At 43.2% G+C, this 576,716-nt stretch overlaps 1 pseudogene; it reads left to right on the plus strand.

Annotated features, from left to right (window-relative positions):
• Positions 1-487,469: 487,469 nt before the first annotated feature.
• On the plus strand, positions 487,470-487,588 carry LOC134930171 (5S ribosomal RNA; annotated as a pseudogene).
• Positions 487,589-576,716: the final 89,128 nt, after the last annotated feature.

Raw genomic sequence — 576,716 nt, forward strand, 5'->3', positions numbered from 1 at the left:
GTGCTGGTGAGCCAAATTACTGGCGGTGTCCATAAATATAGATGTCCTGTACAGTCCGTTGCTAAAACAGGATGCAAATGTAGATGTCTGCTGACGGGATAGCAAGGGTTCCAGAGCCACTCCCTATAACTAGTATAGCTTCACCGGTACCTTCACAATCCTTGAATTCTATAAACAAATTGGTGCAGCACTCAGGTTCACTTAAAAATGCAAAATACGGACGGCGTTCCTTAATTCAGCATTTCAATATTTTAATTCATATTTTCATCAGGATCATGTTCCTGATGAAAATATGAATTAAAATATTGAAACGTTGAACATAGGAACGCCGTCCGTATTTTGCATTTTTAAGTGAACCTGAGTGCCACACCAATTTGTTTATATACTGTATATATATATTGTATATATTTTTTTGTTTTATTGTTTTAGATGTACATCCTTGAAAGAATAGGTTTTGGTAGGTAAATAATATGCTATTATTTTCTTGTTGCTCCGTTTTATGGAAAACTGAATTCAAAATAAATATTACAATTAGTGGATTTTTTGAGTTGATGTTACTTTCTCATCTTTTTCTCTGTTTTAATTCCATTTGCATAGTAAAGTAATAAGCAACACAGCACTCTGTAAATAACAAAATGTCAGTTAAGCAAAAAGCTGATTTGGGTGTACTTTGGGGACCCAAATAGCCTCTTATAGGCAGCAAATTAATTAATTTACCTAATGCACTTTTGCTAATTAGGTAAAAGCTACTTTGTAAAATGCAGTGAGCTAACTCAAATGAAATAAAGTGCATCATAAACAAAGGTTAACTCTCTTCCGCACAATGTGCAAGATATTAAGTGCTGTAGGTGTTAAATTTACCCCCACATCTTGTCCTAGGAATATGTCAGCAGCCCTGTTAAAATACTGTGGCAGATTTTAAACACCAAACATGTGTTATTCCCTTGTTGTTCTCTTTTAATTATTTATGTTCCTAATCTCATTTAAAATTCATTTGTAGGTCACCTCTAGATTCGATTTCATGGGCAGAACTACACAGCCATGTAAAACATTATTTAAGACTCAAAAATCCTTGAAATTGCTCTATTTACATGACCGAACCTAATTTCTGCTGACCTTGGATTGTTAAATACTTATAATAAGATGAGTACTGTACAAATAAAAACATTGGGATAAATAATGATTTCCGGGACTAACAGTATTAAATGTGTTGGGGAGAAAAATTAGAAAAAAAATTAAAACCATTTTATAAAGCAAAGAACTATTTATTTTATTGTCTACTGCATAGCTTTCTCCTGTAAATAATATTTTTCACCATCAGATGGCAGCATTGCCAAGGGACTAACATGTATGTGTAGTACTAGGTGACAGAAACACATCATTCTCACAAGTTTTACATATGAAGGTTCTGTGACCTTTTATAAATTTGTCACCCCCAGTGAGCGCCATTAGGTGCAAGTAACTTATTCTACTTGCGAGCACGGTCTATGACTTGGTCGAGTAATTGGAGATTTCTTGCTCTCTCAGTGACTTGACTGAATTATATGTTTTTCTGTTTGTTTTTACTGAGTGACACAGCCTGAATAAGAGAGCATTTCCCCAATCCCACACAGGTTGTCTGTAGCTAAGCTTTTTCCACAAGGCACAAGAGAGGCATATGCTTACTATATGAACATAATTATAACCTATCTTTTATGCTTTTTTACTACATCTAAAAAAAAAATTCTGACTATTCTTTAAAATACTACAATATAATTTGATTTACACATTTATCTGAAAATTATCTATTTACATTACTGCAATGTTATTATACACTTGTATACTATAGTAATAAAAGGAATATTATATAGATACACTATCGAATGTAAGGCATTCATCTTAAATTAAATCTAAAGCCTCATAAATCATAAACATTCACATGTACGGCGTGAAGACTAAGCTTATTTGCAGATAGGAGAGATTTTTCATTTTCAGTACTGAGTATATGTATATTTACAAATTACTCAGCTTTTAAAAAATACATGATATTTATTTCAGAGTGAGGTTTTGGTTTCAATTAAAATTATTTTCCTTTTTTAATTTAAAATGTTATTGGATATACTGTATATACGATGAACTTACAAAAATATTGTAACTAGTCATTAATATTCTACTAATTTACGTGAGAAGACAATACATATTTACACTAGTAGAGCGGGTGCTTTATTTATATATTTATATAGATAGATAGACGTATAGATAGATAGATAGATATATATTCACACACACACACACACACACACACACACACACACACACACACACACACACATATTTATGTATATATATATATATATATATATATATACATTGGAGATTTATTTAACCTACAGTAGTATGTCAGCAATAGGTTATTGTATTGTATATAAAAGTAGAGTACATATTGGCATACTCATTACATGCCATCAGGCTCAAATAAATCATGTTTTAGGTATCCTCTATAAAAAAAAAGCCTGTATATGTGGATTGTTATGATAGACTGCACTATGACATATAAAGATAGACAGATAGATAGATAGATAGATAGATAGATAGATAGATAGATAGATAGATACTACTACTACTACTACTACTACTACTACTACTACTACTACTACTACTACTACTAATAATAATAATAATAATAATAATAATTCCCAGGTTGTCAGAGATAGAAATAAGGTTGTGGTGAACTCTTTTTTCCCCCATGTTACTTTACTACCTCTTGTCTCAGAGGAGAATGCTGTTTGCTCTCACTAGCTGTTACATAAAGATCGTTGAACATACTGTAGTGTTACCTCTGGGAGTTGAAAGTGGGTGACAGGAATGCCATCAGGTATACTGTATTATATATTCTGTATTTTTTTTTAAAAAAATAGTAAAAATCCATTAAAAATGCAATAAAATAAGTTTTAAAAAACAAATTTGTGTTAGTGACACGTCTCTGCTGTATGCTGTTTCATAGACAAAAAACAGTTAAGACATGATATAAAAAAATCATACCTTGCTGTTTCCTGAGCAATAATAATATTCATACCAAGCACTATGCTTACCATATACAACTAATGCAATAAATTACATATTTAAGTCAACTGAGAATAAAACCAATTGTATTTAAAATATTAACTTCTGGTGCAACTTATAATAATTGTAATTTATTGTTTCTTTTCATTTGACATGTTTTTAACAGATATCAGCCAAAATTATATAATGATTAAATAAGTCCATAAGAGCCAGACCTACCTATAAACGTGTTTGGATCTTCTGCATGGATACATATTGGTCCTATGGACTAACCCCTATTACAATTTTATGTATATTTTATGGATCAGTTCAGCAACTAATTTGCAATAACACTTAGAATAGTGATAACTGTTATAGTATCTAGGTGAAATGAAAATCATGGCTAAAACAGGATAAAGAAACATGCTAAAAATTGTTATTCAAGTATTTATAAACTAGCAGTCACTAATAGAATGTAAAGTGGATTACTACTGTATGGTTGAGATAAACATGCACTGTTATTTAAAGGCCTTTATTAAATTCTCCATGATGTGGGACATTGATGTCCAGCTGCAGATATCGCAGTAAAATACGGTACCCTGACATCACCAACTTTACTGCACACCTCTAAAGGTGGCTAGGGAAAAATATCAATATTGGTGGTTGTGAAGCACCGCAATTCTAACCCTTGCAATAATACTTTGTAGCCAATGCTACCAATTGAATTGCCTCTATAACTATATGTCTATTCCTATACAATAGCTGATTGAGGCAGCAGCCCAAAAGCAGGAGTTTACAGGGGCTTTGACCTCATTGTGGGAAGATGTAAAAGTTTGCCAGGACACTCACAATAATTGTGAAATATTGAATTAATCAAGGTGACTAGTGCCAGCTAGCAGTGTTGGACTGGGTCATGAAGGTCCCACCCAGAAAGGCAGAGGCTCTGCCAACCATTATAGAGGACATAGAGGTCTATGTACTAAGACTTGGAAAAAGCTACACAGTTCCAGCCAATCAGCTCCTAAATGCTATATTATAGGCTGTGTGTGAAAAATTACAGTTAGGAGCTGGTTGGTAGTTTATCTCTGTCCACTCTCTCCAAGGCTTAGTAAATACACATCATAGCCTGCAGACAACATGACAGGCAGAGGCGGTCGCTGGGCGGGAGGAGGTGGGCCGGCAGCATTTGGCCACCATTTAGGGGGCGTGGTCCGGGCAACGCAGGTATGCCCGGACCATTGGGGGCGGGCCGTGGTGGCTGCATGATATCATATACAGCCGCTGCGACCCAAGCAGTGACGAGCAGCTCCCTGCCAGTGCAGGAGCTGCACTGGTGGGGAGCTACTCTACCAGTACAAAAGCATTGTACTTGTGCAACGGGACAGGGCCTGACATACTAACCCTGTGCTGGGGGTCCCCTCGCATGTCAGGGAAGCTGATCGTAGATGTGCTAAATTTAGCACATCTACGATCAGGTCTGAATCACCCCCATTGTATCATGATCACATGCATGCAGAAGTGAAGTCTGCATCTAATTTACCCAGCGGTCTGACACTTATAGATCATTTAAAATGCTTGACCTAATATTACCTTCTAACTCGTCAAAATAACCCTTGGTTAATTAAAATTAATTAAAATACTGTAGTAATTATTTGTATCTATTTTATTTTGAGTACAATATTTTCAGAATAGTCTGAAATAAATTTGGTATTTATTTAGTAAACGATTGGATGCAAGAAAAAAATTATAGTGGTCAGCAATATGTTTTCATTTTTTTCTGAATGTCATTTTTTCATTTAAATATATACAGCCTCAAATCTAGAATTTTTCTGTGTTATATAATCATAACATTCTCATTTTTGTATTAGGATATATCACCTCTTCTATACTGTATTGTAGGCAGGCCCGGCGCAACCCGCTCAGCAAAGGGATGCAAAGCAGGTAGGCGCCAGGGTTGGAGAGGCACTCTCCCTGCTTTCATCGCTGCTGCTGTTCCTGGGCCCCCTGCTGCTGCTGCCAGCTGCTGTGCCTGTCACACTGTTTGACAGGCAGCGGCGCCGGCAGCATGAAGCTTTCCCCCCTACCCCCCTAACAGTGTCATTGTTTAGTCCAGTGTCTGTGTGTGTCCAGTCCAAAAAACGGGTGGGGCTTACCAGCGCTGAGGGGCGGAGCTACACGGGACCATGGCCATGCTGCAGAGGAAGACAGAAAAAAGTGAAACTGCTACAGAATACAGATCCGGCCAGCCAAATGGTGAGTTGAGGGAGTGAGAAAGAGTATGTGTGTGTGTGTGTGTGTGTGTGTGTGTGTGTGTATATCTACAGAATGTTTGTATTTGTACTGTATGTGTGTAATGTATGTACAGTATCTGTGTGTATGCATATGTGTATGTGGTGTATGTGTGACTGTGCAGCATAATGTGTCACTGGTACAGGCGGTTTTGCGTCTTGAATAAGCGTCACTGCTACAGGGGGCGTTACATGTACAAGCGTCACTGGTACAGGGGGCGTTACATGTGTAAGCGGCACTGGTACAGGGGGTGTTATGTGTGAAAGCGGCACTGGTACAGGGGGCATTACGTGTGTGAGCGTCACTGGTACAGGGGGCATTGCGTGTGTAAGCGTCACTGCTGCAGGGGGAGTTACGTGTGTAAGTGCCACTACTACAGGGGACGTTGTGTGTAAGTGACACTACCACAGGGGACGTTACGTGTGTAAGCGGCACTACTACAGGGAGCATTATGTGTAAAAGCATTTTGTGCGCTGTCCCTTTGTAAAGTATGGGAGGGCGCAAATGTATAGTTTGCAGGGGGGCGCATAACACCATAGCACCTGCCCTGATTGTAGGTCTGCATTTTCAGTAATGTATGCTAAACATTAGATGTTGGAAAATATACAGTATATTCAAATAGAATGTCTTAGTAACTCTCTATATACAGTATTTGGGGTGTTTAGATTTTACTGTCTCAAATTTGCATTTAAAGACTATTTGACATACTGTAATCGAATACAGAGCTGAGAGCATTGCATCAAATTTACTATGCTGGCATTCAGTTGATAAAACATTGTTGTTCTAGTTTGTCAAGCTAATAATTATAATAAAAATACCGTTGTACATGTTCATTTCAATGACTTTCTAGCTCACAAGAAAACACAACATTGTTAGAATTCTAGTTTATGCAAATATTAAAAATATATTCAAATCAAGTCTCTACTACAATTGTCCTTTGCATATCATAACAATATCATTATAATATGATTTTTGAAATGTATAGAATTACATATTTGTGTCCCTTTTTTAACATTTTCTATAATACATACAGAATAAAAAAAATGTTTGTGTTAATTATATAAATTTTTGTTCTATTTCAAGAATTCTTTTATTTGTGTTTTGTTGTATTAGTTTTCTTTGTGTGGAGTAGCAGCTCAAATGCAAGGATAACACTGAAATATAAAAATCTTTTATTCAAATAAAATTAATTAGGAAGACAAATACAGTATATAACCTGGTTCATTGCGCTGTGCATTGTATACTTGGGAGCAGTTACCTTGATGTTAACACTAATATAGCATGGCAACCAGTGTTGGAACTTGTGAGTGGTTGGCCCAGGTGCAAAAATGGAATTTGGGCATACCCCTCTGCTCCAACCCAAGTGTGACAATAGAAGGCAAGGGTAACAACAGAAGGCAAGGGTAGACAGAGGGTGGAAGGGGGAGGCAGTGGGTGACAGGGATATAAGCACAATGTCCTGCATGGTGTGGGGAACAGGAGGCATGTACTTTGGTGGAGGCAGGAGCACAGCGGCCTCTGCTCTGTCCCTGACAGGGCCCCCACCCTTTGTGCTTTCCTCAATTTGAGACTCAGTCAGGCTGACCCTGACATTGGCAGTTCCACCAGTTGTGAGCTGCCTTTAATTCACAGACAGCAGTGAATCAGAAAAAAATGTACAGCTGTCTGTTAATTAGAGGCATTAAGTAGCTGTGATCATCAGCGCTGATAGGTTGCAGGACTACTCTATCAGTCCAACACACCCTGATTCCCTTAGGTAAGGGGCAGGTCCCTAAGGCAGTGGGGCCCATCCTGCTTTCTGCACTGGGCCATTCATCTGACATTGCTCAAAATGATCTTGGTGGTGGTATGCGCCTGGACTTTCCTCTTTATCTATGATTGTCATCACCTGTGCTGAAACACCTTTCTTATCAATTAACCTGTTCAACACAGATGCAGACAACCATAAATTAAGAGAAAAGTCCAGAAGCAGAACATTGTGTCCCTCCTGAAGAGGGTCATGTTGGGAGGTATGCTAACTTATTGCTGGTCTGGATAGCAGTGGGCCCCTTAGTCCCCAGGGGCCCTGGTGCAATGCCCCTGCTGCACCAATGGTAGTTCAACCACTGATTGCAACCACTATATGTTATATGCAATTTTGGGAAGCTATCCCATGCAGTCCGAACTACATGGATAGTTTGTCAACAGGCTGTGCTTCAGGTTGCACTGGATTGGGCAAATTCCCAGAGAGTTTAATGCTCTGGCTGTTGCTGCAGTAGGCTGACCATATTATCCCTTTAACCTGGGACACTCATGAATTACACAGGTTCTGTGGCTGCTTAAAAACCAGGTTAAATGCAGGCTTGTAGTCAGCCAGCTACAGAACCTGTGTAATTCATGAGTGTCCCAGGTTAAAGGGATAATATGGTCAGCTTACTGCAGCAGAGATCCTGGCTGTAGGGTACTATTGAGCCCTAGTTACGGCCCTGTTTACATTTATTGTGTCTTAACTAGTGCAGATAATAACCATAGGGCAGACTAGATTTAGTCAAATTCTATGTTTCTATGTAAGTGATCTTCCATGCCAAGTGTTCACATAATGTAGTATAAAACGATAAATACAAGATTGTTTTAGGTCTTGTGTCGCAGATTTTACCTTAGTTTACTGGTTTGCATGGTCTTGCTTACTTATCATTCATTTTAGTCCATGTTTAAAGTACTAATAAAATAAAAATCTACAATTATTCAGAGATTAATATATATGGCATGTTTCAATAAATCAACTGGAACAAATTTATTGTTCTTTTTTATTAAATGTAAATTTAATAAATGTATTTGAAAAAACAATGTACAAACAAATTAGAAATAAAACAAAGTAGAGACATTTTGTATTTAATCATCAAAAAAGGTTTAAAGTTTCCCTGTTAACTTGTGCACCTTATTCTGCTCTGCAAGATGTACCGTATATGTTCTTTCAAACTATTGGCCTAACACCCCCTGGCAACAAGTGCAGCTACAGAATGTTGTCTTACAGTACATTTTGCACTTCCAAGATCTCCTAGAAAATTTAGTTTTGCTAAAAACTCTAATCTTCCTATTGAGAGGTTTTCATTTGTTTTCAAGGATTACTGAACATTTATAGGAATATACCATTACATGCCTGGTTTAATTTAATGTGTCCTGTTAAAATAAGAGACAGAAAAACATAAAGTAAGTTTAAAAACACAAATCTGAAACTCCAGTTCACAACACCATGAGGCTGTAACAGAGCTGAAAAATAAATTGAATTACCCGTATTCACCAGAACCTGTGAACAGGATAGTCTGCGTAGCATTTGATGCAAGTGGCCAAAGTTTAAAAGTCATGTGTCTACCAGTCCACACCGGTAACCACTGCACTATTTTGACAGTACATTTATTGTAGGTCAGAACAGTTAATCATTCTGTGGCCTCAGGGAAACAATGTACAGGCTTATTTATGAGCAAATCAGGAAACTAAAACACTCAACCGTGCTTGATTAGCTGCACTAATGCGCTACTTGTTGCTAATTTCTGAGCTGGTTAACTCACAGGTGTTTGCCCTATCATATAAATCATGTTTCTTACCTCCTCTTAGTAGTCATGCAACCTGCCCTGCATATGAGAACACTGTTTAAATGACAGATGTGAAGTTATTGATGGTTTACTAAATCACTCTGGCGTTTATGACAAGGGAATGAGGTTTCCTTTGGATTTAATCTTACTTGTTTCCCACCCTTTGTTCATTTTCTTTGTTATTATAACCTGATCTTACCGCATAGCTGCATATAATATGTAATAGTAAGTACAATATGCATTTCCCCTGATTTTTATTTGTCTTGCCACTAAAGCACAAGTTATAGGACTATTAATGTTTATGAATTAGTTTAAAACATACTTTATATCTCAGTTATTCATGGATCATTAACATACAAAAAGCAGCTATACGACAAAAAAACTTATATTGTTATCATCGGCCAAGGTCTCAATATTTTGAATGTACCCTGACCGCAATAAATAGTACAAGGTACAGAATAATATTTAATTTGATTTTAAATTAGGAATATTACTTACCGTGTTTGCTGCGATTGCATACAGCTGACACAAAAATGCTGCGCAAAACCTTGTGTACTTCAAACTATTGCTTCAAAGCCTACAAATAATGTCACAACTTCTAAAATGATTGTAAAATGTTTTGCAGGAGTTAACAATTACAGGAGAGCAATTCACATGTTATTATATAGTTTCATTCTTAAATAATTCCATAGCACATTTGTGTCCCCTGCCATATCAGTGTACACTACTGATAGGTAAGTGCTGTGCCAATGCTCCCTTTTACAACTTACAGTATTACCACCAGATACATAACTAGGGTCAATGGCACCCAGGGCAAATAAAAACAGGAAAATTTGTTTCTTGTGTTGTGGTTCCACTTGGATTTTCTACGCTGTCCTTGTCTATATTTACCTTATAGTGACTCCCACTTGTCTGTATTTTCCTCATAGTAAGTCCCCCTTTATCTGTATTTTCCCTATAGTGACCCAATTTGTCTGTATTTTCCTTACAGTAAGCCTCCCCTTGCCTGTATTTTCTCTATAGTGACCAACATTTGTCTGTATTGTGTTTACTCAGCTACCCAAAAATGTGCTATCCGCCTGGATGTCCCTTATTGTGCAACTCAACCCCAGTCCTTCTAACCTTGGTCGGTATGCTTTTTCCATGTCTTTAAGATGCTGCTCATCACACCTCCTCCTTCCTCCCAGTCTGTAATTACCATAATCCTACCCCCCCCCCACACACACACACACACACACCTACCCACCCATTGTCAGCCTATCACTTAAAGGGCCCCCATTTCCCTATCCAAATTCTGCTAGTGCTCACCAGAAGATTCTGCTTCCTTTTTTCCTTCCATCCTCAGCCTAACGGCTCCTTGAGTTGTCTCTGACAGGCAGCTTGAGTTATCTGCACTTCCTGTGCATGATACTGCTGGGGGTGAATTATAGGTGCAGATGCTGCAGTGACAGTCTGGACATACAACTGCTCTGCTGAATGCCTGGCCTGGAGTTGACACTTTATTCCACCTTGTAAAGAAGCTTTGCACTGCCTCATTAGTGATTGAAGATAGTTCTTCCAAAAAATTGATTTGTGGGGCCCAGACAAACCAAGCACTTCATTCACAAGAGTGTCAGTCAGTGTCTCGCTGCCTCTTTGTCTTTATATATTGTCTATGGGCCAGGAGAGGACAGGATCTACAGGTATACCCGTCACCACCTGCACCAGCAACATTGGCAGCACTCTTCCCCAGCAACAAACACCTAAGACAGACCAGAGCCCTTCTCCAAGCACTGCAGCCCGGGTAACAGCAGTATGTGGTGCCCGGGGTGGATTCCCTTCCTCATCTTACTGAACAGCCTCTCATCTATCTGTGATGCTGGGCAGTGCAATCAAGCATCCACTGAATCAATCACCAAGTGGCTGCAGCTTAGACAGGCAGCCTTAGAACCTCTGATGTACTGTGTGAATTTTAAAATGGCGCCCGAATCCAAAAACTGCAAGATCCAATGCTCACATCTCACCTGGAGGGAAATGTCTGCTAGGCGTTGTTGCCAGAACCCATGTGGTCTCCATGTCCAGCCTTTTGCACGAGGGTGATCTGCGGCAGACAGCTCCAGTTCGGCATCCTGTGGTTGGAAAGGTCATAGCAGGCAGTTCCGGAATGGTAGTCAGTAGTTCTGAGGGACATCGGAGTGCGGCTGTGAAGTACACAGCTGGGATGTCTGAGCGCTCGGGCTGGTGGACAGGGAGCCCACTAGACTGCTTTGGTTGATGGGCAGCTTCCGGCGGTGGCTATCAGCATCCATAGAGGCACACTCTCTGCACCCGCTCAGATAAGCAAGAACAGAGCCGCCGGCGGAGCCGAATATCGGGTGCCCAATGGACCACCAATGGTCGCTGAGCCGGCCCCTAGGTGAAGGCTCATGCCCTAGTAATAGTGCTATTATTATGATTATTATGATTAATATATTTATCTATATTATGCATTTTGTACCACTTTAGGGCCTGGGAGGCTGAGTCCATGCTGTATTTTTGTTTTCTCCTGTAGATATAAACTTTGTTCTGAATCTGTATTCACTATTATTGAAAAACCTTTATGACCTGTCTTGAAAAAGATTCCAATAGTGAATTGAAATATCGACTACATGGCTATTTGATCATCTAAATAAAATATGTGACTCCGACTGATGAGATTATTTGTATGCGAGTGCACCCTCCACCACGTGGAAAGCAGATCCCCGGTTAGCCAGTCCGACGTTCTATCTATGTATGTATGTATGTATATATATATATATATATATATATACACTGTACATATACATAGAACGTCGGACTGACCCATCGGGGATCTGCTTCTGGTCCATTTATGCATTTATGCCGGGACAATGTTTAGAAGCACCCGGCACCTTACACCCGCTGCCTGAATTTCTGTCATCACACGAGGTGATTGCAAGTGCGAGTGCAGAGAACCGGGTGCCTCTCGACATGGCATAAATGGACTGGAAGCGGATCCTCGATGAAGCAGTCCGATGCTGTATATAATATTATATTATACTATATATATATCCTGTATACTTATGCCCATGCACGTACTTATTTACTTGCAGACAAAAAAGTATTTTTTATACAGTATGTTTGAATTATAAAGTTTAATTGGTTTCATACATGTGCCTTATAACCTAAATACAGTATATCATAAGTTCCCAAAAGCCAAATATTTTGTGCATAGCAGATAAAAGATTGTATCCTGCCAATCGGGTGAAGTCTAAAGGGTTGTATATAACACAGAATAGGTTAAAAAGAAAGATTTATTAGAAGAACTCTGAAGAGATATCTGGATGATACCACGAACAGCCCTTGAGATGTCAAAGATGATAATACAGTAACAACATTTGGGAAGTATCTGTAGCCTTGCACTTAGCCTTTTGGCAGGAATTTATTAAGACAGAATATGCCTCTGACTTTTCAATTCCGAGTGCAATTTGTTTCTCTAATGCATCTGCACAAGTAATGTGTAATGGAATTTTTCCCATCCCTAGCTTACTAGTTGTTGGTGATGATATGCTATAATAGCTTCTCACAAGCTATATCTCTGCAATATAAAACACAACATGTGTACATCTGTGGCCCAGTGTCAATTCCTTAAATGTACATCAGAAATGCATTAAATCTTCTGATTGCTATTCTGTTTGTAAGGCTTGTTGGTTTAAAATTTCCCCTGTAATGTACTGTGCTGATTACCTTGATTTACAGGTATATCCCTGCAGAACAAGCTTACCTTGTTCACAAATGCAGTGGTACAGATGTGACTTGAGCCTTTTTTTATTAGTAAAAATGACAAAAATACTCTTCTGAAGATATGTTGCTAGGGTGTTTGTATTAAAGCTGGGAATCACAAACTTTCTGTATCTATTGTAGCCTAGCACATGATTTAAATTTCTATGTTTCTAGGCTTCTGTGTCCTTGATATAAAATATTGATGCCCTTAAAAAGACAGATACATCTTTCAGATCCATCTGGAAAAAAATAATCAGCTCCTGTACTTCTAACTTAATGAAATAACAATAACAAGTAATTTATTATCACAGGTGGTCACAGGGCCTGCTTCAGAGATGGATACTATAGTTAGAGCCACTGTCTCGTTATATGCAGTGACTGTGCTAAAATATGTAACAGCAACAGGAGACGTCTGTAGCAGAAAGACGCCCACTCTATGCTTTTGTGATCTGTAGCTGCACTGAAGATGTCAGCATTAGATGATCTACATGAACATCGGTCAACTGAGTAATCCTCTGGTTGTTCAGAATGACCAGGAAATTCCAAGAATGCAGCCATTGGCTTCAGCACACCCAGGAATCAGGTGCAGAATACCCCCATTTTCTCCAACACTGTCACCACACCATTGCCACCCCCGAAAGCCAGCAGAATCTCAATCATGCTGCAGAGTTTTGGGCACTGCGAGTGGCATTGCAAACCCATATTTGCAAAAATTCAGTGCAGCTTCTGCACATGGGGAGATTCAGAGAAGTACGTAAACACTGTACATCTCTGAATTAGGCCCTTAATTATGTGTCAAGTTCTGGAGTGTTTTGTACCAGGTGGAAGAGGGTATGCTGGAGAGTCTGTTTTTTAATGTCACAAGAATGAGTGTGGATCACTTAGGTCGACAGTAAGTAGGTCGACATGGTTTCTAGGTCGATATGGTCTCTAGGTCGACATGACAAAAGGTTAACATGAGTTTTTTTTTTTTATTTGATGTCGTTTCTCCATAAAGTGACAAGAACCCAATTAGTGCACTGTATCCGCTCGCCATGCTTCGGTCAGGTTACCATTTACAATTGTAGTCCACGTGGATCATAAAGCATGAAAAAGTTCAAAGAAATGAAAAAAAAAGTGAAAAACTTATGTCGACCTTCTGTCATGTCGACCTAGAACATGTCGACCTACAAACCATGTCCACCTACTTACTGTTGACCAATAGTGGTCGACCTAGACATTGTCGACCTAAGTGTGGTCGACCTAGAGACCGGATACCCACAAGAATATAATGTAGCAAATATTTAGCCCAAGTCACTTAATTATCAGTAAGTATGAGCTCACCCACCATCTCACGATGATGGACTATGTGTTTCGATTATTGTACAGTATGTGAGTTATGTTTTTGCATTGGAAAGTCTACTCTATTTCATAAGACTATGTGGATTCCAGACTTGACCCAGAAGTGCCACAAAATCCCTGCACATATATCCTACAGATATTCCCTACGTTTTGCCAAAAATGTTATACCTGATCGAAGCAATAATGTAAATAAATTAAACAAAATGTAAATGTCATTCTCCCGATAAAATGATGGATAGTTGTAGTACGTAATAAATCGTTAATAAATACATTCTTGCAATGGACATACAGTATTTTGAATCTGTTGCAAGTACCTGCCTTTTTATATGTGACTCGAGCGTATGTCAGTGTACGCCTCGATCAGCCTGGTAGGGACAAGGAATTTTGGAAAACAACATAGTAATCTGCCTGTCCACTGAAATGCTTGATTAAAATTATTTGCAGAAACATAAATCTTCCTGTTTTTATGTTAGCCCCAATTAGTAACAAGAAAACCTTATAAATCATGTCAAAGAAAGGACAGTAAGCTATCATTGACTGTATATTTAATACTCAATAAGCAAATATGTTTTTTTTCCTAGCCTCCTGTCCATCTGAGGGGGCTGTTGGTGCACACACACTCTGGTATGTACCTCTGTAAAGACTCAAACACACCATCTATGACAAGCTCAGTCCTCTTCAGAGCAGTATACATTAATCAGACAGTTGTCATTGCACATGTTGGTTTACAATAGTAACAAGCAAAAATGTTGAAGGTGTGCATACTGCATACAGTACCTGACATAAGCATGGCAGTACAGCAAGAGTTAACAAAAATTCAGTTATGTTCTCAAACACTAGTGGTGCAGTCGTGCCAAACAAGCGCTTTCCAGCGCACCAGGTTATGTGCAACTTGGCTTGCACTGAGCGTCTTTTTCATTTGTACAGTATGTGTGTTTTTGTCAAGCAAATTAAACAATTGGATGCAACAATACCATGACAAAACTTAACTGATTAATTTAAGACACTTGTACATATATGTGCAAAATGAGTCTGAATTTATATAAGTGTTGCGATGCAGCAGCCATGGCTTTATTTCTCGACAAGCTCCATTCTGCTTCATCTGTCACTGTTAAAACTAATTCCTGTGCAGATAGAGTTGCAGTCCAATGTCTCTGGCACAGATTGAGTGGTGTGTCATGGTGTCTGCAGTGCAAATAAGATAAAAATTTAAAGTAGTTGTTGCAATAATACACCTCTCAGTATGTATCTCATGCTGCATGGCATATTAAGGCTTGGTGTATGAGTACACATCTGTAACTGCATTACAGCATGCAGATGGAACTACAGCTGATACTTTAACTGATCAGAAAAGTCAATATTGTCACAAAATATCCCAGTTCCGCTGCAGCTGAGTTACTCACCTGTCATCCCGCTCTAGATTCCGTCTCCACAGCGGTCTTCGCACTATATCTGGCATAGGCATCATCCTCCATGCACTTAATACACCACTCTGTTTCTGCCCAGCATTACTAGGCCATAGTTCATGCCAGCACTGGGTCCTGGGTGCTGCCATGATAGTTCTGGTCAGCTGACTGCTGACCAACCAATCACAGACCAGCCTGAGCCAGCCTGAACCACCAGATGCTGTCCAGTCTATCCCAACACATCCAGAGGTATAAATAACATACATTCCAGCTGTCCAGATTTTGATGGGACAGTCCAATTTTTCTGGGACTGTCCTGCTGTCCCACCCACAGTCAGCAGTGTCTGGCAGTAGGGGGGCAGGTGAGAGGTTCCCTGTCACTAGCTGCTATGTGGTAAATAGATGCTGTGCGCAAACATTCACCAAAGACAGGGAGGCTGGGGGCATGGCCATCTGCTCACAGAGCACTGGGCATGCCCCTATAGTGATGACAATGGGGGCGTGGCTCACAATCACAATGCAAAGCAGGAAGGAACATCAACAAGATGTATTACCATCTTGTCTGCTGGAGCAGGGGTGTGAAAACTCCACTCTCTAATGATCCCCGACAGTGCTGATGCAGCCGCCACAGCCAGGGACAGCATTAAAAGAAGATTACCTTACTGTTCCATACCAAAAACTAGTGATGTGCACCTGAAATTTTTCGGGTTTTGTGTTTTGGTTTTGGATTCGGTTACTCGGCCGTGTTTTGGACTCGGACACGTTTTGGAAAAACCTCCCTGAATTTTTTTTGCCGGATTCCGGTGTGTTTTGGATTCGGGTTTTTTTTACCAAAAAACCCTCAAAAACAGCTTAAATCATAGAATTTGGGGGTCATTTTGATCCCATAGTATTATTAACCTCACTAACCATAATTTCCACTCATTTCCAGTCTATTATAAACACCTCACAATATTATTTTTAGTCCTAAAATTTGCACCGAGGTTGCTGGATGACTAAGCTAAGCGACCCAAGTGGCCGACACAAACACCTGGCCCATCTAGGAGTGGCACTGCAGTGTCAGACAGGATGGCCGATTTCAAAAATAGTCCCCAAACAGCACATGATGCAAAGAAAAAAAGAGGTGCACCAAGGTCGCTGGATGGCTAAGCTAAGCGACCCAAGTGGCCGACACAAACATCTGGCCCACCTAGGAGTGGCACTGCAGTTTTCTAGCGAGAGGATGAGTGCTTCCATCCTCATGTGAATCTGAACAACTAGCCATGAACATAGGCCAGGGCATCAGCCGTTCCTTGCCACTCCGTGTCGTAAATGGCATATTGGCAAGTTTACGCTTCTCATCAGATGCTTTTAATTTAGATTTTTGGGTCATTTTACTGAACTTTTGTAGTATACTTGATGACACAGAGGTAGAGCAATGGACTACAGTACCATACTGCTATATATATACTGGTGGTCAGCAAAATTCTGCACTGTCCTCCTGCTATATATACTGCGCACAACTAAAATGCAGCACAGATATGGATGGATAGTATACTTGACGAAACAGAGGTAGGTAGAGCAGTGGCCTACTGTACCGTACTGCTATATATTATATACTGGTGGTCAGCAAAATTCTGCACTGTCCTCCTACTATATATACTGCGCACAACTAAAATGCACCACAGGTATGGATGTATAGTATACTTGATGACACAGAGGTAGGTAGAGCAATGGCCTACTATACTGTAATGCTATAAATTATATACTGGTGGTCAACAAAATTCTGCACTGTCCTCCTACTATATAAACTGCGCACAACTAAAATGCACCACAGGTATGGTTGGATAGTATACTTGACGACACAGAGGTAGGTAGAGCAGTGGCCTACTGTACCGTACTGCTATATATTATATACTGGTGGTCAGCAAAATTCTGCACTGTCCTTATACTATATATACTACGCACAACTAAAATGCACCACAGGTATGGATGGATAGTATACTTGACAACACAGAGGTAGGTAGAGCAGTGGCCTACTGTACCGTACTACTATATATTATATACCGGTGGTCAGCAAAATTCTGCACTGTCCTCCTACTATATATACTGCGCACATCTAAAATGCAGCACAGGTATGGATGGATAGTATACTTGACAACACAGAGGTAGGTAGAGCAGTGGCCTACTGTACCGTACTACTATATATTATATACTGGTGGTCAGCAAAATACTGCACTGTCCTCCGACTATATATACTGCGCACAACTAAAATGCACCACAGGTATGGATGGATAGTATACTTGACAACACAGAGGTAGGTAGAGCAGTGGCCTACTGTACCATACTGCTATATATTATATACTGGTGGTCAGCAAAATTCTGCACTGTCCTCCTACTATATTTACTGCGCACATCTAAAAAGCAGCACAGGTATGGATGGATAGTATACTTGACGACACAGAGGTAGGTAGAGCAGTGGCCTACTGTACCGTACTGCTATATATTATATACTGGTGGTCAGCAAAATTCTGCACTGTCCTCCGACTATATATACTGCGCACAACTAAAATGCACCACAGGTATGGATGGATAGTATACTTGACGACACAGAGGTAGGTAGAGCAGTGGCGTACTGTACCATACTGCTATATATTATATACTGGTGGTCAGCAAAATTCTGCACTGTCCTTTTACTATATATACTGCGCACAACTAAAATGCACCACAGGTATGGATGGATAGTATACTTGACGACACAGAGTTAGGTTGAGCAGTGGACTACTCTACCGTACTGCTATATATTATATACTGGTGGTCAGCAAAATTCTGCACTGTCCTCCTACTATATATACTGCGCACAACTAAAATTCACCACAGGTATGGATGGATAGTATACTTGATGACACAGAGGTAGGTAGAGCAGTGGCGTACTGTACCGTACTGCTATATATTATATACTGGTGGTCAGCAAAATTCTGCACTGTCCTCCTACTATATATACTGCGCACAACTAAAATGCACCACAGGTATGGATGGATAGTATACTTGACGACACAGAGGTAGGTAGAGCAGTGGCGTACTGTACCGTACTGCTATACATTATATACTGGTGGTCAGAAAAATTCTGCACTGTCCTCCTACTATATATACTGCGCACAACTAAAATGCACCACAGGTATGGATGGATAGTATACTTGACGACACAGAGGTAGGTAGAGCAGTGGCCTACTGTACCGTACTGCTATATATTATATACTGGTGGTCAGCAAAATTCTGCACTGTCCTCCTACTAAATATACTGTGCACAACTAAAATGCACCACAGGTATGGATGGATAGTATACTTGATGACACAGAGGTAGGTAGAGCAGTGGCCTACTGTACCGTACTGCTATATATTGTATACTGGTGGTCAGCAAAATTCTACACTGTCCTCCTTCTATATGCTGCGCACAACTAAAATGCACCACAGGTATGGATGGATAGTATACTATACACACAGAGGTAGGTAAAGCAGTGGCGTACTGTACCGTACTGCTATATATTATATACTGGTGGTCAGCAAAATTCTGCACTGTCCTCCTACTATATATACTGTGCACAACTAAAATGCACCACAGGTATGGATGGATAGTATACTTGACGACACAGAGGTAGGTAGAGCAGTGGACTACTGTACCGTACTGCTATATGTTATATACTGGTGGTCAGCAAAATTCTGCACTGTACTCCTACTATATATACTGCGCACAACTAAAATGCACCACAGGTATGGATGGATAGTATACTTGACAACACAGAGGTAGGTAGAGCAGTGGACTACCGTACCGTACTGCTATATAATACTGGTGGTCACTGGTCAGCAAAATTCTGCACTGTCCTCCTACTATATACTACAATGCAGCACAGATATGGAGTTTTTTTCAGGCAGAGAACGTAGATATTTTCAGCACACTGAGCACAGATATTTGCAAGCACACTGAGCACAGATATTTGCAGCACACTGAGCACAGATATTTGCAGCACACTGAACACAGAAACTGAGAGAAAGCTGCACGTCCTCTCCCTATCATCTCCAATGCACGAGTGAAAATGGCGGCGATGCGCGGCTCCTTATATAGAATATGAATCTCGCGAGAATCCGACAGCGGGATGATGACGTTCGGGCGCGCTCGAGCTAACCGAGCAAGGCGGGAGGATCCGAGTCTGCCTCGGAACCGTGTAAAATGGGTGAAGTTCGGGGGGGGTTCGGATTCCGAGGAACTAAACCCGCTCATCACTACCAAAAACTGATGCAACATTCTTCTGATAATGTGACTGAAGTATGTCTTTACTCATTAAGTATACACTATCCGACAGACCTACAGTATCTGGCCTAATAGTATTGCCCATATAGCCCAATAACCATATGGCAAACCTTATTACTATTTGTTACATTTTGACTGTAACTAATACCTAAAGTGACATAAAATGTCTTCTTAAAATATATCTGTGTTTACAGTATCCAAATGATTAGGACTCATCATTAACAGTGTGCACTTGCATGAATATGCTTGTCTCCAGACTGATGTTTTGTACCAAGAATAGGCTGATGCAAGTGCACACTGTTAATGATGATACCTTATAAGTTGGATACAACAAGTAATAAGGTTTTGTAATGCCGCATAAAGAAACTCCGTGAAGCCCGGAGTGGGGCATTGTTTGTTTATTGTGGACACTGCCCCATGCACCGCTATATAGTAGGAAGCAAACAGGTGCATTGGAATAGGTTTAACCTTCTTCTCAAACTGGCCACGAAGCTAAAGATGCATACACACTAGATGATGTCACTCTATGAGGAACGTCGTCTAGTGTTTCCCCTCCCAGGTCGAGCGGTCGGCGGCCAGTTGTACACACTGAGCGAAATGACCGTTCATATCGCTCAGTGACATCACACAGCAGCCGGGCCGTGCAGGCAGCTCCTGGACAACAGTCCAGATTGAGCATGCATGCCCCACCGACACCAAGGGTCGTTAACGACACACAGTGCCTTGCATCGGTCATCATCTCCGACATACACACTTGCAGAGAAAGTGAATGATGTCACTCAGGAAGGGAGAAAATGAGAGACATCGTTCATTTTATCGGCAAGTATGTACGCACCTTTACAAGCCAGCAGTCCTGGGACTACATGTGCAGCAGATACTGTGGCAGTTATGAACAGTCCCAGAGAGCCAGTGGATTGCATCTGTTGAGGGTGGACATCAGCATACAAGAAAGGATCTAAAATGTCCTAAAGGTGTCCTTGCTACTGTGGTCTTAAGAAATTGTGTCTGAGTGAAGCAGAGGAACAGTACATTAATTACTTTCCTGTTTCCTGGTGATCCAGCCTCTCACAGCAGCACTAGAAACTATTCTCTGTATCCTGCAGCTGAGGCACAGCAGACAACGGTGATGTTAACAAGAGGGTGGTGGCTCCTCGAAATTGGAGTTGTGGCAGCCTTTCAGAAATTCTCGAGGTAAAAAGTTTTTTTTATTAAAAACATTGCCTCCCCTTCTGCATCAGTGACAGCTTGTAAACCCATAAAAAAGCCAGAAGCCTGCTCCTCAGCGCTGTCCAAGGAGAAAAGCGCTGCAGCTTTGAAACTGTGAGTTTAATCCTTCCCTTGTTGCTGCAGACAGGTGTACCCATAAAACCCCTAACTGCCAAAGTCATTTAAACTAACATTAGTGCCCTACTGAGTTACTTCAGGAAAAAGGAAAGGAGGGACATTATTAGGGCACTCCACTCATGTCAGTATTATAGCAAATGGGGAATAGCATCTCCTTATAGCATTGGATGTTGTTTTGGGCAACATCCAATCTTAAATAGAACTCCCATCTTAGTAAATTTACCCCATAGTAGCAAAATGATGTTGTCACTTACAGTATGTTCCATAGTGCAGCACTAAAAGCCCTTCCTGGTGCGTTACAGTTTGCTATACAGTATGTTGATTGGGCTATATGAGCAATTTTATTAGGTTGTATATAGATCTGTCGGACAGTGTATAGTTAATGAGTAAAGACATCCTTCATTCACACTGTCAGAGGAATATTACGTCACTTCTGGTATGAAACAGCCTCACCAAACTTTGCCACTTAGTTATGGCACTTCAACTATAAATGGAAATGTAAGTGAGTTGCTTCTGACTCAGCATCCTACTGTACGTAGTTGCGTATTCTTATTTTTGGAGCATGCACAGTACAAAACACACCAGGTATTTCAGTAAAGCTGACTTTCATTCAATTGTCCATCAGCCCCAGTCTGCTTTTTTGAACCTCCTAAAAAATTGCCACCATTACTGTACCTGATATACAGTACATTGCTACAGTAACAACTTTACAACTTTAATGGATGGGTGAAAGTATTGATAACAAGTAGATGCAGCCTACAATGTAGGGCCACCTGTGCAAATAAGAGCCAAATGCAGCTATGCAAATTCAATGGAATTGCATTTTAAGCATTAGTCCCAGTTGAGTGTAGCTGTGAAATTTATCACATGCCTGCCATTTTGTCATTACTCCCCGGAGATATAAATTACAGTGACAGAGCTGAAACTTTGGATTGTACTTACAGTAGTTCTGTAAAGAAGGTAAAAAAAGAATGAACAAGAGTGTTAGTAAACAAGTTGATATGATTCTTCCCTGTATCATTTTAGCATTGAAAAGCAATTGAGAACCAGTGTGCTGTTTGATTGGGCTGTGAGTAAAAGTTGGTGATGTTGTGACACACTTTTGTTCAAATTGAATCCTACAGTGGAACAGGCTGCTCCATGAAGCTACAAACTTTCAGCACCATATTTGAAAATTCTAATTATTCTGAATATATGGTCTATAAGTAGAGCTGTGAAACCAAATATCAATTCATTTTTCTCTGTGATAAGGTGTGAATTTTATTTGGAATAAAAATCATAGGAGGGATTGCACTGTATACCAAATTTCACTGGAGAAACATACCTTGTTGAGCAGCCAGATGCTTAGTAATGCAGACATTTCTGTATAGTTTGACATTTTTGCTCATAGTCTGAGCAACACGCAACCAGTTGCCACCCACTATAAGAAATTAAACTACTTTCAGATTTGTAAACAATTGTTGTCAAATGCAGCAATTGATATTTAACGTGTGTATGATGAGTCTATAACTGTGTTAAGTGTTGCTCGTTAATAACATAATTTCCTGTTCCATATAGTTGAAAACACCACTGTTCTGCGTTGTGTGCCAGTGCATGCACATGGCGTGGAAATGTATCATTGAATGTAGTAAGATATTTTTCTCAAATGTTGTTTCATTTAAATATACTGTATAACAGTGCTGTTCATGTTTCAGTAAAGTTATTTCAGGTTTTTTTTACATATTCCATTTAAAAATGAGCTTTCACAAGTACAAATAATAGGTTTAAAAACACAATTATTGTATACCAAGAAGATTCCTATACTGTACTAAGAAGCTAAATAATATACATCAAAAAGATGTTGCATTTTTCCCCAGGCATACTTAAAAATGAATGTTATTCTTGGATTCTTATACAGAGTATCTTTGAAATGGGTTTTGTATTGATTTTGTAACTAGTCTGTAAGATGACGTTATCCCTTAGAGTGTCATGTATAGATAGGCACGCCCGAAGCAGGTCATTGCGGTGATAACTGTCATATGAAGGGACACCAAAGCAATCATTGCTTTTCAATTACTTACCATTTTATGTCTGAAAGTGTCATATTATGGCATTTATTATATGATCTTCATCCTGCAATTATGCTGTGAACTAAATTACATTGTAGACAAGGAAAAAATAAACACTGTATGAAGACTATAACAAGTCATGTAAACAATAGCTTAATGACCAAAACAATCTGTATTCTAAAGTTAATAAAGTATTATTTACATGTTTGTAAAGTCAAGCACTACTAGGAGTTGTGTTCTGATTGGGTAGCATGGGGTAGTTAAATGAGGCTAATTACAGTCAGTTGGCGGACAAGGAAAGTGGGCTGACCCCTGTTATTATATATTGTGGCTACCATCCGTAAATAAGCTAACACATTTCCTTAAAAAAATGTTTTAATGCCAAATAAGGTGTAAATAGAGAGAAATCTACGAACCCCTATTTTGTGACCCAGTCACTCTGTGACACTGATTAGTTGACACTTCTCTATGCAGCTTCAGAGTGACACATTTTTCAATGTACAGAATTACCATGTTCGGTAGGTAATATTTTTTCTTTATATTTATTTTGTTATTCTGTTAACAGAAATTATAAAATAAAAAGTCAAATAAATTGATATATACTATTTAAACAAATATTTAGCATTTTCTCCGGTACTATATGTCAAAGCATTAACATTTATTGTAATACTGCATGTTTTATTTATGAAGCAACTACTGTTTATGTGACACCTCAGGTGACATTACCTTGAGGGAAAGTGCATCACTATTTGCAAAAAGATAGCTCACAATTTATTTTATTAGTCTATTCATATTTTCATGTGTCCATGAAGTAATTATGATATAGGAAAATGTGCTATCCATATCATGGTGGAAAATACATATTTATTTCATTAACACACTTAAAGCATATTTAAGCACCATTTTATATCTCATTATAAGGCTGCAATATTTGAAAAAATATAACATAAAAAGAGCTCATTATTTTACATTATTTAATAATATACACTATATATATTATAGGTTTATAAATGTTTTAGTTTAAAAATACACATTGCTTTTGACTTGGTGCTCCTACCCTAGATATAATTAATTCTCATTTCCAGTGCATAATAACTAAAGCAAGAAAGACACTTTTTTAATAAATACAAAAATAAAATAGTTGCAGACCAGATAATTGGTGAATATCTGCAGAATGGATTGTTAAAGAAACCAAACTTTTGGCAGGAGATATTTTAGGCATTTTGTGACCTCATTATTCCCTTTCTCCTAACCAAGACATGGCAGAAACACAAAAAAGTACAGATCAAACTATCAACAGCTAAAAATATATAAATATATAAAAAAAGAATCTAGACACATCATCTTTTTTTGCTTTCAATAATAATATTAGCAATAATAATAATTTTACGGTATTTATCCTGTAGTAAGAAAATGTGCTGATTATCATAATTTTGTATATTTACCTTTTCACATTAACTCATTGTCAGAAATATTTAAAGGAAATGTGGAAAAATAATAAACTTGCACTTTTAGTCACTTAAAATTAGACATATCGTATGTGACACCTACACTGAAAGACTGCATTTATTTTATCCAGATAACAAAGCCATGGATATTAAAATACAGTAGTGCTGGTAATCCATTAGTTTTTATAAGATCCTCCATTGGGATCATTACTAGGGCCTTTTCATTTGGAAATACGACTGCACTCTCTCTTGATGTTCCAAATGATCCCAAAGATGTTCAATAGGGTTGTGCAAGCCAGTCAAGTTCTTCCATACCAAACTTGGCAAATTCCTTTTTTGATGACCATTTTTCTGTGCCCTGGAAGATTGCTTTGTTGAGAAAATTAAAGTGTTTTCCCCAAAATGTAGCCACCACAAGCGCCAGAAAAATGATTCCTCCTTCAGCCAAACTTTAAAGATTGTAGTATGCATTCAGGAAATAAAGTTCTCTTTGCATCCACAAAACACAGATTACTTTTCATAGAGTCAAAAGGTTAAGCACGATTTGTCACTACAGAGTAGAGATGTGCGCCTGCCCATTTTTTCTTTTTTTTTCTTTTCATGTTTGTTTTGCATTGGCTTTGCCATAACCGCCCTTGTGTGTTTTGATTTTGGTTAATTTTTTTTTTTCATAAAAACAGCTACAGTATTATTAACCTCAATAACATTCATTTACACTTATTTACAGTCTATTTTGAACACCTCACAGCTCACAATATTGTATACATCCACTTTAGGCCAAAAGGTTGCACCGAGGTAGCGGGAAGACTAAGCTATACGACAGAAGTGGGTGGTACAAACACCTGGCACATCTAGGAGTGACACTGCAGTGGCAGACAGGATAGAAGTTTTATAAACTACGCCCAAAAACTGCTCCAAAGATCTCATAACGCAAAGAAATAAGGTGCAAAATTGAATTGTCTCCCACCCACCCTTATGTTGTATATATTAAACAGGACATGCACAGTTTAACAAACCAATCATTTCAGCGACAGGGACCATCACTTGTGACTGAAATGATTGGTTTGTTTGGGCCTGAAGAAAACAATTTTTTAGAAGGGCTTCCTCCGTTAAGTAATTACTCTGAGGATGTTGATGATGAGGTGTTAATTACATTATAATCTTGTACAATAAATATCATATCTTCGCTGCAAATGATGTAACATGGAAAAGGTGTCTAGATGACTAACGTTCCTACCTCTACTAAATTTGGCCTCACAAATGGAGATGATGCTTTCAAAAACATTATCAGGAGTGGGGTAAAAATAATCCCACACCCAAGAGGTGGATGTTTTGGTTCGCAATGGCTTTATTTTTATCACGGTCAACAACTGCAGCCACCAGTGGCTGAATTACACAAACAACATAATCATCAACATCTTCACTGTCAGATAGTAGACACATATCCCAATCTTCCTGTCCCACTTCCACACACACATGCTCAATTTGTATTATGTTCTCCTCATCAGATTCATCACCCTCCTCATCAGATTCATCACCATCTTTACTTGTACTGCTCCCCACATGTGCAGATGGTTCAGAAATGGTGTAAGGAGGTGAAAGAGGCTTCTCTATGAGGACAGTGAAAGAAATATCAGCTGATGTGGACACCTCTAAACGTTCCTCAAGAATGTCTGATGGTGCTGATTCTGAATGCGCAGTTTGTCTTTCTGCCTCTGCAGATAACTTTCCTTTTGATTTTTTTTTTTTTTTACCACTCCAAAATTAAATGATTTTACATATCCTTGCCTAAGCCCTCTTTGCCCCGTGGCATCTGCCTCAGCAGATGACGTTGATGGACTTGCATTGTCAATGTCATGACTAGGTGCAGAAGCTTCAGCATTAGTAGTAGTCTCCATTTCTATCAACACATAGTGAGGTTGACCTTCAGCTACAGTGTTGCACAAATTAGTCAGAAATATATATAATAATTACAAACTGCGTTTGAGTTCACCGACAGTATCACACAAATGAGTCAGAAATGTATATAATAATTACACACTGCGGTTGACTTCACCAACAACATCGCACAATGTGAATGAGTGGGAAATAATAAACTCTGTGTTCTGACCAGCAGAATCACAGTACTTATGATAATAAAATAAAAATTGTATAGTACACTTTGGTACAGCACAAACAAAACAAAAATATATATATATTTTTTAGAATTTTAGACTTTTTGTTTTTAGCTTTTATTATTTTAATTTTACACTGAGGCAGAGCCCCTGGATGGATGGACAGATCACCTCTTTCAGATACAGCACACAGAGCACCCCTTTTTCAGATACAGCTGACCGAGAGAGCACTCAATTTTCAGATACAGCAGACAGAGAGCACCCCTTTTTCAGATACAGCACACAGAACACCCCTTTTTCAGATAAAGCTGACAGAGAGAGAGAGCACCCCTTTCAGATACAGCAGACAGAGAAAGCACCCCTTTCAGATGCAGCTGACAGAGAGAGCACCCCTTTCAGATACAGCTGACAGAGAGAGAGAGCACCCCTTTCAGATACAGCTGACAGAGAGAGAGAGCACCCCTTTCAGATACAGCTGACAGAGAGCACTCAATTTTTAGATACAGCAGACAGAGAGCACCCCTTTTTTAGGTACAGCACACAGGGCACGCCCACCCGCCAAACACCACGCCAAGCCACCCAATACTGAGACGGAAACGTCCATCCAGTACACTCTCCAATGCCGGAGTGAGGATGTTTCTGATGCACAGGGACTGATATAGAATCCGACAGCAGGATGATCATACCTCCCAACTGTCCCGATTTTCATGGTACAGTCCCGTTTTTTGGGACTGTCCTGCTTTCTCACCCATGAGCCGCAGTGTCCCGTGGTTGGAGGGGGAAGTTGAGAGGCTCCTGTCACTCAATGGCTGCTCTGCTTAGTGCAGAGCAGCGCAGCGGTGAATAGATGTGTGCGCATGTGCACAGCATCTATTCACAGAAGACAGATGGACTGGGGCATGCCAGAAGCTCTCAGAGCGCTGACCATGCCCCCACAGTTACAAAATTGGGAGGCATGGCTCACGATCGCAGCATGCCCGCAGAGTCACGCCCCCATTCTATAGACCCTGCTCGTTTTTGGGGCTACAGGAGTCCCTATTTCCAAATTCCTGATGTTGGGAGGTATGGATGATGACGTTTTGCCTCAATTACATAATTGAGGCGGGTGGGAAAACCCAAACCGGGCTCGGATCGCAAAGTTCAGGGGGTTCGGTTCCCGCTCATCTCTAATGATAATATTTTATCTCCTCTAAATTGCTGGATGCATGTTCAGTGAATTGTTGCTCTTTTTAAAAGAAACAATATAATCTGGTGCTCTAATTAAAAATATTTTCTTTATTTTATATTTATAATTATATTATATTTATAATATACAGTATATTTAATTTATATTTATAATCATATTATATTTATATTACTTAAAATATATAATTTATATTATAAAAATTATTGCCCTTTTAAAGAAAATAAAAATTTGAGATATTTGGTTTGGTTCTCCAAAAATCTGAATCCACCCACATTTTGTGGCTCTGAACCGAACAAAAACCCAGTACGGATCAACCGAGAAATTGGATGGATGGGAATGAGCCACCATCAATTTAAGATGCATAAACACGCCCTAAACAAATACAGTTCACAAAAAGTAAAGACGTGCACGACACATTACCTGATAATGGAAGATCCATACAGTTTCTTAGCAGGGTACCTAACATAGGTTCTGTGGCTGTCATAAATCCTGTGCTTGAACAAAGAGTTCTGTAGTAAAAACTGGTCCAGATAATGAAAGATATGTACAGTCAGCGTATTCCAAATTCGTAAGAGATGCAATATATGATATGCTTGATGCATTTCGCTGAGGTACCAACACCCAGCTTCCTCAAAAGCAAGTGTGTGAATGTTTAAAGCATGAGTGATTTCAGTGCCCAGAATAGGGTTACCACCTCATCCCTTTAATTCTGGACACATATTAATTACACAGGTCCTGTGGCTGATTGAAACCAGGTGAAATGGAATCTTGAAGTCAGCCAGCCACAGAACCTGTGTAATTAATATGTGTCCAGAATTAAAAGGATGAGGTGGTAACCCAAACCCAGAACTTAATTGGGAAACATGTTAAAGATATGTCAGGGGCGTCACTGCCCCTGGTGACACCAGTGCAGTAGGCTGTGAAACAGGGGCATGGCCTAGCATGAGGGGGCATGGCCTTGCGGGCGGACCCCCGTTTTCGGCACTCTACGGGATTAAGAAGATGTTGGCTGCTCCCCGGACAGTGCCTCTATGCCTCATACATGCCCACTCTGTCCCCCCCCCCGTCCCACCTCTCCCCCTCCTAAGCCTGCAGCCTGGGGCTCCTGACACTGTGAGTCTCTCACCTGTGTCCGGTCTGCATGTGAGTGCAGGGGCACTGCCGGTGTCTGACTCTCACACCGCTGGTGAAGCAGCGCAGGTCTTTCGCGCAGCTGTAGTATGGCTGACCGACGGTCAGGAGACCGCTGGTCAGCATACCGAACCCAGGATCCTGGCAGCATACTGACGCCGGGATCCCGGCGGGGAGGAGCGAGTGCAGCAAGCCCCTTGCGGGCTCGCTGCGGTCGCCACGCTGCGGGCTTGGTGGTGACCTGTGGTCGCCACAGGTTCTATTCCCACTCTATGTGTGTCGTGGACTCCCATGAGTAGAAATAGTCCCTGTTGGTCGGCATGCTGACCATCGGGATAGTGAGGTGGCGGGATGCTGGTAAATGTCATGTGACCGTCAGTCTCCCGACCGCTGGTCACATGAATACCACCCTCTTGCACACAGGCCAAATGCGGAATGCAGTGCCGGCTCCTACACAGGGACAGGAGCCAGGTGCTGCACGTATTGTTACAGTGTAGCACCCGGCTCCTGTCACTGAGCAGGAGCCAGCATTTTGGTGTCACCCCTCGGCGGGTGACACCCGGGTGTGGGCCGCACCCCCCGCACCCACGTTGTGATGCCACTGAGATATGTATAATGGCATGTACTTAAGCAGTACAATTAGTATACAAAAATACTGAGAGGAGACAATCTTATTTATAAAACAAAATGAGATAAGGTTGTACACATATGATAAACATTTTTCAGTAATAATAAAATATAACCTCACCAGTTTAAAGATCGGATCATGGAGACAACAGTGACTTGACTGGGTCTCCAGTTCAAAAGGGTTTATGGAAAATCCATATGTATAGTATGTATAAGTCTGTGGGTGCGTCTTTTGCTAGAGGTGTAGAAAAATCCTCTAGTACTATCAGATTGCCATACTGAAAATTACTGGTTGAATTAAAGTAAGTGACTTTGCTTGTCTTATGAGTGGAAGCACTTGTCAGTCAGTGTATGTAATGTGCCTGATAGATCCAAAGATATGTCTTTAGCTGAAGGTACTGTAAAGAGAACTTCCCTGGCATCAGGTTACATTAGTGACTGTGACACCTTGTAACGTGACATGTAACGTGAGCTGGAACTCTGCATAGCCTTATACGGGTAAAGCTAGCGTCATACAATCTTTTGTATAGTTATAGCAATAATATTGAATGACAGAATAAAAAAACGTATTTCTACATTTAATAAGAATAAACAAAGAAATTCCTAAATAGAACTATATTATAGGTACGGTAGGGTAAACTAATGTTATGAACTATGGGTAATATTAAAATAAGGAAATACTGTACATACGATTTGCCGGCACTCGGGACGCTGGCGGTCACATGACCGACTGCAGCATCCCAACACTGAAGATGAATTTCTACCCCTACCCTACGCTAACCCTAAGTGAGTTGCAGATAGGGCTACCACCCTGGGGGTGGCGGCTTCAGCTAACCCCAGCGGCTGGCGGCTAATGCTACCCTGCCCACCAGTGCGTACCCTTAACCCCCTTAATGCCTAACACTCCCCCTCCCAGGCCCTAACCCTAAGGCTGAACCCCAATGCTCACTTTTGGGATGCCATCTGTTGGTGATCCGCCACTGGTCTCCTGAGTGGTGTCGGTATTGCGGCGTTGGTCACATGACCACCGGCATCCCGACTGGTGGGATGCTGAATGCATCCCATAATAAGGACCTTAAGGTAGTGTGACAATGCTATTGTCATGAAAAATAGTACTACACAATATTATAAACATTTCAAAAGTGAAATTTAATATAGACAAAGCTTTAGGATATTGGCTTTCAACATTAATCACAAAAAGAGATAGGAAAAGATGAATAAATGAATACAGTTGTAAAGATTAATCTAAAACCTACTGATTGAATTATGGGGAACCTATCTCTTCTGTCAGGGGGATCAGATATATAATACCTTTTCATACTGTACATATGTTTAATTTATGAAATTCAATCCATCCATCCGAATGACGTGTATTTAACTGAAACATTCAACAAACCTCCTGACTGCATACATTTCTAAAACTGTCATCACCTCTATACATAGGCACTAGATACAGATGTAGCCACACTCATCCATTCTGCGACTGGCTACGGGAGGGACCCATTTGGAGTGATGCTTACGCATGCCGCTGTGTGCGTGCATCAAATTTGCACCCGTGATCTTAGGCTTTCTATGGACTCAATCACAGGTATGACTAGCCGCAGCTCGTCTTACTAAGTTGCACCCACGGCAAGTGTGTTCGTGCGGCCATGCTGCAGGATGGATAAGCGTGGCTAGTGCTACACATCTGTATGTGTTCTATAACTATTATGCTTAGGCATATGGGATCTCCCTTGTGGGTCTTGGCAAAGTAGCTTGAAACAATATGAATCAGAACATGGTTCAGAATACTGCAATGGTGCTCCTTGTACATCCTATGTAACACTGACCCTCCACAGTCACAAGTGAGTAGATATATAATTTAGTTCAAACTTGATGTTATAAACCTTTTTAGTTGATTGTAAAGCAATCAACATTGTGTTTCTTGACATATAGTTACACATATTTCATCCTGTTTTTCCATACCTACTCTATGGACTTTGCAGCACACTTGGTCTTTTATGGCTTTTACAAGGATGATCTGTCTATTATTTGTGATGGGAATCTTTTCATGGCCCAACAGTTTGTTTCATCTTTTAAATGTATCCTTCACTTTCATCTATAATGGAAATCACATAGACTTCCTGGACATGATCCTGGAGGCAATGTGCTCAACTATTCAAACTTAACCCTAGGTACATTAAACTAGAGATGAGATGAGTGGTTTGGATTCCTTGGAATCTGGACATCTCAGAACAGTGGGGATCTGAGTCCACCCACGTCAAGGCAGAATGTCATCCTCCCGTTGTCGGATTCTATATAAGGCGCCGTGGGCGGGACTTGGCTCCATTTCAGTCTAATGAAAGCTGCAATTTGCTGCACTGTACTCTGCTGTAGTGGCTGTGCTATGTACAGACTAACAAGTGACTGTGCTGTATACTGACTGTGTATGGGGGCACACTGCATGCTGATGCAAGGTAGGCTATACTCTGCTATACTGCTGTGTCTAGACTCACAAGTGGCAATGCTGTATAGTCACTGTGGATTGGGGGCATGCTTCATGCTGCTGTATGCTGCGCTATACGCTACTATACTGTCTGTGCTGTGTTCAGAGTCTCACAAGTGGCTTTGGTGTATAGTGACTGTGTATAGGGGCCACGCTGCTGTGTGCTGTGCTATACTCTGCTGTAAATTATACTGTTTGGTGCGCTTTACCCTTGTGTGCTTTGTTCACGTACATTAATAAGCCCAGTTTTCCATGCAGTTCAAACCAAGCTGCAAGTTAAAAAACAGAAAAATAAAAATACATTTTTCTATTGTTTGTACTGGTTGCTGTACTTCACATGCATCTATAAGTCCTGTGATCCATGCAGTTTGAACTGAGCTGCAAGTTTAAAAAATAAAAATATATACAAGATCTATTGTTTGCACTGTTCTGTGCACTGTACTCCAGTACGCTGTAACAATGTTTCATATATGTGCTATAAACTGCCGTGTGCTTGTGCCGCTGCTCTGTCGCTTAGTAACCAGCCAGATTGCTGCAGCCATTGGCGAATATTGGTGAAATCAATATTGTCAGCTGTCAATGGCGACGGCCATTGCCAGGCAGCAGCCAGAACAAAGAAGAAAGTGATCGCTAGCATGATCGCAAGAAGATTGACAGGGCGGAGGTGTTCAGGGGCATCTACTCACCGTTTTCCAGGCGTGGAGATCCGAACGCAGGCAGGTCCAGGCATTTGGAGGGCGGATGTCTGATGTCAATCCCGGGACCTTCGTCGCTGGATCCGTCACACAGGGTAAGTAACTCATACCCTGGTCTTGTTTTGCAAGAAACTTGTTTAACATAGCAGGGCATCACAAGCGATCGAAGCCCTGCTATGCTAAAATACACTCCCCCATAGGCGGCGTCAAGTTGATTGCACGAGCAGCAAAAAGTTGCTACGTGCGATCAACTTGGAATGAGGACCCATGACAGACCTTGGAAATGAAACATCTCCAAATGTCAATTAATACATATCTGTAGAAACTGTGGCCAAATTGTACCTTTAGTTACTAGGATGAGGATAAAATCAATTCCTTTAGAACTTGAAGGTGAGGTACCCAGAACAACATTAACAGAAAGCCTTTAATGATGTATTAGAACTCGATTGGTCTTCTTTAATTTAAATCAAGTTGAAACTTCCATCAGGGCAGCAAAATTCTAATACTCAGTAGCCAGGAATCTAGCTTTTATTTCTAAATATACTGTATCTGTTTTAATAAAATTTGTATCTCATTAGCCATAGAAATGATCGTATTCTAAGACATGACATTATTCTAAAGATATCCTTACTGATAAACCACTAAGTGCTAGCTAATAAAGTTGCAAGGTTAATATGTTTAACTAGGGATAGTGCTAGAGTACACTTTAAAGCAATATTGTAAAACATCATTATGTACACATTAAAAGTAAATAAGAATTGGGAAGGGTAATTTAAATGGGCTATTTTTGCATTCATAATTGCACACTTGTGGTTGTCCAAAGATGGGAAATATTTGTGTAACGTGGGTATCTAATTGTCAAAATCATAGGTAAAACATATATAAGTTAATCCACAGGGCATGTTGACATATACCTAGCAATGCATGGCATCCATATATTAGACAGTTAGAGCCATAAGCTACTGAAATAACTTTATAAGTGATATCATAGTGGACATAGTCTCCATAAGAACAGTTGCCATATAAAATATTTGTATATTCTAAAAAGTATGGGCAAAGTTGCATCGCATACAGTATAATATACGTATGAATCTCAGGGATTGTTCAGTTTGATATTTGCATGGGGATCTAAGACAGTACAATAATAGGATTTTAATTACCTACCGATAAACCCTTTTCTCGAGGTCCGTAGAGGATGCTGGGGTCCACATTAGTACCATGGGGTAAAGAAGGGTCCACTAGGAGCCATGGGCACTTTAAGAAATTGATAGTGTGGGCTGGCTCCTTCCTCTATACCCCTCCTACCAGACTCAGTCTAGGAAATTGTGCCCGAGGAGACAGACATACTTTGAGAGAAGGATATAAAAGGATAGTGGTGAGATCCTGAACCAGCACAAACTAGAGGAAAACCAAGCTAACCAAACTTTAAACCAGGAACAGAAACCGCTGAACCAACAATACTTAACCAAGTAACAGTGCAGGAAGAATCGAAGCACTGGGTGGGCGCCCAGTATCCTCTACGGACTACAAGAAAGGATTTACCGGTAGGTAATTAAAATCCTATTTTCTCTTACGTCCTAGAGGATACTGGGGTCCACATTAGTACCATGGGGATGTACCAAAGCTCCCAAACCGGGTGGGAGAGTGCTGAGGTTCCTGCAGAATTGATTGACCAAACTGAAGGTCCTCAGAGGCCAAAGTATCGAACTTGGAGAACTTAGCAAACGTGTTCGAACCTGACCAAGTATCTGCTCGGCAGAGCTGTAAAGCTGCGACACCCCGGGCAGCCACCCAGGAAGAACCCACTGATCTAGTAGAGTCCTGTACAGATTTTGGACATGGCAAACCTGCCGTGGAATAAGCATGCTGGATAGAAAGCCTGATCCAGCGTGCAATTGTCTGCTTTGAAGCAGGACACTCAATTATATTGGGATCATAGAGAACAAACAGCGAGTCCAATTTTCTGTGACGAGCTGTCGGCTTCACATAGATTTTCAAAGCCCTCACAACATCCAAGGTCTTTGAAGTAGCAGAGGTGTCGGTAACCACTGGAACCACAATAAGTTGGTTGATATGAAATGCAGACACCACCTTTGGAAGAAATTGCCGACGACTTTTGTGAGACAACACCCCCAGCTCCGACACACACCTCGGAGAAGCCAAGGCCAACAGCGTGATGGTCTTCCACGTAAGAAACTTGACGTCAACGTCCTGTAAAGGCTCAACCCATTCTGATTGCAGGAACTGCAACACCACGTTGACATCCCAAGGTGCCGTAGGAGGCACAAAAGGCAGTTGGATGTGCAGAACCCCCTTCAAAAATGTCTGAACCTCAGGGAGAGAAGCCAATTGTTTCTGGAAGAAAATAGATAAAGCCGAAATCTGGACTTTTATGGAGCCCAAACGTAGGCCCACATCCACACCTGACTGCAGAAAAAGGAGAAAACATCCCAGTTGAAATTCCACCGCGGGAAAATTTCCTGTAGTCACACCAAGAGATGTTTTTTTTCAAATACGGTTGTAATGTTTAGATGTTACCTCCTTTCTGGCTTGGATCAGAGTTGGAATAACCCCACCTGGGATCCCTTTCCGGGCTAGAATTTGACGCTCACCCTCCATGCCGTCAAATGTAGCCATGGTAAGTCTTGGTAGACGAACGGCCACTGTTGGAGAAGGTCCTTGCGAAGAGGTAGAGGCCTCGGGTTCTCTAGGAGCATTTCCAGTAGATCTGCATACCAGGCCCTTCTTGGCCAGTCCGGAGCAAAGAGAATTGCTTGAACCTTTTCCCTTTTTTATTACTTTGAGAATCTTTGGGATTAATGGAAGTGGCGGAAAAAAGTACACCATCTGGTAGACCCATGGAGTCACCAAAGCATCCACTGCCACTGCTTGCGGGTTCCTCGACCTGGAACAATACCGCTTGAGCCTTTCTGTTGAGACGAGAGGCCATCATGTCGATTTGTGGCATTCCCCACCGACTTGTCAAGCACCCGAACACCTCCAGGTGAAGGCCGCACTCTCCTGGGTGGAGGTCGGGTCTGCTGAGGAAGTCTGCTTCCCAGTTGCCCACTCCCAGAATGAAGATCGCAGACAATGCCACAGCGTGTTTTTCTGCCCAGAGGAGAATCCTTGTTACCTCTGACATTGCTGCCCTGCTCTTCGTTACACCTTGATTTTTATGTATGTCACTGCTGTCACATTGTCCGACTGAACCTGAATAGCTAGATCTTGAAGAAGATGCAATGACTGTAGAGGGGCGTTGTATATGGCCCTTAGTTTCAGAATGTTGATTGGAAGAATGGCTTCCTGACTTGACCATTTTCCTTGGAACTGTTCCCCCTGGGTGATTGCTCAAAAACCTCTGAGGCGTGCGTCTGTGGTTAGCAGAATAAAATTGTGAATCCCAAACCTTCGGCCGTCGGTCAGGTAAGAAGTCTGAAGCCACCACAGAAGAGTAATCCTGGCTTTTGGTGACAGACGAATCCTCTGGTGCATGTGAAGATGCGATCTGTACCATTTGTCCAACAGATCCAGCTGGAAGGGCCTTGTGTGAAACCTTCCATACTGCAGCGCCTCATAAGCAGCTACCATCTTTCCCAGAAGGCGAATGCATAGATGCACCGATATATGGGTTTTTCTCAGAAAATCCCACACTATTGACTTGGATAACCAATGCCATTTCCAACGGAAGGAATACCTTCTGTTCCTCCACATCCAGTATCATCCCCAGGAACAGAAGCCTCTGTGTTGGTTCCAGATGAGATTTTGGTAGGTTCAGAATCCACTCGTGATCCTGGAGTAGTGGGATTGAGAGGGCAATTTTGACTAACAACCTCTCCCTGGATGGAGATTTTATCAGCAGATCGTCCAGGTACGGTATTATGTTCACACCATGTTTGCGGAGGAGAAACATAATTTCTGCCATTACCTTGGTGAACACCCTCGGTGCCGTAGAGAGGCCAAATGGCAGGGCCTGTAACTGGTAATGACAGTCCTGTAAAGCAAACCTTAGATAATCCTGATGAGGAGGCCAAATCGGAATATGAAGGTACGCATCTATGATATCCAGAGACACCAAGAATTCCCCTTCTTCCAGACCTGAGATAACCAATCTCAGAGACTCCATCTTGAACTTGAACACCCGTAAGTATGAGTTAAACAACTTGAGATTTAAAATGGGCCTTACCAAACCGTCCGGTTTCGGAACTACAAACAGGTTGGAATAATAACCCTGGTTTTGCAGTTGAAGTGGAACTGGAACAATGACCTTAGTCTGTAGCAGTTTTTGAATTGCTTCCTGTAAAGTCATACTTGCTTCTTGAGAAGCTGGTAAGCCTGATTTGAAGAATCTGTGAGGTGGGAGTTCCTGAACCTCCAGTCTGTAGCCCTGGGATATAAGATCTTTGACCCAGGGATCCTGGCATGACGTTGCCCATATGTGATTGAAGAATCTCAAACAGGCTCCCACCTGCCAGTCTTCCAGGCAGTGCGGACCACCATCATGCTGAAGGCTTAGAGGAAGCAGAACTGGGGTTCTGTTCCTGTGAGCCTGCAGCTGCTGGTTATCTTGGTTTACCTCTATTGCCTTTGAAGGCCGTAGAAGAACCTTTGGTTTTGTTTTTAAACATCGCTGTCCGAAAGGACTACAGAGTTGGAGCAGTGTAGGAGTTACTAGCTGGGGCAGCTGCGGAAGGAAGGTATGTAGACTTACCCACCGTAGTCTTGGATATCCCCTTATCCAGTTCATCTCCAAAAAGGACTTCACCTGTGAAAGGTAGGCTTTCCACGTCATTCCTGGAATCCGCGTCCGCAGTCTACTGGCGTAGCCATAAGCCCCTGCATGCTGACACTGCCATGACAGTGGTGCATGCATTGATTAAACCAATTTCCTTTATGGCCTCCACCATAAAATTAGCAGAATCCTGTATATGTTGTAGGAGTAAAATTATCTCCCCCCTGGAGAAGGAATCCAACCCGTCAATTAGATTACCTTACCCTATACTGGCTCAACTAGGACTCTAAATTTTAGCAAAGCAAATTTTGAAAAGATGAGGGTATTTTTCAGGGATAATGAATGGGAAGGTTTGTTTTTAGGAAAATATACTATGGAGAAATGGGAGGTACTAAAATTCCTACTAGCTAAAAATACTCTCAAATTTATTCCTACGAGCAGCAAAAAAAGGAATAAAAATCATAAACCGATGTGGCTTAACAAAAAGATAAACGAACTTATGGGCAGGAAAAGGAGAGCATTTAAAAAATACAAATCTGACAGGGAAGCAGAGTCATTTCAGCACTATAAGGAATGTAACAAAATGTGCAAAAAGGATATAAGAGCAGCTAAAGTAGAAACTGAAAAACTAATAGCAAAGGTAAGCAAAGCGAATCCCCAAAAAATCTTTAAATACATTAATAGCAAGAGATTAAAGAAGGAGAGTATAGGCCCTTTAAAAGACAAGTTGGGAGTCTTAAGCAAAAATGATAATGACATAGCGGACACACTAAATTAGTTTTTTTCAACGGTATTAACTAGAGAGGACCCAATTCAGGGACTAACACATAATCTCAATAATGAGAATATCCCACTGATAGGTACTTATTTAAGCGAGAAGTAGTCTGTGACCGATTAAAACATTTAAAGATTAATAAGTCACCAGGTCCCGATGGTATTCACTCAAGGGTTCTAATGGAGCTTCACTCTGAACTTGCAAAACCGCTATTTTTGATCTTTAAGGATTCAGTAATATCAGGTATGGTTCCCAAAGACTGGCGTATAGCGGAAGTAGTGCCTATATTCAAAAAGGGAAGTAAAGCTGAACCAGGTAATTATATCTACATCTATAGTGGGGAACGTATTGGAAGGTATTCTAAGAGATAGTATTCAGAAGTTCCTTGAAGTCAATAAGGTCATTAAAAGGAATCAACATGGGTTTATGAAGGACAGATCCTGTCAAACCAACTTACTTGGCTTTTATGAAACAGTAAGCGCAAACCTAGATCAGGGTAAAGAGGTGGATGTAATCTTTTTAGATTTTGCCAAAGCATTCGACACTGTACCACACATGAGACTTATCTATAAGCTACAAGAAATAGGGCTAGGAAGCACAATATGCACTTGGGTCAAAAACTGGTTAGATAATAGGGAGCAGCGCGTTGTGGTTAATGGATTTTTTTCAAATTGGATTGAAGTGCTAAGTGGTGTTCCGCAAGGCTCAGTATTAGGACCGCTATTGTTCAATATTTTCATTAACGACCTAACAGAAGGTCTAGAGAGCATGGTGTCAATTTTTGCAGATGATACCAAATTGTGTAAAGTTATAAATGCGGAGGGGGATGCTGAGTCGCTTCAGAATGACTTAGTTAAATTAGAAGCTTGGGCAGCGAAATGGAGAATGTGCTTCAATACAGACACGTGTAAGGTAATGCATTGTGGTAACAAGAACAAAAATAACACCTACCTACTAAATGGGGTAAAATTAGGGGATTCTGTACTGGAAAAGGACTTAGGTGTCCTCATAGATAGCAAACTAAGCAGTAGTACCCAAAGTAGGACTGCAGCAAAGAAGGCTAATAAGATATTAGCATGCATAAAATGGGGAATTGATGCTAGGGACGAGAGGGTATCCGGACTCCAGGTCGATAACAAAAAGGTCGACACACCTTAGGTTGACACCAATTGGTCAACACACCTTAGGTCGACATGGACAAAAGGTCGACATGGACAAAAGGTCAACAGGAACAAGGTCGACATGGAAAAAGGTCGATATGAGTTTTTCACAATTTTTTTCTTTTTTGGAACCTTTTCATACTTAACGATCCACGTGGACTATGATTGGAATGGTAATCTGTGCCGAGCGAAGTGAAGGCACCATGGCCGAAGCATTGCGAGCGAAGCGAGCCATGCGAGGGGACGTGGTGCACTAACTGGGGTTCCCAGTCACTCTATGAAGAAAACGACACCAAAAAAACATAAAAAAACTAATGTCGACCTTTTTGTAAGTCGACCTTGTTCCTGTCGACCTTTTGTCCATTTAGACCTTTTGTCCATGTCGACCTTATGTGTGTCAACCAGTTGGCATCGACCTAAAGTGTGTTGACCTTTTTGTTGTCGACCTGGAGTCCCAGACCCGACGAGAGTATTATACTCCCGTTACATAAATCACTTGTGAGGCCACACCTTGAATACTGTGTACAATTCTGGGCACCTTACTACAAAAATGATATCATGGAGCTAGAAAAGGTTCAGAGGCAGGGGACCAAACTAATTAAGGGTATGGAGACGCTGGAATACTAGGAAAGGCTTGCAAGACTAGGCATGTTTACACTGGAAAAGAGGAGATTAAGAGGGGACATGATCAACATTTACAAATATATAAGGGGACAATATACAGATCTTGCTCAGGACCTGTTTTTAGTTAGATCAACACAGAGAACTCGTGGACACTCGCTCAGGTTAGAGGAGAGGAGATTCCGCACAATACGGTGTAAAGGCTTTTTTTCGGTAAGGACGATACGTGTTTGGAATTCCCTGCCTGAGGGAGTTGTAATGGCCAACTCAGTCAACACCTTTAACAATGGGTTAGATAAATTCCTAATGGATAAGGATATCCAGGGTTACCGGGCATAGTCACGCACTATGGTTATTATAAAAAGAGGGTTAAAACGTAAAGGCAGTCATCAACTTCAGTCAACATTTTATACAAAATAATCATGCATAGGAGACCACAAATAGGTTGAACTCGATGGACAATTGTCTTTTTTCAACCTTAGCTACTATGTTACTATGTTACTTTACAATTGCCTGAGAGATCCATGCACAAGCTATAGTGGGTCTCTGGGCCACCCCCGCAGCTGTGTACAGAGATTTGAGAGTGGTCTCAATCTTGCGGTCTGCAGCATCCTTCAAGGAAGCTGTCCCAGGAACAGGTAAAACTAACTTACAAAACCAATGCTTCAACTATCGGTGGGTTTTTCCATTTTTTCCTATCATCCTGAGGGAACGGGAAGGATGTGAGTAACCGTTTTGGGACCTGAAACTTCTTCTCAGGATTTACTCAAGTTGCTTCAACTAGGGAATTCATTCCTTAGATGCAGGGAAAGTAGCTGAGAATTTCTTTTTCACATTAAAATAAGATTGCTCCTCGTCCTCTGACACCTTATCAGGAATATGCAGTACCTCTCTAATAGCTTCTATGAGGGCCTTTATTCCCTGTGACAAAGCTGCATCCACCCCTCCCGAGTCCACCTCACCCTCCTCTGGGTCTGATACATCATCATCATCGGTATCAGCCTGCATGATTTGGGCCAGAGTACACTTCTGTGGACAAATGGCAGGGGTGTGAGATACTGGAATGACCAATGAATCTCTATTCATCAGGTCATCAAAAGATTGCCTTAAGTATTGCGTCTCCTCATTTTGGGATAATTTATTGGGAAATATTTGAAATCATCCCTTTTAATGAATCTAACCATACTGGTTCAGATCCACTAGCCTGAGAATGTGTACTATCCTGAGTACACGGCAGTGATCCCCCAGATTGAGAAAAACACTCTGCTGTGCATGATACACACTCCTTAGACATAGTAAATGTGAAAGAACACACACACACTGGAATTAGGTTAAAAACACAGTTAACTCACACAGAGCCCTTCTAGAGAGACACAGAGTATAATGGAGCCAGCTACACAGTGCCCTTATAGCTAAATAACAAGATTAGCAAGGTCGCAAACTAAGTACCCTTAATAGGGCTTAGTACACCAAATATTGATCCCCGCCCTGCTATGACCCCCTGGTACCGCTGAGGTGTTGTGGAGTCCTTGTGGAGGAGCTGCGCTTCCCTGTCAGTCTGCCTGTGTATAGCTGCAGAGGGAAAATGTCACTGGTGAGCTGATGGATCCACTCAGAGTGAAGCCCCGCCCACTTAATGGCATGCAGTCTTTCCGTTTTTTTATACTGGCTGAGGTAATTATTCTGTTCTACAGTGGGTTAAAAGCCCTGTAGTGCACTGCCAGTGTGGGTATCAGTAGTGGCTTCAGCTCGCCCCTCACAACGGTCACTACAGTTTCTCTGAAGCCTGGAGCGCAGCGTGCATGTCAGCACTACGCTCCTACCCTTGTGCCGCCATTACAGCCGGTAACCTGCTAACCAGGATGCCGGCACCTACTCACCACTCTTCTAACTTCTGGCTCTGACAGGGGTGGCGGCGTGCTGCGGGTCTGTATGCTCGCCATGGTGGGGCTTGCAAATAGGACCCTCAGGAGCTCAGTGTCCTGTCAGTGGGGAATGGGACCATTAACCCTAGGGAGGTTGGCCCATACCGTCCCCCTAAGTACCACGAAGCAGGCAGTCTGGTGCCAGCCAGACCTGCCTGAAAACAATAAACAAGAAAATAAATGCAGAAAACTCTTCAGGAGCTTCCCAAGAGTGACTGGCTCCTCCGGGCACATATTCTAAACTGAGTCTGGTAGGGGGGCATAGAGGGAAGCCCAATCAAATTCTTAAAGTGCCCATGGCTCCTAGTGGACCCGTCTATACCCCATGGTACTAATGTGGACCCCAGTATCCTCTAAAACGTAAGAGAAATGTATTTGTATTTGATTCTAAGTTTATATAGAAATTGTTTTCTCAAATTAAATAAATAGTAATCAAAATGCATAACAAGGTGATTAAAGAAAATACTATGCGTAAAACATCATGTAATAGCTGTTTGTTTGTAGAGTGTCTAAATGCGTTTTGACAAATGGAGGAGGAAGGCAAGGTCAAACAATCAGACATCAAAGTATAAGGATTGTGACAAATGCAAAGCAGGAACAATGGGCTACATCTTGGGCTCCAGAAAACAGCCTGCTGCTAGCCAGCACCCCAATTAAGTTGATTTTACTGATTAAGTAGCTCGATCGGTACCCAAACAAGAAAGTAGCTGCATTCTTGTTGAAAGGTTGGAAGTTTTTCAGTGCAACTTCCAGTCGTCTATTTATGGAGAGGTGTGGAACAGGTCACCTAGGAACTTCAAATGTTTTAGTTCCCTGACCAGGGAAAGGAAGTTTGACTAGGCCAAATGGCCATCCCTTTTGAATCATCTCCAATATGGGATCGGTGTATTTCAATGGTTGATATGGTTCCTAAAGAACACTAGGGAAATTTAGTTTCTTACATATCTAACTTGTCAGGCCTGTCAGGAAATTATTCCATTGGTGACATCCAGTTTAGAGTAACCCTTTTCAGGTGCACTCTAATTGGTTTAATACTATGGGCTGTGAGCATTAATGGCCAAGCAAAACAAGAAGTCTGCATTCCGGTTTCTACCACTGCACTGCTCTTCCTTCCTAGGTTTACAGGTCACTGGCGGATATACATTGATAAGAGAATGCCTATGGGGGATGCACAATTTTATGCACCTTCTTTGAGGCATTCAGCACTTTTCTACATTAGGCAATCCAAGCAGGGACTGGCCATAATTGGGTAGTGCACCACCTAGATGATTTACTATTCATAGAGTTGTGAGAAAGTGGCAAATTATACTTACCAATAATTTTGTTTCTTCAAGATACTCCATGGCAGCCATTACTCTGGGTTTGCATCCCATTCTCCTAAGTCTAGACAGGAAGTATTTTCATAATAGGCACCGCACACTCCAATGAAAAAACACATACTGAAGTGGGAACTGTAGGCTGCCATGGAGTATCTTGAAGAAATGAAATTATCGGTAAGTATAATTTGCAACTTTCTTCTGCATTACTCCATGGCAGCCATTACTCTGGGATATACCAAAGCATCCATACCAGGTGGGAAAAATAAAATAAAATACATGAACCGTCTGATGCATAAAGTGATAATTTATGACACTGCTTCTGTAAGTACAGCTTTCCCAAGTGGGCATCAGAAACTTCCAGCTCATAATGTCTGGAGAACGTATGAATGGACGACCATGTAGCTGCCGCAGTGGCGGAACAAGCAAGCGGTGGGCCCAGGTGCGACAAAATGCTTTGCCCCCCCCCCCATCCAAGTCCACCCCAGGGGCAGTGCGCGCCGTAGGCGCGCGCAAAAATACATAGTGGCGTGGCTTCGTGGGGAAGGGGTGTGGCCACAAAATAATACCAACACAGTAGTCTCCATTATTCAAATTACGCCGCACAGTAGCACCACTACACCAGGTAGAGACCCTTTTACACCTTACAGCGAACAGATTCCTCTTTTTACACATTACAGCAGACAGCGTGCCCTTTTTACACATAACGGCAGACCGCGTGCCCTTGTTACACATTACGGCAGACAGCGTGCCCTTTTTTCACATTACAGCAGACAGCGTGCCCTTGTTACACATAGCGGCAGACAGCGTGCCCTTTTTACACATTACGGCAGACAGCGTGCCCTTGTTACACATTACGGCAGACCGCGTGCCCTTGTTACACATTACGGCAGACAGCGTGCCCTTGTTACACATTACGGCAGACAGCGTGCCCTTGTTACACATTACGGCAGACAGCGTCCCCATTTTTACACATTACGGCAGACAGCGTGCCCTTGTTACACATTACGGCAGACAGCGTCCCCATTTTTACACATTACGGCAGACAGCGTGCCCTTGTTACACATTACGGCAGACAGCGTCCCCATTTTTACACATTACGGCAGGCAGATTCCCCATTTTTACACATAGCAGCAGGCAGATTCCCCATTTTTACACATAGCGTCAGGCAGTCCCCCTGTTTTACACATAGCGTCAGGCAGTCCCCCTTTTTTACACATTACGGCAGGCAGATTCCCCTTTTTACACATTGCGTCGGGCAGATTACCCCTTTTTACACATAGCGGCAGGCAGTCCCCCATTTTTACACATTGCGGCAGGCTGATTCCCCCTTTTTACACATTGCGGCAGGCAGTCCCCCCTTTTTACACATTGCGGCAGGTAGTCCCCCCTTTTTACACATTGCGGCAGGCAGTCCCCCCTTTTTACACATTGCTGCAGGCAGTCCCCCCTTTTTACACATTGCTGCAGGCAGTCCCCCCTTTTTACACATTGCGGCAGGTATACCCCCCTTTTTACACATTGCGGCAGGTAGTCCCCCATTTTTACACAGTGCGGCAGGTAGTCCCCCATTTTTACACAGTGCGGCAGGTAGTCCCCCATTTTTACACATTGCGGCAGGCAGGCACAAGAAAGAAGGAAAGAAGGAAAGAAAGAAGGAAAGAAGGAAAGAAGGAAAGAAAGAAAGAAAGAAAGAAAGAAAGAAAGAAAGAAAGAAGGAAAGAAGGAAAGAAAGAAAGAAAGAAAGAAAGAAAGAAAGAAAGAAAGAAAGAAAGAAAGAAAGAAAGAAAGAAAGAAAGAAAGAAAGAAAGAAAGAAGAATTATACTTACCCTCTCCGCTGGCTCAGGCTCCTCGGTGCAGCGTCAGAGACGATTCCCGGGCTGGAGAGAAGGAGGAGGAGGGAGGCTGAGAAGGGAGCCGCAGCAGCGCTGTGTTACTGGTGGAGGCGCTGCTGCTGCTGCCCCTCTGCTTCCCTATAGGCTGTTCTCGGAAGACAGCCTATAGGGAAGCAGAGGGGCAGCAGCAGCAGCGCCTCCACCAGTAACAAAGCGCTGCTGCGGCTCCCTTCTCAGCCTCCCTCCTCCTCCTTCCCCCGTCTGTAGTACCGCTGCTCCTCTCCTCTCCTCTCTTCGCCGGGCGGCTGTGCGCTGCGGGCAGCGGTTGCCCGCAGCGCACAGCGGCATGTAATGAGTCAGTTTGACTCATTACATGCTTGGGCCCCTGGACAGAGGCGGGCCCCAGTGCAGTGCACTGCCTGCACTGCCGGTAGTTCCGCCTCTGAGCTGCCGCACATATATTCTTCAGTGACACCTGAGCCTTCCTTGCCCAAGATGTAGTGACAGCCCTAATTGAGTGTGCCTTAATGTGTTCAGGAACTGGACGACCGCTTTTCTCGTAGACAAACAAAATCAACTCTCTAATCCACCTTGAAATGGTCATTTTGGACGGCATTTCGCCTTTCTTCACTCCAGAATGCAAAACAAATAGATTCTTTGCTTTGCGGATTCCCTTTACCCTTTCTAGGTATATGGAAACTGCCCGCAATACATCCAGTGTATGCAACCTTTCTTTATCATTATTTGTAGGATGTGGAAAGAAAGATGGCAAAACAATTTCTTGGTTCATATGAAAAGATGAAACAACCTTAGGCAGAAACTCTGGATTATTTCTTAGCACCACTTTATCTGGTAAGATATTTAAATAGGGCTTTTCCACCCATAGAGCTTGTAATTCACCAACTCTCTTTGCGGAGTTTATTGCTGTAAGAAAAACCACTTTCCAGGTTAATAATTTCAAAGTGATCTCCTGTAGAGGTTCGAATGGAGGAAACATTAATGCATTGAGAACAAGATTCAGGTCCCATGGAGGCAGTACTGACCTGATCCTGGGACGTTCTCTCTTAATAGCTTAACAAAACCTTTTTATTAGCTTATCCTCCGACAACTTCTTATCCAACAGGACGCTCAGGGCTGATATGTGTACCTTGACTGTTGAAACTGCTAGCCCTTTTTCAAACCCTTCACTTAGGAATTGTATTATTTTCGGGATTTCAACTCTGGAAATAGCAAAGTCCTGCTGGGATCATACAATAAACTTCTTCCACACCCTGTAGTCGGAGTTTGAGGAAACTTTCTTTCTTGCCTTCATAAGCAAATGGACTTGATCTGAGAGATGTTTACTTCTTAGAATTGACTGCTCAACTTCCATACCATCAAACGAAGACTCTGTAAGTTCGGGTAATATACTGGACCCTGCTGAAGTAACCCCGGTTTTATTGGCAATGCCCAAGGACCCTGAACTGCCATCCTCAACACCGTTGGGAAGCATGCCCTCTTCAGCCAAAGGGGTAGGACTACTATTACCACTGCCTTCTCTTCCCTGATTTACACATAACTCAGGTCGAAGCCCCATCTCTGGAGAATGCATCTATTCCGCTTGAGCCCGGAGTCTGGTAACATAGTATTTGAGGTTGAATAGAGGCAAATTGCCCATCGTCTTCAACCTGTTTTAAGTTGTGATGATTCTACATACTTGCTAAATAATGTTTTATGACTAGTTAGCTACTATAACTCATGTTACCCCCAGATTGACCACGTTGATATTTTAAGTATTATAATCTTGGATAGCTTTTTTATTCAGAAATTTATCCATTTCTTTTTTAAATCCAATTACAGAGTCCGCCATTACCACCTTCCCTGGCAGGGAATTCCACATCCTGATTGCCCTAACAGTGAAGAACCCTTTCCTCCGTTGCGTTTGGAACTTTCTCTCCTCCAGTCGCAGCGAGTGCCCACGTGCCCTAAACTGTGTTCTTTTAATAAATAATTCCTCTGATAACTCTTTGTGATGTCCCTTTACATATTTGAAGATATTAATAATATCTCCTCTTAAGTCTTTCCTTATAGTCCAGTCCTTCTAGGCCTTTAATCAATTTAGTAGCTCGCCTTTGAACCCTTTCGAGTTCACTGATGTCTTTTTATACAATGGTGCCCAAAACTGAACACAATATTCCAGGTGCGGACGTACCAATGCCTTATACAGCGGCATGATTACATCCGAGTCCCTTGTCTCAATTCCCTTTTTTATGCACACTAGCACCTTATTTGCCTTTTTTACTGCGTTTTGACATTGTGTACGGTTATCAAGTCTATTATCAATGAATACCCCCAAATTTTTTTCCAACTCTGTTTCCCCTAGGCATTCTCCATTTAATACGTAGGATGCATGTTTGTTTTTAGTCCCAAAATGCATAACCTTGCATTTGTCTGTATTGAACCTCATTTTCCATTTAGACGCCCAGATTTCAAGTTTAGATAGATCACTCTGCAAGGACTCCACATCCAATTCTGAATTAATTACCTTGCACAGTTTAGTATCATCTGCATAGATTGACACTGTGCTTTCCAGGCCTATTTCTAGGTCATTGATAAATATGTTGAACAGTATTGGTCCGAGTACGGACCCTTGTGGTATTCCGCTGACTACTGGGGACCAGGTTGAGGACTTCCCGTTGACCACTACTCGCTGTACCCTGCTATCCAACCAGCTGCTTATCCATGTGCAAATAGTTTTTCCTAGGCCAGTCTCCTTTAATTTGATCATCAGTCTCCTGTGAGGAACTGTATCAAAGGCTTTTGCAAAATCTAGGAATACCACATCCACTGCTTTTCCCTGATCAAGATTATTGCTCACTTCCTCGTAGAAGCTAATTAAGTTAGTCTGACATGACCTGTCCCTCACAAACCCATGCTGGTTCTTGCTAATAATCCTAGCGGACTTTAGATACTCCTGTATGACGTCCCTTAGAATTCCTTCCAATATTTTCCCCACTATAGATGTTAAACTAACTGGTCTGTAGTTTCCCGGAAGATTTTTGGATCCCTTTTTAAAAAAATGGCACTACCTCAGCTATACGCCAATCCTTCGGTACCATGCCTGATCTAATTGAACTATTGAAAATCAAATATAGGGGTCGTGCTAGTTGTGAACTTAGCTCTATTGTGATCTTAGCTCTAGAACCCTCGAGTGATTCATTAATCTTAATTTTGCTTAGTCTCTCCCGGACTACTTCTTCGCTTAAACAAGTATCTAACCATGAATCATATCTGTCACAATTGTTATGCTCTACCCCCACCATCAGTTTTTCACTGGTGAATACTGGTGAAAAGAATTTGTTCAGTATTTTTGCTTTTATTTCGTCATCATTTATCAATTCTCCTAATTCATCTTTTAATGGACCTATATTCTCCTTTTTTAACCTTTTACAGTTTATGTATTTAAAAAAACTTTTTAGGATTGGTTTTACTCTCTATAGCGATTTGCTTTTCATTTTCCATTTTAGCTGCTCTTATTGCTTTTTTGATTTTCTTATTACACTCCTTGTAATACTTGAAAGACTCCTCCTTTCCATTAGATTTAAATACTTTGAAAGCCTGCTTTTTTATCCATTTCTGCCTTAACCTTCTTGTTAAGCCACATTGGTTTGAGTTTAATATTCCTGCATTTATTGCCCATGGGAATAAAGTTATGAATATTGCTATCCAGCAACCCTTTTAAAACATCCCACATTTCCAAAGTGTTCTTGTTATTAAACAGAACCTCCCACTCTATGTCGTAAAGTGCACATCTAAGCATACTGAAATTAGCCTTCCTAAAGTTAAAAGTTTTGGTGGAACCCCTGTAGCTATGTTTCCTGAAACTGATGTCGAATGTGATCATATAGTGATCACTGTTACCCAAAGTCTCCCCAACTTTAGTGTTTGATATAATGTCCACATTATTAGTAATTACTAGATCCAGGACAGTTTTACCCCTAGTTGGGTCCTCGACTAATTGAGACAAGTAGTGAACCCTAAACATATGAGAAAAAATATTCTGTCTTTGTGTTCTGATACGTGGCCATCAGGTCTATTTGAGGATGACCATACTTTTCTACTATTTGTTGAAATATCTGTATGTTCAGCTCCCACTTTCCAGGTAACACGCCGCATCTGCTGCGATGATTTGCAATTATATTGCTTTCCCATGGAACATTCAGATTTTGTTCCGCCCAGTTTAAGATTCTTGCCACCTCTTTCCACAAGGGTCCGACTTCTGGTGCCCCCCTGTCGATTTAGGTAGGCTACGACAGTCACATTGTCTGAGAACACTCTTACATGTAACTGCTTCAATCTGGTCTGGAAATACACAATCGAATTCCATACTGCCCTCATTTCTCTCATGTTCAAAGACATGACCCTTTCTCGAATGGACCACACCCCTTGACAGGCTTGTCCTGACAGATGACCTCCCCAGCCTGCAGCTCTTGCATCTGTTGTTAACATGACGTACTGATGTTGAACCAACGAAGTAGCTCTCTGATTTAGTCCCTGATCTGTCCACTAATTCAGAGATTCTTTCATCATGTAGGTGAGCCTTATCTTGTGATCTAATGCTGTACCTATTCTGACAAACTTGATTATATTCCACTGGAGTGTTCTCATTCTCCATCTGGCCCAGGGTACAATATATCTATCGTAGAAGACAGCATCCCTAGAAGGCAAAGCCCTAGGCGGAGTGATATCTTGTCTTCTACTTGTACCAGAGATGATAGTTCCCTGATCTTCTTGCATCTGTCCTCTGACAACGCAATCTCAAATCTCTCTGAATTTATTTGGACTCCTAGATACTGAATATCCTCTCTTGGTTCTAATCTGCTCTTTTTCCAATTCACCAGCCATCCATGAGATTGAAGGATCTGAAGAGTATCTTTTACTGCCTCTTTCAGTATTGATTCTGAGTTTCTGCAGATCAATAAATCATCTAGGTAAGGCGACAATGTTATACCCCTCATTCTCATATATGCTACCAGAGCCAGAAGAACTTTCGTGAAGACTCTCGGTGATGAAGACAGGCCGAACGGGAGACAGGTGAACTGTAGGTGCTTTCCTAACCCGTGGAACCTTAGATAACTTCGGTCCTCTTTGTGAATCGGCACATGAAAGTAGGCGTCCTTTAGGTCTATCGATGCCATGAAGTCGTGCTCTCTTATTCTTAACAGTATAGTTTTCAATGTTTCCATGTGAAACCTTTTTACTACAACAATCTTGTTTAACCTTCTTAGGTCTAGAATTGCTCTGAACCCTTTTGATGTTTTTTTTTTACCAAAAACATCCTGGGATAGAAACTTTTCTTCCTTTCCAATATTGGCACTTGTTCCACAGCTTTTGAGTTGATAAGATCCTGTATAATCTCCTGAAATGCTCTGATCTCTTCTTCTACAAGTGAGACATTTCATTTCTGAAATCTTTGCCCTGTTGGTTTTCTTCTGAATTCTATCCGATATCCCTGAGATATTACTGTTAGCACCTAATTGTCCTGAGTTGAGCTTTGCCACTGATCCACAAATTTCTTTAGTCTGCCTCCAACTGGCACAGTCTCCTGAAGTGTCATATTGTCAGAATCTTCGATTACCTCTTCTGGCAGGCTGACGAAAGGACTGCATTTTTGTACCTGAAGTAAACCTTCCATATTGCCTTCCAGGTCTGTATGATATGGCTTCTCTAATTTGCTGTCTGGGAGAAAAAGCTCTGTACCTTGATCTCCTATCTTGTAGTAACTTTGCAGACCACCTGACATTACACTAATTATGGACTCTGACTTGTTACTAAACAGCCGAGATCCTTCGTACAGAAGGGACACCAATCTGTTCTTTGAATGAACATCTGCTGTCCAAGTGTGTAGCCATAGTGCCCTTCTTGCCGTGACACCTGTTGACATGGATTTTGCAACATATTCTACAACACGAAGGGAGGCCTCACACATGTATTCTATACCCTTCATCATAACAGCAATACTTTTCTGAAGATATTGTCTGGATATTTGTTCTTCTATATCATTACTCAGACTTGTTCCCCACAATCTTAGTGCTCTGGCTGTTGATGCCATAGCCACCCCAGCTTTTAATGACACCGCAGAAGAATTATTCACTTTTTTCAGAAAACTTTCCATTTTCTTATCCATACTATCTTTAAGTACTGTGCCATCTTCCAACAAAATAGTGGACTTAGAGACAACTGCTGCATATGTCTTTGGTAAGGCATACCACTTAACAAACTCTTCATATTCTATAGGGAACATACGATCTATCCTATTAAAATTACTCAACTGTTTATCCACATTCTGCCACTGTAAAGACATAATGTCCTTTGACACCTTGTGCACCGGGAAGCACCTATTTTTCTTTATCTTGTCCTTAAACAAGGAATCCTGACTGGTATCAGCCTGGGAAATTTCTTTAAAATTCAAAGTCTTATACATGTTTTTCAACAAGTTATCCACAATATCCAGATTCAATGCTCTATCAGCTTCTTGGATTTCTCCAGACTCTGTACTGGAAGGACTATCAGCATAATCTGCTAGTACCAGACCCTGTGAATCGGAATCACAGTCAGCATACAGACTTGTATGTGACCTGGATCTTTTACACCCCTGTAAGTCCTTTAACTCATCCTTAGTTACGAATGACTTCTTCATCCAGTCCATAAAGTTCCTGAATTTGTTTAGATTGTGCAGAGGGTACATTACATTCTGAACAGAATTTATCCTGCTTATCTCCAGAGAACACTTTGTCACAGTTAACACAGGTTGAATGAAGTTTCTTTTTGTATGACTGCTTTCTCTGTATTTCAGACACACTGTGAATGAATAAAGACCTATAACTAAATATACTAACTATTATAGTAAACACTTGCCCTAAATGAGGACTTACCTCTCCTGGGCACAAACAATCTTATTGGGAGAAGACTCTTTATTCATGGCAACAGCTGGCACCAACAGGTAAGCAGACCAACAGGAGAGGATCCAGCGGAGTACAGTGCCATTTTAACCACCCTTTGCCCTCCAGGCTGGGTGGCGCATGCGCAGATCATCCCGCAATGCATTGTGGGATTGATCGCATACTTCCGCCCACGCCAACCAAGTCACTTTCGCCCTCCAGCTCTGTAATGAATATAGCTATAGAGCGGCGGCAAGGAGCGGCGGTAATGAGCGGCAGCAAGGAGCGGCGGCGGGCAGTGGCAAGTGGGTACCATAATGCGGCCACAGGCAGCAATTCTCAACCACACACAGCACTTCTCCGCAGGTGCCACCCCTTCCAGCTGCAACTACACAGAGGCGCATTAGGCTAGGAAAATACAGGTAAGCCTCATATTTAGAAAATAACAAACTACTACACTGTCCTAACTAAGGAGACAGGAAAAAGACTGTTGAAGCTAGAGGGTTGCGGACTTATATTCCAAGAGTGGGCGGAGCCTATTATGAAAAAATGTCCTGTCTAGACTTAGGAGAATGGGCTCTAAACCCAGAGTAATGGCTGCCATGGAGTAGTGCAGAAGAAACATAATTCTCAGCGCAGTGCTGTTTTGACATCTAGAAATGTGCCAGTGACACTGGACAAAACAGAAGGACCAACCAGTAGCTTATCCTACCTAGGTGTAGAAATCGACACAGTTGCTGGCTGTTGTAGACTACCACAGGTTAGCAAGCTTTCAGGCCATGCTGGCAAAGTGCTTGTTATCAAAGTATGCATTGCTAAGACATGTACAGTCCCTACTAGGTCTCCTTAATTTTGTGTGCAGGGTTCTCCTCAAGGCCAGGGTGCTCTGCCGCTGGCTAGAGAGGGCAACCATGGGGGCAAAGCTTCTGCATCACCAAATAGACCTGTACAATGAGATTCGGGTAGACCTTAAAATGTGGCATTTTTGCACAAGATTTTGATGGGATTCGAATATGGAAAAAATAGAACTTTACAAGCCCCAAATTGCAGCTACTGTAAAAATCAATTCAGCTGGGAGCACAGAATTCAGAGCTGTCTTCATAATGTGATAGTGAGTGGCACCTTGGCCACAGGAATTAATCAGGCCAGCAGGATTGACCAGGAATCTACTGGTGCTAGAGCTTTTCCAAAAACTGGTTGTAGTAGAGCTATAGTATAGGCAAAATTAAATGAAAAGTTAAGAAGAATGTCACCAAGGGCTACTTACTTCATGGGCACTGAAGAGTTGAAGAGGAGCAAAATCATAAAAGAAGGTACATGAAGACCTATTGACCCTCAAATGTTAACATACTCAATAGGTGCAACTAGCAGAGTAGCTAGCAGCTCTTATTAGGTGGCCCTTTTTTGGGCTGGTTTTTCCTTTTTGTTACTTTGGTGCCTTTAGGAGAGCTGGTGGCCTCATCCAGAACATCAACAAACATCAGATTGCTGTGTGATAATTAGAGATGTGCACTGGTAAATTTTCGGGTTTTGTGTTTTGGTTTTGGATTTCGGTTCTGCGGCCGTGTTTTGGATTCAGACGCGTTTTGGCAAAACCTCCCTGAAATTTTTTTGTTGGATTCGGGTGTGTTTTGGATTCAGGTGTTTTTTTTCCAAAAAACCCTCAAAAACAGCTTAAATCATAGAATTTGGGGGTAATTTTAATCCTATAGTATTATTAACCTCAGTAACCACAGAAAAGCAGTCTATTCTGAACACCTCACACCTCACAATACTATTTTTAGTCCTAAAATTTGCACCGAGGTCGCTGGATGACTAAGCAAAGCGACCCAAGAGGGCGGCACAAACACCTGGCCCATCTAGGAGTGGCACTGCAGTGTCAGACAGGATGGCACTTCAAAAAATTGGCCCCAAACAGCACATGATGCAAAGAAAAGAGAAAAAGAGGTGCACTGTGGTCGCTGGACGGCTAAGCTAAGCGACACAAACACCTCAATATCACAGGAATTATTCATTTTAATCAATGGTATTACTGGTCCAAATCACTGGAAGAAAATGACAAAATCACTAGAATTATTCGATCTAATCAATGGTATTATTGGTCCAAATCACTGGAAGAAAATGACAAAATCACTGGAATTAAATGGCAGTAATGTTGGGAATGATATCAAATTGCAGTACCACTGGACATATACGGAAGTGTCAGACAGGATGGCACTTAAAAAAATTGGCCCCAAACAGCACATGATGCAAAGAAAAGAGAAAAAGAGGTGCACTGTGGTCGCTGGACAGCTAAGCTAAGCGACACAAACTCCTCAATATCACAGGAATTATTTGTTCTAATCAATGGTATTATTGGTCCAAATCACTGGAAGAAAATGACAAAATCACTGGAATTATTCGTTGTAATCAATGGTATTATTGGTCCAAATCACTGGAAGAAAATGACAAAATCACTGGAATTATTTGTTGTAATCAATGGTATTATTGGTCCAAATCAGTGGAAGAAAATGACAAAATCACTGGAATTATTCATAAACATTTGTAGAAAGTCGCTGCTTTCTGATTACAGAAATGCTCAGATATTCTTGCGAATCCACAATCCCTTCCCAGAGGAAAAAGAAATTGAGAAACCGTTGTTTTAGAACGTTTGTTCTCTTTCCCTTACAAAGGAAACAAACCACTTTCCAAGAAGACTGACGTTTTTGGGATTATGGAGGCATAATGTTTTTGAATATAAATCCTAAAGCAGGTGGTGTATTAGAGCAAAAGAGTGCAAGAGACCAGCCATGCAGTTTCTGAAATATTATGACAAAATGTTACTGTATTTCATAAGCACTCATTCCTAACTCTGCTAAGTACTGTTTGGTATACTCTATCTGGCTTCCATGAGGTAGTTGTCCATTATTTCAGCTTCCATTGACCTTTTTGAAAGCGATAGAAGTTATCGACACTTTTTTAACATTTTTATTTTCCCCTATTTTTAATTTTCTCCTGCATAGCCCAGTAAAATGTTGCAATGTTAAGTATTGACTTGTGCCTTCTGGGGGTCCACTTCTTCACCAAACCCAGCCAAATCTAATCCTAACCCTCTGTTCCACGTTCTCTATGTACCCCATCTGTGTCACCCATGTCTGTCTACCCCTCCCCTTTAGATTGTAAGCTCTCAGGGCCCTCTTCCCTCATGTGCTTATCCTTTGTCTTACTTTAATAATCTTCAATTGTACCACATCCAGCAATCTTCTGCCACCTGATACTTATTCCAGTGTCATCTGCTGATGTAACTATGTGTATTTACCCTGTATTTGTCCTATACTGTCATCAACTGTAAATTGCTGTTTTCCTGTTGGATTATTTATGTACTCTGTAATTGGGTGCTGCAGAACCCTTGTGGCGCCATATAAATAAAGGATAATAATAATTATAATAATATAGGGTGTATAATCCCCAGGTGTATCTCACACATCACACAGTACAGTATGTAGGGTGTATAATCCCCAGGTTTATCTCACACATCGCTCAGTACAGATTACAGGATGTATAATCACCAGGTGTATAACACACATTGCACAGTACAGTATACATACTGGTCACAACAATGCAGCAGATATTGAGCACTGATCAGGATACTGGAAGTGACACAAAGCTGCAAGATACAGCAATGGCCTACTGTACTGTACTATATATGTATACTGCTGGTCACCAAAATGCTGCACTGTCCTACTATATACTGCTCACAATAATGCAGCATAGATATGGAATGGATACTTGCAGTCACACAGAGCTGCAAGATACAGCAATGGCCCACTGTACACAACTATATATTGTTGGGTCACCAAAATGCTGCACTGTAATACTACATATACTGCTCACAAAAATGCAGCACAGATATGGAATGGATACTTGCAGTGACACAGAGCTGCAAGATACAGCAATGGCCTACTGTACACAACTATATACTGTTGGGTCACCAAAATGCTGCAATGTAACACTATATATACTGTTCACAAAAATGCAGCACATATATGGAATGGATACTTGCAGTGACACAGAGCTGCAAGATACAGCAATGGCCTACTGTATTGTACTACTATAAGTATAATTATATACTGGTGGTCCCCAGTCCCCACAATAAAGCACACTGAGCACAGATTTTTGCCGCATACTGAGCACAGATATGGAGCGTTTTCAGGCAGAGAACGTAGATATTTTCATCACACTGAGCACATATATTTGCAGCATACTGAGCACAGATAGTTGCAGCACACTGAGCACAGATTACGGAGCTTTTCAGGGAGAGAACGCAGCACGTCCTCTCTGTTCAATCTCCAATGCACGAGTGAAAATGGCGGCGTCGCGTGGCTTTTTATATAGAATACGAATCTCGCTAGAATCTGACAGCGGGATGATGACGTTCGGCCGCGTTCGGGTTAACCGAGCAAGGCGAGAGGCGAGAAGATCCGAGGCTGCCTCGGAACCGTGTAAAATGGGTGAAGTTCGGGGGGTTTAGATCTCAGAGAACCGAAACCGCTCATCTCTAGTGATAATGTGATGATCAGGGAGTTGGGAGTGATATACAAACTTCACAGGTCCAAAACATGAGTCAGTGGATTTCACTGTCACCCCACAAGAATGAAGAGATATGGTGTCCAAATTTCATATCTTTAGAGCATTCACATGAGTTTACCTGGTTATCGCATGACAACAGTGCACCTCTGATTAAATTTCAGTTTCTATGATTGTTCAAGAAACGCATCTCTGACGTAGGGCTAGATGTCAAGAACTTTGATTCAAACTCATTCAGAATTGGAGCAGCAACTACTGCTGCCACCTCTGTGGTTACCATTTGCAACTTAAAGATGTTGGGAATGTGGCAAAGTAACAGCTACAAGTGTTACATTAGACCAGGGAAATGTGTGCTCACACAGATCACGATTTCAGATGAATGGAGGTGATCTGCCTCTGAAAGGGACTTTTCCTTAAATGTTACTATAAATTTCTAATCCTCACAATTGATATAGACATGTTTTTTTTCACCCCCTACATGGGATCTATACTGCATGTGAGCACACATTAGCGGAGTTTAGTTAGGGATGATGGGTTTTTTAGGTTATAATTATGTTGCTGACATCTTCCTCCTATTTCAGATGTGGGCTGCAGGCCAGCAGATATTTGTGTCGTTGGCTATTTATTTATATTTTGTACTTAGATATATGTTAGGGAGTACAGTTTAATTTATGCTAGGGACAGACAGGCACATAAATATGGTAGCTAGGACAGAGAGGTATGAAGTAGGTACAGTTAAGGACAGCATGGACTAGAGCAGATAAGATTTATAGGTACCTGAGTAGAATTGTAATATATTTAGGAGGAAACAATTTAAGGAGAATGAACATCAGGAGTCTGGTTAAGGCAATGAAGGCAGATTCAAGTGAGGTACATGCATGTTGGCTGAACACATACCTTGTTTGGTCGAGCATAGTTCAGAGAATTCACTGAAAAGTTGTGTCAGGACCAGCGATGCCTAAAACAGATAAAAAGATCAATAACATAATAAAGAAATTCATATGTAGCCTGGGGGGAATTTGGTTTGCTACCCCCACTTAGACCCTTGAATAGAGACACTGCAAAGAGCAGATGGGATCCCTCTGTTATGGCTTGGATCATAGAAGATATACTAGCTGACATAAGAGCTTAGGCTGTGGATGGGGGTGGGCTAGGTACTGGGAGGATCTTAGCCTTGATGGGAAAGGCAGTTGCAAACTAATACATGATCAAGGTACAAAGCTAACCATGTGATGGGAAGATAATATGCCCTCTGGGGTTGTAACGTGATTTGGCACACTTACTGAATTGACCTTCCCAATGACAGACAGAGGACACCTATGTTAGTATATGACACCTCTTCCGATGTATGCAGCAGTGCTGCTGGTAATGTCATGACCCCCAAAGAAAATAATGAATTGTGAAGGCACCTCCCAAGCTGAATGACAGCTTGGCATTGACCCAATCTTGGGGAGGCGTTTTGACTTCACATCCAGTGGGATTGGAAGAAACCAGTCCGTTGAGTTAGATGGGTACATCGGTACCCACCAGAGGATAGGGAGGGTAGGACTACCCACTCTGATAATCAAATGTGAATAGTATGTTCACAATTGCTTTTTCTGGGCAGTACTTTATGAGAGTGATAAATAAAAGTTATACCTTCTTTCCATCAGTTATTGCTTGTACTATCTTTATTTATTGGAGATAAGAGGTTGATATCTGTAAGTGCATTATGCAGGTTGACTATCCCATATTCAAAATGCTTGGGACCAGAAGAATTTTGGATATCGAATGTTTCCGTATTTTGGAATAATTGCATACCCTAATAAGATATCATTGCGGTGGGACACAAGTCTAAACACAGAATGCATTTATGTTTCATATACTGTACACCTTATAGACACAGACTGAAGGTAATTTTAGCCAATATTTTTAATAACTTTGTGCAATAAGCAAAGTTTGTGTACATTAAGTCATCAGTAAACAAAGGTTTCACTATCTCAGTCACACTCAAAAAATGCCATATTTTGGAATATTTCGTATTTTGGAATATTTGGATATGGGATACTCAACCTGTAAGGGTTTAGTGAATTGTATAGACACTAAAGAGGCAATTGTATTTCAGTGACTGAAAGAACTGGCAGTGTGTCAATCAAAGTTGAGGATTCAGACAAGGTTGGAATGGGTATCCAATAACAGCAACCTAAATATATCTGTAAATAAGTAACTGTAAGAGCTAACTTTAAAATAGTTCATGCTATTGAGCACCTAGATTGGGACTCGATAAACTCGTTCTTACCTACATAGATGTAAAATACAATAAAGCACATAAATGTCAAATATATGTGCATGTCCTTAAATGGTCATATAGGTACAATTCTCACAGTAATGTTGTAATAAAAATTCCTGTGGCCTTATGTACTCCAGTGTTTCGTTTATCAGACTGTACTTGCAGGTATTGCACCAGCGAGCAGTGACAAAACTAGTGAGTGATGGGCCCAGGTGCAAAAATATTCTTTGGGCCCCCCAAATCCAAAGACCCACCCTTCCTCACACATAAGAAAAACAAAATACAAGTAGCAACTTGTGCACAACTGCATATTATGCATCATTTCATAGAGAATATTTCTTTTATTCACATCATTCACTGTCCCAGTGAACCTTGCAATCACAAAAGGGGTGAATTTTTGTTGGGACCCTATTAACATACCAGTATATATTTAGAATGTTGGCGTAAACCAGAGCAAGTATGGTGCATTGTGGAGACATGACTGCGGGTGTCAGAGAATAGGGTGCTAGGAGGGTGGCTGGGGGTGTCAGAATGGGGTGCAGAGATTTGGTGTCAGAGAAGGGGGCACTGTGAGATGGCTGTTGGTGTCAAACTATGGGATGCTGGAAAGATGGCTGGGGGTGTTAGAATGGGGTGTTTGAGAGATTGCTGGTGGTGTCAGAGAATGACTCCCAGAGGAAGGCCCCTAGTGGGCTGAAACACGTTGGAGAGACACATTGGAAACCACCTCGACAAAGTACAGGACCCGTGCACGGGAGAAAGACAGGACACTAGGCTGAGAACGCGTGATCCAGAACTCCGCTAACAAACACTACAAGGCGACACCAGAGGAAGAAGCCGGTGACGGGAGGCCATTATCGGCGGTGACAGGTGAGCAGAGTCAACTTCCCTACACGGCGGGGGAGACGGTCAGCGGTTCGTTGAGCTGCGACTGTTCTTCATCCCCCGTGCAGACATTTCTTGCCTCCACGGCTGACTGACATCTGGTGAGCGTCTGTACACTGACGCGTCACTAGAGTTCAGGGCAGGGTTGGCTTGATTAGTCCCCCGTCCAGACAGTTCGTGCTTCAGCGGCTGACTGAGATCCGGCGAACATCCGTACACCGACGCGCCACCGGAGTTCAGATCCGAGGCAGCCTGACTAGTCCCCGGGGGGGCAGTTTGACAGATCCCATCCGTACGGTGGGGAACATGGCGAGCGTCGCACACAGCCGCTGCCATGATACACTCCCTGCCAAGACAGGTCCCTGCTTACACAGCACATGATCACCCAGGGAGCGCTGGTGAACCGGCGCCCTGCAGGGGAACGGGGCTGCAATAGGGCGGACCAGTCTGGAGGGTATTGCTCCCAACACACACCCGGTCAATACCCACCGAACACCGTGAAGAACTACTCCCATAAGGTATACCTAAGTGCAAGTAGCTACTCGGACGAGCGGGTGGGTGTGGGGAGCATGTAGGGAGCAGTGCAGGAGGATGGGTGGTGTAGAAATCAGGGAGTATGTAGGGAGCAGTGTGGGAGTGTGAGTGTAGAGAGCAGGAAGGATGTAGGGAGCAGTGCAGGAGGGTGAGTGTAGAGAACATGGAGGATGTAGGGAGCAGTGCAGGAGGGAGGATGTAGGGAGCAGTGCAAGAGGGTGAGTGAAAGGAGCAGGTAGGATGTAGGGAGCAGTGCGGGAGGTAGGATGTAGGGAGGAGTGCGGGAGGGAGGCTGTAGGGAGCAGTGCGGGAGGGTGGGTGTAAGGAACAGGGAGGATGTAGGGATCAGTGCGGGAGGTAGGATGTAGGGAGCAGCATGGGAGGGTGATTGTAGAGAGCAGGGAAGATGTAGGGAGCAGTGCAGGAGGGAGGATGTAGGGAGCAGTGCGGGAGGGTGGGTGTAAGGAGCAGGGAGGATGTAGGGAGCAGTGCGGGAGGGAGGGTGTAGGGAGCAGCATGGGAGGGTGAGTGTAGATAGCAGGGAAGATGTAGGGAGCAGTGCAGGAGGGAGGATGTAGGGAGCAGTGCGGGAGGTGGGTTTATGTAGCAAAACTTACTATTATGCGGGCGTTATGAACACACACTGACCACACCAGCTGCATTTCAGCCTGTACATTATGATCAATCATTAGCTGCATCGCTCACTCCATTTTCACTAGCCCAGTTAAGTCACACAATATTTGCTTTGATGCATGTACTATGGCAATACATTCCATATAATCATGTTCACTCTTCAAACTGAGTCAGTCCTTTTGAGCAAATTAGTTTTAGCTTGAGGAAGATATTGAGATATCTTTGGTAAAGTACACGCTCTAGCAGAATGTATCTGACTTGTGCTCTGAACTGTGGTGGGCAAGCACCCTGTATGTGGCACAACTAGTGATGTGCACCGGAAATTTTTCGGGTTTTGTGTTTTGGTTTTGGATTCAGATCCGCGGCCGTGTTTTGGATTCGGACGCGTTTTGGCAAAACCTCCTTGAAATTTTTTTGTCGGATTCGGGTGTGTTTTGGATTCGTTTTTTTTTTTTTTGACAAAAAACCCTCAAAAACAGCTTAAATCATAGAATTTGGGGGTAATTTTGATCCCATAGTATTATTAACCTCAATAACCATAATTTCAACTCATTTCCAGTCTATTCTGAACACCTCACACCTCACAATATTATTTTTAGTCCTAAAATTTGTTGCACCGAGGTCGCTGGATGACTAAGCTAAGCGACCCAAGTGGCCGACACAAACACCTGGCCCATCTAGGAGTGGCACTGCAGTTTCAGACAGGATGGCCGATTTCAAAAATAGTCCACAAACAGCACATGATGAAAAGAAAAAAAGAGGTGCACCAAGGTCGCTGGATGACTAAGCTAAGCGATCCAAGTGGTCGACACAAACACCTGGCCCATCTAGGAGTGGCACTGCAGTGTCAGACAGGATGGCACTTCAAAAAATTGTCCCCAAACAGCACATGATTCAAAGAAAAAAAGAGGTGCACCAAGGTCACTGGATGACCAAGCTAAGCCACCCAAGTGGCCGACACAAACACCTGGCCCATCTAGGAGTGGCACTGCAGTGTCAGACAGGATGGCCAATTTAAAAAATAGTCCCCAAACAGCACATGATGCAAAGAAAAAAAGAGGTGCACCAAGGTCGCTGGATGGCTAAGCTAAGCGACCCAAGTGGCCGACACAAACACCTGGCCCACCTAGGAGTGGCCCTGCAGTTTTCTAGTGAGAGGATGCGTGCTTCCATCCTCATGTGAATCTGAATCACTAGCCATGAACATAGGCCAGGGCCTTAGCCGTTCCTTGCCACTCCGTGTCGTAAATGGCATATTGGCAAGTTTACGCTTCTCATCAGATGCTTTTAATTTTGATTTTTGGGTAATTTTACTAAACTTTTGTAGTATACTTGACGACACAGAGGTAGAGCAATGGACTACTGTACCGTACTGCTATATATATATATATACTGGTGGTCAGCAAAATTCTGCACTGTCCTACTATATAGTATACTGCGCAGAACTAAAATGCAGCACAGGTATGGATGCATAGTAGACTTGATGACACAGAGGTAGAGCAGTGGACTACTGTACCGTACTGCTATATATATACTGGTGGTCAGCAAAATTCTGTACTGTCCTCCTACTATATAGTTTACTGTGCACAACTAAAATGCAGCACAGGTATGGATGCATAGTATTCTTGATGACACAGAGGAAGAGCAGTGGACTACTGTACCGTACTGCTATATATATACTGGTGGTCAGCAAAATTCTGCACTGTCCTCCTACTATATATACTGCGCACAACTAAAATGCAGCACAGGTATGGATGGATAGTGTACTTGACGACACAGAGGTAGGTACCGCAGTGGACTACTGTACCGTACTGCTATATATATACTGGTGGTCATCAAAATTCTGCACTGTCCTCCTAGTATATATACTGTGCACAACTAAAATGTAGCACAGGTATGGATGGATAGTATACTTGACGACACAGAGGTAGGTAAAGCAGTGGACTACTGTACCGTACTGCTATATATATACTGGTGGTCAGCAAAATTCTGCACTGTCCTCCTACTATATAATACTGCGCACAACTGAAATGCAGCACAGGCATGGATGGATAGTATACTTGACGACACAGAGGTCTGTAGAGCAGTGGACTACTGTACCGTACTGCTATATATATACTGGTGGTCAGCAAAATTCTGCACTGTCCTCCTACTATATATACTGCGCACAACTAAAATGCAGCACAGGTATGAATGGATAGTGTACTTGATGACATAGAGGTAGGTAGAGCAGTGGGCTACTGTACCGTACTGCTATATATATACTGGTGGTCAGCAAAATTCTGCACTGTCCTCCTACTATATAATACTGTGCACAACTAAAAGGCAGCACAGGTATGGATGGATAGTGTACTTGACGACACAGAGGTAGGTAGAGCAGTGGACTACTGTACTGTACTGCTATATATATACTGGTGGTCAGCAAAATTCTGCACTGTCCTCCTACTATATATACTGCGCACAACTAAAATGCAGCACAGGTATGGATGGATAGAATACTTGATGACACAGAGGTAGGTGGAGCAGTGGACTACTGTACCATACTGCTATATAATACTGGTGGTCAGCAAAATTCTGCACTGTCCTCATACTATATACTACAATGCAGCACAGATATGGAGCGTTTTTCAGGCAGAGAACGTAGATATTTTCAGCACACTGAGCACAGATATTTGCAAGCACACTGAGCACAGATATTTGCAGCACACTGAACACAGAAACTGAGAGAACGCTGCACGTCCTCTCCCTATCATCTCCAATGCACGAGTGAAAATTGCGGCGATGCGCGGCTCCTTATATATAAATACGAATCTCGCGAGAATCCAACAGCGGGATGATGACGTTCGGGCGCGCTCGGTTTAACCGAGCAAGGCGGGAAGATCCGAGTCTGCCGCGGAACCGTGTAAAATGGGTGAAGTTCAGGGGGGTTCGGATCTCGGAACCGAACCAACTCCTCACTAGGCACAACCAACACAGTCAGATTACCTGTATCTCTGCCACATGCCATAATATAACTGCCAGTCCAAATGTGATAACCCAGAGGCGGGCGGCATGAACACACACACTCACCGCACCGGCGGCATTTCAAATGTAGAACTGGCCGCCAGCCAGTCAGAACGCGCAGTCCAGCAGCCAATCAGGAGCCGCTGCTGTGGGCGCTTCCCTGATTGGCTGCCGGTCTGCCAGCTCTGATTGGCTGGCGGCTGGCGCTACATTTGAAAAGCCGCCGGCGCGGTGAGTGTGTGTGTTCATGCCGCACCTCAGCTTTAACACCTGCCCGCTGCCACCCGGGACATACAGCCAGGCAGCGCTGTGCTATAGTGCTCAGCTCTGCCCGGCAAAAGTGCACATGCGCAGTGTAATCCCGTGAATTCCAGGATTGGAGGCTCCAATCCCGGGATTCAAATACTGGCATTTTTGGGTTAGAATCCCGGGATCCCACCGATCCTGATCCCGGGATTGGCCTCATTAATACCCCTTTCAGACTGACAGAGCTGGGTCACACCCGGGAATGTTTTCCTGGATGCATCCCGGGACACAACCCGGGAATGTCCCCTTTCACACTGCACTTAGACCTGGGATCGACCCAGGACATCCCCGTTTACACTGATCCCAGGAAATCCCTGCAAATGCATATGTATGTCATTAGAAATTAAAATTTTTCTGGCTCACATAGATGAGGTCACAATAGGCAAGCAAAGGGAGGGGTGGGGCCTGCTCACAGCATTGCTGCAGTCATGGCCAACAGAGTATCAGTGTGTATGCCGGAGCTCATGATTCTTTGTGCTTTACAGCAGTTTCATGCAGCCAGTGAGAGCATGATACAGCTTGTCACACTGTGCTGTATACTGCACATGTATTTTATGAGGAGGAGGAGGGTGCAATTTATGGTGGAGAGGGCTACTAGTCACCGCCAATATTTGTGCAGGAGGAGAGGCCTCATATCATCCAGAATAAGTACCATCTTGAGACTGAACATGGGGACCAACCGATCATTGTGGTCCAGAGATCGCCAGCACGGAAAAGCCTTTATGAGGACCGTGGAAGCTTACCAGGATGATGAGTGGATGGCTAACTTCTGTATGTCTCATGCAATCTTTGATTACATCCTGGGCTTACTTACCCCAGCACTTGACGTTTGCAAACTGTATGTAACTAAAACCTCTGGATTTCTATTATATATATATATACAGTACTTAGATCGGCACTCCGATGAATAAAGTAATCAGCTGGTGCCCTCACATATACCTCCGTATATATACATACAATTGCTGTGGTGCGGCACTCGGTTTGGAAAGAATGATCAGTAGACTGGCGTATATAACAACGTTTCAGTGCTCCATTTATTGCACTATTATCAGGTTAAAGGATAACATATATATATATATATATATATATATATATATACTGTATATATAGTATTTTATGTCTTGGTACAGGTACAGCTCTGTGTGCTGGGGGACACCAGGTGTTTATCCTCAATGTATTTCTAGCTCAGACTACTCCCTCCCTTCCATGCACCTGAGCTGTATTTCCTAATTGATTTGAGCAACTTACATTTTGTTCTTTTAGTATGAGGGGCATGGATGGGACCAGTGTTTGAAGGGTATGCTGACCTCTGTAGTGCCAATTGGAGATCCCGGGGGTATCTTCAGGTGAGTTAGCTCTCAATTCGGATACATTTGCTCAGATGCCATTGCCATTATCATGTGGCATTTTGTTATATTACCCAGAAGGGTTGTTATTATTATTATTATTATTAGTACCTGGGGCAGGTCTGGGGTACGGTTCCCCCTGGATTGGTGGGGCTGGGCTGCTTTGGGGTAGCACACTGCAAGATCTTATTTAGCACCCCCTTAACACATTTATTAATCCTTCTGGTCTTTTAATTACACTTTCACTAGTATATTAATTTTTGTATAACGATTTTGTTTTCCTTTATTAACACATACTAACACTGTACCTTCTCGCGTTGTGCTGCCCTGGGGTTAGCTGGCCTTTGCTGGTTTGTGGGGTTCTACACCCCAGGCCCAGACCTAGAGTTAGGGACCACCAGCATCAGAGGATCCTTGTCGGGCCCTGGTGGCTTATCATACGTTTGCAAACTGTATGTAACTAACACCTCTGGATTTCTATTATATGTATATATATATATATATATATATATTAGTAATGAATATATATATATATATATATATATATTCTTTCATGTCTTGGTACAGGTACAGCTCCACTGGCGTTTCTATAATGGGTGCAGTGTGTGCGGTGCACATGGGCCCCTGAGTCCAGAGGGGGCCCCCACCGCACACACTGCACCCATTTGTAAAATACTTACCCCTCCGAAGTCCAGCGCCGGAATCCACAGCGTCGCTAGAACACAGTGCAAATGGCCCATCGGCCATTTTCACAGCATTCTGCGCATGTGCAGTAGAGAGATCTCAGGGAAAATGGCCTCCGTGCCATTTTCCCGGAGATCTGCACATGCGCAGTAGAGTGTGAGCCCTCTAGTTCTCAGACTCTACGGCGCTCCGAGCAGAGAAGAGGGGGTCCGACGGAAGAGGCTGAACACGGGCCTCCTCTTCTCTTAAAACGCCCCTGTACAGCTCGGTGTGCTGGGGGACACCAGGGGTTTATCCCCAATGTATTTCTAGCTCAGACTACTCCCTCCCTTTCATGCACCTGAGCTGTATTTCCTAATTGATTTGAGCAACTTACATTTTGTTCTGTTAACCTTTGATTACATCATGGGCTTACTTACCCCAGCAATTGACATGCAGACCACCAGGCTTAGGAGACCCATCAAGGCAAGCAGGAGGCTAACCATTGCATTGTGGTTGTATGCTACCCCGGGAGAGTACCGCACAATCTCATGTTTGTTCAGTGTTGGGATCTCCACAGTCTGTGTCATAGTCCGCCAGGTGACTCAGGCAATGGTGTCTACCTTATACAAGCGCTTAATATCTTTACCACAAGGACAGCGCTTACAGGATACCATAAAAGGATTTGTGAAGCAAGGCTATCCGCAGTGTGCAGGAGCGATTGATGGGACACACATCCCCATTATTGCCCCACGTGACAACCCTGCAGACTATTTTAACAGGAAAAGCTGGCACTCAATCATATTACAGGCTTTTGTGAACCACAAATATTTGTAAGTGGTTTTTTTTGGGGTGCTGGGATGAGTTGCATGTGTGTGTTTTATAGTGTAACTTTTTAAAATGTAAATATATTTCAGTTTCCTAGATGTGTTTATTGGCTGGCCAGGATGATCTCATGACTCCCGAGTTCTTGCCAATTCAGATCTTTTCAACATTGTAGAGGAGAAGCAGGATGGCTGGCTGTACCCCAAAGAGGTAAACATTTTTTAAATGATCTCCTGTGTGCTGTATTTTAGCTGTAATGGTTGCATATAATTGCCTAAATCATTTTTTATCCCCATCTTATTATAGTTTTGACTGACTCTTCTGCAATATATTATTTTCCCCATTTTAAAACAGTATTCTAAGAACGTGAATGGGGTAGAGATCCCCGTTCACATCATCGGGGATGCAGCAAACCCTTTACGCCACTGGATTATGAAGGGCTACACCCAACAGGTCCAGCTGAACCCTGAAAAAGAAACATATACACACCCCCTGAGTTCGGCAAGGATGGTGGTAGAGAATGCCTTTGGCATGTTAAAAGTAGTGATGAGCGCCGGAAATTTTTCGGGTTTTGTGTTTTGGTTTTGGGTTCGGTTCCGCGGCCGTGTTTTGGGTTCGACCGCGTTTTGGCAAAACCTCACCGGGTTTTTTTTGTCGGATTCGGGTGTGTTTTGGATTCGGGTGTTTTTTTCAAAAAACACTAAAAAACAGCTTAAATCATAGAATTTGGGGGTAATTTTAATCCCAAAGTATTATTAACCTCAAAAAACATAATTTCCACTCATTTTCAGCCTATTCTGAACACCTCACACCTCACAATATTATTTTTAGTCCTAAAATTTGCACCGAGGTCGCTGTGTGAGTAAGATAAGCGACCCTAGTGGCCGACACAAACACCGTGCCCATCTAGGAGTGGCACTGCAGTGTCACGCAGGATGTCCCTTCCAAAAAACCCTCCCCAAACAGCACATGACGCAAAGAAAAAAAGAGGCACAATGAGGTAGCTGACTGTGTGTGTGAGAAAGATAAGCGACCCTAGTGGCCGACACAAACACCGTGCCCATCTAGGAGTGGCACTGCAGTGTCACGCAGGATGTCCCTTCCAAAAAACCCTCCCCAAACAGCACATGACGCAAAGAAAAAAAGAGGCGCAATGAGGTAGCTGACTGTGTGAGAAAGATAAGCGACCCTAGTGGCCGACACAAACACCGGGCCCATCTAGGAGTGGCACTGCAGTGTCACGCAGGATGTCCCTTCCAAAAAACCCTCCCCAAACAGCACATGACGCAAAGAAAAAAAGAGGCGCAATGAGGTAGCTGACTGTGTGAGAAAGATAAGCGACCCTAGTGGCCGACACAAACACCGGGCCCATCTAGGAGTGGCACTGCAGTGTCACGCAGGATGTCCCTTCCAAAAAACCCTCCCCAAACAGCACATGACGCAAAGAAAAAAAGAGGCACAATGAGGTAGCTGACTGTGTGTGTGAGAAAGATAAGCGACCCTAGTGGCCGACACAAACACCGGGCCCATCTAGGAGTGGCACTGCAGTGTCACGCAGGATGTCCCTTCCAAAAAACCCTCCCCAAACAGCACATGACGCAAAGAAAAAAAGAGGCACAATGAGGTAGCTGACTGTGTGTGTGAGAAAGATAAGCGACCCTAGTGGCCGACACAAACACCGTGCCCATCTAGGAGTGGCACTGCAGTGTCACGCAGGATGTCCCTTCCAAAAAACCCTCCCCAAACAGCACATGACGCAAAGAAAAAAAGAGGCACAATGAGGTAGCTGACTGTGTGTGTGAGAAAGATAAGCGACCCTAGTGGCCGACACAAACACCGGGCCCATCTAGGAGTGGCACTGCAGTGTCACGCAGGATGTCCCTTCCAAAAAACCCTCCCCAAACAGCACATGACGCAAAGAAAAAAAGAGGCGCAATGAGGTAGCTGACTGTGTGAGAAAGATAAGCGACCCTAGTGGCCGACACAAACACCGGGCCCATCTAGGAGTGGCACTGCAGTGTCACGCAGGATGTCCCTTCCAAAAAACCCTCCCCAAACAGCACATGACGCAAAGAAAAATAAAAGAAAAAAGAGGTGCAAGATGGAATTGTCCTTGGGCCCTTCCCACCCACCCTTATGTTGTAACTATAAACAAAACAGGACATGCACACTTTAACCAACCCATCATTTCAGTGACAGGGTCTGCCACACGACTGTGACTGAAATGACGGGTTGGTTTGGACCCCCACCCAAAAAGAAGCAATTAATCTCTCCTTGCACAAACTGGCTCTACAGAGGCAAGATGTCCACCTCATCATCATCCTCCGATATATCACCGTGTACATCCCCCTCCTCACAGATTATCAATTCGTCCCCACTGGAATCCACCATGTCAGCTCCCTGTGTACTTTGTGGAGGCAATTGCTGCTGGTCAATGTCTCCGCGGAGGAATTGATTATAATTCATTTTAATGAACATCATCTTCTCCACATTTTCTGGATGTAACCTCGTACGCCGATTGCTGACAAGGTGAGCGGCGGCACTAAACACTCTTTCGGAGTACACACTTGTGGGAGGGCAACTTAGGTAGAATAAAGCCAGTTTGTCCAAGGGCCTCCAAATTGCCTCTTTTTCCTGCCAGTATAAGTACGGACTGTGTGACGTGCCTACTTGGATGCGGTCACTCATATAATCCTCCACCATTCTATCAATGGTGATAGAATCATATGCAGTGACAGTAGACGACATGTCCGTAATGGTTGTCAGGTCCTTCAGTCCGGACCAGATGTCAGCATCAGCAGTCGCTCCAGACTGCCCTGCATCACCGCCAGCGGGTGGGCTCGGAATTCTGAGCCTTTTCCTCGCACCCCCAGTTGCGGGAGAATGTGAAGGAGGAGATGTTGACAGGTCGCGTTCCGCTTGACTTGACAATTTTCTCACCAGCAGGTCTTTTAAACCCAGCAGACTTGTGTGCGCCGGAAAGAGAGATCCAAGGTAGGTTTTAAATCTAGGATCGAGCACGGTGGCCAAAATGTAGTGCTCTGATTTCAACAGATTGACCACCCGTGAATCCTTGTTAAGCGAATTAAGGGCTCCATCCACAAGTCCCACATGCCTAGCGGAATCGCTCTGTCTTAGCTCCTCCTTCAATGTCTCCAGCTTCTTCTGCAAAAGCCTGATGAGGGGAATGACCTGACTCAGGCTGGCAGTGTCTGAACTGACTTCACGTGTGGCAAGTTCAAAGGGCATCAGAACTTTGCACAACGTTGAAATCATTCTCCACTGCGCTTGAGACAGGTGCATTCCACCTCCTATATCGTGGTCAGTTGTATAGGCTTGAATGGCCTTTTGCTGCTCCTCCAACCTCTGAAGCATATAGAGGGTTGAATTCCACCTCGTTACCACCTCCTGCTTCAGATGATGGCAGGGCAGGTTCAGGCGTTTTTGGTGGTGCTCCAGTCTTCTGTACGTGCTGCCTGTACGCCGAAAGTGTCCCGCAATTTTTCTGGCCACCGCCAGCATCTCTTGCACGCCCCTGTCGTTTTTTAAAAAATTCTGCACCACCAAATTCAAGGTATGTGCAAAACATGGGACGTGCTGGAATTTGCCCAGATGTAATGCACGCACAATATTGCTGGCGTTGTCCGATGCCACAAATCCACAGGAGAGTCCAATTGGGGTAAGCCATTCCGCGATGATCTTCCTCAGTTGCCGTAAGAGGTTTTCAGCTGTGTGCGTATTCTGGAAACCGGTGATACAAAGCGTAGCCTGCCTAGGAACGAGTTGGCGTTTGCGAGATGCTGCTACTGGTGCCGCCGCTGCTGTTCTTGCGGCGGGAGTCCATACATCTACCCAGTGGGCTGTCACAGTCATATAGTCCTGACCCTGCCCTGCTCCACTTGTCCACATGTCCGTGGTTAAGTGGACATTGGGTACAGCTGCATTTTTTAGGACACTGGTGACTCTTTTTCTGAGGTCTGTGTACATTTTCGGTATCGCAACCCTAGAGAAATGGAACCTAGATGGTATTTGGTACCGGGGACACAGTACCTCCAACAAGTCTCTAGTTGGCTCTGCAGTAATGATGGATACCGGAACCACGTTTCTCACCACCCAGGATGTCAAGGCCTCAGTTATCCGCTTTGCAGTAGGATGACTGCTGTGATATTTAATCTTCCTCGCAAATGACTGTTGGACAGTCAATTGCTTGGTGGAAGTAGTAAAAGTGGTCTTACGACTTCCCCTCTGGGATGACCATCGACTCCCAGCAGCAACAACAGCAGCGCCAGCAGCAGTAGGCGTTACACGCAAGGATGCATCGGAGGAATCCCAGGCAGGAGAGGACTCGTCAGAATTGCCAGTGACATGGCCTGCAGGACTATTGGCATTCCTGGGGAAGGAGGAAATTGACACTGAGGGAGTTGGTGGGGTGGTTTGCGTGAGCTTGGTTACAAGAGGAAGGGATTTACTGGTCAGTGGAGTGCTTCCGCTGTCACCCAAAGTTTTTGAACTTGTCACTGACTTATTATGAATGCGCTGCAGGTGACGTATAAGGGAGGATGTTCCGAGGTGGTTAACGTCCTTACCCCTACTTATTACAGCTTGACAAAGGGAGCACACGGCTTGACACCTGTTGTCCGCATTTCTGGTGAAATACCTCCACACCGAAGAGCTGATTTTTTTGGTATTTTCTCCTGGCATGTCAACGGCCATATTCCTCCCACGGACAACAGGTGTCTCCCCGGGTGCCTGACTTAAACAAACCACCTCACCATCAGAATCCTCCTGGTCAATTTCCTCCCCAGCGCCAGCAACACCCATATCCTCCGCATCCTGGTGGACTTCAACACTGACATCTTCAATCTCACTATCAGGAACTGGACTGCGGGTGCTCCTTCCAGCACTTGCAGGGGGCGTGCAAATGGTGGAAGGCGCATGCTCTTCACATCCAGTGTTGGGAAGGTCAGGCATCGCAACCGACACAATTGGACTCTCCTTGTGGATTTGGGATTTCGAAGAACGCACAGTTCTTTGCTGTGCTTTTGCCAGCTTGAGTCGTTTCATTTTTCTAGCGAGAGGCTGAGTGCTTCCATCCTCATGTGAAGCTGAACCACTAGCCATGAACATAGGCCAGGGCCTCAGCCGTTCCTTGCCACTCCGTGTGGTAAATGGCATATTGGCAAGTTTACGCTTCTCCTCCGACAATTTTATTTTAGGTTTTGGAGTCTTTTTTTTCTGATATTTGGTGTTTTGAATTTGACATGCTCTGTACTATGACATTGGGCATCGGCCTTGGCAGACGACGTTGCTGGCATTTCATCGTCTCGGCCATGACTAGTGGCAGCAGCTTCAGCACGAGGTGGAAGTGGATCTTGATCTTTCCCTAATTTTGGAACCTCAACTTTTTTGTTCTCCATATTTTATAGGCAGAACTAAAAGGCACCTCAGGTAAACAATGGAGATGGATGGATTGGATACTAGTATACTATATATACAATTATGGACGGACTGCCACGGTTAGGTGGTATAAAAAAACCACGGTATAAAAAAACCACGGCATAAAAAAACCACGGTATAAAAAAACCACGGTATAAAAACCACGGTATAAAAAAACCACGGTATAAAAAAACCACGGTATAAAAAAACCACGGTATAAAAAAACCACGGTATAAAAAAACCACGGTATAAAAAAACCACGGTATAAAAAAACCGCACTGTACACTGGTTGATAAAGAGATAGTAGTATACTCGTAACAATTAGGATGACACTATGACGGTATAAAGAATGAAAAAAAAACCACGGTTAGGTGGTAGGTATATAATAATAAATAATACAATTCTGGTCGGACGGACTGCCTGCCGTGTGCCGACACAGAGGTAGCCACAGCCGTGAACTACCGCACTGTACACTGGTTGATAAAGAGATAGTAGTATACTCGTAACAATTAGGATGACACTATGACGGTATAAAGAATGAAAAAAAAACCACGGTTAGGTGGTAGGTATATAATAATAAATAATACAATTCTGGTCGGACGGACTGCCTGCCGTGTGCCGACACAGAGGTAGCCACAGCCGTGAACTACCGCACTGTACACTGGTTGATAAAGAGATAGTAGTATACTCGTAACAATTAGGATGACACTATGACGGTATAAAGAATGAAAAAAAAACCACGGTTAGGTGGTAGGTATATAATAATAAATAATACAATTCTGGTCGGACGGACTGCCTGCCGTGTGCCGACACAGAGGTAGCCACAGCCGTGAACTACCGCACTGTACACTGGTTGATAAAGAGATAGTAGTATACTCGTAACAATTAGGATGACACTATGACGGTATAAAGAATGAAAAAAAAACCACGGTTAGGTGGTAGGTATATAATAATAAATAATACAATTCTGGTCGGACGGACTGCCTGCCGTGTGCCGACACAGAGGTAGCCACAGCCGTGAACTACCGCACTGTACACTGGTTGATAAAGAGATAGTAGTATACTCGTAACAATTAGGATGACACTATGACGGTATAAAGAATGAAAAAAAAACCACGGTTAGGTGGTAGGTATATAATAATAAATAATACAATTCTGGTCGGACGGACTGCCTGCCGTGTGCCGACACAGAGGTAGCCACAGCCGTGAACTACCGCACTGTACACTGGTTGATAAAGAGATAGTAGTATACTCGTAACAATTAGGATGACACTATGACGGTATAAAGAATGAAAAAAAAACCACGGTTAGGTGGTAGGTATATAATAATAAATAATACAATTCTGGTCGGACGGACTGCCTGCCGTGTGCCGACACAGAGGTAGCCACAGCTGTGAACTACCGCACTGTACACTGGTTGATAAAGAGATAGTAGTATACTCGTAACAATTAGGATGACACTATGACGGTATAAAGAATGAAAAAAAAACCACGGTTAGGTGGTAGGTATATAATAATAAATAATACAATTCTGGTCGGACGGACTGCCTGCCGTGTGCCGACACAGAGGTAGCCACAGCCGTGAACTACCGCACTGTACACTGGTTGATAAAGAGATAGTAGTATACTCGTAACAATTAGGATGACACTATGACGGTATAAAGAATGAAAAAAAAACCACGGTTAGGTGGTAGGTATATAATAATAAATAATACAATTCTGGTCGGACGGACTGCCTGCCGTGTGCCGACACAGAGGTAGCCACAGCCGTGAACTACCGCACTGTACACTGGTTGATAAAGAGATAGTAGTATACTCGTAACAATTAGGATGACACTATGACGGTATAAAGAATGAAAAAAAAACCACGGTTAGGTGGTAGGTATATAATAATAAATAATACAATTCTGGTCGGACGGACTGCCTGCCGTGTGCCGACACAGAGGTAGCCACAGCCGTGAACTACCGCACTGTACACTGGTTGATAAAGAGATAGTAGTATACTCGTAACAATTAGGATGACACTATGACGGTATAAAGAATGAAAAAAAAACCACGGTTAGGTGGTAGGTATATAATAATAAATAATACAATTCTGGTCGGACGGACTGCCTGCCGTGTGCCGACACAGAGGTAGCCACAGCCGTGAACTACCGCACTGTACTGTGTCTGCTGCTAATATAGACTGGTTGATATTTAAAGAGATATTAGTAGTATACAACAATACTATACTGGTGGTCAGGCACTGGTCACCACTCCTGCAGCAAAAGTGTGCACTGTTAATTAATATAATTGTACTCCTGGCTCCTGCTAACAACCTGCAGTGCTCCCCAGTCTCCCCCACAATTAATTATAAGCTTTTAATTTATACATTGATGACTGTGCAGCACACTGGGCTGAGCTGAGTGCACACAGACTGAGTCACACTGTGTGACTGACTGTGCTGTGTATCGTTTTTTTTTTCAGGCAGAGAACGGATATAGCAGAGAGAAGTGAACGGATATATTATATTAAATAAAAGTTAACTAGCAACTGCACTGGTCACTGACTGTGGTAAACTAACTCTGTCTGCGACTCTGCACAATCTCTCTCTATCTAATCTATCTATCTCTATTCTAATGGAGAGGACGCCAGACACGTCCTCTCCCTATCAATCTCAATGCACGAGTGAAAATGGCGGCGACGCGCGGCTCCTTATATAGAATCCGAGTCTCGCGAGAATCCGACAGCGTCATGATGACGTTCGGGCGCGCTCGGGTTAACCGAGCAAGGCGGGAAGATCCGAGTCGCTCGGACCCGTGGAAAAAAAAGTGAAGTTCGTGCGGGTTCGGATTCAAAGAAACCGAACCCGCTCATCTCTAGTTAAAAGGAAGATGGCGTTGTTTGCTGAAGCGAAATTATGTTGATCTAAAGATCATGCCTAATGTAGTAGCTGCGTGCTGTATATTGCACAACATCTGCAAACTTAAAAATTTACTATTTCTACCTGAGTGGACTGTGCAGGACCCTGATGTTGGAAACCCATCTGTTGGATGTACATTTTTTAGTGCTGACACAAACTCCACAGCAGAACAAATCTGTGACACTATTACGGAAAACCTTGTAGCACTGTTACAATAGAAGTTACAACCCTTTCATCATTATTAGGAAAGTTGAGTATTAGAAAAGTAATCACAACATGTTTGGTTAATTATATTTTGTTTATTTTATTTGCCACATTTGTGCTCTAGGTGCAATTTGTAGCCAAAAATATAAACACATTAACAGCATCTGTAGATATGGTGAAACAATAGTTTCTATAAGTTCCCAAACAAGGAAAACATGGACTACTGATACCTACATTTGGGTACATAATGCATATAGTTTCACATAACTTTTGAATTCCAAAAATAAATTCACACTGGTAGGCTTTTAGATGCAATTACACCAATGTATAGCCACAGTATCCCTGCAGTATAATGCAGTATAAAATATAAAAAAAACTGTTTGTTTTGAGGTTTTCTCTATCATCCTAGTGGATGCTGGGGTTCCTGAAAGGACCATGGGGGATAGCGGCTCCGCAGGAGACAGGGCACAAAAAGTAAAGCTTTAGGATCAGGTGGTGTGCACTGGCTCCTCCCCCTATGACCCTCCTCCAAGCCTCAGTTAGATTTTTGTGCCCGGCCGAGAAGGGTGCAATCTAGGTGGCTCTCCTAAAGAGCTGCTTAGAAAAGTTTAGCTTAGGTTTTTTATTTTACAGTGAGTCCTGCTGGCAACAGGATCACTGCAACGAGGGACTTAGGGGAGAAGAAGTGAACTCACCTGCGTGCAGGATGGATTGGCTTCTTTGGCTACTGGACATTAGCTCCAGAGGGACGATCACAGGTACAGCCTGGATGGTCACCGGAGCCTCGCCGCCGGCCCCCTTGCAGATGCTGAAACAAGAAGAAGGTCCAGAATCGGCGGCATGAAGACTCCTCAGTCTTCTTAAGGTAGCGCACAGCACTGCAGCTGTGCGCCATTTCCTCTCAGCACACTTCACACGGCAGTCACTGAGGGTGCAGGGCGCTGGGAGGGGGGCGCCCTGGGAGGCAATGAAAACCTATTTTTGGCTAAAAATACCTCACATATAGCCTCCGGGGGCTATATGGAGATATTTAACCCCTGCCAGAATCCGTTAAGAGCGGGAGACGAGGCCGCCGAAAAAGGGGCGGGGCCTATCTCCTCAGCACACAGCGCCATTTTCCCTCACAGAAAGGCTGGAGGGAAGGCTCCCAGGCTCTCCCCTGCACTGCACTACAGAAACAGGGTTAAAACAGAGAGGGGGGGCACTTATTTGGCGATATGTATATATATATTAAAATGCTATAAGGGAAAAACACTTATATAAAGGTTGTCCCTGTATAATATAGCGTTTTTGGTGTGTGCTGGCAAACTCTCCCTCTGTCTCTCCAAAGGGCTAGTAGGTCCTGTCCTCTATCAGAGCATTCCCTGTGTGTGTGCTGTGTGTCGGTACGTGTGTGTCGACATGTATGAGGACGATGTTGGTGAGGAGGCGGAGCAATTGCCTGTAATGGTGATGTCACTCTCTAGGGAGTCGACACCGGAATGGATGGCTTATTTAGGGAATTACGTGATAATGTCAACACGCGCCAAGGTCGGTTGACGACATGAGACGGCCGACAAACAATTAGTACCGGTCCAGACGTCTCAAAAACACCGTCAGGGGTTTTAAAACGCCCGTTTACTTTAGTCGGTCGACACAGACACAGACAGGGACACTGAATCCAGTGTCGACGGTGAATAAACAAACGTATTCCTTATTAGGGCCACACGTTAAGGGCAATGAAGGAGGTGTTACATATTTCTGATACTACAAGTACCACAAAAGAGGGTATTATGTGGGATGTGAAAAAACTACCGTAGTTTTTCCTGAATCAGATAAATTAAATGAAGTGTGTGATGATGCGTGGGTTCCCCCCGATAGAAAATATGGGCGGTATACCCTTTCCCGCCAGAAGTTAGGGCGCGTTGGGAAACACCCCTTAGGGTGGATAAGGCGCTCACACGCTTATCAGAACAAGTGGCGGTACCGTCTATAGATAGGGCCGTCCTCAAGGAGCCAGCTGACAGGAGGCTGGAAAAATATCATAAAAAGTATATACACACATACTGGTGTTATACTGCGACCAGCGATCGCCTCAGCCTGGATGTGCAGAGCTGGGGTGGCTTGGTCGGATTCCCTGACTAAAAATATTGATACCCTTGACAGGGACAGTATTTATTGACTATAGAGCATTTAAAGGATGCATTTCTATATATGCGAGATGCACAGAGGGATATTTGCACTCTGGCATCAAGAGTAAGTGCGATGTCCATATCTGCCAGAAGATGTTTATGGATACGACAGTGGTCAGGTGATGCAGATTCCAAACGGCACAAAGGTGTATTGCCGTATAAAGGAAGAGGAGTTATTTGGGGTCGGTCCATCGGACCTGGTGGCCACGGCAACTGCTGGAAAATCCACCGTTTTTACCCTAAGTCACATCTCTGCAGAAAAAGACACCGTCTTTTCAGCTTCAGTCCTTTCGTCCCTATAAGAGTCATATCTGCCCAGGGATAGAGGAAAGGGAAGAAGACTGCAGCAGGCAGCCCATTCCCAGGAACAGAAGCGTTCCACCGCTTCTGACAAGCTCTCAGCATGACGCTGAGACCGTACAGGACCCCTGGATCCTACAAGTAGTATCCCAGGGGTACAGATTGGAATGTCGAGACGTTTCCCCTGCGCAGGCTCCTGAAGTCTGCTTTACCAAGGTCTCCCTCCGACAAGGAGGCAGTATGGGAAACAATTCACGAGCTGTATTCCCAGCAGGTGATAATTAAATTACCCCTCCTACAACAAGAAAAGGGGTATTATTCCACACTATATTGTGGTACTGAAGCCAGAAGGCTAGGTGAGACCTATTCTAAATCTAAAAAAATTTGAACACTTACAAAGGTTCAAATCAAGATGGAGTCACTCAGAGCAGTGATAACGAACCGGGAAGAAGGGGACTATCTGGTGTCCCGAGACATCAGGGATGCTTACCTCCATGTCCCAAATTTGCCCTTATCACTAAGGGTACCTCAGGTTCGTGGTACAGAACTGTCACTATCAGTTTCAGACGCTGCCGTTTGGATTGTCCACGGCACCCCGGGTCTTTACCAAGGTAATGGCCGAAATGATGGTTCTTCTTCGAAGAAAAGGCGTCTTAATTATCCCTTACATGGACGATCTCCTGATAAGGGCAAAGTCCAGGGAACAGTTGGAGGTCGGAGTAGCACTATCTCGGATACTGTTACAACAGCAGGGGTGGATTCTAAATATTCCAAAATCGCAGCTGATCCCGACAACAAGTCTCCTGTGCTTAGGGATGATTCTGGACACAGTCCAGAAAAAGGTGTTTCTCCCGGAAGAGAAAGCCAGGGAGTTATCCGAGCTAGTCAGGAACCTCCTAAAATCAGTGCATCATTGCACAAGGGCCATGGTAAAAAAAATGGTGACTTCCTTCGAAGCAATTCCAGTCGGCAGATTTCATGCAAGAACTTTTCAGTGGGATCTGCTGGACAAATGGTCCGGATCGCATCTTCAGATGCATCAGCGGATAACCCTATATCCAAGGACAAGGGTGTCTCTCCTGTGGTGGTTACAGAGTGCTCATCTTCTAGAGGGCCGCAGATTCGGCATTCAGTTGGATGTTGGTGACCACGGAGGCCAGCCCGAGAGGCTGGGGAGCAGTCACACAAGGAAAAAATTTCCAGGGAGTGTGATCAAGTCTGGAGACTTTTCTCCACATAAATATAGCTAAGGGTAAATTTATAATGCTCTAAGCTTAGCAAGACCTCTGCTTCAAGGTCAGCCGGTATTGATCCAGTGGGATAAAACATCACGGCAGTCGCCCACGTAAATAGACAGGGCGGCACAAGAAGCAGGAGGGCAGTGGCAAAAACTGCAAGGACTTTTCGCTGGGCGGAAAATCATGTGATAGCACTGTCAGCAGTGTTTCATTCCGGGAATGGAAACTGGGAAGCAGACTTCCTCAGTAGGCACGACCTCCACCCGGCAGAGTGGGAACTTCATGGGGAAGTTTTCCACATGATTGTAAACCGTTGGGAATTACCAAAGGTGGACATGATGGCGTCCCGTCTGAACAAAAAACGGGACAGGTATTGCGCCAGGTTAAGAGACCCTCAGGCAATAGCTGTGGACGTTCTGGTAACACCGTGAGTGTACCAGTCGGTGTATGTGTTCCATCCTCTGCTTTTCATACCTAAGGTACTGAGAATTATAAGACGTAGAGGAGTAAGAACTATACTCATGGCTCCGGATTGGCCAAGAAGGACTTGGTACCCGGAACTTCAAGAGATGCTCACAGAGGACTTATGGCCTCTGCCGCTAAGAAGGGACTTGTTTCAGCAAGTACCATGTCTGTTCCAAGACTTACCGCAGCTGCGTTTGACGGCATGGCGGTGGAACGCCGGATCCTAAGGGAAAAGGCATTCAGGAAGAGGTTATTCCTACCCTGGTTAAAGCCAGAAAGGAGGTGACCGCACAACATTATCACCACATGTGGCGAAAATATGTTGCGTGGTGTGAGGCCAGGAAGGCCCCACGAAGAAATTTCAACTCGGTCGATTCCTGCATTTCCTGCAAACAGGAGTGTCTATGGGCCTCAAATTGGGGTCCATTAAGGTTCAAATTTCGACCCTGTCGATTTTTCTTCCAGAAAGAATTGGCTTCAGTTCCTGAAGTCCAGAAGTTTGTCAAGGGAGTATTGCATATACAACCCCCTTTTGTGCCTCCAGTGGCACTGTGGGATCTCAACGTAGTTCTGGGATTCCTCAAAACACATTGGTTTAAAACCAGTCAAATCTGTGGATTTGAAGCATCTCACATGAAAAGTGAACATGCTCTTGGACCTGGCCTGGACCAGGCGAGTGTCAAATTGGTGGTTTTTTTCTCAAAAAGCCCATATCTGTTTGTCCATTCGGACAGGGCAGAGCTGCGGACTCGTCCCCAGTTCTCTCCCTAAGGTGGTGTCAGTGTTTCACCTGAACCAGCTTATTGTGGTGTCTTGCGCCTACTAGGGACTTGGAGGACTCCAAGTTGCTAGATGTGGTCAGGGCCCTGAAAATATAGGTTCCAGGACGGCTGGAGTCAGGAAAACTGACTTGCTGTTATCCTGTATGCACCCAACAAACTGGGTGCTCTTGCTTTTAAGCAGACTTTTGCTAGTTGGATGTGTAATACAATTCAGCTTGCACATTCTGTGGCAGGCCTGCCACAGCCAAAATATGTAAATGCCCATTCCACAAGGAAGGTGGGCTCATCTTGGGCGGCTGCCCGAGGGGTCTCGGCTTTACAACTTTGCCGAGCGGCTATTTAGTCAGGGGCAAACACGTTTGTAAAATCCTACAAATTTGATACCCTGGCTAAGGAGGACCTGGAGTTCTCTCATTCGGTGCTGCAGAGTCATCCGCACTCTCCCGCCCGTTTGGGAGCTTTGGTATAATCCCCATGGTCCTTTCAGGAACCCCAGCATCCACTAGGACGATAGAGAAAATAAGAATTTACTTACCGATAATTCTATTTCTCGGAGTCCGTAGTGGATGCTGGGCGCCCATCCCAAGTGCGGATTATCTGCATTACTTGTACATAGTTACAAAAATCGGGTTATTATTTGTTGTGAGCCATCTTTTCAGAGGCTCCGCTGTTATCATACTGTTAACTGGGTTCAGATCACAGGTTGTACAGTGTGATTGGTGTGGCTGGTATGAGTCTTACCCGGGATTCATAAATCCTTCCTTATTGTGTACGCTCGTCCGGGCACAGTATCCTAACTGAGGCTTGGAGGAGGGTCATAGGGGGAGGAGCCAGTGCACACCACCTGATCCTAAAGCTTTACTTTTTGTGCCCTGTCTCCTGCGGAGCCGCTATCCCCCATGGTCTTTTCAGGAACCCCAGCATCCACTACGGACTCCGAGAAATAGAATTATCGGTAAGTAAATTCTTATATTTACACACTATACAAAATAAACACAACAGCCATAAGAAACCTTCACTCGTCCCATACCACCTCCATCCCAAACAAAAATTGCAATAAAGTAAACCGTTATAATTAAACATAATGCACAAACAGTTGTGCATAAACACTTTGTTATTTACCACACTGTGTTTATTTATCAACAAGTGATAAATTTCACTGTGAGTGACAATTTTCTCCAGCCAATCAGCTCCTAACTGCCATCTGTTAGAAAAAACAACAACATCTGGGAGCTGTTTGGATGGTGCAAATTATCACTCACAGTGAAATGTATCACTTGTTGATAAATGTGCCCATATGTTCAAGTTAAATTGCGGTACACTACATTTTTTGTGTTAGATGCTGCAGTATTTGGGGCACAGTACGGGCCAGGATTAAATGTGGAAAAACCCTGCTCAGGGTATTGTGAGCTGTGGTGTTGTGTTGGGGCTTTCAAAGTATTGATCAAATGTTCTAAGAACGCCATGTTCATTTGTTGCAATTCCCTATGATGCTCATGCTGCTCTCTACTCATGCATTCCTGCATTGTTATGACTTGGGTAATAAATGGGTCTTGCATTTGGCGCTCGGCCTCTATAAACCTGGCAAGCCTTGTATCCTCCTGTGCGGACATAGCAGAGTCCATCTCTCTGAGTTGTTCAACAAGGACATTTGTCATGGCTTTAGCTACAGTACTTGCTCCGCTTTGTTCAGTTTCTTCCTTCTAGGTGGAACATTGAAAACTGTGAAGATAAGATTAAAAAAATGAGCGTACATAAAAATAGCAGCGTTAGCAAACATGTGTTTGTGGGATTAACTCACCTACATACAAGCTTAACTCTGCAACAAGTTACATTGATCTATATATAAAGCAGTGAAAACTATATCCCGTGGTTCTCAATGCAGGTATTCTAAGCATGGCAATCCTGAACATAATTCGTCATTATGGTACCCCCCGACCCTGTCACCAAGTACATATGTAAGTACTGTACATAACTCCTAAGTCTCCATGGGTGGTAGAAAACCCACAGCCTAACCCTAAGCTTCTCCCCTCCCTATCCTAACCCCCCTTCCCTTACTGCATACTCAACTTCCGTGGTCAGATGTTCAGAATCCTGACTGCCTTTATCGTCACCATAAGTGGCATTCAGTATGCCGCCTGTTGGGATCCCGGCACTCAGCATACCGACAACTATTTTCTAGTGATGAGCGGGTTCGGTTTCTCGGAATCCGAACCCGCCGAACTTCAGCTTTTTTTACACGGGGCCGAGCAGGCTCGGATCCTCCCGCCTTGCTCGGTTAACCCGAGCGCGCCCGAACGTCATCATCCCGCTGTCGGATTCTCGCGAGGCTCGGATTCTATAGCGAGACTCGGATTCTATATAAGGAGCAGCGCGTCGCCGCCATTTTCACACGTGCATTGAGATTGATAGGGAGAGGACGTGGCTGGCGTCCTCTCCGTTTATAGAGAAGATAGTAGAGAGTTAGAGACACTATTTACTAATTTTGGGGAGCATATTAGGACTGGAGTACTACTACTTGCTGATAGTGTGACCAGTGACCATTGACCACCAGTTTAATTAATCCGTTCTCTGCCTGAAAAAAAATGATACACAGTGTGACACAGTCACATACCATATCTGTGCTCAGCCTCAGTGTGCTGCATCATCATATGTAATACTGTATATCTGACTGTGCTGAGTGCTCACTGCTCACACAGCTTAATTGTGGGGGAGACTGGGGAGCAGTTAGAGCAGGAGTACATAAATAATATATTTTAAGTACAGTGCACACTTTTGCTGCCAGAGTGCCACACTGCCAGTGTGACTGACCAGTGACCACACTGACCACCAGTATATTGTGATTGTCTGCTTAGGACGGAGTACTACTTGCTGATAGTGTGACCAGTGACCAGTGACCACCACCAGTTTAATTAATCCGTTCTCTGCCTGAAAATAAAACGATACACAGTGTGACACAGTCACATACCATATCTGTGCTCAGCCCAGTGTGCTGCATCATATGTAATACTGTATATCATTATCTGACTGTGCTGAGTGCTCACTGCTCACACAGCTTAATTGTGGGGGAGGCTGGGGAGCAGTTATAGCAGGAGTACATATTTTAAGTACAGTGCACACTTTTGCTGCCAGAGTGCCACTGCCAGTGTGACTGACCAGTGACCACTGACCACCAGTATATTGTGATTGTCTGCTGACCACCAGTATATTGTGATTGTCTGCCTGAAAAAGTTAAACACTCGTCGTGTGGTGTTTTTATAAACGCATTCTGCAGACAGTGTCCAGCAGGTCCGTCATTACATAATATATACCTGTCCGGCTGCAGTACTAGTGTGATATATATATATTTTAATTTTATCTCATTATCATCCAGTCTATATTAGCAGCAGACACAGTACGGTAGTCCACGGCTGTAGCTACCTCTGTGTCGGCAGTCGCTCGTCCATCCATAATTGTATACCACCTACCCGTGGTTTTTTTTTTTTCTATCTTCTTGATACTAGTAGCTTACTTTAGGAGTCTGCAGTGCTGACAGACAGTGTCCAGCAGGTCCGTCATTACATAATATATACCTGTCCGGCTGCAGTACTAGAGTGATATATATATATATTTTAATTTTATCTCATTATCATCCAGTCTATATTAGCAGCAGACACAGTACGGTAGTCCACGGCTGTAGCTACCTCTGTGTCGGCAGTCGCTCGTCCATCCATAATTGTATACCACCTACCCGTGTTTTTTTTTTTCTATCTTCTTGATACTAGTAGCTTACTTTAGGAGTCTGCAGTGCTGACAGACAGTGTCCAGCAGGTCCGTCATTACATAATATATACCTGTCCGGCTGCAGTACTAGTGTGATATATATATATATTTTAATTTTATCTCATTATCATCCAGTCTATATTAGCAGCAGACACAGTACGGTAGTCCACGGCTGTAGCTACCTCTGTGTCGGCAGTCGCTCGTCCATCCATAATTGTATACCACCTACCCGTGGTTTTTTTTTTTTCTATCTTCTTGATACTAGTAGCTTACTTTAGGAGTCTGCAGTGCTGACAGACAGTGTCCAGCAGGTCCGTCATTACATAATATATACCTGTCCGGCTGCAGTACTAGTGTGATATATATATATATTTTAATTTTATCTCATTATCATCCAGTCTATATTAGCAGCAGACACAGTACAGTAGTCCACGGCTGTAGCTACCTCTGTGTCGGCAGTCGCTCGTCCATCCATAATTGTATACCACCTACCCGTGGTTTTTTTTTTTCTATCTTCTTGATACTAGTAGCTTACTTTAGGAGTCTGCAGTGCTGACAGACAGTGTCCAGCAGGTCCGTCATTACATAATATATACCTGTCCGGCTGCAGTACTAGTGTGATATATATATATATTTTAATTTTATCTCATTATCATCCCGTCTATATTAGCAGCAGACACAGTACGGTAAACCACGGCTGTAGCTACCTCTGTGTCGGCAGTCGCTCGTCATCCATAAGTATACTAGTATCCATCCATCTCCATTGTTTACCTGAGGTGCCTTTTAGTTGTGCCTATTAAAATATGGAGAACAAAAATGTTGAGGTTCCAAAAATAGGGAAAGATCAAGATCCACTTCCACCTCGTGCTGAAGCTGCTGCCACTAGTCATGGCCGAGACGATGAAATTCCATCAACGTCGTCTGCCAAGGCCGATGCCCAATGTCATAGTACAGAGCATGTAAAATCCAAAACACCAAACATCAGTAAAAAAAGGACTCAAAAATCTAAAATAAAATTGTCGGAGGAGAAGCGTAAACTTGCCAATATGCCATTTACCACACGGAGTGGCAAGGAACGGCTGAGGCCCTGGCCTATGTTCATGGCTAGTGGTTCAGCTTCACATGAGGATGGAAGCACTCAGCCTCTCGCTAGAAAAATGAAAAGACTCAAGCTGGCAAAAGCACAGCAAAGAACTGTGCGTTCTTCGAAATCCCAAATCCACAAGGAGAGTCCAATTGTGTCGGTTGCGATGCCTGACCTTCCCAACACTGGACGTGAAGAGCATGCGCCTTCCACCATTTGCACGCCCCCTGCAAGTGCTGGAAGGAGCACCCGCAGTCCAGTTCCTGATAGTCAGATTGAAGATGTCAGTGTTGAAGTACACCAGGATGAGGAGGATATGGGTGTTGCTGGCGCTGGGGAGGAAATTGACAAGGATGATTCTGATGGTGAGGTGGTTTGTTTAAGTCAGGCACCCGGGGAGACACCTGTTGTCCGTGGGAGGAATATGGCCATTGACATGCCTGGTGAAAATACCAAAAAAATCAGCTCTTCGGTGTGGAAGTATTTCAACAGAAATGCGGACAACATTTGTCAAGCCGTGTGTTGCCTTTGTCAAGCTGTAATAAGTAGGGGTAAGGACGTTAACCACCTCGGAACATCCTCCCTTATACGTCACCTGCAGCGCATTCATAATAAGTCAGTGACAAGTTCAAAAACTTTGGGTGACAGCGGAAGCAGTCCACTGACCAGTAAATCCCTTCCTCTTGTAACCAAGCTCACGCAAACCACCCCACCAACTCCCTCAGTGTCAATTTCCTCCTTCCCCAGGAATGCCAATAGTCCTGCAGGCCATGTCACTGGCAATTCTGACGAGTCCTCTCCTGCCTGGGATTCCTCCGATGCATCCTTGCGTGTAACGCCTACTGCTGCTGGCGCTGCTGTTGTTGCTGCTGGGAGTCGATGGTCATCCCAGAGGGGAAGTCGTAAGACCACTTTTACTACTTCCACCAAGCAATTGACTGTCCAACAGTCCTTTGCGAGGAAGATGAAATATCACAACAGTCATCCTGCTGCAAAGCGGATAACTGAGGCCTTGGCATCCTGGGTGGTGAGAAACGTGGTTCCGGTATCCATCATTACTGCAGAGCCAACTAGAGACTTGTTGGAGGTACTGTGTCCCCGGTACCAAATACCATCTAGGTTCCATTTCTCTAGGCAGGCGATACCGAAAATGTACACAGACCTCAGAAAAAGAGTCACCAGTGTCCTAAAAAATGCAGCTGTACCCAATGTCCACTTAACCACGGACATGTGGACAAGTGGAGCAGGGCAGGGTCAGGACTATATGACTGTGACAGCCCACTGGGTAGATGTATGGACTCCCGCCGCAAGAACAGCAGCGGCGGCACCAGTAGCAGCATCTCGCAAACGCCAACTCTTTCCTAGGCAGGCTACGCTTTGTATCACCGGTTTCCAGAATACGCACACAGCTGAAAACCTCTTACGGCAACTGAGGAAGATCATCGCGGAATGGCTTACCCCAATTGGACTCTCCTGTGGATTTGTGGCATCGGACAACGCCAGCAATATTGTGTGTGCATTAAATCTGGGCAAATTCCAGTACTTACCCAGGTTTTGCACATACCTTGAATTTGGTGGTGCAGAATTATTTAAAAAACGAGAGGGGCGTGCAAGAGATGCTGTCGGTGGCCAGAAGAATTGCGGGACACTTTCGGCGTACAGGCACCACGTACAGAAGACTGGAGCAACACCAAAAACGCCTGAACCTGCCCTGCCATCATCTGAAGCAAGAAGTGGTAACGAGGTGGAATTCAACCCTCTATATGCTTCAGAGGTTGGAGGAGCAGCAAAAGGCCATTCAAGCCTATACAACTGAGCACGATATAGGAGGTGGAATGCACCTGTCTCAAGCGCAGTGGAGAATGATTTCAACGTTGTGCAAGGTTCTGCAACCTTTTGAACTTGCCACACGTGAAGTCAGTTCAGACACTGCCAGCCTGAGTCAGGTCATTCCCCTCATCAGGCTTTTGCAGAAGAAGCTGGAGACATTGAAGGAGGAGCTAACACAGAGCGATTCCGCTAGGCATGTGGGACTTGTGGATGGAGCCCTTAATTCGCTTAACAAGGATTCACGGGTGGTCAATCTGTTGAAATCAGAGCACTACATTTTGGCCACCGTGCTCGATCCTAGATTTAAAACCTACCTTGGATCTCTCTTTCCGGCAGACACAAGTCAGCTGGGGTTCAAAGACCTGCTGGTGAGAAAATTGTCAAGTCAAGCGGAACGCGACCTGTCAACATCTCCTCCTTCACATTCTCCCGCAACTGGGGGTGCGAGGAAAAGGCTCAGAATTCCGAGCCCACCCGCTGGCGGTGATGCAGGGCAGTCTGGAGCGACTGCTGATGCTGACATCTGGTCCGGACTGAAGGACCTGCCAACGATTATGGACATGTCGTCTACTGGCACTGCATATGATTCTCTCCCCATTGAAAGAATGGTGGAGGATTATATTAGTGACCGCATCCAAGTAGGCACGTCAGACAGTCCGTACTTATACTGGCAGGAAAAAGAGGCAATTTGGAGGCCCTTGCACAAACTGGCTTTATTCTACCTAAGTTGCCCTCCCACAAGTGTGTACTCCGAAAGAGTGTTTAGTGCCGCCGCTCACCTTGTCAGCAATCGGCGTACGAGGTTACTTCCAGAAAATGTGGAGAAGATGATGTTCATTAAAATGAATTATAATCAATTCCTCCGTGGAGACATTGACCAGCAGCAATTGCCTCCACAAAGTACACAGGGAGCTGAGATGGTGGATTCCAGTGGGGACGAATTGATAATCTGTGAGGAGGGGGATGTACACGGTGATATATCGGAGGATGATGATGAGGTGGACATCTTGCCTCTGTAGAGCCAGTTTGTGCAAGGAGAGATTAATTGCTTCTTTTTTGGTGGGGGTCCAAACCAACCCGTCATTTCAGTCACAGTCGTGTGGCAGACCCTGTCACTGAAATGATGGGTTGGTTAAAGTGTGCATGTCCTGTTTATACAACATAAGGGTGGGTGGGAGGGCCCAAGGACAATTCCATCTTGCACCTCTTTTTTCTTTAATTTTTCTTTGCGTCATGTGCTGTTTGGGGAGTATTTTTTTGAAGGGCCATCCTGCGTGACACTGCAGTGCCACTCCTAGATGGGCCAGGTGTTTGTGTCGGCCACTAGGGTCGCTTAGCTTACTCACACAGCTACCTCATTGCGCCTCTTTTTTTTCTTCTTTGCGTCATGTGCTGTTTGGGGAGTGTTTTTTGAAGGGCCATCCTGCGTGACACTGCAGTGCCACTCCTAGATGGGCCAGGTGTTTGTGTCGGCCACTAGGGTCGCTTAGCTTACTCACACAGCTACCTCATTGCGCCTCTTTTTTTCTTTGCGTCATGTGCTGTTTGGGGAGTAGTTTTTTGAAGGGCCAGCCTGCGTGACACTGCAGTGCCACTCCTAGATGGGCCAGGTGTTTGTGTCGGCCACTAGGGTCGCTTAGCTTACTCACACAGCTACCTCATTGCGCCTCTTTTTTTCTTTGCGTCATGTGCTGTTTGGGGGGTGTTTTTTGGAAGGGCCATCCTGCGTGACACTGCAGTGCCACTCCTAGATGGGCCAGGTGTTTGTGTCGGCCACTTGGGTCGTTGAGCTTAGTCACACAGCTACCTCATTGCGCCTCTTTTTTTCTTTGCTTCCTGTGCTGTTTGGGGAGTGTTTTTTGGAAGGGCCATCCTGCGTGACACTGCAGTGCCACTCCTAGATGGGCCAGGTGTTTGTGTCGGCCACTTGAGTCGCTGAGCTTAGTCACACAGCTACCTCATTGCGCCTCTTTTTTTCTTTGCGTCATGTGCTGTTTGGGGAGTGTTTTTTGGAAGGGCCATCCTGCGTGACACTGCAGTACCACTCCTAGATGGGCCAGGTGTTTGTGTCGGCCACTTGGGTCGTTGAGCTTAGTCACACAGCTACCTCATTGCGCCTCTTTTTTTCTTTGCGTCATGTGCTGTTTAGGGAGTGTTTTTTGGAAGGGCCATCCTGCGTGACACTGCAGTGCCACTCCTAGATGGGCCAGGTGTTTGTGTCGGCCACTTGGGTCGTTGAGCTTAGTCACACAGCTACCTCATTGCGCCTCTTTTTTTCTTTGCGTCATGTGCTGTTTGGGGAGTGTTTTTTGGAAGGGCCATCCTGCGTGACACTGCAGTGCCACTCCTAAATGGGCCAGGTGTTTGTGTCGGCCACTTGGGTCGCTTAGCTTAGTCATCCAGCGACCTCGGTGCAAATTTTTGGACTAAAAATAATATTGTGAGGTGTGAGGTGTTCAGAATAGACTGAAAATGAGTGGAAATTATGGTTTTTGAGGTTAATAATACTTTGGGATCAAAATGACCCCCAAATTCTATGATTTAAGCTGTTTTTTAGGGTTTTTTGAAAAAAACACCCGAATCCAAAACACACCCGAATCCGACAAAAAAAATTCGGTGAGGTTTTGCCAAAACGCGTTCGAACCCAAAACACGGCCGCGGAACCGAACCCAAAACCAAAACACAAAACCCGAAAAATTTCAAGTGCACATCCCTACTATTTTCCCTCTTGGGGGTCCACGACCCCCCTGGAGGGAGAATAAATAGCGTGGCACGCATGGCAAGCGCAGCAAGTCCGCAAGGGGCTCATTTGCTCTCACCCTGTTCCCGGCACGCCGGCCACTCATACTACCCCCATCACCACATGTTGTGAATAAATTGGGGAAGTGCAGCAGTGGAGAAAACTGCCACCCACCTTTAACACTGGCTCATATTTAACCCTATACTGTGCTATGTGTGTTTAAAATTGAAAAAATATACTTACTGTTTTTCTGCAGAGCTGGGGTGATGCGACGGCACTTTGCACAGTCCCACTGTTCACTGGACTGAGCTTCCATGACCTCATCAATGGTGTCAGTTATGCTGTTATCATGGCTAGATGTATGCGTGGACAGGTGGGTGGATGTGTCATGTTCATGTTTGCTGTTCTCAGGTGTGTCCTCATTTACCAGAAGTGATGGTGGGAAGACTTCACTGGTTGTCTGTGTATCTTCAGGATCTTGACTGCCTTCTGTAGCAATGTACTGTGAACTGGAAGACAGACTCACCGGATTTCAGATAGCTGTGTGTCCAAAGACATTTGCGTAGATATCATAATATTTCCACTCGATCCGGTCAGCCCCACTCTTTTTACGATTGTTGTCATGCACCTTCAAGAACTGCATTTTCAGACTCTTCATTTTATTAACAACTTGCTGTTGTGTACGGATAATTCCTCTGGCTTCAAGCAGCTTTGCAATATTTTTATAAATAATAGCATCTTTCACTGTGCCTGTTATCTGTCTCTTTATTTCCTCCTCCCCCATATGCTGAGCAGCTCTCTGATCTCCTGATCAGTCCAGGTAGCCATATTGCCTGTCTCCTCCACTTCCAGGGCGCTTCACTGGACTGTGGATGATGACATCATCTTTTCTGAGCCCAAGAAAGCTCCAATGAGAGGCCTTTTAACAGTCCCATGTACTGAATACCGTGTAGGGCCCATTCACACTACACTGTATCCCGGGACGATCCCGGATTCAACCCAGGTCGAGACCTGGGATGAAATGCCAAGACTCACGACCCGGGATATTCTTTTAGTACCCTTTCACACTGAGCAAATTTCCAGGTTGATGCGCGTTCATGTGCAATAACCCGGGAAATATTTGTCAGTCTGAAAGGGGTATTATTAGCATGTAGTGCTATGGAGCCGGGTGACGGGGGAGGGAAGTTTCTTCACCTCCTCCTCGTCGCCGGGTATCCTGTCAGCCATATCCGCCGTTGGGCAGCTCGGCTATGGATCTGAGGTGTAGGGTGCATTAGGGCACCAGAGGTCCTTAAATCAGAAAAGGATCTATCTTAAATATATACTGTACTAACATCTAGGTTACCTCATTTACCATTCTGAGGTTTAATGTTCATCTTGATATTCTATAACCTCTTTACATATCTATCTACAACTCTTCAATAACACTTCAGTTACAAACTACTTCTAAAGTTTTTGACTATTTTGCAATCAAACACAGCTTGACTAATGGTAATGGACTACATTTAAGCTTCATATCTACTTACAGATGGTAGTTATATGCCCAGCGTTTATTCGCCATATGGCTCGAGTCACCCGCTGTGGCTGAGCCACTCTGAGAGGTGTAGCATACGTTTTCTTAAAATTTTGTATCTTATTCACATTGCAGATGCAGCAAAATGCTTTTCAAACTGTACAAGATATGCTGACCTGTGACTTCAACTTCACAGGAATTAGTTTTAGATACATACAAGGTTGCAGATGTTAACAACTCTGAATAACCCCCTGTATATGGACTAAACAGAGCTTGTAGTTGACAATGCTGTGATTGCTACATCATAGTACTTTTTATATAGATCCAGACTCATTCGCACACATATGTACAAATATCAAATTCCTCTGTGTGATGTTGATTCCATTGGCTTTATTTATGTGAATAAGATGCACATTTTGAGTGAGAAAGATGCTTGGTGCAACCATGTCGCCCAGTACCTGGCCTGCCGAAAGGGTCTGTTTGGCAAGACTGAAGCCACAGTGTATGAGGAAAGAACTGTAAATACAATATTACTTGTAAGTCATTTTTTTTAAATACATGGTTATTAATATTTAATATTTCTAATATGAGTTCCCGGGCCAATCCCCTCGTGTTTTTTATGTAAATGTTTATTTTTATATATTTTTTTATATAACTCAATATTTTACCATCTCTTTATATCATAACCGAGAACATGTTTACCATTTGCATACAGAATTTGTCTCAACAACCTGTACTACTGTACTTTTTGTTTCCACTTCACACCAGAGCCAGACTGTGTGAGCAACACAAAGCATTATAAGGGGACCCAGCTGAATACCTCCTTCCATCATGACTGCATACAGTAGGTAAAGTGCATAAAACTACATGTGTGCAGTAGCGTCTTTTACCTATGGACTGCTGGACTGCAGACCCCCCAGGTAATATCCGCCACCCACCTCACTGTCAGTGAAGCCAGATGCAGTCAGTGATACTGCACTGGCTTCACTGTGACTGGCAGTGACTTCCTATTGGAAGTCCTACCTGCCAGTCACAGACACACAAGGCAGTCCAATTGGGAGGTGTTTCCTCTCTTCGGGACTGCCAGACTAGGCTGCAATAGGCAGAGAGCTAGCTTTCTATAGGAAGCCAGCTCCCTGCCTCGTCAGCCCTAGCTGGCTTTTATGGACTGCACCCGATGCAGCCCATAGAAGCCATGGTTTTGCACATGTGCAGTACTGTCACCGCTACTGCGCATGCGCCGAGACCCGGCATCTGTGACTGCATAGCACAGGTACTGGGACCCAGGCGGCAGTGGGAACAAGGAGCGAGAGATCTGGCAGCATAGCAAGCAGCAGCCCTCCTCCACCAACAAGGTAGGAGCCATTGTTGCATGTGAGCACTATACAGCTTTTAAATGAACAAAAGTTTTGTCAGTTTTTTGTAAATTGTAATAATATCAAATTGATTGCAGTTATAAAATGGTTGTACATACAATCATAGTAAGTATTTTATTCTGTATACAATACTTGTGGACAATATAAAAATAAGACATAAAGTAAATGCAGTAAAAACAATGACTTTATCCTATATCATAAAAGACTAACGCTGCTCCTCACCTCTATGGTGCGCTGGCTGCCTCTATATGGAGGACCAATTCAAGTGTTGCTCTAATCGGCTGTGCACACACAAATACACACACACACACACACACACACACACACACACACACACACACACACACACACACACACACACACACACACACACACACACACCTCAGCATGACAGAGTCCTGGCTCCCAGCTGCTCAGTTATTTTGATGGGCTGGTAACTGGTATTTGATAAGAGGTAACATTAAGCGACAATATAAAGTTTTTTGTAGCAATTTTATTCCATTTTCAGTTTGACCATTGTTCACCTCCCACACAGTAATGTTCCGTTAAATATCCTTCCAAAACATCCAGTGGGAACAAAGATTAATGAAACTAAGTGTTTTGTGATAGTTCAGTATTGCAAAATTGATATAAGAAATTTTAAGAATTCCTCTTGTGGTGCACCACAAATGGCACTAAAATAATGGTTCCATTCAGAAGCAGATTCTGTATATATCTTCTTCAGATTATTCTGGAACAGTTAATGTACTAGAGAGATGAAGTCTAAAAATTGTTATCCGTTACCTATTAACATATTGGACATATTTATTAAATACAATTTGAAGGAAATCACTAATGCAATCACTTTACACAACATAGGGAGGGCTTCTATTTGAGCCACTGTACTTGCAAGTGATTTTTAATTAGTGATGTGCACCGGAAATTTTTCGGGTTTTGTGTTTTGGTTTTGGATTCGGTTCCGCGGCCGTGTTTTGGATTCGGACACGTTTTGGCAAAACCTCCCTGAATTTTTTTTGTTGGATTCGGGTGTGTTTTGGATTTGGGTGTTTTTTTTAAAAAAACCCTCAAAAACAGCTTAAATCATAGATTTTGGGGGTCATTTTGATCCCATAGTATGATTAACCTCAATAACCATAATTTCCACTCATTTTCAGTCTATTCTGAACTAGAGATGAGCGGGTTCGGTTCCTCGGAATCCGAACCCGCCCGAACTTCAGCTTTTTTCTCACGGGTCCGAGTGACTCGGATCCTCCCGCCTTGCTCGGTTAACCCGAGCGCGCCCGAACGTCATCATCCCGCTGTCGGATTCTCGCGAGACTCGGATTCTATATAAGGAGCCGCGCGTCGCCGCCATTTTCACACGTGCATTGAGATTGATAGGGAGAGGACGTGGCTGGCGTCCTCTCCGTTTATAGAGAAGAGACTAGAGTAGAGGGAGACACAGTATTTAGTAATTTTGGGGAGCATTTTTAGGAGTACTACTACTTGCTGAAGTGTAGTGTGACTGTATATGTATATCTGACTTGTGAGGGAGACAGTGGGGAGCAGTTAGAGTCTGAGAGCAGGAGTACATATTTTAACGTACAGTGCACACTTTTGCTGCCAGGGTGCCAGCCACACTGCCATTGTGACCACACTGACCACCAGTATATTGTGATTGTCTGCTTAGGAGTACTACTTGCAAGTTGCTGATAGTGTGACCAGTGACCTGACCACCAGTTTAATTAATCACCACCAGTTTAATATATATATATAATTGTATATATATATAATTGTATACCACCTACCCGTGTTTTTTTTTTTTTTCTTTCTTCTTTATACATACTATAGTAGCTTACTGTAGCAGTCTGCGGTGCTGAGCTGACAGTGTCCATCAGGTCCGTCATCAGTCATTACATAATAAATATATATACCTGTCCGGCTGCAGTACTAGTGTAGTGATATTATATATATATATATATTAATTTCATCTCATTATCATCCAGTCTATATTAGCAGCAGACACAGTACGGTAGTCCACGGCTGTAGCTACCTCTGTGTCGGCAGTCGCTCGTCCATCCATAATTGTATACCACCTACCCGTGTTTTTTTTTTTTCTTTCTTCTTGATACATACTACTATAGTAGCTTACTGTAGCAGTCTGCGGTGCTGAGCTGACAGTGTCCAGCAGGTCCGTCATTACATAATAAATATATATACCTGTCCGGCTGCAGTACTAGTGATATTATATATATATATATATTAATTTCATCTCATTATCATCCAGTCTATATTAGCAGCAGACACAGTACGGTAGTCCACGGCTGTAGCTACCTCTGTGTCGGCAGTCGCTCGTCCATCCATAATTGTATACCACCTACCCGTGGTTTTTTTTTTTCTTTCTTCTTGATACATACTACTATAGTAGCTTACTGTAGCAGTCTGCGGTGCTGAGCTGACAGTGTCCAGCAGGTCCGTCATTACATAATAAATATATATACCTGTCCGGCTGCAGTACTAGTGATATTATATATATATATATTAATTTCATCTCATTATCATCCAGTCTATATTAGCAGCAGACACAGTACGGTAGTCCACGGCTGTAGCTACCTCTGTGTCGGCAGTCGCTCGTCCATCCATAATTGTATACTACCTACCCGTGTTTTTTTTTTCTTCTTTCTTCTTGATACATACTACTATAGTAGCTTACTGTAGCAGTCTGCGGTGCTGAGCTGACAGTGTCCAGCAGGTCCGTCATTACATAATAAATATATATACCTGTCCGGCTGCAGTACTAGTGATATTATATATATATATATATTAATTTCATCTCATTATCATCCAGTCTATATTAGCAGCAGACACAGTACGGTAGTCCACGGCTGTAGCTACCTCTGTGTCGGCAGTCGCTCGTCCATCCATAATTGTATACCACCTACCCGTGGTTTTTTTTTTCTTTCTTCTTGATACATACTACTATAGTAGCTTACTGTAGCAGTCTGCGGTGCTGAGCTGACAGTGTCCAGCAGGTCCATCATTACATAATAAATATATATACCTGTCCGGCTGCAGTACTAGTGATATTATATATATATATATATTAATTTCATCTCATTATCATCCAGTCTATATTAGCAGCAGACACAGTACGGTAGTCCACGGCTGTAGCTACCTCTGTGTCGGCAGTCGCTCGTCCATCCATAATTGTATACCACCTACCCGTGTTTTTTTTTTCTCTTTCTTCTTGATACATACTACTATAGTAGCTTACTGTAGCAGTCTGCGGTGCTGAGCTGACAGTGTCCAGCAGGTCCGTCATTACATAATAAATATATATACCTGTCCGGCTGCAGTACTAGTGATATTATATATATATATATTAATTTCATCTCATTATCATCCAGTCTATATTAGCAGCAGACACAGTACGGTAGTCCACGGCTGTAGCTACCTCTGTATCGGCGGTCGCTCGTCCATCCATAATTGTATACCACCTACCCGTGTTTTTTTTTTTTTTTCTTTTTTCTTGATACATACTACTATAGTAGCTTACTGTAGCAGTCTGCGGTGCTGAGCTGACAGTGTCCAGCAGGTCCATCATCAGTCATTACATAATAAATATATATACCTGTCCGGCTGCAGTACTAGTGATATTATATATATATATATATATTAATTTCATCTCATTATCATCCAGTCTATATTAGCAGCAGACACAGTACGGTAGTCCACGGCTGTAGCTACCTCTGTGTCGGCAGTCGCTCGTCCATCCATAATTGTATACCACCTACCCGTGGTTTTTTTCTTTTCTTTCTTCTTGATACATACTACTATAGTAGCTTACTGTAGCAGTCTGCGGTGCTGAGCTGACAGTGTCCAGCAGGTCCGTCATCAGTCATTACATAATAAATATATATACCTGTCCGGCTGCAGTACTAGTGATATTATATATATATATATATATATATATATATATATTAATTTCATCTCATTATCATCCAGTCTATATTAGCAGCAGACACAGTACGGTAGTCCACGGCTGTAGCTACCTCTGTGTCGGCAGTCGCTCGTCCATCCATAATTGTATACCACCTACCCGTGGTTTTTTTTTCTTTCTTCTTGATACATACTACTATAGTAGCTTACTGTAGCAGTCTGCGGTGCTGAGCTGACAGTGTCCAGCAGGTCCGTCATCAGTCATTACATAATAAATATATATACCTGTCCGGCTGCAGTACTAGTGATATTATATATATATATATATTAATTTCATCTCATTATCATCCAGTCTATATTAGCAGCAGACACAGTACGGTAGTCCACGGCTGTAGCTACCTCTGTGTCGGCAGTCGCTCGTCCATCCATAATTGTATACTAGTATCCATCCATCTCCATTGTTTACCTGAGGTGCCTTTTAGTTGTGCCTATTAAAATATGGAGAACAAAAATGTTGAGGTTCCAAAAATAGGGAAAGATCAAGATCCACTTCCACCTCGTGCTGAAGCTGCTGCCACTAGTCATGGCCGAGACGATGAAATGCCATTAACGTCGTCTGCCAAGGCCGATGCCCAATGTCTTAGTACAGAGCATGTAAAATCCAAAACACCAAATATCAGTAAAAAAAGGACTCCAAAATCTAAAATAAAATTGTCGGAGGAGAAGCGTAAACTTGCCAATATGCCATTTACCACACGGAGTGGCAAGGAAAGGCTGAGGCCCTGGCCTATGTTCATGGCTAGTGGTTCAGCTTCACATGAGGATGGAAACACTCAGCCTCTAGCTAGAAAAATGAAAAGACTCAAGCTGGCAAAAGCACCGCAAAGAACTGTGCGTTCTTCGAAATCCCAAATCCACAAGGAGAGTCCAATTGTGTCGGTTGCGATGCCTGACCTTCCCAACACTGGACGTGAAGAGCATGCGCCTTCCACCATTTGCACGCCCCCTGCAAGTGCTGGAAGGAGCACCCGCAGTCCAGTTCCTGATAGTCAGATTAAAGATGTCAGTGTTGAAGTACACCAGGATGAGGAGGATATGGGTGTTGCTGGCGCTGGGGAGGAAATTGACAAGGAGGATTCTGATGGTGAGGTGGTTTGTTTAAGTCAGGCACCCGGGGAGACACCTGTTGTCCGTGGGAGGAATATGGCCGTTGACATGCCTGGTGAAAATACCAAAAAAATCAGCTCTTCGGTGTGGAAGTATTTCAACAGAAATGCGGACAACATTTGTCAAGCCGTGTGTTGCCTTTGTCAAGCTGTAATAAGTAGGGGTAAGGACGTTAACCACCTCGGAACATCCTCCCTTATACGTCACCTGCAGCGCATTCATAATAAGTCAGTGACAAGTTCAAAAACTTTGGGCGACAGCGGAAGCAGTCCACTGACCAGTAAATCCCTTCCTCTTGTAACCAAGCTCACGCAAACCACCCCACCAACTCCCTCAGTGTCAATTTCCTCCTTCCCCAGGAATGCCAATAGTCCTGCAGGCCATGTCACTGGCAATTCTGACGAGTCCTCTCCTGCCTGGGATTCCTCCGATGCATCCTTGCGTGTAATGCCTACTGCTGCTGGCACTGCTGTTGTTGCTGCTGGGAGTCGATGGTCATCCCAGAGGGGAAGTCGTAAGCCCACTTTTACTACTTCCACCAAGCAATTGACTGTCCAACAGTCCTTTGCGAGGAAGATGAAATATCACAGCAGTCATCCTGTTGCAAAGCGGATAACTGAGGCCTTGACAACTATGTTGGTGTAAGACGTGCGTCCGGTATCCGCCGTTAGTTCACAGGGAACTAGACAATTTCTTGAGGTAGTGTGCCCCCGTTACCAAATACCATCTAGGTTCCACTTCTCTAGGCAGGCGATACCGAGAATGTACACGGACGTCAGAAAAAGACTCACCAGTGTCCTAAAAAATGCAGTTGTACCCAATGTCCACTTAACCACGGACATGTGGACAAGTGGAGCAGGGCAGGGTCAGGACTATATGACTGTGACAGCCCACTGGGTAGATGTATGGACTCCCGCCGCAAGAACAGCAGCGGCGGCACCAGTAGCAGCATCTCGCAAACGCCAACTCTTTCCTAGGCAGGCTACGCTTTGTATCACCGGTTTCCAGAATACGCACACAGCTGAAAACCTCTTACGGCAACTGAGGAAGATCATCGCGGAATGGCTTACCCCAATTGGACTCTCCTGTGGATTTGTGGCATCGGACAACGCCAGCAATATTGTGTGTGCATTAAATATGGGCAAATTCCAGCACGTCCCATGTTTTGCACATACCTTGAATTTGGTGGTGCAGAATTTTTAAAAAAACGACAGGGGCGTGCAAGAGATGCTGTCGGTGGCTAGAAGAATTGCGGGACACTTTCGGCGTACAGGCACCACGTACAGAAGACTGGAGCACCACCAAAAATGCCTGAACCTGCCCTGCCATCATCTGAAGCAAGAAGTGGTAACGAGGTGGAATTCAACCCTATATATGCTTCAGAGGTTGGAGGAGCAGCAAAAGGCCATTCAAGCCTATACAATTGAGCACGATATAGGAGGTGGAATGTACCTGTCTCAAGCGCAGTGGAGAATGATTTCAATGTTGTGCAAGGTTCTGCAACCTTTTGAACTTGCCACACGTGAAGTCAGTTCAGACACTGCCAGCCTGAGTCAGGTCATTCCCCTCATCAGGCTTTTGCAGAAGAAGCTGGAGGCATTGAAGGAGGAGCTAAAAGGGAGCGATTCCGCTAGGCATGTGGGACTTGTGGATGGAGCCCTTAATTCGCTTAACAAGGATTCACGGGTGGTCAATCTGTTGAAATCAGAGCACTACATTTTGGCCACCGTGCTCGATCCTAGATTTAAAACCTACCTTGGATCTCTCTTTCCGGCAGACACAAGTCTGCTGGGGTTCAAAGACCTGCTGGTGACAAAATTGTCAAGTCAAGCGGAACGCGACCTGTCAACATCTCCTCCTTCACATTCTCCCGCAACTGGGGGTGCGAGGAAAAGGCTCAGAATTCCGAGCCCACCCGCTGGCGGTGATGCAGGGCAGTCTGGAGCGACTGCTGATGCTGACATCTGGTCCGGACTGAAGGACCTGACAACGATTATGGACAGGTCGTCTACGGTCACTGCATATGATTCTCTCACCATTGAAAGAATGGTGGAGGATTATATGAGTGACCGCATCCAAGTAGGCACGTCAGACAGTCCGTACTTATACTGGCAGGAAAAAGAGGCAATTTGGAGGCCCTTGTACAAACTGGCTTTATTCTACCTAAGTTGCCCTCCCACAAGTGTGTACTCCGAAAGAGTGTTTAGTGCCGCCGCTCACCTTGTCAGCAATCGGCGTACGAGGTTACTTCCAGAAAATGTGGAGAAGATGATGTTCATTAAAATTAATTATAATCAATTCCTCCGTGGAGACATTGACCAGCAGCAATTGCCTCCACAAAGTACACAGGGAGCTGAGATGGTGGATTCCAGTGGGGACGAATTGATAATCTGTGAGGAGCGGGATGTACACCGTGATATATCGGAGGATGATGATGAGGTGGACATCTTGCCTCTGTAGAGCCAGTTTGTGCAAGGAGAGATTAATTGCTTCTTTTTCGGTGGGGGTCCAAACCAACCCGTCATTTCAGTCACAGTCGTGTGGCAGACCCTGTCACTGAAATGATGGGTTGGTTAAAGTGTGCATGTCCTGTTTATACAACATAAGGGTGGGTGGGAGGGCCCAAGGACAATTCCATCTTGCACCTCTTTTTTCTTTCATTTTTATTTGCGTCATGTGCTGTTTGGGGAGTGTTTTTTGGAAGGGCCATCCTGCGTGACAATGCAGTGCCACTCCTAGATGGGCCAGGTGTTTGTGTCGGCCACTAGGGTCGCTTAGCTTACTCACACAGCTACCTCATTGCGCCTCTTTTTTTCTTCTTTGCGTCATGTGCTGTTTGGGGAGTGTTTTTTGGAAGGGCCATCCTGCGTGACACTGCAGTGCCACTCCTAGATGGGCCAGGTGTTTGTGTCGGCCACTAGGGTCGCTTAGCTTACTCACACAGCTACCTCATTGCGCCTCTTTTTTCTTCTTTGCGTCATGTGCTGTTTGGGGAGTGTTTTTTGGAAGGGCCATCCTGCGTGACACTGCAGTGCCACTCCTAGAAGGGCCAGGTGTTTGTGTCGGCCACTAGGGTCGCTTAGCTTACTCACACAGCTACCTCATTGCGCCTCTTTTTTTCTTCTTTGCGTCATGTGCTGTTTGGGGAGTGTTTTTTGGAAGGGCCATCCTGCGTGACACTGCAGTGCCACTCCTAGATGGGCCAGGTGTTTGTGTCGGCCACTAGGGTCGCTTAGCTTACTCACACAGCTACCTCATTGCGCCTCTTTTTTTCTTCTTTGCGTCATGTGCTGTTTGGGGAGTGTTTTTTGGAAGGGCCATCCTGCGTGACACTGCAGTGCCACTCCTAGATGGGCCAGGTGTTTGTGTCGGCCACTAGGGTCGCTTATCTTACTCACACAGCTACCTCATTGCGCCTCTTTTTTTCTTTGCGTCATGTGCTGTTTGGGGAGTGTTTTTTGGAAGTGCCATCCTGCGTGACACTGCAGTGCCACTCCAAGATGGGCCAGGTGTTTGTGTCGGCCACTAGGGTCGCCTAGCTTAGTCATCCAGCGACCTCGGTGCAAATTTTAGGACTAAAAATAATATTGTGAGGTGTGAGGTATTCAGAATAGACTGAAAATGAGTGGAAATTATGGTTTTTGAGGTTAATAATACTTTGGGATCAAAATGACCCCCAAATTCTATGATTTAAGCTGTTTTTTAGTGTTTTTTGAAAAAAACACCCGAATCCAAAACACACCCGAATCCGACAAAAAAAATTCGGTGAGGTTTTGCCAAAACGCGGTCGAACCCAAAACACGGCCGCGGAACCGAACCCAAAACCAAAACACAAAACCCGAAAAATTTCAAGTGCACATCTCTATTCTGAACACCTTACCACTCACAATATTATTTTTAGTCTTAAAATTTTCACCGAGGGCGCTGGATGACTAAGCTGAGCGACCCAAGTGGGCGGCACAAACACCTGGCCCATCTATGAGTGGCACTGCAGTGTCAGAGAGGATGGCCCTTAAAAAATTAGCCCCAAACATCACATGATGCAGAGATAAATAAAAAAAAGAGGTACAAGATGGAATTGTCCTTGGGCCCTCCCACCCACCCTTATGTTGTATAAACAGGACATGCACACTTTAACAAGCCCATCATTTCAGCCACAGGGCCTGCCACACGACTGTGGCTGAAATGACTGGTTGGTTTGGGGCCCCACCAAAAAAGAAGCACTCAATCTCTCCTTGCACAAACTGGCTCTACAGAGGCAAGATGTCCACCTCCTCCTCATCGTCCGATTCATCACCCCTTTCACTGTGTACATCCCCCTCCTCACAGAGTATTAATTCGTCCCAACTGGAATCCACCATCTCAGGTCCCTGTGTACTTTCTGGAGGCAATTGCTTGTGAATGTCTCCACGGAAGAATTGATTATAATTCATTTTCATGAACATCATCTTCTCCACATTTTCTGAAAGTAACCTCGTACGCCAATCGCTGACAAGGTGACCGGCGGCACTAAACACTCTTTCGGAGTACACATTGGAGGGGGGGCAACTTAGGTAAAATAAAGCCAGTTTGTGCAAGGGCCTCCAAATTGCCTCTTTTTCCTGCCAGTATACGTACGGACTGTCTGACGTGCCTACTTGGATGCGGTCACTCATATAATCCTCCACCATTCTTTCAATGGTGACAGAATCATATGCAGTGACAGTAGACGACATGTCAGTAATCGTTGGCAGGTCCTTCAGTCCGGACCAGATGTCAGCACTCGCTCCAGACTGCCCTGCATCACCGCCAGCCGGTGGGCTCGGAATTCTTAGCCTTTTCCTCGCAGCCCCAGTTGCGGGAGAATGTGAAGGAGGAGCTGTTGACGGGTCACGTTCTGCTTGACTTGACAAGTGTCTCACCAGCAAGTCTTTGAACATATGCAGACTTGTGTCTGCCGGAAAGAGAGATACAACATAGGTGTTAAACCTAGGATCGAGCACGGTGGCCAAAATGTAGTGCTCTGATTTCAACAGATTGACCACTCATGAATCCTGGTTAAGCGAATTAAGGGCTCCATCCACAAGTCCCACATGCCTAGCGGAATCGCTCCATTTTAGCTCCTCCTTCAATCTCTCCAGCTGCTTCTGCAAAAGCCTGATGAAGGGAATGACCTGACTCAGGCTGGCAGTGTCTGAACTGACTTCACGTGTGGCAAGTTCAAAGGGTTGCAGATCCTTGCACAATGTTGAAATCATTCTCCACTGCGCTTGAGTCAGGTGCATTCCCCCTCCTTTGCCTATATCATAGCAGATGTATAGGCTTGAATGGCCTTTTGCTGCTCTTCCATCCTCTGAAGCATATAGAGGGTTGAATTCCACCTCGTTACCACCTCTTGCTTTAGATGATGGCGGGGCAGGTTCAGGAGTGTTTGCTGGTGCTCCAGTCTTCGACACGCGGTGGCTGAATTGCGAAAGTGGCATCTCTTGCATGCCCCTGTCGTTTTTTAAATAATTCTGCACCACCAAATTCAATGTATGTGCAAAACATGGGACGTGCAGGAATTTGGCCACATGTAATGCACGCACAATATTGGTGGCATTGTCCGATGTCACAAATCCCCAGGAGAGTCCAATTGGGGTAAGCCATTCTGCGATGATGTTCCTCAGTTTCCGTAAGAGGTTGTCAGCTGTGTGCCTCTTATGGAAAGCGGTGATACAAAGCGTAGCCTGGAAAAAAAGATATCACCGATAAGCCTTCAGGCGCTGATGTGAATCATAGGGGGTATTAACCATCAATTTTCAACCCTCAAACAAAACATAGGAAAATACAATAGTGTAATACTGATAAATAAATAATTATTGATGTCTTTCATATGCAGGTAACATCCGTACCGTATCGTAGTGTCTAACTAATAGACAACATGCGCATAGGGAGGAATGGATGCAGTCCTAATAAAATCCCAGGTTTTCATTCTTCCATCATTCCCTTTCCAGTATTCTCATAAAAGAGTAAAGAGCAAATATAGTGTAATACTGCTTTATTAATAAATAAAAAAGCCAATGAGGATGGCCGGACTCTCACCATAAAGCAGGAAAAACAAGGCAGATAGAATAAACAACCAGGCGTCCCCAGTCCCTCGTGATTCCTCCTGTGGATTGATCCCAGACTCCAAAAAGGCAAACCAGCCAACGCGTTTCAATACTTTCAAGTATCTTTTTCAAGGCACATGTTTCTTCTTCCCCAGGATATCCTATTTATACCCCTCTTCCTGATGACATCATTATCCTATGTGAAAGGCCTAATACCAGACATGGATCAACTAGCATGTAAATTCTATGTGTAACATTCCTATGTAACCCATCCATTTGTCCTGTTCAGGTATTTTGTATTCCCTCTGTAGGCGCCAAATTAACTCCTTTCCAAAGCATCTGAATAGTGTGTTACTTCCGCGGTCCGCCGTCCGATGGAACGCATTTGCGTTCCACCGCTATTTCCGGAAGTGACTTCTTTCTCCACGTTTGTCACTTCCGCGATCCGCCGTCCATTGGAACGCATATGCGTTCCACCGCTATTCCCGGAAGCGACTTCTTTCTCCGCGCGTCACATCCGGTCATGGCGTAACGCTGCGTTACGTCTATTTCTCCAGGACATATTGTAACTGTGTTCATTTCTGTCTCTCCGTTGAAATGCTGTATCTGGAGAGTCGTCCTTTATTCTTTTAATGTTATATATGCCATTGAATGTTCATGTGGCAAATTTTATATAGGTAGGACAAGTAGGGCTTTTAAGATTAGACTGGGTGAACACATAAGAAACATCCGCAAGGGCTTAGACACTCATGCACTTTCCAAACATTTTAAAGAGACTCATAACTGTGATATCAAACATCTTAAGAATTTTTATATTCTGAAAAAAGTTTCCATTGATGCCAGAGGGGGTGATGTAGCAGCCAAATTGGCTAAAAGTGAAATGAATATGATTTATAACTTTAATACATTATCCCCAAATGGCATCAATAAGGACTTTGAGTTAAAATGGTTTTTATAAGTAAGTTTTTAGGAAGTTTTATGGTTTTATTGTTTTTAATAAAAGTGTGTAATTTCATGTATTTATATTTCATGTTCTGGACATTGCACTGAATTATCCACTTAACAAACTCAACATAAAGGACGACTCTCCAGATACAGCATTTCAACGGAGAGACAGAAATGAACACAGTTACAATATGTCCTGGAGAAATAGACGGAACGCAGCGTTACGCCATGACCGGATGTGACGCGCGGAGAAAGAAGTCGCTTCCGGGAATAGCGGTGGAACGCATATGCGTTCCAATGGACGGCGGATCGCGGAAGTGACAAACGTGGAGAAAGAAGTCACTTCCGGAAATAGCGGTGGAACGCAAATGCGTTCCATCGGACGGCGGACCGCGGAAGTAACACACTATTCAGATGCTTTGGAAAGGAGTTAATTTGGCGCCTACAGAGGGAATACAAAATACCTGAACAGGACAAATGGATGGGTTACATAGGAATGTTACACATAGAATTTACATGCTAGTTGATCCATGTCTGGTATTAGGCCTTTCACATAGGATAATGATGTCATCAGGAAGAGGGGTATAAATAGGATATCCTGGGGAAGAAGAAACATGTGCCTTGAAAAAGATACTTGAAAGTATTGAAACGCGTTGGTGGTTTGCCTTTTTGGAGTCTGGGATCAATCCACAGGAGGAATCACGAGGGACTGGGGACGCCTGGTTGTTTATTCTATCTGCCTTGTTTTTCCTGCTTTATGGTGAGAGTCCGGCCATCCTCATTGGCTTTTTTATTTATTAATAAAGCAGTATTACACTATATTTGCTCTTTACTCTTTTATGAGAATACTGGAAAGGGAATGATGGAAGAATGAAAACCTGGGATTTTATTAGGACTGCATCCATTCCTCCCTATGCGCATATTGTCTATTAGTTAGACACTACGATACGGTACGGATGTTACCTGCATATGAAAGACATCAATAATTATTTATTTATCAGTATTACACTATTGTATTTTCCTATGTTTTGTTTGAGGGTTGAAAATTGATGGTTAATACCCCCTATGATTCACATCAGCGCCTGAAGACTTATCGGTGATATCTTTTTTTCTTGTCACTTATTTGGGGTGTGTGGTGACACCTTTGTTTTCACTTGAAAGTCTATAGGCAGCTTAAGCGCACCAACAGTCTTCACAATTTTTTACAAAGCGTAGCCTGCCTAGGAACGAGTTTGCGAGATGCTGCTACTGGTGCCGCCGCTGCTGTTCTTGCTGCGGGAGGCAATACATCTACCCAGTGGGCTGTCACAGTCATATAGTCCTGAGTCTGCCCTGCTCCACTTGTCCACATGTCTGTGGTTAAGTGGACATTGAGTACAACTGCATTTTTTAGGACACTGGTGACTCTTTTTCTGACGTCTGTGTACATTCTCGGTATCACCTGCCTAGAGAAGTGGAACCTAGATGGTATTTGGTACCGGGGACACAGTACCTCAAGAAATTCTCTAATTCCCTGTGAATTAACGGTGGATACCGGACACACGTTTAACACCAACACAGCTGCCAAGGCCTGAGTTATCCGCTTTGCAGCAGGATGACTGCTGTGATATTTCATCTTCCTCGCAAAGGACTGTTGGACAGTCAATTGCTTACTGGAAGTAGTACAAGTGGTCTTCTGACTTCCCCTCTGGGATGACAATCGACTCCCAGCAGCAACAACAGCAGTGCCAGCAGCAGTAGGCATTACACTCAAGGATCCATCAGAGGAAACCCAGTTAGGAGAGGACTCGTCAGACTTGCCAGTGACATGGCCTGCAGGACTATTGGCGTTCCTGTCTAAGGAGGAAATTGACACTGAGGGAGTTGGTGGTGTGGTTTGCAGGAGCTTGGGTACAAGAGGAAGGGATTTAGTTGTCAGTGGACTGCTTCCGCTATCACCCAAAGTTTTTGAACTTGTCAATAACTTCTGATGAATGCGCTAAAGGTGACATATAAGGGAGGATGTTCCTAGGTGGTTAACATCCTTACCCCTACTTATTACAGCTTGACAAAGGCAACACACTGCTTGACACCTGTTGTCCACATTTCTGTTAAAATAATTCCACACCGAAGAGGTGATTTTTTTTGTAATTTGACCAGGCATGTCAATGGCCATATTCATCCCACAGACAACAGGTGTCTCCCCGGGTGCCTGACTTAAACAAACCACCTCACCATCCGAATCCTCCTTGTCAATTTCCTCCTCAGCGCCAGCAACACCCATATCCTCATTCTGATGTACTTCAACAGTGACATCTTCAATTTGACTATCAGGAACTGTACTGTGGGTGCTCCTTCCAGCACTCGCAGGGGGCGTGCAAATGGTGGAAGGCGCCACCTCTTCCCGTCCAGTGTTGGGAAGGTCAGGCATCGCAACCGACACAATTGGACTCTCCTTGGGGATTTGTGATTTAGAAGAATGCACAGTTCTTTGCTGTGCTTTTGCCATATTAACTTTTTTCAGTTTTCTAGCTGGAGGATGAGTGCTTTTATCCTCATGTGAAGCTGAACCACTAGCCATGAACATAGGCCAGGGCCTCAGCCGTTCCTTGCCACTCCGTGTTGTAAATGGCATATTGGCAAGTTTACGCTTCTCCTAAGATGCTTTTAATTTAGATTTTTGGGTAATTTTACTGAACTTTAGTTTTTTTGATTTTACATGCTCTCTACTATGACATTGGGCATCGGCCTTGGCAGATGATGTTGATGGCATTTCATCGTCTCGGCCATGACTAGTGGCAGCAGCTTCAGCATGAGGTGGAAGTGGATCTTGATCTTTCCCTATTTTACCCTCCACATTTTTTCTCTCCATTTTTTAATGTGTGAAATTATATGCCAGTAATATATCAATAGCAATGGCCTACTGTACTGTACTATATGTATACTGCTGGTCACCAAAATGCTGCACTGTCCTACTATATACTGCTCACAATAATGCAGCACAGAGATAGTATACTTGACACAGAGCTGCAAGATACAGCAATGGCCTACTGAACTGTACTATATGTATACTGCTGGTCACCAAAATGCTGCACTGTCCTACTATATACTGTTGACAATAATGCAGCACTGAGATAGTATACTTGACACAGAGCTGCAAGATACAGCAATAGCCTACTGTACTGTACTATATGTATACTGCTGGTCACCAAAATGCTGCACTGTCCTACTATATACTGCTCACAATAATGCAGCACAGAGATAGTATACTTGACACAGAGCTGCAAGATAAGAAATGGCCTACTGTACTGTACTATATGTATACTGCTGGTCACCAAAATGCTGCACTGTCCTACTATATACTGCCCACAATAATGCAGCACAGAGATAGTATACTTGACACAGAGCTGCAAGATACAGCAATAGCCTACTGTACTGTACTATATGTATACTGCTGGTCACCAAAATGCTGCACTGTCCTACTATATACTGCTCACAATAATGCAGCACAGAGATAGTATACTTGACACAGAGCTGCAAGATAAGAAATGGCCTACTGTACTGTACTATATGTATACTGCTGGTCACCAAAATGCTGCACTGTCCTACTATATACTGCCCACAATAATGCAGCACAGAGATAGTATACTTGACACAGAGCTGCAAGATACAGCAATGGCCTACTGTACTGTACTATATGTATACTGCTGGTCACCAAAATGCTGCACTGTCCTACTATATACTGCTCACAATAATGCAGCACAGAGATAGTATACTTGAGACAGAGCTGCAAGATACAGCAATGGTCTACTGTACTGTACTATATGTATACTGCTGGTCACCAAAATGCTGCACTGTCCTACTATATACTGCTCACAATAATGCAGCACAGAGATAGTAAACTTGACACAGAGCTGAAAGATACATCAATGGCCTACTGTACTGTACTATATGTATACTGCTGGTCACCAAAATGCTGCACTGTCCTACTATATACTGCTCACAATAATGCAGCACAGAGATAGTATACTTGATACAGAGCTGCAAGACACAGCAATGGCCTACTGTACTGTACTATATGCATATTGCTCGTCACCAAAATGCTGCACTGTCCTACTATATACTGCCCACAATAATGCAGCACAGAGAAAGTATACTTGACACAGAGCTCAAGAAACAGCAATGGCCTACTGTACTGTACTATATGTATACTGCTGGTCACCAAAATGCTGCACTGTCCTACTATATACTGCTCACAATAATGCAGCACAGAGATAGTATACTTGAGACAGAGCTGCAAGATACAGCAATGGTCTACTGTACTGTACTATATGTATACTGCTGGTCACCAAAATGCTGCACTGTCCTACTATATACTACTCACAATAATGCAGCACAGAGATAGTATACCTGACACAGAGCTGCAAGATACAGCAATGGCCTACTGTGCTGTACTATATGTATACTGCTGGTCACCAAAATGCTGCACTGTCCTACTATATACTGCTCACAATAATGCAGCACAGAGATAGTATACTTGACACAGAGCTGCAAGATACAGCAATGGCCTACTGTACTGTACTATATGTATACTGCTGGTCACCAAAATGCTGCACTGTCCTACTATATACTGCTCACAATAATGCAGCACAGAGATAGTATACTTGAGACAGAGCTGCAAGATACAGCAATGGCCTACTGTACTGTACTATATGTATACTGCTGGTCACCAAAATGCTGCACTGTTCTACTATATACTGCTCACAATAATGCAGCACAGAGATAGTATACTTGACACAGAGCTGCAAGATACAGCAATGGCCTACTGTACTGTATTATATGTATACTGCTGGTCACCAAAATGCTGCACTGTCCTTCTATATACTGCTCACAGTAATGCAGCACAGAGATAGTATACTTGACACAGAGCTGCAAGATACAGCAATGGCCTACTGTACTGTACTATATGTATACTGCTGTTCACCAAAATGCTGCACTATCCTACTATATACTGCTCACAATAATGCAGCACAGAGATAGTATACTTGACACAGAGCTGCAAGATACAGCAATGGCCTACTGTACTGTACTATATGTATACTGCTGGTCACCAAAATGCAGCACACTGAGCACAGATATTTGCAGCACACTGAGCACAGATATGGAGCATTTTCAGACAGAGAACGTAGATATTTTCAACACACTGAGCACAGATATTTGCTTTTCAGGGAGAGAACGCAGCCACGTCCTCTCCGTTCAATCTCCAATGCACGAGTGAAAATGGGGGCGACGCGCAACTCTTTATATAGAATACGAATCTCGCGAGAAGCTGACAGCGGGATGATGATGTTCGGGCGCGTTCAGGTTAACCGAGCAAGGCGGGAAGATCCGAGGCTGCCTCGGAGCCGTGTAAAATAGGTGAAGTTCGGGGGGGTTCGGATCTCGGAGAACCGAACCCGCTCATCTCTATTTTTAATACATCCAGGCAGAAAATAATTTTTTATTGCTGAAAAAAGATAAATAATATAAGGGTCCCTATGAGCTACTGAGTGGGTATGCCCATTTATCCAATTCTGGTTATTTTTCTGAAAATGTGGTATCTGTGTACAAGTTAGTAGTGGAAATGAAACCTTTATATACAAGGCTACACACTATAAAGTGTGAGATGGTGTACCCCATGTCCACAATTAATCTTACCTTCTCATAGGAGGTGTTATCTTATCACAGGTATATCTAGGGGTCCGAGCACCCCTGGCAAAGTAGGGACAGGTGCCACTTCCCCTCATATTTGAAATTTGGAAGTCATCATAAAAGAGTCGTGACCACACAATAGTACCTTTAATTCACATTACACCGCACAGTAATGTCTGTTATTCACATTATGCTACACAGTAGTACCTCTTGTCTTATACCCCATTTCTAACATTAACAGGAAGACCTGTGAGTGCCAGCAGTTAAATTACTACAGTATATATATTTATAGTGGGGCAAAAAAGTATTTGGACAGCCACCGATTGTGCAAGTTGACCCACTTAAAAACATGAGAGAGGTCTGTAATTTCCATCATAGGTACACTTCAACTGCGAGAGACAGAATCTGAAAAAAAAAACTAGGAAATCACATTTATTTGTATATTCTTGCGGAAAATTAATATTTGGACAATCAAAAAGTTTAACTCAATACTTTGTAATATAACCTCGGTTGGCAATTACGAAGGTCAAACGTTTCCTGTAGTTCTTGACCAGGTTTGCACACACTGTAGCAGGTATTTTGGCCCACTCTTCCATGCAGATCTTCTCTAGATCTGTCATGTTTTGGGGCTGTCACCTGGCAGCAAGGACTTTCATCTCCCTCCACAGATTTTCTATTGGGTTGAGGTCTGGAGCCTGGCTAGGCCACTCCAGGACCTTAGAATGCTTCTTACAGAGCCACTCCTTAGTTGCCTGGGTGGTGTGTTTGGGGTCATTGTCATGCTGGAAGACCCAGCCACGTTCCATCTTCAATGCTCTTACTGAGGGAAGGAGGTTTTTGCCAAAATCTCACTATACATGGTCCCATTCATTCTCTCCTTAATACGGATCAGTAGTCCTGTCCCCTTTGCAGAAAAGCTGCCCCAAAGCATGAAGTTTCCACCCCCATGCTTCACAGTGGGTATGGTGTTCTTCTCCCTCCAAACACGGCGAGTGGAGTTTATACCAAAAAGTTTGATTTTGCTCTCATCTGACCACATTACTTTCTCCCAATCCTCCTCTGGATCATCCAGATGGTCACTGGCAAACTTTAGACGGGCCTGGACATGTGCTGGCTTAAGCAGGGGGGACATTTCGGCGCTGCTGGATGGGCGCTGCAGGATTTCAATCCATGATGACGTAGTGTGTTACTAATGGTAACGTTTGTGACTGTGGTCCCAGCTCTCTTGAGGTTATTGACCAGGTCCCCCCATGTAGTTCTGGACTGATTGCACACCGTTTTCAAGATCATTGATACTCCACGAGGTGAGATCTTGCATGGAGCCCCAGGTCGAGGGAGATTGTCAGTGATCTTGTATTTCTTCCATTTTTTTATAATTGCGCCAACAGTTGATCTCTTCTCACCAAGCTGCTTGCCTATTGTCGAGTAGCTCATCCCAGCCTTGTGCAGCTCTACAATTTTGTCCCTGGTGTCCTTAGACAGTTCTCTGGTCTTGGCCATGGTGGAGAGGTAGCAGTCTGACTGTTTGAGGGTGTGGACAGGTGTCTTTTATACGGATAACCAGTTCAAACAGGTGCCATTAAAACAGGTAACGAGTGGAGGATAGAAGAGCTTCTTGAAGAAGTAACAGGTCTGTGAGAGACAGAAATCTTGCTGCTTGGTAGGTGTCCAAATATTTATTTTCCACAAGAATATACAAGTAAATTGTTTAAAAATCATACAATGTGATTTCCTGTTTTTTTCAGATTCTGTCTCTCACAGTTGAAGTGTACCTATGATTGAAATTACAGTACAGACCTCTCTCATCTTTTTAAGTGGGTCAACTTGCACAATCGGTGGCTGTCCAAATACTTTTTTGCCCCACTATATATATATATATATATATACATTTATATAAGCACACCACTCTCCGGGTGCGGCACTCCTGGCTTCACAAAGATGCAAGACACTAGTGTAGTCAATAACATTTCAGTTGTATTCAGTTGTCATCGGATTCTGAATCTGATGACAATTGAATACAACTGAAACGTTATTGACTACGCCAGTCGCCAGTGTCTTGCGTCTTTGTGAAGCCGGGAGTGCCGCACCCAGAGAGTGATATGAAAATAGTATTGTGAGCACAAGTGTGCGCTGCTAATTATATTAGAGGGAGCACCACCGGAGGTGCGTGTCTAGAACCGCCTTTTGGGGATGTCTAGCACTGCCCAGGGACATGTCTAGCACTATTTTACATTCTCTCAGTAAAATCACATGGCTTAATCACATTAATCCAAACAGTATGAGCTGAAATTCACATTACGCCACACAGTATGAGCTGAAATACACATTATGCCACAGAATATGAGCAATATTCACATTACCCAACACAGTATGAGCCGAAATTCACATTACGCCACACAGTATGAGCCAAAATTCACATTACACCACACATTACTAGCCAAAAGTCACATTACACCACACAGTATGAGCCTAAATTCACATTAAACCACACAGTATTAGCCAAAAGTCACATTACATCACATAGTATTAGCCAAAAGTCACATTACCCCACACAGTATGAGCCAAACTCACATTATACCACACAGTATGAGCAACATATATATATATATATATATATATATATATTATAGAGAGAGAGGCATGGAGGGGGGTCACAAGGAGAGAGAGGCATGAAGAGCGATAGGGGCATTGGGACAGAGGGGGGGCATGAGGACAGACAGGGGCATGGAGAGAGTGAGGCATGGAGGGGGAATGAATGGTGAGGGGGCATAAAGAGAGTGAGAGGCATGGGGGGTAGATAGAGAGATGGGCGTGAGAGCGAGTGGGAGAGCAGTTTACCTGGAGGTTGGGAGGAGGCTCCGCGGTCCCTCCAGTCAGGCACGATGGGATGTGCCCGCAGCCGGGCAAGAGACGCGGGACGAGGGGGGAAATCAGAGATGCAGGAGGAGGGGGATAAGCAGAGACGCAGCGGCGGCTGATGCAAACTGAGTAAGAGAGGAGCTACTGACAGCGAAGGATAGCACAGGACTGAGCAGCAGGCTCTGCAGGGATCGCTGTGATGCATTGTCCTAATGTGTAGGCATGTGGGGGGGTGCTGGACATTAGAGGGTGCCTGTGTGCACGCCTATGATTGTGAGGGCACACACATTTATATACACATTTGTCCTTAAAGAGGAGGCACCTGTATGCCCGGCAATGACCACAGAAGGCAGCAGCGGCAGCCACTGTTCTTGGCACCGGGGTCCGGCACCGCTCCGCAGTCGCACTACATCAAGTAACTGCAAAACTACAGCTCCCAGCAGCCATTGCTGCTGGGATCTCACAGCTGCTGGGAGCTATAGTTTTGCAGAGTTGCTTGATTCTAGTATAGACTGCGGAGCGGTGCCGGACCCCGGCGCCAAGAATAGTGGCTGCCGCTGCTGCCTTCTGTGGTCATTGCCGGGCATCCCTGAGGGTGGGGGACACAGGGGCACAGTTAATCTACCCTGGCCGCGGGCAGTGCCCCTCCTCAGCTGGCGCCCCTGGCAAGTGCCATCCTGGCGAATGGTAGATACACCACTGTATCTTATATACAACTACTGTAGGAGTGAGCGCCGGGACATTTTTTTTTGTTCCTAGAGTATTAATAACCCCAAGAACATTAATTTCCAGGCATTTCCATGCAATTTTGACCACAGTATAATGAAAAATATATATACAATAGGGGTGTGCTCCGGGCCATTTTTCGAGTTTTGTGTTTTGGTTTTGTATCTGTAACTCCTTCATGTTTTGGATCTGTATTGTTTTTGCCAAAACCGCCCTTGTGGGTTTTGGTTTTGGATCTGTATTTTTTTTTTTTAATAATAAAAACAGCTAAAATGACAGAATTTGGGGGTGTTTTTGTTCCTACGGTATTATTAACCTCAATAACATTAATTTCCACTTATTTGCAGTCTACTTTGAATACCTCACAGCTAACATTATTGTTTTCATCCAGTTTAGGCCAAAAGGTTGCACTGAGGTAGCTGGATGACTAAGCTAAGTGACAGAAGTGGACGGCACACACACGGCACAACAGTGGCAGACAGGATATCAGTTTTATAAGCTATGCTAAAAATGCACCAAAGAGCACTTAATGCAAAGAAAAGAGGTGCAAGATGGAATTGTCTGATCTTGGGACCTCCCACCCCTCCCACCCATCCTTATGTTGTATATTAAACAGGACAAAGTTTAACAAACCAATCATTTCAGCGGCAGAGACTGTCACTTGTGGCTGAAATAATTGGTTTGTTTGGACTCCCACAAAACAAGCTGTCAATGGGAAGTGCACAAACTGGCTCGAGTACTTTAAATAGGCACTATGTAGTCACCAGCATCAGATTCCTCACCCCCTCAGTGTGTACATTCTCTTCTTCACAGACTATTAATTCGTCCCTGCTGGAATCCACCATCACAGGTCCCTCTGTACTTTTTGGAGGTAATTGCTGGTAAAGGTCTTCCTCGTGGATCTTTTAATTCATTTTGATGAACATCATCTTTTCCACATTTTGGGGAAATAACCTTCTATGTCGATCGCTGACAAAGTTCCCGACTGCACTAAAAACTCTTTCTGAGTACACCCAGGAGGGTGGGCAACTTAAGCAAAAAAAAAAAAAAGGCAGTTTGTGCAAGGGCCTCCAAATTGCCTCTTTTTCCTGCCAGTATTAAAACAGACTGTCTGACATGCCTATTTGGATGTTTATCAATGAAATAATCATCACTGTTCTTTCAATGGTGACAGCATCATATGCAGTGACAGTGGACATGTCAGTAATTGTAGGCAGCTCCTTTTGTCAAAAGTCTTTCCTGAGTGATGTTTATCATCACCAGTGGGTCTCTTTGGAAATTTTAGTTTTTTCCTAGCAGCCGTATTTGCCGGAGAAAAATGAAGGAGGAGACTTTGCTGTGTCATGTTTCACTGGAACGGACAATTTTCTCACCAACATCTCTTTGCATCTCTGCAGATTTGTGCCTATTGGAATCCTTGGATCAAGTACAGTCATCAAAATATAGTGATCCGATTTTAAGAAATTGATGACCCTAGAATCCTGGCAAAGCGAATGAAGGGCTTGATCTACAAGTCTGACATACTATCGCTCCATTTCAGCTCCTACTTCACTTTCTCCAGCCGTGTTTGCAAAAGCCTGATGAGAGGAATGACCTGACTAAAGCTGGCAGTGACTGGACTTCACATTTGGGAATTTCAAAGGGTTTAAGAGCCTTGCACAACACGGAAATTATTCTCCATTGCACTTGACTTGCATTCCCGCTCCTTTCCCTATATCATAGGTGGATGTGTAGGAATGGCCTTTTTCTGCTCCTCCATCCGCTGAAGCATATAAAGGGTAGAATTCCTCCTCATTACTACCTCTTGCTTCAGCTGATGGAAGTGAAAATTCAAGAGTGTTTGCTGGCACTCCTGTCTTCGACATGCAGTTCCTGAATGTCAAAAATGTCCCAAAATTATTCGGGCCATCGACAGCATCTCCTGCACGCCCTTGTCATTTAAAAAAAAAAATTATTCATCACCAAATTAATTGTATGAGCAAAATATGGGATGCGTTGGAATTTGCCCAGATGTAGTGCTTTCACAATATTGGTGGCATTGTCAGATATCACAAATCCTGTGGAGAGTCCAAGTGGGGTAAGCCATTGTGCAATGATTTCCTTGAGTTTTTCTAAGAGATTCTCAGCGGTGTGCTTCTTATTGAAACCAGTGATACACAGCGTAGCCTGCCTCTGAATGAAATGTCATTTGTGAGATACTGCTGGTGCTGCTGCTGCTGTTGGTGCTGCAGAAGGCAATACATCTACCCAGTGGGCTGTCACAGTAATGTAGTCTTTATTTTGCCCTGCTCCACTTGTCCACATATCCATGGTTAAGTGGACAGTGGGTAAAACCGCAGTTCTGAGGAGACTAATAAAAATTTTTTTAATGTCCATGTAGAGGCTGGGAATTGCTTGTCTAGATGGGATTTGGTACCGGGGACACAGTATGTCAATCAACTGTCTAAATCCCACTATACTAGTGGTGGATACTGGACACACATCTAATACCAGCATAGTTATTGTGGCCTCAGTAATCCGCTTTGCAACTGGGAGACTGCTGACATACTTCATCGTCCTTGCAAAAGAGTTTTGAAAAGTCAATTGTTTGTTAAACTGCAAGTAGTCTTCCTTGTCCCCTTCTGGGATGAAAATCGACTCCCAGCAGCAACAGCATCAGCATCAGCAATAGGTGTAGCACTTAAGTATCCTCCAGAGGAATCCTGGATAGGAGAGGAGTCAGTCATGATATTGGATACAGGACTACTTCCGATCCTGATTGAGGAGGAAATTGACGATGAGGGTGTAGGTGGTGGGGATTGCAGCGCTTGGATCCAACAGAGAAAAGGGAGCTAGGTGTTGCTGGACTAGTTACGTTTTTAGTCGCAGCATCTGAATGTGTCAACAATTGTGATGTATGCGCTTCAAGTGGCGTAAAAGGGAGGAGGTTCCTAGGTGGTTAAGGTCCCTACCTCTATTTACAATGGCTTTACAAAGGCTACAGATGGCTAGCCAGTAATTGTCTTGGCTTGGGAAGAAATAATTCCACATCGAAGAATTGGATATTTTTGTCTTTTGCCCAGGAATGACAATGGGCTTTTTCATACCTTGGTCAACAACTGTCTCCACTGGTGCCTTAATAAAACAAACCACATCCCCATCATCAAAATCCTCATCGTCAATATTCTCATTAGCGCCAGCTACACCAATATCCTCCTCATTCTGGTGTACTTCTACAGTGACATCCTTAATCTCAATGTCAGCATGTTTACTGGTGGTGCTCCTCCCAACACTTGCAGAGGGCGTGCAAATGGTGTAAAGAGCCTCCTCTTCCCGTACAGTATTGGAAAGGTCAGGCTTATACATCACAACCGCAGACACACTTGGACTCTCCTTAGGGATTGGTGATATTTCTTAATGCACAGTTGGTTCCTGTGCCTTTAACAAGTTTCATTTTTTTTAAACTTTTTTACAGGGAGGAAGGCTTACATCATCATCATGAGACGCAGAACCACCAGTCATAAACACAGGCCAAGACCTTAGCCTTTCCTTTCCACTTTGTGTAGTGAATGTCATATTACCAATTTTACATTTCTCGTCAGCTAACTTTACTTTTTTCTATCACCGTAAAATATTGCTTCTTGATTTTACATACCTCTACGCCATTGGGCATAGGCCTTAGCTGATGACATTAACATACTTCCATTGTCATGACTAGTGGCAGCAGCTTCAGCACTATTAGTAATAAGTGGGTCCTTATCTTTAAATTGTCTGTCCTCCATTTCTATCATTACAAAGTGGGGTACAGCAACAGTGCATGAGTCAAAAATATTTATTATTTTTTATATCACACACCGGCAGTTACAGTGTCTCACAAGTTAGTCAGAAATATATGTTATTACACACTGCAGTTTAGCTTCGCCCGAAAGTGTTGCACAAATGAGTCAGAAATATATATTATTACACACTGCGGTTTAGCTTCACTGACAGTGTTGCACAAATGAGTCAGAAATATATATTATTATTACACACTGCAGTATAGCTACACTATGTCATGATCCTGACTGTAGTTCTCATATTTGGTGACTTACCTCTGCCATCTGTCCTGGACCCTGTGTCTTTTGCGCACTTAGATAAACAGCTTGTCAGTACCATGAGTTTCCTGAGTGCAGAGTTAATGAGCCCCACCTGTGGTGATTAACCTTCTGTGTGAATCTGAATTCAGCAATCTGAAGTTTAGGCGTAAAAGCCATCATACTCTGTTTATTTGCAGAAGTTCTTGCTTCAGTGTTCTTTTGGCCTGCTAGGCCTCAATCCACATCAGAGCCTATCTGGAGTACTCACGTGACAGTGTCTGATCACCTGACCCGGAGTTGTCCAATCCTGTGCCAGCCTGAGACTCTCTATTAACTGAAGATGCCTCCTGCTGCTTTTGCATAGTTTTGTACATCAGCTTCGTCCAAAGACTCTGCCCACTGTGAAGGATGGCTGCTGGGGTGGGGGCGGTGGGGAAGGGTGGGGGGTATGAGGCTGGATCTGTGAGACTTGGCCTCTCCAAGCGCCATACAATTTTCAGGAGCCTTCCAGCCGATCAGGAGGGTAGGCAAGTATGCATATACTGCTGCACTAATTACAGTATATGGTTGTAAATACTCAGCTTTGAAATAAACATAACATTGAACATCATTGTGCATCCTCATTACTTTATTTCCTGTTATTAATCAAATGTACATGTACATGTATCTATTACTATATCTGTGAGCAATGGTCTGGCAAAAACATACTGACTTATCCTATTGGGAGGAAATCTCATCCCTTACTAGCGCCAAAACCTGATTGGACCCAAATGGTGGACCGGCAATTCCACCTTTTTATTATAACCCTGACAGTATCTTTTTCACTTACACAATCCTCTATGCTACGGGCTTGTGTGATCAAGCATCTAATCTCCTGCTGTATAAAACTGTCCACCCCCAAAAACTTAACCGAGCATTAATTTTTTGAAAATTACATTCTCACTTTATACTTTCAAGGATCTTATCTGTGACGTGTATTTGTTTTTGGTGTCAGGTGTGCCATGCCATTACTCTATTTACTATTTTTTAGCATGCCAGATTGCCACAGATTTTGCCTATTTGTGAGGTAGTCACATGGAAATTGTATTTTATGACTTTCAATTGCTTTAAATGACCCCAACACCCTAGACTTGGGGGTGTCCCACACCCTTGACCCTTAGAATGTTAGGTACTTACCCAACTATGAGGTTACAGTAAAGTATTGGGTAAGCCTGTAATATTGGCAAATATTGGGGGTAATTCCAAGTTGATCGCAGCAGGAATTTTGTTAGCAGTTGGGCAAAACCATGTGCACTGCAGGGGGGGCAGATATAACATGTGCAGAGAGAGTTAGATTTGGGTGTGGTGTGTTCAATCTGCAATCTAAATTGCAGTGTAAAAATAAATCAGCCAGTATTTACCCTGCACAGAAACAAAATAACACACCCAAATCTTACTCTCTCTACACATGTTATATCTGCCCCCCCTGCAGTGCACATGGTTTTGCCCAACTGCTAACAAAATTCCTGCTGTGATCAACTTGGAATTACCCCCATTATGCAAAAAGCCTCATATTGCAAAATGTATTGCAAAATGTATTAAAATTAGCACCTGCACTCGTTCTCTTTGTGTATGGCACTACAGGCCTCAGCAAGGCAGCAACTCTCATTACTAGCAATTAGGGTATGCAGTCCGGGGCCCCATTTCTATAGATGCTGGTCATGTGTTGCCCCCGGAAAAAGTGGCACAGAGAAGGTCACACTGCTGCAGGCAGTGGGTGAGTGTGAGTGTTTGTACCATGTGGATAAGCAGACGGAAGGGTGTAGCCACCAAGGGTGGCTGTAACAAGTGCTGCCTGAATTACACAGGTATAAACAAAGGTAGAAGCAGAACAGCTGGTTAGACATCACAAATGGTATTTACTGTATGGGGGAGACAGAAAGAGGCACATAATGTCATAGAAGGAGTCACAGTGGGCCATTAATAATACAGTAGAAGGAGGCACAAAGGGTCACTAGTTATATTGGGGGCCACACAGGGCCACTAGTTATATCAAAATAAAAAAACAGGCAGCAGGTGCCAGTTCCTACAGAGAAGTAAGCAGCATGCCATATATGGGCACATACACACACATACAGGATAATATAGCATGACATGGATGTACTGTATATACTGTATATACTAATCTTGCTCAGGGCTGCACAGACCAGGAGAGAGATATCTATGAAAGAAGCTATTTGGAGGCCATCAAGTCAACATTATTTGATTCTTTTTATTACAATTCTCTAATATTGTTTTTTCTTGAACAAAGTCTATATAAATTGTCTGAAGATACAGCCATTTTACTGAAACACCCCTGAAGAAGTCATTATTGATAAAACGCGTTCGAGGATATGCAGTTGTGATTCAGAATGATCTGGATTGCCTGGCATCAAGCTCGCCTATATAAGGGCAACAATAAGTGTAAAACTTTTGCTTTATTATGGTCATACATATATTAATTTGTGAAAAGTTTTCAAATTGTACATGAAGTTTTAGAGTAAAATTGTCATTGTGTTTCTGAATTTCTTTTTTAAGAAATGTAATAGTATTGGGTGTACTCAGGTTTATTGTATATGAGGAATATATGTGAAATTAATTCATACCTGCAATACCTGCATCATCTACACTGCAGTATAATGTTAACTGGTGGCGGTGTGTGGCACAATGTAAACTGGTGTAGCATATTATTTACTGTGAATTCTACAGTGCGGCATGATAGATACTGGGGGCACTGTGATGATAAACTCTCTCCTTATGCTGGTGTGTCCTATTCCCGCTATCCCTGTACCCAGTACTGTGTCCTTCTCCCCCAGCACGTTACCCAATATTGTACCCTTATCCCCTAACCCTATCACCAATACTGTACTCTTACACTGCACCCAAAACTATACCCTTACCCACCTAACCCTCCACACACTACTGTACCATTATACCCCTAACCTTGCACCCTTAATTATGTCCTTATCACCTAACCCAGCAGACACTACTGTTCCCTTATCACTTATTCTACAACATATTGTACATTGTATTTCAAAATATGAAACCTTGTAAATAAACATGTCACGAGAACATATTTGTAGGAGGCTGCAAATGTATAGTTTGTAGGGGGTGCCAAGCACCCTAGCACTGGCCCTGCTCACATGGAAACTAAACTGTAGCAAATAAGTGAAATGGTGATGCCACAATTAGTAAAGTATTAACACATTTTGTGTATATTAGTCAGCTCATTAGTAAAACTGTATCATACCTCCAAACTTTCTAACCCAATAGGGGGTGGAACTTAGGTAAGAAGGTGTGTAGCCTTGTGTGAGTGGGCATTGCTTCATGTCACGCCCAACATTTTCATCATGTTATAGGCATTCCCAGCGCTTCCTGAACAGCTTGACAGCTCCCAGGCTCACTACAATGCACTGTTTAGAGCTGTATCTATCTAGAGATCATTCACTGCTTTACTGTGCATAACAGCAGTTATCACAGGCTAGCCAACTGCCCCCTGCCCCGTGGGACACAGCAAATGTCTAGTCATAATACTGTGCACCTTCTATAGATTCATCACAAGAACAATTACACTGTGAACCAGAAAAAAAAAAAACACTGATGCACTTGATAACATATGATTTACTAATGTGTTTCTGCTGTACTAGCAGTTCTATAATAACTTTCACGTCACCACCATTACTGTAACTTTGCCACATTACATGTCTGGAATAATATTAATATTACAAAGTTGTGCATAAAATAAATTGTATAATACTAATGATGATAATTGAATATTGAAAGGATATCAGTGATTGGCCATTGGCATGAGTGGTGGCTTTTCTCCCACAGCCCTTCTTTTACCATTTTACCTTATTGAGATACTCTGTTTTTTTCCTTTTACTGTATTTCCCTCTGTCCTCGAACCCCCCCCCCCCCCTCCCTTTTTTAAATGCCCCCTTCTTATATTGTGTCTTGGCAGCTCCCTTGGTACTAATGTTTGGTTTAGACCATTTTAAGTAACTTCTATGTATAGTTTTCTAATAGCCATACAACAAATTGGAATGTCTACTTGCTCCCGCTGTGTTGGATATTTACTGTCTCCTGGGTTATTTAACACATTGGTTTTTTGTTTGTCTCAACCTGTTTTAGGGATTGTGTATTGTGTATGTTTTTTCTTTGCTCAATAAAAAAGTAAAAAAAAAAGATAATAATGAAAAAAAGACAATGATTAGCTGTTTAACATGTAATGTATCTTGTGTAAGGTGCACCTGCAGTACTACTAACCATGTCAGTCTGGGATGCAGTCAATTTACCTACAATCAAAATCCCTATGGTCAAAATCCCAACAACAATTGACCGATGGTTAAAATACCAACAAGGTCAAAATACTGATCTACAGTACAAGCTCTGGCAAATAGTCAGTGATGACTGTAATGTTAATATAAAGCCCTGTACTGCATACTGTACACACAGATGGTGAGCAATGGTCAGACGGAGAGAGTTAAAAAAAAAAATAATAGTTTATACAGACTCAAACAAATGTGTTAAAACACTTGTGTATGCAGACACAACTAATGTGTGAAAGGAATAATGTAGCTCATTGACTTTAAAGTATATACAGTGCACTAAATACTGTGTTTGCAATATATGAGCGCCCAAGTCCCCTAACAGCATAAATGAACACCAATGGGAAGGAATCGCTGCTTGCATTACTTTTACACATGAACTTGTGTATCTTCCATGCAGCGATGTGGGCAAGCAATGAAGGCTCCCGTCTCTCACACTGAGAGACCCGGGTTCAATTCCCAAAGTGGCAATCTATTTTCCCCCCGTGACATTCACTTTATTAAAAAAAAATGTCTTTGTAATCCATTGTAATACATTCAATGGAAGGTTGCACACAGGTTTCACATAAATCAGAGTACATCTGCATGAGCGTCTGATTCTGCTATCTAAAATACACAGTGGTAATGAGCACCAGTAGGCATAACAATAAATATAAATGAGTGTATCCTGACGCAATTAACTGTTCGAGCAACACAGTACTGTAGATCATCAGCAATAGAGAATCTGTGTTGTACTTTATGAGAAGGGATCACTGCTACTGTACCATTTACACATCTACAGTATCAATGCAACTGCAGTTCTCTATGTAATTATCATATACAGTATACTTTAGTATTGTGTTGCACATTTATTGTAACCTGACCTACAGATGTAGCCACCTTTATCTTGACTGGCTGAGGCGTTTGTCCCGATCGAGCATATGCAGCGTCCCGGGGTGTAGGGAGGCGCGCCTAGTCACAGAGAGGCGTACCTAATCGCACGGAGAGCGTTTGGCGTTACCTTTACATGTAATACCTGTGATCATCCACCAGATGTCGCTTTTTACAATCACCACTGCGCATGCGTGTGGTCTCCCGTAAAATACAATACTGAAATATATAATAAGGACTACTTTACTAAGGCGTCTCATTACACTGCATACAGTAAATACTTATTACGCTGCATTATTTAATACAGTAAATACTCATTACGCTGCGTTATTTAATACAGTATATACGGTACAGATGCAAATAGTGCAGCATACAGTATATGAGCCATCTACAGTACTTTATGAATATGTGAGCATCCAAGTCCCGCAGACAAAACAACATAAAACCAGTAGTGTACACTGTCGCAAATGGACGTGTTAGAAGTTCGCTATTGCCTCTTGAGATTAGGAATTTTTTTTACAGTATGTTAGCGTCCTAATCCCGTAGCCATTACAGCATAATCAAAACCAATGGATTTATTCATCTGTCTGTGGTGAAGTGGTGAAGTGTTCCGCTTCCTATACTCATAGTCCCGGGTTCGATTCCTAAAGTACGAATGCATGTTAGTTTTTTCCAGACACCTTATTATTATTTTTATTCACATAAACCAGGGCAAAGCTGCATGAGCGGTTCTACTGTTGAGGTTCTATGCTCCGTACAGTACACATACAATTCTGTAGCACTCAATAGAAATGGCTACCACCTATGACTCCTTGCCCCATGGAGGCCCTAGGCTACAGAGCAAGTAGCAGTCCAGATTTTGCAGGCTATGGGGCAATGCTGAAGGAGCGTCACAATCCCCTAGCTAAAATACACAGGGGCGATAGGAATAAGTGAGGTCTATGCACATTACGGTACACCGGACTCGATCGCATAGCACACTGGCAAAATGGCCACTGCACCTGAACCCCCACCATGTGGCAGGCAGCGCTCGGATATGGAGTGAGAGATGGTATAAGTTTTGCAGGCTACGGTGCACTGCTGAAGGAGCGTCACAATCCCCTAGCCAAAATACACAGGGGCGATAGAGATAAGTGAGGTCTATGCACATTACGTTACACCGGGCTCGATCGCATAGCAAACTGACAAACCACAAGTTTTACATAAAGCAGGGCAAAGCTGCGGGAGAGTTTCTACTGTCAAGGTTCTATGCACTGTATGGTACACATACAATTCTATAGCAGGGCAAACTCAATTGAAATGGCTACCGCCTGTGACTCCTAGCTCCATGGAGGCACTCGGATATGGAGCAAGTAACAGCACAGATTTTGCAGGCTACGGGGCAATGCTGAAGGAGCGTCAGAATCCCCTAGCTAAAATACACAGGGGTGATAGGGATAAGCGAGGTCAATGCACATAACGATACACCACAAAGTTCCCCATGGTTTTGATTATGCCTTTTCTTTGAACACAGTATTTTCCACTGCCTCGCCCTACCCCCATCACACTTTCCCCTTCCCCCCTGGGAGCCTGCAAAGTACATGCAGTAGACAGGGAGGGAGTTCCGATCAGGTTACAAGACATGTGCAACAGTATACTACTGTATGTAGGAAAATCCCCTGCCCACTCTGATTTATGTGAAACCTGTGTGCACCCTTCCATTGAATGTATAACAAAGAAAAATAATAATAATAAAGTGAATGTTACAGGAGCACATTAAAAATAGGTTGGCACTTCCTTCCCATTGGTGTTGGTTTATGCCTTAGGGGACTCGGATGCTAATACTTGTATTTCAAGAGCACGGTATTTTCCACTGCCTCTCCATACCCCCATCGCCCTTCCCACCTGGGAGCCTGCACAGGTCATGCAGTGGACAGGGAGGGAGTTCAGGTTAGGTACAATACACAAATGCCGACGATCTACAGTACTGTGTTGCTCAGTTAGTTGCGTCGGAATACACTAATTTATACTCATTACCGCTGTGTATTTGTATATAGCGGAATGAATTGCTGCTGCAGATTTACTTTGATTTATGTGAAACCTGTGTGCACCCTTTCATTGAATGTATAACAAAGAAAAAATAATAATAAAGTGAATGTCACGGGAACATATAAAAAAAAAAGGTTGGCACTTTGGGACTCTCAGCGTGGGAGGTGGAAGCCTTCATCGCTAGGTTGGTATGGAAGGGGAGACAATTAGCTACCGGAGGGTACCAACCCCAAGTTTCTGTGACCCCCACAAGGCTCATGGCAAGCGTCGGAACCCATGGTGGGTCTGAATTAACGGGCCCATTATAGTCTATGGGAAAATGGGTCCACTTTGCGTACTGATATCTCTGGTTCTGGGTCTCCCAGAGACTCAGGACTGGTACCATACAAAAGAGGAGACTCTTGGCTTTCGGGGCAGACCAACCACTAGTTTATGTGACACTGGAAAGGGAAACGGGAAGCAACCGTGTTTCAGGTCCCCTCCAGTTGTCCGCCTAGCTTGCACAGGATGCAGGGTTTCTGGCTAGATAGGAAATACTGTACAGAAATGCTAAGCATGGTAATTTGACATCCAGGAACATAGGGAGAAGTTTTTATCTCTCTCCATTATACTTAGAAAAATTACACTTGCCACTGTACGTTACAAGCTGTTCGTGCTAATTAGTACACTAGTAGAACATACTGTACAGAGATACTAAGGACAGTGATTTGGCATCCACGAAGTTAGGGAGGAGCTTTTATCTCTCTCCATTGTAATCTTTCTAAGTATAATGGAGAGAGATAAATGCTCCTCCCTAAGTTACTGGGTGCCAAATTACAGTCTTTAGTATCTCTGTATTCTATGTTCTACTAGTGTACTAATTGGCATGAACAGCTTGTAACGTACAGTGGCAAGTTTAATATTTCTATGTATAATAGAGAGAGATAAAAGCTCCTTTGTAAGTTCCTAGATGCCAAATCACCGTCCTTAGTATCTCTGTACAGTATGTTCTACTAGTGTACTAATTAGCACAAACAGATTTTAACTGAATGCCAAATCACCGCACTTAGTATCTCTGTACAGTATGTCCTATTAGGGTACTAATTAGCACGAACAGCTTGTAACGTACATGGCAGGTTTAATCTTTCTATGTATAATGGAGAGAGATAAAAGCTCCTCAGTAAGTTCCTGGATGCCAAATCACCGTACTTAGTATCTCTGTACAGTATGTTCTATTAGAGTACTAATTAGCTGTTTGTGCTAATTAGTACCCTAATAGAAAATACTATGCAGAGAAACTAAGGACGGTGATTTGGCAACCAGGAACTTAGGGAGGAGCTTTTATCTCTCTTTATTATACATAGAAAGATTAAACTTGCCACTGTACGTTTACAAGCTGCTCGTGCTAATTAGTACACTAGAAGAACATGCTGTACAGAGATACTACGGACAGTGATTTGGCATCCACAAACTTAGGGAGGAGCTTTTAACGCTCTCCATTATACTTAGAAAGATTACAACGGAGAGAGATAAAAGCTTCTCCCTAAGTTCCTGGGTGCCAAATTACCATCCTTAGTATCTCTGTACTCTATGTTCTATTAGGGTACTAATTAGCACGAACAGCTTGTAACGTACAGCAGCAAGTTTAATCTTTCTATGTATAATGGAGAGAGATAAAAGCTCCTCAGTAAGTTCCTGGATGCCAAATCACCGTACTTAGTATCTCTGTACAGTATGTTCTATTAGGTTACTAATTAGCTGTTTTTGCTAATTAGTACCCTAATAGAAAATACTATGCAGAGATACGAAGGATGGTGATTTGGCAGCCAGGAGTTTACGGAGGAGCTTTTATCTCTCTACATTATACATAGAAAGATCAAACCTGCCACTGTACGTTACAAGCTGCTCGTGCTAATTAGTACACTAGAAGAACATGCTGTACAGAGATACTACGGACAGTGATTTGGCATCCAGGAACTTAGGGAGGAGCTTTTATCTCTCTCCATTATACTTAGAAAGATTACAACGGAGAGAGATAAAAGCTCCTCCCTAAGAACCTGGGTGCCAAATTTACCATCCTTAGTATCTCTGTACTCTATGTTCTATTAGGGTACTAATTAGCACGAACAGCTTGTAACGTACAGCAGCAAGTTTACTCTTTCTATGTATAATGGAGAGAGATAAAAGCTCCTCAGTAAGTTCCTGGATGCCAAATCACCGTACTAAGTATCTCTGTACAGTATGTTCTATGAGGGTACTAATTAGCTGTTTGTGCTAATTAGTACCCTAATAGAAAATACTATGCAGAGATACTAAGGATGGTGATTTGGCAACCAGGAACTTAGAGAGGAGCTTTTATCTCTCTATATTATACATAGAAAGATTAAAATTGCCACTGTACGTTACAAGCTGTTCGTGCTAATTAGTACACTAGTAGAACATACTGTACAGAGATACTAAGTACAGTGGTTTGGCATCCACGAACTTAGGGAGGAGCTTTAATCTCTCCATTGTAATCTTTCTAAGTATAATGGAGAGAGATAAAAGCTCCTCCCTAAATTCCTGGATGCCAAATTACTGTCCTTAGTATCTCTGTACTCTATGTTCTACTAGTGTACTAATTAGCATGAACAGCTTGTAACGTAGAGTGGCAAGTTTAATCTTTCTATGTATAATGGAGGGAGATAAAAGTTACTCCCTAAGTTTCTGGATGCCAAATCACCGTCCTTAGTATCTCTGTACAGTATGTTCTATTAGGGTACTAATTAGCTGTTCGTGCTAATAAGTACCCTAATAGAAAATACTATACAGACATACTAAGGATGGTGATTTGGCATCCAGGAACTTACTGAGGAGCTTTTATCTCTCTCCATTATACATAGAAAGATTAAACTTGCCACTTTACTTTACAAGCTGTTCGTGCTAATTAGTACACTAGTAGAACATACTGTAAAGAGATACTAAGTACAGTGGTTTGGCATCCACAAACTTAGGGAGGAGCTTTAATCTCTCCATTGTAATCTTTCTAAGTATAATGGAGAGAGATAAAAGCTACTCCCTAAATTCCTGGATGCCAAATTACTGTCCTTAGTATCTCTGTACTCTATGTTCTACTAGTGTACTAATTAGCACGAACAGCTTGTAACGTAGAGTGGCAAGTTTAATCTTTCTATGTATAATGGAGAGAGATAAAAGCTCCTCAGTAAGTTCCTAGATGCCAAATCACCGTCCTTAGTATCTCTGTACAGTATGTTCTACTAGTGTATTAATTAGCACGAACCGCTTGTAACGTACAGTTGCAAGTTTAATCTTTCTATGTATAATGGAGAGATAAAAGCTCCTCTGAAAGTTCCTAGATGCCAAATCACTATCCTTAGTATATCTGTACAGTATGTTCTACTAGTGTACTAATTAGCATGAACAGCTGTTTTACCGGATGCCAAATCATCGTACTTAGTATCTCTGTACAGTATGTTCTATTAGGGTACTAATTAGCATGAACAGCTTGTAACGTAGAGCGGCAAGTTTATTCTTTCTATGTATAATGGAGGGAGATAAAAGTTCCTCCCTAAGTTCCTGGATGCGAAATCACCGTCCTTAGTATCTCTGTACAGTATGTTCTATTAGGGTACTAATTAGCTGTTCGTGCTAATTAGTACCCTAATAGAAAATACTATACAGACATACTAAGGATGGTGATTTGGCATCCAGGAACTTACTGAGGAGCTTTTATCTCTCTCCATTATACATAGAAAGATTAAACTTGCCACTGTACGTTACAAACTGTTCGTGCTAATTAGTACACTAGTAGAACATACTGTAAAGAGATACTAAGTACAGTGGTTTGGCATCCACAAACTTAGAGAGGAGCTTTAATCTCTCCATTGTAATCTTTCTAAGTATAATGGAGAGAGATAAAAGCTACTCCCTAAATTCCTGGATGCCAAATTACTGTCCTTAGTATCTCTGTACTCTATGTTCTACTAGTGTACTAATTAGCACGAACAGCTTGTAACGTAGAGTGGCAAGTTTAATCTTTCTATGTATAATGGAGAGAGATAAAAGCTCCTCAGTAAGTTCCTAGATGCCAAATCACCGTCCTTAGTATCTCTGTACAGTATGTTCTACTAGTGTATTAATTAGCACGAACAGCTTGTAACGTACAGTTGCAAGTTTAATCTTTCTATGTATAATGGAGAGATAAAAGCTCCTCTGAAAGTTCCTAGATGCCAAATCACTATCCTTAGTATATCTGTACAGTATGTTCTACTAGTGTACTAATTAGCATGAACAGCTGTTTTACCGGATGCCAAATCATCGTACTTAGTATCTCTGTACAGTATGTTCTATTAGGGTACTAATTAGCATGAACAGCTTGTAACGTAGAGCGGCAAGTTTATTCTTTCTATGTATAATGGAGGGAGATAAAAGTTCCTCCCTAAGTTCCTGGATGCCAAATCACTGTCCTTAGTATCTCTGTACAGTATGTTCTATTAGGGTGCTAATTAGCTGTTCGTGCTAATTAGTACCCTAATAGAAAATACTATACAGACATACTAAGGACGGTGATTTGGCATCCAGGAACTTACTGAGGAGCTTTTATCTCTCTCCATTATACATAGAAAGATTAAACTTGCCACTGTACGTTACAAACTGTTCGTGCTTATTAGTACACTAGAAGAACATAATGGGGACTTGGACTCATACAGTACTTGCATTTCAAAAGCACAGTATTTTCCACCGCCTCCCGCTAGCCCATCGCCCTTCCCCCCTGGAATCCTGCACAGGTCATGCAGTAGACAGGGAGGGAGTTATTCACATAAACCAGGGCAAAGATGCAGGAGCAGTTGTACTGTTAAGGTTCTATGCACCATACGGTACACATACAATTCTGCAGCAGGGCAGACTCAATTGAAATGGCTACCGACTGTGACTCCTCGCCCAATGGAGGCCCTCGGCTATGGAGCAAGTAACAGCACAGATTTGGTAGGTCACGGGGCAATGCTGAAGGAGCGTCAGAATCCCCTAGCTAAAATACACAGGGGTGATAGGGATAAGTGAGGTCTTTGCACATAACGATACACCGCAAAGTTCCCCATGGTTTTGATTATGCCTTTTCTTTGAACACAGTATTTTCCACTGCCTCACCCTACCCCCATCCCACTTTCCCCTTCCCCCCTGGGAGCCTGCAAAGTACATGCAGTAGACAGACAGGGAGGGAGTTCCGATCAGGTTACAAGATATGTGCAACAGTATACTACTGTATGTAGGAAAATCCCCCGCCCACTCTGATTTATGTGAAACCTGTGTGCACCCTTCCATTGAATGTATAACAAAGAAAAAAAATAATAATAAAGTGAATGTTACAGGAACACATTAAAAATAGGTTGGCACTTCCTTCCCATTGGTGTTGGTTTATGCCTTAGGGGACTCGGACGCTAATACTTGTATTTCAAAAGCACAGTATTTTCCACCGGCTCTCCCTACCCCCATCGCCCTTCCCCCCTGGGAGCCTGCACAGGTCATGCAGTGGGCAGGGTGGGAGTTCAGGTCAGGTACAATACACAAATGCCGACGATCTACAGCACTGTGTTGCTCAGTTAGTTGCGTCGGAATACACTAATTTATACTCATTACCGCTGTGTATTTGTATATAGCGGAATGAATCGCTGCTGCAGATTTACTTTGATTTATGTGAAACCTGTGTGCACCCTTTCATTGAATGTATAACAAAGAAAAAATAATAATAAAGTGAATGTCACGGGAACACATAAAAAAAAGGTTGGCACTTTGAGACTCTCAGCATGGGAGGTGGGAGCCTTCATCGCTAGGTTGGTATGGAAGGGGAGACAATTAGCTACCAGAGGGTACCAACCCCAAGTTTCTGTGACCCCCACAAGGCTCATGGCAAGCGTCGGAACCCATGGTGGGTCTGAATTAACGGGCCCATTATAGTCTATGGGAAAATGGGTCCACTTTGCGTACTGATATCTCTGGTTCTGGGTGTCCCAGAGACTCAGGACTGGTACCTTACAAAAGAGGAGACTCTTGGCTTTCGGGGCAGACCAACCACTAGTTTATGTGATACTGGAAAGGGAAACGGGAAGCAACCGTGTTTCGGGTCCCCTCCAGTTGTCCGCCTAGCTTGCACAGGAAGCAGGGTTTCTGGCTAGATAGGAAATACTGTACAGAAATGCTAAGCATGGTAATTTGACATCCAGGAACATAGGGAGGAGTTTTTATCTCTCTCCACTATATTAGAAAAATTACACTTGCCACTGTACGTTACAAGCTGTTCGTGCTAATTAGTACACTAGTAGAACATACTGTACACAGATACTAAGGACAGTGATTTGTCATCCACGAATTTAGGGAGGAGCTATAATCTCTCTCCATTGTAATCTTTCTAAGTATAATGGAGAGAGATAAAAGCTTCTCCCTAAGTTCCTGGGTACCAAATTACCATCCTTAGTATCTCTGTACTCTATGTTCTATTACGGTACTAATTAGCACGAACAGCTTGTAACGTACAGCGGCAAGTTTAATCTTTCTATGTATAATGGAGAGAGATAAAAGCTCCTCAGTAAGTTCCTGGATGCCAAATCACCGTACTTAGTATCTCTGTACAGTATGTTCTATTAGGGTACTAATTAGCTGTTTGTGCTTGTTCTCGGGAACACATAAAAAAAAAAGGTTGGCACTTCCTTCCCATTGGTGTTGGTTTATGCCTTAGGGGACTCAGACGCTCGCATTTGTAAAGCACGGTATTTTCCACCGCCTCCTGCTAGCCCATCGCCCTTCCCCCCTGGGAGCCTGCACAGATCATGCAGTGGACAGGGAGGGAATTCAGGTCCTGTGCAATACACAAACGCTGAAGATCTACAGTACTATTTTGCTCACTCAGAATACACTCATTTCTACTCATTACCGCTGTGTAGATGCATTTAGTGTAAAGAATCGCTCCTGCAGATCTACTCTGATTTATGTGAAACTTGTGTGCATCCTTCCATTGGATGTAATAGAGAGAAAAAAAAAATATTAAAGTGAATGTCACGGGAACACATTAAAAAAAAAGGTTGGCACTTCCTTCCCATTGGTGTTGGTTTATGCCTTAGGGGACTCAGACGCTCGCATTTGTAAAGCACGGTATTTTCCACCGCCTCTTGCTAGCCCATCGCCCTTCCCCCCTGGGAGCCTGCACAGATCATGCAGTGGACAGGGAGGGAATTCAGGTCCTGTGCAATACACAAACACTGAAGATCTACAGTACTATTTTGCTCACTCAGAATACACTCATTTCTACTCATTACCGCTGTGTAGATGCATTTAGTGTAAAGAATCGCTCCTGCAGATCTACTCTGATTTATGTGAAACTTGTGTGCATCCTTCCATTGGATGTAATAGAGAGAAAAAAAAAATATTAAAGTGAATGTCACGGGAACACATTAAAAAAAAGGTTGGCACTTCCTTCCCATTGGTGTTGGTTTATGCCATAGGGGACTCGGACACTCATATAATTGCATTTCAAAGGCACGGTATTTTCCATCGTCTCCCCCTACCCCCATCGCCCTTCCCCCTGGGAGCCTGCACAGATAATGCAGTAGACAGGGAGGGAATTCAGGTCCTGTGCAATACACAAACGCCGAAGATCTACTGTACTGTTTTGCTCAATTCGTTTCATCAGAATACACTCATTTCTACTCATTGCCGCTGTGTAGTTGCATTTAGCGTAAAGAATCGCTCCTGCAGATGTACTCTGCTTTATATGTAACTTGTGTGCACCTTTCCATTGACTGTCTTACAATGAAAATAAAATAATACAGTATATTATTACAATAAAAAAAAAGGCACATCAGGTCTCGAACCCTGGACCCCAAGCGTGGGAGGTGGGAGCCTTCATCGCTAGCCCACAACGCCTCATGAGATTCCCAATTTCATGATTAAAAGTACAGCAAACAGCGCCCGGCCCCCTCCCCATTGGTGTTGGTTTATGCCTTAGGGGACTCAGATGCTCGCATTTGTAAAGCACGGTATTTTCCATCGCCTCCCGCTAGCCCACCATTCCCATTATGCCTTAGGGAACTCAGACGCTCATGTACTGTACATGTATTTTAAAAGCACAGTGTAGGTCACCATCTTTTTCCACCGCCTCCCGTTACGCCTACAGTATTAACATTACAGTCGTCACTGACCAATTGCCAGAGCTATAGATCAATCCGCCACTATACTGTACGATCGAAAGTACTGGATTTAGTGGAGCATTAGCCACCCAGTGGTGGAGATGTGTAATGCATGCTGAGTATCTAGAATCGCCTCAACGCGCCTGCCTGTGATTAAACTCAGCTATCGCCTTAGCGTGACTAAACGTCCGTCTTGGCGGAGAATCGGTCAAGATAAAGATGGCTACATCTGTAACCTCCCTCCCGGTCTACTGCATGAACTGTGCAGGTTCCCAATGAGGAAGGGGGAAGTGGGATGGGGGTAGGGCGATGCAGTGGAAAATACCGTGTTCAAAGAAAAGGCATGATCACCATGAGGCAGGGGTTCATGGGCAGCAGCCATTTTGTCAGTTTGCTATGCGATCAAGGCCAGTGTACCGTAATGTGCATAGAGCTCACCTAGCCCTATCGTCCCTGTGTATTTTAGCTAGGGAATTGTGACGCTCCTTCAGCATTGCCCCATACCCTGAAAAACCTATGCTATCACTTGATCCATACCTGAGCGCTGCCACAAGGTGGGGGTCACGGGCGGTGGTAATTTTGTCAGTTTGCTATGCGATCGAGTCCAGTGTACCGTAATGTGTATAGAGCTCACCTAGCCCTATCAACCCTGTGTATTTTAGCTAGGGGATTGTAACGCTCCTTCAGCATTGCCATGTATCTTGCAAAACTTATGCCATCACTCGCTCCGTAGCTGAGGGCCTCCACGGGGCAAGGGATAACTGGTGTCAGCCATTTTGACAACTTGCTACAGTATGTGTTCGAGTCCAGTGTATCGTAATGTGCATAGAGCTCACCTAGCCCTATCGCCCCTGTGTATTTTAGCTAGTGGATTGTGATGCTCCCTCAGCATTTCCCCGTAGCCTGTAAAACCTATGCCATCACTTGCTCCATAGCCGAGTGCTGCCACGAGGCAAGGAGTCACAGGTGGTAGCAATTTCAATCGAGTCTGCCCTGCTACGGAATTGTATGTGTACCGTACAGTGCATGGAACCTAATCCTCATAGCTGCTGTGTATTTTACAGTAGAAATGCTCCTGCAGCTTTGCCCTGCATTATGTAAAACTTGTGTGCACACTTCTATTGAATGTGAAAGTATAATACAGTACGATATATACAGAAAAAAAATAAAGTGTCTGGAAGAAACTAACATGCATTCGTACTTTAGGAATCGAACCCGGGACTTTAATCGTGGGAAGCAGAACACTTCACCACTCGGACACGTTGCCACCAACAGATGAATAAGCCCATTGGTTTTGATAATGCTGTAATGGCTATGGGATTAGGATGCTAACATACAATATCCCTAACATCAATAGACCACAATGTACTTGTAACCCGTCCATTTGCGTCTGTGTACACTACTGGTTTTATTTGTTGATTTGTTTGCGGGACTTGGGAGCTCACATATTCCTAATGTACTGTAAATGGACTATACTGTGGCTTTATCATGTTAGTTTGCATCTTTATATACTGTACTATTGTATTTACAGTACGTCTGTACATTGTAATTAAACTGTATGACACACTGTAGCATATTGTAGTGTAATGAGATGCACCAGTAAAGTAGTTCTTACTATGTATTTCGGTATTGTATTTTACTGGAGACCACATGCATGCGCAGTGGTGATTTTAAAAAGTGACATCTGGTGGATGATCACAGGTATTACACTTTTTTTTTTAAATATGTTTATTGAAATGATTTCATTCATATATAAGTATATATGAAAAGACATACAGAAAAAAGAATTGAACGTTAAAGGTTGCATGGAAATACAGAACATAGTATATATACAGAGACATCCTAGGGTAAATCAGCCTATGCGAAGACATCACGGCAAATAAAAGGAAAACTAGAGATATGAACCCACAGCAAAGAATACCGGTTGCTCCCGGAATCTAAATAAATATACCCCAAGACTACTAAGGGGCGGTAGACCACATATAACCGCATAATATTGTCGGCATTCCACATAGTACTAACTGATAAAGAGAAAGATCAAAGAGACAGAGAGAATACAATATAAAAGTATTTGTGGGGGGGGGGACACACGAGGGAAGAAAGGGGAGGGGGATGACGGGATGAGGATGAGTGTTAGGGCCAGCCCATAACACTCAGTATAGCCAACTGGAGTGCCAGAGAGAGAAGAATAGACAGATACATACTTAAAAAACAAAACAAAAAAAACCCAGTGACATTATTTAAACGTTTGCGTATGATTCATAGGAGGACAAGGAGCAATCTAGGGTTTTCAAGATATGTTGTTTGGTAGAGGGAGGTAAAGTGTCAAGGAAAGGACTCCATTTGAGGCAGAATTTCCGTGTGCTAAAGAAGGGCGAAGTTAAAACCGTTTTTCTATCATAATACAACAATTGTAATAGTTTTTGCTGAACTTCTGCAATGGAAGGGGCAGAGCGCTTAACCCATTTAATCAGAATACATTTTTTGCCAAGTGTAAGAAGAAGAAGAGAAAAACTTCTCGGAGTAATCTGCCAGTTTGTAAAGTTTAAAGTAAGACATGCTAACTAATCCGGGGTTACATTCAAGGAGAATAATCTATTAACATAAGCAAGAAGTTTACACCAAAAACGTCTAATTTTTCTACATTCTCACACACAATGTATAAATGTTGCTGAGGACTTCCCACATTTAAGGCAGTCACCGGATTCTGAGGGTAACATATGAGTTTGTTGTGAAGGTGAAATGTATGCTCTGTGTAAAAATCTCAAGTGAACTTCTTGAAAATATTCTGAAGATAAAAATGTTAGGGATCTTTCACAGGGTTGTGTAATATCAGTAATGCTTGATAACTTAGGTATATCAGCTTTCCATTTAGAGAACAAGTTATCCCATTGTGCAGTAGGTAGGCAAGATAGCAAAATAGAGTATGCATATTTCACTTTATATGGACGCACCTGGGAAGAGTGCAAGAGAGTATCAATAGCTTGAGAAGCAGGGTGTACGCTATGGGGACCTCTCAATTGAGTTGTATCACCATAAGAAAGTACAAAGTGACACACCTGGAAGTACATATACATGTGGCGTGGAGATAATTTAAATTTTTGGCAAACATCCGAAAATGAGTAAAGGACTCCTCCAGGATCAAACACTTTGTGAAAGGAGTCGAGACCTTTCTCTTTCCAGAGGGAGTAAGTGGCATTATGCAGAGAGGGTGGGAATGCTGGGTTGCCCCACAACGGGATATATTGGGAAAAATGGGGATCACGTTGGCATTGCTTATTAATAATAAGCCATGCAGAAAAAGTATCTTTAAATAAGATATGGTTCTTTAATTAAAAAGGTATCTGAGTCGGGTGTAAGTGTATCAATGCACTAGGAGCAAATGGAGAAAATACCGCTAATTCCAAGTCATGATCAACATAGCGTGACGTGCAATAAAGCCAGTCAATAATATAATGAAAATGAATTGCTAGGGAATATGCCTGTATAACAGGAGCCGCAAAGCCACCCTTCGCTTTAGGAGATTTTAATTTCTGCCTGGCTATGCGTGGTCTTTTTCCTTGCCAGAGAAACCTTAAAAAAGAGTGCCTCAAGCCTGAGAGTATCAGAACGTGTCAATGAAATAGGGAGCATTTGCATAAAATAAAATAGTTTGGGGAAGATAATACACTTAATCACCTCAAGTCTTCCTAAAAGAGACAAAGGTAAGTCCTTCCAAGAGTCCAGTTTGAGGGCTAAATTGTCTATGATAGGGGAATAATTAATTTTATAGAGATTAGTGAGATCGGAGCAGACATTAATACCAAAATATTTGAAATGGGAATGGGTCACTTTAAAAGTTGGAATGTCAGGATGGGAGAGTATGGAGGGTGACAAATTACCCAATAACAAAAGTTCTGATTTAGTAATATTGATTCTGTAACCTGCAATTTTTCCAAAAGAATTAATCAATTGTAATAAGGATGGCAATGATTGCTCTGGATTTGCTAAAAACAAAATAGTGTCGTCAGCAAATAGTGCAATTTTCATAACCTGTGAACCAATAGTATTTCCATGAATATGAGGTGAGTTACGAACAGCTATAGCTAGGGGCTCTATCGATAGATCAAAAAGGAGTGGGGAAAGGGGACAGCCTTGTCTCATCCCCCTTTGCAATATGAAGGTAGAAGATAGAAGACCGTTACAGGAAACAGAAGAAGAAGAAGAATATAAGGTGCGAATAATAGAAATAAAAGAATCAGGAAAGCCAAAACTGTGTAGGGTGTTAAAGAGATAGGGCCATAGTAAAAGGTCAAAGGCCTTTTCCGCACCTATAGATAAAATGAGTGCAGGGGGAGAATTAGTAGAAGAGGTCGAATTAGCGTGCTGGATGACCGAGAGGACCCGTCTTAGATTTACAACCGAGTGTTGACCATTTATGAAACCAGTCTGGTCCTTATGGATAAGTAGCGGCAGAATTGGTTTCAGTCTCTGTGCTAGGATAGAGGTAAAAATGTTAAAGTCTACATTTAATAGCGATATAGGCCTGTAGGAGCCCGGTAAAGAAAGGTTCCTGCCTGATTTAGGTAGGACTTTGATCACTGCGTCTGTAAATCTATCTGGAATAATCCCCTCGGTCAGAATTTTGTTAAAAACAGCCTGTAAAGTCGAACCTATCTTGGGGGGCATTTGTTTATAAAATTCATTTGTGTATCCATCTGGCCCTGGGGCTTTACATGGTTTAAGTCTTTTTATAGTATCTAACATTTCGGTAAGGGTAATGGGGGAAGTCAAGAAAGGGATCATCTCAGCAGGCACTTGGGGTAAGGGTAGGTTGTCCCAGAAGTGGGGGGGGGGCGTAAACATCATGAGAGGCGAGGGAATCTCCCGAATCAGGAAAGGAATATAAAGATACGTAATAATCACGCATAATGGCTGCAATTTGAGCATTAGAAGAGGACAGGGAGCCATCTGAATTTTGTAGGGGATGGACCACCATTGGTTTCCTAGATCCCTGCAGTAATGAAGTATGAAGTGTACCCGTCTTGTTCCCAAAGCGGTGAAACTTATAACGTACATTAAATTGGTATTTATCTCCTGCCAATTGCATAAGATCATTGAAAGTAGTTTTAGCCAGAATATAAGCTGTATTGTTTTCTGCAGAGGGATGTAATTTAAAAGTCTGATAGGCTGTGGATAGGGTGTTTTGAGTTTCCAGATATGCCTGATTAAGAGATTTCCTAAAATGTGAATTATAGGAGATCACCTCACCCCTCAAAACTGTGTTAGCAGTTTGCCAAAAAAGGGAAGGGTTATCCGACGTGTGTACAGAGTTATCCAATTCTCCCAGACTTCATCACATTTACTGTATGTTTAAAACTATCCGATTTTGCTAAATGTGAAGGAAATTTCCATAAAGGAGGAGAGTATTTTTCCATTGTATAAGTCAGTTCAGTCCATACCATTCCATGATCCGAGATAGAAATCGGTTCAATGGTGGTATGGCGAATATTAGGGAATAGTAGGGAAGCGACCAAGATATAGTCTATACGAGACCAAGTGTTATGAACCATAGAAAGGCAAGTATACTCTTTTTTGATTGGGTTCAATGCTCGCCAGGCATCTACGAGATTAAGTCTCTTAGCAAGCCAGGGAACACCTAGTTTGGGAAGGGAGCGGGACTGACTGGTATAGTGGGATTAATCCAAGTACAGAGAGGAGACTAAATTGAAATCTCCACAGAGAATTAAGGAAGAGAGGTCACAGGAATAAAGTTTAGCCAAAAGTGAGGTGAATTTTTTTTGTTTATAAGCGTTAGGGGCGTAGACATTACATAGGTGATAAAGTTTACACCCCATTTTAAAATGCACAAATACGTATCTGCCTTCTGGATCAGCATCCACTGACAATACTTCAATGGGAAGAGATTGTCTCGCTAAAATAGCCACTCCACAAGATTTTGAATTAAGAGATGCTGCGCCTAATAAGGACCAATTCAACATCTGCAACTTTTTTGTTTCCTGTAGAACCAGGTGCGTCTCCTGTAAACATGCAATATCAATATGGTTTTTATTCATATAAGATAAAATCTTCCTCCTCTTAGCAGGTGTGTTAATACCTCCTACATTAAATGTAAATATCTTAACCGTAGCCATACCACAAAAAAGGAAGATACAACATCTGGCAAAGATAAAGCATGGTATGACATTGCGTCCCTATAGAAGTAAGAGGGAATCGGGGGGGGGGGGAGGGGAGGGGTAAAACATGAGGAAAGAAGACCATGACAGGGGGGACAAACATAAAGAAATTGAGAAAGAGAAAATCAGACAGCAGAAACAGTTGTAATGAGATAGACATTACACAAAAAATGGAAATAGTAGAAACAGACTTCGGGTGAAGCAAAAACATTTGGCGAGTATAACCATATAGAACCAACAGAGTGGCGGGGCTTCTCCGTTAACGTCAGCAACAGTGAAATAACAAAATCAGTAGTAAAACATTTAGTCAAGCTCATTGAATGAACACTATAACAAAAGGATTAGAGCAAAGTGGGACGCTGTGCCTAGACTAGACAGCAACAGCGTAATTAAGCCCACGAGGGGCATGACTGGAACCTGAAAAGAAACAAGAGGAAAGATTCATCCCTCTGGGTCGTCAGAAATATCTTGTGCAAGAGAGTCAGCCTCTTCTTTAAGATAGGCTTCAGCGTCTCCGTGGGTGGTAAAGTCAGTGAAGGAGGATCCCTGAAATATCCGGAGTCGAGCTGGATACATCATAGCAAATTTACGTTTGTTTTTAACCAGGAAGGCACGTATGGGGTTAAAGGCATTGCGGAGGCAAGAGAGTTCTGCAGAGTAATCTTGAAAAATCCGCAGAGTGGAACCTTCCCACCGGTGATCAACTTTGCGAGAAGCCTTCAAATGGCGTTTTTGTGAAGAAAGTTCAGGGTTTTGAAAATAACCACACGTGGCCTATTAGAACTTGCTCGTGCCTGGTCACCCATTCTATGTACACGTTCAATCACCATGTCAGCACATTCAGCCTCGATGTTGAGCATTTTTGGTAAGGTATTCCGGACAAAAAAATTTTTTTTAATGATTCGAGCAAGCCTATTATGCGTAAGTTGCACCTGCACGTGCGGTTTTCGATATTGTCCATTTTATCAAGGAGATACTTATTGTCCTTCTCCAAACACCCCACAGTGGATTGCAATCTTTCAACATCATCCATAGTGACCCCTAAACTAATCTCGGTATTGGATACCCTGCTAGAGAGTTGCTGCAATTGTATAGTGATATCTCCGACTGCTTTCTGCAGCAGGGGGCTATAGTATCATGAATTTCAGCCACCATATCTTTATAAGTCAGGGATGCATTGGGGGAGTCAATATCATCACGCACCTGGAACTGTGAGTCGTCAGAGGCTGCCTTAACTGGTTTCTTAGCTGCAGGTTTCACAGGGCTTAAATCAGCGCTGGTTGTGGAGGACTGATCTGCGCAACGTTTTTCCTTCCTGGGAGGTAGCGCTGGTGGCGGGATCTTGGATACTGCCGGAGGGCCCAAAAACTTCTCCATAATGTACAAGTACAGTGCAGTGTCAGTAAACTGACCTGTACCAAAGACAACACTGAGGCCTGGAGCTGTAGTCTGGCACAGGACACCGCAATGAGCAGAGAAGCACTGCAGGGAGTCTCAGTTGTCAGCGGCCAGGGGGAGAGTGCACTCCGGAGGTGTGATTCAGCGGGGGTCAGTGTGGAGCAAAGCGGGCAGCGTGCATCGGTTCCAGCGGCAGCCGTAGCCGCCGGGATATGGAGCCCGGCCATCTGCAGCAGCACGGGTCAGATCTCAAGTGCACCGTGCTAGTGTGTACAGCACGAGCGGCTAACGGGGCAGGAGGGTGGGGATTGGTCAGCAGGCAGTAACCCGAGCAGCGGACCGAAGCTGAGAGGCAGAGCGGTGAGGCTGGCAGCAACGGAGGAGCACACAGGAGCTGCTGCTTACTCTGCCATGCCGGAACCGGAAGTCCCTTGATCACAGGTATTACACTTAAAGGTAACGCCAAACGCTCTGTGCGCCTCCCTACGACTAGGTGCGCCTCCCTATGACTAGGCACGCCTCCCTGCGCCCAGGCACGCTGTGTGTGCCCGATCGTGACTAACACCTCAGCCAGCAAAGATAACAGAGGACCCATCTGTATGTCCATTGCACAATCTCATCTGTGTGACTGTTTACCTATCAGGTTTTAGTATTGTGTGCCAGCCAAAGCTCTTAACAGTGCTGCCCCCATCCACTGCTATAGTTTTCATCAGCAGTGCTGTGGTCACCTAGAAGTTGAGCTGTGTACTGCATGTCCTGAGGTATGGCAAATTTAAGCGAGCCTTAGTGTGGCTTTGTTGCCACACTAAGGGGTATATTCAATTGAAGTCGGATCCATTCTGACATGCATTTGTCGGAATGGATCCAACAACCCCCATTCAAATCTCATCTCAATTCGACTTTTTCAAGTCAAATTGAGATGAGTGACCCAGAGGAGGAGAGGGGGGGGTGAGCCGCGGGGAGACCAGCGGGGGAGAGCCGCCAGCAGCCAGAGGAGATCAGCGCTACAGTAGCGCTGCAGCAGGGTGTCACACAGCTACCCAACCTCACGGCAGTGTGCACCCGGCTCCAGCAAGCTTGCTGGAGCCAGGTGGACGCTGCCGTGAGCGCCGCAGCTGTGTGACACCCTGTTGCAGCGCTGTGCTGTAGCGCTGATCTCCTCTGGCTGCCCGCGGCAGTCCCCCGTCTCCCTTCGGCTCTACCCCTCTCCTCCTCTGAGTCCACATGTCAGTCAAACATCTTTTGATGTCGGACTGAGATGGTCAAAAAGGGTGCCAAAACCTGTCGGTTTTGGCCCAGTTTTCGACTCAAGCACGGGGATCAGCAGCTATTCTGCCGATCCACGTGCTTTTCGACAAGTCAAATTCATAGACTTGTCGAAAATATTGAATAGGTCGAATCACGATTCGACCTTAAAAAGTCGAAAACTGCCGTCTTTTCGACAGACGGCAGTTTTCGACTTCAATTGAATATACCCCTAAGGCTAAGTTTTGTAAGGGGCCAAAGATGGCTATTTGGTGCGATTTGAGGATAGGTGTATGTACACAAATCTGAATAATAGTTGCAAAGGTGTAGCTGGAAAGAATTGTGATCAGAAGATAATCATACCCCTCTCAAAGGGTGTTCTGCATAGTTTATCTAATTACAAATACTTTTTTGAAAGAAGTGTAACTTTAAGACATGCTAGAGGCATCTTCAGTCTTAGCTCTAGCATTTTATTGATTATGATACTACAATAAAGTTAACATAACTAAGGCAATCACATCCACAGACTGCTGGATAGATCACTGAATTATCTCTTCTACCATGTTCATTCAACTCATGAAAAAAGAGAAAAACGTACAAGTTAAATCACCCATTTCTCATTATCAATAACTTGACAGACACTATTAAGCAGCAGCATCAACAGACTAGTTTTCATGAAAAGCTCTATAAATAACATCTAAAAGATAATGAAGTAATTTCAAATAACTTCAAGGCCACTTTACAGTATTTTCTTTTTACAACAAGGTACTAAGTTTTAATGGAAAATAAATGAGAATTAATCAATTTAGAAAATTAAGCAAAAATGTCAACAACATGTTGTAAAGAATAAGCTTTTTGAGGTCTGCCAAAATCAAACTGACTCCAAGAGCACGCAGGTGGCTCAATGTAGAGAAGAGATGTGTGTTGACTACCATGTTTGGTTTTGATTGTAAATCTTCATTGTGCTTTGGTTTTTGCAAAATAAACTTCAAAATTAGTAATAACAGTTAAAATAATATGCCTTGGAATGTTTGTGTTTCTATAGTCTTTGTAACATCAATAATATACATTTCCAGTCATTCGCAGTCAATTTTGACATCTTCACAGCTCACAATGTTGTTTTCACCAATTTTAGCCAAAGTCTGACTGGCTAAACTTAGTTGAAGTACATAGCAAAGACAAAAAAATTTTTATTTCGGGAGCACTCGTTTGATGAAAAACAGAATAATAGAGTATATATATAATGTATGAATATAATGAAGTATAAGTGACTGTTAAAACTTAACTTTGTAAGAGCTTGTAAGGAGCTCTTTGCATCTCTTAAGATCTGTGTCATAGGGGAGTATATTTTCACTTTGCAAGTGTGTGAACACGTGTAGCAGAGCTATACAAACAGATTTTGTGCAGTTTCTAAGTAGCCCAGGACTTACTCAGCCACTGCGAACACTTCAGCCTGTCTGGGACCAGAATTGACGTCTGGAACCCTGCCTGCAAACGCATGGACACGCCTGCGTTTTTCCAACCACTCCCAGAAAATTGTCAATTACCACCCACAAACGCCTTCTTCCTGTCAATCTCCTTGTGAACGCCCGTGCGAATGGATCCTTCACACAAACCCATCGCTGAGCGGTGATCCGCTTTGTGCCCGTGCAACGCGCCTGTGCAGTGTGGTGCATACGCATGCGCAGTTTAGACCTGATTGCCCACTGTACGAAAACGCAGCCTAACCATCAGGTCTGAATTAGCCCCTGTGTCCATTAGTTTAATTAAGGGAATCATCTGACTCAGGCAGGCAGTGTCTGAGCTCACTTCATTGGTTAAAACTTCAAAGGGTTTTAGTAGCTTGCATAAAACGGAGAGTATTCTACACTGTGCTCATTAGCACTTTCTCAAGCTCTGATTTGTACACTTGGCTTACTGCTGTTCCTTCAGTCACCAAAGCATATAAAGGGTGGAATTCCACCTGGTTACTATCTCTTGCTTCAGTTGGTAGCATGGCAATTTGAATTTTTCTTGCAGCTGCTGCAATGTTATACATGTGACTGCTAAATTCCAAAAATGCCCCGAAATTGTATGGGCCAAATTCAGCATCTCCTGCATAGTCCTGTCAATTTTTTGAGAAATTTTAAACCACCAAATATATTTTGTGTGCTCAACATGGTATGTGTTGAAATTCACCCAGTCATAATGCTCGTAGATTGTTACTTATGCTATTGGAAAATAAAATATACATTTGGAGGAGAATCTTAGTGGGGTAGGCCATTTTGTTATTCTATCACTGTATTTTTCCAACAAATTAACACCAGTATGCCTCTTAGTGATGCCAGTGATACAGAGAGTAGTCTGTCTGTGAATGAGCTGTCTTTGTGTGTTACATGTGGCATGCCTGAAGGTGATCAACCCACCCAGTGGGCTGTCACAGTAACGGATAGTCAGCACAATGGCATTTTATAGGCAAAGAATAACTTTTTGTTTACAGCTATGTCCTAATATATCTAGCCTCAATACGTCATGCGCCGCAAGATGCCTGGGATGAGTGAAAAGACAGTTCCAATGCAACTGTGCTAACGTTGGGCATCTTTTTTTTACTGAAAATGCATCTTATTTACATCGCTATGTGAAAAGACACACAAGCAGACTCTGCTGATTAAAATTATATGTGGCATGCCTATATTCTGTGTGTGACTGTGGCTGTATCTGCATTCAAAATGCTACGTTACAATGTTTTCCTGGAAAACACTGTAACTTAGCATTCATATGCAGATAGAACTGCAGTTGCACACAGAATATAGGCATGCTGCATATTTTAATCAGCATAGTCTGCTTGTATGTCTTATTTGAAGAATAGTGATGGAAATAAGATGCTTTTTTGGGGAAAATACACCAAAATACATCTGGCGTTACTAAATGCACTCGCAACTAGGTGCGACCAGAAGGGCTGTTTAACGTGACTGCAGCAACGATGAAGGAGGACACATCTGTGTGTCCCTGTAATGGTGAGGTACTGCTATTCTGCTGACATAGAATTAACAGAATTTGGTAGCTTGGACACATGAACTCCACTAATCATCAAAAACCAGATACATGTATGATCGATACTGGATGCAGCTCTAATGCTAACATAGGGCCTTATTCGGACCCTGAAGGAGATGGACGAAAATCATCTATTAGCAATTTTTTCGTCTGTCTGTGCACACGCTGCAGCCACAGTGTGTGTGCTATCATGATGCAACAGGTGTCTGGGGGCAGCAAAGCAGCATTGGGTGGGGAGTACACCAGAAAACACAGATGTGTCATGGCCATTTTTTCGGGGCCAGCCAATAATGTTGTCTGCATTTTCTGAGAACAGAAACATGGTGGCGGTGTGCCACCCTACACAGCCATGCTGCATAGTCAGGGGTCAACCTCTATTTGAGTTTTTTTACAATCGCATTGCGGGTGTCACCACACATGCTGGGCAGCCTTGCCCTGTGCTGGGCAGCCCCCAGCATGCGAGTTTAGCGGTAACAGATTTTGTGACCAATCGGTGATCAACTCTGAATAACCCCCATAGCCAACAGGATGGTAGTTATCATACTTGGTTCCTCTTGAAAATTATTGTTTCACAGACAATTGTGTGAAACTAGTACCAGTCTTCTTATTTGTCCCCTTCTGTGATGAAGATTCTCCCACAGCAACAGCACTAGCATGCAAGGATTCTTCTTGGAAATTCTGGATAGGAGGATTCAGTTTGCCTTTGCAAATTGGATGCAGGCCTACCACTGATTGCTACTTAGGTTTGATGATAAAGGTTTTGAGGTGAAGATAACATGTGCTGGCCTCTAACCATGCTGCTGATAGCCGATGCTGAACTGTTTGTTATTATATAGAATTTTCCTGATGTTGAGAAATAGTTTGACTGAACCTGCTGCATATGTCAAAAGAGGGTGGAGGTGCCAAGATAGTTAATGTCCCTACCTCCCCTTACTATGTTTCTCCAAAGTGAAAAGATGCCTTGACTAATGTTGTCAGGATTTGGGTAAAAAAAAATCTAAATGGAAGAGGTTACTTTTTTCATCTTTTGTCCAGACGTGCTCTTCTTCTTATCTCTAGCAAAAACATTTGCAACTGTTGTTGACTGACTTACTTTGAACACAAACAACATAATCTTCTTGTCCAAAACATTCATCATCATCATCATCATCATCGTCATGAACATCAAATACATAATTATCACCCTCATTCTGTTGCACTTCCAAAGTAGCGGGATCAATTTCTATATCCAATTACCATCATTACTTTTACTACTACTGCTACTTATCCTTACATTTCACAAAGGTTTAGAAATGGTGGAAGGAGGCTTCTGTAAATTTCTAATGTCATATGAATCAGAAATATCAGACTCAGGCATAGCACTCGTGGACACCGTTATACTTTCCCATGAAAATTATGTTATGCCACGTTTTGAGATCCAAACTTGATGGGAATACCCGAGTCAGTACTCAGATCCTCTCAGAAACCACAACTTCAGGTGTTTTGAGATTTCTCCGAACTAACGTCAAGGTTTGTACACTGATGCTAAAAATCTCCCATACCATGGCATCCAAAAGTTGCTTCATGTCATTGAGATCTGGTGACTGTGGAGGTCAATGGATTACTGAATTTAATTTGTGGAACTAGCCTAGTGAGGTGACATGATGTGTTATCATGCTGGAAGTAGACATTAGAATATGGATACTCTCTGGCTATAAAGACATGCACATGGCCAGCAGCAATACTCACATAGACAGTAATAATTAAATTATTCTCAGTTGTTAATAAAGAGCCTAAAATATGCCTGATTTTATACCTCAATAAATTATACATACAACCAGCCTGAACTATTGATACAAGGCTGGATGGAACAATGGATTGTTTTTTTGCCAAATGCTGAGCCTGCCATCTGCATGTTGAATTAATACCTGTAGGCCAAGTTTAAAATGAAGCACACATTGGAAGTCATATACTGTACCTATTAGAAGCCAATACAACTGAATGCATAGTATATGCTGTGGACTGACTAATGTTGTAAAAGCAGTAAGAAGAATCATGCAAAATTCTCGTAAATGCAAATTATTTTACTAGTTTACACAATATGTAGCCTTATCTATCCTTAAAACTAATATACAATTTGCTCAAATTGAAAACATTTTAAAAAGTAAATCCTGCCTAATAAGAATGTTAAAAAAAGATGAGGGATGCTGATGTGCACTTATACTACTGAAAAGGTAAAATCCCATTTCCACGCAGGTGCAAGAAAGGAACAATACATGTCAATATGCAAGTAGTAATCCACTCTGGCACAGCTCAAGGAAAATATTGTTGGAGGGCTGTTTGGTGAGTAATTTAGGGTGTGTAAGAGTGAGATCTGTATTGTGGACAGGACATAGCAGATGTTTTGCAAGTCTTTTTAGCCAAATTGACTACCATATTGTAAGTATATGTAAATGAATAGCCGAGGGCAGGCATGCTAGGAAATGTCAGTAGGGAATGTTCTTTAACTGCAGTGTGAAGAGTATCACGCCTATAATATAATGAATAGGACCTATAAACATTAGAGATGAGCGGGTTCGGTTCCTCGGAATCCGAACCCGCCCGAACTTCAGCTTTTTTTACACGGATCCGAGCGACTCGGATCTTCCCGCCTTGCTCGGTTAACCCGAGCGCGCCCGAACGTCATCATGACGCTGTCGGATTCTCGCGAGGCTCGGATTCTATCGCGAGACTCGGATTCTATATAAGGAGCCGCGCGTCGCCGCCATTTTCACACGTGCATTGAGATTGATAGGGAGAGGACGTGGCTGGCGTCCTCTCCATTTAGATTATAAGAGAGAGAGATTTACTGGAGCTTAGGACTAGGAGGAGTACTGTAGAAGTGTAGAGAGTGCAGAGAGTTTACTAGTGAGTGACCACCAGACAGTGCAGTTTATTTAATATATCCGTTCTCTGCCTGAAAAAAGCGATACACACAGTGACTCAGTCACATACCATATCTGTGTGCACTGCTCAGGCTCAGCCCAGTGTGCTGCATCATCTATATATATTATATATCTGTCTGACTGCTCAGCTCACACAGCTTATAATTGTGGGGGAGACTGGGGAGCACTGCAGTGCCAGTTATAGGTTATAGCAGGAGCCAGGAGTACATAATATTATATAGTGAGTGACCACCAGACAGTGCAGTTTATTTAATATATCCGTTCTCTGCCTGAAAAAAGCGATACACACAGTGACTCAGTCACATACCATATCTGTGTGCACTGCTCAGGCTCAGCCCAGTGTGCTGCATCATCTATATATATTATATATCTGTCTGACTGCTCAGCTCACACAGCTTATAATTGTGGGGGAGACTGGGGAGCACTGCAGTGCCAGTTATAGGTTATAGCAGGAGCCAGGAGTACATAATATTATATAGTGAGTGACCACCAGACAGTGCAGTTTATTTAATATATCCGTTCTCTGCCTGAAAAAAGCGATACACACAGTGACTCAGTCACATACCATATCTGTGTGCACTGCTCAGGCTCAGCCCAGTGTGCTGCATCATCTATATATATTATATATCTGTCTGACTGCTCAGCTCACACAGCTTATAATTGTGGGGGAGACTGGGGAGCACTGCAGTGCCAGTTATAGGTTATAGCAGGAGCCAGGAGTACATAATATTATATTAAAATTAAACAGTGCACACTTTTGCTGCAGGAGTGCCACTGCCAGTGTGACTGACCAGTGACCTGACCACACTGACCACCAGTATAGTTAGTAGTATACTTATATTGTGATTGCCTGAAAAAGTTAAACACTCGTCGTGTGACTTCACTTGTGTGTTTTTTTTTTTTTTATTCTATAAAAATAAAACTCATTCTGCTGACAGACAGTGTCCAGCAGGTCCGTCATTATATAATATATAATATATACCTGTCCGGCTGCAGTAGTGATATATATATATTTTTTATATCATTTATCATCCAGTCGCAGCAGACACAGTACGGTAGTTCACGGCTGTGGCTACCTCTGTGTCTGCACTCGGCAGGCAGTCCGTCCATAATTGTATACCACCTAACCATGGTTTTTTTTTCTTCTTTATACATACATACTACTACGACATCTCTTTATCAACCAGTCTATATTAGCAGCAGACACAGTACAGTACGGTAGTTCACGGCTGTGGCTACCTCTGTGTCTGCACTCGGCAGGCAGTCCGTCCATAATTGTATACCACCTAACCGTGGTTTTTTTTTTCTTTCTTCTTTATACATACATAGTTACATAGACATCTCTTTATCAACCAGTCTATATTAGCAGCAGACACAGTACAGTACGGTAGTTCACGGCTGTGGCTACCTCTGTGTCTGCACTCGGCAGGCAGTCCGTCCATAATTGTATACCACCTAACCGTGGTTTTTTTTTCTTTCTTCTTTATACATACATAGTTACATAGACATCTCTTTATCAACCAGTCTATATTAGCAGCAGACACAGTACAGTACGGTAGTTCACGGCTGTGGCTACCTCTGTGTCTGCACTCGGCAGGCAGTCCGTCCATAATTGTATACCACCTAACCGTGGTTTTTTTTTTTACTTTCTTCTTTAAACATACATACTACTACGACATCTCTTTATCAACCAGTCTATATTATTAGCAGCAGACACAGTACAGTACGGTAGTTCACGGCTGTGGCTACCTCTGTGTCTGCACTCGGCAGGCAGTCCGTCCATAATTGTATACCACCTAACTGTGGTTTTTTTTTCTTTCTTCTTTATACATACATAGTTACATAGACATCTCTTTATCAACCAGTCTATATTAGCAGCAGACACAGTACAGTACGGTAGTTCACGGCTGTGGCTACCTCTGTGTCTGCACTCGGCAGGCAGTCCATAATTGTATACTAGTATCCATCTCCATTGTTTACCTGAGGTGCCTTTTAGTTGTGCCTATTAAAATATGGAGAACAAAAATGTTGAGGTTCCAAAATTAGGGAAAGATCAAGATCCACTTCCACCTCGTGCTGAAGCTGCTGCCACTAGTCATGGCCGAGACAATGAAATGCCAGCAACGTCGTCTGCCAAGGCCGATGCCCAATGTCATAGTACAGAGCATGTCAAATCCAAAACACCAAATATCAGAAAAAAAAGTACTCCAAAACCTAAAATAAAATTGTCGGAGGAGAAGCGTAAACTTGCCAATATGCCATTTACGACATGTAGTGGCAAGGAACGGCTGAGGCCCTGGCCTATGTTCATGGCTAGTGGTTCAGCTTCACATGAGGATGGAAGCACTCAGCCTCTCGCTAGAAAAATGAAAAGACTCAAGCTGGCAAAAGCAGCACAGCAAAGAACTGTGCATTCTTCGAAATCCCAAATCCACAAGGAGAGTCCAATTGTGTCGGTTGCGATGCCTGACCTTCCCAACACTGGACGTGAAGAGCATGCGCCTTCCACCATTTTCACGCCCCCTGCAAGTGCTGGAAGGAGCACCCGCAGTCCAGTTCCTGATAGTCAGATTGAAGATGTCAGTGTTGAAGTACACTAGGATGAGGAGGATATGGGTGTTGCTGGCGCTGGGGAGGAAATTGACCAGGAGGATTCTGATGGTGAGGTGGTTTGTTTAAGTCAGGCACCCGGGGAGACACCTGTTGTCCGTGGGAGGAATATGGCCGTTGACATGCCAGGTGAAAATACCAAAAAAATCAGCTCTTCGGTGTGGAGGTATTTCACCAGAAATGCGGACAACAGGTGTCAAGCCGTGTGTTCCCTTTGTCAAGCTGTAATAAGTAGGGGTAAGGACGTTAACCACCTCGGAACATCCTCCCTTATACGTCACCTGCAGCGCATTCATAATAAGTCAGTGACAAGTTCAAAAACTTTGGGTGACAGCGGAAGCAGTCCACTGACCAGTAAATCCCTTCCTCTTGTAACCAAGCTCACGCAAACCACCCCACCAACTCCCTCAGTGTCAATTTCCTCCTTCCCCAGGAATGCCAATAGTCCTGCAGGCCATGTCACTGGCAATTCTGACGAGTCCTCTCCTGCCTGGGATTCCTCCGATGCATCCTTGCGTGTAACGCCTACTGCTGCTGGCGCTGCTGTTGTTGCTGCTGGGAGTCGATGGTCATCCCAGAGGGGAAGTCGTAAGCCCACTTGTACTACTTCCAGTAAGCAATTGACTGTTCAACAGTCCTTTGCGAGGAAGATGAAATATCACAGCAGTCATCCTGCTGCAAAGCGGATAACTGAGGCCTTGACAACTATGTTGGTGTTAGACGTGCGTCCGGTATCCGCCGTTAGTTCACAGGGAACTAGACAATTTATTGAGGCAGTGTGCCCCCGTTACCAAATACCATCTAGGTTCCACTTCTCTAGGCAGGCGATACCGAGAATGTACACGGACGTCAGAAAAAGACTCACCAGTGTCCTAAAAAATGCAGTTGTACCCAATGTCCACTTAACCACGGACATGTGGACAAGTGGAGCAGGGCAGGGTCAGGACTATATGACTGTGACAGCCCACTGGGTAGATGTATGGACTCCCGCCGCAAGAACAGCAGCGGCGGCACCAGTAGCAGCATCTCGCAAATGCCAACTCTTTCCTAGGCAGGCTACGCTTTGTATCACCGCTTTCCAGAATACGCACACAGCTGAAAACCTCTTACGGCAACTGAGGAAGATCATCGCGGAATGGCTTACCCCAATTGGACTCTCCTGTGGATTTGTGGCATCGGACAACGCCAGCAATATTGTGTGTGCATTAAATATGGGCAAATTCCAGCACGTCCCATGTTTTGCACATACCTTGAATTTGGTGGTGCAGAATTTTTAAAAAAACGACAGGGGCGTGCAAGAGATGCTGTCGGTGGCCAGAAGAATTGCGGGACACTTTCGGCGTACAGGCACCACGTACAGAAGACTGGAGCACCACCAAAAACTACTGAACCTGCCCTGCCATCATCTGAAGCAAGAAGTGGTAACGAGGTGGAATTCAACCCTCTATATGCTTCAGAGGTTGGAGGAGCAGCAAAAGGCCATTCAAGCCTATACAATTGAGCACGATATAGTAGGTGGAATGCACCTGTCTCAAGCGCAGTGGAGAATGATTTCAACGTTGTGCAAGGTTCTGATGCCCTTTGAACTTGCCACACGTGAAGTCAGTTCAGACACTGCCAGCCTGAGTCAGGTCATTCCCCTCATCAGGCTTTTGCAGAAGAAGCTGGAGACATTGAAGGAGGAGCTAACATGGAGCGATTCCGCTAGGCATGTGGGACTTGTGGATGGAGCCCTTAATTCGCTTAACAAGGATTCACGGGTAGTCAATCTGTTGAAATCAGAGCACTACATTTTGGCCACCGTGCTCGATCCTAGATTTAAAGCCTACCTTGGATCTCTCTTTCCGGCAGACACAAGTCTGCTGGGGTTGAAAGACCTGCTGGTGACAAAATTGTCAAGTCAAGCGGAACGCGACCTGTCAACATCTCCTCCTTCACATTCTCCCGCAACTGGGGGTGCGAGGAAAAGGCTCAGAATTCCGAGCCCACCCGCTGGCGGTGATGCAGGGCAGTCTGGAGCGACTGCTGATGCTGACATCTGGTCCGGACTGAAGGACCTGACAACGATTACGGACATGTCGTCTACTGTCACTGCATATGATTCTCTCAACATTGATAGAATGGTGGAGGATTATATGAGTGACCGCATCCAAGTAGGCACGTCACACAGTCCGTACTTATACTGGCAGGAAAAAGAGGCAATTTGGAGGCCCTTGCACAAACTGGCTTTATTCTACCTAAGTTGCCCTCCCACAAGTGTGTACTCCAAAGAGTGTTTAGTGCCGCCGCTCACCTTGTCAGCAATCGGCGTACGAGGTTACATCCAGAAAATGTGGAGAAGATGATGTTCATTAAAATGAATTATAATCAATTCCTCCGCGGAGACATTGACCAGCAGCAATTGCCTCCACAAAGTACACAGGGAGCTGAGATGGTGGATTCCAGTGGGGACGAATTGATAATCTGTGAGGAGGGGGATGTACACGGTGATATATCGGAGGGTGATGATGAGGTGGACATCTTGCCTCTGTAGAGCCAGTTTGTGCAAGGAGAGATTAATTGCTTCTTTTTTGGGTGGGGTCCAAACCAACCCGTCATATCAGTCACAGTCATGTGGCAGACCCTGTCACTGAAATGATGGGTTGGTTAAAGTGTGCATGTCCTGTTTTGTTTATACAACATAAGGGTGGGTGGGAGGGCCCAAGGACAATTCCATCTTGCACCTCTTTTTTCTTTTCTTTTTCTTTGCATCATGTGCTGATTGGGGAGGGTTTTTTGGAAGGGACATCCTGCGTGACACTGCAGTGCCACTCCTAAATGGGCCCGGTGTTTGTGTCGGCCACTAGGGTCGCTAATCTTACTCACACAGTCAGCTACCTCATTGCGCCTCTTTTTTTCTTTGCGTCATGTACTGTTTGGGGAGGGTTTTTTGGAAGGGACATCCTGCGTGACACTGCAGTGCCACTCCTAGATGGGCCCGGTGTTTGTGTCGGCCACTAGGGTCGCTAATCTTACTCACACAGCTACCTCATTGCGCCTCTTTTTTTCTTTGCGTCATGTGCTGTTTGGGGAGGGTTTTTTGGAAGGGCCATCCTGCGTGACACTGCAGTGCCACTCCTAGATGGGCCCGGTGTTTGTGTCGGCCACTAGGGTCGCTAATCTTACTCACACAGCTACCTCATTGCGCCTCTTTTTTTCTTTGCGTCATGTGCTGTTTGGGGAGGGTTTTTTGGAAGGGACATCCTGCGTGACACTGCAGTGCCACTCCTAGATGGGCCCGGTGTTTGTGTCGGCCACTAGGGTCGCTTATCTTACTCACACAGCGACCTCGGTGCAAATTTTAGGACTAAAAATAATATTGTGAGGTGTGAGGTATTCAGAATAGACTGAAAATGAGTGTAAATTATGGTTTTTGAGGTTAATAATACTTTGGGATCAAAATGACCCCCAAATTCTATGATTTAAGCTGTTTTTTAGTGTTTTTTGAAAAAAACACCCGAATCCAAAACACACCCGAATCCGACAAAAAAAATTCGGTGAGGTTTTGCCAAAACGCGTTCGAACCCAAAACACGGCCGCGGAACCGAACCCAAAACCAAAACCCAAAACCCGAAAAATTTCAGGCGCTCATCTCTAATAAACATGCAGTCAGCAAGAATAAAATCCAGGTTTATATTGTCAAGACAGGAAGAAGATACTGTACTGAAGTCTATGGTTGGGAGGCCTGCATAGCAGGTAAGATCTCAATACAGTATGTACTTCTTTCCACTGTGATTGGGGGTCATAGAACAAATACTGTAGTTCCAGAATGTGCATAAAACCTGGCATGTAGATACAGGTGCACACAAACGACTTGAGCAGAACACCCTATTAAACAAGCCTATAGTATAAGAATGCAGAACTGAACTATTCACAGAACAAATTGTGAAAAATGCAGGGGCAAATCAGCACACACTGAAGACATATTAAAGTTTTTAGCACTACACTATTCAATTCAGAGCATAGTGGTAATTTCTGTTTTCTAAATCATGTCTACATTTGAGATATGAAATATCCAAATCTGTACAGTGGACCAGAGGCATAGCGTGGACACATGACACCCGGAGCAGGGTCATGTCACGCCACCCCACCACCACACACACACACACACACACACACACACACACACACACACACACACACACACACACATATAAACACTCACTTTCCCAGCATAGCAGAAAAAGTAAACAAGCCAGCACTCACGTGTTTGGTGAAAAAAAATGAAGGGTTTATTCTTTAGCCCAATGGCATGGTTACACACAGTACAGGTACAGCCCCACAGCTGTTTAAACCGTTTGCTGGTTTTCCTCAGGAGCTCTATATATATATTGAGAGAGAGAGAGAGAGTGAGATTCACACACATATAGGCACAGACATATATAAACACACACATATATACACAGACATATACACATAAACACATGATATACACAGACATACACATATACACACACATACATATACACGTATACACATAAACACACACAGATGCACACAGACACATAGAAACACATTTACAAACACATACATATACACATGCATACATATACACACACGGACATATACACAAACACACAGTATACACAGACATAAACACAGTATACACCGACATAAACACAAACACATAAACACACACATATACACACACAGTATACACAGACATAAACACACAGTATACACAGACATAAACACATACACATAAAGATACACATATACATACAGTATACCAGGGACGTGTGGGGAGCTAAATGGCTCAGGAGACACTGGCTGGCACCAGAGCCAGATTTACATGCAATATATTAGTCAAAGGGTACATCTGGACATTATACACAGGTGCAGCAGTATAAACTCCTGGAAATTTGGTGAGCTTTGATTAGAGATGTGCGGAAAGGTTAGGCAGGTGAGGCACTACCTCACCTGCCATAGACTTTTACTCCATAGTTTTGGCTATAAAAATTATTAGAATAATGCAAAGAGGATATTTCAAACAAATTATTTGTATTTTTCACATACTTTATACAGTCAAAACTCTGGCACAAACGTTAGTATGACAGGAAAGGCTCTGCCTCACCTGCCTCACCCCACCGCACGTCACTGCAGTATACACACAGTAACTCCCACCAAGAAGAGAGCAGCAGATCCTCGTTCTAGCCTGGAGAGGTGATTGACAGGCTGGGCCTCCGTGGGTAGAAGGAAAGGACTGAGGAAAGGGAAGGGGTGGCCACCACACTACTTCCATGTTCCATATCACTGAATGCATATACCTGACAGCCAGGAAGGTTCTTCTGACAAGCCTTCAACGCTCCCCTCTTCCCTAACAACACACCACACTGCACTGCACTTGCCTCTCTGCACTGCAATCAGTGAAATGGAACATGCAGGCAGTGTGGTGGCCACCCCTTCCCTCTCTTCCAGTCATATCCTCCTATCCTGAGTTGGGGCTCCCAGCTCTGAGAGCCAGTGCCTTCTGTCCCCAGCAGTGCCTGGAGCTTAAACTCCACTCGCTCCACCCTGATTACGTCCCTGCAGTGGACACATATCATGGCTCTGTTTTTGTTATTGAGCTTGGGCTGACCCAGTTCAGTAGGGAAGACCATGTAAAATGCACAATTACTGTGATCCAGTCAGAGCCGGATTAAGACCATGGGGGGCCCGGGGCACTTAAGAGAGTGGGGCCCCTAATAGAGAAGGCAGAATATATATATATATATATATATATATATATATATACACACACACATATACATATACAGGTTGAGTATCCCATATCCAAATATTCCGAAATACGGAATATTCCGAAATACGGACTTTTTTGACTGAGAGTGAGATAGTGAAAACTTTGTTTTTTGATGGCTTAATGTACACAAACTTTGTTTAATACACAAAGTTATTAAAGTTATTGTATTAAATGACCTTCAGGCTGTGTGTATAAGGTGTATATGAAACATAAATGAATTGTGTGAATGTACATACACTTTGATTAATGCACAAAGTTACAAAAAATATTGTCTAAAATGGCCTTCAGGCTGTGTGTATAAGGTGTATATGAAACATAAATGCATTCTGTGCTTAAATTTAGGTCCCATCACCATGATATCTCATTATGGAATGGAATTATTCCAAAATACGGAAAAATACCATATCCAAAATACCTCTGGTCCCATGCATTTTGGATAAGGGATACTCAACCTGTATATATATATATATACACACATATATATATATATATATATATTTGCCTCCCCAAGCAGCACACCCCCTGCCACACCGCAGATCGGATCTCTCTTCCGATCCAATCTGCGGTGCTGTGCTCCCCGGATCCCGTCCTCACTGCAGCAGCGGGCGCACAGACAGGACAGCTGAGCTGAGCGACGGCTCAGCTGTCCAATAAAGTATGAATGAAGCAGCCTGCCGCTCAGTCATTGGCTGGGCACGCAGGCTGTTTCATTGATACATTATTGGACAGCTGAGCCCAGTGGCGTAACTAGAAATTTTTCTCCCCCAAGCCAAAAAATCCTTCGGCAGGAATCGCAATGCCCGTTATACATTATGCTACACACTGCAATGCCCCTGATACATTATAGCACATACAATGTCTGTGACACAGTATGACACACACCACAATGATCCTGAGACATTATACCACATACCACAATGCCCGTGATATAGTATACAACACACCGTAATGCCTGATACATTATGACACACACCGCAATGTCCGTGATACATTATGCCACACACCGTAATGCCCATTACACATTAAGTTCTACAGTAAGGCTTCTAATTACTTTTAAATTACCTGCTCGTTGCCAGGGGTTTCATGCTCTTGGTTCCATGCACGGTGCCAGGGGTTTTCATGATCAGGGTGTCATGCTCGTTGCAAGGGGTTTCATGCACTGGGTGTCATGCTCATTGCTAGGGGGTAGTGCTTGTTGCTAGGGCCATGCTCCCAGTGCCACATATGCCCCCAGTGCCAGATATTCCCCTACAGTGCCAGGTATATGCCCCTAGTGCCAGATATTCCCCCACAGTGCCAGGTACATACCCCCAGTGCCACATATACCCCCCCCCCCCAGTGCCACATATGCCCCCTCAGTGCCTGCTCCCCCCAGTGCCAAATATTCCCCCACAGTGCCAGGTATATGCCCCCAGTGCCAGATATTCCCCCACAGTGCCAGGTATATGCCCCCAGTGCCAGATATTCCCCCACAGTGCCAGGTATATGCCTCCAGTGCCAGATCTTCCCCCCACAGTGCCAGATATATGCCCCCAGTGCCAGATCTGCCCCCACAGTGCCAGGTATATGCCCCCAGTGCCAGATCTGCCCCCCACAGTGCCAGGTATATGCCCCCAGTGCCAGATCTTCCCCCCAGTGCCAGGTATATGCCCCCAGTGCCAGATCTGCCCCCCGCAGTGCCAGGTATATGCCCCCAGTGCCAGGTATATGCCCCCACAGTGCCAGGTATATGCCCCCAGTGCCAGGTATATGCCCCCAGTGCCAGATCTGCCCCCCACAGTGCCAGGTATATGCCCCCAGTGCCAGATCTTCCCCCAGTGCCAGGTATATGCCCCCAGTGCCAGATCTGCCCCCCACAGTGCCAGGTATATGCCCCCAGTGCCAGGTATATGCCCCCAGTGCCAGATCTGCCCCCACAGTGCCAGGTATATGCCCCCAGTGCCAGATCTGCCCCCCACAGTGCCAGGTATATGCCCCCAGTGCCAGATCTTCCCCCCAGTGCCAGGTATATGCCCCTAGTGCCAGATCTGCCCCCCACAGTGCCAGGTATATGCCCCCAGTGCCAGGTATATGCCCCCCACAGTGCCAGGTATATGCCCCAAGTGCCTGCTTCCCCCCCCCAATGTGTTGGAGGGACACGGCACGCATCGCGCGTCTCTCCTGTGTCCCTCCTTGCTCTCCCCCGCTGGTCTAATACAGGAAGTGCCGGTTCGTGAGCCAATCAGAGCTCACGAACGGCACTTCCTTAGACCGGACGGGGGAGAGCCAGGGAGGGACACAGGAGAGACGCGCGATGCGCTCAGTGTCCCTCCAACACAGCAGGGAGGGAGAGGAGACCGCAGATTGACATGCGGACGCTCGTCCGCATGTCAATCTGTTCTGGAGCCGGGGAGCGGAGCACAGCACCGCAGATCGGATCGGAAGAGAGATCCGATCTGCGGTGTAGCAGGGGGCCCTTTTGGAAAGGGGGGCCCGGGGTACGTATCCCCCGGGCCCCCCCCCTTAATCCGGCTCTGGATCCAGTACTATGTTATTGAAAGCAGGACTGGGAGGTTGAAAGAGGCTGAGCAATAAACGTTTTGCTTGCTCAGACTACTACAATGAATGATGTTACACTGGAGTCATTACTCTGGTATTTACAATATATAATATAATGAAGTATTGGGACAAAAAGGTTTGACTTAAATAGCCCACAATATTACAGTACAACATGCATATATTTCTTACTAGTAAATATCAGTGGTTCGATTTTGCTGAAAACTGGACACACCCAAGTCAAACCGTGGTACAAATGACATGATTTTGGGCTTCATTCAGGTGATATGACTGCAATTTACCTTATCTGGTGATAATGCGCATGTGCAGGTCATGTTCTGTGCATGCGTGCCCCAGTCACTTGCATTGGCTGTGTATGCCTCTGCCTGATTGGCAGACAGATGAGTTTGTGGGGTGGCAACGCAGCATTGCGGGGGTGGGAGGCTACAAGTGGGGGCAGTTTGCCACCATTCTTAAGGCGGCTGCATGATGTCACACGCAGCTAATGGAAATAATTGGTGGCAGTGCGCTTGCCTTCACGCAGAGGGCATCCAAGGTTGCTGAGACCACAATCTAATTGCAGCTTGATCACAACTAGATTAGTAAGATGCTGGGTGGCCTTGCCCTGCGCTGGGCATCCCCCAGCATGCAATAGAAATGGTTGCAGATTCTGCTTTTTAGCAATATCTGCAATGCAACCTGAATAGGGTTCTTTATTTGTTTTTTACAACGTTTTAAAGAAAACCATATCCAAAACCTAAACACTTTATTGATAATTTAGCACCAAAACCAAAACACGGCCAGATTTGGGAGTCTGTTCTAGTGACCAGTAGCAGACACTATTTTGTATTGATTTTTTAAAATGTTGAAAAATATGCAATTAAATTGCCTTACCATCATTTTACCAAAAGGTACAAAAATGTAAGAATTGAAAGACAGCGTGAGCTATATGTTTTAATTATTTACATCAATAACAATGAAAAACCATCAGATATTTAAAAAATACAGTAGGTGATGTTATGCAAGTTACTGTACTTTTTAAGTTGGTACCATTGATTTGTAAATGGGACTCATAGGGGGTCATTCTGACCTGATCGCATGCTAGCTTTTTCTTGCAGCGCTGCGATCAGGTCAAAACTCGGCAAAACTGTGCTTGCGTATGCACCGTGATGCACAGGTGCATCGTACGGGTATAAAGCGGATTGGTGCTGGGCGATGGATTGAATGAAGAATCCATTCGCACAGCCGATCGCAAGAAGATTGACAGGAAGAAGGTGTTTATGGGTGTCAACTGACCGTTTTCAGGGAGTGGTTGGAAAAACACAGGCAACGTTTGCAGGGCGGGTGTCTGACGTCAATTCCGGGAGCGGACAGGCTGAAGTGAATGCAGCGGCTGAGTAAGTTCAGACCTACTCAGAAACTGCACAAAACTTTTTTGTCGGCTGCACAAGCATTCGCACACTTGCAAAGTGAATATACACTCCCCCATAGGCGGAGACTATCTGATCGCAGCGCTGCAAAAATAGCTAGCGTGCGATCAACTCGGAATGACCTCTATAATCTCCATGTATGCCATCTATAGCTGAACTCCTTAACTGGTTTCACCTACTAGCCACTTATCAATGGAGACTGACTTGAAATTCACCCATTACTTTGAGATTTAAGTGACTGCATATTAGTACAGAATTTCTGCAAATACATGAATGATTAATTAGGAATTGTAACCTTAATAAGCCTTTTTATAAAGTGAATAAATAAACTCTAAAAAGCATAACTTTATCTTCTTTGATTGAATATATCTCCTTCATTATGTCATTTCCTACACGACAAATCTTTATGCTTTTACATTAATATTTGTTCTTTGATGAAATAACACATCAAGGTAATAGAAAAAAAATGTTAAAGGACTTCTTGGAATAATTCATGAAACATTCTGCCATTTCTTTTAGTCCTTTATGAAACAATAATTTTGTAAATTATACATTTAAAAGTAATGATGAAAAAAAATGTTATTTTTTTCCTCCTGTGAGGAATAAATATTGAATTCTAAGATAGAAAAAATGCAAAAGCCTTTGCTTAATTGTGCTTTGAGTATTGATGCAATTCATAACTGACTGTCATTTAAAGGTCTCACTTCATATTTGAAACAATACATTACAAGTATTACATTTATATTTCTTGAACATTAAAGTCGTTTATGAATGACATAAGCATCTAAGATGTTTTAGTGTAATTCAATTAATTATGAGTCATAGATTACTTTGCAACAAACAAAATTTTAATTTGTTCATATGTTGAGGAAAAAATAAATTTAAAAAACTGTAGCTGTGAAGTTTCCACATCTCATGTTTTTCTATAATATGAAATACATACTTCCAATACAAATACAATATATATATATATATATATATACAGTATATCTATCTATCTATATATATATATATATGTATATAATATATATATATATATATATATATATATACACACCTACACACACACACAGACAAAGGTGCGGCACTCAGCTTCACAAAAAACACAAGTAGGCTTCTGGCTTTAACAACGTTTCAGAGTTTATACTCTGTCGTCAGGTTGTAACAAGTACAAACAAACAACATACCTTATATACCTAGTCATCGCGTGAAAGCCGTTTCCCAGGGCCGGGACCGTTCACCCGCCCAGCAGCTCAACTGGATGACATCATTGTGCACAAGGCGTGACTCAGGCGCATCCAGTACAGCGTGGCCCATCCCTATGGTAACATCAACAACTGTGAAAAATATCATAAAGGACCTGAACATAGCAACATTGATAATAGCAATCATGATTTTAACAAGGCATATTATAACCCAAAAGGAAAAATAGCACTTTTGGTTAAAAACTAACTAAAGAAACATATAGAATGACTGCGCTTAGGCACAATTTTAGCATTTAATATTTAGAATCACCTGTTCACAGGTATCAATAGACACACTTGGCTTCCTTTTAAATAAAATTTATTACAACATGACACATAACATAAATTACGACAAAACCATCTGATAACAGTGGAAGCGGCGCGCTGGTTTTCCTCCCCTGCTGTGCTCAATTACAGTGGTGAGAGACAGGAGCAGACGAACACCTGAAAGACTGGTTCACGGTTGGAATAGAGGTGGTGTCCATCCAGGAAAGGTGACATATATAAAAATGACCTCTTATATTGTGTGCACCATTTCAAGTGAGCCAAAAAAATGGATGACATTGCTAATTACACACAAACTGCAACAGTTTTTATATAAGATGCGGGGGGGTTTCTGAATACAGGTTGAGTATCCCATATCCAAATATTCCGAAATACGGAATATTCCGAAATACGGACTTTTTTGAGCTAGAGTGAGATAGTGAAACCTTGTTTTTTGATGGCTCAATGTACACAAACTTTGTTTAATACACAAAGTTATTCAAAATATTGTATTAAATGATCTTCAGGCTGTGTGTATAAGGGGTATATGAAACATAAATGAATTGTGGGAATGACCACACACTTTGTTTAATGCACAAAGTTATAAAAAATATTGGCTAAAATGACCTTCAGGCTGTGTATAAGGTGTATATGTAACATAAATGCATTCTGTGCTTAGACTTAGGTCCCATCGCTATGATATCTCATTATGGTATGCAATTATTCCAAAATACGGAAAAATCCGATATCCAAAATACCTCTGGTCCCAAGCATTTTGGATAAGGGATACTCAACCTGTATTTCAAAAAATTGTGAAAAAAACACGTGCTTACTGTACCTTTGAACACTATAGGAGGTATATAATGAATTCTCTATTATCAAGTCATTGAATGGATTTTGACAGGTTTTTATTTTTATTTTCGATATATAAAAGAACAACCACCGCTATCCCTGGATGACTATTAGTGTGTGGTGTGACTACATTTTAAATGAATGCTGATACCATTCTGTTCATGCTTTTTAATGGTGACCAAAATGTGATTATAAACTCTTTTATCGGGCAAATGTCCTAAATTTCTAATATTTTTATAAATTGATGCTTTGACATATGTGATTTTCCTCAAGCATTTTTGCAGCAGGAGTAGACTTCCTACATATATGTTTTTGTTGTAATTTATGTCATGTTATGTTTTGTCATGTTGTAATAAATTTTATTTAAAAGGAACCCAAGTGTGTCTATTGATACCTGTGAACAGGTGATTCTAAATATGAAATACTAAAATTGTGCCTAAGCGCAGTCATTCTAACTACATGATTGCTAATATCAATGTTGCTATGTTCAGGTCCTTCATTATATTTTTCATAGTTGTTGATGTTACCATGGTGATGGGCCACACTGTACTGGATGCACCGGAGTAACGCTGTGTGCTCGATGACATCATCCAGCTGAGCTGCTTAGCCACCAGGTGGGTCAGCGGTCCCAGCCCCGGGAAATGGCTTTCACGTGGTGACAGGGTATATAAGGTATGTTGTTTGTTTGTACTTGTTGCAACCTGACGACAACAGCGTGTAAACAATGAAATGTTGTTAAAGCCAGCAGCCTATGCCGCACCTTTGTCCATGTATCTACTATTTGTCAGGGCACCGGCTGCAGCTGTATTTGGATTGGAGGGAGTGCCAAACCCTGGACATATATATATATATGAAAAAGAGCAGGGTGAGGGCTATGTAGCGACCATGGTGTCAACTAATAAAGTATAAAATTGCTAATTATAATAAAAACTATTTATTACCATAAAAGTTATACATAAAAGAAGCACATATAAAAAAATGGGACAACAATATACACACAGCTGAACTAAAAGCACTTAAATGAACGTATAAAAACTACAGTAAGATCAAGTAAAACAGATTTTCCTTATCTTAAATGAGGTAGGTACAGGTCTTCCAACGCGTTTCATCTCAAAAGACTTCTTCAAGAAGTCTTTTGAGATGAAATGCGTTGGGAGACCTGTACCTACCTCATTTAAGATAAGGAAAATCTGGCTGATGTTTTGGTCACTTTTGAAAGCTGGCAGTGCTTTCACTCTAGAGGTAGCATGAGACGGAGTCTACAACCCACACAAGTGGCTCAGGTAGTGCAGCTCATCCAGGATGACACATCAATGCGAGCTATGGCAAGGAGGTTTGCTTTGTCTGTCAGCGTAGTGTCCAGAGCATGGAGGCGCTACCAGGAGACAGGCCAGTACATCAGGAGACGTGGAGGAGGCCGTAGGAGGGCAACAACCAAGCAGCAGGACCGCTACCTCCGCCCTTGTGCAAGGAGGAACAGGACGAGCACTGCCAGAGCCCTGCAAAATGACCTCCAGCAAGCCACAAATGTGCAAGTGTCTACTCAAATGATCAGAAACAGACTCCATGAGGGTGGTATGAGGGCCCGAGGTCCACAGGTGGGGGTTGTGCTTACAGCCCAACACCGTGCAAGACGTTTGGCATTTGCCAGAGAACACTAAGATTGGAAAACTCGCCACTGGCGCCCTGTGCTCTTCACAGATGAAAGCAGGTTCTCACTGAGCACATGTGACAGACGTGACAGAGTCTGGAGACGCCAAGGAGAACGTTCTGCTGCCTGCAACATCCTTCAGCATGACCGGTTTGGCAGTGGGTCAGTAATGGTGTGGGGTGGCATTTCTTTGGGCGGACGCACAGCCATCCATGTGCTCGCCAGAGGTAGCCTGACTGCCTTTAGGTACCGAGATGAGATCCTCAGACCCCTTGTGAGACCATATGCTGGTGCGGTTGGCCCTGGGTACCTCCTAATGCAAGACAATGCTAGACCTCATGTGGCTGGAGTGTGTCAGCAGTTCCTGCAAGACGAAGGCATTGATGCTATGGACTGGCCCGCCCGTTCCCCAGACCTGAATCCAATTGAGCACATCTGGGACATCATGTCTCGCTCCATCCACCAAGGCCACGTTGCACCACAGACTGTCCAGGTGTTGGCGGATGCTTTAGTCCAGGTCTGGGAGGAGATCCCTCAGGGTACCATCCGCCACCTCATCAGGAGCATGCCCAGGCATTGTAGGGAGGTCATACAGGCACGTGAAGGCCACACACACTACTGAGCCTCATTTTGACTTGTTTTAAGGACACTACATCGAAGTTGGATCAGCCTGTAGTGTGTTTTTCCACTTTAATTTTGAGTGTGACTCCAAATCCAGACCTCCATGGGTTAACATATTTGATTTCCATTGATAATTTGTGTGTGATTTTGTTGTCAGCACATTCAACTATGTAAAGAACAAAGTATTTAATAAGAATATTTCATTCATTCAGATCTAGGATGTGTTGTTTAAGTGTTCCCTTTATTTTTTTGAGCAGTGTATGTATATATATATATATATATATATATATATATATACTGTATATATATATACATACTGTATATATTTATATATATATATATATATATATATTTATATATATATAAAATACACAGATGTAGACACATTTAGACACATTTTTTATTCCCTTTAACGCTAAGGGGTGTATTCAGTTGTAGTCGGAAACTGACGTCTTGTCGGAAAGGTTGGTAGTTTCTGACTTTTTTAGGTCGGAAACTATTCCGACCTATTCAACCCCCCCTGCTTTTTTTACGACAAGTCACCAATTCTGACTTGTCGGAAAACACATGGATCGGTGGATTAGCGGCCAAATCCGACAGGTTTTATCCCCATTTCTGACAATGTCAATCTGAATTTAAAAAAATTTGGAATGGCATTGTCGGGAACAGCCAAATCCGACATACTGAGATGTCGGATCCTTTCCGTCACACACACAGTGAATTCACACTTAAAGCTTCAGTAGTATACTAGGTGGTGCTCCATAATGGGTCACAAGAATCAAAAAATATCCAATCCAATAGTACAGGCACTCACCACTTTGCTACCAAACACAGTATATTGGGGGTCATTCCGAGTTGATCGCTAGCTACCGTTGTTTGCAGCACAGCGATCAGGCTACAAATCGGCATTTCTGTGCATGCGTATGCACCGCAATGCGCACGCGCGATGTATGGATACAAAGTCCTTTGTGGTTTTGCACAGGTTCTAGTGACGTTTTCATTCGCACTGGTGGCCGCAAGAAGATTGACAGGAAAGGGGCGTTTCTGGGTGTTAACTGACCATTTTCAGGGAGTGCATAGAAAAACGCAGGCGTGCCAGGGAAAACGCAGGCATGGCTGGGCAAACGCTGGGTGGGTGTGTGACGTCAAAAGCCCACCCTCCAATGTTAGAATCAACACACACGAAGAGTAAGTATAGGGCTGGTCTTGTTTTGCACAAAATGTTTTTGCAGGCGCTCTGCTGCACAGGCATTCGCTCTTCTGCAAAGCGAAATTACACTCCCCTGTGGGTGCCGACAATGCATTTGCACAGCTGCTAAAAACTGCTAGCGAGCGAACAACTCGGAATGGCCACCATTGTACCTTACAGGTGCATCTCAAATGTGAGATCCAGCAGCAATCCAAATAGCAGAATTGCTCATGGGCTCCTGTTGTGAAGTTGTCTCTCTTGACAAAGGTTTTAAGTGAACTGAAACATCAACATGCTGCTATTTGGACTGCTGCTAACTCTCACATTTGAGATGCACCTGTATGGTACAATGGAACAATGTTTTGGACCAAAGTGGTGAGTGCCTGTACTGTTGGACTGGATAGATAGATAGATAGATAGATAGATAGATAGATAGATAGATAGATAGATAGATAGATAGATAGATAGATAGATAGATAGATAGATAGAACATTTTTTATTTTTGGTACAAGCTGTGTGTGTTCAGTAAAGCTCAGTAGGTGCATGCCCCACTGCATTCAGCTTCATACATAATATATATAAGCATTGTGATACAGTGTGAGCTGTAATTTGTTAATTTTTCTTTTTTTGTAACTTGTGTGTGCTTAAGGTGCCATGCTGCACTGTGTTCATAAATATAAGCACTGTGAGTTTGCAGTGTGAGTTGTTATTTCTGGGAAAAAACAAAAAAGTTGTTCTTTGTACAACTTGTGTGTGCATCAAAATTAATCATGATCAGTTGAAAGAAGAGCAGGAGCAGCACCCAAATACTAGCACTGCAGCTTCTGCCACCAATCATGACAATACTAGTGTATCTACTAAAGTTGACACTCAAAGGCATAGAGGGTTTAAGTCAGATCATCTGAAATAAAAATAAATAATATTTTACAGTGGTAAAAAAATACCTCTAATAAAGGAAATGTTTATGCAAAAAAACAAACATACAATTGCCAGCATGCCACTTACCACCACAGTGGCAAGGAAAGGCTCATGCCTTGGCCGTATTTATGAGTGGTGGTTCTGCAAATGTCACTGAGGCTTATTCTTCTGCCTCTTATGACAATGCAAGCTATTCTCACTCACAGTGTAGAAGAGGTGTGAAAAAAATGAAAATCAGAAAATTAGTGCAGGAAAAACCCTACTAAGTGTTTGTGAGTCTGACCTTTCTGGTATAAAAACTTATATTAAAGCTTCCTTCCACCATTTATGCACCCTCTGCAAATGTGCGGATGAGCAACACAAGTATAGCTGGTGACATAGAAATGGAAGATGCCACCGTGAAAGTGTAACAGGATAAAGGGATATTTGTGTAGCTGATGCTCATGCTAATAAAGATGTTCATGATAAGGATGAGGATGTTGTTTGTGTAAGTCAAGCACCAGTGGAAGCAGGTCTTGCCCATGAGAAGAAAAAGGCCATTGTCATGCATGGGCATAAGACCTAACAATCCACCTTTTATGTGTGGAATTATTTTTACCAAATCCTGACAACTTTACAAAGTCTAGCTATCTGTAGCCTTTATAAAGCCACAGTAAGTAGAGGTAGGGACCTTAACCATCTGGGAACCTCCTCTTAGTTACATAATTTACAGAGAGTTCATGGAAAGTTATTGGGAAAATCTTATGTAAAAATACACAAAGTAGATCAGCATCTGCTCCCTCCCTTCCCTCAGCTTGATCCCAGCACCTGAAAAATCCACTGCCAACACCTTCATCATCAATATACTCAATTATAAATGAAATGGTCCTGCATCCAATTTGATAAGGCTAGAAGATTCCTCTCCTATCCATAATTCCTCAGAAGAATCATTGAGTGCTAGGCCTGCTGCCACTGCTGCTGATGGGGGTGAATCTTTATCCCAGAAGGGGATCAATAAGTCTGTTAACTAATCATTTGCAAGAGGAAGCAAGTATGACAGCTGTCACCCAGTCGCACAGTGGATCACTGACACCATGATGGCTATGCTAGTATTAGATCTGCATCCAATAGCTGCCATTAATGTTGTGGATTTAAAAACTAAGGATATGATAGCAAAATGGCTTACCCAGCTTAGACTGGGTACATTCAATGTGTCCTATATTTTGCACACACAATCAACTTGTTGATAGAGTTTTTTTAAGAATTGACAGGGGCATGCAGAAGATGTTCTCTGTGGCCCAAATTTTTTTTAGATGTTTTTGGAATTCAGCAACAGCATGTAGTGGATTGTAGTGGTTGCAAGAACAATTCAATTTGCCATGCCACCAACAGAAACAAAATCTAGTAACAAGGTAGAATTCCACCCTTCATATGCTTTAGCAGATGGAGGAACAGCAATTAGCCATCCAAAGCTACACAACAAACCATGACATTGTGAAAAGAGATGGAAAGTACTTTAGTCCATTTTAGTGGAGAATACTTTCAATGTTGTGCAAGGTGCAGAAACCATTTGAAGTAATCACCTGTGATGTGAGTTGCTAGCTTGAGTCAGGTGATTCCCCCAATTAGTCTTTTGGAAAAGCATCTTGAGAAATTGAAGGAGATGAAATGAAGCGATTCCGCTAGTGTGTCGAACTTGTAGATCAAGTCCTTTATTTACTTCACCAGGATCCAAGGTTATATAGTTTCTGTGCAGGGTAAATGCTAGTTGCTTAATTTTTACACGGTACTTTAGATTTCAGGGTGAACATAGTCCACCCAAATCTAACTCTCTCTGCACATGTTACATGTAGCATGGTTTTGCCCAGTTGCTTGCTTTTTAGTTTGCTAACAAACCTGAATAAGAAATATTTATTTCTTCCACTTTGTGCAAAACAATGTTAACAGACTTAGGGTTCTATTTACTAAGCCTTGGATGGAGATAAAATTAGCGGAAATAAAGTACCAGCCAATCGGCTCCTGTCATTTTTCAAACACAGCCTGTGGCATGGCAGTTAGGAGCCGATTGGCTGATACTTTATCTCTATCGACTTTATCTCCATCCAAGACTTAGTAAATAAACCCCTTAATCCAAACAGCAAAGCATTGACAGTATCCCAAAATATTGTTTAAACCAAGCCAGGTGTAATAATGCACAATATATTTACAGTAGCTTTCACTTATTCACTGTATACAAATACTGTAGAAACAAAGTAACTGCATACTGTATCACAATTTGTCTATTACATTTAACCTGAAAGTGTTTATAATTAGCATGATGCATGCAGCTCCAACAGTCACATATCACATTCAATACCTTTAGAATGTCAGTCCCCACATGTCTCCTTTTTTTGCTTTGTTGCCGGTGTGTAGGCAGGGAGAGAATCTCCTGAATAAGTCTATTAGTGCAGGAAATTCTCAGCACTTGTAGTAATTTCTGTTTGGAACACCACTCTTGTTTTGAAATAATGGGGCAGATGTATTAACCTGGAGAAGGCATAAGGAAGTGATAAACCAGTGATATGTGCAAGGTGATAAACACACCAGCCAATCAACTCCAATATGTAAATTAACAGTTAGGAGTTGATTGGCTGGTGTGTTTATCACCTTACATTCATCACTGGTTTATCACTTCCTTATGCCTTCTCCAGTTAATATATCTGCTCCAGTGTGCTTAATGCAGTCCAGCTCAGGAATAAATCAAGGCACCTGATAGCATAATAGTCTTAGCACGTTTCACCACTTATCCCAAGCATAACATCTTCTTCAGAAGACATTAAGTCTCAGGGTAATGACCATGATGGTATGCTTTTTCCAGCCTGTTCTCTGTCTCTCAGTATATAAGTGAAGGAGATACAGATGAGCATCCATATCTGATGGGTGAAAATAAAGTATTTTCTCCTGTGCAGTACACTTCCTGTGAGTCAATTAAACTTTGAACAGTATTATGTGTCATGACTGCTGTGTACAGGACTGTGTCTTGGACATTAATAGATAGTACATTATGCTGAATTTCACCCAGTTGTTTTACTATGTGTAATATGTGAATCCTATTGTGTTTCAGCCCCCATACACCTCGACTCTCAGGTCCATACTAGAAGGCATGATCAGCTGAATGCCCAGTGACATCACAAATACCTACAAGGGGTTACAGTGAGTAGTTTATTGCACTTGGAAAGTCAGTCCCCCTAGTCTACAACTTTAACTATAGATAAAAGCTAAGTAGTTTCCCAGGGTGCACTGGGACTGAATCAATACAATTAAAAGTTTTTATACTTTATTAAAATGTACTAAAATATTTCATAATTCCTAAAATGGTGAAGAATAAAATAAAGGATGGTGAAAAAGAAAGAAAATATAATGTGTAATAAAAACATCCAATTCCCACTGTTATCCTGTTGTCTTTATTTGGTACTTTCACTTTAATTGTGACATAATCTCCTTTATTTCTTTCTGAATAGCTTACTATGCTTTATTTACGTAAGTTATGTGTCATTTTATAGTCTTAATACATGGATACACACTTATTGCAATTATTAGTTGTGTATTCCATTCACTTTAGACTGCAATACTGTCTGCAATGTTACATAGTCCCATATTATCTGTAACATTAAGAAATCACACTACTAATATCCCAGTATCTGGTGTAACTTAGATTATTAGAGTGGTTGAAGTTACTCACTTATCCTAGGTGATAATTCTATAGCCACTCTCAATCTTACAACATGTATATGATTTCCATACAGTGCTACTTTTCTGGTCTGTTACCGTGGGTGTGTCTATTAATTGTTATAGGTATGCTATATTGAGCTGGGGTCCAATTATTCCGGCAGTTGAAGGGGTAATATGACCTTTTATATCCCCCTTAATGAGCTGACTATGCCCTACCATACAGACTTTGGGGGTAATTCAGACCTGGTCACATGCTGGCTGTTTTTTGCACTGCTGTGACCAGGTAATCGCCGCCTACAGGGGAGGGGACAATCGCTATGCAGGGGTGCGAACGGCTGTGCAGAGAGCTGCACAAACAAAAGTTTCTGCAGTTTCTGCACAGCCCAGAACTAACTCAGCCACTGCGATGATCCGGGATGTTTCTGATGTCAGGAACCCTCCCTGGAATTGGCCGGGCATGCCTGTGTTTTCCTGGACACTCCCAGAAACGGTGAGTTGACACCCCCAGGCGGCCTCCTTCTGTCAATCTTCTTTCATTCACCAGTGTGAACGCTTTCTTCATACAGTCCGTTGCTGCCCGGCAACGGACGTTGCCGGTGGCTGACACACCTGCGCATTGTGGCCCACGCGCATGCACTGTTCAGACCCGATCGCACGGCTGCAAAAAAATGCAGCGTGCGATTGGGTCTGAATGATCCCCTTTGTCTGCAGTGTCCATCTGCTTTCAATCACACTCACTTGCACCACTGCCTGTATATTCAGCTGGTGTTTTTAAGTACAATGAGCCACTGCTATTACAAAACCCACTTCCAGTGCTGCACGCTTTGGTTTCTATTCAGACTATTGGTAACATTGTTCTTTTATAGTAAACAAACTAATTGGTTAAATTTCAGACACCTGGCAACAGTAGCTTAAAGCCTATGGTCATTTCACCGAATAGGCTTTATCAGGGCATCACCTGTCTCCTCACGTCCTCCTCCTTATATCCCACCACCTTGTCTCTGAAAGGCTGTCATCCTTTTCCAATGTTTTCTATGTGTCTCAATAGGAACAATTATCTTAATCCATAAACATCCATTTCATATTATGTTTATATACATTTTTAATGCATGATATTGACAGAAGATGAATTGATGTTTCTACTATTATTTGTAGTTTTTTTTTTTTTTTTTGAAAATGTATTTATTCAAATTTTTCAATTATAGACAAACAGTTTGACAAGGCATCATCTCCACAGCACTACCAATTGCGGCCGCATGGTATTTCTAGCAATGGAGAAATAGTACAATATACATGTCCAATATTTAATACACTAAACAATCAAACAACAAGACAAAGACATTGGGTTAAGAAGGGGGGGGGGGGCATATATTGAATCAGGCTACATGTTACCCGCCAGGGCGGCTTCATGACATATCACATTCTAGTCATTTGCTCCATCGATTTGGATTTGTAATGGGATTTCAGGAGTGGCAAGACTCACAGGGATAAGGTGTTGGGGGGTGCATATCTCTCTCAGGGTCGTTCTCTCCAGCGAGTCGAAAAATTTTAGGATATGTGATCTTAACATGGGGTCTAGAACTTCTATAAATGGTCCCCACTTCTTATAGAATAGGTGAGCATGCTTGTCTACATCATACATGGCAGATTGTCTATCATAATATAAGGTCGACTTTACCATACCCAGAAGTTGTTCTAGCCTGGGGGGGGATCTGTGGATCCATTGTGTCAAAATGGCTTTCTTTGCCAGAGTAAGAAACACATAGAGGAAAGGGCGCAAAGGGAGGATCTTAGCCAGTAAATTCCCATCGGGGAGATGTAAACCTAGTAGTATCCTAGGTAATAGGGGGAGTCGCAATCCAAATTTACTGTTTAGATACGAGAGAATTTTATTCCAAAACTTCTGTATTTTGGGGCAACTCCAAAATACATGCATCAAAGTTGCATGGGGCGCCCTACATTTAAGACATTGTCCCGAATCCAAAGGCACCATATGACTCCTCTGACTGGGGGATATATAAGCTCGGTTTAAAAATTTCACATGGATCTCCTGTAGGTTCGAGGAATGAAGGGCTTTAAAAATACCTGGTAGGGGGCGGAAAAATTCATTTAGAGACCCTTGCATAGATAGGTCTACCCTCCATCTTTCGAACATCTGACTCCATAACCTCTCCACAACACAAGGAAGAAGGTCCCAATATAGCCATTTCGTTTTATAAGGCAACTTGATAGTTCGAGTGAGTAGAGACGTGAGGGAGTCAGAACCTCCAGGTTGAATTAATGGGTCAGGGAGGGATTGCACATAATGTCTAACCTGGAGATACATAAAAAATTCCGACCGATGTACACCATACCTCTCCACTAGTCCAGAAAATGAATACACCAGACCTCCAGGATCGAAAACGTCTCTAATGCTACTGATTCCCTTAGACCGCCACACCTCAAATTTTACATTCTCCATGGGCGGGGTAAAGCAAGGATTCCCACAGAACGGAATAAAATCCGTACGGGTGAAATTCCTGTGAAGTGCTTTATTTATTATTTTCCAGGCGACATAAGTATCCCAAAATAACAAATTATTTTTTGCTTGTGGAGGAAGCAAAGTGAGTGGGGCGTGCAATAAAGCCCTCAAATCATAAGGTGATACCAAGGCCTGTTCAATTTGATAATTCGTATATGTGGTTTTTGTCTTAAGCCAGTCATTTATATATCGGAAGGCCACTGCCCTAGAGAAGGTAAGTAGATCCGGGATCGCAAGGCCCCCCTCCTCCTTTCGCAACTTGAGTTTAGCTAATGCTATTCTTGGTTTTTTATTTGCCCACAAGAATTTTGTGCATGTTTTGTCATAGGCATGCGCATCTGCTCTGGAAATTTTAAGGGGCAGCAACTGGAGCGCGTAGGATATCTTTGGGAAAATAATGCTCTTGAGGACCGCCGCGCGGCCTAGCAAAGATAAAGGGAGTGCTGACCATGATTTGAGCTGGGTAGAGATAGCCTGTAGTGTGGGTGTATAGTTCAGCTTGTATAGATTTGTTAAATCAGGTGGTAAATAGACCCCTAGGTACTTTAATTTAGTTTTTGTAACAGTGAACTGGGATATGAGAGGGAGAGAAGACATATTAAGTGCTGACTGGGTTAAAGGGAGTAATTCGGATTTTAATGTATTTACTTTATAACCGGCAAAGAGGCCGAATTCATGAATTTTTTCAATTATGGCTGGGATGGAGACTTCAGGGTGGGATACAAAGAGTAACATATCATCTGCAAATAGGCTTAATTTAAGTTCCTGGTCATGAATTGAGATACCTGAGAACGAGGTGAGCCCCCGCAGCGCCAGAGCAAGAGGCTCTATGGCTAGCGCAAATAAAAGGGGTGATAATGGACATCCCTGTCTGGTGCCCCTTCCCAAACGCACTGGGTCCGAGAGAAATCCATTACATAGGATACGAGAGCTGGAATTTGAGTACAAGGCCCGCAGTACACTAGCTAGGCCCGACGGGAACCCAAACCTCTCCAGAGTGGTGTATAAATGATCCCAGCTCACCAGGTCAAAGGCCTTTTCGGCATCTAGCGAGAAGAGAAAATGTGGGTCTTCATTTCCCGATTGGCCCAGCCAGTGCACCGCCGCCAGTATTTTGCGAATATTACTAGTGGAATGTCTCCCAGAGATAAATCCTGTTTGGTCGGGGTGGATTACAGAAGGAAGAAGGGGTTTCAGTCTGTCTGCGAGAATTTTTGTAAACAATTTATAGTCTACATTTAGGAGCGAGATCGGTCTATAGGACCCTGGGAGTTGTAAATCCTTGCCTGGTTTAGGTAGGAGCCGTATAAAGGCATCATTAAAATATGTGGGTATTTTATGGGATATTATGATTATATTAAAAAGGGAGGTAAGATGGGGCATCAATTTTGCTGAGAGTAATTTATAGTATTCCCCAGAATAACCATCCGGCCCCGGGGATTTTAAGGGTTTCAGGTGTTTAATGGCCTTTTCTACCTCAACCTCTGTTATAAGTGAGCAGAGATGTTCTGTCAGAGATGAATCCACCTGAGGTGGAGAAATAGAATCCCAGAACGACTGTTTAGAGCCCTTATTAACGGAGGAAGTTTCATAAATAGTAGCGTAAAAATCTGACAGAACTCTCGCTATGTCTTTAGATTTAGAAGCCAATGTGTCATCTGGCCTCTTCAGTGGATGGATAAGAGAATTTGAGGTAGATCCTTTCAATAAATGGGATAATAATTTGCCTGTCTTATTTCCGAAACGGTAAAATCTATGGTTCTTATGAAATGTGTGTTTATCCCCCAGCGCCTGCAGAACTGCGTTAAAAGCTACTTTAGCATCCAGATATTGGGATTTTGTGGCCGGGGAGGGATTCTGTTTGAACTTCTGGTAGGCCTCAGTCAGTCGCTGTTGGGAGCTCTTAAAAGTAGAAGCGAATGATTTTTTCCTTCGGGAGACATACTCAATGAGGCGTCCCCTAATGACCGCTTTAGAGGCCTGCCAGAAAACCAAAGGGTCATCCTGTGCCATCGGGGCATTTGTGGTAGCGTACTCATCCCAATATGACTCCAGTTCCTTACGAAATTCTAGAGAGGAGGAGAAATCTGTAGGAAAGCGCCAGCGCCTAAAAGTACCAACATCTACTTTTGTGGACATGGAGGCCCATACTACTGAATGGTCCGACAACGCCATTGGTTCAATAGAGGAATCAAGGGCATGTATAACCAAGGAATCAGAGACCATCAAATAATCGATCCTGGATAGGGAATGATGGGCAGCGGAGAGGCAGGTGTACTCTCTATCCGTGGGGTGTAAAAATCTCCAAATATCTAATATTTGGAGTTGTTGCTCCATATACGGGATGCCCATTTTAGGGGGGTTGCGGGTGGAGGTGGAGGATTGAACATCCATGTATTTTGAAGCAATGACATTAAAGTCACCCCCTACAATCATAGATGAGGTGACATATGGATATAGGGCAATAAGTAGGGAGCGAAAGAAGGCTTTTGAGTATTGGTTAGGAGCGTAAACCGTACACAACACATACTTTGCTTCCCAAATGGTTACTTCTATAATAAGGTACCTGCCTGCCGGGTCTACTACAGAAGAGACCACCTCCAGCCCCAATGAGCGTCTGGCCATAACCAGAACCCCTCTGGCTTTTGATGAGTAGGGAGCATCGGCCACCACCCGCCAACCTAGCGTGCCTAACTTCTTGGCCTCTGGGGACAGGAGGTGGGTCTCCTGCAAGAAAACCAGGTCTAAACGCAGCTTATTAAGATATAAGAGTATTTTCTTCCTCTTTATAGGTGAGTGTATACCCCCAACATTCCACGTAGCCACTTTGAAACTAGACATCAAATCCCAAATCTAAAGGAATGAGCATCCTTCTGGTAGAGAGAAGGCCCGTCATTAGGCTTCCAGAAGGAAATCAGGAGGTAGAAATACCGGGTACCCAACAGGAACAGTAACCTATTAATGCAACTTATAGACACATTAGGAGGGGATGGGGTGGGGGAACACAAGACAAACAGAAAAACAATAAACCATATAACAGAGGCACCTAACATGTGTCTCTGTCATAGATATCCAATACGGACTTCACAGTATGAATAATGCGGATTGATAAAGCAGGGAGTACATTAGGCTCCTAGCCTCAACCACCTATCAGATAGGATGTATAAATGCAATACCGCAACCAATTTAGGGATTAAAGAATTTAAACTCCTTTGGGGCCTATGTATGATTTCAGGCCTGCAACATGAGGGGTGGGGGGGGGGGGAGGGGGGGGGTGGAAGCTCTTGCACTTAGACCTGCAGTTGTTCCTTCCCCTTTGTATAAAATGCAGGATCAGCGTCCATCGGGTGACGAGAGGGGAAGGAGGGGGGGAAGGGGGATGGGGGGACAGATTCCGGGCCAAAGTCCAGCTTCAGAGTATTTGTTTAGACTCCTAGTTCAAAAAAGACTGAATTGCCAGGTCTTCCAGGCCTGCTAATTTAATATATATATTAGTTGTCTTCTTCTTCCATCCTGTTATGTCCCTCCGATAGGAAACTCTCAGCATCTGCAGGTGTGGAGAAATCTTTAAAGGAGTTTCCATCAAAGATCCTTAAACGTGCAGGATAAAGCAGAGCAAATTTACGACCGGCCGACACCAGTGAGGAGCATATAGGAGTGAAAGCCTTCCGCAGCCGCGTCAATTCCGGGGAATAGTCCTGGAACAGCAATAATTTGTTCCCGTCCCACGAGATATCTCTGAGGCGGCGGGATGCAGACCACAGCGCTTCCTTATGTAGGAAATTTAGGCACTTAAAGAGGACTGCGCGTGGCCTAGAGCCTGAGCCTGAGGGCCTGGAGGGGCCCGTTCTATGAGCACGTTCCACAACCAAGTCTGCACACACTTCCTGCATATCCAGAATTTCGGGTAACGTGTGGCGTAGAAATTTGTATAACTCAGGGCCGCGAATGGACTCAGGCAGGCCTATGAGGCGCAAATTACATCTGCGCGAGCGATTCTCCAAATCATCTAATTTCGCCCAAACCTGCGTATCAGATTTCTGTAGGTTAGCTACCGTGTCTTTTAAATCAGCAAGATCCTGAAAATTGGAGCCTGCAGTTTGTTCCACTTGTGCCAGCCTCTTGGTGAGTTGCTTATATTGGCTTTTTATATCTAGCACTGCTTGTTGTAAGGCAGCTGCCTGCGTCTGAGCTTGCTCCTGTAATAAAGGTTGCACTGTCTCTTTTACAGCCCTCACAATGTCAGCATAGGATAAGGGAGGGTTATGTGCAGTATTTGGTGTTGTATCGCTGGCAGGAGCCTTGCGGAGCTGCTTTTGTACCTGTAGTTCCACGGAGCTGGCAGTGTCTGGATGGCCAGGATTAACAGCAACTGCGGTGGCCATCTTGGATGTGGCAGGTCTGTTCCCATCCCTTCCCGGTTTCTGCTGCTTCTGGGGCATGTTGCCGGTCAGGTACCTCTCCATACAGTGGATGGGGGACCCCCAGGAGGTTTGAGGAGGTGGGTGGTTGCGGTAGGGTAGCCTAAAAAGGCTATTCGCCGTGTAAATAGGTGGCGGGCACCGGAGCTTGAGAGGAGCGCTGCTACTCCATGCGCTGCCGGAACCGGAAGTCATTTTTTGTAGTTTTAAATGAATCTATTTTATATATAAAATAAGTAACTATATATATTTGCAATGTTTCTCAATGGGAATACATTGAGATCTTGATCCACAAACATCCATCACATTTTATGTTTATAAATATTTTTAATACATGATAATCATAGAGAAATACTTTTTTTTTTTTACTATATATATATATATATTGTGACAAGAACACTGGGATAGTGTTTGAGGGCAGGTATATTTGTCCCAGGTTCTTGTCTTACATGTTTTAGAAAATGTTAACTTCTAGGAAAAATGCTTTTTGTTTTGTCTGAACCTTTTCAGTTTGCTGTAAAAGCTGGGAAAAGGCTCTGAGAGAGAGATAAGGCGAGTTCTAGACATTGGGCCCAGTTCGGGTCTTTGGCCTCACAGAGGGCTAATCAGGGTTTCAGCTGTGTAAGAGTGATATAGTGCTTCTAACCTGATTAGTATGGGCAGACTGCCTGGGAAGGCTGCAGGATCTGTGTGTGAGAGACACGCTTTCTGATGCAAGTAAGCTATACAGTATGTACTGAAGAACTCTGTGTTTTGTTTAGTGACAGTTAGGAACATCTTATGTTTAGTTAGTGCCGGACAGGCAAGGTATTTTTATTTTGGGGTTTGTTTTATTTTCTGTTTCAATAAAACTGGCCGGGGTCGGTTGTACCAGAAACTGGACTTGTGTTGTTCCTCAGCTGCTGCGGGCTGCCATATTCCCCTGGAAAAGGCACCTTGCACCCCTACAGTGTTACAACTTGGTGGAGAATGCGAGCAGGCCGTTCTGCGCATAAGTGAAAGCAGCAGCTTTGTGAGGCCTGCAGAAAACGGTGGTTTATGCAGATACAGCCCAGTGTGAAGTTACTGAGACTCACCCCTGAGGGTTTGATATATGTCCTGGGTGAAAGCAGCTGCAAAGCCGCCTGAAAAATCTGTTGACATGGAGGATCTGCTTAAAGCCTTGCTGCAAGCTACAGCGGCTCAGCAGGAGGCCAACCGACAGCAGCAGGTGGCAATGGAGGAAAATTGGAGACTACAGCAGGTGGCAATGGAGGAAAATAAGAGACAACAGCAGGCAGTTGTTGATGAACTTTACAGGCAACAGCGTCAGGATAGAGAGGCCTTAACAGAAGTGGTGCAGAGACTTGCAGCTCGGGTTGGAGATGTGGCCGTCAGTGCTCCAACCAGCTCTAGTTCTATACGAGCCAGTCACTTCCTGCAGAAAATGACAGAGGCTGATGATGTGGAGGCCTATCTGACCACGTTTGAAAGGACTGCCGAGCGTGAGAACTGGCCGAAAGCACAGTGGGCCAGTCTGCTGGCACCTTTCCTGTCAGGTGAGCCCCAAAAAGCTTACTTTGATTTAAGCCCTGCTGAGGCTCGGGACTATGATAAACTAAAGACTGAGATCCTGACCCGCCTGGGAGTCACGCTGTCAGTACGAGCGCAACGGGTGCACCGTTGGCTGTACGCCATGGAGAAGCCTCCGCGCTCCCAGATGCACGACCTTATTCAGCTAACAAAAAAATGGCTGCAGCCAGAGACATTAACTGGTCCCCAGATGGTGGAAAGAGTCGTCATGGACCGCTACTTGAGATCTTTGCCCATGGTCCTGCGCAAGTGGGTGAGCCATGGAAACCCGGGTACTGCTGACCAGTTAGTGGACATGGTAGAGAGGTATTTGGCAGCAGAGGAACTACTGATGACCACCCAGCAACCCATAGGTCCTCGACAGCGCCCTTCAGTAAAGACTGGTAAGACTGTTCCGTGGGAAAACGTTGCTGGGCGGTTAAGAGAACGCAAGGCTGGAGAGACTGTAAACACTGGCCCTGGAAACAGGCCAATGGGGCTAGAACGGTCTATGCTGCCCAAATGGGTTGATAATCGTGTGGTTAAATGTTTTAGGTGTGGTATGCCAGGTCATGTTATTGCCAATTGCCCAGTCACGCAAGAACCCATGCAATGTGATGCTGCCTTTGAATGTCGCAGAATGTCTTTCTTTGCTAGGTTAGCTTGTACTGTGGTACCTTCACCTGAGCTGGAAAAACAAATGTGTGATGTGTTCTTAGAAGGTAACCGGGTAGAGGCCTTGCTAGATTCAGGAAGTTTAGTTACCCTCGTGAAAGCTGGGTTAGTGAACCCCTTAAAGGTCCAGCAAATACCTATTGGGGTAACTTGCATACATGGGGATACCCAACATTATGCCACTGCTGAGGTGAATATAGAAACTTGTTGTGGGTCAGCAATGGTTAAAGTGGGACTGGTCCCTACCTTGGTGCATGAGGCCATAATAGGGAGGGATTTTCCTCATTTTTGGAAACTGTGGGAATCACGGTTATCAACAGATGTGAGAAGTAAAAAGCCAGTTGATAATACCGGTGATTTTATGGATGTACGTGGGTCTTCGGAACTTTCTGGCCCTTTGCCTTTTGCTAGTTTGGCTGGGGAAGTGACAGATGGGGAGTCCAGTGAGGACCCTCTTGCCGGGAACAGAGACATAGTAGTTAGAACTGAAAGCGTGCCTGACCTGGAGGTAAAGAAGGATCTGTTTGCGTCTGAACAGTTAAAGGATCCTACCTTAATAAAGGCTAGAGAGAATGTTAAGATTGTTAATGGGGAACCTGTGGTACCAGGTGACAGGGTTACGTATCCCCACATGGCCATCTGTAATGAGCTCTTGTACCACATTGTCAAAAGGGGTGAGGATGTGGTGGAACAGCTGGTAGTTCCCCAGCCTTATCGGAGAACGGTACTAGATTTAGCTCATAGTCACGTTACCGCAGGACATTTAGGGGCAGAAAAAACCACTGAAAGAGTTTTACAAAGGTTCTTTTGGCCAGGGGTTTATAAAGAAGTGTCTGAATATTGTTCTTCCTGTCCTGAATGCCAGTATCATGCCCCTAGACCCCATTTCAGGAGCCCACTAGTTCCCATGCCTATTATAGAGGTCCCGTTTGACAGAATAGCCATGGATCTCGTGGGGCCCTTGTTAAAGTCTGCTCGGGGCCATCAGTATATCCTGGTAATTATGGACTATGCCACTCGATATCCTGAGGCTGTCCCTTTACGCACTATCACAACCAAGGCGATAGCTAGGGAGCTGGTGCAGGTATTTAGTAGAGTGGGAATACCAAAAGAAATTTTGACTGACCAAGGTACTCCATTTATGTCAAGGATCATGAAAGAATTGTGCAAGTTATTTAAGGTCACTCACCTCAGGACGTCCATCTACCATCCCCAAACTGACGGGTTGGTGGAAAGGTTTAATAAAACATTAAAAAGTATGTTAAAAAAGGTTGTTGAGAGAGATGGGAAAAACCGGGATTGTTTGTTGCCCTACTTGTTAATGGCCATCAGAGAAGTCCCTCAGTCCTCTACGGGGTTTTCTCCATTTGATTTGTTGTATGGTAGACACCCCAGAGGGCTGTTGGATATTGCCAAAGAGACGTGGGAAGGACAGCCCACTCCTTATAGAAGCGTTATTGAGCATGTAACACAAATGCAGGATAGGATTGCAGCCGTGGTACCTGTTGTCAGAGAGCACATGGAACAGGCCCAAAGTGCTCAACAGAGGGTCTATAACCGGAGTGCCAAGATACGGGAATTTGCTCCTGGAGATAGAGTTCTTGTTTTGGTACCCACTGTGGAAAGCAAATTCCTAGCTAAACGGCAGGGTCCATTTGAGATTAGGGAAAAAGTGAATGAGGTTAATTACAAAGTATACCAGCCGGGAAAGAGAAAACCCGAACAGATCTACCATGTTAACTTAATCAAACCCTGGAAAGATAGGTTGTCTCTGTCAGCGGAGCCTTGCCCTTCGGTGTCTTCACCCCGGTTGCTTCCCGCAGTGAAGGTGTCAGAGACATTATCAGCTGATCAGAACAATCAGGTTAAATAATTTCTCATCCAAAATAGGGAGGTATTTTCAGAGCTGCCTGGCCGAACGACCATAATAAAACATGACATTGTCACAGAACCAGGGGTCAGGGTTCATTTAAAGCCATATAGGATTCCTGAAGCTCAGCGAGAAGCTATTTCTAAGGAAGTTAAAACCATGTTAGAACTTGGAGTCATAGAGGAGTCTAACAGTGAGTGGTCCAGTCCCATAGTGCTCATCCCGAAGCCCGACGGTAGCATACGCTTCTGTAATGACTTTCGTAAGTTAAATGAGGTGTCCAAGTTTGACGCATACCCCATGCCCCGTGTGGATGAGCTTGTAGAAAGGCTGGGAACAGCCAGGTTTCTCACCACATTGGACCTGACCAAAGGTTACTGGCAAATACCTTTATCTGATAGCGCCAAAGAAAAAACAGCCTTTTCGGTTCCGGAGGGGCTGTACCAGTATAAGATGTTACCCTTTGGGTTGCATGGGGCTCCAGCAACCTTTCAACGGGCGATGGATAAAATTTTGAGGCCCCATAGAAAATATGCAGCTGCCTATTTGGATGATGTGGTAATTCACAGTACAGACTGGGGGTCCCATTTGGTTAAAGTACAAGCAGTACTGGACTCAATCAGAGAGGCAGGGTTAACTGCTAACCCAAAGAAGTGCTGCCTCGCAATGGAGGAGGTCAAATACTTGGGCTTTACCATAGGCAGAGGTCTGATTAGGCCCCAATTGAATAAAGTTGATGCTATTCAAAACTGGCCTCGTCCAGTGAATAAAAAACAGGTAAGGGCTTTTTTGGGAATTACTGGGTACTATAGACGGTTTATTCCTAATTTTGCGACCACAGCGGTGCCGTTGTCAGACCTTACCAAAGGGAAGCAGTCAAATGTGGTGAAATGGAACCCTGATGCAGAAAAGGCGTTCCAAGCATTAAAAGTGGCTTTGTGTTCACAACCGGTGTTGATAACACCAGATTTTTCAAAAGAATTTGTGGTACAGACAGATGCCTCAGAGGTAGGGATAGGTGCTGTGCTGTCCCAAACCAGAGATGGGGACGAACACCCTATCATTTATTTGAGTAGGAAACTCAATGAGCATGAAAAAAGGTATGCCATTGTGGAAAAGGAGGCTTTGGCCATTAAGTGGGCACTAGATACCTTGAGATATTACCTCTTGGGTAGACAATTCAGACTAGTGACAGACCATGCCCCTTTAAAATGGATGTATGTAAATAGAGGCAAGAATGCTCGTGTAACTAGATGGTTTCTAGCGTTGCAGGACTTTAAGTTTACTGTCGAACATAGACCGGGAACACAATTGGCCAACGCAGATGCATTGTCTCGCATCTTCTGTTTGGGGGCTACAAGTGTTCCGGCCCCTAGGTCGAAACAGGGGAGGGGGATATGTGACAAGAACACTGGGATAGTGTTTGAGGGCAGGTATATTTGTCCCAGGTTCTTGTCTTATATGTTTTAGAAAATGTTAACTTCTAGGAAAAATGCTTTTTGTTTTGTCTGAACCTTTTCAGTTTGCTGTAAAAGCTGGGAAAAGGCTCTGAGAGAGAGATAAGGCGAGTTCTAGACATTGGGCCCAGTTCGGGTCTTTGGCCTCACAGAGGGCTAATCAGGGTTTCAGCTGTGTAAGAGTGATATAGTGCTTCTAACCTGATTAGTATGGGCAGACTGCCTGGGAAGGCTGCAGGATCTGTGTGTGAGAGACACGCTTTCTGATGCAAGTAAGCTATACAGTATGTACTGAAGAACTCTGTGTTTTGTTTAGTGACAGTTAGGAACATCTTATGTTTAGTTAGTGCCGGACAGGCAAGGTATTTTTATTTTGGGGTTTGTTTTATTTTCTGTTTCAATAAAACTGGCCGGGGTCGGTTGTACCAGAAACTGGACTTGTGTTGTTCCTCAGCTGCTGCGGGCTGCCATATTCCCCAGGAAAAGGCACCTTGCACCCCTACAGTGTTACAACTTATATATATATTTCAAATACTGTATTTATAAAAGGATAAATTATTGTGTAAAGTCTAGCACTCTGCAGATGTATGGTTTTAAATGAAAGTATATGATTTTTTAATCCATAAACATCACTATATAATGGTATTATTAAGGTTGATACCATGCATGATGTTATTTATTGCAGTATGTATTTTTTTATGATTTTATTGTAGTGTATGATGAATACATTTATATTTCTAACCTCTACTGCACTGATGTATTTATTTACATTGGAATCTTTACTAATTAAATCTGTAGACATCCATACCTCCTAACATGACCATCTCCAGGAGTGACAGAATGCTCTGTTCCTGGACTTCCCTCTTAATTAATGATTGCCATCACCTGTGGTGAAACACCTTTCTTATCAAACAATTAGTTCAACACAGGTGATGGCAGTCATACATTAAGAAGGAAGTCCATGGACAGAGCATTCTGTCCCTGCTGGAGATGGTCATGTTGGGAGGTATGAGACATCTTTAGTTCAGAGTGTTTATAGTGGTTCCATTTTTTTTAGTTATACTTATGGATGGTAAGGTAATTCAAATTATCATGTTTTTATTTGTGGATTCATTCTTATATTGAGTGAAAAATTCTATTTTATATTAGTTACCATTTATTCAATGGGAATAAATTAATCTTTAATCCACAAACATCTACTCTGTTTATTATCTGTATAACTGTGAACAATTTTTATTATTGGGGTAATGCATGGTTTCTTCTAACTTTTTGGATATCAATATATTTTTATATATTTTTTATATATATATTTTTGGATATCAATAATTATTGTAGACAAATACATACGTGTAAAAGGTACCTACTAGTTGTATGTATTATTATGGGTGAGAGTTTAGTTGTTTCTCAATCCATAAACATCTACTGTGTACCATTAAATATATGTTCTAGAATATAGATGCATCATACAAACAATATATACTGTGGTGATTGTAAAGCTATACAGTGCATCCGGAAAGTATTCACAGCGCTTCACTTTTTCCACATTTTGTTATGTTAATGCCTTTTTACAAAATCTAATAAATTAAATTTTTCCCTCAAAATTCTACACACAATACCCCATAATGACAACATCAAAAAAGTTTGTTTGAAATTTTAGCAAATTTATTAAAAATAAAAAACTAAGAAATCACATGTACATAAGTATTCACAGCCTTTGCTCAATACTTTGTTGATGCACCTGTGGCAGCAATTACAGCCTCAAGTCTTTTTGAATATGAAGCCACAAGCGTGGCACACCTATCTTTCTGCAGTTTTGCCCATTCCTCTTTGCAGCACCTCTCAAGCTCCATCAGGTTGGATGGGAAGCGTCGGTGCAAAGTAATTTTCAGATCTCTCCAGAGATGTTCAATCGGATTCAAGTCTGGGCTCTGGCTGGGCCACTTAAGGATATTCACAGAGTTGTCCTGAAGCCTCTCCTTTGCTATCTTGGCTGTGTGCTTAGGGTTGTTATCCTGCTGAAAGATGAACCATCACCCCAGTCTGAGGTCAAGAGTGCTCTGGAGCAGGTTTTCATCCAGGGTGTCTCTGTACTCCAGGTGGGCTACCATGTGCTTTTTAACTAAGGAGTGGCTTCCGTTTGGCCACTCTACCATACAGGCCTGATTGGTGGATTGATGCAGAGATAGTTGTACTTCTGGAAGGTTTTCCTCTCTCCACAGAGAAATGCTGTAGCTCTGACAGAGTGACCATCAGGTTCTTGGTCACCTCCCTGACTAGGGCCCTTCTCCCCCGATCGCTCAGTTTAGATGGCCTGCCAGCTCTAGCAAGAGTTCTGGTGGTTCTGAACTTCTTCCATTTACAGATGATGGAGGCCACTGTGCTCAGTGGGACCTTCAAACCAGCAGATATTTTTCTGTACCCTTCCCCAGATCTGTGCCTTGAGAAAATCCTGTCTAGGAGGTCTACAGACAATTCCTGTGACTTCATGATTATATAGACAGATGTGTGCCTTTGCAAATCATGTCCAATCAACTGAATTTACCACAGGTGGACCCTTAATTAAGCTGTAGATACATCTCAAGGATTATTAGTGGAAACAGGATGCACCTGAGCTCAATTTTGAGCTTCATGGCAAAGGCTATGAATACTTATGTACATGTGATTTCTTAGTTTTTTATTTTTAATAAATTTGAAAAAATCTCAAAAATCTTTTTTCATGTTGTCATTATGGGGTATTGTGTGTAGAATTTTGAGGGAAACAATTATTTATTTAATTTTGAAATAAGGCTGTAACATAACAAATTGTGTTAAAAGTGAAGCACTGTGAATACTTTTCTGATGCACTGTATACATTTTAGGTTCCTTCTGTTATTAGATAAATTAAAAAAAAATATTGGATATCAGTTTTCTTCAGGTCTATTTCAATGTTTTCTGTGTGAACCTACTAATTAATCACTCTATGTTCCTCTCAGACTGGCAATATTTATATATGTTCTAATACTGTTATACTGTAAGTGGATGATAAGGTACTTACACAACTTTAATTCTGATGTCTACATTTGCAGATAGATTACATTGCTATATAAATACTGTGGTGATTGCTATTTTTGGTCATAAGTATACAGTATTCCTAGTATAGGTTGTGATTTATCCATACATAAACATATTTATGACATATTTGAACTATATCTTTAGAATACATAAAATTCTAACATCTGACTATTTACGTATAAGTCCCAAGTAAGTCTGTTTATTACAGTCTTAATTAGAGCATCAGTCATCTATTCCCCTAGTCTATATTGGCGATTTCTCATTTTTTTAGTAAATATAAAGTATTATATTATATTATAATATTTTTTATTTTACTGAATGTTTAAAAATATGTGTAGCTGATATCTATATATATATATATATTGTATCATAAATGTGACACATTGTCTCATACTATTTATTGACTATTAATTATCTGTCATACTGTATTATGACACCAATACTAATGGTGTAATACTATTCATGTATAGTTATCACATTCTGACCATATACAGTATAAGTGAGGTGTGCTATGAACCAGGTTCTTGAAAATAAGTGCATAAATCAAAAAATATAGAGTATAAAACCAAATCATTGAGTAGTGAAGTGATCATTTTACATGTTTAGTATATATCTGTTCATATAGAGAGTATAAGTGAATAAAAATTTAACCTGATTAAATAAAATTAATAAGATAATATTAAGTGACTAACAAGAGTTTATTGTTCCGGTGTTCTTTATTTTGCCTAACCATTATTGTCTACTTGCATTATCCAGTAAGGAGACAAAAGTAGGTATTTTCCATTTGTTATGTTTTGTTCTCTATTCCATTTGGTTATTTTCCAATAGTGCTCGGATATTAATATAGCATTTATCATTTGATATGTATTTATCTTGTAATATTGTGGGATTCTCTGATCAATGGATAGACCAAAAGTATATTAAAGTAGTATATTCATGAAATATCCAAAATGTATTAGGGACTACAGCTTTTTAGTATCTTTACAGTATGGTTCTAATCTGTCCCAAATGAAAATCCATCTTTCTTCCAGATTTCCTCCTCTAATTCCTAATTGGACTTTTTCAATTCCAAAGGTTGATAGCTTCTCGGAGGTTACCATTATGCTCATTTAGGAAATGTTTAGCAATACTGGTGAGGGTTTTGAATCTCTCCTTGTCTATTGTTCTACAATTAATGTCATTTTTAATTTTGTGGATTTTGCCATACCGGTCTTGGATTTCTTGCTTGGGTGTGATATACCTGTATATACTGCAGTGTCCACATTTGTGACTGCCTATAAGTCTGTCCTCTTTCTTTTTGTTCTTCTTTGAAATCTTACTGTGCACCAGAGTATTTCTGAGAGTAGGTGATTTTCTCAAGCTTGTATAAACTCGGTTGCCCAGTATCTCTTTCAAGTCATTATCTGATGTTAAGATATTTCAATGTCTTTGGAGAATTGTACCAACAAACCTCACCTTCTCATCCATCTTCTTAGTTGTATCTTTTTTGCATACTAAGATCTCTCTTTTGCTACACTGTATCCTTTTTTATGTTCCTTTTGCTGTAACCTCTGTGTTCCAATCTTTGGCTGAGTTCTTTAGCTCTACATTAAATTTTTTCTTCTATGGAACAAAGGCGCCTCATCCTTAGACATTCCTTTTTTTGGAATTCTTCTTATTGTGATAGGTGTACGCTTTCAGAGTGAAGAATGCTATTCGTGGAGCTGTTTTTCTGAAGGGATCTATTGAGACCCTACCATCCTTCTCAATCTCTATTGTCAGATCCAAGAAGGTGACTGATGTCTGACTAATCCCTGATGTTTAGTGAGTTGTTATACAGTTATACAGTTTGTCCAGGAATTCTTGTTGTACTTCCTTTTCTCCCTCCCAGATGATCAAGACATCATCACTATATCTGTGCCAACTCAGAATTTGATTGGTGTTATATTCATTCTCTTCAGAAAAAAAAAATCTTCTACCACCCAAGGTACAGGTTGGTGTACATAGGTGCACAACTACTGCCCATTGCTGTACCTCGGGTCTGCAGATAGAACCTTTTATTAAACACAGTAGTTATTTGTGAGTACAAAGTTATCAAATGCAGTGATGACCTTCATTTTGAGGAAGTATTCCATGGCTTTCATTCTGTTGGTATGGTCTATGTTAGTGTAAAGCAACTCAGTGTTGCATGTGCATAGCCATGTATTCAGATTTAAAGTTATATTTTGAAGTTTCCCCACAATATCCATGGTGTCCCTTGTGTAGGAGGCAATTGGAGGACATATTTTCTTAGTTGTTTATCTACAAATGTACTCACTTTTTCAGTGAGTCCTCCAATACCCGACACAATGGGCCTCCCTGAAGGTATATCTTTATTTTTGTAAATTTTGGGTAGGGCATAAAATGTAGGTATCTTTGGATGTGTAACCCACAAGTAATATCTTTCCCTTTTTTGTGATAACACCTTCTGTATAGTTTTCTTTAATCATCTCTTGATATTTTATTAGGAAATTTGCTGTAGGATTAAATACAGTATTAGATGTTTATAACATTCTTTGTCATTCAACTTCTCATCAGCTCCTCAAGGTATAATTCTATTTTCCAAAGGACAACATTCCCACCTTTGTCTGACGGTTTCATTTTTGTGTCTACAAGGTGGATTAGGCATTTTTTTAATAGGGAATTTTGCTAGACATTGTGGCCCCAAAGCAGCAGGGCCCACTAACTGTTCTATAGCCAGTCTTCATGTAAAGAACCAAATGCCAGCGCTTAGGGCTTTATAGCATTCACCCAGGGGTTTCTCCTTATTTTGGAAAAATAACAGGGTTTAAAAGAACAAGCACAGTATGTTTTACTTAGTTCTTGACATTGAATAACCTTGATAGTTGGAATTTCGGTTCTTACCAGGCAGCCACACCAGCAATGAGCAATATTTTCATTAGGAGAAGCCCATGAATCAGTGAACCGAGTGTACCCATAGGAATGAGGTAACTGGTCACCAATCACTACCAAATTGATAGAAGGCATATAAGGCTGTACTTCCTAAGATACACAAATTTGCCCAGTGCTTTATCTGTAGCACCCTCCTTAGCAGCTTCCCTATCAATAGTACTTTCCCCAGTCCTGGAAGCATGATTTTGTAACTGATCAATAATTATATGACTGAAGAGCTCACTGTTTTAGGGTGTGTATATATTTCAGATGTCAGGACTTGGTTCATTAGGGGTCTCCAAAGCTCCTGTCTCGGGAGCCGCAGTACAGGTCCTTACCTGAGGTGCTACTCTTTGAACTCTGTTATTTGTCCAGTTGTAAATAAATTACTTCATTGCTTGCATGGACTACACCTGAGAGCTGCCTGTTCCAATCACTCGATTCAGGGTCAGTAATGTTGCCTGATAGTGGTTTCTGGATCTGCTAGTAAGGCTATATGGCATGTTTTCTTCTAAAGCTCTGGTTTATGATTCATGTCTGTTCAGATCTACCATACCTAAAATCTGCCTCTAATATTTGATTAATAGTTGCACGATTTATGGATCTCTGTTCCTATGTACTTCTGTGTTCTGGACTCTGGGCCTAATTCAGACCTGATCGCAGCAGCTAAATTTTTCTGTAATGTGCAAAACCATGTACTCTGCAGGTGGGATAGATGTAACATGTGCAGAGCGATATAGATTTGGGTGGGGTGTGTTCAAACTGAAATCTAAATTGCAGTGTAAAAATAAAGCAGCCAGTATACACCCTGCACAGGAACAATATAACTCACCCAAATCTTACATCTGCCCCACCTGCAGTGCACATGATTTTGCCCATTAGAGAACAATTTTGCTGCTGCAATCAGGTCTGAATTAGGCCCTTTGATTGCTTAATATTCATGTGAGTTTCTGTGTCTGATAAGACCAAGGAAACTCTGCAACTCACCAGATTACCATTAACCCATTATTTATACATCTTGGTAAAACAATATCCAGCTTCCTCAGTTTGTCTGCTATATTTTCTGTTCGTTAAAGTAATCTTCTGTATTTAATTATATTTGCCTTATCAATTGTTTTTCTGCATATCAAGCTATCTGCACTCTCCTGCCCTGGTATTTCCCAGAAAACATCATACTGTATTTGCTACTACTGTGATTGGTGGCTCTACTACACTCCAAGTAGTTCATAACATCAAAGTGTGGCTAATACTACTGCCATTTATTTATATATTGTATATAGGTTTTAGTTAATGTTTTTACATGACAGTGAGCTGTGTCAAATACAGGTATAATTGAACATTCACTATTATGTCTTTACTGTACAATCCAAAGGACGCATAAAGGAACTACTGTAGTAGGGTAATTAGTGAGAGGTATAACCTTCACCTTACTCAATGTAATGGTGGGCAATAGCAAGAATAATGCACACTTAAGCCTAGTATCCTCATAGTGTCCATCCTAAGTCATATTCTCTTTCCAATATCAACGCTGCTCATTATCCAGAGATTGAGATGATTTCTCACTCACTTAAATAAAATGGAGATAGATACCTATACATCACTGAGTGCAGCTGCTTTTTAATGTAGTTGTTTGTGCATTGTTTAATACCTTGCAAATTGAAGAAGGGGGATATGATGTAACTTCCTACTAGAAATATCAAGCTTTAGAGATCTTCCATTAAAACATTTTTGAGAAAACTGAATCTGGTTAATTTCAGACAGATCATTATAGATATTTAAGGATTCCCAGAACAGATTACATTGCCACCTCTGATCATTTATAATGGTCATGCACAATATTTTGAAAAGAAAATTGTAGGTACAAAAACTTCATTATCTGGTGCAGTACATTGGAAGGAGTATGAACCAGAGGAAATATCTTCAGCTGCATCCGCTTCTAATTACTGTAAAATCTGGTTTACTTACAGGATTAAAAGCAATACCTTAATACACTAATACACTCAATACACTTAAATTCGAGCCACTGCGGCCGCTGTATGTAATCCTTAACCTACGTATTTTTTACTCAGTTAGCGTACAAAGGCCCGTACTGTGTACGCACTTTGCATACACACGCCGCGGCGGACGTTCAAAGTACATGCAGTGCATACACACACACACCGACACACTGAGAGCACAATGCAGCTACACTTTAAACCTTAGCAGGAAACAGACACGACACCAATTGTATTTAAGATGTTGGGATCCGACCCACCAACCAACATATAATTGCTGAAAGGGGGGTTACAACAGATATACAATCACAATAACAGAAAAGAGGCTACAATCAATGGTACATACGTTTTGTTTCGCCAGCGCCACACGCTCCCGGTGTTCAGTCAATCAAGCAAGATGACCTTCAAAGAGAGATGAATGACTGGCTAGGCAGCTTGGCTTTTATACATTTGGTCAAAACATAATACAACAGAAACTGTAATCCCTTCACCTATAGGTCAAAGGGCTGGTCATTTACAGCACAGGAGGGGTCATAGGTTGGTTTGAATAGGCGGGCGATGCCTGGTCCAGGTGCACTTGCAGTTGGTCTCCCCTGGGTTCCTGCCGAATATCTGAGTACAGTAAACACAGTAAAATATTAATATCCTGTTCCTGCGCATAATTATGTGCAGGAGCGTGCTATCTTCTGCAAACTGCTACCGGAATGTTGCCCTTAAAATACCCTACAGTTAAATAGCACACACTACCTCATAACCTAATGCTGTCCCCTCATATCCTGTAAAGGTGAATCCCTTTGTTGTTGTACCTTTTAAACAAGTATAACTTGCTAGTGTGGTGCGTGTGGGCTATGTGTACATTGTGCACTATGTGGATTAAATATGAGATATGTCTTTGTGGCTTTTCCATGCGAATACAAATTCTACCGTAATTACTCATACCACGCGCTAATAGGCAGGAACACATTAGCGGTCATACGCAAGTTGCAAATATGCGTACGCACGGCAGAATAAGTACGTGCATGGAGGCCATCTGTGTGGTGTTTGTACTTGATGTGTGTACTGTAATATTTTCCGACTTCGACAGTCCACCCTTTGGCAGTCATCAATAACTGCCATTCTTAATTAATAAACTAAAAATATTACCTATACAATATATACAAAGCTTGGATGATCGTGGGAGAGTTGTAGGTGGGAAATGTATAGCCTAGTGGGATAGTAAAAGCATTTATGTATGAATCAATGTCTGAGGGGCATGTGTCATCGTACCGTATATGTTCTAAGTAAGCTTCGAGGTATTGCGAAGTATACATTAAATCCATCTTATCCCGTATTAAGGGTGTGTACTTTGTCAAACAAACACTACCAAGCTCCTTTCGGGTAAGGGCTTTAGACCCTCGCCTCTTCAGCTTCAAATACCAACAAATGGGGAGCACATTTAGTTGATGATACATGGGGGGAACATATGTGAATGCTACTATATGTGTATAACACCTGTCGACTATGTGTGCCATTAACTGAGGGTTGCAGAGATGAAGATAAGACACATATATAAAAATACATTCACATAAACATTGGGTAGGGTTGACGTCTTTTCCGGTTGGATGTTTCTGGGTAGAGGGGGAGACAGAGAAAAATGGTGAAAGAAACAGGCCATGAAATTCATTTGCAATCCTTATCATAACACTGTTTCTATAGATGGGTTGATAATGTCAATTATTATCTTTAAACATAAAGCTATACACTATTACCGTGGAGCCGCTATGGCCGCTAGACCACGTGCAAGTGCTACGCACTTTGTACACTATTTGCGTACAGAGTCCCGCACGTGGTACACACTTGGCGTACACACGCTGCGCTGAGTGTACGGAATACACACAGCGGGCGCACACACAGTTGATAACCTTTAAACCTTGTTAATAAAACACAGTAAGAATATACTTATACTCTAAACCTTAGTAGTCTAATACTGTAATGATGTAACGCTTAAACCTTAACAATGTGTATGCTGTTTGAGCGATTAAGACGCTAAGAGAGCCCTTTGCAGGAAAGTGAAAACACAACACCGGGTTTGGTTAAAACCACAGCAGCTCTAACACCGCCGTGGATTATTCAGAGAAAAAGGGGAAAACAGTACAAGTTATACACTACAAGCTAACACAGAAATCTAACAGAATAACAGAGAATAAGATGAACAATGGCTACAGAGAATATACATACATGGGGAATTTTTCGCAAGCGCAACCTGGAATCCAGTCCTCAGCTATTCAGGTAGAAAGCCTTAAGAGACATGAGGCTGGCCAGGCAACAGTGGTCTTTATATACACAACATACATTCACAATACAATGGTACCTGTAATCTTATTGTTCATTGGACACAGGGATGTGTCTCTACATTACAGCAAAGGTCATAGGTGGATTTGAACAAGTGGGCTGTGTTTTTCCCCAACTGCTCTGGTGGGAGGTATCCTCAGGATTCCCGCCGCATGTGTAATTTACAGCAAATACAGTTAATGTTCATAATCTACTTCTGTACATAACTATACGCAGGAGCGAGCGATCCTTTCCTAACTAACATCGGAATGTTACCCTTAAATACCCTACAGCTGGATACTAGACACCACCTTTTAACCTTTATCTGACCCTTCCTATCATGCAAAGAGGAATCTCTCTGTTCAGGAACAGTTTAAACTAATCATACTTGCTGACATGGTCTAGGGGAATATTAACTACAAAATGCACTATTTGGGTTAAATATGCTACGATCGAGTCGCACGCTACACGCTCACAAACTCCGCCGTAAATACACATCTTATGCGCACGAGATGCTGGAGCGTCCCCTACACAACTTGCGGGTATGTGTACGCACGGGGGAACAGGTGCACGAGCAGCGTGCATGTGCATGAGGGGTTAGTACAAGGGGTATGCATCATGATATTTTTCGACTTTGACAGTCCACCCTTTGGCAGTCAACAATAACTGCCACTATCTAAACAATTAAGCAGAAAAAAATATACAATACAATGAAATACCTATAAATGATTGGGTGGAGGGAGGAGAGGAAAAGGTGGGAAATGTATGACCTAGTGGGATAGTAAAAGGATGTATGTATGAAATTCATGTCTGAGGGGTCATGTATCATCGTGCCGTACATGTTCTAGATAAGCTTCGAGGTATTGCGAAGTATACATTAAATCCTTCTTATCCCATATTAAGGGTCTGTAATTGGGCTAACAAACACTACCGAGCTCTTTTCGGTTTCTTGTTCCAACAAATGGGGTGCACATTAGTTGATGATACATGGGGGGGAAATATGTGAGTGCTAATATATGTACCTATATCACCTGTTGACTATGTGTGTCACTACCTGAAGATCGTAGAGATGAAGATAAGAAACGTGTTATAAATACATTCATATGATAATGTGTGTAATTGTCCTTGGATGTCTGTCGAAGTCTTGTCCGGATAGGTGTATCTTTGCTGTGGGTGATAAGCAAAGTTTTTTTCAAGTATCCATACGAAGTCTTTTAAAGTCTCTTAAGTGTCTCGCAAAGTCTGTGGAAAAGTTCATCAAATGTCTGTGGAAATATTCATCATCGGTCTGTAGAAATGTGCATCAAAATCTTCTTCCGAGTGGATGTCTTTTTACCTTGGAGAAAAACAAAGGAGAAACGGGTGAAAGAAACGGACCGTGGAATCACGTCTTATCACAACATTGTCTCGATTGATGGGTCATAAATTAAACCAGTGTTTTTAACAATGCCTTCGCTCCTCAAACTCATCACTCTGGTACTGCGCTTGCAATGCATTAAAATCCGAACACATCTAAATATCAAACCAATCATTATGACAACTCCCAGGATACAAAGGAGAAATTTCACTACATTCACGATAACATTTTGAGCCCATTCTCCTAAGCCTGAGAACCAATTTCGTGGGTTCAACCATGAAACCCAGCCGGTCAGTTCATTACTCACAACAGTAAGGGTAAGGTTGTGTCTCCTTTGGAACTCCCACTTCAATTGCAAGATATCGTCCATCTTTTGATCTATGACCTCGGTTGGGTCATCAGTGCTGTTTGTGATATATGTACAGCACTTCACACCATACTGAGTTGCTAGGGTGACACAATACCCGCCTGTCACCGCTGTGATGTAATTGAGAACCATCCTGTGCTGGATCAGTTCCGTTTTGTAAGCTTGCAACTCCCTCCCAGTATACCTGAAGGTGTCATCATACATCTCGGTGATATTGTCTATCAGGTTCGCTAGCGCATGAATAAACCTAAAATTTATAATTCCTCTGGTGGTATGGGTGATATCTAACGCGAGTAGGAATTGAATCCCCGTGGATTCGTGGATCAAATCAGAGGCTGTGTGCTCTGTCCTATCTATAAGGTGTCTCTTAACAATGTGTTCGTAGTGAGTGTGAGTGTAAGGAGCTTGAGCATTGCGGTGAACGTCTTTCATCTTATCATGGGTAATGGTCATTACTTCTGGCAACACTCTTCCAATGTAACACAATCCCTCTGAGTTTGGGGCAAGCTACTTATACGCCTTCCTCCCACATATGAAATATGCATCATCGGGGAGGACATATGGGACAGAATATGACATCACCATATTGCAAACCTTCCAGGTGAAAAATCCTATCCCTAACTTTCTCATCTGTTCAGTACACGTATCAGGCTGTATGATATGCGCACAGTATCCTGGAGATACTTCTCCAACCCGCATGGTCCTACTCCCTAGAATGTACCTATACTGAAAATATCTCCCACCGTTGGCTATTTGGCGTATAAGTTCTGAGTCTACGGGCATTCTATCGGCTCTGTGTGAAAATGCCATGGTTTGGTTGTTCCATGTCACTTCCCAATTTCCCGGCTTTCGGGGATTGGAAATGTTAAAACATACTAAGGACCTATCCACATGATATTGGTGGAGCTTCAAACTAGGAGGCCTAGAAATATTAAATTTCTTGTCCACCGGTCTCCCACCCCTTAATTCAAGTACCTCACCTATTGTTAAAGAGTATGGCACTAGTCCTGACTTGCTATGACCTTGAGGTACTTGTGAGCACACCCAGCATTCCGTTTGGTTTAAAACCTTACCCACCAATGAGTGATAGTCACTCAATGGATGACGGTCCATGTTGATATTAAGGCTGGACTGACATCTCTGGATGCAGCCGTCCTCAACTATGTTTTCACAATTCCTACAGATACAATTCTCTTCAGCTAACAATCCTTCACAATGTCTCCTAGTGTCATGACTACCAGATCGTTTTCTGATACTCGCCTTTGCTCGGTGATTGTGTTGCTCTTGGAATTCTACGAATCCATCCTTGTCATCAGAACCCATTCCAGATCCTTTCTCGACCTCTCTGGTACTCTCACCGAAATAGACTTCTCTGGTCAACAACAGGGTCAACAGGAAAACCCGGAATGCAGTATCTTGGGGCAAGTCCATCTTGCAGGAGGAGAAAGAAAGAGTGGTAATGGGAGGTAAAGAAAATAATTAGAAGGGAAAGAAAATTGGTACGATACTTGTCCTCTAGTCTTGTTGTTCTTCTTGCTCAGATGCCGTCTCAACAGTGCTGCCTCTCAGTCTTCCCAAAACGGACACTCCAGTGATACGATATTCTTTCCGAATCAGCGACCTTTCTGTAAGGAGCATAAATCTTGCACTACCATTTGTTTAACTGTTGTGTGACATACCATCCTTAGAACATGAAAAAACAAAAAGAGAGAGAATAATAGAAAAAGAGAAAAATTGTCAGATTTCCGTTCACCATCAGGCTGTCACACCAACATGTCTATCGGTATCTCTGCACAGTCTCCCCCACCAGTATTTCCACTCTCCACCCTCTGTGCATGGCCAGGCACAATGATGCTGGTAAGATATACTGGGGTTGGGCAGACCTCTGAGAAGTCCAAGTAGACATGTGACGTTTGAGCTATAGTTCTGCTGGTGAACGTCAGAGATGAAGAGGAAACATTTAAAGATAAATCACAGAGTTTACCTGGCCGCCCCTGTGTCTACAAGGAATGACCTACCAATTACATCAACTGTGACCTCAGGTTTACTACCTAGGCTAATAATCAACTTCACTGGCTGCAAATTACAGGTGCGGCCCAAAATTTTCCCTATGTGATCCCTGATTCCAATTACATGCGTCATAACTTTGGTTGTTTTCTTGTCTAGGGGGTCGATATACCTTATGTGGGTCTCTTAATCTGCAATTCCGTGCAATATGTCCTTCCTTATGGCAGTTATAACATTTTACTACATACGACTTACCATCAGGGATCTGGGGTTTAGGCTGATGAGGCCTTGTTGTAAGGGCCTGTATACTTACTGTCATCAGCTTGTCCCCCCTGTGACTCCCTGTGCCTAATGAAGTTCCGATCATGCTCAATAGCGGACTCTCTCAAGGCAGCCACCGAGATACCACTCCAGCTAGGTTGAGTGGTTTGTACCCTGGTTCTCAACACTTCCTTTAACCCGTCCATTAATACGGACACCGCTACCTCTCTATGATATACATTATCCTTACTCTACAATGTGAGGTGCAATTGTCTGTGCATAATGTACAGTACCGTACTTACCTGTGGACACGACCTCACCTGTCCCTCCACCAGGGGCCTTTGCTACTGCTCTTACTGGTTGGGCCGTGCCCACTGTAGTATCTTGTATGGTGGCTGCTAGAGAGAGTGCCGATATCGTGGTGGGCTCATCTTCCTGGTCGCAGTCCTGAGGGAAGTTTAAGATGGGATACAACTTGCACGGGTTAGCATTTGCATTAATACATTTATCTACTTTACTCTTATCATTATTAATACATTTAATAAGTGCACTCTTATCGTATACCAGTATGCCATTCTCTGTAGCCATTTTCTCCCCTGTTATGTACGGTAGTGGTGGTGGTGCAGTTGCTATCAGTTTCCTGCTAGGGTTGGAACCAGCTGCTTGAGCTAATCCCTGTTGTATCTCACCCTCCTGTTGCCATAACTGTAAACAATCATAATGTCTAATCCTTTGTCTCTTGGATTTTATCAGACATATCTTTCTCCTTAGATTTTGCAACACCTCAGGATTAAAACTGCCTACCCTAGGGAACGGTTCCCTATCGTCCACAGTCATACGTTCCCACTCATTGCATAAGACCTCTGCGTGTGATCCATATTTCTCACACATTATGTACCTCGCCGACCCTTTGGGCAGCGGAATATCAACCTGAACCCTGGTTGATTGTCCCTTACTTGAGCAACTGGCCCCCATTCTTTGCAGGTATTGCCTTCTCAGCGAATTCCTACAAAAACCAAATTACTCAATATAAGGCAACGGTGAAAGTTCTCCGAGTGCTCTCACCCACCCACGTCGGCCAATACACCTACACACTGTCTGCAGCGCTGGACGTACCCAACCTAGGGCCCCTGTGTAACCTCTATTTACTGAGAGCGTGTGGGAGTATGCTACCCCTCCCAGTAAATATCAGTTGCTGGAGATTTCCTGAGTGAACAGCGAAACTCCCTTAAAATAAAAAAAAAACTGTTACTCAAATCACGTTACGTGTACAATTAGCGTCTATGACCCCGCCATTGTATGCAAATTGCGTAATGGGTATCAAGGTGAGCTAACTAATGCACACAGTAACGTGTGGTACAGTCGCACTGCGTATAAGTAACTATTACTTATCCGCTGCACGACCAACGGAATCGGTTGTTTAGGCTGCAAAACCTCAGCCGGAGCGTATTCTCAAAACGGGCCTATATGGGTACTACGCAAACCCCCGGGGCTGCGCTCTCTACCTCTGACCTTTCTCAGGCCAGGGTTTTCAGAGCTTCGCTTGACCTGGTCAGCGGATTTCTGACTTCGCCGACCTCTTGGTCTGCTGATTGCTACCTTGCTCCTTTATACTCTTATACAATGTTAACGTGAGCAAGCCAGTCCCACGCCACCAAGTGTCCACTCACCTGGTGTACTCTCCTACGGGATCCCGACTTCCCTTGGGTCCAAAACCTTTATTGTTTGCACACTCACTCTTGCTCACTCATATACACTTCGATTTTTTTTCTGTACAGAAAATTACTTTCAGTCAGGTGAAACAGACTAATCCCAGAGCTGATGCAATAAGAGAAGGATCTTTTAAACTAAAATTTTGGAAACTGAACAAATTTGTGCTATTATCGCGTGGCTACCGTATCGCCTAAACAAAAACAATACTATCGTGTGATTTGTATTTAGTGGGCGTATCTGTACGCACGTTGCGTAAACACGCCACGTGTGTAGGCCTTTGCGTTGCGTACGCAGTCTCGCACGCTGTCCGAGACACGTGTACAAAGGCCGGATACGCCCGCAGTAACACAAATAACACGCTTCTATAAATGTAAACGATATTTAACTATAATCGCTTACTAACACCACACAGTATCTCCTGTATAAACCTTAATAACTGGGTCAGGCTGCGTGTGTGTTTTACACTTACTCCCTTAAATAATACTTTATATTTTTAACTAAAGTAGCAACAAATTTTCTCAGCACGTGATCAATGCTAATGGCAAACAAGAGGGTAGATATGCGAAAATACACAAATGAAATACAGGTGTGTGCGTGTGTTACGTGTGTTGCGTGCGCAGTTGGCACCAAACAGAAATTTAACAGATTTAAAACCAAACAATAGCTTTACGTTCTTACCTTTCGGATCCCACCAGCATCCCTTCAAACCAAGCGGAGCAGACGCTTATCTAATCAGCACTAATGTATCCCCGACCACAAAACGGCTAACAGGGGATACTACCTTCCCGCCCTTTGCTGATAGATAAAAGTCTGCCCTGTCCTGCTAGGCTGCGGATATAAGGAGAACCGGACGAGCTCCCAATTGATAATGTCAATTATTATCTTTAAACATAAAGCTATACACTATTACCGTGGAGCCGCTTTGGCCGCTAGACCACATGCACGTGCTACGCACTTTGTACGCTATTTGCATACAGAGTCCCACACGTGGTACGCACTTGGCGTACACACGTTGCGCTGAGTGTACGGAACACACACAGCGGGCGCACACACAGTTGATAACCTTTAAACCTTGTTAATAAAACACAGTAGGAATATACTTATACTCTAAACCTTAGTAGTCAAATACTGTAATGATGTAACGCTTAAACCTTACTAACTAACATCGGAATGTTACCCTTAAAATACCCTACAGCTGGATACTAGACACCACCTTTCAACCTTTATCTGACCCTTCCTATCATGCAAAGAGGAATCTCTCTGTCCAGGAACAGTTTAAACTAATCATACTTGCTGACATGGTCTAGGGGAATATTAACTACAAAATGCACTATTTGGGTTAAATATGCTACGATCGAGTCGCACGCTACACGCTCACAAACTCTGCCGTAAATACACATCTTATGCGCACGAGACGCTGGAGCGTCCCCCTACGCAACTTGCGGGTATGTGTACGCACAGGGGAACAGGTGCACGAGCAGCGTGCATGTGCATGAGGGGTTAGTACAAGGGGTATGCATCATGATATTTTTTGACTTTGTCAGGGTCATAAATCAAATCTGCTGCTGTGACAACGCCCTCGCTTCTTAGACTCATCAAATTTGTGCCGTGCTAATGCCGCATTAGAATTCGAACACACCTGAATATCAGACCAATAACTATGATGACTCATAGGATACAAAGGAGAAACTTTCCCACACTCATGATAACATTCTGTGCCCACTCTCCTAACCCTGAGAACCGTTTGCGTGGGTTCAACCATGAGACCCAGCCGGTCAGTTCATTACCCACAGCCGTCAAAGTAAGGTTGTGCTTCCTCCTGAACTCCCACTTCAACTGTAAGATCTCATCCATCTTTTGATCGATGATCTCCGTGGGGTCATCAGTGCTATTCGTAATATACGTACAGCACTTCACGCCATATTGAGTTGCCAGGGTAACACAGTACCCACCTGTCACAGCTGTAACATAATTAAGGACCATCCTGTGCTGGATCAATTCCTTTTTGTAGGCTTGTAACTCCCTTCCTGTATTCCTGAAGGTGTCATCATACATCTCAGTGATATTATCTATCAAGTTCGCCAGTGCATGGATGTACCTATAATTTATAGTTCCTCTGGCAGTACGGGTGATATCTAATGCGAGAAGGAACTGAATCCCAGTGGATTCATGGATCAAATCAGAGGCTGCGTGCTCTGTCCAATCTATGAGGTGTCTCTTGATGATGTGTTCATAATGGGTATGAGTATAAGGAGTCCAACCCACATGGTTTTGCTTCCACGCATATACCGGTACTGAAAATATTTTTCACTGTTTGCTATCTTGCGTACAAGTTCAGAGTCGATAGGTATCCTATCAGCTCTTTGTCAAAAGTTTATTGTCTGGTTATTCCACGTCACTTCCCAATTTCCTGGTTTTTGGAAATTGGAAATATTAAAACTGTTGTAGTGACCTATCTACATGATACTGGTGGAGCTTCAAACTAGGGGGCCTAGATATATTGAATTTCTTGTCCACCAGTCTCCCACCCCGTAATTCGAGTACCTCATCTATTGCTAAAGGGTATGGCACTAATCCTGACTTACTCTGTCCTTGAGGTACCTGTGAGCACACCCAATATTCTGTCTGGTTTAAGACCTTACCCACTAGTGAGTGGTAATCACTCAACGGATGTCGGTCCATGTCGATATTAATGTTGGACTGACATCTCTGGATGCACCCATCTTCGACTATATTCTCGCAATGCCTACAAATACAATATTCATCAGACAATTACCCCTCACGTTGCCTCCGAGCTCCGTGACTACCAGAGCGTTTACTGATACCAGTCTTTACTAGAGTGATGTGCTGCTCCTGAGATCCTACAAATCCGTACTCACTATCAGAACCCATTCCAGATCCTTGCTCGACATCTCTGGGACCCTCACCAAAACAGATTGTCCTGAGCAAAAACAGAATTACCAGAAAAACCCAAAACGCAGTCTCTTGAGGTAGATACATTTCGTTAGGGAAAGAGAAGTAAAATAAGAAGGGGGGAGAGAGAAAAGTGCAGTGGGAGGTGAAAAAAGAAAACTGGTAAGACAACTGTCTTTGAACTTGTTGTACTCTGCGCTTAGGTGCCATTTCAACAGTCATGCCTCTCAGCTTTCCCGGAACAAACACTCTAGTGATACGAGGTTCTCTTCACCTTGCTCTTTGTCACGAGTTTTCTCCGGGTCAGCGACCTTCTTGCAGTGGGACGAGTGGACCCAAGTCTCTCTTTCGGTGACCTTTATATATATATATATATATATATACCAAATATTGCAGTTATTTTGTTATTGCATTTGAAATCATCCTGGGGTTCTATCATTACATGGGGTTGTCGCCCAAAAAGAATTTCAAAGGGTGATAAGTTAAGCGGTGACCTTGGAGTGGTTCTGATGCTGTACAACACTAGTGGCAAAGCTTCTGGCCACAGCAATCCAGTTTCAGCCATCACTTTGCTCAGCTTATTCTTAATAGTGCTGTTCATTCTCTCCACCTTCGCACTCGCCTGTGGCCGGTACGGAGAATGCAAATTGCTATTAATTCCCATCAGTTTGCACATGACCTGAAAGACTTCACCTGTAAAATGGGTACCCCTATCACTTTCAATCATTCTAGGGATACCATATCTGCACACAAATTCCTGCACGATTTTCTTTGCAGTGAACACAGCAATATTTGTGGCAGCGGGGAATGCTTCTACCCAGTTGGAAAACACATCAGTACACACTAACACATATTTAAAATTCCTGCAGGGTGGTAACTGTATGAAGCCGACTTCTATTACCTGAAAAGTTCTGTCTGTAGGAGGGATATGGGATGGATCCATTGGTATTGCCTTACCAATATTCTTCCTCAAGCAAGTAAGACATGTCATTGCTTTCTTACCTGCATGAGAAGAGAATTCTGGCGCACTCCAGTAGGCTCTTACCAGCTTGCCCATACCCTCCTTGCCCAGATGAGTCAGACCGTGTGCCGCCTCAGCTAGACTTGGGAGATATGCTCTGGGGGTCACTGGCTTACCGTGTCCATCTGTCCAAAGTCCTGAGGACTCCTGACCATATCCCTTCGCCTTCCAGACTGCCTTTTCCTGTAGCAAACACAAATTTTGCATTTCAATTAACTGTTGCATGTTAACGGTTTCAAACATCATCAGTGATGTGATGTTAGTTCGTATGAATGTGCTTACTGCTGATTTAGCAGCTTCGTCTGCCCGGCTGTTACCAACTGAGATTGGGTCTTGGTTGTAAGTTTGTGCTTTACACTTGGTAACAGCCACTCTGTCTGGTTCCTGTATTTCTGTCAGGAACCTTTTGATGTGGGATGCATGCGCTACAGGTGTGCCAGCTGCTGTCATGAAATTTCTGAGGCACTACAGGGCCCCAAAATCATGCACCACTCCAATGGCGTACCTAGAGTCCATGTATATATTAGCTAACTTACCTTTGGTCAACTCACATGCTCTGGTCAGGGTGACCAGCTCAGCGACTTGTGCTGAGTGTGGTGGCCCAAGGGGTTCAGCTTCTATGATATCTTCGTCATCTACAATGTCCTCGCTTTTACTTACCAGCAAAGCTATCGCTGCAACACTTCGCAAGCAAGTGGGGAGAGACCGCGCTACCGTGTCCAAATGTGCACTGTAGTAAGCTACCGGTCTGCTGGCATCACCATGTTTCTGTGTTAAGACTCCTGCCGCGCACCCAGCACTTTCGGTACCATACAATTCAAAAGGCTTTTCATTATCTGGCATACCCAACGCAGGTGCTTGTGATAAACACTGTTTTAGTCTCTCAAATGCCAGTTCGGACTCGTCTGTGTGTGAGACCTGTTCTGGTTTGTTTGAAGAGACCATCTCCTGCAAAGATAATATGGAGAACCCCGGAATCCAGTTCCGACAGTACCCACACATTCCAAGGAAAGTGCGGATCTGTTGCTGAGTTTGCGGCAGAGTCATGTCGCGAATCGCCTGTATCCTATCAGCGGTCAGGTGCCTAAGTCCTTGTGTCAAGCAGTGTCCCAAGTATTTAACCCTGGTCCAGCACAACTGCAACTTATCCTTTGAAACATTGTGTCCTGTCTGGGAAAGATGAAACAGAAGCTGTTTAGTATCTGCCAAGGATGACTCGAGTGAGTCAGAACACAACAACAAGTCATCAACATATTGTATTAGCACTGATCCACTCTCAGGTTGAAAGGATTGCAAACAGTTATGCAAGGCCTGGGAGAAACTACTCAGGCTGTCAATGAAACCTTGGGGTAGGCGAGTCCAGGTGTACTTTACTCCCCTGTACGTGAAGGCAAAGAGGTATTGGCTGTCAGGGTGAAGAGGGACAGAAAAGAAAGCAGAACAGAGATCAATGACAGCAAAGAATTTTACGGTAGAGGAAATTTGCATGAGGATGACAGCTGGATTGGGCACTACGGGGAATTGTCTCTCAACTATTTTGTTTACCCCCTTAGATCCTGCACTAACCTGTAACCCCTCCCCCTACTCTTTTTCACAGGGAAGATGGGACTATTGGCAGTGCTGGATGTCCTGACTAGGATGCCCTGCTGTAGCAGCCGCTCTATGACAGGGTACACTCCTAACTCTACCTCTGGCTTCAGAGGATACGTAGTGATTTTTGGAGCTATCCTGCCATCTTTTACTTGTACTGCTACTGGAGCTACATTCACCATCAATCCAGTGTCCTGTCCATCTTTGGTCCATAGGGAACCCGGTATTTGTGAGACCATTTCCTCTACCTGCGATGGACACGTCTCTATAACAGTAGAATGCGACATTAGCCTTTGAGGGGTGTCTAGTATATCTTGCACTTCTTGTGCATGGTTCTCAGGTAAATCCAAGAAGACACCCTCAGGAGTACAATATATTACACACCACATTTTACACAATAAGTCTCTGCCGAGTAGATTAGTTGGAGCCGATGCAGCCAGCAGAAAGGAATGTTTTGTCTGTGAGGGCCCTATCGTAATCTCTGCAGGTTTACTCAAAGGGTATTGTTGCACCGTTCCTTTTACTCCCATTGACGAAATCGTTTTACCCGTGGTTCTTACACCTGATATGGAATTCAACACTGACCTGGCCGCCCCTGTATCTACAAGAAAAGGTAATGGTACACCAGCTACATCAACCATGACCTCAGGTTCACTACCGAAGCTAGCAATCAACTTCACTGGCTGCAGACTACATGTGTGGCCCAACCTCTATTGTGTAGTGGGACCCTCCTGCAGCACATTGGCAGCTACAATATGTGAGGGGGTTAGCTGTGAGTTTTTGGAGGCCTGCCAGTCTCTCCTGGGTGGGTACCTCCTTGTTTACTCTCTATGTGGCTCGTAATCTCTTCTATGTGGTCCCTGATTCCAATTATGTGAATTGTAGTGTGGTGCGTATTAAGGTCTAGGGGGTCTGTATACGTTATGTGTCCCTTTACTCCTACAATCCCTTGCAAAATGTCCTTCCTTCTTACAATAGAAACATACCATTGACCGTGACTTACCATCAGGGGTCTGGGGTATTGGCTGATGGGGTTTTGCTGTAAGAGCCTGTATACTTACCGTCATCAGCTTATCCCCTTGCGACTCCCTGTGTTTACTGATGTTACGATCGTGCTCGATAGCGGACTCTCTCAATGCAGCCATCGAGATACCTCTCCAATTAGGTAGAGAGGTTTGCACCCTTGTCCTCAGTGCCTCATTTAAACCGTCCATTAACACAGAGACAGCTACCTCCCTGTGGTGTGCATTATCCTTAATATCCTCAATCCCAGTGTATCTTGCTATTTCCTGCAGTGCTCTATGGAAATTTTCAGATGCCATTTCACCTTCCTTTTGTCTTATGGAGAAGATTTTATTCCATTTAACAACAGTAGGGAAATACACTCCTAATTGCAGATTGATTTGCTGTTCATTCTCCTGATTGTACTCATCAGTGAGAGATACCTCTGCATCTAACTTACAATCCGTTATTAATTTCGTGATGTCAATATTTGAGGGTAAACACAACCGTAGCACTGTTCGACAATCTTTATTTGTGGGCTCATGGGCGTTACCTAATTCTTTAATGAATTTCTGGCATCCGACTAGATATTTTCTGGGATCGGGGAATTCCGACATAATTGACCTTAACTCTGCTCGGGACCAAGGACAATGCATGGCAATGTTCCTGATGGGAGTTACTCCCTGACTGTCAGTTTTCCCATTGGGGACTGCAATCACCCTGACAGGATTTAGTTCAACTATATAATTTTGACTTGATTCTATAATGCGGGGAGCTATCGTCTCACTCACCCCTCCGCTATGGGGTATCGCTACTACTCTTGGTGGTTGTGCCGTGCCCACCTGGGTGTCCTGTATGGTGGCTGCTAGAGAGAGTGCCAATATTGTGCTGGACTCATCTTCCTCCTCACAGTCCTGGGGAAAATTTAAAACGGGATACAGCTGGCAAGGGTTAGGGTTAACATATTGATCAATCACTTTCCTATCCTTCACCAATGCACCATTGCTTGTAGTCAATTTCTCCCCATCAACATGTGGTGGTGGTGCGCTCGCAATCGCTTTCCCGCTAGGTTTGGAACCTGCTGTGCGAGCCAGTTCCTTTTGTACCTCCCCCTCTTGTCGCCACAGATTTAAACTATCGATATGTCTGATCCTTTGTTTTCTAGATTTAATCAGACATATTCTAATCCTTATGTTCTGTAACACCTCCGATTCAAAGCTGCCCATCCTGGGGAATGATGCCCTATCTTCAGCAGTCATACGCACCCATTCATTGCAAAAAGCCTCCATGTGTGGACCATATTTCTCACACATAATAAACCTTGCTGACCCCCCTGGGCCGCAATTCTCCAGCCTGAACCCTGGCTACCAAACACCCATTGCTTATGCAATTGGATCCCATCGTGAACTTTTTGCTTTGTTAACGCAATCCCCAAATGCACAACACAATAGACGGTGAAAGACACCTAACACTTTCACTCGCTCCTTCTCCGCTGACGTACCATGACTCACTCCAATAGTGAACACCGCGTACCCAGGGAGGCCCTAACTGGCTTCTATTCACTGGAAGTTTTAGGAGTAACTTACCTTTTCCAGTGAATATCTACCGTTGAAGATTTTCCTGAGAGAGACCAGCGAAAACTTTATGCAATACACAAATCACGCTTGCGTATGCTCTACATGGCACTAATGATACAGCGGTTTACGCAAAATTTTGCAAAGGGGTATCAAGTTGCGCCATGTATCGCACCCACAAACATGCGGTCCAATTGCACAGCATATAGGTACTTGTTACCTATCCGCCCTACGATCACTGGAGTCGAATATATAAGCTGTGCTCCTCAGTCAGAGCATAACACAAAACCTTTAAACTTCAATTCACAATTTCTATACTTCTCAATGCACAATTCTATATCACGCTCCTCTGCAAATCTCCTCACGATTTGCATATATCTCTATTTGTATTAACGTAAGTCAGTCGCCACACACCACCAAGCCTCCACTTACTTGGTGTTACCACGGGACCCACCACGGGACCCGAATTTCCGGGGTTCAACTCCACTCACTCCTGCTTTTGCTCACTCAGATACACCTTGTTTTTCTTTTCTGTACAGAAAATACCACTCCCTGCTTTTGGAATTGGATAGTTATGTGCTATTGTATTAAATGTATACTACCCCGCCTTTACTTGAACAACTATCATGTGATTTGTACTTAGCATCCGCAATCCTTCGCAACCTTGCGTAAACACATGACAGAGCGTGCCTTTATGCTTCATGCGTGACCCTGCGCCACGTGCGCGCTCCTGTACTTTGTCCGTACCACATGTACAATTCAACAAATCACACAAGCTCTATAAATGTGAGCAATACAAACTATTATTGCTCACTAATACAACCCACACTTGTTCTGTATAAACCTTTAACGACTAGGCCAGAACTGCGTTTTATGTTTTATGATTACACCCTTAATACTTATATCAAATTTATCTATATAGCAAACAAATGTATCCGATTTCACACAGGTCTAAAAGGACTGATAACCTATGGCAACAATATGTGGGAGAGTATGCAAAATATCGGTACGCTTTGTGTACGCTTTTGGCGCCCAAAATAATTATACAGATTTTTAAAATAGCTTTTTTCCTGTTTCCTCTCGCTTTTTATCAGCACCTCTGCAGATCAGACAGAGCAGACGCAATATAAGAGCACAAAATAGGGTTTCAAAACATCCAAGCAACCAGGAAAAGGTTTTACTTAAAGATGTATCTCCACCCTTTGCTGATAGATTAAAGTCTGCTATGATCTGCTAGCTTATGAGTGTGTGAAAAACCGGATCGAGCCCCCAATTGTAAAAGCTGGTTTACTTACAGGACTAAAAGCAATACTTTAATACACTCAATACACTTAAATTTTAGCCGTTGCGGCGCTGTATGTAATCCTTAACCTACGTACTTTTTACTCAGTTAGCGTACAAAGGCCAGTACTGTGTACGCACTTTGCGTACACACGCCACGACGGATGTACAAAGTACACGCAGTGCATACACACACACACCGACAAACTGAGAGCACAATTCAGCTACATGTGTGGCTGAAATACACTTTAAACCTTAGCAGGAAAGAGACACTACACCAATTGTATTTAAGATGTTGGGAACCGACCCACCAACATATAATTGCTGAAAGGGGGGTTACAACAGATATATAATCACAATAACAGAAAAGAGGCTACAATCAATGGTACATACATTTTGTTTCGCCAGCGCCATATGGTCCCGGTGCTCAGTCAATCAAGCTAGATGACCTTCAGAGAGAGATGAATGACTGGCTAGGCAGCTTGGCTTTTATACATTTGGTCAAAACATAATACAATAGAAACTGTAATCCCTTCACCTATAGGTCAAAGGGCTGGTCATTTACAGTACAGGAGGGGTCATAGGTTGGTTTGAATAGGTGGGTGATGCCTGGTCCAGGTGCACTTGCAGTTGGTCTCTACTGGGTTCCCGCCGAATATCAGAGTACAGTAAACACAGTATAATATTAATATCCTGTTCCTGCGCATAATTATGCGCAGGAGCGTGCTCTCTTCTGCAAACTGCTACCGGAATTTTGCCCTTAAAATACCCTACAGTTGGATACCAAACACCACCTTATAACCTAATGCTGTCCCCTCATATACTGTAAAGGTGAATCCCTTTGTCGTTGTACCTTTTAAACAAGTATAACTTGCTGGTGTGGTGCGTGTGGGCTATGTGTACATGGGGGTCATTCCGAGTTGTTCGCTCGCAAGCTGCTTTTAGCAGCTTTGCACACGCTAAGCTGCCGCCTACTGGGAGTGAATCTTAGCTTATCAAAATTGCGAACGAAAGATTAGCAGAATTGCGAATAGACACTTCTTAGCAGTTTCTGAGTAGCTCCAGACTTACTCGGCATCTGCGATCAGTTCAGTCAGTTTCGTTCCTGGTTTGACGTCACAAACACACCCAGCGTTCGCCCAGACACTGCTCCGTTTCTCCAGCCACTCCCGCGTTTTTCCCAGAAACGGTAGCGTTTTTTCGCACACACCCATAAAATGGCCAGTTTCCGCCCAGAAACACCCACTTCCTGTCAATCACATTACGATCACCAGAACGAAGAAAAAACCTTGTAATGCCGTGAGTAAAATACCTAACTGCATAGCAAATTTACTTGTCGCAGTCGCACTGCGGACATTGCGCATGCGCATTAGCGACTAATCGCTCCGTTTCGAGAAAAAAATAACGACCGAACAACTCGGAATGACCCCCATTGTGCACTATGTGAATTAAATATGAGATATGTCTTTGTGGCTTTTCCATGCGAATACAAAAGCTACCGTAATTACTCATACCACGCGCTAATACGCAGGACCGCGTGAGCGGTCATACGCAAGTTGCGAATATGCGCACGCATGGCAGAATAAGTATGCGTACGGAGGCCATCTGTGTGGTGTTTGTACGTGATGTGTGTACTGTAATATTTTCAGATTTCGACATTATATATCATCTCATATGTAAATAGGTACCGGTAATTACTTTATTTGGCTTATGCTTCTTGCACCTTCTTTCTCTCAATCTGTCGCTCCAGGAATAAGGATTCGCAAGTTAGGGATACAGAAACATTTTAATAAAAAAAAATGCAAATGCATTTTTAATGATTATACACAGTACAAAAATGTGTATTTTACAAACAAAATGTACTTGTATCAAACTCTAAATGAGCTCTTTATTTGTGAATGTAAAAACATTTTTTTTCCAACTTTTATGTAATGTAAAATAAAGAAAATATTTTTGTGAGGAATTTTCTAATGAATATTTGATGTTTAAGATAACTTTTCATAATACTAGTAAATTATAGTGATAAACCAAACTGACATGAATTTATGATACAATGAGATAAGATACGATACGAAAATATAAATCAAATGCAAAATGATATAACAGTCAAAGAAAGTGTTTGAAAGCTAAGAACAAATGCTACCAGAAACATTATTACTGTATATAAGTTAGTAAGACTGAGCAATGTGTACTAGATTAAAGAAGTAAAACTTAGAGTTTGTTTTTTTATTAAATGCAAAATAACCTGGGTAGGAAAACAGTGCATTATTGCAGACAACATAGCACAGATGCATAAAGACTGATTATCTGCTTGAACCTTTTCATAGCAATGTCTTGTTCCTGATGAGCCTGTGGGGCAGTGGTGAAACACAGCACGTAAATGTTTTTGCAGTACATTGACCTGTGTCATTTGTTTAGAGCTTCTGCCTTTTTTAAAAGTATTTCCTTTATTCCAATTAGAAATAAGGAGAACTATGTTTTGGATTGTTGTTATTTACTTTTGGATGGACTGTCTAATTACCATGATGTAGTGAAAGTGCTTGTATCTTAACTATCACGGAAAAGTGGGTTGTTATTGAAAGCATTCTTAGAAGATCCATAACAGCATATGTCCACTACCAAAGGGATAATGTGGTGGGCAATGGGGCAGAACTGAGTTTTGTCACCTGTAATGGTACTGTAGGTAGAACTAGTTCTGCCTCCACCATGGCCCTGCACAGTAATTCCAACAGAAAAGCTCACTCCACCACTCACATCAATAAATGTTGTAGGCAGCACTAGTGTCACTGATGAGCTGCAGCCACCTCCACCTTCTTCAGGTCCTGGTGGCTCCATGGTCCTCTTCCATCTGCGGCCTGCCCCTCCTGGTACTCACACACACTGTTGGTTATACCAAATGATAGTTACAGGCGCTGAAATGGTATGCTTCTTCCTAGCAGCTGCTGAATGGAGATAGTCGGTCTCCGTGATACAACAAATACAATAACCTAAAGTAGCGCTTATGTAAATACACAATTCTTGTATGAATTTTTATCACAATTTAATAGTATTAAAAAACATTACATATTACACATCATGTATTGAATAAAATGGCTTAAAAACAAGGATCTCACCCACTGGAATGTGATAATACACAGATTTAGTCCATCCTATATTCCTAAATTGCTCTCGGCCTAATGGTGCCCTTAGTATTTCCACTGTGAACTACTGGTTTTTCACCTTGTGGTTTAATACTGCAGTTCCAAGACAAATGGGTTTTAGAGGGTTTGTTCCGATGCTCACCGCCCAAGGAAAACGTGTAATTAACCAACTTTGATATTGAGTATTGACAGTACTCAGTTCAATTGCGGGTTTTGATACCTCATTGTTGAAGTCTAGGATGGCTATGTGGCAGAGAATATTCGTGCCAAATGCACCTTTTGATTGGTGAATCCCTGAATTGTAGGTAGATGAGGAAATGGGTTCAACCACCTTTCCAGGACCACTTTAAGCCCTGCCTTTACCTCTTATTTTGAGACCTTAAATTTCCTTCATATTTATATGCAATTAAGCTGTGAAATATTATTAACACAGAAACACAGTTACCAACTAATAGTTTCAGAACAGTGAAATACAGCTTGGGAGAAGAACTCAACTATTCATTTACAAGTACTGAATGTAGTAGACCTTTATCTAGGTTCACCCATATCGCCAAAATAGCTGCCAGACTTCCTCTTGAACAATCCATTTCAGACTATGGGCCTGATTCTGAGTTGCATGAACTTCATTAGCGGCTGAGATTCAAGTGTGAAAAAAATACAAATGCCAATTTATGCATTCCTCTTGTGTACTTCAGTGTGACTAAGCAAATCCTGTGACATCCACTTTTCATATCTCAACATTAGTCAAGTGCTTTGGTGGATCTAATCTCTACACCATCAAACTTTCATTGGTTACAACATTGACTCATCAAGCAGTTCCTGAGTTGTGCAGAGCCTCCCTTGTAACTTTCTTAAGATATGATTACAGTAGCTGTGGTGCTGTGACCCATGACCCTACCATCACATGCCCATGACACCTCCTCTTTTTGTGAAGACTTTGCGTAATCTGCCTGTCTCCAGCCAGAACTTTCCTTCTTTTCATTGTGAAATATTACTACTTTCAATGTACGGACATATTATGCATGTTATTTTAAATAATTTGGCTAACTGTTAACATACAGGGGGGATCCATTAGGGTGTGAGAATCATAAAGTGAGAGATTTTGTGAGAGTTCTCTTGTTTTTTTAAAGTGGCAATCATTTATATGGCAAAATCAGGTTGATTTAGCCATGTAAATGATTGCCACTTTTAAAGAAAAAAATAGTACTCTCACGAAATCTCTCACTTTCTTATTCTCACACTCTACTACATCCCTCCAACAGTAGTAGTAAAATAGTTTTCACATAATTTTGCATAAACAAAGTTCCATATGACAGTAAAAGGTGACTAATGGTGTGCTCCCTTATGTACAGGCAGCTATCATTCTCACAAGCCTGTTCCATTAGATGAAAAATGTAGATATCCAGAAAAAAGGTAACTTGAGAACATTTAAAATGAAAGAGGCATGCTTAGCTACATCATTTTGTCTGAATCATAATACTTTGGTAACAATGGAAGCTGTCACAGGTATTGAGAGATGAAGCTCTACAGTTACAGTCCAATGGATTTCATCCTACTAACAGTATATGGACTTTATCAGAAAGAGAAAGACAGATGTGTATTACATTTCTGTAATAAATTATGCGAACATCATACACCATGGGCCTGATGTAATGACGCCCAAGATCGCTGGAGGTGTGAGCTGTCTTGTAAGTGATTGTTCCTTTATAAAGATCAGTCGGCATTTCGCACCTCAGGCGATCTTGGGCGTCATTACATCCGACCCCATACTGTATATCTTAGTTGTTCTGTCTTTTTTTCTGAAGATGATCATCACACAATATTAACTCATCCCCATTGGAATCCACCACTAAAGTCTCTGCACTTTGATTAATTGGCAGGGAAAGTCTCAATCATGGAATATGTAGTTCATTTTTTTGTACATCAGCTTTTCATTATTTTTAGGAAGTAGCCTCTTACGACAATTGCTCACAAGGTTCCCGGCTGTGTTAAACCAAATACATACTGGAGGGTGGGCAGCTTAAAGCAAAACTTTTTAATTTATACAAGGGGCTCCAAATTGGGGACTGACTGTCATGCAACATTTTCATTGTCATTAATTCTTTTGATGGTTACTGTATTAGATTGAGTCACGGTATAGGTGTCAATAATTTTTGAGAATTCTTTTAGGCCTGACCAGTTTTCCCTATAGATTGTAAGCTTGCGAGCAGGGCCTTCCTACCTCTATGTCTGTCTGTTTTTACCCAGTTTTGTTCTATTACTGTTGTTCTAATTATAAAGTGCAACGGAATATGCTGCGCTATATTAGAAACGGTTAATAAATAAATGCCTTAATGTTGTTTTATTCTGGTGCGCTGAGTGGACTTACCCCACCACCAGTGAATCTCTGGAAAAAAAGTTAGTTTTTTCCTGGCAGCAGTAGTTTGGGGACAAACTAAAGCAGTATACTTTGCTGTGTCATGTTCCACTTGAGCTGACAAATTGCTCTCAAGGAATTATTTGCATCTCTGATGTCAGTTGGAAAGAAAGACATTACTAAGATCAAGCATGGTTGCTAAAATGTAGACATCCGGTTGCAAGATGTTGACAACCCTTTGTTCCTGGTGAAGTGAATACAGAACTTGATCTACAAGTTACATATACTTAGTGGAATTGTTTTGTTTTATCTCCTTCAGCTGCTTTTCCAATAGTTTAAGTAAGAGTATAATCTGACTCAGGCTGCCTGTGTCTGAATTGTCTTCATTGGTTAATACTTAAAAGGGGTGTCAGTAGCTTGCATACAATGGAAAGTATTCTCTACTGTGCTGGACTAAGACATATTCTCCTTCTTCTCCCTATGTCATGGCTTGTTGTGTAGGTTTCAATGGCTTGTTACTGTTCCTCCATTTACTGAAGCATATAAGGGTGTTATTCCACCTGGTACCACTTCTTGCTTCAGTTGGATACATGTCAAATGAACTGCTCTTGCAGCCACTGCAATTTCCAGATGTGATTACTGAATAGCAAAAATATCCAGATTTATTTTTGGGCCACACACAACATCTCCTGCATGCCCCTGTTATTTAAAAAGAAATTCTGTACCACCAAGTTTATTGTGTAAGCAAAACATGGGATGTGTCCAAAATCGCTGCGTTAAAAGCTCTCACAACTTTTATTTGCATTATCAAATCATGAGAGTACTAGCAGGGTAAGTCACTTTGCTATGACATCCCTGACTTTTTCTAATAGGTTACATAGAAACATAAAAACATTGAATTTGAAGGCAGATAAGAATAACTTGGCCAATCTAGTTTTCCCTAGACACATATACATGCACACACTTACAATTAATTTTTGTCAACATCCAGTTGAAGTAATAGTATATTTTTTGATTGTTGGAGAAAACCAGAGTAACCAGGGGAAACTCATGCAGGCAGGAGAAGAATATACAAACTTCACACAATTAGGGCCAAGGTGGGAATAGAACCCATGACCTCAGTGCTGTGAGGCAGTCCTGCTAGCTCTTATACTATACATTGACACCAGTATGCCTCTTAGTGAATAGAGTAGCCTGAATGTGAATGAGCTGGCATTTTGTGTTACATACAGTAGAGTGACCTTATTATCCCTTTTACCTGGGACGCTCATGGATTACACAGGTTCTGTGGCTCATTAAAACCAGCTGAAATGTAGGCTTGAAGTCAGCCAGCCACAGAACCTGTGTAATCCATGAGAGTCCCAAGTAAAAGGGATAATATGGTCAACCTACATACAGCTGCTGCTGAAGGTGATACACCCACCCAGTGGGCTGTCTGGAATTATGTTACCAGATTTTTCAGATTTTTCCAAATACTTTCCACGAGCTCGCTCTAAATGACATAACCAGGGAAGAGTTTCCTGGGTGGTTAACAGCCATACCTCTATTTACTGTTGCCTCACAAATGGTACTGTACAGATAGTTTATACAGTAATTGTCTTCAGGATTTGGGTACAAATAATTTCACACATAAGAGGTGATGTTTTGGTCTTATGACCAGGCATGACAATGGCCTTCTTCTTATAATGGGCAAGAACTGCTTCTACTGGTGCTTGACTTACACAAACAACATCATCATCTTTATCATCATCATCATCATCATCATCATCATCATCATCTTTATTAGTGCCAGCATCAGCTACATTAATATCCCCATATCCAGTAACAACCTCAATTTCTATGTCATCAGACATAAATGTGCTGCTCATCCGCACATTTGTAGAGAGTGAAGAAATGTAAGTAAAAAAAGTAAGTCACACTTATACTCATGGACACGCTTATACTCTCTTGGAAGCAACTGACTGCAACTAGACTTGGACCAGACTGGAACTGAACTGCATGTGATTGACCAGACTGGAACTGGACTTGTACTGGAGTGAGATATTTGAGCTGAACCAGACATTGACCAGGCTGGCGTTTCAAACTTGAACCAGAAAGAAGACAGATTTGTATGATACTGCACTGGTGTGAATCTTGTTACTGAGTGTAGCCCTGATGAGTACAGGAGTGCAGGACTAACATGGGTGCCACACTCTACTGACTGTAAAAGACTGTACTTGAGCAAAATGTGGGTGGAGAGAGTCTGTGCTGCTAGATGCTGGTGCAATGGCTGCATGTGGAGGTATAGTATTTAACGAATCACATGGCAGAGTTCTGGATCACTGAAACAGCCTTGATAGGAGGGCTGTGGTAAGCACTGTAATCAGGAGCAGGCTGCAGACACAGGTGGAGTCTCAGACAGAACTTTAGACTATAGTGAAGAATAGCAGTAGAAATACAGGCATTTGTAGTTTTTTCACACTGATAACCAGAAAGCTTACAGGTATATAGAATCCCATATACTTCCACAGTAGCATCCTCAATATCTATGTCACCATCTTTACTTGTACTGCTCATCCCCACATATTCAGAGGGTGCAGAAATGGTGAAAGGAGGCTTCTTTATGAGTACAGTGTCAGAAATGTTAGACTCACACAGAGCTAATGTGTACACCCCTAGACTCTCATGAGAAATTTGTGAACTTACAGCTTGTTCTTAGTGTACTACTTTTTTTAATTTGTCTATTTTAAAGTTGACACTTCTACTAGAGTCAGAGTGAGAAAGGTGTTGCGTCTTCATAGGGGGTTTCCAAAGAATATGCATGACTTTGTTTGGCTCTGGCTTTCGCAAGAGGTATTCTAGAGCATGAACAACAGTAGCACTAGCAGTTGGAAAGGTTCAGGGAGTTTAGTTATTTTAGATTTGCTCTGATTTAGTATTAGAAAATGACAGTATAATAATTTATGTGACTAACACTGTGAGGTAAAACTGGGATTGTGAAGTCACTTTCCTCATTATTTCAAGTTCTTTGGGACCCATAGTTTGAATTATTTACACATGTGTGACGGAAATGTTGGAGTCCTAACATTTCTGTGCATCAAGTACAAGTGCTCCATTAAATGATAATAGTGACAGCGAGGAATTTATTGTAATGCTGTTTGTATACTGTAGCAGTAAGTGTAGACGCTTTGGTATTGGAAATATACACAGTGAGTATTTTGAACATTTCTAGGATTAGTACAGGAAGTGGAGAACTGAAAAAGACAAATACAAGTCAAAAAACAGGTTAATAAATAAGAAAAGTTTAATACTAGATGCAATATATGGAGTGAAGTTGGTTGAGGGAACAAATAAGGCAGATGGAGGAGAAAACACAGAATATGAAATGGAAAGGTGACAGCTTGACAGGGTTACAAGAGTTTAAAAAAGTGAAGTCATAAGGAAAGACAGTGAAATTAAAAGCAGGACAATCTCAAATTCCCGTATGCACAGAGGACATGTGTTTTTTATGCTGGGAAATAAGTCAAGCTATTAATTCAAAACAAGAAAATATGGGAGGCAGGGAATTGGTGTGAATGAAATGGAATCTCTGAAATGATTGGGAATGACAGTCCCAGACACACTGAATCTACGTGATGTGAACAGTGTAAAGAGGGTTAATAAGGCAGGCAGGGATGAAAGTCTTGTAGCTGTAATGGATACCTGCAGACCTGCCCAGGGAAGAGGAAACTACATGAACATTAACCGCACAGAGGACTAAGTTAATATGTTGGAGGTGTCTGACAGCAGACCAAACATTAAATAGAACCTAAGCAATACAATACGCATTAAGCTGCATAAAACTGTGGAACAGAATAAGAAGTACAGATGTGTCCTTACATCTTTGCTGCAGTCATGCCAAACAGCCCCTCTTGGCACACCAGACTCTGCTAGCGCCGGGCAACTTTTTTGACAAAAATGTGTCTTAGTTGCAACATGATGAGAACAGGATGCACTAGGAGACTATGCTGATTAATTTTACATGCAACATTCATATATCTGTGTGCCACTGAGTCTCTGAACCTGCATACGAAGAGTTATAATGCAGCGCCCATGACTAACTCCATGCCAAGTTCCATTGTGCTCAATATACATTGTGTCGCATATCAAAATAATCAGCACAGTCTCCTGTTGCATCTTAGGTGCATTGTGTTGGGACAAAGATATATATATTCTGCACAAAGAAGCTAGCAGAGTTGAACGGAGGCCGTCAACTCACTCACCCCATGCATCTCCCAATGTGTGGCATATTGTGGCTAGAAGTATGAGGACACATCATAGCAGGGAATTGTGAGGGAAAGTTCTGGAGCCTGGGGAGAATTGTTGGACTCTGACTGAAGTGAAGAAGACTGAATGCTCTTAAATTATTGAACTGACTATTAGCTGAATGTACCAATTTATGAATCTTGCCTTACTGTACTGTAATAACATGTATTGAGGAAGGGCAGCTCACTCTCTCGCTCCACTGATACTCATACATTCCTAACTCCCTTCAACTGTGGAGAAGAATAAAAAAAATCCCTACCCACATGGGGGAGGCTAGTCAGAGCTCAGATGTACACCAGTGTATAAGATATAAAACAATATATATATATATATATATATATATATATATATATGAGTGCTTAAGTCAGAGGTTCACAAATGTGGTACTCAAGGCACCCCAACAGTCCAGGATTTAGGTATATCCATGGCTCAGCACAGATGGTTAAATCAAATTGACTGAGGTGCTAATGAAATGGATACATTTAAAACCTGGACCATTGGGGTGCCTTGAGGACCGCGTTTGGGAACCTCTGGCTTAGGTATTACACTACTATAATTTAATTGAACACTATATTTTAATTTAAAAATCAGTGATATTACACCTATGGTACACAAACAATAGAGCATAATACTCATGAATAATAAAATGCTGTATATATTTTATTTATTATTATTTATTAATAGTTTCTTATATAGCGCAGCATATTCTGTTGCACTTTACAATTAGAACAACAGTAATAAAACAAAACTGGGTAAAAACAGACAGACATAGAGGTAGGAATGCCCTGCTCGCAAGCTTACAATCTATAGGGAAATAGGCATTGATACACAAGGATAGATGCTACCTATTGCATAATGGTCCGCCAGATTGCTAGGTTCTTAATGGGATTGTATATACTCTCCCAATATATCCAGATGGTGCATGCATTACACAGTGTGTACAGTATGCACAAAGGCACAGTTGCAACTGAGATGTATGGTATCAGAAATCTCTAGGAAAAGTCCTGGGCGTTCCTGGGCAGTATCTAGAAGGTGGCTAAACAGTCACATGGAGATTGTTTTCTTTTAATGTGTTACTGAATTATCATAAGCATTAGTGTTCTCCCTAGGAATTTCTGTGGGCAGGGCGCCGGTCTGTGGGGGCACCTGTGCGTGCGTCCGAATAGGCTATGCAAATAGGGGGCGTGGCTCTACTATGGTTGTAAAGTGAGTGGTGGGGCCCCCACAGCTTCCTAAAGGGGGCATGGAAGGCCGGCAGCGGCGCAGTTGGGGGCATGCCTAGCACCTACGGAGGTTCCAGGCTTCCCCCAAGCGCTCTCCTGTAGCGTGAATGGATGACATGCGCTTGTACATGGCATCTATACATTCTGGGAAAGCAGGAAGTGGGCAGGCTGTTTTAGCAGGGCACTGTAGAAAGGGCAGGGCGGATTTTGCCCTTAAAAAATTGGGCAGAGCGTGGCGCCCTGCTAAAACAGCCTAGCGTGAACACTAGGCATGTTGCTAAACATTTTGCATAAACAGTTGCTTTATTGGATTGGAAGCCATACTCAGACAGAAAATCTGCACCTGTCATTGGTGCAACCAATGGTGGCATTTAAAGATGCAGTAGTTGATATTACAGTGTCTACTGACACTCAAAGTTGATTTCTCAGTCGTTGTACATTCATATGCACGAATGTACACCAAGGAAGGGCTCTGTAGCATCATTTGCATAAAGTAGGAGATGGCAATCACCAAAAGACACAGCCATGGCAGAATCTGCATCCACCTCTCAGCCTCCAACTGGTCTGTATCTAGAGCTATCGCTATGCGTATGACAACCAAATATACCTTGACTCTCCTGACTTCTCCTCTTCTGCACTCCAGTGTGTCTCTCAGTTATTTCCTCATGGATCTTCTAATACCACTCAAAGCTCAATATGTCCAAAACAGAGCTTCCAGTATCATCCCACAGTTGGTTTTCTCAGTCTTCTATGTCTGATGACTTTACTTCACTTCTATAATTCTCACACACTGGAGTAAATTTACTATAGCTTCGAAAACAGAGAATTGGTGATGTTGCCCAACCAATCAGATGCTGTCTATCATTTCTCTATTGCCTTTTAGTAAATGAAAGACAGAATCTGATTGGTTGCTCACCAATTCTCTGTTTTAGAAGCTTTAGTAAATTTGCCCCACAGTCTTTCTTACAGACCAAAAGATCTCAAAAGACTTATAAATACTGCAAGAATACACTAATATCCAGGGAGGATCCAGAAATAAATTATAGGGAGTCAGTATAATTGGGTGATGGGATGTGATTAAAGCCAGGACTGGGTGTGGGACAAGTGAATAAGGGGGATATTGCCATGACACTGTTGTGTATATAGGTTCTACCATCAGTTGTGTCCTTGGCAGTCTGTTGTATTGCTAAGTGACAGTTTGATAATCCAATACACCCAGTGGTGGGCTGGGGCTTACAATTGTGCTGGGGGTATGTGCTGAGAGTGAGCTTGGACTGGTGAGATTTGCAGGGACTGGGTAGTGCACATGGCAACAGGACAGGGGTCATCTGGACTGGGGATATTTGCAGGGGCTCAGCAGGTATAGGAGTGAGCAGAGCAGCAGTAAGCAGGGACTAAGAACATGTGTATGGGCTGAGTAGAGACTGGACGGTGCACTCAGTATTTGAGTGCTCACTATTAGGAGTGTGCACATTGGAAAGGGGACATGGCACAGGGGCAGCACGTCTTATAGTGGCTTCCTCTTGTGTCATGATGTCACATCATGTCTACATGTTAGTAAAAGCCTGACAGCCAAGTAGCAAATTGTGAGGCATAATTGCTCATCTCGTCATCTACAGTTTACAGTAAGAGAAAGTGCAGATTGAGGCGCATAGGACTTGTGGAATTGGGGCTGCCTTCTGAGTCCTGATGTCTCTTAAGATCGATCAGGGAGTGATCTGCAGAAACAGATTACAGGGCATGGAGAAAAAAATTCCTGCACCAAATAATTATGGAGGTGGAGGTGAAGTCATGTGCCCAGATGTCATCCCGTGAATCCGCCCCTGACCATATTCATATTTAAGTTGCACCCTAAACGCTTATCTATTCAACTATCTTTATTAAAGAATACCATACTCCTACTTACACTGGTAAATCTTGACACTGACCTTTGCTTGGCCATGAGCTACACTTAAGATGGATACACACAAATCTGGTAATGTGTGGAAGCAAATAACAATCAACCATTTGGTCCCAAAAGCCAGACTACGGACAACAATGGTTGTTCAGATAAATTGGTTAAATCAAACGGATTTAACCAATTTGTCAATATGACTATTTTTGTCTGTTTTCCATTGTTTGTGAGCAAATGGTCAGTTGTCATTTGCTCCAAGGCTCGGACTGGCCCACAGGGGTACAGTGGAAACCACCGGTAGGCCCAACTGCCTGGGGGCCCTCCTCCTCTAGGGATTAGGTTCTAGACTGTGCACTTGAATTATATATTATACATATGATAGCTTATACTGCACAGGGTTATGATGTATTCTCTACAGTACATTGCTGTCATTAATCTGGCACATTATCATGCATGCACTAGCATTAATTACTATATAAATTATCAACGAGTCCAGACCAGGTACACTATAATGGTTAGCCAAACCTCTGTGGTGGCTGGCCACACCTCCTTTGGAGACTGGCCACACCTCTAATCATGGGCCTCTACTACTGCATACCCTCGGTGGGCCCTTCATGCTCCAGTCCGACACGGTTTGCTACCATACTGTACAGTATGTTACCAGATTTTTGTTCCAACCCGAAAGATTGGGCAGGTAATCTTATAGTGTGTATCCAGCTTTACTCCAATTCTCTGCCATTTTCTCACTTCATTGTCAATGCTCTCAAAATCAACGCAAACCAACCCTTAATTTATTTTTACTGCCTTGTATGCTTGTATTTCCCATAGTCCAGCATTGTTAAGCAATATGGCTCCTCACAAATTATCAGAAATTTTGATTTCAGAGCAGGGCTGACTGTTCTTGGGTAGGAGGGACCCTATATTAAGGGGAGGATCTTCACTTGCCCAGAGATTCTAACCTTCGGTGAACCAGTCATGAGCTATGTTTTCCATTGCTTAAGCATCAGCAGCCCCAGCAGGTTCAATCTAGTGCTGGCTATTGGAAAATACAAAATATGGGCTAACTAACTAACCTATGCCCCCCCCCCCCCCCCTCTATTTTTCAATACCAGTCTAGGCTAAGAGGATCAGTGCTAGTTAATGATCACAAGTTTGGACAGAAAATCAGAGCTCCGGCAGTCTCGCACTCCATTACATCCAGCCCTACATGCTTAGTCCTGGTTACCTAGGAATAATGTACTTTTTAATAGAATTACAATATCCAGTCAGTCAGGTTCTTAAGAATATAACATTTACTATATTGAGCATTTGTTCAGTGATCAAAGGTGTCACTACACTTAGGGCCTGATCAGAGCCGGGCCTAACCAATATGATGCCCTAGGCAAGATTTTGGCTGGTGCCCCCTAGCACCACAGCTGGTTCCACCTCTGACCTTGCACCTCTTTCCCAGCACCATCACCCCTCACCCATAGCAGTCCTCACTTTGGTGCTCCTACCCCCTATATTTTGAAAAGCAACAGTTTGCACATTTAGCGCACAGCCCAAAAAGGGGTGTGTTTTTGCTGGCAAGGGGCATGGCCACACAATAGTAACCCCAATTCCAATTACGCCACACAGTACTGCAACTTTATTCACATTTGATCATGCAATAGTGTCCATAATTCATATTACATCCCACAGTAGTATCACTTTACCTTATAAACGTTACTCCTCACAGTAGATCCCCTTATTCACATTACATCACACTGAATTGCTCCTTATTCACATTACACCACACCCTATTGGTCTTTATTCACATTAGACGACACAGTAGTGCCCTTTCTATACGCAATGCCACATAGTAGAACACCTTATAAACATAATGCCACACATTAGTAATGCATTTATACACATAATTCCACACAGCAATGCTCCTTACACATGAGACACATTATTAATGTCCTTATAAACGTAATGCGCCTTACACATTATGACAACCTTTATTAATGCCCTTTTACACATAATGTCCCTTACACATATGCCGCACATTATTAATGCCCTTATACACATAATGACACACATAGTGCCCCCTACACACTTGCTGCACAATATTAGTGCCCCTATACACATAATGACACACATACTGTAGTACCCTGTTACACATATGCCGCACATTATTAATGCCCTTATACACATAATGACACACATATTGCCCCTTACACATATGTTGCACATTAGTAATGTATTTTTACATGACACACATAATGCTCCTTACACATATACCAAACACTACTGTACAACCAACCCACTCACATGCACACAGCACTCACACTGCCACTAACACTGTGACCTCTGCCTCTGCTTGGATACAGATGTGTCCTTATAAATCTTACCTCAATGCTAACATCTTGCACCATTTTTTAAATGAAAATGCATCTTATTTGCATTGCTATGTGGCTAGGATACATAAGCTGCTTCTGCCGATGAAAATGGTATGCAGCATGCCTATATACTGTGTGAGATTGTGGCTGTATCTGCATATGAAATGCTACAGAATATAGGCATGCCACATATCATTTTAATCAGCAGAAGCTGCTGATGCCCCTAGGCATATCAAATGCCCTAGGCAATTGCCTAGTTTGCCTATGCCTATGGCCGGCTCTGGGCCTGATTCATGTTTGTAAGTAAAGCTCCCCTTCCATTGTGACATTGCTTGTTCCGGACACAAAGTCACTGTACAGTACTTGCTTTTTTGGCGTTACTTGCAAACTTGAATTACTGTAGGCCCTTAGTTACAATGTACACATGCTACATGCAACCCAATAATACACATCTTTATTCATGGGTGGGGTTCAATAGATCTATAGTGTTTAGATAGACAGTCACAAAAGGTCGACAATTACAAAAGGGACAATATGTCAACAGGGAAAAGATTGAATATATATAAGGTCGCCAGATACAAAAGGTCTGCAAGGTTAAACAGTCATCATGTAAATAGTTGAAACAAATAAGGTCGACACAGGTTGGGGGTTTTTGGCCACATATTTTCCATTTCATTTTCTGTGGCCACATTAGTACAACTGTAGACTCTCGCCTTGTGCAAGGTAATATATTTAATGTCTGATTTTTCTACAGAAACGAGACTAAACATTAATAACATTTATTTATATATTTGATAGAATGTTTTTAGCTTAATCACACATTAGTTTTATTAATTTCAAGTAAAGATAAGCACAAGGCAAGTTACTAGGTACAAGTTTCTAGATATCCAACATTTACAATTTAAAACACAATGTAATTCATATTTAAAGCTGTATGCCAAAATAAATGCCATAATAGACAAATATAGTGACTTGAATATGTATTACAGCAGTAAAATCTTTTATTAAAAAGCAGGTTAAATATATGAAGTTACTGTATTAAGTATTATCAACCGTGTCACCTGGTATACATATACTGTACACATAATAATTTTCACACTTGATTACCTAATCTTCAGATAACATTGTTTAACCTCAAAGGCCAGTGCAGTAAACCTTTCAAAATATGTGCATTCTTTGTTCCTACTGACAAGTGTTTTCATCTAAGCAAGTATGAAAAGAAATCATCTGTAGTGGCATATATTATTATTATTATTATTATTATTATTATTATTATTATTATTCTGTTATTTACATGGTAGCACATGTGCCATGTAAAGACCCCTTAGTGATTTTAGGTAGAATATTCACCTCCTATTTAACTGCTGCATATCTGACTTATGCTAGAAATATATTACATTATGTGTAGGAAACACACTTGGAGAATTATTCAATTGTTTTGCATGCCCCCTGCTTGGCATCTATGGGGTATATTCAATTGAAGTCGGATCCATTCATTCATTTGTTGGAATGGATCCGACCTGGGCTATTCAATGCATTATCAATTCAACTTTAAAAAAAGTCGAATTGAGATGCAGGAGGGGGGGAAACGGGGGAGAGCCGCGGGCAGACGGGAGAGCAGCGCTACAGCAGCGGCTATATACTGTAGCTGCTGCTGTAGCGCTGCTCTCCCCTGTCTGCCCACGGCTCTGACCCGTCTCCCCCCCCTCGTATGTCTGTCTCTCCCCGTCCCTCCTCTCCATGGTCCCGCATCACAGCGGCCGCTCACGGCAGCGTCCACCCGGCTCCAGCAAGCAAAGTCTCGCTTGCTGGGGCCGGGTGGACGCTGCTGTGACATCCTCCTGCTCTCCCCGTCTGGCTACCTGCAGCTCTCCCTGTCACTGCTCCTGCACCCACTCACTTCGACTTTTTTTAAAGTCGAAGTGAGATAGTCGAAAAGGTGGACAAAACCTGTCGGTTTTGGCCCTGTTTTCGACACACGCACGCGATCCACGTGCTTTTCGACAAGTCGAATTCCTTGACTTGTCGAATATATTGAATAGGTCGGAATCCCTTCCGACCTAAAAAGTCGAAAACTGACGTCTTTTCGACAGACGGCAGCTTTCGACGTCAATTGAATTTACCCCTATATGACTAGATGCCTGACGTAGCAACTCAGTTGTTTCTCCATTTGGACACCCAAGTGGCTAGCTGACTTGCACACATTTCTTTTCACACCTCATGAGAGTGTAAGAAGAAATGTCTCCCCATGGCTAACAGGCATCTAAATGGAGAAACAATGAAATTGCTCTCTTTTGCACCCACTAGTGGTAGCCATGGGGGAAAATAATTGAATCACCCCCTTAGAACATATACTGTAAACTAGCTAGGCAAGCATAGATGTAATCTATCATTCTTTCGATCACACCTATCATTTTTGTATACATTTCTATGCCTGGTTCCCTAATTTCTTATTCTCTGTCGTCGTCCCCATCATGGGTGATTTCAGCATCTCTTTTATGGATGATCACCTTATCACATTCAAGATCTCATGCATTACTGTACTTTAACTTCTCGGCTGTTGAACTCTAACAAACTTCCTCATACTCATAAAGATCTCATCTATATTAATTTTCAGCAACTTTCCAACTTTTTGCAATGCTTTTTCACTCTCCTTTCCTGATATTGTCATACAACATCTTTACTAAATCCTAGCAATAACTCTGGATCAATTGGATTTGGATATTGTTTCTATTGCTGAAATAGTAATTTTATATTTAACACCTTCCCCACATATACTGCTACAGTACTGAACTTATAATTTCTATTGTATTAAGATTCTCTGGAGACAAACTATCATACTTTCAGTCTCTCATCTATGTTCACTCAACAAAACATAAACATAATTTTAATGTCTACTCAACCTTCTCACACCAAACCATGGCCCTCATTCCGAGTTGTTCGCTCGGTAATTTTCTTCGCATCGCAGCGATTTTCCGCTAATTGCGCATGCACAATGTTCGCACGGCGACTGCGCCAAGTAAATTTGCTAAGAAGTTTGGTGTTTTACTCACGGCATTACGAGGTTTTTTCTTCGTTCTGGAGATCGGAGTGTGATTGACAGGAAGTGGGTGTTTCTGGGCGGAAACTGGCCGTTTTATGGGAGTGTGTGAAAAAACGCTACCGTTTCTGGGAAAAACGCGGGAGTGGCTGGAGAAACGGAGCAGTGTCTGGTCGAACGCTGGGTGTGTTTGTGACGTCAAACCAGGAACGACAAGCACTGAATTGATCGCACTGGAAGAGTAAGTCTCGAGCTACTCAGAAACTGCACAGAGAAGTCTTTTCGCAATATTGCAAATCTTTCTTTCGCAATTTTGATAAGCTAAGATTCACTCCCAGTAGGCGGCGGCTTAGCGTGTGCAAAGCTGCTAAAAGCAGCTTGCGAGCGAACAACTCGGAATGACCACCCATGGGTCTAATTCAGACCTGATTGTAGCAGCAAATTTGTTAGCAGATGGGCAAAATCATGTGCACTGCAGGGGAGGCAGATAAAAGAGAGAGTTAGATTTGGGTGGGTTATTTTGTTTCTGTGCAGGGTAAATACTGGCTGCTTTATTTTTACACTCTGCAATTTAGATTTCAGTTTGAATACACACCACACAAATCTAACCCTCTCTGCACATGTTATATCTCCCCCCCCCAACCCCTCCTCATCACACAACATTCTTTGGTCATTCTCCTCAGAATTGTACTGACTAAGGTGGTTATTGATTTTATCAATGTTAAAGGCCATAATTAACTTTTTATTCTTCTGGATCTTTTCACTGCATTTGATGCTTTTGTCAACTCTCTTTTTAAAAAAGTACCAGAAGCCTTGGCCTTCAGGATACTATCCAAATAATATTATCTGATGTACATGTAAGGAGCATGTGTGATGGTATCTGAGGAAGTTTGATAGCATGTGAGGAGTCTGATTGGCATGTGTGGAAATGTGATGGGCATGTTATGAAGCCTGATGGTACAATGTGAGGTCTGAGTATATGTGAGGTAATCTGGGGTTATGTTGGGTCTTTCATGTAGGCAGGTCTGATGGCATGAGAAAACCGTTCAGAGGCATGATACAGTATCTATAGATATTTTTTGGATCTTAGTCATTGACTAGTGGCCAGAACTCCTTTAGACTACCTTACTCACAGCTAGCTTGACGTTAAACTAATAGTATTTTCTGTTTAATAAATAGGCCACCTTCCCCAAACAGACCTACAGTAAGTTAAATACAGTGACGGCTACTACCAGACAGTGACCCGTGCCTATCCAGAGAGGATGGAGGGGAAGAGGAGACAGTCAGCCAATCAACCGTGTTCTGGCATCTGCACAATGGATCTGTTAGATGCCGGGGCCTGCACAAGCGCACCAGCAGCAGCCAAACTGTGCATGCGCAACCCCCAGCTTCTGTGGACTGCATCGGTTGCAGGCTATAGAAGCGGGTTATGGCTGACAAGGCAGGGAGTGGCTTCCTACAGGAAGCCAGCTTCCTACTAATTGCAACTAGAGATGAGCTGGTTTGGTTCTCCGAGATCCAAACCCCCCGAACTTCGCCTATTTTACATGGTTCCGAGGCAGCCTCGGATCTTCCCGCCTTGCTCGGTTAAACCGAACGCGGCCAAACGTCATCATCACGCTATCGGATTCTCGCGAGATTCGGATTCTATATAAAGAGCTGCGCGTCACCGCCATTTTCACTCGTGCATTGGAGATTGAACGGAGAGGACGTGGCTGCGTTCTCTCCCTGAAAAGCTCTGTATCTGTGCTCAGTGTGCTGCAAATATCTGTGCTCAGTGTGCTGCAAATATCTGTGCTCAGTGTGCTGCATTGTGGGGACCACCAGTATATAATTATAGTAGTACAGTACAGTAGGCCATTGCTGTATCTTGCAGCTCTGTGTCAAGTATACTATCTCTGTGCTAGATTATTGTGAGCAGTATATAGTAGGACAGTGCAGCATTTTGGTGACCAGCAGTATAAATATAGTACAGTACAGTAGGCCATTGCTGTATCTTGCAGCTCTGTGTCAAGTATACTATCTCTGTGCTGCATTATTGTGAGCAGTATATAGTAGGACAGTGCAGCATTTTGGTGACCAGCAATATACATATAGGGGGTAATTCCAAGTTGATGGCAACAGCAAATTTTTTAGCAGTTGGGCAAAACCATGTGCACTGCAGGGGGGGTAGATATAACATATGCAGAGAGAGTTAGATTTGGGTGGGTTATTTTGTTTCTGTGCAGGGTAAATACTGGCTGCTTTATTTTTACACTGCAATTTAGATTGCAGATTGAACTCACCACAACCAAATCTATCTCTCTCTGCACATGTTATCTCTGCCCCACCTGCACTGCACATGGTTTTGCCCAATTGCTATCAAAAATCCTGCTGCGATCAACTTGGAATTACCCCCATAGGCCCTCATTCCGAGTTGTTCGCTCGCTAGCTGCTTTTAGCAGCATTGCACACGCTAGGCCGCCGCCCTCTGGGAGTGTATCTTAGCATAGCAGAATTGCAAACGAAATATTAGCAAATCTGCTACTAAATAATTCTTTGCAGTTTCTGAGTAGCTCCAGACCTACTCACAGATTGCGATCAGCTCAGTCAGTTTAGTTCCTGGTTTGACGTCACAAACACGCACAGTGTCCGGCCAGTCACTCCCCTGTTTCTCCAGACACTACCGCGTTTTTCCCTGACACGCCTGCGTTTTTTAGCACACTCCCGGAAAATGCTCAGTTACCACCCAGAAACGCCCCTTTCCTGTCAATCATTTACCGATCAGCAGTGCGACTGAAAATCGTCGCTCGAACACCAGCAAATCTACTAAGTTTTGTGTTAAATAACTTAGCGCATGCACACTGCATACCATGCGCAGTTAGCAACAAATCGCAGCATAGCAAAAATCGGCAACGAGCGAACAACTCGGAATGACCCCCATAGTACAGTACAGTAGGCCATTGATGTATCTTGCAGCTCTGTGTCAAGTATACTATCTCTGTGCTGCATTATTGTGAGCAATATATAGTAGGACAGTGCAGCATTTTGGTGACCAGCAGTATATATATAGTACAGTACAGTACAGTAGGCCATTGCTGTATCTTGCAGCTCCGTGTCACTTCAAGTACCCATATCTGTGCTGCATTGTGGTGACCAGTATACTACAGTACAATAGTCTAGTGCTGTTCTCGCTGCTCAGTGTCAGTTCTCCGTAGTATCATCAGTGCTCAGTATAATCAGTGCTCAGTAAAATCAGTGCTCAGTATAATAAGTGATCAGTATAATCAGTGATCAGTATAATCAGTGCGCTGATAGACGTGCGCCCATTTTCCGCCATTAGTGCATTGGGATTTAGACAATTGATGAAGTTATTGTGTCCCCGGTACAAAATCCCATCTAGATTCCACTTCACTAGGCAGGCGAAAGCGAGATTTTAACAATTAATATCAGTGATTTATAATTAATTATTACCGTATATACTCGAGTATAAGTCGACCCGAATATAAGCCGAGGCACCTAATTTTACCACAAAAACCTGGGAAAACGTATTGACTCGAATATAAGCCTAGGGTGGGGAATGCAGCTCTAGCCGTACACAGCCCTCATAGTGCCAGATATGCCCTCATACTGCCAGATATGCCACCACAGTGCCACATATGCCCACACATTGCCAGATATGCTCCACAATGCCAGATGTGCCAGATATGCCCTCATGCTGCCAGCAGTGCCAGATTAAGGTCCACATGGGCCTGGAGCTGAAATATATGAGGGGCCTATTCTATGTCGATGCAGGGTGTGTAACCAGTTCTGTGGGTTTGTTCTTATACTTCTGCACCTCACTCCCTCCTCATAAGCCCGCACCTCACTACCTCCTTCTTTCTCATACTCCTGCACCTCACAACCTCCTTCCTTCCCATACCCCTGCACCTCACTCCCTCCTTCCCATACCCCTGCACCTCACTCCCACCTCATAACCCCGCACCTCACTCCCTCCTCATAACCCCGCACCTCACTCCCTCCGACCCATACTCCTGCACCTCACTCCCTCCTCATAAACCCGCACCTCACTCCCTCCGACCCATACTCCTGCACCTCACTCCATCCTTCCCATACCCCTGCACCGCACTCCCTCCTTCTCATAACCCTGCACCTCACTCCCTCCCATACCCCCACACCTCACGCCCTCCTTCTCATACCCCTGCACCTCACTCCCTCCACCTCAGTACCTCATACCCCTGCATCTCACTACCTCATTACCTCCTCATACTCCTGCACCTCACTACCTCATCATACCCCTGCACCTCACTCCTTCCTCATACCCCTGTACCTCACTCCCTCCTCATACCCCTGCACCTCACAACCTCATCATACCCCTGCACCTCACTACCTCATCATACCCCTGCACCTCACTCCCTCCTCATACCCCTGCACCTCACTACCTCATCATACCCCTGCACCTCACTACCTCATCATATCCCTGCACCTCACTCCCTCAATGTGCATGTGCACAGTATATCTTCCCCTAGCACGCAGAATAGACAGTCTTATGGCAGAGAGGAGCTGGGGGTTACACCGCTGCTGAACCACTGCATCCAGCACACAGACAGTGCCCCAGTGTAGTAGGTGCTATAGGAATGCGGCTGGGAACAGGTGCTGCTGGTGGACAACGAAGGATGACTGTGTGTAGCACAAACAGAGCGTGCGGCAGAACACATGCCAGTTCCCAGCTCTACAGCTACACTCAGAGCGGATGACTTCACTCAGTATACAAAGCATGACTGACCCGTTAGATGCTGTGCCGCCGGTGTGCCTGCTCCCGCTGTTACAGTCGCCACCTCCTTCCGTTCCTAGAGCTCCACCAATTACTTAGCAGGGAGTCCAGGTAGGCGACAAGTGGCGTGTGGGTTGGCCCCTGCAGCATCCTGAGCCGGCCCTCAATTTCTATTCACCAATACCAATGAAGATGGGGGTGGTATGACTGAGCGGCACTACCAGCACTGGCTGTGTGTGATTCCAGCATACTACCCGGATGGGGGGTGTATGGTGTATGGTGGGGGTGTATGAAAGGGGTGCCTGACTTTGGATGGCATCCGGCGCTGGGCCGCTGGCTGTAACAGGAATAAAAAAAATAAATTTTTCCTTTGCATGCTGACAGCCTCCAGCGGATCTCTCTGGGCCTATTTTCATTGGGGGACTTGGAGCTGCAGCTCCATCCGCCCCATTGTTAATCCGGCCCTGGCTGCCAGATATGCCCCACAGTGCCAGATATGCCCCACAGTGCCAGATATGCCCTCATGCTGCCAGATATGCCCCACAGTGCCAGATATGCCCTCATGCTGCCAGATATGCCCCACAGTGCCAGATGTGCCAGATTTGCCCCACAGTGCCAGATGTGCCAGATATGCCCCACAGTGCCAGATATGCCCCACAGTGACAGTTTGTTACTTACCCTCCGTCACTACCGTGCTGTCCCATCGCTCCCGCTCTGTCTTCTGAAGGAGGGACACGGAGGGCACAGCGCGCGGCTCTCCTGTGTCCCTTCTGCGTCTCCGGCGGCCGCGGCGTGTGTGTGTTAAAGGAAGTGCCGGTTCGTGCACTTCCTTTAACACACACACGCCGCTGCCGCCGGAGATGCAGGAGGGACACAGGAGAGCCGCGCGCTGTGCCCTCAGTGGCCCTCCTAAATACTCACTCGAGTATAAGCCGAAGTGGCTTTTTCAGCACAAAAAAAAGGTGCTGAAAAAGTCGGCTTATACTCGAGTATATACGGTAATTACAGTGATCTTGCCAAATGATTACAGTGATTTTGTCATTTTCTTCCACTGATTTGGACCAATAATACCATTGATTAGAACAAATAATTCCAGTGATTTTGTCATTTTCTTCCAGTGATTTGGACCAATAATAGCATTGATTAGAACGAATAGTTCCTGTGATTTTATTTTCTTCCAGTCATTTGGACCAATAATACCATTGATTAGAATGAATAATTCCAGTGATTTTGTCATTTTCTTCAGTGATTTGGACCAATAATAGCATTGATTAGAATGAATACTTCCTGTGATTTTGTCATTTTCTTCCAGTGATTTGGACCAATAATACCATTGATTAGAAAGAATAATTCCTGTGATTTTGTCATTTTCTTCCAGTGATTTGGACCTATAATACCATTGATTAGAACGAATAATTCCTGTGATATTGAGGAGTTTGTGTCGCTTAGCTTAGCCGTTCAGCGACCACAGTGCACCTCTTTTTCTCTTTTCTTTGCATCATGTGCTGTTTGGGGCCAATTTTTTTAAGTGCCATCCTGTCTGACACTGCAGTGCCACTCCTAGATGGGCCAGGTATTTGTGCCGCCCTCTTGGGTCGCTTAACTTAGTCATCCAGCAACCTCGGTGCAAATTTTAGGACTAAAAATAATATGGTGAGGTGTGAGGTGTTCAGAATAGACTGGAAATGAGTGGAAATTATGGTTATTGAGGTTATTAATATTATGGGATCAAAATTACTCCCAAATTCTATGATTTAAGCTGTTTTTGAGGGTTTTTTTTTTTTTTTAAATACCCGAATCTGCCCAAAAATTGTCAGGGATGTTTTGCCAAAATGCGTCCGAATCCAAAACACGGCCGCGGAACCGAATCCAAAACCAAAACACAAAACCCAAAAAATTGCAACCCAGTCTGTCAGTCCCAGAGGGCGGAAATACCTCCTAACGGGAATGCCTAAATAGGAAGTCACTGCCAGCTACAGTGAAGCCAGTTCTTCAGTCAGTAGTAATCATTCCAGTTCCTCCTGCACAATGAGGACAGGATTTTTACTCCAACCTGTTTCTAGTCCAGAAGCCAAATAGGTTGTTCCGGCCAAAACTCAATCTCAAAGAGCTGAACAAGTACATTTTAGTGCCTCATTTTGATATGTAGACTTTACGTTCCATCATTTTGGCCATGGAGCCAGGGGATCTTATGGTATCCCTGGATATCCAGGATGGTTACCTATGTGTTCCTATAGCCCTGTCCCATCAGCGCTATTTCAGGTTCGCTATCACCCAACAGAATTTTTAGTTCCAGGCCCTACCATTCAGATTGGCCACAGACCCCAGAGTATTTACCAAAATTATGGTGGTAATAGCAGCTTATCTCCGCCAGGAGGGTATAAGAAATTTTCCATACCTCGACAATCTTTTAATCCTGGCAGTCTCAGGAATTGCTTCTGTGTCATCTGCAACAGACAATAGCGTGTCTGCAGAAGCACAGTTGGCTCATAAATTGGGCGGAATCATTTCTGGTTCAGTCACAGCGGATGACTCACTTGGGGGCTGTATTGGATTTGAGCCTTCAGAGAGTAACTTTACCTCTGAACAAAATATCCAAAGTTCAGTCAAGGATTCAGGAGCTGCTACACAGTCAAAGGGTATCCATTCATGCAGCAATGCGTGTGATGGGATTGATGGTGCCAACATTTGACATGGTAGAGTATGCTCAGTTCCATTCGAGGCATATGCAACATCTGATGCTTACCAAAATGAATGGTTTTCATCAGACAATAAAAACACAGACTATGGTCCTTACTCTGGAAGTAAGGAGGTCATTAACCTGGTGGCTACAGACATCACATCTAGACAAAGGGATACCCTCTTGGATATCAGATTGGGAAATTCTGACAATGGATGCCAGCCTTCAGGGCTGGGGAGTGGTGTCAGGAAGGTTTTGTTTCCGGGGGCAGTGGACCAAGGAAGAAAGTTGCCTGCCAATAAATATATTGGAACTCCGGCCCATATTCATGGTGCTGATTCAGGCAAAGGACATCCTTCAGGGGAAACCAGTTCAGATCCGCTCGGACAATGCGACGGCAGTAGCATATCTCAACCAACAGGGAGGAACTCGTAGCCAAAAAGCAATGAAGGAGGTAAGTTACACGTTAAAGTGGGCAGAACTTCATCATCTTGCCTTGTCCGCAGTGTTCATTCTTGAAGTCCTAAATTGGATAGCGGATTTTCTCAGTCGACACGCCATTCATGCAAATGAATGGTCTCTACACCCGGAGGTCTTCCAGACCCTGGTCGACAGGTGGGGGTTGCCAGAGATAGATCTTATGGTGTCCCATCAGAACAACAAAGTTCTCACATATGGGTCAAGAACAAAGGATCCCAACGCGATCTTTGTGGATGCCCTATGGGGAGATGGGACTTTCATCTGGCCTATGTGTTTCCACCAATCGCCTTATTACCCAGTGTGGTGAGAAAGGTAAAACAAGGAAGGGGTGCCATGATACTAATAGCTCCGGCTTTGCCCAGAAGACATTGATACACAGATATGCAGAGGATGTCGATGGATGCTCCATTCTTACTCCCTCAACATCCAGATCTACTGACTCAAGGTCCTTGTTGTCACAGACACCTGGATCTACTGTCTTTGATGTCATGGCTCTTGTGAGAATCCTCTTGACTTCAGGATAGAGGTCTCAACAGGTAATTCAATCTTTGCTCAGAGCAAGGAAACCTTCCTCAGCTCGCATTTAACACGGAATATGGCAAGCCTATATTCAATGGTGCAGTGAATGGAAATTTGACCCTAGGTTTTTCAGAGTCTCCATGGTCTTAGGATTCCTTCAGGCAGGAATGGATAAAGGTTTAAGGGTGGCTTCCTTGAGAGTGCAAGTGTCAGCATTGACTGTATGGTTCCAAAAGAAAATTGCCAACCTACAGGATGTGCACACTTTTTTTCCATGGAATGCTGCGCATTCACCCTTCTTTTGTTCCTCCGACAGTGCCTTGGGATTTAAATTTAGTTCTAAAGGCCCTTCAAGTTGTCCCGTTAGGACCACTTAAAAGAGTGGATTTTAAAAGGTTGACAGCTAAAGTTCTCTTTTTACTGGCCATGGCTTCAGCTACAAGAGTTTCAGATTTAAGGGCATTGTTATGTTGTCCTCCATTTCTGATTTTTTATCCAGATTGAGCAGTTCTCAGAACTAAATCTGTGTATCTTCCTAAGGTGGTGTATAAATTCCACCTTAACGAAGAAATTGTATTCCCAGCCTTCCAAGGGCCGGACCGTTCAGCGGGAGATGCATCATTGGACGTAGTCCGTGCCTTAAGGATCTACGTAGATCATACCAGTGCTATCAGAAAGATAGATTCTCTCTTTGTTCTCTACGGATTTCACAAGAGAGGATGGCCTGCTGATAAGCAGACACTGGTGAGGTGGCTTCTGATGACGATTTCAGAAGCATATTCTCAAGCTGATCTCCCTGTTCCAGCTAATGTCTCTGCTCACTCTACTCGTAAGGTAGGTCTATCATGGGCAACACAACGTGGTGCTTCAGCAGAACAGATGTAAGGCAGCTAGATGGTCTGCCATTAACACATTCGTTAGACATTATGCCGTTGACACCTTTGCCTCTCAGGATGTTGTATTCGGGTGGAGGATTCTCCTGTCCAATCAGGAGCATCCACACCACTAAATTGCTTTGGGACATCCCAATGTTATCCTGTGGATAACCTGTGGACCCTGCAGGAGAAATATACATTATGGTAAGAAGTTACCAATGATAACAGTATTTCTCCACAGGGATCCCACCCTGATGCACCTGATTTGAGTATCCTTTTACTCACTAACCTCTTCCTTCTTGTACGGAAGGGTGTGCATGTGTGTTCTTCTCGCCTGATTAGGGCTCTCTATGATGCTCCTGCCTTGAGCTTTAGAAAAAATACTGATTTGCCTGAGCCAGGAGGTGAGGATATATGGATGGGCCCGTTGCATGCTGGGAGGCTGAAAAGCTTTGACCGTTTGGTGCAAATCCGCTGTCACTTCATCCTATCCCAATGTTACTATGTGGATCCTGTGGACTTAGGAGAAATATCGTTATCAATGGTAAGTTCTTACCATGACGTATATTTTCTCACAAACTGGCCCAGCAATAAATTAATAGTATTATCATTTAAAATGTATACCGGTTTATTAACACTTATTTATATAGCTCCATCATATTCTATTACACAACCAGACACACAATACAATTTATAGCATTCACATTTAATAAACAAATGAACCCTTTCACAACAGCTCTGTCATTAAAGTAATAGCATTCTCATTTAATAAAACGGTCTGTTTCAAAACAGTCCCAATGCTAAGTTAGTAGAACACTAATAGCTCCCACATTTATTAGAGAATAATCTTTGCATTAATAATATTACACTACATTTCATATACCAAATCTTAATTTGAATTTAGCCCATTGCAATATTCTTATTTCAAATCATGTAGGTCATCTGCACAACTATTTTTTTTTCTTCAAACTACAGTGTACCCCCCAGTACTGTACCATTTTCAGAACCAGTCATCTTTGCCACCCCATTGCAAATGTACTGTGATACTGCCGGTCAGACCACAGTATATCCATCCAAGGGGTGTTGGTTCTTTTTTTTTGATCCAGGGAGGTTCTATTTTTGGTCAATTAAAATACTACATTCTTGTTTTTAATAACTTGTTACATATGTCTCCAGTTTATGTCCATGGTCCCTGCTGCTGCATCCATCTAGGCCTAGGGGTGTTCTTTATTTTGGACCTGGGTGTTCTTTTTTTGGTCAATCAAAAAAATACATTCTTGTTTTTAATAACTTGTTACATGTCTCCACTTTATGCCATCTTGCACTTGCACCTTATTTCTTTGCGTTATGTGCTCTTTGGAGCATTTTTGATCATACAGGTGAAACTCAGAAAATTAGAATATCGTGCAAAAATGTATTTATTTCCACAATACATATGCATGATTATACTTTTCAGAGGGCAGACATTTATGTATTTAAAATCCTTTTTTTATTGATTTTATGTAATATTCTAATTTTCTGAGATTTTGGATTTGGGGTTATCGTATCATGTAAACCACGATCATCAAAATTACAACAAATAAAGGCTTGAAATATCTCACTTTTCATGTAATGAGTCTATATGATATATTAGTTTCATTTTAAGTTGACTTACTGAAATAAATGAACTTTTGCACGATATTCTAATTTTCGGAGGTTCACCTGTAGTTTAGAAAACTGCCATCCTGTCTGATACTGCAGTGCCATTCCTATATGTGCCAGGTGTTTGTGACACCCACTTCTGTCGCTTAGCTTAGTCATAATATGCATAACCCAGTCCTGAAGCCGCGCCTCCACCCCCCTGCCTCATGCCGTGAACATCTCATCTTTGCTTGCATACTGCCATCAGGCTACCTCCCGCTTGCCTGCACCTCTTGTCATCTGTCGGTCGCCTCTCCCCACTAGATTGTTCTTCAGAGCAGGGCCCTCTTTCCTCTTGTTATCTAAGACCTCGTCTCGACACATTTCACTCGCAGCTCTCCCCTACTCAACGACCATCTTTACCCTGCTAGTAAAGGCTCATCTCCATCTATGGCCACCAGCCCCTAGTAGTACGATGATCACTTCCTCAATACTTACATCTTAGCTGTATTATGTCTTGAGAATGTGTGGTGTTCTATGTTACCTGTACTCTATTTCTGTTATTTATTTACTGTAATGCTAAGTTTTGTCTCCCTGTACTGTCCTTTGTACGGCGCTGCGAAACACATGTGGCGCCTTATAAATAAAATGTAATATTAATAATAATAATAATAATAATAATAATAATCCAGCTACCTCAGTGCAACCTTTTGGCCTAAACTGGATAAAAACAATAATGTGAGCTGTGAGGTGTTCAAAATAGACTGGAAATGAGTGAAAATTAATGTTATTGAGGTTAATTATACTGTAGGAACAAAAACACTCCCCAAATTCTGTGTTTTTAGCTGTTTTTATGATATTTTAACAAAAAATTACAACCAAAACCAAAACGCACAAGTGAGGTTTTGGCAAAACCAATTAAAAATCAGAACACGAATCAACAAAAAAAAAAAACCATAAGCAAAAAAAATGGCCAGGCGCACATCTCTACTGCTTACTGGTTTATGCCTTACCAGACTTTTATCCTCATAATCTATTTTGAATGTTTCAGCTAGACTAAGTTTTTTCCTCACAAAGTGTCTTCTACTGTTGCTCTGTTCTGTCAGTCACTACTGTACAGAACATCAGTTTTACCATATCCAAAATAAAAACCTTCCAATTAAATGTACAGTAGTGTCACCAACAAAACTGCAACAACATCTCAATATATCTCTCAGTTTGACCGCTTTGCTCTGCATAATATCTGTGTTCTCGTCATAACCTGCTCTTATTCCTGGCTGTATGAATTTTTTTTGGGCCATACTCTGGAATGCCATCATTCACAGAGATAGACTCTCCTCTAGTCAATAAACTTTCAAACACTCCGAAAATATATGTCTTTATGTGAACTTAATCAAATTCCTGAACCACCCTATAATCTTCCCTTGACTAGCCTTGAAGGGTCCCATTTCTCCTTATCCCACAGTAGCCTAAAGGCCCCAAAGACCCTTTCTCCCAAGGGGGGCTGAATCTTTCCCTGGGGAACAGATTCATCAACTCTCCCCAGAAGTGCTGCAAAAAATATAATATGACATAACTTGAACTAGCATGATACTATGGTTATAAAATAAACTAGGGCAATACTACATGGCAAAACTTTAGCTAAGACACTACTATGGTTCATAAAATGAACTGGGGCACTATTATGGGGCATACAATTAACAAATGCTGCAGAGAGATGTCTCTCTAGAAACATTGGGACATGGGCTCCTTTGGAATGTTGCTATGGAACCCACAAAGTCCTGGCTACATCCTAGGCAGGGGGCATCCTGTTTCCTCACTGTACATTTTATCTTTGGACATATTACAGTGTGTTTACATGTATTGCTTATTTGTACATTGTAATCAATGTAGTGCCCCCAACACATGGGTGACTCGCCTGGTACCCTGTGAGTTATGTAAAATGCATTGTTATGAGTAAGCCCTGGATTCTTAGGTTTTAATCTACTCTAATTCTTTCCCATTACACTGGTACTTTATCTCCATTCACTTTATCTCTATCCAAGGCTTAGTAAATAGACCCCTTAATTTCTACAGGACCTAAAATAACCTAATCTGGGTGTGATCACCTAAAATGACCTATTTTGACTATTAGAACCTAAAAAGACCTAATTTTGTTACTGAAGTTAAAACTGTATACATTTACTGTGAAAAACATGTGGAATGAGTAGTGTTTATATGTTATTCATATACAGATGTGTCCTCTTACAGTCTTCTTGCATAGCATACTGAGCACGACTGCCGGATCCAGAGATTCATGGGTGCGAGCATGCACACCCTTTTGCTTATATGTGAAATCCGTGCTGCAAATTGATTGCAACCTCCTGCAGCGTAGCTGCAACTTTTCCACTTTTCCACTTTTAGATTCTTGTAAAGGCTTCATATATAGCCCAGAAAACCAGAAATTAGATTAATGTGCAACAAAATAATTACCACTCTTAAAAAGATAAATGCTAATGATTAAAAAAGTATTCTATTTACTGAAAAAATATAGGTAATATTGAAATTGTGGCCTTAACAGATGGCAGTTAACCACAATCACACAATATGACAATGTTGTATTGATACTGAGTATAAATCACATACTGTTTTCTTAAACAAACATGAATTAAAACAGCTACTGCACTATTTGAAGACTAAAGATGCACTACAAGCAAAGACAAAAGGTTCAGTGTCTGTGGATGTTATTCAATAACCCACACACTTCCTATTTCAACATGTTGTCTTTGCCAATTACTACAACAGAAGGAAATTTACAATAGCTTCACATATTTTACCCCACGCATTGCATTTGACTGGTACATAATTAAAATGATCACCAATACATCGTATAGTAGAAAAGATATTTTTCCTAACAACCTACATACTTATTAAAATGTGTGTTTTGTTACTGAATTAGATGAATGTTGCAATAACATGTAGTAATTATATTTCATGTGATTGCAACTGTTGAGGTTTTCTTACAAAAATGTTCTTTACCTAATAATGCTATGCTATTTAAGCCATATTTATAATATGTTATGTTAGCCAAAAAATGGTATTCAAACAAACATGATGAATACACACATTTCATCGGGTCTTAAACAATGGATCAGTGTATTCTTGCCAGTTTCCTCTAGTTAATGGAGAGTACAGAAAATTGTAATTCAAAGATGAACAGCAGAGCCTAACTATAAAAGCAGTGCAATATTGCTGTGTATTAAACATGTTCATATGCCCAGTAAATTACAAATAATCGTTTAACACATTTAGGATCATGCATCACACGTATTCATTTGTGGATTTACATGATACCTATGTATAGCATTAATGGTCAAGAATAAAGAACAATACTGTAGTTTACACTTAGCTTTATATCAAATGTGTACATCTTTCAACACTTATTGCAGTAACTGTGCAGAGTCAAAAGATCTTCAGACAAAATGAATTTTCAACAAGCAGGTAGTGCCTATGTTTATTTATATGGATATTTAACCTATTACTAACTATAATTTCTGGCTTAATCCTTGTTATTAGAGATGTGCGGCTGGTACTTTTCGTGTTTTGTGTTTTGGTTTTGGTTCTAATTCCACTTTCGTGTTTTGGTTTTGGATATGGATGATTTAAAAAAACAAAAACATAAAAACAGCTAAAATCACAGAATTTGGGGGTAATTTTGCTCCTACCGTATTATTAACCTCATTAACATTCATTTCCACTCATTTCCAGTCTATTCTGAACACCTCACAATATTGTTTTTAGGCCTAAAAGTTGCACCAAGGTAGCTGTATGACTAAGCTAAGTGACACAAGTGTGCGGCACAAACACCTGGCCCATCTAGGAGTGGCACTGCAGTTACAGACAGGGTGGCAGATTTAATAAACAGGCCCCAAACAGCACATGATGCAAAGAAGAAAAAGAGGTGCAATGAGGTAGCTGGATGGCCAAGCTAAGCGACACAAGTGTGCGGCACAAACAGCTGGCCCATCTAGAGTGGCACTGCAGTTAAAGACAGGATGGCACTTAAAAAAACTAGTCCCCAAACAGCACATGATGCAAAGAAGAAAAAGAGGTGCAAGATGGAATTGCCATTGTCCCACCCACCCTTATCTTGTTTAAACAGGACATGCACACTTTAACAAACCAATCATTTCAGTGACAGGGTCTGCAACACGACTGTTGCTAAAATGACTGGTTTGTTTGGGCCCCCACCAAAAAGAAGCAATCAATCTCTCCTTGCACAAACTGGCTCTACAGAGGCAAGATGTCGACCTCATCCTCATTCTCCGATTCCTCACCCCTTTCACTGTGTACATCCTCCTCCTCACAGAGTATTAATTTGTCCCCACTGGAATTCACCATCACATGTTCTTGTGTACTTTGTGGAGGCAATTGCTGGTAAAGGTCTTCCCGGAGGAATTTATAATTAATTTTGATGAACATCATCTTCTCCACATTTAGTGGAAGTAACCTCCTACGCCGATCGCTGACAAGGTTACCAGCTGCACTAAACACTCTTTCGGAGTACACACTGGAGGGGGGGCAACTTAGGTAAAATAAAGCCAGATTGTGCAAGGGCCTCCAAATTGCCTCTTTTTCCTGCCAGTATACATATGGACTGTCTGACATGCCTGCTTGGATGCTGTCACACATATAATCCTCCACCATTCTTTCAATGGTGACAGAATCATATGCAGTGACAGTAGACATGTCAGTAATCGTTAGAAGGTCCTTCAGTCCGGACCAGATGTCAGCTTTCGCTCCTGACTGCCCTGCATCACCACCAGTGGGTAGGCTAGGAAATCTTATCATTTTCCTTGCAGCCCCAGTGGCGGTAGAAATTGAAGGATGAGCTGTTGACGGGTCACGTTCCGCTTGAGTTGACAATTTACTAACCAGCAGGTCTTTCCACCTCTGCACACTTGTGGCTGCTGGAAAGAGAGATACAACGTAGGCTTTAAACCTAGGATCGAGCACGGTGGGCAAAATGCAGTGCTCTGATTTCAACAGATTGACCACCCTTGAATCCTGGCACAGTGAATGAAGGGCTCCATCCACAAGTCCCACATACTTAGCAGAATCGCTCCATCTTAGCACATCCTTCAATTTCTCCAGCTGCTTCTGCAAAAGACTGATGAGGGGAATGACCTGACTCAAGCTGGCAGTGTCTGAAATGACTTCACGTGTGGCAAGTTCGAAGGGTTGGAGAACATTGCACAAGACGGAAATCATTCTCCACTGAGCTTGAGTCAGGTGCATTACCCCTCCTTTGCCTATATCATAGGTTTATGTATGTCAGCGTCCGGAGTCTTACCAGTACACTGGGGCCGCGGGGCTGGCTTCTCTGGCGGTGTGCGGGCAGTGGCGGAGGTGGGCTGCTGCGCCGGGTCCGTGGGCAGCAGTAGCGGCGGTGAGCGGTCCGCTCGTGGCGGCGGGACGCCGCTACAGCGGTTGTTCTTGCTGAGCCGTTGCTAGGAGACCAGAGGCAGTGAGCAATGTGGCTTTGCAGAAAGGTCTGCATTACTGGGCGCCGCCATGTTGGAGACCAAGTTTTATGCATAGTTCCTGTTTCCTGTTTCTTCCAGCCAATCCAGGGGAAGCTCTCCCTATAAAAGGGGGCTGGTTTAGGACAGGGACGCCAGTGCTTCAAGTTACAACCCTGTTGTAGGTGTTTCAGCCTGTGCTCCCAGGATCCTTGTCGTATTCTGGTTACTCCTGCTTGGTCGGTTCTCTATTGTTGCTCTGCAGTCCTGCTGTTCCTAACCTGCTACTGCCTGTGGAAGCACTCCTAGAAAACCCGGTCCAGTAAGACCCTTTGGGCACAGTCGGCCCCGGGTCTTCTGCCTCGTCTTTCAAGCCACACTCCACAGATCTACTTCACCAGCCACGTCTTTGTACCACCGACCACAATCTGCAGATTGTTATCTTCAGCCTCAACCTCCAAACCACAGTCCACAGTCTTTGTCTCCAGCCACGTCTTCAACTACCATCCACAGTTCCACAGTTCATTATCTAGTCTCGTCTTTCAAATCACAGTCCACGGTTCTTATCTCCAGCCACGTCTTTAACCACCATCCACAGTTCCGCAGCTCATTATTCACAACCTTGTCTTCCAAGCCACAACCTGCAGTGCTTTATCCGCAACTACGTTCTTTAACCAACGTGCTCCAGCCACAGTTCTCTACCTCAGCCCTGTACATAATAAATATTCTTTGACTTTCAACCCCACCTACATTCTTCATTGTTCTGTGTCCCATGCGAAGGAACTATATCCAACCCCCTCATCTTGTTCACCCACAGCCATCTACCTCCTTGGGCAAGTCTCAGCTGCCGGATCCTCAAACTTTGCTAGATGTGACAGTAAGCACTGGCCCAATGGATTCGACGGGTGATCAGGCCTCAGGAGGGGATTCAACTGCAGATATCTGGTCTCGCTTAAGTAAGCAGGAGGCCACACAATCTCAAATTGTGCAGTTCATGCAGAATATGTCCGAACATCTCGACTCTCTCTGTGCTGCCATGACGGCCCCTCAAGTATCTACAGCTGCTCCCACATTAGCACCTCCGGTCCCGCTTCCTCCTGTACCAGTACCACTTCCACGGTTGCATTTACCGCCTCCCAGTAAGTTCGATGTGAATCCAAAACAATGCCGCGGGTTTCTTAACCAGTGCGAAATCCAGTTCGAACTACAGTCGGCCAACTTCCCATCAGCACGAACCAAAGTAAATTATATAATTTCTTTACTTACCGGGCAAGCGTTGGAATGGGCTTCACCTTTGTGGGAGAGGATGGATCCCTTCCTGTCTAACTATTCAGAATTCATGGCCACCTTTTGAAGAATCTTCGATGAACCGGGCAGGACTTCTGCCGCTTCATTGGAGATCCTGCGCCTGCGTCAGGGCACGCGCATGGTCAGTCAGTACGTGATCCAGTTTTGTACTCTCTCCTCAGAACTGAACTGGAATGAGGAGGCTCTCGTTGCAGCTTTCTGGAGCAGTCTCTCCAAAAAGATCAAAGATGACCTCGCAACTCAGGACATACCTGATAAGTTGGATAAATTAATTTCTTTATGCAATAAATTAGACCTGAGGTACAGAGAATGCTGTATGGAGAGGTCGCAGTCAGATCGTCCTAAGCATAGAGTTGTTCTTCCATTAACACCATCACCAACTGCGGAAGAACCCATGCAGATCAATCGCTCCCACCTCTCCAACGAAGGACGTCAGAGATGGCAACAAGGGAACCTCTGCTGTATTGTGGTGCATCTGATCACTTTGTCAAAACTTGCAATCTACGTCCGGGAAACGCCCGCTCCTAGCTTGTGCTGGAGAGGTCAAACTAGGAGAATTCTCAGAATTACATACCAAGAAAGAGTCTGTCTTGTTAACACAATTGGAGCTCCCTTCTTCTCTTCTCATCCCTGCACTACTCGACTCCGGAGCCACCGAAAGCTTCATTACCTCAGCTCTGGTCAAACGATCTGGAATACAAATGGTTCCTTTGGATCGTACCATTTCTGTTACTGCGGTGGATGGAAGTTATATCTCTGAGGGTATTATATCCTTTCGTACTATTCCTCTCAAGATGAAGGTCGGAGTTCTTCATTCAGAAAAACCTCTTTCCTTGTAATTCCTAAAGCCTCTCATGAACTGATCCTAGGGTTTCCATGGTTAATCAGACACAATCCCCACATAGACTGGCAAACTATGGATGTGCTCTCTTGGGGACAAGACTGCTTTTAGAACTGTTTACCTTCAGTAAGACCTCTCTGTTCTTCCAGTCCTTCCAGCCTTCCTGTGGAAAACCAAGCCTTTCAAGATGTTTTCAGTAAGCATGGGGCGGACACTTTGCCCCCGCATTGTACTTGGGATTGTCCCATTGAGTTAGTACCTGGTAAGACTCCTCCCCGTGGTCGAATCTACCCTCTCTCACTTCCCGAAACACAGGCCATGTCGGAGTATATCCGGGAGAACTTGGATAAAGGGTTCATCAGGTCTTCCACATCTCCGGCCGGGGTGGGGTTTTTCTTCATCAAAAAGAAGGATGGGGGTTTGCTGCCCTGTATTGACTATAGAGGTCTCAATGACATAACAATTAAGAACAGATATCCGTTACCCCTGATTCCAGAACTGTTCGACCGTGTTAAAGGAGCTACTGTATTTACTAAGCTGGACTTACAGGGGGCCTACAATCTTATATGTATTCGCCCAGGTGATGAATGGAAGACGGCATTTAATAACCGCTACGGCCATTACGAATACCTGGTAATGCCTTTTGGCCTATGTAACGCCCCAGCCATCTTTCAAGAGTTCGTTAACAAAATCTTCAGAGACCTCCTCTATGACTGCTTGGTAGTGTATCTGGATGACATCCTCATTTTTTCTAGGGATCTGAAGACCCATCGGGAACAAGTCACAGAAGTGCTAACCCGTTTACGAAGGAATCAATTATTCTGTAAATTAGAGAAGTGCACCTTCGAAGTACCCACGATTCCATTCCTTGGTTACATTCTTTCAGGGCAGAGGTTACAGATGGACCCCGTTAAAGTCCAGGCAATTCAGGATTGGGCACTTCCAGCTACCCTTAAAGGAGCTCAACGTTTCCTGGGGTTCGCTAACTTCTACCGAAGATTCATTCAAAATTATTCTTCTGTCATAGCACCCATAACTGCATTAACTAGGAAAGGAGATGATCCTGCCAAGTGGTCTCCGGAGTCTTTGGAAGCCTTTTCGTCTTTAAAGAAGGCCTTCATGACCACTCCTGTTCTTCGACAACCTGATATCAGCCGTCCGTTCTTGGTGGAGGTTGATGCCTCTACTGTAGGAGTAGGAGCAGTATTATCCCAGCTCTTCGAGGACAAGAAGGTCCATCCTTGTGCATTCTTCTTGCGAAGATTTCCCCCCGCTGAACAGGATTCCACTATTGGGGAACAGGAATTATTGGCGATTAAGTTGGCCTTTGAGGAGTGGAGGTATTTGTTGGAGGGAGCTCAGCATCCAATCTCGGTAACCACGGATCACAAGAATCTCCTGTATCTACAGTCAGCCCAATGTCTGAACTCACGCCAAGCAAGATGGGCACTCTTCTTTACCTGTTTTAACTTTAAACTTAGCTACCGACCAGGTTCCCTCAGCAAAAAAGCAGATGCATTATCTCGCTCCCTAAGTTCAGAAGAACCCTCTGACCGTTCAAAAGAGCAATTCATCCTGGAATCCACCTCTTTTTCAGCAACTAATACCTCTCCACTTCCTCCTCCAGGAAAGATAATCGTTGCACCAAATCTTTGCAAGAAACTTCTTACATGGGCTCACTCCTCCTCCTTCATGGGCCATGCAGGTGGTCTTAAAACACTCAAATTCATTCAGCGTTCCTACTGGTGGCCTCATCTCAGGACTGATGTTCAGGAATTCGTGGCTGCCTGTCCAAAATGTGCCCAGCATAAGAGTCCCAAAGGTCCTCCAGCCGGGTTACTCCATCTGTTACCTGTGCCACTAAGACCATGGACGCATATTTCTGTGGACTTTATTACTGATTTACCTACGTCTGGTGGACGGAACACCATATGGGTCATAGTTGACCGATTCTCTAAAATGGCACACTTTGTTCCTCTGGCTCATCTTCCATCAGCATCCCAGTTGGCAAAATTATTTATAGCAGAGATCTTTTGATTTCATGGTCTACCGCAGGAAATCGTGTCTGATAGAGGTCCCCAGTTTGTGGCCAAGTTTTGGAGATCCCTATGTTCTGCTCTTGGTGTGAAATTGAACTTCTCCTCAGGATATTATCCCCAAACGGATGGTCAAACAGAGAGAGTGAACCAGGATCTGGAGACTTTTCTGCATTTATTCATGTCCTCCTCACAGGACGACTGGCTGGACCTCCTCCCATTCGCAGAGTTTGCCCATAACAATCTCTATCACTCTGCCACAAAATCTCCATTCTTCATTAATTATGGTTACCATCCGAGAGTTCCTGACTTCCAACTTCTGCCTATGCTTGAGGTTCCTGCCGCAGAGTCAACACTTCGACAATTTACTGAAACCTGGAAGCAAATTCACAAGGCCTTGCTCAAGACATCTAAGAGGTATAAGACCTATGCAGATCTGAAGTGAAAAGCTGTACCAAGCCTTAAGGTAGGAGATCGGGTTTGGGTTTCTACACGTAACCTAAGATTAAAGGTTCCTACAAAAAAGTTTGCTCCCAGATTTATTGGGCCCTACCCAATCGAAAAAGTTTTGAACCCTGTGGCTTATAAAGTGATATTACCTCCGCAGTTAAGAATCCCTAATGCATTTCATATTTCTCTCTGAAAACCTTTGGTACTTAATCGATTCAGAGCTGCTTTTCCTAAATCACCCAAGATTCAATCAGCACAAGGAGACGAATTTGAGATTCGCAAGATCCTCGATTCTCGCAGACGTAATGGGCGCCTCCAGTACCTTGTTGATTGGAAGGGATATGGACCAGAGGAGAGATCTTGGGTAGAAGCAGAGGATGTCCATGCTCCAAGACTTCTTCGGACATTTCATGCCAAGTTCCCAACTAAACCATATAGGTGTCCGGAGTCCACCCGCAAAGGGGGGGTACTGTCAGCGTCCGGAGTCTTACCGGTACGCTGGGGTCGCGGGGCTGGCTTCTCTGGTGGTGTGCGGGCAGTGGCGGAGGTGGGCTGCTGCGCGGGTCCGTGGGCAGCAGTAGCGGCGGTGAGGGGGTCCGCTCGTGGTGGCGGGACGCTGCTACAGCAGGTTGCTCTTGCTGAGCCGTTGCTAGGAGACCAGAGGCAGTGAGCAATGTGGCTTTGCAGAAAGGTCTGCATTACTGGGTGCCGCCATGTTGGAGACCAAGTTTTAAGCATAGTTCTTGTTTCCTGTTTCTTCCAGCCAATCCAGGGGAAGCTCTCCCTATAAAAGGGGGCTGGTTTAGGACAGGGACGCTAGTGCTTCAAGTTACAACCCTGTTGTAGGTGCTTCAGCCTGTGCTCCCAGGATCCTTGTCGTATTCTGGTTACTCTGTTCCTGCTTGGTCGGTTCTCTGTTGCTGCTGCAGTCCTGCCGTTCCTAACCTGCTACTGCCTGTGGAAGCGCTCCTGGAAAACCCGGTCCAGTAAGACCCTTTGGGCACAGTCGGCCCCGGGTCTTCTGCCTCATCTTTCAAGCCACACTCCACAAAGCTACTTCACCAGCCACGTCTTTGTACCACCGACCACAATCTGCAGATTGTTATCTTCAGCCTCAACCTCCAAACCACAGTCCACAGTCTTTGTCTCCAGCCACGTCTTCAACTACCATCCACAGTTCCACAGTTCATTATCTACAGTCTCGTCTTTCAAATCACAGTCCACAGTTCTTATCTCCAGCCACGTCTTTTAACCACCATCCACAGTTCCGCAGCTCATTATTCACAACCTTGTCTTCCAAGCCACAACCTGCAGTGCTTTATCCGCAACTACGTTCTTTAACCAACGTGCTCCAGCCACAGTTCTCTACCTCAGCCCTGTACATAATAAATATTCTTTGACTTTCAACCCCGCCTACATTCTTCATTGTTCTGTGTCCCATGCGAAGGAACTATATCCAACCCCCTCATCTTGTTCACCCACAGCCATCTACCTTCTCGGGCAAGTCTCAGCTGCCGGATCCTCAAACTTTGCTAGACGTGACAATGTATAGGCTTGAATGTGCTTTTGCTGCTCCTCCATCCTCTGTAGCATATACAGCAATAATTTTCAACCCTTTAAAATTTGTGGCACACTAAACAAAATGTTTAAATTACCAAGGCACATCATCAGTTTTTTTGGCCTCGCAGTAATAAAACACATTGGCCCAGCAGTAATAAAACAGATTTATATTAATGCCACACATCTGCCCCCCATAGTAATTATACACACATGCCCCATTCTAATTCCACACACCTGCCCCCCATAGTCAAACCACACACATGTCCCCATTGTAATTCCTTACACCTGTCCCACCCATAGTAATTATACATACCTGCCCCCATTGTCATTCCATACACCTGCCCCCACATAGTAATCATATACACATACCCACATTGTAATTCCACACACCTGCCCCCCCCCCCCCCCGTACAGTAATTCTACACACCTGCCCCCCACCATGGTCATTTCTTGCACATCAATGTTTTATATATATATTTCTAACCTTAAATCTTTCCCTCTCAGCGGGGAGAAGTGAGGAGCACTGGGACAAGGCAGCATGGAGGAGGAGATGCAGAGAGTGTATGTGCACTGCAGACGGGGAGAATGCAACGTTTTGTGTGGGCCTGCTGATGCAGAAGTGCTGCGCTGACTGGCGAGCACAGGTACATCTGCCTGGCGGCTGCAGTGGTTCTGTGTGCGGGCATCAGCGCCGGGGCCTGGTGGCTGCGACGGTTCTGTGTGCGGGTGCCAGGTCTGTGTGCAGGTAGCACACTGGGTCTGTTTGCAGGCGACAGCAGGAGGTGGGCATCTTTGGCAGACAGCAGTGGCAGCACACCTGGCAATTGCCTGCGGCACAATAGTGTGCCATAGCACACCTGTTGAAAAAGGCTGATATAGAGTGTTGAATTCCACCTCGTTACCACCTCTTGCTTCAGTTGATGGCAGGGCAGGTTCAGGAGTGTTTGCTGGCGCTCCAGTCTTCGGCACGCAGTGGCAGAATGCCTAAGGTGGCCCGCAATTTTTCGGGCCACTGACAGCATCTCCTGCACACCCCTGTCATTTTTCAAAAAAATCTGCACCAGCAAATTAATTGTGTGTGCAAAACATGGGACATGCTGGAATTTGCCCAGATGTTGTTATGCACGCACAATATTGGTGGCTTATCCAATATCACAAATCCCCAGGAGAGTCCAATTGGGGTAAGCCATTCTGTGATGATGTTCCTCAGTTTCCCTGTGTGCCTCTTAAAGAAAGCGATGATACATAGCATAGCCTGCCTAGGAACGACTTGGCGTTTGCAAGATGCTGCTACTAGTGCCGCTGCTGTTGTTGCTGCGGGAAGCCATACATCTACCCAGTGGGCTGTTACAGTCATACAGTCCTTAATCTGCCCTGTTCCACTTGTCCACATGTCCGTGGTTAAGAGGACACTGGATACAACCGCACTTTGTAGGATACTGGTGACTCTTTTTCTGACGGCTGTGTACATTCTCAGCATCACCTGCCTAGAGAAGTGGAACCTAGATGTGATTTGATACCGGGGACACAGTGCCTCAAACAATTCTCTAAGTCCCACTAAACTAATGCCACATACCAGACGCACGTCTAACACCAACATAGCTGTCAAGGCCTCAATTATCTGCTTTGCAAAAGGATGACTGCTGTCATATTTCATCTTCCTCACAAAAGACTGTTGGACAGTCAATTGCTTACAGGAAGTAGTACTAATGGTCTTCCGACTGCCCCTCTGGGATGACGATCCACTCCCAGCAGCAACAACAGCAGCGGCAGCAACAGCAGGCATACCACTCTAGGATCCTACGGAGGAATCCTGTTTAGGAGAGGACTCCTCAGTCTTGACAGTGACATGGCCTGCAGGACTACTGACTTTCCTGACTGAGGAGGAAGTTGACGTTGAGGGAGTTGGTGGTGTGGTTTGCAGGAGTTTGGGTACAGGAGGAAGAAGGGACTTAGGTGTCAGTGGACTGCTTACACTCTTACCCAAAGTTTCACAACTTGACACTGACTTCTGATGAATGCGCAGCAGGTGACGTATAAGGGAGGATGTTCCTAGGTGGTTTACATCCTTACCCCTACTTATTACAGATTGACAGAGGCAACAGATGGCTTGACACCTGTTGTCCGGATTTGTGGAGAAATAATTCCACACCGAAGAGGTGGCTTTTTTGGTAGTTTGCCGAGGCATCACAATGGGCTTCTTCATCCCAAGGAAAACAGGTGTCTTCCCCGGTGCCTGACTTAAACAAACCACATCACCATCAGAATCCTCATCGTCAACTTCCTCATCAGCACCAGCAACATCCATATCCTCATCCTGGTGTACTTCAACAGTGACATCTTCAATTTGAATATCAGGAACTGGACTGTGGGTGCTCCTTCCAGCACTTGCAGGGGGCGTGCAAATGGTGGAAGGAGCCACCTCTTCCTGTCCAGTGTTGGGAAGGTCAGGCATTGCAACTGCCGACACACTTGGACTCTACTTGAGGATTTGTGATACCATCTCAGAACGCACAGTTCTTTTCTGTGCTCTTTCCAGCTTAACTCTTTGAATTTTTCTAGCTTGGGGATGAGGGCTTCCATCGTCATGTGAAGCTGAACCACTAGCCATGAACATAGGCCAGGGCCTCAGCCGTTCCTTGCCACTCCGTGTTGTAAATGGCATATTGGCAAGTTTACGTTTCTCCTCAGATGATTTAAATTTCTTTTTTGGTTCTTTTTACTGAACTTTGGCTTTTTGGATTTTACATGCCCTCTACTATCACATTGGGCATCGGCCTTGGCAGACGACGCTGATGGCATTTCCTTGTCTATGTCATGGCTAGTGGCAGCAGATTCAGGACTAGGAGTAAGTGGTTCTACTTGATCTTTCCCTATTTTATACTCAAAATTTTTGTTCTCCATTATTTTTGGGGAGTTATAATGGACAATATGCAGCACATGAATGACTGGAATGACTGATGGACAAGACCCTACCACTGGTCTGATGCAGCACAACACAATAACACTGTAAGGGACTTGTGGTTGTTGTTATAATTATTAAACAGCAGCAGTGGACATATAGCAGCAGCGTATATCGTCACTGGAATGACTGATGAACAGGACACTACCACTGGTTTGATGCAGCACAACACAGTGTTCGCAAAAACGCGCTATAGCGCGTATTTTACCCCGTTTTCAGGGCCAGGGACTCACTTTTCAAAAATGGGTGGGTCCCCGGGAACGCGCTCCGCTTGATGAATCATGGCTTTAAAAAGAGGAGGTGGAGCCTTGACTCTCCTGGTCACGTGCAGCGGCTTCACACAAGGTCCCGCATGATGGCGCAGTGTAGTGTGCGGGACCCCTGGAAGGCTGCAGAAGACATTTTGTATTTAACGTGGCTGCACTCAAGGGGGATCCAGTCAGCGGGTGACAAGCGTGTGCTACGTGAGTCAGCGCTAGTAACTGTATGTGCTGCAGGGGGAGAGGAAGAGGGGAGCGGATCCCTGTGTATATGCTGCAGGGGGGGAGGAAGAGGGGAGCAAATGGCTGTGTATGTGCTGCAGGGGGGGGGAGGGGAGCGGATGGCTCTGTATGTGCTACAGGGGGGGGGGGAGAGGTGAGCGGATGGCTATGTATGTGCTGCAGGGGGGGAGAGGGGAGCGGATGGCTGTGTATGTGCTGCAGGGGGGGGAGAGGTGAGCGGATGGCTGTGTATGTGCTGCAGGGGGGGAGGGGAGCTGATGGCTGTGTATGTGCTGCAGGGGGGGGAGAGGGGAGCGGATGGTTGTGTATGTGCTGCACGGGGGGAGAGGGGAGCGGATGGCTGTGTATGTGCTGCAGGGGGGGGGAGAGGTGAGCGGATGGCTGTGTATGTGCTGCAGGGGGGGGAGAGGGGAGCTGATGGCTGTGTATGTGCTGTAGGGGGGGGGAGAGGGGAGCTGATGGATGTGTATGTGCTGCAGGGGGGGGAGAGGGGAGCGGATGGCTGTGTATGTGCTGCAGGGGGGGAAAGAGGTGAGCTGATGGCTGTGTATGTGCTGCAGGGGGGGGGGGAGAGGTGAGCGGATGGCTATGTATGTGCTGCAGGGGGGGAGGGGAGCTGATGGCTGTGTATGTGCTGCAGGGGGGGAGAGGGGAGCGGATGGCTGTGTATGTGCTGCACGGGGGGAGAGGGGAGCGGATGGCTGTGTATGTGCTGCAGGGGGGGGAGAGGTGAGCGGATGGCTGTGTATGTGCTGCAGGGGGGGGAGAGGGGAGCTGATGGCTGTAAATGTGCTGTAGGGGGGGGGAGAGGGGAGCTGATGGATGTGTATGTGCTGCAGGGGGGGGAGAGGGGAGCGGATGGCTGTGTATGTGCTGCAGGGGGGGAAAGAGGTGAGCTGATGGCTGTGTATGTGCTGCAGGGGGGGGGAGAGGTGAGAGGATGTCTGTGTATGTGCTGCAGGGGGGAGAGGGGAGTGGATCGCTGTGTATGTGCTGCAGGGGGGGGGAGAGGTGAGAGGATGTCTGTGTATGTGCTGCAGGGGGGAGAGGGGAGTGGATCGCTGTGTATGTGCTGCAGGGGGGGGAGAGGTGAGCGTATGGCTGTGTATGTGCTGCAGGGGGGGAGAGGTGAGTGGATGGCTGTGTATGTGCTGCAGGGGGGGGGAGCGGATGGCTGTGTATGTGCTGCAGGGGGGGGGGAGCGGATGGCTGTGTATGTGCTGCACGGGGGGAGAGGGGAGCGGATGGCTGTGTATGTGCTGCAGGGGGGGGGGAGAGGGGAGCTGATGGCTGTGTATGTGCTGCAGGGGGGGGTGGGAGCTGATGGCTGTGTATGTGCTGCAGGGGGGGAAGAGGTGAGCTGATGGCTGTGTATGTGCTGCAGGGGGGGGGAGAGGTGAGAGGATGCTGTGTATGTGCTGCAGGGGGGAGAGGGGAGTGGATTGCTGTGTATGTGCTGCCGGGGGGGGAGCGTATGGTTGTGTATGTGCTGCAGGAGGGGAGGAGACGTGAGCGGGTGGCTGTGTATGTGCTGCAGGGGGGGGGGAGCGGATGGCTGTGTATGTGCTGCAGGGGGGGAGAGGGGAGCGGATGGCTGTGTATGTGCTGCACGGGGGGAGAGGGGAGCGGATGGCTGTGTATGTGCTGCAGGGGGGGGAGAGGTGAGCGGATGGCTGTGTATGTGCTGTAGGGGGGGAGAGAGGAGCGGATGGCTGTGTATGTGCTGTAGGGGGGAAAGAGGTGAGCTGATGGCTGTGTAGGGGGGGGGGGGGTGAGAGGATGCTGTGTATGTGCTGCAGGGGGGAGTGGATTGCTGTGTATGTGCTGCCGGGGGGGGGGAGCGTATGGCTGTGTATGTGCTGCAGGGGGGGAGGAGACGTGAGCGGGTGGCTGTGTATGTGCTGCAGGGGGGGGGAGCGGATGGCTGTCTATGTGCTGCAGGGGGGGAGAGGGGAGCGGATGGCTGTGTATGTGCTGCACGGGGGGAGAGGGGAGCGGATGGCTGTGTATGTGCTGCAGGGGGGGGAGAGGTGAGCGGATGGCTGTGTATGTGCTGTAGGGGGGGAGAGAGGAGCGGATGGCTGTGTATGTGCTGTAGGGGGGGGAGAGGGGAGCTGATGGCTGTTTATGTGCTGCAGGGGGGGAAAGAGGTGAGCTGATGGCTGTGTATGTGCTGCAGGGGGGGGGAGGTGAGAGGATGGCTGTGTATGTGCTGCAGGGGGGAGAGGGGAGTGGATGGCTGTGTACGTGCTGCAGGGGGGGAGAGGGGAGCGGATGGCTGTGTACGTGCTGCAGGGGGGGAGAGGGGAGCGGATGGCTGTGTATGTGCTGCAGGGGGGGGGGAGCAGATGGATGTGTATGTGCTGCAGTGGGGGAGATGGGAGCGGATGGCTGTGTGTGTGCTGCAGGGGGGGAAGGAGGTGAGCGGATGGCTGTGTATGTGCTGCGGGGAGAGGGGAGCGGATGGCTGTGTATGTGCAGCAGGGGGAGAGAGGGGAGCGGATGGCTGTGTATGTGCAGCAGGGGGGAGAGGGGAGCGGATGGCTGTGTATGTGCTGCAGGGGGGGAGAGGGGAGCGGATGGCTGTGTATGTGCTGCACGGGGGAGAGGGGAGCGGATGGCTGTGTATGTGCTGCAGGGGGGGGGAGAGGTGAGCGGATGGCTGTGTATGTGCTGTAGGGGGGGAGAGAGGAGCGGATGGCTGTGTATGTGCTGTAGGGGGGGGAGAGGGGAGCTGATGGCTGTTTATGTGCTGCAGGGGGGGAAAGAGGTGAGCTGATGGCTGTGTATGTGCTGCAGGGGGGGGGAGGTGAGAGGATGGCTGTGTATGTGCTGCAGGGGGGAGAGGGGAGTGGATGGCTGTGTACGTGCTGCAGGGGGGGAGAGGGGAGCGGATGGCTGTGTACGTGCTGCAGGGGGGGAGAGGGGAGCGGATGGCTGTGTATGTGCTGCAGGGGGGGGGGAGCAGATGGATGTGTATGTGCTGCAGTGGGGGAGATGGGAGCGGATGGCTGTGTGTGTGCTGCAGGGGGGGAAGGAGGTGAGCGGATGGCTGTGTATGTGCTGCGGGGAGAGGGGAGCGGATGGCTGTGTATGTGCAGCAGGGGGAGAGAGGGGAGCGGATGGCTGTGTATGTGCAGCAGGGGGGAGAGGGGAGCGGATGGCTGTGTATGTGCTGCAGGGGGGGGGGAGCGGATGGCTGTGTATGTGCTGTGTGCTGCAGGGGGCCGGAGGGGAGCGGATGGCTGTGTATGTGCTGCAGGGGGGGAAGGAGGTGATCAGATGGCTGTGTATGTGCTGCAGTGGGGGAGAGGGGAGCGGATGGCTGTGTATGTGCTGGTGGGGGGGGGAGAGGGGAGCGGATGGCTGTGTATGTGCTGCAGGGGGGGAAGGGGGTGAGCGGGTGGCTGTGTATGTGCTGCAGGGGGGGGCAGAGGTGAGAGGATGGCTGTGTATGTGCTGCAGGGGGGGGGAGCGGATGGCTGTGTATGTGCTGCAGGGGGGAAGGAGGTGAGCGGATGGCTGTGTATGTGCTGCGGGGGGGGAGAGGGGAGCGGATGGCTGTGTATGTGCTGCAGGGGGGGGGGGGGTGAGCGGATGGCTGTGTATGTGCTGCAGGGGGGGAAGGAGGTGAGCGGATGGCTGTGTATGTGCTGCGGGGAGAGGGGAGCGGATGGCTGTGTATGTGCAGCAGGGAGAGAGAGGGGAGCGGATGGCTGTGTATGTGCAGCAGGGGGGAGAGGGGAGCGGATGGCTGTGTATGTGCTGCAGGGGAGGGGGGAGCGGATGGCTGTGTATGTGCTGTGTGCTGCAGGGGGCCGGAGGGGAGCGGATGGCTGTGTATGTGCTGCAGGGGGGGAAGTAGGTGATCGGATGGCTGTGTATGTGCTGCAGTGGGGGAGAGGGGAGCGGATGGCTGTGTATGTGCTGGTGGGGGGGGGGAGAGGGGAGCGGATGGCTGTGTATGTGCTGCAGGGGGGGAAGGAGGTGAGCGGGTGGCTGTGTATGTGCTGCAGGGGGGGGGAGAGGTGAGAGGATGGCTGTGTATGTGCTGCAGGGGGGGGGAGCGGATGGCTGTGTATGTGCTGCAGGGGGGGAAGGAGGTGAGCGGATGGCTGTGTATGTGCTGCGGGGGGGGAGAGGGGAGCGGATGGCTGTGTATGTGCTGCAGGGAGGGGGGGAGGTGAGCGGATGGCTGTGTATGTGCTGCAGGGGGGGAAGGAGGTGAGCTGATAGCTGTGTATGTTATTTGATTAAAGGAATTTCGTCTCTCAGATTTGTTGTGCAATACATGTATATTCATGGAGTTGGGTATATGATCCCGGCGGCCGGGATCCTGGCGGTCAGTATACCGACGCCGGGATCATGGCCACCAGAATGCCTTCCCTTTTATATAAAACAGCAGTTTATAGGATCTGTGCATGCATTATTATTATTATTATAGAAATAATAATAAATAGAAAACATTGCCAATTAACTGCACATTCCCCCTCCCTCAGAGCCGGATTAAGGCTATGGGGGGCCCGGGGCCCCTAATACAGAGGGGGCCCTAATACAGAGGCAGATGAGATATATATATATATATATATATATATATACATACATACACACACACACACACACACACACACACACACACACACACACACATACATATATTATATATACATATATTTTATATATATATATATATATATATTTCACATACATGCACCCACACACAGATATAGACAAATATACACAAACATATGTACACATATATAAATACACTCTACCAGATCCATCATATTACATCCAGCGCCAGCCTTACTTTTTGCTGGCAGGTTGCTTTCTCACAGAAGACAGGAGAGTGAGAGATCACTCTTCTCTGTCTCCTCCAAGCCGCTCACGGCTGATCCACGTGCTGCCAGTGTCCTGCAGCCTGCGCGCTCAGCCAATAATGACTGAGCCGCAGGCTGCTACTTTACACGGTATTGGACAGCTGAGCCGTCACTCAGCTGTCCTGTACTGTCAGAAGGCCGTGGCGCCGGCGCCGCGGCTGTTAGGTTGCCATGGCAACCAAAGGGGAGATAGAAGCCCCGCAGATCGGTAAGAGCTCCGATCTGTGGCGGGGGCCCCCTTTAGGAAGGGGGGCCTGGGGTACTTATCCCCATGGCACCCCCCTTAATCCGGCTCTGCCCTCCCTACCCCAATCCCTGCCTGTCCTTAGCCCCCTCTACCACCAGCTTTACCCCAAACGCTGCTTGCCCTTACCCGCTTTATCCCAAGTTGCCACCTCACCCCCTATATTATGTATAGGACCCAGAAATTGTTAAGTAGGACCCCAAATTTTCAAAGCAAGGGGTCCCTGGGACCCACATTTTTTTTCGCCCAGCGCGATCACTACAACACAACAACACTGTAAGGGACTTGTGGTTGTTGTTGTTGTTATTATTATTATATGGCAGCAGTGGGCATATAGCAGCAGCGTATATCATCACTGGAATGACTGATGAATGGGACACTACCACTGGTCTGATGCAGCACAACACAGCAACACTGTAAGGGACTTGTTGTTGTTATTATTATTATTATTATTATTATTATAATACGGCAGCAGTGGACATATAGCAGCAGCGTATACCACTGTGACTGCCTGGTCACTGGAATGACTGATGGCCAGGACACTACCACTGGTCTGATGCAGCACAACACAACAACACTGTAAGGGACTTGTTGTTGTTGTTGTTATTATTATTATACAGCAGCAGTGGACATATAGCAGCAGCGTATATCATCACTGGAATGACTGATGAGACAGGACACTACCACTGGTCTGATGCAGCACAACACAACAACACTGTAAGGGACTTGTCGTTGTTGTTATTATTATTATACGGCAGCAGTGGACATATAGCAGCAGCGTATATCATCACTAGAATGACTGATGAGACAGGACATTACCACTGGACTGATGCAGCACAACACAGCACCACTTTATACAGCTACACTGGATATATGGCAGCAGAGGACACCAACACTGTGACTACACTGGACTGGACTGAGCAGCACAACACAGCACAAGACTCACCACCCCACTTTCCCTCCCCCACACAGACACTGAACACTGAGGACACGTCCTCTCAATACACTCTCCGAGACTGGAGTGAAAATGGCCGCCACGCGCGGCTCCTTATATGGAATCTAAATCCCGCGAGAATCCGACAGCGGGATGATGATGTTTTGCGGCGTTCGGGTTTCCGAGTCAGGCGGGAAAATCCGAGCCGGACTCGGAATCGAACTCGGAAGGCAAAGTCCGGTAGGGTTTGGTTCTCTGAGAACCGAACCCGCTCATCTCTACTTGTTATGATATACAGTAAATGCACAAATTGTAAACTTAATTCTATGTTACTTCTCAGGTCCAATTATCTAAAAGTGTACATTATTTCTGAGCTATTGTTTTAATGTACAATTAAAATGTTTTCAATTTAATTTCAGATGAAAGTAATGCAATTCATTAAAACATAACAAATAAGTAAAATATAAAAATTAGCTTCCATTAAATTACTTTCTGGAGATGTATAGCTTACTAAGTCAATCTAGAGTCAGACATTAATATTGGATTTTATGTGTTAGTTTTCCAAGGACACTCGCAGAAATGTCACAACTTAAAATTATTATATTACTAAAGTTGAGAAGCCTATTGCATATCAACAATTAGTTAGCTAAACTCTTGAGTACTCTACTGAATTTAGGGGGTCATTCCGAGTTGTTCGCTCGCAAGCTGCTTTTAGCAGCTTTGCACACGCTAAGCCGCCGCCTACTGGGAGTGAATCTTAGCTTCTCAAAATTGCGAACGAAAGATTCGCAATATTGCGAAAAGACTTCTCTGTGCAGTTTCTGAGTAGCTCGATACTTACTCTTCCAGTGCGATCAGTTCAGTGCTTGTCGTTCCTGGTTTGACGTCACAAACACACCCAGCGTTCGGCCAGACACTCCTCCGTTTCTCCAGCCACTCCCGCGTTTTTCCCAGAAACGGTAGCGTTTTTTCGCACACACCCATAAAACGGCCAGTTTCCGCCCAGAAACACCCACTTCCTGTCAATCACATTACGATCACCAGAACGAAGAAAAAACCTCGTAATGCCGTGAGTAAAAAACCTAACTGCATAGCAAATTTACTTGGCGCAGTCGCACTGCGGACATTGCGCATGCGCATTAGCGACTAATCGCTCCGTTGCGAGAAAAAAATAACGAGCGAACAACTCGGAATAACCCCCTTAGTGCAGCAATAAAACACCTACAGATTTATTGTCAGATCTGGCTGGTTGGAATGAAAATATGGTAATGGATGAGAGCAAATGACAATTGACCATTTGCTCCCTAACTCTAGAAAACAGATAAAAATGGTCAATCAGACAAATTGGTTAAATCCACGTCTGTTTTTGTCAGTTTTATGGCATTTAGGAGCAAATGGCCAACTGTTGTTTGCTCTCATCCATTACCAGGTTTTCATTCCAACCGTCCATATCTGACAATAAATCTTTAGGTGTCTGGACAGCATTAGTCTAGCACAGTGGTTCTCAAACTCGGTCCTCAGGACCCCACACAGTTCACGTTTTCCAGGTCACCCAGCAGATGTATTGTGTATCACCAACTGTCACATTTTAAAAATCTACAGGTGACCTGCAAAACATGAACCGTGTAGGGTCCTGAGGACCGAGTTTGAGAACCTGTGGTCTAGCAGAACCTCACATTGTAAACTACTAAATCCCATCCATTTAAGATACAGTAGCTCAGCATGTCTAGACAAACTATGTTGCTTGTCCTAATAAATGCAATAGTGGCCTGCAAAGCAGACTTACTCAACCAGAACCTCTTCAGCTGTGAACAAAAACATCATGCCAAAACCAAGCAGAAAGGAAAAAGGCTTGTGGCAAAACAGTTAAGAACAAACAACCTAGACCGAGCTAGAGCAAGTTTAAAACAGCTAACCCAAGTAATGAAGAAAACACAAAATCCTCCTGTGAACACAATTTAGACTGGTCCTCGGGAGGAAAAATGAAAAATCGCTTCACACTCCAACTTACTTAATGCTAGCCATTTAATGACCAGGCTGTAACAGGGATGTAATGTTTTGCACCTTACATTTATTATTATTATCCTTTATTTATATGGCGCCACAAGGGTTCCGCAGTGCCCAATTACAGAGAACATATGCACATAATCAAAACAGGAAAACAGTGACTTACAGTTGAAGACAATATAGGACAAGTACAGGGTAACTAAGCATAACTACACCAGTAAATGACATAGAGATAAGTTCAAGGTGGCCAAAAAAACTGCGTGATTTGGGCAGTTGAGTATAAGTAAGAAAGGATAAGCACATGAGGGAAGAGGGCCCTACTCGTGAGAGCTTAAGGCCCGTACACACTGGTCGATGTATCGGCCGTTCTCTTGAACGGCCGATACATCGCGGGACCGTCGGCCAGTGTGTACGGGCGATACGTCTGTGAACTCCGTCGTTCACAGACGTATCGCGTCGGCCGCGCAGCACAGCCGACAGCCAATATATCTAACGATATATTGGCCCGTCGCTGTGTGTGTACGGGGCGGTCGTCCGACCGCCCGTACACATGCTGCGGCGGCCGGCGGTGATTGACAGGTGAACTGGGCGGGCGCGAGCGCCCGCCCACCCAGTTCATGACGTCAGTCCCCCGACGGATCGGGCTGTGTGTATGCACAGCACACTGCCCGATCCGTACATAGATATATCTGCAGATCAATTGATCTGCAGATATATCTACTAGTGTGTACCCACCTTTACATTCTAAGGGGAGGGGTAGACAGACAGGGGTGACACAGATGGGGTACTTGGAGAGCGTGGAACAAAGGGTTAGGATGACATTTGGCTGGGTTTGGTAAAGAAATGGGTCTTAAGAGCCCGTTTGAAGTTTTGTAGAGAGGTGGAGAGTCTGAGGGGGAGAGGTAAACAATTCCAGAGGAAGGGAGCAGCACGTGAAAAATCTTGGAGATAGGAGTGGGAGGAAGTAATCAGAAGACAGGAGAGTCGGCGTGTATTAGCAGAGCGAAGAGGACGGGTGAGAGAGTAAAGTGAGATAAGGTCAGAGATGTAAATGGGAGAGGAGTGGGTGAGGGCTTTGTAAGTGAGTGTGAGAAGTTTGAATTGGATTCTGAAAGGGAAGGGAAGCCAGTGAAGGGCTTGTGGGAGAGGGAAGGTGGACGTAGTGCATTTGGTGAGGAAGATGAGCCGGGCAGCAGCATTGAGAATAGATTGGAGTGGAGAGAGGTAATTGCCAGGGAGGCCAGTTAGGAGGAGATTACAGTAGTCCAGGGCCGGATTAAGGGCCACATGGGCCTGGAGCTGAAAATATTCAAGGGCCTATTGTGAGAAATGGGGAAGGTGTGATCAGTGCTTTGTAGGTGTGGCCAGACATGTGGGCGTGTACATCCCCTACACTATCAGCTCCAATGTCTCCCTAAATATGTAAAAATGCATAATTTTGTGACAAAAATAGAAATGCAATCTTAATAGTTATAATTTATGGCCGACCAAGTGGCCAGCTGGTGGCTAGTAATCATCATGCTGCCATGATGATGGGCCTATTTTTATGTGGAGGCCTGGAGCTGGAGCTCCATCCGCCTCATTGTTAATCTGGCCCTGCAGTAGTCCAGTCTGGAAATAATCAGTGAGTGAATAATGATCTTAGTGGCATCCTGGGTGAGAAAAGGTCTGATCCTGGAAATGGTTTTGAGATCTCCATCTCCCAAGAGCTTGAATGGAAGACAGATATGCCCTTGCAGCCACCATGCAAGTAGCAGCCCTTATTCTAAAAGAATGCATGCTGTAGTTCCTGTACTTAGTGTCTTAATTTTAATTATTAAGTACAGCAGTATGTTTGATTATATGTTGATCTATGCACAGGGCAATCCAGAGCCGATAGGAGGTTTTTGCAGGCTGAGCACTGGCTAGTTCCAGTGAGAATGCTGGCTGAACACTGGCAGGTCTCAGTGAGAATGCAGGCTGAACACTGGCAGGTCTCAGTGAGAATGCAGGCTGAACACTGGCAGGTCTCAGTGAGAATGCAGGCTGAACACTGGCAGGTCTCAGTGAGAATGCAGGCTGAACACTGGCAGGTCTCAGTGAGAATGCAGGCTGAACACTGGCAGGTCTCAGTGAGAATGCAGGCTGAACACTGGCAGGTCTCAGTGAGAATGCTGGCTGAACACTGGCAGGTCTCAGTGAGAATGCAGGCTGAACACTGGCAGGTCTCAGTCAGAATGCAGGCTGAACACTGGCAGGTCTCAGTCAGAATGCAGGCTGAACACTGGCAGGTCTCAGTCAGAATGTAGGCTGAACACTGGCAGGTCTCAGTCAGAATGCAGGCTGAACACTGGCAGGTCTCAGTCAGAATGTAGGCTGAACACTGGCAGGTCTCAGTCAGAATGCAGGCTGAACACTGGCAGGTCTCAGTGAGAATGCAGGCTGAACACTGGCAGGTCTCAGTCAGAATGCAGGCTGAACACTGGCAGGTCTCAGTGAGAATGCAGGCTGAACACTGGAAGGTCTCAGTCAGAATGCAGGCTGAACACTGGCAGGTCTCAGTCAGAATGCAGGCTGAACACTGGCAGGTCTCAGTGAGAATGCAGGCTGAACACTGGCAGGTCTCAGTGAGAATGTAGGCTGAACACTGGCAGGTCTCAGTCAGAATGCAGGCTGAACACTGGCAGGTCTCAGTCAGAATGCAGGCTGAACACTGGCAGGTCTCAGTCAGAATGCAGGCTGAACACTGGCAGGTCTCAGTGAGAATGCAGGCTGAACACTGGCAGGTCTCAGTGAGAATGCAGGCTGAACACTGGCAGGTCTCAGTGAGAATGCAGGCTGAACACTGGCAGGTCTCAGTGAGAATGCAGGCTGAACACTGGCAGGTCTCAGTGAGAATGCAGGCTGAACACTGGCAGGTCTCAGTGAGAATGCTGGCTGAACACTGGCAGGTCTCAGTGAGAATGCAGGCTGAACACTGGCAGGTCTCAGTCAGAATGCAGGCTGAACACTGGCAGGTCTCAGTCAGAATGCAGGCTGAACACTGGCAGGTCTCAGTCAGAATGTAGGCTGAACACTGGCAGGTCTCAGTCAGAATGCAGGCTGAACACTGGCAGGTCTCAGTCAGAATGTAGGCTGAACACTGGCAGGTCTCAGTCAGAATGCAGGCTGAACACTGGCAGGTCTCAGTGAGAATGCAGGCTGAACACTGGCAGGTCTCAGTCAGAATGCAGGCTGAACACTGGCAGGTCTCAGTGAGAATGCAGGCTGAACACTGGCAGGTCTCAGTCAGAATGCAGGCTGAACACTGGCAGGTCTCAGTCAGAATGCAGGCTGAACACTGGCAGGTCTCAGTGAGAATGCAGGCTGAACACTGGCAGGTCTCAGTGAGAATGTAGGCTGAACACTGGCAGGTCTCAGTCAGAATGCAGGCTGAACACTGGCAGGTCTCAGTCAGAATGCAGGCTGAACACTGGCAGGTCTCAGTCAGAATGCAGGCTGAACACTGGCAGGTCTCAGTGAGAATGCAGGCTGAACACTGGCAGGTCTCAGTGAGAATGCAGGCTGAACACTGGCAGGTCTCAGTGAGAATGCAGGCTGAACACTGGCAGGTCTCAGTCAGAATGCAGGCTGAACACTGGCAGGTCTCAGTGAGAATGCAGGCTGAACACTGGCAGGTCTCAGTCAGAATGCAGGCTGAACACTGGCAGGTCTCAGTGAGAATGCAGGCTGAACACTGGCAGGTCTCAGTCAGAATGCAGGCTGAACACTGGCAGGTCTCAGTCAGAATGCAGGCTGAACACTGGCAGGTCTCAGTGAGAATGCAGGCTGAACACTGGCAGGTCTCAGTGAGAATGTAGGCTGAACACTGGCAGGTCTCAGTCAGAATGCAGGCTGAACACTGGCAGGTCTCAGTCAGAATGCAGGCTGAACACTGGCAGGTCTCAGTCAGAATGCAGGCTGAACACTGGCAGGTCTCAGTGAGAATGCAGGCTGAACACTGGCAGGTCTCAGTGAGAATGCAGGCTGAACACTGGCAGGTCTCAGTGAGAATGCAGGCTGAACACTGGCAGGTCTCAGTGAGAATGCAGGCTGAACACTGGCAGGTCTCAGTGAGAATGCAGGCTGAACACTGGCAGGTCTCAGTCAGAATGCAGGCTGAACACTGGCAGGTCTCAGTGAGAATGCAGGCTGAACACTGGCAGGTCTCAGTCAGAATGCAGGCTGAACACTGGCAGGTCTCAGTCAGAATGCAGGCTGAACACTGGCAGGTCTCAGTGAGAACGCAGGCTGAACACTGGCAGGTCTCAGTCAGAATGCAGGCTGAACACTGGCAGGTCTCAGTGAGAATGCAGGCTGAACACTGGCAGGTCTCAGTGAGAATGCAGGCTGAACACTGGCAGGTCTCAGTGAGAATGCAGGCTAACAACTGGCAGGTCTCAGTCAGAATGCAGGCTGAACACTGGCAGGTCTCAGTCAGAATGCAGGCTGAACACTGGCAGGTCTCAGTCAGAATGCAGGCTGAACACTGGCAGGTCTCAGTGAGAATGCAGGCTGAACACTGGCAGGTCTCAGTGAGAATGCAGGCTGAACACTGGCAGGTCTCAGTGAGAATGCAGGCTGAACACTGGCAGGTCTCAGTGAGAATGCAGGCTGAACACTGGCTGGACTTGGGGCCTAGTTCAGACCTGATCACTGCAGCAGCAGTGATCATAGGCTAAAGCCCTATGCTGTGGGCACAAATGCAGCAGCCGCACTGCGTGTGTGCACACAGTGAGATGCAAAGGCATCTCACTTGTGTGATCGCCTCTGCCTGATTGACAGTCAGAGGTGGCCGGGGGCATGTCGGTGGCATTGGAATGGCATTATGGTATCGTTGAAGGGGCGCAGTTCAGACACTGCAGGTGTGTTCCAGGCCATTTGTGGGGCGGGCTGCGGCGGCTGTGTGACATCACACGCAGCCGCTGTGATCAAAAACAGCAGGTGGCTGACTGCCTTCGCATCTACGATCAGGTCTTAATTAGGCCCTGAGAATGCAGGCAGAACACCAGCTAGATCCAGTAAGAATGCTGGCTGAACACTGGCAGGTCTCAGTGAGAATGCAGGGAACACTGGCTGGATTTAGTGAGAATACAGGCAGAACACTGGCTGGACTTAGGGGTTTTTCAGGTCACATCGCTAAGCAATGTGACAGAAATAACCACATCAGAAGCGCCTCTGTGCACGAGCAGGCACCATCCTTTATCTGTGTGGCCACCGAATGTGATCGGCATGCAATGAGTGCGAATGCCTCTGCCTGGTTGACAGGCAGAGGAATTTGTGGGGTGGGTGGGGGGTGGCAATGGAGCATTGTGGCGGAATCACGGGGAAAATGGAGGCAGGGCTGCGGCATTTTTGGGGCAGCTGCATGACATCACATGCAGCTGTTCTGTTAGGAGAAATGGCAGCTGAATACCTCCATATGCAACCTAGCTACAGCTGCAGGGGGTCATCCATTAGCGCTAGACAGGCCATTCTGCATGCTGAGCGGCCTTGTCCTGCAATGGGCAGCCCCCAGCATGCAAAAGAAAAGATTGCAGATTCTGCTTTTTAGCAGTATCTGCAAACTGTACTAAATAACCCCCTTAGTGAGAATGGGTGTTTTAAAATTGATACAGTGGGGTATATTTACTAAGCTCCCGATTTTGACCGAGATGCCGTTTTTTCTTCAAAGTGTCATGTCGGGAATTTACTAAGCAAAAATCTCGGCAGTGATGAGGGCATTCGTAATATTTTGGAAGTCCTAGGAAAAAAACACGAATCAATACACCATCGGTCAAATACGCCTGCAATTTGGTAGAAATCGGGAATTTACTAAAAAGTGCAAGTCACAAACACTGCCGACAATAGCCAAACACTGCCGTGCTGAAATACAATTCGTGAAAAAGTGCTAAAAAAAAACAGACCTGCTTTTTTTTACCGTGTTTGGATAGGCATGCACGGATCCATGAGATCCGTGCATGTTTATCAGTGGGAAGGGGATGGGAAAGTGTTATTTTTAGGAAAAAAAAATGCGTGGGGTCCCCCCTCCTAAGCAAAACCAGCCTCGGGCTCTTTGAGCCGGCCCTGGTTGCAAAAATATGGGGGAAAAAATGATAGAGGTTCCCCCATATTTCAACAACCAGCACCGGGCTCTGCGCCTGGTCCTGGTTCCAAAAATACGGGGGACAAAAAGAGTAGGGGTCCCCCGTATTTCTGAAACCAGCACCGGGCTCCACTAGCCAGATACATAATGCCACAGCCGGGGGACACTTTTATATAGCTCCCGGCGGCCCTAGCATTACATAACCAACTAGTCACCCCTGGCCGGGGTACCCTGGAGGAGTGGGGACCCCTTCAATCAAGGGGTCCCCCCCCTCCAGCCACCCAAGGACCAGGGGTGAAGCCCGAGGCTTTCCCCCATCCAAGGGCGGCGGATGGGAGGCTGATAGCCATTGTGTAAAAAAATTAATATTGTTTTTAGTAGCAGTACTACAAGTCCCAGCAAGCCACCCCTGCAAGCTGGTACTTGGAGAACCACAAGTACCAGCATGCAGAGGAAAACCGGGGCCGCTGGTACCTGTAGTACTACTACTAAAAAAATACCCCAATAAAAACATAAGACACACACCTTGAAAGTAAAACTTTAATGCATACATACACACCTCCATATACACATACTTACCTATGTTCACACGAGGGTCGGTCCTCTTCTCCATGTAGAATCCATGGTGTACCTGTGGAAAAAATTATACTCACATACTCCAGTGTAGAAGCCTCTTCTTCTTGTAATCCATTTGTAATCCAGGTACTTGTCAAAATAAAAAAACGGACACCCGACCTCGCACTGAAAGGGGCCCCATGTTTTCACATGGGACCCCTTTCCCCGAATGCCAGAAACCCCCTCTGACTTATGTCTAAGAGGGTTTCTTCAGCCAATCAGGGAGCGCCACGTTGTGGCACCCTCCTGATTGGCTGTGTGCTCCTGTACTGTATGACAGGCGGCACACGGCAGTGTTACAATGTAGCGCCTATGCGCTCCATTGTAACCAATGGTGGGAACTTTGTGGTCAGCGGTGAGGTTACTTTCGGTCACCCGCTGACCACAAAGTTCCCACCATTGGTTATAATGGAGCGCATAGGCGCTACATTGTAACACTGCCGTGTGCCACCTGTCATACAGTACAGGAGCACACAGACGATCAGGAGGATGCCACAACGTGGCGTTCCCTGAATGGCTGATGGAACCCACTTAGACATAAGTCAGAGGGGGTTTCTGGCATTCGGGGAAAGGGGTCCCATGTGAAAACATGGGGCCCCTTTCAGTGCGAGGTCGGGTGTCCATTTTTTTATTTTGACAAGTACCTGGATTACAAATGGATTACAAGAAGAAGAGGCTTCTACACTGGAGTATGTGAGTATAATTTTTTCCACAGGTACACCATGGATTCTACATGGAGAAGAGGACCGACCCTCGTGTGAACATAAGGTAAGTATGTGTATATGGAGGTGTGTATGTATGTATTAAAGTTATACTTTCAAGGTGTGTGTCTTATGTTTTTATTGGGGTATTTTTTAGTAGTAGTACTACAGGTAAAAGCGGGCCCGGTTTTCCTCCGCATGCTGGTACTTGTGGTTCTCCAAGTACCAGCTTGTGGGGGAGGCTTGCTGGGACTTGTAGTACTGCTACTAAAAACAAATTTAATTTTTTTACACAATGGCTATCAGCCTCCCATCCGCAGCCCATGGATGGGGGGGACAGCCTCGGGCTTCACCCCTGGTCCTTGGGTGGCTGGAGGGGGGGGGACCCCTTGATTGAAGGGGTCCCCACTCCTCCAGGGTACCCCAGCCAGGGGTGACTAGTTGGTTATGTAATAGCAGGGCCGCCGGGAGCTATATAAAAGTGTCCCCCGGCTGTGGCATTATGTATCTGGCTAGTGGAGCCCGGTGCTGGTTTCAGAAATATGGGGGACCCCTACGCTTTTTGTCCCCCGTATTTTTGGAACCAGGACCAGGCGCAGAGCCCGGTGCTGGTTGTTGCAATATGGGGGAACCTCTATCATTTTTTTTCCCATATTTTTGCAACCAGGGCCGGCTCAAAGAGCCCGAGGCTGGTTTTGCTTAGGAGGGGGGACCCCACGCATTTTTTTTTTTAAATTTAACACTGATTTTTAAAAAAAAAAATGCACAATGAAGCCCAGCACGGATCTCTCAGTATTAAAGTCAGCAGTGTTTTACAAGTCACTCACGTAAAACACTGCCAAAAAAAAACGAATGACATCGACATCGGTAAAACGGAAAATGCAGAATACGACAGCTTAGTAAATTAGCCGTAATAAATTCAAAAAGTTGCAAATTTACACTTGCGATGTCATTCGTGATTGAACTTTGACCTGAAACGGGAAAATACGAATCTTAGTAAATTTACCCCCGTGTCTAGTTAGACCGTCAATAGATAGACACCACATGTTAGACATTCAAAAGGTCGACAGGGTCAGAAGGTAGACATGAAAAAAGTAGACAGTACAAAAGGTCGACAGGGTCAAAAGGTAGACAGAGTCGACATAAAAATGGTCAACATAAAAAAGGTAGACACCTTTTTTTGGCATTTTTGGGGTTTGTGTGGATAGTTTTGTCAACTCGGACCCCCAATTGTAGAAAGGCATACCCTTGCAGGGCTCGCTGCCCTCACCACGCTTCGGGCTTTGTGGCTTGCCGTGCTCTTCATAAGGCTTATAACCAACTGTATGCCGACATGGATAGAGAAGGTATCAAAAAGTCCAAAAACATGTCAAATAAAAAAAAAACTATGTCAACCTTTTTTATGTCTACCTTTTTCATGTCGATCTTTTGACCCTGTCTTCCTTTTGACCATGTCAAGTTTTTGTACTGTATACCTTTTTTCATGTCGTTATTTTGACCCTGTCGACCTAATGTCTGTCTAACATATGGGGTCTATTTATTGACTGTCTATCTATTATCCGGATACCAGTGAGAATGCAGACTGAACACTGGCTAGCTACAGTGAGAATGCAGGCCGAACAGGCTTGACTCAGTGAGAATGCAGGCTGAACACTGGCTGGTATCAGAGGAGTACACAGAAACACAGGCAACTTGATCACATTATGCAGTGACACTCAAGGGAGCACAGAAACAAGCTTTATACATTAAGTAGGGACTTGTTGCTCCAGCCGCTTGTAGACTGCTGAAATGGTCTCTTTATAGGGACTGACCAAAGCTTATTGGTCTGCGTCACTAGAGAGTGCAGAGCTGCCTCCCCACTGGCCAGCTTGCAGCCAGCCGACCAACCCCAACCTGGCAGCACCTACATAGCCTGATTAAAACGCCGATTTATGGAAAGCTAATCACGTCAGCATAACCAGAGATTGGGCACCAGACAAGGGTGCCAACCACAGTAGCTGGGAGAACTGAGGACAGCGTGCCTGTAGTATCCCATCTGGCATGGATTCCCCACTTGCTGCGCTGCAGGACTGACAGCACACATATAGATAAGCCACGGGATCTGTTTCGGGGGTCTTCAGGTCAATTCATGACACACTGCAGAAGGAAAGGCTATGGTGTGCATTATCCAGAGTGGCAGAGCTGAAGGTCCAGCCAGTTTCAGAGTCTCACTGTGTGATTGTAGGGAGGTACATCAGCTGTGTAACCTCTTCAGTTGTCACATGAGTGGTGAGCTCAATGAAATTTCTTGCACATACTGTAATTTAGAGATAAACGCTTCGGATTTAAAGAAATTCGAACCACTGCAAACTTCCGAGATCTGAGGCAGTCGAGCCAGAGCTCGGATCTGCCTTGGCTGCCTCTGATCCCAACCAGAGGCAAAACCACAAGATCTTGATGTTGGATTTCGAGGTTTCGGCTTGGGACACCAATTTCAAAAGTCCTATTAAGTCAATGGACCACTGATTGGCCGAGAGAGCCGACTGGCACAGCTCTGAGTCAATCAGAATTTCCACATAGACTTTAATGGGGAAAGATGGCAGCCCACACCGCACTAATGACACTGCCACCCACACCGCCAACACACCCACACTGCCAACACCCCTGCACTAAGGATACCGCCAGCACTCCCACACTGCAGACACTGCCAGCACCCCCGCAGTGAGGACATTGCTGCCACTCCTTCAATGCCAACACGATCGCACCCCAGCGCTGCTGACTCAGCCAGCACCCCCACACTGCCAACACCGCTGGCACACCCTATCACTGAGGACACCACCGGCACTCCTGCATTACTGCCTCCGCCACCACCCCAGCAGTACTGACACCACTGGCAATCCCACACTGAGGACACTGCCAGCACTGCCAGCACCGCCAGCACCCCTGCAGCGAGGACACCCGTGGCACCCCCTTACTGCAAACACAGCCAGAAGTTTTGACACCACCAACAAATCTGCACTGAAGACACTACCGTCACTGCTTACACCCCACCAGCACCCAAGCAATACTGACACAGCTGGCATCCCCACACACAGGACTCTGCCAGCACCCTGCACTGCCAACACTCCTGCACTGAGGACATCACTGGCATCCCCTGTCACAGTAAGTGTTCTATTGGTGTATCCACACTGCACTGTATCCTGCATTGTATCTGTCCCACATTGTATCCCGCACTATATCCATCCAAAACTGTATCCAACCCACACTGTATCCCGCACTGTTTCCAACCAGCAATCTATCCAGCACTGTATCTGACCTGAGCTGTATCCCACACTGTATCCAACCATCAATATATACAGCACTGTATCTGACCCAAACTGTATCCACCCCACACAGTATTCAACCCACACTGTATCCGACCAGCAGTACATTCCGCACTATATCTGACCCACAGTGTATCCTTCACTGTATCCAACCAATAATATATCCCACACTGTATCCAATCAGCAATTTATCCAGCACTGTATCTGACTCAAACTGTATCCGACTCACACAGTATCCAACCCACACTCTGTCTGATCAGCAGTGTATTCCGCAGTGTATTACGCACTGTAACCAACCCACAATGTATCCAACCTGCACTGATTCCAACCCGAACTACATCCCACACTGTATCTAACCAGTAATATATCCCACACTGTATCCGACCCATACTGTATCCAAACCACACAGTGTCAAACCAGCACTTTATCCTGCACTGTTCCCAACCCACACAGTATCCAACCAGCACTGTATCCAACCCACACTGTATCCCGCACTGTATCCAACCGCAGTTTAGCCAACCAGCCTTTGGGCAATATTGGTGAAAATAATATTGTAAGCCCTGAAGTGGTCAAAATTGAGTGAAAATTTCTGGTACCAACAACTACTCTCCCTCTTGGAGTGTCCACAACAGCCCTGGAGGGAGAATAAATAGCATGGCGCGTGTTGCGCGCCACCATGCCCGCAGCATGGTGAGCGCAGCAAGCCCGCAAGGGGCTCTTTTCACTCGCCCCGCTGCTGGCATTCTGGCGGTTGGGATCCCAGCATCGGTATGCTGGGCGCCGGGATCCCGACAGCCGGCAAAATGTAGTACACCCATACAGTAGACAACTCAGGGAAAAGGGAAAAGTCTCAAGCCTTATAAAATATAAAAGAGAGGTACAATTCCACCGTATGCTTTCATAGTTCAGCCCGTTTGTAGCTAAGGATAGAGTGCAATAAGCCCTAAGTAAAACCAGATGAACTGAAAAATTAAACAAACTTTTCAATTTTCCCTATATTTATGTCAAGCTGATTATCATGGTCTACAACAGAGATTTCAAGCCTTGCACAGCCAAGTCACTTAGAGAACCTCAAAAAAAGGAGCGTAAAGTAAGTGGAGAAAAAAAAACTGTAAAGGGAGGTTTATTAGCAAAGTTAATTCTTTATATGGAAAGGGAAATATTCAGAGAGCTATTTGGCTGTTTATAGGCCTACAGCCTTAAACTCCATAACTTTGAAGAAAAGTTGTAACTATTTCTCTGCACAAACTTTAGCAACAGTTTCACATAATCAACTTACTGTAGTATTGTTTTAACTCTGTCAGGAGAATCTTCAGCAGCACATTATCAGACTATAGTAACTACTTTAGCTCAGATAAAGACTATAATAGCTATTACCCAGAGCCGGCCCTAACCAATATGATGCCCTAGGCAAGATTTTGGCTGGTGCCCCCTAGCACCACCGCTGGTTCTGCCTCTGACCTTGCACCTCTTTCCCAGCACCATCACCCCTCACCCATAGCAGTCCTTGTACCCCCTATATTTTAAATAGGAACAGTTCGCACATTTGACGCACAGCCCAAAAAGGGGCATCTACTTGCTGGGAATGGGCACGGCCACACAATAGTAACCCCAATTCCAATTACGCCACACAGTACTGCAACTTTAGTCAAATTTTATCTTGCGATAGTGTCCATAATTCATATTACTTCCCACAGTAGTATCACTTTACCTTATAAACGTTACTCCTCACAGTAGAGACCCTTATTCACATTACATCACACTGAATTGCTCCTTATTCACATTACACCACACCTTATTGCTCTTTATTCACATTAGACGACACAGTAGTGCCCTTTCTATTTGCAACGCCACATAGTAGAGCACCTTATACACATAATGCCACACATTAGTAATGCATTTATACACAATTCCACACAGTAATGCCCCTTACACATATGAGAGACATTAATGTCCTTATAAACATAATGCACCTTACACATTATGACAACCTTTATTAATGCCCTATTACACATAATGTCCCTTACACATATGGCGCACATTATTAATGCCCTTATACACATAATGACACACATAGTGCCCCTACACATTTGCTGCACATTATTAGTGCCCCTATACACATAATGACACACATACAGTAGTACCCTGTTACACATATGCCGCGCATTATTAATGCCCTTATACACATGACACACATAGTGGCCCTTTACACATATGTTGCACATTATTAATGCATTTTTACATGACACACATAATGCTCCTTACACATATTCTGAACACTACTGCACAACCAACCCACTCACATGCACACAGCACTCACACTTCCACTAACACTGTGACCTGCCTCTGCTTGGATACAGATGTGTCCTCACAAATCTTGCATCAATGCTAACGTTGGGCACTTTTTTTTTTAATGAAAATGCATCTTATTTACATTGCTATGTGGCTAGGATGCACAAGCAGCTTCTGCTGATAAAACTGATAGGCAGCATGCCAATATACTGTGTGAGACTGTGGCTGTATCTGCATATGAAATGCTACATACAGAATATAGACATGCCACATATCATTTTAATCAGCAGAAGCTGATGATGCCCCTAGGCATATCAAATGCCCTAGGCAATTGCCTAGGTTGCCTATGCCTATGGCCGGCTCTGCTATTACCCCTTTCAGACTTACATAGCCGGGTCGCACCCGTGAATGTGTACACAGGTGCTTCCCAGGTGCGACCTGGCTTGTGATCCCTTTCAGACTTGCGGCCTGACCCGGTATATTGCCGGGTTGGTGACGTCACCGCTGATGCTACCAGAGGCGGCGCTTGGAGATGATCATCTCCATGTGCCACCTCCTCCTATGCAGAGAATGGGTACCGGGTTTCCCGTTCACACTGCACGCATCCCGTGCCGATTCCGGCTTCAACCCAGGTTATGACCTGGGATGAAATGCTGGGATGCTTGACCCAGGATATTGCTTTAGGACCCATTCAGACTAAGCAAAATCAAGGGTTGATGCGCATTCACGTGCAATAACCTGGGAATTTTTTGCTAGTCTGAAAGGGGTATAATAGACACACATTACAGAATCTGAGAAGGAAAACCTTTGTGCACCACCAAGCTCATGGACTTTGGCAATAGTTCAAGGAATAAATAATTAATATGAGGGAATTTACACAAGAGATGTAAGCCAACCCCACATTTTGGTTTTGGTTTTGGATCTATATTCATTTGTTTTTGTTCTAATTTGTCAAAAGCTACCATTATGTGTTTTGGATGTTTTTTTTTTTTTAAATGCCATAAACTGCTAAACTCATGTAAGTTGCCTGTACAGTCATTTCCAGTCAATTTTGATCACCTTACAGCTCATAATAGTGTTTTCACCAGTATTGGGCAAAGGCTGCAGGGAGTTGCTTGGTTACTAAGCAACAGAGCAGTGGCACAAACACACAGCAGTTTATACTGTAGCACATCTATGAAGCAATGCCACACAGCAGTGACAGAAAAGATAAATGTTGCAAGATGGAATTATCCTTGGGAGGAGACATTGTTGTGTCGTTCACTTGAGCTGCCAACTTGCTCACAAGGAGCTCTTTGCATCTCTATAGATCTGAGCCAATTGGAAAGAAATATATTACATACGACTTAAACCTAGTGTCAAGTACAGTGGCCAAGGTGTAGTGTTCTGATTTCAAAATGTTGACAACCCTTTGGTCCTGGTAAAGCAATTAAAGAAATTGATCTACAATTCCAACAAACAGCGGAATCACTTTGTTTCATCTCCTCCTACAATTTCTTGAGCTGCCTTTCCATTAGTCTAATGAAGGGAATTACCTGGCTCAATCTAGCAGTGTCTGAACTTACTTTGAATGGTTTCAGCACTTTGAATAGCACAGAAAGTATTCTCCACTGTGCTAGATTAACGTAGAGTTCCCCTCCTCTCTCAATGTCATGGATTGTTGTATATGCTTGGATGACTTGTTGTTGTTCCTCTATCTTCTGAAGCATATAAAGGGTGGAATTTCACCTTGCTAACATTTTTTGCTTGAGTTAGTGGCATGACAAATTCAACTGTCCTTAAAATATCTGCAATCTCCTACATGTTGTACCGAATGCCAAAGATGTCCTAAAAATCTTCGGGCCACAGACAGCACCTTCTGCTTGCCCCTAGAATTTTGTACGAAATTCTGTACCACCAAACTGATTGTGTGCACAAAGCATGGGATTTGTTTAAAATCACACAGTAGTAATGTTTTCACAATATTACTGGTCATATCAGAAATTTACAAATCCTGAAGAGAGTTCTAGTGTGGTAAGCCATGTTGCTATAACATCTCTTCGCTTTTCTAACAGGATGTCACTGCTATGCCCCTTAGTGGTGCCAGTTGATACTGAAAGTAGCCTGATTATGAATGAGCTGGCATTTTGTGCTGCTGCTGAAGGTGATACAGCCACTCAGTGTTCTGTCACAGCCATGTAATCTTTAGTTTTACAAGTACTGCTTGTCCACATATCTATTTTTAAGTGGACAGTGGGTACAGTGGGATTTTGTAGGTCAATAATAATTTTTTTCTTAAAGTCTTAGTACAGGTAAGGAATTGCTTTCCCAGTAAAATGGAACCAAGATGGAATTTGGTAGCAGGAACATAGGACCTCAATTAACTATTTAAAATCAGATGGGTTAATGGGGGCTACTGGCTGCATATCAAATACTAGCAAACCCGTCATGGCTTCAGTGACTGAAAGTGGATGGCAGCTTTCATACTTGCTTCCTCTTACAAAGGCTTGTTTAACAGTTAATTGATGTTTGAAACTACTAGTAGTCTTCTTGATGAAGAGTCACCCCCAGCAGAAGCAACAGCAGGCCTAGCGCTCAAGGATTCTTTGGAGGAATCCTGGATATGGGAGGAGTCTATTTGTCTTAGCAAATTGGATGCAAGAGAACTACTTCTGAACATTAATGAGGATATTGATGATTAAGGTGTTGGTGGTAGAGATAGCATGTGCTGGGATCTAGCTAAGAGATGGGAGCAAGCTGATGCTTGACTGCAGGGTATTATTTTAGTAGATTTATCAAATTTTGATAAAGACATTTCATGAACTCTCTGCAAATGACATGAAAGGGAGGAGGTTCCTAGATGGTTAATGTCCCTACCTCTACTTACATTGGCTTTAGAAACATTACAGATGGCTTAACAATTTGGGTAAAAATAATTCCACACATATGAGGTAGATTGTTTTGGTCTTATGCCCAGGAATGACAATGGTCTTATTCTTATCATGGGCAAGAACTGCTGTGACTGGTGCTTGACTTACTCAAACAATATCCTCATCATCAACATCATGAACGGCATTAGCTACACACATATCTCCCTCATCCTGCTGCACTTTCACAGTGGCATCCTCAATTTCTCCATCACCAGCTATACTTATGCTCATCATCCCAACAATTGCAGAGAGTGCAGTATTGGTGGAAGGAGGCTTTTAAATGAGTACAGTATAATAAAACTCAGACTCACAAATAGCTAACATGGATGCCGTTAGACTCTCCTCAAGGATTTGTGACATTTCTGAACACACAGTTTGTTCTTCAGCCTTACTGTTTTTTTCTGCACTGATTTGCCTGTTTTACATCTGACATCTCTTCTAGACCCTGAGTGACAAGCTGTTGCATCATCAAGTGAGGATACAGAAGTAGTTGCCTTACTGACAGAGGATCCATGGCCACCAATCAAAAATAAAGGCCAAGGTCTGACCCTTTTCTTGCCACTGCATGTAGCAATTTTATATTTTTAGGCAGTAAACTTTCCCTGTGTTGTGAAATATTGTTTTGAGTTCAGGTGCCCTTTCTTTAACCCTTGTACACTGACTTTAGTAGATGTTGAAGTACTAATATCACAATCATCATGATTGTCAGCCACAGCACTAGTACTTGGTTGCTGCTGCTGATCATCCTGTGACTGATCATGATCCATATCAACTCATAACTCTTTTATTATTAACATGATGGCATGGCTTGGCCCTGAACACACACACGTTTTACATCAAAAGACATTTTTTTCTGTTTTTTTTAATAAATGACAACTTTACTATGTGACTCTCACAGTGATTAAATATTAATAATGCGGTGGTAGCCACAGCCAGCAGCTTCAGTAGCTACTATAGTGGCTGCCATTGGGGCAACAACACCTGCAGCTGTCAAAATCGATATCTGTAGGTGTCAGAACAATCATTGCAACTGACTGTTCTTACATTGCTCCACACTTCAGTATGTTATCTTACAGATAGGAATGCCGATAATAACAGGGGCGCATAGTGTCCCTATCCCCTTGCTCACAGCACTGCTATCACACATGGAGGAGAAGTGGAACCAGTGCACATAACGTGCACTGATTCCACTTGTCCTCCATATTGTCAGTTCATACATCTACCCCTATGTTCATTAATATTTAGTATTACATGTGTGGTTTCCAACTGAGACACACACACAGGGGAATTGTCCTGTATACTCTGGCAGGAACACATGGGGAGGGTGAGTCAGAGGCATACATGGTAAAGGGGTCAGAGGCACAGATGGAAAGGGTGATTCAGAAGTACATATGGAAAGATGGTTCAGAGGCGCCCATGGGTAATGTGGGGACAGAGATACCCATAGGTATTAGGTAAAGATGAGCAGGTTTGGATCTCCAAGATCCAAACCCCCCAAACTTCACAATCCGAGCCGGGAACCGAGTCCAGCTCAGGACTTCCCACCAGACTCGGATCCCCGAACAAGGCAAAATGTCATCATCCCATTGTCAGATTCTTGCTGGTTTTGGATTCCATATAAAGAGCTGCGCATCACTGCCATTTTCACTCCAGACTCAGAGAGTGAGGGAGACAAACCTCTGTGGGTGGTCATGTCAGATGGGGTCAGTGTGTGCTCTCTAGGGGTTCTGTCCTGTGTGCTGATAGCGGTGCTGTCCTGTCATTGTGGCGTCCTGTCACTGTGCTGTTAGGGGTGCTGCAGCTGTATATGGGTGTTGCTGTCCTGTCACTGTGCTGTACAGGGGCACTGTCCTGTATGTTATAAAAATACAGGGGTGTTGTAAAGGTACATTGGCCCTGTCTTGTATGCTATAAAATTACAGGGCTGCTGTGAAAATAAATGTACACTGGCCCTATCTTGTATTTTGTAAAAATACAGGGGTGCTGTGAAAATACAGCTGTGCTGGCCCTGTCCTGTTTACTATAAAATTATAGGAGTGCTGTTGTTTAAATAAAGGTACACTGGCCATGTCTTGTATGCTGTAAAATTGCAGGGGTGTTGTTAAAATACAGGGGTGCTGGCACTGTCCTGTATGCTGTAAAAATACAGGGGTGCTGTGAAAATACAGGGCTGCTGGTTCTGTCTTGTATGCAGTAAAAAATACAGGGGTGTTGTAAAAGTACACTGGCCCTGTCTTGTATGATGTAAAATTACAGGGGTGCTGTGAAAATAAATGTACACTGGCCCTGTCTTGTATGCTGTAAAAATACAGGGGTGCTGTGAAAATATAGGGGTGTTGGCCCTGCCCTATATATGGTCAAATTACAGGAGTGCTGTTGTTTAAATAAAGGTACACTGGCCATATCTTGTATGCTGTAAAATTACAGGGGTGTGGTTAAAATACAGAGGCGATGTCCCTGTCCTGCCTGCTGTAAAATGCAGGGGTGCTATGAAAATATAAGTATGCTGGTTCTGTCCTGTATGCTAGAAAAAATACAGGGGTGATGAAAAGGTACACTGGCCCTGTCTTGTACACAGTAAAATTATAGGGGTACTGTGAAAATAAAAGTACAACTGCCCTGTCTTGTATGCTGTAAAAATACAAAGGTGCTGAAAAAATACAGGGGTGCTTGCCCTGTCCTGTATGTTTTAAAATTACAGGGGTGCTGTTGTTAAAATAAAGGTACACTGGCCCTGTCTTGTAGGCTGTAAAATGATATGGGTGTTGTTAAAATACAGGGGTGCTGTGAAAATACAGGGCTGCTGGTTCTGTCCTGTATGCTGTAAAAAATACAGGGGTGTTGTAAAAGTACACTGGCCATGTCTTGTATGCTGTAAAATTATAGGGGTGCTGTGAAAATAAATGTACACTAGCCATGTCTTGTATGCTGTATAAATACAGGGGTGATGTGAAAATACAGGGGTGTTGGCCCTGTCCTATATATGGTCAAATTACAGGAGTGTTGTTGTTTAAATAAAGGTACACTTGCCCTGTCTTGTATGCTGTAAAATTTGCAGGGGTGCTGTGAAAATAAAGGTACACTGGCCCTGCCCTGTATTCTGTAAAAATACAGGGGTGCTGTTGTTAAAATAAAGGTACACTGACCCTGTCCTGTATGCTGTAAACTACAGGGGTGCTCTGTAAGTAAATGTACACTGGCCCTGTCTTGTATGCGGTAAACATATAGGGGTGCTGTTGTAAAAATAAGGTACATTGGTCCTGTCTTGTATGCTGTAAAAATATAGGGGTGCTATGAAAATAAAGGGGCACTGTTCGGTGTGCTGTAATAATAAAAATGTGCTGTCCTGTGAAATGGAGAACAAAAATTTGGAGGAAAAAATAGTGAAAGATCAGGAACCACTTCCAGTTCCTAGCACTAGTGCTGAAGCTGCTGCTGCCACCAGTCATGACATTGACGATGCAATTCCATCAATGCCTTCTGCTAAGGTCGATGCACAGTGTCATAGAGGGCATGTAAAATCCAAGAAGAAAAAATTAATAATCAGGGAAAAAAATGAAATTATCTGATTATCTGATGAGAAACATAAAATTGGCAATATGCCATTCATGACACAAAGTGGCAAGGAAAGGCTAAGGCCTTGGCCTATGTTCATGACTGGTGGTTCAGCTTCTCATGAAGATGGAAGCCCTCCTCCCTCTCGAAAAATGAAAAAAATTAAGCTTGTTAAAGCACAGGAAAAATAACTGCGCATTCAAAGATATCACAAATCCCCAAGGAGAGTCCAAGTGTGACTGTATGGGAAGAGGAGGCTCCTACCACCATTTGCATGCCCTCTGCAAGTACTGGGAGGAGTACCGCCAGTCCAGTTGCTGATATTGAGATTGAGGATATCACTGCAGAAGTACACCAGGATAAGGAGGATATTGTTATAGCTGGCACTGAGGAGGAAATTGAAGATGAGGATTCTGATGATGATGGGGTTTGTTTCAATAAGGCCCCAGTGGAAACACTTGTTGTCCATGGGATGAGAAAGCCCATTGTCATGCAAGGGCAAAATACCAAAAAAGCCACCTGTTCGGTGTGGAATTATTTTTCTGCAAATCTGGACAACAGGTGTCAAGCCATGTGTTGCCTTTGTCAATCCATAATAAGTAGGGGTAAGGATGTTAACCACCTAGGAATATCCTCCCTCAGCATCATAAGTCATTGTCAAGTTCAGACTTTGGGTAATAGCGTAAGCAGTCCACTGGCACCTAAATACCATCTTCCTGTTTTATCCAAGTTCCTGCAGTCCGCACCACCAACTCCCTCAATGTTAATTTCCTCCTCAGTCAGGAACGTAAGTAGACCTGCAGACCATGTTACTGGCATGACTGATGAGTCCTCTCCTATCAGGGATTCTTTCAGAGGATCCTTGAGTGGTAGGCCTAGTGCTGCTGCTGCTTTTGTTGATTGTCATCCCATAGAGGAAGTCAGAAGACTACTTGTACTACTTTATCTAAGCAATTGACTGTCCATCAGTCCTTTGCGAGGAAGATGTAATATGACAGCAGTCACCCTGTTGCAAAGCGGATTACTGAAGACATAACAACTATGCTGGTGTTAGATGTGCTTCCGGTATCCGCCATTAGTGTAGTGGGATTTAGACAGTTGATGGACGTACTGTGTCCCTGGTACTAAATCCTATCTAGATTCCACTTCTCTAGGCAAGCAATCTCTGGACTGTACAGGGACATGAAGAAAAGTGTCCTCAGTGTCTTCAAAAATGCGGTTGTACCCACTGTCCACTTAACCATGGACATGTGGACAAGTGGAGCAGGGCAAACTAAGGACTACATGACAGTGACAGCTCACTGGGTAGATGTATTGCTTTTCACAGCGGCATCAGCAGCAGCATCTCACAAATGTCAACTCGTTTATAGGCAGGCTACGCTGTTTATTACCAGTTTCTGTTAGAGGCACACCACTGACAACCTCTAACAGAAACTGAGGGACATCATTGCACACTGGCTTACCCCACTTTGGGAGATTTTGTGATATCTGACAACACCACCTCTGGGAAAATTCCAGCACATCCCATGTTTTGCACATACAATTAATTTGGTGGTGCAGATTTTTTTGTAAAACGACAGGGGTGTGCAGGAGATGCTGTTGGTGGCCCGAAAAATTGCGGGTCACTTTCAACATTCAGCGTCTGCGTGCCGAAGACTGGAGCGCCAGCAAACACTCTTGAACCTGCCCTGCCACCACATGAAGCAAGAGGTAGTATCAAGGTGGATTTCAACACTCTATATGCTTCAGAGGATGGAGGAGCAGCAAAAGGCCATTCAAGCCTATACATCCACCTATGATAGAGGCAAAGGAGGGGGAATGCACCTGACTCAAGCGCAGTGGAGAATGATTTTTGTGTTGTGCAAGGTTCTCCAACCCCTTGAACTTGCCACACGTGAAGTCAGTTCAGATAGTGCCAGCTTGAGTAGGGTCATTCCCTTCATCAGGCTTTTGCAGAAGAGACTGGAGAAATTGAAGGAGGAGTTAAGATGGAGCAATTCTGCTAAGTATGTGGGACTTATGGATGGAGCCTTTCATTTGCTTTGCCAGGATTCAAGGGTGGTCAATCTGTTGAAATCAGAGCACTACATTATGGCCATCGTGCTCGATCCTAGGTTTAAAGACTTTGTTGTTTCTCTCTTTCCGGCGGACAAAAGTCTGCCTAGGTGCAAAGACCTGCTGGTGAGAAATTGTCAGCTCAAGCGGAACATAACCCGTCAACAGCTCTCTTGCAACTGGGGCTGTGAGGAAAAATATAACATTTCCTAGCCAACCCACTGGCAGAGATGCAGGACAGTCAGGAGCAAGTGTTGACATCTGGTCCGGACTGAAGGAGCTGCCAACTATTACTGACGTGTACTGTCAGTGCATATGATTTTGTCATCATTGAAAGAATGGTGGAGAATTATGTTGGTGACAGCATTCAAGTAGGCATGTCAGACAGTCCGTATGTATATACTGGCAGGAAAAAGAGGCAATTTGGAGGCCCTTGCACAATCTGGCTTTATTTTACCTAAGTTGCCCCCCCCCCTCCAGTGTGTACTCTGAAACAGTGTTTAGTGCATCCGATAACCTTGTCCGAGATCGGCGTAGGAGGTTACTTCCACAAAATGTGGAGACGATGATGTTCATCAAAATGAATGATAAATTCCTCCAGGAAGACCTTTACCAGCAATTGCCACCAGAAAGTACACAGGAACCTGTGATGGTGGACTCCAGTGGGGTTGAATTGATATTCTGTGAGGATGAGAATGTAAACACTGAAAGGGGTGAGGAATCGGAGGGTGAAGACGACATCTTGCCTCTGTAGAGTCAGTTTGTGCAAGGAGAGATTAATTGATTCATTTTTGGTGGGGGCCCAAACAAACCAATCATTTCAGCCACAGTCAGGTGGCAGACTCTGTCACTGAAATGATTGGTTTGTAAAGTGTACATGTCCTGTTTATACAACATAAGTGTGGGTGGGAGGGCCCAATGACAATTCCATCTTGCACCTCTTTTTTTTCTTTGCATTATGTGCTCTTTGGGGACTAGTTTTTAAAACTGCCATTCTGTCTGCCACTGCAGTACCACACCAAGATGGTCCACGTGTTTGTGCCGCACACCTGTGTCGCTTAGCTTAGTCATCCAGCTACCTCGGTGCAACCTTTTGGCCTAAAAACAATGGGCCTAATTCAGAGTTGATCGCAGCAGCAAATTTGTTAGCAGTTGGGCAAAACCATGGGGGTAATTCCAAGTTGATCGCAGAAGGAAATTTTTTAGCAGTTGGGCAAAACCATGTGCACTGCATGGGGGGGCAGATATAACATTTGCAGAGAGAGTTAGATTTGGGTGGGTTATTTTGTTTCTGTGCAGGGTAAATACTGGCTGCTTTATTTTTACACTGCAATTTAGATTGCAGATTGAACTCACCACACCCAAATCTAACTCTCTCTGCATATGTTATATCTGCCTCCCCTGCAGTGCACATGGGCCCTCATTCCGAGTCGTTCGCTCGGTAATTTTCATCGCATCGCAGTGAAATTCCGCTTAGTACGCATGCGCAATAATCGCACTGCGACTGCGCCAAGTAATTTTACAATGAAGATAGTATTTTTACTCACGGCTTTTTCTTCGCTCCGGCGATCGTAGTGTGATTGACAGGAAATGGGTGTTACTGGGCGGAAACACGGCGTTTTCGGGGCGTGTGGATAAAAACGCTACCGTTTCCGGAAAAAACGCAGGAGTGGCCGGAGAAACGGGGGAGTGTCTGGGCGAACGCTGGGTGTGTTTATGACGTCAAACCAGGAACGACAAGCACTGAACTGATCGCAGATGCCGAGTAAGTCTGAAGCTACTCTGAAACTGCTAAGTAGTTTGTAATCGCAATATTGCGAATACATCGGTCGCAATTTTAAGAAGCTAAGATACACTCCCAGTAGGCGTAGGCTTAGCCTGAGCAACTCTGCTAAATTCGCCTTGCGAGCGATCAACTCGGAATGAGGGCCATGGTTTTGCCCAACTGCTAAAAAAAATTCCTGCTGCGATCAACTTGGAATTAGGCCCCATGTGCACTGCAGGGGAGGCAGATATAACATATGCAGAGAGAGTTAGATTTGGGTGTGGTGTATTCAATCTGCAATCTAAATTGCAGTGTAAAACTAAAGCAGCCAGTATTTACCCTGCACAGAAACAAAATAACCCACCCAAATCTAACTCTCTCTGCACATGATATATCTGCCTCCCCTGCAGTGCACATGGTTTTGCCCAACTGCTAACAAAGTTCCTGCTGCGATCAACTCAGAATTACCCCCCATGTGTATTCCAGGGGGGGCAGATATAACGTGCAGAGAGAGTTAGACTTGGGTGGGGTGTGTTCAAACTGAAATCTATATTGCAGAGTAAAAATAAAGCAACCAGTATTTACCCTGCACAGAAACAATATAAACCACCCAAATCTAACTCTCTCTGCACATGTTATATCTACAGTGCACATGGTTTTGCCCAGCTGCTAACAATTTTGCTGCTGCGATCAACTCTGAATTACCCCCAATGATGTGTGTGGTGTTCTGAATAGACTGGAAAAGAGTGGAAATTAATGTTATTGAGATTAATAATACCATAGGAAGAAAAACAAACAAACATCAATTCTGTGATTTTAGCTGTTTTTATGTTTTTTCCCCAAAAAATATACAGATCCAAAACCAACATATGAATGGGTGGTTTTGGCAAAACCAATCCAGATCCAAAACATGAACGGAGATCCAAACCAAAACACCAAACCCGAAAAGTGTCCGGTGCACCTCTCTAGTAATAGGGAGGACAGAGGCACATATAGGTAGGAAGGTTCAGAGGTACAAATGGGGATGTGGGTCAGTAGCACAGTTTGGTAGGAGGGGTCAGAGGAACAATGGGAGGAGGACAGAGGCACACATGTGGAGGGATGAGGGCAGAGACACACAGGCAGACTCTGTGTGGCTCTACTACTGACATTATTCGGTGACTAATAAGCGGTTTGCTGCTGCGACCATAATTGACACAGCAATCCTTACACCACTTGTATTCAAAACCAGTTTCAAGCAGTACCCTGAGAGGCACTGCCAACCCAGCTGCAGCATATAGTCATAGGCAAACGCAGGTTTTTTTTTCCGGTTGCCCAGAAACCCCCCTCCTCTTGGCAAGTGGCTCAAATGATGGCAATAGCAATGGTATATAATATGATTACTAAAACTGTCGCCACATCATGCAGTTTAAGGAACAGAGAGGAGCTGCAGCACATGCCCAGTGGTAGCAGCTTCTTCCAGAGCCGGCCTTAGGCATAGGCAAACTAGGCAAATGCCTAGGGCATTTGGTATGCTTAGGGGCACCAGCAGCTTCTGCTGATTAAAATGATATGTGGCATGCCTATAGTCTGTGTGTGACTGCGGCTGTATCTGCATACGAAATGCTACGTTGCGTGTATTCCTGGAAATCACTGTAATGTAGCATTTCGTAGGCAGATACAGCCACAGTCGCACACAGAATATAGGCATGCAACATATAATTTTAATCAGCAGAAGCTACTTGTGCATCCTAGCCACATAGTAATGCAAATAAGATGCATTTTCATAAACAAAAGACACCCGGCGTTAGCAGAGCTGCCAGCTGACTCATGCCAGGCATAGGCCTTACCATGTGGTGGGAGAATGTGTGCTTAGAAAGTGCAGTACTGGTTCTATTATATTTGTGTCTTTATTTTTTATAGTATGTTTAACCTTTTCCCGACCACTTATTTATATTATTTAAATATGTTTGATACAGCCTACTTTGGGGTTAAATATTAATACTGTATTCCATATTCCGTAGAGTGGGAGACTGTGGATTGCATTTGGAAACCCCACTCTCGAAATCCTGCGTTTGCCACTGATAGTGGTACCCTGTGTAGCTCCACCACAACTCTGTGTATCCTGCCTCACAGTCAGTGCCAGATTAAGGTCCTCATGGGCCTGGAGCTGAAATGTATAAAGGGCCTACTGTGTGCTACCGCAGGAGGTGTGACCTGCATGGTATGTGTGTGGGCTACTGATACTGTATGGGTGCATGACTAGTGCTGTTTTTAAGTATATATGTGTGTGTATGCATGTTTGAAAAAAATAATATATATATATAAAAAAACAGGCAATATAGAGAGAGAGAGAGAAACAAAGGAGAGAGTCACTGGAGGGAATTCAGTTGGTTTTTTTGGGCGTCTTTAAGTTATGGGCGTCTGACTGTATGATTTCTGCTCGCAGCCTCTTCAGGTGGTGAGCAGAAATCTGAAAAAGTCGGCTCTGTTGGGCACCCATTACTTATGAGCATGGAAGAAACAATTTGATTCGCCCCACTATGTTCAAGAAAATACATATGATATCCTGGCAGTCGGGATGCTGGCATTCACATAACCAACAGCGGCATCCCACCAATGACGATCTTAACTTCGGAGTGTGTATTTCTACCTAACACTCGGGAGATGGCAGCTATGGCTAACCACCCCCATCCCCTACTGCCTTACTCTAACTTTCCCCCACCCCCTTTCCCCGGGCCCTAAGCCTAATCGTGAAGCCCATACTCACCTTCAGGATGTCGGCTGTCCGTGATCCGTGCCCGGTCTCTTGAGTGGTGCTGGGATTCCAACAGCTGGGATGCTGATCGCATCTCTGTTAAAGGACATAGGGGGTCATTCCGAGTTGATCGCTAGCTGCCGTTGTTTGCTGCGTAGCGATCAGTGAAAAAAAACGGCTAATCTGCGCATGCGTAGTTTAGTGTCCTTTGTGGTTTTGCACTGGTAGTAGCGACGATTCCAATTGTACAGCCGAACGCAAGGAGATTGACAGGAAGTGGAAGTTTCTGGGTGTCAACTGACCGTTTTCTGGGAGTGGTTGGAAAAACGCAGGCGTGGCCGGGCGGGTATCTGACGTCATTACCGTGTCACTCGTCGCAGCAATCATCGCACAGGATAAGTATCTACAGGGCTGGTCTTGTTTTGCACAAAATGTGTTTGCAGGCGCTCTGCTGCACAGGCGTTCACACTCCTGCAAAGCGAAAATACACTCCCCGGTGGGTGGCGACTATGCGTTTGCACGGCTGCTAAAAACTGCTAGCGAGCGATCCACTCGGTATGACCCCCATAGTTTCTATTAATTGTGGATGGGAAGATACCAGGGCACTAAAAACCCATAAGAGAAGTGCCAGTCAATCACAGTGTATGTCACCATCACAAATCTCATCCAATATATATATATATATATATATATATATATATAAAGAAAAATCATACATGAGCTCTATATATTTTTTTAAATATACAGTGCAAATATATATTTATTGAATATATATATATTATATACAGTACACATTTATATTTTCATATACTTATTGATAATTTCATATATTTAAATAATATTTAATAATAATATAAATGTGGCATTCAGAGCCGTAACTAGACATTTTGGTGCCTCCTTCACCCCCATATTTAACATAGCGACAGTGGGCCCCCGAAGGTGTGCATCAAAAATATAGGGGCCACAGAATAATACCAATTCACATCACACTGCACAGTAGTGTCCATTATTCAAATTACACCACAGTAAGAGCCCCTTATACATGTTACACCATAGTAAGAGCTCCTTATGTATGTGTGTGTCCCTGTCCGCACACATGGCGCTGCATTGTCACAGAACGTACAACACTGCTCCCTTTGCCTGATTGATGACACTCCACGGCTGCCAGTGCACCATGTGGTAAGGGAGCTTACAGCACTGCTCCCTGTTGCAGAGCGCGTTCAGGCGCCAATGCCTATATCTGGACGTTCCATTCAAGCAGTGGTGGCCGAGCACACACGGGACAGCAGACAGCGCTGCAACCAGTAGAACATACCAGGGTGGCCAATCCGGGTGACAGTGGATGGAGCACTCACAGTGCAAATGTCTGCCCTAACCTAGTTACTGCCCTGGAGGCACTGATGTTTATAATATATATATTAGCGGTAATCAGCAGCACCCCACAGACTGGATACAGCGAAAATGACATACTTTATTAGTCCAACAGCGTTTCGGGGTCTAACCAGAATGCTTGTCCCAGTTGAAGGGGTTGGACCCTGAAATGCCGTTGGACTAATAAAGTATGTCATTTTAGCTGTGTCCAGTCTGTGGGGTGCCGCTGATTACCGCTACTATTATGGGGCCAAACCACTGACCTACGGAGGGCACCGCAGTAAGCATTCATTGTACCCCTATTGGAGTGCCGGGCTACAGTATATATATATATATATATATATATATATATATATAAGCACAATTCTTTGGACATTACAGGGTGAGACCTCCTAAATATTATATATATATATATATATATATATATATATAAAATCAGTGCCTTAGTTCTAATTCATTGTATTAGCAGCGCAGTTACACATGCTGGCAGCCAGCAGGACTGATACCTCACCTCATGAGGATCAGACAGCCTGCCAAGCCTGGGCCGCCTTCACGGAGGAGCTTCCCATCAACGGTGCACTGTCTGGCTCACTCACTCCCTCATCACTCCTGCCGGTGCGGTGGCGGCCGGGAGGCACATTTGCGACGTTATTCATCCTGACGTCATATGGCTTAAAGGCGGCGCCGTGTGTGTGCATATGTGGTGCGGGGGGGCTAATGAATCCGTTTTTTACACTGCGCCGCCTTGTTTTTTTGTCCTTCTGGGTCACAGACTGCTGCAGGCTGGTGTGGTGAACCTCCGACGACCACAGGCAGGCTGCTGTAGGCGGAACATATTTGTTTCCTGTCTACAGCAGCAGCGCACCAGATGCTATGGGCCTATTTTCAATGGAGGGCCTGGAGCTGCAGCTCCATCTGCCCCATTGTTAATCCGGCCCTGCTCACAGTGGCATAGTGAAAGTCACTGGGGCCTGAAGCGGGAGGGCTGAGCATGTGATTGTAGCCACACAATGTGCTGGATGCGGACAGGTGGTTCAATTAAACCCCTGGGCTTGGAGCGCCCTGTGCGATAACAGCCCTAGAAATGGCCTTCTCATGTAAGAGGGTTGTGACAAAACTTTGCAGGACTATAAAATTTAGCTATTTACATGTTCAACTGTAATATGGCTTAATCACTTTCTAAGGTAAAGTAAAAAGTCAAAAGATCAGTTACAGTATATTGCTTTGATTAAAATGTACTGTAAATTACTGAAATGAAGAAGAGAATAGATAGATAGATAGATAGATAGATAGATAGATAGATAGATAGATTAGATAGATAAAGAGATAATATATACAGTGGCGTAGGGAGGGCGGTTCCGGTGGAGCTCGAGCTCCAGGCGCCCAAGACGGTATAATGCGCCGCAGCTGGACTCTGCCGGAACCTTCGCATGGCCGCACGAAGCTCGCAGCCGCAGCTGTCATTCACTGACAGCTGAGAGCCTGAGCTGCGTCAGTTCTCTACCTCCCTCCTCGCTCCCTTGCGTGTGACATCATGACCTCACATGCACGGGCGTCTGACGTCATGATGTCAGATGGACAGAGATGCGGACAGACGCAGAGGGACTGCAGAGACAGAGCAGCAGCAGTCAGGACGTAGGAGCGCAGGGGGGGGAGGGGCGGCAGTGGTGAGTATTGTTTTTTGTTGTTGTTTTTCTTTGTAAGCGGCGCTACCAGGAGGCACAAACCAGAGGGCGCAATTACTCTGGACACAGCTACAGGGTGCACAACTACTTGGGACAAATCTACAGGGGGCACAAATACTATGTGCAAATCTACAGGGAGCACAGCTACTGGGGGCACAGCTACAGTGGGCACAACTACTGGGGGCACAGTTACTCTGGGCACAGCTACAGGGGGCACAACTACTGTGGGCACAATTATTTTGGGCATAGTTACAGGGGGCACAACTACTGGGGCAAAGCAACAGGGTGCACAACTACTGGGTATAAATCTACAGGAGGCACAGCTACAGGGGGCACAACTACTGAAGGCAAATCTACAGGGGGCATAACTACTGGGGACAAATACACAGGGGGCACAGCTACAAGGGGCACAACTACTAGGGCCAAATCTACAGGGGGCACAGCTACAGGGGGCACAACTACAGGGGGCACAACTACTGGGGGCACAGCTACAGTGGGCACAGTTACTGGGGGCAAATCTACAGGGGGCAAAGCTACAGGGGGACAACCACTCCGGGCACAGCTACAGGGGGCACAACTACTGGGTCCATAACTACAGGGGGCATAACTGTGGCCACACCCCTTCCCTATGAAGCTATGCTCCTAGTTTTTGCCGCACGGCTTCAGCTTGCAATATGTTTGACCTGTGTGTGTGTGTGTGTGTGTGTGTGTGTGTGTGTGTGGAGGGGGGGCGTCAAAGGAAACTTTCGCCCTAGGTGCTACAAGGTCTAGAACCGGCCCTGGTGGCCATGCCCCCAATTCAGTACAGAGGTGGGGGGCGCCGGAACATACCTTGCTCCAGGCACCATGACACCTTGCTACACCTCTGCATATATATATATATATACATGTATACAAATTGTGTTGCTGGTCTGGGCAGCAGTGGGCCCCTTAGTCCGCAGGGGCCCTGATGCAATGCACCCACTGCACCAATGGTAGTTCCGTATCTGAGATATATATATATATATATATATATATATATGTGTGTATATATATATATATATATATATATATATTCATTTTTCATCAAGAGACAATGATAGCAAATGTCTGGAAAATTGTAGTTTTACAGTATATGTATAAAGAATAATTTCCTTAGTTGTACTTAGTTCGGATTACTAGACTAATATGAGAATTTAACTGACAGACTGGAGAACATGCAGTATTTAGAAATGTATGCATATCTGTATAAAAACAATCTATTGATTTTGGTGTAGCTAAATGAATCCTTTCCAAGCTTGACTGTTTTATTGGATGGTGCAAGGTCTAACAAAACACTATCCTTTATAAATCATCTGCCTATATTGCACAGTAAATTGCTTTATTATTTAAATATATTCAGAAGTACAATGCTGTTATATTAAACCAATAAAATTGTTACCAGCTTTTGAAATGGTATATATTTTCTTATAATCCAATACAGTGAAAAATGCTTCTTCTTGCATCTTTTTTGGAAGATTCTGCATAAAAACGGAACATTTTAATTTTAAGCTTAAACAAAGATATCTCTATTTTTATGAAAATAATAATCAGCTTTTTTGCTTGCAGGCACAAACTGCAGACCCATATCAAATCCATTAAATGTGTCCAAGACCCAGCTGTCAGTGGCCCGGTAGAGTAAATGTAATTTTCAGAGTCAATACAGAGCACAGCTGCATTAAGCATAGGATAATTTTGGCATATTATTAATTTGTATAGCACTGAAAGGTATTGTCTAGACAAGATATAAACTGAAACTGTATAAACTGTCTATAAAAGAGAGAGATAGCAGATGTATGTTACATAATAAAGACTTCACCTATATTGGATAATAAAATATTGAAACATTATTTCATTTTACATATCATATGTTTAAATAAAATGTATGTACAGTATATACTGTAGCATATGATAAAAGTTACATGATGACAACTTGAAGTGTACAAGTTGTAATCCTTGGCTTCAAAATTAAGTGGTTTTAAACTTAAAATATGAATCAAGTCACACTGCATGGGAGTAGATATAGGGCCCGATTCAGACCTGACCGCTGCTGTGCGTTTTGGCACAACGGGTGATTATCGAACTACTGCGCATGTGTATGCACCACAATGCGCACGTTCATCGCCACACAGCGACAGGATGGGGCGAAAATTTTGATCTCACAGCTGTTCGCAAGGTAATTGACAGGAAGAGGACATTTGTGGTGGACTATTAACCATTTTCTATGTCGGGAAAAACACAGTCGTACCCAAGCGTTTTCAGGGCGGGTGTGTGATGTCAGCTCTGGACCCAATCAGCCTGTTTGGATTACACTGTAGGAGTAAGTCCTGGGCTATACACACACTGCACAGTATGGAAAAATCATTCGATGGTGAGTGTAATGCAATGGATTTGCAGCTGTCCGCTGACTGAGGGGAATTTTTGCGTACACATGCAATCGCACACTTGCACGTGGAAAATTTTCACTCCCCCTGGGCTGCGAATATCTGATCGCAGTATAATTTGCACCACAGCGATCAGGTCTGAATTAGCCCCATAGTGTGTAAAATATCTGTGGGTAAGGAGAAAGCTGGGCTATTAAAAGGGGGTATTCAGCATCGTTGGAGAGGAGTGCTCTGCAGTGCAGTGACCCTGGTAGGATGATGTCACTGCACATGTGCAAACTAATTAGTGATGAGCGGGTTCGGTTTCCGAGAAACCGAACCCCCCCGAGCTTTACCTTTTTTACACGGGTCCGAGCAGACTCGGATCCTCCCGCCTTGCTCGGCTAACCCGAGCGCGCCCGAACGTCATCATCCCGCTGTCGGATTCTCACGAGATTCGGATTCTATTAGCAGCCGCGCGTCACCGCCATTTTCACACGTGCATTGGAGATGATAGGGAGAGGACGTGGCTGGCGTCCTTTCCGTTTAGTAGAAGTCAGAAGACAGTTGATTTGATTGCTTGTGCTTGTTTATTACTATAATTGTGGGGATGATTGGGGAGCAGCTGTTAGGAAGAGTACAGTGCAGAGTTTAGTTTTTTTTATCCGTTCTCTGCCTGAAAAAAACGCTCCATACCATATCTGTGCTCAGTGTGCTGCATGATATATCTGTGCTGAGTGCTCACACTGCTTAATTGTGGGGACTGGGGGGGAGCAGCTATAGCAGGAGTACAGTGCAGAGTTTTGCTGACAGTGACCACCAGTATACGTTTGTCTGCCTGAAAAACACTCCATATCTGTGCTCACAGTGTGCTGCTTTATTGTGGGGACTGGGGACCACCAGTTTAATTAATATTATATATAGGAGGAGTACAGAGCAGAGTGCACTGCTGTACCTACCTCTGTGTCGTCGTCCATTAAGTATACTATCCATCTACATTCCTATATCTGTGGTGCATTTTAGTTTAGCAGTTTGCTGACAGTGTCCACCAGGTCCAGTATACTATATATAGCAGTACGGTAGGACACTGCTGTACCTACCTCTGTGTCGTCACTCGTCATCCATTAAGTATACTATCCATCCATCTACATTGTATACCTGTGGTGCCTTTTTTTTTAGACTAGTTTAGCAGTTTGCTGACAGTGTCCACCAGGTCCAGTATACTGTATATAGCAGTACGGTAGGCCACTGCTGTGTACCTACCTTTGTGTCGTCACTCGTCATCCATAAAGTATACTAGTATCCATCCATCTACATTGTATACCTGTGGTGCCTTTTTTTTAGACTAGTTTAGCAGTTTGCTGACAGTGTCCACCAGGTCCAGTATACTGTATATAGCAGTACGGTAGGCCACTGCTGTGTACCTACCTCTGTGTCATCACTCGTCATCCATAAAGTATACTAGCATCCATCCATCTACATTGTATACCTGTGGTGCCTTTTTTTTAGACTAGTTTAGCAGTTCGCTGACAGTGTCCACCAGGTCCAGTATACTGCATATAGCAGTACGGTAGGCCACTGCTGTGTACCTACCTCTGTGTCGTCACTCGTCATCCATAAAGTATACTAGTATCCATCCATCTACATTGTATACCTGTGGTGCCTTTTTTTTAGACTAGTTTAGCAGTTTGCTGACAGTGCCCACCAGGTCCAGTATACTGTATATAGCAGTACGGTAGGCCACTGCTGTGTACCTACCTCTGTGTCATCACTCGTCATCCATAAAATATACTAGTATCCATCCATCTACATTGTATACCTGTGGTGCCTTTTTTTTTAGACTAGTTTAGCAGTTCGCTGACAGTGTCCACCAGGTCCAGTATACTGTATATAGCAGTACGGTAGGCCACTGCTGTGTACCTACCTCTGTGTCATCACTCGTCATCCATAAAGTATACTAGTATCCATCCATCTACATTGTATACCTGTGGTGCCTTTTTTTTTAGACTAGTTTAGCAGTTTGCTGACAGTGTCCACCAGGTACAGTATACTGTATATAGCAGTACGGTAGGCCACTGCTGTGTACCTACCTCTGTGTCGTCACTCGTCATCCATAAAGTATACTAGTATCCATCCATCTACATTTTATACCTGTGGTGCCTTTTAGTTGTGCGCAGTAAATATAGTAGTAGGCCATTGCTATTGATACTGGCATATAATTCCACACATTAAAAAATGGAGAACAAAAATGTGGAGGTTAAAGGGAAAGATCAAGATCCACTTCCACCTCGTGCTGAAGCTGCTGCCACTAGTCATGGCCGAGACGATGAAATGCCATCAACGTCGTCTGCCAAGGCCGATGCCCAATGTCATAGTAGAGAGCATGTAAAATCCAAAACACAAAAGTTCAGTAAAATGACCCAAAAATCAAAATTAAAAGCGTCTGAGGAGAAGCGTAAACTTGCCAATATGCCATTTACGACACGGAGTGGCAAGGAACGGCTGAGGCCCTGGCCTATGTTCATGGCTAGTGGTTCAGCTTCAAATGAGGATGGAAGCACTCATCCTCTCGCTAGAAAAAAGAAAAGACTTAAGCTGGCAAAAGCACAGCAAAGAACTGTGCGTTCTTCAAAATCACAAATCCCCAAGGAGAGTCCAATTGTGTCGGTTGCGATGCCTGACCTTCCCAACACTGGACGGGAAGAGCTTGCGCCTTTCACCATTTGCACGCCCCCTGCAAGTGCTGGAAGGAGCACCCGCAGTCCAGTTCCTGATAGTCAAATTGAAGATGTCACTGTTGAAGTACACCAGGATGAGGATATGGGTGTTGCTGGCGCTGGGGAGGAAATTGACAAGGAGGATTCAGATGGTGAGGTGGTTTGTTTAAGTCAGGCACCCGGGGAGATACCTGTTGTCCGTGGGAGGAATATGGCCCTTGACATGCCTGGTCAAAATACAAAAAAAATCAGCTCTTCGGTGTGGAATTATTTCAACACAAATGCGGACAACAGGTGTCAAGCCGTGTGTTGCCTTTGTCAAGCTGTAATAAGTAGGGGTAAGGACGTTAACCACCTCGGACAATCCTCCCTTATACGTCACCTGCAGCACATTCATCATAAGTCAGTGACAAGTTCAAAAACTTTGGGTGACAGCGGAAGCAGTCCACTGACCACTAAATCCCTTCCTCTTGTACCCAAGCTCCTGCAAACCACACCACCAACTCCCTCAGTGTCAATTTCCTCCTTACCCAGGAAAGCCAATAGTCCTGCAGGCCATGTCACTGGCAAGTCTGACGAGTCCTCTCCTGCCTGGGATTCCTCCGATGTATCCTTGAGTGTAACGCCTACTACTGCTGGCGCTGCTGTTGTTGTTGCTGCTGGGAGTCGATCGTCATCCCAGAGGGGAAGTCGGAAGACCACTTGTACTACTTCCAGTAAGCAATTGACTGTCCAACAGTCCATTGTGAGGAAGATGAAATATCACAGCAGTCATCCTGCTGCAAAGCGGATAACTGAGGCCTTGGCAGCCTGGGCGGTGAGAAACGTGGTTCCGGTATCCATCGTTAATTCAGAGCCAACTAGAGACTTGATTGAGGTACTGTGTCCCCGGTACCAAATACCATCTAGGTTCCATTTCTTTAGGCAGGCAATACCGAAAATGTACACAGACCTCAGAAAAAGACTCACCAGTGTCCTAAAAAATGCAGTTGTACCCAATGTCCACTTAACCACGGACATGTGGACAAGTGGAGCAGGGCAGACTCAGGACTATATGACTGTGACATCCCACTGGGTAGATGTATTGCCTCCCGCAGCAAGAACAGCAGCGGCGGCACCAGTAGCAGCATCTCGCAAACGCCAACTCGTTCCTAGGCAGGCTACGCTTTGTATCACCGCTTTCCAGAATAGCCACACAGCTGAAAACCTCTTACGGCAACTGAGGAAGATCATCGCAGGATGGCTTACCCCAATTGGACTCTCCTGGGGATTTGTGACATCGGACAATGCCAGCAATATTGTGCGTGCATTACATCTGGGCAAACTCCATCACGTCCCATGTTTTGCACATACCTTGAATTTGGTGGTGCAGAATTATTTAAAAAACGACAGGGGCATGCAAGAGATGCTGTCGGTGGCCCGAAGAATTGCGGGCCACTTTCGGCGTTCAGGCACCGCGTACCAAAGACTGGAGCACCACCAAACATTCCTGAACCTGCCCTGCCATCATCTGAAGCAAGAGGTGGTAACGAGGTGGAATTAGACCCTCTATATGCTTCAGAGGATGGAGGAGCAGCAAAAGGCCATTCAAGCCTATACATCTGGCCACGATATAGGCAAAGGAGGTGGAATGCACTTGACTCAAGCGCAGTGGAGAATGATTTCAACGTTGTGCAAGGTTCTGCAACCCTTTGAACTTGCCACACGTGAAGTCAGTTCAGACACTGCCAGCCTGAGTCAGGTCATTCCCCTCATCAGGCTTTTGCAGATGAAGCTGGAGACATTGAAGGAGGAGCTAAAACAGCGATTCCGCTAGGCATGTGGGACTTGTGGATGGAGCCCTTAATTCGCTTAACCAGGATTCACGGGTGGTCAATCTGTTGAAATCAGAGCACTACATTTTGGCCACCGTGCTCGATCCTAGATTTAAAACCTACGTTGTATCTCTCTTTCCGGCAGACACAAGTCTGCAGAGGTTCAAAGACCTGCTGGTGAGAAAATTGTCAAGTCAAGCGGAACGTGACCCGTCACCATCTCCTCCTTCAAATTCTCCCGCTACAGGGGGTGCGAGGAAAAGGCTAAGAATTACGAGCCCACCCGCTGGCGGTGATGCAGGGCAGTCTGGAGCGAGTGCTGGCATCTGGTCCGGACTGAAGGACCTGCCAACGATTACTGACATGTCGTCTACTGTCACTGCATATGATTCTCTCAACATTGAAAGAATGGTGGAGGATTATATGAGTGACCGCATCCAAGTAGGCACGTCAGACAGTCCGTACATATACTGGCAGGAAAAAGAGGCAATTTGGAGGCCCTTGCACAAACTGGCTTTATTCTACCTAAGTTGCCTTCCCTCCAGTGTGTACTCCGAAAGAGTCTTTAGTGCAGCCACTCACCTTGTCAGCAATCGGCGTACGAGGTTACTTCCAGAAAATGTGGAGAAGATGATGTTCATCAAAATGAATTATAATCAATTCCTCCGTGGAGACATTCACCAGCAGCAATTGCCTCCAGAAAGTAAACGGGGACCTGAGATGGTGGATTCCAGTGGGGACGAATTAATAATCTGTGAGGAGGGGGATGTACACAGTGAAAGGGGTGAGGAATCGGAGGATGATGATGAGGTGGACATCTTGCCTCTGTAGAGCCAGTTTGTGCAAGGAGAGATTGATTGCTTCTTTTTTGGTGGGGGCCCAAACCAACCAGTCATTTCAGTCACAGTCGTGTGGCAGACCCTGTCGCTGAAATGATGGGTTCGTTAAAGTGTGCATGTCTTGTTTATACAACATAAGGGTGGGTGGGAGGGCCCAAGGACAATTCCATCTTGCACCTCTTTTTTCTTTCATTTTTCTTGGCATCATGTGCTGTTTGGGGACAAATTTTTGGAAGGGCCATCCTGTCTTGATTGACACTGCAGTGCCACTCCAAGATGGGCCAGGTGTTTGTGTCAGCCACTTGGGTTGCTTAGCTTAGTCACACAGCGACCTTGGTGCGCCTCTTTTTTTCTTTGCATCATGTGCTGTTTGGGGAGTATTTTTTGGAAGGGCCATCCTGTCTTGATTGACACTGCAGTGCCACTCCTAGATGGGCCAGGTGTTTGTGTCGGCCACTTGTGTCGCTTAGCTTAGTCACACAGCCACCTTGGTGCGCCTCTTTTTTTCTTTGCATCATGTGCTGTCTGGGGAGTATTTTTTGGAAGGGCCATCCTGTCTTGATTGACACTGCAGTGCCACTCCTAGATGGGCCAGGTGTTTGTGTCGGCCACTTGTGTCGCTTAGCTTAATCACACAGCCACCTTGGTGCGCCTTTTTTTTTCTTTGCATCATGTGCTGTTTGGGGAGTATTTTTTGGAAGGGCCATCCTGTCTTGATTGACACTGCAGTGCCACTCCTAGATGGGCCAGGTGTTTGTGTCGGCCACTTGTGTCGCTTAGCTTAGTCACACAGCCACCTTGGTGCGCCTCTTTTTTTCTTTGCATCATGTGCTGTTTGGGGAGTATTTTTTGGAAGGGCCATCCTGCCTGACACTGCAGTGCCACTCCTAGATGGGCCAGGTGTTTGTGTCGGCCACTTGTGTCGCTTAGCTTAATCACACAGCCACCTTGGTGCGCCTTTTTTTTTCTTTGCATCATGTGCTGTTTGGGGAGTATTTTTTGGAAGGGCCATCCTGTCTTGATTGACACTGCAGTGCCACTCCTAGATGGGCCAGGTGTTTGTGTCGGCCACTTGTGTCGCTTAGCTTAGTCACACAGCCACCTTGGTGCGCCTCTTTTTTTCTTTGCATCATGTGCTGTTTGGGGAGTATTTTTTGGAAGGGCCATCCTGCCTGACACTGCAGTGCCACTCCTAGATGGGCCAGGTGTTTGTGTCGGCCACTTGGGTCGCTTAGCTTAGTCACACAGCGACCTTGGTGCGCCTCTTTTTTTCTTTGCATCATGTGCTGTTTGGGGAGTATTTTTTGGAAGGGCCATCCTGCCTGACACTGCAGTGCCACTCCTAGATGGGCCAGGTGTTTGTGTCGGCCACTTGGGTCGCTTAGCTTAGCCATCCAGCGACCTCGGGGCAAATTTTAGGACTAAAAATAATATTGTGAGGTGTGAGGTTTTCAGAATAGACTGAAAATGAGTGGAAATTATGGTTATTGAGGTTAATAATACTATGGGATCAAAATGACCCCCAAATTCTATGATTTAAGCTGTTTTTGAGGGTTTTTTGAAAAAAACACCCGAATCCAAAACACACCCGAATCCGACAAAAAAATTTCGGTAAGGTTTTGCCAAAACGCGTCCGAATCCAAAACACGGCCGCGGAACCGAACCCAAAACCAAAACACAAAACCCGAAAAATTTCCGGTGCACATCACTAAAACTAATGCACATTACTGTGTTGATTGTCATGGTACTGCATGACTGTGCAGCACTTAGCTCCCCAGCTTATATTGCTATATTACCTGCCATTCTGCTAAGAGGGACATAGCAAGAACTTTGTGGGCCCCATAGGAACATTTTGAATGGGCCCCTGTCCCAATGTTTCTAGAGAGACACCACTCTGCAATTTTTTGTTTTTCATATAAGTCCCTCCCATGTAATGGTGCGTGACTTCACACTGGAGAGCAGAGGGAGATTGTGTTGGATGGGGCTGGAGCATTGTGTTTTATAAAATTCCATTAGCATACCATCAGGATGCCATTACATTACTATCTATTTGGAGGAGTGGACTCAGGGTTTTATTGTTTTTCTTGTACATTACATACCACATATTAAATAATTACTTTTATTTAGAGATGAGCGAGTCCGGTTCTCTGAGGACCGGACCCACCTGAACTTTGGTATCAGAGTCTGGATCAGAGTCCAGCTTGGGGTTTCCTGCCTTACTCAGATCCCAAATTGAGGCAAAACGTCATCATTCCGCTGTGGGAATCTCGCAGATTTTGGATTCTACAAAGGTCCCTGGTAATCTGCAGCATTTTCAATTTGGTTGTGGAAAGTGTATTGAACGGACATGTCCATCTCAGTACTGTATTATCTGACTGGCATGGGGCTGGTGTATCTGAAAAGGGTGCTCTGTCTGCTGGATCAGTACAGGTGTGTTCTGTCCGCTGTATCTGAAAGGAGTGCTGTGTCCATACATCCAGGGTGCTCTGCCCCAGTGTTAACTAAATTAACCCAGTATAACATACAAGGTCTGGTGTGTCCTACTATCAGTATCAGTCCAGGCGTGCTCTGTCTGCTGTATCTGTGACACTGCCGGTCAGACTGCAGTATATTATTTCCGACTCATACACGTATTGTTCAACACTGTTGGTGAAATTAAACTGCAGTGTTCGATTACTATTTGTGACTCATACACATATTATGTGATGCTGTGGGTGAAGATGGTACCACGGTAATACATTTTCATACATGTATTGTGCGACACTGTAGGTGATACATTTTTGTTACAAGTTGTGGTATGTGCTTCACCCCACTTTGCATTTGTTGATAGAAATAGAGGATGAACAATTGAGAGGAGATCATGAACCAGGTAATAGTGCTGAAGCTGCTGCCACTGGTCCTGACAATGCAAGTCCATCAATGTCATCTGCCGATACCCAATGGCATAGAGGGGATGTAAAATCAAAGTTGGTGCATTTAAAATCAAAGAAGCAATATAATTTTACAGTGCTAAATAAAACAAATACACAAGTAAAGTTAACTTCAGAGAAACATAAAATTGGCAATATGCCATTCACTACATGAAGTGTCAAGGAAAGGTTAATGCCTTGGCCTTTGCTATGACTGGTGGTTCTGCACCTCATAATGATGATATAAGCCCTTCTCCCTGTAGAAGAGTTAAAAAAAAAATTCAATTGTTAAGGCACAGGAGCCAACTGTGCGCTCAGAAATATCAGTAATCCCAGAGGAGAGTCCAAGTGTGTCCGCGGGTGTCATCTGTGAGCCTGATGTTTCCAATACTGTACTGGAAGTGGAGGCTCTTTCCACCATTTGCACGCCCTCTGCAAGTGCGGAGAGGAGCAGCACAAGTCAACCTGCTGACATTGAAATTGAGGATGTTACTGTAGAAGTACACCAGGATGAGAAGTATATTTGTGTAGCTGGCACTAATAAGAATGCTGATGATGAGGACGTTGATTATGAGGATGTTGTTTGTTTAAATAAGGCAACAGTGAAGATAGTTGTTGCCCATGGTATGAAAAATTCCATTGTTATGCCGGGGCAATAGACAAAAAAATCTTCCTCTTATGTAATTATTTCTTCCGAAATCCACACAACTGTCACACCATCTGTAACCTTTGTAAATGAATAGTTAGTAGAGGTACAGTAGGGACCTTAACCACCTAGGAACCACCTAGGAACCACAAGAGGACCCTGTTACGTTACTTGCAGCGCATTCATCTAATGTTTTTAACAAATTCAGAAACTTTGGCTAAGAACATAACTAGTCTAGCATCACCTTGCTCCATTGTCTCTGTTAGATCCAAGTGTCTGCATTCTCCACCACCAACACCATTATCATCAATTTCCTCAATCATGATCGGAAGTAATCCTGCATCCAATTTCATAAGCATGACTGACTCCTCTCCTATCCGGGATTCCTCTGAAGGATCATTAAGTGTTACGCGTACTGCTGATGCTGCTATTACTGCTGCTGGGAGTCGATCTTCACCCTAGAAAGTGACCAGGAAGACTACTTGTAGTAGTAGTTTAACAAAACAATTGATTGTCAAACAATCCTTTACTAGGGGGAGCAAGTATGACAGCAATCACTCAGTTGCACAGTGGATTACTGACTCTATAACAACTATGCTGGTATTAGACATGCATTCAGTGTCCACCATTAGTGCAGTGGGATTTAGACAGTGAATTGAGGTACTGTGTCCCTGGTACCAAATCCCATCTGCAAAGTTACATAGTTACATAGTTGGTGAAGTTGAAAAAAGACAAAATGTCCATCGAGTTCAACCTGTACTACCAATACTACCTCTTTCAGTAGAGAGTTCCAAATCTTTACTGCTCTTACTGTGAAGAACCCTTTCTTCCATTGTGTATGAACTGTTTTTTTCTTCTAAGCTCAGAGGGTGTCCTCGTGTGCTGTGTAGCATTTTTTTGATAAACAGATCATCTGATAAGTCCTTATATTGTCCCTTAATGTATTTATAAATATTAATAATGTCCCCTCTCAGCCGCCTCGTTTCCAGTGTGAACATATCTAATCTTTTAAGCCGTTCCTCATAATTCAGTGTCTCTAACCCCTTAACCAGTTTGGTGGCTTGCCTCTGAACTGTTTCGAGTTCCAAGATATCTTTTTTATAGTGTGGTGCCCAGAACTGTACACAATATTCCAGGTGTGGCAATACCAATGATTTATACAGTGGCAGGACTACACTCTCCTCTCTTGTCTCCATTCCCCTTTTTATGCATGCTAACACCTTATTTACTTTTGTTGCTTCATTTTGACATTGCGTACTGCTACAAAGTCTATTATGAATGAGCACAGCCAAATCCTTTTCAACTACCGTTATCCCTACATTTTCCCCATTTAATTTATAGGCTGCCCGATTGTTCTTAGTCCCAAAGTGCATAACTTTAAATTTTTCGATATTGAACCTCATTCTCCATTTGTCTGCCCAGACCTCCAGTCTGGATAAATCATTCCATAGAGACTCAACATCCTTGTCTGAATTAATTACTTGACACAGTTTAGTATCGTCTGTGAAAATTGACACTGTGCTTTCTAGGCCCACTCCTAGGTCATTAATGAATATGTTAAACAGCAATGGCCCCAGTACTGAACCCTGCGGTATTCCACTAAGCACTGAGGCCCATTCAGAGCATATCCCATTAATCACCACTTGCTGTTTTCTGTTGTAAAGCCAATTACTTACCCAAGTACAAATAATGTTTCCCACCCCAAGCTCTCTCAATTTGAAAATTAGTCTCTTATGTGGAACTTTGACAAAGGCCTTAGTAAAGTCCAAAAAGACCACATCCACTGCTTTACCCTGATCAATATTATCGCTCACTTTCATGTAGAAACTTATTAAGTTAGTTTGACATGACCTGTCCTTCACAAAACCATGTTGGTTCCTATTAATAACCTTGGAGGTATCTAAGTATTCTAGTATACTGTCCATTAATATACCTTCCAGTATTTTTCCCACTATAGATGTCAAACTTACTGGTCTATAGTTGCTGGGATGAGTTTTAATTCCCTTTTTAAATATTGGGACTACCTCTGCTATACGCCAGTCCTTCTGTATCATTCCTGATTTAATTGACTCAAGTATAGGGGCCTTGATAGCTCTGAATTCAGTTCCATAAGAACCCTGGGGTGTAGTCCATCTGGCCCAGGAGATTTATTTATCTTAATTTTACTTAGTTTCTCCCATACTACCTTCTCATTTAACCAAGTACTTAGCAATGGGTAATTTTTATCACTTATGATGTGCACTTCTTCCGTCAACTGGTCCTCTCTCGTGAATACTGATGGAAAGAATGTATTCAATAAATTTGCTTTTTCCCTATCATCATTAATCAAGACATCCAACTCGCTCTTTAGTGGTCCAAAATTCTCCTTTTTAAACTTTTACCATTTATATACTTAAAGAACTTTTTGGGGTTAGTTTACTTTTCTTAGAGATTTGTTTTTCATTTTCTGTTTTGGCTGCCCTGATTTCTTTTTTGCATTTTTTGTTACATTCCCTGTAGAACTGCAATGATTCCGCCTGCCCAACAAACGTAAATGCTTTGAAATCTCACCTCTTTTTATCCATTTGTTCCTTGACCTTCTTATTAAGCCACATCAGTTTGGATTTACTACTCCTGTTTTTGTTAAACTTGGTAATGGACAAATGAGTGTACTTATTGAGCTCAGTTGTAACAACATCCCACTTTTCAGCCGTATTCCTACCATGAAAAAAAATTCCCAATTGATGTCCCTCATTGCTTGTTTTAGCAAGATGAAATTAGCTTTTCTAAAGTTAAAAGTCTTAGTTGGACTCTTAAAGTGCTGTTTTTGGAAGCTGATATCAAATGTGATCATATAATGATCACTATTTCCCAAGGTCTCTCCTACATTAGCATTTTATATTATCTCTGTATTATTAGTACCAGGTCCAGTATAGTCCTATGTCTAGTTAGTTCCTCTATTACCTGGGACAAGTAATTTATTTATTTGTTACCAGTTATTTATATAGCGCACACATATTCCGTAGCGCTTTACAGAGAATATTTGGCCATAAAGATGAATCCCTGCCCCAGTGGAGCTTGTAATCTATATTCCTTTTCACATGTATTCACACTAGGGTTAATTTTTATTTTATTATTATTTTTTGGGAACCAATTAACCTACCAGTATATTTTTGGATTGTGGGAGTAAACCGGAGTACCCAGTGGAAACCCACGCAAGTACGGGGAGAATATACAAACGCCACAAAGTTAGGACCATGGTGGGAATCGAACCCATGACTTCAGTGCTGAGAGGCAGTAATGCTAACCATTACACCATCTGTACTGCCCAAGTAATATTCATTTAAGAACCTGTTTTCCCCAGCTGTATTCACTTCACTAGAAAAGCAATTCCCAGCCAGTACAAGGACATTAAAAAACTGTTATTAGTGTCCTCAAAAATGCAATTGTATCCAAATGTTGACTTAACCACAACTGGAAAAGGGCAAAGTAAAGTTTACATGACTGTGAAAGCCTGCTGGGTAGATGTATTGCCTTCAGCAGCACCAACAGCAGCAGGAGCAGCGGCAGCATCTCACAAATGCCAGCTCATTCAGAGGCAGGATACTATGTGTATCACCAGTTTCACTAAGAGGCATACTACTGACATTTTAGAAAAAAATCATAAAATTGTTGCAAAATGGCTTACCCCACTCTCCTCGGGATTTGTTATATCTGACAATGACACCAATATTGTGAGAGCATTATATCTGGGCAAATTCCAACATATCCCATGTTTTGCTCACACAATTAACTTGGTGGTGCAATTTTTTTTTTTAAAAAAGGACATGCATGTGCAGGAGATGCTGTCAGTGGCCCAGAAAATTTTGGGACATTGCCACCATTCTGGAAGTGCATGTAGAAAATTGCAGCACTTGCAAGAACTGTTCAATTGCCCTGCCATCAGCTAAAGCAAGAGGTAGTAACAAGGTGGTATTCAACCCTCTATATGCTACAGCAGATGGAGGAGCAGCAAAAGGCCATCCAAAGCTACACATCGACCTATGACATAAGGAGAGGAGCAGGAATGCATCTTAGTCAAACACAGTGGACAATTATTTCCATGTTGTGCAAGGTTCTCAAACCTTTCAAAGTTGGCACATGTGAAGTTAGTTTAGACACTGCCAGGTCATTCCTCTTATTAGACTCTTAGAAAAGAAGCTGGTCAAATTGAAAGAGGAACTGAAAGGAAGCAATTCATCTAAGCATGTTGGGCTTGCATTCATTGGTTTTGCCAGGATTCAAGGGTCATCCATCTCTTGATATCAGGTCAATTTATTTTGGTGACCATACTTGATTCCAGGTTTAAGTCCTACATTGTATCTTTCTTTCCGACAGACCCAAATCTGAACAGATGCAAACAGTTGTTGGTGAGCAAATTGTCAGCTCAAGCGGCATGTGATACAGCAACATCTCCTCCTTCAGTTTCTCCAGCAACTGCGGCTGCCAGGAAACATTTTTTTTTACCTACGATACCCACTAGTGGTGATGCAGATCAGTCAGGAACAACTTTTGACATCTGGTCTGGTCTGAAGGAACTGCCTACATGTCCACCATGACTGCATATGATACGGTTACCATTCAGAGAATAGTTGATGATTATTTTAGTGATTGCATCCATATAGGCATGTCAGTCACTACTGGCAGGAATAAAAGGCAATTTGGAGGCCCTTGCACAAACTGGCTTTGCTTAACTGAAGTTGCCCACCATCCAGTGTGTACCCAGAAAGAGCTTTCAGCACAGCCGGGAACCTTGTCAGCGACTGGCGTAGGAGGTTACTTACCCAAAACGTGGAAAAAATGATGTTAATCAAAATGAATTACAGTACCAATTCCATGAGGAAGACCTTTACCGACAATTAAGTCTTCAAAATAAAGATGCACCTGTAATGGTGGATTCCAGTGGGAACAAATTAATATTGTGTGAAGAAGAGGATGTACACACTGATAGGGATGAGGAATTGGATGCAGATGATGATATCTAGCATATGTAGAGCCAGTTTGTACACTGCCCATTGCCACTTTGCCAGCTTGTTTTGTTAGGTCCCAAACAAACCAATCATTTCAGCCACAAGTGATAGTCCCTGTCACAGAAATGATTGGTTTGTTAAACTGTGCATGTCCTGCTTAAAATATATCCAACATAAGGGTGGGTGGGAGAGCCAAAGGATAGTTTCCATCTTGTACCTCTTTTCTTTGCATTATATGCTGTTTGGAGCATTGTTAACTTTTTTTTTTGCATAGTTTATTAATCTGCCAGCCTGTAACATAGTAACATAGTACTGTATCTAAGGTTGTAAACACTTTGATAAATCAAGTTCAACCTATTTGTGGTCTCCTATGCAGGATTAATTTGTTCTAAATTTTGTCTGATGCTGATGTCAGCCGTTGTGTTTTATTGCCTTTTCATAGTAACTATAGTGCGCAACTAAGCACCATAACTCTGGATATCCTTATCCATTAGGAAATTATCTAACTCATTCTTAAAGTTGTTGACTGAGTTCGCCATTACAACTTCCAAACACGTATTGTCCTTACTGTGAAAAAAACTTTACGCCGCATTGTGCGGAATCTCCTCTCCTCTCACCTAAGTGAGTGTCCACATGTCCTGTGTGCTGATCTTACCGAAAACAGGTCCTGCGCAATCTCTGTGTATTGTCCCCTTATATATTTGTAGATGTTGATAATGTCCCCTCTTAGTCTCCTCTTTTCCAGCGTAAACATGCCTAGCCTTGCAAGCCTTGTCTACCACTGCAGTTCCAATCCTACATGTGCCATGTTGGAAGTTTAAGTGCCACATGCTTGTGCTGCCCACTGCGTCACTTAGCTTAATCATCCAGTAACCTCGGTGCAACCTTTAGGACTAAAGTGGGTGAAAACAATATTGTGAGCTGTGAGGTAGTCAAAATTTACTGGAATTGAGTAAAAATTAAAGTCATTAGGTTATTGAGGCTAATAATACTGTAGGAACAAAAACAGGCCAAGTCTGTGATTTAACTGTTTTTATCAATGGAGCTTTCGGCAAAACCAATACATATCCAAAACACGAAGGAAATTCAGATACAAAACCAAAACCGGAGAAAAGGGCCGGCGCACATTTCTAAGTGCTGGAACTAAGACTGGGGACTGGCTGTCTGCAGGCATCATCATTGTCAGTGTTTGTCACACACACTGTGCACAAACTATGTGTGGTGCTGCAAAAACAATGCAAACAAAACTAAAACACTCTGGCTTGTTAAACTAAACCTGTACTTATAAAGGAAGTTATTTTGCAGCATTGCTTGTCACTTGTGTATGAGCCCGGGCAGAGACAATGTTGAATTGATTATCTGCCCAGAAAAAAATAATTATTTGCTGTGTATACCTTGAGCTGCACCGCAAGAAGCCATATTTTGAGTATTTTACAGGCTGTTACTGCTGGGTGCCTGCCTGATACATATCAACTAGTGTTCCTGTTCTTTTCAAAATGAAAACAAGTGGCACATCGTATATCATATTATATCAGCTCAGTTGTGTTACATACATGCTGGGTGCCTGCCTGAAATGTACTACAAAATATTTTATTTAACCACTTGCCTGGCATGGTCGCATCACAATCGACAATGCCTGCAAGTGCTTTATCTGACCTGGTCACACAGGATGCGACCAGTCAGATAAACAGTGTTAGCAGTGGCAGGGAAGGGCAACCTCCCCCCGCTGCTGCTGTCAGAGGGACTGAAACCAGCCCCCAGTCCCCAGTGTTGCCGTGATGCTGTGCTACCGATCATTGCAGCAGGATCCCCCAGGGCCTGCAGAATAATAGCAGCTGCTGGTAAGTGTAAATCATTGCCCCCAAGCCACCTCCAGACTCGCCCTCTGTACGGGACAGCTGTTTTGATGGCAGTGAGGTTCCCGATCGATGTTTCGATGTTTGAAAAATCGTTTTTTCTTTTCTTTAACTAAAATCTTTTTGGATAGGGTTAAATTCATGTTCTTCACCTAATTCACTCATTAAAAAAACAGCAATTTCTGAGCATTTTTGGGGGGACAAAATCGTCAGTTAAGTGGTTAATAATAATAATTATTATTATTATTATTATTATTATAAATAATAATAAAGATGACCAATTGTTCCTACTCTTTCACAAAATTAAAGCAAGTGACGCAGTGTATATTTCATATTGTACAGTGCATCCGGAAAGTATTCACATGTGATTTCTTAGTTTTTTATTTTTAATAAATTTGCAAGAATCACAAAAAACTTTTATAATGTTGTCATTATGGGGTATTGTGTGTATAATTTTTCAAAAAAGGCTGTAACATAACATAATATGGAAAAAGTGAAGCGCTGCGAATACTTTCTGGATGCACTTTATTAGCTGAATTGTGTTACATAGTACATACTGGATGCCTGCCTTATACATACTACCTAGCTTCTTCTTATTATTATTAAGCTGACCAATTGTTTCTGCTCTTTTATAATTGATGTCATCTTTTTTTTTTTTTTACTAATATTTGAATTAAATAATAATTCACAAATGATGTTAATAAAAGTGATGCAGCATATGATATTAGCTGTGTCGTGTTACTGGGTGTGTGGTATTTACATCATCTGCACCCCAAAATCATAAGTAGGTAATCAAAATTTGATGGTGTCAACAAACTTTACCAGGCTTTTAATAAAACTGCATGGTAAGAGTAACAATAATCCCTCTTTTCCGTATCTCATTGTACGTATACTTGGTCTTAAGTTCAACAACAGTAGCTTTATACTTGTCCTGGTTTTAAAACATAAAACCAATCATGGATCAGTCTATAGAAGAGTGGGAGCAACACAGTCCTAGTGCTGTGACTGCTGCCAGTCATACTGTAGTTCTTCTCCAATATATACTAGGTTCAAGGTGGTCAAGGGCAGAGAAGGTGTATGAAAGGGCACCTCAAATCAACAATAAACAGTATTTCACAATGGTTAAGAAAACATTATCCTTAACTATAAGAGGAATATATGAAACCAAAATTAAAAATTTCCAACATGCCGTCGCAAGATAAGGCTGAGACCATGGCCTTTCTTTGTGAGTGGTGGTACTGCTGCCGCTGTTTCATGCAATTAAAGGTCTATTGCATAATTTGCTAACACAAGGGCCTAACACATTCAGGCATCTTCTGTACCCCCACATTCAACAACTTCTCACTCTGAGTCTAGCTGTGTCACCTTTAAAACTGACAAATCAGTGCACCTAAAAAAGAAGGCTGAAGAACAACTTGTGTATTTAGAAACAGATCTCTGAGTAGAGTCTAAGGGTGTCCACGTTAGCTATGTCTGAGTCTGGCATTTCTGATTCTGACACTGTAATCCTAGAGAAGCCTCCTTCCATGGTTTCTGAACCTTCTGCAAATGTGAGGATAAATAGTAGTAAAAGTAAGGATGGTGATGGTTTAGACATATAAATTGAGGACGCTTGAAGTGCCACATGATGAGTGGGGTATTTGTGTATCTGATGCCAATGAGGCTATTCATGATAAATGTGTTTGATAAGAGTTGATAATATTCAGGAGGAGCATAGGCGTGCGCACGGGTAGTGCCTGGTGCGCCCAGGCCGCCCTGCACGTCACACTTGCGGTCCGATCATCGATGTCTGTGTGCTGCTATTGTAGCAGTGCTACTACAGCAGCACACTGATAGCGATGATCATATAACCTCTGGATCGTTGCTTGGGCTATTACAGTCACCCCCTCCCGATGCGCCGCCAGTCAGACTTACAGCTGAACTGTCAGCTTCATTGTGGGTGGGTAGGCTGGCCGCCCAGCCCACCCCACCCGCCATCATCCTTCCTTGTGGATGGGTGGCTGACTGCACAGCCCAGCCCATCCGCCGTCATGGTTCAACTGCCTTGCAGTGTGATGTTAGCACATACACCGCGCACCCTCTCCCCCTTCCAGCCCACCCTGCACTGTCATCCCGACTCCCACCCATGCTCAGTTTCTAGTGGCAGTCACTCGTGTGCCCTGCCATTTTCGACAGCACACACCATGCCAGGACTGTCTGGAGCCCCTAGGACCGCTGGAGGAGGACAGAGGTGGTCTTTCTGGACATCCTGCCTGAGCATTCAGAATGTGAGTGAGAGTCAAGACTTGAATGAGTCACTCACACACTCACTGTGTGCACCAGGGGAACGAGAGGGGTTCAGGCCAGAGAGGGGGTGGGGGGATTACATTTTGTATAAAAAAATTTTTTTTAGCTAAGCCAAGCAATCAGTAGTTTACTGAGTGCACCTATCGACTATAAGATCACTCAGTGAACTACGATTTGCTTGGCTCAGCTAATATATATACAGTACCCTTCCTTGCACCACAACAGATTGCTGAATTTTTTTCTTAATGTAAGAGGCATTTTAATGAAACTAATTTTGCAATACCCCTACAAAATCTCTATCACCTAGAGCAGAGATTTTTAAATAAACCACCAACACCCACCTTCCCAGCTCATTTAAGTAATTTACAATACAATATATCTGCTGTAATATAGGATTCAATGAACAGATGTCAACGAGGTTCCAGCGTTACAGCTTATTAGGTTTAATAAACATCTGGCAACCCTCACTGTACACTCTATTAATCAAATTCCCTATATTATTTAGTTTGTATTGACCGCTATTATATGGTGATAGGCACGCTCAGTAGGCGGTGCTAGGCATGCTACTCCAGTCGTGCACCCCCTATTAAAATGTGATGCGCATGCCTATTAGGAGGAGGATATAGTTTGTATCAAAGTAAGTCAGCTATCTGAAAAATCCTATAAAATAACAAGCAGTTTAGTATCAGCTACCTGCAATTTGGAACAGCATATGCAATCTCCTCTGCCAACACCCTCATCAACATGCTCATTATAGATAGGAGATAGTCTTACTAACTCATGTTTCCAAAGGCTAACCAATTTCTCCCCTATCCAGGATTCCCAAGAAAAATCTTTCCATGCTATGGCTGCTGCTGCTGCTATTGGGGGTGACTCTTGATCCGAGAAAAGACCAAGAAAACTAGTAGTTTCAAATAACAATTGAATGTGAACAAGTATTTACAAGATTATTATTATTATTATAATTATTATTATTATCCTTTATATGGCACCACAAGGGTTCCGCAGCGCCCAATTACAGAGTACATAAACAAATAATCAAAACAGAAAAACAGCAACTTTCAGTTGACGACAATATAGGACAAGTACAGGGTAAATAAACATAGCTACATCAGCAGATGACACTGGAATAAGTATCAGGTGGCAGAAGGCTGCTGGATTTGGTGCAGTTGAAGATTATTAAAGTAAGAAAAAGGATAAGCACATGAGGGAAGAGGCCCTACTCATGAGAGCTTACATTCTAAAGGGGAGGGGTAGACAGACAGGGGTCAAACAGACGGGGTGTCAAACAGACGGGGTACATAGAGAGCATGGAACAGAGGGTTAAGATGAGATTTGGCTGGGTTTGGTGAAGAAGTGGGTCTTGAGAGCCCATTTAAAGTTTTGTAGAGAGGTGAAGAGTCTGAGGGGGAGAGGTAGGGAATTCCAGAGAAATGGAGCAGCACTTGAAAAGTCTTGGAGGTAGGAGTGGGAGAAAGTAATCACTAAGCAGGAGAGTCGTGTGCATTAGCAGAGCGAAGAGGATAGGTGGAAGTGTAAAGGGAAATAAGGTCAGATATGTAGATGAGAGGGGAGTAGGGGGAGGCTTTGTAAGTGAGTGTGAGAAGCTTGAAATGGATTCTGAAAGGGAAGGGGAGCCAGTGAAGGTCTTACAAGAGAGGGGAGGTGGATGTAGTGCGTTTGGTGAGGAAAATGAGCCGGGCAGCAGCATTGAGGATAGATTGGAGTGGAGAGAGGTATTTGTCAGTAATGCCAGTCAGGAGGAGATTACAGTAGTCCAGTCTGGAGCTGACCAGTGAGTGGATAAGAATCTTAGTGGCATCCTGGGTCAGAAAGGGTCTGATCCTGGAAATATTTTTATGATGAAAATGGCAGGTTTGCAAGAGGTACTGATTGTGTGGTTTGAAGGAGAGGGAAGAGTCAAGGATTACTCCAAGACAGTGCACTTGAGGGCTAGAGGAGATAGTAGTGCCATCAATAGATAATGATATTGTAGGAGGGGAGGTTATGCGGGAGGGAGGGAATATGATCAGCTTGGTCTTAGACATGTTAAGTTTAAGAAAGCGCTGGGACATCCAAGAAGAGGTAGCAGAGAGACAGTTGGAGATACTAGTGAGGAGAGCAGGGAAGAGGTCTGGAGAGGAAAGATAGATTTTAGTGTCATCAGCATAGAGATGACATTGGAAACCAAAAGAACTAATGAGCTTACCTAGTGAGGACGTGTAGAGAGAGAAAAGAAAAGGACCAAGGACAGAACCTTGGGGTAAACCTACAGTTAGTGGAAGTGAAGGGGAGGTGGAGTCATGACAGGAGGCAGAGAATGAATGGTCAGAGAGGTAGGAAAACAGCCAAGAGAGGGCAGTATCATGCAGACCAATGGAGTGAAGGATTTGCAGTAGGAGAGGGTGATCCACAGTGTCAAAAGCAGCAGATAGATCAAGAAGAATAAGTAGAGAGTAGTGTCCCTTAGATTTAGCAGCATGGAGGTTATTGCATACTTTACTAAGGGCAGTTTCAGTGGAGTGGAGAGGATGGAAGCCAGACTGGAATGGGTCAAGCAGTGAGTGTGAGGAAAGAAAGGAAGTAATTCATTTGTAGACAATATGCTCAAGGAAAATTGCGCACACTGTATTCGGGCGCTGTATATAAATGTACACAAAAATCGCCTAAGAGTTCTTCTAGGCAAAAACCTAAGGTTAACAAGAACAAAAACACACTCCATAGTGCAGATGTATTTTCTTATGTTCAAGGGTGTATTTCTTCTTGGACTCTTACCAAATAAAAGGGATCTCAAATGCGTGTAAATCCTCAATGACTGTTGGTAATAGTCCTGATCTTCTCTTGAGCATTTCCCTTTAGATGTTTTCCCACAAAGAGTGGTCTACAAGGAATGCAGACAATAATGCAATCATGCTGAATTAAACCACTTGCCACAGGATATACCAAGGATGGGTAATCCAAATCACATTTAATAAAAACAGACTTTAAAAACACAAATGGGTTAAGATTGGTCTCTCACCAAAGCTTAATGTCTGCACAGCTACAGTCAATAAAGCATGTGTACAATTCCACAGGCGTCCCCGGGCAGATGGTCAGTACAAGCTGAGAGTGTCCAAGGTCAATCCCACGTCCTCCTCGGTGCCCTGGAGTGAAGGACGTGGTATTGACCTTGGACACTCTCAGCTTGGATATGAAGTAAGTTGCAAACTCAAGAGCAGAGAGTGAGGAAGGGAGTCTAGGGGAGGTGGGCAGAGGAGTGAGTTGAGATTGGCAAAGATGCGCTGGGAGTTGGAAGACTGGGAGGAGATGAGGTTCTTGAAGTATGACTGAACCAAGATGAACCAAGTATAACAGCTGCCATCCTATTGTACAGCAGATCACTGAATCCATGACAGTAATGATAGCTTTAGAGCTGCATCTAATATCCATCATTAATGCATCTGGCTTTAGACAGTTATTTGAGGTCATGGGTACCTGCTACCAAATTCCATGTTGATTCCATTTTACCAGTATAGCAATTCTTTGCCTATTCCAGGAGGTTAAATAAACGAATTCTTGGCCACAGATATGTGGAAAAGCAGTACTGGTCAAACTAAAGATTAGATGACTGTGGCAGCTCATCAGTGGCAGTATCTAACACACAATGGGGGTTATTCCGAGTTGATAGCTCGCTAGCAGTTTTTAGCAGCCGTGCAAATGCATATCCGCCTCCCATGGGGGAGTGTATTTTCGCTTTGCAGGAGTGCGAACGCGTGTGCAGCAGAGCGCCTGCAAAAACATTTTGTGCAAAACAAGACCAGCCCTGTAGTTACTTATCCTGTGCGATGATTGCTGCGATGAGTGACACGGTAATGACGTCAGATACCCACCCAGCAAACGCCGGCCACGCCTGTGTTTTTCCAAACACTCCCAGAAAACGGTCAGTTGACACTCATAAATGCCCTCTTTATGTCAATCTCCTTGCATTCGGCTGTGCGATTGGAATCGTCACTAGATCCAGTGCAAAACCACAATGGACTTCATACCCATACGATGAGCGTGCGCATTGTGGTGCATACATATGCGCAGATTAGCCGTTTTTTCACTGATCAGCGATCAACTCGGAATGACCCCCAATGCCAGCTCATTTACAGATAGGCTCTGTATCACTTACTGTATCATTTACAGATAGGCTCTGTATCACTGACTTCACATAAGAGACATACAGTACAATTGCAAATCTTTAGGAAAATCTCAGGGATGTGATAGCAAAATGGTTTACCTGGCTATGGGGGTCATTCCGAGTTGTTCGCTCGCAAGCTGCTTTTAGCAGCTTTGCACACGCTAAGCCGCCGCCTACTGGGAGTGAATCTTAGCTTATTAAAATTGCGAACGAAAGATTCGCAATATTGCGATAAGACATCTCTGTGCAGTTTCTGAGTAACTCGAGACTTACTCGGCATCTGCGATCAGTTCAGTGCTTGTCGTTCCTGGTTTGACGTCACAAACACACCCAGCGTTCGCCCAGACACTCCTCCGTTTCTCCAGCCACTCCCGCGTTTTTCCCAGAAACGGTAGCGTTTTTTCACACACACCCATAAAACGGCCAGTTTCCGCCCAGAAACACCCACTTCCTGTCAATCACATTACGATCACCAGAATGAGAAAAAAAACGTTAGTAAAATTCCTAACTACATAGCAAATTTACTTGGCGCAGTCGCAGTGCGAACATTGCGCATGTGCACTAAGCGGAAAATCGCTGCAATGCGAAGAAATTTACAGAGCGAACAACTCGGAATGACCCCCTATGACTCTACTAACATTGCACAAGCATTATGAGTGGGTTAATTTGAACTTGTACCCAGTTTGTGCCCACTCTGGTAATGCAGAGTTTCCTAAAAAATGACAATTCTATGCAGGAAAAATATCTGGACATTTTCAGCATCAAGCAACCACATGTAGAAGACTGCAGCTGCAGAAAGAAAAATTTAATTTTCCATGACACCAAGTGAAGCAAGAGCTAGTAATCAGGTAAAATTCCACTCTCTATATGCTTCAATGACTGAAGGAACAGCAACAAGCCATCCATGTGATCATATCAGAGCATGAGCTAGGGAAAGGGGGGGTATAATTCTTAGTACAGCACAGTTATTATGATACTCCTGAATTATTATAGAATACTCCTAGGGGTATATTTACTAAGGTGCTGGTTTTTAGGAGTGGAGATGTTGCCCATAGCAACCAATCAAATTCTACTTATCATTTATCTTGCACCTTCTAGAAGATAATAGCCAGAATCTGATTGGTTGCTATGGGCAACATCTCCTATTCTAAAAACCTGCACTTTAGTAAATATAACTACCATCCGTTATTCCTATAACATACCATACCCTCACTGGTACTTAGGGTGTCACCATGTCTTAGACTCTGGATAGTAGGAGTTTATATAATGATCACAGGTGATAAGCTGAAGTGGGTAACAACAGCCGGACTGAAACACAAATAATATGTGCAGCACTGGGACAGAATAGCATCCTTAAATGGTTACAGCAGTAGAACCTTCAATATGAAAGGTGAGGTTGGTGGATGAGAGGAACATAGCAAAGATTATTGAAGTGTTTTATGAAGGGGCCAAAAGGGAGTTAGATGGGACCACCAATGTTGCCACACCTGGAGCTCATAAGTCACACCAGCATAAAGAGTGTTTCAGGCCTGTTTTTGATGCCCCCCATCTTAAATTTCATTCAAGCCCATCACTATCAGTACTACAGATGTGTCTTCATACAGCTAGCCTTAGTATACCACAACACATGAGATGCCTGGTACAAGTGAGCTCTCAGGTTCTGTGCAACTCTTCTAGCATTGGACATATTTGTTTTCCCAAAAATGTGTCTTACTTGCTATGTGATGCAACCAGGATGCACCAGAAGACTGTACTGATTAATTTGATATATGAAACTTGTATATTTGTGAAGGCTGCCATCAGAAATTCTGGGGCCCGGGACTCACAAAATAGGCAGGGCGGGGGGCCCTGTGTGCCTATTGAGGAGGCGGAGCTACACGGGACCACGCTGCTACCACATCTGCGGTCAGCCTGTGATAGGTAAATTGAGGGAGATTGAGCGGGAGAAAGTGTGTGTGTGTATCTGTATGTGTATGTGTATGTATGTATGTTTGTATGTATGTATGTATGTATGTATGTGTTTGTGTGTATGTATGTGTGTGTGTATATATATATATATATAAATTTCAAGAAGAGCTGGCACTCACCCCAAATATGTTGCTCCGGTGCCCTCTGGAATAATAAGTATAGGCAAAATTGGAGACATGCAGCGGCACTCAGAGACTGATCCCAAAGGTTAAGGTGTAAAAGTAGATACTTTAATCCATAAAAAGCAGCAACACAAAAAGTGACCAACGTTTCGGGGCGCTAACGCCCCTTTGTCAAGGTGATATGACATATATCACCTTGACAAAGGGGCGTTAGCGCCCCGAAACGTTGGTCACTTTTTGTGTTGCTGCTTTTTATGGATTAAAGTATCTACTTTTGCACCTTAACCTTTGGGATCAGTTTCTGAGTGCCGCGGCAGGTCTCCAATTTTGCCTATATATATATATATATATATATATATATATATATATAATCTCCTATATAATAACCCTGTGATTCTGTGCCTGGGTCTCTAACGCTGAGCGTGGCTAGGAGCTCTCATTGGGTTAGTGGCAGGTCTATCACACCGAGTCCACAGCTGATTGGCCGAGAAACACCCTCCCATACAGGTTACATCCAATGGGATGCTCTGCCCTTTGCCTGCTGTGTTTTCACAGAGCAGGATTAGCAATGGGACTGATGGAGCTGCAGCTCCAGCCCCAGACCCCAAAATAGTCCCACTGCATCTGCAGAAACACACCCTCCAACAATTTACACATAAACATTGATGCAAATTCAAAAAGGGGCGTGGCCACAGGTACAGTGGCGTGGCCACGCCCCTTTTCCTATACTTTCAATGGAAGCTTGGAGAGTCAAAAAACGATACAGACCATAAAAAAAAGGGACTGTACCTGCCAAAAAGGTGCAGCTGGAGGGTATGCCACTGCATCTGCAGCATGTCTCTGTGCTGTAGATAGGGGAAAAAACAATCCTTTTACTGCAGCGTCCTATGGGGGTCATTCAAAGTTGATCGCTAGCTGCATTCGTTCGCTGTGCAGCGATCAGGCAAAAACTCTGCACTTCTGCGCATGCGTATGCAGCGCAATGCGCACGTACTGCGTACTATTACAATGAACAATGTAGTTTTACACAGGGTCTAGCGATGCTTTTCAGTCACACAGGCAGCCGCAGAGTGATTGACAGGAAGAGGGCCTTTCTGGGTGTCAACTGCCAATTTTCAGGGAGTGTTTGGAAAAATGCAGGCGTGGCTGCCCGAATGCAGGGCGTGCTCATGAAGTCAAATCAGGAACTGAATGGTCTGAAGTGATCGCAAGCATCAAGTAGGTCTGAAACTACTCTGAAACTGCACAAAATAATTTTGGACCGGCTCTCCGATCCCTTCGTTCGCACTTCTGCTAAGCTAAAATACACTCCCAGTGGGCGGCGGCATAGCGTTTGCACGGCTGCTAAAAACTGCTAGCAAGCGATCAACTCGGAATGACCACAAATGTCTTGCTGCCAGTCCACCTGCCCCCTCCAGCATCAACAATCCCCACTCCCTAGCCACAGGTGGAACTAAAGCTGCTGCGGCCACCAGCATAGATGTGTATGAAAGCGGCGCAGTGGAAGGCTTTCATAGGCCTCCCTGCGCTGCATACTCTCTGAGCCCCGGAGCCTGCTCTGCGTGTGATGTCACAGAAGTGCATCCCCACCACAGCCGCACCCAGATCCCGAGAGGCCCTGACTCCACAACACAGCACCTGGCCTGCTGGCCTGGAAGCCCTGAGATGGTTAATGTAATTAATGGATAGAGAGGGTGATATCGCGGAGGGTAATGTATGGATGCTGAATCAATGTAAAAGGTGACAGTGCTGTGCAGTGCAGTGGATGTGCAGTCAGGGTCATTGCTAGAGTGTGTGGCGCCCCCCTGCAAACTATAAATTTGCACCCTCGCATACTTTACAAATGCACAGCGCCCATAATGACCCCTGTAGTAGAGACACTTACACATGTAATGCCCCCTGTACCAGAGACGCTAACACAGGTAACACTCCCTGTAGCAGTGACGCTTACACATGTCACGCCCCCCTGTACCAGTGACGCTTACACAAGTAACACCCCCTGTAGCAGTGACGCTTACACATGTAATGCCCCCTGCAGCAGTGACACTAACACACGTAACGCCCTCTGTACCAGTGCCGCTTAGACACGTAACGCCCCCTGTACCAGTGCCGCTTACACACGTAACGCCCCCTGTACCAGTGATGCTTACACACGTAACGCCCTCTGTACCAGTGACGCTTACACACATAACACCCCCTGTGCCAATGACGCTTACACACATAATGCCCCCTGTACCAGTGACGCTTACACACGTAACGCCCTCTATACCAGTGCCGCTTACACACGTAACGCCCCCTGTAGCAGTGCTGCTTACACACGTAAAGCCCCCTGTACCAGTGTCGCTTACACATGTAGCGCCCCCTGTACGAGTGACACTTACACACATTATGCAGAAGTCACACATACATACACACAACAGACACATATATATACAAACACACACACCTACATACTGTACATACATTACACACATACACAGTCACACATATATACAGTATACACAGACACTGTATATACACACACACACTCACTCTCTTTCCAGACACTTATCTAATGAAGTGACACTTATCTAATGAAGTCTGGCTGGCCGAAGCTGTAGCAGCTCACCCTCCTGCTGCAGCATGGTCCCGTGTAGCTCCACCCCTTACTCCCATCTAGTTCCGCCCACTTTGGCTCCCTCCCAGCAACTGAATGTCACACAGGGGAGGGGAGGGGGAGAGGAGGTTTTGTAGTGCCGGCGCCGCTGCATGTGTGCCAGCAGCAGCAGCAGGGATAGCAGCAGCAGCTCAGCACAGGGATGCAGAGCAGGGAGAACGTCTCTCCTTCCTGGTGCCTCCCTGCACTGCATCCCTTTGCTGAGCGGCTAGCGCACTCACCTTTTACATTGATTCAGCCAGTCACTCAGTTCTGCCAGCCAGTCACTATTGTTATCACCAGTGTCCCAACGTGCCGCATTACAGGGAAGTAGACACACTAAATAAACTACAGCTCCCAGCAGCCCTTAGTGCCAAAGCATTCCGGCCCTCAGGGCTGCTGGGAGCTGTAGTTTATTGAGTGTATCTTCTTCCCTGTAATGCGGCGCTAACAATAGTGACTGGCTGCTGTGCGAGTCTCCGGGAGAGCCACTGCCAAAGGGAGGACAGCAGCTTAGCTGCTGACAGGAGGATAAGCAGGATAAGCATTACTCACCCCTTCCCCACTCACAGCACCCCCACACCCCCCCTCCAGCACCCGCGGTAGCTCTGGGCCCCCTCCCCCACCTGCAGCAACCCCGCACCCGCCCCTCCTGCCGCACCACCGCTTCTGCCCTCCCCCACCTGGGACACCCCTGCAACTTCTCCTCCCCCACCCGCAGTTGCTCCGGACCACCACCCGTGGCACCCACGCACCCTCCCCAACCTGTGGCACCACCGCACCAGTCCCTCCCCCACCTGTGGCACCACCGCAACCGCCCCTCCCGCGGCACCCCAGGGTCCCATCCGCATCTTCTCCACACCCGCCACTCCCCCAACCAAAGCACCTACTAGGTGATTCATCAGGCTCTGCGTGCACTGTTCACGCCATTGCAAGGGGCGTGGACCCCTTAACTCTTACACGCCCTTTGCCCGTGCAATATTTAACCACTCACACAATTATGATTGGATGTAATACTCCATATAATAAAAATATTGCACAAGGGTGTGCAAGGGTTAAGAGGGCGTAGCCCCTTACGACGGTGTGAAGAGCGCCCGTAGGGCGCGATGAATCACCTAGTATATATATATTTATGTTTTATGGTTTTTAAATATATATATATATATATATATATATATATATATTGGTTTTTTTATTATTATTTTTTTAGGGGGGCCCCCAAAACAAAACAACTAAATATATATATATATATATATATACACACAGTGGGGTAAAAAAGTATTTGGACAGCCACCGATTGTGCAAGTTGACCCACTTAAAAAGATGAGAGAGGTCTGTAATTTCCGTCATAGGTACACTTCCACTGTGAGAGACAGAATCTGAAAAAAACAAAACAGGAAATCACATTGTATGAGTTTTAAACAATTTACTTGTAAATTCTTGTGGAAAATAAATATTTGGACACCGACCAAGCAGCAAAATTTCTGGCTCTCACAGACCTGTTACTTCTTCTTTAAGAAGCTCTTGTATCCTCCACTCGTTACCTGTATTAATGGCACCTGTTTGAACTGATTAACTGTATAAAAGACACCTGTTCACGCCCTCAAACAGTCAGACTGCTACCTCTCCACCATGGCCAAGACCAGAGAGCTGTCTAAGGACACCAGGGACAAAATTATAGAGCTGCACAAGGCTGGGATGAGCTACTCAACAATAGGCAAGCAGCTTGGTGAGAAGAGAAAACTGTTGGCGCAATTATAAAAAAAATGGAAGAAATACAAGATCACTGACAATCTCCATCGACCTGGGGCTCCATGCAAGATCTCACCTCGTGGGGTATCAATGATCTTGAGAACGGTGAGGAATCAGCCCAGAACTACATGGGGGGGACCTGGTCAATGACCTCAAGAGAGATGGGACCACAGTCACAAAGGTTACCATTAGTAACAAACTACGTCGTCATGGATTGAAATCCAGCATCGCCCGAAAGGTCCCCCTGCTTAAGCCAGCACATGTCCAGGCCCGTCTAAAGTTTGCCAGTGACCATCTGGATGATCCAGAGGAGCATTGGGAGAATGTAATGTGGTCAGATGAGAGCAAAATTAAACTTTTTGGTCTAAACTCCACTCGCCGTGTTTGGAGGGAGAAGTATGATGAATGGCATCCCAAGAACACCATACCCACTGTGAAGCATGGGGGTGGAAACATCATGCTTTGGGGCTGCTTTTTTGCAAAGGGGACAGGACGACTGATCTGTATTAAGGAGAGGATGAATAGGGCAATGTATCGAGAGATTTTGGGCAAAAACCTCCTTCCCTCAGTAAGAGCATTGAAGATGGAAAGTGGCTGGGTCTTCCAGCATGACAATGACCCCAAACACACCACCTGGGCAACTAAGGAGTGGCTCCGTAAGAAGCATTTCAAGGTCCTGGAGTGGCCTAGCCAGTCTCCAGACCCCAACCCAATAGAAAATCTGTGGAGGGAGTTGAAAGGTCTGTGTTCCCCGGCGACAGCCCCAAAACATGACAGATCTAGAGAAGATCTGCATGGAAGAGTGGGACAAAATACCTGCTACAGTGTGTGTAAACCTGGTCAAGAACTACAGGAAACGTTTGACCTCTGTAATTGCCAACCAAGATCATATTACAAAGTATTGAGTTAAACTTTTTGATTGTCCAAATATTTATTTTCCACAAGAATATACAAATAAATTGTTTAAAAATCATACAATGTTATTTCCACTTTTTCTTTTCAGATTCTGTCTCTCACAGTTGAAGTCCCCTTCCCCTTGATGAAGTCAGATGGACGAAATGCGTTGGGTGTACCTCAAGTGACTTTCCATTTTAAGATAAGCACTTTTCTCTTATCTTAAGCATTCTTACGTTTTTTATTGTTGTTATGTTTCCAGCTGTAATTTTATATGCTTTCTAGCTATACTATATGTCTTAATTGTTTAAGCCCATTCTTTTATATACCCCCCTTTTTTATAATAATAAAAAAAAATTTTCATATAATTATCTTCTATTTTTATAAATAAATATCTTACCTTTTTATATAAATACGTATCCTTTTATTCTTCATATTTATATCTTTTATGTGTAGACATTGTTAGTCGCTAGCACCCCCACCCCTCTTTTACATTTCTAAATTATTAGGCAGCTTATCCCTGCCACCTTTTTGGGGTCAGCTGACACCTTTTATCTTTATAGGAGTGTCTACACCTTTGGTTATTTTTAAACCCTGTACTTGGCCTGCTCACATATACCTGTGGCGCCATACTTCTACCATTTCATATATATATATATATATATATATATATATAAAGAAATAAATATATATATATATAGATATATATATATATACACATACAGTACATACACACACATACATACATACACACACACACACACATACACACACACACACACACACACACTTTGTCTCACTCACTCTCCCTCAACTTACCTATCACAGGCAGACCGCAGCTGTAGCAAATGTGGTAGCAGCCTAGTCCCGTGTAGCTCCGCCACTCAATTTTGTGTAGCTCCGCCCCTTTCATGATCGAGATCTAGCACTTTCACAGGAAGGGGAGTGTATGCTGCAAGCTTCTATTGTAAACGCCCCTCTAAAAATGGTCGCCGCCTCAGAAGATACAGTTATTAAAGATACTAGAGGAGCCTTCTCTAGTATCTTTAATAACTGTCTCCTCTGAGGTGGCAGCCATGTTTGGAAGGATGTTTACAATAGAAGCTTGCATCGTCCTCTCCTGTGACAGTGCTAGGACTCTGTCATGAAAAGTGGGCGGAGCGGCAGGCAGATGGTGGCATAAGCGGCCGTGGGCCCTCTCCTCTCTGTAAGGAGGCAGGGCCCAGGACAGCTGTACCCACAGCACCCCTTGATGGCGGGCCTGTATTTGTGTGCCACTCAGTATGTATACGGAGCACAACAGAACTTGGAAAGAGCTGCTGCTGTTACATTGTAGCACTTCTTATGTAGATTCAGAGTCACATAGAGATATACATGTAACGCATCTCAAATTAATCTGCCCAGTCTCCTGGTACATCCTAGATGCATCGGGTTGTGAATAAACACCAACAAAAAAATCCCGGCGCCTTTATTGCCCAGAGAAAACCTAGCAGCCTTCCCAGGGGTAATTGGTTTAAACACCCCTTTTTTAAACCAAGAAGAAATAGAAAAAGACAATGGGAGGCGCAGATTTAATCTGTTTGCAGATTTTATTATATGATTATTATATATTAAAAGACAAATTCATACCGGCCGGTATGCGTAAATTATACATATTTAAACATCTCAATAAAATTAATATCCCTAAAACCCCCACAGTATATATTCCTCTCAAACCTAGAAACAATTAGATATGTTTCAGGTGATACTTTATATTGCCTCACTAGTAGCTCACTTGCTACCTAGTGGATAGATAACATAGTAACAATTAGAAGTGCACTTCAGCAACTCTTTCTTGTATATTTAATATGAATCTGTGATTTAAATACTGCAGTTGAATATCTTATTTGTCAGACAGTGCCAAAGTTCCATGCAATGATAGTATGTATTCCTGTATGTCCATACAATGTATTTTGGAAAGTTCAGAGCTCTTGTACACACATCCAAATCACAGCGTGATAATACTTATTTGGCAAACCTGTCACGACTCCCAGCAGGGTAAGCTATTCGTCCTCCCGGCTATTGGTCTCACATACAGCCTTGTCTGGAGTTCATGGAACAACTCACTTCGGATGTTGTCCCTCCCGGCTGTTTGTGTAGCCTCAGCCTTATCCGGAGTATATGTACCCTTCTGCTCCTCTAATCACTGTTTAGCAATGAGTCACTCATCAGCCGGCCGGCTAGTAGTTATGCAGCACTCGATCCCGTCCCACTGACGGGATCGAGTGCTGCATAACTACTAGCCGGCCGGCTGATGAGTGACTCATTGCTAAACAGTGATTAGAGGAGCAGAAGGGTACATATACTCCGGATAAGGCTGAGGCTACACAAACAGCCGGGAGGGACAACATCCGAAGTGAGTTGTTCCATGAACTCCAGACAAGGCTGTATGTGAGACCAATAGCCGGGAGGACGAATAGCTTACCCTGCTGGGAGTCGTGACAGGTTTGCCAAATAAGTATTATCACGCTGTGATTTGGATGTGTGTACAAGAGCTCTGAACTTTCCAAAATACATTGTATGGACATACAGGAATACATACTATCATTGCATGGAACTTTGGCACTGTCTGACAAATAAGATATTCAACTGCAGTATTTAAATCACAGATTCATATTAAATATACAAGAAAGAGTTGCTGAAGTGCACTTCTAATTGTTACTATGTTATCTATCCACTAGGTAGCAAGTGAGCTACTAGTGAGGCAATATAAAGTATCACCTGAAACATATCTAATTGTTTCTAGGTTTGAGAGGAATATATACTGTGGGGGTTTTAAGGATATTAATTTTATTGAGATGTTTAAATATGTATAATTTACGCATACCGGCCGGTATGAATTTGTCTTTTAATATATAATAATCATATAATAAAATCTGCAAACAGATTAAATCTGCGCCTCCCATTGTCTTTTTCTATTTCTTCTGGGTTGTGAATAAGATGCACTTTTGTCTCCCGCAGCATTGTGTATTGAGGCTAGATGTAGGAGGACACTTCTGTCAATAGACACCAGTTGGTATGTAATGCAAAACAAAATAATAATGTTGTAGTTGGCTATTCTGGCTCATGCACAATGCCCTTTTCAGTCAGTCATCCCTATATAATAAGTTTGTGGCTGGACAAATGGCAGAATCATTGCTTTTAGCTACTGTAGATACACATTTTTTGCTAATAAATTTATCACTGCACCTACTGTAAATATATGTATGTGTTACAAATGTTTAGCATATTTTTTTTTATTTTCCTTTACATCTGACTCAGGCTATGGCTGTTGCTCCTGTCTTCAGATTCCATTGTCACTTACACAGACTCTTGCAGAGCATAAGTATAATGATGCCCACAAATCCACTATGTTAGCTTTAAAATGCACTATTAAGATATGGTTTTGCAGAGATGTCAAGAGGGGGTGAGCCCAGGCTGGATGGAGGAGCCTGGGTCAGCTGCTAAGGGGACACTGTTCCCCTGTGCAGCCACCAAGCACCCCTTATGCAGCTGCCAGTGCCACACTAACTATTTTGCTTTCAGATTTTTTTGGGAGGGGTCATGGTCATACCTTCCTGGATTTGACCATGATCCCAGTACACGGCCCCATAGCCACTATCTGCAGCCCTATGTGTGCTTTGACAAATTTTGCGGGATTTTGCTATACAGTTCTATCAAAGTGGCTATTGTGCTATGATGCTGTGTATTGCATAATTTCAGATTGCATCAGCCCCATCCACCAGATTATGCAATAGACAGTGAGAAGGTAGGGATCTTGTTACCATCAGGTGCACAGAAAGCGGGAGGCAGGTCAGGCAGTCACTAATAAACAGCTTTTTCACCTGTAAGCATCATTCACAACATCATGAATTTTGAGCAAAACATTAGATGCATAACATCATTGTGTGTTAAAAGGACAATTGATGGTTTAAACACACGATGCATATTTTTACGCTGAAATAATTATAGTTTTCCTAAGGTTACATTTTCAGCAAGAAAAATATATGTAGACGATTATGAACTAAAATATGTTTGTTAAAAATCCATAGTCTTTATAGTATTTCAAAATCATTCTAAAAATAAACAATACAGGTTACAGTACTATTTACTTTGGTCGATGCATAAAGTAGCTTTGTACTAATACTAAATAAAAACAAAACAATTAAAGAAAAAAAACCTATACTTAAATTTGTCTAATTTTTGTAAAGTATTTTTATCATGTAATATGTAATTAAACCAATACCTTATCTGTTAATAAAAATAGCATTTTTTTACAGTATGTCAAACTTAAAAAACATATAACATCAGTGTACATTGTGTAAATTGTAAAGTGCAAGTATGATAACATTGCCAAACAAACAGTAACATCAATTTCTTTTTGATATAATGCCAGCCACACATACATTGAACTTGTTGTCCCCACAGCCTGGGTCCCTGCTCCTGTACTATGTACAGTTCACAGTACAGTTTGCACAGTAGTGTCGACAGTACTGCACATGCGCAAAAGCCCGGCTTCTATGGACTGCATCGGCTGCAGTCAATAGAAGCCAGCTAGGGCTGGTGATGCAGGGAGCTGGCTTCGCTCCCTGCCTATTGCAGTCCAGTCTGGCAGCCCCGAAGGGAGAAAACACCTCCCTATGGGACTGCCTATAGTGTCTGTGATTGGCAAGCAGGACTTCCAATAGGAAGTCACTGCCAGTCACAGTGAAGCTAGTGCAGTCTCACAGACTGCATATGGCTTCACTGACACTGATCTGAGGTGGCAGATTTTATCTGGGGGGATAGTAAATGTTATGTAAAGAATATGTTGTGGTTTAGCAGCTTTCCCAAAATACTACATGATCTCTGTCTTTTCACATACTTTAGGATTAAAGTAAGCAGTGGCTTTAAACAAGATTTCTCAATTTAAAAAAAACAAAAACTAAAATGTGTTGACTAATTTTAACAACAATAACAAGAGGAAAAAAATTAAAATGAAATCATGGCAAAGCTGTTTAACCACAATATACTCTTTACAAAACATTTATTATCCATTTTTCTGTTTCCATTTTAAGATAATTCTCAACAAATGGCTGAACAGATGGAGGACTACAGGGATTTGGTCAGGATCCCGGCGTTCGGAATCCCAGCAGTTGGAATGCTGACACTGCTCAGAATACCGATGCTGGGATCCCGACATGGATCCAAATGCCAGCACCGGCATCCCAAATGCTGTGATCCCGAATAAAATACTGCCGGCACTCTAGAGAGGTAAACCGTGTGTGTGTATGGGGGGAAAAGGCTTCAGGTGGAGGGTTAGGGTTAGGCTGCGGAGAAGGGAAGGTTAGGGCTAGGCTGAAGGCAAGGGGTTTAGGGTTAGGTGCACCCAGAAAGAGTTAGAATAAGACTGTGGGGGAGGGAGGATTAGGTTTAGTCTGCGGAAAGGGGGAGTTGGGACTAGGCACTACCAGGAAGTGTTAGGTATAGACTGCGGTGGAGGGGATGGTTAGGGTAAAGCTGTGGGGAAGGTCGTTTATGGTTAGGGGGTTAGTGATCAGGGTTAGCTTACTTTCTTAGCCAGTGTCAGGATTTCAAAGTGCAGGATGCCACTTTCAGTATATTGACAACCAAAAAAATATTTGTGTGAATTTGCGCTAGACAGACATTAAAAAATACAACATATACACCTTGGAAAAATCCACTAATTTTCCATATACAATTGTTTACAAATAAATTGGTGTATGAATTGCGCAAATTTAGTCCTAAATGATTACATGAAATAGAGGAACGTTACTTCCCTTTTGTTTCTTTATGGGGAATAACTTCTCGGGTATCACCATGTATTGAATTGTCTGAACTGAAAAAAATAATAATACAATAGTGCAGACATCCAATGCAAAAAACACAGATTGGTTCTTTATATACCACACTCACAATGTGTTAATGGGTTGCAAGCATATAGTAAGTCTCAGCTTGAAGGAGAATGATTCTTCTGATATCCACCTGAACTTCAGGCTGAAACAGAATAAGGCAAAGCAATAGTGCAGACTTCCCATTCAAAGGAAAAAGGTTTTTTAATAACAAATGCACTCACAAACAAAAGAAATTTAAAAGCATATATAACACTGGTGCTAGAGATGGCTGTATACTCATCGATCCAAAAAGCCCACAGAGTTCCGGATACTCCTAAGCGCAAGTTCAGGATCAGTCCTATAGCTCAGTCCACCAGGTAAAAAAGAAAATGCTTCTGAGGAAGAACCCAGTGAGGTTCGAAATGCATTAAGCGGTGTGGCTTCTTTTTTACCTGGTGGACTGAGCTATAGGACTGATCCTGAACTTGCGCTTAGGAGTATATACCCGAGAAGTTATTCCCCATAAAGAAACAAAAGGGAAGTAACGTTCCTCTATTTCATGTAATCATTTAGGACTAAATTTGCGCAATTCATACACCAATTTATTTGTAAGTATATTGACAACCGGCATACAAAGCACAGGGATTTCGCATGTAATCCGATGACCATACCAAAGAAAAGCATTTTGATGATAACAATGTAAACATGTATAGTACACATACTGTAACACAAAGGATTTTGGGTCAGATTCAGCATGAGTTGTAGTTTCGCGAGAAATCGCAAAACTACAACTCCTTTCTCTAGCGTGCGGAGGGATGAAGGGTGCTCATCACAGGGTAAGGTTGCCCTACTTGTCGGGTCCTCTCCCTCGCTAAAATGCTAGCATATGGCTAAACAACAATGCACTCACATGTTTTGGGTAGCCTCCTGCCTGCACAGCCTAGCTGCAAAGGCAGTCGCCGGGCCGCCATGTTTTGGGTCGCAGCGGCTGTGTGTGACATCATTCATCAACCATGACCCACCACGCATACGGTTCAGAGATGCCTCTGTTGTCTTAACCGCACCTCCCAAATGGTGTGTTGATGCCCAAAAAAAACATCGTCGATGCCCCGTCACCGACCACCCCACCCCCTGCCGAGACTTAGACTGCGTTGGGACACAAATGCATTTAAAACATCGCAAATGTGCGCAGCAGCATGAGCACATGCTCAGAAGTGCTGAAGTTGCCAAATAGCGATTTCATCACTTTTGCAACTGATGCTGAATCGGACCTTTTGTACATTACCTACAACTAGAGATTTACGGCGGGCACTTTTCATGTTTTGTGTTTTGGATCTGGATCCCCGCTTGTATTTTGGATCTCGATTTGCCAAAACCACCCTTTCGGGTTTTGGATCTGGATATTTTTTGAGAAAACCATAAAAACAGCTAAAATCACAGAATTTGGGGGTAATTTTGATCATACGGTATTATTAACCTCAATAACATTCATTTCCACTCATTTTTAGTATATTCTGAATACCTCACAATATTGTTTTTAGGCCAAAAGGTTGCACCGAGGTCGCTGGATGACTAAGCTAACATCTTCCTCGCAAAGGACTGTTGGACAGTCAATTGCTTAGTTGAAGTAGTACAAGTGGTCTTCCGACTTCCCTTGTGGGTGATCAACTCCACAGGAGCAGCAGTAGGCGTGCCACTCAAGGAACCTCCGAAGGAATCCCGGATAGGAGAGGACTCGTCAGTCATGCCAGTGACATGGCCTGCAGGACTACTGACGTTCCTGACTGAGGAGGAAATGGACATTAAGGGAGTTGGTGGTGTGCCTTGCAGGAACTTGGGTAAAAGAGGAAGAAGGGGTTTAGGTGTCAGTGGACTGCTTATGCGCTTACCCAAAGTTTCTGAACTTGACAATGACTTCTGCTGAATGTGCTACAGGTGACGTATAAGGGAGGATGTTCCTAGGTGGTTAACGCCCTTACCCCTACTTAATATGGATTGACAAATGCAACACATGGCTTCACACCTGTTGTCTGGATTTGTGGAGAAATAATTCCACACCGAAGAGGTGGCTTTTTTGGTATTTTACCCAGGCATGGCAATGGGCTTTCTCATCCTACGGACAACAACTATATCCACTGGTGCCTTATTCAAACAAACCACATCACCATCAGAATCCTCATTGTCAACTTCCTCCTCAGCGCCAGCTACACCAATATCCTACTCATCCTGGTGTACGTCTACAGTGACATCCTCAATCTCTCAGCAACTGGACTGGCGGTGCTTTTCCCAGCACTTGCAGATAGCATACAAATGGTGGTAGGAGCCTCGTCTTTCAATAAAGTTTTAGGAAGGTCAGGCCCAGACATCGCAACCACGGAAACACTTGGATTCTCCTTGGCGATTTGTGATATCTCTGAACACACAGTTGTTGCTTTAACAAGCTTAATTTTTTTTATTTTTCAAGAGTTTTTTTTATTTTTCGAGAGGGAGTAGGGCATCCAACCTCATGAGAAGCTGAACCACCAGTCATGAACATAGGCCAAGGCCTTAGCCTTTCCTTGCAACTCCGTGTCGTGAATGACATATTGCCAATTTTACGTTTCTCGTCAGATAATATTTCTTTTTCAGGTTATTAATTTTTGCTTCTTGGATTTACACGCCCTCTATGACATTGGACATCGGCCTTCGCAGACGACGTTGATGGAATTGCATTGTCAAAGTCATGACTGGTGGCAGCAGCAGCTTGAGCACTAGTGCAAGGAACTGGGAGTGGTTCCTGATCTTCCACTATTTTTTCTTCCAAATTGTTTTTCTCCATTTCACCTCTTTATTATTACAGCACACATAACACTGTCCCTTTATTTTCACAGTGCCCCTGTATTCTTACAGCATACAGGAGCAGTGTGATTTTAATTTGTAGGAACTGCACCCCTGAATTTTTATAGCAGACAGGGCCAGTGTAATATGATTAAGACATCAGCACCCCTATATTTGACAGCATAAAGGAGCATTGTGCTATTAATTTGTAAGAACTGTACCCAAATGTTTATAGCAGACAGGGCCAGTGTAATGTTAGTAAGACATCAGAACCCCTATCTTTGACAGCATACAGGAGCAGTGTGCTTTTAATTTTTAAGAACTTGACCCCAAATTTTTATACCATACAGGGCCAGTTTAATGTTATTAAGACATCAGCACCCCTATATTTTACAGTGCCCCTGCCCCCCGTACAACAAAGTGACAGCCAGGACAGCAACACCCATGTACAGCTGTAGCATATGAAATACCAGTGAGAGCCAGGATAGCACCATTAACACAGCACAGGTACACCACAGTGACTGCAGCAGCACCAGGAGCACACACTAACCCCACCTGATGCTACCACCCACAAATAGAGAGAGGTCTGTCTCCCTCACTCTCAAAGTCTTGTGTGAAAATGCCAGTGACACGCAGCCGTTTATATGGGATCTAAATCCTGTGAGAATCCGACAGCAGGATGATGAAGTTTTGCCTTGCTCTGGTTTCTGAGTCTGGCGGGAAGTCCCAAGCCGGACTCGGATCTGGACTTGGAGCATGAAGTTCAGGGGGGTTCAGTTCTCAGCGAACAGAACCAGCTCATCTCTACCTGCAACCTCATCATCCACAATTCTAGTTGTGCTGGATCTCCATCGTAGGATGGATATTTCCTGGACTCTGCGACCAGTGGCTTACGTGGCATCATGAGTACCGCAAAGTGGCCTGGTGGTGGGTGCTTTGATCCAATGCTCCATCAGGATTGTTGCAAGCAGAGCCCCAGAGCTCTGCCTTCCAGCTCACCACATGGCACATGCATGAGGGTAGGAGGAAAAGTCCAGAGCAGTAGTAGACTGAGGCAGTGGTCTGGTGTGTCACTAAGGCGGGGGAAGAGGACAGTGTGCAGCAGGATGCATAAGCACAGACTGGGATCTGTGGTTCCCCATCAATCCTTCCTACTGCTCTCCAAACTGTCCATCCCTTACTGTTGCCTACAATAACCCTCACTGCTCCCTACACCTACTCATACTGCACCTTACACTCACCCTCTCTGCTTCCTACTCCTGCTCTACTGCTCTCTATAAGAACTAGAGATGTGCACCAGAAAGTTTTCGGGTTTTGTGTTTTGGTTTCGGTTCCGCGGCCGCGTTTTGGATTCGGACGCATTTTGGCAAAACCTCCCTTAAACTTTTTTGGCGGATTCGGGTGTGTTTTGGATTCGGGTGATTTTTTTCAAAAACCCCTCAAAAACAGCTTAAATCAAAGAATTTGGGGGTCATTTTGATCCTATAGTATTTTTAACCTCCATACCATAATTTGCACTCATTTCCAGTCTATTTTGAACACCTCACAATACTATTTTTAGTCCTAAAATTTGCACCGAGGTCGCTGGATGACTAAGCTAAGCGACCCAAGAGGGCGGAACAAACACCTGGTAGATCTAGGAGTGGCACTGCAGTGTCAGATAGGATGGCACTTAAAAATTGACCCTAAACAGCACATGATGCAAAGAAAAGAGAAAAAGAGGTGCACTGTGGTCGCTGGAAGGCTAAGCTAAGCGACACAAACACCTCAATATCACAGGGATTATTCGTTCTAATCATTGGTATTATTGGTCCAAATCACTGGAAAAAAATGACAAAATCACAGGAATTATTCATTCTAATCAATGGTATTATTGGTCCAAATCACTGGAAGAAAATGACAAAATCACACAAATTATTTGTTCTAATTAATGGTATTATTGGTCCAAATCACTGGAAGAAAATGACAAAATCACTGGAATCATTTGGCAAGATCACTGTAATTAATAATTAATTATAAATCACTAATATTAATTGGTAAAATCTCGCTATCGCCTGCCTAGTGAAGTGGAATCTAGATGGGATTTTGTACCGGGGACACAATAACTTTGTCAATTGTCTAAATCCCACTGCACTAATTGCAGAAAATGGGCGCACGTCTAACAGCGCACTGATTATACTGAGAACTGATTATACTGATCAATCACTGATTATACTGAGCACTGATTTTACTGATCACTGATGATACTACGGAGAACTGACACTGAGCAGCGAGAACAGCACTGGACTATTGTACTGTAGTATACTGGTCACCACAATGCTGCACTGTACTACTATATACTGCTCAGAACAATGCAGCACAGATATGGATACTTGAAGTGACATGGAGCTGCAAGATACAGCAATGGCCTACTGTACTGTACAACTATATACTGTTGGTCACCAAAATGCTGCACTGTACTATATATATATATATATATATATATATATATACTGCTCACAACAATGCAGCACAGATATGGATATTTGAAGTGACACGGAGCTGCAAGATACAGCAATGGCCTACTGTACTGTACTACTATACTGGTGGTCACCAAAATGCTGCACTGTACTATATATATATATATTTATATATATACTGCTCACAATCACAACAATGCAGCACAGATATGGATACTTGAAGTGACGCGGAGCTGCAAGATACAGCAAAGGCCTACTGTACTGTACTACTATACTGGTGGTTAGCAAAATGCTGCACTGTACTACTATATATATAGTATACTATAAACTGGTCACACAACAATGCAGCAGATATTGAGCACTGGTGATCAAGATACTGTCTAAAACTGAGTCTGACACGGAGCTGCAAGATACAGCAATGGCCTACTGTACTATACTACTATAATTAATTACTGGTGGTCCCCACAATGCAGCACACTGAGCACAGATATTTGCAGCACACTGAGCACAGATATGGAGCTTTTCAGGCAGAGAACGTAGATATTTGCTGCACACTGAGCACAGATATGGAGCTTTTCAGGCAGAGAACGTAGATATTTGCATCACACTGAGCACAGATATTTGCAGCACACTGAGCACAGATATGGAGCTTTTCAGGCAGAGAACGTAGATATTTGCATCACACTGAGCACAGATATTTGCAGCACACTGAGCACAGATATGGAGCTTTTCAGGCAGAGAACGTAGCCACGTCCTCTCCGTTCAATCTCCAATGCACAAGTGAAAATGGCGGCGACGCGCGGCTCTTTATAGAGAATACGAATCTCGCAAGAATCGGCAGCGGGATGATGACGTTCGGCCTCGTTCGGGATAACCGAGCTAGGCGGGAAGATCCGAGGCTGCCTCGGACCCGTGTATAATACGTGAAGTTCGAGGGGGTTCGGATCTCTACGAACCAAACTCGCTCATCTCTAATAAGAACCCTCACTCACTGCTCCTTACACTCACCCTGACTGTTCCCTACATTCACCCTCACTAACTACCCTCTACAATGACAGTAATTCACGCTCCCTTCAGCCATCTATGCTCCCCACCCACCATCCCTCACTGTTCTCTAATCTTACCTTCCCTTATGCATTCTACACCGATCGTAACTTATTATTCCATGCACTCAGCCTCACTGCTTCCTAGGGGGGGTAATTCAGACTGGATCGCTGCAGTGGCAGTGATTTCAGTCTAAAAAATGTTGTGGCGTATGCACGCGTAGCGGGTGAACTGCGCGTGCGCACCCCGGGAGCCCAGTGAGATGCTATCAGCATCTCTGGGCTGCGGTTGCCTCTGCCTGATTGGCAGGCATGTGCGGTCATGGGGGCGAGAGGGGGCATGCCAATAGTGTTAGAATGCTGTTGGCGGAGCGCAGTCTTGACAACAGAGGCATGTCCGGACCATTGGGTGGGTCGCTAAGCTGTGTAATGTCACACGCAGCCGCTGTGACCCGGGACGTGGCCAGTAGCTGCACCAGCAGTGAGCTACTGGTTGAGAAATTGTACAGTAGTACAGTTGTGCTCATAAGTTTACTTACCCTAGCAGAATTTGTGATTTTCTGGCCATTTGTCAGAGAATACACAGACTTTTTTTCACTCATGGTTAATGGTTGGGTGAAGCCATTTATTGTCAAACAACTGTGTTTACTCTTTTTAAATCATAATGACAACATAAACTACACAAATGACCCTGATCAAAAGTTTACATAACCCAGTTAATACCGTGTATTGCCCTCTTTAACATCAATGACAGCTTGAAGTCTTTTGTGGTAGTTGTGGATGAGGCTCTTTATTTTCTCAGATGGTAAAGCTGCCCATTCTTCTTGGCAAAAAGCCTCCTGTTCCTGTAAATTCTTGGGCTGTCTTGCATGAACTTCACGTTTGAGATCTCCCCAGAGTGGCTCAGTGATATTGAGGTCAGGAGACTGAGAGGGCCACTCCAGAACCTTCACTTTATTCTGCTGTAGCCAATGACAGGTCGACTTGGCTTTGTGTTTTGGATCATTGTCATGTTGGAACGTCCAAGTACGTCCTATGCGCAGCTTCTGGGCTGATGAGTGCAAATTTTCCTCCAGTGTTTTCTGAAAACATGCTGCATTCATCTTGCCATCAATTTTGACGAAGTTTCCAGTGCCTTTGTAGCTCACACATCCCCAATACATCAGCGATCCACCTCCGTGTGTCACAGTAGGAATGGTGTACCTTTCATCATAGGCCTTTTTGACTCCTCTCCAAATGTAATGTTTATGGTTGTTGACAAAAATTAAATTTTGGTCTCATCACTCCAAATGACTTTGTTCCAGAAGTTTTGAGGCTTATCTCTGTGCTGTTTGGAGTATTGTAAGTGGGATGCTTTTGTGGCATTTGGTAGTAATGGCTTTCTTCTGGCGACTCGACCATGCAGCCCATTTTTCTTTTAATACCTCCTTATTTTGCATCTTGAAACAACCACATCACTTTTTTTCAGAGAGTCCTGTATTTCAGCTGAAGTTATTTGTGGATTTTTCTTTGCATCCCGAACAATTTTCCTGGCAGTTGTGGCTGAAATTTTTGTTGGTCTACCTGACCGTGATTTGGTTTCCACAGAATCCCTCATTTTCCCCTTCTTAATTAGAGTTTGAACACTGCTGATTGGCATTCTCAATTGCTTGGATATCTTTTTATATCACACTCTGGTAATTAACCTGTTCATAAAAGCTTTGGACTGCCTAATATATGTTGCATGGCCATGCATGAATGCTTCTAACTTTCTAATTGGGAAGCGAGAGAGAAAAGCTACTAACCATAATATAGAGCTAATAGAGGCTGAGTGCAACTACTAATCACAAGTTAAATAGCTCTTAAGTGCATGATTTATATGCTCACATCTCGCTTGTGGAGTCAATGGAAAGTGTGCTGATTGCTTAGGTGGTACAAAGTCTCACTGAAGATCACGTGAAAGAGACTTTGTTGCTTATCAGTTCTTGGTGCAGCTGCACAGGTCATTGTTTTAACAGTGAATTTTAAGAAATATTGTATAGTATTTCTATTTTATGAATATTTTATTAATGTGTATTGATGCTGGCCATTATCAACTATAGTGACATGTTGAAAAATATACAAAATAAAATCTACAAACAGATTAAATAGCGCTCTCCCATTGCTCTTCTATTTTCTGTTGTGTAATAGGGGTTTAAAACCAATTACCCCAGGGAAATCAGCTTTTTTCTGTTCAATAACGGCGCCAGGATTTTTTCTGGGTTTTTCTTTTTATATCCCTTTCCTGTTTTATACAGTTCAATTACCTTTTCCCGCAGATCCTTTGACAATTCTTTTGCTTTCCCCATGATTAAGAATCCAGACACGTCAGTGCAGCACTGGATGAAAGATGCAAGGGTCTTTCAGGAGTCCAGAAACTCACTGACCTTTTATACACACACACTGATTACAAGCAAACAGATCACAGGTGAGGATGGTTACCTTTAGTAGCCATTCAAACTCGTTTGTGTCAACTTGTGTGCATGTTATCAGTAGAGATGAGCGGGTTCGGTTCCTCGGAATCCGAACCCGCCCGAACTTCATGTTTTTTTTCACGGGTCCGAGCGACTCGGATCTTCCCGCCTTGCTCGGTTAACCCGAGCGCGCCCGAACGTCATCATGACGCTGTCGGATTCTCGCGAGGCTCGGATTCTATCGCGAGACTCGGATTCTATATAAGGAGCCGCGCGTCGCCGCCATTTTCACTCGTGCATTGAGATTGATAGGGAGAGGACGTGTCTGGCGTCCTCTCCATTAGAATAGAGATAGATTAGATAGAGAGAGAGAGATTGTGCAGAGTCGCAGACAGAGTTAGTTTACCACAGTCAGTGACCAGTGCAGTTGCTAGTTAACTTTTATTTAATATAATATATCCGTTCACTTCTCTCTGCTATATCCGTTCTCTGCCTGAAAAAAAAAACGATACACAGCACAGTCAGTCACACAGTGTGACTCAGTCTGTGTGCACTCAGCTCAGCCCAGTGTGCTGCACAGTCATCAATGTATAAATTAAAAGCTTATAATTAATTGTGGGGGAGACTGGGGAGCACTGCAGGTTGTTAGCAGGAGCCAGGAGTACAATTATATTAATTAACAGTGCACACTTTTGCTGCAGGAGTGGTGACCAGTGCCTGACCACCAGTATAGTATTGTTGTATACTACTAATATCTCTTTAAATATCAACCAGTCTATATTAGCAGCAGACACAGTACAGTGCGGTAGTTCACGGCTGTGGCTACCTCTGTGTCGGCACACGGCAGGCAGTCCGTCCGACCAGAATTGTATTATTTATTATTATATACCTACCACCTAACCGTGGTTTTTTTTTCATTCTTTATACCGTCATAGTGTCATCCTAATTGTTACGAGTATACTACTATCTCTTTATCAACCAGTGTACAGTGCGGTAGTTCACGGCTGTGGCTACCTCTGTGTCGGCACACGGCAGGCAGTCCGTCCGACCAGAATTGTATTATTTATTATTATATACCTACCACCTAACCGTGGTTTTTTTTTTCATTCTTTATACCGTCATAGTGTCATCCTAATTGTTACGAGTATACTACTATCTCTTTATCAACCAGTGTACAGTGCGGTAGTTCACGGCTGTGGCTACCTCTGTGTCGGCACACGGCAGGCAGTCTGTCCGACCAGAATTGTATTATTTATTATTATATACCTACCACCTAACCGTGGTTTTTTTTTTCATTCTTTATACCGTCATAGTGTCATCCTAATTGTTACGAGTATACTACTATCTCTTTATCAACCAGTGTACAGTGCGGTAGTTCACGGCTGTGGCTACCTCTGTGTCGGCACACGGCAGGCAGTCCGTCCGACCAGAATTGTATTATTTATTATTATATACCTACCACCTAACCGTGGTTTTTTTTTCATTCTTTATACCGTCATAGTGTCATCCTAATTGTTACGAGTATACTACTATCTCTTTATCAACCAGTGTACAGTGCGGTAGTTCACGGCTGTGGCTACCTCTGTGTCGGCACACGGCAGGCAGTCCGTCCGACCAGAATTGTATTATTTATTATTATATACCTACCACCTAACCGTGGTTTTTTTTTCATTCTTTATACCGTCATAGTGTCATCCTAATTGTTACGAGTATACTACTATCTCTTTATCAACCAGTGTACAGTGCGGTAGTTCACGGCTGTGGCTACCTCTGTGTCGGCACACGGCAGGCAGTCCGTCCGACCAGAATTGTATTATTTATTATTATATACCTACCACCTAACCGTGGTTTTTTTTTTCATTCTTTATACCGTCATAGTGTCATCCTAATTGTTACGAGTATACTACTATCTCTTTATCAACCAGTGTACAGTGCGGTAGTTCACGGCTGTGGCTACCTCTGTGTCGGCACACGGCAGGCAGTCCGTCCGACCAGAATTGTATTATTTATTATTATATACCTACCACCTAACCGTGGTTTTTTTTTTCATTCTTTATACCGTCATAGTGTCATCCTAATTGTTACGAGTATACTACTATCTCTTTATCAACCAGTGTACAGTGCGGTAGTTCACGGCTGTGGCTACCTCTGTGTCGGCACACGGCAGGCAGTCCGTCCGACCAGAATTGTATTATTTATTATTATATACCTACCACCTAACCGTGGTTTTTTTTTTCATTCTTTATACCGTCATAGTGTCATCCTAATTGTTACGAGTATACTACTATCTCTTTATCAACCAGTGTACAGTGCGGTAGTTCACGGCTGTGGCTACCTCTGTGTCGGCACACGGCAGGCAGTCCGTCCGACCAGAATTGTATTATTTATTATTATATACCTACCACCTAACCGTGGTTTTTTTTTTCATTCTTTATACCGTCATAGTGTCATCCTAATTGTTACGAGTATACTACTATCTCTTTATCAACCAGTGTACAGTGCGGTAGTTCACGGCTGTGGCTACCTCTGTGTCGGCAGTCGGCAGGCAGTCCGTCCATCCATAATTGTATTATTATTATAATATATACCACCTAACCGTGGTTTTTTTTTCATTCTTTATACCGTCGTCATAGTGTCATACTAGTTGTTACGAGTATACTACTATCTCTTTATCAACCAGTGTACAGTGCGGTAGTTCACGGCTGTGGCTACCTCTGTGTCGGCAGTCGGCAGGCAGTCCGTCCATCCATAATTGTATTATTATTATAATATATACCACCTAACCGTGGTTTTTTTTTCATTCTTTATACCGTCGTCATAGTGTCATACTAGTTGTTACGAGTATACTACTATCTCTTTATCAACCAGTGTACAGTGCGGTAGTTCACGGCTGTGGCTACCTCTGTGTCGGCAGTCGGCAGGCAGTCCGTCCATCCATAATTGTATTATTATTATAATATATACCACCTAACCGTGGTTTTTTTTCCATTCTTTATACCGTCGTCATAGTGTCATACTAGTTGTTACGAGTATACTACTATCTCTTTATCAACCAGTGTACAGTGCGGTAGTTCACGGCTGTGGCTACCTCTGTGTCGGCAGTCGGCAGGCAGTCCGTCCATCCATAATTGTATTATTATTATAATATATACCACCTAACCGTGGTTTTTTTATACCACCTAACCGTGGCAGTCCGTCCATAATTGTATACTAGTATCCAATCCATCCATCTCCATTGTTTACCTGAGGTGCCTTTTAGTTCTGCCTATAAAATATGGAGAACAAAAAAGTTGAGGTTCCAAAATTAGGGAAAGATCAAGATCCACTTCCACCTCGTGCTGAAGCTGCTGCCACTAGTCATGGCCGAGACGATGAAATGCCAGCAACGTCGTCTGCCAAGGCCGATGCCCAATGTCATAGTACAGAGCATGTCAAATCCAAAACACCAAATATCAGAAAAAAAAGGACTCCAAAACCTAAAATAAAATTGTCGGAGGAGAAGCGTAAACTTGCCAATATGCCATTTACCACACGGAGTGGCAAGGAACGGCTGAGGCCCTGGCCTATGTTCATGGCTAGTGGTTCAGCTTCACATGAGGATGGAAGCACTCAGCCTCTCGCTAGAAAACTGAAAAGACTCAAGCTGGCAAAAGCACCGCAAAGAACTGTGCGTTCTTTGAAATCCCAAATCCACAAGGAGAGTCCAATTGTGTCGTTTGCGATGCCTGACCTTCCCAACACTGGACGTGAAGAGCATGCGCCTTCCACTATTTGCATGCCCCCTGCAAGTGCTGGAAGGAGCACCCGCAGTCCAGTTCCTGATAGTCAGATTGAAGATGTCAGTGTTGAAGTACACCAGGATGAGGAGGATATGGGTGTTGCTGGCGCTGGGGAGGAAATTGACCAGGAGGATTCTGATGGTGAGGTGGTTTGTTTAAGTCAGGCACCCGGGGAGACACCTGTTGTCCGTGGGAGGAATATGGCCGTTGACATGCCAGGTGAAAATACCAAAAAAATCAGCTCTTCGGTGTGGAGGTATTTCACCAGAAATGCGGACAACAGGTGTCAAGCCGTGTGTTCCCTTTGTCAAGCTGTAATAAGTAGGGGTAAGGACGTTAACCACCTCGGAACATCCTCCCTTATACGTCACCTGCAGCGCATTCATAATAAGTCAGTGACAAGTTCAAAAACTTTGGGTGACAGCGGAAGCAGTCCACTGACCAGTAAATCCCTTCCTCTTGTAACCAAGCTCACGCAAACCACCCCACCAACTCCCTCAGTGTCAATTTCCTCCTTCCCCAGGAATGCCAATAGTCCTGCAGGCCATGTCACTGGCAAGTCTGACGAGTCCTTTCCTGCCTGGGATTCCTCCGATGCATCCTTGCGTGTAACGCCTACTGCTGCTGGCGCTGCTGTTGTTGCCGCTGGGAGTCGATGGTCATCCCAGAGGGGAAGTCGTAAGCCCACTTGTACTACTTCCAGTAAGCAATTGACTGTTCAACAGTCCTTTGCGAGGAAGATGAAATATCACAGCAGTCATCCTACTGCAAAGCGGATAACTGAGTCCTTGACAACTATGTTGGTGTTAGACGTGCGTCCGGTATCCGCCGTTAGTTCACAGGGAACTAGACAATTTATTGAGGCAGTGTGCCCCCGTTACCAAATACCATCTAGGTTCCACTTCTCTAGGCAGGCGATACCGAGAATGTACACGGACGTCAGAAAAAGACTCACCAGTGTCCTAAAAAATGCAGTTGTACCCAATGTCCACTTAACCACGGACATGTGGACAAGTGGAGCAGGGCAGGGTCAGGACTATATGACTGTGACAGCCCACTGGGTAGATGTATGGACTCCCGCCGCAAGAACAGCAGCGGCGGCACCAGTAGCAGCATCTCGCAAACGCCAACTCTTTCCTAGGCAGGCTACGCTTTGTATCACCGCTTTCCAGAATACGCACACAGCTGAAAACCTCTTACGGCAACTGAGGAAGATCATCGCGGAATGGCTTACCCCAATTGGACTCTCCTGTGGATTTGTGGCATCGGACAACGCCAGCAATATTGTGTGTGCATTAAATATGGGCAAATTCCAGCACGTCCCATGTTTTGCACATACCTTGAATTTGGTGGTGCAGAATTTTTTAAAAAACGACAGGGGCGTGCAAGAGATGCTGTCGGTGGCCAGAAAAATTGCGGGACACTTTCGGCGTACAGGCACCACGTACAGAAGACTGGAGCACCACCAAAAACTACTGAACCTGCCCTGCCATCATCTGAAGCAAGAAGTGGTAACGAGGTGGAATTCAACCCTCTATATGCTTCAGAGGTTGGAGGAGCAGCAAAAGGCCATTCAAGCCTATACAATTGAGCACGATATAGGAGATGGAATGCACCTGTCTCAAGTGCAGTGGAGAATGATTTCAACGTTGTGCAAGGTTCTGATGCCCTTTGAACTTGCCACACGTGAAGTCAGTTCAGACACTGCCAGCCTGAGTCAGGTCATTCCCCTCATCAGGCTTTTGCAGAAGAAGCTGGAGGCATTGAAGAAGGAGCTAACACGGAGCGATTCCGCTAGGCATGTGGGACTTGTGGATGCAGCCCTTAATTCGCTTAACAAGGATTCACGGGTGGTCAATCTGTTGAAATCAGAGCACTACATTTTGGCCACCGTGCTCGATCCTAGATTTAAAGCCTACCTTGGATCTCTCTTTCCGGCAGACACAGGTCTGCTGGGGTTGAAAGACCTGCTGGTGACAAAATTGTCAAGTCAAGCGGAACGCGACCTGTCAACATCTCCTCCTTCACATTCTCCCGCAACTGGGGGTGCGAGGAAAAGGCTCAGAATTCCGAGCCCACCCGCTGGCGGTGATGCAGGGCAGTCTGGAGCGACTGCTGATGCTGACATCTGGTCCGGACTGAAGGACCTGACAACGATTACGGACATGTCGTCTACTGTCACTGCATATGATTCTCTCAACATTGATAGAATGGTGGAGGATTATATGAGTGACCGCATCCAAGTAGGCACGTCACACAGTCCGTACTTATACTGGCAGGAAAAAGAGGCAATTTGGAGGCCCTTGCACAAACTGGCTTTATTCTACCTAAGTTGCCCTCCCACAAGTGTGTACTCCGAAAGAGTGTTTAGTGCCGCCGCTCACCTTGTCAGCAATCGGCGTACGAGGTTACATCCAGAAAATGTGGAGAAGATGATGTTCATTAAAATGAATTATAATCAATTCCTCCGCGGAGACATTGACCAGCAGCAATTGCCTCCACAAAGTACACAGGGAGCTGAGATGGTGGATTCCAGTGGGGACGAATTGATAATCTGTGAGGAGGGGGATGTACACGGTGATATATCGGAGGGTGAAGATGAGGTGGACATCTTGCCTCTGTAGAGCCAGTTTGTGCAAGGAGAGATTAATTGCTTCTTTTTTGGGGGGGGTCCAAACCAACCCGTCATATCAGTCACAGTCGTGTGGCAGACCCTGTCACTGAAATGATGGGTTGGTTAAAGTGTGCATGTCCTGTTTTGTTTATACAACATAAGGGTGGGTGGGAGGGCCCAAGGATAATTCCATCTTGCACCTCTTTTTTCTTTTCTTTTTCTTTGCATCATGTGCTGATTGGGGAGGGTTTTTTGGAAGGGACATCCTGCGTGACACTGCAGTGCCACTCCTAGATGGGCCCGGTGTTTGTGTCGGCCACTAGGGTCGCTAATCTTACTCACACAGTCAGCTACCTCATTGCGCCTCTTTTTTTCTTTGCGTCATGTGCTGTTTGGGGAGGGTTTTTTGGAAGGGACATCCTGCGTGACACTGCAGTGCCACTCCTAGATGGGCCCGGTGTTTGTGTCGGCCACTAGGGTCGCTAATCTTACTCACACAGTCAGCTACCTCATTGCGCCTCTTTTTTTCTTTGCGTCATGTGCTGTTTGGGGAGGGTTTTTTGGAAGGGACATCCTGCGTGACACTGCAGTGCCACTCCTAGATGTGCCCGGTGTTTGTGTCGGCCACTAGGGTCGCTAATCTTACTCACACAGTCAGCTACCTCATTGCGCCTCTTTTTTTCTTTGCGTCATGTGCTGTTTGGGGAGGGTTTTTTGGAAGGGCCATCCTGCGTGACACTGCAGTGCCACTCCTAGATGGGCCCGGTGTTTGTGTCGGCCACTAGGGTCGCTTATCTTACTCACACAGCGACCTCGGTGCAAATTTTAGGACTAAAAATAATATTGTGAGGTGTGATGTGTTCAGAATAGGCTGAAAATGAGTGTAAATTATGTTTTTTGAGGTTAATAATACTTTGGGATCAAAATTACCCCCAAATTCTATGATTTAAGCTGTTTTTTAGGGTTTTTTGAAAAAAACACCCGAATCCAAAACACACCCGAATCCGACAAAAAAAATTCGGTGAGGTTTTGCCAAAACGCGGTCGAACCCAAAACACGGCCGCGGAACCGAACCCAAAACCAAAACACAAAACCCGAAAAATTTCCGGCGCTCATCTCTAGTTATCAGGCCAAAATCTCCAGGGTATGTAAACCTTTGATCAGGGTCAATCGGGTAGTTTCTGTTGTCATTATGATTTAAAAAGAGTTAACACAGTTGTTTGACAATAATTGGCTTCACCCAACCACTAACCATGAGTGAAAGAAAAGTTTGTGAGTTATCATTCATATTCTCTGACAAATGGCCAGAAAATCACACATTCTGCTAGGGTATGTAAACTTATTAGCACAACTGTATATCTACAAGATATTTGCCAAGTGTTCAGATATTATACCTCCTGGTTAATTAGGATTTCTATAAGGAATTAGCAAATGACAAACTTACAGTATTCAAAACAGGAGATTTTAAAATACGTAAGGAGTGATAAGAATATGCTAATTAAGCCAATGGTTATCAGTAACCACAATTATGGCTTGATGATGCTAAGTTTGATCATGATTGCTACATTCTTACAATCTGTTTCTACAAATACTGTATTAAAAAAAGTTGCTTTGCTAGTCAAGGTGGGATTGAGAAAAAGGTTTGTTGGACCCTTGTAATGGCAAAATATAGGTGCATACCTTCCAACTGTCCCATTTTTATGGGACAGTCCCATTTTATTGAAACTGTCCTGCTGTCCCACCTGCGGACCGCAGTGTCCCATGGTGGGGTTGGCATGGGGGGAAGTTGGGATGCTAAGCAGAGCAGTGATGAAGAGAAATGTTTAAAGCACAATGGAGCATATGCTTTCTCTTTTTATATCCTTATCCACCAGTTCCTTCTGTTCAAAAATTCTCCAAATTCCAAAAGACATAAACACCAATATGTCATAGTATGTTCCAGAGAATTTATAATAAATTCGATAAAACATACAGCATATAAATGACTGTACATTTAGAATAAAAGATTATGGGTTAAATAAATATTGAATGTACTGTAAAATCATCTGAGTGACTTGGAGAGAAGAGAGGTCCATCAATTCCGATATGTTTAATCACTGTGTTTAAAATTGGGACTTTCTCAGGGGATACAGCATCAATCATCCATCCCAGATGCCAATATTTAAACTAACCTAAGATGAGCTCACAAATGAAAATAGAAACAATAAACAACATATAACTATGGACAACATAAACAAAGTAGTTAATGACTTTTCCAACTTCTTCTTCATCTCTGTAGTAAGGAAAATAATGGTCTTCTGTCTCATTTCACTATACCGTCTGCTTGTTAATATTGTAGAGGGTCTAGCTGGTCTGAAAGGTTTCCTGCATGTAATACTGTAAATAATAGTTTAGTGGCCTGACACAGATATGTGGGTTCTTGTCATCTCTAAGAATATTAAACTCCACAATAGCATTGTCCATAAGAAATGTTTTTGTGCGGCCATTTAAAATGATTTAATAGTGCTTCGGGAGGCTTTGTTAGCCAAACGTCAGAAATATAAATTAAGCTAAGCTCAACACTGTGAGCTACAAGGGGTATGGCTAATATTTAAAGCAAGTGTCCTAGACATGGAAACTAAAGAATGCAAAGAAGCTAAGAATGGCAAGGCTCAATGTCCCTGGTGTTTTAAAGTTTTTGGTAGATTTTTCTGTATAAGAGATTACCTCTGAGTAAGGAAAGGTAAAACCCGAAAACCACAGAACAAGAGCAGAACCATTTGATCTAATTGTTGCATTAGAAATTCCCAGTTTGCCAGCTGAGTTTATGGACCAGAGAGTCAAGACCCAAATAAAAAAGACAAGATCTCTGTGACACACTTCTATGAGAGCACAATGAAAATAATTATTTATTATGTAGGTGTATCTAGCATTTGTTCTAGGTGTTAAAGAAGCATTGATCAAATCTGTTTTTGAAGAAGCCAATTGCAAATCTGCTGACATCCCAGCAATGTTCCCATTTACATGGAATGGGGAAGTGTCTAAAGAATATCTGGAGTACCATTAAGACAATCTATGGGAAGCCCCTGAGGTATTTTGGGACTTATCCTGAGGTTGGAAACCAAAAGCAACCACATTTTGGAAGGGCACACTGGATATACGAAGATGATCTATGGAACTTTTACAAAAAAACATAATAAAAAAACAGGAGGAGGGAATGCAGTTGTCCAAGGGGAAAACATTGCAACCATCTTCCATGCTCCTTTTGTTCAAACTGTCCCAGCAACATACAGTATGCAGCCAAAATTAAAAAAAATATTTTGAATTGACCAGTGATACTTCTTTAATCTGTATATGTGAAAAAGTTGATATTTATTGCCACATTTATTGCCCATCTAAGGGGTGGTATCCAAGTAGAGGTAAAAAAAAATGATGGGGACCAAAAAAAAAAGTTTTATTTGCAATTTTTTGAGAATTATTGCAGATATTTTTCCAGGCAATCCTATCAGGAAACCCCCCCCCCCCCCCTCCAAATGATAATTAAAAAAAACAACAATCACATCTTCTCATGAAAACACAGAGTTTCAGTGAACCATGTTTTTGCGATTGCAGCCCTATTTTTAAACAAAACGGGGTTGCTAGGTTGCTAGGGAGGATTTTGTTTAAACTGCCTGGGGCAGGTGGAAAAAAATCCCTGAAAAGCTGCGGCATGTGCCGGCTTTTTGGAGACAATAGCATTGCCCCCGGCGATGGAATTACCCATGATAATTAATACGGGTACTTGGATATTGGTCTAAGATATGAATTTGAGAACTGTTGTAGAATGCTTTACAATTGTAAAGGCAACAACCATCGATTTTTGATCACACCTTCCCTTACTAATACTTGCATCTTTAATAAAGTCTGTCTTATTATATTATTTAATCATCAGTATTCTCAGTTGTGATGTCTGTGTGGGTGTCATCTGTTAGTAATTATAGGGATTTAATGATTGATACATTAATGAGATTATTGATTAATATTTTTCTGTGTCCAAAAATCTCACCTGGATCATTAATTTCCTAGCAATGAATTACCATCCACTATGTATTATATGGTTTGTAGTATAGTGTCTTCAGCTATTTAGGTACACAACCATCAACTGTTTGATTCTATGCCATTCCTTGAGGTGCTCAAGCACTCAAAAAGTTGTCGGTCACGCATATATTGGCACTCCAATTCAGGTGAGTACCTAACTGCTTATTGCTTATGATCCTCAAATTGCTTAGCTTTGTTCTTATGTGACAATAAATGTAATGTTTTTTTGCAGATAGTTCAGGTGTGCGGGTTGCCAAATTGATTTTTGGTTGGACTGTATAGTGATTTATTTTGTATTATGCACCCAGGTTTTGATAGATATAGCATGTGAGTATGCAATTCTCAACTTTTTCTCATATTCTTACACCATTTCTCTTCATCTTCATCTGTCTGTTTCTCTTTTCAACATTTGTTTATAATGTATACCGTAGATTAGCTTCAGCACTCATTTTTTTCATCTCTCACTATTATACTTGTGGCATCCTCACATTTTTTCTCTACAACTTTGTGCTTCTCTGTGTGCCTTTTTCATTTTTTTCTTCAGTCACCTGTAAATTTTCAAGTGTTGCATGTTGAAGGGCCAAAAGCAAACAAAACCAGCACTCTCCAAAATAGAAAGTAATAAAATTTAGTTTATGTCAATGTTTTAGCCAGACAAGACTTTTTTCAAGGAGACATTCTCATCTCTTTATGTATGTGTGTGTATGTGTGTGCGTATGTTTTTGTATTTATGTATAGTATACTGTATATGTATATATATATATATATATATATATATTTCACACTGGTACAGTACAGTAAAGAATTTTGATAAATGTATGAAACTACAAAATTGAGACTTTACTGTGGTTTGCAGCATATGCTATTTGCATATGCACTCCCTCTACAAAATACTTTTTTTTTATTATGTTAAAGCATGCTCAATCCTTCTTTAAAGCCAACATTCTAAAAGGTCTCTAAGAAGCAAAGGAACTTAAACAAACATGAAAGTAATCTAATTTGGACCCCAAACATGAAAGATAATGAGATTACTATGAATTGATCTGAATATTACTTAAAATAATTAGAAATGATTTTCTCATGGTAAACAGTTTAATTAAGTTAAGCTGCTTTTTATGATTCTTTAAAAAGCAAATGAGTTATTGCTTTTTAGAATATTTGCTTGTTGTTTATGACCTTCAGTACATAATATATCAGTATTGGCAAGCATGCCAATTATTCAGGTTTTCAAAGAATACACAATTCTTTGTGTAAATGCAGCAGCTTTTCTCCTGCTTTTTAGCATTGGGATTGCAATCAGTTTCATTCTACTTTAACTATGTATTCTCTTTACATGTGTTTAACATTTTGCTAAATACTGTAATTTGCTTATAACTTTCACAATTAACCAAATAATTTAGTAACAGACTTAGTAAACATATTTAATAATTATTTGTAAAGGAATGTAATACAAATACACTTGCAGTTACACCACTGATCTAAAATTCCCTTTCTGCAATCTTTCTAGAAATACACTGCTCAAAAAAATAAAGGGAACACTAAAATAACACATCCTAGATCTGAATGATGAAATATTCTTATTAAATACTTTGTTCTTTACATAGTTGAATGTGCTGACAACAAAATCACACAAAAATGATCAATGGAAATAAAATTTATTAACCCATGGAGGTCTGGATTTGGAGTCACACGCAAAATTAAAGTGGAAAAACACACTACAGGCTGATCCAACTTTGATGTAATGTCCTTAAAACAAGTCAAAATGAGGCTCAGTAGTGTGTGTGGCCTCCACGTGCCTGTATGACCTCCCTACAATGCCTGGGCATGCTCCAGATGAGGTGGCGAATGGTCTCCTGAGGGATCTCCTCCCAGACCTGGACTAAAGCACCCGCCAACTCCTGGACAGTCTGTGGTAAAATGTGGCGTTGGTGGATGGAGCGAGACATGATGTCCCAGATGTGCTCAATTGGATTCAGGTCTGGGGAATGGGCGGGCCAGTCCATAGCATCAATGCCTTCGTCTTGCAGGAACTGCTGACACACTCCAGCCACATCAGGTCTAGCACTGTCTTGCATTAGGAGGAACCCAGCGCCAACCGTACCAGCATATGGTCTCACAAGGGGTCTGAGGATCTCATCTCGGCACCTAATGGCAGTCAGGCTACCTCTGGCGAGCACATGGATGGCTGTGCGGCCCCCCAAAGAAATGCCACCCCACACCATTACTGACCCACTGCCAAACCGGTCATGCTGGAGGATGTTGCAGGCAGCAGAACATTCTCCTTGATGTCTCCAGACTCTGTCACGTCTGTCACATGTGCTCAGTGAGAACCTGCTTTCATCTGTGAAGAGCACAGGGCGCCAGTGACGAATTTGCCAATCTTGGTGTTCTCTGGCAAATGCCAAATGTCAAAAAGACACAGCAAACCTTCTTGCCACAGCTCGCATTGATGTGCCATCCTGGATGAGCTGCACTACCTGAGCCACTTGTGTGGGTTGTAGACTCCGTCTCATGCTACCACTAGAGTGAAAGCACCGCCAGCTTTCAAAAGTGACCAAAACATCAGCCATAAAGCATAGGAGCTGAGAAGTGGTCTGTGGTCGCCACCTGCAGAACAACTCCTTTATTGGGGGTGTCTTGCTAATTGCCTATAATTTTCACCTGTTGTCTATTCCATTTGCACAACAGCATGTGAAATTGATTGTCAATCAGTGTTGCTTCCTAAGTGAACAATTTGATTTCACAGAAGTGTGATTGACTTGGAATTACATTGTGTTGTTTAAGTGTTCCCTTTATTTTTTTGAGCAGTGTATAATTAATATTAATGTAGGCGAGTTGAGGACTTTTAAAAACATTAGGCTGCAGTGGCTTTTAGTCTTTATGATCATTTACCACTGGCGTTTTCTATAATGGGTGCAGTGTGTGCAGTGCACATTGGCCCCTGAGTCCAAAAGGGGCCCCCACCGCACACACTGCACCCATTTTTAAAATACTCACCCCTCCGAAGTTCAGTGCTGGCATCCGCAGAGCTGTTAGAACACAGTGAAAATGGCTTAGTGGCCATTTTCCCGGAGATCTGCGCATGCGCAGTAGAGTCTGAGCCCGAACGGAGGAGGCTGAACACGGGCCTCCTCCTCTCTTGAAATGCCCCTGTCATTTACTGTCAATAATACATAATACATTAACCTCCTAATATTTAGAAGAAAAAGATACACACACACACACACACACACACACACACACACACACACACACACACACACACACACGTGCTTTAAGAGAAGAGGGGCCCATGTGCAGGCTCCCTTCTCTCTGGTGGTGCAGTAGACTCTGGCATTGTGCCAGAGTCTACTGCACATGTGCAGGACTCTGGGAACATGGCGCCTGCACCGCGTTCCTGGGGATATCTCTTTTGCGCATGCACGAATCAACAGAAATTTCCCAATGATATTTGCAGCGCGGTAATGGGCCAACGGAGCGGTAAGTGTACTTAAATGGGTGCAGGGTGTGCTTTGTGTGTGCCCTCCTGGACTCATGGGCCCATGTGTACTGCACACCTTTCACCAATTGTAAATACGACAGTGCATACATAAATACTGTAGATACATAAAGATAATGGATAGGTAGATGATAAAGCTATTGAAAGAAATAGACTGTAGGTGGGATGCATCAAGCCTCTCATTTTACATGTGTTGCATCCCACCACTCGTCGCAAGCATAACAGTGTTTACTAATGACGTTTATGACCTGGGAATCTTATCTGTGCATGCATTGGGTAACACACGCTCCACAGAGTGTGCTGTGAGGGATCTGATTGGATCCCTCTCAAGTGAAATGCAGAAAGAAGACCATAGGCTTCTATTGGGTAATGCTATCTAAAGATGACATTACCCACTAGGTCTAAACTTTGGAATCTATTGCAGCTTGCTGCATTTGCAAAGAGCAGCCAAACCTCTGAAATCTGCATTTTCTGAGGTTTGACTGCAAAAAAGAGCATTGATGCATCCCGTCCATTATAATAATGTGATATTATAGTTAATTACAGCCAGTGGTGCAAGTAGAAAAAATGTCTTACAGGTACTGTGTGCGCGTGCCAAAGGTGCGCGTGCCAAAAATGGGTGTGGCCAAATGCCACATGGGGTGTGACCAATGAAAATGGGGGCGTGATACACATATGGGGGAGGGGCAGATACACATATGACCCCAATAGTTTCAGAAACATGTTGCCCCACAGTGCCAGATATACATTGTCCCACAGTGCCAGATACACATTGCCTCACTGTGCCAGATACACAAATGCCCCCAGAGTGGCAGATATAAATTGCCTCACATTGCCAGATACACATTGCCTCACAGTGCCAGATACACAAATGCCCCCACTGTGTCAGATATACATGCTCCCCAGTGCCAGACACAGAAATGCCCCCAAAGTGACAGATATGTCCCCAGTGCCAGATGCAGAAATGCCGCCAGTGCCAGATACACATGTCCCCCCAGTGCCAGATGTGCCCTCAGTGTCAGATACACATGACCCCGCAGTGCCAGATATGCCCCCATTGCCATATACACATGTCCCCGCAGTGCCAGATATGCCCCCAGTGTCAGGTATACATGCTCCCCCAGGGCCAGATATGCCCCCAGTGCCAGATATACATGTCTTCCCCAGTGCCAGATATGCTCCCAGTGCCAGATATGCTTCCAGTGCCAGTTATATATGCACCCCCCCCCCGTGCGCTGCTCACCGCTGCTGCTGTCCTTTGTGTGTGTGTTTGAGGGGAGGAGAGCGCGGCCTCCGCCTCTCCTCCGCCTCTCCTTCCAATCAGTCTCCGGCGGGTGCGGGTGTCTTAGTTCAATTTAGCGCCGATTCATGAGCCAATCAAAGCTCGCGGTCCAGCAGCCTTGGCTGCCGGTTCGTGATCTCTGATTGGCTTACAGGCGGCGCTGAATTGAACAAAGACACTGAGGGGCAGGAGAGGCGCAGGCTGCGCTCTCCTCCCCTCACATCAGCGGCGGTGCGGCGGTGAGCAGCAGAGGAAGGGAGGGATGGAGCGGCGAGGAGCAGCGGCCTGTTGGCGTGGGAACGGCGTATCCACGGCTAAAATCTTAAGGGTATGCCGTACCCACCCGTACCCGTACACTTGCACCGCTGATTACAGCCAATAGGTAGGCCAAAAATAAACAAAAATAAATTAGGTCACAGTGACTTATAGTATACATAAGTGTTTATAGTTTATTCCCACACTTGCTTTTACCTACAGTATACCATACATTGTAACAAGCTTTGTGGCAATATTAATACCATGTATAAATATAAAATAAAGGCAATTGTCACCACTGCAGATCTATGTGTATTTTGAAAACAAACCATTTGATCAAAATATTAACAAAATCCTCATGCTTTTATATGAATATTAAAAAGCTTGTTGCTCACCACTTCATGGGGTATGTCCGTGGGTGGTTGCGTTGATTCGGTTGAAGTATATAGACAACTTGTAAAAAGACTAACACTGTCCAATAATAGGTGAAAAATACACTTTCATGTATTGGACTCTATGGGGGAATTCAAAAGTTATTGACCCTGATCTCCCGTCTAAAGTGACTGGAGAGCATAGGGTGCGATATTCATTTGATGCGCCCTATCGTGCTGATCACGCCCATTAGAGTTGGGTTTAGCCACGTAAAGCTTTGCTTAACACTTTTACTATAGAATGAGTCATAGTTCACGTATTTCCGTCATTCAGAGAAAATAAATGTATTAAAAATATGTTATTCTTCCAGAAGTGTTAACCTAAATTTAATTAGTTAGTTGAATTAGTTCTTCAATGTTTGGGTGTATAGTTTACATTAACCATAATGGCATTTTACATGTTCTATTAAACAACAACACAAGAATACGGTTTCTTTATTTTCCCATGTTAAGCAATAATTCTCTGATTTTACACTGTAAAAAAATGTAGATGGACAAGAAGAGAAAATATTGTATTATATCATCATCTAGAGAGCATGATTGTTTCTGCTGTGTTAATTTACACTAAAATCTATGACCCAGCGAGTATGATTGATTGCCAAGGGCAGAAATCCAGCCCCTAGCCTAGTTTATTTTGTGAACTGTAGCTTCAGATATCCCTACAAGCCACAATGAAATTGATTTGATATACACTAGATGGCTCTTTATGCTCTTTGGGAAATTTATTGTGCAGAGTCAGAACTTAGACAGATGGGAAAAGCAGCTCTTTAAATTGAAGAGGGTTATCATGTTTGACTCCTGGGTCACTCAGGTTACCAAGTGGCCTGAGTGTGGCTAGATCAGAGTAGGCCCTGGAGATTAATGCTCATCAGTTTTGAATGTCATATCCCTTCAGTGGACTAGAGTTATTGCTAATAAGGCCCTGCTAAGGCCTATGACATTTCAATGCCCTAAAAATTAACCAGCATAACCCTTTATTTGTGTCATACTATTATAAATTATGTTAGCGCAGTACCACATTTGCTCTAGACTTGCACTATTCAATGACCAAACAATAAAATAATGCCTTTGAGGGTGAACTGCATCAATACTGCTATTAACAACAAAAGATTAAACAGTAAATTATGTTTTGGAAAACAGTATGGTTGCAGATAATAAAATGCTGCATTTCTTATATCAGTTCAACAGAAAAATGTTGGTAATCTATCATAAATGTTATTTTCTTTCCAGTAATAAGATATACTGTAGTAGGCTTAAAACATGCTTTTCCTTGTTTCCCACTGCACAAATCAATTCAACACAATTCTTGACAATAATACTTGGTTGGGGGTCATTTCCCTGGTTTCCACAATGTATGCTGTGTTTATTAAGGTTTTGAAACTTACACAGTCAGGACCCCCACGATTCAATTTAAGCACTTACAAATACACCTAGCAACTATTTATGCCAGACATCCAACATGACTGAGATGCTCCAGAGTAGGGTACCACAATTTTCTTGAAATTTTGAATCTTATTTGCATTGCAGACAGCAAAACTCCACACAAGTGTACTAGAGACTTTATTTTAAACATGTACTGATAAAGAAAAATTGAACTTGGTTTGAGAAAAGCACTTAAAAAGCTACAACAAAGCTGCACCAATACTGTAGCTCTTTGCTTAGCTCACAAAATATATTAGAACTCATCCCCTCCACTCTGTACAAGATCTGTTTTTTAATCTACTTTACACTTTTTTATTATTTATTAACAGTTATTTATATAGTACACAGAAATTCTGCAGCACTTTACAGGGAATATTTTGTCATTCACATCTATTGTTACCCCAGTGGAGTTTACAATCTATAATCCCTACTGTATGTACACACAACAAACCCAAAAACACACACAGACATAAACACTCCTTTACACAACACAACAAGACCTTTTCTAGTCTCTGCACTTCCAACGTTGAAGACTCACCTCTTCAGACAAACTTAACTAATTTATGAACCATCCACATAACATCCAAAAGCTATTTTACCCCTTTAGAAAGTAAGATTTTTTTACAATCATGCAACCCCCTGACACCAAGCCATCACTTCTGAGTGACTGAATCATATAGCCCACAAAGAACCTTTTATCTTTGCAATTTGGCTGGACCAATGTGTAATATGTAGCACTAACTGTATGTATGACATTTCTTTGCCTTCAATCTTGAAACTAAATAAACATTATCATTATTATTATTTTTTTTATTATTTATACTAATAAATAATAATAATAATAATAATAATAATAATAATAATAATAATACTGTATTTAAGTATTTCCTTTCAGTTAAATTCTAGTATTAAATAGAAATGGATGCATTACATAGTGTTCCTTCTCCCATGGGACAAGTTAATTTTACCTGATATACTTTGATATTTACAATATGAGTAGAGATGGATAAAACAATTAGGCATGATTTAGGTTTCTTCAAATCTCTAGTTTTTTTATAACAATTAAATATTTTATGATGAGATTAATCACATGTTTCAATAATTCCTTTCTCACCTACATGTGAATACTAGGAAAAAGTAAGCACTCCTTTGAATGCAAGCGCTACTTCACTGTAGACACAATATCAAAACAACACACACCAAAACCGAACAGCTTATCTCTGGTTGATATTGCAGTTAAGTTATATATGGATACACCAGCAGATGACTCAAACTATGAACAGCCAGTTACTTAACCAGTGGTGTTGGTTTATTGACAGATAGCAGGTACAACTGTACTCACTGTTACATGTACACTGGTGATGGAGCGCAGGTTGAGCGGAGTGAGGTTTTATACAGCTCACTAGCCAGTAACTGTATACTGCAAACAACTAGTGGTGCAGGATGCTGTAACAGATTTATATGCAGATATTATTAGGTCTCTTACAGGAGCAAAGCAGGATACATCTGTCTCTCACCATGTCACACTACACAGGAAATATGACCCCTGTATATGCTCAGTAGAGATCTTGGGGGCCACCTTGTGATAGGGCATGTAGCCTCCCTGAAGAACAGGAAGAATAGAGTCTGCACAGCAGCGTAATTCTTTTTCGACACATGATACCTGCATGGTGAAACCCAAAGGCCCAACTCCCAACTTTAGCTCTGGTACTCAGTGCCCAGTCTGTACCTCACTCCTGGGGCCCTGGGTCACTGATGACTGGCACTCTGTGCCCATGTAAAGCCCCGATAAAACAGCTTTTTTGTCAAGCAGCTCCCCAAAAGCTCTCCAATCACATAAAACAGCATTCCGTACCTGCGTAGTACAGTGCAGAATACTTTAGCACACAAAGTTAAAAATTGACCAGGTTACAGTGGTGGTCAGATACAGTGCTGTTTTGATACAGTGCAGGTCAGACACAGTGCGGGTTACAGTGCAGGTTTAATACAAAGCGGGTAGAATACAATGCAGGTTGCAGTGTAGGTCAGATACAGTACAGGTGGATACAGGGCAGGTCGGATACAGTGTAGGTGGAATTCATTGTGGGTTGTATATAGTGCAGATCGCATACAGTGTGGGTTGGAAATAGTGTGGGTTGGATACAGTGTGGGTCAGATACAGTGCAAGTCGAAGTGCGGGTTGGATATATTGTGCGTTGGCTACAGTGCAAAGTCTGATACAGTGCAAGATACAGTGCAGGAAAAAACCAGAACAAAGAGAATGGCCCAGACGCGCTGTCACAGCTGCCAGAAGGGATTGTCAGTCCCTGAAAATGTTTTAGAATGAGAAAGTGAAAACTGGCGCTTATGTGTTTCTCCAATAATAATTAATGACTGTGGATCAATTTCAATAAAAATAACATAAAATTTATTACCTATACATCACAAACTAAAAACATCCTAAACATATAAATCAGACAAAAAATTGAGGCATATATGGAGCTGAGAAATGTTTAAAGGTGGCTGCTTTCAGTGTCCACAAAAGGATCCCGGACTAAGTGCCTTGTGCAAAGTTCTCTGGTGAGAGGGAATATGTGCAGCTGGTATTACCCGTGTTGATGGAGACTTCCAGAGGCCTGGAGATTTTTCAGCATTGTTCCATTGCCGCAGCTTGCTTGCTGAAAAATCTCCAGGCCTCTGGAAGTCTCCATCAACACGGGTAATACCAGCTGCACATATTCCCTCTCAATAGATAGAAAAAAAATATTTTTAAAGGTAAAAGCCCACAGAGAGGAAGACCTGTGGGTATAATAAGGTGCTCACTGTGAAAATATAAAAAATAATAATTTCATAAGATAATCTCAGTTAATAGGTTTATAAAGGAAAGTATAATTAACATGAAATACATGAATATATATATATATATATATATATATATATATATATATATAAACGTATTTTTGACTGGCACTCCACATAAGAACAATAGCACCTGGGTGCCCTCCCAACGACCTGTGAGGGACTGGATGCAGCAAAGACAAACAAAGGGCACTCCACAGGACTTTCAGAAATCACCAATGCAGCAGACAGCTTAGTATATCAACGTTTCAGGCACTCTTTATTAGCGCCTTTCGTCAGGACAAAGAACAACTAGACAAAACATACCTTTATAGCAGTCAGTGTACCCTCTACCTCCCGGCATCTCCCCGCACTTCCGGAGCTGGTCGTCATTACGTCACACCCGCGACACGAACGGACCGGCTTGAGGGGCGGGGCCGGTGTCCATGGTGACCACGCACCAATCCACACCTGTCCCAGTCCACAGCAGACATCCCGGGGGCGTGCAGAGGCGCTCGTATTACCAACCAATCCGGCGCAGGTGGGCGCGGAAGTATCCATAGCAACCCGTGACACATAAACAAAAAAGCATACATATACACTTCTAGAAGAACACCTAAAACACAATTATAGTGACATTTATCAATTGCATATCAAACCTGTAACCTGTGCAATCTTCTAATCAAGCGGAGTTGTATCAAACGCTATCTGTACACCTTACTATCTTCTTACACTGCATGGCCTACATATTGCCTATGCTAGAACTAGAGACATGAAATTACTCAGCTAAGGAGCATGTAATAGGGTAGACCATTTTATCAAATACCATAACTGGGGTCTACTACCCAAATAGCAGAGACTAACCCAGCAATGTTTTAATCTGCCCAAAACAATGCACATACCCTAATATTTACCAAATTATGAAATAATACAGCATAATAAATCAGCCATAACATAGCTATACATCAACTAAAGAAAGCAAGTCAGAGATAGATTTTCATTCAGCCCCCCAGGGGACACTGTGTTCATCTCGAAAATCCATTTGGATTCAAGCCGAAATAATTTCTTATTTCTGTCGCCACCTCTGCTCAGGGGCGGAACATGGTCCACCAATTTATAACGTAGCCTTCGAGTGGCCTGCTTCCTTGATATGTCTAGCCATTGGTTGGTCACTCGCTTTTCCTTCAAGTGCATTTCTAATTGCCGACCTGTGTTGGGCTTCTCTCTCACGAAATGAGCACATCGTTTTCCCAATATAAGCAAGTCCACAAGGACACTTGATGACATAAATGACATATTTCGTCGTGCACGTAAAGACATGCCTGATCCTGATCTTTTTCCCGGAATGAGGGTGGACGATGGCCGGACCCGTTTCCAGGTAACGGCAGGTTGTACAACCTGAACATCTATATGAACCTGGTGCTTTACTTAAGCTCTTTGCCTTGTGGTGTCACATCATTATGGACTAGCCAGTCCTTAAGATTCTTCCCTCTGTGATGGCAGTGAAGTAACTGGCTATCCTTTAGGGCAGGGATGGATTTGTCAGTTTGTATAATCGGCCACAGTTTCCTTGCATTGTCCCTTGTTAACGTGCTGGCCACATTAAAGGTTGTGCTGAAAGGAGTAATTTTGCGGACATTTCTGTCCTTCTTTATCAAGCACTGTTCATGTGTCAGAGAAAGGGCTTTTGATTTAGCTTTTAATAAATCGTTCAATAGATAACCTCTTTGAAGGAACTTCTGTATCATTCCATCAATCTCCGCTTCTGCATCAGAAACATCACTACTGATTCTTCTTGCTCTTAAAAATTGGGAGAATGGTAACCCTTTCTTCATCGCCACTGGGTGGTAGCTGGTAGCATAAAGAAATGTGTTTTTATCTGTGGGCTTATGGTACAGTGAGGTAACCAACTTATTCCCCTTCCTTATGATGTTAACATCAAGGTAGTGTATAGAGTGACCACTACTTTCATACGTGAATTTGATGTTGGGGTCCATGAGGTTAATGGCTTCCATATGGTCTTGAAACGTTTCTTGTTTACCTGACCAGACTATCAGAAGATCGTCTATGTACCTTCTAAAGATGATTATGCCCCTTGAAAAAGGTTCATTTTGCAGAAATAACTTGCGCTCCATGGCTAACATATAGGCGTTGGCAAACGCCGGAGCCACATTGCTCCCCATGGCGCAACTAACACGCTGCAAGAAGTATTGACCATCAAAATAGAAGAAATTACATGTTAGCGTGAGCTCTAGTAGTTGTAAAAAGAAGGACAACCCTGGTCCTTTATAATGGGGGTTCCCATCCAACAAAAACTTCACAGCATTGATCCCATCACTGTGGGGGGATATTTGTGTACAGACTCACGACGTCGACACTACTTAGTACGCATGCTTCCAGAAGTGATGGGCAATCTTCCAGCAGTATTAGTAATTGTTTTGTATCTTGTAGTATTGTGACCTCGGCTTGTATAACTGGTTGAAGAAAGAAGTCCAGGTATTTCGCTATCATACTATATAGCGAGCCCCGAGCTGAGATAATTGGACGTCCCCGCGGTTTGTCCAAATTTTTATGTACTTTGGGCAGTGTGTAGAGGATTGGGGTCACCGGAAACTCAGTAGATAATGCTTTCATGGTCGTCATATCAATGAAAGATGCTTGCTGGGCACTCAGTAAAATTTAATCAATCTCTCTCTTGAATATGGTAGTTGGATCAGAGGTAAGTTTACGGTATACCCCATGATCATTCAGTTGTCGGTAGATCTCCTCATTGTAATTCGACAGGTCTTGAAGCACTATGGCGCCCCCCTTATATGTGTGTGACTCCAAAATATGCTATGTCAGGAGGTGTCAGTAGCTAAAAGAGGAAACATTGATGGAAGAACATCTTTCATAGAGACCTCGTGAGAGGGTTGACCAGCTGGAAAAAGATGCAATATTGTCTGTACATTCTCATATGGCTTCAAGTTTCAAAATAGTATTTAACAGTAAAAGACTTCCCTTTCCCATATGGGACATATCAGTCGGCCTATGGATAATCTTGTGCAATCACATCTACGCCACAGGTACACTGATCTTTTAAATGTCTTCAGACATGTCTACAGGTATGTATAAGATATAGGGGGTCATTCAGACCCGATCGCACACTGCATTTTTTCTCAGCCATGCGATCGGGTCTGTACTGCGCATGCATGTTTCTTGCAATGTACAGGTGCGTCGTCCGCAGGTGATGGCTGTTGCCGGGCAGCGGCAAAACGAACAAAGAAAGCGATCACACCGGCGATTGCAAGAAGATTGACAGGAAGAAGGTGTTCGTGGGCAGCAACTCACCGTTTTCTGGGAGTGTCCGGAAATATGCAGGCGTGCCCGGCCATTTCCAGGGAGGGCTCCTGACGTCAGCAACATCCTGGAACATCGCAGTGGCTGAGTAAGTCATGGACTGTACAGAAACTGCACAAGCTTTTGTTTGTGCAGATCTCTGTACAGCCAATCGCATCCCTGCACAGCAATTACTGCCTTCCCTGTAGGCGGAGATTACCTGGTCACAGCAGTGCAAAAAATAGCCTGTGTGTGACCAGGTCTGAATTAGGCCCATAGTACGATAAGGTCTAAGCCCCCCAGCGCTCTGCAGTTCAGTCATGCAGCTTCTGCTCAGATATCTGCAGTTGCATAGAATATCTGAGTGAGCGTGCCCCTACGTCGCAGCTCAAAGGGGAGAAATAGCAAAAGACTCCCTCCACAATCCTGATGTATAGAACAGCGCAGGACTGAGGATGGGAGACAGGTCTGATGAGAGATCTCTGGGAATTTGTATAGTGATAACGGAGGAGTAATAGGTGCAGTCACAGAACATGAGGCCAATTGCTGCTTCCAGGTGTGTGTGAAGATGTCACAGTGAACACCAGTGAGCGCATTGGAGCTCAATACTGAAATCTGCTAAGAAAGTAAAAGTGGTGGGAGACAGCATCATGTAATGCGCGTGTCCTCTGATACCTAAATGACATTAAGGCATTGCAGGGGCTTTTCACCGCTGTCCTACCACACTGTCAATCCACAGAAAGGAAAAGAGTGTACCTGTGCTGGTTAGGCCGGCGGTGTGCGGGGAAGAAGTGAGTGACTGGTCATCTGCAGCTGGAGCGGAGAGCAGGGTAGCCGCTTGTGCACAGCGGGAACCCATATCTGTTCCGAGGCATACGCTTCGCCAATGACTTCGTCAGTCAGGGTTGCCCTCATCCTGTGAGTGGCAACATTTAAAGGAAGCTCCACCTATCATGAGACGGAGCTTGGGATGGACAGTGCTAACAGCCAGTAAACTGTAGGTGTGATTAGTAGGTTTGTATTAGGACTGATTGTTAATCAGAGACCATCAATGCTGTTATATTGCTGTGCAGCGATTGTACTATTAAAAAACAATCTATCTTGTACATACAGGTGTGCTGATCAGAACCCTAGTTGCAGTGGCGGAACTAGTGAGTGGTAGGCTCAGATGCAACAATATGCTTTGGGCCCCCCTGGCCCCCAACCTCTAACCACAAAATAGGGTCTCTTTGCATTCCGAAGGACTCACCCTAAAACGAACATGGCCTTGCGGCACAGTGTATCAGTATTATGTAGTATGGTATGCCGGCGGCCGGGCTCCCGGCGACCAGCATACCGGCGCCGGGAGCCGACCACCGGCATACCGACAATGTGGCGAGCGCATAGGAGCCCCTTGTGAGCTTGCTGCGCTCGCCATGCTGCGGGCACGGTGGCGCGCTACGCGCGCCATGCTATTTATTCTCCCTCCAGGGGGATCGTGGACCCCCACGAGGGAGAATAGCTGTTGGTATGCCGGGTGTCGGGATTCCGGCGCTGGTATACTGTGCGCCGGGATCCAGACATTCGGCATACTGAAGACCACCCGTATTATTCATGTACAATGCAAAATAGTCTTTAATTAAATCAAATCAGAATAATCCTGATTTGATTGAAGACTATTTTGCATAGTAAATGAATAATACTGACACCCTGTGTATGCTGGCAATGGCTCGGACATCAGAAGTGTGAATGGGGTGAACAAAGTATTTACTTACCTGGGCCCATGCCAGATCTACAGCACATGGAGGGGTCCCCTCCTCCTCCTCTCCGGGGGGTGAAGCTAGCCTTTCTGCCACCCAAGAAAAAGACTCATCTCGGTGAGCCCTATCCCAGTGGATAGCAATCACCCTTTACTTACAGTATATGACCATCATATAATATAGACAGAAGTGACCACAATGTATTAAAGACAGCATTAGTGACCACCATATTCTGTACATATCATTAGTGAATGCCAGCACCGTAGCATGGCAGCCATGCACTCTGTGCTGCCGCGTCTCCCCCCACCCGACTATAATTCCCCTGCTGCCCTATCACCTGAGTGCTCCAACATGGTCGGCATTACCCAGCACTCCAAACGCTAAGAAGGAAAGCGGGACCATTTGGAGGACGCTCTGCGACCTTACAAAGAGAAGCAAGTGAACATGGAGGACAGCACACAGCAACCGTCGGGTGAGTACTACGGCTCACCTGATGCAGTTGGCAGCACTATTAAAAATGCACAGACTCCAAGATAAACCTAACGTATTAAAATGTCCTAAAAAACTGATCAAAGCACATTATTTAAATGAGTGCATTGGCCACACAAATTTCATATATAGATAGACTGATTTATATATACACATATAGGCATACATATAAACACAAGTACATGTATATATCTCATACAGGTGTTAACAAATTATACCAGACACTGATATGCTGGTCTTCATGGAAAGTAGAGATGAGCGCCGGAAATTTTTCGGGTTTTGTGTTTTGGTTTTGGGTTCGGTTCCGCGGCCGTGTTTTGGGTTCGACCGCGTTTTGGCAAAACCTCGCCGAATTTTTTTTGTCGGATTCGGGTGTGTTTTGGATTCGGGTGTTTTTTTCCAAAAAACCTAAAAAACAGCTTAAATCATAGAATTTGGCGGTCATTTTGATCCCAAAGTATTATTAACCTCAAAAACCATAATTTCCACTCATTTTTAGTCTATTCTGAATACCTCACACCTCACAATATTATTTTTAGTCCTAAAATTTGCACCGAGGTCGCTGTGTGAGTAAGATAAGCGACCCTAGTGGCCGACACAAACACCGGGCCCATCTAGGAGTGGCACTGCAGTGTCACGCAGGATGGCCCTTCCAAAAAACCCTCCCCAAACAGCACATGACGCAAAGAAAAAAAGAGGCGCAATGAGGTAGCTGTGTGAGTAAGATTAGCGACCCTAGTGGCCGACACAAACACCGGGCCCATCTAGGAGTGGCACTGCAGTGTCACGCAGGATGTCCCTTCCAAAAAACCCTCCCCAAACAGCACATGACGCAAAGAAAAAAAGAGGCGCAATGAGGTAGCTGTGTGAGTAAGATAAGCGACCCTAGTGGCCGACACAAACACCGGGCCCATCTAGGAGTGTCACTGCAGTGTCACGCAGGATGTCCCTTCCAAAAAACCCTCCCCAAACAGCACATGACGCAAAGAAAAAAAGAGGCGCAATGAGGTAGCTGTGTGAGTAAGATTAGCGACCCTAGTGGCCGACACAAACACCGGGCCCATCTAGGAGTGGCACTGCAGTGTCACGCAGGATGTCCCTTCCAAAAAACCCTCCCCAAACAGCACATGACGCAAAGAAAAAGAAAAGAAAAAAGAGGTGCAAGATGGAATTGTCCTTGGGCCCTCCCACCCACCCTTATGTTGTATAAACAGGACATGCACACTTTAACCAACCCATCATTTCAGTGACAGGGTCTGCCACACGACTGTGACTGATATGACGGGTTGGTTTGGACCCCCACCAAAAAAGAAGCAATTAATCTCTCCTTGCACAAACTGGCTCTACAGAGGCAAGATGTCCACCTCATCATCATCCTCCGATATATCACCATGTACATCCCCCTCCTCACAGATTATCAATTCGTCCCCACTGGAATCCACCATCTCAGCTCCCTGTGTACTTTGTGGAGGCAATTGCTGCTGGTCAATGTCTCCACGGAGGAATTGATTATAATTCATTTTAATGAACATCATCTTCTCTACATTTTCTGGATGTAACCTCGTACGCCGATTGCTGACAAGGTGAGCGGCGGCACTAAACACTCTTTCGGAGTACACACTTGTGGGAGGGCAACTTAGGTAGAATAAAGCCAGTTTGTGCAAGGGCCTCCAAATTGCCTCTTTTTCCTGCCAGTATAAGTACGGACTGTGTGACGTGCCTACTTGGATGCGGTCACTCATATAATCCACCACCATTCTTTCAATGGGGAGAGAATCATATGCAGTGACAGTAGACGACATGTCCGTAATCGTTGTCAGGTCCTTCAGTCCGGACCAGATGTCAGCATCAGCAGTCGCTCCAGACTGCCCTGCATCACCGCCAGCGGGTGGGCTCGGAATTCTGAGCCTTTTCCTCGCACCCCCAGTTGCGGGAGAATGTGAAGGAGGAGATGTTGTTGACAGGTCGCGTTCCACTTGACTTGACAATTTACTCACCAGCAGGTGTTTGAACCCCAGCAGACTTGTGTCTGCCGGAAAGAGAGATCCAAGGTAGGCTTTAAATCTAGGATCGAGCACGGTGGCCAAAATGTAGTGCTCTGATTTCAACAGATTGACCACCCGTGAATCCTTGCTAAGCGAATTAAGGGCTCCATCCACAAGTCCCACATGCCTAGCGGAATCGCTCCGTGTTAGCTCCTCCTTCAATGTCTCCAGCTTCTTCTGCAAAAGCCTGATGAGGGGAATGACCTGACTCAGGCTGGCAGTGTCTGAACTGACTTCACGTGTGGCAAGTTCAAAGGGCATCAGAACCTTGCACAACGTTGAAATCATTCTCCACTGCGCTTGAGACAGGTGCATCCCACCTCCTATATCGTGCTCAATTGTATAGGCTTGAATGGCCTTTTGCTGCTCCTCCAACCTCTGAAGCATATACAGGGTTGAATTCCACCTCGTTACCACTTCTTGCTTCAGATGATGGCAGGGCAGGTTCAGTAGTTTTTGGTGGTGCTCCAGTTTTCTGTACGTGGTGCCTGTACGCCGAAAGTGTCCCGCAATTCTTCTGGCCACCGACAGCATCTCTTGCACGCCCCTGTCGTTTTTTTAAAAATTCTGCACCACCAAATTCAAGGTATGTGCAAAACATGGGACGTGCTGGAATTGGCCCAGATTTAATGCACACACAATATTGCTGGCGTTGTCCGATGCCACAAATCCACAGGAGAGTCCAATTGGGGTAAGCCATTCCGCGATGATCTTCCTCAGTTGCCGTAAGAGGTTTTCAGCTGTGTGCGTATTCTGGAAACCGGTGATACAAAGCGTAGCCTGCCTAGGAAAGAGTTGGCGTTTGCGAGATGCTGCTACTGGTGCCGCCGCTGCTGTTCTTGCGGCGGGAGTCCATACATCTACCCAGTGGGCTGTCACAGTCATATAGTCCTGACCCTGCCCTGCTCCACTTGTCCACATGTCCGTGGTTAAGTGGACATTGGGTACAGCTGCATTTTTTAGGACACTGGTGACTCTTTTTCTGAGGTCTGTGTACATTTTCGGTATCGCCTGCCTAGAGAAATGGAACCTAGATGGTATTTGGTACCGGGGACACAGTACCTCCAACAAGTCTCTAGTTGGCTCTGCAGTAATGATGGATACCGGAACCACGTTTCTCACCACCCAGGATGTCAAGGCCTCAGTTATCCGCTTTGCAGTAGGATGACTGCTGTGATATTTCATCTTCCTCGCAAAGGACTGTTGGACAGTCAATTGCTTGGTGGAAGTAGTAAAAGTGGTCTTACGACTTCCCCTCTGGGATGACCATCGACTCCCAGCAGCAACAACAGCAGCGCCAGCAGCAGTAGGCGTTACACGCAAGGATGCATCGGAGGAATCCCAGGCAGGAGAGGACTCGTCAGAATTGCCAGTGACATGGCCTGCAGGACTATTGGCATTCCTGGGGAAGGAGGAAATTGACACTGAGGGAGTTGGTGGGGTGGTTTGCGTGAGCTTGGTTACAAGAGGAAGGGATTTACTGGTCAGTGGACTGCTTCCGCTGTCGGCCCAAGTTTTTGAACTTGTCACTGACTTATTATGAATGCGCTGCAGGTGACGTATAAGGGAGGATGTTCCGAGGTGGTTAACGTCCTTACCCCTACTTATTACAGCTTGACAAAGGGAACACACGGCTTGACACCTGTTGTCCGCATTTCTGGTGAAATACTTCCACACCGAAGAGCTGATTTTTTTGGTATTTTCACCAGGCATGTCAACGGCCATATTCCTACCACGGACAACAGGTGTCTCCCCGGGTGCCTGACTTAAACAAACCACCTCACCATCAGAATCCTCCTGGTCAATTTCCTCCCCAGCGCCAGCAACACCCATATCCTCCTCATCCTGGTGTACTTCAACACTGACATCTTCAATCTGACTATCAGGAACTGGACTGCGGGTGCTCCTTCCATCACTTGCAGGGGGCGTGCAAATGGTGGAAGGCGCATGCTCTTCACGTCCAGTGTTGGGAAGGTCAGGCATCGCAACCGACACAATTGGAGTCGGACTCTCCTTGTGGATTTGGGATTTCGAAGAACGCACAGTTCTTTGCGGTGCTACTGCTTTTGCCAGCTTTAGTCTTTTCATTTTTCTAGCGAGAGGCTGAGTGCTTCCATCCTCATGTGAAGCTGAACCACTAGCCATGAACATAGGCCAGGGCCTCAGCCGTTCCTTGCCACTCCGTGTGGTAAATGGCATATTGGCAAGTTTACGCTTTTCCTCCGACAATTTTATTTTAGGTTTTGGAGTCCTTTTTTTACTGATATTTGGTGTTTTGGATTTGACATGCTCTGTACTATGACATTGGGCATCGGCCTTGGCAGACAACGTTGCTGGCATTTCATCGTCTCGGCCATGACTAGTGGCAGCAGCTTCAGCACGAGGTGGAAGTGGATCTTGATCTTTCCCTAATTTTGTTACCTCAACATTTTTGTTCTCCATATTTTAATAGGCACAACTAAAAGGCACCTCAGGTAAACAATGGAGATGGATGGATTGGATACTAGTATACAATTATGGACGGGCTGCCGAGTGCCGACACAGAGGTAGCCACAGCCGTGAACTACCGCACTGTACTGTGTCTGCTGCTAATATATAGACTGGTTGATAAAGAGATAGTATACTCGTAACTAGTATGTATGTATAAAGAAAGAAAAAAAAAACACGGTTAGGTGGTATATACAATTATGGACGGGCTGCCGAGTGCCGACACAGAGGTAGCCACAGCCGTGAACTACCGCACTGTACTGTGTCTGCTGCTAATATATAGACTGGTTGATAAAGAGATAGTATACTCGTAACTAGTATGTATGTATAAAGAAAGAAAAAAAAACCACGGTTAGGTGGTATATACAATTATGGACGGGCTGCCGAGTGCCGACACAGAGGTAGCCACAGCCGTGAACTACCGCACTGTACTGTGTCTGCTGCTAATATAGACTGGTTGATAAAGAGATAGTATACTCGTAACTAGTATGTATGTATAAAGAAAGAAAAAAAAACCACGGTTAGGTGGTATATACAATTATGGACGGGCTGCCGAGTGCCGACACAGAGGTAGCCACAGCCGTGAACTACCGCACTGTACTGTGTCTGCTGCTAATATATAGACTGGTTGATAAAGAGATAGTATACTCGTAACTAGTATGTATGTATAAAGAAAGAAAAAAAAAACACGGTTAGGTGGTATATACAATTATGGACGGGCTGCCGAGTGCCGACACAGAGGTAGCCACAGCCGTGAACTACCGCACTGTACTGTGTCTGCTGCTAATATAGACTGGTTGATAAAGAGATAGTATACTCGTAACTAGTATGTATGTATAAAGAAAGAAAAAAAACCACGGTTAGGTGGTATATACAATTATGGACGGGCTGCCGAGTGCCGACACAGAGGTAGCCACAGCCGTGAACTACCGCACTGTACTGTGTCTGCTGCTAATATATAGACTGGTTGATAAAGAGATAGTATACTCGTAACTAGTATGTATGTATAAAGAAAGAAAAAAAAAACCACGGTTAGGTGGTATATACAATTATGGACGGGCTGCCGAGTGCCGACACAGAGGTAGCCACAGCCGTGAACTACCGCACTGTACTGTGTCTGCTGCTAATATATAGACTGGTTGATAAAGAGATAGTATACTCGTAACTAGTATGTATGTATAAAGAAAGAAAAAAAAACCACGGTTAGGTGGTATATACAATTATGGACGGGCTGCCGAGTGCCGACACAGAGGTAGCCACAGCCGTGAACTACCGCACTGTACTGTGTCTGCTGCTAATATAGACTGGTTGATAAAGAGATAGTATACTCGTAACTAGTATGTATGTATAAAGAAAGAAAAAAAAACCACGGTTAGGTGGTATATACAATTATGGACGGGCTGCCGAGTGCCGACACAGAGGTAGCCACAGCCGTGAACTACCGCACTGTACTGTGTCTGCTGCTAATATAGACTGGTTGATAAAGAGATAGTATACTCGTAACTAGTATGACTATAAAGAAAGAAAAAAAAACCACGGTTAGGTGGTATATACAATTATGGACGGGCTGCCGAGTGCCGACACAGAGGTAGCCACAGCCGTGAACTACCGCACTGTACTGTGTCTGCTGCTAATATAGACTGGTTGATAAAGAGATAGTATATTACTAATATTATATATACTGGTGGTCAGGTCACTGGTCACTAGTCACACTGGCAGTGGCACTCCTGCAGCAAAAGTGTGCACTGTTTAATTTTAATATAATATTATGTACTCCTGGCTCCTGCTATAACCTATAACTGGCACTGCAGTGCTCCCCAGTCTCCCCCACAATTATAAGCTGTGTGAGCTGAGCACAGTCAGATATATATATACATTGATGCAGCACACTGGGCTGAGCAGTGCACACAGATATGGTATGTGACTGAGTCACTGTGTGTATCGTTTTTTTCAGGCAGAGAACGGATATATTAAATAAAACAAACAACTGCACTGTCTGGTGGTCACTGTGGTCGTCAGTCACTAAACTCTGCACTCTCTTCTACAGTATCACAGCCTCAGGTCAATCTCTCTCTCTCTCTCTCAACCCTAATCTAAATGGAGAGGACGCCAGCCACGTCCTCTCCCTATCAATCTCAATGCACGTGTGAAAATGGCGGCGACGCGCGGCTCCTTATATAGAATCCGAGTCTCGCGAGAATCCGACAGCGTCATGATGACGTTCGGGCGCGCTCGGGTTAACCGAGCAAGGCGGGAGGATCCGAGTCTGCTCGGACCCGTGAAAAAAACATGAAGTTCGTGCGGGTTCGGATTCAGAGAAACCGAACCCGCTCATCTCTAATGGAAAGTATATGAATTATATTATATTCATTAAAACTGTATAGTATGCTGGTGTAATTGTCATAAATGATAGTAATATTTTATGGTGTCCAGAAGGAATGCGGTTACATTGCCGGCAGTCTGAATCCCCGCGGTCAGGATGAAGACGCCGGAATCCCAACCGCTATAAATCCCGGCTAACAGGGGCTAGCGCAGCGTGGCATGCACAGCAATCCCACAAGGGGCTTTGTTGCGCTCGCCCCCCTGTGGCATTCTGGCGGTTGGGATCCCAGTGTTGGTATGGTGACTGCCTGGATCCTGGCCGCCAGTCACCTATACCCAACGCGTCCAGATTGTATTCTCTGAATAGATGTATATTAAACTATCATACCATTGCTGAGCCTGTCTTGACAAATTAACCCATTATGTTCACACACACACACTCACATACTGGTATATACAGTATAAAAAAATACAATACGGGTCGGATACAGTGTGGGTTGAATACAGCATGGGTTTTAGTGCAGGTCAAATATAGTGTGGGTCAGATACAGCACAGGTTACAGTGCAGGTCGGATACAGTGCACGTTAGATATACCAATATTGCACTTACTGTGACAGCAGTGTCCTCAATGCGGTGGTGTCAGCAGTGCAGGGGTGCCAGCGGTGTCCTTAGTGGTGGTGCTGACAGTCTAGCCAGTGTAGGGGTGTCAGTGATGACCTCAATGTGGTGGTCCCAGCAGTGTCGGCATTGCAAGGGTGTCAGTGGTATCCTCCGTGCGGTAATGTTGCCAGTACAGTGGTGTCAGCGGTGTCCTTAATGTGGTGGTGCCAGCAATACCGGCAGTGCAGGAGTGTCAGCGTTGTCCTCAGTGCGGTGGTGCCGGCAGTGTCGGTGGTGCAGGGGTGCCAGCGGTGTCCTCAAGGTGGTGGTGCTGACAGAGTCGGTAGTGCAAGGGTGCCAGCGGTGTACTCAATGCAGTTTTGCCAGCAGTGTTGTCAGTGCAATAGTGCCAGCAGTGTCGGCAGTGCAGGGGTGCTGGCAGTGACAGCAATGTGGGAGTGCTGGATGTGTCCTCAGTGCAGGAGTGCCGGCAGTGTCCTCGGTGCAGGGTTGCCGGCAGTGTCAGCAGTGCGGGGGTGTGGGCGGCGGTGATGGAAGTACGGGGGTGCGAGCGTCGGCAGTGCGGGCCACGGCACACACGTTGGGGACTTCCATCTTGCCCCAATATAATCAATGGGTAAAAGCTGATTGGCTGAGAGCCATGACAGATATCTCTCTCATCCAATCAGCGATCTCCTATTAATATAATGTGGACTTTGCTTTCTGAGCCAAAACCTCAGGATCCGACAGCGGGATCCTGAGGTTTTGCCTCGATTGAGGATTCGGGGCAGGCAGGGTGATCCGAGCTGTGGTTCGGATTGCCTTGGATCCCCTAAGTTCGGCCGCTCATCTCTAGTTATAATCTATGATTTTACATCAAATTTCTTCCAAATTGGGATAGGCACATGACAGGGGTACCCCTCTCCAAATTGATACTGAAACTCTTGTGGCCCATATATGTTGTAATAAAGACATTTTTAAGTGTTTCTGTCAGACCCGAGATCAGAAAATTGCTCTATACACTTAACCATTACTGAATCTCATATTTTACTCCCTAATCTTCTATAACAGATTCAGGTCTTTTGTAAATTAGCAAACTATAGACTTAAATGTGGATAAGTCAGAAATCCTTGATTTAAATGAATACCCAATAGGCAAGCAGTTTACAGCACCGGTAGAATTACTGTATTAGTTTAATGTATTTTATGTCCTCCTGACACTGTGTTGTTCCAGATGCTGAAAAAAACGTTTGATAGAAAGGCATGGCCCTCTTTTGCAGTAATTTATCTCTGACATATTTATTCCAATAAAAAATATTACAAAAAAGTATTATATGGACTTTATCTAGGCTTGTAAAATGGTGAGAATTAAAATTAGATTTCTACAGAGGAATTACTCTGATGGAGGCATAGACGTCCCAAATATGCTACAACTTTACTGTGCTATGCATCTAGCCACATGTGTCATATGGCACTCCACACCACAGAGCATTAACTAACATGGAAGAAAACATCCTTGAACTCTATTCTCCATACAGTTTGGTATCACCAGGAGAAAAGAGGCCAAGCAATTGCCTACTGAAAAGTTCTCACTTGAGGTCTAAGACTTTGCTCCTGTAAGGATGTCATTTGCCCTATGCCCCTACATATGATTGCACTATGGAATAATCCTTTTGGGGGTTTTTCGTACTGAGATTAAATCACAAGACCTTTTTTAATTGGATGACTCTGAATGTTAATTTCCGCTTCATTTAATGCCATTAAGCCCATTAAGCTCATTTACTGAGTTTGTGGGACTTAGGGCCTGATTCATGTTTGTAAGTAGCGCAAAAAAGCAAGCAACTGGGCAAAACCATGTTGCACTGCAGGTTAGGCAGATGTAACATATGCAGACAGATTTAGATTTGGGTCGGGTGTGTTCAAACTAGAGATGAACGAGTTTGGTTATCAGGGAACCGAACAAACACAAACATTGAGATCCGAGATGGGGTCCGAGTCCGGCTCGGGACTTTCCACCTTACTCGGATCCCAAATCGAGGCCGTTCATCATCTTCCCACTGTCAGATTCTCACAGGTTTTGAATTCTATATATGTCACCGGTGATATGCACCATCTTCACTCCGGCTGTGGAGAGAGTACTGGATGGATGTGTCCGTCTCAGTACTGTGTTGTCTGACGTGAGTCAGGTGTGCTCTCTCTATCTGCTGTATCTGAAAGGGGTGCTCTGTCTGTCTGCTGTATCTGAAAGAGGTGCTCTCTCTGTCTGCTGTATCTGAAAGGGATGCACTGTCTGCTGTATCTGAAAGGGGTGCTCTCTTTGTCTGCTGTATATGATAGAGTGCCTCTCTGTCTGCTGTATCTGAAAGGGCTGCTCTGTCTGCTGTATCTGAAAGGGCTGCTCTCTCTGTCTGCTGTTTCTGAAAGTGCTGCTTTGTCTACTGTATCTGAAAGGGGTGCTCTCTCTGTCTGCTGTTTCTGAAAGTGCTGCTTTGTCTACTGTATCTGAAAGGGCTGCTCTCTCTGCTGTTTCTGAAAGTGCTGCTTTGTCTACTGTATCTGAAAGGGGTGCTCTCTCTGTCTTCTGTATCTGAAAAAAGAGTGCTCTCTCTGTCTGCTGTATCTAAAAAAAGGAGTGCTCTCTCTGTCTGCTGTATCTGAAAAAGGGGTGCTCTCTCTGTCTGCTGTATCGGAAAGACGTTCTCTGTCTGCTGTATCTGAAAGGGCTGCTCTGTCTGCTGTATCTGAAAAGGTGCTCTCTCTGTCTGCTGTATCTAAAAAAGGAGTGCTCTCTCTGTCTGCTGTATCTGAAAAAGGATTGCTCTCTGTCTGCTGTGTCTGAAAAAGGAGTGCTCTCTCTGTCTGCTTTATCTAAAAAAGGGGTGCTCTTTCTGTCTGTGTGTGTCTGAAAGGGGTGATCTGCCCATTCATACAGGGGCTCTGCCCCAGTGCAAAATTAAAATAATAAAAGCTAAAAACAAAAAGCCTAAAATTATAATTAGAATATATATATATATATATATATATATATATATATATATAATTTTTTTGGTTTGTATGTGCTTTACCCCTGTGTACTATTCAATTTTTTTCATAAGTAATGTGACACTGCCTGTCAGACAGCAGTTTATTATTTCCTACTCATACACGTATTGAGCGATGCGGTTGGTGAAGCTAAACCGCAGTGTGTAATAAATATTTCTGACTCATTTGTGTGACGTTGTAACTGCTGGTCTGTGATATAAAATAATACATATTTTTCACTCATTTGTGCAACACTGTAACCCAGTGTGTGATATAAAAGATTATATATATATATATATATATATATATATTTATTTTGATTTAAATATTTTGTGCTGTGTCATCCTAGTATACATCCAGGGCCTGCAGCTGCTCCATCCATCTAGGGGTGTTCTGTCAGTCCACCCAAAATAAAATTCATCTTTTTTTATATTTTGTGCTGTATCCTGCCAGTATACATCCAGGCATGCTCCATCCATTTCAGGGTGCTATGTCCGTTGTCAGGAATCGACTCACCACTGTTATGTCGGTCCGCCGGAGCGGACTCCGTCTGGGGTCACTGCATGTTGCTGTCACCTGTCGCCCTGCTCATGGATGTCGCCGCGGGCCTGGAGGCGCCTCTGGAGTCAACGGGCGTGTGAGTGCGCCGCGTCCCTGCCGGGCCGCGGCATGGGCGCCGCCATGACAGTATTCCCCAGTGTAAGTGCGGCGGCCAATCCGGAGCTTGGCCGCACCCCCTTGTCTCACTCCAGCCAATGCCTGCCGGTCAGGGGGTATATCAGGAGCTGCTGGGTGAGTCAGAGGTTGTCCTGAACTTTGTGTCACTCCTGCGACTCGTGTGTTTGGACCTGTTATCCTGTTCCTCCGTGTTCCTGGATATTCACCTGATCCTCCGTGTTCCTGGATACTCCCCTGTGTCTCCGTGTTCCTGGATATTCTCCTGTATCTGCTACTCCGTGGAACTACAAGCACCAGCACCACAGTAGAGATGAGCGCCTGAAATTTTTCGGGTTTTGGGTTTTGGTTTTGGGTTCGGTTCCGCGGCCGTGTTTTGGGTTCGAACGCGTTTTGGCAAAACCTCACCGAATTTTTTTTGTCGGATTCGGGTGTGTTTTGGATTCGGGTGTTTTTTTCAAAAAACACTAAAAAACAGCTTAAATCATAGAATTTGGGGGTCATTTTGATCCCAAAGTATTATTAACCTCAAAAACCATAATTTACACTCATTTTCAGTCTATTCTGAATACCTCACACCTCACAATATTATTTTTAGTCCTAAAATTTGCACCGAGGTCGCTGTGTGAGTAAGATAAGCGACCCTAGTGGCCGACACAAACACCGGGCCCATCTAGGAGTGGCACTGCAGTGTCACGCAGGATGTCCCTTCCAAAAAACCCTCCCCAAACAGCACATGACGCAAAGAAAAAAAGAGGCGCAATGAGGTAGCTGTGTGAGTAAGATTAGCGACCCTAGTGGCCGACACAAACACCGGGCCCATCTAGGAGTGGCACTGCAGTGTCACGCAGGATGGCCCTTCCAAAAAACCCTCCCCAAACAGCACATGACGCAAAGAAAAAAAGAGGCGCAATGAGGTAGCTGTGTGAGTAAGATTAGCGACCCTAGTGGCCGACACAAACACCGGGCCCATCTAGGAGTGGCACTGCAGTGTCACGCAGGATGTCCCTTCCAAAAAACCCTCCCCAAACAGCACATGACGCAAAGAAAAAAAGAGGCGCAATGAGGTAGCTGTGTGAGTAAGATTAGCGACCCTAGTGGCCGACACAAACACCGGGCCCATCTAGGAGTGGCACTGCAGTGTCACGCAGGATGTCCCTTCCAAAAAACCCTCCCCAAACAGCACATGACGCAAAGAAAAAAAGAGGCGCAATGAGGTAGCTGACTGTGTGAGTAAGATTAGTGACCCTAGTGGCCGACACAAACACCGGGCCCATCTAGGAGTGGCACTGCAGTGTCACGCAGGATGTCCCTTCCAAAAAACCCTCCCCAATCAGCACATGATGCAAAGAAAAAGAAAAGAAAAAAGAGGTGCAAGATGGAATTGTCCTTGGGCCCTCCCACCCACCCTTATGTTGTATAAACAAAACAGGACATGCACACTTTAACCAACCCATCATTTCAGTGACAGGGTCTGCCACACGACTGTGACTGATATGACGGGTTGGTTTGGACCCCCCCCAAAAAAGAAGCAATTAATCTCTCCTTGCACAAACTGGCTCTACAGAGGCAAGATGTCCACCTCATCTTCACCCTCCGATATATCACCGTGTACATCCCCCTCCTCACAGATTATCAATTCGTCCCCACTGGAATCCACCATCTCAGCTCCCTGTGTACTTTGTGGAGGCAATTGCTGCTGGTCAATGTCTCCGCGGAGGAATTGATTATAATTCATTTTAATGAACATCATCTTCTCCACATTTTCTGGATGTAACCTCGTACGCCGATTGCTGACAAGGTGAGCGGCGGCACTAAACACTCTTTCGGAGTACACACTTGTGGGAGGGCAACTTAGGTAGAATAAAGCCAGTTTGTGCAAGGGCCTCCAAATTGCCTCTTTTTCCTGCCAGTATAAGTACGGACTGTGTGACGTGCCTACTTGGATGCGGTCACTCATATAATCCTCCACCATTCTATCAATGTTGAGAGAATCATATGCAGTGACAGTAGACGACATGTCCGTAATCGTTGTCAGGTCCTTCAGTCCGGACCAGATGTCAGCATCAGCAGTCGCTCCAGACTGCCCTGCATCACCGCCAGCGGGTGGGCTCGGAATTCTGAGCCTTTTCCTCGCACCCCCAGTTGCGGGAGAATGTGAAGGAGGAGATGTTGACAGGTCGCGTTCCGCTTGACTTGACAATTTTGTCACCAGCAGGTCTTTCAACCCCAGCAGACTTATGTCTGCCGGAAAGAGAGATCCAAGGTAGGCTTTAAATCTAGGATCGAGCACGGTGGCCAAAATGTAGTGCTCTGATTTCAACAGATTGACCACCCGTGAATCCTTGTTAAGCGAATTAAGGGCTCCATCCACAAGTCCCACATGCCTAGCGGAATCGCTCCGTGTTAGCTCCTCCTTCAATGTCTCCAGCTTCTTCTGCAAAAGCCTGATGAGGGGAATGACCTGACTCAGGCTGGCAGTGTCTGAACTGACTTCACGTGTGGCAAGTTCAAAGGGCATCAGAACCTTGCACAACGTTGAAATCATTCTCCACTGCGCTTGAGACAGGTGCATTCCACCTACTATATCGTGCTCAATTGTATAGGCTTGAATGGCCTTTTGCTGCTCCTCCAACCTCTGAAGCATATAGAGGGTTGAATTCCACCTCGTTACCACTTCTTGCTTCAGATGATGGCAGGGCAGGTTCAGTAGTTTTTGGTGGTGCTCCAGTCTTCTGTACGTGGTGCCTGTACGCCGAAAGTGTCCCGCAATTCTTCTGGCCACCGACAGCATCTCTTGCACGCCCCTGTCGTTTTTTAAAAAATTCTGCACCACCAAATTCAAGGTATGTGCAAAACATGGGACGTGCTGGAATTTGCCCATATTTAATGCACACACAATATTGCTGGCGTTGTCCGATGCCACAAATCCACAGGAGAGTCCAATTGGGGTAAGCCATTCCGCGATGATCTTCCTCAGTTGCCGTAAGAGGTTTTCAGCTGTGTGCGTATTCTGGAAAGCGGTGATACAAAGCGTAGCCTGCCTAGGAAAGAGTTGGCGTTTGCGAGATGCTGCTACTGGTGCCGCCGCTGCTGTTCTTGCGGCGGGAGTCCATACATCTACCCAGTGGGCTGTCACAGTCATATAGTCCTGACCCTGCCCTGCTCCACTTGTCCACATGTCCGTGGTTAAGTGGACATTGGGTACAACTGCATTTTTTAGGACACTGGTGAGTCTTTTTCTGACGTCCGTGTACATTCTCGGTATCGCCTGCCTAGAGAAGTGGAACCTAGATGGTATTTGGTAACGGGGGCACACTGCCTCAATAAATTGTCTAGTTCCCTGTGAACTAACGGCGGATACCGGACGCACGTCTAACACCAACATAGTTGTCAAGGCCTCAGTTATCCGCTTTGCAGTAGGATGACTGCTGTGATATTTCATCTTCCTCGCAAAGGACTGTTGAACAGTCAATTGCTTACTGGAAGTAGTACAAGTGGGCTTACGACTTCCCCTCTGGGATGACCATCGACTCCCAGCGGCAACAACAGCAGCGCCAGCAGCAGTAGGCGTTACACGCAAGGATGCATCGGAGGAATCCCAGGCAGGAGAGGACTCGTCAGAATTGCCAGTGACATGGCCTGCAGGACTATTGGCATTCCTTGGGAAGGAGGAAATTGACACTGAGGGAGTTGGTGGGGTGGTTTGCGTGAGCTTGGTTACAAGAGGAAGGGATTTACTGGTCAGTGGACTGCTTCCGCTGTCACCCAAAGTTTTTGAACTTGTCACTGACTTATTATGAATGCGCTGCAGGTGACGTATAAGGGAGGATGTTCCGAGGTGGTTAACGTCCTTACCCCTACTTATTACAGCTTGACAAAGGGAACACACGGCTTGACACCTGTTGTCCGCATTTCTGGTGAAATACCTCCACACCGAAGAGCTGATTTTTTTGGTATTTTCACCTGGCATGTCAACGGCCATATTCCTCCCACGGACAACAGGTGTCTCCCCGGGTGCCTGACTTAAACAAACCACCTCACCATCAGAATCCTCCTGGTCAATTTCCTCCCCAGCGCCAGCAACACCCATATCCTCCTCATCCTGGTGTACTTCAACACTGACATCTTCAATCTGACTATCAGGAACTGGACTGCGGGTGCTCCTTCCAGCACTTGCAGGGGGCGTGCAAATGGTGGAAGGCGCATGCTCATCACGTCCAGTGTTGGGAAGGTCAGGCATCGCAACCGACACAATTGGACTCTCCTTGTGGATTTGGGATTTCGAAGAATGCACAGTTCTTTGCTGTGCTGCTTTTGCCAGCTTGAGTCTTTTCATTTTTCTAGCGAGAGGCTGAGTGCTTCCATCCTCATGTGAAGCTGAACCACTAGCCATGAACATAGGCCAGGGCCTCAGCCGTTCCTTGCCACTCCGTGTGGTAAATGGCATATTGGCAAGTTTACGCTTCTCCTCCGACAATTTTATTTTAGGTTTTGGAGTCCTTTTTTTTCTGATATTTGGTGTTTTGGATTTGACATGCTCTGTACTATGACATTGGGCATCGGCCTTGGCAGACGACGTTGCTGGCATTTCATCGTCTCGGCCATGACTAGTGGCAGCAGCTTCAGCACGAGGTGGAAGTGGATCTTGATCTTTCCCTAATTTTGGAACCTCAACATTTTTGTTCTCCATATTTTAATAGGCACAACTAAAAGGCACCTCAGGTAAACAATGGAGATGGATACTAGTATACAATTATGGACTGCCTGCCGACTGCAGACACAGAGGTAGCCACAGCCGTGAACTACCGTACTGTACTGTGTCTGCAGCTAATATAGACTGGTTGATAAAGAGAAGATGTCTATGTAACTATGTATGTATAAAGAAGACTGAAAAAAATCCACGGTTAGGTGGTATACAATTATGGACGGACTGCCTGCCGAGTGCAGACACAGAGGTAGCCACAGCCGTGAACTACCGTACTGTACTGTGTCTGCAGCTAATATAGACTGGTTGATAAAGAGAAGATGTCTATGTAACTATGTATGTATAAAGAAGAATGAAAAAAAACCACGGTTAGGTGGTATACAATTATGGACGGACTGCCTGCCGAGTGCAGACACAGAGGTAGCCACAGCCGTGAACTACCGTACTGTACTGTGTCTGCAGCTAATATAGACTGGTTGATAAAGAGAAGATGTCTATGTAACTATGTATGTATAAAGAAGAATGAAAAAAATCCACGGTTAGGTGGTATTACAATTATGGACGGACTGCCTGCCGAGTGCAGAGACACAGAGGTAGCCACAGCCGTGAACTACCGTACTGTGTCTGCTGCGACTGGATGATAAATGATATAAAAAATATATATATATCACTACTGCAGCCGGACAGGTATATATTATATATTATATAATGACGGACCTGCTGGACACTGTCTGTCAGCAGAATGAGTTTTATTTTTATAGAATAAAAAAAAAAAAACCACACAAGTGAAGTCACACGACGAGTGTTTAACTTTTTCAGGCAATCACAATATAAGTATACTACTAACTATACTGGTGGTCAGTGTGGTCAGGTCACTGGTCAGTCACACTGGCAGTGGCACTCCTGCAGCAAAAGTGTGCACTGTTTAATTTTAATATAATATGTACTCCTGGCTCCTGCTATAACCTATAACTGGCACTGCAGTAGTGCTCCCCAGTCTCCCCCACAATTATAAGCTGTGTGAGCTGAGCAGTCAGACAGATATATAATATATATAGATGATGCAGCACACTGGCCTGAGCCTGAGCAGTGCACACAGATATGGTATGTGACTGACTGAGTCACTGTGTGTATCGCTTTTTTCAGGCAGAGAACGGATATATTAAATAAACTGCACTGTGTGTCTGGTGGTCACTCACTATATAATATATTATGTACTCCTGGCTCCTGCTATAACCTATAACTGGCACTGCAGTAGTGCTCCCCAGTCTCCCCCACAATTATAAGCTGTGTGAGCTGAGCAGTCAGACAGATATATATAATATTATATATAGATAATAGATGATGCAGCACACTGGCCTGAGCCTGAGCAGTGCACACAGATATGGTATGTGACTGACTGAGTCACTGTGTGTATCGCTTTTTTCAGGCAGAGAACGGATATATTAAATAAACTGCACTGTGTGTCTGGTGGTCACTCACTATAGAATATATTATGTACTCCTGGCTCCTGCTATAACCTATAACTGGCACTGCAGTAGTGCTCCCCAGTCTCCCCCACAATTATAAGCTGTGTGAGCTGAGCAGTCAGACAGATATATATAATATTATATATAGATAATAGATGATGCAGCACACTGGCCTGAGCCTGAGCAGTGCACACAGATATGGTATGTGACTGACTGAGTCACTGTGTGTATCGCTTTTTTCAGGCAGAGAACGGATATATTAAATAAACTGCACTGTGTGTCTGGTGGTCACTCACTATATAATATATTATGTACTCCTGGCTCCTGCTATAACCTATAACTGGCACTGCAGTAGTGCTCCCCAGTCTCCCCCACAATTATAAGCTGTGTGAGCTGAGCAGTCAGACAGATATATATAATATTATATATAGATAATAGATGATGCAGCACACTGGCCTGAGCCTGAGCAGTGCACACAGATATGGTATGTGACTGACTGAGTCACTGTGTGTATCGCTTTTTTCAGGCAGAGAACGGATATATTAAATAAACTGCACTGTGTGTCTGGTGGTCACTCACTATATAATATATTATGTACTCCTGGCTCCTGCTATAACCTATAACTGGCACTGCAGTAGTGCTCCCCAGTCTCCCCCACAATTATAAGCTGTGTGAGCTGAGCAGTCAGACAGATATATATAATATTATATATAGATAATAGATGATGCAGCACACTGGCCTGAGCCTGAGCAGTGCACACAGATATGGTATGTGACTGACTGAGTCACTGTGTGTATCGCTTTTTTCAGGCAGAGAACGGATATATTAAATAAACTGCACTGTGTGTCTGGTGGTCACTCACTATATAATATATTATGTACTCCTGGCTCCTGCTATAACCTATAACTGGCACTGCAGTAGTGCTCCCCAGTCTCCCCCACAATTATAAGCTGTGTGAGCTGAGCAGTCAGACAGATATATATAATATTATATATAGATAATAGATGATGCAGCACACTGGCCTGAGCCTGAGCAGTGCACACAGATATGGTATGTGACTGAGTCACTGTGTGCTGTGTATCGCTTTTTTCAGGCAGAGAACGGATTATAAAGTAAACTGCACTGTCCTCACTAGTAAACTCTCTCCACTCAGTCTCTACACTTCTACAGTAACAGTACTCCTCCTAGTCAGCTCCAGTAAATCTCTCTCAGTCTCTTATAATCTAAATGGAGAGGACGCCAGCCACGTCCTCTCCCTATCAATCTCAATGCACGTGTGAAAATGGCGGCGACGCGCGGCTCCTTATATAGAATCCGAGTCTCGCGATAGAATCCGAGCCTCGCGAGAATCCGACAGCGTCATGATGACGTTCGGGCGCGCTCGGGTTAACCGAGCAAGGCGGGAAGATCCGAGTCTGCTCGGACCCGTGAAAAAAACCATGAAGTTCTGGCGGGTTCGGATTCAGAGAAACCGAACCCGCTCATCTCTACACCACAGCAATACCTTTCTGGCTTCACACCTTCCACACCTGCAGTGTGCTCCAGCCATCAGCAGTAGAGACTCCCTATCCAGGTGCATTCTAACAACTCACCTGTGATTCAGCCTGCAAGCTGATTGTGCTTTCCACCAGCACAGTGGACATTAACACCACGTCTCCTGCATTGCTACCAGGTTTGCTACTACTATTCCTATCTCTGCTGGCTCCACGTTTTAACCATTCCGGTTTCATTTCCATGCTACAAACTCTGCCATAGACTTTCAGTTTCAAACCATACTATTCCATTGCCATTACCATTGCCGTTACCATTGTCATTTCCATTGCATTCGTTTGTTTACTTTCTGCTGCATTATTGGCCCTCATTCCGAGTTGTTCGCTCGGTATTTTTCATCGCATCGCAGTGAAAATCCGCTTAGTACGCATGCGCAATGTTCGCACTGCGACTGCGCCAAGTAACTTTACTATGAAGAAAGTATTTTTACTCACGGCTTTTTCTTCGCTCCGGCGATCGTAATGTGATTGACAGGAAATGGGTGTTACTGGGCGGATACACGGCGTTTCAGGGGCGTGTGGCTGAAAACGCTACCGTTTCCGGAAAAAACGCAGGAGTGGCCGGGGAAACGGTGGGAGTGCCTGGGCGAACGCTGGGTGTGTTTGTGACGACAACCAGGAACGACAAGCACTGAAATGATCGCACAGGCAGAGTAAGTCTGGAGCTACTCTGAAACTGCTAACTCGTTTGTAATCGCAATATTGCGCGTACGTCGGTCGCAATTTTAAGAAGCTAAGATTCACTCCCAGTAGGCGGCGGCTTAGCGTGTGTAACTCTGCTACATTCGCCTTGCGAGCGAACAACTCGGAATGAGGGCCATTATCTGGACTTTTCTGTTATTAATAAATCTACATTGTGCACATGCGCAGAAACCCAGTACAGCCTCCTCACTTCATTCCACCTACCTCCACTGACCCACTAGCGCCCCCTCCGGGGACACAAACAAAACCGTCTCTGACAGTATGTTTAGGACCGATGGACTCGGACGGTGGTCAGAGTGTGGGGTCAGGGGCCTTAAAAAATCTGGTCTCCCGTTTGGATGGACAAGAGGTTGTGCAGCAGCAGATATTCCAGTTTCTGCAAGGGATGTCTTCCCGGATTGATACGTTACAACAATCTCTGCTAAGTGCGCCTGCACCTCCAGTTCCTGTTACCCCTGCACATGCCAGTGTTGGGGGTTCTTCTTCTTCTCCGGCTGCATCTGCTCCTGTATCTCGTTTGCACTTGCCTGTGCCTAGCAGGTATGATGGCAGTCCGAAGTTATGCCGTGGGTTCCTCAACCAGTGTGAAGTCCAGTTTGAACTTTTACCTCATAATTTTCCCACGCCAAGATCCAAGGTTGCTTATATCATCTCACTGCTCTCTGGATCAGCCCTGAGCTGGGTGTCTCCTCTGTGGGAACGTGCCGACCCGTTGATGAACAACTATGCCGAGTTTGTTTCCATCTTCAGACGCATCTTCGATGAACCGGGTCGTGCAACTTCAGCCTCCGCAGATCTTCTCCAGCTCCGTCAAGGGACTCGCAGTATGGGTCAATACGTCATCCAGTTCCAGACGCTAGCCGCAGAGATCCAGTGGAATAACCAAGCCTTAGTAGCAGCCTTCTGGCATGGACTCTCAGAGAGGATAAAAGATGAACTGGCAACTCGTGATATTCCTGAGCAATTACCCGAGCTAATCTCCCTATGTATCAAGTTGGACTCTCGCATCCGCGAACGCAACAATGAGCGTGCTCGTGCTGAGTGTCGCAAACCAAGAATGGTACCTCCTGTACAGTTGCAGCCTCCACCTTCTGATGAGCCTATGCAAATTAATAGGTCCCGCTTAACTGCTGAGGAGCGGTCAAGGAGACTCCGTGAGAGACTGTGTCTTTACTGTGCGGCAGTAGGCCACCAAATAAGTTCTTGTCCAGTGCGTTCGGGAAACGCCAGATCCTGACTTGTAAGGGAGGAGTCAAGTTGGGATCTTTCAAGCAAGCTTCTTCTACCCAAGATCTCATTCTTCCTGTGACCTTAGAGACGGCGGCTGGACTCCAATCTGCAACTGCGTTGGTAGACTGTGGTGCAGCGGGGAATTTCATCACTCAAGCTGCGGTAGACAAGTTTCATCTGCCGGTCTGTGAACTTTCATGTCCCGTCTACATTACGGCAGTAGATGGTAGCCGTATCTCTAAGGGGTATATCACTCAACAAACCAGGCCAGTGATACTGGGGGTTGGGTTCCTACATTCTGAGTTAATTAAGTTTTTAGTTATTCCACAGGCAACTCAGGAGATTGTGTTAGGTATGCCCTGGCTCCAGCTACATAACCCACAGATTGACTGGTCTACATTACAACTAACTGCTTGGGGGTCACATTGCCGTCAGTCTTGTTTAGCCCAAGTTGTTCCTGTCAAGACTTCTGAAATCAAGACCCCGTCTACTCTTCCTACGGCCTACCAAGACTTCGCTGACGTCTTCAGCGAAAAGGCCGCTGATGTTCTACCGCCCCATAGAGAGTGGGATTGCCCCATCGACCTTGTTCCTGGCAAAAAACCACCTAGGGGGCGCACCTACCCGTTATCTGTTCCTGAAACCGAAGCGATGAGTAAATACATCCAAGAAAATCTACAGAAAGGATTCATCCGTCCCTCATCATCACCTGCTGGGGCAGGTTTCTTTTTTGTTAAAAAGAAAGATGGAGGACTACGTCCATGTATTGACTACCGGGGACTTAATGACATTACCATTAAGAACAGCTACCCGTTACCTCTTATTACCGAGTTATTTGATAGGGTCAAAGGAGCCCGCATCTTCACCAAGTTAGATCTCCGCGGTGCCTATAATCTCATCAGAATCCGCAGCGGTGATGAATGGAAGACGGCTTTCAATACTCGGGATGGCCATTACGAGTACCTGGTAATGCCATTCGGGTTGAGCAATGCCCCAGCAGTGTTCCAGCACTTTGTTAATGAAATCTTCCGTGACGTTCTGTACAAATATCTCGTAGTTTACCTGGACGATATCCTCATCTTCTCTCAAGACCTCTCCTCTCATCGTCTCCAAGTCCGTGAAGTTCTCCGACGTCTTCGTGAGAATCGTCTCTACGGCAAGTTGTCCAAGTGCACCTTCGAAGTTGCCTCCGTACCCTTCCTGGGGTATATAATTTCTGGATCGGATCTTCAGATGGACCCGGCAAAATTGGAAGCCATTGCCAATTGGTCCATTCCGAATACTCTCAAGTCAATTCAACGATTCCTGGGCTTCGCCAATTATTATAGGAAATTCATCCGAGGCTTTTCAACTCTCATTGCTCCTATTACCAGCTTAACTCGAAAAGGGGCAGATCATTCCAACTGGTCAGAAGATGCCCTGGCTGCGTTTCAGAAAATCAAGATGGCTTTTATGACCGCACCAGTCTTGCTACAACCTGATGTTAATAAGCCATTCGAGTTGGAGGTGGATGCCTCCACAGTAGGAGTGGGAGCTGTTCTCTCTCAGATAGGAGCTGACGGGAAGATCCATCCCTGTGGATTCTTTTCCCGCAAATTTCTTCCTGCTGAAGTTAATTATTCCATCGGAGATCAAGAGCTTCTGGCGATTAAACTGGCCCTTGAGGAATGGAGGTATCTCCTGGAAGGGGCGAAGTTTCCATTTAACATCTATACGGATCATAAAAACCTGCTCTATCTGAAGGCAGCTCAGTGCCTTAATCCTCGCCAGTCCCGATGGGCTATGTTCTTCTCCCGTTTTAATTTTAAGCTCCATTTCCGCCCAGGTTCTCAGAATACCAAAGCAGATGCCCTGTCTCGATCCATGGAATCCGAGGACGAGATGTCCGATTCAGCACCACGCTCCATCCTGGATCCTGTGGCATTTGCCTCATCACAAGTTTCTCCAGCTCCGCCTCCTGGTAAGATTTTTGTTGCTCCTGAACTCCGTTCTAAGTTGCTGTCTTGGGCCCATCAGTCTAAGTTTACTGGGCATCCTGGTGTCCTAAAGACTTTTAAATTTCTCTCCGGGACGTATTGGTGGCCAAAAATGAAAGTTGACATCAAGGACTTTGTAGCGTCTTGTCCTAAATGTGTGCAGCACAAGACTCCTCGTCAGTCTCCAGCAGGTCAACTACTGCCATTATCCATCCCCAGTAAGAAATATATGACAACTGCGCTGTATGTGAAAAAAAGCTGCTCAGTTTAAAATTGATACGATTAGAAGCATGTAACGAGCGCTACTGTTTATAAAAAATATATAAAATGTATATTTGTCATAGAAAATATATATATATAAAATATATGTAAAAAGGTATGTAAAAAAGAATAGTGGCACCTGTAAAGAAAGAATTTTCTGTTAATTTAGCGATATGTTTACAACTCCTTTTGGAGTAAGTGGTTTGAGCTCAGTCCGTTCCGGTTCACAGTTTGAATTGTGAAAAAACTAACTGTCCCTACCTCCTAGTCAGTCCCGTGCACAAGTAGATGTTGTGGTCCTTCAACCTCAACCCGCTGCGTCCAGCGGTAGAGGATCACGGCTTGTGATCGGGTCGCGGCTCGATGACGTCACGCTGCGGCTAGGCGTCGGGAAGTTCGGGCCGGGAAGATGATGGTCTGTAGCTCTATGCCTCCAACGCGTTTCGTGCGTCCCAGCGCACTTAATCATGGATGGCATATCCATTTCCTGATCCTCTATTTATATTAAAAAAACTTTATTGTTCATTGTTAAAAAAAAAAAACGGAAGTACGTACAGGAAGTTGGATAAAACAGGCGGCAAGCATGTGCTCCTGTTTATATATATAAAATATATTTCTTTTTTCTTTTTTTGGTGCCACTTGTATATAATGTAAAGAAATTGTGTTTAAAATGACAAATAACTTGTATATATTATAAAAAAGCGTTTAATTCGATGTCAATATTAAGTCCCTGAGGTATTAATGTTTTCATTTCAAATATCCATCTTGTTTCATTTTTCAATAAATCTGTCACGATATTTCCCCCTCTCCAATTGTTTGGAACTTTTTTTATTCCCAAGAATTTTAAACCACGTGGATCTTTATTATGAAAATCAAGGAAATGTTTTGACACACTATGTGTGACAAGTCCTCTTTTTATGTTGTAAATATGTTCGGCCAATCTTATTTTGATTTTTCTTTTTGTTTGGCCGATATATTGTAGCCCACAAGGGCATTCAATGAGGTAAATCACTTGTTCTGTTTCGCAGCTTAAATGGTCTCTAATCTCATATATTTTTCCTGTTTGGTTTGATTTAAATTGCTCCTCTGGTTTAGTTGTGGATTTATTGAGATTTTTACAAGCTTTGCATTTGAGACAGAAATGGTAGCCTTTTGTTTCTTTTTTCATTGGCGAGTTTCTCTGATGACTTTTCACAAGGTTCTGTTTAATATTTCTTGCCTTTTTATATATGATTTTTGGTTTATCTGTTAGGCAGTCTTTCAGTTCATTGTCCAATTTTAGAACATGCCAATGTTTATTCAGCATGGTTTCTATCATGTGGTGATTGCTGTTATATTGGGTAATGAATGTAATTTTTTCTGTGTGTTCATCAGGCTTTTTGTCTTTATATTTTATAAGATCTTTTCTATCCATGCTGTCAATTCTAATTTTCTGTTTGTTCAGTTCCTCCACTTTATATCCTTTTTGAATGAAGTTTTGCATCATATTTTTACTCTGTTCTTCATAAGTTTCATGTTGGCTGCAGTTTCTTTTAATTCTTTGTAATTGACTTGATGGTATGCTTGATTTCCAGTTTTTATGATGGTTACTTGAATTCGGTAGGATGTTATTACCACTGACTTCCTTTATATGTGTTTTGGTGTTGATTTGATTATTCTTAATGAAAATTTCCAGGTCCAAAAAGGTTACTTCATCTTTGCTTGTATTTATTGTAAAAACAAGGTTGATGTTGTTATTATTTATGTGCAGTTTGAATTTCTCCAGATCTATGTTGGTTCCTCCCCAAATGAAGAAGATATCATCGATAAATCTATACCAACAAATTAGGCTCTCTTTGAAAGGATTATTTGTCCAAATATTTTGGTCCTCCCACCTTGCTACGAACAAATTCGCGTAGCTGGGCGCGAATGATGTGCCCATCGCTGTTCCGCACTTTTGGCGATAGAATTGACCGTTGTTCCAAAAATAGTTATGGTTCAAAATGAAATCAATATTTGCCATGATGAAGTTCACCTGTCGGGTAGGAAGATTGGATTTATTCAAATAGAATTCAGTGTGTTCACAACCTATTTCGTGATTAATGCATGTATATAATGATTTGACATCGCAAGTTCCCAAAGTGTAATGATCTTTCCATTGTGTTTCTGAAAGAATCTGTATAATGTGGATGGTATCTTTGAGGTAGCTTCTTTGTGATTTTACGATGTCTTGAAGAAAGAAGTCGGTATATCTGGATAGATTTGAAGTAATGGATTGAATTCCTGACACTATGGGACGTCCAGGCGGATTTATGGGGTCTTTATGCATTTTTGGTAAGCAATAAAAGGTTGGAATTTTAGGATTTTTTTCCATTATGTAATTGAATTCTTTCATGGTAATAATTCCCAATTCTAAACCTTCTTGGATTTGTTCTCGAAGTTTATTTTCATAAACACTGGTGGGGTCTTGATCCAGTATTTCATATGTATCTTGGTCTTCCAGGAGCCGTGTCACCTCTCTTTCATATTGTTCCTTATTCAAGATGACGATACCTCCACCTTTGTCAGCTGGTTTTATTGTGATGCTTTTGTCTTGTTTCAATTCTTTTAGTCCTAATCTTTCCTCCTTAGTAATATTTAATTTCATTTTCGGCTTCTCTGGTATTTTTTCTATTTCTTCTTCCAACAGCTTTTGAAATGTCTCTAGGTGTGGCCCTTTACAATATGTGGGATTGAAAGTCGACGGTGGTCCAAATTTAGTGTGTTTAAATTCATCATCTTGTATGGATGGTTGTGAATTATTATTTTTTGTGAAGAATTTTTTGATGTTGCACTTTCTTACGAATTTGTGCACATCAATATATAAGTCAAATTTATTGATTTTTGACTGTGGGGCAAAATTAAGTCCCTTCTGTAAGATTGAAGTTTGTGCTTTTGACAGTGTTTTATTGCTCAAATTAAATATTGTTGGTTTAGTTTCAGATGTGATGTTTGTTCTCTTTGTTGTTCTTATTCCTCCTCTTCGTCCTCTCTTTCTTTTTCTCTGGCGAAGTTCTCCCTGTATTTTTTGTTCGGGATTCTTTTGTAATCCGGAGGTTTCTGTGAACCCTGGTTGAAGTCTAAAAAATAGTCTTCATCTGTTTCTTCATCTGAATCCTCACAATAATTTCTTTTAGTCGATTGTTTTCTTCCATGTGGTTTTTCCTGTTCTTTTTTTTGAATTGTCTGTATAAGTGATTGAATTTCTTCATTTTCTTCTTTCTCTGCTGCCTTTTTTCCTGATGTGAATGAGTCTTTTATAAGTTTATATTGGTTTGTACTAAAACTGAAATTCCTTTGATTGTATGGTTGATAATTCCTTGTATATCCTTTATTTTTATTTTTTTATTTTTTTAACAATGAACAATAAAGTTTTTTTAATATAAATAGAGGATCAGGAAATGGATATGCCATCCATGATTAAGTGCGCTGGGACGCACGAAACGCGTTGGAGGCATAGAGCTACAGACCATCATCTTCCCGGCCCGAACTTCCCGACGCCTAGCCGCAGCGTGACGTCATCGAGCCGCGACCCGATCACAAGCCGTGATCCTCTACCGCTGGACGCAGCGGGTTGAGGTTGAAGGACCACAACATCTACTTGTGCACGGGACTGACTAGGAGGTAGGGACAGTTAGTTTTTTCACAATTCAAACTGTGAACCGGAACGGACTGAGCTCAAACCACTTACTCCAAAAGGAGTTGTAAACATATCGCTAAATTAACAGAAAATTCTTTCTTTACAGGTGCCACTATTCTTTTTTACATACCTTTTTACATATATTTTATATATATATATTTTCTATGACAAATATACATTTTATATATTTTTTATAAACAGTAGCGCTCGTTACATGCTTCTAATCGTATCAATTTTAAACTGAGCAGCTTTTTTTCACATACAGCGCAGTTGTCATATATTTCTTACTGTATCTTTGCCTATCAACTGCTGCAGTATAACATGACACAATATACCTCTCGTCATATTTCACACAAAAGGAACGATTTGGGAAATATTTTTACCAAAAATATTATACCCATTGACCCCCCCGCAGGAGATGAACGGTTCTGCACCCAATTTTTAAAACTAGAAAAACATTATACTCAAGAAGTGCGACAATGGTGGGAAATTACAACCTTGCAAAAATATTTAGAAAATGGAATGATACCAAAAGGTCTGAGGATTGCAAAAGCAGCAACCTTCCTACCAATACAGGAAAATTTCCACGAAAAATGGAATAAAATTCTGGACACATGTTCGATAGAATTAATAAAATTGATCATTGAAGATAGATCCATTACACTAGTAAAAACCAATGAAAATATTCAAGTTTTTGAAAAAAGATTTGAAAGTCTATCAACTATGGAGGACTTCAAGAACCTTATGCGTATGACGAATGAAAAAATAGGAAAACTCGAAGATGACATCATCCTCCAGAAACAACGAAAATTCAAGAGGGATCTACAAGAAATGGAATTTTACCTCCAGAATAAAAATACAAAGAGAGAGCCTCCCTCACGTAAATTTCAAGAAAAAGATAAGCCAACAAGAAACATCTATACCAACACACAGAGGAATAGGACATATCAGGATCAGCAGCAATCCAAATTTAAACAAACAAAAGAACCATTAATTAAACAATATCCAAAAAATAAAGGATATACAAGGAATTATCAACCATACAATCAAAGGAATTTCAGTTTTAGTACAAACCAATATAAACTTATAAAAGACTCATTCACATCAGGAAAAAAGGCAGCAGAGAAAGAAGAAAATGAAGAAATTCAATCACTTATACAGACAATTCAAAAAAAAGAACAGGAAAAACCACATGGAAGAAAACAATCGACTAAAAGAAATTATTGTGAGGATTCAGATGAAGAAACAGATGAAGACTATTTTTTAGACTTCAACCAGGGTTCACAGAAACCTCCGGATTACAAAAGAATCCCGAACAAAAAATACAGGGAGAACTTCGCCAGAGAAAAAGAAAGAGAGGACGAAGAGGAGGAATAAGAACAACAAAGAGAACAAACATCACATCTGAAACAAAACCAACAATATTTAATTTGAGCAATAAAACACTGTCAAAAGCACAAACTTCAATCTTACAGAAGGGACTTAATTTTGCCCCACAGTCAAAAATCAATAAATTTGACTTATATATTGATGTGCACAAATTCGTAAGAAAGTGCAACATCAAAAAATTCTTCACAAAAAATAATAATTCACAACCATCCATACAAGATGATGAATTTAAACACACTAAATTTGGACCACCGTCGACTTTCAATCCCACATATTGTAAAGGGCCACACCTAGAGACATTTCAAAAGCTGTTGGAAGAAGAAATAGAAAAAATACCAGAGAAGCCGAAAATGAAATTAAATATTACTAAGGAGGAAAGATTAGGACTAAAAGAATTGAAACAAGACAAAAGCATCACAATAAAACCAGCTGACAAAGGTGGAGGTATCGTCATCTTGAATAAGGAACAATATGAAAGAGAGGTGACACGGCTCCTGGAAGACCAAGATACATATGAAATACTGGATCAAGACCCCACCAGTGTTTATGAAAATAAACTTCGAGAACAAATCCAAGAAGGTTTAGAATTGGGAATTATTACCATGAAAGAATTCAATTACATAATGGAAAAAAATCCTAAAATTCCAACCTTTTATTGCTTACCAAAAATGCATAAAGACCCCATAAATCCGCCTGGACGTCCCATAGTGTCAGGAATTCAATCCATTACTTCAAATCTATCCAGATATACCGACTTCTTTCTTCAAGACATCGTAAAATCACAAAGAAGCTACCTCAAAGATACCATCCACATTATACAGATTCTTTCAGAAACACAATGGAAAGATCATTACACTTTGGGAACTTGCGATGTCAAATCATTATATACATGCATTAATCACGAAATAGGTTGTGAACACACTGAATTCTATTTGAATAAATCCAATCTTCCTACCCGACAGGTGAACTTCATCATGGCAAATATTGATTTCATTTTGAACCATAACTATTTTTGGAACAACGGTCAATTCTATCGCCAAAAGTGCGGAACAGCGATGGGCACATCATTCGCGCCCAGCTACGCGAATTTGTTCGTAGCAAGGTGGGAGGACCAAAATATTTGGACAAATAATCCTTTCAAAGAGAGCCTAATTTGTTGGTATAGATTTATCGATGATATCTTCATTTGGGGAGGAACCAACATAGATCTGGAGAAATTCAAACTGCACATAAATAATAACAACATCAACCTTGTTTTTACAATAAATACAAGCAAAGATGAAGTAACCTTTTTGGACCTGGAAATTTTCATTAAGAATAATCAAATCAACACCAAAACACATATAAAGGAAGTCAGTGGTAATAACATCCTACCGAATTCAAGTAACCATCATAAAAACTGGAAATCAAGCATACCATCAAGTCAATTACAAAGAATTAAAAGAAACTGCAGCCAACATGAAACTTATGAAGAACAGAGTAAAAATATGATGCAAAACTTCATTCAAAAAGGATATAAAGTGGAGGAACTGAACAAACAGAAAATTAGAATTGACAGCATGGATAGAAAAGATCTTATAAAATATAAAGACAAAAAGCCTGATGAACACACAGAAAAAATTACATTCATTACCCAATATAACAGCAATCACCACATGATAGAAACCATGCTGAATAAACATTGGCATGTTCTAAAATTGGACAATGAACTGAAAGACTGCCTAACAGATAAACCAAAAATCATATATAAAAAGGCAAGAAATATTAAACAGAACCTTGTGAAAAGTCATCAGAGAAACTCGCCAATGAAAAAAGAAACAAAAGGCTACCATTTCTGTCTCAAATGCAAAGCTTGTAAAAATCTCAATAAATCCACAACTAAACCAGAGGAGCAATTTAAATCAAACCAAACAGGAAAAATATATGAGATTAGAGACCATTTAAGCTGCGAAACAGAACAAGTGATTTACCTCATTGAATGCCCTTGTGGGCTACAATATATCGGCCAAACAAAAAGAAAAATCAAAATAAGATTGGCCGAACATATTTACAACATAAAAAGAGGACTTGTCACACATAGTGTGTCAAAACATTTCCTTGATTTTCATAATAAAGATCCACGTGGTTTAAAATTCTTGGGAATAAAAAAAGTTCCAAACAATTGGAGAGGGGGAAATATCGTGACAGATTTATTGAAAAATGAAACAAGATGGATATTTGAAATGAAAACATTAATACCTCAGGGACTTAATATTGACATCGAATTAAACGCTTTTTTATAATATATACAAGTTATTTGTCATTTTAAACACAATTTCTTTACATTATATACAAGTGGCACCAAAAAAAGAAAAAAGAAATATATTTTATATATATAAACAGGAGCACATGCTTGCCGCCTGTTTTATCCAACTTCCTGTACGTACTTCCGTTTTTTTTTTAACAATGAACAATAAAGTTTTTTTAATATAAATAGAGGATCAGGAAATGGATATGCCATCCATGATTAAGTGCGCTGGGACGCACGAAACGCGTTGGAGGCATAGAGCTACAGACCATCATCTTCCCGGCCCGAACTTCCCGACGCCTAGCCGCAGCGTGACGTCATCGAGCCGCGACCCGATCACAAGCCGTGATCCTCTACCGCTGGACGCAGCGGGTTGAGGTTGAAGGACCACAACATCTACTTGTGCACGGGACTGACTAGGAGGTAGGGACAGTTAGTTTTTTCACAATTCAAACTGTGAACCGGAACGGACTGAGCTCAAACCACTTACTCCAAAAGGAGTTGTAAACATATCGCTAAATTAACAGAAAATTCTTTCTTTACAGGTGCCACTATTCTTTTTTACATACCTTTTTACATATATTTTATATATATATATTTTCTATGACAAATATACATTTTTTATAAACAGTAGCGCTCGTTACATTATCCATCCCCAGCCGTCCTTGGTCACATCTGTCGATGGATTTCGTCTCTGACCTTCCCTCCTCCCAAGGATACAACACCATCTGGGTAGTGGTCGACAGATTCACCAAAATGGCTCATTTTGTTCCACTCCAAGGACTTCCTTCAGCTCCAAAACTGGCTCAAATCTTCCTGCGGGAGATTTTCCGTTTACATGGACTACCCACTGAAATAATATCTGACCGTGGAGTCCAGTTTGTGGCAAGGTTTTGGAGAGCTCTCTGTTCTGCCATGCAGGTCCATCTCAAGTTCTCGTCAGCATATCATCCTCAGACGAATGGGCAGACAGAGAGGGTAAACCAGGAGTTGGAAACTTTCCTGAGACTGTACGTATCATCTTCCCAAGATGACTGGGTGGATTTGCTCCCGTGGGCCGAATTCGCTCACAATTTCCGCTACCACACAGCTACTGAAACCACTCCGTTCTTCGCTGTTTATGGGCAACATCCACGAGTTCCTGATTTTCAAGACCTTCCTAGCATCGATGTTCCTGCTGCCACTACTGTCCTCAGTCAGTTCTCAACCATCTGGAGGAAGATTCATACTTCACTCAAAAAGGCTTCTGCTCGGTACAAATTCTTTGCCGACCGCAAGAGACGTGCAGTTCCCAGCTTGAAACCTGGGGATAAAGTCTGGCTGTCAACCCGGAATCTTCGTCTTAAAGTGCCTTCGATGAAGTTTGCACCACGCTTCATCGGTCCTTTCTACATCGAAAGAGTTCTAAATCCTGTGGCTTACAAGCTCAAGTTACCCTCTTCTTTGCGTATTCCTAATGCTTTCCATGTCTCTCTCCTCAGACCATTAGTCCTGAATCGCTTCCAAAGAGCTCTTCCAGTTGGCCCCAGCATTCCAACTCAGCGGGGCATAGAGTTCGAGATAGAGAAGATCCTGGACTCCCGTCACCGGTATGGTCGTCTGCAATATCTCATCGACTGGGCCGGTTATGGTCCTGAGGAGAGGAGTTGGGTGAACTCTGCTGATGTCCACGCTCCCAGGTTGGTCCGTGTTTTCCACAGGTCTCATCCTTCCAAGCCACGTGGGTGTTCGGTGCCCACCCATAAAGGAGGGGGTACTGTCAGGAATCGACTCACCACTGTTATGTCGGTCCGCCGGAGCGGACTCCGTCTGGGGTCACTGCATGTTGCTGTCACCTGTCGCCCTGCTCATGGATGTCGCCGCGGGCCTGGAGGCGCCTCTGGAGTCAACGGGCGTGTGAGTGCGCCGCGTCCCTGCCGGGCCGCGGCATGGGCGCCGCCATGACAGTATTCCCCAGTGTAAGTGCGGCGGCCAATCCGGAGCTTGGCCGCACCCCCTTGTCTCACTCCAGCCAATGCCTGCCGGTCAGGGGGTATATCAGGAGCTGCTGGGTGAGTCAGAGGTTGTCCTGAACTTTGTGTCACTCCTGCGACTCGTGTGTTTGGACCTGTTATCCTGTTCCTCCGTGTTCCTGGATATTCACCTGATCCTCCGTGTTCCTGGATACTCCCCTGTGTCTCCGTGTTCCTGGATATTCTCCTGTATCTGCTACTCCGTGGAACTACAAGCACCAGCACCACAGCAATACCTTTCTGGCTTCACACCTTCCACACCTGCAGTGTGCTCCAGCCATCAGCAGTAGAGACTCCCTATCCAGGTGCATTCTAACAACTCACCTGTGATTCAGCCTGCAAGCTGATTGTGCTTTCCACCAGCACAGTGGACATTAACACCACGTCTCCTGCATTGCTACCAGGTTTGCTACTACTATTCCTATCTCTGCTGGCTCCACGTTTTAACCATTCCGGTTTCATTTCCATGCTACAAACTCTGCCATAGACTTTCAGTTTCAAACCATACTATTCCATTGCCATTACCATTGCCGTTACCATTGTCATTTCCATTGCATTCGTTTGTTTACTTTCTGCTGCATTATTATCTGGACTTTTCTGTTATTAATAAATCTACATTGTGCACATGCGCAGAAACCCAGTACAGCCTCCTCACTTCATTCCACCTACCTCCACTGACCCACTAGCGCCCCCTCCGGGGACACAAACAAAACCGTCTCTGACATCCGTAGCTCATATTCTTATGTTATAATTTATTGTCCTATTTTCAAAATTCTTATCACCACATTGTGATTAATTCAAATTAATATTATTAATAATAATGAAAAATTGAATTTAAATTAAATTAATATAACTAACCTTCTGCATGTCAAAGATATCTTTGGGGAACAGAAGAACTTAATCCTAATTTGAAAATAATTTTTAACGGCTGATTAGCAAACCTTCTCCATGTCAAAGATTTCTTTGAGAAACAGAAGAACTTGATCCTAATTTTAAAATAATTTTAACAGATGATTACAGCATTTAACAATATATTGTTAACTGTCACGTGTTTGCTGCCCACAGCTATTGCTTAGCTTAGTCATCCAACTACCTTGGGGCAACCTTTTGGCCTAAACTGGATAAAAACAATATTGTGAGTTGTGAGGTGTTCAGAATAGACTTTAAATGAGTGGAAATGAATGTTATTGAGGTCAAAAATTAAAAAAAGCACCCTCAAATTCTTTTATTTTAGCTGTATTTATGATTTTTTCCCAAACTATCCAGATCCAAATCAAAAACCAAAACCCACAAGGGAGGATTTGGCAAAACCAATACAGATCCAAAATATGAAGGAGATCCAGATCCAAAACCAAAACACAACACAAGAAGAATGGCCTGGCTCTCACCCCTAGTTCAAACTGAAATCTAGGAAGTTCCTTAATATAAAAAGGATCAATTCATATAATAAAGGTCAGAATTTTGATGGAAATAGTTATACAGGCCCCCGCCTATGTCCACTGCAAAGACGAAACAATAGAGGAATGTGGGCGCGAGACTATCTTCAGAAACAGTGGCGACCAAGGGATGAATCAAATGAGAGATATAATCGAAGATATCCTCAAAATGATTACCCTCAGCAAAGAAGATCAAGACAATTAAATAGATTTGCACCATTGAATAGACATAGAGATTCATCTCCTTTTTTATTCTGAAGGAAAGAACAAGATTATTTAAGATAAAAACTAAAGTGTGTAGAGGAGGAAAAGCCAAAAAGAAATTAAATTTGAAAAGAATAGGAAAATAAAAATAAGAAGATTAAACTTAAGAATGATGGCAAAACTCCTCTAATCAACAATAAAGAATCAAATTCGATGGATACAGGTAAAATTAAGATTTTTAATCTCAGTGATCATCTCCTAGTGAAAGAGGAAATTATGCTTTTAGAAAAAGGACTAGAATATGCTCTATCTTTACCTCTAAATAAATTTGCCACTCTCGTAGACCTAAATAAGTTCATTAGGAAGTTGAGTATAAAAAATTCTTCATTGGTAAAGAAAATTAAACTCAAATTAATGATCTAGATAAATGTCAGACACCTTTCAGATCTTAATCGGTGTTTAACCCTGCACGTATAAGGAGGGAATTTTTTAGAGACTTTCTTAAAATAAGTCTCTGATGATATCTTGCAAATAGATACAAAATCAGTTAAACATAATTTAACATACAAAGAAAGACAATGAAGAATTATCATAAAACCTGCAGATAAAAGATGGGGAGTATTTATTATGTCAAGAATTGATTATAAGACAGAAATATTAAGTCCATTAAATGAGGTTTCAACATATCAAAAATTGAAATCCGACCCTATGTTAAACATTTCGGATAAACTTAGATAATTGCTGGAGATGTATAAAACAAAGGGGACACTGGAATAGAGCAAAGTTAAATTTATTTGTACTGATGAACCAAAAATCCAGATACTATATATTCTCCCCAAGGTCCATAAAGACCCTAAAAAACCACCGGGGCGCACTATAGTGTCTGGGATAGATACAATAACTTCTAATCTATCGGAGTTCATAGATTATTATCTCCAGCAATTGATAATCAAAAATCAGTCCCATTTGAAGGATACCCGAGATGTTTTAAATATTCTGAGCATGATCAATTGGGAAGTAGAGGACATTATGGTGACTGCCGATGTATGTTCCCTGTATACAATTATAGACAATCAAATTGGCATTGAGGCAGTGGAAGCGACATTATGGTAAAGTGAACTAGATATGGATCTAGAGTTATATTGTTGAAGGAGTTTGTTTTATTTTAAACAATAATTATTTTGTTTTTAATGGCACATTTTACCTGCAGAGAATTGGCACTGCCATGGGCACCAGGTTCGCTCCAAGTTATGCAAATATTTTTATGGGACATTGGGAGACTAAAGCAATTTTGAACTACAATCCCTTTGGAGCAAACCTGGTGTCTTGGAAAAGATACATAGATAATGTGCTTTTTATTTGGAGAGGAGGGGAAGAACGAAAACTTCCTAGATATAACAATATACGCAGAGAATAATATGCTGCAGACAAAACATTACACCAAACCTACAGACCCAGGTGCTTATATTAGGGCGGACAGTTGCCACCATCCCAATTGGTTGTATTGTATTCCAGGAGGGCAGTTTAGACATTTAAAAAGAAATTGTACACCAATAACACTGTCCACCCCCCCCCCCCAATCCCCCACTCCCACCTGATTGGAATTTGAAGTAGGTGGAAGTTATATAAAATTAAAAAAACGCTGTAATAAAGTACACCGGAACATGTGTGTCATGACTGATCACATGCACAATACTGCAGGACTGGAGACACAGGCATGCACTTTAGCCGGCACCCAACAGCTGTCTAATCACTCACAGCCTGCTGGAAGTAATCAGCCAGCCCAGCTTTTAGACAATTTAAAGCTTGTAATCCACTAGAAATGCTCTTTACACAGCCTTGTTGGTAGGCACTCCGAAACCAACAGGGCCCTAAGCAGCCGCTTTGGTTTCCTTGTGGTAAATCCTCCTCTGATTTGTACCCATAAGATTAAAGTTATACTTTAAAAAAAGAGGCTTTTATTATTTTACCATGCTTTTCTTTCTTTCAGTATATACTATTACAGGAGATAAGTAAATTACCTTATATGCTGATACTTTTATACCTTCATTGCTCTGTTTTGACATACTCTATGCCACAGGTTCTCAAACTCAGTCCTCATGACCCCACACAGTGCATGTTTTACAGGTCTCCTCACGAAATTGCAAGCAAAATAATTAGCTCAACCTGTGGATGTTTTCAAATGTGTCAGTGAGTAATGATTACACCTGTGCATCTGCTGGGTTACCTGCAAAACATGCTCTGTGTGTGGTCCTGAGGACCGAGTTTGAGAACCTGTGCTCTACGCCTCTGTAATACTGTACTCTTCCCTTTTTAATACAGTATTGTTGGTACCGCTGAATATTTCAAATAAAAATAAAAAATGACATCTTTGATGCAACTTTGAGGAACCAAGGTTGACAAAAGCAATACTTGTACTGAACGTGCAAATAACTAATTTTGGCAAACAGTTGGAAGTTAATGAAATGAGATTGGGGGCCTCATTCTGAGTCATATGGAAGTGGTGTTGTAGGTTAGTGCTATAGATTACCTCACTTGGTTTCTGGAAACAACTAGCGACGGCAGTACGTATATTGTATGGGGGTGGGTTTACAGTGACGGAGTCATGCACTGGTGAGATCTTATCGGTCACTTGGAGGGATGAGGATCTCTGTTCTTTAAGCAGTGCATTGGGGGCAGCGTGGTGTGTTCAAAATGTTTCTGATGTATATATTAGCCAATCACAGCCTTTCTCAAATATGTGTAACACAGACAATAACTGTGTCAGTTCTGGGATTGCTGACGGGATGTAAATTACAGATTTCAGGTCACTCACCATGGGATGTAGTCAAACTTTAGACAGTGAAAAGTAAACCTACACAATAAAAAGCTTGACACCAAAATGTCAATGTCATAATGCTGACATGGTCAAAATGTCACCAACCAAAAGATTGACATTAACATAATGTTGACAATGAAAAAGTAAATGATGTCAGTCAAAATGTAGACAATTAAAATGTAGACACAGGTAAAAATAGATGCTTGGTGCAAGCCAAGTTGCACTTGACCTGATGCACCATGAAGAAATGCTTGGCCTGACTTCAGCAAATGTATGATGACACATCTGTACATTAAGTAAATATCAAGTAAATACTGAAGTTAGAAGGTGCCAGTAAGAAACATGTCCTCATATTGTACCTAAATGTCTGTTTGCACAGTCTATTGCAGTTCTTTTATACACAGTTATCTAGCAAGGAGGTGACATTGACTTTTATTATCAGGAAATACTGTATGGCAGTATGGCTGACATGGCTCATTGTTTGCGCATACAAAGTGAACTTTTTTCAATAGGACACCATCGTGAACATTTGTTTATTACGACTGGTCACCATTAGTTATTATTTTATCTACAGTATGTCAACATTATGACTGTTGACATTTTAAAGTTGAGCATGTAATTATCTATATTTTAACTGTTGACATTTTGACTTTGTTGACATTTCATACTGTCTATACAGATTATTATCTGTCTACATAATGTCCCTGTCAACATTTTGACAGTCTACATACTGATTGTCCTTATATGTAGTCAATGTTGACAATTTGGTTGTCTACCTTAGGTACCTGTCAATATTACTGTATGGTGTCTATATTATGATTGTCTATATTTTATAAAGTAATATACCACCCCTTCTCAATTATGTTGAGCATTTGAAAAATGACATGAAGTGTGAGCATAAATCTATGCACCACATCATCAGGCATTCACAATAGGGATACACGTGTGTGGTAGATAAGTGTCACTGGCTGCCAATGTTCGCCTTTTTGTCTTTGAGGATGACAAGGGAATGGATCACTTTGACTGCTCACATAGGCCATTGCACAAGAATACTGCATATGGGGCAAATAAATGAATGAACAAACACATCACTAGAAACAAATTTGGCATGGATTATCATACTGTGTAACAAGAAAATTACCATGCAAATAACTGACATGTTTAGAAAACTGCTTAAAAAGCAAAATAACAATTATTAGTAATGTTTCACACATTCTACAAACACAAAATAAATGTTTCAATATTAGTACATTTACCCCCAAAAAATTAAACATCCAAGATTTGTAAAGCGTAGAAAATATGCTTCTCAGTAAATCTTTTAAAACCCACTATGTGATATTCAATGAAAAATATATAAACAGACACACATACTGTACACATATTTTCTTTCTGCCTCCAAAAACACAAACCAGCAAACTCAAACACATTACTTACAAAACCACAACCTATAGTAAATTGTCAATGGGGTTAAAGAAAAACACCAGAAAACCAGCTGTGGCCACAAAGCGCTATGTGACAAGTGAAATACACACACACACACACACACACACACACACACACACACACACACACACACACACACACACTTGCACACACACTTACTGTATTACCAAAAAGCAAATAAAGTGGGAAACATCCAAACAAAAAAATAAATAAACTTGAAATAACAGTGGAAAAAGAAATACAAACAAGAGTATCCTGTAAGCCTGCTCAGCCCACAAAGTGCAATGCAGCAAGTGAAACACATACACTCACTTACCTATTTTTAGAGAATGTAAAAAAAAAATGAGAAATCAAAATCAAATGCCATCTCAAATCTTTTGCAACTGCTAAAAAGGGACTAATGACATGTCCGGAAATCCTGCTTTGCCCACACAATGGCCCTCATTCCGAGTTGTTCGCTCGCAAGCTGCTTTTAGCAGCATTGCACACGCTAAGCCGCCGCCTACTGGGAGTGAATCTTAGCTTAGCAGAATTGCGAACTAAAGATTCTCAAAATTGCGAATAGAAATTTCTTAGCAGTTTCTGAGTAGCTCGACACTTACTCTGCCACTGCGATCAGTTCAGTCAGTTTCGTTCCTGGTTTGGCGTCACAAACACACCCAGCGTTCGCCCAGACACTCCCCCGTTTCTCCAGCCACTCCCGCGTTTTTCCCAGAAACTGCAGTGTTTTTTCACACACACCCATAAAACGGTCAGTTTCCGCCCACAAACACCCACTTCCTGTCAATCACACTCCGATCACCAGAACGAAGAAAATTCCTCGTAATGCCGTGAGTAAAATACCTAATTGTTGAGTAAAATAACTAAGCACATGCACTCTGCGAACATTGCGCATGCGCAGTAAGCGACTCATCGCAAAATAGAGAAAATCGGCAACGATCGAACTACTCGGAATGAGGGCCCTTGATGTGAAAAGAAAGACACACACACTTAACTTCTTACTACAAAATATATATAATGAAACCAAAAACCAAATCAAATGGATAGCGATTGCTGAAAGAAATAAAACTGGCATTAAAACTGGCTCTGCAAACACATCAAACTCATAGTAACAGAATTAGTGAGGTTGAAAAGAGGCAAAATGCCCATAGGGTTCAACCTGTATTCTGTATTAAGCTGTGCACATTATAATGTACCTGCTAAAGTAATGGTTTAGTACCAATTAACAACTATAATTTGTATCACTCCCAGATATTTAACGTCAGTATATTAAAGGCTGTAGCCTTGGATACCTTTTTTAGTTAGAAATTTGTCCAATCCGTTTTTAAATGCATTTATAGAGTGGGCCATTATCACCTTCTGCGGTAGGAACTTCCAATTCTTTTTTGCACTTACTGTGAAGAACCCTTTCCTACGTTGTGTATGGAATTTTCTCTCCTCTAGCCTCAGCGAGTGCCCACGTGTCCTATACAGAATTCTTTTAATAAACAAATGCCCTGCTAACTATTTGTAATGACCCTTTACATATTTGAAGATATTAATAATGTCTCCTCTTAGACGTCCTCTTTTCTAGTGCATACATATTTAACCTAGTAAGTTTTTCCTCGTACTCCAGTGCCTCTAACCCTTTAATCAATTTAGTAGCTCGCCTTTGAACTCTTTCGAGTTGCCTGATATCCGTTTTATGCACGCAAGCACCTTACTTGCCTTCTTTGCTGCATTTTGACATTGTGTACTGTTATTAAGCCTATTATCTATGAGCACCCCAAAATCTTTTTCCAGTACTGTTACCCCCTATTTTTCCCCCATTTAATGTGTAGGATGCAAGTTTGTTTTTTTTAGCCCAAAATGCATAACTTTGCATTTTTCTATATTGAACCTCATTCTCCATTTAGACACCCAGGTTTAAGTTTAAATAAATAATTCTGTAGAGACTCCACATCGATTTCCGAATTAATTACCTAACACAGTTTAGTATCATCTGCAAAGATTGACACTGTGCTTTCCAGGCCTATTCCTAGATCATTAATAAATATATTGAACAGTAGCGGGCCGAGTACAGACCATTGTGGTATTCTGCTGACTACTGGTGCCCAGCAAGAGAACATCCCATTGACCACTACTCATTGTACCCTGTTATCCAGCCAATTACTTATCCACATACAAATAGTATTTCCTAAGCCAATCACCCTTAATTTGATGATCAGTCTCCTGTGAGGCACTGTATCGAAGGCTTTTGCAAAATCTAAATAGACCACATCCACTGCTTTTCCTTGGTAAAGATTAATGCTCACTTCCTCGTAGAAGCTAATTAAGTTAATTTGACATGATCTGTCCCTCACAAACCCATGCTGACTCTTGCTAATAATCTTAGTAGTCTTCAGATAATCCTCTATGCTATCCCTCAAAATTCCTTCCAATATTTTACCCACTATAGAGGTCAAACTAACTGGTCTATAGTTACCAGGGTGATTTTTGGTTCCCTTTTTAAATAATGGCACTACCTCAGCTATACACCAATCCTTCAGTACCATGACTGATCTAATAGAACTATAGAAAATCAAGGATAGGGGTCTTGCTAACTGTAACCTAAGCTCAATAAGAACCCTCGGGCCTTGGGCCTGGGCCAGGTGATTTATTAATCTTTATGTTGCTTAGTCTCTCCAGGACTACTTCCTCACTTGAACAAGCATCTAGCCAGTATTTTCCGTTCAGTATTTCCATTTTTATTTTGTCATCGTTTATCAATGCTCCCAGTTCATGTTCTAACGATTTGCAATTTTAGCTGCTCTTATTACTTTTTTGCATCTTTTATTGCATTCCTTGTAGTACTGGAATGACTCCTCCCCTCCATTACAGTTAAATGCTTTGAAAGCACGCCTCTTTTTAGCCATTTCTTCTTTGACCTCCTTATTAAGCCACATTGTTTGAGTGTAGTACTCCTGCATTCACTGCCCATGGGAATGAATTTGTGAATATTGCTTTTGAGCAACCCTTTAAAAACATCCCACATTTCCATAGTGTCTTTACTATGAAACAAAACTTCCCAGTCAATGTCGTTTAGTGCCCATCTCAGCATATTGAAGTTAACTTTTCTAAAGATTAATGTTTTGGTTGATCCCTTATAGCTATGTTTCTTGAAACTGATGTTGAATGTGATCATATAGTGATCACTGTTTTGCAAGGTCTCCCCAACTTTAGTGTTTGATATACAGTAATGTCTACATTATTGGTAATAACTAGGTCCAGAATAGTTTTACCTCTAGATGGGTCCTCGACTAATTGAGACAAGTAGTGATACTTTAACATATTTAAGAACCTGTTACCACTAGCTTTTACACATGAATAATTTCTCCAGTTTATATCAGGATAGTTAAAATCCCCTATTCCCGCAGCTTTTCAATGTGCTGCAAGAGTTGTTCCTCCTATGGTAGCCCTATCCTTCCTAAAAAGAGAATATCCCTCCAAATTTGCAACCCAGCCATGAGAGTCATCCCACCATGTTTCTGTAACACCTATAATAACATACTGATTTTTTGATACAAGCCATTCCAATTCCCCCATTTTACCTGATAGGCTTCTTGTGTTTTTCAAGCATACATTTTAACTTATTATTTACCTTGCCCATTTGTTTTAATGGTATCATGTCCTTATTTACAAGCGCCTTTCTAGAATTACTCTTACTGACTGTTGTTCTCCTCCCTCCCTTTCAACTAGAGATGAGCGGGTTCGGTTCCTCGGAATCCGAACCCGCCCGAACTTCATATTTTTTTTCACGGGTCCGAGCGACTCGGATCTTCCCGCCTTGCTCGGTTAACCCGAGCGCGCCCGAACGTCATCATCCCGCTGTCGGATTCTCGCGAGGCTCGTATTCTATCGCGAGACTCGGATTCTATATAAGGAGCCGCGCGTCGCCGCCATTTTCACTCGTGCATTGAGATTGATAGGGAGAGGACGTGGCTGGCGTCCTCTCCGTTTAGAGAAGAGAGAGAGAGACACAGTAGAGAGAGAGACACAATAGAGAGAGACGAGAGAGACACAGTACTAGTAGTAATTTTGGGGAGCATTATTACTTAGGAGGAGTACTACTATACTACTATATATACTACTTGCTGAAGTGATATAGATAAGAAGATTAGATAGTGTGACTGCAGTGTATTGTATTAATTATCTGACTTGTGGGGGAGACACTGACAGTGGGGAGCAGTTAGAGTCTGAGAGCAGGACTCAGGAGTACATATAACGTACAGTGCACAGCACATTTTTGCTGCCAGAGTCAGTGCCACACTGCCATTGCCATACTAGTTGCAAGTTGCAACGTGACCTGACCACCAGTTTAATAATCAATCACCACCAGTTTAATATATATATATATATATATATATATATATATAAAATTGTATATAATATATATATATATAATATTGTATACCACCTACCCGTGGTTTTTTTTTTTTTCATTCTTTATACTATTACATACTACTATAGTAGCTTACTGTAGCAGACTGGCAGTCTGCGGTGCTGTGCTGCTGACCTGACAGTGTCCAGCAGGTCCGTCATCAGTCATTACATAATAAATATATATAGTACCTGTCCGGCTGCAGTACAGTGATATTATATTGATTTCATCTCATCAATAATTTATCATCCAGTCTAGACTCTATATTAGCAGCAGACACAGTACGTTAGTCCACGGCTGTAGCTACCTCTGTGTCGGCACTCGGCAGTCCATCCATAATTGTATACCACCTAGTACCTACCCGTGGTTATTTTTTTTCTTTCTTCTTTATATATACTACATCTCATTATCATCCAGTCTATATTAGCAGCAGACACAGTACGGTAGTCCACGGCTGTAGCTACCTCTGTGTCGGCACTCGGCAGTCCATCCATAATTGTATACCACCTAGTACCTACCCGTGGTTTTTTTTTTCTTTCTTCTTTATATATACTACATCTCATTATCATCCAGTCTATATTAGCAGCAGACACAGTACGTTAGTCCACGGCTGTAGCTACCTCTGTGTCGGCACTCGGCAGTCCATCCATAATTGTATACCACCTAGTACCTACCCGTGGTTATTTTTTTTCTTTCTTCTTTATATATACTACATCTCATTATCATCCATTCTATATTAGCAGCAGACACAGTACGGTAGTCCGCGGCTGTAGCTACCTCTGTGTCGGCACTCGGCAGTCCATCCATAATTGTATACCACCTAGTACCTACCCGTGGTTATTTTTTTTCTTTCTTCTTTATATATACTACATCTCATTATCATCCAGTCTATATTAGCAGCAGACACAGTACATTAGTCCACGGCTGTAGCTACCTCTGTGTCGGCACTCGGCAGTCCATCCATAATTGTATACCACCTAGTACCTACCCGTGGTTATTTTTTTTCTTTCTTCTTTATATATACTACATCTCATTATCATCCAGTCTATATTAGCAGCAGACACAGTACGGTAGTCCACGGCTGTAGCTACCTCTGTGTCGGCACTCGGCAGTCCATCCATAATTGTATACCACCTAGTACCTACCCGTGGTTATTTTTTTTTTCTTTCTTCTTTATATATACTATATCTCATTATCATCCAGTCTATATTAGCAGCAGACACAGTACGTTAGTCCACGGCTGTAGCTACCTCTGTGTCGGCACTCGGCAGTCCATCCATAATTGTATACCACCTACCCATGGTTATTTTTTTTCTTTCTTCTTTATATATACTACATCTCATTATCATCCAGTCTATATTAGCAGCAGACACAGTACGGTAGTCCATGGCTGTAGCTACCTCTGTGTCGGCACTCGGCAGTCCATCCATAATTGTATACCACCTACCCGTGGTTATTTTTTTTCTTTCTTCTTTATATATACTACATCTCATTATCATCCAGTCTATATTAGCAGCAGACACAGTACGGTAGTCCACGGCTGTAGCTACCTCTGTGTCGGCACTCGGCAGTCCATCCATAAGTATACTAGTATCCATCCATCTCCATTGTTTACCTGAGGTGCCTTTTAGTTGTGCCTATTAAAATATGGAGAACAAAAATGTTGAGGTTCCAAAATTAGGGAAAGATCAAGATTCACTTCCACCTCGTGCTGAAGCTGCTGCCACTAGTCATGGCCAAGACGATGAAATGCCAGCAACGTCGTCTGCCAAGGCCGATGCCCAATGTCATAGTACAGAGCATGTCAAATCCAAAACACCAAATATCAGTAAAAAAAGGACTCCAAAACCTAAAATAAAATTGTCGGAGGAGAAGCGTAAACTTGCCAATATGCCATTTACCACACGGAGTGGCAAGGAACGGCTGAGGCCCTGGCCTATGTTCATGGCTAGTGGTTCAGCTTCACATGAGGATGGAAGCACTCAGCCTCCCGCTAGAAAAATGAAAAGACTCAAGCTGGCAAAAGCAGTAGCACCGCAAAGAACTGTGTGTTCTTCGAAATCCCAAATCCACAAGGAGAGTCCAATTGTGTCGGTTGCGATGCCTGACCTTCCCAACACTGGACGTGAAGAGCATGCGCCTTCCACCATTTGCACGCCCCCTGCAAGTGCTGGAAGGAGCACCCGCAGTCCAGTTCCTGATAGTCAGATTAAAGATGTCAGTGTTGAAGTACACCAGGATGAGGAGGATATGGGTGTTGCTGGCGCTGGGGAGGAAATTGACCAGGAGGATTCTGATGGTGAGGTGGTTTGTTTAAGTCAGGCACCTGGGGAGACACCTGTTGTCCGTGGGAGGAATATGGCCGTTGACATGCCTGGTGAAAATACCAAAAAAATCAGCTCTTCGGTGTGGAGGTATTTCAACAGAAATGCGGACAACAGGTGTCAAGCCGTGTGTTGCCTTTGTCAAGCTGTAATAAGTAGGGGTAAGGACGTTAACCACCTTGGAACATCCTCCCTTATACGTCACCTGCAGCGCATTCATAATAAGTCAGTGACAAGTTCAAAAACTTTGGGTGACAGCGGAAGCAGTCCACTGACCAGTAAATCCCTTCCTCTTGTAACCAAGCTCACACAAACCACCCCACCGACTCCCTCAGTGTCAATTTCCTCCTTCCCCAGGAATGCCAATAGTCCTGCAGGCCATGTCACTGGCAATTCTGACGATTCCTCTCCTGCCTGGGATTCCTCCGATGCATCCTTGCGTGTAACGCCTACAGCTGCTGGCGCTGCTGTTGTTGCTGCTGGGAGTCGATGGTCATCCCAGAGGGGAAGTCGTAAGCCCACTTGTACTACTTCCAGTAAACAATTGACTGTCCAACAGTCCTTTGCAAGGAAGATGAAATATCACAGCAGTCATCCTGTTGCAAAGCGGATAACTGAGGCCTTGACAACTATGTTGGTGTTAGACGTGCGTCCGGTATCCGCCGTTAGTTCACAGGGAACTAGACAATTTATTGAGGCAGTGTGCCCCCGTTACCAAATACCATCTAGGTTCCACTTCTCTAGGCAGGCGATACCGAGAATGTACACGGACGTCAGAAAAAGACTCACCAGTGTCCTAAAAAATGCAGTTGTACCCAATGTCCACTTAACCACGGACATGTGGACAAGTGGAGCAGGGCAGGGTCAGGACTATATGACTGTGACAGCCCACTGGGTAGATGTATGGACTCCCGCCGCAAGAACAGCAGCGGCGGCACCAGTAGCAGCATCTCGCAAACGCCAACTCTTTCCTAGGCAGGCTACGCTTTGTATCACCGCTTTCCAGAATACGCACACAGCTGAAAACCTCTTACGGCAACTGAGGAAGATCATCGCGGAATGGCTTACCCCAATTGGACTCTCCTGTGGATTTGTGGCATCGGACAACGCCAGCAATATTGTGTGTGCATTAAATATGGGCAAATTCCAGCACGTCCCATGTTTTGCACATACCTTGAATTTGGTGGTGCAGAATTTTTTAAAAAACGACAGGGGCGTGCAAGAGATGCTGTCGGTGGCCAGAAGAATTGCGGGACACTTTCGGCGTACAGGCACCACGTACAGAAGACTGGAGCACCACCAAAAACTACTGAACCTGCCCTGCCATCATCTGAAGCAAGAAGTGGTAACGAGGTGGAATTCAACCCTCTATATGCTTCAGAGGTTGGAGGAGCAGCAAAAGGCCATTCAAGCCTATACAATTGAGCACGATATAGGAGGTGGAATGCACCTGTCTCAAGCGCAGTGGAGAATGATTTCAACGTTGTGCAAGGTTCTGATGCCCTTTGAACTTGCCACACGTGAAGTCAGTTCAGACACTGCCAGCCTGAGTCAGGTCATTCCCCTCATCAGGCTTTTGCAGAAGAAGCTGGAGACATTGAAGGAGGAGCTAACACGGAGCGATTCCGCTAGGCATGTGGGACTTGTGGATGGAGCCCTTAATTCGCTTAACAAGGATTCACGGGTGGTCAATCTGTTGAAATCAGAGCACTACATTTTGGCCACCGTGCTCGATCCTAGATTTAAAGCCTACCTTGGATCTCTCTTTCCGGCAGACACAAGTCTGCTGGGGTTGAAAGACCTGCTGGTGAGAAAATTGTCAAGTCAAGCGGAACGCGACCTGTCAACATCTCCTCCTTCACATTCTCCCGCAACTGGGGGTGCGAGGAAAAGGCTCAGAATTCCGAGCCCACCCGCTGGCGGTGATGCAGGGCAGTCTGGAGCGACTGCTGATGCTGACATCTGGTCCGGACTGAAGGACCTGACAACGATTACGGACATGTCGTCTACTGTCACTGCATATGATTCTCTCAACATTGAAAGAATGGTGGAGGATTATATGAGTGACCGCATCCAAGTAGGCACGTCACACAGTCCGTACTTATACTGGCAGGAAAAAGAGGCAATTTGGAGGCCCTTGCACAAACTGGCTTTATTCTACCTAAGTTGCCCTCCCACAAGTGTGTACTCCGAAAGAGTGTTTAGTGCCGCCGCTCACCTTGTCAGCAATCGGCGTACGAGGTTACATCCAGAAAATGTGGAGAAGATGATGTTCATTAAAATGAATTATAATCAATTCCTCCGCGGAGACATTGACCAGCAGCAATTGCCTCCACAAAGTACACAGGGAGCTGAGATGGTGGATTCCAGTGGGGACGAATTGATAATCTGTGAGGAGGGGGATGTACACGGTGATATATCGAAGGATGATGATGAGGTGGACATCTTGCCTCTGTAGAGCCAGTTTGTGCAAGGAGAGATTAATTGCTTCTTTTTTGGTGGGGGTCCAAACCAACCCGTCATATCAGTCACAGTCGTGTGGCAGACCCTGTCACTGAAATGATGGGTTGGTTAAAGTGTGCATGTCCTGTTTATACAACATAAGGGTGGGTGGGAGGGCCCAAGGACAATTCCATCTTGCACCTCTTTTTTCTTTAATTTTTCTTTGCGTCATGTGCTGTTTGGGGAGGGTTTTTTGGAAGGGCCATCCTGCGTGACACTGCAGTGCCACTCCTAGATGGGCCCGGTGTTTGTGTCGGCCACTAGGGTCGCTTATCTTACTCACACAGCTACCTCATTGCGCCTCTTTTTTTCTTTGCGTCATGTGCTGTTTGGGGAGGGTTTTTTGGAAGGGACATCCTGCGTGACACTGCAGTGCCACTCCTAGATGGGCCCGGTGTTTGTGTCGGCCACTAGGGTCGCTTATCTTACTCACACAGCTACCTCATTGCGCCTCTTTTTTTCTTTGCGTCATGTGCTGTTTGGGGAGGGTTTTTTGGAAGGGCCATCCTGCGTGACACTGCAGTGCCACTCCTAGATGGGCCAGGTGTTTGTGTCGGCCACTAGGGTCGCTTATCTTACTCACACAGCTACCTCATTGCGCCTCTTTTTTTCTTTGTGTCATGTGCTGTTTGGGGAGGGTTTTTTGGAAGGGACATCCTGCGTGACACTGCAGTGCCACTCCTAGATGGGCCCGGTGTTTGTGTCGGCCACTAGGGTCGCTTATCTTACTCACACAGCTACCTCATTGCGCCTCTTTTTTTCTTTGCGTCATGTGCTGTTTGGGGAGGGTTTTTTGGAAGGGCCATCCTGCGTGACACTGCAGTGCCACTCCTAGATGGGCCCGGTGTTTGTGTCGGCCACTAGGGTCGCTTATCTTACTCACACAGCTACCTCATTGCGCCTCTTTTTTTCTTTGCGTCATGTGCTGTTTGGGGAGGGTTTTTTGGAAGGGCCATCCTGCGTGACACTGCAGTGCCACTCCTAGATGGGCCCGGTGTTTGTGTCGGCCACTAGGGTCGCTTATCTTACTCACACAGCTACCTCATTGCGCCTCTTTTTTTCTTTGCGTCATGTGCTGTTTGGGGAGGGTTTTTTGGAAGGGCCATCCTGCGTGACACTGCAGTGCCACTCCTAGATGGGCCAGGTGTTTGTGTCGGCCACTAGGGTCGCTTATCTTACTCACACAGCTACCTCATTGCGCCTCTTTTTTTCTTTGCGTCATGTGCTGTTTGGGGAGGGTTTTTTGGAAGGGCCATCCTGCGTGACACTGCAGTGCCACTCCTAGATGAGCCAGGTGTTTGTGTCGGCCACTAGGGTCGCTTATCTTACTCACACAGCTACCTCATTGCGCCTCTTTTTTTCTTTGCGTCATGTGCTGTTTGGGGAGGGTTTTTTGGAAGGGCCATCCTGCGTGACACTGCAGTGCCACTCCTAGATGGGCCCGGTGTTTGTGTCGGCCACTAGGGTCGCCCAGCTTAGTCATCCAGCGACCTAGGTGCAAATTTTAGGACTAAAAATAATATTGTGAGGTGTGAGGTATTCAGAATAGACTGAAAATGAGTGTAAATTATGGTTTTTGAGGTTAATAATACTTTGGGATCAAAATGACCCCCAAATTCTATGATTTAAGCTGTTTTTTAGTGTTTTTTAAAAAAAACACCCGAATCCAAAACACACCCGAATCCGACAAAAAAAATTCGGTGAGGTTTTGCCAAAACGCGTTCGAACCCAAAACACGGCCGCGGAACCGAACCCAAAACCAAAACACAAAACCCGAAAAATTTCCGGCGCTCATCTCTACTTTCAACCCCATCATACTTAGTATAGCAATCCTTATTACTATCTCTGTTTGACCTATTAAGTCTTTCTAAATTTCCACCCCCTATGTAAGTATTTTCTCTTGTGCTATGGACATCATTTTCTATATGACGTACTGATGAACCATAATCGTTATTAGGTAATAATTTGGGAATACCTTGGGCAATACCTGTGTCAGTAATTCCTGTGTCAGTACCTATGTAAATACCTTTGCTGGCTGATCTTTCCCTCCCCACTTCTCCACCCCCATTTTGTTCACTATTATTATTATTATTATTATTATTACATTTTATTTATAGGGCGCCTCAAGTGTTACGCAGCGCCGTACAAAGGACAGTACAGGGAGACAAAACTTAGCATAACAGTAATTAAAAAACAAAAATGGAGTGCAGGTAACAAAGAGCACCACAATTCTCAAAATATAATTCAGCTTAGATATAAGTAGCAAGGGAGTAATCATTGTACTACTTGGGGCTGGCGGCCATAGATAGAGAGTGGCCTTTACCAGTAGGAGAAAAAGCAGGTAAAGTTGGTCACTGACTGAAATGTGTCGAGAAGAGGGCTTAGACAACAATAGGAATAGAGGGCCCTGCTCTGAAGAACAAACAATCTAGTGGGGAGGGGTGACAGACAGATGACATGAGGTGCAAGCAAGCAGTAGGAAGCCTGATGGCAGTATGCAAGCAAAGCAGAGATGTTCAAGGCGTGGGGCAGGGGGATGGAGGAGCAGCCTAAGGACTAGGTTATGCATTGGAGGGGTACGCTTTGATAAATAGGTTGGTTTTCAGTGCCCGTTTGAAGCTTTGCAAGGTCGGGGAGAGTCTAATGGAGCGGGGAAGCGCGTTCCACTGAAGGGGTGCAGCATGGGCAAAATCCTGAACTCGTGCATGGGAAGCAGTGACCAAGGCAGAGGAGAGGCGACGGTCATCAGCCGACTGTAGGGGCCGGAGGGAGTATGAAGGGAGAGGAGGTTGGAGGTGGGAGCAGTGGAATTAGAGATGGCCTTGTATGTGAGGGTGAGGAGTTTGAAGAGGATTCTGTAGGGGAATGGGAGCCAGTGTAGATTTTGTTGAAGGTGAGTGGCAGAAGTGGAGCGATGGGAGAGGAAGATGAGCCTAGCTGCGGAGTTGAGGACAGATTGGAGGGGTGCGAGGTGGGAGCAAGTGAGGCCAGTGAGGAGACACCCATCCTTACTGTTCTCACTGTTTGACCCATTTTTTCTAACTAAACCCTCCCCCCAGGCTCCTAGTTTAAAATCTCCTCCAACCTTCTAACCATCCTGCACCCCCGTACCACAGCCCCCTCCTCATACAGGTGCAATCCATCGTGACAAAAAAGATGACGCCTGACTGAGAAGTCCACCCAGTGTTGCAATAACACAAACCCCTCTTTCCTACACCAGTCTCTAAGCCACACATTTACCTCTCTATTCTCCCTCTGCCTCCCTGGGCTAGCGCGTGGCACTGGTAATATTTCAGAGAATATTACCTTAGATGTCCTTGCCTTACGTTTCTAGCCTAATTTCCTATAGTCTATCTTAAGGACATCCCACCTACCACTAACTTTGTCATTGGTGCTGACATGCACCAAGACCACCGGTTCGTTTCCAGTTCCTCCCAACAATCTTTCTACCCGGTCCGCGATGTGCCGTACCCAGGCACCCGGGAGACAACAGACTCTACGGCAGTCCCTGTAGCATATTGCCCTATCTGTCTTCCTGATAATAGAATCCCATACCACCACAATCTGACTAGGTACCTCACTATCTTTTTTCCCATCTGAACTGGAGGGACCACTCCTCTGGTTGCTAGAGAAAACAGTGTCCTACGGCTCCATCATTTCCTCACTGCCATCCTCAGAGTTTTCATCCAGTCGGGCGAATTTGTTGGGGTTTGGCAGATCGGAGATGTTCTGCTTCCCCCCCCTCTTCTTCTTCCTTCTAGCCATGACCCAGCTATCTACCTGTTCATCCTCATCTACCAGTGTCCCCCCCTGCAACTCCTCCACTGTTCTATCTAAGCTTTGCTCGAGATAGTGAATATCCCTCAGTCTTGCAACGGTTTGCTCTAGATCAGTTACCTAGGCTTCCAGGGCAACCGTTCGCACACACCTCGTGCAGATGCACTCACACTGGGACGGTTGCTCCAGGTGCGCGTACATCTTGCACGACATGCACTGAGTGAGATTCTCAATCATGGCCCCACCCATTTTATTTGAAAGCTCTAACTCCCTTTTACCTTCAGAATACAATACAGACTATGCAACATACTATGATACTTTAGCCTAGCTGTGAAAAGAAATAATATTCAATAACAGAACAGTAGTTAATAATACAATGTCTGACAGTGAATCAATGCAAAACAGTCAATTCACTAATGATGTTGATACTTGCGTGTCCGGGGAGAGTCAGGACCTCCTGCAGCAGCACCTCCTGTAGCAGCGCCTGCTCACTGGTCCCTGCTCCCCTGTTTTGGCTCCTTCCAGCCGCTCACGGCACCTTGTCTCCTCCCAACATTTATAGCATCACCTCCAGAGAGAGGATACTTGTGGTGCAGGGTTGTTGATGAATTACAGATGATGCTGAACCGATGGTTAGACACAGATGACGAGGAATAGATGATGGAACACCAAGGGTAGCAGGAATTGGTAATGGCACACTGAAGGTAGCAGGAATCGATGATGGCACACCGATGGTAACAGGAATCGATGATGGAACCCTGATGATAATAGGAAGCGGGATCCGTCTTTAGGTCGACAGTAAGTAGGTCGACACTGTCTAGGTCGACCACTATTGGTCAACAGTAAGTAGGTCGACATGGTTTCTAGGTTGACAGGGACTCTAGGTTGACAAGATCTAGGTCGACATAACATAAGGTCGACATGAGTATAAAAAAAAATCATTTTTAGAACTTTTTCATACTTTACGATCCACGTGGACTAAAATTGGGAACGGTAACCTGTGCCGAGTACAGCGGTAGCAAAGCATGGCACCTTGCCTGAAGCTCACTCGCCATGCAAGGGGACATGGTGCATTAATTGGAGTTCCCGGTCACTGTACGGAGAAAACAACACCAAAAAAAGTTTTAAAAAACCTCATGTCGACCTTTTCTCATGTCGACCTAGTACATGTCGATCTAGAGTCCCTGTCAACCTAGAAACCATGTCGACCTACTTACTGTTGACCAATAGTGGTCGACCTAGACACTGTCAACCAAAGTCTTGTCTACCTAACATACCACAGTCATAGGAATCAATGATGGAACACCGAAGGTAGCAGGAATCAATGATGGCACACCGATGGTAACAGGAATCAATGATGGAACACTGAAAGTAACCAGAAACGATGATGGGTCACCGATGGTATCAGGCAGGCCCACAATCAGGGGGATGCTGTGGGCACTGTGGTCCCAGGCCCGGCCTCTCTAACAGAGAGGAGAGCACCCGTGCCGTTCATGCCGCCGTACGCCCGCCGCTTTGCTCCGCCTCCTTTTTGTGCCCGAGATATGACAGTCACAAGATGGGTTGAGTACGCTGCAAGCATCAATTGTAAGCACCTCTCCCAAGATGGCCGCCGCCTCATAGGAGACAGTTATTAAAGATACTAGAGGAGGATCCTCTATTATCTTTAATAACTGTTTCCTCTGAGGCGGAGGCCATTTTGGGAGAGACGTTTTCAATTGAAGTTTGCAGCATCCTCTCCCCCCTCCTGTGACAGTGTCAGAAGTCGGGTATGAAAAGGGGCGGAGCTACCAGAATGGAGGGGGCGGGGCAACACTGGACCAGGCAGGCTGCTACCACAGCTCACAGTAGAAAGCTCTGCAACAGCTCCTGTGATAGGTAAGTTAGGGAGAGTGAGTAAGAGAAAGTGTGTGTGTGCGCGTGTGTGTGTGTGGTCATTATGCGTAAGCGGTGTGGTGCTGCTATTGGAGGCATGTGTAAGCGCCACCGCTACTGTTCACAGGATTTATTTATTTTTAAAATATATATATATTTTTGTACTTTTATATATACAGTATAGGCTTCTGTGCATTGGCCAATTCACTAACTAAACCCCCATCATTTATTTATTGCTGATGTGAAGATAAGTCAGCTTTTTTTGGTGAGTGCTGAATATTCTGTTTGTATATATTTAAGTGGGTGGCCATGGGCTACATGCACCCCACCCTATGAGTGGTGAGTGCAGACATTGCACCCCGCTTCTGGGGTGGTGAGTGCTGTGGTTTTATATTTGTTTGTATATTGCAGGGTTAATCTTTGGTTAACTCTTATTAACTGTAGCCACAAGCTTTTTCATGCACCCCTATGTAAACTCAATTATCCTTAACCTGTGTCAGCTGCTCCTTAGTAATTTATCAGCCAGTGTCAGGTGACTAGTGATATATATATATATTAGTGGGGAGGGGCTGCCTATTTTGTCAGTCCCGGGCCCCAAAATTTCTCGGGCCATCCCTGGTATCAGGAATGATGCTGGAACATCAATGGAGTCAAATAAAGACTCATACACTTAATACACTTGAAAAACATAAACATTGAGTAGTTAGTTTGCCTGTCTCCTCAAAAGCCTGGACATCTCTCCTTTTTCACCTCTCCTCTCTAAAACCCACTTGGAAAGAAAGTAAGCGCCTACGCGTGCTCTAGCAACCAATGCAATCTTACTTCACACACAGCCACTCTGATCAAGAAAATAGCGGAAGACTGCAGAGGGTCATCCACAGCTGCTGCAACCGCAATTAAATTGTGGTCGCAGCCACTGAGCAAGCTATTCTGCATGCTGGGTGCCTTGCTCTGCAATCCTTATTGAATAAATGCCATAAAACAGTTAACGTTATTTCTAATATACTAAAAAATTGCACAGCTTGACATACTGTATACAGCCATTTTGGTAAAAAATATTTTTTAATTTTAACATAATGTATCTTCTAGAAAACATTTTAAAATTTTACTGCATACGTGTATTTGCATATTACAAAGTTCAATGAATAAATAAATAATCTGGTCCCATTTACAGCATATCTTCCCCCACTATGTGTGGGCCATAGGCATAATATACAGCCACGCAGGTAATAATAATAATGTCTCTATCAATTACAATCAATTACTATAAATCAGTCATATCTATCACTGTCAGTATATCTCACTATAATAATCTGTTTATAATCCCTATTTTAACCAAGAGGTTCTCCACACATGTGGGAGAGAGGGCCAGGGGTGGTGGGGAACAGGGCAATGGAGGGGAGAACACAGGGCAGCAGACACAGTGGACATCGACGCCTCCTGTCATTTCCCAAGTGCTGGTGAATTCCCGGACTGCTGAAACCAGCTGTGTATGTACCAGCCGTCACACCACATGGGCTGTCACTGTGTATGTACCAGCATGGGAGAGAGACAGGACCTACATACATACAGCACTTCATTACAGTAACACTAACTAACATGGGCAGTGGCGCACCCAGGGGGGGTTTCCGAGTACCCAGAAACCCCCCTCCACTAAAAAAAAATATATATATTTTTTTTTTAGCTGCATGAGTATTATTAATGACTGTCTAGCGTCCTCTGCAGCCTGCTGTCTTCCTGGTGGCACTTGCAAGTGCAATAAAAGTTTACTTTATTTTAATTATAGTACATATATATCCATGTGCCTACATATATACACATGTATATACATACATACATATATATAAACACACACACACACATATGATATATATATATATACATGTGTATATATATGTGTACTGTATGTGTGTGTATATATATATATATATATATATATATATATATGTATGCATGTTTAATATGCTATGTATATGTGTATATGGGTTCACTACGATCTCCCGGCGGCCGGCCTCCCGGCGACCAGCATACCGGCGCCGGGAGGCCGGCCGCCGGCTTACCAACAGTGTGGCGAGCGCAAATGAGCCCCTTGCGGGCTCGCCACGCTACGCGCGCCACACTATTCTATTCTCCATCCAGGGGGGTCGTGGACCCCCACGAGGGAGAATAAGTGTCGGTATGCCGGCGGTCAGGCTCCCGGCGCCGGTATGCTGGTCGCCGGGAGCCCGACCGCCGGCATACTGAAGACCACCCGTGTATATGTATGTGTGTGTGTATGTATATATATATATATATATATGTGTAGAGAGAGTTTTTTAAGGTCAGTGCGCTTAATCTCACGTCCAAATATTCCTTTAAAGCAAAGGGTCGTCAAAAAGGTTCTACTGTTTGGATTCAGTCAATTGTGGATGCTCCGTCAGACAACACCTCCCAAACTTCTTTGGTGGCTGCTCAGTTCTTCAAAATATGACTTGGGTATGTTCAGTCATGAAATTCTGTGAAGGCAGGGGAGAAGAACAAGCGCCATATGGTGTAGTATTTTGAATAAATTGGAGTGATAGATACGTATATACGAAGTAAGTACCGGATAGATATATATATGTGTAGATATATATATATATATACACACACACACACACACACACACACACACAGACACACTAGTTTTACGGACCCAGCATATACTGGGTCACCTCAGTCCCCACCCCCGTGATTGGCTCCGCCCAGTTCTGGAAACCCCCCCATGCAAATCCTGCGTTTGCCACTGATGGGCCCTCATTCCGAGTTGATCGCTCGCTTGCTGCTTTTAGCAGCATTGCAGACGCTAGGCCGCCGCCCTCTGGGAGTGTATCTTAGTTTAGCAGAATTGCTAACGAAAGGTTAGCAGTTCTGCTATTAAATATTTCCCTGCAGTTTCTGAGTAGCTCCAGACCTACTCCTAGATTGCAATCACTGCAGACTGTTTGGTTCCTGGTTTGAGGTCACAAACACGCCCTGCATTCGGCCAGCCACTCCCCGGTTTCCCCAGCCACTCCTGAGTTTTCATCTGGCACGCCTGCGTTTTTTAGCACACTCCCGGAAAACGCTCAGTTACCACCCAGAAACACCCACTTCCTGTCAATCACTCACCGATCAGCAGAGCGACTGAAAAGCGCTGCACAGCCCTGTGTAAAATTGCATACTTTTGTGTGAAAGTACTTAGGGGGTAATTCCAAGTTGATCGCAGCAGGAATTTAGTTAGCAATTGGGCAAAACCATGTGCACTGCAGGGGATGCAGATTTAACATGTGCAGAGAGAGTTAGATTTGGGTGGGTTATTTTATTTCTGTGCAGGGTAAATACTGGCTGCTTTATTTTTACACTGCAAATTAAATTGCAGACTGAACACACCCCACCCAAATCTAACTCTCTCTGCACATGTTAAATCTGCCTCCCCTGCAGTGCACATGGTTTTGCCCAATTGCTAACTAAATTCCTGCTGTGATCAACTTGGAATTACCCCCTTAGTGCGTGTGCACTGCGGCCCATACGCATGCGCAGAATTGCCGGTTTTTAGCCTGATCGCAATTCTGCTGAAAACGGCCATGGTTCCTGGAACCGTCAGACAGAAGCCCCCTTCCCTGTAGCAGGCAGTTCTCTCAGGGAGGGGAGCAGGCAGATCGAGCAGAGACATGGGACACCCCTGCCTCTAACCATTTCCCAGACCCGCTCCTCCCTGACATATACGGAGCACCCAGGCTGCTACTCAGTATCAGGAACATAGCAGCCACCATCTCCTGGTAAAGAGCCGTTCTGGGCAGCTCTGTAACTGAGGCTGGATGGTTGTTTGCTTTTTAGTTTTAACTTCCTAGGCACAGGGAGAATTTCACTCTCTGGGCAGGATGAACTGCTGCACCCAGCATCCCCCAACCGCCTTACCAGCTTAGTTACTGCTGTATCCTTGTTGAGTAGGTTACATTACTCAGGTGGACTCAGGAGCATGGGTGCAGGAGGGCGCGGGTAGAAACCTGCCCGTGGGAGACTACCATGTATCGGAGTTACTGTACAGTAGGAGCCAGGGTTGGGTCCCATCTAAGTCTGGGCCTGGGATTCCAGTCCCCTCCTAATAGTGGCCCTGTGTTTAATACTCAGGGGGGTAGTTTGGCCCACTGTGACAGAAGGTGCTTTTGCAACTGACTTGTTTCCATAGTATCCTTGGCCAGTCCAAGAGTCCCCACACTGAGGGGCCTGCAGTCATGCTTCTGGGATTTGCGCTCTGCTGTGGAATGCAAATTGGAATCTGTCATCTGTCAATTCCTGGTACCGTTAGCTGGAAGCAGCATTGGCGCAAGTGGAGAGGACTGTATGGAGCTTGTGCTCCATCCTGAATTGGAGCTGCTGGGGGAGTGTGGCTATATTAGCAGGAACAAGGGTGTACATGGAGGGCTGTAGGATGCAGTGTGTGCACCACTCAGAAGAGATATGTAGGTGTGCAAGTGCAGCAAAAACTTTGTGCCTAGTGGAGTGAGCTGTTGGTAGTGTGAGACATGTCATGCTTGTGCTGATGCAATTGCTGTGGATTCTCTATGTTGGTTTCAGCTAGTAGTGGGTGGAGGAATAGAAAAGGGCAGTGTATAACAGATTGGGATCCAAACTGACCATCATCCCTGTTAATATAGCAACCTTTTAGATCGAGTGGTGGTAAGATACCCATGTCATAGTATGACTTCATTCTCCTCTGAGCTCTGTCTGAAGCTTGTGTGTGGACTCATGTATTACATTGCTAGAGTGCATATGTGTATTAATTAATGTATGCTGTGTATGACTTATCATGCATGCCTTTTCTGTAGATACAGTACATATAATGTTTGTAAAATATAACAAATATAGTAATTGCATGGCAACCAGTGTGCAATTAGTGTTAATCAATGTAGAGTTAGACAGTAAATGTCTGATACTGTACTGTACTGTACTTTGTTAGTGAGCCTCCCTAAAATGTATGATTAATATTGTGTAGTTGGGTGCCTGAGTGCTATGCTGGCAGTTGGTTGGGTGGATGTATAAGAGGAGAGGGGCCCCAGATAGATATCTTGCCTAGGCCCCCTTTGGGTCTTAATCTGGCTCTGGTGGGGGGGGCGATTGGCAAACCAGCCCTACGCCCTGGCCTCATAGTACAGTTCCCACCCTAACCCTACTTCTCTGGCCCTTGACATACAGTACCCTCCCCTCCCCTAGCCCAGGGACATACATGTGCCTGCTTTGGGCACTGCAACTTCTTTTTATGCCTCTGGTCTGGAGATGGACCACCTGGGAGCCCTGCAGTTTCCTCTATTATTGGCCCACTGGCCGGATTCAGACTGCAAGGCATTTAGGTCTGGCCAGATTCATTAATCAGCACCTGTGTTGGTACTGGAGCCATCCCAGGCTCCTCCATAATCACAATAAACTACAGCTCACAACAGTTCTTGTTTCGGGAACTAAACAGCCGAACACACATCGCTCTAGGGGTGCGCAGCCTAGCATGTCAGCAAGTACTGCAGACAGAACAATCTTCTGTGGGGGACTGGATCAATTATTATTATTATTATTATTATTAATGTTTCCTTTTTTTTCTGGTGGGGGCCAGTGTGTTTTATTTTTACCTGTAGGGGCTGGGGTTTTTTCCTGATGGGGGCATATGTGTGTTTATTTCCTGTAGGGACCAAAAGTGTTTTTTTTTTTTTTTCCTATTGAGGGCCATTGTGTTTTTTTTTTATTAAGGCCAATGTGTTTCATTGTTTTACTGTAGGGGCCAATGTGTTTGTTTTTTCTGTAAGGTCCAATATGGTTTGTTTTTTTCTGTGAGGGCTAATGTGTTTGGTTTTTCTGTGGGGGCAAATGCGTTTTAATTTTTTCTTGTGCATGTGTCTGTTTTTGTACAGAGTTGCAGTACAAATTCAGATGCATGCACTAAGAAGTATGTTAGAAATGTTGTGGGTGTTTAAAGGAGGTTGGCTAATCAGACACAGATGTAACGTAGTTTGGGCATGTTGCTGAAAGCGTTTGCATATAGATATGCTGAATCACTTAAACTGTATGCCATACTCAGGCGGATGATCTGCACTAAGCATAGGGCTGGTAAAAGTTGTAATGGTCCAACCATTGGTGGCATCTAAATATGCACAAAGCATGATTGCAGCATCTATAGACAGTGATAGTGGGCATCTTAGTCCTTGTACATTTGGATGCATGGATAGACACAAGGGAATGACACTGTAGCGGCATTAGCATAAAGTCTCAAACTGTACCAAAAGATGAAATAAGGCCACAACTGCATATAATCAGGCCCTATGAAAAGGGATACTGCCGCCCTAGACAGACCCTGTCCCCACATCAGACTCCTCCCACCATTTGGGCTGCTTACATAAATTTCATGGGCTGGTTTTCCATCCCAACCCGCCCCTGGTCTAAAGCTATCATGCAAACAATGTGACACCTTTAAAACATAGTTTTGCAACTAGTATAAAAGTCCATGATCTACATAATGTAGATGTAACGTAATGATGTTAATAATATTAAAACTAGTCTTGTAGAGAGACAATACAGAAATGGGTTCTCTGCGCACTGAGGTGTTAATCTGAGGCGGGGTGTGCTGCTGGTAATGAGGGGTGTCCCACCCCCCCTTAAATGGTAAGTATACAGATGTGGATAAATCCACAGGGAACCAGCGCTCAAACCCTATTTGTAGTGGTGAATGATACGGTTATAAAGTGAAACTAAAATCAATAATGAAAAAGCAGGTAATATACTTAAGGTTGTTTATTCTAAGATGCTGAGATACTTTCTTTCCCAACAGGTATAAATTCGGTTTAAAAGTCAATCAGTGATTGGGGCACGCTCCTGGTTTGAGCTTAAATTCTGAAGTGCAAGGTTCAATTGAAAGAACAAATGCTGTAATCTTTGTAAAGTCGAAAAAAAGAAAAAGAAAAATGCCACAAAAAAATATTAATGATAATATGTACTAAAGTCCAAACGGTTTACAAGTCTATACAGACAGCGGCGTCCCGCTAATCTGTGCTCTGAAGTGAAGGATTCTCTTGTGAAGTGATGAACAGTTGACAGCGGTAGTGTATGCTTTGGTTAGAGTGGAGAATAAGGACCCTGGACTGGCGCTATTCCTCCTGCAGCACGTCCCACAGTAGAGCGCCCGAATCAGGCCCGCTCTGTGGGGCCGCTGACCTGGGGTGTGCGCCTGTCACAGAGGCGAAGTGGACCCGGCCGGAGCTCTCCGAGCGGCTGGCCGCGCCTCTCCTCCTCCTACAGGGACTTACCTTCTCCCTTCCCCTCCGCCTTCCACTCTCCGCTGTCTCGGGCTTCTTCCGTCGCCTGGCAACCGGTTGCTTCCGGAACTCCGGATCACGTGACCGGATGGTTTGCGGAAAGGATTAGCAGTACTGTCCTTCTTTGTAGTGAATATTCGTCCTCAGTCCAATGTAGTATAGATGGGTAGCTCCAACGCGTTTCGACCTGTTAGGGTCTTCCTCCAGAGGAAGACCCTAACAGGTCGAAACGCGTTGGAGCTACCCATCTATACTACATTGGACTGAGGACGAATATTCACTACAAAGAAGGACAGTACTGCTAATCCTTTCCGCAAACCATCCGGTCACGTGATCCGGAGTTCCGGAAGCAACCGGTTGCCAGGCGACGGAAAAAGCCCGAGACAGCGGAGAGTGGAAGGCGGAGGGGAAGGGAGAAGGTAAGTCCCTGTAGGAGGAGGAGAGGCGCGGCCAGCCGCTCGGAGAGCTCCGGCCGGGTCCACTTCGCCTCTGTGACAGGCGCACACCCCAGGTCAGCGGCCCCACAGAGCGGGCCTGATTCGGGCGCTCTACTGTGGGACGTGCTGCAGGAGGAATAGCGCCAGTCCAGGGTCCTTATTCTCCACTCTAACCAAAGCATACACTACCGCTGTCAACTGTTCATCACTTCACAAGAGAATCCTTCACTTCAGAGCACAGATTAGCGGGACGCCGCTGTCTGTATAGACTTGTAAACCGTTTGGACTTTAGTACATATTATCATTAATATTTTTTTGTGGCATTTTTCTTTTTCTTTTTTTCGACTTTACAAAGATTACAGCATTTGTTCTTTCAATTGAACCTTGCACTTCAGAATTTAAGCTCAAACCAGGAGCGTGCCCCAATCACTGATTGACTTTTAAACCGAATTTATACCTGTTGGGAAAGAAAGTATCTCAGCATCTTAGAATAAACAACCTTAAGTATATTACCTGCTTTTTCATTATTGATTTTAGTTTCACTTTATAACCGTATCATTCACCACTACAAATAGGGTTTGAGCGCTGGTTCCCTGTGGATTTATCCACATCTGTATACTTGTAGAGAGACAATTCTAGAGCATAGGTCAGACAGCAAACAGAGGCATCAATAAAGAATCTATAGAAAATATATGTTTATGATCCTTGGACAGAAATGATTGTTTTTATAATAAGCAAAATTAAACTTAGTATGCATAAATTAATTATTTGATTATTCAGATGCATCCTGCATGTATGAATTGATGTTTTCTATACCAGGTAAAATACAAATTCAGGAATCCAGATACTAAAGGGCATAATAGTAGGGAATCCCCACAAGAGAAATAAAAAATTAAAAATATGTGTATACATATATAGGTGCACTATTTTGTTCCTTGTATTATATATATATATATAAATATATATATTCTTCCTCATACATTTTACACAGTCATTACTTTCCATTCTCTGTATTTAATTTGCATGTTAAATTTTGTTTCTTATTTAATATTTTATTGATTAATTAAAATATTACCGTATGTGGCCATATGGGGGATATTCAAACGTCCGAAAAGTCGGCCGGGTGTCCGCTTCCCCCTATCTATTAGATAGGAAAAAACAGACACCCAACTGACCCCACATACAACCAATTACCCCTCTATGTGCTCTCTGCTGTTATTTTAACTCCTGCTACATCTTGGCACGCTTTTGGACACCTGCATCATTTTGGGACTTTGCACTACAGAACTTTAAATTCCGGATCATCCCTCCAGCCAGAATTGGACTACACCTAAGGCTGATGCTACATCATGGGATCTATGCTTCAACATATCCGGTAAACCCATTGCATAGCTAGTGACTGCTTACACGGGAAAGTGTCCTAGCCAAGTTTCCTGAACTACACAGGAGTACAGAAGTGCAACTTCTTTTGTATTGCAATATACATATACATCTCTATTGGTGGCAATAATCCATGTACTGTTTATTATTTTTGCATTTGCATATTTTAGAGAAGGGATTTTATTCTCTTAGTTGTTTTAGATAATAAAATCAGATTATTTTAATTTTAAACCCACCGTCCATTCATTATTTATGTAATTCAGCCAGCGCTGGTATACCCACCTGTTTTCTTGTATTTGCTATGTATTAAGACATTTTAGACCATCCCTATATCAGCTGCTGTTGACAGCGCACTTGTAAATTTTTACTTTGTTATTTCTGCATTGGTCTTCGAGTGCTGCATTCATGAGCTGTTTTACAAATTTTAAAGATCGTAATGCTAGAAGACAATCCTACTGGTCTCATGCAGGAGATTGTAACATGAGAAATTGTGTACCTGATACATCGGATATGATGAAAGACTTTCATAAATTGGAAGATTTACTAAAAGCTGAATCATATCAGAAAGAGTGGGATCAGCTTCTAGATGATTGCTCATTGGCAATGATGAAACTGATTATCAGGTACAGAAATAGTTAACATGATTGAAAAGGAAATTGATGAATTAAAGTGAACAATGGAGAAGTATAAGGATTATGATATGTTTGGTAATAAGGACACAACAATCCATGAAAAAGTAATCAAATTCGAACAGGGTTTAATGGATACTAAGCAAAGAAAATTCAAACGAGATTTGAATGATTATGAGAGTGATATGGTCAGAACATATAAACAGAAAAACAAACAACGTAGAGAGATTCTGAATGAGTCCAAAAGAAGGGTATATAATGACAATACATACCAAAGGCCCAAGAGATGAACAGACTATACACCTGAGTCTAAAAACTACACTCATCTAAATAGGTACTATAATTTGAAGCACTATGAAATTAATGCCAGTGATTCATCATATGTTCATAATAGAACTGTTAGAAACAGGTCAGGAGGACAGAGAGATTCCGGTCGTACGAGCACTAGGAACATAGAAGGTTAAGACCACAGGGGCGATTTTTTTAGGAGCACGCCCCAAGACCTACCGATTGTCATTGACCTACCCAAACACAAGGGAAACCCCCAAAAGGAGAAGAGACCCAAGCATAGAGGATGTAGAGGAGGAGGACATGGGAAAGAAAAACACAAGGAGAGCCTAACAACCTCATGTAAACCCAAACAAAGTGTATTTAACATATCAACTAGAGTCCTTACTAGATCTGAATTATCCCTTTTATAAAAAGGTCTTAAATTTTCACCCACGTCTAATCCTAATATATTTGAATTATATGTTGACCTCAACAGGTACAAATGTACACTTTGCAGGAAAATATATTTTGATAAGAAAAATTTACAGCTGCAACATGATGACTCTCTTCCTATCCTTCTAGATAGCACAGATAGCATCTTGCTCTCTACTCTAGAGGAGTTGTGGGAACAAAACAATGTGATTTCTGATATATCACTCGGTGCTGAGAAAGTGTAAGACATTAAAAGGAGGTCCACTGTATTTCAACGGAAATCAGAGTTTTTTCCTATTTCTGCCAAAAGCAGCTCCATAGAGTCATTCTACAAGATTACTTTGGAAGATTTGAAGGAACCAGTAGAGCAGAATTCAGATGGCTCGAAAATTTCCTCCAATCTTTCCAAACAAGAGAAAAGAGCTCTTAAAGAACTCACATGAGATACTTCCATCATAATAAAAGAGGCTGATAAGGGAGGTGGCCTTGTGGTCATGGATCGGTCATACTATATGAACGAGGCCCAGAGACAGTTGAGTGATAGGAAGTTTTATGCCATCCTGGATAAAGATCCTGCATCTAATTATGTAAAAGAAATGAAGCTCATACTAGATTTGGCTATTATGAAAGGGATTATATCCAAAAATGAACATCAGTTCCTGCTTCCCACTTTTCCCACCACTACCACCTTTTATTTTCTTCCCAAAATTCACAAGTCCCTCACTGCACCCCCGGGACACCCTATTATTTCAGGCATCAACTCCCTCACGTCCAATCTTTCGTTTTATATAGACACTTTGCTTCAACCCAGGGTTTCCTCACTGAGATCATATCTCAAAGACACCACTGATTTTCTTCATAAAATTCAGGATATACAATGGAAGGAAACCTATGCCTTTCTAACTTTAGATGTACAGGCTCTCTATATACATATTCCTTATCATATAGGATTGGATGTCATCTCTAGAAAACTGGGGGCCGATAATGATCTCAGTGAGGAACACCAGACCCTTCTTATAGAGTTTATTTCCTTTATTCATTTTCACAATTATTTTTTGTTTGCAGACACCTGCTACCTACAAACCACTGGTACGGCCATGGGGACCAGGTTCGCGCCCAGCTATGACAATCTATACATGGGTGACTTTGAGAATGCCCATGTGTGGAGCAGCGGCTTGGAGGCAAGCCTGGTCTTCTATGGTCATTACATTGATGATTTATTCATTGTTTGGGATGGGGATTTAGCTTCAGCCACATCTTTTGTTACACATCTCAATTCCAAGCAGTATAACCTCACCTTCACCTCTTCCTATAGTAGGAATCGGGTGGAGTTTCTGGATCTGACCCTAGTAATAAAGGATAACAAAATGGTTACATCCAACTATATTAAACCTGTTAGCACTCACTCCTACCTGCACTATAAAAGTGCACATTATGCGCCTTGGAAAAATAATATCCCAAAAGGACAACTGATGCATCTTAGACAAAATTGTACTGATCCAGAAACTTTTCTGACACAGGCCAAGGACCTTGTAGAATCTCTTAAACAAAGGAACTATCCAGAACACATACTACAACAAGCACTAAAAGAAGTTCTAACAATGGATAGACAGAATCTGCTCCAACCAAAAGGAAAGGAGATCCATAGACAGAGCAGACAAGATGACAGGATGAGAGATTCAGCTTTTATTTGTAAATACAACAACTCTGCCCGTGAGATAAAAGTTATCATAAGAAGGAACTACAGGGTTCTCAAACAGGACAACATATTAGGAGATATTCTACCCCCAAAACCTCAAGTAATCTATAGAAAGAACAGATCACTAAAATCAATACTAGCACCCAGTCATTTAAAATTTCCCAATGAGATGAACTCCCTGGGAAAATCCAAGTGGCTTACAGTTAAACCCTTGGGTTTCCATAACTGTTGCAAATCTAGATGCACTATGTGTTTGCATATGGAACACAAGACTACTCTTGTACCATTACCACTGTCCAACAAAATATACTATTTGAAATCCTTTATGAACTGTGATTCCAAATTTGTAATCCACTTATTTGTGTGTGGGTGTCGATTAAAGTATATTGGCAGAACAACCAGAGCTCTACACACCCATTTCATGGAACACTGCCGTAACATCCTTAACAAATGTCCAACACATAGTGTATCTAGACATTTTAACATAAAACATGCAACCGACCCTTCAAGTCTATCCATTATCTGCTTAGAACACATTGCAGTCACCCCTAGAGGAGGGGATAGATTCAATAGGCTATGCTCTCGGGAGGTCTACTGAATGTTGAAATTCAATTCTCTCCATCCGGATGACCTTAATGAAACCATTGAAGTGAATTTTATCATCTAGATGTAATATCCTCTTGGGAATAGATATTCATCTCCTTCCTGCCATTGCTGATCTTTTTTACTTATTGGGGACATTCTGGTGTATGGGTGTTCTTACTTAGAATCCACACACGTGTTCCTGCTGGTGTTTCTGAGTGGATCCCCCACACCAGATATTCCCTCTAAAATAACCCAAATACACACAACCTATAATAAGGGTTTGACATCATTTGGGTCTGTTTGAATAGGGTCCATGTGTGACATAGAAATAAACACATAGAGGGGTATTCAGTTGCTTGAGGGTCGGCTGGGTGTCTGTTTTTTCCTATCTAATAGACGGGGGAAGTGGACACCCGGCCGACTTTTCAGACGTTTGAATATCCCCCATATTGCCACATACGGTTATATTTTAATTAATCAATAAAATATTAAATAAGAAACAAAATTTAACATGCAAATTAAATACAGAGAATGGAAAGTAATGACTGTGTAAAATGTATGAGGAAGAATATATATATAATACAAGGAATAAAATAGTGCACCTATATATGTATACACACATATTTTTTATTTTTTATTTCCTTGCTTTCTCTGTTATATAAAATGAGTTGGGATTCTCTTGTGGGGATTCCCTCCTATTCGATTCCTACCTGATCGGTCATACTATATGAACAAGGCCCAGAGACAGTTGAGTGATAGGAAGTTTTATGCCATCCAGTATAAAGATCCTGCATCTAATTATGTAAAAGAAATGAAGATCATACTAGATTTGGCTATTATGAAAGGGATTATATCCAGAAATGAACATCAGTTCCTGCTTCCCACTTTTCCCACCACTACCACCTTTTATTTTCTTCCCAAAATTCACAAGTCCCTCACTGCACCCCCGGTGTGCCCTTTAGTATCTGGATTCCTGAATCTGTATTTTACCTGGTAAAGAAAACATCAATTCATACATGCAGGATGCATCTGAATAATCAAATAATTAATTTATGCATACTAAGTTTAATTTTGCTTATTACAAAAACAACCATTTCTGTCCAAGGATCATAAATGTATATTTTCTATAGATTCTTTATTGATGTCTCTGTTTGCTGTCTGACCTATGCTCTAGAATTGCCTCTCTATAAGACCAAGCCCCCTGAACACATGATCCGCACTAACTAATCAGTGCACCATCACTCCCGGTCATGTGATGCGGTCACATGATCGGACTATGAAACAAATATATGGGTCATTTCTGATGAACAGATTGGTGGACCCAGGATCACATGGTCAGAAGAGGTCACATGACTTGAAAATAGCTGAAAATATGTTTTTTAATAAAGAATACTGCTGTTTGTTATTACTTCAATTTATGTCATATAAATAAGGAGACCATGTAGGATTGTTCTGCACCTTTACTGTTATAGTTTTATTGGACGGTTTGGTATTAGACATTATTAAATTGCCACAGGTGCCACCAATTCAGCTAACTAAGGGGTTATATAAGGAGACCCAGGCACCCATTACAACACATGCTCCTGAGCAAGCTGGATGCTCTGGAACTATGCACAAATAGATACAAAATAATAGATGATGCTATATTATTACTGTAATAAACCACACTATTGCAATTAGTAATAAAGCAATTCAAGTTTAGAACGATAAAAGCAGCTAGTAGTATATATTGTTTGTACTATTAAAACAGATATTAAGAGGGATAAAAACAACTTATAAATATATTAAAAATCAGAATGTAACCAAGCAATAATGAGCTATGTTTCTATTGAGAGATTAAAAAAGAGGTAAGCTGTATCACACTTAACTAAAGGAAAAGTGCTATCTTGTAGCTTTCATTGAATCCAAGCGGTGGAGTCGTTTTCAATTGAAACATCCAAAACATTTCCCATCTTGATAGGAGGTTAGCAAGGTGTCCCACTCATTCTCCCAATGTAACATTTTCAATATCTGTAAGTTAGGTATTCTCGGCCCAAATTATGGTGCTCCAAAAAACATTTTTGAGACATTATGGCTTTCAACTTTATTTGTAATGTTTCTAACATGTTCTTGGAATCATAGTTTCTGAGTTCTTTAGTGCTTTATTTCATATTGTTTGGAGTCATCAAAGTTAAAGCATTTCTTCAGTTTTGGATGGACATGTTTATATATATTGCACCTCCCACATTTGTAAAACCCTTGACATTAAAAAAGTAGTGAGTGTCTTTCTTTAAAGGTGCAGTTCTCAACAGACTGGGTGCAATTAGATCCTTCAAATTATTAGCCTGTGTATAGATGATTTGTGATTTGTTTGGGCAAGATGTCTTTCAAAATAGGGTGCATCAACAGGATGTTCTAATGTTTTGACAATGTAGTTTTAACTGCCTTCTCATGTTAGTTGTAGGTAGTCACAAAAGGAAGGATCTCCGATGTTCTCTGTATTTCAGCAGGTCATTCCTATCTAATAGTCCAGTTTTATTAAATCCTCTTGTATAATTGCTTTGGGATAGTCTATCTATGAATACAATTGTAATTGTTTGGAAGTGTCTTATTCCTTACTGCAATTTCTTTTTATTTGATGAAAGTGTGAACATGGAATATTTGATTTCCATTTATTCAGGTGGTTGCTTTTATAGGGAACATAGCTGATTGCATTGTCATTTTCACAAAGTTCGTAGTACTGACTACATAGTTTTCCCCTTTAAGAATTAAATCAATGAATTCAACCAAATTGTTATGAATCTTTTAAGGGCATTTCAAGTTAAAATCATTGGTAGTAAGATACTCTAAAAATTATTTAAAGCAGCCCATATTGCCTTCCCAGATAATTAAAATGTTGTTGATGTGTCTTTTTAAAATTTAAGACAGGAAGTAAAACAATGATCATTGTACATAAAATTCTTCTCCCATATAATGATAAAAAGGTTAGAAAAACTGGGAGCGAAAATAGTTTGTATCGCAATACCACAAGTTTTAATAAAAATAAACTGTTCTTAAACTTTAAATAATTAATATAGTATTATTAAATGTTGATTAATATTGTTTTTCACAGGTGGACTACAAGTCCCAGAAAGGATGCCCAGGCATGATGAAACTTATCAAACCACAAGTTCCAGCATGCCAAAACATCAAGGAACCATACTCCATATAAAATAATATTAAACAAAACATAAGACATACTGTAATATTGTAATTATTTATACAAATATATTGTATTATTTTATTAAATTAAAACACCCCATCAAAAGTCTTGCTTACCCATTTATCAATCTCTACATGTCAGAGGTCATATCCTCCACATTCCAGTTAGCATCCCTGAATCTTAGCAAAAGCAGAAAATTATGCTACAGCTCCTCTTGGAGCCCCGTCACTCATGGACATTTAGAAATGAATTGGGATGAGCTGATTGGTCAATATGCTGCAGTTTCCATGCCTAACTTTTAAATTTTTTTAACCTTATTAATAAAATAAAGCCTCAACAAATCCACTACAGATTGATGGTGGATTGCAGTTATATTTGCTGTAGAATAGGGGTTTGAAATCTGATGGATATCGATGACAGATGATAAACAACAGTCAAAACAGATGTATAGTAAATACTGGTTTTTGAGACTACAATCCACTCTATAGTTGGCTTATTTCAATGATGAAGCCTGGTTGCATACCTTGCAGTTGTAGAGGGTTGCCACTTGTTGTGGAAATTTGATGGACTTATTCTAAGGTGCATTGCAGTGAATCTTGTGACTCAAGCTGAGAGCTAAGGGCCTGATATGGAAATGAATGCAATGGCAATGTCAGATGCAATGGAGTGAAGTTTTGCCACTGTGCATACATCTAAGTTGCACTGTGGATGTGCTATAAAGTTCTTGTAAAGAAGGCCACCGTACGGATTTAATTGCAAAGTGATTAACAGTCAGGGTGCATTTGTGAGTGTTAATGGGGGGTGGCAACTGAAATGCAATAATGTTTTGTCCATTTCGGAGGCATATCACAGTTTGCGACAGCTATCCCATATGCAAAATGGCTCTGGCATATTACTACTGATGACCATGCTGCACAATGATAGGGTTACTCAGAAAGTCGATGATTGACCGATGTGATTCCAATGATTTTATAAATAAAATTATTATTATTATTATTATTATTATTATTATTATTTGTCTCTTTGTTTGTAAGCAGCAGATCTGAGACATCACCAGTGAGCCTCTCAGTAAAAATCTAAGTGTCTGTAACATATGCATATTTGTGCATAACCTCTGCTTATGAGATTGCGGCTGCAACGCCATTTGCGTCCATCTCTGAATAAGGCTCTAAGGGGGTCATTCCGAGTTGTTCGCTCGCTAGCAGTTTTTAGCAGCCGTGCAAATGCTAAGCCGCCGCCCTTTGGGAGTGTATCTTAGCTTAGCAGAAGTGCAAACGAATGCATCGCAGAACGGCTACAAAAAAATATTGTGCAGTTTCTGAGTAGCTTCAGACCTACTCAGCGCTTGCGATCACTTCAGACCATTTAGTTCCGGATTTGACGTCACAAACCCGCCCTGCGTTCGCCCAGCCACGCCTGCGTTTTTCCTGGCATGCCTGCGTTTTATTGAGCACTCCCTGAAAACGGTCAGTTGACACCCAGAAACACCCACTTCATGTCAATCACTCTGCGGCCAGCAGTGCGACTGAAAAGCTTCGCTAGACCTTGTGTGAAACTACATCGGCCATTGTGAAAGTACGTCGCGCGTGCGCATTGCGCTGCATACGCATGCGTAGAAGTGCTATTTTTTGCATCATCGATGCGCAGCGAACATTTTCAGCTAGCGATCATCTCGGAATGACCCCCTAAGTATGTTGCTAGTTCTTTTGATATCAGGGTATTCTGCAGTCTCCAGAAACTCTGTTTCAGCTATGGCTGCTGCAGCTTCCTTCACTATAAGTGGGATTCTCCCGTATCCTTTTCATATACGATTTATTTGCTTCCCTATGTACTGTAACTTCTCTACTTTCAATTCTAGTTCTTGCTCTGTAAACTTGGAGTGTACTTTTGCAGCTTCAGCTATTGCATGGACAATGAAAGCTACATTACAGACAGATGAGGATTTTGAAGAACACCAGGTTTTTATCTTGTTTTCTATGACATAGTGCCAGTGGCATATCTATAATGGGTGCAGTGTGTGCACAGAGTGGCCCACACCACAAACCCTGCACCAATATTTTCAATACTTAACTTTCCATAGTCTCATGGCAGTGACAGTGACTCAGCACTAGGTGGTGCACTAGTCTCTGGGAAAATTACATGGCAGCCATTTTCCTTGCATTTTGGTGCATGCACAGTAGGAAAATCACAGAGAAAATGGCAGCCATGTCATTTTCATAGAGACCTGGGCACAACCTAGTGATCAGAGTCACAGTATGTGCCTGTTAGAGAGCAGTAGGCCCGGATGGAGACTGCACATGGGTCCCCTCCTGTCTTAATATGCCTCTGCATGGTGCTGAGGTGTAAATACTTGACTGTGTAGAAACTGCTCTAAGAAGTCAGGGCCTTTGTACTATTAAGAACATGCTTGGCAGTGTAAGGACTACTTAATAACAGTATGTTTGTGGCAAGTTTTCTGTTGCTGAGTAACCACTTTTTGCAGACTGTATAGAACTGCTGTGCTGTCATATGCAGGTAGCTGAGCTGGCAGTGTGAAAGATCTGTGAGTCAGTATCAGAGGCAGAACTACCATTTGTGCAGCAGGTACATTGCACCAGGGACCCTGAGGAATAAAAAGGGCCCATTGCTGCCCAGACAAGCAATGAATTATCCCCTGACGCGCCCCCCCCCCCCCCCCTGCAGACCATTTTGAGCAATGTTGCATGAATGGCCAAGTGCAGAGAGTAGGGTGCCCGAGGGACCTGCCCCTTATCTTAAGGAGTCAGCTGACCTTGTGTGTGCTAGACTGATATAGGAGTCTTGCCACCTAACAGTGCTGATGATTGCAGCCACTTGCTGTCTCTAACAGAAAGCTCTACATTTTTTCTGATTCACTGCTATCTGAGAATTAAAGGCAACTCAAAAACGTGTAATTGGCACTGTCAGAGTCTACCTGCCCAAATGCCAAACTGAGGAAAGCACAATGGGTGGGGGCCCCTGTGAGGGACAGAGCAGAGGAGGCTTTGTTCCTGCCCCCACCAGGATTCTTTCCCCCATTTTCTCTGCACCATATGGGACATTATGCTTGTACCCCTGTCACCAACTGCCTCTCCCTGTCGCCCACTGCCTCCCCCTGCATTCTGCTGACACATTCTGCCTCCCCTTGCCTCTGTTGTCATCATCTGCCTCCCCCTGCCTTATGCTGTCACCTTCTGAGGATGACAAGAATCTTCTCTATCTTTAGCCTGCTCAGTTCCTCAACCCTCAACAAGCTTCGTCATAATTTTTATTTTCACTTTTTAATATCTCTTCAGACAATTTTCAAGAATTGGAAAGTAGATGTCCTCTTTCATTCTCATGCTACCACCAAAGATCTGAGGCCTACTTAAATTCTACCAGTAATTCTAAATGTATCTTTACAGTATTAGTCATTCTTGTTCCAAAATTTCTACCAGAAACACCTTCATACAGTAGTTCCCAGTTTTCACAACTGTTTCTCTGGACTAACTCTGCATTCAGGACATACTGGTATCCACAGTAATTTGGAATAGATTTGACAAAGTTACTGGCAGTTCTCCTTCCTAAAGATGTGTAACAATGTATTGCTGCCTGACCTCAATGTTTCCAATTGAAAACTCCAAGCCAGGCTACTGCTGGATCTTTAGTTCCACTGTCCATTAATACACAGATCTTGGATTCAATACCATCTGGGTGGTTGTGGACTGCTTTTCAAAATAGTTCATTTCATTTTACTCTTTTGTCTTTTCTAAGTGGCCTACTTACTTTTCATCAAATATATTTTTAATAATTTGATATCTGAAAGATTGCAATAAATGTACTGTAATAGTCTGTGCAATGTAGGCATCAGCGATATTCCAGCATGTCTGCCCAATGTTTTAAAGGGGCAATCATGCAAAAGGTAAAACCAGGTTGGTTTTGCCTTTTAAATGATTGCCCCTTTTAAGAAATTTAAGCAGATTTGTAATTTGCTGATGCCTGCAAAGTGCAGGCTATTAAATGTATTTCTTTGTGTCTGATTGAAGGGTTCAGTTTGTGGAAACCCTTTGGAGGCCATTATGTAAATCTTTACAAATCTGCCTTAATTCCTCATGCACCAATCATCCTGTGCCCAGAGGGTAGACTGAGCATGCCAATCAACATCTGGAGACTTTCCTTAAAATGTACACTTCAGCTAAACAGGATGTTTGCGAAGATCTCTTACCCTGGGCCAGATTTGCCCATAGCAATCATTAACATATATCGATAGGGACTACTCTATTCGACAGTCTATGAAGTTCATCCTGCTTTTACACACCTTCCTCTTTATCTCCCTCTGATTTTTCTGAAAAAGACTTGGCACTTGAAAACGTTATCACATTTCAGCATCAAGGTTAAGAAGAATTAAAGAATGCCTCTGCCTGTTCTAAATGATAAATTATTTGCATATAAGAGATGCTGAGCCATTCACAATCTCACTATAGAGGCCAGAGCCTGGCCTGGCTCCTAGATATACAGTATATGACCTTTAACTTGAACTTAATGTCTTAAAAGCTTAATCTAGCTCCTTCTCTGTGTAGATATAATACATTCCATATATCTCAACTCAAACCTTTGATTAGTAATCAGTTCTCCACATCTTTCAACATATCATATGAAATGCAGATTTAAGGAACCAAACAATGTGAGATTATAGGTATTTTTAATTCCAGAATGTGTTCTTGGTGATTGCAGTTTCTTATTGATTGGAAAGGATGTGGACCCAATGAGTGGACTCAGGCATATGCTTCTAATGCTCATGTCACAAATTTGATAAAGAAGGTGTATCAAACATGTCCTAAGAAACCTTTCTTTGGGTGTCCATAGTCCATCCCTACAAAGATAAGGTACTATCCAGTCCAGGGAACATGCTCTCTGGGATGTAGATTATCAGATGGTCAGAGCCAGAGAATATATGAATCCACTTCCAGATGATAGCAGTAGGCACCTTCATCATGGTATCATTTCAGATCATGTGAGTGCATCAACCAATCACAACCAGTTATTAACATACAGCCTACTTAACTTAATGAGCCTGCTGCTCTGCATAAGATCTTTGGCTACCTACTTCGGTCCTGACTCTGAGCTGTTGCTCTATATCCTGTAGCAGCATCCTCTCAGTGTGCATTCAGCTTTTTTGGATTACTGTGCCACATAATGCTGTGATCTCAAACAGTATACATCTGCACCTCCAGTGGGCTACTCTATTTATGTATTTGCAGGGCTGAAAATAGGATTTTAATACCTACCAGTAAATCCTTTTCTCTTAGTCCGTAGAGGATTCTGGGGACTCCGTAAGGACCATGGGGTATAGACGGGATCCGCAGGAGACATGGGCACACTATAAGACTTTGAATGGGTGTGAACTGGCTCCTCCCTCTATGCCCCTCCTCCAGACCTCAGTTAGAAAACTGTGCCCAGGGAGAGGGACATTTCGAGGAAAGAATTTATTGTTTAAACACGGTGAGTGTCATACCAGCTCACACCACGAACATACCGCAGAACGTGGCATTCAACAGAACACCAGCCAACGGCATGAAATAATACACAGCCACTTTGCTGATAAAATATATAACACAACCTGTGTGTCAACCCAATCAATAATAAGGCATATGCTTCTAATGGTCATGGGACGGGCGCCCAGCATCCTCTATGGACTAAGAGAAAAGGATTTACCGGTAGGTATTAAAATCCTATTTTCTCCTACGTCCTAGAGGATGCTGGGGACTCCATAAGGACCATGGTGTTTATACCAAAGCTCCAGACCGGGCGGGAGAGTGCGGACGACTCTGCAGCACCAATTGAGCAAACATGAGGTCCCCATAAGCCAGGGTATCAAACTTGTAGAACTTAGCAAAAGTGTTTGAACCCGACCAAGTAGCCGCTCGGCAAAGTTGAATCGCCGAGACTCCTGCCATGGCATGAACAACGTCAGCAACAGCCTGACAGAAAAGAAACACCACAAGAGTGGAACCATAACCAATACCTGCAGAAACAGTACGCAATGGGACGGGCGCCCAGCATCCTCTATGGACTAAGAGAAAAGGATTTACCGGCAGGTATTAAAATCCTATTTTCTCCTACGTCCTAGAGGATGCTGGGGACTCTGTAAGGACCATGGGGTTTATACCAAAGCTCCAGACCGGGCGGGAGAGTGCGGATGACTCTGCAGCACCGATTGAGCAAACATGAGGTCCCCATCAGCCAGGGTATCAAACTTGTAGAACTTAGCAAAAGTGTTTGAACCCGACCAAGTAGCCGCTCGGCAAAGTTGAACTGCCGAGACTCCTCGGGCATCCGCCCATGAAGAGCCCATCTTCCTAGTAGAATGGGTCTCCACCGACTTCGGTAACGGCAATCCAGCCGTAAAACGAGCACGCCAAATCGTATCACAGATCCAGCGTGTAACAGACTGCATAGACGTAGGCGCCCCAATCATGCTGGGAGCATACCGGACAAACAGAGGCTCTGTTTCCCCAATCTGAGCCAAATTGGTGATATAAATATTCAAAGTCCTGACTACATCAAGAGACTTTGAATCAGCCAATGTTTCAGTAACCACAGGCATCAAAATAGGCTGGTTTCTGCGAAACACAGAAACCACTTTTGGCAGAACTATTATCCAAGTTCTCAATTCCGCTCTATCCACATGGAAGATCAAACAGGGGCTCTTGTGAGACAAAGCCGCTACTTCCGACACCCGCCTCGCGGACGCCAAGGCCAATAGCATGACCACTTTCTAAGAGAGAAATTTTAAGACAACCTTTCATAAAGGTTCCAATCAGTGTGACACAAGAAAATGCAACACCACGTCAAGGTCCCACGGTGCCAATGGGGCACAAATGGAAGTTGGATGTGCAGTACTCCTTTCACGAAAGTCCGAACTTCTGGAAAGGTGGCCAATTCCTTTTTTTTATTTTTTAAAGAAAATTTAGAAGGCCAAACTGCACTGAAATGGAGCCTAACTTTAGGCCTGCATCCACACCTGCTTGCAAAGAATGGAGAAGAACGACCCAGCTGAAAGTCTTCCATAGGAGCCTTCTTGGATTCACACCAAGACACATATTTACGCCAAAAACGGTGGTAAGGCTTTGCCGTTACTTCTTTTCTAGCCTGAAGAAGTATGGAAATGACTTCACTGGGAATACCCTTTCGTGCCAGAATATGGCGCTCAACCGCCACGCCGCCAAACGCATCCGCGGTAAGTCTTGATACACACCCAGATCTTGCTGTAACAGTTCCTCACGTAGAGGAAGCGGACAGGGATCTTCTATGAGTAAATCTTGAAGATCTGGATACCAAGCCCTCCTTGGCTAGACCGGAACAATGAGGATCGCCTGAACCTTTGTTCTTCTTACGTTTATCACCTTCAGAAAGATTGAAATCGGAGGGAACACATAAACCGACTGAAAACACCCAAGGTGTCACAAGGGCATCCACTGCTATAGCTTTAGTGTCCCTTGACCTGGAACAATATCCCTGAGGTCTCTCATTGAGGCGAGACGCCAACATGTCCAATTGAGGCACACCTCAAAGACTTGTCAATTCTGTGAAAACTTCTCGATGACGACTGTATTTCTCCCGGATGGAGATCGCGTCTGCAGATGAAATCTATTTCTCTGTGTCACGAACCGGTCTCTCACCTCTGCGGGTTCTGGGGTTCATCCATTGCCAGTGCGGTTGCTTGCGGTGCTGTGCGCCCGTGTGGGGACACGGCATGATCAATGGCACAGGTAATGCAGAGTCTGGGAACTGTGAGTGCGGGGACCAAATGACCTAAGGCACTGCAGTGTGTCTGCTGTATAGGAGGTGGCCATGTTGGAGACCAAATAACTAATACAGAGCACTTGTGAAAACACCTGTGGGCAGGTGTAAGCCAATCCCGTGCTTGTGCTGCCTTTAAGTAGGCTGGGATTATGTTACTCTGGGCCAGTGCTTTGTTGTATCAAAGCTGTGCTCTAGCTCTGAACTCTCTCCGTGCATTCCTGTGTGATTCCCGTGGTCCAGATATCGCCTCCGTTCCCAGAGGTCCGTTTGCAGCCTTCACTGCCAAAGATCTACCGGCTCTCCATTGTGCTATCAGTCAATTGCACACCTATTGGAAATACTTGGATTCCCAGTGTCCTGCATGAGGTTACCTTGTCAGTCTGCCTATCCTACAAAGTCTGCAGGATCTCATTTTTCTCAGCTGTTCGTTTGTTCAACTCTGCATTTAACCCATTCATCACCTTGTCTTCTACTACAGTTTCACAGTGATCTCCGGAACCCGCAAGTAACCCAATTCAGTACCTTTTGCTATGTTGTCTTTACAAGGATAATTCATCACAGTCTCTCAGTTAACTCTCAAAGCTCCATTGCTAATTCTTACAGTTATCTCTTCATGTCTGCATTATCCAGTTAATAACATTCTACAGTTCAGCATCAAAGTTTGTTTATATTTGCTATGTTGTCATAACAAGGATAATTCTTCACAGTCTCTCAGTTAACTCTCAAAACTCCATTGCAAATCCTTACAGTTATCTCTTCATGTCTGCATTATCCAGTTAATCACATTCTGCAGTTCTGCATCAAAGCTTGTTTATATTTGGACAATCCAACATTTATTCATCAGCTTGTTTTGCATATGTTTCCATGAACATTTCTTTTATTTATTTTTGAGTTTTCTCTTGCATATTATTCCTGCAATACTTCAGTATAATATGATGATTAACAACTTGTCAGTTAACCCTTTACTGAATTATTATTTTGAATAAATATATGAATCGGAACTTTCTTCGTCCTCCCTGCTTTCTTCATAGCCCAGCACCTACACCTGTGGTTGGTTCCGGGTTAACGGATTCACAAAAACACCCGGACCTGACACTCTGTCGTTCACCTCCAGAACGAAGACTGCAAATATAGCGTTTACCAGTCTTTCCACCCAGCAGGAAACCTTTGCTGCTTCTGCCATTGCGGCTTTGCTCCTAGTTCCGCCCTAGCGGCTCACTTACGCCACTGCTGTCAAGTAGTCCGACAGAAGCAAGACGGCAGATCACGAAGAATATGTTCGTCGAAAATAGCTCTTAATTCAAGAAAGCTTATTGCAAACAAACTTCTCAGCTTGACCTTTTCCTCTGGAAATACTTCCCTTGGAAGGACTGCTCCCCAGCCTCGGAGATCTGCATGCATGGACACCAGGATCTAATCCTGGATCCCGAACCTTCGTCCCTCTAGGAGGTGAGAACTGAGAAGACACCTCAGGAGCGATATCCTGGCCATTAGGATTATCCGGTGCATGTGCAGGTGAGACCCGGACCACATTTTCAACAGGTCCCATAAAAACCACTCTGGCATTTGACCTGCACACCGAAAAGGCCTCTTAGGCCGCACCCATCTTCTTCATCAACGGAACACATTGATGGATTGTCACTGCAACTCTGATCCAACTCCGGATCCTCAGACCTCTTTCCACAGGAAAACACAGAACCTCAACCGTTCAGTATCTACTGTGATACCCACCTCCGACATCTGCGTAGTTGGGAACAACAGCCAATCCCTGTGTTGGAGAACAGTCAGAGGGAAACAACGATTTGCACCACTTGTTTCTTGACCTCGCCTTAATCAGGAGAGTGTCTCAGTACAGAATAACAATGCTTCTTACTATTGAAAGAATACCATCCTACTGCCATCACTCCGGTGAAATGGCAACGACAATCCTGGATATTAACCCAGGTAAGCTGAATGCGGAGAAAAACGCAATTAAACCCTTTTCTACCTTCATGGTTTTTTTTGTTTTTTTAAACAGAGACAGCAGGACAATGTCCTGTACGTGACACAACTCTGGTATAGCGTTGCGTACTACCTCCCCTTTTAGAGGGGAATCGGTAAGATCTATTTGAAAAATCAGTGAGGGGAATCATCTGTAAATTCCAGTATGTTCCCCTATGGATTCTATTATTAACTCACAGGCCCAAGTCCATTCCCAGAATGCCTGAAGAGTATTAGATGAGTTCCCACCGGTGTGGGCTCCAGCCAGATAGACCCAGCGACATGCGGTGGATGTGGTAGACACAGAAAACGACATCCGCTTCTGCGAACCTAACAAGGCTGCAGAACTCTTACCTTTTCACCTTCCACTATCTGCACAGAAAGGGAAAAAAAGAACGATAACGAACCGGATAAAATGACTGCATCCCACAACAGAATGCATCACCAACCGTTGTGAGGGAATCAAACTCACGAAGGTAGACTTACCAGTGGTATCCGCCGAGATCGACTTAACTGAGGCATCCCCAAACAGCGGTACACCGTCCCAGGGAAAAAAAACTCCAGTTTCTCTCGGAGTCAGCCTCAGCATTCCCCCGGCCACACCTCCTGCAGTCGCACGGCAGCCTGCCGCAATGTTATAGAGAAGAATCAACATAAGAAACATCCCCTCTCTCTTTAGGGTAATTCTATCGGATGCCTTTCCGAATACAAACACTCCCCCATGTGCATGTAATGCAAATAACTCCAAAGCATAGAAATAAAATATCACTTAGCTTCCTGTGTACGATCCTTTGTGACAGGGCCCCATGTCGACCAGGAGTTGACTTTCACAGTATTCTATCCATGGCGGGAAAAGAATAAACATTCGGACTCCTTGAGAGGATCTGAGACCAACTCGTCACGGCCGACCTAGAGCTTTATCCACGGAGCGACCAGCACATGAAAAGGAATACTGTCACTTCAGCATTCATTAGAAATCGTAATATGAATATACATATTGTAATACACATATACACACATATCCTAACTATATATATATATATATATATTAGAGATGAGCGCCGGAAATTTTTCGGGTTTTGTGTTTTGGTTTTGGGTTCGGTTCCGCGGCCGTGTTTTGGGTTCGACCGCGTTTTGGCAAAACCTCACCGAATTTTTTTTGTCGGATTCGGGTGTGTTTTGGATTCGGGTGTTTTTTTCAAAAAACCCTAAAAAACAGCTTAAATCATAGAATTTGGGGGTAATTTTGATCCCAAAGTATTATTAACCTCAAAAAACATAATTTACACTCATTTTCAGCCTATTCTGAACACATCACACCTCACAATATTATTTTTAGTCCTAAAATTTGCACCGAGGTCGCTGTGTGAGTAAGATAAGCGACCCTAGTGGCCGACACAAACACCGGGCCCATCTAGGAGTGGCACTGCAGTGTCACGCAGGATGGCCCTTCCAAAAAACCCTCCCCAAACAGCACATGACGCAAAGAAAAAAAGAGGCGCAATGAGGTAGCTGTGTGAGTAAGATTAGCGACCCTAGTGGCCGACACAAACACCGGGCACATCTAGGAGTGGCACTGCAGTGTCACGCAGGATGTCCCTTCCAAAAAACCCTCCCCAAACAGCACATGACGCAAAGAAAAAAAGAGGCGCAATGAGGTAGCTGACTGTGTGAGTAAGATTAGCGACCCTAGTGGCCGACACAAACACCGGGCCCATCTAGGAGTGGCACTGCAGTGTCACGCAGGATGTCCCTTCCAAAAAACCCTCCCCAAACAGCACATGACGCAAAGAAAAAAAGAGGCGCAATGAGGTAGCTGACTGTGTGAGTAAGATTAGCGACCCTAGTGGCCGACACAAACACCGGGCCCATCTAGGAGTGGCACTGCAGTGTCACGCAGGATGTCCCTTCCAAAAAACCCTCCCCAATCAGCACATGATGCAAAGAAAAAGAAAAGAAAAAAGAGGTGCAAGATGGAATTATCCTTGGGCCCTCCCACCCACCCTTATGTTGTATAAACAAAACAGGACATGCACACTTTAACCAACCCATCATTTCAGTGACAGGGTCTGCCACACGACTGTGACTGATATGACGGGTTGGTTTGGACCCCCCCCAAAAAAGAAGCAATTAATCTCTCCTTGCACAAACTGGCTCTACAGAGGCAAGATGTCCACCTCATCTTCACCCTCCGATATATCACCGTGTACATCCCCCTCCTCACAGATTATCAATTCGTCCCCACTGGAATCCACCATCTCAGCTCCCTGTGTACTTTGTGGAGGCAATTGCTGCTGGTCAATGTCTCCGCGGAGGAATTGATTATAATTCATTTTAATGAACATCATCTTCTCCACATTTTCTGGATGTAACCTCGTACGCCGATTGCTGACAAGGTGAGCGGCGGCACTAAACACTCTTTCGGAGTACACACTTGTGGGAGGGCAACTTAGGTAGAATAAAGCCAGTTTGTGCAAGGGCCTCCAAATTGCCTCTTTTTCCTGCCAGTATAAGTACGGACTGTGTGACGTGCCTACTTGGATGCGGTCACTCATATAATCCTCCACCATTCTATCAATGTTGAGAGAATCATATGCAGTGACAGTAGACGACATGTCCGTAATCGTTGTCAGGTCCTTCAGTCCGGACCAGATGTCAGCATCAGCAGTCGCTCCAGACTGCCCTGCATCACCGCCAGCGGGTGGGCTCGGAATTCTGAGCCTTTTCCTCGCACCCCCAGTTGCGGGAGAATGTGAAGGAGGAGATGTTGACAGGTCGCGTTCCGCTTGACTTGACAATTTTGTCACCAGCAGGTCTTTCAACCCCAGCAGACCTGTGTCTGCCGGAAAGAGAGATCCAAGGTAGGCTTTAAATCTAGGATCGAGCACGGTGGCCAAAATGTAGTGCTCTGATTTCAACAGATTGACCACCCGTGAATCCTTGTTAAGCGAATTAAGGGCTGCATCCACAAGTCCCACATGCCTAGCGGAATCGCTCCGTGTTAGCTCCTTCTTCAATGCCTCCAGCTTCTTCTGCAAAAGCCTGATGAGGGGAATGACCTGACTCAGGCTGGCAGTGTCTGAACTGACTTCACGTGTGGCAAGTTCAAAGGGCATCAGAACCTTGCACAACGTTGAAATCATTCTCCACTGCACTTGAGACAGGTGCATTCCATCTCCTATATCGTGCTCAATTGTATAGGCTTGAATGGCCTTTTGCTGCTCCTCCAACCTCTGAAGCATATAGAGGGTTGAATTCCACCTCGTTACCACTTCTTGCTTCAGATGATGGCAGGGCAGGTTCAGTAGTTTTTGGTGGTGCTCCAGTCTTCTGTACGTGGTGCCTGTACGCCGAAAGTGTCCCGCAATTTTTCTGGCCACCGACAGCATCTCTTGCACGCCCCTGTCGTTTTTTAAAAAATTCTGCACCACCAAATTCAAGGTATGTGCAAAACATGGGACGTGCTGGAATTTGCCCATATTTAATGCACACACAATATTGCTGGCGTTGTCCGATGCCACAAATCCACAGGAGAGTCCAATTGGGGTAAGCCATTCCGCGATGATCTTCCTCAGTTGCCGTAAGAGGTTTTCAGCTGTGTGCGTATTCTGGAAAGCGGTGATACAAAGCGTAGCCTGCCTAGGAAAGAGTTGGCGTTTGCGAGATGCTGCTACTGGTGCCGCCGCTGCTGTTCTTGCGGCGGGAGTCCATACATCTACCCAGTGGGCTGTCACAGTCATATAGTCCTGACCCTGCCCTGCTCCACTTGTCCACATGTCCGTGGTTAAGTGGACATTGGGTACAACTGCATTTTTTAGGACACTGGTGAGTCTTTTTCTGACGTCCGTGTACATTCTCGGTATCGCCTGCCTAGAGAAGTGGAACCTAGATGGTATTTGGTAACGGGGGCACACTGCCTCAATAAATTGTCTAGTTCCCTGTGAACTAACGGCGGATACCGGACGCACGTCTAACACCAACATAGTTGTCAAGGACTCAGTTATCCGCTTTGCAGTAGGATGACTGCTGTGATATTTCATCTTCCTCGCAAAGGACTGTTGAACAGTCAATTGCTTACTGGAAGTAGTACAAGTGGGCTTACGACTTCCCCTCTGGGATGACCATCGACTCCCAGCGGCAACAACAGCAGCGCCAGCAGCAGTAGGCGTTACACGCAAGGATGCATCGGAGGAATCCCAGGCAGGAAAGGACTCGTCAGACTTGCCAGTGACATGGCCTGCAGGACTATTGGCATTCCTGGGGAAGGAGGAAATTGACACTGAGGGAGTTGGTGGGGTGGTTTGCGTGAGCTTGGTTACAAGAGGAAGGGATTTACTGGTCAGTGGACTGCTTCCGCTGTCACCCAAAGTTTTTGAACTTGTCACTGACTTATTATGAATGCGCTGCAGGTGACGTATAAGGGAGGATGTTCCGAGGTGGTTAACGTCCTTACCCCTACTTATTACAGCTTGACAAAGGGAACACACGGCTTGACACCTGTTGTCCGCATTTCTGGTGAAATACCTCCACACCGAAGAGCTGATTTTTTTGGTATTTTCACCTGGCATGTCAACGGCCATATTCCTCCCACGGACAACAGGTGTCTCCCCGGGTGCCTGACTTAAACAAACCACCTCACCATCAGAATCCTCCTGGTCAATTTCCTCCCCAGCGCCAGCAACACCCATATCCTCCTCATCCTGGTGTACTTCAACACTGACATCTTCAATCTGACTATCAGGAACTGGACTGCGGGTGCTCCTTCCAGCACTTGCAGGGGGCATGCAAATAGTGGAAGGCGCATGCTCTTCACGTCCAGTGTTGGGAAGGTCAGGCATCGCAAACGACACAATTGGACTCTCCTTGTGGATTTGGGATTTCAAAGAACGCACAGTTCTTTGCGGTGCTTTTGCCAGCTTGAGTCTTTTCAGTTTTCTAGCGAGAGGCTGAGTGCTTCCATCCTCATGTGAAGCTGAACCACTAGCCATGAACATAGGCCAGGGCCTCAGCCGTTCCTTGCCACTCCGTGTGGTAAATGGCATATTGGCAAGTTTACGCTTCTCCTCCGACAATTTTATTTTAGGTTTTGGAGTCCTTTTTTTTCTGATATTTGGTGTTTTGGATTTGACATGCTCTGTACTATGACATTGGGCATCGGCCTTGGCAGACGACGTTGCTGGCATTTCATCGTCTCGGCCATGACTAGTGGCAGCAGCTTCAGCACGAGGTGGAAGTGGATCTTGATCTTTCCCTAATTTTGGAACCTCAACTTTTTTGTTCTCCATATTTTATAGGCAGAACTAAAAGGCACCTCAGGTAAACAATGGAGATGGATGGATTGGATACTAGTATACAATTATGGACGGACTGCCACGGTTAGGTGGTATAAAAAAACCACGGTTAGGTGGTATATATTATAATAATAATACAATTATGGATGGACGGACTGCCTGCCGACTGCCGACACAGAGGTAGCCACAGCCGTGAACTACCGCACTGTACACTGGTTGATAAAGAGATAGTAGTATACTCGTAACAACTAGTATGACACTATGACGACGGTATAAAGAATGGAAAAAAAACCACGGTTAGGTGGTATATATTATAATAATAATACAATTATGGATGGACGGACTGCCTGCCGACTGCCGACACAGAGGTAGCCACAGCCGTGAACTACCGCACTGTACACTGGTTGATAAAGAGATAGTAGTATACTCGTAACAACTAGTATGACACTATGACGACGGTATAAAGAATGAAAAAAAAACCACGGTTAGGTGGTATATATTATAATAATAATACAATTATGGATGGACGGACTGCCTGCCGACTGCCGACACAGAGGTAGCCACAGCCGTGAACTACCGCACTGTACACTGGTTGATAAAGAGATAGTAGTATACTCGTAACAACTAGTATGACACTATGACGACGGTATAAAGAATGAAAAAAAAACCACGGTTAGGTGGTATATATTATAATAATAATACAATTATGGATGGACGGACTGCCTGCCGACTGCCGACACAGAGGTAGCCACAGCCGTGAACTACCGCACTGTACACTGGTTGATAAAGAGATAGTAGTATACTCGTAACAATTAGGATGACACTATGACGGTATAAAGAATGAAAAAAAAAAACACGGTTAGGTGGTAGGTATATAATAATAAATAATACAATTCTGGTCGGACGGACTGCCTGCCGTGTGCCGACACAGAGGTAGCCACAGCCGTGAACTACCGCACTGTACACTGGTTGATAAAGAGATAGTAGTATACTCGTAACAATTAGGATGACACTATGACGGTATAAAGAATGAAAAAAAAAACCACGGTTAGGTGGTAGGTATATAATAATAAATAATACAATTCTGGTCGGACGGACTGCCTGCCGTGTGCCGACACAGAGGTAGCCACAGCCGTGAACTACCGCACTGTACACTGGTTGATAAAGAGATAGTAGTATACTCGTAACAATTAGGATGACACTATGACGGTATAAAGAATGAAAAAAAAAACCACGGTTAGGTGGTAGGTATATAATAATAAATAATACAATTCTGGTCGGACGGACTGCCTGCCGTGTGCCGACACAGAGGTAGCCACAGCCGTGAACTACCGCACTGTACACTGGTTGATAAAGAGATAGTAGTATACTCGTAACAATTAGGATGACACTATGACGGTATAAAGAATGAAAAAAAAAACCACGGTTAGGTGGTAGGTATATAATAATAAATAATACAATTCTGGTCGGACGGACTGCCTGCCGTGTGCCGACACAGAGGTAGCCACAGCCGTGAACTACCGCACTGTACACTGGTTGATAAAGAGATAGTAGTATACTCGTAACAATTAGGATGACACTATGACGGTATAAAGAATGAAAAAAAAACCACGGTTAGGTGGTAGGTATATAATAATAAATAATACAATTCTGGTCGGACGGACTGCCTGCCGTGTGCCGACACAGAGGTAGCCACAGCCGTGAACTACCGCACTGTACACTGGTTGATAAAGAGATAGTAGTATACTCGTAACAATTAGGATGACACTATGACGGTATAAAGAATGAAAAAAAAACCACGGTTAGGTGGTAGGTATATAATAATAAATAATACAATTCTGGTCGGACGGACTGCCTGCCGTGTGCCGACACAGAGGTAGCCACAGCCGTGAACTACCGCACTGTACACTGGTTGATAAAGAGATAGTAGTATACTCGTAACAATTAGGATGACACTATGACGGTATAAAGAATGAAAAAAAAAACCACGGTTAGGTGGTAGGTATATAATAATAAATAATACAATTCTGGTCGGACGGACTGCCTGCCGTGTGCCGACACAGAGGTAGCCACAGCCGTGAACTACCGCACTGTACACTGGTTGATAAAGAGATAGTAGTATACTCGTAACAATTAGGATGACACTATGACGGTATAAAGAATGAAAAAAAAAACCACCGCACTGTACTGTGTCTGCTGCTAATATAGACTGGTTGATATTTAAAGAGATATTAGTAGTATACAACAATACTATACTGGTGGTCAGGCACTGGTCACCACTCCTGCAGCAAAAGTGTGCACTGTTAATTAATATAATTGTACTCCTGGCTCCTGCTAACAACCTGCAGTGCTCCCCAGTCTCCCCCACAATTAATTATAAGCTTTTAATTTATACATTGATGACTGTGCAGCACACTGGGCTGAGCTGAGTGCACACAGACTGAGTCACACTGTGTGACTGACTGTGCTGTGTATCGTTTTTTTTTTCAGGCAGAGAACGGATATAGCAGAGAGAAGTGAACGGATATATTATATTAAATAAAAGTTAACTAGCAACTGCACTGGTCACTGACTGTGGTAAACTAACTCTGTCTGCGACTCTGCACAATCTCTCTCTCTCTATCTAATCTATCTCTATTCTAATGGAGAGGACGCCAGACACGTCCTCTCCCTATCAATCTCAATGCACGAGTGAAAATGGCGACGACGCGCGGCTCCTTATATAGAATCCGAGTCTCGCGATAGAATCCGAGCCTCGCGAGAATCCGACAGCGTCATGATGACGTTCGGGCGCGCTCGGGTTAACCGAGCAAGGCGGGAAGATCCGAGTCGCTCGGACCCGTGAAAAAAAACATGAAGTTCGGGCGGGTTCGGATTCCGAGGAACCGAACCCGCTCATCTCTAATATATATATATATACATATAACATACATATAAGCGGATTGTCCGTAACCGTCGGGTCCCTAGTGACATTAATGTGTATGACCATGTACTGAATGCCCCAGTTGTGGATCTAATCAGGAAACGTTATGGTCGACAGAAAACCTAGTATTCGTCGACAGCAGGGAGTAGTAACCAGGCAAAATAACATTCTTGCAACCCCGAGGGGTCCGAGGGAAGTATACATATATAATTTTAATAACACTTCCCCACATATACTACCATGTCTGTGCTCGAGCTACAGGCCCACGGAACCATACCATACATATAAATATATATACAGGTATAAGGCAGTTACAGCATGTTAATTTACACCCAGTAAGAACAGTTGGTGCCGACAGGGTCACCCAGCTACTACTGTGTCTCCCATACAGTGTTTACTTTTAACAAGCATACAACTACCGACCTGCTGATACTGCATCTACCGAATCAAGTAACAACAGGCGTCGGCGATACCGACAGTGACCCCCACAGCTGTTTGTGACAGAGCACTCACACATGTCAACATATGTTGACTAAAACGCTATAGTCGGTATATCTGACAGGGAACACACAGAGATATATGCACAACAATAATTATTACATGCCCATTATCTAAAATAGTGCTATATTTTAGAGATGAGCGGGTTCGGTTTCTTTGAATCCGAACCCGCACGAACTTCACTTTTTTTTTCACGGGTCCGAGCGACTCGGATCTTCCCGCCTTGCTCGGTTAACCCGAGCGCACCCGAACGTCATCATGACGCTGTCGGATTCTCGCGAGACTCGGATTCTATATAAGGAGCCGCGCGTCGCCGCCATTTTCACACGTGCATTGAGATTGATAGGGAGAGGACGTGGCTGGCGTCCTCTCCATTAGAATAGATTAGAAGAGAGAGAGAGAGAGAGACAGATTGTGCAGACAGAGTTTACCACAGTGACCAGTGCAGTTGTTGTTAAGTTAACTTTTATTTAATATATCCATTCTCTGCTATATCCGTTCTCTGCCTGAAAAAAACAATACACAGCAGTCACACAGTGTGACTCAGTCTGTGTGCACTCAGCTCAGCCCAGTGTGCTGCACATCAATGTATAAAAGCTTATAATAATTGTGGGGGAGACTGGGGAGCACTGCAGGTTGTTATAGCAGGAGCCAGGAGTACATAATATTATATTAATTTAAAATTAAACAGTGCACACTTTTGCTGCAGGAGTGCCACTGCCAGTGTGACTAGTGGTGACCAGTGCCTGACCACCAGTATAGTAGTATATTGTTGTATACTATCTCTTTATCAACCAGTCTATATTAGCAGCAGACACAGTACAGTGCGGTAGTTCACGGCTGTGGCTACCTCTGTGTCGGCAGTCGGCACTCGGCAGGCAGTCCGTCCATCCATAATTGTATAATTATATACCACCTAACCGTGGTATTTTTTTTTCTTTCTTTATACCGTCGTCATAGTCATACTAGTTGTTACGAGTATACTACTATCTCTTTATCAACCAGTGTACAGTGCGGTAGTTCACGGCTGTGGCTACCTCTGTGTCGGCAGTCGGCAGGCAGTCCGTCCATCCATAATTGTATTATTATAATATATACCACCTAACCGTGGTTTTTTTTTTCATTCTTTATACCGTCATAGTGTCATACTAGTTGTTACGAGTATACTACTATCTCTTTATCAACCAGTGTACAGTGCGGTAGTTCACGGCTGTGGCTACCTCTGTGTCGGCAGTCGGCAGGCAGTCCGTCCATCCATAATTGTATTATAATATATACCACCTAACCGTGGTTTTTTTTTCATTCTTTATACCGTCATAGTGTCATACTAGTTGTTACGAGTATACTACTATCTCTTTATCAACCAGTGTACAGTGCGGTAGTTCACGGCTGTGGCTACCTCTGTGTCGGCAGTCGGCAGGCAGTCCGTCCATCCATAATTGTATTATAATATATACCACCTAACCGTGGTTTTTTTTTCATTCTTTATACCGTCATAGTCAGTCATACTAGTTGTTACGAGTATACTACTATCTCTTTATCAACCAGTGTACAGTGCGGTAGTTCACGGCTGTGGCTACCTCTGTGTCGGCACTCGGCAGGCAGTCCGTCCATCCATAATTGTATTATAATATATACCACCTAACCGTGTTTTTTTTTTCATTCTTTATACCGTCATAGTGTCATACTAGTTGTTACGAGTATACTACTATCTCTTTATCAACCAGTGTACAGTGCGGTAGTTCACGGCTGTGGCTACCTCTGTGTCGGCAGTCGGCAGGCAGTCCGTCCATCCATAATTGTATTATAATATATACCACCTAACCGTGGTTTTTTTTTCATTCTTTATACCGTCATAGTGTCATACTAGTTGTTACGAGTATACTACTATCTCTTTATCAACCAGTGTACAGTGCGGTAGTTCACGGCTGTGGCTACCTCTGTGTCGGCAGTCGGCAGGCAGTCCGTCCATCCATAATTGTATTATAATATATACCACCTAACCGTGGGTTTTTTTTCATTCTTTATACCGTCATAGTCAGTCATACTAGTTGTTACGAGTATACTACTATCTCTTTATCAACCAGTGTACAGTGCGGTAGTTCACGGCTGTGGCTACCTCTGTGTCAGAACTCGGCAGGCAGTCCGTCCATCCATAATTGTATTACAATATATACCACCTAACCGTGGTTTTTTTTTCATTCTTTATACCGTCATAGTCAGTCATACTAGTTGTTACGAGTATACTACTATCTCTTTATCAACCAGTGTACAGTGCGGTAGTTCACGGCTGTGGCTACCTCTGTGTCGGCACTCGGCAGGCAGTCCGTCCATCCATAATTGTATTACAATATATACCACCTAACCGTGGTTTTTTTATACCACCTAACCGTGGCAGTCCGTCCATAATTGTATACTAGTATCCAATCCATCCATCTCCATTGTTTACCTGAGGTGCCTTTTAGTTCTGCCTATAAAATATGGAGAACAAAAAAGTTGAGGTTCCAAAATTAGGGAAAGATCAAGATCCACTTCCACCTCGTGCTGAAGCTGCTGCCACTAGTCATGGCCGAGACGATGAAATGCCAGCAACGTCGTCTGCCAAGGCCGATGCCCAATGTCATAGTACAGAGCATGTCAAATCCAAAACACCAAATATCAGTAAAAAGCCTCTTTTTTTCTTTGCGTCATGTGCTGTTTGGGGAGGGTTTTTTGGAAGGGACATCCTGCGTGACACTGCAGTGCCTCTCCTAGATGGGCCCGGTGTTTGTGTCGGCCACTAGGGTCGCTAATCTTACTCACACAGCTACCTCATTGCGCCTCTTTTTTTCTTTGCGTCATGTGCTGTTTGGGGAGGGTTTTTTGGAAGGGACATCCTGCGTGACACTGCAGTGCCACTCCTAGATGGGCCCGGTGTTTGTGTCGGCCACTAGGGTCGCTTATCTTACTCACACAGCGACCTCGGTGCAAATTTTAGGACTAAAAATAATATTGTGAGGTGTGAGGTATTCAGAATAGACTGAAAATGAGTGTAAATTATGGTTTTTGAGGTTAATAATACTTTGGGATCAAAATGACCCCCAAATTCTATGATTTAAGCTGTTTTTTAGTGTTTTTGGAAAAAAACACCCGAATCCAAAACACACCCGAATCCGACAAAAATAATTCGGTGAGGTTTTGCCAAAACGCGTTCGAACCCAAAACACGGCCGCGGAACCGAACCCAAAACCAAAACACAAAACCCGAAAAATTTCAGGCGCTCATCTCTACTATATTTCCCTCTATATAGCACTAAAACACTGTGTCCCCCCTCATTTGCACTTATACATTGCTTTGGCGGGGACATGGAAAAAATGGCGCTGAATCTTGTTGTGAGGACTAAGCCCCGCCCCTTCTCGGCGCGCTTCAGCCCCGCTATTAAAATAACTTTTTATGCTGGCGGTGGTCCGTATACAGTGCCCATGCACTGTATACGTGTTTTGCCACAATCAAAGAGGCATATATTGAGGCCCAGGGCACCCCCCCCCTGCGCCCTGCACCCTTGCAAAGCCGTTGGTGTGTGGGAACAATGGCGCGCAGTGCGGCCGCTGCATTATACTAGCGGGGGTATCGTACACGGTGTTCTGGCACCGAATATACATCTCTTGCCAGCGGTTTTGACCATCAGTAACTTGCTGCCCAGGGCGCTCCCCCCCAGCGCCCTGCACCCTGTGAGTGCCGTTGGTGTGTGGGAGCATGGAGCGCATCGCGACCGCCACACTGTACCTCCGTTACTGAAGTCTTCTGTTCTTCACATACTCACCCGGCTTCTATCTTCTGGCTTCTGTGAGGGGGGTGACGGCGCGGCTCCGGGAACAAGCAGCTAGGCGCACCAAGTGATCGAACCCTCTGGAGCTTATGGTGTCCAGTAGCCTAAGAAGCAAAGCCTTTGAACTAAGAAGTAGGTCTGACTTCTCTCCCCTCAGTCCCATGAAGCAGAGAGCCTGTAGCCAGCAGGTCTCTCTGAAAATAAAAAACCTAACAATAAAGTATTTTAGAGAAACTCAGTAGAGCTCCCCTAGTGTGTGTCCAGTCACTCCTGGGCACAGAATCTAAATGAGGTCTGGAGGAGGGGCATAGAGGGAGGAGCCAGTTCACACCCATTCAAAGTCTTATAGTGTGCCCATGTCTCCTGCGGATCCCGTCTATACCCCATGGTCCTTACGGAGTCCCCAGCATCCTCTAGGACGTAGGAGAAACTAGGGTTTCTGTCACCCAAGGCAAGGCAGTAATTTGGCGCCCCCCAAAAAATAAATAAACAAATAAATTATGACACACGGTATTGCAACCTTATTCACAATACACTCCACAGGAGTACCCTTTATTAATGTTACTCCACACAAAAGTACTCCTTATTCACGTTACACCACACTGTAGTACCTCTTATTAATTGTTTTAAAATGTACTACAGCAAATGTCAGGAGCCAAGAAGTGTTTCTAGAGGCAAGAAGTTTTATTTTGAGGAAGCAATATATGAATATTTCAAATGTTTTGTGTGCTTTCTTTTGGAGACATTTGTCACAATCTTACTAGTATATTGCACTAAGAAGCACTTTTTTCTTAATTTTAGCAGGATTTGTATAGTATGTACTGTATGTGAACTGTATGCTATTGTTTGAAAGATGCTTCCTGGTCATTGGGGAGTACATACTCCTAAGAGGAGATGTACCTCTAGGTTAAAAAGACAGTGGGGTAGATTTACTAAGGTCCCGATTTTGACCGAGATGCCGTTTTTTCATCAAAGTGTCATCTCGGTAATTTACTAAGCAATAATCACGGCAGTGATGAGGGCATTCGTAATTTTTTGGAAGTCCAACAAAAAAATTACGAATGAATACACCATCGGTCAAAACGCGGCTGTTTAACTATGAATCTCGGTAATTTACTAAGAAGTGCAAAGCAAAAAAAAAAAAACACTGCCGTGAAAAATTACAACTCGTAAAAAAGTGCAAAAAAAAACCAGACCTGCTTCTTTAATCCGTGATTGTATAGGCATGCAGGGATCCATGAGATCCGTGCATGTATATCAGTGGGAAGGGGTGGGAAAGTGGTTATTTTCTTAAAAAAAATTGCGTGGGGTCCCCCCTCCTAAGCATAACCAGCCTCGGGCTCTTTGAGCCGATCCTGGTTGCAGAAATATGGGGAAAAAATTGACAGGGGTTCCCCCATATTTAAGCAACCAGCATCGGGCTCTGCGCCTAGTCCTGGTTCCAAAAATACGGGGGACAAAAAGAGTAGGGGTCCCCCGTATTTTTAAAACCAGCACCGGGCTCCACTAGCTGGACAGATAATGCCACAGCCGGGGGTCACTTTTATATAGTGCCCTGCGGCCGTGGCATCAAAAATCCAACTAGTCACCCCTGGCTGGGGTACCCTGGGGGAGTGGGGACCCCTTCAATCAAGGGGTCCCCCCCCCCAGCCACCCAAGGGCCAGGGGTGAAGCCCGAGGCTGTCCCCCCCATCCAATTGCCTGCGGATGGGGGGCTGATAGCCTTTTGTGAAAATGACAAGATATTGTTTTTAGTAGCAGTACTACAAGGCCCAGCAAGCCTCCCCCGCATGCTGGTACTTGGAGAACCACAAGTACCAGCATGCGGCGGAAAAACGGGCCTGCTGGTACCTGTAGTACTATTACTTAAAAAATACCCAAAAAAAGACAAGACACACACACCGTGAAAGTAAAGATTTATTACATACATGCACACAAACATACATACATACATACTTACCTTATGTTCACACGCAGGTCGGTCCTCTTCTCCAGTAGAATCCAAGGGGTACCTGTTGAATAAATTCTACTCACCAGATCCTGGGTCCCAGGGTCCTCGGGGCAACCATTTGTAATCCAGGTACTTGAATAAAATAACAAAACGGATACCCGAGCCACGAACTGAAAGGGGCCCCATGTTTTCACATGGGACTCCTTTCCCCGAATGCCAGAAACCCACTCTGACTTCTGTCTAAGTGGGTTTCTTCAGCCAATCAGGGAGCGCCACGTTGTAGCACTCTCCTGATCGGCTGTGTGCTCCTGTACTGAGTGACAGGCGGCACACGGCAGTGTTACAATGTAGCGCCTATGCGCTCCATTGTAACCAATGGTGGGAACTTTCTGCTCATTGGTGACGTCACTTTAGGTCAACCGAAGGGCAGAAAGTTTTTTTTGTCCCCCGTATTTTTGGAACCAGGACCAGGCGCAGAGCCCGATGCTGGTTGCTTAAATATGGGGGAACCCCTGTCATTTTTTTCACCATATTTTTGCAACCAGGATCGGCTCAAAGAGCCCGAGGCTGGTTATGCTTAGGAGGGGGGACCCCACGCATTTTTTTTTTGTGATTTTACAGGGTTTAAAAAAAAAAAAAAAATGAACCCCAGCACGGATCACTCAGATCCGGCCGAGATTCATTTTTAAAAAGTCGGCAGTGTTTTGCTAATCACTGCCGTAAAAAAAAAAAAAAAAACACGAATGACATCGACATCGGAACAAAAGAAAAATCCGAATACGACAGCTTAGTAAATTAGTCGTAATAAATTCAAAAAGTTGCAGTTTTACACTTTCGATGTCATTCGTGATTGAACTTTGACCTGAAACGGGAAAATACGAATCTTAGTAAATTTACCCCAGTGTGTGAACTCTATCTTGATTACATACTGTACATTTGCAACACTGCTATCACTATACTAGTACAGGAACCCCCCCACACACACACACACACACACACACACACACACACACACACACACACACACACACACACACACACTTATTTTTGGTGAAAGTATTATAAAGATACAAAGATAGTTAAACAGGTATAAATATGAAATCTACAGATGTGCGGCGGGCACTTTTCGTTTTTTTGTGTTTTGGTTCTGGTTCCATCTTCGTGTTTTGGATCTGGATTGGTTTTGCCAAAACCACCCTTTCGTGTTTTGGTTTTAGATTTGGAAATGGATGATTTTTGAAAAAAACATAAAAACAGCTAAAATCACTGTATTTGGGGGTAATTTTGATCCTATGGTATTATTAACCCCAATAACATTCATTTCCACTCATTTCCAGAACACCTCACAATATTGTTTTTAGGCCTAAAAGTTGCACCGAGATAGCTGTATGACTAAGCTAAGCAACACAAGTGTGCGGCACAAACACATGGCCCAACTAGGAGTGGCACTGCAGTGGCAGACAGGATGGCAGATTTAAAAAATAGGCCCCAAACAGCACATCATGCAAAGAATAAAAAGAGGTGCAATGAGGTAGCTGTATGACTAAGCTAACCGACAAAAGTGTGCGTCCCAAACACCTGGCCCATCTAGGAGTGGCACTGCAGTTGCAGACAGGTTGGCACTTAAAAAAACTAGGCCCCAAACAGCACATCATGGAAAGAAGTAAAAGAGGTGCAATAAGGTATTTGTATGACTAAGCTAAGCGACACAAGTTTGCGGCAAAAACACCTGGCCCAACTAGGAGTGGTACTGCAGTGTCAGACAGGAAGGTACTTAAAAAACTAGAACCCAAACAGCACATCATGCAAAGAAGAAAAACAGGTGCAATGAGGTAGCTGTATGACTAAGCTACTGTAAGTGACACAAGTGTGCAGCACAAACACCTGTCCCATCTAGGAGTGACACTGCAGTTGCAGACAGGATGGCAATTAAAAAACTAGACCCCAAACAGCACATCATGCAAAGAGGAATAAGAGGTGCAATGAGGTAGCTGTATGACTAAGCTAAGCAACACAGGTGTACGGCACAAACACCTGGCCCATCTAGGAGTGGCACTGCAGTTGCAGACAGGATGGCATTTTAAAAAAATTAGTCCCCAAAAAGCACATGATACAAAGAAGGAAAAGAGGTGCAAGATGGAATTGTCCTTGGATGTCATGTTGTATAAATAGGACATGCACACTTTAACAAACCAATCATTTCAGCAACAGGGTCTGCCACATGACTGTGGCTGAAATGACTGGTTTGTTTGGGCTCCCACCAAAAAAGTAGCACTCAATCTCACCTTGCACAAACTGGCTCTACAGAGGCAAGATGTCCACCTCATCCTCCGATTCCTCACCCCTTTTAGTGTGTACATCCTCCTCCTCACAGAGTATTAATTCGTCCCCACTGGAATCCCACCATCACAGGTCCCTGTGTACTTTCTGGAGGGAATTGCTGGTAAAAGTCTTCCCGGAGGAATTTATAATTTGTTTTGATGAACATCATCTTCTCCACATTTTGTGGAAATAACTTCCTACGCCAATCGCTGACAAGGTTTCCGGCTGCACTAAACATTCTTTCGGAGTACACACTGGAGGGGGGGGGGGGGGGGGAGCAACTTAGGTAAAATAAAGCCAGTTTGTGCAAGGGCATCCAAATTGCCTCTTTTCCTGCCAGTATACATACAGACTTTCTGACATGCCTACTTGGATGCTGTCACTCATATAATCCTCCACCATTCTTTCAATGGTGACAGAATCATATGCAGTGACAGCAGACATGTCTGTAATTGTTGGCAGGTCCTTCAGTCCAGACCAGATGTCAGAACTTGCTCCATGACTGCCCTGCATCACCGCCAGCGGGTTGGCTAGAAAATCTTATACTTTTCCTCGCAGCCCCAGTTGCAAGAGAAAGTGAAGGAGGAGCTGTTGATGGGTCACGTTCCGCTTGAGATGACAATTTTCTCACCAGCAGGTCTTTGAACCTCTGCAGATTTGTGTCTGCAGGAACGAGGGATACAATGTAGGCTTTAAACCTAGGATTGAGCACGGTGGCCAAAATGTAGTGCTCTGATTTCAACAGATTGACCACCCTTGAATCCTAGCAAAGTGAATGAAGAGCTCCATCCACAAGCCCCACATACTTTGCAGCATCGCTCTGTCTTAGCTCCTCCTTCATTTTCTCCAGCTGCTTCTGCAAAAGCCTGATGAACTGGCAGCATCTGAACTGACTTCACGTGTGGCAAGTTTGAAATGGTTGGAGAACCTTGCACAAGATGGAAATCAGTCTCCACTGCGCTTGAGTCAGGTGCATTCCCCCTCCTTTGCCTCTATCGTAGGTGGATGTATAGGCATGAATGGCCTTTTTCTGCTCCTCCATCCTCTGAAGCATATAAAGTGTTGAATTCTACCTCATTACCACCTCTTGCTTCAGGTGATGGCCGGGCAGGTTCAGGTGTGTTTGATGGCGCTCCAGTCTTTGGCACGCGGTGGCTGATTGCCGAAAGTGGCCCGCAATTTTTCAGGCCACCGAAAGCATCTCCTGCACGCCCCTTTCATTTTCCCAAATATTCTGCACCGCCAAATTAATTGAATGTGCAAAACATGGGACGTGCTGGAATTTGCCCAGATGTAAGGCATGCACAATATTGGTGGCATTGTACGATATCACAATTTCCCAGGTGAGTCTAATTGGGGTAAGCCATTGTGCGATGATGTCCCTCAGTTTTGGTAAGAGGTTGTCAGCAGTGTGCCTCTTACGGAAAGTGGTGATTCATAGTTAAGCCTGCCTACGAACGAGTTGGCATTTGTGAGATGCTGCTACTGGTGCCACTGCTGATGTTGCTGAGGGAGGCCCTACATCTACACACTGGGCTGTCACAGTTATATAGTCCTTAGTATTCCCTGTTCCACTTGTCAATATGTCAGTGGTTAAGTGGACATTGGGTACAACTGTATTTTTTAGGACACTGAGTACACTTTTTCTGACGTCTCTGTACATTTTCGGTATCGCCTGCCTAGTGAAGTGGAACCTGGATGGGATTTTAGAACTGGGGACACACTACCTCAAACAGTTCTCTAAGTCCGACTTAACTAATGGTGGATACCAGACGCATGTTTCGCAACAACAGCAGCGGCAGCAACAGCAGCAGTGGGTGTACCACTTAAGGATCCTCTGGAAGAAGAGGACACCTCAGTCTTGCCAGTGACATAGCCTGCAGGACTACTGTCATTCCTGACTGAGGAGGAAGTTGACGTTAAGGGAGTTGGTGGTGTGGCTTGCAGGAGCTTGGGTACAAGAGGAAGAAGACATTTAGGTGTCAGTGGACTGCTTATGCTCTTACCCAAAGTTTCACAACTTGACATTGACTTCTGTTGAATGCGCTGCAGGTGACGTATAAGGGAGGATGTTCCTAGGTGGTTAATGCCCTTACCCCTACTTACTACAAACTGACAGAGGCAACACACTGTTTGACACCTGTTTTCTGGATTTGTGGAGAAATAATTCCACACTGAAGAGGTGGCTTTTTGGTATTTTGCCCAGGAATCACAATGGGCTTATTCATCCCACGGACAACAGGTGTCTTCACTGGTGCCTGATTTAAACAAACCATATCATGATCAGAATCCTCATCGTCAGCTTCCTCCTCAGCACTTGCAACACCCATATCCTCATCAACAGTGACATCTTCAATTTGAATATCAGAAACTGGACTGTGGAAGCTCCTTCCAGAACTTGCAGAGGGTGTGCAAATGTTGGAAATAGCCACCGCTTCCCGTCCAGTGTTGGGAAGGTCAGGAATCGCAACCGCCAACACACTTGGACTCTCCTTGGGTATTTGTGATACCACCTTAACTCTTATAATTTTTCTAATGGTAGGATGAGGGCTTCCATTGTCATGTGAAGCTGAACCACTAGTCATGAACATAGGCCAGGGCCTTAGCCGTTCCTTGCCACTCCGTGTCATAAATGGCATATTCGCAAGTTTACGTTTCTCCTCAGATCATTTAAAGTTATTTTTTTGGGTCACTTTACGGAACTTTGGCTTTTTGGATTTTACATGCGCTTTACTATCACATTGGGCATTGGCCTTGGCAGATGACGTTGATGGGATTTCATTGTCTATGTCATGACTAGTGGCAGCAGCTTCAGCACTAGGAGGAAGTGGTTCTTGATCTTTCCCTATTTTATCCTCCAATTTTTTGTTCTCCAATATTTTTCTGGAGTTATATAACAATGTGCGGTACAGGAGAGCGTACCCCTACACAACACATTGCAAACCCTGTGAAAATTATTTGGATTAAATATTAATAACCCCTTTATTTGGAGTAAATCATATACAGCACAGGACAGCACCACTGAACTTACATTACAGCACCACTGGACTGGACTTATACGGCAGTTCCACTGGACATTTACTGCAGTTTCACTGGACTGGACTTATACACCATTACCACTAGATTTATACGGCAAGATCACTGGAATTATATGCCAGTACCACTGGAATTATATGGCAGGATCACTGGAATTATACGCAAGTACCACTGGAATTATACGGCAGGATCACTGGACTTATACGCCAGTACCACTGGGATTGTATGGCAGAATCACTAAACTTATACGCCAGTACCTCTTGACTTATACGGCAGGACCACTGGAATTATACGGCAGTACCACTGGATTTATATGGCAGTACCACTGGACATATATACGGTAGTATCACTGGACTGGACTTATACACCAGTACCACTGGAATTATACAGCAGGATCACTGGACTTATACGCCTGTACCACTTGAATTATACAGCAGGATCACTGGATTTATACGGCAGTACCAGTGGAATTATACAACAGTACCACTGGAATTATACGGCAGGATCACTGGAATTATACGGCAGGATCACTGGATTTATACGGTAGGATCACTGAAATTATATGGCAGGACCACTGGAATTATACGGTAGGATCACTGGAATTATACAACAGTACCACTTGAATTATACGGCATGATCACTGGATTTATATGGCAGTACCACTGGATTTATATGGCAGGATCACTGGATTTATATGCCAGTACCACTGGACTGGATTTATATGCCAGTACCACTGGACATATATGGCAGTATCACTGGACTAGATTTATACGCTAGTACTACTGGAATTATACGGCAGGATCACTGGAATTATACGGCAGTATCACTGGATTTATACAGCAGGATCACTGGAATTATACGGCAGGATCACTGGAATTATACGGCAGGATCACTGGATTTATATGGCAGGATCACTACTGGAATTATATGGCAGGATCACTGGATTTATACGCCAGTACCACTGGAATTATATGGCAGGATCACTTGATTTATACGGCAATGTCACTGGAATTATATGGCATGATCACTGTAATTATACGCCAGTACCACTGGAATTATACGGCAGGATCACTGGACTTGTACACCAGTACCACTGGAGTTATACGGCAGGATCACTGGAATTATACACCAGTACCACTGGACATATACTGCAGTATCACTGGACTGGATTTATACGCCAGTACCACTTGAATTATATGGCAGTATCACTGGATTTATATGGCAGGATCACTGGAATTATACGGCAGGATCACTGGATTTATGCGCCGATACCACTGGAATTTTATAGCAGGATCACTGGATTTATACTCCAGTACCACTGGAATTATACGGCAGGATCACTGGAATTATACGGCAGTACCACTGGATTTATACAGCAGTACCACTGGACATATACGGCAGTATCACCAGACTGGACTTATACGCCAGTACCACTGGAATTATACGGCAGGATCACTGGAATTATACGCAGGATCGCTGGATTTATACGGCAGTTCCGCTGGACATAGATGGCAGTATCAATGGATATATACGGCAGTACCACTGGACATATACAGCAGCACAGGGACATAACCACTAGACTGATGCAGGACATCACAGCACCACTGAAATGGACTGGACTTATACAACAGCACTGGACATATGGCAGCAGAGGACAGCACCACCGTGACTGGACTGATGCAGAACAACACCACCACTGAACTGATGCAGTACAACATAGCACCACTGGACTGGACTTATACAGCAGCACTGGACATATGGCAGCAGAGGGCACAACCACTGTGACTGGACTTATGCAGCACAAGACACTAACAGTGAACTGATGCAGGACACTGAGGATGGAGACACGTCCTCTCTCTACACTCTCCAATGCCGGAGTGAAAATGGCGGCATCAAGCGGTGACTTATATGGAATCCAAACCACGTGAGAATCCGACACAGCGATGATGACGTTTTTTCTCGTTCTGGTTTCCGAGTCAGGAGGGAAAATCCAATCCGGGCTCGGGTGGTGACGTTCGGGGGGGTTCGGTTCTCAGGGAGCCGAACCCACTCATCTCTAATAAAATCTAAATTGAAGTTGCTCAAAACACTTTAAAGGTTAAACGGATACACAGAGAAAGTAATAATAATGCTGTGGTCACATGATGGGAAAATTTATCACAGTCTACTATAAAGAAAAGTTTAAAACTCTGATGAATCTCCTAGTGGTACCTTAGAGAGCTGGTTAATAGCTTTTGTACTTAGACAGCACCTCATTTTGTTAGTTTTAACCTAAACAGAATAAGATACCACAAGCACAGTCATATAATTACAGTAAAGCTATTTAGAGTTATGAAATAACCACAACTTAAGTTAATTTGTGATGTCTTTCAGCTTTTGCAGAAAAACATACTGTTAGGATAATTGGCTTCTGACGAAACCGTTAACCCAGAGGAAGCCACTGCTGGTTACAGAGAAGATTCTCACCATTCACATTAGTCCCTGCCCCAGTGGAGCTTATAATCTATATACTTTACACACATATAATGTACTATACATTATATGTGTGTAAGGTATATAGATTAAAAGCTCCACTGGGGCATGGAATGTGAATGGTGAGAATCTTCCCTGTAACGTGCAGCGAAATATGTGTACACTATATAAATTATTACTGTTGATAAATTATAAGTTTATATGAGAAAAGTTCTGCAAGCAGGGAACTGCATGCTCTCCTTCCTAAAGTTGTTGTCAGCAAGTTATTTCTAACATTATTTTTTACTAATCAAGTTAAATGAAATCTCCATTTTTGTTTAAATTAGCATAAACAAAAAAAAATTAATGGATGTGATCAAATAACAACACAACATTGAGACTGAGTACAGTTTACAAGAAAAACAAACTAACTCATAGAGTATCTGGGCCAATGTGTGTTTATTTTCTTAATTTTAAAACTGGACAATTACCTTAATTATGTCCATACATTTTACAAATAATAGCAGCTGAATGCATCTCTGGAAATGTGTATGTATTTATATATTGGGTAAGCAACACATAAATTGAATCCGATGTTCTTTTAACATTTTTCTAAAGCTTATTGTATAACAAAAAGAGTTTAGCATTTATTTTTTCTCTGATGTACAGCTAATCATTTCAGTTACATAATGGAGACATTGTTTGCAAGTGAACTGTAGGGGGTGCAGTAAGCTCATTCTAGCTGAGTCCTTTGCATCTCAGCAGGCCATAACCACAAGCTGAATAGTCCTTTATCACAACAGACTCTTTTCTAAGAGTTCAGTTCTCTAAGAATGGGGATCAAAACAGCAAGCATTATTACACTGTAAGCTGCTATCTTAACCTCAATGCTGTAAGTGAGACCTCAGAAAAGGGAGCAGTTATACATTCATCTTGAGACTCCCTGCGGGTTGAAACCTCTTCCTGCAGTCTACCAAGAATATTCTCCACTGATTAGTTTAAGCTGCTGAGGACTGAAGTAAATACATGTCAAACACACAGGATTTATTTCTACAAACATAGAGCATAGAAGTGTTATAAATATAATTATGTCTCTGTGTCAATATCCCTTTTGAAGCTAAGATCATGTCATTTGTTTGATAATTAAAAAATATATATACTCTGTGTGTGTGTGTGTGTGTGTGTGTGTGTGTGTGTGTGTGTATATGTGTGTATATATATATATATATATATATATATATATACCGTATATACTCGAGTATAAGTCGACTCGAATATAAGCCAAGGCACCTAATTTTACCACAAAAACCTGGGAAAACTTATTGACTCGAGTATTAGCCTAGGGTGGGAAATGCAGCTCTACCCGTACACAGACCTCATAGTGACAGATATGCCCCACAGTGCCAGATGTGTCAGATATGCCCCACAGTGCCAGATATGCCCCACAGTGCCAGGTGTGCCAGATATGCCCCACAGTGCCAGATGTGCCCCACAGTGCCAGATTTGCCCCACAGTGCCTGGTGTACCAGATATGCCCCACAGTGCTAGGTATGTCAGATATCCCCCACAGTGCTAGATACTTACCCTCCGTCGCTCCCGCGCTGTCTTCTGAAGGAGGGACACGGAGAGCGCAGCGCGCGGCTCTCCTGTGTCCCTCCTGCATCTCCGGCGGCAGTGGCATGTGTTAAAGGAAGTGCCGGTTCGTGCACTTCCTTTACCACTCAGACGCCGCTGCCGCCGGAGATGCAGGAGGGACACAGGAGAGCCGCGCGCTGCGCTCTCTGTGTTCCTCCTTCAGAAGACAGCGCGGGAGCGACGGAGGGTAAGTATCTAGCACTGTGGGGCATATCTGGCACACCTGGCACTGTGGGGCATATCTGGCACACCTCGCACTGTGGGGCATATCTGGCAGACCTGGCACTGTGGTGCATATCTGGCACTAAAGCTGACTCGAGTATAAGCCGAGGTGGCTTTTTCAGCACAAAAAAAAGTGATGAAAAAGTCGGCTTATACTCGAGTATACACAGTAAATATATATATATATATATATATATATATATTGGTGGTAAATAACTAATATTAGAATCAATCTCTTTCCTGTTGCACGGTCGTTTTGTTGTACAAACAACAAATCTGTTGTTCAGTATATAACTCCTATGTTCTTAAAAACAAACAAAGTGAAGGTATGATGTAAAATTCAAGATACTGTCATTAAGATCTGCATCTTTGTACTGTACCTGTATACTATACAGCATATACTTACCATAAAATCCCTTTAATCTGGAACACCTATGATTTACACAAGTTATGGGGCTTGCTAAATTCATGCCTGCATTTCACCTGTATTTAATCAGCCACAGAATCTGCATAGATCATAGGTGTTCCGGATTAAAGGCATATGATGGCAAGCCTATACTCTGTATGTAGCATATCAAACAGGGCCGTAACTAGGTGTGTGCAGAGTGCGCACTTGTGAAGGGAGCGAATCTTGCACCGAGTCCCCGTTTGGCCGTCCTGGTTGTGTGACTACTCCATTGCAGTCTGCTGTGGAGACGACAGCAGGCAGAGCTGGCGATGGAGAATCCACTGCTGCGATTTGGGGTCAGTCGGGACACTGGAGGGAGCAGCAGCAGGCACAGGACAACGCTGTCTGCTGTAGAAAGGAGAGCAGGAAGAGCTGACGATGGAGAGTACACTGCTGTGCTACGGAGATAACCAGGAGTCAGCCAGGAGACAGGAAACAAGGAAGAGGCAGCAGGACAGCTCCGGAGCGCTGACTGGTGAGTTAAATGAGTGCACCAACTGCCCCTGCAACACCCCTACCGTGTATGCACCACTTGGTCCGGTCCTTGTGGTCACTACTCAAGACATGGATGGCATCACCCTGTCTTGTGTCATGTTCAGGTACTGCAGAAGAAAGCCTGTTACAACAGTCGGAAACTGGGGGGGGGGGGGATGGCTGCGCACTGGGGCTCCTCTCTGGATGTGTTCCAGCCGCTGCCCGCTGTATGGGGAGGCCACTGGCGTCACCATGGACACTCGCATATTCCTCTGCTGCCCTGTCCCTCCCTAATAATATACTCATTACCTCTCCCCCCATCACACAGAATTACCCCTTGTGGTGCTACTGGCCTGTGACACACAGTGGTAGCTGTGATATTACCCCAGACACCTCCCTTCCCCAAATTACCTTTTCCTATTACAAATATATATATATATTTATGTAGAGAAATGAAGTGCATGAGAGCGCCTAATAGTGTTTAAAAATTGTCAAATCAATTCACCATGTGAAAAAGTGCAAAGTGTAAATTTTAAAAAAGAATCGACTTAGCTTCCTTGGGAAACTGCTTCAGTCTGATGACACTTTTGAGACATGCAAAATAGAAAAAGCCAACATAGTGTGTACTGTTTAAATGGTATACAATGCTCCAAAAGTTTAGGGGCCTTGCTGGTCCCAATATAAATAAAAGAACTGGATGAGCAATTCCAATTCCAATAGGTATGAGCTATACACAATTATAATACACAAACAATAATTTTAATATAATATCTCCTGAAGCCGATGTAGGTAGCACACGTACAAGATAAAAATGAATAAACAGCTTATCTATCCATAGGTAAAAGTCACAAGGTGAGCAGCAGCCCAATCCTGTTAGCACGTAAACAAATGTCCTGAAGCAAATGCAGGTAGCATACGTACAGAATAAATAGATTAAAATGGCTTATCTGTCCATTCAAGGAAGTCAAGGGTGAGTAGTAAGTCCCGGTCCCGACGCGTTTCGTCCTGTAGCATAGGACTTCATCTTCACTTGACAATTTTTAAACACTATTAGGCGCTCTCATGCACTTCATTTCTCTACATTTTATCCATATACTGGGCACGAGCTGCCACCCATAAATTCATGGGGGTGTTAAAACATTTTCCATTCAATCATAAATATTTTGTCACCTAAGCACATCCATTATACTTTAGCTTGTGTGTCATTTAGGATCAGCATTGGCGCTATTCTCCATTTTTTATATATATTTATGTATTTGTGTATGTGTGTGTGTGTTTTATATATACATCATTTTTTTAAATCCACACTCTGCTTTAAAAAAGGGAGACTCTGCCTGCCTAATGTGTAAAAGGGGGACCCTGCAGCTGTAATGTGTAAAAAGGGGCTCTGCTGCCTAATGTGTAAAAAAGGAGGACTCTGCTGCCTAATGTATAAAAAAGGGGGGCTCTGCATGCCGTAATGTGTAAAACGGGGGCTCTGCTGCCTAAAGTGTAAAAAGGGGGACTCTGCCTGCCGTAATGTGTAAAAAGGGGGCTCTGCTGCCTAAAGTGTAAAAAGGGTGACCCTGCCTGCCGTAATGTGTAAAAGGGAGCTCTGCCTGCCGTACTGTGTAAAAAAGGACTCTACCTGCTGTACTGTGTAAAACAGGACTCTACTTGGCGTAATGTGTGACAGTGGCTCTACCTGGCGCAATGTGTAAAAGTATCTGGTGTATTGTGTGTAAGTGGCGTTACTGTGTGGCGTAATTTGAATAATGGAGACTTCTGTACAGCGTGATATGAATTGGTATTATTTTGTGGCCACACCCCTTCCCTGTTAAGCCACACTGCTATATTTTTGGTACTGGCCAATGCTGTTTCTTGCACACAGCACTAAAATGTCTAGTTACGGCACTGATATCAAATACTAATTCCAAAACAAAAACAAAATGCTTGTGTTTTATTATCATGCAGTATACCTGAAGGTGGGGGGGGGGGGTGCAGATTTAGGAATCAGGGCACCCCTAGACACAACAGTAATGACCACCCCTCTCAAGGCAACTTTGCTATTTTCATTGTTTGGTTATAGGCCCTCATTATGAATAATAATAATAATAATAATAATCTGCAGCTATGAACTACAACATTTCATTTTATTTTAATTATGTTTACATTTCATTATGTAGGACTGCTTACAGGGGTAGTCGGTGCATCTCCTATCCATTTACATGCCACTCAAGGTGGTGTATGGTACAGTAGAGTGAAATATTTTGTAGTTACTGGTAAATTTCGGACTGAAAATACTGAAACAAGCATCCAAGTGCCGCCCCCAAATGTGTGCCACCCCTAGGCATGTGCCTCACGTGCATAATGGGAAATTCTCCACTGAGTATACCACCTTTTGTCTGTGTGTGTTTAGTTATGAGGTGGTGTCAGAGCAAATGACAGCCTCAGAGAATGCCACTTTAAAGGTAACACTCAGCCTGACCATTCCTAGGTAAAAATCATCTGAATGAGCCAATACTTTTATTTGAAATTCATCAAAGATCTGTGCTGGACAGGTAAAATCTGATTAAAAAAAAGCTGTGTTTTATTGTGTTCAACAATTGTGTACTGCACTACTATGTATAATTCTGTCATTCAAATTTAAGTGTGATGACAGAATACCAGACAGTTCCACAACACTGGTATTCTGATCTGTTTGTGACATTTATGTTTCATGTATGGGGTAACCCACAGTAGACAACTGCTGCCATATTGCTCTATATATAAGCACTATTTCCATGTATAAAGTATAGAATAATAATAATAATAATAATAATAATATGAAAAGTACATCTACTGTAGATCTAACAGAAAAAAGCTTACAAATATGGCAAAACTACTGTATAGTGATGTTAACAAATAATACATTAATGATAGTGCATTTGTTAGGGCATTTGTTTTGCCTGCTTTAAATTCATTTAAACTAGATAAAATGTTAGCATATATTTTATTGTGCTTTCAATTTTCATTAATCAGATTGATAAGCCTGTAAATGTTACATGTTATAAATTCTCTTAATTTATTGCATGTACAGAAGTAAGCCTTTTAACGCAATGATTGCATTTACTGTAGGCATTATCTGCCTTAATATATGGGGTTCAATTTCACAGTGTTGTAGTATGATTAATGAACTGTACAATCTGCTTTGCATATTAGAATAATTATTCTAGAAACTATAGAATTTAATTTGCATCATTTATATCATAGGGGGAACTGTTTCAATATGATAAGTCTACAAAGAACACAGCCCTAGGAAAATAGCATATGACATATCACCAAATGTATATGAATGCTAAAAATATATTGCCCATGAATTTGGCCATTCAATTTCAGAAATACTACAGAGGATACATACATTAGCCTACATTTATTCAACCTCTTGTTGACCTAAAATGACACAATGTTGTCCTTAATCTATATAAATGTCTTTTGCTATAGTCCTTGTGGAACTTTGTTTTTTAATCAATGCAAAGCATATTTGCAAAGATCATCATCTGCATCTTCAGATGTCCAAGACAATCAATGTCTTTTCGGAAACAGGTGCTGATCAAGCCACAGGCAACACCATGGAGCATAGCTACATATTGATCTCACTTCAGATGAAGATATTAGCTTGTAGATTCAGTGTCTTCCTTTATTTTTCTTGTAAGTGTATTAAATGTCTGAACAATAAAATTGAGAAATATGAGGTGTCATTATTGCTTAACAGTACTTTCCTATCTCCAAACAAAAATACTTTAACATCTCAGCCAGCTGAAGACAATAGAAAATGGAACAATGCTCTAGTTGTAAATGTACATACAGTACAATGGGATCTTCAAGTTTGTATAGTTTCTATGGACATATGTTTACAATAAATTGAAAAAGGAAACAAAGGCAGATTAGTAAAATGTCTGCCTGCCTATGGGCATCCGAACTGCAAATGATATTAAAGAGCTAACACAGATTTCAATTATTGGTTTAATTTAACAAATCATATTCTGTTCTTATTTATAGAATGGGGAGATAAACCAAATAAATAATAATTGTAATGCAAGCACATAATTCAAACAATAGCTTCTTGGAAGGTCTTACAGTCTAAAAGATTTGATACAAAAGTGTATATTTTTATAATAGACAACATATTAGCTAGTCAGGTGAAACCACCAAATGTTTAGGAGTACAATATGGACCAATAACACAACTTTTTTTCTGTCTTGGTTCCGGAATAATATGTATTACTGATGCCACCAAAGAGTACAGCGGAATTAAAAGTTTTTATGTGGAGAAAAAGTGGGATATACTGTATATTCAGATTTCTGTTTAGCTAGGAAATGTGATAAGATTCCATGAAGATGAGTGATCTTATAGATCAATCCAATTTTTGAACTTTTAAAGACTTTGGTGGAGGGAGGAGCTCATGACAGAAAATAAAAGAAACAAGCAGGTATAATATTGTTCAGGGTTTTGAAGGTAAGAAGGTATAAATTAACATTTGTAATAGTTTTATGAAGGGAACACATGATAACTACTGTACAATGACAAATAAATTATTACTTTATTTTCAACTAACATATTGTACTGTTCTATCAGCGGTCTCTTATCATTCATATATCACGACCAGGGGCGTCAGAATGTTTTTAGGTTGGGGGGCAAGATATAATTTCCATTTGGTGCCCCTAGATTACTAAATGTCGCCCCCTCTGTCTTACAGTATATCTCATAACAAAAATGGAGAAAGACATGGAGAGAGAGAGAGAGAGAGAGACAGATACATGGAGAATGACAGAGAGAGATACATGGAGAGAGAGAGAGAGAAATACATGAAGAGAGAGATGGAGAAAGAGTGAGAGAGGTATATCATTAGCAGCAGAATGTGAGGTACCCAGGAGAGCAGTAACCTGGAGGTCTCCAGGAAGAGGCTGCATTGTCTCTCTGTCCAGGCAGTGGCTCTGCAAGAGGTATGGCAGGCTCCTAGGCCATAGGCAGTGGTCTGACAAAAATTTGGTAGTCGTGGGATGGGGGGTAGGCTGCAGGAGGGGATGATAGGCTGTGACGAGGCAGCTGATGCAGGACGGTGTGATGCTGGGGCATAACTAGAGCTTTTGGGTTCCCATAGAAAATGTTTAAAATGGCCATCCCTGCCTACCACCGTTGTCACAATAATGCCCCTTAGGGGTAGCAGGAGAGAATGAGACAGACAAACAGGGTATCAGGGGGAGAGAGAGAAAGGGAGAGGAGTGATAAAGAGTGGGAGAGAGGGTTTCATGGAAAAAGAGGGCATGAGCCAAAGAGAGGAGTGAGAGACAGGGTGTCAGCGAGAAAGAGAGAGAGATGAGAGAGAGTTTCAGGGAAAGAGATAGAGAGAGTGTCAGAAAGAGGAAGAGAGAGAGAGAGGTAGAAACAGTGTCAGGTGAGAGGCAGTGTCAGGGAGATAGACAGTGTTAGGGAGTGAGAGGGAGAAAGACAGTGTGAAAGAGAGGGAGAGAGAGACATACAGTGTCAGGGACAGAGAGACAGTGCATAAAGAGAGTAAGGGAGACCGTGTCAAAGAGAGAGAGTGTGGGAAAGGGACAGAGAGTGTCAGGGAGAGAGAAAGTGGGAGAAAGGAATAGATATACCCCTTTTCCACTAGCTCTAAAAACACGGGTAAATGCGCGGGGGGCGCGCATTTAGCCGTGTTTTTTTCTAGTGGAAACAGCCCCCCCCTGCAAATTCATGGATCAAGTGATCCAGGAATCTTAACTGGGTAGCTTGATAGAGAGATAGATAGTGTCAAGGACAGAGAGACAGTGTCAGGGAGAGAGAAAGAGGGTGAGAGAGATAGTGTCAAGGACAAAACGACAATGTCAGGGAGAGAGAAAGAAGGAGAGAGAAAGAGGGTGAGAAAGAGAGAGGGAGCCAGCCGGACATACACTACCTGACTACAGTAGAGCACAGGTATCTCATATATTTGCGGGTGGTGAGCTGCCCCCCTTCCCACCCATTCCGATGCCCCTGATCACTACGCAATGAGAGTTATCATCTAGGTTAAAAGTGTTGTTTTTACAGTTTCAGGGTGGGCATGGTGTTTTGCATTCCACTGATTACATTGCTTAAAACACTTTAGAACAAAAATCACCTCCCTCATTTTCCTTGATTATAAGCAAATAAACCACCTGATTTTCTAAGCCTGTAGCCTAAACCAAAAATGCCCTCAAAAGGGTGGCTTTTGAAAGACATTTTGGGCATCTTTGTGAATAGAATAGCAGTAAGATAAGCAGGTGCTGACTTATAAAAGGATCGGTATGTAAAGCCGGTGGGCATGATCCCGGCCGTCAGCATACCGATAATGGTATCCCAACTACCGTAGCGCTAATGAGGGAGGAAATCCTGTGGCGCAGGGTTTCCGGCATTGTTATTTCACCGCTAGTTGGGATTCCGGCGTCAGCATTGTGTCATCCGGAAAGCGACTAGTAGTATGGTGGCTGGTTCCCCTTATAAGTACTAAAGGCACATTTAAGGTTTATGAAGCTGGCAATTTTTATACAAATACCATCCATTTCACATGGCTTTTCTTGTGCACAACCATTGCTGTGATGTAGATACTGATGGTAATTTACAAACCACAAAATACAGGAGAGCATTTTAATCTCAGGAACATAGCAGGTTGCAAACTCACACTCATTTTCCTCTTTAAACACTGCTTTGATGAACTTAATTTTGTCTTAAAAAATGTGCATAAAATATCCTATGGGCCAAAACCCAAAAGTCAACCTCTATGCAACTACAAAATTAAGCATTTTTGAAGGGAAAAAAATGCTCTTGGCTTTCACTGAACAGGCAACATCTCATAATTGCCACTTCTGCACCAATTCAATCTATTATACAGTATATAAAATTTCCTAAATCAAATCATTCTTGTACAGTACATAGTACATACAATATTGGTTGAACGATAGATGACAGAGGGATCTATCTACTAAGCCTTTGATGGAGATAATGCCGCTGGAGATAAAGTACCAGCCAATCGGCTCCTAACTGCTATGCCACAGGCTGTGTTTGAAAAAAGACATTTAGGAGCTGATTGGCTGCTACTTTATCTCCAGAGACTTTATCTCCATCCAAGGCTTAGTAAATAGATCCCATAGAGTAATAGCAAATGTTACGCATTTGTTATGCATTCAGAAGGAGAGGATACCAGTGGAGTACCCAAGTATTTGTGTTTGGACCAGTCCTCTTCAACATTTTTAATGGTGGGATTACAAACTGGTAATGAGGGAAAATTATGTTTTTTGCAGATGACGTATAGCAGAGTATACACATGGGCAGAGGGGGGCTGTGTCCAATATGTGGTGATGCTACTGTACTGTAGATCATTCTTTTGACCATTCAGTTCTCTAGTAGGGCATAAAGAGAGATTTTACAAAGAAGAGCTACTAAATTCATACATGGTCATCACAACTCTTACCGGGAAAGACTAATATATCTCAATATGATAGCTTGGAGCAGATAAGTGAGAGGGGAAATACTGTATGATCAGTGCTGGATTACCAGATAACCAGAATAGGCACCATCCTATGGGCCCCATGCCTTTTAGGGGCACCACAACAACTGATTCAAACATTTTTTTATTTGATCTTGAATTAAAATTATATTAAGCTATCTTTGTTCCAAAAGATAGAAAAAAATTAATCAACTCAAAGAAACAAAAACTTTACATTAAAGACTCTATAGAAAAAATCCTGTATTAATGTATTGTACCCATGAATAACTTAAAGTACATAATCCATTTGTTTAATAACATATGTTAATTTAATAACATTAATAATTGTTAATGATTGTTTTGTGTAATAAATTTGGTTTATTAAAAGTGTTGGTTGGTAAAATTAAACATGTATTATAATTTGTGAGAGGGATCCCGAGATTTTGTCTGCCTAGGGGACTCCACAGGGTTTAATGCAGCACAGGGTATGATAGAGACTTTTACATATATAATTTTAAAAAGAACAGCAGAAAAACATTCTATAAAGGAAGAGAAGTATTAGAATAAGAGAACAATATTAAAATTCTAGAATAGCAGTTTAGGGAACATTTCAAGTACAAATTATAGCTATATGTGTGACACAATTGTCAAAAATGTTCATTTGGTTATCTTATCCATCAAAGTGAGCCAAACCAGTAACTATCAACTCCCTCTATCAGAAATAACTTTTCATCCACCATCTGGATTCATAAATCCATGTGTTTCCCATAAACCATGTGGCTTTCCACAAAAATGTAAATTGCTCTGCTGGTAGAATTATTTACACTTTTGCTAAATACTTTCATATCATAAATGAGAAAATTAGCTATTAAAGACAATGTGATATAGACCAGTTTTACTGCTACCAATTATCTATCACCCAACACCCAATTTGTGCTGTTCAATCTATTATCATAGTGATAACTTACTATTTGTGAACTTATTATATATTATTCAGAGTTTCAAAGAGGACAATGTATGTCCATGCCTCTGGTCATCATTGTATAACTGCCAGTAACACATGAATGAAATATTATCTTAGATTTATCTCACCAACTATTCCTCAATTCTACCACATGTACATTTTGTATGTATACTCTCCCAACTTCTGAAGGCAGTGAAGCAGGACCAGGCATGCCCGTGCCTGAAAGTAGACAGGACCTCAGGAGAAGGGGTGGGTCCTATGTAGAGCGGTACTATGACTCGCTGCCAGACCCCCATTTTTGTAAATTTGGTGGCATGCCCAGAGCTCCCTGAGCAGCTGGGCAGCCCCCGACCCACCTCCCTTAATGTCATCAATTCAGTGATCACTGGCTGCTTTTCAGAGCAGAGCAGCGGTGGTCACAGGCTCTCCCGACAGTTGGGAGGTATGATGTATATATATATATATATATATATATATGAATATATGTATTTATGTATGTATGTATGTATGTATGTATGTATGTATGTATGTATGTAGAGTATGTACTGGTTTATACAGTGCACATAGCACTATACAATTGCACAAAAATTATATAATTGAATAAGTGCAACTGTTCCAAACAAATTTCATTCTAAATGTTTATTGCATGATCACTCAATCCGTCTAAAGTGTTATATGCATGATGGAAGTATGTTTTTGTTCTTTTGTTGTTTTCCTTTTTACGACTTTAAAATGGATTTACAAATGTATACTGTGATGCATGTTCTAGCACACATTTGTATGTGTCCATCTACAATCAGTTAGGGTTTCAAGAAATATTTCACCTCTTGGTTTAGATTTAGAGCTACAGTATATATACTTTAAGTCCAACTGAGGGCTTCAAATATCAGTTTCTTCTTATATGCGCTATGCGTCACTTGCACTTGTGGCCACCAGGAATGGCAGAAGAGGATAAGAAGAGTTGTTCTGACCATTATGCTGGTTATGCAGCTGAGTAAGGTGCCAGAGTGAGGAGGGTGCCGGGCAGCCATGAAAATAGCTCTGGCGGAGCCCTGGGGGATTCAATGCTGTGCCCACTGGGTCCTGGGGATTATGAGCACCACAGCCAGCACTGTGCAGGCAGTGCATTAACAGCTCCAGGGTCCTCACTGGTGTCCTACTCCTTACATCATGCGGGAAGCACAGACTATACTATAGCCAGCCAGAAGTACCCGGAGTCCCTGCAGCTTCGAGGAAGGGCAGTCAACGTTTACTCCCATCTGCATTCTCCATGCTGTGTCCAATTTCATCCTAGGACACAGGCACAGTGTGAATATCAACAACACTGACAGCCATCACACACTGTTAACTGTTACCTGCCTGACTTTTATCTATTATTAGTCACACCATTCACATACAGCTGTAACTCCCTGTTAGTTGGCCCCTTGCTACATTGCCTTCCCAGTCACCTACTGTGTTCTTGTCACCCAGTAGCTTCCTGTTACCCAATCTCCTCAGTCACCCACTATCTCCTTGTCACCCTGGTCTCTCCACTCATCCACTATTTCTATGTCACCCACTATCTCCCTGTACCTTTGGGAGTGCTATTGTGTGGCCATGCCCCTTTCTTGTCAGACCACAACTCATGTTGTGGTGCGGACCATTGGCATGCACTGTCCCTTTTATAAATTTATCCCATTAACGGACTCCAAAATCTGTATTCGCTTGCCAAAAAAATTAAGCTTGGGCTGTTCCTGAAGATAATAGGAAAGATAGATACAATTGGAGTGAGCTATATACAGTAAGTGCCCACACATAAGTGTATTGCACCTCTTGGAGAAGGGGGGACATTTAGTTAGACTAAGCTCCAGCTCCAGATACACCTCTTAGTTAGGGCCCAGTGGAATTTGTAGTACCACAAAAAGAACACTTGTCAACATGTTTTGTTTTTTCACAAGAAAACTCAATAGGGACTCTAGTGCAATTTCAAATTCTAAATTCAAATATGTTATTAGAATTTTTCCATCAGGCATAGTTACTTTTTTTCTCATATTTCAGTGTTCTTTATGGCCTGTCAATACCTGTAGTGCATGCCACTTAAATGAAAGAGACGTAAAAAAAAAATACAAATTTGCTGTTAGAAAGAAATCAAGTATTAAAATTATAACTGGAATACCTGTGGTGATTTGAAGTTCACTGTTTTGTTGCTTGGTTTGCAACTTGGGTACATTAAATTCTGCTGTTTCTTGTGTGAACGGGACATCAGGGACAAGAAGTTTCATATAATTAGAAAACAATGGCCTAAACATGAATCTCTTATTCCTGGGCAGAATGTGTTAAATACCCCTTTATGGGATCCTGACAAAATGTATTTACCTCCACTGCATATTAAACTAGTACTGATGAATCAATTTGTAAAAGCAAAAAATAAAAACTCTGCCGCATTTATGCATTTGAAATCTAAATTTCCAAAAGGAAGTTACAGAAAACTAAAAGAAGGATTTTTTTTATAGGGACACAAATAAGATCAGAACTGTTAAATCCATTAGGAAAGCATCTGGGTTGTCATTCAAAAATATCTGTTCTTGTTTTTGTGGAATTTATAAAGCAGAAATCTATCGTGATCTTGTGAGTGATCTAGTGAATTCACACAAAGCTATTGGATGCAGCATGTCTTTAAAACTTCACTTCTTGGACTCCTGCCTAGACTTCTTCCCAGAAAATCTTGGGAGTGTCAGAGATGAGCATGGTGAGCGTTTCCATCAGCAGATTTCTACTCAGGGAAAGAAGTACCAAGCCAAATGGAGATCCAGTATGGCTTGTACTGCTGCTGGACCATGAAAATAAATATCCCCAGGGCAAAACATGTCTGAAAATCATTATCTACAAGTTTTTAGATCAGCAAAAATAAAGTGTATATTTAGAATAAACACTTACATAAGTACTATTTTAATAAAACTTTAAACCTATGTCACCAAAAAAAACATGCCCAATAGAAATAATCTTAATGTATATTCAAATTCAGCATGAAAAATACATTTAGATTCAGTTTATTTAGTCCCTATGAAAAAAAAAAAAAGTTTATTTTTGTAGAGCTGTGTAATCATATGTAAAAAAAAAAAACACCAAATGTTTTAGTTTAAATAATCTCTTATAACGTCTTTATCAGTTGTCTAACTCCACAGAGGATCTTCCTTCTGCTGTCCTAAAGTACAGTACGTAGTCCAAATTTAATATTTTTTTTAATCCTTGGGAAGATGACAAGACTGTGCACCCAGTGAAGTCACACATTTAGTACAGTGTAGTTTAAGATGAACATACTGTATCTAAAGACATGCTGAAAATTTTGCTGATGTAATTCTAAGCCTACTGTATAGTAAAGCAGTACAGTAGAGTATTGTAAATGTTGCAGATGTAATTTTATTATTATTTTGCTATTGAAATACTATTATCACAAAGTGAGTCCTGTTTGGATTGTTATATTCAATTCAAGCCTTTTAGCTGGACAGATTTAAGCTTATCCCCAAGTAGCAATTTTACAGATACAGAAATAACAGTAAGTTGATGCTGAAAAATTGTGAACTAAACAGTTTCATTGTACACAAAAGATTACATTTATAGATGCTCATGGCCTTTAAAATATTATTGACTTGAGTTACTGTGAAAGGTAAACATTGCTGTCACTAATGCAGAGAATGATCCGAAAATGCAATGTTTGAAAATTAGTAACAAGTTTTATTAAGACAGTTTTATAATAAATTGTTTCTCAAAATATGAAAAACAGAATACAATATAAATAACACGTTTCATGATGTATTAGTTTAAACATGTTGACATGAGGCTAATGGTATTATGATAAAGGTTGGTATGTCTATATATCTGCCGAGAGTGCCCAGTTTATGTAGATTACAAGTGTTTGGATTCCTTTATGTCCAGGTAACTCTGAAATTTACTTTCTAGAAAATGTATCAAGCCAAAACACACTGGGTGATCTACAGTATTTAGAAAATAGTCCCATTATGACTATTACATTTATGTATATATTTATTTTAATTAGAGAAATGTCAACTATTCCTTTACTAAATATATCAGTCAAATTATATATTCAAGTATGGCATCTATTATCTAGAGTGTTTGGGACATAATGTTATCCAGAGTGCTTGGGACTTAATGTTGTTTTGATAATGCTTTAGCCTGTAATTTAGAACACGATGCCTCCCATTCATATTAATTTATATAGATTAGAATGATAAAGGGCAACCCTCACATGTACAACTCATTGCAATCCTGTCATTCTATAATAATACAAAAGCAAATATTACACAGTCATCGTGATAATTGCAGATATTTTTATTAAGAAAGTAGATGACCAAATATATGATTTACTACCTTTGTTCTCTAAAGAACACAAAAAATACATTATACTTTCTGCAAATGTTGACTCTTTATTTTTACTTCAGGTGGAGGTGGAGTCACAGAAGGCAACACAGCAGTACACAGGGTAAGCAGGTCAAAGTATATAAAAAATTATAAATCTCAAAACCAGCATTCTATACTGTGATGTCTCAACGTACATTTAAAGTCTATGCCATTTACATTGGTAATGAGGAAGGTTGGTAGGGCTATCAGGTGTTTGGAGATATTGCCTTCAGGTTGAGACAAGTTGACAGGTCCCTGCATTGATTGAAAACAACTGTACTTGTGCACCATCCATTCCAACCTGTCTGTGCTGGGATCTCCCACCCCTAGTGCTTTATCTTGGGATCTGACCTAGGAGTCAGCATTCTAACACCTAACTTGCTGTATAACAAATTTCTGAGTTTGTTACTGTCACAATGACACCCTTGTCTGTCACTACTTGCCATCCTGTGAACCAGACCTCTGAGCTTGCTAAAGGACTATGCTTCATCTACCCCCTGCCTGACATTGTCTGCTTAGCTGTGTAATGATCTTGGGCTCTCTGACTACAAACTTTTTGCTTCTGGTTCTCTTAGACATGTGAGCAGCATATATTTTGTTACCCAATATAGGTATTGTGTTGCACATCTCCTGATACCATACTGTATGTACACGGAGTTCATTTAGAATATTTGTTCTTTATTTAAGCTTCTTGCATTATAAAACATGTTTTAAAATTGGCCATAAAACTACTATAACTCAGTTATACACAGATGCAAAAAAAAAAAATATTTTTTTCACATAATCAAAATATACATATCAGAGGTAAAGTTTCTGACTTTCAGTTAGCTACAGATTGCAGTTTGTTGGTAATGCTTCAGTAGATGATATGTGAAGCAGAATTGATGAGCTTTGGGGACTGCTAAACATTCTACCAACCATGCCAGAAGGTCATTGATATGAATGCTTCACCACACAAAAAGATCTTTCAGTTTTTATCTTTTTCACTAAAATAAATTATATTTGACTATTATTTAAAAAAAAGAAATAAAGTTGGTGTGCCACCAATTACCGTATGTGGAAAGGGATTGAGACTCAGTTTAAAGAGAAATAAAATCCTATTTATAAGCTTGTAGTACACATTAGTCTCTAAATATTTATATGTTTACACTCACATGATAAATGCCTTTCAGAGTAAGATTCCTAGACTATATATATATATATATATATATATATATAAACACACACAGGGTTCTGACCAAATGTCTTTATTGTGTATGTGCAATCATCATCAAGGGTGTAGCTACCACTGGTGCAGGTAGTGCAGCTGCTATGGGACCCAGAGCTGAGAGGGGCCACCTTCCTTGTCACAGTTACATGTATGGGTCTCTCTAGAAGCATTGTAACAGGAGCCCTTCAACATGTTGCTATGGGGCCCACCATGTTCTGGCTACGCCCCTGATCATCATCCACAAAGTGTGAATAACATCTAAGGGACACCATTAGGGAGGTACAAGGAGTACACCTGTAGGGGCCTGAGCTGACTGGGAGGGCCAGGCAGTGCCAATGATCTTAGCCACACTATATCTCACTCTGTGAATCAGAAACAGATTGCAGCTGTTCCACTGTATCAACTGTGCATACAGGGTCAGAGTGAGGGACATGGAGGAAGACTTCCTGAGACCCACTTCCTGACAGGCCACCCTTCAGTTTAAGTTTTTCTTTTTTTTACCATGCTCTGAGTTTACATAGCGCAACAGCAGGCATTGCTGCCATCAGTGGGGGGGGGGGGGGGGGGGGGCTGCTGGGACTGCAGTCCTGGGCCTGCACAGATCTCTGACCAATCTCTGCAGTTGCGAAAGAGAGTATCTGTATAGAATTGTCCTCAACAAAATGCCCACTATTACGGATGAGACAAAAAACGGACAGAATGGATGAACAAGTACATAAGAACACAAGATTATGGTGAAATTATGTCTGTAGGATCATGGCAGACCAAGTAGCACACGGGGAAATTTTAGCTGACAGTGGTGAGGCAGGGATACGGTGTGTCAATGTGAATTACATTGAAACGTTGCTGAAGCTCTGCCGTTTTGTGTCATGTTTGAAAGCCGCCTTGGAGTGCTGTGCTTCTTCTAACTTGTGTCTTAACTTTACTGCACGGGCACCCGGCGCATTACTTGAGACTGCTGATGGGAGAGCCGGTACTCTCTAATTGTGTATATATATATATATATATATATATGAGAGGGAGGTGGCTGGGGTATATGTGTATGAGAGGGAGATGGATGGGGCAGGGATATATGTGCGAGAAGTATAAGGCTGGGGCATGGTTGAGTATATGTGTGTTGGAAGGACGTGGAGTATATGTGTGTGAATGAGGTGGCTCTGTCATGAAGGTTTTTACAGTATGTATCATTTTAAGGTGGCTGAGGCAGGGCTAGGCTATCTGTACTGTATGTGTGAGAAGGAGGTAGCTGGGACAGAAGCATACATTTGTATTAGGTAGGTGGTTGGGGTATATGTGTGTTTGAGGTGGAGCTGCCATCAGGGTATTTATTTATCATACTGAGGTGGCTATGGCAGGGCTAGGGTTTCTATACACATACTGATTGTAGCACATCACCCATCCTCTATAAGCAGGTTCACATCCCTTATAATATCCATTATTGAACCCCTCAGTGACTGTGATTGTATTAACTATATATAAGTGGGTTGGTATCTATATACCAGCGCCCGTCATCCCGGTGGTCAGAATCCTGATCGTGGGATGCCGGACGCTGGAATGCGGGTAGCGGTGCGAGTGCAAATGAGCCCCTTGCAGGTTCTCTGCGCTTGCCACATTGCGGACATGGTGTAGCGCTTCGCACTCCGCGCTGTTTATTCTCCCTCCAGGAATGTTGCGGACAACCTAAGAGGGATAATAGGTGTCGGGATCCCGGCGCTGGTATGCTGAGCGCTGGGATCCCGACAACTGGGATATTGAAAACATCCCATATCAGTGACTTTAGTGTGACTCTATTATATTATACGAGGTCTGACAATTAAGTTAGTGAACTGGCTACTTTGCAGTAGCGTATTTACCAGTAGGCATCCAAAGCAGCCGCAAGGGCCCGGCGCATCCCAGGCGGCTCGCCGACAGATCATGGAGTCGGGAGGGCATTTCTGATTTCCACCGAAAATGTCCGAGTGCTGGTCTAGCTGTATAGTCCTGGCAGGCTGTCAGTAACTAGATAACTGCCAGGTGTGATTTTAAGGGCAGCACGGATGGTGTAATTGTTAGTATTACTGCCTCACAGCACTCAGGTCATGGGTTCAATTCCCACGTGGAGATTGTATATTCTTCCCATACTTGCATGAGTTAACTCCAGATACTCCGGTTTCCCCCCACAGTCCAAAAATATACTGATATGTTAATTGGCTCCCAACAAAATTAACCCTAGCGTGAATGTGTGCATGTAGTAGGGAATATAGATTGTAAGCTCCACTGAGGAAGGGACTGATGTGAATGTCCAAATGTTCTCTGTAAAGTGTTGTGGAATATGAGTGCGCTATATAAATAACTGGTAATAAATAATAATCAATACACTAGTACAACTACCATACTCAACCCTAGTCTCCAAACCTTTAAACATTCCCTGAAGACTCACCTTTTCAGACAAGCCTATCAAATTTCAAACCCACCAACATAACCTTTAACCCACCCACATAACCTTCATCTAATTATATCCTCTCTGTACAGAACATATAACCTCACATATTTTGTCTTTCTTTGCTCTCACACCCTCCTGACCCTTTGCCAACATTGCTGGGTGATCATATCATACAACCTATTAAGAACCAAGCAATCTGGTGGACCATTATGCAATAGATAGCACCTATCCTTGTGTAACAATGCCTATTTCCCTATAGATTACAAGCTTGCGAGCAGGGCCCTCCTACCTCTATGTCGGTCTGTTCTTGCCCAGTTTGTTCTATTACTGTTGTTTTAATTGTAAAGTGCAACGGAATATGCTGCGCTATATAATAAACTGTTAATAAATAAATAAACTACTATCCACCTGCTATTATTGACTATGGGCAGATTGGGGAGCATACACTGACTGGGGGGCAGCAGGACCTGTCTGCTGTAATTGGTGGGGATGGCACACTGAGTAATGTTTGAGGAAGGGGGGCCCTAAATTGGTGTCTTGCTTAGGGCCCCATGAGGTCTAAATCTGCCTCTGATTGGACCCCCTCTGCAATTGTGCCTCTGCCCCCTACTATATTTGCATCTGCCAATTCTCCATCTGTGCCTCCTAAACTTTATCATCTGTGCCTCTGCCCCTTTAAGCTTCCACCCCTTTTTACCATTGCTGTCACTGCCCTTCATATGTGCCTCTCTCTCCTTATACAGCATGTACAGTACTTCTGCTCCATTCCCCATAAGTACTTCTGCCTCTACTTGCAATGATGTTCACTGACAATCACACAACTGTATTGAACACCACATCACTGAACTTATGTCAGAAAAGCACAATTTCCCTTGTTACTGTGAGAAATCTTTTTTCTAAACTAAACATTCCTAAAACAAACTTTAACTTTTTAATACTTTGTTGCAAATCCTTTGCAGTCAATTACAGCCTGAAGTCTAGAACGCATAGACATCACCAGATGCTGGGTTTCATCCCTGGTGATGCTCTGCCAGGCCTCATGCACTTGGGTCTCAAAAACCCAAAGGCTAAATATAGTATCAAGGGTACTCTAATGGAAACTACTGAGGAGGAAAGGGATTTAGGAGTCACTATTTCAAGTGACTTAAAGGCAGGAAAGCAATGTAACAAAGCAATGAGAAAAGCAAGTCAGATGCTTGGTTGCATAGGGAGAGGAATCAGTAGCAGGAAAAGAGAAGTAACAATGCCACTGTATAGGTCATTGGTGCGGCCTCATCTGGAATACTGTGTCCAGTTCTGGAGACCATATCTCCAGAAGGATATAAATACATTCCTACACTGTTCACCTGATTTGGATGTAATACCCTCAAATCAAAGCGGAAAGTCTGCAGTTAAAGGACATCTTCTTTGTTTCATTTCATATCCATTGTGGTGGTGTATAGAGCCAAAAATATGAGTATTGTGTCGAAGTCCCAATATTTATGGACCTGACTGTATATATATATAAAAAGTTATGGTACTCAGGACTCCCAGAATGTACAGATGCATGTCACACAAGCTGTATTATCAATGTTTCAATCTTTGTTAGTTGCAGAGCAGAAGTGAGCAAGGAGGTTAATCAACATGTTGACTTCCAACCAGAGTGGATTTTGTTGAATATGACCACATACATATGATAGAAAGCAAACAGTAGTCACTACAATATTGTATCTCTCTTTTGGGATAAGTACTGTTCAGCTTTACAGCACTGTGGCACTCCAATAACACAGTGACAGACTTGTTCACATGTAGATACCTTTTATTTAGGCATGTACTTGCACCTGGAGTCTAGACTGGCTGATATTTATGCTTGGTGAATAATATTTACTCAGATACAGTTTCTGATGTCAATGAGACAGATGAGTCATGCACAATAGCAGTGATTAACCATTTAACTACATATCAGCAATATACAGATGACAAAAAGCAATTCACAGTGTACTAGAGACACTAGATAGCAACATTAACCACACATGAATTGGTTTTATACAGTATATGTACAAAATAGCAGATTATGGACCTGATTCAGTAAGGATTTCAAATTCTGCTAAGAAGCAGAGTTTGTAAGCCCTTGGATCGCATGCTGGGGGCCGCCCATCGCAGGGCTAAGCCACCCAGTATGCTATCAGCCCCCCCTGACCAAGCTGAAATTGCTGTCACACCACAATTTCAGCTTGATCGCAAAAAATTAGTTAGCCTCCTGCCAGCGCAGCCTGGCTGTGCCATCAGCAGGCCTGCTGCCATTTATCTGATCACAGTGGCTGCATGTGATGTCACCCAGATGCCCCGATCAAGCACCTGATATGCGCACCATTTGACTGGCGCTACCCCCGTTTCTCTGTCGCCGCCCCCGCAATGCTCCATCTCCACTGTGGAACAAGCTGACGTGACAGGGGAGTGTTTGGAGTCTGGGAGACATGGCTGAGAAGCGTGGAGAGCACTGTGGAGGATGAAGACTCAGCTAAGTGATCCCAGTGTGAGAAACCACATGCCTTTGTTGTAATGCGCTTTCCGTGATATTGCATATATCACACATGTTCCTTGTGAGTGGTTTTAATCAATTGAAGTAAAGCTAAAAGAATTTTTAAAGTACTATTGTGCGCCTCCTATTTTTTCAGTATATATATATATCCAGTATATATATATATATGTGTGTGTAACAGAGAAGCTATCAGCGCCACAGATGCAGTATCCACAATGAGAACACTAGTATCAGAACCGTGTAGTATAGTGACTGTTAGCTCATAATAGACACTTCCTCTATATATCAGGGTGTCAGCTTATCACCTCAAATAAACTAAGCACTGGTACAGGTGCCTAAGAATAAGACTTGGAAACAGAGAATGAGGAATTAAAAGCGACCAATGGTCTCAAAAAATATTACAGGACTAGACAGTTTAGGAGTATAAAAGTAGTACAATAATGTATTACAGTACGTAACACTAAAAATGGAGTGTCACTGGATAAAAACAACTACAATAGAGTGATATATGCATAAAACTTCTGAGGATGAGTTTCGATCAAGTGGCAACCAACGCGTTTCATCCCATCTGGACTTTGTCAAGGGGTAGTTTAGGATTTGAGACAGACCGTGTATATATACTTAACTTACAGAGGAAGTGATGCCTACATCACTTCCTGTTACTAATTGGTTTGGAGGTTAGAGATTATCATAATATAAATATAAAGGGAGTAGCATGTTATCACATTAGTATAAGTACAGAATATTATACAGACGCTTTAAAATGGAAGACACAAACTTGTTAAAAAACATAAAACTCATTGAAGCCGCGGACTACCCCACATCCGGTGTCTGCGGTCCCGCTGTGCACATGTGCCAGCTTCGTGTGGCGGAAATGAAATTGATCTCAGCATGTCACCTTGTCCTGCCTGCGGCAGCCATACTTTTGGAGTGTCTTTCAGGTATGCTGGCAGATCCATCACATATTTTCTCAGGAATATATCCACATATTCTGATAGGTGTGAGGTCAAGGAATCTATCCCTGCCACTATGGGTATTCCTGGGGGGTTACTCAGAGACTTATGCACTTTTGGAACGAAATAAAAGATGGGGGTAGTGGGGTTGGTATTTAAGAGGTATTGATACTCCTCTCTGGTGATTATCTCATGCCTGAAACCCTTCAGAAGCATTTGTCTGAGTTCTTCCATGAAGGTTTCCTTTAGGTCATTTGGCAATGGAGTGTACGAGGATCTATCTCCTAGCAGCCTGGTAGCTTCTGTAACATAGGCTTCCCTATCCATTCTCTTTATAAGTGTATCTCTGAATCCACACCATCATTACAGCCATACCACACTGGATAAGCCCAATTCTGGTTGATCTAGGAAGCTAAGCTGTGTCAGGCCCGATCAGTAACTGGATGGGAGACCACCAGGGGAGACTGGGTGCTGTAATCCTAAGAAAGACTAAGGAGAATATTTAATATCTCACAGATACTTACCTCTTTTGCACTCCGTCCTCTTGTTTTCCTTTTGGTATGTGATACACATTGAATGCTGCTCTCCTTTTACAATCCTGTGACTCCACCCTAATGGGGGTTTTGTGCTCTATATGACACATGGGCATACTTTCCCATATATGAATTCCACACCTCTTTCTCAAATGTACGGACTTTTATTAGCCTTCATATGTGATCCCACACCATCATTACAACCATACCACCCTGGGGATGTCCAATTCCGTCTCATCTTGGAAGCTAAGCAAGGTTGGGCCTGGTCAGTACAGGGATGGGAGACCTCCTTGGAAGACCGGGTGTTGTAAACACAAAAGTGCTGGGTGATCAATGTGAGGACCTTCCTAAAATCCAATTGGTACACCTATACCCATAAAAAATCGGTAACTCCCAGCGCTATTAAACAGAGGACAATAATACAAGTAATAATGAGAAAATATATTAGTGTTTATTTTTTCTTAAAAAGGAATCTGTGAGTATATCACTTTAATGTCCAAATGATTAAGAAGAATTCATAGATGACAATTCTGCATGTAGTGTATAATTAATAAAGGGTTTATAAAAGATATTCATAAAGAGCAATTCCACATCGGATGTGTATTAAATAAAAGAAAAGAGTGTTTTGTTATAAAAAATGTAAGTGTGTTCCTAATACCGGTATACATGCAAAAATGACACTGGACAAACATATAGGATAGAGTTTAGGAAGTAAAAAATTCTGCAATATTAGTAGAGACGCTTGTGCGGTTTATTCTACTAAAGAATACATGTATTATATAAGGTGCTTGATAGTTTAACTCCTATTGACGCTGTATCCAAAATAGTGCTTGCATGTATCAGATTCTCGATACAAAGTATAGTCTCTCCAGATTCTCGATACAAAGCATAGTCTCTCCAGCTGGGAGCTTAAGCATTGGTTAGGCAGTAGTAGCTCATAGGGATGATATCCAAAAGTTCACTCATTGCTATTTGTAAGTCCAACTGGTAGTCTGTTGGCCGCTGTTGGTGTCTCATATAGGTGTGTTGTAAAACGGGTGTCTGCCGGCAGACAGGTGAGATCAGTGATGGTGGTCAGCATTTGAAAAGCGTGAGTCCAAACCGTTGCTCGGCGATCGACGCATTTCACCTGTATAGCACAGGCTTAGTCATATACCCGTGCCATCTCCTTCTCTTTTCGCTTCTCTCCTCTTTGATGCTTATATATACATCTTTTTCAGCTATGATTCTTTTAAGCACATGCTTTGTTACAATCTCTATATACTTGCCCTCCGGGCCCAAACCAGGGTTGAGGAGGTGTATTGACTGTGGCTGGATCTTTTTTTTTACTTTTCTTTTTTCATTTTTCTTCACCTATTTTTACTTGTTTCCCTTTCCCTTCCTTTAGGGACCTTGATCTTACTAGTATCAATCCAATATTATGAAAATACATTATCCTCCTGTAAGACATAATAGTTACCAGTATTGCTATACCAATAATCTGAACGTATTGGACGTTAAAAAATAAAATTAAATAATTGTCTAAATTCCCCTTTTGATGGATCAGTATTATAGTAACATAGATCTACTAGTATACAAAAATCTTTCTGTTAGGTTTCACATTTACCAGTATTGCCGCTGCTATTTTCGAATATACTGCAAAACGTTTTTTATTATGATCCAAACTGTCCCATGAATATTCTAATTATATGCTAGCTATGCTAATACAGCTCCTGATCACCTCTTATTTTCTTTTGTTTTATGTAAATAAACTGTTGGAGTTGGGCACTGATGAGACAAAGGACAGACTCCGCACATAAAATGGCCACCGGGACACCCCGTCTTTACCAATTGTTGTCTGCCACATAGAGACTCCAAAAGTATGGCCACCGCAGGTAGGACAAGGTGAGATCAATTTCATTTATACCACACGAAGCGGACACTGGATGTGAGGCGGACATGACGTCATGCGCTGCCCGGACAGGAAATCCGCGGCTTCAATGAATTTTATGTTTTTAACTAGCTTGTACCTTCCATTTTAAAGCGTCTGTATAATATTCTGTACTAATGTGATAACATGCTACTCCCTTTATATTTATATTATGATAATCTCTAACCTCCAAACCAATCAGTAACAGGAAGTGATGTAGGCATCACTTCCTCTGTAAGTTAAGTATATATACACGGTCTGTATCAAATCCTAAACTACTCCTTGATGAAGTCCAGATGGGATGAAACGCGTTGGTTGCCACTTGATCTAAACTCATCCTCAGAAGTTAAGCTATATATATATATAGCTCCTCTTTTGTACTATTTTTGTATCTTTTATATTTTACATATCTTTTGTGATTTTTTGAACATCTTCATTTTTTATGCATATGTCACTCTATTGTAGTTGTTATTATCCAGTGACACTCCGTTTTTAGTGCTACGTTCTGTAATAAATTATTGTAATACTTTTATACTCCTAAACTGTCTAGTCCTATAATATTTTTTGACACCATTGGTCGCTTTTAATACCTAATTCTCTGTTTCCATATATATATATAAATATGTATATATATATATATATATATATATATACACACACACACACACACACACACACACACACACACACACACACACTACACATGGACTCACATTAAGCATATGCATTACACAGGGACTGACATTACACATATACAGTACACAAGGCCTGACATTACATATATACATTACACGGTGGCTGACATTACACATATACATTACATAGGGGGCTGGCAATACACCTGTACATTACACGAAAGACTGACATTATACTTACAGTACACAGGGGCTACACCTGTACACTAGACCAACATTACACCTATACATTTGTTGTTGTTTTTTCCTGTGGGGTACAATGTGTGTGTACAGGTATGTTGTTTTTTTCTTGTGTCATATTTTTGATCTGTGCATGCATTTGAGTTGCACTGAGTATGCATCAGGATGGTATTCATACAGCGTCATAGTACACAGTGTATTTGAAATGTGTTGGGCATTCCTGAGTGGTTACAGAGGTTTGGATAATCAGCCGCAGATGTAGCGTTGTATGAGAGTGATATTGTAGTGACGCATGCAGCATCTATAGACATCTCTGCCCATGTAAATTTGCATGCACAGACGTACACTAGGGAAGACATTGTTGCGGCATTAGCATAGTCGCAGACTCAACTGCAGTAATAGACACAATGAAGGTCGCAACTGCATCAAACTCACAATGTGGTCCTATGAGGAGTAGTATCCCACCCCCTTCAGCAGACCCCGCCTACATTAGGACTGCTTTCAGAATTTTCCTGGGCTGGTTCCTCATCCCAATGAATCCCTGATGGGATCCCTCCGATGCCTGCAAGTCGTAGGCTATTACATTTATCCCAATATGTTTTGTCTATTTATAATGTCCATTTTTTAAGCATTCCTATCACCAATTATGCCTCCATAGACCATGCAACAATTATTTACATTGGGGCTTGCAATATATATTGTTAGGTTCCTTACACTGTTTCTTGTGACATTTCTTGCTCTTTATGAGATGGAAATCTATTTTTTACTATTTTTACACCAATTTTAATTGCTCTTGATTTTTGTTTCTGTAATAAATAAAAGCATAGAAAAGTTTCCATACTGTTTAACATCTGCAACCTTGCAGTGTCGGACTGGGGCATGTAGGGCCCACCGGGGGAATGCAGTGGTAGGGACCCATGTTAGGGGTGTGACCAGTCTGCAGAGGGGGTGTAGCCTGCCGCCTCTTTTGACTAACCATTAGAGAGTGCAACTTCTGGGACCCTTCATAAATATATACAGTAAATTCAGCCGCTGCATGCATGATAATGTACCAGATTAATAACAGATTGATAACGGCAATGCACTGTTGAAAATACACCATAGCCCAGTATAAGGTAGCATATGTATAGTTCAAGTGCATAGTTTGGAATCTGATCCTTAGAGCAGGAGGTTGGGCCCCAGTGGTTTCTCCTGTACCCCTGTGGGCAAGTCCAAGCCTGCAACCTTGCAATCAGGAGTATTTCTCCATCTTAATACATACTTCATATGTGACAACCATAAAATGCATATAAACAAAACTAAGAACCATACTAAACAAATAAATACATAAATAGCTGAAAAAAAACTTTGTTTATCACAACATCAGTCCAATCTCTGAAGTTAATAGTTTTAGCATTTATACCCTCTGACCTTATTGAAGTAAAGGATGAGAGAAAGATTTTTCATATCTAAGCCCTGCAATTTATGTGTCATGGACTGATGTTTCAGAGCTTTACTGAATGGAGATTAATTTGTTTCTCAAATGTGAGCAATATGCAATTTTTATTCTACACCGGTTAGCAAGTGAAATTCAGTACTCTCCATAATATTGGGATAGGTGATTTCAAAGCACTTTAGATTAATTCAAATGAGGAACTTTTCCTAATTATTATTCCTTGTTGAGAGATTTCAGAGACACAGGGGGAGATGTATTATTAGGGCACATATTGTGTCACTAAAGCAGCTTCCGCTTTGCTGCTTATTGAGATTAAACAGAAAGTGTAAATGCTGAGATCGAGATGTATTAACATCTCAGCCACCAGAGAGAGAAAGAGTGAAAACTCTGCAAGTCCCCTAGCGCATCAGTCTAGTCCTGATGCACCTGGCAGGCCCCAATGTGTGCGCACAAGATCTCGCAAAAAATGTGCTTTCATTCTCTGACAGACGGTGCATGCATGACCAGGGCCGGTGCAAGGGTGTTCGGCGCCCCACTGCAAATTATACATTTAAGCCCTCCCTCCATACTAAATAAAGGGACAATGCATGCCGAAGTTGGGTGGGGCAATGCCACACAATAGCACCAAGTCAAATTACTCCACACAGTTGCGCAATCTTGTTCACATTACACTGCACATAGTACCCCTGATTCATATTATACAACACAGTAGTGCCCCTTACGCACATAGGGGGTCATTTCGAGTTGTTCGCTCGCTAGCAGATTTTAGCAGCTTTGCACACGCTAGGCCGCCGCCCTCTGGGAGTGTATCTTAGCTTAGCAGAATAGCGAACGAAAGATTCGCAGAATTGCGAATAGAAAATTCTTAGCAGTTTCTGAGTAGCTCCAGACCTACTCACAGATTGCAATCAGCTCAGGCCGTTTCGTTCCTGGTTTGACGTTACAAACATGCCCTGCGTTCGGCCAGCCACTCCCCCGTTTCTCCAGACACTCCCGCGTTTTTCCCTGACATGCCTGCGGTTTTCCGCACACTCCCAGAAAACGGCCAGTTTCCGCCCAGAAACACCCACTTCCTGTCAATCACACTCCGATCACTTCAACGATGAAAATTCTTCGTTCAGACGTGAGTAAATCTAAGTTTTGTGCTAAAATACTTAGCGCATGCGCACTGCGTACCATGCACATGTGCATTTTTGCCTTAATCGCTCCGTTGCGAAAATCGGCAACGAGTGAACAACTCGGAATGACCCCCATAATGCCCACAGTAGTAGTGCGCCATACACACACAGTGCCCACAGGAGTAGTGACTCTTACACATGTAATGCCCACAGGATGTAATGCCCACAGTAGTAGTTGCCCTTATACACATAATGCTAATAGTGGTAGTGTTCATTACACACATAATGCACACAGTATTAGTGCCCCTAACACATAATGCCCACAGGAGTGGTGGGTAGAGAGGGGGTGAGGTGCTGGAGATTGAAGTGATTTCAGTAATGCTGATTGACAGGTGCAGCAGGGAGGGGAGGAGGGAGGCAGGGACCCAGGGCCAAACACAGGATTCATAGGGGAGGGGTGGGCTTTCCAAATATATGCATCAAACCAGTACAGAAGATCCCCTCTTCCTCTCAGACACATCATTATCTTCCCTTACACAGAATAGCCCCACTCCCCCACAGGCAGATCATTATTCTTCGCCTAGATCAGAAGATCCCCATCCTCATGAGCCTCCTATCAGCCAGTACAGCTCTGCAGGCAGCCAGTAAGTCTTTAAAAGCAGGTGTCCATGACAGTTCTAGCCTACAAATTGCTATCAGACTTAGGTCCTCATTCAGCTTTATTAGCAGTTTTGTTAAGATTGCAAAACTGCTAATGATAAAATTGCAAGCTGGGGTCTGCCAGCACAGGGCTGATATGTGGATGACGTCACACAACTGCCCTGAACCCGCATTATTTCCCATGTGCAACATCACTTGTATGTGTGCTGGAGCTCTGTTTCTGCTGGGTAGGGGCTTGGAGCCTCTTCTCGCAATATAGATGGGCTGATGTAATAGCTGTGCCAGCAGGCTGCCTGTAATGCAAGAATGCTGTGATGGGTAACATGCTTAGGGAGATGGGCCCACAGGTGACAAGTGGCCCCACAAAGAATCTTCACACTATAGGTGACTTGCCAGTACTTGAAGTGGCGGTATGCCATACTGCTGTATACTGCGCCACTTTGAGCACTGTATATATATGTGCACACCTGTACTATGGACCCATACAGGTGAGTTGAAGTCTATCATAGACGAAATGCGTTGGGATAACCCTTGATGACCTCTATCCAAGATAAGATATATACATATCTTTAATCTATATTTATGCGCTTTTATCCTAATATTTTGTATATCTTGTATTTATTTATTTTTTGTGTTCCTATGAAACCAATTATTTTGGTATATGTCAGATGTGAATATTTTTAGAAATTTTTTATTATTGTTTCTTTTTATTGGTTCCTGTGATTATAATAAATTGTATATATAATTTTTATACACTGGGTACTATTCTTTTAAATAGCTGTATAAACACAGTTGGTCGCTTAGAACCCCTCAATATTTATATATATATATATATATATATATATCCTATGGAAATCCACCCCCGCATATTTAGAGATACATTGGGATAGATAGCTAGATAGATAGATAGACAGTAAGACAGATGGATAGATAGATAGATAGATAGATAGATAGATAGATAGATAGATAGATAGATAGATAGATAGATAGATAGATAGATAGAAAGACAGACCGAAATATAGATAATTACACATAAAAAGAAAACTCACTTAGTTCCTCTGTAGGGTCCGGGGCAGTATCTCTATTGATCAGGGCCCTGGCAAGTTAGATGGCTCAATGGAGATGGGGGCCATCTAGTAGCTCCTGGTAGACTGCAGTGAGCAGTAACTGCAGCTCTCTCTGCTTCCGGAGCCAGCCTTTGATCGTCAGTCCGTCCGTCCATCCCTCCCTCCAGCACCACAGAAGATCACTTCAGTGGCGGGGCAGGACTAGAAGACCTGCAATCATGCTGCCGGTGCCACTGCTTGTACGGTGTGATAGGCGCTATGGCAGCCGGCAGCAACAGAACAAAGCAGCAGAGATGCAGAGCAGGGAGAGTGCCTTTCCAGCTTGCTCCTCCCTGCTTTGCATCCCTTTGCTGAGCGGGTTCCGCTGGCTTTGTGCATGAGGATTCCCGCAGTCTATTACCAATGGGCTCACTGCACATACATGCTTATTGTTTTTTTAAAAAAGGGTTGCCGCAATACCATCACCATACAACTGTATAATGATTTAAACATTTTTACAAGTAAGCAAAGACCATAAAGAAAAGTGATTTTCTCTATAGTAATTGTTTTAATACATGAAGCAGACTGGTACAAGTGTCAAATTGTGCTGAATCTAGCACATTAACACTTGTTACCATAAAATACTGTATTTACCCCACATAGTCAATTCAGAGGGCCTTGTCTGGAAATATTAAACCGAAAACTACAGTATTGTACTTTATATTAAATGGGGATACGGTCATTAGGTAGACACCACTTAGGTCGACAGTTCAAAATGTCGACATGAGTTTTTCAAAATTTTATATTTTTGAACTTTTTTATACTGAGGCACCTTGGGGGTCATTCCGAGCTGTTCGCTCGCAAGCTGCTTTTAGCAGCTTTGCACACGCTAAGCCGCCGCCTACTGGGAGTGAATCTTAGCATAGTAAAATTGCGAACGAAAGATTAGCAGAATTGCGAATAGACACTTCTTAGCAGTTTCTGAGTAGCTCCAAACTTACTCTGCATCTGCGATCAGTTCAGTGCTTGTCGTTCCTGGTTTGACGTCACAAACACACCCAGCGTTCGCCCAGACACTCCTCCGTTTCTCCAGCCACTCCCGCGTTTTTCCCTGAAACGGTAGCGTTTTTTCACACACACCCATAAAACGGCCAGTTTCCGCCCAGAAACACCCACTTCCTGTCAATCACATTACGATCACCAGAACGAAGAAAAAACCTCGTAATGCCGTGAGTAAAATTCCTAATTGCATAGCAAATTTACTTGGCGCAGTCGCACTGCGGACATTGCGCATGCGCAGTAGCGACTATTCGCTCCGTTGCGACAAAAAAATAACGAGCAAACAACTCGGAATGACCACCCTTGCCCGAAGCATGGTGAGCAAAGCGAGCCATGCGAGGGGACACGGTGCACTAATTGGAGTTCCACGTCACTTTATGAAGAAAACAACACCAAAAAAAGTAAAAAAAAAGCTCATGTTGACCTTTTGACCTGTTGACCTAGTACATGTCGACCTATCGACCATGTTGACCTAGTGACCCTGTCGACCTAATGCATGTCGACCAATAGTGGACGACCTAATGACTGTCGACCTAAGTTGTGTCGACCCAACTACCCATACCCTATAAACTGATTAATTTTCTAAAAATGCTGTCAATAGGCCAAAAGGTAGATGCAAGTTAAATATATTTTAGGCAAAACCTAGAGTGTTATAGTACATATGCAGTGGTTTAATATTCGTTTCGGAACACATTATAATATAGGTTTGTTTCAGAATTCTTTATTTTTCTTTCACTGTCAACATCATTTTAATACCATTCATACGTTAAATGAAGTTTCCATAACTCCAAAGGAAAATAAAATAAATATACATCACCATTGTACTGTAGCTTGATAAATAAAAAAAACATTTCTAAAGCATGAGAGACCATGAAATGTGACATTTGGATTAGTTTGCAGTAATAAAATGTGGGGACGTTTATATCTGCATAAAGCATTTGAAAATTGAAATACAGTAGATCCATTTAAATAAAATTAAAAATGAATGTACTGTATGTAGTGTTTTAATTTCTGGTTCTACTTTCATATTATAGCTTTTTATTATAAAAGGTGAAAACTTTGGGGTAAATTTACTAAGATGTGAGTTCTATTTAAGATGGGATGTTGCCCATAGCAACCAATCAGATTCCAGGTATTATCTTCTAGAAGGTGCTAGATAAATGACAAGTAGAATCTGATTGGTTGCTATGGGCAACATCCCATCTTAAATAGAACTCCCATCTTAGTAAATTTACCCCTCTATGTAGTAAAATCAGTCTTAGAATTGTAATTTCACAACTGTACAAGTATGTCCTTATAAAAAATTTTCCTAACATCAAAACATATGATAAAGCTCAGTAAAAGGTTATGAAAAGAACTTTCAAATTTGGTTACACTAAAACATCATAGCTAACTTTTCTGTTTTGAAAATGAGCTAATGTATCATCCGGCTTAGGTGTGCCTTACCGGCGCTGGGGACCCTGGTGGTCAACATACCGACTGCAGGATCCTGGCAGCAGAATACCGGCGGGGGGTGAGGGAAACAAAGCCCCTTGCGGGCTCATTGTGCTCACCACGCTGTGGGCATGGTGGCGAGCTGTGCTTGCCACAGGTTCTATTCCCACTCTATGGGTGTCGTAGATAGTCGGTATGTCGACCATCGGGATTTAGAGGGGGCGGGATTTAGCCATCGATATTGTTACCGCCGGTCACATAACTACATCCCTATCATCCATATTATTAAAACACTGTGATTTCATTTGCAGTTTGCTGCTTTAACATCTGATTATACTGACCAGGAATGTTAGATATACAACGTTATCCACATTTCTTTATGATGTCTGGTGTAGCTATGAAAGGCTCATGACATTTCACATTTTTGCTAACCTTGTAATAATGGTTTTTTAAACAAGATCTTTGCTAACAGATAAATGAAAATAAAAGCTCCATGCTCACAAAACAGTAATGATTACAGCATCATGAATAACATAGATCATTAAAATCTATTAAAAAAAAAAACCTTAATATAAATATATTTCTTGTATTGTGTGGATATGAAATTTCTAAAAAAAACAAATGTTTGTATTGTAACCTGAGGGCCTCCCAAGTGATCTGCTTCCTTCCACTGTTTACCTTTCTTCATAAATCATTGTGTGGTTAATATTGTAGATTACAACTGTGGTAACCACTGCATTTACTGAATTAAATATTGACTATGTGAAAATGTTATTACAGCTTTGCGTACCATATTACTAGAAAAAGAATCCTTGCTGGATATGTATCTGGACAGCAATATATGTGTGACCTTTATTGAAAATATGGTGAGGAACATCTTAATGGATATAGTCGGAAATGGATATTATAATATGGACGCTGTACATGAAATAAAATTAATCTGGACAACATTTCTGCTTGACATGATCAATAATGATAGCAAATAGAACAATGCAGCATTCTGAATGGCTAAACAGGGACAATTACATTTTGTTCTGGTAAGATGCACTATTTATTCTTACAGAGAGACAGACTTGAAACAAAATACAAACAAAATACTACCTGTGCTCCGGTGGCAGTCCTGGGGTCCCCTGTGTGCCCTGCTAACAAAGGTTGAACAAGGTCACTCGCCATGCCAGGAGTTATGGCTCTGGCAGGGGTGATGGAGCAGCAGCACTGGCATCCAACGGGTGGGTGTAGTATGATATGCCAACGACCGGGCTCCCGGCGACCAGCATACCGGCGCCGGGAGCCCAACCGTCGGCATACCGACAGCGTGGCAGCGCAAATGAGCCCCTTGCAAGCTCTCTGCGCTCGCCATGCTGCGGGCACGGTGGCGCACTATGCGCGCCACGCTATTTATTCTCCCTCCAGGGGGGTCGTGGACCCCCACGAGGGAGAAAATCTGTCGGTATGCCGGCTGTCGGGATTCCGGCGCCGGTATACTGTGCGCCGGGATCCCGACAGTCGGCAACCTGAAAACCACCCCAATGGACCGCCTAGCGCTGCTTACTGAAAGTGCAAATAAAATAACACATTAAAATAAAGCTTGGACTACATTAAGCAGCCCCACTATTAAGCAGTGACTAGCTCCTGCTGTCACCAAACTAAAACTGAAGAGCCTAAGCTGTGGGCAGGGTATGAGGTGAGAGGTTCCAGTGCATCTTGGGAGGTGTGAATACCTATGAACCCTCAAGAAGAAATTCTAGTTACTATAATAAACAGGTAACACTGCAAAGTTAAATAATTACAATGGGATCATTTAGGATCACAAATAGAATAACGATAATTTAGGAACCTTTAAAAACGTGAGCCACAACTAAAATGCCATTTTGTGATGTTATACACCTCTTTTTTTCTTATGCGGGCTATTTTTATATGTGTATGCATGTGTCTTAACATGTCAAGATGTTGGGAAATACATGGGGCACAAAATTGTCCTTATTTGTCCATTGAAAAGACAGGTTGGGGGATTGGGTGTTGCTTGCTGAATGTAGACTTGGTGCACAAATTAAGATTTTGTGTTTCAGGACATAACATTAGATCTTTATAGTGGAGTTTGCATATTCTAGCTACCCTGGTTTAGCTTGCAATCTCCTCCTAAAATGCATCTGATTTTTAAATGTGTCTGTTTTTAGCACCATCCTAAAAGATCAATCAGTCACAGTTTTTGTCAAACAAGGGAAACTTCTACTGTATGGTGGGGTGCATTTTTATGTGCAAATTTACCAATGTCACAGATTCTACAACAAAGGGCTCCTGAGAGTGGTGCACTACAGAACCTACAGTTATGATACGGAGAGGGTTAATGATTTCGTTTCCTCGTACAAGTCAAAAAGTAGTAAAGTATATAAATTATTTACATTGATGTATTGTTTTGGTGACATCACTTGATTGTGTTAGACCTTGTTGATGTTTTAAAAGTTAAATACAATGTATTTCATAAAAAAATGAACAATGGCATACTTTTTCAAGATGGTAACATAGATTTATGCCTTTTCAAAATGCTCCTAAGATTTTCTGTCACCTCTTAAACCATTATTCTGCTACAAAAATGACTTTAGTGAACTAGTTCTGTTGAAATGTAAATGGTTAAATGCTACTGTATAATATGACTCTTGACTGATTGTTATTGTGTATGACTCATCAAACACAATAACATCACGTTCATGTAATTGTGTATGACTCTTCAGACACAATAACAACACATTTGAGTCACCAGACTTAAAAGTCCAACTGATTAGAAAGCAGGTGCACGTTGTTTATGTGGTTCTATAAAAGGGCCTGCATATGCTCAAACCTGTCACTGAGTTATTGGAGCATCACAGTGCTGTACGACTGTACAGTACTTATCCCCACAGAGATTGATGTCTTATCATACTGACTGCTGTTTATTTTCTATCACTATCATGATATATTCAAAAAAACCTACTCTGGTTTGGAGTCAATATGTGGACCAACCTCTTTGCTCACATCTGCTATGCACCTTTCAATTTGTAGGCATCTGCCAATAAGTTCAAGAGGCAGCCCTACACACGATGTATACAATGCTCGTCAGAAAAATGATGGCGATTCCCTGAATCCTATAAAGTATGTATATTCCTCCACCCTTGACTATTGATATTACTTTCATAGTGACTAGTTTTTGTCGAACTGTTTACTTTGTGCTAGAACTCTAATTGCTTGCTCATCTCTATAATTTTAGCACATTGTTGTATGCATATATAGACTGTGACTCATTCACTCCAGAAGTCAAAATATTATCAGTGATTTTAGTGTAAGCTGTTTTAGAATGGTTTAGGGCTGGAAAAAAAGCTTATCAACTGATCCTACAGTGGAGTGGAGTTGATGTAAACTAATAGCACTTGCCTTTTCTTTGGCTTCTGTGCTGCCTTCTTAGTTTTAGATGGAAACTGTTGAAGTGCCATGGGCTCCAAACTAGTCTTGGGTGCTATAATAAGCCAGCCTGATGCTTGATTGAAATACAACAGAAGCATTGTTGGAATACAAACAACCCCTCTGTTGAAGTGGTTAAAGAAAGCATATAGCTAACTCACTGGTTTCATCAGATTATTCTGTGCCAGAGTTGGTATTAGGATTTATACTACTGTATATACAAAAAAGAGGTACCTTTACTAAAACTAGCAGCATTCTAGCTTCAGCACTGAAGTTAGGTGAGAGATAAAGTGAAGAGAGATAAAATACAAATCATTGTCTAACTGGCATTTTACAGGCTGTATTTGAAAAATGGCAGGAGATTTAGTTGGTACTTTATCTATATCTCTACTTAATCTCTCTCCAATCTCCCCCAATAAAACTTAGACTGAGCCTGATGACATGGGATACGGTCGTTAGGTTGACACAGCTTAGGTCGACAGTCATTAGTTAGACCAATGAAGGTCGACATGCATTAGGTCGACATGGTCAATAGGCCAACATGTACTAGGTTGACAGGTCAAAGGTCAACATGAGTTTTTCACTTTTTTTAATATTTTGGACTTTTTCATACTTGATGATCCACATGGACTACAATTGGGAACGGTAACCTATGCCGAGCGCAGCGGTAGCAGAGTGAGGCACCTTGCCCAAAGCATGGCGAGCGAAGTGAGCCATGAGAGGGGACACGGTGCACTAATTGGGGTTCCCCGTCACTTTACAAAGAAAACAACACCCAAAAAAGTCTAAAAACCCATGTCGACCTTTTGATTTGTCGACCTAGTACATGTCGACCTAATGACCATGTTGACCTATTTCCCCTGTTGACCTAATGCATGTCGAACTTCCGTGGTTGACCTAATGACTGTCGAGCTAAGTTGAGTCAACCCAACGACCCATAACCGATGACATTGTTAAGCAGTAGCTGTAAACTCTGAGACATATAATTAATGGACAGCTTCTTAGGAAAAGGAACAAAACGTGTGTTTAACACAATTAATGCAGTATAGTGTAAGTCTGGAAAAAGGGAGGGTAGAAGTGTGGCACATTTTCAAGTTTTCTCTGAAGTGCAACAAGAACTGGCTGTGTCATTATTGAATTCATGAATTTTATTGGACAGGCATTACGTTAAGGCCAGGAGTTGTTAATATCAAATTGTATGCACTTGCAAAGAACCATAGTGAAAGCATCTTTACTGTATAGTTTGTGTAAATAATGAGTAAATGCTTGTAAAAGAGTGTTATAATGTAGCACATTTAAACTTTCCTTTTAGAACCCTAAAGCTCTACTCTTAAGCCATCTGCATTTACCAGCTACATCATGCTGTTTATTCAAATGAGAGTTTTCAACAAAAAGGGTATTTCATTTGGCCGCCCAGGCTGTTGGCCCAGCAGGAAGCTTACACTTTATTTAAGCTTCTAAACTTCATATCAGTAGCATGAGGACTGGCGTTTAGAGTACAAAGGAGATACAGTAAAATTTAATATATGCGTTATTCAAATAGTCCAAGACTGAGAGGAGATTTATACAAGTCTTAAAGAAATAAAAATGAGCCATTTATTTCATTCAGAAAATGCAGTGACTTCTAGTGGTTGCTGTGCTAAAGACTTATAACTGTGAAAGGCACCTTTTATTGAGGATATGGGTCAGCCATCAAAGGAAAGAACACAGAATTTTTTTTTTTGCAGCTGACAGTAGTTTACCTAGCATTTGTGTATTCAGATCATCACATATGCATATATTGAGCAGTAAGTCTATTAATGCATGTATGTAAAAAAATGGAAAATATTAAAACACTAAGTTATTTATCCAATTGAAAGTAATAAACTGATAAAATACTGGAAAAGGAAGTGGATGAGCTCCAAAATCCATGTGTTAACTATGATCAGCCATATAAAGCCACTTGACATGTCTTTTTATATACAGTAAGTAACATAACCCCTTAGTAGCCCTTGCTATCCTTTTATTTCATAGTACTGTAGATTGCAAGCATCTAATAGCAAATAAATTCAACATTTTAGTATTTTATTGTTTTCAGTCATATTTTGGCATATTCATGTATTTGATGATTGTTTTGTATTTTCTTTTTGTTATTACAATAAATAAAAGCTTCTACTAACTAATGTTTTGTGAGATAATATAGTCTATTACTAGAGATGAGTGGGTCCAGTTCACCAAGAACTGGAACCACTGGAACATTGTGATCTGAGGTGGGATCCAAGTCTTGTTTGGGGTTTCCCACCTGACTCAGATCCCCAATCGAGGCAAAACATCTTCTTCCCACTATCGGATTCTCGCGGGTTTGATGTTTTGTTTTTTCCCTCACAAAAACATATATTTCAGTATTTACAGTATCTGTTTCATTTACCAGCTGTCAGGATCCCGGTGGTCAGGATACCGATGCCGGAATCCCAATGGCCGGCAATGCCACCAGCTGGAATACTGGTGCTACAGGACTATTCCACAACACCCATAGAGTGGGAATAGATCCTGTGGCGAGCGTAGTGAGCCACTGAGTCCACAGCGGGGCAAGGGGACTCTTTGCACTTGCCATACTGCCGGCATACTGTAAGCTGGGATGCTGCTGTTGGTATATTAACAGTGGGCATCACAGCAGCCTGTAAATCATACTGAATCTGTTTTTACAATGTTGAAATCTGTATCCAAGCTTGCCCAGGAGACTAGAACTACAGCTTTTAATTTCCATACCTTCTAGAGACTGGACATAAAAATTATTACTTATCTGTTTTTTTAACTAACCAGAATACCAGTTCCAGCATTATTGTTATTATTTTATTCTTAACTTGGCTCTGGACCTGTTTCATTTCTTATTTTACTTAAAATCTTTTGGTAGCTTACCATATCACTGACTGTCCACACCATTTCAGCTTTGTGCCGCTTTTCTTTAGGTTCCCTACCATTGCATTCCCCATGTGAGCCATTTATGTCTCAGTCCATCACTGGCTGGTGCAAAAGATGGAGTGAAAATTACAGTACTATGACCATAGCTTGGAAATAATATAAAAAAGCACCTTTCACACCACTCAAAGTAAATTACACAGTCAAGCCACATTAGCCTACCAGCTACTAGCCAGAGTAGCCGCTGTGTGCAGCACAGACAGCAGCTAGATGGGCTAAACTGCTCTACTGTAGTGTTTTGGACAGCCCTCGCGCACCTTCATAGCAGGCATTTACCTCTCACATCAATGGCATGTGGTACTCTCTTGGCAGTATTTTTTATGCAACATATGTATATGTGTGTATATATATATATATATATATATATATATATACATATATAAATACACGTGGAATACCGCTCGACCAGCGCCCCACTCTACGTCAGTAGAGCTTTAATCACGCCCGGCTCTCAGATCCATAACATCCTTCAGACGTATTATGCAGGAACGGACTCTCAAATGTGGATCACAGAGAGTTTACCGAAAAGAGAGATAATGGGCAACCATAGTGTGATACTATTTAAAAATGTAATTACATCACACAAGACAATAAGACAATTAAAAACAATCTTAAAATACAAACAACCACACAATGGTGGTACAGACATTCACTAATAGGGCTGGCACCCTGGGCAACAACAATAGAAATGGCTGATTACCGGCTAGAAGTAAGAACTGGCTCACGTCAGTTCTAAAAGCATGAATGACACAGAGTAAATCACCAGGCTGTAGCAAGGGATTCCCCAGTCCCAGGACTCCTTCAGACACCGGCTCAGTCCACACTCGTTGTTCACATTCAGGAGGTAAGTCCAAAGAGCACCTACGCGTTACGACCCTCCTCGGGTCTTTCTCAAGGTCAGCTCAGATGTGGACAATGAGTGTGGACTGAGCCGGTGTCTGAAGGAGTCCTGGGACTGGGGAATCCCTTGCTGCAGCCTGGTGATTTACTCCGTGTCATTCATGCTTTTAGAACTGACGTGAGCCAGTTCTTACTTCTAGCCGGTAATCAGCCATTTCTACTGTTGTTGCCCAGGGTGCCAGCCCTATTAGTGAATGTCTGTACCAGCATTGTGTGGTTGTTTGTATTTTAAGATTGTTTTTAATTGTCTTATTGTCTTGTGTGATGTAATTACATTTTTAAATAGTATCACACTATGGTTGCCCATTATCTCTCTTTTCGGTAAACTCCCTGTGATCCACATTTGAGAGTCCGTTCCTGCATAATACGTCTGAAGGATGTTATGGATCTGAGAGCCGGGCGTGATTAAATCTCTACTGACGTAGAGTGGGGCGCAGGTCGAGCGGTATTCCACGTATCTTTTTTATTGCATTTTGTATTAGAGGTGGGAAAAGCCTCTGGTGGTACACTGTATGACTAGCAGCCTTAATTGCGCACTGCCTGACACTCCAAATTTTCTTTTGTTATATATAAATAAAACCTTATGGACTTGAGGAGCATGTGCAAATTCTGATAAAAAATTTTTGGGTCTCCATGTGTCATATACGTATTTAAATGCATATAAAAAAAAACTAAATTGATACGCATATACTAATTTTTGGCTTGTGGAGCCTGCATACACCATGTGTCAAGCATCTGGTTTTTCCTTTATTGCCCTGATGTCACATTGAGATAATACATACCTCGCTTTCTTTCTAGGTGACTAAGCTATACAATAAAGGTCGTGTATCCCATATCCAAAATATGTGACTAGGAGTATTTTGGATATCAGATATTTCCGTATTTTGGAATAATTGCATACCATAATGAGATATCATGGTGATGGGACCTAAGTCTAAGGACAGAATGCATTTATGTTTCATATACACTTTATACACACAGCCTGAGGGTAATTTTAGCCAATATATTTAATAACTTTGTGCATTAAACAAAGTTTGTGTACATACACACAATTCACTTATGTTTCATATACACCTTATACACACAACCTGAAGGTCATTTAATACAATATTTTGATAACTTTGTGTATTAAACAAAGTTTGTGTACATTGACCCATCAGAAAACAAAGGTTTCACTATCTCAGTCTCACTCAAAAAATTCCATATTTCAGAATATTCCGTCTTTTTGAATATTTGGATATGGGATACTCAACCTATAGTACATGTGCCTTAGAGCAATATTCCTTATTAGCATAATTTATTAAAGTGTTTATTGAGCACTATCCTATAACCTAGTAACATTTCTACACCCATATTCATTACAATATCACTCATGTGGTCAACTTATATTATAATTTAATTTCTATTGAAGTCAACAACATAAATTAACAAAATATCATGAGTTAGTTTAAATTGGAATTAAATGTCTGACGCCTCCACATTGCTCAAACTGTTTTAAAATAGCTTATAAAGTTAATTGCACAGTAGGAGTGCCAGTCCTTCTAAATCCAGCACATAACATTTTAATGCGCTTGCACAGCTAAACTGACTACATCAGAGGCAGCATACTGATTCTGACTCCAAATATCAACATGCAACTGCCGTTCTCCTTCTATCAAGATTATTATACACACATAATGAGCCAATACAGAGATACTTTCCTACCAGTTTTAAATAATTGAAAAATAACATATCTAACATATTATATGTCATGATCCTGATGGTATTTCTCATGTTCTGTTGGGGTGGTCTTCAGTATGCTGGCTGTCGGGATTCCGGAGCACAGTATTCCGGCGCCGGAATCCCGACAGCCGGCATGCCGACACTTATTCTCCCTCGTGGGGGTCCACGACCCCCCTGTAGGGAGAATAAAATAGCGCGGCGCGCGTAGCACGCCACCGTGCCTGCAGTGTGGCGAGCGCAGAAAGCCCGCAAGGGGCTCATTTGCGCTCGCCACACTGTCGGTAAGCCGGCGGTCGAGCTTCCGGCGCCAGTATGCTGGTCGACGGGAGCCCGACCGCCGGCATACCATACTACACCATTCTGTGGCTTACCTCTGCTTTTTCTACAAACAGGTATCTGCTTCACATACAAACTGCAGTCTTGATTACTTGCTGATTAGCACCTGAGGAGGAATTTCACTGTGTGTGTAATTGCCATGATCCAGTGTTCAGCAACCAGGCTCTCTGTTCATCACACCCAGCTTGCAGTAAAGTCTTTACATGCTGTTCCTGCATAGCTCTCTCAGCATAATGTCTGCTTCCTAGTGTTTGGGCCTACTAAACCTCAATCCACGTCAGTGCCTAAGCCTGGAGTACTGCTGTGACAAGTCCTGATCACCTGACTTCAGCACAGCCAATTAGGTGACTGTCTGAGCTTCCCTGCACCACCGGATCATCAAGCCAATCCCTGCACACTGGTTTCTATAAGAATGCTGGGTAAGGACTGCCTGATTGCCAGTGCTATGATTGTCATACCCTGTATGGATGTTGCGCTCAGCTGCTTCAAGGTTACCTTGTTCTAGTAGATTCCATTCTATTCTGAGACCTGTGTTCCATCCTGCTTGCAGCTCTGCCTAGCTCCATCGGTGTTCCGCCATCGATCTCTAGCTCCATCAGTGTTCCGCCATTGATCTCTAGCTACATTGGTGCTCTGCCATCGATCTCTAGCTACATTGGTGCTCTGCCATCAATATCCAGTACCATCGGTATCCTTTCTTTCTCCAGTGGTCAGTAACATTGTGTATTTCTTTATATTGACTTCATCAGTGGTTTACACTGCAACTGTGTCTGCTATTGTGTACTCAATATATTGGGACTTCATCAGTGGTTCACACTGCATCTCATATTACATCTTGCCATTGATGTTACATCTGCTTCTGCATTACCTTGTTCCTGTGCCAATGTTACTGCATTATCTGTGATACTGTTCATTGAGTATAATACCATCTGCAGCTATCTGTACCATCTTGCATGCTGAATAAAAGTCTTGTTTTATTTTATATTCTCCTCCATTCTGGTCATGCCTTCAGGCCTACGCTCAAGTTTACCAAATCCTGGTTATGTGTAAGAACTTTATCAAAGCTCCCAGATTCACATTCCAGTCAGCCCCTACACCTGAGATCTCCACTGGTCAGACCTCAGGCGTGACATTATATATTTTATACTTTTATGTACTTGTGTACCATTCTTTATTAGCACTATTATCACATCGTTCTTTATTATCCACACTCATTACTTGCTCTCATGCACGATAACAGGACTTTCTTCGGGTTGCACCCACTCTGTGGAATGCCCTACCATGCACAAAAGACTCTCCCCTAGTCTCCAAACCTGAAAACTCACCTCTTCAGGCTAGCTTATCACATTCCAGAACCACTCACTCAACCTTCATAAGCTTTCCTACCCGATTATATCCCCACTGTACAGTCCACACATATCCTCCACATATTTCTCTTTCTTCACTTTCCCTTCTTTCTGACCATGGTTCATCATTGCTGTGATGTGATATCATACAACCTACCTAGAACCTTTGCAATCCAGTGTACAAATATGCAATAGATAGTGCCTTTTCTTGTGTATCAATGCCTATTTCCCTATAGATTGTAAGCTTGCAAGCAGGGCCTTCCTAGCTCTATGACTGTTTGTTTATTACCCGGTTTTGTATTATCATTGTGTCCAATTGTAATGCCCACGTAATTTGCTGCGCTATAAAAGAAACTTAATAAATAAATAATCACGTTTTCCTCATACTAAATCAATATTTCTCATATAACATGAATACGATCATATATGATTTCACCATTTTTAACAGATAGTTATAATAAAAGTAATACAATAAATATAATGCTAACTATACTTTAATAATGTAAACATTAATAAAAAAGACATTCATAGACACCTTAATTTATCCAAGCATATACAAATGGCTTCAAATAATTACAGTCCGAAAGGAAATTTATTGTATATATTTAAATATTTACCTTTCATCTACTTATGTAAATACATTGAATCATTGTGCTATATAACCTGTAAATATATCCTGTCTCAGCCTGACATTTGCTTTAGTGGCTGGCAGGATTTTACACTTGGCTTTAGAACACTTAAAACTACCTGGTTGCTTAGTTAATTTAATGCACATTATTGGCAATAATTTAAAGAACAAATTACTTTCCTGGCCTTATTTTACACAATGTACGTGTTATTGTTTTTAAAAATAATTACTTATGATCAGCAAGGTACGTCAATATTTAATCAAGCAAATAGAAAATATAAATCCCTTTCAGAGACTAGATGAAACAGTGTTCTCAAAGAAAAAATGAAATTGTTTATTTTAAGTTAATGTATATTACTTATAAATAATCTTTTTGCTGCTTTCTTAATATTTATGTTATTTCTGAAGTTAAATTCTATGGATTTACATATTACCCAACTGCTACTGAATATATAAATGGTATTGGAAGTTGAAAATGTATGATAATAGCAGTGATCATGATTGCTCAGTTATGTTGGTGGTATTGCTAAGCTGTTATCGACATGGATAAACTAGGTTATTAAGAGTGCAAATGATGATTCCTCACCATAGATGTATACTACTGTTACTATCATATCACTAGTATCAGATACCTAATCACTTGTGACAGCAGTACTGTTGAGCAGTCTAAGTTCATTATGTCAATCAGTTTGACAAAATTCATAAATTTAGAGGTAATTTATTAAAGTTGGAGGTTTTTTTGAAACTGGTGATGTTGCTCATAGCAACCAATCAAATCTGGCTGCTTCTAGAAGATAATAGATAGAATCGGATTGATTGCTATGGGCAACATCACTCCCACCTTAGTAAATTTAACCCTTAGAATTAAATGAAAGCTGGTCATTTGAACAACATAAATGTCACCAATTTGCTGAGTAAACAGAAATAAATTACAAAGATAGCATTCTGTTTTTACCATAAGGTCATCTATACCACTGGTGCTCAACCTTTTTATTTTTATATCTGGGATCACAAGTGCCAGTGTGCCATTTTTATGGACCTCACATGTCTGTGTACCTCAGTCCTGCCCTTTAAATGTCACACTTTTAGGTGATAGATATACAGTAAAAAGACAGACAGTCAAAAGGTCAACTGGGTCAAAAGATCGACATGGAAAAGGTAGACAGTGCTTAAGGTCAACGGGCTCAAAAGGTCGACATGACAGTGGTTGACACACATATGGTTGACAAGTTTTTTCTTAATTTTATTTCAACTTCTTCATAATTTACCATCCATGTGTAATATAATTGGGAATAGTAACCTGTGCCAAGCACAGCGGAAGCAGAGCATGGCACCTTGCCTGAAGCATGGTGAGCAAAGTGAGCATGCCATGGTTCACATTTCCTCTAATTTGGGTCAGATATGGTGAAATATACAAATTGACACATTGTGTGTTTACCATTTTTATGTCAACATTTTGACCCTGTTGACCTTTTGAACCTGTCAACCAATTTTACCCTGTCGATCCTTTAAACCCTTGGCCATTGGGGTCAACCTATTGTCTGTCTTTTTACTGTAGATTTATTGAACCACATTCTCAATGACCAGGTGTCATTGTGTTGTTGCTATTATCTACCCTAGACATCAAGGTGGTGTTGTTCTATTACCAATTTTTTTGTGTGCCATTGTTCTAGCCCTCAGTAGTCAGTGTACCATTGTTCTGGACACTGAAAAATAAAATTCCAAATAGGAATTTTCTATAGGAAAATAGGATACCATACAGCTAATTTTAGGATGCTACATACATATGGTCCCAAATCACAGACTGTGCACTATGATCTAGACCAAGGATTTGTGACATTTTTCCTACACATTTTAGAAGATAATTCTAAATATCAAGTGAATCCTAATGTAATTTTCTATTTATTAAATCAGTAAACTAATCTGCAATAAGTTACATTTTGAATAGAAAACCAGATAAAAAAACATTACTTCAGTTTAAAATGATTGGGCCCAAACACATAATACAGATTGACCAATTAATCAATTACAGTACTGTGAAAACATAAATATTTTGTTTACAAATAGACTGTGTGCATTGTATCTTAATACTCCACAATGAATACAAGTGCTCTGTTAGACAAATAATACACAGCACATGCTGTTCTACAAATTAGCATAGTGGATCACAACAGGATGACAACAGAAGGCTAATTTAGGGCTTGTACACATTGCATTAGTTAATTCTGTCTCCCTTCTGTTCCATTTTTGACAAGTGATTTGAGGGGAGACAGACACTCACATTGCATTTCCTTTCCATGTCATATCCAGAATATTAGCAAACTCTGAGAACTGTATATTTCAATGAAGCGTAAACAAACAGTTCTCCATACACTCAGCAAATACAGTACTGTATCCTACACTTTACAGTTTTACAACTGTTTTTAAAGTTTGATCATTTACGGATTAAAGTGCAATATTCATAAACATGAATAAAAAAAGAAAATACTTTGTTACTACCAAAACCTGGAAAGGATAAAATTACTGCAATATTTGTTATGAGTATATTTAATGTAATTAATTATTATATTTACATAAGTGACATTAGTAAAAAACAGTCTTAGGAACAATTCATTTTTTAACAAAATGGAAAGATTTCAATGATCAATCTGAAAAGCATTTTTAAAACCTTTTTTTCTGAATAAAAGCTCTTCATTGACAACCATTTAATATTTAGCATTTAATTTTTAGCCAGTTCTGGGAAATAATTACCAAATAATTGTTATATATATATATATATATATATATGTATATATATATATATATATATATATATATATATATATATATGCTTTCTCGCACAGAGTCCTGCACTTCCGGCTTCTCGCACCCTATTGCTTTTACCCCCCAGTGAGTGTTATAGGCTTGTGCTGTGCATATAGGTTTGGCAACACGTAGTACTACTATAAGCACCCATTTAGTTCTTTGCCCAATATGGTGTTTTTTAAATTGTAATATCAAACATGTTATCATACCAAAATTAACAAACTGTCAACATGCCACAATGATATGCCTTCTTTATTTTAAAGAAATTGTGTTAATTGATCATGTTGCAGACTTTTAGGTTGATGTATCAAGCAGAAAAAAGAGTGGACAAGTGGAGAAGATGCACATAGCAATTAGTAACTGTAGTACTGGTCGCACAGGTTAATGACTATTATGAGAATGACCCCTTATTTATTTTATCCAAAACACATCTGTGTTATTTATAACCATTTAGGGGGTGCTATATATTATAATAAAAGTAATATTTTAATATAAGATTGTGTGCACCACTTTAGGGCATTTCGAACCCTTCTCCTCTCTCTCTTTTGCACATAGCAATTAATCAGCTTCTACCTATCATTTCAAAGAATGTGGTAAATGCCACCTCAAAGCTGATTGGATGCTATGGACAACTTCTTTCTTTACTGTGCTTGATACATCAGCTGACAGTTCAAACCAAGAGGCCCATTCTGGTCTCCAAAAATGCATTTACAATACATGTAATTGTGTATAATTATGTACTGCCAATTTCACATCATGGGACCTAATAAGTCCAATTTCTGTAGAGAACAAGGTTGATCCAAAAGCATTGAAGAAAAAGTATATCACAGAACAGAAACCCTTGTACTGTATTTGTAAACATAAATAACTACCTCAGGATAAACACTGATGCCACACCATGTAGATATAATCTATGCTTTGTCAAGGTTTCCAAACCTAAGAATCTGAATGCATAAAATCAGCAAGGGATGACAAGCTGTAAGTGAGGACCAGTATTTGAGAACCATTTCAAAGTTCTGTTTCCTGGTCTTTTTCATTTTCCTTTGTTTTTGCAGCTAACATTCTGACTGTTGAACATTGATGGGATAATGCACATTTGTGCCTTTGAAGATATTTCTGTATGTATTCCAGATTTCTAAGTACCTCACAGACATGTCTACAGGTGAATCTCTGCCTTGCCAGTATCAACTTCTGCAGGTAGCTTGATCATTCTAGCAGACACTTTCCTCACAACAATGTTTTCGGTGGCTTGTCATCCATACCCAGAAAATATGATTGATCTTCAGTATCTTTATGTGTTGGATTTACAATGTGTGAATACCATCATTTTACTAACTTGTCAAAGGTGTTTTATTCTGTGAAACAAATAACAGAATGAGGAATTTTTTACTTAGTGCTTTAAAGACACACACACGAAAGTAGAATAAGACTTGAATACTGAAAACAAAGACTAATGTAACGGTCAATATAAATTCTACTGTCATGGTAAGAAGTTGTTATTTTACAACAGTCTCAGGTTTGGAAAAAACAGATTTATTATAAAACGTTAAAGTTATACGTTTTATAATGTAACCTTCATTCTAAAGTAATGAGATTTTAACCTACAGTAAAGGTAAAGGATGACTGGCCATATGAAAGAACAATGGCCCTCATTCCGAGTTGTTCGCTCGCTAGCTGCTTTTAGCAGCCGTGCAAACGCTAAGCCGCCGCCCTCTTGGAGTGTATCTTAGCTAAGCAGAAGTGCGACCGAAAGGATCGCAGCGCGGCTACAAAAAAAGATTGTGCAGTTTCTGATCAGCTCCAGACTTACTCCTACCTTGCGTTCACTTCAGACTATTTAGTTCCTGTTTTGACATCATGAACACGCCCTGCGTTCGGCCAGCCATGCCTGCGTTTCCCCCGGCACGCCTGCGTTTGTATCTGACACACCTGCGTTTTTCCACACACTCCCCAAAAACGGTCAGTTACCTCCCAGAAACGCCCACCTCATGTCAATCACTCTGCGGCGAGCAGTGCGACTGAAAAGCGTTGCTAGACCTTGTGTGAAACTATTTTGGCTGTTGTGAAAGTACATCACAAATAGAAATCACACATTTTGTTTGCTATATTTCATTGACCAGTCCAGTCTCATCATCATGTGCGCTAAAACCAGCTTTAGCCTGGTATTTGTACTGGACTGGAAGTGTACTGTACCAGCTGTCGGGATGGCAGCGGTTATGTGACTGATGTCGTAATCTCAACACCACTCAGGAGACTGGCGCTAGATCACCGACAGCCGATATCCTGATGGTGAGTTTTGGGGTTCTGGGTTAGGGCCAGGCACTGGTGGGTTAGAGTTTGGTACTAGGGGGGTTAGAGTTTGGTACTAGGGGGGTGGTTAGTCCTTGCCATCCCCCCAAGTGTTAGCCATAGCTGATACCCCTGGAGTGTTAGCCCTAGCCGCCACCCCCCAGCCATAGGGTAGGGGACATATGGGGGGTAGAAATACTTACCCCCACCGATGTCAGGATCTTCAATGTTGGCATCCCAAACTCCAGGGTTTACTATATATTCCTACTGTACATTACACTGTAACATAGTTAAAAAAGACAAGTTGTCCATCGAGTTCAACTTTTATTTAGATCCTATACTATTCTGTAACTAACCAGATATACCTATAGCAATATAATCTTTTTAAATGCTATATCCTTGGATATTTTTTCAGTTAGAAATTACAACCTTCTCTGGCAAAGAATTTCAGTTCCTTACTGCACTCACTGTGAAGAACCCCTTCCTCCTTTGGGTATGATTTTTTTTCTCCTCTAACCTCAGAGGGTGGCTGGGTGTCCTTTGTAGAGATCTCTTAATAAACAAATCCCCTAATAGCTCCATGTATTGTCCCATTAAATATATATATATATATATATATATATATATATAAAAGCAACAAAACGGGCGGCACTCGGAGTCTTACTCTTAATAAACAAAGTGCAGTGACTTTATTGTCAACATGGACTTTTTCAACGCTTCGGGGTCGCAGCCCCGTCGTCAGGCTGCGACCCCGAAACGTTGAAAAAGTCCATGTTGACAATAAAGTCACTGCACTTTGTTTATTAAGAGTAAGACTCCGAGTGCCGCCCGTTTTGTTGCTTCTATTGCTGGGCTGTGGCCTTGTAGGAGGGCACCGTGAGCACTATATTTCAAGGGACTGCTGAGTGCCGGGTCGTTTTGCACCATATATATATATATATATATATATATATACACACACACACACACACACACACACACACACACACACACAGACACACACACAGATATAAAACCACAGCACTCACCACCCCAGAAGAGGGGTACATGACTGCACTTACCACTCATAGGGTGGGGTGCTTGTAGCCCATGACCACATACATAAATAAATACAAACAGAAAATTCAGCACTCACCATAGCAAGCTCACTTATCCTCACCACATGAATAAATAAATGATGGTATTTTAGTTAGTGAATTGGCCAATGCACAGAAGCCTGAAAACCGATCGCCAAGATACCCCACCTTCTTGCAGGTCCTACACTAGATAAGTGAGCTTGCTATGATGAGTGCTGAATTTTCTGTTTGTATTTATTTAAGTATGTGGTCATGTGCTACATGCACCCCACCCTATGAGTGGTAAGTGCAGTCATGTACCCCACTACTGGTGTGGTGAGTGCTGTGGTTTTATATCTGTTTGTATATTGCAGGGTTAATCTTTGGCTAACTCTTATTAACTGTGGCCACAAGCTTTTTCATGCACCCCTATGTAGACTCAATTATCCTTAACCTGTGTCAGCTGTTCCTTAGTAATTTATCAGCCAGTGTCAGGTGACTAGTGTACCTTTTAAAAGCCATAAGGTATTTGTCAGGTGCACATTAAACCAAGTAGGCATATTTACAGTTATATTTTGTGTGAAACAGTTGCCAGGTTTAAAGACTCTGTGATAGTGTAGGACCTGCAAGAAGGTGGGGGACCTTGGCGATCAGTTTGTAGGCTTCTGTGCATTGGCCAATTCACTAACTAAACCCCCATCATTTATTTATTGATGTAGTGAGGATAAGTGAGCTTGCTATGGTGAGTCCTGAATTTTCAGTTTGTGTGTGTGTATATATATATATATATATATACATATGTTAATAATGTCTCCTCTTAGATGCCTTTTTTTCAAGTGTAAACATATTTAACCTATTAAGCCTTTTCTCGTATTCCAGTGCCTCAAATACCTTTAGCAATTTTGTATCTCGTCTCTGAACCCTTTCCAGCTCTATTATATCTTTTTTATAGTGTGGTGCCCAGAACTGTATACAGTTTTCAAAGTGTGGCCATACCAATGATTTATATAATGGTAGGATTATACTTATCCCTTGTATCAATTCCCCATTTTATGCACGCTAATATCTTATTTGCCTTTGTTGCTACACTCTGACATTGGGAACTGTTGTTAAATCTATTATCAATGAGCACCCCCAAATATTTTTCTATCACCGTTTCCCCAACATTATCTCCAATTAATTTGTAGGTTGCAAGGTTATTTTTAGTTCAAAAGTGCATGAGTTTACATTTTTCTATGTTAAACCTCATTCTCCATTTAGTTGCCCAAACATTTATTTTAAGTAAGTCATTCTGAAGGGACTCTGAATCCTTGGCTGAGTTAATTACCCTACATAGTTTAGTATCATCTGCAAAAGTTGATACTGTGCTTTCCAGACTTATTCCTAGGTCATTAATAAATATACTGAACAGTAGTGGCCCGAGTACTGACCCTTGTGGTATTCCAATGAATACAGTGGCCCAGCTGGAGAACATCCCATTAACCACAACTCGTCGTTCCCTGTTATCTAGCCAATTACTTACCCAAGTAAAAATGGTGTTTCCTAGGCTGAGCTCTCTTATTTTGAAAATCAGCCTCTTGTGAGGCACTGTGTTGAAGGCTTTAGAAAATCTAAATAGACCACATCTACAGAGTTACCCTGGTCAAGATTTTTGCTCACTTTCTCGTAGAAGCTAATTAAGTTCGTTTGCCATGACCTCATGAAACCATGCTGGTTCCTATTAATAACATTGGAGGTATACAAATACTCCTATATGCTGTCCTTTAATATTCCTCCCAATATTTTCCCCACAATTGATGTCAAACTAACCAGTCTATAGTTACCAGGATGAGTTTTGTTACCCTTTTTAAAAGTTGGGATTACCTCTGCTATACGCCAGTCCTTTGGTATCATGCCTGTTTTAATTGAGTCATAGAAAATCAAATATAAAGGCAGTGTTAGTTCTGAGTTAAGCTCCATAAGAAGTGAACCCTTGGGAGAAGTCCATCTGGACCAGGAGACTTATTAATCCTAATTTTGTTTAGTCGCTCATGGACTACTTCCTCACTCAAATAAATGCTAAGCAATGGTATAATATCATTACTTGTGTTATTCACTATTTCCAACATCTGGTCCTTTCTAGTAAACACTGATTAAAAAAAATTGTTTCATATTTCTGCTTTTAGTTTGTCATCATTTATCAATACTCCCAACTCTCCTGTTAGTGGTCCTATATATTCTTTTTCTATAACCTTTTACCTTATACAGTATATCATTTTAAAAAAACTTTTGGGCGTTTCTTCTACTCTCCTTAGCACTTTGCTTTTCGTTTTGTATTTTAGCTGGTCTGATTTCTTTTTTGCAAATCTTGTTTTGTTCCTTGTAGTAGTGGAATGACCCTTCCTTCTCATCTGATTTAAATGCTTTGAAAGCTGCCACTTTTTATCCATTACTTCCTTACCCTTCTTATAATATTAAGCCACATCAGTTTGTATTTTTAACCCCTTTGTTTGCTGCTCATGGGAATGAATTTATGAGTATATTTATCGAGTAAACTTTTAAAAATATCACACATCTCAGCAGTGTTCTTAGCATAAAACAAAGTATCCCAGTCAATATCCTTTAGTGCTTGTTTCAGTCCATCGAAATTCGCTTTTCTATGTTGTCACTTCTACTGAACCATGAATAAATCAAACTTTTTTTAAAATGCATTAATACTGTTTCCACTTATAAATATATCAATGTTAAACCATGTTATGTTCACACCACTCAATAAGATTACAAGCTAAAAAAAGACTAAAAAAAGTGTTAAGAAAAAGGGTAAAATTATACTATAATTTGTAAAAAAAAAAAAAATAATTGCAACTATTTTACAACAGAATTTTTTCCATTGTTGTCAATGTTGTATATACAAATTGGATATGAACTATGGAAAAATAGTGCCCTATTTGTTTTCTTTTTGACAGGTCCCTCATCATTTGAACCCCTAGTCATCTTCACTTGTTATACACACTGTTCCTAAGTGAAGTTGTTAGAGCTAATATAGGTGGTGTGATAGTTTGACTAGGCATAATATGGGTATTCTAAAAGACACAGCATTATTTGTTGCAATTGTCCAATGTACAAGGCCATATTTGAGGACAGTTGTTTGACCACACATTTTAATGTATTAACTGCATTGGCCATTTGGACTAATTGTTAGGCGCCGAGGGTCCGCTCGTCAGTGCGGCCGGCGCCTAGCAACGGGGACGCCACTGTCGGATCGTGTTCCCCGTTGCTGGGTCTAAGTTTATATCATCACTGGTTTCCTGGCTGTGTAGCATGCAGCTGCACGGCATGTTGTAATTATCACTCATCTGTTTCCCTGGCCATGCAGCTTGTCAGCTGCATGGCATTTAATCCAATCAGCCTCCAAACAGCTGATTGGAAGACTCTCTGTTAAAAGCACTCCCAGGACTCCTCACAGACGCCGGTGATAGCTTCCTGTTTGCCTGATTCTGCTGCAGAGAGAGTTCCCAGTCCCGGTCTGTTCGTTTGTTCCTGTTCTCAGTGATCCAGTACTCGGAAGTTACCATCTGTTCCTGGAGTCTGACCGAGCACCTTTAACATCTGGTGGTGTTCGTGAGTCGCGGCGCAGCCGTGTGTTGCGGCTTGTCCGCTACTATTTATTATTGTGTTTATTTTGAGTTCTGGAGCTTTGCGGAGGATTCCGCTTCCACAAGATCCACTCTGGTGTCCAGCGGTGCCGGATAGGAGTGTCGGATCCGTGGATCCTTGGTTGTCCTTTTCCCTGGCGGCTAGTCCGCACATACCTTTTGATTTAGTTAAGTTAGCTTGTAACCCCTGGCTTGGTTGCTTAGTCAGAGGGCCCCTTGTTATCTCCCTGTCTCGGACTTCCCCTTGTCTCCCATTAAGACCTGCGGGGGCATCGGGGTTGGGCAGACATAATCCGCCCTTCGAACGCGGCTGCCATGGGCTCAAGCAACCATAGTCTCGCAGGGGATTTCTGATAACACGGGCGAGACAACGGAGTTAGGGCGCCAGGGGTTACTAGGCTCTCCAGCTCCCACAACCTGTATTTCATTTCTGTACTCAGATCTCTGCCATAAGATCTTCTCCAGTCTGGAGTACAGGAATCGTAACATTATCACCGGCCAGACAAAAGAAAAAATTTCAACAGGAGTTAATTTTTTCACTTATCCAGTAGGGAGAATTTTGTCGGCCTCATGAATCCCACCGGTGTTGGGCCAAATCCTGGCCAGTTTTTGGTTAGTCAGATTCAGGAACTTACCCAGATGGTTCAGGATCTGTCCCTCCGGGTGAGCTCACAGGAAGATCTGTTACGGACTTCCCCGAGGGTCATCCCTGAACCAAAAATGCATCTGCCTGACCGTTTTTCTGGGGATAGAAAACAGTTTTTTAATTTTAAAGAGTCTTGTAAACTGTATTTTCGTTTAAGACCAGTTTCCTCAGGTACGGAGGCTCAGCGGGTTGGAATTATAATTTCTCTGCTTCAGGGGGATCCTCAGACCTGGGCTTTTGGTTTAAAGACAGACGATCCGGCCTTATCGTCTGTAGACGCTTTTTTGAAATCTTTAGGGCTATTGTATGACGACCCTGATAGAGAGGCATCCGCAGAAAGTCAGTTGCGTGCTCTAAGACAGGGTAGGAATCCTGCAGAGAATTATTGTACGGAGTTTCGCCGTTGGTCGAACGACTGTGGCTGGAATGATCCTGCCCTGCGCAGTCAGTTTCGCCTCGGCTTATCTGAATCTATAAAAGACAGCCTCCTTCAGTATCCCGCTCCTGAGAACCTTGATAAACTCATGGAGCTCTCTATTAAAATAGATCGTCGGCTCAGAGAGCGGAGGACTGAGAAAGGGGCATCTGTAGTTTCTTTTCCCTGTGTTTCTTCCGTTCCGATAGACATGGAGGAGCCTATGCAGATTGGTCTCTCCAAATTGTCTCCGGAAGAAAGAACCAGGAGGCAAAATTCTGGTCTGTGTTTGTACTGCGGAGGTAAGGGACATTTTGCCCGTAGTTGCCCAAACAAGTCGGGAAACTTCCTGACCAAGTGAATAGTGAGGGGGTTCACTTTGGTCTACAGCTCATCTCCTCAAATAATTCACTATTGGTTCCTGCTAAAGTTTCTTATGACAGCCTCTGTTCCTCGGTCTCTGCTTTTGTGGACAGTGGAGCTGCAGGAAACTTTATGGACTTAACATGGGCCAAGGCCTTAGGTATTCCTCAGTTAACCTTAAGTAGGTGTATCACCATGCATGGTTTAGATGGGAGTCCCTTATCCAATGGGGTTATTTCTCTATGTACACCTCCTGTTTTGCTCTCGGTGGGAGCTCTACATTCTGAAAAGATTGAGTTTTTTCTTACCCATTGTCCAGCAGTTCCTGTGGTTCTGGGTCACCCTTGGCTGGCCTTTCATAATCCCATCATAGATTGGCAGTCTGGGGAGATTCTACAATGGAGTACCATCTGTGATAAAGAATGTATTACACTTCCTATCCGAGTAGCTGCTGCCAGGTCCGCACATATTCCTGGAGAGTACCAAGATTTTTTGGATGTGTTTTCCAAGGGCAATGCGGATATTTTGCCTCCCCATAGGCCTTATGATTGTACCATTGAGTTAATTCCTGGTGCCACGTTGCCTAAAGGAAGGTTATATGCATTGTCTGGTCCTGAAACTGTGGCCATGAATGAGTATGTGAAAGAAAGTCTTGAGAAAGGGTTTATCAGGCCATCTAAATCCCCTTTAAGTGCAGGTTTTTTCTTCGTAGAGAAGAAGGATGGTTCCCTCAGACCCTGCATTGACTTTCGAGCCCTGAATAAAATCTCAGTAAAGAATACTTACCCTCTGCCTCTGATCTCTGTCCTCTTTGATCAGCTACGTTCGGCTGTTATTTTTTCCAAGATTGACCTGAGAGGAGCATATAATCTCATTAGAATCAGATCGGGGGATGAGTGGAAAACGGCATTCAGTACTCAATCAGGTCACTATGAGTATCTGGTCATGCCTTTCGGCCTATCTAACGCTCCGGCAGTCTTTCAGGATCTCATTAATGATGTGCTCCGTGAGTTTCTGGGAAGATTCGTTGTGGTCTATTTAGACGACATTTTGATTTATTCTGACTCTATAGAACAACATGTTACCCAGGTGCGTCAGGTACTTAAGAAATTACGTGAAAATCACTTGTATGCCAAACCGGAGAAGTGTGAATTTCACGTCACGGAGGTATCCTTTTTAGGGTACATTATTTCCCCTCGGGGATTCCGAATGGAACCTAAGAAGCTTCAAGCCATCCTGAGTTGGGCGCAACCCACCAACTTAAAAGCAATTCAGCGCTTTTTAGGGTTTGCGAACTACTACAGAAGGTTTATTCACTCTTTCTCTGACATAGTTGCTCCCATTGTGGCACTCACTAAGAAGGGAGCAGATCCTACCAATTGGTCATGTGAAGCTAAAGTATCTTTTCAGGCCTTGAAACAAGCCTTTGTCTCAGCCCCTGTCCTTAGACATCCCAACCCAGAATTGCCTTTCATCGTTGAGGTAGATGCCTCGGAGGTTGGTGTAGGGGCTATCCTTTCTCAGAAGGATCCAGATTCCCTTGAGTTACATCCTTGTGCCTTTATGTCCAGGAAATTCTCATCTGCTGAATCCAACTACGATGTTGGTAATCGGGAGTTGCTGGCTATTAAATGGGCTTTTGAGGAGTGGAGACATTGGCTTGAAGGAGCGACCCATACCATTTCTGTTTTGACAGATCACAAAAATCTTCAATACATTGAGTCAGCTAAGCGACTGAATGCCCGACAGGCTCGTTGGGCTTTATTTTTCACTCGTTTCAAATTCATTATCACCTTCAGACCTGGTTCCAAGAATACCAAGGCAGATGCCCTCTCACGCAGTTTTCTTCCCGCTCAAGACAACAGTCCTGTTACTCTCATACTTCCGCCTTCAGTCATTCAGGCAGGTCTCACACAGGATGTTTTTTCTCAATTGAAGCTGCTTCAACATCAAGCTCCGGGAAATACTCCTGCTGGTCGTCTTTTTGTTCCTGAGTTTTTGAGAGCAACTGTTTTGAAGGAATTTCATGATAGCAAAGTTGCAGGGCATCTGGGAGTCGCTAAAACTTTTGAATTGGTATCCCGCTCAGTGTGGTGGCCTGGTCTTTCTAAAGACATTAAAGAGTTTGTTTTTTCGTGTCAGGTCTGTGCACAGCATAAAGTTCCCCGTTCTTTGCCTATTGGTCAACTTATGCCATTGAATGTTCCTCTTAGACCATGGTCGCATATCTCCATGGATTTTGTGGTGGATCTCCCTCTGTCAGCTGGATGCACAGTCATATGGGTGGTAGTGGACCGTTTTAGTAAGATGGCTCATTTTATTGGTCTTCCCCGATTGCCATCTGCCCAGGGATTGGCAGTCTTGTTCCTCCGTCATGTTTTCAGACTCCATGGGTTACCCACTGATATTGTTTCTGACAGGGGTCCACAATTCATTGCACAGTTTTGGAAGTCTTTTTGTGCTTCGTTAAAAATGAAATTATCATTAACCTCCGGTTATCATCCACAATCAAATGGACAGACTGAGCGAGTGAACCAATCCTTAAAACAATATTTGCGTTTGTACTCGGCCAAACTCCAAAATGACTGGTCTGAGTTTCTTCCATTGGCAGAGTTTGCTTATAATAATGCCTGTCATTCCTCCACCAATGTGTCTCCATTTTTTGCAGTTTTTGGTTTCCACCCCAGAGCTAATTCATTTTTCCAACATTCCTCTGTCTCCTCTCTGGCCCTGACCTCTCATCTTAAACTTATTTGGAAAAAAGTGCACATAGCTCTCAGAAAAGCAGCTTTCAAGGAAAAAGATTTTTCGGACTGGTTCCGGCGGCCGTGCACTTTTAGAGTAGGAGACAGGGTGTGGCTGTCGACTCGCAATATCAAACTTCGACAAACCTCAGCCAGATTGGGTCCTAGATTTATTGGACCATTTCTCATTATCAAAAAAGTCAATCCAGTTGCTTTCCGGTTACAGCTACCAAAAACGTTACGAATCGGAAATACCTTCCATTGCTCTTTGCTCAAACCATATGTTTCATCTAGCAGATTTCCTCGTAAAAAACCTCAGGGGAGATCACCAGTTAATGTACAGGGTCAGCAGGAGTTCGTGGTTGAGAAGGTTCTCGATTCCAAGCTGTCCCGGGGTCGGCTTTATTTTTTGGTGCATTGGAAAGGTTATGGTCCTGAGGAAAGGTCGTGGGTCCTAGATGAGGACCTTCATGCCCCAAGGCTCAAAAGGGCATTTTTTCAAGAATTTCCTCAGAAACCCGGATTTAGGGGTTCCTTGACCCCTCCTCAAGGGGGGGGTACTGTTAGGCGCCGAGGGTCCGCTCGTCAGTGCGGCCGGCGCCTAGCAACGGGGACGCCACTGTCGGATCGTGTTCCCCGTTGCTGGGTCTAAGTTTATATCATCACTGGTTTCCTGGCTGTGTAGCATGCAGCTGCACGGCATGTTGTAATTATCACTCATCTGTTTCCCTGGCCATGCAGCTTGTCAGCTGCATGGCATTTAATCCAATCAGCCTCCAAACAGCTGATTGGAAGACTCTCTGTTAAAAGCACTCCCAGGACTCCTCACAGATGCCGGTGATAGCTTCCTGTTTGCCTGATTCTGCTGCAGAGAGAGTTCCCAGTCCCGGTCTGTTCGTTTGTTCCTGTTCTCAGTGATCCAGTACTCGGAAGTTACCATCTGTTCCTGGAGTCTGACCGAGCACCTTTAACATCTGGTGGTGTTCGTGAGTCGCGGCGCAGCCGTGTGTTGCGGCTTGTCCGCTACTATTTATTATTGTGTTTATTTTGAGTTCTGGAGCTTTGCGGAGGATTCCGCTTCCACAAGATCCACTCTGGTGTCCAGCGGTGCCGGATAGGAGTGTCGGATCCGTGGATCCTTGGTTGTCCTTTTCCCTGGCGGCTAGTCCGCACATACCTTTTGATTTAGTTAAGTTAGCTTGTAACCCCTGGCTTGGTTGCTTAGTCAGAGGGCCCCTTGTTATCTCCCTGTCTCGGACTTCCCCTTGTCTCCCATTAAGACCTGCGGGGGCATCGGGGTTGGGCAGACATAATCCGCCCTTCGAACGCGGCTGCCATGGGCTCAAGCAACCATAGTCTCGCAGGGGATTTCTGATAACACGGGCGAGACAACGGAGTTAGGGCGCCAGGGGTTACTAGGCTCTCCAGCTCCCACAACCTGTATTTCATTTCTGTACTCAGATCTCTGCCATAAGATCTTCTCCAGTCTGGAGTACAGGAATCGTAACACTAATATGATGTCAATGAGTTATAAAGAAACACCAATCCTATTGTATGCATGATGTGAGAATGCCATATATTTAACACTCTTAAACATGTGATGAATGAAGGAACATATGTTGTCTGATGGTTCACCTCCAAAATGATTTGGGATTGTGCTAAACTCCTGGATTGCTCCTGAGGAGATGTGCACCACTAGAGAGCTGCAACCAATGTGTGCTTAATCAGACACTACCGCAACAACCCAAACTTGGTGAGCCATGCCCCAGCTCCACCCTTTAAGTCCTGCCTATTTTACTTGAGAAGTGGGTCCAGTCTGATGGTAGAGGTGGAACAGTAAAAATATCCTAAAGAAGAAAGATTGTGCTACATGGAGAAGGTGTGCCACTGCTACATAGAAGAAAGAAGACATAATACAATAAATATTTTACAGCAGCAGGAAAAGATATAAGAGCTCACAGATTCCCTTTTGCTAAATGTGTTGCACCAATAAGGCATTTATAATATCTTGGGAAACCACTGACCACCAAAGACCATGCCTCCACTATTGGGCATTAGGGAGTGCCCCTAACTACTAACTAGTCTAACTTCTTTTACCCCACATTGGGAACCAAGGAACCAAATCCATTTAGTGTCTTCTTTTGGGTATTTGGTTTTTGCAACCATTGATCGATCACTTTTCCTGTGAAAATGTCAGTGTTCTACAGTCAATACAAAGCAGATGTGCACCACTAGAGAGCTGCAACCAATGTGTGCTTAATCAGACACTACCGCAACAACCCAAACTTGGTGAGCCATGCCCCAGCTCCACCCTTTAAGTCCTGCCTATTTTACTTGAGAAGTGGGTCCAGTCTGATGGTAGAGGTGGAACAGTAAAAATATCCTAAAGAAGAAAGATTGTGCTACATGGAGAAGGTGTGCCACTGCTACATAGAAGAAAGAAGACATAATACAATAAATATTTTACAGCAGCAGGAAAAGATATAAGAGCTCACAGATTCCCTTTTGCTAAATGTGTTGCACCAATAAGGCATTTATAATATCTTGGGAAACCACTGACCAACAAAGACTATGCCTCCACTATTGGGCATTAGGGAGTGCCCCTAACTACTAACTAGTCTAACTTCTTTTACCCCACATTGGGAACCAAGGAACCAAATCCATTTAGTGTCTTCTTTTGGGTATTTGGTCTTTTCAACCATTGATCGATCACTTTTCCTGTGAAAATGTCAGTGTTCTACAGTCAATACAAAGCATAAGACCTGCATTAAATCAGCACTTTACAGAAAATATGTTATCACTCACAACAGTCCTTTGTTTGAGAGGAGTGCACTCCTAAGATGTAGTGGAGCTAGCCAGGCACCTTTACCATCAGGCACCTTTAGACACTTTCACCAGGAAATTCACTGAGCATGTGCAAGCCAATTCATGTCACTATGATGAGTGTCTCAGTGCTGCATGGACACTCCTAGGTGTGAACATCTGGTACTAGAGATGTGCGCCGACCCAAATCTTGGGTTTTGGTATTGGATCTGCATCTCCTTCATGTTTTGGATCTGCATTGGTTTTGCCAAAACCACCCTTGCAGGTTTTGGTATTAGTTTTGGATCTGTATTTTTTTTTTACATTTTATGAAAACAGCTAAAATCACAGAATTTTGGCCTGTTTTTGTTCCTACAGTATTATTATCGTCAAAAAACATTAATTTCCACTCATTTCCAGTCAATTTTGACCACATCACAATATTGTTTTCATCCAGTGTTAGATCTTGCAGGTTTTGGATTCCATATAACGGAGCTGCATCTGGGACTCGGCACAATTGCACTGACTTTCTGCCACAATGTCTGCAATAAAGTGGAAATAAGTATGTTGAATTTAATACAAAAATTAGTTGTGTAAATTGGTCAAAAACATTTCTTTACATGGTACTACATACCTTACGTAATGCTGGATGAAGCAGCTACCTTCTCGAGGTCGAACATAACTTTCAGGAACTGACCCTACATTTAGGCTGAAAATAATCTGTACAGATGATTACAGCATCTAAAAATATAAATTGTACAATATATATTTTTCTTTGTTTGTACTGTGTTCAAAATTGCCTGGAAATGCCTAAAAATGTATGTTATTGGGGTTAATAATACTCTAGGGACAAAAAAAGCCAAATCATGTGACTTAAGCTGTTTTTGTAAAAACAAAAATATATGAAACCAAAATCAGCAAAAATGGTCTGCCACAGATCTTTATCAATAACTGTCTGACTTTTACTAATCCGACTTTTACTTTTTCTTTGATTTTACATGCCCTGATTTAATCCCTCTATGCCTCTCCTCTCAATTGTTTGTCCTCCTATCAACAAACACAAACCAAGTGTGGTACAGTACACACTACAATTTGTACAAAAAAATTACCACCCACAGAATCACAATATGTGTATGAGTCAGAGATAATGATCTAACACTTTGGTTTCCTTTCACCTACGGTGTCACACAATAACTGTATGAGTCATAAATAGTAATCGAACACTGCGGTCTAATTTCACCAACAGTGTCGCACAATGCATGTATGAGATGATTACAAAAATATATTACCGTGGTACCACCTTCACCCACAGCATCACACAATACGTGTGTGAGTCAGAAATAGTAATCGAATATTGTGGTTTAAAGTCACCAACACTGTTGCACAATACATGTATGAGTAGGAAATAATAATATACTGTGGTCTGACCGGCAGTGTCACAGTACTTATAAAAAATTAAAATACAATAACAATTGTGTAGTACACTGAGGTACAGCACAAACAAAAAAAAATGTTTGTTTCATAGTTATATTTTTAGGCTTTTTGTTTTTAACTTTTATTATTTTTATTTTACACTAGAACGGAGTCCCTGGTTGTATGGACATATCCCCCCTTTCAGATGCAGCACACAGAGCACCCCTTTCAGATACAGCACACAGAGCACCCCTGGACTGATACTAATAATAGGACACTTCAACTTCTGTATGTTATACTGGGTTAATTTAACTAACACTGGGGCAGAGCCCCCTGGATGTATGGACAGAGTACCCCTTTCAGATACAGCGGACAGAGCACCACTGGACTGATAGAGCAGATAGAGGAGAATCAGTATGATATTTATTTATTTATGATATCCCAGCTGTTGGGATCCCAGCATTCAGCAGACTGATGCCAAAATCCCGACAGCTGGAATACCGGCAGAAAGCGCAGTGTGTTCCCTTTGCGGGCAAGCTGTACTCACCATGCATCATGACCAAATAGATTGCAGACAGCACCCCTGGACTGATATAGCAGACAGAGACCCCTGGACTGACACTGCAGACAGAGCGGAATCAGCATGATATCCTGGAATACCAGCAGTTTGTGGTGCTCTGTCTGCTGTAATCTATTCAGGGCCGAAGCATGGCAAGCGTAGCGAGCCTGTGAGGGGACATGCTGTGCTTGCCACTACCATTACAGCTGTAGGGATTCTAGCATTGGTCTGCTGAACGCCGGCATCCCGACAGCCAGTATTTCATACAGATTCCACTCTGTCTGCTGTGTCAGTCCAGGGGTGCTCTGTCTGCTGTATCAGTCCAGGGGTGATCTCTCTACTGTATCTGAAAGAGGTGCTCTGTCTGCTGTATCAGTTCCTGGGTTGCTCTAATCTATTTCCTTTTGGGTTTTGGTGTGGACCACCACTCAAGTGGGGGATTCAGGCGGCAGGTGGGATTCTGAAGCCAGCATTTCACAAGATGTCGGGATTCCAGTGTCAGTATCCTGACTGTCAGGATCCCGACAGAAGGCAACATGATTGCCTCCCGACAGAGCACACTTTTCAGATACAGCAGACAGAGCACCCCTGGACTGATACAGCAGAAAGAGTATTACTTTCAGATACAGCAGACAAAGCACCCCTTTCAGATACAGCAGACAGAGCACCCCTGGACTGATACAGCAGACAAAGCACCCTTTTTCAAATACACCAGCTCCTTGCCAGCCAGACAACACAGTACTGAGACGGACACATTTGTTTAGTAAACTCTCCACAGCTGGAGTGATAATGTGCCGATCACCAGGGACCTTTATAGAATCCAAAATCCATGAGTATCCGACAGCGGGAAGATGAAGCTTTGCCTTTAGTTGAGATCCAAGTAAGGCAGGAAACCTCGAGCAGGACTCGGATCCAGACTTGGATCGGGAAGTTTGGGTGGGTCCGGTTCTCGGAGAACCAGACCAACTCATCTCTATCTGATACCACTGTTACTACTACTATATGGCCCTAGCATCTATGTATTTATCACTGTTGTACTACTGATTCTGCTATTCCACAATAATCCTGCAAGCCTGACTAAGGACCACTATTCCACAATAATCCTGCAAGCCTGACTAAGGACCACTATTTGGCCTAAACTCCATTTCACAATTATGCTGGTGACTTTTGTGAACCTCCTAAAGTAGTTTTGGAGTTTATGTTATAAAAACTATATATATAAACTATATATATAAACACAGTAGGTCCCTTGGTTGTGACGTCAATTACCATACTAGTGTGATTTAGAACTGTGATAGGAAACTGGAGTGAACAACTGAAAAGCAACTGGAGCTAACAACTGCAACTGGAAAGCAACTGGCTGGAGCTAGTAACTGGAGAGAACACAGATCTATGTTTCCTTGTTTTGTATTGCAGTATTCACTCAGTCATTTAATCAATTGATTTGAAATAAAACAACCAAACTAAAAGGATTCAAAAGGAGGAAAAAGAGCTTTGAAAGGTTAAAAAAATTTCAGAAACATACAAAACAAATGTAAATAAATGAAAAACATGAAAAGGCATATAGACAGCAATGGTTAAGGTGAACATAGACAGCAGGACTGCTTAGATACAAAATTAAATCAAATTAACTTCTGAACTAAACAGCTAATGAACCAAATCTTCGTAAATGTAGATCAGACGATTCAACATAAAACCAGATGTACTGCATTTTAGGAGCAAAACAAAATGCTATCTTCCATTTTAACACTGTTTCTATAATATATTACAGTGCCCATAGCATGAAAATACATGGTCTATAAGAGAAATTAGTGTTTTGTTAAGTAGCATTAAGTGCTTATGTTACTATTTCAATTAGATCAAGTATGGTATCGAGGAATTGGCGTATAGCTGAGGTAGTGCCATTATTTAAAAAGGGATCTAAAAATCATCCTGTGAACTATAGACCAGTTAGTTTAACCTCTAAAGTGGGTAAAATATTGGAAGGAATTTTGAGGGATAGCATAGGTTTGTGAGGGACAGATCATGTCAAACTAACTAATTTGCTTCTACGAGGAAGTGAGCGGTAATCTTGACCAGGGAAAAGCAGTGGATGTGGTCTATTTAGATTTTGAAATATCCTTCCATACAGTACTTCACAACTTGGCCTAGGAAATACTATGTGTACATGGATAGGTAATTGGCTGGATAACAGGGAACAACGAGTAGTGGTCAATGGGATATTCTCCAGCTGGGCACCAGTAGTCAGCGGAATACCACAAGGGTCTGTACTTGGCCCGCTACTGTTCAATATATTTATTAATGATCTAGGAATATGCCTGGGAAGCACAGTGTCAATCTTTGCAGATGATACTAAACTGTGTAAGGTAATTAATTCAGAAATAGATGTGGTCTCTCTACAGAATGACTTATTTAAACTTGAAACCTGGGCATCTAAATGCGGAATGAGCAAAGTTATACATTTTGGGATTAAAAACAAATTTGCATCCTATTCACTTAATGGGGAAAATATAGGGGTAACAGTAGTGGAGAAAGATCCAGGGGTGCTCAAATATAATAAGCTTAATAACAGTACACAATGTCAAAATGCAGCAAAGATGGCAAGTAAAGTCCTTGCATGCATAAAACGGGGTATTGAGACAAGGGACGAGGATGTAATCCTGCCAATATTGAATTGGTACGTCCGCACCTGGAATATTGTGTTTAATTCTGGGCACCATATTATAAAATAGATATCAGGGAAATCAAGGCTACTAAACTAATTAAATGGTTAGAGACACTGGAGTATGAAGAAAAGGCTCACTAGGTTAAATATGTGTACACTAGAAAAAAGGCGTCTAAGAGGAGATATTATTAAGATCTTCAAATATGTAAAGGGTCATTACAAGGAGTTAGCAGGGAGTTGTTTATTAATAGAACTCTCTATAGGATACGTGGACACTCACTGAGGCTAGAGGAGAGAAAATTCCGTACAAAACGTTGGAAAAGGTTCTTCACTGTAAGGGCAATAAGAATTTGGAACTCCCTGTTGGAGAAGGTAATAATGGTGGACTCTGTAAATGCATTTAAAAACGGATTGGACAGCTTTCTAGCTGAAAAAAAAGTATCCAAGGCTATAGCATTTAATATATTGACATTAAGTATCTGGGAGTGGTATGAAATATAGTTGTCAATTGGTTCGAAACCATTACTTCAACTGGTGCATTATAATGTGCACAGCTTAATACAGTATACAGGTTGAACCCGATGGACGGTTTGCCTCTTTTCAACCTCATTAACTATGTTACTATGTTACTATTACCACTTTCTTTGCCCAAAAATATGAAAGAATTTGGTTTTATATATAAATATATATATATATATATATATATATATATATATATATGAATATGTAGTCAAGGCCCTTGTACATTCCCCCCCTTCCAACTCCCCCTTGACCTTATCCCCTCCTACCTCCTCTGCTACCTCTCTCCTGTTGCCTATTCTCATCTTGCCCATCTCTTAAACTCTACCCTTTCCTCAGGCACTGCCTCCTCTGCACTCAAGCAAGCCCTTGTCTCCTCTTTCTTAAAAAACACCCTTGATCCTGACACTCTTTCCAACTATTGACCTCCCATTTGCCTCCAAACTCTTTGTGTGTATTGCCTACAACTGCCTTGCTTCTTTATTCCCACTTCCTGTTTGACCCATTTTATTCTGGCTTCAGTACTCTCCACTCCAATGAAACTGCCCTCATGAAAGTCAGCAATGACCTTCTTGCTGCCAAATTCAAAGGCGACTACTCTACTCATTATCCTTGACCTCTTTGCTGCTTTTGACACTGAGGAGCAGGGGCAAATGCAGGATTTGTAAAGGGGGGGTTTCCATCAAACAAATTTCCCCAAGACTTCCTCAGAAGCAACGTCAAATCACACAATGAGATTTTAGGACTTTCTATAAAATACATTTAATTTGCCAGCTGTTTGGATCCCAACTCCAGAATCCCAACAGTCATCAGTGCTGCCAACCAGAATCCCGGCACAACACGGCTATTCCCACTCATGGGTGTTCACGACACCCATGGAGTTGGAATAGATCCTGTGGCGAGCGCAGCAAGCCCACAAGGGGACTCTTGGTGCTTGCCCTGCTGCCGGCATTCTGGTGGACAGGATGCTGCTGTCCAGATACTGACAGCCAGCATCCCATCTGCCGGTAATACATACCAAACCCTTTTCATACATACCTCACTTGATATATGTTATGATTTTTATGATTTTAGACTACAGGTGCTAATAATATATTTTTATCTCAATCCAGTAGCCTACAGTAATGTTATATATACATAATTTTTATATTATTATTAACTCTTTATATTGAAACTAGGTGATTCATCGCGCCCTACGGGCGCTCTTCACACCGTCGAAAGGGGCTGCTCCCCGTTAACCCCTGCACGGTTTTCTGCCGTTTATACTGACAATGGCCACAGGTAGCAGAGCAGCTTATACACACAATGGCCACAGGTAGCAGAGCCGCTTATACACACAATGTCCACAGGTAGCAACGCCGCTTATACACACAATACACACAGGTAGCAGAGCCGCTTATACATACAGTACCCACAGATAGCAGAGACGCTTATACACACAATACCCACAGGTAGCAGAGCTTCTTATACACACAATGGCCACAGGTAGCAGCGGCGCCTATATGCACAATGGACACAGGTAGCAGAGCCGCTTATACACACAATGGCCGCAGGTAGCAGTGCCGCTTATACACACACAATACCCACAGGTAGCAGAGCCGCTTATGCACACACAATACCCACAGGTAGCAGAGCCGCTTATACACACAATACCCACAGGTAGCAGAGCCGCTTATACACGCAATACCCACAGGTAGCAGAGCCGCTTATACACACAGTGCCCACAGGTAGCAAAGATGCTTATAGACACAATGGCCACTGGTAGCAGTGGCACTTAAACACACAATTGGCACAGGTAGCAGAGTCGCTTCTACACACAATGCCCACAGGTAGTAGCTGCATTTATACACACAGTGGCCACAGGTAACAGTGTGACTTACACACAATGCCCACAGGTAGCTGTTTAACGTATACACGATGCCCACAGATAGCGGCGTCACTTATACACAATGGCCACAGATAGCAGTGTCACTTATACACATAAAGGCCACAGTATTAGTGTTTCTTATTAACCCAATGTCCATTGATAGCACCTATACTCACAGAAGTTCAGTGTGTGTGGGTGGGCTTGGAAAGGGGGTGGGTGCAGTGAGGTGGAGGTGCCTCTCCATGCCACTGAGCACCCCTTATTCAGGGAGTCACTGGTAGCAGCTGCGGATGGTGTTGAAGGAGCTACGTGCGGTGGAGGGGTGGGTGCAGAGGGGGGCTGTGGATTGGAGTCCAGAAGTGAAGGGGCTAGGGGAGGGGCGGGTGCGCAGATGGGGGGAGTGCAAAGGTGCTGTGTGTGGGGAAGGGACGGGTGCGCAGGAGGCGTGGATGGGGGAGGGGGTCTAGAGGTGCTGTGGATGGGGGACGGGGTCTGTATATGCTGCTGTTGGGGAGGGCAGGTGCCGGGGGGGGGGCGTGGATGAAGGAGGGGGTTTGGAGATGCTGTGTGTGGGGGAGGGGTGGATGCAGGGGTGGTGCATTTGGGGGAAGGCTTCTAGAAGTGCTGTGGGTGGGGGAGGTGTGGGTGCGGGGTGCTGCGGATGGGGTATGTAGATGCAGCGGGTGGGGGGAGCTGTGGATGGGGGAGGGGGTCTGGAGGTGCTGTGGGTGGGGGAGGGGCAGGTGGTGGAGGGATGGTTGCAGAGGGGGTGCTGCGAATGGGGGAGGGGCAGGTATGGGAGGTCCACAGATGGGGGAGGGTGTCTGTAGATACTGCTGGTAGGGGGTGGGTAAGATGGGGGAGCGAGCCGGAGGTGCTGTGGTTGGGGGTATGGTGGGTGCGGGGTTGCCGCAGGTGGGGTAGGGGGACCGGATGCGCTGCGGCCAAGAGGGGCGAGTGTGGGGGTGCCGCGGTTAGGGGGGCGGTGCAGTTGGTGGGGGAGGGGAGGGGAGGGTGCGGTGGTGGTGCGGGTGGGGGAGGGTGCGGGAGGGGCGGGTGCTAGGGTGCTGCGTTGGGGGAGGGGGGGGGCGATGCAGGGGTGCAGCTGGTGGGGGAGGGGCGGGGTGCCACGGGTGGGAGAGGGGCGGGTCCGGGGGTGCTGCAGGTGGGGGAGGGGTGGGTGCACGGGGCAGGACAGAATTAGAGTCTGCTACACTACAGTGAGCAGATGGGATGGTGGTCACTGTGTAAGACAGACAATGATTCTGCAACTCTAACACTGCTGAGTATAAAGGGATTTGCATTTCTCCTCATTGCACTGACAGCTCTCCTATCTGGTAACCACATCACTCGAGGTCACCCATTCCAGCACTCACTGAACTACTCCCAGTCCCAGCAGCACGGAGTCTCCTGTGTGTCACAAATCACCCATGGGCAGCTGCAGCAGGTCTCCTGTACAGGCTCTCATTTCAGGCATCGGGAGCAGGGCTTCTGAGACGTCACTACTGGCTGCACACAGCATTCAGAGAGCCGGCATGCACACAGGAGGAGGGGGGCTGTTACTGCTGTCGGGTGGGGTGATAACGCTGCACTGTGTGAAGGGGGAGAGGGTAATCTATCTCCGGGACTGCTGGCGCCCCCTCTGTCCCAGAGCCCAGAGCATGCACCCTGCTCGCCCCGCCTTGGTCTTACACCACTGAGCGAGAGTTATTCTGATAGGGAAGGGGGGGAGCTGGAGCATGAGACGCGCATCCCGTACAGAGATAGGGGAGGGGGAGAGAGATGGAGGCTGAGACGCACATCCCGGACAGAGATAGGGGAGGGGGAAGGGGAGAGCTGGAGCCTGAGACGCACATCCCGGACAGAGAACCAGTGCAGGTGGCATGTCAGAGCGGGTGCTAGCCGCGGCCCTGCGGAGTGTCACTTTGCTGCCTATGAGAGAACGGGCAGCAGCCAATATCAGCAGCAGCAGGCGATATGAGTGGCCCGGGCCCTCACTCTCCCCCTTGATGGCGGCCCTGCCCAGATCTGTTTCTCTGACTCTGCCCAGCGTTACGGCCAGGCACAGAGTCACAGATCTGGGCTATTATATAGGAGATAATGTATTCAATTAGTTATGTTCTCAATTGTTTTTCTTGGTGCTATTAACCTTGTTAATTAGGCTAGAAAAAGGCAAAATAGTATCACTGTGCTAAATTAAAGTCTGGGGTGCCTCGGAGCACTTTCAGGAATGCCTTGGATTGGTGGTCCAGGACCAATTCAAATTATTTATGGTCAATGTAATAGGCAAAATCAGTGCTAGGGGCTGCCAATCATAAAATATGTGCACAAACAGAAGCAAATCCTGTCCCTCACCACACAATTGAACCTACGGATGACATATAAACACAATTTACTTAATTTAATATTTCTTTAAAAATTTCTCAATAACAAACTTTTGGCCTTGGGATGCTGTGAAAAAAATACTGATGCTCTAGGGTGCTGTTATTCAGAAAAGCTTGGGAACCACTGGTCTGGTTCATTATTTATATATATATATATATATATATATAACATAAACCCAGTTGGTAAATTATGTACAAAAATGTTGGTATACTGTGTTTAAAGTCCTTATGAATATGAAGTAATGATTGGTTAAAGGCAAAAGTTCCTTACCGAGGTCAGCTAGGAAGGGATCAGTCTGTGTAGTCACATTCAGATTAGGTAGCCTCACAAGTCTTGTGACCATTAGCACTGGTTCTCCTGCAGCTAGCTAAGAGAGGTCAGTGTGTGCAGCTCTACCCAGAGGGCCCGCAAATCGCAGCAAAATGCAGCAAGTGGGCAGGGCCTAATGCAGCACATGGGCGGAGCTACATTTGTAAGACGTGATTAGCAATAAAATTAATTTGGTACATGGGGGGGTTCCGGGTACTCATAAACCTCCCTGCATGAGCCACTGCTGAGAAGCACCCTCTCCTCCTGCAAATTCTGCCTATGTGATACTGTTTCCCTTAGCTGTCTTCCTAGCTCTCTGTCCATTCCTTCACTGTCTCCTCTCATGACTCCACTCCCCTCACTAGCAGCTGGTGTGCTCCAAAGCTATTTTTTTGGACCTATTCTCCCTGGTGAGCTCATCAGCTCTTTTGAACTCCAATATAATCTCTATGCTGATCATAATCAGATCTACATTTCCTGCCCTGATCTCTACTCCTCTCTCCTCACTCGTATTCCAACTTTGTCTCTGCTTTCTCTTCCTTTATGTTCCAGTGCTTTCTTAAACTTAACATGTCTATGACTGAGATAATCATCTTCCCACCCTTCTGCATACCCTCACCTCCCACAATTTAATTATCTATTGACAGCACAGCCATCTTCTCCAGCCCCCAAGTGAGCTGTCTTGGACTCTTCCCTCTCCTTCAAACCATACTGTACCTGCCATTTCCATCTCAATAATATTTCCAGGTTTAGGCACTGGATTCTTTTAAGACCCTCATCCATTTACTGTTCATCTCCAGATTGGACTACTGTAAAATCCTGCCATCTGGCTTTCCTGACTCCCACCTAACTTGACTCCAATCTGTGCTCAATGTTGCTGCCCAGCTCATCTCCCTGTCTAAATGTACTACAGTACATCTGTCTCACTTCTACAAGCCCTACACTGGCTCCCCTTCAGAACCCAAGTCAAGCATCTCACACTCAATTTTAAAGCCCTCACCCAAACTCTCCCATTTACAGTTCATCAGGCCCTCAAACCCTTTTTCTTCAGTAAAGCCATCTACCTCTCATCCTAACTCACTGCCCCATGCTCAGTTTATTTTATATGTGTAAGCCCTTTCTGTCTGCCCTATCCCTTTTGAGTATATGCTCACACAAGCAGGGACCTCTTCCCACATTTGCTTATTCTTCCCTTGTGTAAACTATCATCCACTCCATTCATTACAATGGCACCTAACCCGTAGTTTCTGCTACCCTGTGGCTAATTTGATTGGTATATCTGCTGATGCAGCAATGTTTATAAACGGTGTACTAGTCCAGTATTTTCTTATACTGTAAGTCACTGTTTTCTTCTTTTGGTCATCTGTTTATGTACTTTGTTAAGTGTGCAGACCTCTTGTGGTGACATATAAATATAGGCTAATAATAATTATAATTATTGCCGCAAAATAAATATATCCTTCCATAATATAATCAATTTCAACAAGAAAAAACACATGTACCACAGTGATTTGAAATGTGAACACATGGTATTAAAAAAGTTACATATTATACCCATATTATAACCACATTGTCAATATAGAATTACTACTACTATTATTATTATTATTATTTAATATAATTAAACATTTAGTATACATATTAATAAATACTACTAAGGAATATTAGCTGTTAAAGGGGAATAAACAACACTCATACAGAGAGGTTATATTTAATACATTGATAAAAGCAGTCTAAATAAAATTGAACTTGGTTCATTACAGTGTTGGAGGCTGGTACATTATATTCACTGTAGATGTCATATTGTACTAAGGTATTTATCTCTTTACTCTACTATACAATGTACATAATTCTTATGTGGTTTTAAACACTAAGACTAAAACTGAGTATAAAGGGAAACATAATGACATATTTAAATCAATTTGAAAATAGTTGTTCACCTGTGCTAGGAAATTCTATATTCAATTTCAAGGGAATTTCAATTACTGTATATAAAGATAAGCATCTAAATTCCTAAGCTTGACTATATTTATTCAAGTTTTGATGATTTCTTGTCTCAGTTGTATTCAAAATGGTCAAAATTATCCTCTGTCTTCAATGTGCCAAAGAAAGGACCATTTGTCATACTAGCATGTTTCAAAGGCTTTCTGAAAACTAGCTTCCCTCATTTTCCACTGTACTATAGAAATGCACTGCTAGACAAAGTAAATGGATTAATTACCTTTTCAGGGTAAGAGATTTAAAAAAAGTATCTTGTCTTTATCTCCTCTGATTTCAAGGACTGAGTTGAAGCTATTAAGATGCACATACCCTTCTAATGACTTAATCACCTAATTAGTTGACTTGTAAAGGCCACTGGCAAATGAGCAGAGTTATTTCCTAATTCCCATGTCTGTATCCCTTAGCCGAATGAGTTGAATGTAGTCCATGTGATTTCTCTACATAGATTGAGGTGATAAAGTGTTAAGATTAAAGCAAAATATAAAGTCTTTGAGCAGGAAATAACAAATGGATAAGCCATGCTTGTTTTATTTCAAAATGTCTGCAGCTTTTGAACAACAAAGGTGGCTTAGGATTTTCCATTTAAGCCACTTAAAAACAATCCCTTTACTGTAGTGTTAAACGAACCCTTCATCTCATTCAGCATTAGTTTGTTAGATCCTCTAACGTGTGCTGTACATAAATTACCTGCACTAGAGAGGCTCTTGCTGTTGGTCAGTTTTGAATTCAAAGTAAACATTTTCTTTTTGTAAAAGATTGACTTTGCAGCTTGTGTTTGGCTGTTGGAGTACTTGCTGCTGATCAGAATTTTAGTACATAACATTTATAGTGTACTTTTATGTAATACTGTACTTGCAAGTCTTGCATACTCACTTTTTTGCATTATAAAAAAGATGGGATTTCCTGTTGACATTATGTTAAAGTTTAATGCTTTTAAAGAATATGGTAGCACAGTAGCATGGGTTGTTCTGTAGTCTGAACCAGAATCTTGCTTAAGCTGAGGATAATGAAATATTCTATGCAAGGAAATACAACTGCAAGCTACTGTAAAATCTAAAGAAATAAGTGGGTGTACAATTATCACAGCTTAAAGTAAACAGATGTTAAATAATACCAAATTATTCATAGGTATTGCATTTTATCACGTCGATTCTGTGTGTAAGGTATATTTCATAAACGAAAAAACTCATGGTTTAACATCTACTATCCTTACACGTGATTTAAATTTCAAAAATACAGTTTGAGTCTCCTATAGCCGAAATGCCTGGGACCAGCATTTTGGATTTCAAATTTCTCCAGATTTTGGAATAAACTTACCAAGTTCTTTCAGGGGAGCATGGAGCATCCAGAAGGCAAAGCACAAATACCAATAGCTGTGGCATCAGTACTGAGTCCTAGATTTGGAAGCCACCAGGAGATGTCTGCAGGGTCAGCTTTTGATCCAGAATACAGAGAGGATGCTTTGAGATGTTGGTGGAGACATAACATGATCCAAGATCCATATCTGGACGCTGCTTGGAGATGTTGGCAGGGTCAGCACAGGGTCCAGGATCTGGAGGTTGTCTGAAGATGGCTGCAGGGTCTAGGATCTGGAGGCAGTCCTGGTTCCCTGATAGTTATTGCAGCTCAGTTTGGGGAGCAGAGGCTGTGACAGCAGTAAAGATACCCAGGAACACAGGTAGCAGTGGGGAGGAGAGCAGGCAACCAGATAAGAGGGACCTGAAAAAGTATCCTAAACAGCAATTTGTAATGCGTATCGGGTCACGTGATATACTGTATTAAAAAAAAATCACACAGAATAACGGATATGGGAGACTCAACCTGTAATAAATAAAACAAAAATGTGGGGCTGCTCTGTTTTTCCCATCTGTACCACTGTGTCTTCCCCATTTGTGCAGCTCTGCCTACTCCCATACTAACTACAGGTCCCAGCATGATGTGACTACCAGGGTTTGCTGGTACTTCAAGAACCACTAGTTTACCAAATGCACAAGGGCCAACTTTCACTGGCACCGGGCCATTTCCACCTGTAATTCTCCTCAAGCTCAAACCATCACTGGCACTTACATCAAACACACTTCCCAGGTGGCCATGGTGCCAGGGCCATCTGGCATTTGTGGTTATACAAGTGCCAGCTCACCATGTCTATGTTGACTTGTAGTTGAATGGATAAATGTTACAAGCTGTCTCTTAACTGAGTGCTATTTTGCATAACTCATCAACCAAAATAACATCATGGTTCATCAGCCACAATAACATACATATCTGATTCACCAGACTTAAAGGTCAGGCCTATTAGACTGCAAGTGTATGTTGTTTACTTGGCTCTATAAAAGAATGTACACATTTCCAAGCCTGTCACTGTGTTATTGGAGTGTTGGCATGCTGTATGGCGATACAATACTTATCACAGTAGAGATTCATATCTTATCATATTGACTGCTATTTATTTTCTATCACCTGTATTCAGTTATCTTCAATAAAACCTACTCTGGTTTGGCATCAACATGTGAACGAACTGCCTTGCATGCATCTGCTATGCACCTTCCACATTGAAGGCATCTGCCAATAGGTTATGGGCCCAAAACGGCGACGGAGAAGGACACGTTCAACAAAATTACAACTTTGTATTGAAGGTGAAAATGTGCAGGAATCTGCCAATAGACTGTCCATGCTGGGGCATGTAGTTCTCCAAATGCAAATTGCATTTGAACAATATTAACTATTTAATTACTCCCGTAATTTATATATGGCGGGTCCTCTGTGGCCATATAACTGATATACGGACCACTATCAATCAGATGTACAACATGAATTCCCTCCTCTGCTTCTCATAGTCATGTTGACCCCCCTACCCATTACCCCCTTACACTCTCTGTTGTGGTTATGCATATAGCCCCTGTTATGGTATATACTCACATCCTTGTCCCCTATTTCACTCTCCTTTTAAAACTGTGAATCTATATGTGGGTGTATATATATATATATATATATATATATATATAGCGCCCTGTTCTTGTTGCTATTTCTATAAATTATTCGAGTGAGTAAAGTAGTCTCTCTTTCAGTGGCAGCTAGGAACACAGGTGTTATGGGTGTTTTTTTTTTTAAATTGATTGAAACTATCTACGAAAATTGCTAGCACCAGGTCATTTTCATTTTTATTGTACTCCTGTACCTATTACCATGGGGAATGGAGAAGAGTCAGGCTGCAATTGGCACCTTAGCTGGTTATACCAGGGAGGGTAAAGTACATTTGCATTTTCTGTGGGCTAAACTCCCCTGGGAATGCCAGCCAGCTTGAACTGTTTGTAGTCATGGTAAGGGGACCCATTATTTGGTTCCAGAAACCCAGGCTGGCAAGGCCCAGTACTTGTTATCCCCAAATCAGGGAGAGCTCATGTTATTTTTCCCCCTTATTTTGGTGTAACAAGCACTGGGCTGAAAGCATCAGTGCTGGTTTCAAATTAGTGGGGGGACCGTATTTTTATATATTTTGTTTGCAGTGAATTATATTTTATTATACTATTGTACATTAATTTACAGTAATGTGTATCTACTGCATTTGTGAGTAGTTTATGCAGCTATGTAGAATTTGTCCCAATATACAGGACATGGATGCAGGCCATAGGGATCTCATTGTCTGGTTGTACTGTGTTTACTGATGTACATTTATCCACCATGTGACCAATTCCGAATAGAGAATATAGAAAAAATGAGCGCTAGATGTTTAAATAAATATAAGTAAATTTATGGTTATATATGATTGAATATAAGTATGTTATTGCTGTAAAAATAAATGTATACCGTGGCTCCTGTAAAATAATTTTCTTTGGCTAGTAAAAAATGTTTACACTCCTTTGTGAGTGATATGATGAGTGGTGGATGGTATATTTCCAGATTAGCATAGTCCGTAGTTGCCCTTCCTTTCCCTACCTCCAAAAGAAGTGGATCCGTATTCCGAATACCTCTTTCAGGGTTGGACTATCGAAAGGTGGTGCATGTACTGTAACTGCTTAGGGCTCTAGGGAGCCTTGGCAGCCCTCTTGCCTCAAGCCTTCAGCCACCATCATGTTTGTAAATCTATCTTCCCTTTTCTTTTGCATTAATATTAATGACTTCTTCTTGTCTGTCACAGGCAAGAGTGGGGTGGGTGGTGAAAAGTGGCCAAATAGACCCATTTGACGCAGGGGAAGGTGTAACTCAGAGGCTGCAGGACTTTGAAGTTACAGGACTCAGAGGGTGGGACATATTTTTGGGGGATACCCGCAAATAATGCATGAACGGGTCCTATGTGAACCAGAGATGTGCGCCTGACCATTTTTGCTGGTATTGGTTCTAATTTGTTGTCCAGTTTTGGTTTTGGGAATACGTCATGGTTTTGGTTGTGCATTTTTTTCAAAAATTTACAAAAAATGCTAAAATTATATAGTTTGGGCCTTTTTATGTTCCTAGAGTATTTTTAACCTCAATAACATTCATTTCAAGTCATTTCCACTCAACTTTAAGCACCTCACAGCTCACAATATTCTTTTCATCCAGTTTAGGACAAAAGGCTGCACTGAGCTTACTGGCTGAGTAAGCTAAGTGACAGGTGAGGCCTAGCGGCAAAAAGACAATAAAAAAAATTAAAAACTTTGATTGACTAATTGATTTTGGTAGACTACTGTGTGGCCTATGTTATTCATATTGATGAACTCAACATACACAAGTTGTACAATTAAAAAGAGCATATTTTTTTCTTCTTTGCAAATGACAATTAACAGCAGCATAATTATTATGTCAACAATATATCAAGCATAAAAAAATATTGATTGATTGTGGAAGGAATTGGTAACTGTATGGTCTGCTAGGGAAGACACTGACATGAATGAGTAGTCTCTGTGAGGTGAGGCCTAGCAGCAAAAAGACAATAAAAGAATGTAAAAAATATTGATTGTGGTAGGCACTAGCAAATGTATGGTGCATATTTCTCTATGAGATGAAGCTTAGCAGCAAGAAGACAATAAAAGAAAAAGACAGTCACCAATGTTTGCCCATAAATACAGCCCATTATTAATAGAGCTATAACAAACAAAAATATCTGTGCAAAAGAAACCATCCCAAATGCTCCCCAAAATTACAGCCAATTTTGAAAAGAAAATGTGCAAGATGGAATTGTGCTTGGGCCCTCCCACTCATCCTTATATTTCATATTGAAAAGAATGTGCACAAACCAAGCACTTCAGTGGCAGGGACTGTCACTTTAATGGCTGAAGTGCTTAGCTTGTTTGCCCACCCACAAAACAAGCAATGGGCATAAGGTAGCTATGCTAACATCTCTATTGTGGCAAGATGTCATCATCACTACCATCCTCACCCTTTTCAGTGTGTACATCATCCTCACACAGGTATACATTTAAAATCATACTGAACTCCTCACACAATATCAATTTATCTAGGTTGGAATCCACCATTACAGAAGTCCCTATACTTTGATGTAATTGCTGATAAAGGTCTTCCTTGTGAAATTTGTTGTTCATTTTGATTAACATAATCTTTTCCACATTTTGAGGAAGAAACCTCCTAGGCTAATTGCTGACAAGAAAGGGAAAATATGGATAAGACAATTGCACTAAGTGGATAAAGCTGCCTAGATGCAATCTGGTGGAACCCACCCACCAATAAATAAACAGATAATACAAAAAATGAGCACACCTTAGGTGCTAACACTTAAAAGATTAACAGTCCAAAAAAGTTCTTTAACATTAAGGCAATATCACTTAATCATCAAAAAGAGATGAAACAAATTCCAAACAAGGTTTTTAGAAGCTCATGTCACCAGAGAAGTATCGTCCTCAATTTGCTTGAATTAAGTTTCAATACACCTTCCTCTCTGACATGCCTATTAGTAAGGTGTCATCAAAATAATCTTCCACCATTCTTTAGATGGTGGCCATAACAGATGGCGTTATGATAAAGGTGTCACTAATTTTAGGCAACTCTTTTAGACCTGACCAGAAGTCAAAATGTTGTGTTGACTCCTCTGCATTACCACTGGGTCTCTTAAGAAATCTGAGTTTTTTCATTGGAAACTGCTGGAGAAATGTAACTGCCAACTTGCTCACCAGAAGCTTTTTGCATCTCTTAAGATCTGGATCAGTTGAAAAGAAAGACACTAAGTATAACTTAAACCTACGATCAATCACGGTTGCCAAAATGTAATGATATGATTTCAAGACAACCCTTGGATAATGGCAAACTTTGAAGAGTTTCAGAGCCATGCACAACATGGAAAGCAATCTCCACTGCATTAGAAAATGGAACATTCTCCCTCCTCTCCCAATGTCATGGTATGTTGTGTTAGCTTTGGGTGTCTTTTCCCTATTCCTCCATCCGCTGAAGCATACAAAGGGTGAAATTCCACCCTGTTACCATATTGTGGACACACTTAGACTCTCCTCGGGGACATTTCTATTTCTGAATGCAATTTATTCTACTACTTTAGTGGTTTTCTTTTTTTTACACCTCTTCTAGATTCTGACCAAAAAGGTCTTGCATTGTCATTCAAGGCAGAAGGTGTCTCACTGACATTGGCAGAACCACCACTTATAAATAAAGGCCAAGGCCTAAGACTTTCCTTTCCACAATTAGTGGTAAATGGCATGTTGCCTTATTTTATGTTTTTCTGCACTACACTTTGCCTTTAATAGAGGTGTTTTTTTCCTTACCAATGTATATTTTTTTTATTTAAGAAGCCCTGACTTAAGCTCTTTGTGCCCTTGATGATGATGAAGGACTAGCATCGTCATCATGACTGTTTAAAGCAGGCACAACAGTAGTACTTGCTGCTCCTGATCTTGTTTCGACTGATCGTCATAATCCATATTGATGAACACACTCAAGTAGTACAAAACAAGTACATTTTAATAGTAATATTTATTTACTTGAACCTTTTTTTTCCAAAAAAACTCACTGCAGAGTGATGAAACTTATATTTTATATAAACACAGTGGGCTATGACCTGTGTTGTCAAAGAACTTTTATATTATGGATATACAGTGGGGCACAGCACAAAAAACAGCAACTTTTTTTCATTTTTTCAATTAATTAATTTTAAACTGTGTTTTCAAATGACACTGTAGAGTCACACAGATTATATTAACACAGTCGGTTATGACCTGTGAAATCACAGTACATGTATGATATGGATACTCAGTAGTCACAATACTTTTAGTGTAGAGCCTGCTTTGTCACAGAACTTGTATGTTATAGATACACAGTGGGATACAGCACAAAAGAATACATTTTTTATTTTTTTAACTTTTTTATTTGTTTTAACTTTTTAAACAAATAACACTATAGAGTCACTGCTTATGTGAACGGGTACGGCGTTGTCACATAACTTGTATGCTATTGATACAGAGTGGGGTACTGCACAAAAGAATTAAAAAAATATTTTCACTTTTTTATTGTTAACTTTTTTAAACTGTGTTCACAAATGGCACTGCAGAGTCACACTGCTTATGTGAACAGTGGGGTACTGCCTGCAAAGTCACAGTACTTGTATGTTATGGATACACAGTAGTCACAGTACTTGTATGTTATATATACAATATGTTATATGACCTGCAAAGTTACAGTACTTGCATGTTATGGATACACAGTGGGGTATGGACTGCAATGTCACAGTACTTGTATGTTATGGATACACAGTAGTCACAATACTTGTATGTTATGGATACACAGTAGTCATAGTACTTGCCTATTATGAACATTGGGGGTCATTCTGACCCGTTCGCACGCAGCAGTTCTTCGCTGCAGTGCAAACGGGTCAGGACTGCGGCTGCGCCATCGCCGGGCAGCCATACCACCAGCGCAGAAAGTTCTGAGGCATCAACTGACCATTTTCAAGGCGTGGTGTGGTGAATGCAGGTGGATCCAGGCGTTTGGAGGGCGGATGCCTGACGTCAATCCCGGGTCCTTCGTCGCTGGATCTGTCGCACAGGGTAAGTAACTCTTACCCTGGTCTTTGGTTTGCAGGAAACTTTTTTAGCATAGCAGGACTGCACAAGCGATCGCATCCCTGCTATGCTAAAATATACTCCCCCAAACGCGGCGTCAAGTTGATCGCATGAGCAGCAAAAAGTTGCTACATGCGATCAACTTGGAATGTGGGCCTGTATGCACAGTGTGGTACAACATAAAAACTATTTTTTTTTCTATTTTTTAACTTGTTTTAACTTTTTTTAAACTTTTCGCAAATCACAAAGCAGAGTCACATTGTTTAGATGAACAAAGTGGAATATGGTCTGCAAAGTCACAGTACTTATATGTTATGGATACACAGTGGGCTATGGCCTGTATTGTTACAGAACTTGTATGTTATGGATACATACTGTAGGAGGGTACAGTACAAAATAATAATAAGAATTTACTTACCGATAATTCTATTTCTCGTAGTCCGTAGTGGATGCTGGGGACTCCGTAAGGACCATGGGGAATAGCGGCTCCGCAGGAGACTGGGCACATCTAAAGAAAGCTTTAGGACTATCTGGTGTGCACTGGCTCCTCCCCCTATGACCCTCCTCCAAGCCTCAGTTAGGATACTGTGCCCGGACGAGCGTACACAATATGGAAGGATCTTGAATCCCGGGTAAGACTCATACCAGCCACACCAATCACACCATACAACTTGTGATCTGAACCCAGTTAACAGCATGATAACAGAGGAGCCTCTAGAAAAGATGGCTCACTACAGCAATAACCCGATTTTTTGGTAACAATAACTATGTACCAGTATTGCAGACAATCCGCACTTGGGATGGGCGCCCAGCATCCACTACGGACTACGAGAAATAGAATTATCGGTAAGTAAATTCTTATTTTCTCTAATGTCCTAAGTGGATGCTGGGGACTCCGTAAGGACCATGGGGATTATACCAAAGCTCCCAAACGGGCGGGAGAGTGCGGATGACTCTGCAGCACCAAATGAGAGAACTCCAGGTCCTCCTCAGCCAGGGTATCAATTTTTGTAGAATTTTACAAACGTATTTGCTCCTGACCAAGTAGCTGCTCGGCAAAGTTGTAAAGCCGAGACCCCTCGGGCAGCCGCCCAAGATGAGCCCACCTTCCTTGTGGAGTGGGCATTTACAGATTTTTGGCTGTGGCAGGCCTGCCACCGAATGTGCAAGCTGAATTGTACTACAAATCCAACGAGCAATAGTCTGCTTAGAAGCAGGAGCACCCAGCTTGTTGGGTGCATACAGGATAAACAGCGAGTCAGTTTTCCTGACTCCAGCCTTCCTGGAAACATATATTTTCAGGGCCCTGACAACGTCTAGCAACTTGGAGTCCTCCAAGTCCCTAGTAGCCGCAGGCACCACAATAGGTTGGTTCAGGTGAAACGCTGAAACCACCTTAGGGAGAAACTGAGGACGAGTCCTCAATTCCGCCCTGTCCGAATGGAAAATCAGATAAGGGCCCTTACAGGACAAAGCCGCCAATTCTGACACGCGCCTGGCCCAGGCCAGGGCCAACAGCATGACCACTTTCCTTGTGAGATATTTTAACTCCACAGATTTAAGTGGTTCAAACCAATGTGACTTTTGGAACCCAAAAACTACATTGAGATCCCAAAGTGCCACTGAAGGCACAAAATGAGGCTGTATATGCAGTACCCCTTTTACAAACGTCTGAACTTCAGGGACTGAAGCTAGCTCTTTTTGGAAGAAAATTGACAGGGCCGAAATTTTAACCTTAATGGACCCCAATTTCAGGCCCATAGACACTCCTGTTTGCAGGAAATGTAGGAAACGACCCAGTTGAATTTCCTCCGTCGGGCCTTACTGGCCTCGCACCACGCAACATATTTTCGCCAAATGCGGCGACAATGTTTTGCGGTTACATCCTTCCTGGCTTTGATCAGGATAGGGATGACTTCATCCGGAATGCCTTTTCAGGATCCGGCGTTCAACCGCCATGCCGTCAAACGCAGCCGTGGTAAGTCTTGGAACAGACAGGGTCCTTGCTGGAGCAGGTCCCTTCTTAGAGGTAGAGGCCACGGATCCTCCGTGAGCATCTCTTGAAGTTCCGGTTACCAAGTCCTTCTTGGCCAATCCGGAGCCACGAATATAGTGCTTACTCCTCTCCATCTTATCAATCTCAGTACCTTGGGTATGAGAGGCAGAGGAGGGAACACATACACTGACTGGTACACCCACGGTGTTACCAGAACGTCTACAGGTATTGCCTGAGGGTCCCTTGACCTGACGCAATACCTGTCGAGTTTTTCCCAACAGTTTATAATCATGTGGAAGACTTCTGGGTGAAGTCCCCACTCTCCCGGGTGGAGGTCGTGCTGAGGAAGTCTGCTTCCCAGTTGTCCACTCCCGGAATGAATACTACTGACAGTGCTATCACATGATTTTCCGCCCAGCGAAGAATCCTTGCAGCTTCTGCCATTGCCCTCCTGCTTCTTGTGCCACCCTGTCTGTTTACGTGGGTGACTGCCGTGATGTTGTCCGACTGGATCAACACCGGCTGACCTTGAAGCAGAGGACTTGCTAAGCTTAGAGCATTGTAAATGGCCCTTAGCTTCAGGATATTTATGTGAAGTGATGTCTCCAGACTTGACCATAAGCCCTGGATATTCCTTCCCTGTGTGACTGCTCCCCAGCCTCGCAGGCTGGCATCCGTGGTCACCAGGACCCAGTCCTGAATGCCGAATCTGCGGCCCTCTAGAAGATGAGCACTCTGCAACCACCACAGGAGGGACAACCTTGTCCTTGGTGACAGGGTTATCCGCTGATGCATCTGAAGATGCGATCCGGACCATTTATCCAGCAGGTCCCACTGGAAAGTTCTTGCGTGGAATCTGCCGAATGGGATTGCTTCTTAGGAAGCCACCATTTTACCCAGAACCCTTGTGCATTGATGCACTGAGACTTGGCTCGGTTTTAGGAGGTTCCTGACTAGCTCGGATAACTCCCTGGCTTTTTCCTCCGGGAGAAAAGCCTTTTTCTGGACTGTGTCCAGGATCATCCCTAGGAACAGAAGACAAGTCGTCGGAACCAGCTGCGATTTTGGAATATTGAGAATCCAATCGTGCTGCCGCAACACTACCTGAAATAGTGCTACACCGACCTCCAACTGTTCCCTGGATCTTACCCTTATCAGGGAATCGTCCAAGTAAAGGATAACTAAAATTCCCTTCCTTCGAAGGAATATCATCATTTCGGCCATTACCTTGGTAAAGACCCGAGGTGCCGTGGACCATCCATACGGCAGCGTCTGAACTGATAGTGACAGTTCTGTACCATAAACCTGAGGTACCCTTGATGAGAAGGGTAAATTTTGACATGAAGGTAAGTATCCTTGATGTCCCGAGACATCATGTAGTCCCCTTCTTCCAGGTTCGCAATCACTGCTCTGAGTGACTCAATCTTGAATTTGAACCTCTGTATGTAAGTGTTCAAAGATTTTAGATTTAGAATCGGTCTCACCGAGCCGTCCGGCTTCGGTACCACAACAGTGTGGAATAATACCCCGTTCCCTGTTGCAGGAGGGGTACCTTGTTATCACCTGCTGGGAATACAGCTTGTGAATGGCTTCCAAAACAGTCTCCCTGTCAGAAGGAGACATCGGTAAAGCCGACTTTAGGAAACGGCGAGGGGGAGACATCTCAAATTCTAATTTGTACCCCTGAGATATCACCTGAAGGATCCAGGGGTCTACTTGCGAGTGAGCCCACTGCGCGCTGAAATTCATTGAGCCCCCCCACCGTGCCTGATTCTGCTTGTAAAGCCCCAGCGTCATACTGAGGGCTTGGCAGAGGCGGGAGAGGGTTTCTGTTCCTGGGAACTGGCTGATTTCTGCAGCCTTTTTCCTCTCCCTCTGTCACGGGGCAGAAATGAGGAATCTTTTGCCCGCTTGTCCACGAAAAGACTGCGCCTGATAATACGGCGTCTTCTCATGTTGAGAGGCGACCTGGGGTACAAACGTGGATTTCCCAGCTTTTGCCGTGGCCACCAGGTCTGAAAGACCGACCCCAAATAACTCCTCCCTTTAATAAGGCAATACTTCCAAATGCCGTTTGGAATATGCATCACCTGACCACTGACGTGTCCATAACCCTCTACTGGTAGAAATGGACAACGCACTTTGACTTGATGCCAGTCGGCAAATATTCCGCTGTGCATCACGCATATATAGAAATGCATCTTTTAAATGCTCTATAGGCAATAATATACTGTCCCTATCTAGGGTATCAATATTTTCAGTCAGGGAATCCGACCACGCCAACCCAGCACTGCACATCCAGGCTGAGGCGATTGCTGGTCGCAGTATAACACCAATATGTGTGTAAATACATTTTAGGATACCCTCCTGCTTTCTATCAGCAGGATCCTTAAGGGCGGCCATCTCAGGAGAGGGTAGAGCCCTTACAAGCGTGTGAGCGCTTTATCCACCCTAGGGGGTGTTTCCCAACGCACCCTAACCTCTCGCGGGAAAGGATATAATGCCAATAACATTTTAGAAATTATCAGTTGTTATCGGGGGAAAACCACGCATCATCACACACCTCATTTAATTTCTCAGATTCAGGAAAACTACAGGTAGTTTTTCCTCACCGAACATAATACCCCTTTTTGGTGGTACTCGTATTATCAGAAATGTGTAAAAACATTCTTCATTGCCTCAATCATGTAACGTGTGGCCCTACTGGAAGTCACATTTGTCTCTTCACCGTCGACACTGGAGTCAGTATCCGTGTCGGCATCTATATCTGCCATCTGAGGTAACGGGCGCTTTAGAGCCCCTGACGGCCTATGAGACGTCTGGACAGGCACAAGCTGAGTAGCCGGCTGTCTCATGTCAACCACTGTCTTTTATACAGAGCTGACACTGTCACGTAATTCCTTCCAACAGTTCATCCACTCAGGTGTCGACCCCCTAGGGGGTGACATCACTATTACAGGCAATCTGCTCCGTCTCCACATCATTTTTCTCCTCATACATGTCGACACAACTGTACCGACATACTGCACACACACAGGGAATGCTCTGATAGAGGACAGGACCCCACTAGCCCTTTGGGGAGACAGAGGGAGAGTTTGCCAGCACACACCAGAGCGCTATATATATATACAGGGATAACCTTATATAAGTGTTTTTCCCCTTATAGCTGCTGTATCTTTAATACTGCGCGTAATTAGTGCCCCCCCTCTCTTTTTTAACCCTTTCTGTAGTGTAGTGACTGCAGGGGAGAGACAGGGAACTTCCCTCCAACGGAGTTGTGAGGGAAAATGGCGCCAGTGTGCTGAGGAGATAGGCTCTGCCCCCTTATCGGCGGCCTTATCTCCCGTTTTTTTATGTATTTTGGCAGGGGTTAAATGCATCCATATAGCCCAGGAGCTATATGTGATGCATTTTTTGCCATCCAAGGTGTTTATTATTGCGTCTCAGGGCGCCCCCCCCAGCGCCCTGCACCCTCAGTGACCGGAGTGTGAAGTGTGCTGAGAGCAATGGCGCACAGCTGCAGTGCTGTGCGCTACCTTGTTGAAGACAGGACGTCTTCTGCCGCCGATTTTCCGGACCTCTTCTGCCTTCTGGCTCTGTAAGGGGGCCGGCGGCGCGGCTCTGGGACCCATCTAGGCTGGGCCTGTGATCGTCCCTCTGGAGCTAATGTCCAGTAGCCTAAGAAGCCCAATCCACTCTGCACGCAGGTGAGTTCGCTTCTTCTCCCCTTAGTCCCTCGATGCAGTGAGCCTGTTGCCAGCAGGTCTCACTGAAAATAAACAACCTAAACTAAAACTTTCACTAAGAAGCTCAGGAGAGCCCCTAGTGTGCACCCTTCTCGTTCGGGCACAAAGATCTAACTGAGGCTTGGAGGAGGGTCATAGGGGGAGGAGCCAGTGCACACCAGATAGTCCTAAAGCTTTCTTTAGATGTGCCCAGTCTCCTGCGGAGCCGCTATTCCCCATGGTCCTTACGGAGTCCCCAGCATCCACTTAGGACGTTAGAGAAAACTCATTTTTTTACATTTTTTCAAATTGTTTATCTTTTTTTCTACTTTTCTTAACTTTTTCTGTTTATTTACTTTTTTAAACCTTTTCCTTTTTTAACTTTTTTAACTTTTTGTAGCACTGGAGCTGATGAAACTCGACAGGCGCATCATCAGCACTGGAGTGAATGGATACTGGACAGTTGCATCAGCAGCACTGGAGCGATGGAAACTGGACAGCCACTTAATGGACACAGAACAGCCACATGTATATGGAGTTTGGATACAGCGCAGCCACTTTTATGGATGGACATATCACATCCACTTGTCTGGAGTCTGGACACAATTTGGATACAACTCATCCACTAGAATCAGCAGAGAAAAAGGGCAGCAAACAGCAGCAAGTCTGAGAATAGAGGAGAATGGCACCGGGTCACCACCGTGGATCCCTTAACCCGCGATAATCTGATGCCAGGATTATGACATTTTGTTTCAATTTGGAATCACCACTTCTACTGTCAGAAGTTTTGCATGCATAGAACCACTGATGAGGACGTGGTGAGTGCATGGCTTAGGTGAAGGAAAGATTGATGAAATCACTTCTGACTGAATGTCCTTTTACTAATAAAACATCACAGGGACAGTCCAGTATAGTTTCTGTATGAGAGAGCATCTGAAACTTACAAGTAAAGGTCTAGTTCTGCAGAAGTTCTGTGTATATTCATAAAGTAACACCAGACATTTGGTAACTATATCACAGGTAATCAGTATTAAAGATTATCCACAGAGTGGGGAAAGCCCAGTTAAAGTCCTGTAATTTTGAGTGGGAACAAGTAATACGTGTGAATGAGAGATGCAGATCTTGTGCAGAGCGGAGAGGTCGGGTAGGGAGATATTTTGAGATGAGTGAAGAGATGTATGTTGGTGCAGTTTGGTTAATAGCCTTGTATGTAAGTAAAAGTATTTTATATTTAACACGGTAGAATACTGGTAACCAATGGAGGGACTGACAGAGCGGATCTGCAGATGATGAATGTCTAGCGAGGAAGATTAACCTTACAGCTGCATTTAAAATGTATTGTAGTGGTGAGGGCCTATGTTTGGGAAGACCAGTAAGGAGACTATTGCAATATTCAATGCGGGAGATGATGAGAGCATGGATTACAGTTTTTGCAGTGTCTTGTGTAAGATAAGGACGTATTTGGATATGTTTTTTAGGTGCATGTAACATGATTTAGAGACATATTGAATGTGTGGAACAAAGGACAGTTCAGAGTCAAGGATGACACCTAGGCAGTGAGCTTTTGGGGTAGGGTGGATAGTCGCATTGTCAACAGTTATGGAGATACCAGGTTGGTAACCACTCTTGGCGGGTGGGAAAATAATTAATTCTGTTTTGGAAATGTTGAGTTTGAGGTGGCGAGATGACTTCCAAGATGAAATGGCAGACAGTGACACGAACCAATGCAGGTGGTGATAAATTTGGGGAGCATAGGTAGATTTGAGTATCATCAGTATACAAATGATACTGAAATCCAAAGGAGCTGATTAGTTTACCAAGACATGAGGTATAGATTGAGAATAGCAGAGGACCTAAGACTGAGCCTTGCGGTACTCTAACTGATAGAGGTAGAGTAGAGGAGGTAGATTCATAGAAGTGAACACTGAAAGAGCGATTAGATAGGTAGGATGAGAACCAAGTAAATGATGTGTCCTGAAGACCTAGGGATTGTAGTGTTTGTATGAGAGGAGAGTGGTCAACAGTGACAAAAGCAGCAGAGAGATCTAGAAAAATAAGAATTGTGTAATGGCCTTTTGATCTAGCAGTGACCAGATCGTTCGCTACTTTGGTCAGTGCGGTCTCTGTAGAGTGTCGGGCACGAAAGCCTCACTGAAGTGGGTCCAGTAAGTTGTGGGAGTTAAGAAAGTGTGTAAGGCGAGTGTAGGCAAGTCTCTCAAGTAGCTTGGGTCAGAATTGTGTATTTTCAGAATGGGAGAAATCACTGCATGTATAAACAGAGAAGGAAAGATACCAGTAGAGAGAGAGAGAGAGAGAGAGAGATTACAGATTTTAGTTAAGGTTGGGATAAGCACAGGAGACAAAGTTTTACTGACTTGTGTGGGTAAAGGATCAAGAGGAGAGGTAATGGAGTAGGAGGATGAAAAGAGTGTTGATACTTCATCTTCACTTGTGGGATAAAATCTTTCATATCTTTCAAGATATCACACAGTATGTAGGCCCCTTTAGGAATATGGGACACAATAGTAATGTCTTTTTGAAAGCCAGATCTCGATGAATAAACATCTTTACCATGCGTTTTAGTAAACTTTGGAGGAATTTGTCTTTTGTTTTTTTGCAAAGAACCCACAGACATCAAGTTATGTTCTGTGAGTAAATGGGAGACTGCAGTAATTCATAACTGTTAAACCAAGATACCTGTTTTCGGGATCCCAGCATTCAGGAGACCGATGCCAGAAACCCAACATCGGGTGAAATACCACTGGATGGAATTCCGACCTCTGCAGGGTAATCCCACTTGATTGGTGGGTCCAAGCCACCAACCAAGTGGGAATATAATCTGTGGTGAGCAAAGTGAGCCACCGGGCCTGAAGACTGGTGAGCGCAGTGAGCCTGCGAGGGGTCTCGATGCCTCGCTGCAAGGATTCCGACAGATGGGATGCCGCTGTCAGTGTACTGACAGCCATCATCCCATCTGTCAGTAAAACATACAGATTCTGTTAAAACAGTTATCTAATGTAACATTTGGTTAGTTTTAGATATGGGCCGCACGGTATAATCCATCACATGAAATGATTTATTAATTATAGAATACGAACTATCGTGCTGCTTTCCTAAATATATCTCAAGATTGGCAATATAAAAGGTTTTGGCATTAACAAAGCAATTATTTTTAACCTATATTTATCCATCTTTCATGGTATACTGTATACCACCTAAGCTTGCAACTGCCTTGGAACGCGATGAGCATTTTGTCTATAGTTACAGTACAGATTTTTCTGGAATACAAGTACTTTGATAATACTCAACAAACATTTAAAAAAGCTGTGGAATAGGTGCTAAATTGTTAGTCTTCTCTCATCATGAGTGAACCTGTCATCAAAGCAGAGGCAGCTCTGAATGAAATGAAAACACTTTTAAGACATTGGGCCTAATTCAGACCTGATCGCTCGCTACCAGTTTTTTACAGTGCTGCGATCAGATAGTCACCGAGTACAGGGGAGTGTATTTTAGCTGTGCAAGTGTGCGATCGCATGTGCAGCCGAGCTGTACAAAAATATATTTTGCAGTTTCTGAGTAGCCCAGGACTTAGCCGCTGCGATCACTTCAGCCTGTCCAGGACCGGAATTGACGTTAGACACCCGCCCTGTTAACGCTTGGACGCACTTGCATTTTCACAACCACTCCCTGAAAACAGTCAGTTGCCACCCACTAACGCCCTCTTCCTGTCAATCTCCTTATGATTGGCAGTGCGAATGGATTCATCGTAAAACCCATCGCACAGCAAGGATCCGCTTTGTACCCGAGTGACGTGCCTGCGCATTGCGGTGCAAACGCATGCACAGTTCTGACCTGATTGCAGCGCAGCGAAAAAAGCTAGCATGCGATCAGGTCTGAATTGCCCCCATAGTCAAGCAAAATATTTCTACGTCAGTATCATCTGCAGCCCAGAGATCACTCAAAATTTGTCTTCCAGAATTATAGATTCCAGCAATAGATAAAAGCCCAAGGTTAGCCTTCAATTCACACCAGATACATTCTTTCTTATAAACATGTTTTAACAAATTATCACAAGCTGCTATTCTTTCCTTAATTTATGAATTTGTGCGTATGTGAGAATTGTAACAAGCATTTAATTGGTAAATAAGAGAATCCAGCATTCTATTTCTGATTTAGCAGACTTTACTTCTTCTCATACTCCAGGTAACTGCGTAATGTTTTTCTGATTATGTAAATTCTCTCGCAGAGTAATTTCGTACCACACCATCCCAGCCTTACCAACGTGATGTTCATATCCGTTTTTCCGATGATCAGTTAATTTCTACCTCTAATGTAGATGACCCCTGAGCATGTCTTGCTGAGCATAGTAGAATTAGAGGTAGATCCAGGGTTGGACTGGCCCAGATGGTACATTTGAAGTACACATTATACATATGTTACATTATAATGCACAGGACTATGTTGTTTTCTCTATAGTACATTGCTGTTATTAATCTGGTACATTATCATGTATGGACTAGCAGGGGCCCAGACCATGCACTCTCTAGTGATTAGACAGGTCTCTGTGAGGGCTAGCCATGCCCCTCTTGTGGCTAGCTACATCCATAAGAATGGGCCCCTAAATGGCATACCCTCGATGGGCCCTTCATGTCCCAGTACGACGCTAGGTAGATCATCTTATGTATTGGATGCCACTTGTTCAATACTGCTTCGCCGACTACACAAACTGACGTCATCTTCACCTTCACTTCTCGCATAGTCTTCACTACATTCTGAGTCATGCTGCTCCAGATGGACATTATCTGTTGGTGTGCTTGTTCTTCTTGATCCATTTTTATAGAAAAATAAAAAAATAATTAAAACATCACATACTAAATTGCATGAAATTGTTACACTGACATTGGGGTTGGGTCATAATAAACTTTTTGAAGTTTACACCCATATAGTTCTCTGCGCTGATGCCAGCTGTCGGACATGGGTAGGGTGGGGCCTTAACTCCAGCTACTGAGAGATTTGGAAATGTCACATAACTAAGTAAAAAGATACATGTAATTTAAAATGCCTTGGGTCATTATGACCCAACCTCAATGACGCCAGGTTAAAGTACCAACAATGACCACTTTGCATTAAGCCATACAATGGCCACCTCTTCCCGTCCAGTGTTGGAAAGGTCAGGCATTGCAACCTCCGACACACTTGGACTCAACTTGGGGATTTGTGATACCATCTTAGAACGTACAGTTCTTTGTTGTGCTTTGCCAGCTTAACTCTTTTTATTTTTTTATCGCGAGGATGAGGGCTTCCATCGTCATGTAAAGCTGACCACTAGTCATGAACATAGGCCTGGGCCTTAGCCATTCCTTGCTACTCCTTGTCTTAAATGGCATATTGGCAAGTTTACGTTTCTCCTCAGATTATTTAAATTATTTTTTTTTGGGTCATTTTACTGAACTTTGGCTTTTTGGATTTACATGCCCTCTACGATGTCATTGGGCATAGGCCTTGGCAGACGACGTTGATGGCATTTCATCGTCTATGTCATCATGACTAGTTGCAGCAGCTTCAGAACTAGGACGAAGTGGTTCTTGATCTTTCCTTATTTTATCCTCCAAATTTTTGTTCTCCATTATTTTTCTGGAGATATATAACAAGGGCCCTCATTCCGACTTGTTCGCTCGCTAGCTGCTTTTAGCAGCATTGCAAACGCTAGGCCGTCGCCCTCTGGGAGTGTATCTTAGCTTAGCAGAATAGCGAACGAAAGATTAGCAGAACTGCTACTAAATAATTTGCTGCAGTTTCTGAGTAGCTCCAGACCTACTCCTAGACTGCGATCACCTCAGTCCGTTTAGTTCCTGGTTTGACGTCACAAACACGCCCTGCGTTCGACCAGCCACTCCCCGTTTCTCCAGCCACTCCTGCGTTTTTACCTGGCACGCCTGCATTTTTTAGCACACTCCCTGAAAATGCAGAGTTGCCGCCCAGAAACACCCACTTCCTGCCAATCATACTACGATCACGTAAGCGACTGAAAAATGTCGCTCGAGCTTGGGTAAAACTACAAACTTTTATGTGAAAGTACTTAGCGCATGCACGCTGCGTACCATGCACATGCGCAGAATTTACGTTTTTTCACTTGAACGCAGCGCTGTTAAAATCGTCAACGAGCGATCAACTCGGAATGACCACCAATATACGGCACAGGAGAGTGTACCCCTACACCACACCGGGCAAACCCTGTAAAAATTATTTGGATTAAATATTAATAACCCCTTTATTTGGAGTAAATAATATACAGCACAGGACAGCACCACTGGACTTATACGGCAGCACCACTGGACTTATACAGCAGTACCGCTGGACTTATACAGCAGTACCGCTGGACTTATACGGCAGTAACCCTGGATTTATATGGCAGTACCCCTGGACTTATACTGCAGCACCACTGGACTTATACGGCTTCACCACTGGACTGGACTTATACGGCAGTACCCCTGGACTTATACGGCAGTACCCCTGGACTTATATGGCAGCACCACTGGACTGGACTTATACGGTAGCACCACTGGACTGGACTTATATGGCAGTACCTCTGGACTTATACGGCAGCACCACTGGTCTGGACTTAAATAGCAGCACCACTGGACTGGACTTATATGGCTGTACCCCTGGACTATACAGCAGTACCCCTGGACTTATATGGCAGCACCACTGGACTGGACTTATACGGTAGCACCACTGGACTGGACATATATGGCAGTACCTCTGGACTTATACAGCAGCACCAGTGGACTGGACTTAAATGGCAGCACCACTGGACTGGACTTATACGGCAGTACCCCTGGACTTATACGGCCGTATACCTGGACTTATATGGCAGCACCACTGGACTGGACTTATGCAGCAGCACCACTGGACTGGACTTATATGGCAGCACCACTTAACTCATGGCAGCACAGGACACCACCACTGGAATTATGGCAGCACAGGACACAACCACTGGACTGGACTTATAAAGCAGCACTGGACTTATAAAGCAGCACTGGACTTATGGCAGCACAGTACATGACCACTGGACTTATGGCAGCACAGGACACCACCACTGGACTGATGCAGCACAAGACAGCACCACTGGACTGGACTTATACAGCAGCACTGGACTTATGGCAGCATGGGACACCACCACTGGACTTATGGCAGCACAGAACACCAGCACTGGACTGATGCAGCACAAGACATCACCACTGGACTGGACTTATACAGCAGCACTGGACTTATGGCAGCACAGGACATCACCACTGTGACTGGACTGATGCAGCACAAGACACCACCACTGGACTGATGCAGCGCAAGACAGCACCACTGGAATGATACAAAAGAGCAGGTCGCCACCCCATGTGCCACGCCACTTTCCCGCACAGACACTGTGGAGACACGTTCTATCGCTACACTCTCCAGTGTTATGAGCCACGGCAGTGGCTCATTCCTGTTTTGCATTTTGGTTATGTATTTTATGTTATTCTTCTGTTTCTGTTCCCCTTGGCTTTTATGGGGTGTCCGGAGTTCAATCTTAAGGAGGGTGTACTATTATGAACCACAAGCAGTGATTCTTTCGTGTTTGCTGTCTGTTTATGTATTTTGTATTATAGTTCTGTTCGCATGCCAGGATTTCCATTGTACTGGTTTAGAAGACTCTTGTTGGCCGCCGGTGGTGAGTCTGTGTAATTGCAGCCTGTTTCTATGTGTTAGGCCTCACCTGTCTGATATTTGATCATTATGTGGTGAGTCTCTGTGCTGCAATCTGGCTCTTGTCTGTGTTACTCTCACCTGCAGGTACTTGGCCTCCAGCCATCCTGATTGGGTCATGTTCCCTTATTACCCATCTAGCTCTGCAGTTTTAAACTGGTGATAGACGTTTGTTAAAGATACCTGTATGTTCCTGGTTTGTTTCATGTCCAATATAGTATCGGTGTCCAGGCCCTGTTTGATAGTTGAATCCTGCATACTCAGTTCTGGCAGAATCTGGAGTTTACTACTCTCCACCTACATTCCTACCTTCAGTGAGAACCTGTCAGCTTCTTGTGAGCTGCTTCCTGCCCTGGTGTATTCCTGTGATCCAGTATCCCTGAGTCCAGAGTCCTGAGTACTGGTGTCCGGAGCTTATAATTGATATCTGTCAAGACTTTCCTGTCCTATGTGCCAGTGTCTGCAGCCTTGAGGTTCCTGTCCACCTGCGTGTATCTACACCGGTGTTGTGAGTAGTGGCTTTGCCGCGCCTTACGGCCTTGGCCGTATCATTCTCTTTGTTTTGGATCTGGTGTTTTCTGCGGAGGTCTCCGTGTTAGCTGTCCTCGCCAGTATACGATGGTGTCATGTAGGCGTGTGGACAGCATTGCCTTTTGTTGCTTTTTGTCTTGGCGGCCGTGCCGCACATACCTTTTGTTAGAGTTCTGTAGTAGCCCCTAACTCAGTGTTTCTGTTTAGTTAGAGGTTCCCCTTGTTCTTGCCCTGTCTCATTTTACGCCTTCTCTCCAACTAAGACCGGGGGTCATCGGAGTTGGGCAGACTTAATCCGCCCTTCAAACTCGGCTGCCATGGGCCCAAGCAAACATAGTCTCGCAGGCGTAGACTGACCATGTGGGTGAGACAACGAAGTCAGGGTTTCCGTAGGGGTTGTTGCTGAACTCGGTTCTAGCTGCTGCATTACATTCCTGTACTCGGAGCTTGTCAACCTTGTTACTTGAGTACCGAGTACAGTGAACATAACATCCAGGACTGGAGTGAAAATGGCGGCGACACACGGCTCCTTATACGGAATCCAAAGCCCGCGAGAATCTGACAGCGGGATGATGACATTTTGCCTCATTCTGGTTTTCAAATCTGGCGGGAAAATCTAGGGCGGGCTTGGAGCATGAAGTTCGGGGGTGGGGGGAGGGGTTCGGTTCTCAAGGAACTTAACCCGCTCATCTCTAGTCTTTATGAGCTTTTTTCTTTGTGTTATATCAAAGTATGTATCCTTTGCTCTCTTGACAATGTCCAAACATGATACATTCCACTGATTTGGGATTCAGTTTACATCTTTTCTCTGTAGGTGTATGAGCATATGATTTGCATATAAAAACTGTGAGATGATTGATGCTTGGCTTACTTCCAGACCATGCTTCTAATGGAGTTTTGCTTTCTGCAACTGTGGGTGCATGATTCTTTAGGTACACTCATGTGTCTGCCCAAAAGCATTTTTGTACTGTAGGTTAGTGTCATGCAGCATAGACCTTGCTCTTTCCACAATTGCATGGTTGTCACACTCACTTGCACTGCTTTGTTCTGGCATATATTGTATGCAATTGTTACAGTATGTTGATGCTCAATTTTATATTTCTTTATAAAGGTTGTTACCAATAGCTGTTGTTGACACTGGGCTGCAGCATAAAAACCAAAGACTGCAGGGAGGAGCCAGCCAGCACATATAAACATACATGTCAAGTGTATGTATGTGGGGATCAGCAGCCGCAGCACACGAGATACATGCACATAGTGCTCAGCCTATCTTCAATAAGCCAGCTCCCAGACTCTTGTGAAACCAACCAATTGAAGTATGGAGGTGGGCTTATTGAAGATTACATGTATTACCTACAGCTTCTCACATTTGAGCTGCATCTCAATAGCAGACTTCCATGTGGCATAAATCTCTTAGCTGCTCAGTTTCATGAAGATTATGCATGTGGCTGCTGCTTCTGTACAGAGCATGCTGTAAGCTGATCCAAATGTAGGACTCACTGTATGCTTCACATATAAGGTACTTTGGGGCAGATGTGTTAAGCCTGGAGAAATGATAAAACAGTGATAAGTTGAAGGTGATAATGCACCAGCCAATCAGCTCCTAGCTGTCATTTTTCAAACCCAGAATGATTTGCTGGTGCATTATCAAATGTATTTACTTTCTTAGAGACTGTATCTACTTTAGTGCAGAATGTCCAGTGTACATGGCACATTTACACTGGACATTAGTCAGGGGTGTTTGCTCAAGTAAATTTGCTTATGTGCACCGACAGTTGTGATGACATAGGGGGTCATTCCGAGTTGATCGCTCGCTGCCATTTTTTGCAGCTCAGCGAACAGGTTGCTACTGCGCATGTGTATGCACCGCAATGCGCAGGCACATCGTACGGGTACAAAGCGAATCTGTGCTGGGCGATGGATTTAATGAAGAATCCATTCGCACAGCCGATCGCAAGGAGATTGACAGGAAGAGGGCATTTGTGGGTGTCAACTGTCCGTTTTCTGGGTGTGTTTGGAAAAACGCAGGCGTGTCCAGGCGTTTGCAGGGGGGGTGTCTGACATCAATTCCAGGACAAAAAACACTGAATTGATCACAAGGGCTGAGTAAGTCCAGAGCTTCTCAGAAACTGCTAAAAACTTTTTCATCCCGCTCGGCTGCACACGCTTTCGCACACTTGCAAAGCGAAAATACACTCCCCTGTGGGCAGCGACTATGCGTTTCTACGGCTGCAAAAAGTAACTAGCAAGTGATCAACTTGGAATGAGGGCCATAGTCTCCAATCTGGCCGACTGTATTAAATGTATTTCTACTTACATCAAGGATCAGTCCACTGTACTGATTGAAACAGTTCCTTGTCTGTAAGCTTAGATCAGGATGCCTCGACTAATAGACATTGCACATAGCACAAGTGTTCGAGCCACTCATCTTTAATCTGGCAGGCTCCTCTACTCTCCACACCTCCCGTTCTCTTCCCTTCACCACCCCCTCCTGTTTGTCATATATTTTTTGCTCTACTCTGCTTATCCCCCACCCCCTCCTGTTTGTGGGGGCCATTCCCCTCAAGTCTCAGCTCTTGTTACCTACTGCAGTACTTCTGGACTCTTGAGAGAGCAGACCAGTCTCCCAGACCTGAATCACATCATCATTGCCACCCCTAGCTGCATCATGCTGTGAATCACAATACTGTGCAACCGGTGGCAGTGCCACAATAATTTGTGTGTGACCATTTGAATTGGGGAAAATGGCAATTGTGCTATATTTTAGAGCATCTGTTCTTGTGACTGAACTTACATATTCCTTGTTCTTATGTTGTAATATATTTAGCAAGGTTTGTAAAGGATTCAGAACATCATGAGTGTAAATGGAGATTTACATTTTGCGATGATGTTGATGACAAGGTAGAAATCTGATTCTATTGTTTACTATTGAAAATCTGCAGACCAGTAACATTTCCCCTTGTTTGAATGGTCTAATATCCGATCTGAAACAAAAGATACAACTATTGTGCCTGTCACCAGTGGCTCTATTAGAAACAATCAATGCTATTCGAAGGTTACATGGAGCATGGTGTGATACTATTTTATGTTCTGACCATAGAATAAGAAAATCAGGTAATTAAATGTGAGAAGTCATACAACAGGGGGGAGCCTCTTTCTGCTCTGTTAGGTATGTGAAGATAGTTGCTCAGCCATAGACAACAGAAGATGGTTGAAGAATAAAACAGCATGGTTCTAAACAATAGGTTGACAATGATCCTAAAAGCACCATGTACCAAACAAAGTTTGCTGTCAGGAACTAACAAGCCAGCCATGTCCTCCTCAAGTGGAACTACTTCCCATCAATTTGAAAAGACATTGCTATGAGTACAATTCAGTTAAAGTGATATGGTTTATGCTTCTAGGGTCCATTGTATTTAATTGAAATGCTTAAGATAGAGAAGTAGTTGTTTAGCAGCATAAAATAAAAACAATTGCAAGCAACAAAGCTAGGGCTATTTGCAGATAATAGTGACAGTGGTTTGCACTAGCCTATTATATACTACATGTATCTTAATAATTCTAAGCTTGCACTTAAAATGTTATAATTTTAAGCCTATCTTTATGCATAAGGGTCACATATGTTTAATAGTTAGCAAAATACAAATAATGTAAGTTTGGTGAAACAAAAGGTGTGTCTGTGACACTATAATTCTGTTTAAAAAATCCACTACAGATATGGCCTGATTCAGATTTGTACTCTAAGTAGAACAAAAAAAAAAGTAACTTTGTTTCTGGAATAATAAATAAATAAATGTTTCCATGCAAGGGGAGCAAATGCATTTATATTTTTCCTGTGCAGGGTAAATACTGGCTGCTTCTGCATGTAGCCCACAAATACTAGACAGCTTTATTTATACACTGCACTTTAGATTTTAGTTTGAACACCCTTTACCCCAATCTAAATCTCTCTGCACATGTTACATCTGTGTGTGCAGTGCAACATGGGTTTGCCAAGTTGCAGTTTTTTTGCTTTGCTTGCATATTAGAATCAGGTCATTAGTGTCTAGGACACTGTATTTCTATTTAGGGTAATTCCCCTTGTATGTAAATCAATAGGACAACAAACTTACATACAGTAAAGTGAACTATATATAACAGAAATGTAAAAACAGAAGATAAAAGTTGAAACAACAGTTTATTTATAATTAGAGTCAAGCAAAGTTACCTGTCTAAATAGGACAATAGGACTGATTCAGAAGTGGATACTATTTGCATCTGCATTTTGGACACAGAAGCAATGCAAAAATATGGTAATGCCGCAGGAAGCACCTGAAGTGAAAAAAAAAGCCACTGCCAGCAGTGTAGGTCCAAGTTCTGTGTCCAAAGATGTAGCATTGGATCACCATCGCAAACATCAGTCACAATGGTCACAGCCGAAACTCCTTTTCCAGGGCCAGGGAATCTGTCAGAAGATGCCCTCATTGACACCCACTCCTCTCCCCTAAATGGTCATCTGTCAATCAGATTGTAGTTTAGGGGACACTATATGGAATGACACAGTACCCTTTATGTGCATGTGCAGTCCATCCACCACTGGAGTTGTATGCAATCCATAGGATTTGTCTACAACTCTGAATTAGGCCCTACATTCTGGAGACAGTTGCAGTACCACTGATATGAAGGGGGATAATTGATCATGAGCCTTCATTTTATACTCTGCTCTGATCCCAAACCTCTGCTTGTGCCCACACTCCCTTCTCTAGCACCCAGGACAAATGAGCAAACCCACCCCTAGATACTCCCATATCCATAATTACCCCATCTATTTTCTTGAAAGATATCTAGATTCCTTTCTATGTTTAAAATGGATGTTTAAAATTTGTGATTAAGAGGTCTATGTACTAAGCCTTGGAGAGAGATAAAGTGTATGAAGATAAAGTACCAACCATCCAGCTCCTAACTGTCATTTTTCAAACCCATCCTGTGACATGGCAGTTAGGAGCTGATTGGCTGGTTCTTTATCTCTGTCCACTTTATCTCTCTCCAATGCTTAGTAAATAGACCTCACAGCCTATAATATAGCAGTTAGGAGCTGATTGACGGGTACTTTATCTCTGTTCACTTTATCTCACTCCAAGGCTTAGTAAATAGATCCCTTTAACTTGTAAAGGGGAAAGGCACAAATCTTTTTTCTACAACTTGAAGCTGGACATACACTACAGGTACCTGGAAAAAAATGTTTGTGACTTTGTACTTGAATTGGGTGAAAAAATCCTATATACTGCATAATAGTCTGTGAAAAGCAGGAATCTACACAAATTCAAAGATTCCACCCAATGTTTTAAAGCAGCAATTATGCAAACTCCAAATCAACCTGATTTCACCTTTTAAATTATTGCCGCTTTAAACATTGGGCAAATTTGCTGGTATTCGCCAGTGCCTGCATCTCGCAGGCTATTACATTTCCCCCTATGTCTCATGTCCTTTGCTTTACCTTAAATATAAAACAAAAAGTGGGGTGTTTTTTCCCCCCTGTGTCCCCCAGCCCAATCAATAGTACTTTAAACAATACTTGAAAACTGTATGGCAATAGAAATTCAGAGATATTACCTTAAATATCCCTATGACTTCCACTGAATATTGATGTTGTACCTTATACTTATGCCCCATACAGTTATTTTACATAATGTATTCCTATTTTGCTATGATATCTATTATATTCTTGCACAGGTTATTGCACTTAGTGTACTCATGTATTATACTTGTGTTCATGTATTCATTTTGTATTAGGTTTACCCTTAACTGTATTCATGTATTATTGACTGAACTCTTATAGTTCTCTCTGTATGGATTTCCAGAATCAGTGGTGTCATATACATAACTAATAAATAATACAAAATAATAATAAAAGTAATGAAAAAAAATACTTTAGTGTATATGGTAACCTAAGACACGAAAGATATTTCTCAGTGCAATGGACACTAGAGATGAGCGCCTGAAATTTTTCGGGTTTTGTGTTTTGGTTTTGGGTTCGGTTCCGCGCCCGTGTTTTGGGTTCGACCGCGTTTTGGCAAAACCTCACCGAATTTTTTTTGTCGGATTCGGGTGTGTTTTGGATTCGGGTGTTTTTTTCAAAAAACACTAAAAAACAGCTTAAATCATTGAATTTGCGGTCATTTTGATCCCATAGTATTATTAACCTCAATAACCATAATTTATACTCATTTTCAGTCTATTCTGAACACCTCACACCTCACAATATTATTTTTAGTCCTAAAATTTGCACCGAGGTCGCTGTGTGACTAAGATAAGCGACCCAAGTGGCCGACACAAACACCTGGCCCATCTAGGAGTGGCACTGCAGTGTCACGCAGGATGGCCCTTCAAAAAAATACTCCCCAAACAGCACATGACGCAAAGAAAAAAAGAGGCGCAATGAGGTAGCTGACTGTGTGAGTAAGACTAGCGACCCTAGTGGCCGACACAAACACCGGGCCCATCTAGGAGTGGCACTGCAGTGTCACGCAGGATGTCCCTTCCAAAAAACCCTCCCCAAACAGCACATGACGCAAAGAAAAAAAGAGGCGCAATGAGGTAGCTGACTGTGTGAGTAAGACTAGCGACCCTAGTGGCTGACACAAACACCGGGCCCATCTAGGAGTGGCACTGCAGTGTCACGCAGGATGGCCCTTCCAAAAAACCCTCCCCAAACAGCACATGACGCAAAGAAAAAGAAAAGAAAAAAGAGGTGCAAGATGGAATTGTCCTTGGGCCCTCCCACCCTTATGTTGTATAAACAAAACAGGACATGCACACTTTAACCAACCCATCATTTCAGTGACAGGGTCTGCCACACGACTGTGACTGATATGACGGGTTGGTTTGGACCCCCCCCAAAAAAGAATCAATTAATCTCTCCTTGCACAAACTGGCTCTACAGAGGCAAGATGTCCACCTCATCATCACCCTCCGATATATCACCGTGTACATCCCCCTCCTCACAGATTATCAATTCGTCCCCACTGGAATCCACCATCTCAGCTCCCTGTGTACTTTGTGGAGGCAATTGCTGCTGGTCAATGTCTCCGCGGAGGAATTGATTATAATTCATTTTAATGAACATCATCTTCTCCACATTTTCTGGATGTAACCTCGTACGCCGATTGCTGACAAGGTGAGCGGCGGCACTAAACACTCTTTCGGAGTACACACTTGTGGGAGGGCAACTTAGGTAGAATAAAGCCAGTTTGTGCAAGGGCCTCCAAATTGCCTCTTTTTCCTGCCAGTATAAGTACGGACTGTGTGACGTGCCTACTTGGATGCGGTCACTCATATAATCCTCCACCATTCTATCAATGTTGAGAGAATCATATGCAGTGACAGTAGACGACATGTCCGTAATCGTTGTCAGGTCCTTCAGTCCGGACCAGATGTCAGCATCAGCAGTCGCTCCAGACTGCCCTGCATCACCGCCAGCGGGTGGGCTCGGAATTCTGAGCCTTTTCCTCGCACCCCCAGTTGCGGGAGAATGTGAAGGAGGAGATGTTGACAGGTCGCGTTCCGCTTGACTTGACAATTTTGTCACCAGCAGGTCTTTCAACCCCAGCAGACTTGTGTCTGCCGGAAAGAGAGATCCAAGGTAGGCTTTAAATCTAGGATCGAGCACGGTGGCCAAAATGTAGTGCTCTGATTTCAACAGATTGACCACCCGTGAATCCTTGTTAAGCGAATTAAGGGCTCCATCCACAAGTCCCACATGCCTAGCGGAATCGCTCCGTGTTAGCTCCTCCTTCAATGTCTCCAGCTTCTTCTGCAAAAGCCTGATGAGGGGAATGACCTGACTCAGGCTGGCAGTGTCTGAACTGACTTCACGTGTGGCAAGTTCAAAGGGCATCAGAACCTTGCACAACGTTGAAATCATTCTCCACTGCGCTTGAGACAGGTGCATTCCACCTACTATATCGTGCTCAATTGTATAGGCTTGAATGGCCTTTTGCTGCTCCTCCAACCTCTGAAGCATATAGAGGGTTGAATTCCACCTCGTTACCACTTCTTGCTTCAGATGATGGCAGGGCAGGTTCAGTAGTTTTTGGTGGTGCTCCAGTCTTCTGTACGTGGTGCCTGTACGCCGAAAGTGTCCCGCAATTCTTCTGGCCACCGACAGCATCTCTTGCACGCCCCTGTCGTTTTTTAAAAAATTCTGCACCACCAAATTCAAGGTATGTGCAAAACATGGGACGTGCTGGAATTTGCCCATATTTAATGCACACACAATATTGCTGGCGTTGTCCGATGCCACAAATCCACAGGAGAGTCCAATTGGGGTAAGCCATTCCGCGATGATCTTCCTCAGTTGCCGTAAGAGGTTTTCAGCTGTGTGCGTATTCTGGAAAGCGGTGATACAAAGCGTAGCCTGCCTAGGAAAGAGTTGGCGTTTGCGAGATGCTGCTACTGGTGCCGCCGCTGCTGTTCTTGCGGCGGGAGTCCATACATCTACCCAGTGGGCTGTCACAGTCATATAGTCCTGACCCTGCCCTGCTCCACTTGTCCACATGTCCGTGGTTAAGTGGACATTGGGTACAACTGCATTTTTTAGGACACTGGTGAGTCTTTTTCTGACGTCCGTGTACATTCTCGGTATCGCCTGCCTAGAGAAGTGGAACCTAGATGGTATTTGGTAACGGGGGCACACTGCCTCAATAAATTGTCTAGTTCCCTGTGAACTAACGGCGGATACCGGACGCACGTCTAACACCAACATAGTTGTCAAGGCCTCAGTTATCCGCTTTGCAGCAGGATGACTGCTGTGATATTTCATCTTCCTCGCAAAGGACTGTTGAACAGTCAATTGCTTACTGGAAGTAGTACAAGTGGGCTTACGACTTCCCCTCTGGGATGACCATCGACTCCCAGCAGCAACAACAGCAGCGCCAGCAGCAGTAGGCGTTACACGCAAGGATGCATCGGAGGAATCCCAGGCAGGAGAGGACTCGTCAGAATTGCCAGTGACATTGCCTGCAGGACTATTGGCATTCCTGGGGAAGGAGGAAATTGACACTGAGGGAGTTGGTGGGGTGGTTTGCGTGAGCTTGGTTACAAGAGGAAGGGATTTACTGGTCAGTGGACTGCTTCCGCTGTCACCCAAAGTTTTTGAACTTGTCACTGACTTATTATGAATGCGCTGCAGGTGACGTATAAGGGAGGATGTTCCGAGGTGGTTAACGTCCTTACCCCTACTTATTACAGCTTGACAAAGGGAACACACGGCTTGACACCTGTTGTCCGCATTTCTGGTGAAATACTTCCACACCGAAGAGCTGATTTTTTTGGTATTTTCACCAGGCATGTCAACGGCCATATTCCTACCACGGACAACAGGTGTCTCCCCGGGTGCCTGACTTAAACAAACCACCTCACCATCAGAATCCTCCTGGTCAATTTCCTCCCCAGCGCCAGCAACACCCATATCCTCCTCATCCTGGTGTACTTCAACACTGACATCTTCAATCTGACTATCAGGAACTGGACTGCGGGTGCTCCTTCCATCACTTGCAGGGGGCGTGCAAATGGTGGAAGGCGCATGCTCTTCACGTCCAGTGTTGGGAAGGTCAGGCATCGCAACCGACACAATTGGAGTCGGACTCTCCTTGTGGATTTGGGATTTCGAAGAACGCACAGTTCTTTGCGGTGCTACTGCTTTTGCCAGCTTTAGTCTTTTCATTTTTCTAGCGAGAGGCTGAGTGCTTCCATCCTCATGTGAAGCTGAACCACTAGCCATGAACATAGGCCAGGGCCTCAGCCGTTCCTTGCCACTCCGTGTGGTAAATGGCATATTGGCAAGTTTACGCTTCTCCTCCGACAATTTTATTTTAGGTTTTGGAGTCCTTTTTTTACTGATATTTGGTGTTTTGGATTTGACATGCTCTGTACTATGACATTGGGCATCGGCCTTGGCAGACGACGTTGCTGGCATTTCATCGTCTCGGCCATGACTAGTGGCAGCAGCTTCAGCACGAGGTGGAAGTGGATCTTGATCTTTCCCTAATTTTGGAACCTCAACATTTTTGTTCTCCATATTTTAATAGGCACAACTAAAAGGCACCTCAGGTAAACAATGGAGATGGATGGATTGGATACTAGTATACAATTATGGACGGGCTGCCGAGTGCCGACACAGAGGTAGCCACAGCCGTGAACTACCGCACTGTACTGTGTCTGCTGCTAATATATAGACTGGTTGATAAAGAGATAGTATACTCGTAACTAGTATGTATGTATAAAGAAAGAAAAAAAAAACACGGTTAGGTGGTATATACAATTATGGACGGGCTGCCGAGTGCCGACACAGAGGTAGCCACAGCCGTGAACTACCGCACTGTACTGTGTCTGCTGCTAATATAGACTGGTTGATAAAGAGATAGTATACTCGTAACTAGTATGACTATAAAGAAAGAAAAAAAAACCACGGTTAGGTGGTATATACAATTATGGACGGGCTGCCGAGTGCCGACACAGAGGTAGCCACAGCCGTGAACTACTGCACTGTACTGTGTCTGCTGCTAATATAGACTGGTTGATAAAGAGATAGTATACTCGTAACTAGTATGACTATAAAGAAAGAAAAAAAAACACGGTTAGGTGGTATATACAATTATGGACGGGCAGCCGAGTGCCGACACAGAGGTAGCCACAGCCGTGAACTACCGCACTGTACTGTGTCTGCTGCTAATATATAGACTGGTTGATAAAGAGATAGTATACTCGTAACTAGTATGTATGTATAAAGAAAGAAAAAAAAACCACGGTTAGGTGGTATATACAATTATGGACGGGCTGCCGAGTGCCGACACAGAGGTAGCCACAGCCGTGAACTACCGCACTGTACTGTGTCTGCTGCTAATATAGACTGGTTGATAAAGAGATAGTATACTCGTAACTAGTATGTATGTATAAAGAAAGAAAAAAAAACCACGGTTAGGTGGTATATACAATTATGGACGGGCTGCCGAGTGCCGACACAGAGGTAGCCACAGCCGTGAACTACCGCACTGTACTGTGTCTGCTGCTAATATATAGACTGGTTGATAAAGAGATAGTATACTCGTAACTAGTATGTATGTATAAAGAAAGAAAAAAAAACCACGGTTAGGTGGTATATACAATTATGGACGGGCTGCCGAGTGCCGACACAGAGGTAGCCACAGCCATGAACTACCGCACTGTACTGTGTCTGCTGCTAATATATAGACTGGTTGATAAAGAGATAGTATACTCGTAACTAGTATGTATGTATAAAGAAAGAAAAAAAAACCACGGTTAGGTGGTATATACAATTATGGACGGGCTGCCGAGTGCCGACACAGAGGTAGCCACAGCCGTGAACTACTGCACTGTACTGTGTCTGCTGCTAATATAGACTGGTTGATAAAGAGATAGTATACTCGTAACTAGTATGACTATAAAGAAAGAAAAAAAAAACACGGTTAGGTGGTATATACAATTATGGACGGGCAGCCGAGTGCCGACACAGAGGTAGCCACAGCCGTGAACTACCGCACTGTACTGTGTCTGCTGCTAATATATAGACTGGTTGATAAAGAGATAGTATACTCGTAACTAGTATGTATGTATAAAGAAAGAAAAAAAAACCACGGTTAGGTGGTATATACAATTATGGACGGGCTGCCGAGTGCCGACACAGAGGTAGCCACAGCCGTGAACTACCGCACTGTACTGTGTCTGCTGCTAATATAGACTGGTTGATAAAGAGATAGTATACTCGTAACTAGTATGTATGTATAAAGAAAGAAAAAAAAAACACGGTTAGGTGGTATATACAATTATGGACGGGCTGCCGAGTGCCGACACAGAGGTAGCCACAGCCGTGAACTACCGCACTGTACTGTGTCTGCTGCTAATATATAGACTGGTTGATAAAGAGATAGTATACTCGTAACTAGTATGTATGTATAAAGAAAGAAAAAAAAACCACGGTTAGGTGGTATATACAATTATGGACGGGCTGCCGAGTGCCGACACAGAGGTAGCCACAGCCATGAACTACCGCACTGTACTGTGTCTGCTGCTAATATATAGACTGGTTGATAAAGAGATAGTATACTCGTAACTAGTATGTATGTATAAAGAAAGAAAAAAAAACCACGGTTAGGTGGTATATACAATTATGGACGGGCTGCCGAGTGCCGACACAGAGGTAGCCACAGCCGTGAACTACCGCACTGTACTGTGTCTGCTGCTAATATAGACTGGTTGATAAAGAGATAGTATACTCGTAACTAGTATGTATGTATAAAGAAAGAAAAAAAAACCACGGTTAGGTGGTATATACAATTATGGACGGGCTGCCGAGTGCCGACACAGAGGTAGCCACAGCCGTGAACTACCGCACTGTACTGTGTCTGCTGCTAATATAGACTGGTTGATAAAGAGATAGTATACTCGTAACTAGTATGACTATAAAGAAAGAAAAAAAAACCACGGTTAGGTGGTATATACAATTATGGACGGGCTGCCGAGTGCCGACACAGAGGTAGCCACAGCCGTGAACTACCGCACTGTACTGTGTCTGCTGCTAATATAGACTGGTTGATAAAGAGATAGTATACTACTAATATTATATATACTGGTGGTCAGGTCACTGGTCACTAGTCACACTGGCAGTGGCACTCCTGCAGCAAAAGTGTGCACTGTTTAATTTTAATATAATATTATGTACTCCTGGCTCCTGCTATAACCTATAACTGGCACTGCAGTGCTCCCCAGTCTCCCCCACAATTATAAGCTGTGTGAGCTGAGCACAGTCAGATATATATATACATTGATGCAGCACACTGGGCTGAGCAGTGCACACAGATATGGTATGTGACTGAGTCACTGTGTGTATCGTTTTTTTCAGGCAGAGAACGGATATATTAAATAAAACAAACAACTGCACTGTCTGGTGGTCACTGTGGTCGTCAGTCACTAAACTCTGCACTCTCTTCTACAGTATCACAGCCTCAGGTCAATCTCTCTCTCTCTCTCTCAACCCTAATCTAAATGGAGAGGACGCCAGCCACGTCCTCTCCCTATCAATCTCAATGCACGTGTGAAAATGGCGGTGACGCGCGGCTCCTTATATAGAATCCGAGTCTCGCGAGAATCCGACAGCGTCATGATGACGTTCGGGCGCGCTCGGGTTAACCGAGCAAGGCGGGAGGATCCGAATCTGCTCGGATCCGTGAAAAAAACCATGAAGTTCTGGCGGGTTCGGATTCAGAGAAACCGAACCCGCTCATCTCTAATGGACATATTAGAATCATGCATGGAATAGACGTAAGGATATCCTTATAAAGAAATATGGCTCAAATAAGGTTTGAGGTAACAATAGGGTAAAAAGGGGGCAGACTAGATTGACCAGGTGGTTCTTATGTGCTGTCAGAGTCTATGTTTCTATAAATAAGCAAGAAGAAAAGTACAGATGGCACTCAGGATAATCAGAATACAATTTTTTTAAACTTGACTTTTACTTTATTACTAGAGTCAGGGTATTCTAAAATGAACTAACAACATTAAACAATATACAGATAGTCATTTGGGATAGGTGCTGAAGCGTGATGTGAAAAAAAAAATCCCAGATAAGGTTTAACTAGTGGGTCCTTGGTTTTTTTCTTAACAGCAGCAAAATATACAACACAATATAATTAACAATTACCATGCAAATAATCAAATATAATAAAAAATGCACTGGGTTATCCTCATAGTTAAAAATTACTTGATAATACAAAAGGCTGAAGAAGCTATTGAATATACCAGGAAATAATTGTGGATGAAATTAAGGAGAGAAGGGTAAAAAGAGAACTATATCTGTTTTCTAGATTCTTCTACTCACCGTGTGCCTGTGGTAGTGAACATTGAGTGAGAGACCTATACTCACAGCAGTTCTTTGGAAAAATTAGCCAATATCTGCAATGTACAGTATACATCTTGTTCACTTCTGCTTATGGTGATTTGCCTAATAGGTATTGAATTGTCAATGAGGGAGTTACTCAGTGGAAATTATTGATGTGAAGGTTCATAAATGCTGTTAGTATCTCCTAAATAGACTTCTAAAAGGGTTTTAAATAAAAATATCAAACATTTTCCCATATACAATAATATTATTTTCATTAAGAGTATCAAAATACATATACAGTCTGGTTATTTCTGTGTCAGCAGTCATGCCATCTCAAAACAATACTGATTATTGTGGCTTTAGATTTTAATGACATATACAGAAAACAAAAGAAAAATAAGATAATTGCATTCATTAATAATTAATTGTACATGTAAGAAAAAATCATTGGTGGAAGAAAATTAATTTCTTGATTCCTTATGTCAAAATAAATATCCAAACTTATGAGGTTGGGCCATAATTAATTATGTAAAAAAGTACCAACTCTTAGTCATTAATTATGTTAAACCTTCTTGGAGTCTATGTAAATAGCTATGTTTTGCGTATATGTTGAAAAGTTGGCCTGGTCAGTTTTATAACAGACAGCTCTTTTTAAACGTTGCACATAAGCTATAATTTCCTATTGTACCCCCTTTAGGAAAACAAGAAACCCCTATAAAGTATTCAAAATGTCAAAATTACACTTTAATATTAAAAAGAATACAGTCCATTCAAATGTATAATGTGAGTTATTCTGGTATCACACAAAATTGCAAAAGAAAATCCCTTAATAGTAGGAAGACAAGATCTATTGTAATTGTAATGTTAAATAAATGCACACAAACACACCCACTCTCCGGAGGGAATAAAAAATAAGTACTTCTATAACTTGTTAACTGGTTGTCTGTACGGAGCATCTGTTTACATTAGTAATGTAATTGCAGTGATAATAAGCTCATTGATTTAGCATCTAAGAAAATAATCACTAAGGACATCACATTTGTCTTGCTTTTGCTTGACAGCCTGAATAGAGAGTGTCAGATCTTTCCATTGTCTGAAAACAAATGAAGCGGTAGCAGCAATCACTATCCATCCTCTTTAGGCACCTACAATAAAAGTTTGCTACACCCAATTTGCAATGGGTAAATACTGTAAATTAGCTTTTTTGGCTAACATTACTAAAAAAAAAGTAATGTTTTTGACATTTTAAATGACTGTGCATCAGGTCCTTGTTTGCCAACATTTGTCTTTGTAAAGTAAAGAGTTAAGATAAACTCCAAGTTCAAAATGTAGATGAAATCAACAATAGATGACCCTACACTAAAGAGTTCACATCTCGGTTAACCTTTTGCTTGCTTTTCTGCATTGAAGTATAATGAATATGGTTTTACAAGGACAGATAGATCACATTTCAGGACATACTGTACAAGTCTGTCTATGATTGTATTTTTTAGTTGGTTTACTGAACTAATGGTATAGGAAATTAGCTTTCATCACATACAAATCAAATTCACATGGTTTGGAAGGTAAAAAAAATTCAACATTTTTATCTAATGTTCAGCCTGACTTGAGTCAATTATCTCTTTTCATATGTTTGTATTTCATTTGCTCTCAAATCAATAAATTGTATCGTTTTGAGAACAAATAATAGCTATTGTATGTTGCCCAGTAAAACAGCTGGATGAATTATACAACAAAATTAGACTCTTTACTAAAATATATGTCCATTTATTCACTTTTGAAATCATAATAGAAATGTCTTTTATTACTGTATATTTCCAGGAATAAGTGATAGAAAAAATGACTAAACTTAGTAAAGTACAATGGGCCTAATTCAGAGATGATCGCAGCAGCAAATTTGTTAGCAGTTAGCAGGGTCGGACTGGCCCACAGGGGTACCAGGGAAACCACCGGTAGGCCCCACTGCCTGAGTGCCCATTCCTTCCTCTAGGGATCAGGTTCCAGACTGTGCACTTGCATTATACATGGTAGATATGTTGCATTACACTGCACTAGACTATTGTGTATTTCAAGCCTCTGTGGAGGCTGGCCACACCCCCTTTGTAGGCTGACCACACCCCTAAGTATGGGCCCCTATCACTGCATTTCCCCCGGTGGGCCCTTCATGCCCCAGTCTGACACTGGCAGTTAGGCAAAACCATGTGCACTGCAGGTGTGGCAGATATAACATGTGCAGAGAGAGTTAGATTTGGGTGTGATGAGTTCAAACTGAAATCTAAATTGCAGTGTAAAAATAAAGCAGCCAGTATTTACCCTGCACAGAAACAAAATAACCCACCCAAATCTAACTCTCTCTCTGCAAATGTTATATCTGCCCCCCCTGCAGTGCACATGGTTTTGCCCAACTACTAACAAATTTGCTGTTGCGATCAACTCTGAATTACCCACTATATCTCAATGAATATACCATTCAAACTTTGAACATAGAGTAGCTCCAGAACTTTCATTAAGAACATTGAACAAGTTCAATCAAGTGTAGCCAACCATGTAAAGTTCAAACAAGATAACATATTGTAACTGGGTAGTTTTAGGCCAATCACATTTGGTGAATAAATTGTCGTCAATGTTGTCAGCATTAAGGTGGCCATACACTTATGTGACTTGTCTGAGGAAAGTTGCATAAGATTTCCTTTGAACCACCCAGGAAGCTTTCCGGGTGGCAGGATTGCATACGAGTGTACCTGCTGCAAATTACTTTTCAAGTTTCCGTGAGACCTCCTCATCCAGTTGCATCATTCAAATGATAGTACACGCTGCTTTGGTATATATATTAAATGGGGTGTAGTATGTGTTGCCGGCGGTCGGGCTCCCGGCGACTAGCATACCGGCGCCGGAATCCTGACTGCCGGCATACCGACAGCTGGGTGAGCACAAATGAGCCCCTTGCGGGCTTGCTGTGCTTGCCACATGCACCACGCTATCTATTCTCCCTCCAGGGGGGTCTTGGACCCCCAAGTGGGAGAAAAACCGTTGGTATGCTGGCGGTCGGGATTCCAGTGCCGGTATGCTGGTCGCAAGGAGCCCGACCACCGGCAATGTGAAGGCCACCCATTTACCATACTTAGAAAGCAGTTTGTGTTTGTGCTGCTTCCAGTATATTAAAATACTTTCAACATGTACTGCACCTCATGTTTGTGCCATGGCAGACCTTTGCACATTTATACTCCACATCATGTTTAGTCCTGCATAGACAGACCTTGTTACCCTGCACTTCACACCATGTTCAATCCTACTTAGACAAGAATTGGTGCACTGCATTTCACGGAATGTTCAATCCTGTCTTGAGAGGTCTTGGAGCACTGCATTTGACAGGCTGTTCAGGCCTTGGTACACTTTATACCACATAAATTTAAATTCTACCTAAACAGGGCTTGGGCCTAAACAGGGTTTGGTACAATATACTCTACATGCTTAATTCTGCCTACACAGGACCTGGATCACCTTACTCCACATAATTTTTAATCTTAAATAGACAGGACTTAGTACTTGTACTTCATATCATGTTCAGTCATGCCAGATGAATCCTGGTCCACTATACTCCACATGTTCAGTTCAGCATACAGTACATGGGCCTTGGAACTCAACACATTATTTTCTGAGATTTTCTTTATGATGGCTAAACCTACAATGTACAGTCAATATGGACATCTTCAATTAAATCTCACTTAAATATAAATCACTGTAACTACATAGTGTGAGTTGTCATTTGCAAAATAAAGATAAAATAAATAAATACTATAGCTGTTTTTGTACAACTTGTATATGATGTACCCTGCTTGTTCACTTCACATAAGTACTGTAAGTATGCACTGTAAATTGTCAAAAAATGTTCAAATAAATACCATAGTTGTTTTTTTGTACAACTGTTTGTGTTGTAGGTGCTGTTCACATAAAGATAAGCACTGAGTCAATATGGATCACGATAGAAGAGAAGGAGTAGCAACCAAGTACTAGTGCTGTAGCTGCTGCCAGTCATGATAGTACTACAATATCTAGTAAAAGTGGTCAAGGTGGTAGGGAGTTTAGGAAAGGGCGCATGAAACCAAAATCTTTCACACTTTTAAAAAACAAAATGGGTAGAAGTGTCAAATTAAAAACCAAGAAATCAATGCCCATAAAAAAACCACTAATGCTTAAGAACAAACTCTATGTTCACAAATCCTTGAGGAGAGTCT

Source organism: Pseudophryne corroboree, chromosome 5 (assembly GCF_028390025.1).
Source record: "Pseudophryne corroboree isolate aPseCor3 chromosome 5, aPseCor3.hap2, whole genome shotgun sequence".
NCBI lineage: Eukaryota > Metazoa > Chordata > Amphibia > Anura > Myobatrachidae > Pseudophryne > Pseudophryne corroboree.